Source organism: Rissa tridactyla, chromosome 2 (genome assembly GCF_028500815.1).
Source record: "Rissa tridactyla isolate bRisTri1 chromosome 2, bRisTri1.patW.cur.20221130, whole genome shotgun sequence".
In the NCBI taxonomy this organism is placed as follows: Eukaryota; Metazoa; Chordata; class Aves; order Charadriiformes; family Laridae; genus Rissa; species Rissa tridactyla.
In genome coordinates, this window is record NC_071467.1 from 92707261 (window position 1) to 93211842 (window position 504582).

General features: G+C 41.7%; 4 protein-coding genes across 16 annotated transcripts; 2 read left to right on the plus strand and 2 right to left on the minus strand.

Moving 5' to 3' along the window:
* The first annotated feature begins 18403 nt into the window (after positions 1–18403).
* Positions 18404–23909, plus strand: PPP1R3G (protein phosphatase 1 regulatory subunit 3G). Its single transcript, XM_054191668.1, has one exon. It carries the CDS (start codon positions 18461–18463, stop codon positions 19388–19390), a length of 930 nt encoding a protein of 309 aa, XP_054047643.1. The 5' UTR covers positions 18404–18460; the 3' UTR covers positions 19391–23909.
* Positions 23910–28298: 4389 nt separating this feature from the next.
* Positions 28299–118379, minus strand: LYRM4 (LYR motif containing 4). 5 transcript variants are annotated; one of them, XR_008464881.1, is made up of 5 exons: positions 118161–118376; positions 95370–95490; positions 78174–78234; positions 73226–73340; positions 28299–28657 (listed from the first exon to the last, which is right to left on the minus strand). XR_008464881.1 is itself a non-coding variant. In XM_054191669.1 (4 exons), the coding sequence occupies exons 1-3, from the start codon at positions 118244–118246 to the stop codon at positions 78202–78204; spliced, it is 240 nt and encodes a 79-aa protein (XP_054047644.1). In that variant the 5' UTR covers positions 118247–118376; the 3' UTR covers positions 28299–28657; positions 78174–78201. The 5 variants fall into 5 exon arrangements, 2 of the variants coding, with proteins under 2 accessions (XP_054047644.1, XP_054047645.1); XR_008464884.1 differs by lacking the exon at positions 78174–78234 and having other exon boundaries at positions 73268–73340; positions 118161–118375; XR_008464883.1 differs by lacking the exon at positions 78174–78234 and having other exon boundaries at positions 118161–118375.
* On the plus strand, positions 118315–372322 carry FARS2 (phenylalanyl-tRNA synthetase 2, mitochondrial). Of its 9 annotated transcripts, XM_054191663.1 has the most exons (9): positions 123027–123544; positions 124221–124287; positions 124865–124951; positions 176326–176959; positions 187427–187586; positions 194576–194707; positions 266403–266563; positions 289680–289831; positions 371825–372318. In XM_054191663.1, exons 4-9 carry the CDS (start codon positions 176342–176344, stop codon positions 371961–371963), a joined length of 1362 nt encoding a protein of 453 aa, XP_054047638.1. In that variant the 5' UTR covers positions 123027–123544; positions 124221–124287; positions 124865–124951; positions 176326–176341; the 3' UTR covers positions 371964–372318. The 9 variants fall into 9 exon arrangements, with proteins under 9 accessions (XP_054047635.1, XP_054047642.1, XP_054047634.1 ...); XM_054191660.1 differs by lacking the exons at positions 123027–123544; positions 124221–124287 and adding an exon at positions 118315–118434; XM_054191659.1 differs by lacking the exons at positions 123027–123544; positions 124221–124287 and adding an exon at positions 118441–118787.
* Positions 372323–461211: 88889 nt separating this feature from the next.
* NRN1 (neuritin 1) lies at positions 461212–468808 on the minus strand. Its single transcript, XM_054192728.1, has 3 exons — positions 468754–468808; positions 464319–464463; positions 461212–461443 (listed from the first exon to the last, which is right to left on the minus strand). The coding sequence occupies exons 1-3, from the start codon at positions 468806–468808 to the stop codon at positions 461212–461214; spliced, it is 432 nt and encodes a 143-aa protein (XP_054048703.1).
* Positions 468809–504582: the final 35774 nt, after the last annotated feature.

Here is a 504582-nt window from a genome sequence, read left to right on the forward strand (position 1 = left end):
GAGAGATATACTGAGACACTGAATTGCTGCTGAAAGGCTGTCGTCCATTACATCTCTGAGCATGTTTGTAGTAATAGCTGCAGTTTTAAAAGATCATGAAGAAGATCGCGTGTCCACTGTCACTCCAAACAGGGCTAATCAGCAAGCATGGTGCGCAAGGGCTCTGGGATTGGGCCCTGCTTCTGATGTGTCCTCACTGCTCATTTTGTACATTGTATATTTTATAGAAAGCATATACGGAAATGTCCTCTTTCCACCTTCCTGAAGTATTTATCTTCTCAGTCCACTAGCTTCATGGCTCCTGATTTATTTTTAAATGCTACCACACAACTTTCTTGGTACTTGCTTTTTCTGTACGCTGTACAAGGCTGTATGTAACCTTACTTAAACCACCACTCAGTCTGTTCACCAGACATCCATCAAGCTGGCAAACTTGATGCTCAGTTTTGATTCCAGTTTGACAATAGTCGTTCCAGAGATCTCAAGCTTGCCCTAGGGAGATCTTGACCTGCTTTTTCTACATGTGACATTCGATATTAACACTTAGGGGTACATGAGTTTGGTTATTTGTGTCCCTTAGGTGGTTGGATGCCAAGAGAAAAAGTTTGTTCAGTATAGATTAGTAGAGGAAATTTGTTTAGTATAGAAGAGTAAGGTCATTTGTTCAACAGCTGCAGTGCTTTTAAATAATCAACTCTAATAATCAACCATCAAATTCCTATGATTTCACTTGTTCACCGGCTACATAGCTTGGTGGTTTGATATCATAACTCAAGCGCTTTTGTTCACTACCTGGTCAGTAATTGTCTGTTTGGCTGAGGTAAATAGGTAGCACGTAGGTTTTCTAGATCCGTGTTTCCACTTTGGTGAATTATTTTATGGCTCCAGCTTCAGCAGTCAATACGCCCAGGCTCTGCTTCTAGCACAGACTGCACTTTTCTGGTGCTCTGCCTATGTTTGGGTCTGCCTGATGTTGCTGACTTAATAGCTATAAATAGCTAGCAGTGTGAAAAGGCTGGTTCTTGCAAGGCCTGTGTTACAGAACTGAGCTTGCCCAATGGAAAGAGGGATGCTACCGAGGAGTTATTAGTTCAGTGCTTCTCGCCTGTTAGGCAGATTCCGACCCACTTGTTTCAGGGCACAGGCTTTCCGAGTGCTTGTTTACTGAAGTGACATCAAGGCACTGCTGCTCTGAACTTGGTGGCTTGTATCCTCCAATGCATGAGACTGAGATGAAGCTACACATCATGAGGTCACTGGCACATTAACCTTTGTGGAGGAGGGCTGAATTCTGTGCTTACGTTTCCTGTATAAATTGAATTAATTGGATTATTATGAATCAAAAAAAGGCTGTGCAATCACAGTAGCCTTCTAATTTAAAGCATGCAAACATTAATAGGAAAAGCACTTTGTGATTAATGTCAGTTATTATCATACCCGCAAGCAGAAGCCTCTGTGCGCAGACAAGCATCACACTGCGATGATCAGAAAGCCTGTTTTACTAAAGGGGTGAAAAGTTCAAGCCTCTGATCAATAAGCCCAGAGATACAGAGAGAAAATTCAGCTGTACTCAAAGCAGCCTGTGGAGTTGGGGTTTTTTTTGTGGTTTGGGGTTGTTTTTGTGAGCTTCTCTATGCTAATACAATTTATGCTTTCTACTAGGGATACAAATGGGTAGGAAAAGAAATGATGGAAAAATATGTTGGGGAAGGGTCAAGAGAGTCACGATTCATGGTTGCATATTCAGAGTTAAGTCAGCATTTTAGGGATTTTGGCAGGAGCGTAGTTCATTGCAGCTCAGTGGAGCACTGAAGGACTCACATCACTGTTCAGTTAGTTTGGTTCATATGTCAGGCAATTAATTTTAATCCACCCTTACTCATATATGTTGGCTGTCCTATTATAGAGTATGTGTGTTTTAGAGAACTCCCTGAACATACTGAACTAATTAAAAAAAAAACTTTAGCAGTCCAGTAGTCTGTGCTGTAACACACAGAATTTCCCTATCTGTAAATGGGCTATGTATATGTATGCTAATTGTTGGTAAATGCTGACGTTTTTATAGTGGTTGTTACAGTTTTGTGAGTAATTGGGTTTCTGTGTATTGTTTAAAAAAAAAAAGATATTTTAGAGTTTAAATAATTCAAGCGACACAGCCCCTGTAAAGCTATCACAATTTTCCCAAAAATTTCAAACCCATGACAGGGTAATGCAGTTTTGCAGCAATTCAGTTTCTGCATGCCTGAAGAGAGTTGCAGGCTGTAGTCAAGAGGAAAGAAATGCCTTGAGGCAACCTGTGGTAATAGCTTGGAGTAGGGAAGGATCTCTAAAATATTTCCTGGGACTGGTGAAATTTTATTCTGTTTTTGTATAAAATAACTGGGTTTGGAAAGAAAAGTCTGATCTTCACATTTTGTACAATATCTGTAGTTGCGAAGCCCAGCTGCTTTTTTCATGTATTTTTTTCAGTATTGAAGAGCAGTCTTAACTCATTCTTTCTGCTGGATTTTCTGATTTAAAAAATGACATCATTAAAATACTTTGAGTTTCATAAAGTCAAATCTAAACAAGTATCTGTCACAGATATTTTCAGATTGGTTTGTGTTTTTAAAATGAATCAAAATATTTTTATTTTCAGTCACTTTTTTTCCTTTCTTAAATATTGTTTACTGCAGAAGAGAAAGAAGTTGTCTAAATCTTTTAACATTGGTTGTTATAATTAGTAGTTTGCAAAACAGAAACAAACAGATATCTCTGGTGCCTTGTTCATCTCAAGTTGATAAAGTGTGTAAGACTGAAAACGAGCAATTTACTTGATCAGTGTCAACTTTTTTTTTCACTGAGGAAAGTGGAAAGATGGTGAAGATGTGGATCGTTAGCTTTATAGCCTGTTTTTACACACTTCGGTCCAAATATTCAGAGCAGTGATGGATTGTAAAAAAGATCCCACTCAGACTTGTTTTTCTAGAAGATTACAAACAAAGCTTCTGCCAAGCTACTCCCCACAGCAGCTGTTTGAGCCAGGAAGAATAGTAAATGCTAACCATGGACCAAGTTGCTGGATTTGGTTTAAATGCAATTTAAAAAAACCCAACCACCTGATCTGTAATCCAGGAAACCTCACACTCATTTTTGTGATACTACAGTGGGAGAAGAAACGAGAAGGATAGTTCATCTGACAAGGTTTTGGGGAGCAGGAGTGTATTTCATCTATATTGAAGCAGAGTTTTCACCTCCACTTGCCTCCTAAGGATCATATTTTTGTTGGGCCTACACGGTGATAGGGAATTTTCGTGCACTTTCTCCCTCTAAAAAGATCAATTGTGATTCACATTATGTCTACTACGAGGCACATGCACTCTTACAAGATGCCCGTTGGGGCGAGCTGCTTCACAGTGCTTGAGGAAGAGTCGGGAGTCTGTTCCCTATTCACACTTCCTTGCAGAAGTAACAAACAGTGTCCATGTTTTCCTGGTTGCTCCTTCATCTTCTGGGAAACATCCTAGGGAGCGCTTCCACACCCACCTCAACCTTCCACGGGCAATAAATACGTGTCCCTCTCCTCTTCCCGTAACAAGACGGGGAAACACTCCTGCCGTTTCCATTGCTAAGGTCTCTTCCAGCTCTACAGATAACCGGCACCATTCTTCCTCAAACAGACTAACCAATTAACATGATCATGTTAAACTCCTTGTAGCAGTCTTGTTCTCAACCTGTACATAATTTGTCCAGTTATAGGAACTGGTTTGCTAAAGGATATTAGCTGTCCTTGCAAAAATTGCCTTGATAATATCCTTAGAGCATTGTATTTCTAGTAACATCAGTGCTGCTCCTGGGATTGCAGCAGATCACACTGTTACTTTAGTGCACTGTCATGAAGATACAGAATGCAAAGCAAAGAGAAAATAAAACTAAGCGTTCCGTCCTGTAGGCAGCTTCAAAAAAAAACCCAACCAAGTGTAGAAATTTAATGTTCAGAGTTGGGTGCGTTTTCTCTTAAGATCAGTGCAGAGTAATCTCATCCTGTCACAGCTCAAGCTTCCAAGGAGAGGGTTTGCCGTTCCCACCAATAAATCAGTAATATTTCCTGTACCTATTATTGTGTACACCTTTGTATGCCGATGCATATTGTTAATAAATATTTGGATTGCAAGACCACCGGCATTTTCCCTCACGCAACTGTTTCTCTTAGCCCCCAAATCATAAAAGTCCCCGTGCTGCACTTGACGCTTCTGCAAACATGCACGGGTCTTTTTTGACTGAGGAGGAACATCAAAGTTTGGCCCTGCAAGTTTAGCGCAGTGACATTTCAGTTATGCTTTTGCTGTGCAGCATCAGAGTCATGTGGTTGCTGAAGCTGAAGATGGTGGCAGCAGAGGAATAAAGCCATAGAGAGAGGAGACTTGTCCTCTCAGCCAGCTGTGGAAGCCTGTTTCTCTACGGCCGGATGGTGAGCTTGCCTCTCAACCACCCAGCCTGTACACAGGTGGACAAAAAGCAGTCACTGCAGCGCCTGTATTCCCAATTTCTCTCTTTAGTATTAGCTATGGAATCAAGCAACAGAAACTGTGTAGTAATTTAAAATAACTCAAGATTAAAAAGAAAGCTACATGTTCCCAGGTGAGGGTAGTATTTTCAGGAGGATCTAAGGATTTATGGACCGATGTGGCATTATCAGAATTGAAGGACACAAGTTCAAATTTAGAATTCTACATTTCATTCCTTTAAGCAAGATTTAAAGTTTCGATCTAGAAATACACAAAAATAATTATTCTGGAAAACCCGGTTAAGAATGATTTTTTGCATTTAAGCCTCTGTTTCAATATACTTATTTTGGATTAATTTCTCTTTTTCCCATTTCACTTAATTCATGTTATTAGGATTAAGAATGTATACATACTGAGTTGTTCAGAGATGTGTACTTTATTATATTTACTATTATGGACATGGACTTTAATAGCCTGTTGTATTATAAATAACTTTCAAAGACATGACTTAAAGTTGCAAATCACTTTCACTTAAAAATTCTAAAAATGTCATTCTCTGGTAGCAGGCTGTCCCTGTCATTCCACTTTGGATATATTTTTAGTGCTTGGACTATTTTGTAGACTGTAATGCTCAAACATTATTCATACATTGGTATTTTGGTACCAAAGCATGGTACTTTCACAAGCTGCACCAAGGTCAGCGTGTGTGTCCCTGTGTCACTCAAACCATTCTCACACTGAGACTTAAACGTGGATCCAGGCTTTTATGTTTAGGTTCCCATTTTGGAGTTTTATATGTAAATTCTTTGTAAAATTCTTGACATTAATGTTCAAATAATCCCATAAACACCCGTTAATCGTGCATGGTATATTAATAAATAGGCTTTGAACCATTTCTCTCCTGCCACCTGGAAGCTCCAGTGTGAGGAATGAGTTCCATGGAGCCCTTGAAGAGAGGGGTAAGGAACCGGAGCCTGGCTACATTCATGTAAAAATCTGGGATGAGGTATTTATATCACTAAAAATATCATCCCTGTCCCCACCCTCCAGCTGTGCTTGACAGCAGCGGATATTAAACTAACTGGATCGTAGGATCAATGGAAGCAAGTTTTGTTCAGGAAGTATTGCAAAGACTATGTGAAGGGCAACTGTCAAATTAGTATCTATACACACACACACACATATATGTAAGTATAAACACATGAGAGTATATCAAAACACAGAAGCATATATAAGATTATAAAGATATACATGTGTGTATATATATGAGTTGAAGCCCATAACTGCAGACATGACGTTATCTTTTTCCTCTGATCCCCATGATTTTTAAGACTGGAAGTCTCCCAAGCACCTTTCCAAGACAGAGCGCACAGTAAGATGCTACGTGAGCAGGCTGTTATAGAATCATAGAATCATAGGATTGGAAGGGACCTCTGGAGATCATCTAGTCCAACCCCCCTGCCACAGCAGGGTCACCTAGAGCAGGTTGTACAGGAACGCGTCCAGGCGGGTTTTGAATGTCTCCAGAGACGGAGACTCCACCATCTCCTTGGGAAGCCTGTTCCAGTGCTCTGCCACCCTCAAAGTAAGGAAGTTCCTCCTCATGTTTAGGTGGAACTTCCTGTGCTCAAGTTTGTGCCTGTTACCTCTTGTCCTGTCCCTGGGCACCACTGAAAAGAGCCTGGCCCCATCCTCCTGACACCCACCCTTTAAGTATTTATAAGTGTTGATATGATCCCCCTCAGTCGTCTTTTTTCCGGACTGAAGAGACCCAAATCCCTCAACCTTTCCTCATAAGAGAGGTGTTCCAGTCCCCTAGTCATCTTGGTAGCTCCCTGCTGTACCCTCTCCAGCAGTTCCCTGTCCCTCTTGAACCGGGGAGCCCAGAACTGGACACAGTACTCCAGGTGTGGCCTCACCAAGGCAGAGTAGAGGGGGAGGATGACCTCCCTCGACCTGCTGGCCACACTCTTCTTGATGCGCCCCAGGATGCCATTGGCCTTCTTGGCCACAAGGGCACATTGCTGGCTCATGGTCATCCTGTTGTCCACCAGGACTCCCAGGTCTCTTTCAGCTGAGCTGCTCTCCAGCAGGTCAGCCCCCAACCTGTACTGGTGCATGGGGTTATTCCTCCCCAGGTGCAGCACCCTACACTTGCCCTTGTTGAATTTCATAAGGTTCCTCTTTGCCCAGCTCTCCAGCCTGTCCAGGTCTCTCTGTATGGCGGCACAGCCTTCTGGTGTGTCAGCCACCCCCCCAGCTTTGTGTCATCAGCAAACTTGCTGAGGGTGCACTCTGACCCCTCATCCAGGTCATTGATGAATATATTGAAGAGGACTGGAATATATTGAAGAGGACTGGACTCTGCTAGTCTGCTTTGTGTTTTCTCTCATTCTTCCCTGTTCATACGCGCAGTTTCATGTACTAGTTTTTTTTCTCCCTTCTGTTTTTTGGTTTGTTTTTTTTTTCAGAATCACTTTAAGGTCTTTCTGTTTCTTGTTTTAAGTCCATATTTTGAATGAAATATAAAAGATGCCACTTTGAAAGACAAGCAATCTGTGAATTTTGCTTTAAATTTACATTTTGGTAAATTTAAAACAATTCTGTTTCCTATAAGTTTTACACAAACAGCTAGGGAAAATGTGAATTTTCCTCTGTTATTTTTTCATGCATAAAGTATTTGAGAAAAAAAAAGCTCTGCCAGTACAGATCAGCTCTTTACTTGAGATTCAAGGAGCTTCTGCAGCATTTGATACACAACCCATTCACAGCAAACCAGTTGCTGATTGCCATGATGGGAAAGAAAATTATTTTTTTCTTTAGAGCTTGTGTCCTTTTTTTCTGACTGCCAGCAGTTTATGTTTGGATGAACTTCATGCCAAAGTGGCTGCTACAGCTTCTGGCCAAACGTGTTAGGGAACAGGCAAGCCTTTGTACATGTCTGGAATTTTGTTTTAGATGAAAAATTTGGAGAAGAAACTGCACCATCCATTCAATCACGCAAGCAGCAAAAATTGGATCAGCGTGAAGACACAGCCTCTCAAGTAAAGAAAAACAGAGAAAGCGACTTGCGTCTTGTTGCAGTTCAATGCCAATCGTTTATGGGTCTTCCTGTTCTGTAATATGAATCAAGAAATGACAACTACATGGATTCGGTCGTAAACCATAATAAGACGCCCCCTGAGCATATGGCAGGAAAGAGACATCGAATTTTACACAGAGACATTAATCTTCGAATTTGAAAGTAAGACAGGCTTCACAGTGAAATAAAAGCGCTCTGCATTTGGCCAAGATAAACCTTTTGTTCTTGGAATGAGAAGGAAGTGACTTCTGTTGGGGAATGGATGCATCCTTCTTGTGGGAGGAGTAAGAAATGCCATTTTTTTCTTCACTTGGGGGGATAAGTAGAAAATGGCATATAAAATTAAGTGAAATTAAGTGCAATCTTCATGACAATGGGCAAAAAAGAAAAACTGGGAAGGAGAAAAAATTGCTCTTGAAATAGACCTTTGAGGTAAGAGCTTAATTTAATCACTGAACCCATTGAATCATCAGAATGAAAATGAATCCATTGCTCTTAAACTCTTGCTCAGTTCATTCTTCCCCCTTGGTTGTTAAGATGCTCCTCCTTGTGACTCCAGCCTGGTTAATAAATCACTCCACAAGCTAACTTAAGGGCTGCAAATTTTGTTTCCTTAAGAACTGGCCTAGCTACTCTTGATACTGTTGAGTTATCCTCAGCTCTGCAAGTAGGATCCTCAGAGGGAAAGGATTCGGATAGGGCTGCTTATATGATTAGGAAATAATGGTACACAGGGGAGAGGGACATTAGGTAGCAGAAATCAATTTGTAATTGAGACTCTACAGTCTATGATTTACTTAAAAGATTCAGGATTATATCCTGCGCTCATTTACAGCAGTGTAAGTTTGGAATTACTCCCGTAACATCAGTGAAGTTATTCATGCTATAAAGCAACACGTCCAATGTGATGAGCGAACAGTGACCTACTTACTGCTGTTGTGAAGAGAATAACGTAGAGCAGTAAAAACTTTCTGTTCACTTCCATTGTGCTCATGCACTTCTGTTGTTTGGGTGGGAGACAGAGCAGGCTGTGAATGGCAGTGCTTCTTCTTCGGGAACATCTTTATTTCGAAAACAAAGTGTCTTCTTTCAACTGAATTGTTTTTGAACTCCTTACAGTGTGGCTTCTTCTTGAAGTATTTTCAAACTGAAGTGAGTTCAGTCCTTCTGCTTCACCGAGTAAAAAGATAAACAACTCAGTTTTGGCACCATTAGGTTGCATTTACAGTCTAGCACATTATAGAGACATTAGAAGTGATGTACTGACTCACGGAAGTAGCAGCCTTTATATGTCTCATCAGCTTGGGAGGAAAAAGAAATAGGAGACATGTGGGATTTGTCTTTTTGTTTTAGTTGGATATGAAAATGGAGGCAGAAGCAGAGTTACAGCAGATTAGTAGTCCAGATACCAGCAAAGGAAACGTATTTAGCTAAACGTATTCTTAAATGTTTGCTGTATGATAATGTGAACTATGTATTCTCTGCAGATGGCTCATAAGTGGAACTGCCCTGAATTGTGCCAAGCCAGTACTGGGAACAAAGAGCCTAAAAGAACTTTATTAAGGTTGCAGTCTCCATTCATGATGATATGAAATCATGATATTATTCTTTGATAAGGCTTTAATGCCATGATCACACACTACTTACATGGCTGGAGGACTTGGACTTTATTTGCTTCGAATTGGAAAGAATGCAGGAAAGGAAAGGATGGTCCTGCCACGGAGGCAAGTGATTTCCAGCCTAAAGGGACTAAATTTTATTGCTGCTCCTGACATAAAGCACCCAGCAATGCTATGCAAATTGCTTAAACTAACTTGGTTACCTATTGCACGTTGCTAACTTTCTACCCTGAGAACCCGAGCAGTCAGATTTCTGAGGTACGGAGCATTTACAGCTCTAGCTGAAATCAAAAGGAGCGATGCTCTGAACACGTGTAAAATTTTATATTCTGATAAGCAACCTCAAAAGTCAAGTTGCCCGCTTCCAAAATGAGCACTTATAGAATAAATGGGCACTTTTTACCTTTAGCTCTCCGCAGCTCAGCTCTCTCATGGTAAAATCAGGAATACTTCATCTCCTAGTAGTTTACCATTTCTGAAGCACTCGGAAGATATTGTGCTGAGCACCATGGAGGATCCTGTGAGGAAATCTGATCACATCTCCAGAGCAGAATTGGAATACTGTTCAATAAACAAGGCCTAGAGCTACACGTTGAGCAATGTAGAGAAAAGCAATGACACCACCATTGAGTAGCTGTCTATCTTGTGTGCCTAATGAGACAGTCCTGAGGGACAAATGGCCTAAGAATGCATAATCAAAGGCTGTAACCTTAATGATACACTCATAAAGGCTGCATTGATGTTACAAAGGCAATGTGACTTTGGGCAATTTCTAGCATATTGGTGCTTGAATCTGTATTCTCAACGTTCTTTTAACATAGATTTTTTGGTGGGTAATTAATACTAAGCTCTGGTCTACTCTTTAGAAAAAAGTAACAATGCATTGATTTGACGAAATGCAGCATATATCTTCATTGAAACGCGGACATTACAAAAGAGCAGACAGAGTATATTTTATTCCCCTGAGTTCACAGGACAAGGTTTATCTCTGTTGAAGATTGTGGTTGTTTAGCACAAACTTTGGGTAGGCTACTGGGACTGGTCTTGAAAGAAATTGCCATGGGTTCTTCAGTGAGCAGTAGCAGACATGAGTTTGTACATGAAACTAGGCATAGACATTCAGTAGCTAAATCTAATATTATTTAGCTAGTTTTATATTTTATCATGCTTATAGCATGTTACAACATCAGCTTGGGATAACATCTCCCACTCCTGCAAAGCAGTGACTTTGCTGAAATTACTCATATGTTGCATCTACACATATATTTGCAAGTGAATACTTGCTAAAATGATTTGTAGGCCCAGGTCAGGTTATTTTACTTGACTATCAGCATCACTCCAGTTTTGCTCAGCAATTCTTTGCAAATATCCAGTACGGGTACTGGTCAGCCTGATCTTTATTTTTTCTAAGCCGTTCCGTGCATCCAGGTTCTTCTACTGCATTTGTCAATGAATTCAAGAAGTCTACCATTTTCACAGCTCAGGCAATATGAGCATAATGGAGGCAGGGAAGAAGAAAGCAGCTTCCTAAAATGCAGTCGTTTTATTACATAAAAAAGTAATTAAAGCATCTGCTTTAGTTTTCATAATAAGATGTTGCAAATCTGTTACAACTAGAAGGAGATAGGAAGGAGTGTCTTTTCCAACAAAATTGCCATTTGTTCATTGAAAAAAATCAGTTTCTCATAAAAACAACTCTGAAGAATGGCTTGTTGCCTTACTATGAGACACAGCAATATTTTTTTTTAATACCTCTGTAAACTTTCCATAAACTTTTATATGACAGGTTCAGCTGCAACGCTGACTTCACACTCACACTCCTCCTCCTCCTCCTCCTCCTTCATCCTCTAACCGATGATTCCTGCCTTCTCTTCTCCCTGCCCCAGGCTACCTCTTGAAGCGTGCTAAAACCTTTCATTTTCGCTTGATGATTCTATGATTCTATGATCTGTTTCTAGCCTAGATTAATACCCTGGCAGGATCACCTGTGCCATGTATTGAAAGGCTTCAACTCTGGGCTTGCTTCAAACAGAAGAAGGTCCTGATTTAAAAGTATTTTCTGATTTTAAAGTGTTTGGCAGTGCTGGTTCAGTTTGCAGGACAGGTGATCCGTTATGTTCATTTTTTCGTTTAGTTGCTGGAGAAGAATGCATTTGCGATTAAATAAAATTTAAAAGCAATTACAATCAACCACACCACCAGATGGAGCTTCTTTTCTGCCTTTCCCACTGAAGGTGCTGAAACTGTGGGGCTAAAGTCACTGGGACCGTGGGGCTTAAATGTATTTATGGTCAATGAAATAGAAAACTATCTTTCTTTTACTCCTGGTGGTGCAGGATTGAGCATGCCCACATTCATATATGGCTATTACAGTGATTTTTATTTTGAATGCTGTTAATGATGACTGTGCCAGTCCTTTGCTTTTGCAGGGTTAGGCTCTATCATGCAGTCGTTTGTTGTTCAGGCACTTGAGAGTTTTCAAGGATAGGCTTACTTGTTAGAACGGTACAGTAACACTAAAGCAGCGCATATTTCTGTTCTTTTTTTTTCTACTGTAAAAATGATTAGCATTCTTTAGAAATGCAAATCTCTCTTAGCCCAGACCACTTCATAACCTATTTTTTTCACTGAAATTCAACTCTGAAGTCTTCTTTTGTGCTTCTAGCAGCATTGTATTGTGTTACGGATACCTACTTGCTGGTAAATATGTACATCAACTGAAGTTGCGATGTTCAGAAGTCATGAGAATCAATATACATGACTGTGATAAACATTCTTTCCGTACAAGATATGCTCTATCAGGTACCTGGTTTGCTGTCTACCACCACAGCTTAGCAACTGGGAAAAAACTGTAACTGAGGCAGTCCTGGGGAACTGCAAAGGGCCAGCGTTAAATCTGTTCCTTTTTCAGCAATCTGGAAAACTACACAAAGCAAACAATTTTTAACATCGAGTTTATACAGTGAGGTTACTTGGAAAGCCTATTCCCCTGTTTTAACCCAAGTGAAAGAAATGGGACTGACGTACAACTTACCTGGCTGTGACTGCCGGACTGAAAAGGTTGGTCTGCTTCTGCGAGGAGGTACTAGAAGAGGCCATATTGCACAACTCTATTTTCCCAAAAGACAGGCAGGTATCTGAGCTGATGAGGTCAGGTTACCATTCTGTTATGCCACGTCAAACACAACTGTAAAGACCAGGCAGAGGCTTCGCCAGCCGACGTCATGAAGGTCCTTCTGACCAGCCGGCCAATGCTGTTGTCCCAGGAGAGGCCAAATAAGTTCACGCCGCTATTGATTTTGAGTGAGCTACACGCCTTGCTGCTTGTGACAGAGACAAACACAGAAATAGAACACAGAATTAATGTGGGTGCAAGTTCATGTCATTTTCCATTTTCGTGTCTCAATTCCAATGGGCAAAAATCTAATGCCTCAGAGGGGAAAAAAAACCTAATGCCTTGGGCGTCTAATGGTCATGTGCTAACAACTCAAAAAGCTGGTCTAGAAATCTGTGATTTTGTCATTTATGTGTTATATACTCTCTAGGATTTCATTTTGGAGGGTATGTCAAGCATTTGGAATTTTGGAGTGTCCTTTAGTCAAGAGGTCAACATATCTTCTGTCTGAATAAGTGTCCTTATGGAGTTTTAAGATGACACTGCTTTTTGTTTTCCAGAGGCAGTCTGCTAGGTGGCAGGGCAGGAGCAAAATCCAGCGATTTAACAGAGATGGCAAGCAAAAAATGATTTTAATAGCTCAGCAGCAGTTTTGGGCGTAGAATGCCCTTTATATCAAACTACTCTGGATAAAATGGAGCTTCATTGTCACTGAAGTCCAAAGCAATATACTAGCATAATGTAGGGCAAGAATTTGATCCACATTATATTTTTTCTAGATTGCTAGATAAAAAAATATACGTAAGTATAGAGGTTTTACACGTGAGAACCTGGATCCCAGTGTTCATCAGAAACCTTTGAAAGAGATGTGGTTCTGCAGCTTTCTGGAGATCCACATTAAAGCAAACAAAACCCAGAAAACAAAACCCTTTTCAACTCCTATGCTGTGAATACACTTTGGAAGCTGAAACCATTTTTCTCACTGTTAATCTGAACTTTTCCTTTTGAAAAGCTCTCTATTGGGTTAAATTGTTGAAATGCAACCGTAAGTCTCTATTAGGATAGCAGCTTGTACATGGGAGAGTTTTTTATCATAATATGATTTACTGATTAAAAGTCTGACAAATGACTTAAGATTTTCAGTACACTACATGAGTATAAAAAATTTAGATAAGTATCTTATAAATATCAAAGGTATTAAACCAAATCTTGACATCTCTAAGAGCAAGAACGAAGCAACGCTTCTGAAATCTTAGTGAATGGAAAGTTTTTGTGCAACATGGTTTTGTCACAGTTAATGCCAACTGCAGTCTGCATTTATTTTAAGCCCTTGGAATTTTTTCCATGCACTTTCTACGAAACAGAAAGTAAAAAAAAAAACAAAACCAAAACCAAAACAAAACCAAAAACTGATGAATCCTTTGTGCCATTACTACATATTTGCTTGTCACGAAGAATGGGCTCGATTTTATACCAGATGCGGAGAAATCTCAGACCTACTGAAATAAATTACAAAACTCCAACTTGGAAGAGGCTAGCATTTCACCCAAATGAAGGGACATTCCTTGCCTTATTGCCAGATACTCGGTATTAGTAATTGAAAATTGAAATAAATTACGAAACTTCAACTTGGAAGAGGTTAGCATTTCACCCAAATGAAGGGACGTTCCTTGCCTTATTGCCAAACACTCGGTATTAGTAATTGAAAAGGATATTCCACATCATTATGGGAAACACAGCCACTGCTGTAATTCAGGAAAACTGAGTAAATATATTTTCATATATTTAAAGTAATCTCTACACCCCATAATGAACGTCCGATGCAAGTCTGCTAACAGAGAAGACAAAATATATAGCGGACATCTCTAAAAGTGATTGTCTGAGAGACTCAAAGTGCTAAAGGGTTTTGATTGCTGAGCATCCTGCAGAAATGAGGTTTAAATCTTTGCATTTGCAATTTTGAAACTGAAGTAATCACTTCCAAATACTTGTTTCCATTTCAGTACTTTTTTCGATTACAGATCTAATGCATGCCTTTTTGGAGTACAGATGCTTGGTTTTCCTGCATGAAGAAGAAAATTAGGTCTAATAATCTAACTTCTGAATAATTTCTATTCAGATTGCATAGACCCACTGAGTTTTTCATTCAGTGTTTGACCATCCTCACAAACATAGTAAACTGAAATCCTATCCTTATTAAAAACACAGAGAAGCTAGAATTTCCCATGGGATAGGAAGCATTTTTTTTTAATAATCGAGAAGGCTATTAATACACTCCCTGCCATTTTTGTACAAGTAACGTGACTGTTGAAACTGGGATGAAGAACTACATGATTTTCAAAGTGAAGCAAGAAGATCATTCAGAATGAGTGCTGCTAGAATTTGAGAAAAGATGTTATTAAATTTGTGTATGAACTGTGATAATCCCTGCATATTTCTAAATCCCTGCAAATTGTTTCATGGTGCTGAGGAGTCATTACTCATTCGCATTTTCTGACAAGATATTGTCACGGGAGATTTTTCTTAGAAAATACTTTAGTGGGAAATTGGAGATATTTGGCATATTTGAACGAGGTACATCCAGAATTAGAATGCTTTCCTCTTGGACTAACTGGAAAATCTGCTAGTTTTGGATTTGAAGGTTGAAGCTTATATTCAAAGTGTGTAAAAAGCAATGATGAACAGTATTTGAATGGGCTTCTGGATTACATTGAGTTGAATCAACGGAATCCTCCAGTTACTTGACTCTGGGTGTCTGCAAACAAGTATTTTCATGTTCATTTTGTGTCCAAATGGTGACGACTATTGATCCAAGTTGACCAGTTTATTAAATTGCACATCAAATGGAGCTGCAAACAAAAATCTCTGATCTAATGAGTCCTGAAAAATACATACCCATGCCATCATAGTCAGAGCTGGGAAAGCAATACTGTGGATCGCTTACCAGTGATTTGCACATTCTTTTTTTTTTTTAATGTCATTCAGTAGCCATTTTAGGATGCAAACGCTCCTGCGAGATGTGTGTGTTGAATGCAGGATGGGGACAAGGTGGGGGGAAATGAAAGAAGAAGGTGCTGCGTTGTTCCTATGTGTAGTTCATGACCTTAAACATAACTGGTCAAAGCTCAGGGAATGCAAAAAGCCTCCTGACTGCGAACCTTCCATCTCTCTTTTACTAGGAAATCTTTTATCTCAACATTTTCTTGAATAACAAATGTGGTAAATACTACTTAAAAGCCTGAGACCCTGGTTGCCCCATTCTTCAGAGAATGCATTTTGAAATACTTAAGAGACAACACTAAATGGCTCCTTAACTAATGTCCACTGGCATAGTTTGTCGCGTAGCTGAACATCTGTTGTAAAAGTTTAGCTGATTTTAAATTACTCCCTTTCAGAATGGTAGCATTTGATTACCACTAAAAATCCGACTTCCCTTTGTATGCCATTAATTGCCTGATTTTAATTCTTTTCCTGCAATACAGATTCCTGTTGCCTTAACTGCTTTTGCTTAATTTCTGTGAACAGTAGTCCTTTTTGCAGGGCCGTCTCCCAGAGTTATGGAATATAGAAGAAATGTGCATTAATTGCTACAGTATTACTTAACTTTTATCAATATTTACAGTAAGTTTCTCTTTTCTCTGTCCTTTATTTTGCTTGAACCTTTCACATTCCTCTGTAATTTCTAGTAGTCCAAATGGTTTTGCCTTATCAGCAAATGGCACATTTTTTCCCTTTGCTGCTTAACATTTGTTAATGATTTGGCAAGCTGGGAAAGCATCCGTTAGTGGAATAAACACCACATGAGGAAGTAAGGGCTGGTTTCTTCATTTCTGTTTTGCTCACCATAAAATAGATACTACTTTGAGAAAGTAAAGTAGTACTGTTGTATTTTATCTAAGGCATCTGGACAATACGGCAAGTACAAAGCACCGTTACCCACGCATCATCTATTCATTCTTCTTCTTTCCAGCTTGGTAATTTGAGGTGCCACAAGCCTCGGATAGGTGGGTCATGAGGTCTCATTTCCAAGCACAGGTAAGAAAGCGGCAGCACTGCAACCTGTTTTCATCAAACTGAATGCTAACAGGAGAGTGGCCCAACACTGTCGCCCGCTGCTGTTACAGCCACCGGCAGGTCGGGAGCGATGGTGAAAGCGGGTGAAACCGGTGCCTTCCCTGCCAAGTCATGCATGGGAAGAGGATCATCCTTCCCCTCCTCCTTGCGCTGCATCGCAGACCTCAGCTGAGCAGCTCAGGAGCGTGCTCTGTGGTTGAGTACCGCTCAGTTGAGGCTGCTTAGTTCAAAGAGCTTAGTTGATGGCACACCAGCTCACCTGGAGAGGAGGCGGCGAAGGAGCGCTCCTATGAAGAGTTCGGCCAACAGCCTGGTGAAGGTGGCAGCTTGCAGCAGAGCAGTGGTGACGAGCAGTTGACGTCAAACTGGTGTTCATCATGTTTTCCATTAGCACAGCTGGTGCCAGAGAGAATGTTTGCCTCTTTTTCCTCTTACAATGCTGGAAACCAAACCACTAACCAATGTGCACAGCCAGAAGCTAGAGGAGTCAGATTATTTGGTACTTCTCAGTAACTGCAGTTCAGCTCTTTGGTCAAGGTGCAGTAAGAACATCCTCACAGCAGCATCTGCAGAGGAAACTGTTGAGTGGTGTTTCTGCTGCTTTGACATTCATTCCTCTGCGAGGCCCAGACTGCACACTCACTTGAACTGCGCTGGATTCACTCACGGTGGGAGGCTGCTTTTTGGCAACTAGACTGACGCTAAAAATAACACAAACTATGCAAAACGAACAAAAAAAACCCCTGTGATAAATCCATAGTGGGACTGTGTTGCTTCAGAAAGTAGCGTGTCGTTTGCATACACTTTTTAGTCATCTCTTCCACGAGAAAAAGAATGGAGGGACGTTTAATAATGTAGTATTTTTGCAATCATCTGTGCAAATCACCCCTAGGCAACAGCAGTGGCACACACAAAGTGTAGAATTAAGTTTGGAAAATTCTCAGATACGGATCTCACCATACTAATAAAAGTATTTTGTTATGAGCATGCTGTTTACTATACATCATGCTCAGAAAATAAACCTGAGGAGGGTTCTAATTATCTCTATTTATTTAAAAGGTAAAGCTTGTATTTTGGGTTTCCTCCTTGAGTTTTTTGTTGTTGTTAGGTGGAAACTTTGGAGACAGTCTGACCTTCAAAAAGGCTGCCCGTACACCTGCGTGCGCTCCTGAGCCTTTGGACTTTATTTTCCGTGAGCAGAATACTGCTGGTACCAATTGTGGGTAAAAAATGGTTAAAGTGATTTGCTTACAAAATGTATTTTTAAAAGTGAGCGCCCTTGGTGTTCCTTTCACCTGTGGGGTTTTGCCCTCGGGTTCAGGTCTCAAAGATTTTCTCTGCGGTTAGGATAAGTGGAAACCAATTTATACATAAAAGCCGGGGGGAAGGGGTGGGTGGGTGTCTCACAAAGGCTCATCTGCAGAAGATGGTCACTTGGCGAGCAGGAGCACGGCACACGGACCGGACCCGTCGCTGCGCACCCCCGGGGTCGGCCCAGCCCCCCGGCACGGCTGTAACTCCTCCGTGGTGCCGAGCAGCCTGCGGCTTAACCCTCACCCTCGGGGCTTTCTCTCCGGGGTATCTCCAGAGCCTAAATAACGATGATTATGATAATTGTTAATTATAATAGCAACGACGCCGCCTGCAGCAGCGGCAGCGGAGCGGGCAGGGTGCCGGGGGCGGGGAGGGGGGCGCAGCCACTGGCTCCGCGGGCTCGCCCGGCGTTTCCCCCCCACATCCCTCCTTTCCAAACCCCGTGAAACACCCGCCAGCGTTGCTCGCAGGGCTCTCCCCCGCGCCGTGGCAACGGCGGCCCCGCCGGCGGGCTGCGGGCGGGCGGGCGGGGAGGACGTGCGGGGCCGCCCGTCGCGACCGCTCCTCTTTCCGCCTTGCCCGTCCCGGGAGGTCCCGCCCCGCAGCCCCGCGGGGAGGCTCCGGGGCCGGCGGGGGCGGGAGAGGGTGGGGGGGGGGACGCGCCCCCCGTGCGGGGCCTGCGGCGGGGGTTGCCGGATAAAGCGGTGCCGGCCCCTCCGCCTGCCGCCACAGGGGCGGCCGGGACGGGGCCCAGCCGGGCGGGCCCGCCATGGCGAGCCCCGCACGCCCGCGGCAGGAGCTGGCGACGGAGGAGCAGCGGCGGCGGCTCCGCGGACCGGCCCCGACGGTGCCCTGCGAGGCCAAGAGGGAGGCGGCGGCGGCGGCGGCGGAGCGGCTGCTGCTGCTGGAGCTGCGCCGCTGCGGGCGGCCGCCGTCCCCCGTCCGCGGCGAGCGGCGGGAGGAGGAGGGGGAGGAGGAAGGAGAAGAGGAGGAGGAAGAGGAGGAAGAAGAAGAAGAAGGAGAAGAAGCGGCGGCGGGCGAAGGCTGTTGTAGCAAGTGCAAGAAGCGGGTGCAGTTCGCCGACTCGCTGGGGCTGAGCCTGGCCAGCGTCAAGCACTTTAGCGACGCCGAGGAGCCGCAGGTGCCGCCCGCCGCCCTGTCCCGCCTGCAGAGCCCGCCCGGCCAGGAGCGGCACGCACCGCCGCCCGGCGAGGAAGCCCCGCCGCCCGCCCTCCGCCTGCTGCCCGACTTCCCCGACGGCGGGGAGCCCAGCGCCGAGCGGCTGCGGCGGCAGCGCGTCTGCCTGGAGCGGCTGGGGCGGCCCCCGGCGCCCACCGACGTGCGGGGCACGGTGCGGGTGCTGGGCTGCCCCGGCCCCAAGGAGGTGACGGTGCGCTACACCTTCAACGAGTGGCTCTCCTTCCTGGACGTCCCCGCCGCCCTCCTGCCCCCGGCCCCGGCCACCGCCGGCGACCCGCCGGCCGAGCGCTACGGCTTCAGCCTGTGCGTCCCGCCCAGCCTGCGGGAGGGCTCGGCCCTTCACTTCGCCATCCGCTACCGCAGCCCGCAGGGCGAGTACTGGGACAACAACGGTGGCCGCAACTACACGCTGCGCTGCTGCGGCTGCCCCGGGGCCGGCCCCGCGCCGCCCCCCGCCGCCGCCGGCTGCCCGCCGCCCCCCGCCGCCCCCCGCTACTGATGGAGCCGCCACGGCCCCCGGCCCGGCTCCGCAGAGCGACAGCCGAGGCAGCCGTCCCGGAGACTACCCGAAATCTGGTGGTTTTTAAGCGGGCGCTTCAGTTTTGCCAGCGAGACACGGATGAGCCTAGGCTCGCATTGCTGTGCCTTGTGGAATCGTGTTCCTTTTGGGTTTGGTTTTTTTTTTTTTTTTGGAGAGAAGAAGGAGACTGATTAGTGTGGGCTTTGCTTTTCCCCTCTTGAAGTGAATTTTTGAGGTCTTGATTTGGGCTTGACTTCCCTTACCCGGTTAGTCAGCGATACACGGAGCACTTGCGTGAAAACTTAGCGGCATGTTCTCTCCAGATTTAACTTAGCATCCCAGTTTTCCCATTCTCACATCCATTTCAAAGACATAGTACTGCGACAGCAATGGTGTGCTTTGTTTTTTTTTTTTTTAATTATTATTTTTTTAGTTCAATGGACTCCATAACAATATGATTCACTGCTGTGATCACCTGTCAGACTCATGACAGGCTTGTGTGCCCGTCCCACCTTTGCCATGCCTGTGGCAACTCTGAACAACAGGCCGTCGTTGTGGGGCTGGATCCGAGACTGGACTGGGCTGCTCTGGTTTTTGTCATTCAGCACATTTTGATACCGCTCCCTGCCTTCCCGGGGCTTGTGTGTAGATCCCATCTGGCTAATAGCAGCCAACAGGGACTTCGGCAAAAATATTTTTGCTTAAAATAGACTGGTGACTTCTTTTCACACAATTGACAAGTCTAGAACCGGGACAAAGGAGGAGTTAAAAATATTTGCTGATGCTGGGCGTATCAGGAGAACTTTGGTAACACCTTTGAGTAATGCACTGTAAAGTAAAAAATGGTGTCTGTCTCATACACAGTTCTGTGTTTTCAGATTTGGGGAGCTGTGACTGATGCGGATGACCTTCTCACTGAGGAGTGACCATGCAATATAAAGAGGGTGTCCTCAGTAATGAATGAAAACAAGTGCCTTAGATCAGCTCTCCTTGTGTTACATTTTGCACCACATTTCTCAAGTATTTATAATTTATTTGACTTATTTTGCTACATCTTTTTCAGTATTTGTATGTTGTTGGGAAAGGGGTTTGTGTGCACACCGTTGGACGTTATAGCACTGAACACTTGAAATGATTTCCATAGTCTTCACTCTTGCTTTGCAAGCCTAGAGGTTGACTACTACTGGTGTCCCGAGTCCTGAAATGAAGCAAAAAGTACCAATGAACATGGGTTTGTAAGAATAAAAAAAGCTTTGAAAAAGTTAAAAAGCTCACCATTACAAATCTCTTTTCTGTGTAGCAAAATGTAACGGGATACTTCGCTTCGCAGCCTGGTTGTGCCCCTCCCCTAAAAAGGGGGGGGTCAAGCTGTTAGTGTCCCTCAGGATAACCAGGGGCATGCCTGTCCGTAAGCAGCATTTAGGGCCGTGGCTGAAAATGACGGTGGTCCTGCCAGAGCCACAAGGCAGATCTCCCTGTAAGTGCATGACAGCTCAGTATGATCTTGTAACAGGCAGAGCTGTGAGGAAGCTTTACTAGCACAGGTGCAAAATAGGCAGGTTTTGGCTGAATTTTGTTCTGGCTCTTCTGCGGCTTTGACTCTACTTGTTTTATTCTGATAGAATATCTGAAGATAATTTTTTTGAGGAATAAGTAGGTAAGACATTGTCAGAATGCAGATGTGCTGACGTGGATGTATGTCAAGACCTTGGAAGACTATTTTCCTTTTTAAAACAGCATACTGTGAGTTTTCTCAGGTCTACATTTTCTCTGAAGATGTAAAACACTTTAAAGCCCATTATGAGCACTTTAGAAAAATTTGCACCGCTATAAAATTCCCCATACTTGAAACTAAGTCTTTGGATAACCTGCCTCTCGAGAGAGCCAGTACAAAATTGGAGATAGAAGCAGGGTGCTGTCTGGGGAAAAGACGTGAGGCAGAGGGAGCTTCAGACTAAAGTTCCTGCAGTTTTGCTAACATGCACGCGGCTTCTGGGACGCCGCCTGCCCTCTCTCCCCCCTAAAAAACCCGTACAGAAACCACAGTGTGAGAATATGGCCAAATATAAAGAGGGGTTTTATTCCTTCATAAACCATCCTTGCTGTCAGAACGGTGCCCATCAGCGCGCAGAATAACAGCTTTGAAAATGCGCAGAGTAAAAGCTCCATGCGGGCAAACAGAAAGAAGTTCTTACTGTTGTTTTCCAAGTTACATATAAACTCTCACCAAAAGCATGGAAGTTTTTAAGGGAGAATAGTAAACTTCACTACTTCCCTACGCAGGTTTGTTTTAAAACTGTCGTGCATTACAGGATTACAGGATATTCCATGGAATATTCTGATACGAATTAGCTTTTCTTCAGCTCGTTGTGTCAATGAAGTGGTGTGCTCTTAAGCTGATACGTGATGCGAACAGCATTAAGATTGGTTCTTCATTTAAGTACGGTGTGATATTTGGGGCTTCTGGAGCCCATTCCTTATTCTGTGCTTTGTTTATTAATTGCTTTGGAGAAGAAGGAAACTTTGCCAAAAAAAGGGAGGGATCTCTCTTTAAAGGAGTATCCGTATTCTGATGGCTGCGTCTGGGCAGAGGCGTGGAGCTGGTACCTTGAAGAATCCCAGCTACCCCCCGCTCTCATTGATAGAGGGCTGGAAACGCTCTCTGGTAGCCTTTAAGCTGTGGGCAACGGCTGTAAAACACTCACTATAGGCAATGGGTGTAAAACACCCACTATGGGCAATGGCTGTAAAACACCCACATCACAAAACATAACATCTATCTGTTCTCTTCAGACGTGTGATGTGAAATTCAAAGCACAAGAAAGTATTTGCTCGGACTAAACAGTCTAAACAGGACTAAAACAGACTAAATTGGTGCCAGTCTAAAATCCTGCAAATTGTGGTAATTAAAGCACAACATTTTTGTGGTTTTATAACAGGTGAATTGCTTTTATTTATTATTAAGAATTACTTTTTTGTGAATGCAAAGGGGGAACCTCTCTCCGATGAGAATCAAACATACAAACTTTTTAATAGATAGTACATTTTGGTGCTTTTACGGCATTACAGAAGCATAGCTTTCCCAAGCAGGTTTCAAAGACTGCCTACACACAGTTCTCCGCGTTTCCGTAGAGGAGGGTACTGGGAGCTACAGAAATGCAAGGTCCCACCAAAGATTACATTGGGCAGCCGTGTGAAAATCAGAACCAGACACAGTGTGTAGGGAATGGTAGCAAACCCCCTTCAGCAAAGCACGGGGCTGCCGCTCGTGGTCATAGCTTGAGATATATGGCATAATTGCAGCTTTGTTCTCAAAGAAATATATTCAAAATGAAGTAGTTCCAATTCTATAAAATCAAAAGGCACAGTAGAGCAAAACATGAAGTGAAGCAGTCTTCTTGTTTGGGTGCATTATTGTTAGTGTAGCATTTTATAAAAATTCAGAGCATAACTTTTGGAGGATGTGCTCATAAACACCCTCCCTCCCCTAATTTAAGAAAAAAAGAAATTATAAAGATTTATTAGCACTCTCGGAAAAAATCCAGCTACAAAGATTTTCATTTTGTGCAGATCTCTGGGTTTTTTTCCCCGTGGATTAAGGGCTTAGGGGAGAAGTAGCTGCCAAATGGTTTTATAGGTGTCTATAAAACCAAAAATTTTAATATAGTCGAAACTCTATAGTGAGTAACTGTGAAGGACATCAAAGTTAAATCTTCCTTAAGCAACTTTTTGCCACTTACTCTTACATATAAATTCCGATGTAAATGATTCAGAAAAGGACTGTGAAGCTAAATTTACTTCGGTGTCATGAAGAACTGCAAACTTGCATGCAAACTACTTCTGTTTTATTTAAAGCCGAGGCCTCCAGTCAGTACTTGAAAAGCCTGGCTTCTGCTCCCATTGGCTTCCCTGGGATTTGGATCCAGCCCAAAGTACTGCGGGAAGGTAGGGGAAGTGATCTAGGTTTAATTGTCTATTCTGTTCAGAGTCTTGTGTTACGGGGTTAGGATAACACGGCACTGTGATGAATGTTCATCTGTCAAGAGTTCAAAATCTGCTGTCTATGCGCGGCAGTAATTAAATCACCTGAATTGTTTTTCATGATTCTTTTTTTTTAAGAGAGGGAAAATTACTTGCCTTGGATTAGCATATTGCCAAAGACTGGTATAAATATTTATGGGCTGCACTCTTTGAATAGAAAGCCTGTACATTCTTCGCAGGTCTCCATAGTTCTCTTACTCTGAACAGAGAAGAGTAGTCATTTGAATGCACTACTTACCATCACTTCCCCCTCTGGTAAAGCTTCAGTAGGTATTGGGCTTGACAGTAAAAAAGGTAAGTGGTTTAGAAAAAAGCATCTCTTGCAACACACTGATGATATTTAATTTCCTGTGCAAAGTGCAGAATCCTTTGAAGGTGCATATGTTTGTGAAACAGGTTTGAGAGTTGTAAGGTTTTTTCCTCTTAGAGTTGTAGAAAATACACAGCATTGGAAGAATTACTGGCTTCTCTCTCTTTTTTCCTGCTTCCACATTAAGGGCTCATGGACTATTCTTATATTATAAAATACTGACAAAAGAAAGAATGTAAACGTTCAGTAAAAGATCTACACACCTTCTTTTTTTATAAAGGTCATCGAGCAAAACATCCCCAAGAGTATGAAATAATTATGCCTGCGTTAAGAACCGTGGAACAAAGCGAACAGTTTACTCCTGACTTGAATAATGCCAGGATTTCACTGTAGATCATGATGGAAAACTCAGGAAAACAGTGAGCGCACAGCTCTTTCATGACTCTGTTTATGTGTACGTACGGTCCTTGCTGGGTATCTGGAGAGATGCATTTATATTGCATTACGGGGAGTAAGTTGAGGGGCTGGTGCTTCTCCATAAAATTATTCTTCTACCTGCTGATGTTAGGGGGTGAAATTAATGCTTTTAATGCCTGGAAACTTGGTGAAGCTTTATATAGAAATACCTTTCTGGAAATGTGAGTAGTAAGTTAAAATCCTTCTTGCCCTATTTCAACATTGTTATGTAAAGTGTTCACATGTAAAGTGTTCACAGGCCGCTTCTCTTGGGTTGCTTTCCTCCAGGACAGCTAGACCTCAGACATATCTGGGCATTTTGAAACGGAGCTTTCAATTGCAATAAAATCTCCTGAGAAGTTGTAACACACAACAGAAATGCCTGTCCTTTTAAACGGTTACTAATATAAAGCAAATTGTTCCTTTTTTTTTTTTTATTTCAGAGTGCTGTTTCCAAGTTTATACTGTAAAAGTCACGACGAACTTCAGTATATTGTAAACATCCTAATTTTGGTGTATACCGCTGAGGTTAATGGTTTGCTAAAATGTTGAGATCAGGAACTGACAAACATTTTTAATATAATACAAAAGCAAGCTTGTTTTGCTGAGACATTGCAGCTTTAGTAAAGATATTTATTGAGCTCCCTTCTATTCTAAGGAAAAGGGCTATACTTTTTATAATGGTGGACATCGGACATAAGTCACGGGATCATTCCTTTGTGTTTTAACTATTCCTGTTGTTCACACTGCTTTGACAAAATCCAGCAAAGCTCCTGACAACGTGCCAAGTGAGACATTTAATGAGTATTGCAACGTAAACGGAACGGGTGAAGCGCAGAAGGTGCAGCTGTAAGAGCACGGCAGCCCTGAGGCTGCACCAGGGCGCCAGCTCTCGGGTACGCCGTCTCCATCAGGGACAATGGGCATATGCCTAGCCAAGAGTGAGGACAGGGCAAGTGGATACAAACATAATCCTAAAGGCATCCCAGCCTACAAATATTATTTCTGGGCTGGGCTTTCTAAGCTAGATGTGGTTTTGAAGTATTTTCCTTCCGTAGTTTGTAGGATTTCGACAATAAAAACATTTGGTAAGCTATGTTTTTATACAGAACTGGGTGCGTTAATTTACTTAAAATGCACATTAGGCACAGAAAAAAACAATATTTCTAGGTATCTCCCAATCACGTACAACTGATATGCACACAACTAACACTAACAGAAGGTGCACTTACACACGTGTTGGTGAGGAAAGGAAACATATAGACCTGTCCGGAAGAGGGAGGGAATGGACATGTAAAATGCAGTGATTTTGTGGGGTTTGAGTAGTCAATGCTAATACCTTTGCTAGCTTTGCACTTTTGTTAACAAGTTAGATAGTGTTGCACAAGCTTTTTGGTCCTTAGCAGCAGAAGTTTTCTTATGTTACTTCTAATAAGTAATGTATAAATACTGTATGGTAAGCTGATGGTTAATTTACAGTAAGAACTAATTTTTCCTTGCCTGAGAAAGTGAGCTGTCTTAACCGCTGCACTATGGATTGGGGAGAGAGGGAAATCAGAGCCTGATTTTTATTTTTATTTTATATTTTTCTTGATGGGTCCTCTCTCTAGAATGTATCCTGACGGTTACTAATGCTCCTTTGCAAGTATAAATAGCTAAAGGAGAGAGAATCTGAGTGGTAACCTTGAGAGAGAAAGTAGGAGCACAAGGCACGAATGAGGAGTCCAGTAGCATACCGACCACCAAAACAACAACAGAATTTGCAGGTGTTAATGGAGAAGTAATCTCTTCATACTTTTGAGGGAATTACTAAGAAATTTCAGATTTACATGACTGCACGCCTATACGACAGCACGTGCCATCTACAGCTGTATTCTTGGTGGAAACTGAACAAAAAAGAACTTCACTGGAAAGGTACTGGTATTTTGGAAGAAATGATTATGTATTTAAAGGGCCTCTGGAAACAAACATTTTTTTTGCAAACATGGTGAAAAATTTGATTTAAATAGTAAAAATGTTACTAATGGAGTTATCCCTCTTTATAAATTAGGGCTAGACTATTTATAAGGAAGTTTATTTTGTTTCCTGGCGTGCATTTGCAGATCTTGAATTGGTATGCAGTGCTTGTTCCAGTAATTTAGCTGTTTTAAACAAAGATTTTGCATGTACTGTTTGAGGGACCAAGTTCCTTAGAGTATAAAACTGGCAGCCCTTCCAAGCCTGTGTCCTCTAGAAGTATAAGACTGTAACATTTCTTTGAGTTCACTGGAAGCTTAAATAGTAATTAAACCTTTCTTCCTCTGCACTGTCACCATTAACTAAGTGTACTTAATTATCCAGTTGTGAATGTGGAGATTTAAAATACATAATCTGATGTATTTTTTCTATTAGAATAATTACATTCCACTTTAATAAAATGTCCACTAAAAGCAATTTACATTGCAATACTTACCTACCTAATAAGAGGAGAGTTATTACTGTATTTGCTTTTTATTTGAAAGTGAGAATGGAGGCTACATTTGTAGCTTCAGGTAGTTACAGTAGCTTATTCTGTACACTATATTGTTAATAGAATGCATTACTACATATTTCAATCTATCTGTACAAAATTATAAAATACACTTTAAATGGTAGCGAGAAATGGGAGTTTGTTCTAAATCAGACACTTTGTCTATCCTCTGCTTTAATAACGTTATCACACAGCATGAACAACACAAAACATCAGAAGTTCTAAACAGAGATGAATTTTGGGAAGCAAGAAAAACAAGGGGAGGTTTTTAAAGGCCACAGTGTCGTAGAACTAGTTTTGAGTTTCTGTTTCTCTTCTTAAAAAAAACCCCACAACAATCCCCTGAAAAAAAGGAAGCTTTCTTCTGTATGCCATTAAAAAAGCTTAGTACTGCTTTAATTTTTCTGCAATTTCTAATAGAGAATGAATTCAAGTACAGCAATGACTTGAACAGAACCTCATCAAAATGTCTGCTTGCTTTTTTTTTTAACTTATTGTCTTAAAAGTGTTGATCATTCTACAGATTTAATAGTAAGCACTAAAGACCTATACTGAGTGTTCCACTTTGCTAGGCAAAGCCTGCTGCTAATTTATGACTTATAGCACTTGAGTTATTGTCATAGTTAGGTTCTTTTTCTCCTGCAAAATTCAGGAGGTTTGTGAAACCTTGCATGAAGTGAAGCGGTGCTTTCTGCTAATAGCTGCACCTCAACAAATGTAGGAAAGGACTTGGTAGTGAAAATATTATTTTAAAGCTCCCAAGCCCCAGTGATGCAAGTCTTGCATTCATAGAATGGTTCGGGTTAGAAGGGACCTTAAAGATCATCTAGTTCCAGCCCCCCTGCCCTGGGCAGGGACACCTCCCACTAGACCAGGCTGCTCAAAGCCCCATCCAGCCTGGCCTTGAACACTTCCAGGGATGGGGCATCCACAACTTCCCTGGATGACCTGTTCCAGTGTCTTCACTACCTTCACAGTAAAGAATTTCTTCCTCATATCTAATCTAAATCTACCCTCTTTCTGTTTAAAACTGTTACCCCTTGTCCTATTGCTATATTCCCCGGTAAAGAGTCCCCCCACCTTTTCTGTAGGTGGGGTGTACCTTTGGGTACTGGAAGGCTGCTCTAAGGTCTCCCCGGAGCCTTCTCTTCTCAGGCTGAACAACCCCAACTCTCTCAGCCTGTCCTCATAGCATAGGTGCTCCAGCCCTCTGATCTGTTAATTGTTAAAAGAAGGATGAGACTGGTTATTAACTCTTGGAAACTAAAGAAAGAACTAGTGAAATTTTTATGTCACCTCCTGAAATGTCAAGCGATGCTCTTTAAAGAAACCACACAATGCAGCTTGTGATATTTCTACTTATCAAAGTCCAGGGGATGAAAACTCTGTTCACCTCTGGTTTAAATATCTAAAATAAACTATGTCTTTAGTAATTTAATTCAGATGCTGTATATTTTAAGTGAAACAGGATCAATAAGAACTTAGTAACTGGGTGAGGGGTTTTAAATCTAACATCTTTTGTGCTCAGTGAGAGAAAAGGCCAGCAGCAGAATAATGTATCTGGTTACAAGTAATGTAATGAAGTTTTATTGTCAAAGTAGGGCAGGGACTATTTCATCACATGGGACATACAAGCAAACAGATTTCAAGACTACCTTACATGCTATTATAAATCACAGCAATATATTTTAGAACATGTGAACCATTAGAAAATAGTACTTTGGTTGCCAAAAACTAAGTCTCTCAGTCATTTCTTCTGCTGAACAGAAAAGCTCAGACATGTGCAGTGAGTTTATGCATCTGTATGTGGCACTGTAGGATGCTGAAGATGGTCCAGTGTTGCTTCAGGATCAGAGTATTCTCACAGCTATGTGTTGCCTGGACTCTCAATAACCAATTTCTGCGTGGAATACAGCTGGCCAATAGTAACCTGAAATAAAATCAAATATCAGAAATCCCAAACTGGAAAGTAAACAAGTTATAATATCAGCATCACAAGAGAGACTAAAAAGAAACCAAGAACTAAGTAGCCCATATATTAAGATTTTTCATAATGACATTTTTCTTTCTGTAAGCATTTTTTTGGTAAATACTACTGCTATCAGCCTAGACCTTAAGAAAAATAACTGATACATAAAATATCTGCATATATAAAATCTTGAAATAATGACATTGAGGAATACTGTTCAAAGGCTCATATTAAAAGTTAACATTAGAAGTTACTACAGAAGAAAAGCAAACAGGCTGTATGTTTAGAAAGATGAAAGATGAATATAATGAAGAACAGAATGATGCATACAGTCAGCATATATTTCTTATTATGCTTTTTGGGTGGAGAACCTAGATATAAATTGCATGGTACAGTATTGTTTTCCGGTTCCTTTGGAACCCTAATTTAATTTGCCTTACAAATGGTGAAAACAGTTACACAGTTAGTTCAGCAGTAACATTTTACACACGCTGGAACCGACCTCTTGCCTATGAGATGGTATTCACACCTCATATATTGCTGCTTTCTAGTGCAATGAGGAAATGGAAAGTGACAAAAATGCAACATCGATGCTTTGATTCCTCTGGTTTAGTACTTTCTAGTCTGCACTGTAGCATTGGTAAACTGTGATACACACACCTCTTTGCTTAACAGCTGAGATATGGAAGGAAGAAGTTTCATGCAAGTAGGCTAATGTAAGCAGCAGAAGACAACATTTATTTTAAAAGTACGAATTTTGGAGTCTAATTTTTAATATATGTTATGCCCTTTCTCAGCCCTACTTTCTGTCCAAGGCCTGGGTAACACAGTAGTTCTGTGCCCTTTTCACTAAAAAAAAAAAAAAAAAAAAAAAAAAAAAAGAGTTCATAAATTTAATTATGGAATTAGGACAAAAAAGGCTAGATGCTTAATTACACTAAGCACAACATATTTAATAGACTTTAATACTGCACAAACTAAGCCTGACAACAAGTTAGGCTCTCAAAGTAGTAAAAAATTAGAGAAAGAAATTTTTTGGCATTTCTCATTTACCATGAGAGGGGAGGGGAAAAAATCCTGGCAGCTCTTAAAAAAAATTTCTCATCTATGCCCACGCTCACATAAAATGTAAATAATATTGCCTTTTAGGAAATGAACTATTTCATCTTGATAAACAGCCTTGTCTGAAACTTGTAACACATTGATTTTAATCTTGAAATATTTATTAAGGGAGGATTTATGAGCCCTTCTTAAAGGAACAGAAGTTCTCCTCGCAAGCAAATATTCCCCTCTTTTGGCACTCTGAACTAAGTCAGTAACACCATATGAACAACTCTGATTACTTTTGGAATTACTTATGAAGTATGTTGCATACAGAATATTTAAAACGCAGGCCATACACAACTGTGGCATGTGTTACCAACAGAACTTTTAAGCTGTCGACAAGTGTTACTTATCAAAGAGAACTCGCTGCTCTGGGTTATGTGGCAGGCTATGCACTTTAGTTGCTGCCTTACCACAAAACCATGCTGTAGTACTTAATTTTTGTATACTGTGTTTTGGAGCCCAAAGAATCTTTAATCCTTTCCCACACAGTAGAGCAAATTTAATGGGAGGCTCAGAGGGATTACAAAAATGCTGAAACCTGAATTGCTTTTTTTTTTTCTCCGCCGACTGGGGAGATAGATGAGGCTGAGTACGTGACTTCTCAGTCAATCATATTCAGCCGGGGCAGATGGGTTTGTAGGAGAAAGGTATGAGCTGTTGTTTGCTGTCACTGTGCTGAGAGGTGATATTATCTACTGCTGTACCTCTTGACTCGAACGCAATAAAGTCATAGATGTGTGTGTGGAGCTGCTTCCTCAGTACACCACAGGCGTGTGTGCATTGCAGCGAGCGCAGAGCCTCCAGCGCCGTGCTGGCTGCCTTTGCTGGGCTGCTGCAGCTTGCCTGCTCTGGTGCCTCCCTTCCAGAAGCTATGCCATGACATTTTCAGCTGAACTTTGAAACTTCAGGATTTATTTTTTTTTAAACCACTAGCCTTGAATTTCTAAGATTATGATCAAGCCTTTCCCATGCACTTCAGACAAAACAAATAGACCTTCCGTTTATAGCTGCTGAAAAATTCACATCTATAAACATCCACTGCCTCAGCAGAAAGACTGCACCCGTATTTACACGCTGACACTCATTAACCCTCTGAATCAAACCGGCATTCTTACAGTGTCCTCACCAATGCAAAGAAAGCACTTAGGCAGCAAGCATCGCTGTGGACCATTCTCCCAAATTAAAGACTTAAGTGGCTATCTGTTGTGTTCTTTTTTCATCACGTGTGTTTGCAGTTTATACACCACATGTAATTTACTCTTCCGGTAGGTGGCTGGCAGCCAGTGCAGAGGTCAGTGTCAGGCTGTTTTCATTAATCACAGGAAGCTTTTGTGGAAAAAGGCTCTACCATTTGCTCAGCAACTCTGTTACCCAGAAATTTTTTTACCTCTGTAAGATAACACATTGCAATTAAATTCTGCGGGAAAGAATGCAGAATAAAGAACCACTTTGTGATCAGGAGAAGAGAATCATTAGAAATACAAAGGCTGCTTTACAGATCTTACTGAATTACTTGATGTTTAAATTCTGCCTGCAAAATTATGTACTTTAAAAATAAGTCTGACAAGTCCAGCCCTCAAAACCTGACAATTTGTCCTTGTTCAAAGATTTTGTACGGCTCAATATGGCCAGCTTTTTCTTGTGAACTTGAAAAACTTAATCTTGCCTTCCCTCTGAATCCAGGACAAGACTTCGGGTTTCAGCATAGAATTTATCAGCAGATGTGAGTAAGACAACAAATGGGGAAAAGGAAATTATTGAACAGTAAGCACTGGTCCATCCTGTAAACCAACCATTCTCTGATTATTAGATGGTTGTGTGGTCACCTGGAAACAGTACTTCCTCTTGCTTGTTGCTGGCAGCAGTGATGACGGGGAGAAGCTACTTAAGGAAATCTTTCACAGCTATTGGGAAAAAAGTCAGTAGGAGAGGTTTTCCCCAGATAACAGAATCTCAGAGGTGTGTTATGGGGAGGTGTAGTAAGAATTAAATAGTAGAATTAAATAAGTAGAATTAAATATTGAAAAAAACCCCACCAAACCCAATGTCCTGAAGACATTAGAAGAACATGCTATCACCTTAAAAATTACACAAATCCAGTTAAATTGCCAGCTCTGAACTCTGTCCTTTCAAATGGTCTATAGCTGGCCAATGCCTGACTTTTAAGGACACCTCTGGCTGGCGAGCAGGTTGGTTATGTGTACCTCCCATGCCAAACCACACGGTAGATACAACTGCAATGGGACAGTGGTGAATGGGGAGGAGGCCTGAATCATAGGGGCTGCCTTCCTTTCAGGCACAGCCAGTGGAACAGATCCTGCAGACCCATTGCCACTGCTTGCAAAGTACTGCTAGTATCAAAATACTCATCTTCTTCAGGTTTTGAAGGTATGTGGCATGTCTTGTGGTTCTTAATTCATATGAAGATTTTACTTTGCAGCTCAGAGTTGAGAGAGAAGTGACTGCTCTGATTTCTGCAGGGCTGAAAACAAGGTGACTGGCTTTAAAAAACTTTTCTGATTTGCCTTGGTCACTTTAGACCGCATGGTTCCGCTCTGAAAAGTATGATGGCATCTTTCCTTGACAGCTCTCTATATATGTCTGTCCACTTTAACAACATTCTTCCCTCCTCATTTGTGTTGGCTCTGCAGTACAAAGGTGGCCAGGTATCTGTTTTTCCCCATGTACTTTACGGAATTGTAACTGCATGGTGAATAACCTGTGAGCTCTAACAAATCCTGCTGAGCCCTGATGACGATACTTTTTCTCACTGCCACCAAACTATTCATTGTTATCTGCCTGCCAAACCTGACAATCTCTGAACTACTAGCTACCTGCTTGGGTGAGGTCTCACTGACAAATTTCCATGTGAATGCCCTAAATTTATTCAGGGTAAGTAGCTAGATGACAGACCTGAGGAAAGGTGATGTCCAAAAGGAATCACAGAATTGTTTTGGTTGGAAAAGGCCTTTAAGATCATCAATTCCAACCATTAACCTAGTACTGCCAAGTCCACAACTAAACCATGTCCCCAAGTACTGCATCTACATCTTTTAAATACCTCCAGGGATGGTGACTCAACCACTTCCCAGGGCAGCCTGTTCCAGTACTCGACAACCCTTTTGGTAAAGCGTTTTTTCCTAATATCCAGTCTAGACCTTCCCTGGCGCAACTTGAGGCCATCTTCTCTTGTCCTATTGCTTGTCACTTGGGAAAAGAGATCGACCCCCACCTCACTATAGCCTCCTTTCAGGTAGCTGTAGAGAGCAATAAGGTCTCCCTGGAGCCTCCATTTGTCCAGACAAAACAATCCCAGTTCCCTCAGCTGCTCCTTGTAAGACTTGTTCTCTAGACCCATCACCAGCTTCGTTGCCCTTCTTACACTTACAAAGATGACAGTGAAACAGGTCACGAAAAAGCAAGCAGTGACTGATTCTGGTCTGAAATAACAGCCAGGTGAAGGTTTGATACGACACACATCCAAGGAAGAAGCAGATCTGCAGAGGTAACTGTCTGACCCCGTGTGATCTTTGTATGTTTCAGCATCCCGGCGACCTCCAGGCTCCCACCTCTCCTCTCCTCCTACTTGTTACCTGCTAACGTATTTCAGCACCTTGTCTTTTCTCTTTCATTTACCTATAGAACCTCTACATTCACAGAGCTGCTCAAACTCTGTGGAGAGCCAAACACAGAACCAGTAGGTCTCCTAAAGAGTCAGTCCAGTGTGGGCAAAGGGAAGAAACTTAATAGAGGCTGATCTCAACGTAGCATGTAGAAGAGAAAAATCACTCAGTTAAGATGCTGAGTGTGCAAGGAAAGGAATACAGAACATTAGTACTCGAAAACAGAGAGACAAAGACCTGGATAACATTGTGCTGAGTGTGGTATAACAGGTACTCTAGTAATGCTGAGACATTTGGTATGTAAATGCCTAAACCATTCACAGAGGACCCTGTGTTTCGTAGCAACCACATAAGCAGAATTCATCAAAGCCGGTGGGAGTGACTGCCTTACTTTTGTCAGTAGTATAATACAACAGCCACTGTCACAAAACACACATTCTGCACTATGTCCAGGAAAATACTGTAATGTTGGTGTATCACACATAAGCTAACTCCACAATACATGCAAAGACTAAATTGTCATTATAAAAGGAAAACATTTCACTCTCTTCAGTGTCCTCTCAGATCACTAATTGTGATTGTCCCTATAGACAGATATAAACAACTAATAAATATGCTTACTGAGAAGTGTGATAAGTAATTTCGTAGCACTAATAGGCTTTCATATTGTGAACTACTGCAGAACAAAAACGAACTGCCCCTTTAAACTCGACAGCAGTCATAATTTAAAGACCACCTTTTACAACATTTGTATTTGAAGTCAGATGCTAGAAATGCAATGTACTGAAAGAATCAACTTTAGCCTTACTTCTCATGTAAACTGGGGAACATGGCTGCTGGGAAGAGCTACAGAACAGTTACACAAGGATGTATTTGGAATGTTTTGTAGGTTAATGTCTTTCATAAAATAACTTATCCACCTGTGCCCCCCCCAACTTTTTTCTAATACAGCACATCACCTTCTAAATTTATCCTCCCTCCTAGTTCCAGAAAATTTCTGCAAAATTTCAGATTTTTTCCCAAACCACTGGAATTTAGAGAATGTTCCAGAGACAGCGAATGGCATATGGACTGTGTTTTTAATTAAGATTTGCCCATCTAAATGATGATTGTCTAAAGCCTTGAAAAGCTTGCATGCTGTATCTTCACCATATTTTTAAGTGAAAGATACGTAAAGCAGGTGCAAGGCATCAAAGTACGTGCATTGGGAAAGGCTGAACTTCAGGAGCTAAGACATCTTTAGATGGACGGCAGGTACCAAGGTAGGAAGGACTGAAAAGCAAGACTTGGCTGGCTCCAGTTCTGGAAAAATGCATCTGAGGGTCTCTGTACATGCCAGAGGAGATGTCTGAGCTCACCCAAACCAAAAGTAGTTCAGGAATGTGCAAGCCCAGCATGGTGAGAACAGCCGAAAGTCAATGACTCCTCAATGAATGCTGTCAGTGCAGAGGCACAAGGCAATGGCAGATTGCTCTAGAAAACGTGTTGAGCTTGGCAGCATGGAAAACCTTGGTCAACTGCTGCCTTTGAAGCCAGTAGCTATTCTGATCCCAGCTGCGCCTGTGCTTGCTTCCATTCAAAGTTCATACCTGTAGTATCTTACATGGCACAATAGTCACCTATGCACATTCGCTACACTTCCACTTGGATTTTTATAAACAAGAAGTTTTCACAGTATCCGCGGTACCAAAGCAGGTGACAGCACGTACACCTGCAGTAATAACTCCATGAGACAAATGGTAAACAAGCACAGGATATCTAGTATGCTTGAGGACTCTCCAGTAGGAGCTGAGGGGACATCGCTCCTTGCAGGATCCTGCCCAATATTTTACAGAAAGTATATGCAGGTAGCAGAAGTGCGGAGAGGTATAGTTGCTCTCAGAGCTCAGATCTTAGATTACCTGTTTGAACAAAAGAATGAACTGTAACTAGTTGGAAAACTGCAGCAATTAAGACAGGTTGGCACAATCACCTACTACAGAAGGATGCGCCAAATAAGGCAAATATTTCTCCTTTCAAGCAGAACAGACACGTGTACAACTGGTAAGGCAATACAGTATTTAACTAAATAAACCTGGATTTGTTCTTTTATTTATTCTGAACCTTATCCAATACACCAAACATAAAGGGGAAAAGTTCAGGTGACTCAGAATTGTAATACTGTTTAACATAGCAATTTAAATTTTCTGTTTTGTTAATAGCCTTTGAGCCACAAGAATTTATTTAAAAAAAAAAAAAAAGAAGGCATTTTAATCTGCTACTGATGCTACATTTTTGGAGGTGAAAGATACAGTGAGATGCTGAATTTTTTACGTGCATGTATGTGAGCCACAGTTTAATTATTTGGTGGTGATACATCTGCTTCAAGACTCCAGACTGTCCTTAATGGGATTCCTAGTGCTGGTTACAGGATGGCACGAGGTACACTGCATTTCTTAAAACTGCCAGGGGCTTTAATACCATTTTAAAGTAACAACACCTTTCAGTGTTTTTTGGGGGGCGGGAGGGAAGTCAATCCTGTAACATATACACTTTTCCAAGACATAAGACACAGAGAAACTCCTTTTTTTCCCCTGTCCTTCAAGAAGGCTAAACCCAAGGATTAAACTTAACTTTATATGAGGAACAATTTACTTTAAGGTTCCAATGTGCCTTTTTCTCTGCACTGATGATACCTTACACAGACCTCAGACATGATTACAGGCTGAGCTTTTCCCTGTGCATATTCAAATTACAAAATTAAACCTGAAAGAGCAGAAATAACTATCTGAATTTATCTTTAGAAAATACATCTGTATTTCCAAAGATAAATTTTGTATTGGATATTTTTGATTCAATCTGTATCTTCACCCAGAAAGAAGCACCTCATCTATATACCTACTTACATGCCAAGTCCCTATTGCAGCGTTTAGCTGATCTGCAAGTGCATAAGGAAAGGAACAGGAGTTTTTATTTTTCTGCATCAACAAGACTTCCTTTTTTGTCAAAATTCTAACAGATTACTAAACTACAGTCATCTGTTTCTGACAGAATCACAAAGATAATTTCCTTGTTTATCTGATTTTCTCTGACAGAGGATATCCAAGGATTTCTTTTTTCATGCTCAGCCATCATTCTTGGTTTAGTATCTCCAGATGCCACACCTGAAAGTGACCCAAGCTTCAAAGAACTTTCTTTTTCCCCCCAGTCTTTTGGAAGAGTTCTAGTGAAAGCTGTACAACACACACAACATCCATGCACTCACACCCTTGGGGTGAGGTAGTCCCTTGAGCTCTTGGGAATCAGAGGTTTCAGCACTTGGAATTTCAGCTGGAAAAAGCATTGCCCGATCTGTCTACACTCCTCGAAAACCTGAGTAGGGAGCAGATGAGAAGAAAGGACATTGATGTTTTAGGGCTGAGGATGGATTTGTTGGATTTCAGTCAAGGTTTGTGACTGTGAGTTACCACTTGCCATCCATTGTACCATGGACACCCTGAGATCAATTCTCTGGTTCAGTTCAGTTTCCAGACCAACACCCCAGTCAAAAAACGTGACTCTAATCTACTTTATTAAACAGTCTCTGCGGAGCTGTAACCACAAGCACAATGAATCACTCTGTCCCTCTTGAAGATACTCCAGGTGAAGGCGGGTGGAATTCTGTTTTCCTACAGCCTCTTCCCCAGGGCAGGAATCACTACTGCTGCCTCTCAGCACTGAGGCAAACACCACTTGCAGCACCGAACCGAGACGAATCCAAGCCCTCGCGCTCGAACCTGACCAAGTTCAGGCCAGTGTCCTGCCATCAAACTGTTCTCCAGCTGGCAAGCTTGCACTCAGCCAATTCCATACACAAATGAGTTAATTTCCCAGTGGTCTTCAGCCCAGCCCTTTTTACAAACACTAGTAGAATTAACGAGGGAGAAAATAATTATTTGCAAACCCTCCAGCTTTTAAGCAGGAGATATCTGTGTTTGTGTGGATATAGGGTATAGCTTACATTAACTTGTTTAATTGGAATAAACTATAGCAGCACTTTTTTCTTTTTTCTGGCTAAGATAAATTACTGGGTTTAGCACAGCTGGTAAGAGCTAATTCTGTACAAAGAGTTCTTTTCAGAAGTGTGGGTGGCAAAACACTTTCAGCAACTGGCTTAATTAGTTCTTCCTTCTTTTCAATAGCACAGGATAGTTTGCAGAAGAAAAAAAAAAAAAGAGAGATTGTAACAGAAGATGTGGTATAAAATAATCCTGTTTGCTCTTCTGGTTTTGCCAATTCTCCCTTATTTAACGTCACACTAAATGGAGGCTTGCCCTGGTATTTCCCAGAACAGATAACAATTAGGAGTGAGAGGTTAGCGCTTATTCCAAATATAGGCAGGGAGCAACCTCTGTTCCTCAGCACAGGATAGAGTAGAGCATTCCTCAAACAAAACTCCCTGGCCAAAACCAAACAGCACAGCGACGGGAGCGCCACAGAGGGCTTTCCCCTCAGCAGAGATACCATACGGCTTGTGGGTGGCTTGTTTAGCAAGGACTGGGAAGCCCGAGCTGCTAACAAGACCCGCTCCCCAGCGCAACCTCTCTGACACAGATCGTTTATATGACAAAAAAACAACACGGGTGCCAAGTACAATCATTTCAGCTCCACTGCTCCCAGCGTACAGCACGCCAACTGCAGTGTAATAACCCACTGCCACAAACAAGCACTAACTTTAACACGCAAGACACCTTCCTTTCCGTACGAGCTCGCCAAAAGCACTGGGGCTCTTCCACCAGCACACACAGGGACGTGAAAACGCTCCCCAGCTGTCAGCGAGACACAGCTCCTGCCAGACAAAAAACGGGGCTTGCAAGATCCACTTGACCTTCTGAATGTCAGGGAGATAGAGGGTGAAAGGCCGGGCAGGGCACAGATGTTTGTATTTACCATCTTTATAGGCCCTTTAGGAAACAGCTGGAAATTTTTTCTAGCTGTTTTGTTTTGAATAAGGACCCTGGACCCGTATTTTAGTGGGTTACACATCTACTTCAAAAACAACGCAAAGTGTTACAAGCCATTACCAACATTTCTCTTTCTCCTAAATACACTGAAGAAAGGCAGGATTCTGAAAAACTTCTGTTAGGAAAAACTGAACGTGCAGGGGAAAAACAAATTAACACTGAAGGACTATTTTATGAAGACAAACAAAATAACCAATTAATGAGGAAACTCTCCAGATATCTTCAAGAAAAAGCAGGCAGTGAAACTGCAAACAACAGTGGTTACCTGTATCTACAGTTCCTGTTTTTTTCAGGAAATTATTTTTGGTTTTGCCCATTCATTTCTTCTGGCAGCAAGTCGAAGACAGAGGGTGACTCCTATAGATAACATTAGGCAGACCGATTAAAACCAAGAACCAATCAAAAATTCTTATAACTGCCCACTGCTCATTTATGGTATGAGCAGCCTGATACTGAGAATAGTATTTTCAAATTCATGCCTCTCCACAACATTGTTAGAAAGCTCATGGAATTTTGGTCCTTGGAAGGTTGTTGAATCTTGAAAAGACTGTTTAAGCACATATCAGGAAAAAAAAAACCATGGAGTCAATTAAGGGGAATATATTGAATCTAGGAATTTGTCAGTGAAATCCTTTCAGAAACAATTTCTAATACAGCACTTTCCAGTTTTTGTGGCTTGACAGCTTACTTATTTCTTCATTTTCTTTCCATTTATCTCTATAAAAACATTGAAACAAAAAGGGAAACTGCTATACTATAAACAGAAAACAGTGACGCTACTTGCACAAAACCTACTACGAGGGACATAAATGGAAAGTAGAGATTCCACCATTATCTTTCAGTACAAATCATCTCAGGAGAGCAAGATTAACTGGCAAGAGATTAGAAGTGATTCTTTAATATATATAATGTATTATGTCCTTTAACATACATATGCATAAAAAAAAATCTTGCCCATTCTATGATAGCTTATTTTGCTATTTAAAAATACCCTATAGACCTTACATATAAGCCTGTGTACAAAAGAAAAACCCCCTTCGGGAAAAACACAGAAAAGAGAGCCAGTAGATGGCATTGTGGCACTTCAAAAGACATTCCAGAAAATTCCACTTAAAAAACATGCAAGCTTAGGTACTGTGTTTAACCACTTACTGCTTAACCAACGCAGTATTTTGCTCCTGCTCAATGCTACACATGAACAACTGAATAAACAAAAGCACACAATGTAGCTGCACTGTCATACTAGCCCTGAAACAAATCTTCTTTGCTTACTCTGGTTCCCAAACCCAATTAGCTCTGTATGATAGATTTACAATCCCAGACTTGAAAAGATGATCCTTATTTGATGACTAATGTCCCATGAGTAACGGCCATCAAGGGGATACCAGAAAGGATGTGATTAGTTGAAAAATATTTCCTAAAAAGTAATCATAGACAAGGTCTTACAACCAATGCAGATGACACTATTTCCTGCCATACGGAAACTACTGAGGAATAGATATTATCCCTTAAAAATAAATTTCTGGAGTATTTTATGAATACTCCCATTTTCTTTCAATTAAACTGCTGATACGCCCTCACAGCTAGGGACAGAGAAGACTGTAGCAATCCACCAGTTTCTTGTGCAATACAGCAGTTCTCTCTATTGCTAAAACCACAAAAACTTGAAACCATTTTGCAGAACTCAATGTACAGAAAAAACTGAGGAATTTACTTTAAGAATTATATTCCATACATAGACTAACTTATTCAAACTCAGTTAGCATTGCAACTACCAGTAGTTTATCTGCACGCTACTTCATAGATAAACCTGCTTTACTTTGACCAGCTCTGAGCAGGAGGTTGGGCCAGAGACCTCTGGAGGCCCCTTCCAGTCTCTAAGTATTCTATGGGGCTTATCTACCAATGCTCCTCATGACATTAGTGTTTAAGAAAAGGTCTAGTTTCACCGTGGTATTCATTTTGTCAGGAATTTCCAAAAATTCGTGTATCATAACAAAAAACTTTCCAGATAGACAGGTTCAGTTACACTATCTTAAGGGCTCTTAATTAAATTCACTAGTGCACTCTAAATGTCCAGTTGTATATATTCATATTTTTTCCACGTCACTTCTACTAGAACAAATTAAAGCAGTCTAGTTTTTGTGATGGAGAATTTTAACTTCAGGTTTCCATGGCCTTATAGGCTAATACTTGGATTAATAAACAAACAAGCAACCAAAACTTCACCCAGAAATTAAGATAGTAGCTCAAATATTTTTTGAAATTTAATATGAGCAAAAACATCATGCTCACTTGAACAAAGCCATTTTTTATATGTGGAAATTCCCTTTTAATTTTAAGTAGCTTTTAAAGACACAGAAGAATACAAGAAAAATGTTTCTTCTTCCATCCCCTTATGAACTTACAAGCATTACTGTGAATGTTTAAACATTAAAAATGAATGCCTCCTTTCTCAAACAGAGGTGGTCAGGTTGGACTGGAGCACCCAGGAGAATAGGGGAAACAGTTCCTTCCTCTTATCATCACTTCTAAGTGATGTAGAAGTAGATGACAAGTGTCACACACCCCAAAGCTTTTCAAAGAGAAAAGAATGGCGTAAGAGAGAACATGAGCACTGTGGTCCCGCATCAGTTTAAGGATCCATCTTTTCCAGTATGTTGTCCCCACCACTGGCCACCAGCAGTTCTTCAGGGAAAGGCAGCATTAATATGACACATATGCATACATCCTTCTGCTGGAATGCCTCCTCTGCTTCCAGTGACAACTTTTTGTCAACTTCAGGGCCATGTAACTTAACTACAACCACACCACCATTTTAACAGACTTGATTAATTTGTCTGATCCTTGTTTGAACTGATCTACCTGCTGGCCTCTCCAGCATGCTGTGGCAATGAGTTCTACCATATCAATATGCACTTTGTACTTCTTTTGAACTCTCAAGCTTGATAGCTGATCATTTTGCTTAGACGCTGGAAGTGTTGAAGACCAGGCTACATGGGGCCTTGCGCAACCTGGTCTAGTGGGAGGTGGCCCTGCCTGTGGCAGGGGGCTTGGAACTCGATGATCTTTAAGGTCCCTTCCAACCCAAACCATTCTGTGATTAAAACAGTAAAAACAGTAAAAAAAGTCACTCTATTTTTATTTTCCTCAGAAATACTTTTCTCTTAGGAGACCTGTCAAGTGGTAAGTTCATCATGGAAAGATTCCTTCCTTTGTGTACAAATATCCAGGTATCAGGAAGGAGGATAACAGCCTACACCAGAAGTACTCAACCAGCTAAAATCCACGTGGTCAGGAGCAGAGAAAGCAGGACTAGTAACTGACATAACTTCTGAACAGGCTGGGAGAGCCCCCGACACCTGCAACTGATCTGACAGTAGAAACAGGTTCAAGTAGGAAAATGCAACCTGACTGCTCTTACTACTATCAAGGCAGAGTCTTTCAGAGTGCCCAGCTGTGTCTAGTTACCACACTCTAGTTCAGAAAATATATTGTATGGAGTGGACCCTTGGAATAAATACAGCGTGAGCTTGTGTGGTGAACTCCAGAGTGTGGTGGCTGACAGCCAAAAAGGAAAGCACCCTTCACCATCTTATTTATGATGTGCATTTGGTCTCATGTCCTGTGAGGCTCAGTGCTGGTGGCTGCCACAGAATCATCCGGAAGATGATACTGGGTCACCTGATGGTTTTGCCTTCCAGGAAATTCACATGCCACTTAGAAATGTTACAGGCCTGTCTGGCCTGCATCGAACTGTGATTTGCAGGGGACACTCCTTACATGTCAGTGAGAAAAGAAATGTGGTTATTTTCTTGTGTTCATTGGTTACCCTCTGCTATCATAAGAGTGCTGGATGAGGAAGTCAGCCTGACCCATACAAGACTGATACTTTTTGTGGCAACATTTGGCCATTTTGCTCTTGCAGCTGAATCCACAGAATCTGATTTCCTCCCAAACACATCTGAGTGCTTGAAATTTTTGTCCTTTGGCATACTCGTAAATGTCGGTTCTTCTGTTGCAGACAGCGCTTCAACAGAATCAGAGCTGGAGCATATGCAAAAGTATTTATACTCTGATCACGCCATGTGGTATTTCTCAGCCCCTTCATTGGCTCCTGGTGTAGTGGCCAGCAGCTACTAAACAAATCATACTGTATATACTATTTGATTATTTCAGAGAATGGCAATTATAGCTAACCACCCCAAAGACAAGAGATTTCTTTTTTCCTTTTTTTTTTTTTCGATGACTATTGTTTCAAAATCCACATTGTAAACAATTGGTATAAATTACTTTTGAATTTTTTTAAAATGGGCTTGGTGCTGATTCATCAGAGCTGAGGCCATTGTTCAACCCAGCACCAGTCAAAGGGGATTTTCTCAGATACTAAAAAAAGTGACAACTGTGGTTGTGCCACAGGCTTTCATTGCTTTTCCAGACCAAAATTATAGTCAGAAAAAAAATACCTGCCCTTACTTGCACCGATACAGGGAAGATTTGTGGTAGACTTCATACTAACATAGCCTCTGAAGTTTTCCCGTTATTCCACTGCTTGTAGGACTGATAACTATTTGTGAAAGAGCAACTTCCTAAACCATATCCACCTACAACCACAGAGCATCTGGACCAGGTGGGGAGCTCAGTCTTACAGTTCCCTTAGGTTGGAGGCTCCCCGCTGACAACATCTGTCCAGAAGAAGAAACAGATGGCCAACTTCTCCAGACTTTTCTGCCCACGTGACATGATGTTCTTTACACCAGTCACTTGAGCAGATTTAAAACAGGCTGATAAAATCCCCTGGGTAAATTAAAGGGTTAATTATGTGACAGTACTGCTTGGTCCTAAACATTGGGTTTGATCACTGGGGCTCTCTATGCACTTTCACTAAAAAAAGCAGACTGTCAAAAAATGCATTATCCTCGAGACACTACATTTGATAATTTGCTGTACACAGAACTGGGGTTAATTGACAACTTCTTGCCAAATGCGAGCCCGCTGCTGAATAAGGCAGAGAAGGTGGAGTTAGTGAATGCCTTCTTTGCCTCAGTCTTTACTGCTAAGTCTCGCCCTCAGGAACTCCAGACCCTGGAGGTAGGAGAGAGAGCCTGGAGTAAGGAAGACTTCAGAGATTATTTGGGCAAACCTGACGCCCACAAATCCATAGGCCCTGATGGGATGCACCCGTGAGAGCAGAGGGAGCTGGCAGATGTTATTGCAAAGCTGCTCTCCATCATCTTGACTTCAGCAAGGCTTTTGACTCTGCCTCCCATAACATCCTCGTAAGTAAGCTTAGGAAGTGGGCGTTAGATGAGTAGACAGTGAGGTGGATTGAGAACTGGCTGAATGGCAGAACTCAAAGGGTTGTGATCAGTGGTGCAGGGTCCAGTTGGAGGCCTGTAACTAGCAGTGTTCCCCAGGGGTCAGTTCTGGGTCCAGTCCTCTTCAATATATTCATCAATGACCTGGATGAGGGGATAGAGTGCACCCTCAGCAAGTTCGCTGATGATAGAAAGCTGGGAGGGGTGGCTGACACACCACAAGGCTGTGCCGCCATACAGAGAGACCTGGACAGGCTGCAGAGTTGGGCAGAGAGGAACCTTATGAAATTCAACAAGGGCAAGTGTAGGGTCCCGCACCTAGGGCAGAATAACCTCATATACCGGTACAAGTTAGGGGCTGACCTACTGGAAAGCAGCTCTGTAGAGAGACACCTGGGCGTCCTGGTGGACAAGTTGACCACGAGGCAGCAATGTGCTCTTGTGGCCAAGAAGGCCAATGGTTTCCTGGGGTGCATTAAAACGAGCATGTCCAGCAGGCCGAGGGAGGTCATCCTCGCCCTCTACTCTGCCCTGGTGAGGCCACATCTAGAGTACTGTGTCCAGTTCTGGGCCCCCCAGTTCAAGAAGGACAGAGAACTGCTGGAGAGGGTGCAGCAGAGGCCTACAAAGATCATCAGAGGAATGGAGCATCTCTTATGAGGAAAGGATGAGAGACCTGGGTCTGTTTAGCCTGGAGAAGAGAAGACTGAGAGGGGATCTTATCAATGCTTATAAATATCTGAAGGGCGGGTGTCAAGAGGATGGGGTCAAACTCTTCTCAGTGGTGCCCACTGACAGGACAAAGGGCAATGGACATAAGCCAGAACACAGGAAATTCCATCTCAACATGAAGAAAAACTTCTTTCCTTTGAGGGTAACAGAGCACTGGAAGAGGCTGCCATTACTTCTCCTTAGGTACCCCCTTCCCACCACCCAGCTAAACTCTGATGCCTTAGTTCTACAGTGACGCCAAGGTTCCTTTCATTAAGAAGGCTATGAAGAACTGCAGAACAACTCCTTAAGTTGTGGTCTAGTTAAAAACACACAGAGCAAAATAGAAAATGCATAAAATAAAATGATGGTGTTCAACAGCGTCCAGTGTCCCATCTGCAGTTACTAGTTTCATGGCAAGGGAACTGGGGGAAGAGAGGCTATTTCCTAATGTGACTGCAAATCATTACTTACAGGTCTGTTCAGTAACACCCACTGAGAAGGCCAGAAGCAAGTGCTAGTAGGCCACAGGTAAAGATACTGGCAAAAATCAGCAATAAATTAGAAATCATCCGTTATTTTCATAAGAGGCAGGAGCTTTCCATCTATTTCAGAAGACGGTAAGACCCCTTGAAGTCAGACAACATTTACTGCTAAGTTAAATGATGGGAATGAAAACGCTACATCTGAGTGCCCAGAATTTTAACACACTGCATTTGCTTTTATATCCATAAAGGACCATCACTGTTAAATGCTGAGAACATCAATTTTTACTGAACGTGTTTTGCTTCTGCTGTAAAAATATAAGAAGGAAAGAAGTGCCTGGCAATAGAGATTTGGTCTCTTTGTGCCAATAACGCTAGTCAATATTAGCATGTAAGTTTTTAATGATTCACTATACTGTTTGATTATCCACTCCCAAAAACCACCTTAATTACCAGAAATATTGACTTTACAATGTTCAGTCCTACAAGCTTAAGAAATATGAGCCGATAAACCTAGCCCTGAATAATAAAAAATTAAACTGATATAGTAATAAAATTGTAACAAGGAGAAAATGTCCTCCTGCATCTAAATTGGGTTGCAGTAGACAACGTTTTAAATAATTTTAGTTTGAATCCTGCTGAGGCAATCATTTATGGAGCACTGCCTTGCCAAGCAAGTCACCAAGTACTCCTTGAGAGGATGTGATTGTACTGTTGCCACAATGTACTCTCTGGTTCAAAATACTCTCCCTGAAGTATAATAGAGTCATAGCACAAAGCAAATGGTGCCAAAGGTCTAGCTGACAAGCTTTTCCTATCGAGGAGAAAAGCCACCAGGTCCAAATCCAGTTTTTAAAAAGAATGACAGAAAGCTGGTGCTTTTTCATTCAGCATACAAAAAAAATCCTATCAACAATTTTTTCCAGATTTCGATCTAATAAAAAGAAACTTTCTCCTTCTCTTTTATATGAATAGGAAATTTTGAGCGTCTTTTTAGTCTTAGAAACCACAGTATAGTTACAGTCAATGGACATATGTTTAAAATAGCAAAATGAACTCCACATAATCTCTAACAGATAGACATTAAAGTCTGAAGGGAAGAGCATAATATGTCAATGTTACCTTCTGTTTTAAAGCAGCCACAGCATTGCCAGTAATTCCTGAGATAAAGCTGTAACTATTTAAGCTACAAAACCTTCACTTCTTTTAAATTCTGCATTTGCACAAGTGTATTTGAAATAAAACATTAGCCGCCTTCTATAATAAAAGATTAAACACTCTCATTAAGTACCCAGAATGATCATTTAGTGGAAGTCTCTTGTCACTTCGTAAGTTTCAGTAAAAAAATAGACAACCCCCCCAACACCCGCCCTCTTCCTCATTTCTTTAAAGGACAAACCTACATTGCTAGGTCAGCACTCATAGAAAAGGAGGGAGCAAACGGTTTTTAAGTAGAAAGAACACATTTTTAACCATTCTTCCTTGAAAGTAAATGTATCTTTCTGGAGAGATAAAAAGCATGTCTTAGCTGTAAGTAAGTCCTTATGTAAAGAACTAAAGTAAATAACTAAATCCTGGCTAATATTTGACAGTTGCTGCCCTATAGAAACACTGAGGTCTGCAAGGACAGTGGCAGAATGATTAAATGGTAAAACAGTATGTCAGCTGTTGAAGAGATTAAAAACCAACAGCCTGTGTAACAGCAGCAACAAAAAAGATCAACAGGACAACAGCAAGTGGTGGCATCAGCATTACCAGAGATGTGCGTGTAAAAAAGGCTTTAGGTCCTATTTCAGCATCTAAGCGAATACCTTCATTCTCAAGCGCCCTGAGGTGTGGAAGGCAGCGAGACCTACTAAGGCTCAGCCCATTTAATAGACTATGTTTGTCTAAACATCAACTTGGGAACTCTTTTTTTTTTTTTTCCCCTGCTGGGAAGGAGTCCTTACCTGTCGTTCCCCTATGCTAAGGGTCATCAGATGGTGCTGCGAGCACGTTGACAGGTCATAACACTTGTTATGAGTCATATACACAATGCAACACAGCCGGGACTCTCAAACGGTACCTCAGGCAGAGCATACGCTGGCACATTGCCTTTCTGCTTGCAAGAACTAAGACTCTGGATCTTGACTCCTTCGCTTCCCCAGAAAAACATATCACAAACACAGTCAAAATCAACTAGCAGGGCAGGTTATGGAAGGTATTAAAACCCTCCTATAATTGTATAAGTACAAGAGAAGGTCTAAGGAAGTTGTCTTATGGCTGCCTGTGCTCTTTCAGTTCCACGTAAGTCAGAACTGCTGTTCTAAGTCCCAATGCAAAAGATAAACTGCGGGGACTGCCAGTATAAGCACAATCCCGAGCAGACCTGCCTTAAAGGATGTTTAATGAAGAGTTGTATGGCCCGTCAGCATCAGTCAAGAGCTGATATGTGCTGAGTCTCTCCCTGTTGCCAACAACAGGCAACTGTGAGAATGGCAGGCAGAGGACAGCTGATTTGGGGAGTTTCTGGGTGATGGCTCTAGACTAGATTAGGTACACAACTAAGGTCACCTTGTGGGTGGCTAGCGCTGGGTTGCAAGTGAGCAGTGTTATAGAAGCTCAAGCTTTCAACAAGCTGTTTCAAGGTTTTCAAAGAATGTTTTTCTTTTCCTTTCATTGACTTTATTGAGATTAACGATGAAAACCAGATCTATTGGAACTTGCTTCTGTGTGTGAATGGTACTTTTGAAGTTCATCTAGGACATGGCGATAGAGTCATTAAGACTGCTAATAAAACTCCTAAATGCTTTATTTGAATGGACGCAGCATGCTGCTTTTAATGATCATTAGCTATTTACCAGAAAAACCTTGACTTATGGTCCTTAATTAGTAGAATTTACTGAGAAATTAATACACAGGACAGGTAGATACATGGACTTAATTAATAAGGCAGCAAATAATGCAAACAGAAATAAAATATTATCTACTTAAAAATAATTAGTTAAATAGATTACTATAGAGAAAGCAGTTTTTAGGTCACAATCAGCGCAACTGCAACAACTGAATGGACTACATACTGATTTCTACCTGTTACGACAGCTTCCAATTCTCACTTTTTTTAGATCTTTGCACTAAACATTGCATAGTGTTTTCAGCAGTGCAAACTTTTTTCTGAAATCAGTAATTTGGAAAAAATATGTTCAGTTCTGTGACAGCACATTTCATCATAGGTAATTCAAAACATTTTACCAAATGGATCAGTTAAATTTCACAAGTTTGCTGTGATGTAATGCAAAATAACATCAACTTTTTTTTTAACCCCTACCCGGCTAAATTGTCTGGCAGAAAACTTTAGTATTTGCATGTAAACAAAAGATGACTTTTCAGCTGTCAGGTCCACTTGACATTGAGACGAATGTCGTCAGCACTCACAAGCTACTTTTAGTTGCTGCTGATCAGATCCATGCTGCTGTCTCTGAGTCAGGATACACAGGGTAAACTGATAAAATTTGAGAAAAGTGAATCAGAGGACTTAAGCAGTGCACAAATGAAGGTGACATATTACTATTTTGCCTAAAATACTCATTACCAATTGTAACTTTCATCCTTACAGATTCTTCTGTTGACATAAGTCCCTGATCCAAAGAGAGCAAAAGAACATGGCAGAGGCTGATAATTTCTAATATGGATGATGATTTACAACTGAAGAATCGAAGACAGTAATCTGGTGAGGTCACTACTCTGTTATCATTGTCCTGTTACTGGGCATTATAAGAAGATGAATATACTTAGGAGACCTTTTAAGAATGCCAGCAAGAAGCTTCCTAAACAGTATTTTCTTGTAGCTGCAGAGCAACTCAGAAATGTTCTCTTGTAGTACAACCATGACTGCAATAACATGAACACAAAGGCCTTGCAAAAGCAAGGACCGAGTAAAAATGTCTGGTGGCGTCTGCAGGAAGAAAACAGCTTAGACGTGGACCTTCCAGGCACACAGTCCTGTCAGATCTCCTCTTCTAACTACGTAAGATGTTAAAACATGCAAACCAAACCTAACATCTCCAGATTTGTCTCAAGACTTCAAGCATGACTGCCGAGTTACACACCTACACTGACAGCTAAGACTTCCCAAATTTTCAAAACTTCCAGTTCCTGCGGAAGATGAGAGATTGTGCATGAATATTGCCAGAGGCTGTGCATGTATGAGGAGAATACGTACCTCACCAATTTCTCCATAGTGCAGCTATTAAAGGATGATATATTGTGGACAGGAAATGGGGAAATGACTGCATTTGTTATTAGAAATCTCTGGCCTCTCAAAGCTTGCATTGTTCCATATGATATTATCCCAGGCAAGCAGGCAGGTATCTAATGACTAGATTTTCTTGCAAGCTCAAGTTCTTAGGCATGAGACTGATGGTTCAAAAACACAACTTAGTGCCAAGTGGAACTACTGCCATTACTCGTCATAAAAACCAAAATTTGTTTCTCTCAGTTATAATGTACTGCTACAACCTTGCAGCAGTCTCTCAGGTTGAGAGAGACAAAAAATAATAATAATAAATAAGAATACATGTTTGCAGTGTAACTTTCCCCACAGTCTTTGGTGTTCAATTGTATACCCTGACACATTGATCCATGCCAGGAATGTAGCCAACAGGTGGCAGGAAAAACCTCTGCTGCCTCAGCTAGTCCTTGCTGTGCCAACTCACTGCATGGCTCAAGCGGCTCAAATGAGTCCCCTGTTGTTAATCTTCGGGTATCATGAAAAATACGCTGGAGGACAAGGATGTGTGAAGTGTTCTACACTCCTGGTGTACACATTCACTTTATGCTTTGCTGTCATCCAGCATTAATCCAAATTACAATAAAGTGGACATACAGTTATTCATTCACAAAATTCAAAACTGACAACATGCAAACATCTACTAAAGACACAGGTGTGGAAATAAAAGAAAACCCACAATTAATTTCCAGCCTTTGTCCAAGTCCCCTCTTCTAGATAAAGTACCTCAGTTTTCACAACTGGTTCATGACTGGGAACACATCCACTCACCCCTCCTCTGTGCAATGAATGATATCCAATCTCTCTCTCTTCAGCAAAGCGTAACCGAATATATAACTTCTAACTTTTGTATTGTGTGTCCAATGCATGACAAATGCTGGTGCCCTGAAATCTACCAACGTTTTATTATGTAAAACTAAAGAAAATTCACCTTGTGAAATACTAGTATTTCATGACAAATATATTAAGAATAATGTCATATTGATGAATACACTAATTTTCTTAACCTTTGTAAAGGAAATGCAGGGGTTCTGACTCCATTAGGTCCCCTCGCCTTACTGACCTTCCTCAATAGCCATGAGACCGTGGCTACAGAAAGTACAAATATCTGTACAGGTTCTTCTCTGCCCATATAAACTAAGATGCAAAATAGAATCATGTTGTATTTAATAGGCGATTTTTAACACACAGCTTAAATTCCCCAGGTTATTTTCCTGCAGTATTTTTTGAGCAAGCATAAAGTGTCCTTGAAATAAAAAAAAAAACCCAACTCACAAAAAAACAATAAAACACAGAACCATGCAGCATATCTGATAAAAGAATTCTAATTCAGCATGGAAGGAGAAGCAAGGAACAACCAAACAACTTTTCTTTATTTTAGAACAATCAAATTCACAAGTTAAAGCAGAACTTGGGCAGGTCTAAATTGACATTTTCTGCAGCAGAAATATTGCCTAAGCTCTTTTAGAACTTGCTTGCATGCCAGAGCAAATATTTTCATTTTATTGAACTTGCCAGGCAACTCCCCAACATAAAGTGTATGGTAAAAACACACTCCAGCAATATCAAGCCTGGGATATTTATTAAAAACATTTGTGATCCATGAAAACAAACTCTAACTCCACACATATTCAAACTATGAACTCTACTTCATACGTTAAATAGCACAACAGAGCCTCATCTAAAACAGATTTTCATATGGCAGAAGATGAGGTGATGGTGAGTGGGTGCTCCTCTGTACATTAGTGCTAAGATTTGACCTTCTGAGCCACCACTGACTAAAATTAGCATGCTTTCATTTCAAGCTTGTTTGGATGCACACTGTACAACGTTCCACTGCTCTAAAGTGGAATTAGCAGCAGGATTTAGAAGCATTATAAGGTACTTTCTTATGAGAAAATAAAGGGCATATTAAGACATAAGTTGTGATTCTGTCTCTACTTTTCTCTCTGATACGCCTAACATCATTCAGGCCTAAATGACTACACCATCAAAAATTAGGATCTATGTTTACCTACCACTGTAGCCTCTAAATAGAGGAAAGATGATCTTATATGGGACAGCTTATATAATAATACCATTACATTCCAGGTCCCACTACTTTGGAATACCTAATCAATTTAGAAAAAACCTTGCTCTTGAGTAACAGTTATGATGCTTTAAGATCCACAAAGATTATATTTTGATCTTCTCTGACTCTGTGGTTGACCCTGTACTGTTAAGTAGAGGGAACAGGGAGCCTTTATATGATTAAACAAAGAATTATTATTATTCAGTTTCACAACATGGTTGAATGTAATGTTCAACGGTATTTATTTAAGCAAGAAATACCTTTCTGAAACAAACTGAATTCATAATGACTGCCGTTGCTTTAGTTCACCGACAGCAAATTTCACCCATTCTTGAGAGATACATAGATGAAATAGGAGGATTTCTACCATACGCAAACCCAGAAGCAACATTTATTAGCGTTAACAATGGAAGACAGCATAAAACATGCCTGCCTTTTGGAGACCAATTCCTAGGATTTTTAGTGCTAAGGCTTTGCATCATACACAAAATTAATAGCAAAATGGCTGTTACTGTCTGCATGGTTAAAGCCTGGTTCTTACAAAGACAGAAAGCTTGTTTATGTGGATTGTTATTTGCTGGGCTCTGATCCATATTCTCAGTGAAAACCCATCTCGGCACAAGTGCTGTGAATTTCATTCTTGTCCTTGAAAGGATCACACAAGAAATGCACGTAGACAGACCAGTTTTTGAACACTGAACATTTCTGACCAAGAATTACAAGTAGGAAAGAAAGAAAGGACAAGATCATAGCCACTGTCATCTTAATATTTCAAAAGAAGAAATGGTAAAGACAGAAAGACCAAGTACTTTATATTTTTAAAAATGACCCACTGGAGTTTGGACAAGCTTTTCCATAAAACCCCAAACCCCCTAACCAAGCAACCAATCTCCACTGATGACCATTCCCTGCTATGTTTTTCACCTTCTTTTATAAGGGCATCCAAACATCAGACTGTAAATCCCGTACAACCTCAAAGATAGCAATGCTCTTCACAGTGGTTTTTACAGCCCTTTGGACTGAAACTGTTCTGGAGGAAAAGGAAGAGGAAGAGAGAATTCACTGTTGTACTTTCCTACCGTCTAATTTCTGCAAACTTCTGTAAATAAAGCACAGAAATAACTTGTCCATTTTTGGGTTTCACAGCAGAAATTAGAAACTGAATAACAGCGGAGAATTGATCAGATGAGTATTGGAAAATGAGGACTAGGTGATACAGATTGTATCAGATGTAGAATATGCAGAACAGACCTTCATATTAGACTATATTCACAGCCATAAGCTAGCAGAAGATATTTAGACAGATAAGAAAAATGTACTAACATAATACATGAACTTAAAAAACCTGTGATAGAAGATTACGAAGTGACATGCGGAAGGTCCTAAGATGAGGAAGAAAAAAATACTGTGGGAACTGTGATATTGTTTCTGGGCAACCTGACAGTACTAATTGCTTCATCTTTAAGGAGCATTTTTCTGGGTTGGAGGGGGAAAGAAATAGGTTGGTTGTTTTTTGTTTACCATTCCTATGTCACTTGAAATATTTTGCAAGTATCCACTAGAAATTTTCCCCTTAATTATGTAAGTATCAATTTGTGAACTGTGAAAAGACAGAAGAGTATGTATAGAAAAAATGAAAACCACACAAATGTTACTGGAAGAAGTACAGAGAATCACAGATTACCTGAAAGTAGGATGTTATCAACTATCACTGACTGCTCATATTTTTGTTTACGCTTCTCTCCAGCTATGACGAAGATACTCAGTTCATTAGATTCAGAAAGCTGGGCATTTGGTACAGGCATGGCAGCCAACGCACTCAGTACTACAAGACTCCACAGCTAAAGAGCTGATAGACGTGCAAACTGCATAGCGGGCACAACAGAGAAAGATGGAGACAGAGATGGAAGGTCAGCTGCATCCCTGAACAAGCTTCACAAGTCCTAGGGATTCATTGGTCCACCCAGCGTCCCTGGTTTTGACAAAACGCGCTGCTGGTTGCATGACACGAGTCATGCCTGAACTGCCTGCAAGTGCTATGGAGTTCAAAAAGACGGGCTCTCCACCCCTGCTCCTCCAAAAGTTTATTGCTTAGTCTAGAGTGTCTACAGTGGGAACTGGCTGCACAACTTGTTTTTCTCTTGTTTTGACTACCCAGAAAATGTGGACACTGCTAGTGAAATGAATTTATAAACCATTTATTTACAAGTGGACCAAATGTATAAAAATTTCACCTGTGAATACTGAAAAGCAGATACTGAGGAGAGGGGGTAGTGGAGAGGAAGGTACTTGGCAAATTGACAAGTGAAACCATATAAAAACTACAAGTACCATTTTAAGCTCTTCACTTACAGTGTAAATCCCTTATCCAGAACCAAATTAACGTAAAAAGAGTTGCTGGGCAATGGTTATCCAGAATCAAATTAACGTAAAAAGAGTTGCCGGACAATGATGCAGAGAACCTGCTAGAATCTGACACTCCCAAAAAAGCAACGTTGCAGTTACTGATTGTCAGTGCATACCTGTAAAGCATCAGCTTCAATATTGCACAAAAGGCAGCAACTTAAACAAAACACAGAAGCATCTCCCATGGCTCTGCTCTTCAAAAAGATTTAAAGCCACTGATTTGCAAATGCAACACAGTTGTTTTAACTATGGGGAAAAAAAGCTAAGGCTTGTTTGAAGCTTGTACTAGCAAACAGGAATCTAATCCCCCAGGATGATTTGAATAAATATATATTTTTTGCAAGGGCAACATAACTGTAGTAAAAAATTGCTTCATACCAGAGGATGAACATACACATTTCTGAAAAACAAGTAACTGTAAAACAGTCTCATTATAAGAAAGTGCATTCCTCAGTAGTGATACTGAGACTTTCCAAAGTGTGTGTGTGTGTAAGGCATCCAGGCCAAACTGGTGACGATGCTTTCCAAAACATCTAAAATATTGGAAGTTTGCCACTTGCTGAGATAAATGACAGTAAGTGACAGAGATGACAGACCTTTTCAGGTACAATCATTTTGAAATTCAGGTGCTCATCTCTCAACACATTGCTTATTTAAAATTCCTAAGAATCAACATGCCAGTATCTTTTGGAGCGATGTAAAAATTCAAAAATTGTGTTTCAGCTACAGTCTGCCTTTACTACCACAAACAGTACTCTCAAACTTCTGAGACTACTCGAGAAAACTGCCTACTCACACTTCCATCCATTAGAAACACACTGAAAGTCACACCAAATACGATTAAGTCTTTGACTGAAACTCAGCATGTATTTCACACAAGGTCTATACAGAGGCACAAACATACAAATCTTCCTAGGAGCTCTTATTTTTCTTTATCCTAGCACACTCTTTGTAAAACAAGACACACACAATGCATTCATCCAAACTGAGGAAAAGCACAGAGTTTCTGTCCTAGGATGTACAAGGTGCAGCATTAGCTCAGTTTATTTCTAGTTACCAAGGTCTCATCACAGAGCCGCTGGCGCTGAAACCTGCCAGATAGAATATATAAATGGAGCTGCGGCTGCATGGCCAAGATTCCAGCGTGCTCATCGTGGGCAAAAATAACAACAGTACAGCTTAGCAGGAAAAGCACATGGGGAGACAACATTTTATAAGACAAATAAGAACAGTTAACAGTAGTGATTTAGCCCTACTAAACCCCAAATTAATGGATCAATATATTCGTTATTATAAAGCATGCACTTTTCAGGAAAAGTTTTGTTCTATAGACTTAGTGGGGGGAAATAGTGGAAGTTAAATCCTGTTCTTGCTGAATCCAGTAGCAAAATTCCCATGTGCTTTAGATGGGATTGAACTTTGTTTGTGGGATAATTTTTTAATTTGGTTGTATGGTTTTTTGATTAAATTTGAGAGATAAAAGAATTTTTAAAAGAGATAATTCAAACTGTTCTTAGATTTTCTAGAAACACAGAGGCTGCTTCAGCTCAAAACAGTCTGCCTCAGCAAGCTCAAAAGTATCTATGTATCCAGAAAATAAATTTAATTGGAGAGACTGAATTTACATGGAAATTTTCAGATTTATAAGCTTACCTATTCACATTTGTTTACCTCTCTGCCACTGAAGAACAAGGAAATACACCTATGAACCAAACAGAAACTACCAAACTGTTCCAATAAAAAGGGGTTTTAAGAGCAAGACAGAGGCTTGTAAATGGTAGATGAATCAATAAGACTGCAGTTCTTCATGGAGACTAAAGATCAATAAATGACCCTGTATTATTCCAGTGATGCTTGTAAAGGATTTTGTTAGCATTCCAGAGAAGATGCAATTACAGAGCCGATCAGTGCTGTGCAACTTTGTCACATCCTGCAATAAAGCCATGCTTTCTAATGCTGCAGCCAAAAAGTTAAGAGGTTTTTCCTTGTTTCTTGCAGTAATATAAGAAGCATTCAGCACCCATGATGAAACACTGGCTAATCATATGTACTGTGATTTAAAATCAGTCTTGATCAAAGCATTGTACAGCCCAGAGTCCTCTGAAGTTCTGTAGAAAGTTTCAAAGGTTCACTTACTACGAAATCTTGCATTTAAGCTGGTTGTGTGTTATAACGTGTCATGATAAGTAGGTCACATTTTGATCTTCTGATTTACCATATAAAAATTGTCATCTTCATTTACTGTCAGTGTGAAGTCAACATGCTACTTTTGTGATAGCTCCATAAGACTGCTAAGACTGAATTTTGGCAATGGTGGACAGAAAACGACAGCCATGCTACTACTTCCTTATTGTGCTGAGCTCGCAGGAGTGAAACAGAAGCCACTGAGAGAATCTGCATCTTCTTTACTGTCAATAAATCCATTTCATGGCTGCAGAGAAACACGTCTGCACTTGGCAAGGGCTCCACTTAAAAACAAAAATAGAAGTATCGTTGTTTTAGTGGACATTACAGAAACATAACTCCCTCAGTGAATCTGACGCATTAGTAACACCTCCTTAACAGCTGTCTAATGATTTTTGCAGACATGAAATGGAATATTTTACTACTATTTTCAGTCATCTGTGCCACTTTTTCTTTCAGCTCAGGTTTGCCAAAACTGTAATGAAAGTCCCTGTGCTTTATGCCATCACAGGCTTCTTAGTATCAATACAGCAATTAAACATACCATGGGTGTCAAAGGTAGTAACTGCTGAATTCTCACACTGGCAAAAGGACAATTCAGTTGTGTATATAGCTACAGTCTGCTAATTATTAAGCCATCCTCCTATTCTACTGGAAGGTTTCTCTCAGTAATAAAGGGAATCCAGAAGGAAGCTTGCCTAGAAGTTATAATGTGACCATAGGACTCAGGAGGCCATCACTAACTCCTTGTTCGACCACATGCGCTTGTCACTGTGGGCGAGTAAGTCTGATGGAGTGCATCTACACTGAGGTTTTACTTTGTTCGTGGGGTACACTTGTAAAGTGAATTTCTTCACCCTCCATGCTTTGCTCCACATCGGCCCAGTGTCTCATAGTGCATGGGCTGGATTCTGCTCTGACTAAACCACCTGGGAGGTCTTCCCCAGAAGCAGCTGGAGTGTGCTCCAGCAGTAACTGAGCGTTAAGCTGTCGGGACTAGAAAAGAGCTAGTCCACAGTAAAAAACAAACCCCAAAGCATGTACAATGTAGACATCAGGTTCTTGACACAAAGTATTTTGCTTTACTGATATGTTTCTACAGATATGCTATTATGCATTAATGTGAACATTGTCTCAATTTTTTCAGCTCCCTAGATAGACCGTATCTTTTGGGAATGGTGATGTTTGAGCCCACACCTATTTGGTGGTCATGCTGCTTGTACCAACTTCAGCAGGTCCTTCCATCACCATCCATTATTCCTTAATTATTCCGATAAATACTTTCATGGCCATGAAGTAAGCAAGGTAATTTTCCAGCAAACACTAAAAAAGAAACTGGTGAGTGAATGACACCCTTCCTCTTCCACAAAGATAAACCAAGTTACTTTTCAGCTGGATCAGCTTTGTTGATCTAGGTCACTGTTTTGGCTTCACAAATTGAGACACTAACACGAAAAAGGTGAGGAGCTGCTTATTTTGACCCTGAAAACACGTTAACCAAACTATGGCCTGAAGCACAGACATAAAAGTGCCACAAAACCTTCCAAAACAAACACGAAAGTTGTATTTATAATATTTGCAATATTTAATCTACTCACAATAGAGACTATTCTAATTAACAGCCCAAAAAGTCGGAGCACAATATACAACCTGCAAGTTCAAAGTGGAAAGCAACAGTTCAACCAGCAATGCTTTCAGAAGGATTCACAGAACCTTGTAAGAAGTGTCTCTTTGGAACAGGTCCTTGTGATTGAAAACTATTATTCTCTATTAATATGTAACCTGCTGTCAACTCCTGTTCTACTTAATGATATACTACTATTTTTTCCTCCCTTCCCTGCATTCCTCGCCAGTTGACCAAAATGAATAGCATGTAAACTAAATAAGGGAAAAATTAGAAAGCAAACATCTTTATGCAGATAAGCAGTATTATCTGAGGTAATGCACCCAAATTTATTTGCACACAGTTAGAGAAAGGCTGCTGCAAACTGACAAGTCAAAAGAGGGCTAACTCACAGGTAGCAGCAATGGGATTGACAAATTATTCACTGCAGTAGAAAAGGATTACTTAGAAGGAAAAGACTTAAAGATACGTATATCAATCAAATTTTAACGTACGTAATCGTAACAAACGTAAATCAAATAAAGTGATTTGTTCTCCCCTTTCATGCTGTTCCTTTAAAGAATGGCAGCTAAAGCCAGAACTAATACATGCAGCTGAAGGGCAATTCTGTACAATGCAGCTGTCACACACAAATGCCGTCTCTCATTGTTTTGGTAGAGATGTATTTGTGAGCTGCAACAGCGCTGAGCGAGCCTGCAGTTTTCCTCACAATTCCCTAGATAAGATGTGTACTTTCCCCCCCTCTGCCTTAGGGCAATCAGTTTCATCACACAAGCTTTGTCATTGAGGACTTTTCCCAAAGCTAATTTACAAGCAGTTTTTCACAGACCCGTTTTCCCAAGGAGCATTTCTGGCACAACACGTGGCCTTGACAACTGTAAGTAACGCATCAGAGCGGCGTAAGAAGTTCTAACCTTTCCTCTGAGGTACAGAAACTGACTGCACCTGCCCTCCTAGTCTGTCATGATGCAAACTGAAGTAAGTTTACTTAGGTACCAGTAGTTTTTTTATTTGCAGTACTGTAGGAGGCTTGGGATGTACCTGCAGCTGGTTACTGCGCCTCAGATGAGGTAGCATCAACTTTCAGCATAAACATCTGCTTCACCGAACCCAGCTCAGCTGCTCTCTTTCGTCCATACTCTCAAAGCTCTTCCCCAGCCCCACCTCTCATTCAGTACAGCAACAAAATTTAAGTATTTGTAGAGTGCCTTCTATAACTAATTAGGCTAAAACTACCAAATATGAAGAAAGGAACAATTTATAGTAAGTGAAATGAGGATGCTGGAGAACAAAGACGACTGGGGAAGAGGCAAGTGCAAAAAGGAAGAAGACAACTGGGATCAAAAATTTTCCATTATCACAGGAAAATATACATCTCTATTAAGTGACATGGTCAAAATTTGCAAGTTCATCAAATATCACTCGAGTAAGTCAAGGTAAAGATCTGTGCCTTGTAGAAGTTTTTACTCGATGAGGAAAAGTTAGACTAAAGCAATAATTTTAGGTTCAGCAGACTAGGATCTATGGTAACATTCAGCTATCGGCTTGTAGGGGCAGATTGAAAAGAAATTTCACACAGTATTCCAAAGTCATGGCTAACTGGGGAGGTCCCAATGGACCGGAGGGTAGCAAATGTAGCACCCATCTACAAAAAAGGCAGAAAGGAGGATCCAGGAAACTATAAGCCTGTCAGTCTGACCTCGGTAGCAGGGAAGGTCATGGAGCAGATCATCTTGAGTGCCATTACAAGCCATATAATGGACAAGCAGGGGATCAGGCCTAGTCAGCATGGGTTTATGAAAGGCAGGTCCTGCCTGACGAACCTGATCTCCTCCTATGACAAGATGACCCGATTATTGGATGAGGGAAAGGCTGTGGACATTGTCTACCTAGACTTTTGAAAAGCATTTGACACTGTCCCCCACAGAATTCTCATGGAAAAACTGGCGGCTCATGGCCTAGATGAGCATACGATCTGCTGGATCAAGCACTGGCTGGATGGGCGGTCCCAAAGAGTGGTGGTCAATGGAGTTAAATCCAGCTGGCGGCCGGTCACAAGTGGTGTCCCTCAGGGCTCACTGTTGGGACCATTTCTGTTCAACATCTTTATCGATGACCTCGATAAGGACATAGAGTGTATCATCAGCAAGTTTGCAGATGACGCAAAGCTAAGCGGGAGTGTTGATCTACATGAGGATAGGGAGGCTCTACAGAGAGACTTGGATAGATTGGACCGATGGGCCAATGCTAACGGAATGTGCTTCAACAAGGCCAAGCGCCAGGTCCTGCACTTGGGCCACAACAACCCCATGCATCGCTACAGGCTTGGGGAAGTGTGGCTGGAGAGCTGCCTGGCAGAAAAGGACCTGGGGGTTCTAATTGACAAGCGGCTAAACATGAGCCAGCAGTGTACCCAGGTGGCCAAGAAAGCCAATGCCATCCTGGCTTGTATTAGAAATAGCGTGACCAGCAGAAGTAGGGAGGTCATTGTCCCCCTGTACTCAGCACTGGTGAGGCCACACCTTGAGTATTGTGTCCAGTTCTGGGCACCTCAATATGAGAGAGATATCAAGGTGCTGGAGCGAGTGCAGAGGAGGGCAACAAAGCTGGTGAAGGGCCTGGAGAATAAATCTTATGAGGAGCGATTGAAGGAGCTGGGACTGTTCAGTTTGAGGAAGAGGAGGCTGAGGGGAGACCTCATCACTCTCTACAACTACTTGAAAGGACATTGTAGAGAGGTTGGTGCTGGTCTCTTCTCACAGGTAATTAGTGATAGAACAAGAGGGAATGGGTTCAAGCTGCAGCAGGGTAGGTTTAGGCTGGACATTAGGAAAAAATTCTTCACAGAAAGAGTGGTTAGACACTGGAATAGGCTGCCCAGGGAGGTGGTGGAGTCATCATCCCTGAATGTGTTTAAGACTCGTTTAGATGTGGTGTTAAGGGATATGGTGTGAGGGAGAACTTTGTAGAGTGGAGTTGATGGTTGGACTCGATCCCAAGGGTCTTTCCAGCCTAAATGATTCTATGATTCTAATACCTATGCTAATATCATTGACTAAAATAGACATTTATTTTAGTGGCACCTGACACTAAATAAATTGAAGCTGCTGATAAATATTTAACATGCAATGTTATCTCCTCTCAAGCTACGGCCCAGCTGAGAACAGTCAGCACGAGAAGAAAATCTGAGTGCTGCAAGAAAGGTTTCTAACGATTTAATATGTGTCATCACTTATTTCACGGTAGTCCTGGCAGAATTACTACTCAGAAGCACTAGGGATCGCTTGCCTGTTGTTATCTTTTAAACCCTGAGAAGCGACGGCCTTGTCTCCACTTGCGTGGTTTGTTTGAAGTTTCTCTCTGTAGCAGTGCAGTCTGCTGTGGGCTCCCCCTCTGCCACTTGACTCTCTGCCATGAGTCGCTTCTAAGTGATTGATCCTCCAGTCTGGGGGCTGCCTAGACACCTTCACTGCAAACCCAACCTCCTGCTTCTCGAAGATGGAACAGCTTACATGAGCACTATTGCTGAAAGGTGCTCTTTGTATATCTTTGATTAAGGCTCCAGTTGCATCCTTCCAAAGATGAGGGATGCTATTCCACAGCTTTTACAAATCAGCGTCTGTCATTTGATGCACATTTTATCCTGTTACTGGCTATCACTGTCACTCAAAAAAAGCAGTCATGCCCCTTCCGGCATATTCTCCACCCTATTCTGCCCCTGCTGACACTACCATCTGTAGAGCTGTTTGGTGAAGTGGCTGGGAAAGCGTCCAGTCTAACCACAAACACCACTCTGGTACCTGCCCGGAAAAAAACGCTTCCTGGCCAGCCTGATCGCCCTTCCCATGTACCACACCAACTACTTATACCACACAAGGGACCAGGCAGGACTGTCATTTCCAGGGGCAGTGCCAACTTAGAGCTCTTCTTCAACTACAAACTGATGGTTGCAGTCTATCCCCATGCAAGTCATCTTTGGATTGAAACACATATCCTGCATTTTCTTCCGTGAGCTGCTGAGTGACTTGGCTTAATCCTACATCACAAGCGCATCTCAGTAAGGCGGCTAATTAATCTCTCTGAAGTGTTCAAATTTCTGCTCAAAAGCCAACAAAATTATTTGGAATACCTCAATATCAAACGTACTACACAAGATCTCATTTTAATTGCGTTCAAACTGCAAGAAGAAAAAAATGTGCCCGAAACAACAGTTTTAAGCTATTGAGAAAGCAATTAAAGCAACAGCCACACTACAAAATAAGTTACTTCTACTACAACAAAGATCCTTCTTAAGGGAAAAAAAGTGCAGCAGTTCTATACAAAAATATAGCCATCGTATTTTACAAACCTCAATAAAGAAAACAAAATTTGCGCCCTTGGTGACAGCTGTCCGTTCGACAGCAGCATGAGCCTTTTCATTTTCCAGTATACTGGTTACTACTTTACATCAAATATATTTATTAGAACAGCAGCAGCTATCTTCCATGTCTTCCTTACCTGAGGAAAAGTATGTAGAAAGCACTATTGTATAACGACATTACATCCTTGCTGTGCATTTTTGTAGGGGTTTCTTCAGTTCGCTACAGGCCATTAACCTTTCACTTCAGGTAAGTAATGAACAATGACTTTCCCAACAAAGGAAATCAGCTGTGTTACCAATGGCAACTCCACTTACAAATACATGCACCAACCCCCTGTGTATGCACTTATTTATTTTTTTAAAAATCAATTCCGGTATGAAATAAGAAAGGTTCCCTTTGGCTTCACCTTGAGCTGATAATGAACAAACCCTCAGTGAAGCCTACTCCCAAGGAAGTCTTCTTTAATAGCACTGATTAAAAATAAAATGAAGTTTCTACTTAGGACGCAAGATGTATTGCTTCCTGCTTTCCTTCACCAGGGTAGGGTATCTTGTAATTGGACCAGTGCTAATTGGACACTTCAGCCAAACAATTTAATTTAAAAGGGAAAAAAAAAAGACTCCAATTTCCCTTGGTTTCTAACAGAGTTAGTGTCATTGACCAACACCAATATGCTGAACTGTGAAATCAACACAAGACCTTAATTACACCAGGAGAAAGTGCAGGAAAACCCTGGTGGGGTCTGTCTTTTTCATTTTACTTGTGTATCAGATTAACGTACAACTTCAAGCAGAAACACGTAAGTGTTTCTTAAAGAACCTGCTCTGATTTAATATGTTTTGTACAAAGGTACAATGGAAAGAATAGGTTAAAAGCATTTTTAACATCGGTGTGGTTCTGTATCTGTACCAAATCATCAACTATAAAACAGGTTAAAATTTTTTGCCTGACATCAGGGCATATACTTTACAAAGGAGGTGGTAAAAGCTGACAGATTCAGGACAGCAAGCTAGAAGAAATAGAGACATAATTAAGAAGTAGGTTATTTCTTAGGCAGACACTAATTGGGAAAGACTTGCATCTCTCTGGTTTTTGTTTATACATAATGGTGGTCAAACCCACATAAATAATACCAGGGTGCTGAAAATCTTAACTAGTTGGCGGAATGCAATAACCACTAACACATATTTTTCCTTTCCCACCCTGCTTCATTCTATCCATCATTTCATCCTTAACCCTCATGCCCTTAATCCTTCTCTTTCTTTCATAATTTCTCCTATTAAGAGGGCTTCCTCCTCTCCAAAAGCAGCAGCTATGAACTACTTCCTTTTAACATCTTATTTCCAAAACGAACTTCCTCCGTGAAGCGGGCATGCACCAGCCCGTCACAGCAGAACATGTAAGAGCCTTGGAGAGATGTTGGAGAACAAAGGAAAGTAAGGGGAGACTCTGCCTTGCATCTGCTAATGCTGCCTTTCCCTTTGTACTTTTTGTATGGCAAATCCACTAAAAAAGAGGCACTGAAAAACTGCATCCTAGTACTTCCTTTCTTCCATTCCATATATTGGCATTCGTAATTAGATTTTGCTTATGAATTTTAAGACAGATTTTATTTCATGTTAATAGGATGATAGCCTTTAATTTTCTACAAAATACTTGTAATATTTTTGCACCAGTGATGTATAGTTGCATAATGCCTCGACATATTTTATTAAACTTCATTCGTACTTCCTTAATATTCTGCATGCAGAAACTAGAATTCAGCAAACTGTTGATGGGCTGCATTTCTAAATTCTGTATTGCTTCAAATACTAGCTCAATAAAGACTTAAAAAAATATTAATAATTAGAAGCCCTGGAGAGCAGAGCGACTGCTATTCTAATCTGTTATGAAAAGACAGATTCAGAAGAGATTTCTGATTCTATCAGTGTAAAATTCAGGTGCTCAGAAAGCCCCTTTTCTTTTTTTCCTATAAAATAAAAACCATAACACCAACATATTAAAACAATGTTAAAAACGCATAATCAAAGACACAAAAGATGTCTGGACATTTATCTGCAGAATTAGAGCTTACAGCACATTTTGTATTTTTAGGCTTTCTGTCATATAAATATAATTTAGTTTCAATCAATCACTTCTGTATATATGTGAAAGAAACAGTTCCCACAGTGAAACTCTGGATTCCACATTAATCATTGCTCTGAAAGGCTATTTAATTATAGCAAGAATAAAATACATCAGAATATTTCCCCAAAATTGTTCTGCATTCTCCCCAGAATTTTCTGCTATGTTCTGTCTTCGTATGAGACCCCTTGTTCCCTACTAACATTCAGGGAAGCTCTGCCTGCAAAATAAGATACAAATACGGATTTCTGCTATCCAGACTGCCTGGTAACTGTATACACTGGCTACTTCCCCATCCCAGCTCCCTCAAAGTGGTTTGCAGGAGAAAATTATAGAAAAATGATACTGTACAAATATTTGCCTAAGGAAGATTTTGAAGATTCCTCTGATTTCCTTCTTCTGTATGTTCAATTCATCATCTTACAATCCAGTATGAAGATGCTGACTAGGCTACTCTCAGCTATAACAGTAGCTTGAACACATCATAGTCTCCCCCAAAAGTTTAAACAGTAACTGATCCCACAAACCTGTAGACACTGTTGTAAACTTTCAACAACAAAGGACCAAAAGAGACCCATCCACAAGCAGCAGGCTTTATCAACATACTTTCAGGGACTACAGAAAAATAAATCCACTGCGACAGGTATATTAGCTATTCCTGTTGTTTACCTATGTATTTGGAAAAGAAAGTATCCCTGCTCAGTCTTATTTTTGCTGCTTAATTTACAAAAAGCCAGAAGTCACCTACAAAAATATAGAAAGTGAATATGAATTAGAGGGCAACTATAAACTTATACTTAAGTCATTTTGTAGTAACTGAATTACTTCACCATCATGAGCAAAGTCTAGCACCAAACTTACAGGTGGTACCTTTTTTAAATTATAATTTTCAATCTAATATTTTTGCTAGCGTCATGGTAACATCAACTAACACAATGTAATCTCATACTAAAGGTAAAGAAGAGTAAGTCAAGTTCTTATAAATCAGTAGTTCTTTGCATGAACTTTGTTTTAGCAGTAAACATACAATCTCAAAAAAGAAGAAAAGCCTCTTTATACACTGGCATGTCTTTAACAAAAGGGATTGCTCTGCTTGGGAATTTAAAAACAAAAAACTACAGATAATTACTGAATACTGTCCCTTCAGTATGGCTACAATCCCATCAACTTTATCGGTTTCTCATTTTACATAACAGTGATGTTAAAATAATTTTTTGTCATGCAGAAAACAAAACAAAACAACTGCATCAGGTTGGGTTTTACATTAACCACATTGTCCAGTAACTATTAGATGAGTCTTTCTCTTATGCTACTTCTCTGCTTAATTCCTTGGTCCTCAGAGATGCCTTTCCAGACTGAAACCATGAAGTAGTTATACAGCAATGATTGACAGAATGCTGTTTAACAAGCAGTTTCATTTGTTCAGGGCATTTTGGTTGGACTGTTCAGCTGTAATGATGCTCTTGATGTAACATTACAGTTCTTAAAAACCACAGTTCACTGCCACAGCAGCACTGCTATGCCAATGTGATGACCATTACCATGATGAATTTTCCATTAATTTACAATCAGAAACAATCACAGGTTTCACTGTAGGCAGCTTATAATGCCACACCATATCTCTGAAGTAGTTTCCATTCAAGTTTGAAGCATATTTTGTTTCAGCCTGCAGAAACCTTTTAGCATCGATTGCCAAGAGCCACATTATAGTTCCATTAACAGGAGTTTTCTGATATCATTAAGGGTTAATACAACTCTATTGCAGAAGATAAAGCTGATTTAAACCAGCATGTATGTATTCATTGGGCTATGATAGATTCAAATTTTGTTCATAATATTAAAGAGAATGGGGTAGACTGGGACACTTTATTGAAAACTGCTGTTTACTTCCAGGTACACTCTGTAAAGCAGAAGGCCACTGTTACTACATGTAGAGGATGCAGGAGTTTCTCTAAGCAAAACTGAGATCTAAACACAGCAGATGTAGGCCTAGCAATCTGTGAAATGAAACCCAAATGTTCTTGCAGTGCTACAAAAACAAATGCGCACACACAGTAACCAACTGCAAAAGATACAAATGCTTTTGTGGAGAAAGTGACCCTACTTCTATAAGGGTCACTGGAGATACATGTGGTGGTGGCAGCAGATAATGAAACATCAACGCCTGCAGTGTAATAACTATAGATGGCTTGCACACCTATTAAAAACTTGGGTGATCATCAGCCAATAGCTCAGTGTTGCCAATGTTTTCAAGGGATGCCGGATAACAGCAATGAACAAGAGATTGGTGAAGGAATACATGGCTCTCCCCATTCTTCAAAGCATCTGCCACCCAAAAGGTGATGCAACAGCCTGACGCAACACAACATAAGGAATACCTGCCTATGTGAACATGATCTAAGTGACAGTCATTCTATAGGAGATAATAAATACAACAAATTTCTCTTTTACGCGCGTCACCACAAGGTCAGCAAGCATTTGTCAGGATTCGCTGAAAGACCTATATATAACCTGTGCTACCTTCCTTATGCTACATCAAAGCTTTCTGAAGCGGTATGCAGAACTAGCCAAGTTTCTTGTGTACTGGAACTGTTATGCTTTCTACACATACAAGGAACAATACTTTGCTTCTTTGCAGAAATGCAAAAATAGACTCAAAGTGATCATTCATGAAATTGCTTAATACGAAGGAGGCACCCTTCAAACCTATTTTTAGAAAACAAAAGCATGGCTGTGATTACTTTCCTTACACGGTAAGAATGACATACAGTCTTCTTCATTTTCCCCTCTACATATTTATTTTGGAATATGACTTTTCATTCCCTGTTTAGTCTTTAACTGCTTCCTAAGTGACAAACGGTGTGCTATGGGGAAAGGAGCTTCACGCTAGACTAAAATTCTCAGCCAGCTTTGCCCTTCCCTGCCTGGCTATATTTACAGCCACACCTCACATTACTAAGTCTTGAGCAAGCAAAAGTGCCTGCAGAAATGCTGCTGATCAGAACTTGTCACCTACAGTGAGACAGCCTGTTACATCCACTTCAAACGGGGGGTAGGTGGCCATGCAAGACATAGCAGGGTAGCGGCAAACCTCTGTTATAATTCTTGTTATGGCTTTGGGAATTAACTTTTTTTTTTTTAATTTAAAAGAAGACAACATTAAAAAGCCAAACGCTCTTCCCTCACATGCAAGAAGAGACATTGAAATCATATGTAGTGTTATTACTCACTTGAATCAACCATCATGTTCTACCATGTGCGTCCCTAACTGAAGTGTCATCTATACTACATACTTTATAACTGAACATAATGAGTGAGAGGAATTTTTGTACAGCATTAAGGAAAACATGACCATGATTAAAATGGAAGCGATGAAATTCTGACACCCCTTCCCAAGCTGAGTACAGGCAAAACGCTGCAACTTCCAGGGACATTGCTCTTCCATCTAAATACCAGATTGTAACAGTATGAATGATGATTGATGCTTCCTTGCCATCTTAAAAGCTTCTGGAGCAAGGATGCCATCAGAGGTTTCTGTGATAGAGCAAGTAAAAGTGACATAAAATGCTTGAAGTCCCTCTGGCAAAAGAGAGAGGCAACAACCAGATGCTGCACCCTCTGAAGGCAGGCATGGGAGTATTGCGTGGAGCATGTGTTATTTTGTCCTTTCTTCCTTCCCATCATAAGCAGCGATGTTCTGCAACAGGTACCTAGAGCTATAGGGAAATCAGGAAATTAAATATTCTACCTTTAATATTCTACATTCTATAACTATTTCTGCTGAATGGATTATCTCTCCCTACACAGTATAAGACAGCTGAACTCCTGCACAGCACAGATGCTAAATGCTTGCTGGAAAACTTGGAACAGAACAACACTGAAGGACAAAAGGTTACCTTACCAGCTCTAATACCTGTTGCCATTAGAGTTATCAGTATGGAATTTTATGTTTGACTCTCAGAAAATATTAAAAGCCAGAAAATACTTGAGTGGAAAACTGAAGACCTAAATAACAAAGAAGATCGCAAAACCACACAAGAAATAGGAAGCCAAAACAAGGCTGAGGATGTTAAGTCTGTACTGAGGCTGTAAAGTTTTTACTCTTTCACCTTCTGAGTTTGGGGTAATGGAATATTTTTAAAAATGTAAAAATACCTGACAAGTACATTTATATGGCTATTTATAAAGTTTAAAAACAAACCAAAACCCACCCTCATAACAAGTCACACAGGCACACTATTCTATTAATTCCATTACAGTCATATTGTGAAATAAGTCGCTTCTCAGAATGTCTGAAAATAATGTTCACATAGTACATGAAATGTGTGATGCTTAGCTTTGGATTAAGAGATGTAAAATTATTTCAATTGCATATGCTTATAAATTATTTCTTTGTTTTTAAAAACATGTATAAATAACACAACAGTTCATAGAACTATAATTTATTTTCTTAATTGAGAGAATTATCTGTGTCACTGAACTATCAGTGTTAGTGTTAAGTTGATGGTTGGACTCGATGATTTGAAAGGTCCCTTCCAACCTAGACAAGTCCATGATTCTATGAAATAACTGTGAAGTTTAGTAGTCCTTTGAAGAGATGACTAGTTTCATGATTATGACTGAAATGTATGCTACAGGTTCTATAATGAACAGAGGAATGAAGGTGGGCTATGAATTTTTTTTTTTTTTATGGACATCACATCTCTATGAGCACCAAAGACTGATAAACAATCTTTTTCTTTTCAATAGGAATTCTTTTCATGCCCTACATGCATTTGCAGTGGGCGACCTGAAGCAGTAGCTTATGTGGAAGGGGGATGTTGGAGTTTCCAGGCAAACAGCATCTGTAGGACAAGTTTGCTACGTGCGACATCACCCACAGACAGCTCTGTGATGCTGTAGAGGTTTGATGCCTGTGACCTCTGGACAAGGAACCAACACATCCTGTGCATGCTTTGGATATTCCCAACAAGCAGCCAGGCAGGTGATCTTGCCTGAGCAGAGGAAAGACTCATGCTGGGCCCCAGGGAGGAAGGGGAGAAGTCACTGTAGGCCACAAGTTGCCATGCCAGAAGAGGACCACATTTTGAGTGCTGACAGAGAAGCAATACGCAAAATGAAAAAAAAAATGGAGCAAACTGCTGCAGCTCTAATAGGGCAGATAACACTTTGTGCACTGATGGTGCAAGGGGCTGCAATAATGCTAAATCCAGCACGATTGACTGACATAAGCAGGAAGTACTCTAGCTCCATCTCCTCTGGGCATGACAGAGTTATTAGGCACCAGCTGGCAGGAACAAAGGGGGCAAACAGTGCTGACGGAAGAAAAGAACAAGATCCTGCAGTGCTCATGGTCCTGCTCATCAAGCTGGAAGTGAGCTGGAAGAGTGACAAGACCTCTGGTCCTTGCATTTCCTTATTATAACTGACTCAGCTTGGGTAAGATCTCAATTTGCCTCAAGGCTTTTGAGCCTCATAAGACAACTTGAAGTCTCAAAGCAAGGCCAGGAAGGAAAAAACCATTCTCAGGATCCATCTCAGCAGACCAAGACTCACTCCAGCATAGGAGGATGCAAGGTCACATAAGAAAATACCAACTCTGTCATCTTGGTAACCAGCATGAACACATCTGAGAATGAGCCTGCAGCAGGTACCGCTGGCAAGGGAGTGGCATTTGAGCAGAGACCTAATGTCAGATACACAGCAGGAGTAAGGAGGAGAGAATTGCTCCTCAGCTACAAGAAATGGCTGAAAAGGAACAGAAACTGAAAGATCACAGGAAAAAAAAGATCAAAGCAGAATGAAAACCGGGGCCCGCCCTTCCCCAGATCCTAGCTCCAGCCCAGGGCACTTAAGAGAAACTATGATGCCCGTCAGAAGTTTTGCTTTGTATAAACTACATCTGTTCATTATTATAGTTACCAACAGGACATTGCTGGGGAATATTTCCCATGGATGATTGCACTTTTAATAGTAATGACCACAACAAATGTTTTATGTAAAACACTGAAGAGTAAAAAATAGTCATCTGAAAGGCCTGTAACTGCTAACATCCTCCTGCAAATATCCACACACCACAGAAAACATATTAGTGAGAAAGCTTCAAGCTTGTAATGAAACAACAGTAATGGGAGAAAATAAATGAAAAAAGATGTCCTCTTGCTTTTTTTTCCTCTTTCACTGCTTTGGATGTACATATTTTCAGGCCTTTGAGCTTTGTTTAATTATTTTGTGCAGGAGACTGGAATCCTCAAAGTGTTATGTGAGAGTGTGAACACAGGACGAAATTCACACAAACAAGTTAATAGGACTTTTAAACTACTGAACTATTCCTCAGCTTCTACTGTTTCAATTTCTCATTCCTTGAAATTCAATACCAAACCATTAAGCAGTTCTGTATCTGCTTCGATAAACGACATTTGAATAATCATAAGAATGACATGGGATGGTATTACCAAGAAGCTCCATGCATTGCAATGTATTTTATCTGTCCTACTGGAAAAAAAAAATAGTGTTTTCCTGAGAACAGTACTGTCTAGCAATGGCAGACCATCAGAGAGGATGCCATTACCATATTTGTGATCTGTGTGAGGGCTGCACAGATGTGCTGTTTTTTATCTCCCCCAAGTGGTCAGGCGAGTTTGTAAGTCTGCCTTAGAGAAGCGGCTTCCTCCCTCTCTAGAGCATCTTCTAGAGTCAGATGAAAGGCTAGGGGTGGACTAGGAAAACTTTAAAGCTGAACAAAAATTCATTAAGAGGGTAGAAACCACAGGAAACGCCCAGTCTCAAAAGTAACTCGTTACTCCACATATTCCCATATAACCCCTACATTTAATTCCTAATGCCCTTTCCAGCATACAAGTGACTAAACTACATCTTGAAATAGTATCCATGTTTGATAGTTTACAAGTGGGTTTAATCACCTTGGTACAGATTTACTAATAATTTATAATCTAATTTGTCTTTGAAATAACTAATATTTCAAGGATCTGACATCAGAGGTATCTGAACTAGTACAATCTCATTGCAATTAATAGCCTCAAACCATTCAATTGTAATCTGTCACCACTTCTCAAACGGCACTGATTACAGTTACTTTCCATTTTTCTTTAATATCTCATGTAAATTACAGCGAATGAGCAGATAGCCTTCACCCTTTTAGTTATATGTATGTTTAAAACATGGTGAAAAGGATATGGAAAAAGAGGAGGAAATCCTTACTGTTATTTTAGCTATACTCTAAATCTGTTACAAACATTAATGTGGCTGTAGGCCACTTTAGACAGGATATAAATGACTGTCCTCCACTTTGCTCTTTTCTTCAATCATTAAAGTTTACTTAATATTCATGAAAAATACTTTATATCCCTGGAAGCTAAAAGCCTCTCTTTATTCACAGAACAATGACACCTCTGGCTGTATCATAAATTACCTACATTGTCAGGACAACATACTTACAACCTCATCTGGAGGACCAATCCTAAATATGAGAGAAGAGATTTGTTTTCATGCCTAATAATTTGTAAAAATGCTTTGCTGTTTATTTAAGTTATAAAGAATTCTCTTTATTTATGGTTGTCAAATATTACCAGGGTCACTGAGAAATCTTTCAAAGTCAGTGAAAAATCTGAAATAGGGAATTTCCACTGGTGTTTGTGCTTACTACTCACACACACTGAATTTCCCAAGGGATATATATGCAATTTTGTGATTGAGCTTCTCAAAGAAAGGTCTAGCTGGAGGCAGCTGACTTAGGCTGGAAAAAAGCAGTCACCAAACAGGCATCTTTCTCATTATGACAGGCAAGTGCAGCATTGAAGGTGGTATTAAAACACTTCTCTTGGCTTGTCAAAGCTGTCCCTGCAACTGGGATGAAACATGCACAGCTTTCCATAAACCCAAGTTCAAAAGTACATCTTAACTTCTACTTCCACTGGAAAAAAAAACAACCCAAAAGCTAAGTTGTTTCCACAAAACTGAACTACAGCTTTGGCTTCAGGTGTAACCTTATGGATACACTGCTGTTTTATGCCCACAACTTTGTCTTTGATTTCTTATGGCAAGTGTTGAATTCTACAACAGTTAAGACTGTTTTAGTCAAAGTCCCATTCTCACCCTGCAAAAATCCGTGATGTTGACTGAAATTCTAGTGTTTATCTATTCCCAAAGCAGTATTTTCTCCCACGAAGAGCAAGATTCTTCCTAGATCCAGTCGGAAATACAGTAAAGACCCATAAAAACCCATAAAAGCATCCTTTTGATTTAAAAAATATTTTAAATATTTTGATCTTAAGAAATAAGGCTAAAACAAATACGCTTAAAATCTGAAAGCTGACACGGATAGAAGTCTCTGCTAAGTACTCCTTACATGTCACGTTCTACACCAAAAATAATCTGTAGCACATATACCAGAGAGCAGTCATATGATTACTTTTAAGAGGGAACAATGGAAATTACAGGTTAGACAAACATATACCACAATCAAATTAAACATTGCTTTTCTGCTTTGCATAATTTACATATACAGAATTTGTTTTTTAAACAATATTGGCATTTGGAATTTGTTTCTATAACAATATAAATATGCAACATTACTCCTACTCAGGGTTCCTAGCTCTCTATGTATCTGTAGAATAATGTTATCTTTAGTTTGTTGTAGTAGTTGTTGTAAAGTTTCTTTGTGACCAGTTCCTGTGTAAATGAATTGACTGCACAGGTAAAAGAACAAAACTAAAGTTCTTAATGCACTACTGTTAAGTGTAGCTTTTAGTTCTGCGAACTAAATGAGTCACTGCTGATGCTTGTTAACATGGTAGTAGAAAACTACCAGCACTAGCAATTCAGGATAGGTTTGCAGCGATTTCCAGCCTATGCCAACTGTCCTCCTTGCCTTCAACCTTAAGAAAAAACAAATTTGAACACCAATGCTCAAATACCACCGAAGAGAACAACCACTGGATCTCACTTTGTTCTCTTTGCTCCTAAGCTGAGTAACAGCTGCCCTTTGTGTTTGTCCTTTTGCATACCAAATACACAAAAGACAGACAGACCTAAGTGCCCCAGTATGCGCTCTACAGGGGACTTCACGCCCTCCATACAACAAATACTGGGCTACGGAATTGGCTGCCCAAACCATAAGGTAGGTAAGTGGCTTTTTAATATTATTATATTGCGCATTTCTCCTACGTAAGTTTTACAATGTATCTGTATACTGACTGTGTATAAATTAAAAGCTGTGCAATATAATAAAGAAAAATGCCACTTACCTGACTTTCCATAACTTGGTCTATAAGAATTCAGAGTCTCACTAGTATGCTAAATATTGGGATGTCATAGGAGAGCAAAGAGCCATTCTTTTGACAACGAAGAATGTCATGTAGCCTAAAAAAAAATTACAAAGGGTTTTTGCTTCTCTAAAGGAAAAAAAAAACCAGACTATTTTAATTTCTCTGTTAAGCCAATAATGTAAGTTTTCCTTCCGATGAAACAGAAGGTGTTTCTGACACTTTTCTGCCACTCCACATACAATTCCTATATTCCTTCAAAAGAGATATGCTAATTTTTCCTAAATGTTTTTCCTAAACGTGATTTCTTCATTGTTAAATAAAGATACCTCCAATTAAGTACACCACTTTCTGACTCTATTTAAACTATGTTCAGGGGCAGGAACAAGGGTAAAAAAGCTGGAGGAACTTCATAGCTAGATACAAAAAATTACTGTCAATAACCAAAATAATTGTTTCTAAAACTACAGAAAATTTACTGCAGCTTTGGAACACTGTTTAAAGTGATCAATCAGGCTTATATAGTAAGAATAAAGACAGCCCTGGATTTAGAAAACACATGAGGTCTGCAGGTGTCTTGACAGAGCACGTTAAGTAAAATTAATGAAAACATGACTTATAAAGGGCAGGACAAAAAAAAAAATCCTGACAAAAACGAACACCAAAAAGCCTATCAAATTCCAGAAGACTGAATTGCAGTGTGCTATCAATAAAATTTCCACAGCAAATTTTGTTTAAAAAAAAAAAATAAATCACTTACCTTTTACATACACACAATACAAAGAGATTTATTGAAATACTGATTCATAAAATAACAGCAAGCACTCTGAGATCCTCTTAGAGCAATGAAAGCTGAATTGGTAGGAGAAAAGTAGGTTCATTTTTCTGCAAAGATATACTTTACTTGTACACAATAATCAAGCTAGACAGTACCTAATGCCCAATCTGCAGCATCCTTTGGTAAGGTGTAAAGAAACCTTAGGTACAGAACATTGCATGGAGGCAAAATTCAGCCACCTTCTGACTGAGGTCAACTGAAAGCCAGCTTTACAAGTGAGATCAAGAAGAAAATGAATAACATTTCTAGCCTGATGCTATCTGTGCAGTGGTGATTGTAAGGTACTTTTGATTCTTCCAAAATAACAGTATGGTTTACAATGCTTTAATTTCCTTCTTATTCCCAATATCTCCAATTCAAATAAACAGACCTCTATCAGGTAAAACTGAGTTAGCTGGTTTTTGGGGTAGACTATAGCGATATATTTTCCTGTGACATTACACAGTATTCCGGTCAGCATTTCTCGACTCCTGCATGAAGTCCTGTTTTGCAAAGATATGTGCCAGTGAAATAACAAAGGCTGAAGTTTAGGTTCATATACAATTCTACACATATTCACAACAGAATGAAGAATAAATATTATTCAGTATTAAGCAACCAGAAAACCCCCATTGTGCCACTATAATGTCTGGCCAAAATCTTTTTGTATTTGGTGCTTTTCAACAATAATCAGGAGATTCATTACCAATGCTCACAGGTTTTTAGGATAATTTGCTATGTGTCTATTGTTTGTCAGGGCTTCCACCCCCAGAAGGTTAATGGGAGCAGAACTCAAAACTGAGAAAGGACTAAGTAAACTTGAATTTCTTCACAGATTGCATAGGAACTAAAATAAACTCCTTAGGACCCTTGAGAACAAATTCAAAACTCCCATGAACTTTAAATCCAAACCACTGTAAGCTCCCTAAAGTAAAGCTGAAAATCTACAGGATATTTCCTAAAAGAAAAACATACTCACAGCACCCAACACCAAAAAGTATCTTCATATTAAGTGAGCTTTAAACCATCTTTGTCATATATGCAACTGAAGAATTACCTGTTTTAAAAAAGGGAGAACCCAAGACAACAGGCAAAGATAAAAAGGATAAATGATGTTCTACGCTGCCGAAATTTGTGACAGACACAGAATTAAAAGGTGATTTTTCTAAACGTCTGTTCCTTGAAACTAAACACTTGATTATCTTCACAGCCTTTGCAAGTTTCTTCGATATCAAAAGAAGAACACATATAAATATACATCACATTTCCACTCAGCTGTAGGGCAAAGGGATTACATTGTTTTATCCTCATAAAGTTTCATTAATAATACTTAAATGTTTTCTTTTACCTCCAGGGAGACCTTCTTTCCAGTGTCATGTTCTTTAGCCCTGGCATTGTTCTTCAAGCATCCTCTTTTTGGTGACTACCATTTAGTATAGGTTACTGCAGAAACATCTATAATCAACTTAAAGTTGTGTCACAGGAGCATGGTCCTTACACGTGGGTTTCAATCTTTCAAATGAAAAGACTATGACAACAACTATTGGTATCACAGGGGAAAAAAAATCTCAAATAGTTTATTAAGAGGCATGTCACAACAGCACCTTTTTGTTGCCTTATAGTAAGTCAGCTTTGAAAAAAATGTGTTCCCATGAGAAAGGGCTACACAGCAAACACATAACTCTTTGTTACAATGCCTTTGAAAATTCTGGGGAGATGAATGCATTACATGCCTTGGCCATTGTTTTCCAAAAGACTTCTGATGAAAAGGAAGTCTGAGATTAGCTAATGGTTAAAACAATGAAATACTAGCACTAATAATTTGTAAAGATCTTAAAAAAAACCCAACCAAAACCCAAAACAAACCCACAAAATTCTGAAAACAACAACAACAAAAACCCTACCACATATTTTAAGTAGAAAAGATCCTCTGGATCTTCCACAATATTCCTACCAAAAAAAAAATATCTATCATGAAATAACTAAACACTGCAGGACCATTAAGTATTTTAGACTTATGGTTCTAGGTGTCAAGGAGGCTGCAAGGTAGAGCTGTCATGAGGGGGGATTTCCTTCCTCCCCCTGACATGGTCCCTGTGGGAACCAGAAGTTCATTTCACAGGGAGTCAAGGAAGAGCAGTCCATCTGCAAAATACAAGGTGGCACTGCCATCTTCTTCATCCTTCCCACCTGTGCGTGCTACAGGACTTCTGCATCCCATGCCCAAGGCCTGGGATACAGAGAGCCTCACTGACTCCATCTGTGGAGCAACTCCTTGCTCCTCCTCCCCTCCAGAGAAGTGCTGGAGAGGGCAGGTGCGGGACCAGGACAGGAGTGCAGCCTCCTCCGGGGCAGGGAGGCAGAAACATTGCCAAGGTGGGCTGAGCAGCACCCTGAACTGTGTAGACTATCTCGTAACTTTGGTATCATTCAGTGTCACATAGAGTTGGAATTGGTTTGCTGCCTATCTTGATAGTCTTACTTCTGCTACATAACAGTACTTTTCTAGCGTTTTAGTTCAGTTAGTAACAAACAGAAACAAGCCAAAATAACTGTGTGTTGATACCTACAGCACAGGAGGACAGTCTGCTAACAGGAACAGACTAAAATGTTCCTAAAAACCAGAAGTTTAGTGCATTTTTGTACTTACTAGAATAGCAACAAAAGGCTTAATTCTAAGTATATAGTATCATAAACCAAACAAATTTTTGAAAAGTGATTTTTCCATTCCTGCAATTCCAGAATCTCCTGATGCTTGCACAGCCACAGGTATACAACAATAGCAAATTTTCAAACAGGCCAGTCTCTCCAAAACCTGAACCCAGTGGAAAATTTTTGCAATAAACATGTTTCTAAAAATGGCCCAATATATCAATATACTACAGCACAGATTTTTTACTAAGGGTGTGAGTTTTTCCTCAATGGGATACTGAAAACAGCATTTCAGCATCATTTTAGTCACCATCTCCTGAATGTGATAATAGAGAACAGGAACATTAATGCAAGAAACGTCATCAACATTTCTCCTCTTCTCAGGTTTTCTGGCACTTGAAGCGTGTTGTTAGCTTACTTGATCCAAAACCAATACAAATGTGACCTGGAGACGCAGACTGGCAGTACAGCCAGTTGGATCAGGGCAGATGTGTCTTCGTATTTTGGGACTTACAGCCCTGCCTCTTACAGAAACCTTCTTTTAACCACAAGCTGTTCTTCTATTTTTTTTTTTCTTTTCTTTTAAAACTTCGATTGAGGGATAATAAGGTTTAAGATTAAGCTTTAATATCACCTGGAGGCGGACGAGCATATACATGCAGAACCCAAAGAAAAGGAGAGCACAGCACAGTACGCAAACAAGGACAGTCTGCCCAGAGCAATTTAAGATATGAGCAAAATTGTAAGAGCAACTCGATTGGAGGTAAAAACCTCTGCGTGCAGTCTTCTTCATGCTAAGCATTGAATGCACAAAAAGCACGTGAAATGTTTACAGCTTTGTTTGCTTTTTACCTTCTGATTGATCCTGGAATTAACAAACATGCCATGAAACCAAAGGTAAAAGTCCAGTTGATCCTATGATGCAGGACTTGATAGTCTTCCCATATCTGCCCAAAGCCCTAGCACTTCGAAAGAAGAAACCTCTGCAATTCATGCTTTTAATATAGGATTATTTCCAGAACAGATATTGCTTAAAAGGATCTCAACGACACAGAATTTACATTGTCCCCCCTCAATGTGATTTCTACCAACTGCCCTGCTTATCCAATACTATAAAAAAAGGAAAACAAATAGAAGCCTGAAATGCCCCCATAATGGCACTGAAAGATTCTTTGTGTTAAATCAGGAGATCAAGCTCTCAGTTCTTCCAAAAATTTTAGGTAGGACTGGGAAGTATTTCATGGTTGTTTTTTTTTTTTTTTTTTTTTTTTTTTTTTTAACTACAAAAACATTCTGACCTGATGAGTTCAGAACAGTAAGCTGTTCAGCACCATTCTTAAGAGACAGAGAGCAGTGAAGACAGGAACATTTGTAAATATATATAACAATACCACAGGTTAAAATGTCATGTTGAAACACCAAGTCTTTCTAATACCATATTCAAATCTACTCAATGCTTACTTTCTGCGCAACGAAGAGAGATGAAACTTTATGTTACTTCCCGCAATGAGGGACATTCTGCCTAGAAATTAAAAAAAAAAAAACACACTGAATTTCTGTCTCCATATTCCAAAAAAACCCCAGACGTTAACTTTAGTGAGTTTGCTTAAATATTGCATCCATATCCCACATTGGGATATCCCATATATCCCATATTGTGTAGTTTGATGTGTGACTGTAATAGCTAGGGTAAAATTGTTATGTGGAATTGATATTTTTTGCAAGAGTGGCAGGGTTTTAAGTGGCTAGTAAGTGTTAAATATATGCCATTTAACAGATCTAAAAGCAGACTGATTCACAAGTAGCATTACAATTCATATAGCACCTCAGGGGCTTCAGGCTCATAGCAATTCATACATGTAAATTGGCAAGAATGCTAGGTTTTATTTGTGCTGCTTTACCAAAATCCTTCAAAGACATTTACCACTACTTCACAGCTGAGATCTACAGAAGAACTAAAGGAAAGGTCATCTCAACAAGAGCTTTATGTCTCTTATGACTGAAAGTCAAGTTTGGAAAATAAATTCCAGATCCTACCATCATGTGATTTAGATTCTGATCTTTTCAAAGCACAGTCTAACTACTAATTATAGTAGTAACTCTCACACAGAAATGCTTCATTATTTAATTTACAAAGCAACAATCTGATCATGTCTCACAATGATTCAGAGCAATGTTAACCTATGAAACTGCAAGCTCAAAACACAGCAGGCTTCAGAATCAAACGTTTTGAAGAGTTTCGGGTCAGTAACATCATTTCATCTGAGGACCACTCTGCTTTAAAGTAGCTGCGTTGTACCTCTGGTGCCGGAAATTATTTCCCTCCAGCCGCAGCAGGAAATATAAATTAAAATGTGTATGTCATAAGTAAAAAGCAACAAGCAGTTTTTGATCAGGAGTGACCTCCCTCCACACGCCTGCATGTTGGCTGGGAAAAACTCCATAAGCTGCAGAAGCAATGGTTTTCATCACTGAAGTTGATCAAGTGTGCTGGCACTGTGGTGTATGTCCTACCAGCACCATGTGATGCATGGCTAAGAGTAGACATCAAGAGCAACTAAAAAAAAAAAAAGAAATTATGAGCAATGTGAAAGTGGGTGAAATGTTATGATTGAAGATCATCATCTGTTGTTTTTTAATTACTGAAGCAGGCTTAGCACAGGTATGCAAGCAACACTATGCAATATCAAAATTGGCCGCATGCTGTGGGGGTAGCCCTGTTCAGTTCTGCTTGCCATGGAGGTTGAAGGTGGACAGAATATAGCTGCATGTATTTCAGAACTGGAATTGCCTTTGTAAAACACCTTTTGTTGCTCTTCATTTCCAACCAATTGCATGTGGGCAAGAGGACATATCGCACTGTATATGTGCTAGCTGAATATACAAATAAGCAGCTGAATATCCACGCCAGTAATTTTCTTCTGTACAGAGACTGGCTTGTTTGGCAGCAATGAATGCCAAGGGCAGAGAACTGTGGATGTCTGCATGTGGCTGGAGATACACAAAAAATACTCTGTGCATGACTCTTTAGGTAAGAAATTCAAGGGGAAGATGATTGACCATGAGGGTGATGATGAATAAGTGTGAAACCAGATGTGGATACTAGGCAGCAGCATTCAGCTATGGCCAGGTTGGTCCTTTGAAACTACAAAGGTCTGAGCTACCAGTTACGCAGAGGTAGAGGAACGTGAATTATTACTTTGCGTCCGCAATCAAGAAAAACCTATCTAGCCCCACACATAAAAGACTGGCCCCATTGTCACCCCAAAATATTATTCATGTGATCTAGTTACAATGTTTTAAAACACCTCTTAATTTGTTAAAATGGACCAGCCATGATGTACGCAGCTCGCAACACACCACAGCTACAAACAGAAACTTGACATTTTGGACAGCAGGTGTGACTGGAAAAAGGAGGAAGTTGCATCTAGAAATTGAGTGTGCAGCTCACGCAGAGTTGATACTGAAGCTGCACTGAGTCTCTCATAGTCACATGGAATTACATGGAGAATCATGATCACAGTACTCTGCATTTGCATTTATTTACTGTACTGATCTACTTCCAACATAGTAGTTACAGATCTACCAGCAGCATGCTAAGCATAAATTTTCATTCATACAAGAAACGTCACATTAACAGTGCTATTCTGAAAGTCATGTTCTAGAAGAAGATGTGGTATTAATCTACTAGTGCAAGACTAAAAACAGATATACGTCACTGTGATGAGTTGCAATTTGTCACTTTTTTTATGAAACACAGGACAGTGGGTATTCAGTATCTCTCCCCAGGCACCTAACTCCTATAGCTGTACATCCACTCCATAACCCTAAAAGCACCAAGCCAAAACGAGCTAAGCGCTGCATGTTTAGGATTATCAACTGTTAAGATCTTAGAGACTGAATCTAATGCATAAAGGCTGGATGAGAATTAAGGAAAGGAAATACAAGCCCCCAATTATTCTGCAATAAGACAGGCTATGCTATTATTCCCTTTGTTGAAGGGACTCAGGAAAGCATTACTATAAAAACATGTTAAAATGAGAAGCAAATGGCATTTAAAACAGCTTCACTTCCTACTTAGGGTAGACCTGAGAGCAAGGGGAGCAAGCATGTAGGAAGGAGAGTGCTTGAAGAAAGAAATAAAAGCACAGTAGCTGCCACTTCTCTGCAATAATATTATCAGCCTGCTGAGAGCAATTACAATAGCACAGACAGCACTTGCTTTATTGTGACCTTATTGAATTAAATCTGAGGAAAAAACCTCCAGGATTCAGCAGGGAATTTATTAGAAAATTTTAATGTCAACTTAAATTTGATCCAAAGGCCTCAATATTAAAGGTCATATCCATTACTATATGGTGGGAAACCTTGGATCTCTCTGTTCCTATGTTCCACCGTTTCTCAGTTGTTTTCTTTTCTAAGAGTAGGTCAGACTCTCCTTCTCTCAAGCTTTGCTGCACTCTGTATTAGACTGCTGTTTACATTTTAAAAAACCTTAGCCAGCAAGTCGAATAAAGAGCTCCAATGGTACTTTAAATGAAAAGTTGAAAACAAAAACCAAAACCAAGTAGCACTGAAGAAACTAATGTGCTATACAGCCGGATTTTACCACCTTACAACATGTGTACAAAACATGTAACCTGATCTTCACTGAATTATCTGCCACTACTTCCAGATCAACTGTCATCAGGATAGGCGAGTCAGGTATGAACCGACTACTGAGTTGCACAGAATGGTAAAAGCTGTGTAGTGTTTTTAAAAAACAAATTCTTAACTCTAGATCACTGCAAACCTTTGAAATTGGAAGTACCATCATACCATCACTGAAGTCTGATCAGCTGAGCTTCAAAGGCTCCTTGTTTGTATATCAGCAAGCACAACAGTGGCAATGGTTACTGGTACTTTGTCGAGCCCCATCATTCCCCTACCCAGGGCTTGCAGCTTTACAACAGGAGAAGAACATGCTAAGCGCCTGTGAAAAATATGAAGTGCACTGTGTAGCTTATGAATTACTCCCTGAAGGAAGTAATCTCCACAGATTTGCAGGACAGCTACATGAAGTTACTCTTCTTTTAGATGAAAATTTAGGAAATAAATAGAAACATCAATGGCCTGTACTTTACCAAAAGATGAAAGAGACGACAAGTTCTACTCTCATGCTGTATTGATTTTTGTCAAATATGAAACTGTATTAGAGGGAAAATGCTCATGTTCTCGAATGGGTACGTAAATTTGGAGCTTACATTCCAGGGACTTCCAGACCACCTTGAGCTCTTAAGCACCCACATTAGTCAGCAAAAATGTGTGAAGTCTGGATCCTTGCTATCAGTATGCTCAGGTACCCTCTGAACAAAAGGGTTCCTCTCTATTCAGCCCATGAGTATATACATATCGATGTAGGATGTCTGAGGAAAGGAAGAAGGTTAAAAGACAAGTTTCCTGTATCAGGCTCACTTGGGTTTCAAAATACATCTCACCTGAAGACCAGCAATTTCAGTCTTCCTCGAAAGTACAGGAAAACCTGGCAATTGAACTAGTTTAACGTACCATTCAGGCTATGCTGGCATTAAATATATTTTTGGAGGACAGTGCATGAAAAATCATCTTTTCTGAACTTAGTTCACACAAAATTTTACATTCTTCACGCTAACTGCCAAACTAAACTTAGTTTCGTGTACATCTCGGGTACCTTAGCAGGTTTGAAACCAAAAGGGCAAACATAATTTGAATGCCACTGAAAGGTCACCACTTCTTTAAAGACTTGTGTTCACTCATTCATACGCCGACCCAAGCCTACCCTTCTAGGCATGGATGCAAACGACCTCTAGCTCAGAACCTGTGCACAGTGTCTGGGCTGACATGCTGCATCAGCTGCACCCCAGGATGCCTGCTTTTCAAACAAAATACAGCTTATTCACACAAACATCCTACTGCAAAGCCCTCTACACGCAACATGAATGTACTTAATCTGCCATGCTAAAGGAAATGTCGATGGTTTTGTCTTCTGAATTGCTTTACCCTTCACAACCAGATTGATTACATATCCTTGCTTTAATGTGATTTGATTTGGTAACCACTGTAATTTTGTTCATTAGATAGCTGTGTCTTATCAGTCTTGTCTCATTCAAAAAAGGAGGGAGAGAATGTCCTGGTTTGAGGCAAAACAGAACCAATTTTCTGATTTGTAATTTTACTTTTTAGCTGGGCCTCTTCTAACTGACTGAAGTCTGAAATTAACAGCATATTGTTCAGAAACTGTTCACTCTCAGAGTGATAAGACCTGATTATACCAAGGAACGGTATGCACAGAGGCTCTCGCTTATACTTATTGCTATAACAACCAAGGTCAGCTAACTTCGCTGTTTGCCCCATTAGAGAAGGCTTTATTTATTACTGTTAACGTTTTCAAGAAGTCAACAAAATAACTGCTAGACAAAACATTTAGTATTTTAATTTTTCTTTTCCTATAAAAGCTAGCCTTGATGTTAGAGTACAGACATCTCATCTTAGTTTTGCACACTGATAACAGAAACTCTGGGTCTGGTTTTTATCTTTATTTTTTTTTTAGGACTTGGGTAACACATAATTTCTTCAGTTAGTAAGAAGAGGATAGGAATTAAATAGAAATTTCAATTATGCCACTGGGTAGGATGGCATCAGGTGTCATATGAGTGCCAGCCATTTTTCTCCCATACAGGTTCAAAGAAGTGAAATAAAAATCTAATAACAATAGTTTTCAACTAACAATATCTTACTTGAAATACAGAAAAATATAGTATTTTAGAGTAGTAAGCTAGAGTACTATGTAAGGATGGAGCCAGGATGGAGAACAAGAAAGCCAAGAGGAATGGGAGTGCAGATATGTCTGATCTTGAATTGCTCAAATGACAGAGAACTTTGCTACCTGCATCAAGATTTTGATGTTTAAATCAGTCCTTTTGTTTCCTAGAAATGAGACCCTGGTGAATTTTTTACCCACCCTTTGATAAAGGGTGTGTACCTTATCATCAGATATATAAATATTCTTTTTCTACTGTTTCAACTGATTAAAGAGGTTAGTCGTACTCATTCTCCAGCTCTTTCAACTCCTCACCTGTTGTTCTTTCCCAAAATAAGCTTTATTTTTCTAATCTTGTTTTTACCTTAAGCAAATGGTGTATCTCTGAGTCTGTAAAATACCATTTAATTCTACAGCATTTCAGATAACATTTAATTCAGTCAACAGTTCCCTCTACAAGTAGCATTGTAAAATTAGGCCCTTCACAGTAGGATATTAAAATAATTAATTTTATATCATATTTTAATTTAATAACATTGATGACTTTTATCTGAATTTTTTAATGTATATATATGTTTACTTGAAAAACTGCAGTTCACCTTTAGGAACTCAATTACAAAGCCAAGTAAAATGGCAAAAATCACAAATAGCTGCTTCCCTACTTCTCTCTTTTCTATCCTGGTGTTCACACTGGCTCTCACTTAACTACAAAATAACAGCATTAACTGTTAAGTCTTCCTTCACTGCTTATTAGGTAGGGTTTTTAATTCTTGTATTTTCTTCAGTGTGGCCCATGAAACACACTGACACAAACAATGTGGTCAGCATCCTACCAGCTTTCTGTCTAAGCAGATTTTCTTCTCCAGTCTACTGCTACTTGGATCTAAAGGGGACAGAGAAGAGAGCGAGGTAGATGATAAAGAGATACCTACTGAGTAGACAGTGCTGTAACACTTGGAATATCATGCTTTAATTCCTGCTGTAACCTTATTTTAGGAACCTGGGCAAATAATTTAGTTCTCTATGCACTAAAGTCTTTAGTTATATGCTTAAATTTAAACAGAAGTAGCCTCCTTCATTTCTACCTCAATATCTTAAGGACAGGCAGGCATGTGGCGAAATGCACAGTCAAAATCAGGGTGCCTTCATCTCCTTGAGCTACTTCTGTAACGGAGCAGCACTACTAGAAATTCTCTCTGCCCTCTGCCTCGCTTGTACAGCGGAGAGAAGGGAAACAGTCCCAGCTCTGACATGTCCTTTGGGATGGTACAACAAAGGTACATGTACTGTCACACTCACAAAATTATTAGCAATAAAACTAGCACTTTGAAAAGACTTCCTCTTTTTACCCACTAAGCATACCATACCTGTGGTAAAGGTATTTTATTGTCAATGGGTTAGTTTTTCAGTATTATTCTACAGCACAGCTTTGCATATCAATTTTTTCTCCTCTTCCCCCATGAGCATACATACAAATAATTTAAAAGCAATTTACAACATGCCAAACTGCTTAAGGAGACTCTTAAAAATCTAATGTATGAATTTAACTATTGGCATGATTTATTATTGAAGTTCCACTGTTATAACTTGACAATTAAGAAATATTGATAAATGTAAACACATTATTGATGTCAATTAAAAAGCACAAGATTGATTAACCTCCCAGAGGTATACTGGCACAAGCAGTTAGAGAGTAATCACCCCCAATAAGTATTCACTACTGACAAATGTGCATAGAAATTAAACTGCTGTGAGACAAAAAGTACTTTCAATTAAAATTAAGATCATTTGAACACATAACCAAAGCATTGGGTCAACAACAAAATTAACAGAATTACAAACAAGACCTGCAGTAGCGTGAAAGGCTAAGTGATTAGGTCATATAATGTTCTCACTAACTATAGACTTGGATGAAAACATGGTTAAAAACTACCAAAGCAACTGCTCAGCAAGTGAGTTATGCTCATAGGAGAAAGTCTGTGATAAACCTATTATTTAGTCACTACACTGCAATGTTCATAATTGCCCTGGTGAGGGACAAGACCTTGTTTACAGCATAAACAGCAGATCTTTGTTTCAGATTATGTATTTAGGTACATTCTACAAGTGACCAAATTATAAAGGTGAACTCGAAACTCTGCTTAGTAATGGCTCACTTCCTGCAAAGCCAACAGCCTAGGAAAGCCGTTGAGGCAGTCCATACCTGGAAGGGGAGAAGCATGCATCTGACACACCCCAGGGAGAATAACAACAGGAATCGGTCAATTTGTGACTTAAATGTGACTGTAAGAGTTTGGGCTCCTTTTTTCTCCCTCTTTTTACTTGCTTTCAGAATTAATGTACTGGCATAATGCCTGTCACCAAGATGAAGGGCACTGCAGCTATAGCTTTTAATGGCCAAAAAAAACTCGGGCTCACCTCAGAAAGCACAGCGCTAAAGACAGCAGCAATGCACCAGTACCAAGGAGACTGCGTAAACACTAATTAAACTTCTCTCTACATTTGTCTGGAAAACAGTTTCCCTGCTTAAACTTCCAAGGGCTGGATCAGACATGCTGATGTTGGAGTCTAGCAACTTTCTTCCCTAAAGCTCGGTCTTCATTGCAACTTCGTGGATCAAACACATTTGCCTCAAATACAAGCAGCTTACTACAGAGAGACTAGACAGAATCCAAATTACTGAAAAAAAAGTTAAAATTTAAACATAACACACCTGTGATAAAGCTTCTTTGTTTGAAAGAGCTTTATGTGAAGGCCACGCATATGTTTATGTTTATTGTCAAAATAAAACTAGATCACTGTGAATTTACCTGGCTGCATATTCAAATCATATTAGTGACAGAAACCTTATTTGGTGCTATGCTAAGCCACAGGGGTATTCAATGGACCTCCAGAAGATTATAATGTATGCAGACAAACCAGACACAGAGGACTGTGAAGAAGGCTTTTTTTTTTTCCCTTTTTTTTTTTTTTTTAAATAAAAAACAACTGACACCTTTGCAACTGGGATAATGGAAGAGTTTTAGTGACTGAACAAACAAAAGAAGCACGGAGATAATAAGATGGGGAAATGAAAAGCAATCGTGAAGCCAGATTCTTGGAGCAAATAGGACAAATAGAGCTCTTTGCAGGCTGTCCTTATGCTGAGAATGAATATGAGAATAAATTCTTTAGACTTGACAAACTATCTGGAAGAAACAAAAAACCGCATCTAATTTAGAGTAGCAGGGGCAGATTTTTACATACTGTGTTTTCAACGTGCTGTCGGGAGAAGCATGGACATCTAAAAGGCCAGAAAAGAATGCAAGTAGCTTAAACAGGAACTAAAATGCTCCTTCTTCCTTACAGGGAAAAACTGTAACTGTAATATGCTGAGAGACTGATGACTGGGCATGGGGGGAGAAAACGTCATTAAAAAAACCCACTGTACCACAGCTACAGGACTAGGTGACTTGTCGGATAGCGAGGGCATCAACACCAACATCATCATCCTGAATTAGACTGCAGTTCAAGGGCAGCAGAACACAGTCCTGGGGATCTGAGGCACTAGACAAATGTGCCAAAGCTCCTCCTGGAGGGAAGTGTTGCCTGCTCAACTGCGGTGCCAGTGAACCTGACACTGTCTCCTTTCAATAAACAGCAAAAAACCAGGAAGGAAAGTTTTCTCAGCAAGGAAAGTAAACTAAAACAACAGATTAAAAAGCAACCAACAAACTGTGGGAGATCAAAACAGAGATCACTGTTGTAATAACAGCACTGTTGTCTCTCTCACTTTTTTCCCTCAAAGGAAAAGACCTCAAAACAGCAATCCCTTTCTTTTCCTCAGGGTCTAGTCTAGCTGTACTTAAAACTGGTTTACCCCATAAAAACACCACTGAAAGTGGACATTCAGGAGAGAGCTATGTTCTGACATGAACGTAAGTCACAATACATATGCAAGCCTTTTACAGGGTTACACATTTCATAAATAACACACAAAACCACCATACTTCTCTTTTTCCTATTCAGGAAAAAAAGGGAGCCTCCAAAAATGTTCTGCTCTGCAGCAGACACCACACAACAAGAAATACAGAAAGTTGCTCAATTGTTAATTAACTTTAATGCCAGAAACTCAATCTTCAAACCCTCCCTCAACTGGCACCACTACAAACAAGATTGGCAAGCATCAACTCAAGATCACACAGTCAGATTAGAAACATGGCAGAAGTCATTTGAGCTGTGATCAAAACTAACTTTCCCTTGGTTGGCAATATTTTATGTTTATACTAGGACACACATGCGCTTCTTGTTACCTTATTTGGAAGAGGCCCCCTTGAAGTTTTGTCGCAACAGCCACCCCTATGAACTGTATTCATTTACACACTGGGCAGAAGCCCTTGAGACACCAAACACAAGAAAGCAGAAAGCACGAAAGGACAAGAGGCAGATGAGCACATCTCCCTGAAAATGTGAGCTTTCCTTCCTTCTGGAGCTTTCTTCAGCACAGACTGGTTCAATCAGTGCTGCTGTTTGAAAAAGCCACTGACCAGCCAGACACTGATGGAACTTACTCTTTTCCGTGTGGAAGTTTACACCTAGCATTTACTTGATTGGATGTGACATACTGCCACGCCAAATTGCTTACTAGGAAAGTAAGTCCTTCTCCTGTCCTTCACACAGCCCTCCTCTGCATAACATCAGATGCTCAGAGCTCTGGATGCATCAGATAACTACTTATTATTTATGATAAGGCCCTAACCTCACTGGATTAGCCACTAAATACATGTAACAAAAACAATGACAGCTCTTTATGACAGATAATTGAAGTATTTTAAAAGAAGCTGCCAACACTCAACAGTTTTGGGGTTTTTTTTGGGTTTTTTTTTTTTTTTTTTTTTTTAGGAAAGGTTACTGCATACATCATATGCTGTGTTTCACACTAAGACTCTTAGATCAGAAAGACAAAGCCTCATCCTACCTCTGAATTACTACTTTCCCTTGTTTCTAGCCTAAAGGTTACTTTCGGTGCAGGGTCTACTTTGGTATTTAATATTGCAGGCAGAAACTGCCACTTGCAATTTAGTCAGCAGGGCCAACAGCAGCAAATCACTTGTGAAAATACAATCTTGCTCTCCATCAGGAGAGTTAAATGAAAGCCTAAGGAGTAACACTGCTCTGGAGACTCACACAGGTGTAACCTGGAGAGCCAAGCCACTTGAAGACGGGTAAAATGTCTATTACACTTCCTGCACATTCAGATTCTAGAAATTAAGCCAATATGACAGCTCTGGGCTTTTGGCATCTGTTACAATATTGCATATCTCCAAAGATATCCTACATGCCAAGAGGAAAAAGCTATTTGAAAAGGCTGGCCGAAGTGGACCTCACACGTCCTGCGAAGGGCCAAGTTCTGATTCACCTGGGTTTCTGTTCAAATTTACCAAACTTTCTTCAAAGTCACTCCTATTACATTTGTTTCTTTGTTCCTCCTTCTGTTCCTTCCCAGCCTTATGGATATTTACTGGACATAAAATGCATTTACTTTCCTACTAGAATACAACACCAGTATAGCTCTGAATTTAGTGCCTCCCAATTTCAATTTCAAGCTTTCTCTTGTTTACTAAAAGACAGGTATTATTAATCCTATGTTATACTTTCCTCCACCTGCATGTGTGTCTCTTTCCAGGTAAAGAGCACTGAAACTTAACATATGTTAAAGATTTTTGTTGCTTTCTTAATCATATTCTTCCTTGTAGGCTACTGTTATAAAAGAATAAATATACAAATGTTTATTTATTCAGTTATGTTTTCAAATCCCAGGGAAAGTAAGTGTAACTTGAACGTAACAAAAAGGATTTAAATGACCTTGAGGAAAGAAAAAAAATAATCTTTGGAATTAAAAAAAAAGAAATCCACAGAAAAATCTCCCCAGTGCCTCCTAAAAACCAAAGTCAGACGATTTAAAGTCAGTGTTTGGCTTTGCCACAAGCCTCCAGTGTAATTTTGGTAAACGCATGTAGGGAACCAATGATGTGAGAACTCATAATCTGCTAAAGCAATTAAAAACCGACTACCAGTATTTCAACAGGCTAGAAGCAAACGAAGTGCAAGAGGATCATGCCAACCATTTGCTAAATTCTAGATGTCATTGCAAGTATTTAGAAGTGTATAGATACTTGATTGCCTTCAAAAACTGATCCTGTGCAGTGACTTGATAAAACTCTTTTAATAGAAACTTTGTCCATTGTTTGATTATGCCATTCACGTCCTGCTCTTCCTCTGTGAATGAGGCATTTGAAAACTCTTTCCTGTGTCCATACTTGCTTTAACAAACTAAATGGCTTGAGAGGTAGGAATAGATCTCTCTGTGGCTCTATCCTGGTTGGAATGTATAGGTGCAACTGTAATAGATAGAAATATATGACACTAGTAAAAAAGCACCAACTTCCAAGGACACTTCTCTTAGATAAAAACTGTAAGTCTATAAATTTTCGTGATAAAATAAATATTTGCCATTTGAAGCTGGGGGAAAAAAAAAAGCAAATAAAATTCAAGAATCTTCTCAAGAAGAGCAGTAAATTAATCTGTGATTTTAAAAATTCCTTGCAGTGACAAACTTGACAAGAGAAAATCATATTAGAGCTCCAACACAAATGGCTGCCAGCAGGAAAACGTGACTTACCAATATTATATGTATTCCTGAACAGTGGTGTAGGTGATGCACCCTGTACTTACCTGTGCTTAAAGAGCTTTTCCAACTATTCTTTCCTCTTGGCTTCAAAACTGCTGCTAACATAATCAAATATATTATGCAGTATTTTGCAACTTTCTTACCTATTCATAAAAATTAGACAGAAATATGACTTGTAGCCTGAGACTAAAACTACTAATAAGAATTGTCGTAATGAACCTTCTCGTGCTAAGGGCGTCTAGCCTACAGTGCTTTGCAGTATAAACGCGGGTACCTTCAGATGCACAGACTATTTCTTGGAGGTTGAGAAGTTCCTTGAGACAGTCCATTCCAATGTCACTCACAACTGTGTAAATTGGTACCAGTCCCCTGAATGCTCAACAATATGCTTTCAGTCCAGTAATACATACACCTTGGCATTCGCTAATTTACTTGCTATTCCTGCAAATCAATCACAGGATTACTAGAACTGAACAATGGAAAACAATGGGAGTATTTGCTGATAAAACCATAAAGGATGAGGAATAAAATCCAAAGCAGATGCAGTAAACTAAAGTACTTTTACCTTCTGTTTTTTAGAATAACTGTAATTGAAATTGCTTGTCTTGCTAATATTTATTGAACATGCTTTAATATTTATACTATTTTGATTAACAGAAATATGCCTCCTTATGCTGTGGCTGTATTATTATCAGTTCACAATAATATGAGTACTGTATTAGTACATTCATTCAGTATCATTTCCACTTCCATTCAGCTGTTACTTGAATCTATGATACTGCTAAGATGAGATACTGCTAATGAACGCCTCAAGAAGGTGGCTACACATAGCTGCACTGGCAACTTGGCTTGCGAAAAAAGAAGATCCAGAAGAACCATTCTTATTTTACACAAATTTCAAAACAAGACCATACTAACCATTTTTACTAGAAACAGCAAATACAGAGAAACACAAGAATATGAGACAAAATCTCACACTAAGTATGACACAGGCTTTTATCAAGGCACAGTCATGAAACATTTCATTAAAAGAAGCGGAGCTAAAATTATAATAAATGAATATTGCAAAGATTAGAATGTACTTATAACATGTTGCAAACATGAAGAATGCTGCAAGTACTCAATATTTATCATTATCAGTGGAACCTTTCTATTGGAGTTCTCATATTTTGAAATCATGTTCCTTCACTCTTCTACACATCTGAAGGTAACAGTAAAAGAGGCCAAGCCTGAGGAAGAACAGCTCGAACTCAAAAGACAAAGAAAAGTTCATCTGTTCTCTTAGAAAACGCCGATGACCTGCCAGCTGTAAAGGAATCGGATCCACACATCCTGACTGTCTAACTGCTTATGGTGCTGCTTCTGTCTCCCTACTAAAAGTTTATGCAAACCATGATTCTCATCAGTTTGGATTATTTAAAGGCACAAAAAAAAGGCTGTGAAATATCAAAACTGTTTTACTGAAGAGTACTGTAGTTGTGTGATGTCAAAACGCGTACAATTGATACTAAAGCCTTCAGAGCTGCCAGAAAAACCAAAATAATCCTTCTTAGCTGTACAACAAGATGATCAGTAGTTTCCAGCTACAATCTAAAACTGAGGAGAAAATACTGTGGACAAATATGTAAGAATGAGGTCCTATAAATTAAAACAGGAATTTAATCAGAGCACACAGGTCCAATACAGCTTTTGAATTTCACTTTTATATTTTCAGTTAAAAACTTGAGAGAGAGCATGCCACAAAGAAAACTAGCGAATACTTCAAAACACTCAGTATTATCCTATCTTCAAAGTGCCTTCTATAAATCTTGAATCTCAGCAACCGCAGTAACATTTCAGGGCAAATTCTCATACCACTAACATATTCCAATAGAGATGGAAACTCACAAATGAAGTCATACTAGCACAGCTGGGGAATAGCTGTTACGATAATCCTCCAAGGACCTCAAGACTGAGCCTCAAAACTTTTTAAAACTTTCTATTTCAAACTTACTTGTGACAATGCATTTCTCACAACACCCTTCTTTACAGGGAAGACACCACAAATTGTGCTGTTTACACAGTAAACACACACAAAAAAACCCTTCACAGTGTTGAGAAAAGAATCACAGTTGTTCATTCCTTTAGCCAGACTATTTTTAAATCAAAACCAATAATAAGCAGAGGAGGACTAAGGCAGAGATTAATGTTCCTCTATGCTTTTCAGCTTTATAAAGCTACTTTTATAACGTTCAAGCAAATTGTACAGTGACTGACATGAACAAAATGACAGTAATCTGTCACTATTTCACATTTCCCACTAGGCTGATTCAAATAGCTATTTATGAACCTTACACTTCAATGGTCACTTTGATGACTAAACCATAAATTAGAATGTAAAGTGAATGTAAATTTGATTTTAGAGTAACAACAAATTGTCAGCAAAGTGGGATATTATTTAATTTCTATCAACACATTATGAAAAAGTCAGCAATACCAAGATGCGCTACATCATAATAAACCCTAAACTTAGTGGAAAAAAAAAAAAGTATGCTAGATCTCACGTTTGCTTCAGTGCTTCTGCATTTAAAAATAAAAGCACTTTATATTATGCTTGGTTAGTTTTAAATATAAAGTCTTAATAATGTCAGATGACTTCATTACTTATATCTTCAATTAAACAAGGGAGCAAGAATGATTTTTTTTTCCCCACAGAGCATGATTGAATTTGACAGCAAGTAAATATTAATATGAATTTAGATGCTAAGGTTTTTAATAATCCTGATGAAAAGCTTACTTTTAAGACAGTGTTGCTATTTTTTACAATATTTATCTCTTGCTCATCCTACCCACATCAAGCCAGGGTAGCCCAAACATTAAGGTGCTACAAATCAGTGTCCTCATTTCAGCACCCCAGTTACATATCTATTAAGTGGGAACAGTATTTCCCACCTATTTCAAGTGCTCTGATACCTTGAAATTGAACTCTCTTCAGAAAAAGGAAGTACATGCTGTTATAAAAGAATTGTGCCAAGTAGGTCTCAGTTAAGGTCTTTTAAAACAAAAATAAATTTAGTACACTCCAGTCATCCATTTCATGGGTAGCCTCACTAATGTTTTCCTGATTTATCAAAGATAAAATTTTACATTCTTAATTACAACCATTACAGAGCATTTTTTTTTACATGCTGAGAGAAATTTAATCTTAGGCACAATCTAGAAGAGATTTTCTGTAGCATTTTACTGTGGGAGATCCCACTTCCACAAATTGTTACTTCTTTGGTGCAGATTTTGTAAGTGTCAGAATTTGACCCTGTGCATTCTTATCTTTTGCCATCCCCTGTGACGGACGCGCTCCTCCTCTTTAAACTAACTGAGCTTTGGTCCAGGCAGATGCTCAGCAGGTAGGCCTAACTAAAGTTAATCCTATTGTGTGAGGCTATCAGTGAGAACTCAGCACTAAATGCCCACAAAAATTGTTTGGCTGGAGTCTGGGCTGATAAGCAGCTGAAACTGCATTAACACACCAGAAAATCTGACAACAAATTAGACACTTTACACTGTAAGTATCTGCAGCCATCAGGGTCCGCTGAGCTCTCTCTCCACAGCAGCTGGTTGTGCAGTGGTGATCTCCCCTTGAACAGGGGAACGTCTCTCAAAGTCACCCCTCAAGGCTGAGAGATCCCTTACCTGACACCAGACATCGATGGGTTGGTAAAGGACATTTTTTGCATGCATGTAACATTTAATATACATATAGTAAGCTAAAGCAATAATCTTTGTATCCCACACAAACTTTAAGTGTAGTAAATAGTAGAGTATTGACTGCCGATCCATCTGCACTTATTAAACATTTTACATACCTAAATTTACTGATTAGAACTCAATAAACTAACTGCTAGCTCAGCTCTGAGTGATCTCTGACTTTTCTCCTGCAACAGCCCCTCCTTCATTATGTTCCCCGGCCTCTAATACTTCCCTGGAGGATATTGTATATCAAGGCTCTCCAAGATAAAATCTCAAAAAGAGGAGCTGAAAATGCTACTCATCGCCTACAGAACAAACACCCCCAACATTTAAATAATTGCATTGAGTCAATCCAATCTGAATTACTTCTTTGAGAAACACTTTTAAAATACAAAAATAGCAGTGTTTGGGTTAAAAAAAAAAGATAGAAAGCAAGCAAAGCTATGGTAGCACAAAACAACACCTGTTCCTGGGAGAGGCAATTCCAAAGAAACACTTTAACTTGCACCAAAATATTCATACTTAATTGCCAAATCAAAGGGCCCAACTTCCTACTGAAATAAGAATCCAGCTAACTGACCTGCTGGTTGTTAAAAGATTCATGTTAAAAACAGACCACGGAGGAACAGGTGCACATACTCATCCGATAGTTAATGTAAGTACTACTGAACTATGACTGGTATCAGTAAGTGCAGATTTTGGAAGGAGGGACAGCTCAAGCATTGGAAGTGCTCTTAGAAAGTTCAGGCGTAGAAGCTTGCTTTCTTCAAATTTCCATTTGGTTACTGTGGATAGACAGTGGGCATATATGAGAAGTAATAAAGTACCTAAAGTTCAGTGAAGTATAATTCATGTCTAAATAATATGGTACCCAATGAAAGGAACAGATATGCTATAAATGCTACTCAGATAAGGTCAGAGAAAAATACTGGCAGTGACTCAACTTTTTCCCGAAGAAAAATCTATCACCCTGCTAGCATTTCGCCAGCATTTACTTCATTCACTTTAGGATTTTCTTGTTCTGCTACTGTTCTAACACTGTATCTGGAGGTGGGGAAAAACAAACACAGAAGGCAAGACTATTCGGGAGTGACTGTCACAACCACTTTTCTAAACCTATGGTGGAAGGAGGAAAGGAATCCAATACATATGAGCTAGAGGAAACAGATTCAAAGGAAAATTAGGGCAGAACAAAGAAACAGAGTGAAGAGATAGTAAAACAAACAGCAGAAAAGGTAACAGAAGAGCACATAAACTTGACAGCAAGGCCTGTTCCAGTTAATGGAACAAACATCCCTTAGTCCCTTATTGCAACCAACATGGATAAACAGATATTTCCCACCATCCCAAACTCAGACATACAAAAAGTACCGTTCATCCAGAGATGTTCTGAGCAAGGATCTGTTTTTCCCATCCGTAGTGGCATAAGACAGTTAACTGAGGAGTGTGCAACTCTTAAATATAATAAGAGAAATAAACATACCTGCCGACGTATAACCTCTAGGTTTGCTTTGGCTTTATTCACTAGTTCTTCTATTTTTTCAGAATCCTTTATACTCTTGTTTTCTCTGAAGGCATCTCGTATCCTTCTGATGGCATATGTTCTAAACACAAACAATAAGATGATGTGTATTCATAGATGTGCCACAGTTATGACATTTCAATGTTCTTTAAAACATGCTGACTTTTAAAAATAAATATACATACACACATATATATTTTGCCCAGTTTTATACAGGTATCTCTTTATTCATGGTCTTGCCCGAGTTGAAACAGTGACTAGATTCTTTAATTAAACAACAGTGGTTTTACTGGAAGTTATTGTAGAAAAATTTCATATTTCACATATCACTCCAGTCTTAACTGCTTGTTATTGCTGTAAACATACTGTTGGATGTCCAGCATGATACCGCAAAGCTCAAGAACATAACAAAAAGCCTACAAACCAAAAAAATCATCCCCCAAATTATTCTGAATCAGTGCAACTACTCTTATTCTGCATACGCTAAAGGTCATTGAGCTAACGACTAAATACATTATATGGTATTACCAGTTCTGACTTCGTAATCCAGCAGTCAAAGGTAGACTGATGGACCAACTGTAACAAAAAGGGCTACTTCCTTGTCACCCCTTCCTCTCCTGACAAAGTATATTTCACCCCTCAGTCCAACACCTCCTCATCCATCTCTGCAAGCAGGAAGAGATTACAGTCTCTGCTTTCAGAGAGGAAGGTACAAAGCTGCAGCTATCTCCAAATCTCTCCCCTTTCTTTTCAACCCAGTAAAGAACTTTTATGTAGTCTGTAGTGTACTACTCAATAAAAAAAATCAGGCCAATTCCGATATTAAAATAAATGAGCAGTAGCATTAAAAGCATTAAAATTAGAAAAAAAGGCTGCTGCAAACACCACAAATAGTGTAATATTTCAACAACTGTTTTCAGTCTTGTATAAAAGTGAAACATGAGACAAAATTGTCTGAAACACGATCACAAAAAACTCCAAAGACGATGTTGAAAAATAAAAATACTGGGGGAGGGGGCTGAGGAGGGGAGAGGAAGAGGAGGAAAGATGAATAGCCAGTGGCACTCCCTACCGTTAGATGGTGCTATCCAGCTCTGAATGCAGAGTCCACCCGCCAAGCAGCATATTTTCTCTTCGAGCTCATAAATAATACATTTCAATCACGGGAATCAGGATGGTTATGGAGTGCCACCCTGCTGCCGCACACCGGCAGATGGTGCATGCTTTTAATTAGGGCCTGTTCACCTATAATGTGACACTGGGGTGCGTAAGTGAGTGAGTGTGTGTTTGTATGTATGTGTGAAGTTAATAGAATGTATTAAATATGGAAGCTCATTCTCATCTGCAGCTGCTGTCCTAGCAAGACTTGAAGGGGAAGCTGCTTAATTCTTCTAGAAAAGAAACAACCCCAAATCATTAAGATGTCATATAATTTTGTTGCTTGATAACGGATTGATTTTAAATCACCCCATATACATATGTAGGGTTAAACTGCGCAGACACATGTCACATTTTCTGCAAGAAAGGGTTTCTGAAAGATTCAAAGACCTTATATATATGTATTTAGCTCAAAAGAAAAAACAACAACAAACAGCAAGTATCCACTACTGTGTGCAAGTCTTTCAAAATGCAATACAAATGAATAAATGCTATCTACGTAAAAAAAGATAGACGGGACAAACAAATTCTTTTTCAGTATAACACCTACACACTTGGTTTTTTTTTTGTTTTGTACATATGGTGCATTAATTGTTCTATTTTCTCTCTTTTCCTCTCATTATACCCAACAGTTGTTGAGAAGGAAAAGCTATGTACTTCAAAAACATCATCAGACCAGTTTTTATCTATAGTCAGAAAGTTGCACTGTTTTTTCCTTTTACAATTTCTTTAAACCTTTATAAACGTTAACACACAAATTAAGCTATTTTACATAGGCCTTAAACCAATCTTAATTCTACAGCTAAATCAATATATCTCCAGTATTCTCTAAACACACTTCAAAGACTAGCTCTGGTGCTAGTCTTTACTAAGGTTACATTGAGATTCAATATATCACTTAAAATAAGGATGAGCTGAACTCCAAGCTCAAACCCAATACTATAATGACTGTAAAACATCCTTTCTTCCCCACTGAGAGGTGCCAGGGGAACATTTCACCAACACTCAAATTCTTTCAAAATTATCTAAAAAATGTTAAGATATAAACAAACTGGCAGTTTTAGGGGGGGATGCTTGTTTTTTTTAAAGAACAACTTTTTACACCCAATAACAGTTGTGAGCAGTGTGAATTCCAAACCTTCGCTTCAAGAGTTTCTGAACTGACCATGTACTAAAAGCTAGTACTAACATTAGGGCTGTGATATTGCTGCAAGTCCATGAGCTCTTTTGAAAGTACAGTAACTTGTGTAGCAACATGCAGTAAAAATACACATGCTATGAAAAGAACTTGTTCATTCAGACATGTATCTCCTGGTTTTTTTTAAAGACTACTACCGTAAAGATCTTCTGGTTGATGAACAGACTGGTCAGCTGATCAGCTACTCTAATGGTGTGCATTTTCAGTTCAATAAGGATAAACACATAAACCAATCATTTACCATTTGAAGGTACAGCTCAAAATGCCAGTGGCACAGAATATATGGCTATCTTCATAAAACTTTACAACATTAACCTTAAAAAAAGGACTATCTGAAGACAGAGCAACAGATGAAAAGCATACTAGCATGTGAAATGGTTGCTGTACCTTATGAATGATTATTTACCCAAGCTGGCACAAAGGAACTGAGGGGATACCATATGGCAATAAGTTTAAGCCTACGTGATTGAAGGGGAGCTGCTGCAATTTTGCCACCTGCCCTGGTAAGCACAAACCCTCCCACTGCCTCCTTCAGACCAGCACAGCCAGTCTGCTATTTGGCCCTGAGCTGAGCCAGTCCAACTTGGTAACCTGACAGAAGGCCAAACTACTAAAAGAGTGAACTTGTTTTTTGTTGTTGTTTTGGTTTTTTTTTCTGGATTAGGTAGCTCCATTGGCTCAGCATGGGACTGTACTAGCATTAGCACTGAGGAGGAGGGAATACAGCAGTACTGATTTAGAGAGATACAGTTTGTGACAGATCCCACTCAGAGAGGCCAACCAAGTCACATAAACAAAGGGGACTCCTCAGTGAGAAGGTACTAAGCAGGCTCTCCAGAGAGACAGAATGGGAAAGCAATTCTGCATACAGTACACTCAAACAGCTCCTGTAGACCTTTGGGAAAGGTCCTAGGAATGCAGCAGTGTTCATTAAGAGACATCATTGCAAATGAAAATTCAAACTGCATTTCACAATCTACTATTTTTTACACCATTCTTTAGAAACAGATACTGAAAAATGGCTGAAAGATGCAACGAGGCACTTTCGTTTTGTCATCCAAGCATACTGAAATTTTAATAACAGAACACCTTTGATTTTATCTTCTGCAAACACCTTCTAGCAAGCTAGTGACAGCAGGACCCAAGCAAGAGTGTACAGTTGAATATATTCAGTCGATGCTCTCTTACATATGCACACCCAAACCACTTTTCACGATGCCCAGTTATGCGCATCTGTTACAGAATTAACTCCCAATTAAATTAAAAGTATGTTCTCAATGGGTAATAGACTCAGTGCAACGACTTCGGAGCAAAGCCAGTGCAGGTGGATGGCTATGCACGGCAACAGATGCACATCAGTAGAAAATAGAAAGAGTGGTTGGAGGTTAATGCGAGAACAACGCCGGGGCCAAAACATAACCACAGACTCACAGGAAATGGGCACTACGTGCTAATGTTAAGAGACAACAATGCCCCCAAATAATAGTAAAACCCACAGAGTTACAGTTAGAAAACAGTCTTTTTCCTAATACTCAGTCGTTCACCTCTACCTTCAAAGAGTTCATCTTCTTCCTTCCCTGAAGCGCAATCGAAAACCTAACCTGTGTCCTCATAAAAACGAAGCCTCTAAGAAGCAAAGTCTGAAACAACGGCTATTAAGGAAAAATGAAATTGCAACAGAGGTACATGAGAAAATAATAGCTGCTTGGGGATTCAGCTATTTTTGGTTCAAAATGTTTACTTATGTCATGCCTGACCAGAAAATAAAAAAAAGAAATCCATTTCCTTTTCAAGTCTTCACTCTCTTATCTTTGTGCTCTGCTAAAGTAGAGTATAAGAAAAGAAGCTGAAACACCACGCAGACATTCTTGCTTTTAAGTCCACAGTAGTATGCCTTCCAAATAAACCTGGCCGAGCAATGTTTTTCTCAGCACCACTTTGCATTTACTGGTATCACAACACGCTGAAGATTTAAGTCATCTTTCCAAGAACTTTACAGACACGTTGACATCTTATTTTTGTGACTGTGAATAAATGTAATGTATTAATGGATCAAACTACAGTCACAGGCAACATACTGTGAAACAAAATGGCTATTACAAATCGTAAGTTGTTGAGCACGCATGCAAATATAGGAGGATTGTGGTACACAACCTGTGCAAGCAAAACAGATTACAAGGGAAGAGGCCAGCAGATTAGAATATTCAAGACTTTCAAAAAAGCTATAAAGAAAAAGCATTTTTCCTTATTCGCTTCAGCTGTATTTAATAAATTAAGGCAAGCAATCAGTAGCCAGCCTCTAGGAAGCCCACTTGTGGCTAATAATCCTGAAACGAAGTATATGATGCTTTTACTTAAGGACACAATGTGCAAACATGAGACACTGATTTACATTACAGTAATATTATATTAAGTGAGCTACCTTAAGTTTCAGAATTTCCCATTATTACTAGCAAAATGTGCACCAGATGGGATTTACCTAATTGAATTTCCAGTTACATACAATTTAAAAATTTTAAGTTTTTATAATGAAAAACTATCTGCAGAAAAATCATTTTAGCTTACCTTAAACTTTTAATAGCATTAATGGGGATGTCTCCATGTACAGAATTACTTCAGAGGCAATGATTTTTTAATATATATATATATATGTACACATATGTATTTCCATATATGTATATATTTACATTCTTTTTTCCTCTATAAAGGTCTCATTAAAAGACACCAATAAAGGTGAGGCAAAAGCTGCATGCAATTTCCATTTAATACTAAAAAAAGAAACATTTGACAACAGATGTATGTTTGAGACCGAGAGGTAAGTACTTCATAGAGAAGTAGTTGTGACTTGTCTAATTAAACACAGGACCAACAGAAGGGTGTGGATGCAATATTTTATCAGCAAGTTGTTCCTCAAACTCCATCACTAGACATGTTTTCAGCACTGCCACCCAAGTTACAGCACAACAATGACACCTGCTGAGTTTCTAAAATCAAAGCAAAGCCTATTCCCGCAACCAGAATTTGCTTGGGAGAATGGGGGTGGTGGCTAGAAGCTGGGAGTGGAGAAGAGTAAAGAAACAGAAAAATTAGACTGTTGGTTAACCCGGTATTATTTCCTTGACTTTTCTAATTATACAGAGTCCCTAGACAGTCTTCACAAAAAGCCTATAGAATGAAACCTCCAAGTCACTACTCAGTTTCTCTGCTAACATACAAAATACGAGTTCCAATGGAATTGCCAAGAAATATGCCTGGAAGAGAACAGTGCTAGAGATACTTTATGATAGAGGATTACCCCAAAAGAACAGGGGAGAGGGATAAAAATTGACAAACTTTAGAAAGCACACTTGAGAGCTGGTAACTGTGACCCAGTGCATATAATACATGCTGTACCATCAGATGCAAAGATTTGTAACTTATTTCTAAAGCAAATCTTGATATTTTGTGTCCCATATCTCAAAACTTCTAATAAAAACATGAACCTTCCAAGTGCAAGTTGCCCTAGATGAGAAACAGAAAAAGCTTCTAACATGCATGCATATTTCAAAAGAGTTGCCTTTCATTTTCTTTAATCAACCTAAAAACTGAAAATGTCTCCCTGGATTTTTATATGTATATACATACACACACACACACTTGTGGCTGTTTTTAGGAAAGGACGACTTTTTTTTCAACTGCATCCTTTCATCAGTTTGTGCCTGTATCCATTTCAAAGAAGAAAGCATGGATGACCAACTGAGCAACAGGAGCACGGAATCATGCACGTGAGAAAGCAGCTTGGGAGGCGTCTAGTCCCACCTCCTGCTGAAAGGAGGGTCCGCGATGGGATCACACCAGGCTACTCACGGCTTTGTCCAGCCACGTCTTGAAAACCAGGATGGTGACCAGACCACCTCCCTGGGAAACATGCTCAATTGCCTGGCTGTCCTTGTGGGGAAAAAGCTTTTCCTTACAGCCAGTCCGAAAGCCTCTCTTCCTTTACTTTACATCTGCTGTCTCTTGTTCTCCTGCCAGGCAGCTCTGGATACTTTGAGGTACTGGGTACTATTAGGCGCCCTCAATGTTGTTTCTTCTCCAGGGTGAACCAGCCCAGCTCCCTCAGCCTTTTCTCACAGGGCAAGTGCTTCAGTCCCTAACCACCTTGGTAGTTTCTGCTGAGCTTGCTTCAGGTCACCCACGTCTTTCCTCTATAAGGGACAGGGTGGACGGAGGCAAGACTAGAGTCAATACTCCAGATACAGTCTAACAGGCACAGAGTAGAGGGGGATAATCACTCCCCTCAATCTGCTGGCTGAGCAACTGCTGATACATCTCCGGATGCTCTTGGCTTTCCATGCTACCAGGGCACACAGCTGGCTGTCTGCTGGGATCCTTCAGCCCCTTTTTGGCAGAGTTGCTCCCTAGCCAGTCAGTACCCAGGCTGTTCTGCAGCTGAGGCACCTCCTTCCCAGGTTTAGGACATTGCTCTTGTCCTTACCAAATTTCCTAAGAATGCTGTCAACCTTTTCCTTCAGGCTTCTGAGGTCCCTCTGGATGGCAGCCCTACCCTTGAGCACACTGGCTCCCCAAATTGGTGTCATCTGCAAACTTACTGAGCAAGCACTGTTACTTTCTCTGGGTCATTGCTAAAGACGTGAAACAGGACAAGTCCCAGGATCAACACCTGAAGACTCATCCTCTAAGCTGCAGCATCCAACCAGTCTTAAAAGCACATGGTTGTCCATCCATCCAGACTGTAACACCTTAACTTGGATACAAAAATGTTGTGTGAGTTGGTGTTGAAAGCCTTCCTAAGTAGAGGATGACATCTTCTACTAAATGACATCCTAAATGACATCGACTGCTCTCCCCTTGTTCACAAATCCAGGCAAATCATGTTGATCAGGTATGATTTACCTTCAGTTCCCAAACGCCTTCTTCTTCATGGTCCCAGAATAGTATCAGTGCTATTCATAGTTAACAATGATTATTTTTGCAGTTCTTTGAAAGATACATTTCTGTTGCTATACTTCTAAAAATAAAAGCAGTTATTGGCTTAATTCTAAGTGTAAAGAATCTCTGCAGAAGGGAGCGCTTTTCAGAAGGTCAGGGTTAAAAGAAAAAAGGAAAGATGTCCAAATGAAAGCATTCTTTTAATCTTAACTAGGGTTGCACCTGCAACGTTGTATTGCAGAAGAGGTTAAAAAAGAGGGTTACCAGTGAAGGACCCAATTGAACAAGTTGTTTGGTTAACGAGGCACTGGGCAAGGATGTGCTGCAGGAACTAGAAACAGAATTTGCCACAGATGAAAAGTGTCCTGATGGCCTGAAATGACAAACAGCGCTCTGCTAAGCTTTCACTGCCAAGCCCCTGCCAACTGCTCACCAGGACACTCGGGTAGCTCAGCAGTCCAATTACCAGGTGGGGAATGCCTTGAAACCGCAAGTTCAGATCCTGACAAGGCTGATTTCTCTGTTCTTCCTTTTGAGGCAGATATATACCACTCCATTTGCTGCACTGCTATTTCTGAACATTTCTTAAAAAAGGCCTGGCCTGCTGTGAATTGCCATTACAAATTCCTTTCTACTTTTCTGGAAAGATTAGAGTCTTACGTTGTGGCAAAAATTTCTCTCTTCAGCATGGCTAGGGGTTATCTTCCATTCTAAGAAGAGACGTAGTTTAGCTTATGACTTGGGTACCCTGAAGAGGGCTAATGGTATTGCGCCTCTTGGTGACTGTAACTGTTCATTTAGAAACCCACTGGGTGCTAAACAGTCTTGCTGGATGCAAGTATTTCCCACTTGTCAGTAGAAAATGATTTGTCTTTGATGAAGCAATAGTGCTTAGGTTTTTCAATTAAGCAACAAATAGGACATTTCTGAAACCCAGCATTATTTCTGAAACTAAAGATTTAGATTTAGTAAATATCTAGTTACAGTATGCATATTATTCTTTTAATATGGAAATAATAAAAATGCCAGTTCCTTAGAAGAAAAAAGGGACCGAGATAAAAAATATTTTAAAACTGTATGCTGTCAACATAATAACAGATATTTTGACTTATGAAAGGCTTTAAAAAATAGTTCTGTGAAGGTTATCTGAGGTGAAGCTTAGTTGGTCATTTGACAGGGTAGTAATTTTAAGCATACAAAACAGACTCCTAACAAAGTTTTACTTTGCAAAGGCGATCCTTGGATTCTAGTAACAAAGACTTTTAATTTAGCCTCTTGATTTTTTCTTGACTAGAAGTGCACTTTTTAAGAAAGAAGAATTTAAGCATTGTAGGTCCAAAATGAACTAGTAAAAGAAATAACATTGAAATTAGATAGGATCCAGTCATCTCATGACAAAAAACAACAATAAAACACAAGGATTTTTTTTTAAACAATCCACATGAAGTAACAGACCACCTGTTCTGTCTGGTTATAGACAACACACTAGAAGTTACAGGATTTGGAATATTGGAGTTATTCTCCAAACTTTATCCTCTAATCCATTTCTATCAGCTTTACAACTTATCCAAAAATCTCTGTTTCGTGTAACTCAGTGAATAGTGACAAACATCCCCCACTGGACCTGCCATCACCATATGGCTCAATGACCTTCCCTCATTTATAGCAAAGCACTGCATGTTTAGTTTAGCGAATCTGCAACATCGCTTTTGACAACAATGATGGATATTTGAAATTACAATGTAATACTTAGCAGCATAGAAAATTCTAATATATGCAAAGCTTATTAGTTGAATCTAGAGCCTAAAAAAAATTAATTTGGAATGCATAACACAAAACCTACTTTGTGCATACAACAGAGTACTGAATATTATTTTTAGACATTTGGGATTGTAAATACAGTGCCTTTGGACATTACATGAAATGTTTCAGGAAGCTCAGATACAGACTACTGTGATTATGTTACCAGAGGCTCAGAAAAAAATAAATGCAGGTTGTTTTGTACGGTATGAATGCTACCTAAGGCAAAGAAAGTCAAGTGAACTAGATCTTTCCTTCTGTATTTTTTCTACTTAGTTAGTTACAGGATATGTAAGTCTTCACAAGCCTTACAGATGATAACACTAGCACAAAGCAAATGGGGGCTGAAAACCCCAGCCTCAGCCAAGAGTGCAACCCAGAAGCGCAATGGGTACAAACTCTGGGTGTCACTTCATCCCCACAGGAAATCAGATGCAGCTTCTTAGCCAATAAAAGAGCAGAAGCAACCACGGGTGAACAGAGACAAGGGCTGAAGGGAAAAGAATATTCTGCTTGGCAATGCTGAGCGACTCACTCACAGACCCACATCAGAGAGGCAGTATTGAGGGGTTGAGGCAGGCACAGCTGATCTTCATCCACATAAATGACATGGCATAATGTGCCAGAACTATCCACCACAGCTTTCTGCACTGTACGACTCTCCACCCCTTGCACCTCCCAGGTGCTATCAGCACAAACAAGCATTGAAAAAAGCCAGATCCTCTGCAGGCTAGTTACGGAACAATATGCCCACAGCTCGTATCTTTGGAGCATAACAATGATCAGCTAAGACATACCTGAGACTTCTGTTAGCTCCAGTAAAATAAATTCAGTTTCTCAAGATCTCTATACCCTACATATCTTTCTAGACTCCAGAAGTAAGATGTGAATCAAAGTAATACTAAATCCTAAGTGCAGTAATACAACATTCTTGAAAGCTATTTCACATAAAAGAAAAAAAAAAAAAGGGGTTAGGGGTTACACCCATTTTCCTATTATTTTTCCTACAGTTACTCTAAAATACAATGTAGGATGGATGATCTGCCAATTACGAAGCTAAGAGTGTCTACCGGCCAAAACATTTCTTTTGGGCTGTGTATGGCCCCTGCCTCTAAAACTGTGGTGCATGCATTTTTACTTTCCAAACTGCAGGTCCCAGCACACAATGCAATACCTTGATCTGACCAGACTCTCTCTCTATATATTATTATTATAGACATAATTTTATATATAATTATACATATTTTATATGTAAGTTTTTATATAAAAAGATATACAATTATATAAAAATATAATATATATTATACATGACAAAAATGAGATGAAATTTAACACTTAAGCTATGCTAGTCCAGTGAACAGAAGTCATTCAATAAACCTGCTGACATATCTTCTATGCACTGAAACAGTTTAATCTAACCACTGTAACAGAAAGGGAGGTCAGAAATATTCAGGAAGACAAAGAGAGAGAGAACAATTTTCTTTCTCCAAGAAGAGAAACATTGACAAAGTAGTGTCTTTTAATCTAGTCTAGCCTAAGTATGCTAAATTCAGATGTTAAAATTTAAAGGTGAAGATAAAGCTAAGGGAAAGGTCAGCAATTTTTAAAGAGTTTTCCAGTCAACCTCTTAATATTCTCTCTCTGAGGCTTACACTATGAAGAAAAAAAAAATCACCTTATTCTATTTCTGTAATATATAATCTATATATATACTCTTTGAACAAGAGTTAAGTTCACACTGGTACATTAATATATCACAAAAGGCTTTGCATTTTAAGCCAAAAAATGTGTTATAAAAAACTTCAGCTATTACTTAATAGCTAATTAAAAGTCACAAGAAAATATTCACTCACATGAGTGATGGTAGCACATTTTGTCCTTTATGTGCAAGTAAGAAAAAAACCCCATACAGCAAACACCAACTCCTTTCCCTCCCATAAGCACATGGGTGTAAGGAAGAGTTCTTCTCAGATAACAATTACTCTAAATGTGGAATTAGCATCTGGCTTAAAACCCAATAACTCAGATGAGTACTGGCTAAGGTTACCGCATGAGATATTAGAGACAAAAAGAGGTATGAAGAGTGGTCTATTTATCATAGCAATGTTTTCAGTGTAACATTTTATGACCAGGGCAGATTACCTTCCCTTTGACACGCGACAAGACCTTCCATTCCCTAGGGCAGCAGAAAAGGTTTCCAATCTCAGAACAAATTACCCACAGAACTTGCAGAAGTGCCAGGTCCCTAGCTAATGGTAGCAGTAACTCGCATTGATAGAGAATTTCTCCTTCAAGGATTCCAACAAATTGTTAGGAAATAAAACCCCACAATGAAGCCTCAAAATCCATATAGGTTAGTAAGTACTGCCACTAGTTCACAGAACGAGGAGCTCTGTTTAAGTATGTAAGTATAGTATACTTATTTGACCAACACTGCACCACTGCAGCTGGTAGGACTATGTTCATCCTATGCTCCCATTGCTTTTGGAGGTGATTGTGAAGGTGCCACCACCAGTTTGATAAATATTAATCTTCACATTCAAAATCTGCAAATAATAGGCAGCAATTTTTGGTATAAATTGCAAACTGAAAATAATAAATGAACAAATTTAGTAAAAAAATGTGCTCAATAGCTCTGGAAATCAGGAAACCTGTCTACCTGAAATACATTTCTTATTATTGTTTTGTAAACAAAACACTTGACCATTTATTTTAATATTGTAAATTAGTCAGATCAGGGAAAAATCATTACGAGTGACACATCTAATTTACTTTGGACAGTGATAAAACTACTTAAAATCAATCAATAAATGTTCTTCCCTTCAAAATTAGTTTACACACAAAGACCATTAATTTGAAAACCTATTTGCTAATTTCTTGGACTAGAAAACATCTGTGATATTTTAGATGAGTCAAAGATGTTTTCTGGAACTTTGTAGCAGGTTAGTTTCAAGGCAACACAACACACTTCTATTTGACATACTTCAAGCTATAAACTTCTAGGTCGTACTGCGGCTTGTACTATGTCTCAAGCACTTCATTTGAGCTGTATTGACTTTAAAACATTTTCCTGAGAAGGAAGCAGTCTGATGTTATTTAAGTAAACAGAAACATTGATTACGAGGGGAGGCACATTTTGATGAATGAATGAATTACTGTTTCACGAAGAATTCCATTAGTGATTCAATCCAAAACTTGACAAAATGTGATGGCTTGTACCTAGCTCCTTCTACTCTCTGTTCCCCTGTTCTTAACTGTGATTAACAATGCAAATAAATGATGGCTTCTGAACCACACACTTCTCCATCCTGCTACATTTAACTCTTTCACCGATACTCTAACAGTCTACAGAAAAGTGTTCAACATTCACTGAATGCAAAACCATCAACAGTGGCTATCCACAAGTTAAACTGATTTTCTCCAACACCCAGGCTCTGAGGAAACCTGTGTCCACATTTCTCCTGCTTACGCAAACAACGAACAGATGTTTACATCTGCCTGTGACTGCAACTGAGCATTGTGATAATCTGTGCATTTGTTGGGAGAAACAAATAATGCCAGTAAATAAACAGTACCAAGAGAAAATACCATGTAACCTGCAAGCAAATACCAGTTGACAATAATCGCGTGCTGTGCAAGAGAAAGATGGAGACAAACCTGTAACGACTGACCTCACAGAGTACAATAAATTATTCCCATAGGCACTTGAAATCAGAGATCTAAGTTCCAGTATGTAAGCTTCAATACCATAACGGATTAGTGATTATTGCCAATCTATTAGAACTGATAATAGCTTCAGGGAAAGACTTTTTTTTTTTAAACACATACTTTCCCTGGCAGCTAAAATAAGACAATCTTACTTTTATACAAGCTAATGATTTAGAAACAGGTCTTAGATGGTTCCAGACAAGGATATGCCAGACAAGCAAACTCAGAAGGACTGTCAAGACATAGCAATGAAGTTTGTGGAGAATCTGACTGCTCTCATATTCAGAATCCCACAAGACATTTTGAATTTCATGCTGATTTGATGCAAAATGTTCATCGAGGTATATTTACTTAAATACTAATTTCTTGCAAAGTATATTAAAAAATACAGCTAATTATGTCAACTTATAAATCAGCATTTGCTAAATTTAAGTTAAACATCTTTTGATCTAAATGCTATCGAGTTAAAAAAAAAAAAGCAGCACTGCAATTAAACGGAGATTCATTTGTAATAAGATTAACACACCTATCGTACTTCCTCTAGCTTCCACAATGGCTTCACAGCTTGCTTTAAACAGGGCTTTTTGAAAAAGAACTACTGGGATGGAGCAGAAGTGAATTCCTGACCTCTCAATATCACCGCATTCATACATGCATACACACAGATAGTACTTACTTTGTGCACAGGCTTCTCTTCTTTGGAAGACTTAAATGTGATTTAACCAATTGCTATTTATTTTAAAAGGTAGAAAAATACATATAAGCAGCAGCTTTTCCCAAGAGTTTGTAACAAACACGATGCTGAAGAAAAATCTACTCCAAAGTATTATGAGCCTCTGAATACCAGCCAAGCCTGCAATTTAGCCATACACAGCACAGGACCTTCAAATTTTCCTGAAGAAAAATGTAAAGATTTTATTTCATACACATTCTGCTAAGGAAGACAGAATCTGAACACAACTGAATTCTTTCAGTTGTGACTGAATTATCAAATTAAATGTTCAATTGTGTGTTGCATCCTGAGAAAAATGTTGGGATTTTATACAGGGTTCAGGTGAAAGGAATAGAATAGAATAAAAAGTAGAAAAAAATGTAAGGGAAAAAGGCCATATTCCATAATGCCATCCTAGTCAGAATGATTTGTGGCATCTTCATTCTTAAGGAAGAACTATAATATCAAGAAGAATCCAAGAAAAATATTCCTCACTGAGGACATCCTCTGTACCAAGTTCTGTGCAAAACAGTCATGGAACAGCTGTCCCAAGTACTCACACACACAAGAGAACAATCCAGCAAGTTTTCTTTTCATGCCCATTTCTCTTGGAAAAGTAGCCAACCATGTATAATCTAGGACTGTACCTTCTTGGTCAGCAAACCCAAAAAAACACGGGAAGAGCTTTATCAAAGAGGTAGTTCAGACAGCATCTTTGCTATCTGTTGCTGCAGCAAGTGGTTCTAAACATTGCCTTATAGACTGCAGGCATTTTTTTTGCAAAATTATTTTGATTTTTTTTGAAATCCAGAATGTTGATCTTCTAAAGAATACTTCAAATAATAGCCTATGTCTACCTTGTCTTGAATAATTCTTGATATTACAAGGTCAGCATCTTTTCATCATGGGCAGCATACAAATGGATACAGTGAGGATCTAAATGTTAAAGCCACATTCATGAGTAAGGAAAGGAGGAGGTGAGCTAGGAGAGCATTTTCAATACTTAAAAACTATTACTACATTACAAAGTGTTTTTCATTTACCAGAAATCACATGCATATATCTGTTGGCATGAATCACTGCCAGAGGCAGTAATTTTTCTATTACTCTAATTAATTTTCAAACAAATTCTACTGGTAATTAAATCTTACATAAAAAGAAAAACGGCCCTGTTCTACTGTGCTATACAAAGAACATAAATAATGTCTTGGATAACAATCACACCAGATTTACTCAAGTTGGGTGCCTTTACTAAAATAACATAGTCCATTAATCAGTCTTTCGTGGAAGCCCCCACTCATTTGTCTTCCAACTATAAAATTTCAATTTTTCCAGAATTCTGTATACCACATATGTGCTCCAAACTCTTCCTCCAATTTATTACTATTCAAAACTCCTCTGACAAAAAAGAAAGGAAGTCAAGAAAATTACATCAAAAGCAATGCATAGATATCCTCTATTGTTTAGGAAGAACATAATTTTACAAGGGTGAAGCGAATGTAATTGGAAAATGACAATCACTGTCATTTTAATCCAAGAAAGCAACTCCTAATCAACATGATCAACAGAACTTTGATGGAATGATTTTCAGTTGGGAAGTGTTACTTTAAAAAGAAGAACCCAAAACATTTGGCAAAATTGTTTCCATTTGGTTTAAAATTTATTTTCAGTGAAGTATGTTCTAATGGTATCTAATGGTTATGTTCTGACGCTTTTGGAACAGAATTCTTTAGTTGTCTTTCCAAAATATTTTATATATAGAATACTGAAGTCAAATGGAAATACTTCAATACTGTCAGACCCAAAGTCTGACAATCCAAAATCACGTCCTTATGCTTCCTAGATTTTCCCCAAAAGTGCATGCATTTCCATGTTTTACTACAATTCAGAGCGTAATCATGTCAGTCCTTTCCACAGTTCCCATCCTAATCATCAGATTGAGATCCAGAGCTCTTAAAATACTAACATCTCTATTCAAGCATACATGATTCTCATAGAATAAGGCCATATACATAAAAGACCCTAAAATAACATAATAATAAAATAACACGTGCAGTGCCCATTTGCCCACAATTTTAGGTGATACAGCCGCCAGGCCAAAACAAGCACCTGCAACAGCATAGGATGGAAACCACCCCACACCGCGGGCTCAGAAACACCACAGCTGCTTGCAGCCCTGATTTTTTTATACTTTTCAAGCAGATTACAGAGATAGTCACATACTTATGTGGGAAATTAACTCAAAAACTCCTCAGAACACAGCCAGCAATGACAAAAGAGAAGGAAAAATAAGTTACCTACTTTCTGTGCACAACCAAGGAAAAAATGGATATTGTAAAACTTCAGTTTAGTCACCTTACTCCTACAAAGAAATCAGACAGCTCTGCTGGACAGAGCTGACAATTTTATTTTTGCCCATGTTTCTTAGCTCAGCTACAAACTACCACTTTGGACAGCATACAGTACTTTTATGACATGGCATGTCTCTATTTTCTCATTATTGATTTGGATATTTTTTTTTTTAATAAAATAAATGACCATTCAGTCTTTTTTTTTCTCCCTAGTACACAGCAACATGATACCAAGAGCTGACAATCTGCTGGCAGATCTTGTCAATCACAAACTTCATTGGGAGAGCCAGCGACAAAAAGGCTTATTCAGCTTGGATAACTGTCACATGTATGATTTTTATGTGGTTGTTAAATTACCTGAGTGATAAAAGTGCAAAAAGAACCAGTTACCAGATTCTATATACTGGGGACTAAGATTAGAGTATATTTTTCTGTTAAAGTGGCCAAATACGGTATGTTGGGAGGAAGGAAAGAAACCCATGGTGTGAATTATGTTGTCAAACGAGTTGCTAGGAGAATCTTAAAAGCTTTATGCCTCCTTGAAGAACAGTTCATTATGCAAAACAGGTTAACCCAATCTATACTTGTGCAAAAATCCAGCCGCCCTTGTGAATGCTCTGAACTGGCACCCGTGTGTATCTGACAATTCCCACAGCCTGCTCCTTCCCGAGTTCGAGGAACCATTGAGACAGGCACCATGCACAAGCGGACAGCCTGAATTGCTATGGCAGTAACAACTTACTCCTGGACATCCTCTTTCCCACTGTTACAGCAGTAGGAGAAGGCACTTTCTGAGCAGCTCCCCTCCTTTGCATGGGCTCATTTGGCATGGACAGAAGAAGCCTTTGCTGAAATCCAAGAACATAAACCACTCAGCCCATAGCCCATGAGCAGAAAGCTCTTGCAGCTTGCCAAGTCGACCTAGTTGATCAGCCCTCTTTCCCAAAGGGATGGACTACAGCCTAGACTGACATGCAAAGCAACATGAAAAAAGTTAGTCCATTAATTGGACAAAATGAAATCTTATCCAAGGACAATGATTTTACATCGTATAACCACTCATACAAGTTTCTACATCAGGTACGCTGCAAGAAGACCCACAAAGGTCCTATATATTGAATTAAGTTGCAACATGTAAGAAAGCTTCCAGGTCCCATACATAAGAACAGAATCAATGAACAACCACAGTATACTGATTGTGCATTCATGCTCCACCAAAAGTCCACCTCATGCCAAGTGACACAAGGTATTAAGCAGCTAGATGCAGCATCTGTGCCCAGCTGACAAGAAGGAAGTAAAAAAGGTTGCATTCATTCTCAAACAAATAACAACAACTCTCAGACAACTCTGACACTACAGATGCAATAAAATTGCGCAACAATCTTGTGTTGTAAGAAAAACATAAACACCTGGGAGATGGATAAAAAACAAAGAAGGCAGAAAGCTCAGTAGGATTTAATACAGACATGAAATAATTTTTCATGTTCCTTCTTAAAAAATAAAGAATTGGAATTCCATCTGGGAAATTAGAGGATGAACACTTTTTTTTTATATCTCATGTTAAATTCATGTTCAAAGAGTATTCTATAGCAGTTTCGCATCTTTCTCCAGAGCATAGTATCTAAGAATCTTGCCATTAAGCATGCAGAAAAATTAAAATAACAAAGAGTATGCCAATATACTGCTATGTCCCAGTTCCTCACCTGAGCCTAAAAAGTTGATAAACAATCCGAAATGGTGCATTGCTAAACCAGACCTCTTGTCCAAATGTTCAAGGATGGCTCTTTGTTTATTTTTGTATTTAATCAGGAGTCACGATCAATCTTTACATAACAGCAGCTGGCATCTGACATAGTTCCTTTTTCCATTTTCTCATTTGCAAAAAGCAGACTAAATCTTGCATAGGCAGCAATGATCATCCGCTTAGTATTTTCTTAAACACAGATCAGCTTATTTTTTATGTATACCACCTCTATACATACAGAATACCTGGCCATCCGTGCCAAATTAAATGACACTATGAACTTTTTTTTCAGACCCATCTGAACTTATGGGAGTAGCAATTCATTGCCACGAAGAAAAAAAAGCAAGCATTTTATTTTAGTGATTATTATCGTTCTTTACTCTGATTTCACGCATGCAGAAGAACTCAAACTGTAGAAATGTAAGTTCTAATGTTAAAACTTTGTCTCAATAAAATTTTAGATTAAATTCAGATATTAAGCTTAGTGCAAAAACACAGGAATCACAAACATTTTTTTCCCTGAAGGACAGCTTTAATACCAAAAGACTAAACACACCTGAAGAACATGCTCTGCCCTGTATAGTGGAATCCCTGAATTTTTACCTCATAAACTTTCGTTTTAAACAGAAAAAGCCACATTTATCATAAGCACCTTGCAATTTTTAAAATGAAGATTTTCTACATGTTGATAAAATCTTTCAGAGAAAGACTAAACAAAATCTGTATGAAGCCTAACAAAGACAAGTGCAAGGTCCTGCGCCTGGGAGGACATAAAGAGCCCAGCAGAGGCTAGGATCTGTGTGGCTGGGGTGCAGCCTTGCCAAGAGACTTGGGGGTCCTGGTGGACAACAAGGTGAACTTGAGTCAGCAGTGTGCCACTGCAGAACGACGGCAAATCAGATCCACAGGGGCATTACTAGCAGAGACAGACGTGATGATCCCACTATACTCAGCTCTTGTCAGGCTGCATCAAGAATACCATGACCAGTTCTGGTCCCCACGATACAAGAAAAGATGCAGACAGACTGGAGAGGTCCAAAGGAGGGCCACAAAGATGATCAAAGAGGTGGAGAACCCACTCTATGAGGAAAGACTGAAGGAGTTAGGTCTCTTCTACCTGGAGAAGAGGAGGCTCAGTGGGGATCTCATCACAGCTTTCCAGTACTTAAAGGGCAGCTACAAAGAGGAGGGAGGCACTCTCTTCACAAGGAGAGGACAAAGGGCAATGAGTACAAGTTGCACTGGGAGAGGTTTCACCTGGACATAAGAGAGAACTCTTCTACAGTGAGAAAAATCAACCACTGGAACAATCTGCCCAGGGATATGGTAGAGTCCTGATCACTGGAGGTTTTCGAGATGCAACTGGACAGGGTGCTTCATAATCTCACCAACCGTTCCCATGAAAGGTTGCACCAGATGATCTTTGGAGGTCCCTTCCAACCTGGGCTGTTCTATGGTTCTATGTATCCCTAAAATCAGATCAACAACTATATCGTTCAAAGCAGGAAAACTGGCACTGAAAAACCAGTATAACTTACTTTGCTCGGTTTTGTTCTTAGGTTAGCAGAGACTTGCAAGAATCACATTTACTAGTTGTCTTGAAGGACGTGTCTCAGATGAAATTGCATGCATTCAATTACCGTGTTTCCAATGCAAAACCTGTTTTGACAAGTTTCCTTCCCTGATCCTTCTATATTCTGGGTAGTTTTATTAATTAATCAAATAATATTGCACATTCTAATAGAAAAATCAAATTCCATTAAAATGTGATTTACACAGACAAGAAAAAAATATATAAGTAAAAATGCAACATCTGCCTGTTAACAGAGAAGATAATGGATAACTGAAACAAATACACAATAAATCAAGAAATACCTTAAAAAAACAAAGAAATTATTTGCAGAAAAATTCCAACAGAGAGACTTAAAGCTTCTGCCATAGCTCATAACTACAAGGAATTAAAGAATTAGAAAGGAGACCAGCTCGAAGCATGTCATATGATATTTCCCAGAACTTATTAGCCAGTGTTAATATCTTTATAGGCCAAGGAAGGCTGGAGACTTGGAAATCACAGTAACGTTGGTTAGCTAGAATCTCTGGAGCTTATCCAAGCCAACCTCCCACTTGAAGTAGGCCCACGCACAACAAGGTCAGGTCAGCCATGGTGCTGTTCAGTTAAACCTGTCATGAAAACCTCCGAAACTGGAGATGTCAAAATCTCTCAGGGTGACCTGCTCCACTCCTGCACTGGCCTTCTAGACAAAACTCTGTTCTACTAGATTCCTGCACATTTTGACCACTGAGCTTCAGTCCTGTTAAACAAAAAAGGAACTTTAAAGTTCAGATTATCCTCATTTGCAACCAGATGTGTTTTAACAGCTTTCACAAGTTTATAAATTCTTTTGTTTTCTGTACCAAAAGAGAGACACAACTTAAAGCCATTATTTAAATCACAAATTAAATTCTATTTAGAAATTATCCCTTAAATCGATTTACTTGAGACTGTGATCCAACATGTTATAAACCATCAGAGGATCTACTTTTTGTCAACCAAGCAGGAAAAACTCTATGCTCATTAAGAACCACCTTTTTGACTCGAAACCTAACATCTTCCCTCTTCGCATATTGATTTTCCTCCAGTACAAATCACTTTCCCTTCCTCAGACTGTCTGCATGGGTAATAGGGCAGAAATGAAATTACTTACAGTCTACTAAATTCTCTCTCCCTGCTGTTAAAAACTGGCCTATGTATCTGGGCCTCCAAACACTCCATAATGTTTACTGCAGGATTCTGGAAATGCTCCTGTGTGTTGTTATTCTGAAGGCTGTCAGTGGTGACCTCAGTTACTTTAAGACATGAACGTTATTCTTCACAGTTAAGGCACTAAAAGTTCTTTAGGGTGGTAGAACAAAATTTTGTACTACCAGATGACATATAGAATATATCTACGAGGAAAGTCACAAAACAAAAATACTGGCTTTTCCATCACAATCTGTACATGTTTAAGAGAAAAAGCACAGCAAGCAAATAAGGAGACAATAACCAGCCGATCATACTCCAGATGTGCACTTAAAAATATGCTGTTTGCAATAATAAAACATTCTGAAATTCTCTAACTGAAATCATGAATCAATAAGATTAATCTTTAATACTTTCTACCTTGCTACAAGTTGGTTCTTCACAAAGTCATTACGTTTACTCCAGGTTATTACCATATCACATTACAGCAGTCCTGAGGACAAGGCAGGACTGCTTATCTTGGCACAGAAGAAACATGCAGGGTGTCCATTTTAGCTATGGGTGCAGCATAAACACCAATGCAGAATTGTTGTTGTGGTTGTTGTTGACCGTTTCTTGCTAAAAACTGCTATTGCTTTTAGTGCTCACAAATACATATACACCGCAAGGTTTTATACAGTTGCTGATTTTATAGTATCTAAGGTCAGGCCCATCAAAACCTGAGATCTTTCCTTTAACGAAAGGGAAAACTTGCCATGATATGGTGTCAAAAAATCAGATAACCAAGGTAAACATATATCTTATGATTTCTATCCTTTAAAATTTGCTAGTGTAAAAACACTAAAAGAAAAAGAATTAAGAAGTTTTACATTGTGCTAAGCAGAAAACTCACTGATGCAGCTATTGCTGTGTGATAGTTAGCCTTGCCTTTGAATGCCAAAATCTCCATAGAGCCAAGATCCCCCAGGCACCTACTTCATTTTTGGGTGACCTGGGGAGGGGGGCTGGGCTCTGGGTACGCTTTATAGATAAGAGATGAGATAGATAAGATCTCCCCAGTCCCCTGTGCTCCATCAGCAAGGGGCTGGGCAAAGGAGGGTCCACATGTGGTCTGTGAGGCTGGTGCCACCACCGTGAGGTGGTGCTAGCCTGCTCCCTCTCACTGCTGTGGACTCAGCTTCCTCACTGATCACCTCTCATCACAAACTCATTGCTGAAAACATGCCGTGACCCAGACAGGAGTTACATTCAACTGTTCACCAACTGCACATCTCACAGGCCTCAAGCCATCCCCATTACACACAATCCTCTTTGTTAGCCAGAATAATGGCAAGATGGGATATTCAAGACAGTGAAGAGCAGGGGGGAGCCTTGATAGCAGGGGACCTAAAGAAGGAGGAGGGGAATATGACACGCACACATGCTGCTGTGTGGGGCTAGCAATGAAGGTTTATTAGCTCCAAGCTCAGTTTCAGCCCCACAGCCTTCCTTCTCAGGGCACTCCTTTATTTATTTATGGCTTATTCAAGGCAATTATTTATGCCTTGAAGAGTGCAGAGCTCACCATGATTATGCAAGTTCAAAGGCTTTTGTTCCCAGTTCTTTCCAGGCTGGAGATGATTCACAGCAAAGGTAGCTCACATGTCTCTGCCCGAGGTCCAACTGAGCGGTAAATCAAACAAACTACCAGTGGGGTAATACAATTTTGCCAGTGCTGGTGGGGAGCATCCCCTGTGAACGCAGCTGATATCTAACAGAGACCAGGCCTATGCCCGTAGCAGGCAGGCAAACCCTTTGCCAAAAAACGGTGTATGTGTTTCACCAACAGCCAGCGGAGGCAGCCGGCCACCCTCTGCGGCTGGACGAGCGAACCCTGCTCCCCACCCGCACACAGCACATGGCGCCAGGGTTTGGCAGGGAAGCAACCAGCCTCCTCCAGCACTACCAGGGCTGCAACCCCAGCCCTCCCCCGCCAGGAGAAGGGCAGCGTCCAGACCAGACCGAGCTCTTTCACGCTGGGACAATCTCTATCCTGTGCCTTTCACCTACAACACGGACACCCCGGGGCCAGGCAGAGGGACCGGGGGCTGACCCTGCCCTGCGCCCCGAGTCGGGCCCGGGCCCCGGCAGGCCGTGGGGCCTGGCCTAGACCTCAGGCCCGCTCTCGCCCCCGCTCCCTCCCCCAGGGCACGGTTCGGCCTGGGCGGCCACTCGCTCCCCCGAGGACTCCCCAGACGTCACAGCTCCCCTGAGTCCGCCAGGAACGAGCCCCTGCGCGGCCCAGTCCCAAACAACGCCGGCATTTCCCCCCTAGCCTCCCTCCGTTACCCCCACACCTTCGCAGGGAGAAGCGGGGCCGGGGTCACTGCCCGCCCCCAGAACCCGTCCCCACCCGGGCCGGCAGCGCACCTGTAGTTGTAGCTGCTGAAGCGCTGGCTCTCCCGCAGCAGGGCCCGGTACAGCCGCAGCACCTGGGCCCGGCTGGACGCTGCCATGTTGCCGATACCAGGCGGGGTCCTCCCCGTGGCGAGGCCCCTTTCTCCGCCCGCAGCGCCCGGGGCCGCGCCGGCCCCCGGAGCCGCCTTCCGCCACCCACGCCGGCCTCTCTGCGCGCCTCCGCGGCGGGCAGGCAGGGGCGGGGGCAGCTGCGGCGGCGGCAGGAGCGGGAAGGCACGGCCGGGCGGTGAGTGGCGGATCGGGGAAGGCAGCGGCCGCGGCTCGGCTCGACCCGGGCCCAGCGCAAGGCTGCGGCCCGAGGGCTCTTCCCCGGCTGAGGCAGCCCCGAGGGGCGGTGGGCGCCTTTCCGTGCGGAGGGCTCGGAGCGGGGAGCCGGGCCCTGGCCGGCGCCGCGGGTACGGTGGCTCCGCCGCGGTGCTTCTGCTTGAAGCCTCGGCCTGCCTTGAGGCGCTACCGCCGCTTCCCCGCCAGGGCTCCGCTCCGGCTCGCTTGGTGCGGCCTGAGCGCTGGCGGGGCGGGAGGAGAGGGGAGGGAAGGCCTAAGCGATGGGGAAAGGGAAACCAGCATTCGGATAAACTGGTGGGTGATAGTAGAGCGTTTCTGTGTTTCATGGGTGCCTTGAACGGGGAGGTGGGTGCTGGCAAGGTGGGGTTGGTGTAGGGCCTGGGAAGGAGCAACAGGTGATGCGTGTTGGGTGATGGCCTTGCAGTCGCTCTCTTAAGTTTGCAGTGAGTGTTCATCTGTGTCTGGCTACCTGAGGTGCTGTGTGAGTTGTTTCTCTCTCAGTATCCTGTTTTAAGTAAGTTGATTTCTGTTATTTAAGCAAATTTGGCCTGTGTAGTTATAGTCCAGGTGCTGGTTAAGTGAAGCAGTGAAAGTCTCTGAAGGAGGTTAGCAAGGATTTCTTTGCCTCTGTACTCATATTTTCAATGGGAAACTCTGTTTCTGCAGCCCTGAGAAATGTCTACGTGTTTATCAGTGCTCTCCCCTCAGGTTCCCATTTGTGTAGGTTTTCAGAAAGGGGATAACTGTTGAACTCTGGGTGAATTTAATGTGTAGGCCCGTGCGTGTTGCAACTGGCCTTGAAGAGGGCAGTCCCCAGGGAGGAATTGGTGTGCACAGTGCCTCTATGTTGTACAGCCTGCACACCTGCAGGTTACCAGAACCATTTAAAATGTAGGCTGTGCCTGTTTATTTGCTAAGTCTTGGATTTTATTCTTCTCTGCTGTGAGGCTGGGGCTCTTTTTCTACTTAAGCATCTCTCTTATTATTTGTACTGGAGGCTTCCTAGTCTGTTTGTTGTTGGAAACAGAACTTACCTAGCATCCTCTTCTGCTGAAAGTTTTGCCACTCCAGAGTAAACTTGACTTTGTAACTTACAGATAGGGTGCCCCAGCTGTATTTAATGTGGATTTTTAAATAGTATCGAGAATATAATTTATTTATAATCATTATATGGTTCCTACAGAAGGCATGTTATGTGTGTAGTAGATGTTTATATACATTCTATGTGTCTCTGGCAAAAGTGCTTCAATTGCTGCTGCTAGTTGAACTTATATTTTATTGTATGTGCATTCTGAGTATTATTATTTGTGTCAGTTTTGTATCTGATGCAACTGACAGTTTATTGCACAGAACCAAAATAGTTCTGTACTTCTCTGTGTAAATAATATAGACATGCATGGAGTTATTGCAAATTCATCTTTGCAAGTACGCTCTCTTTTAGCAGCCCTTTTAGGCTTCTGGCAACCAAGATTTTTCCATACATAGCAAATTTCTTGGACATTCTCTTTATCAAAAACAAAACTAGAAATGTTAGAGGAAATGTTACATTTTTGTAGAAAAACGTAAGCAACTGAGACACTGTGGTAAGCATCATGCTATTGAGGCCTTCCCTTGAAAGTTACAAAACAGTGTGTTCTGGGCTAGCTTTTGGCATTTAGGAAACCCAAACAGGAAAATATAAAGCACGTATGCTCTTTAGTTGTCTGTGGGACTAACCAAATTCTTCTTGTAGCCCAGGCCATGCTGTTGACACAGATTGCCGTGCCAGAAGTGGAGTTTGTCTGAGGTGCTGGTGCTCCCCTGTCTCTGTAGCTGTTGGTGGCTAGGGTGCTTAATACCCATTGAAGTAGAACTCTTGCTTTTTGTCTGCAGATTTATCATATTCCCTGAAAGCAACAGTGGCAACGCTGCCCTATGTTTTGATTGTGGGCTTCAGGCAGCTGAAGAGATACAAGTCCGTCATGTACAGAGCAAAACCTAGTTTTGAGAGTTTAGCAAAGTTTTGTAAAAACATTCTGTAGATGTGTGTGGCAATTATTACATCTAATTTCACAACAGCCCTCTGTTATTGTGAGAAATAAAGCTTTGATGCTACAGTCTTCAGCTCTAAAATATGAGAGTGTAATTGGGAAGAAATTTTGTTTACAAGAACACTATTGATTTAATATTTGTAAAGTAATTATAAATGATTTTGAAATAGCCTCAGGTGCTAGTCCTGTTCCCGAATCTCCCAGACAGTTTTTGTGATTATTTTTTTTTAAGATAACCATATTTTTCTCTTAAAGAAGTGTGGAAACCTCATATGTGTAGTATAAGCAATAAGCACATGCAGTGTACTATCAAATGCAAAATAAACATACCAAAGGAAAAAAAATAATCTTTCCTCTTGTCTCCTTTCCTGGCTTAACCTTTATTACACTCAAGGAGAGAAGAACAATTTTTATCAGAAACTTCTTGTATTTGTACCATTGGATTGGTGCTGTTGACTGAAAACGTTAATTATTTTCTTGAGTATTTTATTACTGTGCTTTCTTGGAAGCAATGGATTATGATTTCAGAAGACCTGTCATTCTCCACTAAGTGGGCATTGCCTCTGCTGTGACTGGGGTACGTATGTTTCTGCTAGCATTCTGTGTATGTGCATCCCTGCAAGCCTACAGAGAATTTGAAAGACATACACAGCCCAAATGACCGCTGTTGTGTCCCTGTGACACCGGAGCCTATGTACAGGGAAGTTGTAATGATTGCTTCATTAACTGCTGCCCCCTTCTCTAGGGGGAATCCACACCTGAATTTAATCTAGACACCAAGCCAGAACCAATCAAGACATGGATGGGTGATTTTTTTTACCCCCAAACTTCTCTGGTTTAAAACTGAGTGCTGTTTTATTGTTACATTGTATGGGGATGGGACTAGAGACGTGTCTTCCTTAATTACAGTGATACATATGATTGTTGCTGAAGGGGGCTGGTCGGCATTCATTTGTACCGAAGTCTTTGCGTTTGGCATTTGGTCTGAGGAAGGGAGGTATCCTGTGCCTTTCTGCAGCTCTTGGGATAAATAAGCACTTTGATATAATAGTATCAGTATCCAGAATAGTTGCTAATATTTTAAATATGCTGCTTCTCAAAAAAAAAAGGGGGGGGAAGAATTTGCAGAGAGTGTGGACTGGTGTGAAAGCAAACAGCTGTTGTATTCTCTGGTACGTATGGGACGTTTTGTTATAGGTTGCCAAATTGTTCCTTGTGGTACACTATTTCAGCTTTATGACATGGTACTCAACACTTTAAGAGAGCATGTGCATGTGCTTTCCTGTTACGCTGCTGTTTGTGCCCATTATTTTTCTTTGGGTGTCAGAATGATAATTGATTGTCATGATATTATCATCTCTTTTAATTATTGTTTTTCAGTTTGTGAAAACGTGCTAACTTTTCCCTGCTGTGGTGGTGTGGTTTCTCTCTTTTCTTCCCTGCTGTGTCATGCACAGTGAAACCCTATCCACTACTGAGTAGGACCTTTAAAATAAGGACTATAAATCACGAGAATTTTGCAATTTCAGTCACAAATGTAACAAACTATAACTTCACTGTTCCCTATAGTAAGATTTCCACAGTATCAAAAGGAGGCCTTGAATAACTTTGCTTTTTTAAAAAAACATGTATTTATTTGGTTGCCCTATAGAAAAAAACATTTTTAATCAGGAGGAGAAACTACTTCCATGTTTTAAATTCAGCTATGCTCCTAAATTATTTGTGCATTTTGGAAAATTCTACGTAAGAGTTCAGAGGGAAGGAAAAAATGGGACAAAACTCTTCTGTCAGTCACTTCTTGTGAGTTACCCAATCTCTTTCTGAACTGAATTTCAGGCTGTTATGTATTGTTTAAAGTAAGACTGTAAAAATAGTAATAATTGGATGCCCCCCCCCCCCAGTAGTGGGTTTTCTATTGTAATACTTGGTCGTGTAAGGGAATACCTGCTTACCACAGCTGCTAATCCTTTGCTGGTTCATGATCTCTTGTGCTGCAGGCATCGAACTGAAAAGAAGCACTGAATTTTGTTTTCCTTGTTGGCCTCAGTTTTAATCTTCTAATTTCCTGTGCAGCACCGGAGGATTTCATAGGCATCATGTTGCCGGCTAATTACGTATCATGTTAAGCAGCTGGACAGTTCAGCAGTCGTGGGATAACGTCTGGATCAATGACATGCAATGTTGATATATACCATATTGATTTTGAAGGATGTTGATAGTGGATGTATGTTAGTAAAGTACTTTTAAATGCCTGAAATAAAAATGCTATAAAAATCCAGAATTAAAAGGATAACTTTGTGTTACAGCAGTAGGCAAGAGAACAAGTAATAGGGGATTAAAATTATGCATTATGCTTCAATAGTTCAGTGTGTAATAGTTGCATCAAATGCAAATGACACTTCTAACCTTAATGCTGATGAAATCCAAGGTATTTTTTGAGGCAAGAACCCAACAAAAAATGAGTGTGTTTTTGCTCTGTGATTGTTCGTTGTACTGAAATCTTACTGAGAAACCTAATCACGAGAAGCAGGAAAGACAGGATTTATTAAGTGTTCTCATCCATGACTTCGTCAATTCAGAAGTGCTTTCTTTGCTGCACTTTCCAGTGGTTTATATAATTTAGTTTTAAATAACTTCTCTTTCCGTGGGAAAAATATTCTACTTTATATTGTATCTTGCTGTTATAAGAAATGTTTTCTGATGCTTAGCCTATGCCACCCTCTTTTCTAAGTTCATCCCCCTCTTTCATTTACGCTCCTTAGAGTTGTGCTGTGTAATTCCTTTCCCTCCTCTGTGATTTACGCTGTCATCATATTTCTCCATAGCTGTCATCCAGCCAGGCTAACTTATTTAGTTATTTTTGATATTTTTTTTCCTTTTTTCAAGGATGTTGAAATTTTTAGCTTGGGAAGCAAACTTTGCAGAAAACCAAGGACTAATACTGTATTTAAGAGCAACTGAGAATCTTTTTGTAGCCACCCCTGTATCTTTTTTGCTGACTGGTGATTTCCAGTTCACCAGGTTAGTAACAAATGGTACTGCCAAACTTTTTTGTTAAAGATCATGATTGCATCTAAGGTATCTTGCTAAAGTGAAGTTCATTCTTCTCTTGAATTTATTTTTGTCCTATGTGAATATGCATAAAAGCATGCGCACAGTCATGTGATGGTAAAGGTGAAGGTCAGGCTGTTCATCCAGGATTTTCCATGCTGCAGCGTTGGGGATTCATGCACAGCTAGCACAGTTCTGTAGGTTTCTTTTTTTTCTGGTTACCCAGTCCTGTGTCCCAGGTATGGGAAATCAAAGACAACCTGCTGCATGGGTGCATCTTGGTTCTTCTCCTGCTCCCTGCATTGTGGGCATGGGCCCTCTTGTTAGATGATACTGGGGGCTAGCTCCACTCAAGTCACAGGCTATTGCCTAAATCCTTCCCTGAAAATCCATTTCCCTAAGCTTTTTCTTATAAATACTTCTTGTCTGATTATTTCCTGTAAGCAATTCCTAGAGCAAAGTATCAGTGGGGTAGAAGTATCACGTTGCTATAAGGTAGAGTGGAGCTCATGTAAGGAAACATGTTATCCAAGGTAGAATAAAAGTGGAAAGTTCTTGCATGATATGTTGAAAATGTGTTATTCGGAAAGGTATGACTTCTGAGAATGGGACGTGTGGAAGACACTAATATTTTTATTTTTTGTAGGGAAAGAAAGGTTAAGCAGAACTGTGGTTTACAATGGATGCGTAAAGCAACAAAGATTAAGTGTATTGTAAGCAAGCAAGCTATCTGTTTAGTTTTCTGGTGGTGTGATGAGGGGAGGGGAAATACAATTTTCCACTTGTAACGCGTTTTCACTTTATATGATGCTGTGCATTCGTATGACTCTCTGTTCTGGTAGCTTGGACTTTTGGTCTAGTAGAAATCCAACAGTTTAAGTATGAAGCCGAAGCAAAGGAATTTAAACAGAATATTTCTGGAGCGAAAAGGGAAACTATGGGGCAATGTTTTAATTTAAAAGAGGAAAATAGCATACCTGTGTTACTAAATTGTAGTAATGGTGGAGTTTAATTTTGCAACTTAATTTTGCATGGTCTTTGACACTTGTGATCTTTCACCTTCTGTTGCTATCATGTTTTATGTCCCTAGAGCTCTGATGGGCCAGCATTCATAATAGTGCATTAGGGACAAGTTTCTAAGTATCTCATGCTTCTGATGCATTTGTATGATAAGATGAATTGTCAGTATTTCCTACATGCCTTCACACTTATAGACAGAATGTTCTTTTAATTTTATTTCTGTTCCGGTTTTTTATATCTGAGGTGACTGTGCCAAAATTTGTCTTTCAGCCAGTCCCTGAAGAGAAGAAACAAAGCATTGATAGAAGCTAACATGCAAAAGAAGCAGGCCTGAGGAAAGATTATCTCTGGTTGCGGGTAAGTAATTACAAGTAAATTTAGCTTTCTGAATCTGTCTTTGACACCAGCACTGCCAGCCTTTTTAGAGAGTAACAAGTTTTTAGTCTTTCCCTATGTTAATTAATAATAATAAAGAAATGTTTCTTCATCTTCACCAACTGTTAGACAGGTATGCTAACTAGGTATGCTGGGTATCTACTTTGCTTTCCATGTAGAATTCATGCATTTCCTCACTCTTACTACAAAGACAAAAAAACCCCCAAAGAGTCAAGATACAAAGATAGGTAGATAATAGCAATAGGTAGATAGGTAGAAGATGAAAAGATAGGTAGATAATAGCAATAGGTAGATAGGTAGAAGATGACACATTCTGTCATCTTTATATTGAAGTATGTCTGTTTACATTGAATATAATCCCTTTGAAATCTGTCAACTACATGAGCAACAAGTTGCTGTTCAGTTTGAGAACAGGTGGCAGAATTAGGTTCTCCTTACTTTACAAACCACTTATAATTGATGCAATTTAGAATCCAGCATAGGATGCTCTGGTGAATGGCGAGTGACCTGAGTGAGCTTTTGGGAGTGGCAACGTTTATGGCCTTAGAAATGCTTCTATCCCAAATCCAGTCTGTTATGTTCCTGGCCTGGTAGCAGAACAGGCTAAAAGGAATGTGTGTCTGTGTCTCTTCATGACGTTTTCTGTCTTAGCTGAAAGTGGGGTTGAGGGTGGATTTAGTTGGGGATGCAGACTTATGAAATGGAGCTGCCAGCTTTCCTGTAGGGGTGGGTTTAACATCCTGCAGAAAGACAGGAAAGAGGAATTGGGGGAAGAAATAGCTTGAAGTACTATTCTGGCAAGATTTATGAGAGTTCATCTGTCTGTAGTCCTGAATTAAGTATCTCCCTGTTCTAGAAATTCTGTGATTAGCATTTTCAGATATGCTTCATAGCCTAAGATCAGTTTTGCCCAAGATGTGGTTGGTTTTGTTTTTTTTTGTTCCTGGCACTATACAAGTGTTGTTTCCTTTCATTTGTTTCTATGCAGGTGATTTTCATGATTGTTTAACTTTTGACTTTTTTGGAAATGATTCGTAGTCAAGTTTGTGTGCTGTATCTAAAATGGGGAAAAACAGATAAACAGAGCAAATTATCACCATCCTTGCAGTTTTTATGGTGCTTCTTTTAAAGTCTTTGTGTGTTTGATTTCAAAATTGGTTTGATGTTCAAAACCTTCACTGAGAGTGTTCTTAGTTTGGGGAATATTAGTGTAATCTTATTTTCTTATTTATTTTGGCTGTAAACACTTTTTTTTTTGCAACATTTGTTTCTACTTTGATTTTATTATACTAATTACCGGCATGGTGAAAAACTGTATAGTGCATTACACCAGTTCTTGCCTTGTGAACATAATGTTCTAAAATGGACAGATACGGTACTGCACATGTAAAATGACCAGATATTGAAGAGGTGATTAAATATCAGCTCTACATAGGTTTGTTGAACTTAGAAAAGCTATGTGCTTTTCATGGTGGCACACTAGCTTTGTCAAGTTTTATGGAAGGAAGTTGTTTTGAACAGATAGAGAGATGTTGCTTGATAAAGGTTAATTTTTTTCTTTTTCTGTTTTTCCTTCTGTCCCTCTCCCTGCACAGATTGTGTTTCTTATTCCCCCACCCTTCCACACCAATGTATCTCATTCTGATCCTGCCATTTTTTCACCGTTTTCTTGTGGTAGGTTATATCCTTAATATAATATCAATTCTATGAACTGAAATTCTGCTGGATAGATGAAGGCTTGAACTAAGTATGTGGAAACACCGTGCTCATTTTAGTTTATTTTCTCAGTCTCTTTGTGTTGTTTTTGGAATGATTTTGTTTATAAACACCATTTAAAGAACACTGCAGGTTCTACCAAATCCTATTTTCTCACCTGATACTAGTTCATTTGACCCCAGTGTCCCCTGACTGCTTTCATTCCAGATCCTGAGCGACAGAGCCTGCTGGGTCTGTGTGGAACTTGATCTTTCAGCATGTTGCAAATTGCAGTTCTACAAATGGTTTTAAAGAGAAAAATAAGAACAATTATGTTTTAATTTTGATTCTCTCAGTATGTAATGGATGTGGCACGAACTGAAGATTGTTTTGTCATATGTGACCTTGACCTATAATAACACTTTAATGTTTATTAATAATAAAGATTTGATTCTTTCATATTATTGTTTTCTTTTTTCCCTAACTTGTATAGCTTCTTTCACCTAGTCAATGTGTATATCTTGGCTCAAAATGCAAAGTGAGGGGATGTTGTCTTTGTTATCTAAAGATTGGTCTAAGAAATACTTCTGTATGCCATAGTTTGATATGTGCATTCTGATCTCTGTCTACATTTTTTTTTTTTCCTCCTGAGGCTTGCTTTGGAGGGAAGTGTGATTTTCAAGTATCTGACATAATTAAAATATATGGCTTTCTCGAGGCCTTTCAAACAAAGGTTTTCTTTTGTTCTCTGAGCTATGCTTTATCTGGAGTAAGTATATTAACATTAGAAAGCCTTTTAAGGAGATACTACCTCGTAGCGTTAAAGATAATAAAGCACAAAGCTGCTTGGGAGCCCATTATCCTGAGTTGCTGTAAGCCATGGACCCAAATATATCCTATTTTCTAGCATTAATGACAAATAAAAGTTAGTGATAACTAGTCTTGTTCTCCCTACTGTAATAGTCGTAAACTTTTTTTTTTTTTAATCCTGTGGTAACAGGACTGGATGGAGACATAATTTAAACCTATATTTTTAAGTCATACTTTCCTTGCTTTGCTTGCCACAGCATATCTTGGAACTAGTTCTTATTTAACGAGTTATAGGAGATGTCAACACCTCTTGAACATTGTAAAGGTAATAGTGTTCAGGTGTAATCAAATACAGTGCTACAAGGTGGGTGTGCCTGAATACATATGAAAAAAATAATCCTAATTGCAAACTTTAACAGAACCAGAGCACAGTTGTATCAGGAAATTAGGACAGGATTAAGCAAATCCATTTCAAAATTTGACTTATATTTATTTGAATAGACAGAAGTTTAAATGGAGGGATTTTATAATAAATTTTCTAATGAATATTTCTCAGCAGCATTATCTATAATTCAGTATCACTTATTACAGTTGAAGTATTTTTAAAGAAAAAGACTATGCTTTTTTACCCTTAGGCTTTAAACATATTCAATACATTTCTTTAGCTACAGTTACAGAAAATGTTTCATAGTATAAGTAGAATATTTGCAAATCAGATTTTCTGTCTTTTGATAACCTGTATACATTCATCATTGTAGAATATGCAAAGTAAAATTGTTAAGCTTGTTTAATGGAGGTTGGCTAGGCAGTTAATTCTTGTGGATCTTCTTGAGTACACTTGTTTTCAAAAGAGTGCAGCGCAGCAATGTTTTGGAAGACTGATGAGGCAGCACAGACGCTTGATAAAGTCATGTGAGATTTTGAAGAAATACATTATTCCATCACCTGTGGTAAATTTTAGTGCTCAACTCAAGGAAATAACACTAGAGTAGCTAATAAATAAATAAATGGAGAGAGTAAATCAGTTTGCTAAAAACATTGGGGTAAAGGAAACCAAGCTGAAAGTGTTTAGCAGGCAATCTTACTTCATTTTTGGTTTACTGTCCGAAATTTGTATTGCTGTGAGACCAGCTGAATTGAGACAGATATTGTGATTGTGTGAGACTTGCTGGCAGAGCTGTCTGTATTGTTTGTGAATCCTGCTGTTTGAGAGCATCCAGCATTTTGTGTAGGTTAAATGGGCTGGAATGAACTGTGTCATTTAGAAACTTATGTGGTGGGTTGGTTTTTTTCATTTTACAGCATGCTGGTCAATACCACATTCTGTGTAGGCTAGCTACTTTTTCTTATGCTTTTGTTTTATTTTTTTTTCCTGCTTATTAGTATCTGCAACCCATGTGCTTTGGGATCGAATGTAAATGATGATACAGAGTTTCTGAACAGATTTTGTTTGCTGTAACTTAGTGTGTGTATGCGGTTCCAGCATAAGACTTTGTGTTAATGGTTCTTGTGAGATGAACGGGTCTTCTGCGTCTAAACCCCATTAACACAACAGCCTAAATCACTAGCACATAAATAGAAGAATAAAAAAAAATAATCTGGTCATTGGTTTCTATTTCACTCAGTCAACAGAAAAGAGCTTCAGCAATAGGGAGTCATACCAAAGCGATAAAGACTTTTGCATTATCTAAAGAAAAAGCATAGGAGTAAGTAGAATTTACTACGGGTAAATGTAGGTTCCATTTACACGTTTCAGAGATAATGGTCCCTTATTAAGGAGAGTGAGCCAACAGCAGTATTTTAAAGTAGAAGAAAGTCTCTCAGGTGTTTTTCAAGAGCAATATTAGCGTCTGGGTAAATTTACAGGAATAATTTTTTACTCATTGTATCTTAAACTATAGTAGTCTATGTTATTCTGCAGCTATGTCTCTACTCAGTCAACAAAAAAGCCTGCTAGCATCATTTTTAATTGGATGCCTAAAAGTGGTTCTGCAGAAATCTTCTCTGGCAGCGCAGAAGAAAGATGGTAGGAATTTCAGTCATTGTTTTCTGACACCTCTCTCTTTAGCGTTGGGCGGAGGTTGAATGAGAATGGGCAAGCAGACTGGGAGAGCGTTTCACATTCCAATTTTGGATTTCGGGGCTCGATGAGGGATGTTTTTGCACTGCATAGGAATAAAATCCTGCTGCTCTGACTCCCTGGTAACAAGGTTCCCAGTGGCGCTGCACAGCCCTCTGGGGCTTCTGCGTAAATACAGCAAAGAGACCTGAGGTGTGGCAATAAAGGTTGTATTAACACCATTTCCTTTCCATTGTTTTTGTTGTAGTTCTCTAACATGAAATAAAGGAGGTGCTAAGAATAGACCTCTTTGGTTATACCTACAAAACTTTTTGACCTTGGGTGTGATGAATTTGATCAAAGAAAATGCCTCTTCCAACAGGGAATGCTTGAAATCTGTCTTACAGTAGGAAGGATGTGAGGTGGCCAACTATACAGCATTACATACCCAAGTTTTATTAGAACGATGTCTAAACACCATTTTTCATTTAAGCTTGTGTCCCTGTATAAATGGAATGTGAAGCTTTAGGCATAGACACTATTTCCCCTGTTGAAAGCTGACAACTTCCGTTTTCATTTAACTGACTTTTGATTCTGGAACATAAAAGGTTATTTTTTATTATTTAATTTCCTATGCAATGCTCATTAGATTTAAGACATTGTTTATGTGATGGTTAATAGTAGTGATGCATATATTAGATTCCCAAATAAAGATTTTACAGCAGCTCCTGTCCAGCTCTGCTTTAAACGAGTAAGAGCCTTTAGACTAATCTGAATGGACATCTGCTGAAACCTTGATTACAAAGAGACAGAACTGAGCATCTGTGCAGCACTGGGACTTGAGTTTTGAGGTGCCGAAATTAAATTCTCACTTCTAATACAAGCACTTAGTGAACAATAGAATGTGAAGAAGCATTGTTAACAAGAACTGAATCAAAGGCTATTCAGATAGGTTTCATAAATGTAATGTCCAGTTTACTGAAATTGTCCAACAATTGTGACATTGCATTTCAAATGTAATTAAAAATAGATTATTTGATCTGAACATTCATTCTTTATTTCTTTGACTTTAGATGACTTTAGTTGATCTTTCTGTTTATCTTAGGAAGCATTTTAAATTTAGTGCTCTATTTCCAGTACATTGGACTGACATTTTCCATGCTTACATATGGTAATATATTGCTGCAATGGTGAACAATGTGACACATAAATAAATATATAGTGGGGGTAAACCTATATGTGAAAGAAATAGTTGAAATCTTTTAAAGCTATTGATGTAACAATAATAGTTGTAGTCTGTTTTCCTTCAAAACCCAGAGTAACCTCTAATATAGCTTTATGGAAAAGATTACTTAATTGTATGTAATGTAGTCAACTGTCAAATAATTAATTTAAAATTCAGATCTGAGGGGTGATATAAAATCTGTAGACTCATATGGAGTCCTCTTCACTTTCACACTGTTGGAGTGCTTTTGATAAAGAAGAAAGAGGATGGAGTAGCAGCTAGCTGTCTGGAACTGATCCACAGCTCATTGAATTAAATGGGAATTTTTTTCATTAACTTTGATCATCCTTGGATTGAACCTGTATGCATTTGATTTAATTAGTAGCAAGTTTGGGAAGCGCTGGTATGTTGCCATTTCTAGTGTTTTACCTATGGAGATGGTAATTACATAACCCAATATATTTGGATATCTATGGTACCGCAAGTGCAGAAGTACCCCCAGTTGGCTTTTCATGCTGGACCTTCATTTAAAAGCTAGACAATTTCCTGCTAAACCTCTTTTTCTTTCTTGCTAGTTATAACATCATATCTGATCATATTACATTGCACATAGAACAGATCTAGTTCTATGTCAATGAAAATCTTTTATACTGAAAACAGGAACAGATTGTAACTTTATTGTGTAACTAATTTTTAATGATATCCAAAAAAAACCCCTTTAAGTTATGTTTAACATTAAGGGGTAAAAATGCAAACTTTTGGTATGTTATCTTCGCCTGAGAGCAAAAAGGAGGTTCTCTAATGTCAAATGTTCAATAAAGTATGTTTTCATCATGGATAATGTTGAAGGTATCTCTAATAATGCTGCCTCTTTTTTTTTTTTTTTTTTTTTTATTATTTTTAAATTGTGTAAAGTGGTGTAGCTTCATGTTGGGAGGTGCCTTTACATTTTATGTGAGTTTGAAGGGCAACCAGAGGAAACTTCTCTGCATAAAGCCAAGTTTGCAGCAGGTTTGTAGGCAAAGTCAGTCGTGGTTCAGAATGGCCAAATGTCTCATCTGAGCATTCGAAATGTTTTTACCCTCAACCGGATTTCTATCACGTTAATCCAAGCTGTGTTGTACTTTATTAGGTGAGCTGTCCCAATGCGTTAGCTGTGGCAATTCATGAAGTTAAGATGCTGTTTAAGGTGAGCAAAGAAGGGTTGTGGGAGCTGGCTGTGTGTATTGACACTGAACGCAGGGATTCCATGTAGATGTGTCGCGTGTTTACTTTGCAAATATTGGCAGACCCAGTTGTAAGTCTGAGCGATTTACAGCCTAAGAGTTTATGAAAGCTACCAGGCTTCTTATCTGTTAGTAGCATAAATAGGAATAGTAGGTATAAATGCCAAGGTAGAAAGTGGGGTGTTAGCTTGTAAGCCTTTCTCAATTTAGCAGTCACGTAACTAGCCATAAACCTTTCACTGGGTTTGCTTCTATGTTTTATAGTTTGCACCCAATTTTTAGCACAATATATAGGGATTCTCTAAGGTGTCCATTGTGTACCTGTCAGTGAAAACTAACCTACAAAAAATTAAGTCTATGTCAGTCAAAAAATACTAAAAGGAATCTTGATTTTTTTTTTTTTTTTTTTTTCTTCCTCCCCCACAGGGGCATTTAAGAGTTACTGAAGCAACATTAAATATTATTCTGACAAGATGTTGAGGTTTTAGGTGGTATTTTCTCTGGTGCTTTACAAGAAAAAAAGCTGCCATAGCGACTGCAGCATAGCAGAGAACATATGCTGCTTTTGAGGCAGATATTACCTTATTAAATAAGCACAACATATGCTCAGGCCATGCTGATGTGTGATTGTGTATCACCTGCAATGATTTTGGGGGACATGTATTACAAGAATATCTCTGTATACTTTAGGGAGTGATCCAGACCTCAGAAAAGGAATGGAGTAAGTGATCAAAGTAGTTATTTTTTTTGTCTGTAGCTGCTGATTGATGAGCTTATATTGCTACTCTTGCATTTGAGAAGGGACCTAGGTAAGCAAATGATTTTTCTCGCTTGCCTTTGTTTCTCAAAAAATTAGTAAGTTCTTTTAGAAGAACTATATTTTTAAGGTACAAATCTGAGAAACAGGAGAATGAAAATGTATACGTGGTCTACTTTTTTGGTGTCAAGCAGGAATAAAAGCAGAAAAATATTGTTTAATATATTATTTAATGTATTGTGATGCAAGATATCATATCTTTCTTGTTATATGCCTTGAAAGAGCATAGGTAAATGATAAGGGTATTATTGCACAAGTTGGGAGAACTTCTTTTGCTCTGTCACAAACCTGCTGTTTGATGACTGCCACAAAATTTTCAAGGCTAGAATTAGAGAATAGTTATCTGAACTCTAGGAATTGGGTTTTGGTTTCTTGTGTTAGAATATATCAGTTCATCAACTTCTCTGGCTCTGATGTAGCTTATAGTTTCTCTGTAGTCTACTGTTTCAAAAAATTATCATCATCGCTGTCATACCTTGCAATACCTTTGAAAAAGCAGAGACTCTTGTTTTTCTGCCCAGGATCACCCACAGAGAAACGTGCGGTTTGTGTTGCACAGCCCCTCTGTGCATGTATGGTTTGACTCTACAAAGTCTCTCTAGTAATCCCTGTCCATCTACAGCGAAATGCAATGTCACCTTGTTTCAGATTTCCGCATGTTAATCAATCTGTTCACACTTAAACGTGCTGCAGCCTGGTGAAAGCAGTGAGTATCCTGGATCAATGATATGAAAGAAGTGAAAAGGATGTACCTAAGTGTACTCTGTCCCTGGAGCCGCAGGTTGCCTGTGTAGTCTTTAGCAATGACCTTTATCAGTAAGAGTAGACTAAGGTTGTATCATTTTTGAGAACCAGAGCGCTACTTTCACTTAAACTGTTCCTGGGTGCTATGTTTTGCCATCACTTTTTGAAGATGCTGTTGGTTGTATCTAATGTTACTCCTAAAAATTCCAGTTTTAATCATAGATTCCTAAGGAAATGAGGGCTGTGAGATGGTATTTGTACATCTGCTGTCAGCCCTCCGTTTTCCACTTACCTTCAGTCAAGTTTCACAAGGGGTGTCCAGATCACCAGACACAGCAAGTTACAGGTGGTGTGTGAGAGTAAAGGGTTTAATAAAGGAGAGAGACCCAATTAATGCCTCAGCTAAAGCAGAACACAACAACATGAATTTGTCCCTTACTACTGAATCTGCAAAGAAGCTTTGCCTCCAGAAACAGAGGAAATGGTTCTGCTGGTTCTGCTGCTTGCAAAAAAATCTTACTCTAAACAGCTTTCCCTGAGGATGAATTATATTCTATTGGCTGACACACCTTACAGATGTGGAAAAGAATAGTACTGTCTGAAATATTTTTAAAGAATTGAGAATGGATGTTTTATGCAAAAGAATTGCATGTGTTATCTTTCAGACTATTCTAGAAGAAAATAGGAGGAGGCTTGAGACAGAAGATGGTATTTTTCCCAGTCTTGGAGATTGTTAGCAAATGCTGGAATTTCATAGAAATGATAATCAACTTAAATGTAAGCTGTTAGATTGCTGCAGAGGGAGGAGGCTACTTAGACAATAAATTTTACAGTAACACGTCTACTTCTTTTAAAGCTGTCAGGATGTTGCCATCATCTGGAAAAGTACACAATAGCTTGTCATAAATGTATCAACTTTCCTCCTCAAATGAACATCTCCATTGGTGATGTATGAGATCTTAAATGAATTATTTTTCAATGAAAGCTGTTCTCATTTTGTGGTAAATTCTGAAGCAGATGTTTGGAATATAAATCCAAAACTAAGAAAAATCATTTTACAAATAGAAGTCCAAGAAATCAATTAATCGTTGACTTTTATTATTAAATTCTGGTTGTTTGTTTCACTGTAGAAATTACAGCATATTCTTCCAGTATATTTTGTTTTTTCTCAGTGCTGTGGATAAGCAGCTCTGCAGGAGAATTCTGTCACCGTCGCCTTAGAGTTGCAAAGTCCATCAGTATATTGTGTTAGTAGTTAGATGCAGAAAGAAAGTAAAAGGTTGGACATTTGTAGTACAGCATGCACTTCAGGTCGGGTGTGGACAAGGTAGATAGTAACTGAGGTTTAAGACCTGAGAATTGGATGTATAAATGTGATATTTCTCTTTGTGTGACTTGTCAAGATACTTGTGCTCCTTTGAATATTTCCCAAGTTTTGCATGTATAGTCTCTGCCTATTCTCCCTTTTTGAAAATGTGAGTTAGTTCAACTATAGGTTTGGTTTTGTGTGTTAGCAAGCAAGTGCATTTTGCGGGCCCCTCTGTATGAGGAGCTCATGGGGGAGAGCATTAAATTAATATTAGCTATAATTAAGTTGCCCGGAGAAGTTGTTGAAACTCTGTCCCTGGAGATATTCAAACCCAACTGGATAAGTCCCTGAGCGACCTGCTTTGAACAGGGTGTTGGAGTAGACTACCTCGAGTAGTCTCATTGAACCTAAATTATTCTATTCTTCTGTATTTCTATGAATTACAGAAATAAAGTTTGTATTCACTTCTAAAGGAGGCTGGTCCTGGGGTTATTGCTATCTTTAGCAGGTGTTAAGTCCTGTCGTCCCGAAGCCCAGCTCTGTGACTGTCCATCTCTTGCTGTCATTAGGCTTTGTGTTCCTTGTGGGCAGTTTTGCTCCTCAGGAGACTGTAACCATCATGAGAAGTTAGAAAGTGGGAGGCAGACCCTCATCATAACTGGTGCGTTAATTCTGTGGAGGATTTATAACTGAGATTTTAACGAAGAAGGTGCACGCTGTGAGCAACTGGGATGTGAAGGAGAATCCCAGTTGCTAAACCGTTGGACGTTGCCTATCTGAATCATGTTATCCTGGAGCTCAGACTTCATTCTGGAGTGAACCAAGTTGGAATGACTGAACCCAAAGTGAATGCTCATGTATCCTGTGAGCAAGGTTCAGCAAAAACTCTTTTCCTTATACTGCTCATTTGCTTAGCCCTGCAGTTTTGGGAGGGTGTTTAAAACTCCATTTCTCTAATCTTCTGCTTGTTTTGAGAAAGCTGCTCCTTTGTGTCACTCGGTACAAGTGAGAGGAAGCCACAAGTAACAGCAGTAGTTAATTATGCATTTTGAGAATTGGAGGTATCCATTTTTCTCATACCAGAGGAAATTAATGCAATTCCAAAACGTGTTGGAGAAATGCAACTCTCACTGTATTTTCTGTATCCCTTTCTCATTGCTTCTATTAAAGTCTTTTGGAGCACTGGCAATATCCCAGTTTATGTTTGAACAATTGGTATAGTGGGCCATCTGATGCCAATTTGATTGCCTGAGCACCATAGTACATAGAAAAATCCTCTATGCAACTTGAAGTGGTTTGACAGAGGAGGATGTATTTTTCCAGTCCCCATTCCCCATGTGCATACAGCAGAAACACACACACCCAACCGTCATTGCAACAGCCCGCCTTTTGGAGATGTGTGCATGGTCAAGCCAGAATCTGGATTTAGGTGACCTTATTCTGTTACTGGAAATATTAAAAGTAATTTTATTAAAAAAAAAAAAGATTGCTAGTGATTTCAAATTGAATTGCTTTCCATTGCTTGAAATATGAGGTGCCGTATAAAAAAAACCCCACAAGCAGCTAGTAGTATTTTTACAGGCTCTCCTTCAAGACGCTGGTCTGCCAAGCATATATTAGGTAATATATTTATGTTGTGAAATGGTGTCTTATTATACTTCACTCTTAAACTGTAATATCATGGAGTACCTTAGATTTGCAACTGTCAAACTGTACCCAGTCAGAGCATCACTGATGATGTTTTATAACGATCTCATCACCAGATGTGAATACAAAATTCTTAGAAAACTGTGTTGATATTTTTTACTGATGATTGCTAATAGAGCTTCCCTTCCGATGGCCCGGCCAGTGCCTTTTGATATTTATAACCTGTGATTTTTATTTCGAACTAGGCTCTCTAGCTTTTACCCTCATAGGAAGCCAGAGCATGGTAATTCTTGAGTGTTGTTAATCCTGAACTAAAATTCTAGGTACAAATAAACTACACCCTGGGGAATGGATGTGCACCAGGCACTGATGTCTGCTATACAATGCAAGTGCTCTTTTCATCTTCTAGTAGTCATCATCATCATCTCTTCTTATACAAGGTATTAAATAATACAAATAATTTTGAAAAGCTCATTCTTGAATATTCAGAGGTAAAGGCTGTGGGCTGACCATTGCAGCTAAGACAGCTCTCTGCCATTGCTTAGTAGCAACAGGTCGTCTTACAAGTGGCATAAAAAACTGAAAACCTCCCTTTCTTGGTTTCTCCAGATGCTGTAGAAAAAGATATTGTTAGGTTTACTCCATACCTTTACTCTTTTTGATTGTTGCAAGAAAAAAAACGTGCTATTTATTTTCTCAATGAAATGCTGAGTACTCCAAGATGAGATTAACTCGGAATGCGAAACCTTTACTACAATGAGCAACTTTACCCAGATGACTTATTTGCTGAAAATAATTAAGGATGTCTGGGTAGCTGAAAACTTTCATCTACTGTGCACCAGAAGGAGCATCTGGTTTGTTTTGCTCCTTTGTTTGCTTTGCTTATAGAAGTTTCCTCATTTTCCAGGCCAGCCAGGAAAACCAGCAGAATTATTTAAACAGAACTCCCTCTAGCAAGCTATGATAAGGCCAAATAATAAGATTCATACCCTTAGAGTGGATACACAGACCAGCTTAAAAACAAAACCAAACCCCCCTGATTCAGCTGACACAAGTTGTTTTCTGGTGTAAGGACAGAGAACAGAGTTCACCTGTCTGATAGTAGTCTGGTTGCACCTTGCCCGTGCTACAACTGTTGTCCTAGAAAGGCTGATGTTCCTGAGGTAGCGTGGGAGTTGAAAGAACCTGGTGCCAGCATCAGCAAAGATTTCATGCATTTAATTTTTTCTTCCAATGTGGCTAAAATAATTCCATTACAGATATCCACTCTCTTAGGAAGGAATCTTTTTAAGCGGGTAAATATTGTACTTTTAAAGCCACTTTCCATAAAATACCTGTGAGTAGAAATAAGCCAAAATGAGCTTATTAAAAAAAAAAAAAACCCACACAACAAAAAAACCACACAAAAAAACCCAAAAAACAAAAAAAACCCAAACAACAAACACACAACTCAGTGGTACATGACGAAACTGAGGTTCTGTACATATTGTATCATTGATTCCCCATTGATTGTTCTGTTTATGTGACAGTAATATTTTTTTCAAACGACTGTCTCTTCAGGCTCTGATGCAGATATTTAAATTGGAATGGATCCTTTGGTTGGTTGTACTTCTAGAAGTGATGGTTTCTAGAAGTATAATTGTTACGGGTGGGCTAGTTACCAAGCTCTTTATTTTCAGGGAGGCTGGCACTGACAGTTATTAAGTCTGGTAACCCTGATGGAAAGGAAAGAGAAGAAAAAACTTGCTTTTGCATTGTGATGAGCAGATGCCAAAAAATTCTGGATACATTCTAGAGAAAGATCTGTTGAACAAAACTGTAACCATTTATGGTCGCTATGTAGAGTAAAATTTCACGCCTAAGACAAATCATAAGAGGTGAAAACCTGAACCTGCTTCCACTGAGACAAATAGAAGTGTTTCTTCCTAGGAAGATTTTTTTGAGCCCAAATTCTAAAATGCTGAAATATCTTCAGGTCTGGATAAAGCAATTCTTACTACCTAGCTGTATTTAATGAAATGTGAATGCAAGGCAGATTAGAAAAATACAATGCGGTGTAAAATTAAGTCGTAGAGAATTGAGTCAAGTTTTGTTGCTGCCATGCACATCTGCTTTTAAAGGAAATGCTGAAACTTTGTTGTGGTTTTTTTTTTTTTTTTTTTTTTCTCCCAGGTTTTTAGCAAAGTGAAATGTTCTTGAATGTTAAAGTTTAGGAATATATCTGCTTAGGTGATTACAGTTTCTTCTTAAATAAATTATGTGCTATGCACACTAGAGGCAGGATGCCATGCTCTGAGATGAATCCCATCCCCACAAGACCATTATAAAAGGATACAAAATGGTCTCGGTGGGCTAGGTAACCACAGATCAGTGATAGCACTTATAGGTGTGCTTTTTTCCATTTCATAATGAGAACAATTTAATGCTTGATAAAATGAGAAAATGTGTTGTATCTTTAAATACTTTTTGGTTTATACTGTTCTTGCAGGTATGAGGGGAAACCTTCCACAGTGGGTGCAAAGCCATATCCAAGGCCTTTAAAAATTGTTTGGCTGTGGGCACTAGCTGCCTCTGTTCTTGTAGCATGGGCAAGAGGTGTCTGCCAAACATGTACCGTACTCATACCTTATTGAAACACAGATATTTTAAAAATAAGATGCAGTAAACTGAAGGAGGATATAGAAGGAATATTTTGCTACAAACATTGGAAGATTAACATTATAGGAATGCTAAGTTTTCCTCTGATCCATTTTTATAATAGTTAAAAATTAAGGACATCTGTTTTGCGTGCAAGTTTTCAGTGATACAGGGTTTGCTCCAACTGCTTCATAAAAATAGTTATTTAAAAAAACCCAAACAGCTGTTTTTACTGGACTAGAAAGGGGATGCCATGTGAATAATGCTATAGTTGAAAATCTGTAACCAGACCTCAAGACTTTATTTGCTTTGGTGAAGGGCTTTGTTCATTTGGATTTAAACAGAGTCTTTTGTTTGGCGGTGTATCTGAGAGTTCCCACTCTTAAACCACATTATTTCAAAAAGCGTGGGCCAGTTCACAGGTGAACCAAAGCGCGTTAGCTTCTTTTTATAACTTGGCTGTGGGTTAATGCTGATGCAGGGAATACATCTGTGTTGTCTTTTGTGCTTCAGCTGGAAGAGCCAGGTTTTGCAACTGGTATTTGGTAAAGGTGCTCGAGACTTTAGGAACCAAGTGTCTTGCTTCAGTCCTGTGAACAGTTGGTCAGACTTCTTGTAGCTCTGGTTTGGGTAGAAAATTGTGAAGACAACCAAGTTTAAAGGAATTTACAGAATCAAATTTGATTTTGAAGAAATGAGTCTCTGAATATTAAATTGAACAGACAAATAAGCTTTCAGTGATGCTTAGCTTTTCTGTGTTGCACCCAGTGAAATTTCTGTTAATTTCATTTTAGTATGGGTGTTTTTTAAAACTGCTGTTTCTAAGTTTTAAAAAATCTCTTCTAGTAATTGTGAAAGGAACTCTGGCCGCTTGCATACAGACATATACAGAACTTTCGACTGTGTACATACATGTCTGCTCACATTTTGTGATTTGTATTTCATCAAAAGTGCTTTTTGTTGTGTTCTTTTTTCCTCTTCATACATGTTTATCTGAGCATATTTTAAATTTAATTCTCTCATATTTTTTCCATATGAAAAACAAAATTTAACATGCAATATTTATGTACGAGTCCTAGCGTAAAGGAAACCAAAGTAGTATGATAAGTTCATATTTGCAAAGATGGTTGTGATCATATAAAGACCTGTCCTGCTCTGGATAACTCTATTTGAATCCAGGCAGTTTTATGTGATTGAAGTGCTTTTACTGAGGAGGTAGAATTGACGATGTTAAACAGAACAGGTGGGGTTTTTTTTCATCTGCGTATGTCATGTATGAAAAATAAATGTACCTCTGAATCAAAAGGCCAGGTTGGAAATACCTCAAGCTTGGAAAGCTTGGATTTCAGCTCCAAACTCTTATGCCTTCATTCATTGGGAAAACAATGTTAGTGCTAAGGAGGAGGCATTTTGTTTTCAAACTCACGAAGGCAAACGAACAGAACCGGTATGATTTAGTTTTCTCTTCAATTTCTTTGTGTAGTGGTACTTTCAGGGAGATGAGCGTTCCTCATTCCACCCTCTGCCAGCTCTGACCTCCTTTCTCAATCCACATTTAGAATCAGCACAAAGACTATATTCGTCACCACTCAGGGAGGCCAGCAGAGGAGGTAAATTGAGCTTGTACCGTGGTTCTTGGACTTCTTTTTGAATAGAGATACTTTCCACTGCTGTATCTAACTTTTCAAGTTCTGAACTGCCCCTCCTGTTTAGGGATTTGCCATCAGTCCGTTCAGTTGGCCAGCAATACTTTTCTGAAGACATTTTGAAGGCAGGGATAGCTACACAGCTTTTGCTTATTTAAAAGGAAGTTGCTGGAGCTTTCTGTTCTTGTGAATTCTTACAGCTGGTGACTTGCCATGTACTTCCAAGGGTCTTCTTAAAGCATTATTGTGTTCACGGCAAGTAGTTGTTAAGCCATGGAAGACCCAAATAAATTTTTTAAACAAACTGGTCTGCTGAAAGCATGTGTGTAGTGCTGAGGGGATTGTATTCTTTTATATTTTTTCTAGTGAGGGATATTTATTAGGGTGAGCAGATGGGCACTACTCATTTTTGGCATTCATTGATAAGCCTGCTACCTCTCCAGGTGGCTCAACAAAAATGATAACACTGTGGCACTGCTCCCATTTTATTTTTATTCCTCTCAGACTAGTTAGTCACCTGTCTCTGTTCTCCTCATTTAGAGCCATCTGCTGGATTTTTTTTTGCTTCTGTTTTTCGGTTGTTCTCTATTCTAAAGTCACCAAGGGATCTCCAGTAGGGGCTGATGCAAAGTCTGCATGTTTGCTGAGTACTGGGCTCAAGGATATCTTCTTTTTGTCACGTTCTTTGTAGCCAGCTTGCAAGTTTTATTTTCCCCAGTTTGTCCTTATGAAGTAATCCATACAATACTAAATTATGCTTATCCTTAGTGGAGTATTCTCCCACTTTTCATTATTAATATAGCGGTTCTTTCACTTTTTTTATTTTGAAATATGAAAAGAATGAAGAGCAAGTGAGAATCCAGCTCTGTTGCATTTGTTATCATCACAAGAGAGCAGAACAGAAATTTGTCACACAAGTTATTAAAACACAAGCTTTTACACACATTTAGAAAAGTTTAATCAACAATTTAATTCTTCCCTGAAGAGATGAGATAGGGAACACGCTTCTAAAGTTGAACACCTTTTATTGTGAGTGTGAGACTGTCTAGACTGTGTTAGAGCTAATTGTGTAGGACTAACCCACACCTGTCCTGAGCATGCATTTCTGAAGTAGGCCAGTAGCTGCTTTTCCCTGCTTGCTCACTATTCACGTCGTAGTCTCCTCATTTGGGTCTCTTCATTATGATAAATGTGCTTGCACTTTCTTTTGAATATATGCAGTTTTCCTGTGTATTAGTTTGAAATTAGTTTAAAAAAATTGTTGGATTTGAGAATGGGATCAAGAAAAGGCATATACTTAATACCAGACCAGACAACTTCTCTGGCTGAATGTCCAGGCCACCGTTTCACAGCTCTGTTCCCCTGTGCTTTCCTGCTCTTCTTTCCTTCTTCTTTGCAAACTCATCCTCCTTATCTCGCCTTAGAGGGCAAAGCTGCTTCGGTGTGGGTGGGGAGTGGGAAGTCTCCTGCACTTTCCCCCCCGAGACCCTGCAGGGTAACGTGGTACATGCAGACCATGACTTCTCTGTTGTCTTTTATTTGGACATTTATTTGGTATTTGGCACAGAGCCACACTCTCTTCCACCCAGCTTTCTGTTGAGTCCAGCCTTATTCCTTGGCGGATCCTATTAAAATCAGTGGACCTTCTTGTGGAGTGAGGAGCTGGAGTGCTTGGTGCACACATTGCTTGGTGTGCATAAAACTGCTCTGGTGGGAACCACAGAGATGAACTCGTAAGCAGTACTCGTAAACAGCTTCCTAGAGAGCTCAGCTTCCCTATCCCTTTGGAGAGCCAGTACTAAGCTATTGGACCCTGTTCCCAGGTTACCATTTGTGGCTGCAAATCTTATTCTTTAATGTGTTGGTAAAACTGATACAGGCAATGCTACAAGAAAAGTCAATGTAAATGAACGTACATCTTAACTTTAAATATTTAAGTACATATTATGTGTGGCCACAGGTATAGGAAAAACTGAGAAATTTGATCATATTGAACTCAGAATTACTTGCTTGTTACTTGCCAGTCAATAAGGTTATTGTGTCATGTTGCACTTAAGGTTTGGCAGCAAAGTAACTGATCTTACTGCTTAATGGTGGTACGATAAAGAGTATGCAGTTAGGGTTTCAGTTCCAATTCCTCTTTCTTGAATATGTTTACTAGAAAACAATAGAAATGTTTCTTTCTTACAGACATCTGGGACGTCTTTTCCTCCTTTCCCCTCCAGACATTGTACTGTCAGTGCATCCGTTTGCGGCTCTTGCTCCCAGCTGCTTCTGTTGGGACACTGAATATTACCAGATCTTTCTCATTTCTTAGCTTGCCCCTGACCTCTTTTCCCCCCTCTTCTTAGCTGTATGATTCCCCCTACGCTGTACTGTATTTTGTTACATCTAGCTGTTGAAAGAGTTTCTTTTGCCACCAGCCATCTATTTAAGGAAATGTCTGAGCACTCCATTATCCTTATTATGGTTGCTGCATGATTTTCTCATTACCTATCCTTACATCTATTCTTGCTCTGCTGTTTTAATGAATAGCCATTGTTGGTGATACAGAAAGGACAGAGATGAAATGACAGATGATAGATTTGAGGAGGTAAAGAGGTGAGGTTCTACAGATCAGTGTTTTTTGTTTTGTTGGTGTAAGGTTTTAGCGCTTATTTTTCTGAGTGGTAGTGTAATATCTATTCTGGGATTTATACTAATAATAGATTATTGTAATCAATTCAATCAGCAATGGCTTGAGACCGCTGAGAACTGATGTAATCCACAGTGATAAAACTACTAGGTAATCAAGGTTGAAATTTATAGTTATTTACATATATTTACATTTTTACAGAGTTCTTGCTGTATCCTTGTAACTTTTCTGCATGCCAGTTTGCCTCTGGTGAATGGCATATTTAATCCATGGCTTTAAACTTTTAGTAACTGTTTTTTTTCTCTGCACAATTATTCTGTTTGATGACTTTGCATTTCTGTAATATTGAGCTTTAAACTACAGTAAACAGACTGAAGTGATCATAGCAGTAGTTTGTCATTTATGATGGAGAACCATGTCAACACAGTTGAACTTAGTTTGACCTCAGTGATTATTTCCCCTGCCCCCTCTAAATGTCAGTACAGGAAAGATGATGTTTTCAGGAGGGATTTCTATACAAAAGGGAGTCAACCTAGGTATCTGTGTTTTAATACTGATGATCTGGACCAGTAAGCAGTGATATGTATTCCATCTCTGTCAGTCAGAACTGCTTGTGGGAAAACCTATATATGTTTTCATTGCTGGAGTCCACATTGTTTTTATTTCAGTAGTTTAAGTCCCCCATCTCAAGTTCAAGATACACCGCTGATATGGAAAGGTTTGGAGTCACTTGCTGTGGCTTTCCACTAACCTCTGAAATGAGGCAGCACTCAAGTCACAGAATGGGTTGGTAAAGAACAATTGCATTTTAATGCAGAAACCTCTAAATAAATGTGAGAGCTGAGGACCGACCACGTGTGTTTCTCATCCTTCTTCATTGCTCACAATTCGTTTTCTATTACAACTGTAACCAGTAGAGAAACCTGCTTAGTGGATATAAAATAGGCCATCTTTTGGAAGAAGGTGCAAAGTGTAGACCCCAAAGTAATGACTGATAACAGGTGCATTCCTTCCATTTTAAATCACAGTACATATGTCCCAGTGTCTAATGCAAGGCATACGTAATGAATTATTTCCTTGAATCGTGGTTGACATTTGTAGCTAATAACACTGAGGCATTCCTACATTCATTTATTTAATAATCTAGAAATAAAAGTGTTTTAAGAGAGTAATAAAACAATATAGTCAAAGTGTAGGTACTAACCAAAATGCTTTGTGATTGAGCATTTTTAACAGGTTTTGTGGTGAAACTTGCTCATTTGCCTCATTTAAGGCAAATGAGCCCTTCAAATTGAGGCAAATTTGAAAGAGAGTGTCTGTCAGTTCTAAATTTCCCTTGCTGCTGTTGCACATCTTTATTTATGGTTAAAATATTCTCCTCCTACTGAAGCTGATCCTTCTACTTGATGCTTTTTTTAAGCAACCGGGCTCAATCCTACTGTCAGTTAAACCAGTACAGCTACATGAAGCATCTGACCTAAAGGTCAGTGTTCTGTCTTTGCTCTCATAAAGGACTGAGATACTGATATTATCATCTACAGAAGAATTGCAGTGTGGTGGAGAGGGGATGGCATGCTAATGTGGGAGATCTTTGAATAAAACTCGTCTTTTTGAAAAGGAGAGGTGAAAATAATAAAAAAAGGAAATAAATAAACGAATGACTACTAAATATTTTTAGAACCTTATCCTGCTTGGAAATTCACTGTAAGGAAGGTCATCTAAAGAGAAGATAAGTAGAGGGAAATGCACATGAACCGTCAGTTCTATAGGTCCTTAAAATACGTGTTTTTTTCCTCCTTGTTCTTGTTTTTAATATAAAATAGCAAAGTTCAACCATTACTGATGTGAAAGTAGGAAGGAGCATTGTATTGTCTAGATGGACAGCATGAGTGGGATGGTCAGAGGCCTGTAGTCTATTCTTTCCGATAACTTCTGGTAGGGCAGGGCGTATCTTTCAGAGAGGTGTTCAGTCTCAGTGTAAATGCTTCAGTTAATGGAAAGTATCTCACATGTTCTCAGGTAATTTCAAAGAGAAAGAGTATGGATAGTAGTGTTCTTCAGTCAACTGGAGAAAAGCATAAGTGAATAACAGCTTGTAATCAAATATATATATATACACACACACAGACACACACATGCACATATATATATAATTTGTGTGTATGTATGCACACATATGTAAATAGCACTGACATGAATGATTATCCACTGCAGCAAATTGGTTACCAGCTCCTAAATCAATCTGTTACAAATCAAGGCCTGTTCATACACTGGGGAACAATTCTATCTCAACCCCGTTCCCTACCCCAACTTCACCCAAACTAGTGTTTTTGCTTTCCAGATGTGTCCCTTTCCATAGTATGTGTGGCTTGGGCATTTCTCACCTTTTCTTCTTACTTCACAGATGTTGAAAGAGATCAGAGTGCTCCTATATATTCAAACCAATATTAGAAACCATACATGTTTCATTTGCAAGAAACGTAAACATAATTTAATTGTGCTTCCTATTGTCAGAGCTTGCTCTTTAATCATGTGTGGTAAAACTAATTAAATGATATGCTAGTAGTTTCAAACCATGATTTATTTTTCTGTGTATTTGAAATGAAGTCTTTATGCTGGTGGTTGCAGTTGCCAAGCCACCTTTATTGTTCTGGGCTTGGAAAATCACAAATTCACATTTCTAAGCTTCTTCCCATAAGGAAAGTATGCTTATAAAATGAAAGCTCCATTTTTGCTCTCATCCTCCAATTCCAGAAGCTGGAGACGTTAAGTAGAATGTCAAGTGATACAAGATGCTCTATGAAAATGTGATAATGAAAATTATGTACTTTAAGAAGGTAGAATGTACAGGCATGGATAGAGCCCTTTGCTTTATTTTTTGATTTTGCTTTTTGAATTGAGAGGAGGGCCTTTAGAGCCGAGCAGTTTTCCTATCTGTGCATTACTAAAATAGTCTCAAAAAACAGGAAGAGACAAGCTTACTTTTACATGCCTGTTTTCTAACTGTTTGGTTTTTTTTAGGGGTGACAAGAAAAAATACCTCCAGTGAAGATTTTATTCTTTCTAAAACTTTACAGACTCTTTGAAGTACGAGTTTAGGGGACATGTACAAAGCTACTTAAACGTGTGAATTATGATGGAAGACACTTCTATTAAAGTTTATGGTGTGTAGATAAAGGCTTATAAGATTTTCAATTAACTTGAAGGATTAAAGCATTACGGCTATTGTTCCTGCCTTGTGAGAGGTGAAGAAATGGTGACCTGCTCATTAGATGTGGGTAGTATTTAAGCAGGAAAATCATTCTGTTTTGTTAATACTTTGGGAGTGAAATTACTAGTTACTTGTGGGTTTTTGATAGGCTCCTAAATAAAGGGAAGAACAATAATTAACCAGGACCTGCATGAAGACGACTGCAATAAATAGAGATAAGTATTCTGACACTGGAAAATAGATGTACCAAAATAATACTTATTCTGGTTGATTGTGCATGCGGTATGCATTAGAGGTTAATCTGAAGCCAAAAAATGAGAAGGATTAAATCTGTGGGTACTATGTGACAATGGGGCTAGAACAGCCTTGTGGGTTTGTTCTGGTATTTCATTTTTATTTTTATTTTTCTTAAAGCTAGTTCAATGTATTGTGTATGAGAGAGAAGCTTCTCCAGGGAGTGATTCAGAGCAGGCGTCTCAAGTGAAAAAATCTTCTATTTAGTTGATAGAAGGAAAACTTTGGCCCTCCAGGACCCTGAGTGTTCTGCTCTGATCTGCTGAAGCAGTTAAGAGACGTTCAGTTTGAAGTATTATAGAGACATGGGAAAGTGTAAATGCCTTGCTGGGTTGGTGTCAGATCACACAGCAATTTATAGGTGGGGAACTAGAGACTAGAGGAAGATTACAAGAGCGGGAAATATTTGTTGTAAATAAATAATGAAAGGCTGTAGCCAGAGAAAAGAAAGATGTTTATAAAGAGTAGAAGGATGTTGTTATGTAGGAGACTGTGCTCACATATGTTTATGGCTGTGTATGAGTTTGTTGTGTTGAGAGTGATGAAAATAGAATATGGAGCATACCTCAATCAGATTAAAAGGTTGAAAAGAAATAACGACACAAGAGAACAGTGTAAAACTTAATACTTTTTTTTTTTTTTAATACTAGCAAAATGCTATAGGAGAAAAGAATATGAAAAACAAACACAGAGTTAAGTAGGGCATTGAAAATGTGTAATAAATATATAGGGAAGATGGAATGGGATAGAAAGAAGGTAAACCAGAAATTGTATTATATGCTGTAGGAATTCTGAGTGGAGGAACTGAAGACTTTCTGTTCTTTTCGAATGGTGGTGTCTCCATCCCTTCCTATTCACACCTCACTGCACTGTCTGCTAACACCCTCTAGATGGTGTTGGGGGATACCGGCATGTTGAGTTTCTCCCGACTCCATGAGTTAGGATATATATGTGGTGGGGTTTGGGTTTTTTATATATATATGTATATATAAAGTTATTTTTGATGAAGTGTTGGCATAATTGTAGGTGGTGTTTGAACCAGTGTAGATTTAAACACTTAGATGAAGAAATCAAATACAGTCATGAAGAAAATGCTCTGTTCTACTTAAAACATTGCATGGATGCTGTAGCTTGTTATTTCATAAGGATTTATGAGCATACAGCAGAATGTTTCTAAGGAACCCATCTCTGGTGGGGATTATGTCAGTTTTGACTTGGCTTTTCCTCGGGTTGCATGCCTTAGTTTCTCAGTGGCAGGACCCTGTTTCAGAGCTCCACGGTTTCCTTTTCTTAGCACAGCTAAGAGCCACTACTGCTTCTGCTCTCTCTGGTAAAGTGGAATGAACACAGTCCTTAAAGAAATTACAACATTCTCTTGTGTGATCTGCAAGTAGTTGCAGCTGCTCTGTTGTCTGGAAAAACTAAACAACCCATCACCCCCCACATACCTGCTAGCAGAAATGGAGTGCCATTGCAAGATATTTTTGGCTTGTCATATGTAAGGATGGAAGTCAGTGTGTTACTGTTTGTCTGGGGGTTTTTTGTTGGGTTTTTTTTTTCTGTATGTTTTCTTTGCAAACAAAAATCTTAATTTTTTTTTCAAAATACTGAAAGAACAGAAGTGTGTAGTCATCTTTCCTCTTGAAAATCCCAAAATATTTTACAAGATTCTGCAGGACACAAAACATACAGTGTCATCTCTTCAATCATTTTTGATTGTGTGGTGTGGACATGCTGCTTTGCTGGCTGTAGAGTGTATCGAATATGCTATTGTTGGACAGGCATTTAATGTTAACCATGCATTAGAGGAAATAGCGGCAACCAAAAGACATTGAAACCTGATTATTGCATCATTATCCCCATATTTTCATAGGACAATGCAGTGATGCTGCAACCCCTTTGTCATCTTTGTGCCCCTTCTCTGGGCTTCACTGAGAAGCCCAGAGCTGGACACAGCACTCCAGGTGTGGCCTTACTAGTCCTGAGCAGAGGGGATGGATCACCTCCCTTGATCTGCTGGCAGTGGGCTTCCTAATGCAGCCCAGGATGCTGTTGGCCTTTTGTCGCATGTGTCTGGCTCATGGTTAATTTGTTATCCATCTGGTCCTCTTCTGCAAAACTGCTTTCCTGATGGTTGGGCCCCGGCATATCCTGGTGCATGGGGTTGTTCCTCCCCAGGACCAGGATTTTGCTCTTCTCTTTGTTGAACTTCATGAGGTTCCTGCCAGCCCATTTTTGCAGTGTGTCGTGGCCTCTCTGAATGGCAACACATTCATCTGGTTTATCAGCCACTCTTCCCAGTTTTGTATCATCTGTGAGTTTGCTGAGGATGCACTCTGTCCCATTGTCTAGGTCATGAATGGAGATGTTTAACAGTATTGGACCCTGTATTGATGCCTGGGGCGTAGTGATGGTGACCAGCCTCCAGCTGGACTTTTTGCAGCTGATGACAATCTTTTGAGCCTGACAGTTTGGCCAGTTTTCAGTTCACTTCACTATCCACTTATCTAGTCTGTACTTCATCAATTTGTTTATGAAGATGTTATTGGAGACAGTGTCAAAAGCCTTACTAAAGTCAAGGTGAACACATCCACTGCTCTCCTCTCATCCACCAAGCCAACAATCCCTTTGTAGAAGGCTAACAGGTGGATCAGACATGATTTCCCCTTCATAAATCCATGCTGATGGCTCCTAATTACCTTCACATGTTTTGGAAGTTATTTTCAGGATTAGTTGCTCTGCCACCTTCCCAGAGATGGAGGTGAGGCTGACTGGCCTGTAGTTACCCAGATCCTCCTTCTTGCCTTTCTTGAAGATAGGACTGACATGTTTTCTCCCATCTCTGTTTTCAGCTAAACTTATCTAGAGAAGACCTTTAGATTGCAGTCACCTTTTCTTGATGTAACTTGCTTGTTATTTTTGTAAAGACACTTTTAATTTAGACACTGCAAATAAAATTATACTGTTCACTGAATTTAACTTTACTATATGTTGATCAAATCTTCACCTTACACTTGGAAGCAGGTTAAATTTGTACCGAATATAAATAAGGTTGTGTGCTAAAAGTACTGTAATAAAACTTGTTAATTTTTTTTCCCCTCCCTTCCACTTCATTAGCTGGAACCAGCCCAGGTTAATTGAGAGTGGGAACTCTATTCCAGACTACCATCTTTAGAGAATAATCAGTTTTACTGAGAGCATCATGAGATTGTTAGGGAAGGCACTTGTAAAGGCCTTCCTTTGATGCACACAAGAAATGATTTATGCGAGCTAGCAGCTCCCCACTACCCATCAGTATGAAACTTTGCAACATTCATTCTGGTCATGGAAGGGGGAAGCTTGCAGATTGGTGGGAGCAAACTGGGACATCAGTCAAGCTGAATTGATTTAAATCATAATTAAAAATGGATTCTTTAAAGGAGTAGGGAAGCTTTTGTGCATTTTATGTTGTTTTGCTTGGAAACGCTTGGTTCTCACCGGCTGGCAAAAAGTGAAATGAGTTGTTTGGTAAATAACGTTAGTCCTTTATGTTAAAGTAAGGATTGATTTTGCACTTCTAAGCAATTATACAACCTAACACAAAAATAGCTAATTTCTTAATATTTGCACATTCTGATTTTACAAAATATTGATTGTTACATTTCCTGCTTACCAGCTAATTATTAATTTTAATTTGGGACATGTACAGTTGCATTTGGATGGAAGCTTTAATTTAGTAAAAAAATACAGAAACCTAACATTATATACTCCCCAACCCCCCACCCCAAATATTCCACATTTAAAACTAGTGGAATAGACTAAACAAAATCACTATCTTTATTGAGTGAAGCAGATTGTTTCTGGATATCATGCTCTTCTAGTTTTTATAATTAATGGATATTGTCTTAAGAAGGAAAGGTGCAGGTGGTTTTGGTCTGACAAGCCCATTACACTTTTCTTCTGGAAAAGTTATGCATGGAATATGGTGACATAGGATTTTTGAAGTGGCAAAAAGGTGTGTATACTATCTTCCATGACCTTTTAGAGAGTTATTCTGATCTATGGTTTATTACAATAATCAAGTTTTCCCAGTCGTTAGCAGGTGCTTGTTTTACTATGCAGAAAGTTAGTGTCCCCCGGCTTCATTCTTTATACAACTTGGCTTTTTTGATGGATTTAAGAATTGAGTGCCTAAAATTTTTAGATCTTACTCTTTTGACAGAAGAAAAAACATGAAGAAACTTTCCATAAAATATCTGGTTCTTGGTTTTGCTCCTTTCTATTTGGCTGTGGGTTGTATGAGATGGGGACTGTGTATGTACGTGCAGAGCTTAGTGTATTGTTCAAGCTTCAATCCAGGCTTTGATCCAGGCTTCCTCCATTCCAATAATAATAATAACTTGCTCTATGTGAAGGAAGGAACATAAATTTCTTAACATGCTGCAGAAAAAATTTTGTCTAAATTCTGCGTTGCCTGCTGTTTTCAAGTAAGGAGACACCTTTACGTTATTTGGGTCTGTGATGCCTGGGCCAGCAGGTCTCTCCTTTTCAGGTCTGAGGGGCTTATCCCTCAGCCTGCCTGGACGCGTGGTAGGAAAAAGGCTGCAGGATCGTCTCTTCCCCATACATCAATGGGAAAAGGCAGGCTACCTCAGACTTTACGCCATCTGAAATTCAGACTGGTGCAGGAGATGTGTTTCCTGGGGCGCATTGCCTGTAGTCAGACCCCACGATGATCTGGCTGTCAGGAGGAATCGGTAACGACTGAAGCAAATGGTTGCTGTGACTGCCGCAATATGATTGCCTTCAGTGCTGTTTTACTGCCTTACTCTGACGGTGAGTTAGGCCTAGGATGCAGAGGGGCAAATAAAGGATAATGGAATAAAGTTTAAACGTATGACTCTATAAATCTACTTCAGAATGTGCAGTGTCTGAAAGGTTAATATAATACGTAACAGCTCGTGTAAGTGCTGACAGGCTTCTAAGAGATAGATGCAAACTTGTATTCCTAACTGAAAAAAATCTGATTTCTGTATTTTGGTGAATTTGACATGCAAGTAAAATTAAGGTATTAGGAGAGGCAAAATTTGTGGTATTTGAGTTTTGCTGCAGGAACCCTGTAACTTTTAAATCAATTTAAGAGCAGCATGCAACAGCATTTGTTAAAACAGCGTGTATATTACATGCTTATGTTTAGAGTCTGGTTCATCAAGGATACCTTAAATTATAGGTATAGGATTCTTTTTGCAATGGTGGTGGTGCCCAGAGCATCTTCCAGTTCTGGGCAAAGCTGTTACAGTATGTGCAGATGAATTTTTTTTGTTAGCTTGGCAGTGTTTACCTTCTGCTTTGAAGTAGCTTGCCATGGTTTGAAAATACATTTCTCTAATGTGTATTCTGGACATTTCAACTTCAATGTTAAAAGAAAAAAAAAATTTGCACCTTTTGTTTACTTAGTGCTTTTACTCAGAATTGAATGAAACAGCCAGCGAGTTGTCAGTTCCTAGAAAGAGGAAGATGATTCCGAGTTACTAAGCTTTCTACTTCTGTCTGAAGGCACCTCCTTTACCCAAACCTGTGAAGTCTATAGTTTTTTGAATTGGAGATTTTTGTCAAAGGGTGTTTTTTGTCAGGAGGAAAAAAATAATTATTCCCCAAACCAGTAAAATCATTATCCTTTCAAGATTACATCTGAATGACTCTGTGTGCATGTGTGTGTAGGAACATACCAGTTGGCATTCATGCCTGGATATGTTTGAATGATGAAGATCCTGATGGCAATGAGGACTTGCTTTGGGAAGTGATTCTTTGAAATTTCTGAACATGTGGCTTACAATGTTATGTAGGACCTATTTATTTTGCTTCCTCTACAAGCAGAAATCCTTTGGCTTTGCCGAGTACTTTTATGAAGTCATTAAAAGATATGCTTTAAAACAGAAGTGTCTTGTACAGACATATTCAATACTGATGATACTGGTGTGGCCAAATCTGACATGTAGGAAGAACTGAGCTGATTAAATGAACAGATGCCATTCAGATGGTAAAAGCCTGTTCTTAACTCTGATCTGGGAGTTTTCAACCAGTGCATGAAAAAGGAAATGAACGTTTTTATTGAACAAGTAGTTATTCAGCTTTTAATGTAAATTGATATTATTCTGCAATACTACTGCGGCTTCATCGTCTGTTGGTAAGTCTTTTGGGGGCCAGTTCTTTTCAGTCTCACTAGTGCTGTTAAAGTCAATGTGGCTTCCCTGTGCAGTTCATTTACACAAATAAAGGAGAAGATGCAAAAGGAGGACAAGGCATGTGTGACTGTTTTGTCAGATGAAGCCGGATCACTTTCCCTTCTTTCCTTCTGATTCTTGTCCTTATTGGACTGAAATTTACTTTAAGAATTGGCAAAAGAAGGATTTTTATCAAACTTCGAACTATTGAATTGTTCTGCAATTTTTGCAGGAATTCATCAGGCAGAGGTCCAAAAAAAAAAAAAATCCTACATCACTTAAACCAAAAGAATTGTGGCAAGATGACGTCCTCTTTCAGAAGAGAAGATCCCTATGCAACATCAGATTCATTCCACAAAGTGGCAAGTTTTATCTGGGAGTATCAATTGCTCCAGAGAGTCCACCTTTAAAAGGAGAAATGCTTTAGGACATGTGCTAAAAGTCGTCTTCACTTTAGATTGCTGTACTGATGGATTGGTATTTGCAGGTGAAAACAGTTTTCCCATTTTCCACAAACCCTATTTTAGGTACTTCAAGCATGGACAATTCTTTTGCAAGTTGGTATCATCCTAATGTGCAGAGGAAATTAAAAGTTTCAGATATACTTAAAATTGTGAGGAAAATCTGATTTAGTTTAAAATCAGTGGATTGTTCCCCCACTTACCCTTTGCTATTGACATGAAACTCTTGCTTTGCAGCCAAATCATATGGTTTAAATTGTTGTGCAACATGGCATTTGCGGATGTGAATGACTGTTAATTTCCATTGGGTTATGCACATGCTTACAGCTCCAGAAAAGGATTCAGTGAATCAGACAGCACTTGGCTAGCTTCAAGTTTGTGCTTGTGCTCAAATTCCACTGGAATCAAGCATGAGTCTAATCCAAAGTCCAGTAATTAAAATACAGTTGAAAGACTGTGAGATGACAAGATTTTGGGCCAAGTCTGAAGTTATTTGGAGTTTCAGTAAGTTTGCAACTTGTACTGCTAAAGCCTCGTTTTTCTCAAGTACATAATTAGCTTCATTTTTACCCTGTGTTAGTACCCTGCAAGCCCAGGTAGGAGCCTTCTGCATTGAGATGCTGAGCAGAGCTGAGTGAGTTTATGATTTTAATGGAAAGAGTGAAAAAAATCAAGCAGGGTCTAAGCTGATGCCAAGATAGACTTGGCAGGGGAGGAAGGGAATGGTTGATTACCAAATGGAAATTCAGGGATATCTGAGACTCTGTATAAACTGTGAACAAATGCCCCAGCATTACGTGTCTGGGGCAGCACAGTGTTAAATTTTAATGCAAATATCCCCAAGTGTCTGTGTGCTTTTATCAATTGTATAATCAATGGAAATAGAATCATAGAATGATTAGAGTTGGAAGGGACCTTAAAGACCATCTAGTTCTAACCCTTACCCAAGTCCAGGTAAATGATGTCTGTTGTTCTCCCCTTATCTATCAATGCTGTAACCCTGTCATAGAAGGCCACCAGATTTGTCAGGTGTGACTTGCCATTGGCGAAGCCATGTCGACTGTCACCAATCACCTGCATATTTTCCATGTGCCTTACCAGAGTTTCCAGGAGGATCCGCTCCATGGTCTTGCTGGGCACAGAGGTGAGACTGAGAAGCCTGCAGTTCCCCGGGTCTTCCTTTTTTCCCTTTTTAAAAATGGGGGTTATGTTTCCCCTTTTCCAGTCGGTGGGAACTTCACCGGACTGCAACAACTTCTCAAATAGTGACTTAGCAACTTCATCTGCCAGTTCCCTCAGGACCCGTGGATGAATCTCATCAGATCCCATGGACTTGTGCGCCTTCAGGTTCCTTAGGTGGTCTCAAACCTGGTCTTCTCTTACAGTGAGCGGTTCCTCATTCTCCTGGTCCCTGTGTTTGCCTTCTGCAAATTGGGCGGTGTGGCTAGAGCCCTTGCCAGTGAATCCCAAGGCAAAAAAATCCAGTACCTCAGCCTTCTCCATGTCCCGCAGAAGGTCTCCCACTTCCTTATGGGCCCACGTTTTCCCTATTCTTTTTTTTGTCACTGACATACCTGTAGAGGCTTTTCTTGTTGTCGTTGATGTCCCTGGCCAGATCTAATTCTATCGGGGCTTTAGCTTTCCTAACCTGATCCCTGGCTGCTCAGAGAAATTCTCTGTATTCCTCCCAGACTACCTGTCCTTGCTTCCACGCTCTGTAGGCTTCCTTTTTCTGTTTGAGGTTGTCCAGGAGCTTCTTGTTCATCCAGGCAGGCCTTCTGGTGTTTTTGCCTGACTTCCTCTTTGTTGGGATGCATCGTTCCTTGGAGGAGGTGATCCTTGAATATTAGCCAGCTTTCTTGGGCCCCTCTTCCCTCCAGGGCTTTATACCATAGTACTCTACCAAGCAGATCCCTGAAGAGGCGAGAGTCTGCTCTCCTGAAGTCCAGGGAGCGAGCTTACTGTGCACCCTCCTTGCTGCCCTAAGGATCTTGAATTCCACCATCTCATGGCCACTGCAGCTACGGCTGCCCTTGAGTTTCACATTTCCCCACCAGCCCCTCCTTGTTGGTGAGAGCAAGGTCCAGCATGGCACCTCTCCTTGTTGGCTCCTCTGTCACTTGGAGAAAAAAGTTATCATTGACACGTCCCAGGAACCTCCTGGATTGTTTATGCCCTGCTGCTTTGTCCCTCCAACAGATATCGGTGTGATTGAAGTCCCCCATGAGGACCAGGGCTTGTGACTGTGAGGCTGCTCCTATCTGTCTATAGAGGGCCTCATCTGCTCAGTTCCAAATAAGACACTTAAGATTTTAGTCAGCAGAATAGTAATGGCTTATGTCGTAAGGTATGAAAGTTTTACCATCACTTCAGTATGGTAGTTTGTATGAGTATGACAACTGTTGTTGCTTGTGAGTCGCAAGTGGTAATCTTAAGATCATGTCAGTAAAATTTTTATGCTATACACTCACCATTGTGTTTGATATACAGTACACCAAAAATGTTTTACAGGAGAGAAGTTTATTTACTAACAGTTTTGAGGGTTTTACATTTTTATTGTAGGTAGTTTTCATTTTCCTCATCTGTAAATCTACTCTTTAGTTACTTCATTGCTATATATAGTTGTGAAAGGAAGATATTTTAATACACATACAAGAAGCCTAAAAGAATTACTTGTAGTAAAATTCAGTATCTAAACAAAGTGCTCCTAAGATTTAGTACCTTGAAACTTTCTAGGAAATAAAAGCATGTGCTTTGTAGTGGATGAAAGGTGATAGTCCACCTTTTCCCATATGAAAAATACAAGATTTTTAAAACAGGTTTGTGATTTCTAATGTAATGTTGCCTGTCCTGCTCCAGAAGTCAGACTAATTCTGGAAGAGGAATACCTTATTTTTTGTGGTTTTAAAAAAAGAAAAGAAAAGTAAGGAGTGTCTGTCTTGTCATGATATTTACATAATAGGATTGATTTATTTATACCTGCGTGGGATGGACTTCATTTGAAGTAGTTTGAACACCTAACAGGATTTGGAAATATTCTAGGTTTAATTGGTTTCCAAGAGTCATAGCGCACATAGTCTGCTGAATAAAGATCTTCCAGAAAGGTGGAGGAATAGGACTTTCAGAAACTCGTGTTACACAAAGCATGTAGGAGGTCTCACCTGAAATTACTTAATGGAGAAGTCGCACATTCACTACATATCCATTTGGGTGGGAAATTTGTTTAAAAATATCAAAAGCATTGTCAGTTCTTGTATTTTCTGTGCCTCTCAGTTTTAAAATAGCTTTATTGGATGACTTTTTCCTGTAATTTAACCTACTTGTGCATTAGTAAAGTTTAAAAAATAAAAAAACCCCATGACTATAGGGGCTACTCCGAGCAAGATTAAGCATGGGATGGAACATATTCTTCCAACCTAAATACCCCCTCATTCCTTTTCGATTTTTCGTTTTGACTGACTCGACATTCCATACCTGCGAGTAACCACTTTGATCAGGGACAGAAGTGGAAGCGAGGCCTGATGAGGCTGCAGCTCAGTACTGCAAAACTGCCATTAGATCTGTAAGGGCAGGAAGAAACACAGATGTGATTTTTACTTGTTACGTTAGGTGGACAGCTTTGTCGGACTGTCAGATCTCTGGAGACAGTACATCTCCATTGTGCTAAGGCTGTGGTTAGTATGCTATGCACAATGTCCCATCCTTTCTTTAGAAGAAAACTGTATACAATTTTTCTGCGCAGGGTATCTGCAGTCTTTTCTGGTGTGCTGTCCTGTGGGACTGGATGACACCTTGCTGCTAATATGTTTGAACTGACTATCAGTGATTTCTACCTTCCACTTCCCCCCGCAACCCCCCCCCCCTCCCCGCCGCCAAGTGAAGACTCTGTCCTGAAAACGCGTTAAATCCACAGTTTGTGTTCAGGGCTACTCTAAAACCATCCCCCTTGGAGACCTGTGCTTGAGTCTTAACGCTTGCTAGAAGCAGAGCAACGCAGGATGCATTTGTTCTGTCTGGAGCAGACTTGCCGCTGAGAGCAATGACTTCAAATGAAAGCATTTTTGGAGAGGGAGGAGTGTTTTTGTTTTTTGGAGAGGGAGGAGTTTTTTTGTTTGTGTGCTTGTTTTATTGCGCTTCTTGCCTGAGCATATTGGGAACCTGCCTGACAAATACGGATGCGTTAGAACCTCAGAATGATGAGATGTTATAAGAACCAAGAATACGACCCGAGGAATTACTTCAGCAGTCAAGAAGCAATCTGCTTGCCAAGTGACTGCTTTTCTAGCATTTGTATATGCAATTTAAAAAGAGACTAGTCTACCTGATATAACTAATAGAGGGGAGGAGAGAAAGAGATTGTTTTCTATTCTGAAAGTATTTGTGATGGGTACTCTTTATCTTATATTTAGGTTTCTGATGGAAAGATCAATGGGAAGTCTACCAGGAGAATGGACAAAAACATGTTGGAAGGCATACTGGAAATGCTTTTGATGTGGTATTGATTTTTAGTTTCCAATTACCTGGCTTCATTCAAGGAAGGGTTATGTGTGCTAAGATCTATGTATTTCATCATCAGGTCTGTCTCAGAGCTCTCTGTCCTGCAAAATGTGGGATTTTTGCATGATGGATTTTAAAAAAATTATTCTGTATTTGGTTTGTTTATTTAAAGAGAAAAAAAAAGAAAGGTGATTTCAAGCTGCTTTATTAAGAGGGACAGACTGTTTCTTGTAAATGTTGGGATATGAGGAGAAGATGACCTTCCCAAAGTTATTGTATGTTTCAGTGATATCAGTTGAAATATTGAATCTTGAATATTGTATTCAATTTCAGTCCCCTTATTCTCTAAAAAGAGAGATGAAAGAGAAAGCAGTAGAAGTTACTGAAGAACCTAAGCAATGGAAATTATTACTTCTGTATGAAATGCAATATGTACAACTGCAATTTGAAGACTGGAGTAAAAATAGTATCTTGTCAGCTTAATATGATTTCCACAGATGTTTCTGGTGTCTTTCTATTAGTTTCAGTGGGAGTTTGTATCTAGACCACCTAGAAATCTTAAACACTAGTAGGATCAAGTTATGAACAGAAAAGCCTAATCTAAATGGATTTTTCTGCCTATTGTATGCCACGGAACAAGATGAAGGAACTAACTGAAACACTACCATAATACGTTTTTAAGTAAATCGGGTACCATTGCTGCAGCATACAATTAGCAGGTGGTGTCTGTTTGAATGACCACTGCAGTTTGTCTACCGTTGTATTTCCTTCTATGAAAAAAATGGCTGAGAAACTTCATTGTAATGGGAAAGAAATGCTGTTGTGTTTTGTTTACTGATAGTACACAGTTAACCATGGCTGTCAGTGAGCACTCAAACTTTCTTTTTTAAAATTGCTGTGGATGTTTGTACTCTTGCCAGTTAATCTGAGAGTAGGAATGCCAATGAGGAGAATAAAATATGGAAAATAATGCTGTGTTTTATATAGCACCTGCCATACTCTAGAATGTTAAAGCACTTACTAAATAGATGCTGAGATAGATAAAATATGACAGTGCCTATAAGCAAATACATCACCTGCTAAGCTTTCAGCAATATAACTGGCATACAGCCATAAGCACCATTAAAACTGCTATTGAAAGAACAACTTGGCTAGACCTCCAAGGGATAACCCACTATTATGCGTTTCATTAAAAAATTTGTCATAATGATCATAGAAATTATAACATAACAAACCAAAACAAGACTGGAAAGACCTTGGGATACTGACTAGTCTGTTCTTTGGCCCCCAAAGCAGGTTGAATTTTATACCTGTTTTTTTAGCACAGTTGTTTAGAAATCTGCATGAAATAATAAAACTACAATGGGGTCCACGCAAGCCCTCTCTTACAATATGTCACTCTATTTGTAGAAAGACTTCCCCTAATAACTGATACAAATTTTTCTAACTTTGGTTTCAGTAGGTGTATTGTTGCTTGTCCTAGCCAGGGTACAGTGGAGACAAGGTTATTCCATAGGGTGTGCAACTTTCTGTCAGATCTGATGATGATGACGAAAATGTCTTTAAATTCTTCCTCTCTGGTCTAAATACTCCTAGTATATTCAGTCTTTCTACATAGTTCCTGCTTTGAGATTTGTGGTAATTTCTGTTACCGCCTTTGGGCTCTTTCCAATTGTTTCACGCTTTTTATAAATCTTATGCCAAAATTGACTCTTTAATTCCTTCCTGGTAAACAGAAGGACAGAAGTGCTTTGTATTTTGTGGCTATAAGTATATGGTATATATTTCTGTGTATATTCCTGTATGATGGTTTATTTTTGTTTTAAAATCCCATTTTGAACTTATATTCAGCTCATGGTCTGTTATAACCCCTGATGCTCTTCTGAAGATGCTGCCATCTAACTGCATACTTGCTGTGCTGTTGGTACGCAGCTGACTGTCTGCCAAAGTACGTAGACTTGCACTTGCCCATGCTGAACCGTTCTGTCATTTTTCTGCCCACTTCTCTAGTTTGAGAGAATAATTTTGAGTTCCAGCCCTGTTATCCAGCATACCTGCAGTGTCAGCTCTTGATAATCGGCAGATTTAAGCATGTCCTCTGTTCAGTTATGTAGGTTGCTAGTGGAAGTATTCCCTGAAACTGGACCAAGTTCAGATCCTTGCCAAAAACCCGCTCACTACACCTTTTCATTTTTGATAGCAAACTATCAACAATTTTAGGCAGTCATGTAAACAACAAATTTTGCCTTCATTTACAATCTCCTGTAGAAAATACCTGTTTATAAGAAAGGATAGTTGATGGAGTTATCTGCCTTTGTTTGGTGTAATACAAGCTGGAAAGCATAAAAGGGGAATCGGGCATCTCCTGTTTCTGGCCTGTGCTATCTTTTCCCCACTGTTTCTCAGTGGGATAGAATAAAAGTTGAAATTTTTAATGACCTGATGATATATAAGAAATAGGACTAGTTATTCCAATGAGCAAAGTAGGACTCTACTGTTGAGAAACGATCTCATAGCACATAAAGAAAAAAAAGGTGGAGGTGCTTTTTTGCACGTTAGTTAACTACATGTTTGTCAATATTTGGATGGTCAGATCAGAGTATTCTGTGACTGTTTTAGGAGATTTAATAGTCAGGCTTATGTTTTCTCGGGTTGGACTCCTGTAATTACTGGATGCTTGTAATGGTGCAGATCACAGTTGCTGGACAAGAGACAAATATGAAGGTATCCTTTCAAATATCAAAGGATAGTCTTTTGTGTTCAGAACTTACATTTCACTGTTACTGGTGTATACTTCATGTCATTATGGAATATGCTTTTATAATTTATTCAACATTTGTATCTATAGAAGGAAATGTGAGCTAAATGTATGTCATGAAGGTGTTATGAGATGTACTGAAAAATACATAGAATTCAATAATTTTTTTTTTTTTTGGTGGACAGAGGGCCAAACAGCAGCATGACTATAGCTAGATGTGTAAACTTGTTGATATTCTTACTGTAGTGTTTTACCAGTGATGTCTTGTTTGCCTGTGGAATTGAAACAAACACTCATTAGGATGAATCCAAGTCTGCTGATAATTACAGTAATTGCCCACAGGTTGCTAATAATAAACTTGTGATTTTTGAGAGAGATGGTAGAAGTTAGCGTGACAAATGTACTGACTGCACTAAATTTGATGCTTGTGGAACTTAAAATGAGTAAAATGTGGATACTGTTAGGATGGAGATTAGCATGGTAATTATTTGAACAGTTGAATGCAGGACATTCATAGAGAGATGTAATGTTACTTAGACAAAATATTTTTGAGTGTACCTGGTATGTCAGAAGTCCATGTTCTAAAGTTCTCAATAAACAGATTTGACTTCAGGCCTTAAACTGCAGATTCCTGCCACGTGAGATCTATCTAGCGCAGGATTCAAGCATCGGAATTGTGCAGGATATTATAGTTATCTTTATAAGGCTTCCCTGGCAATGAGTGCTACCCCTCTTCAAAGTGGTACATTTCAGCCTTAAATGTGAGTATATGTCATCTTTGGGTACACCAGGAGATACCCTTCTATTGTTTATCTCTCAGTTTACAGCAAACTTAGCAAAAGTGCAACAAACAGTATAGCAGGTTAAAAGACCACTGAAATGTAACTTTTTTTTTGTTTTCCCTGATGAAACGTTTTGCTTTACCCACTTCACATGGTATCGAAATAAACATTAGAGCAGAGAAGTCATTTGAAAGTATGAAAGCGAAGAGACAGTAGAAGAGCTTCCCCTAGTTTGCTGCTTTATTGTGAGAAGAATCTAGCTTTAAGACTTCAAGAAAAAAAAAAGTCTTGTTGAGTGCTTTATAGTTATTTTATTTCAAATTCATGTAGTGCTAAAGAAGACTGAATGCCCATAACTCTATGCTAGCAGTGGTAATGCAGGAAACTACCTTTCCCCTGCTTCTGTCTTAATTAAATAGCATCAGCCTGGAAGCAAGAGGTTGTAATTTTTTATTATTTTTTATTCTTTTTGTCTGCCTGAATACAATATTTGATCTTTTCCTGTAATTATGAACAGAGGTGCTGATTGTAATGGTGTATTTTATATGTGATTTTGCAATACTCTGCGACTGAAGGCCCCTTCACTGGATGCAATTCTTCTTTAACTGGTGTTCAAATGTTAACATCATGCCTTGATTGCTTTCTTTTCCTTTGAGCTGTGTTTCTTGGTAGCTCTGTAGTAAGAAGGAAATGAGAATTGAAAAGACAGACTTCAGTTTCATTCTGCTTAAACTCTATTCTTTACATCTCTTTCGTAAACTTAGCTATGCAGTAAACTCACTCAACATTTTTTCCCAAGTAACTTGCCTTAGAAAAAAGGCAATTTTGTGGCATTGCTCTTCAGCTTTGTTGGAGAAAATTTAAACATTCCTATCTAGTTTATTGATCCTTAGTTAGCAAGACTCCTCTCTGGTGACAAGGAATGAACTACATGCTGAAAGCAATCAGCAATTGCTTGAGTCAATCTAATTAATCTACTCAGCTTCCCAGCAGATGACAGAAAGAAGAATTGGAAAAGGTGAGTTTTCAGCCCAAATGCCAATGTGTGTATTGGGATGGCAGAAAATTAAATGCTGTAAAGGTCCAGGATAGTGGCTTTAACTTTAAGAGTTCCAAAAATTTCATCCTGAGACTTTTCATCCTTGACTTAGTTACCTGATGGCTTTTATGGAAATATTTCCCAAAAATTGTTCTATCGTGTCTAAATAAACGTCAAAGGCAGCGATTGGGCATGCAGCTTTTTATGGTGGGGTGGCAGAAAATAATTGTTATTAAAAAAAACCCTAAACAACAACCAAACAACAAAAAAATACAATGCAAATAATTTAGGCCGCATGATAAAGGATCTGGTAATTTAGGGAATGATTTTCAGCTCTTATTTTATTCATGGAAATAATGTTTTTAGATTCACATAAGTATTATTTTTTTTTAAGCAGTGTATGATGTTCAGTCTGGCTTAGGTGAGAACGGACCACAAAACAGTCTTAGAAACATTTGATGCCTCATGTGGTATGAGGTAAGAACAGAGCAAAATCCTGCAACGTCATGCAGCTGAGCACAGCTTGTGGCGTGGCTGGGGGGTGGGGGTAGGAACATGTAAACGAGTGGAAATGTTTAATTGTAATTTACAAATATGAAATCACCACAGGCAGGCTTATTTTATACCTGCAGAGAAGGTTGATGTTTACAGTTATGCATATAAATCCTTGCAGTTTTGCTTACATGTTTTTGAATAAATTGCCAGTTCACATTTGGGCATTCAGTAGATTTGTAGATAAATCAGGTTCATCAGGCATGATAAATACGATTTTGTCCAGTCAGCTTCGAAAGTAAAGTCCAATATTCATATTTCAATGTTGTCTAGAAAATGAGGCGATGTGCCATGCTAGGCCAGATTTTGTTATATCAAATATCAAGTTGGACAGATTTCCTGTAATTCTTTTGGCTCTTTGAGTATAGAGTAGCAGCATGAAAATGAAATTAGTTTTTTTTTAAAAGACCCAATAAGGTGGTAATAACTACAGAGAAAAAACAAAAATAAAATGACAATCAGTCACTAGATTGGTTACATGATAGCCTGTACTTGGGAAACTGTAACTTTGAAATTAGCTAGCAGATTTAGAGAACAAAACAAGTCTAAACCATCACTTTTATTTAATAGCTCTGCGCAGTAGTTCCTGGAACTCCATGAATTTAATATGAAAGGTTCATACTGAAAAAATGTTGGAACACATTATAAATCTGTGACTATCCCAGTTTGATGTTGCCTACATGCTGGTTATGTTTTTCTTTGAATGAGACCTGATTGCCCTTATTCACCTGTTGTAGCAGTGCATTGTGACTGTCTCAGGTCTCACGTAGTTGATTCTGGCCTCAGCAAGTCACCGTCTCCTACCTTCTCGTGCATTTGAGACCTGCGTCTCCTGCCCCTCCATTCAATTAGGATTTGGTTTCAAAGGATCCTATAATGCTTTTAACGCACACTGTGGATTCGCTTTTACTCTGCCCTCCGGTCATGGTAAAGGTTATAATTTAGAATGATTTAGCACTAACACGTGTATCTGTCACTACTGACGTCACACTTCTTTCTGATTGCTTACACTGATGGCACTGGGCATGACAGTTTTTCCTTTCTAGGTGCTGTATCTTCATATTTCGTCTGTAGTCTGCCTGGCTCAGAGGCTACTGCCGTGGTAGTAGTGCATGGTGTAGGAGGCACCCTCTTTGCTGTTTCATGACATTGGTTAGATTTGCGTTCTTTTTCCTTTACTCTAAAGTCATCATGGGCTTTGTGTGAGCTCTGCTGAGTTCTTGGGCCTCAGTTCTGCAAAAATCTTCAGCAAATGCTGACTGCTGTGCCAGGCCAGCACACAGGTGCTTTGGCCCCAGCAGAACCGAGTTCTAAGGCTGATGGCATGCTGTTGCCTTTGGCTAGATTTTCACTGGTAAATACGTTTAAAATACTCTTATTTTTATTGCCTGCCTTGGATCTTGGTATCTATTGTGTTTATTTGAAACTCAGATGATTCTGTCAGTTCTCACAACTGCTGCAGGAAAGACAACCCACCGTGTCTGACTCTTTTTCCAGCCTCTTTTTCCCAGTTGGACTGGCAGGCCGACATGACTCACTCTGCATGATCTGAGGCAAGAGCAGCAGTTGGGTTAGGTATAACATGAAACTTCCCCAGAAGAGGCCCCTAACAAACATATAATGTCCTCATCAAAGTAAACGCTATCTCTGGTTCTGGTAAATGTGGTGATCTGAGGTGAAATCCTAGTTAGAAGAAGATGATTTGTGAATGCTGTGCTGGTTTGCAGGCCAACCCTGCCATGGAGTAGATACAGTGGCAGTGGTCTGTCCCATGTCACTTCACCCAGTTTGTTACCTTCTTCTTTCATATCCCTGTTTGCCTTAACGACACTTCATTTATTTACCTTTCCATCTCCCCTAAATGTCTTCTGCCTCTCCAGTTGATCTCTCCTGATCATACTAAGTATGTAATTATAATTACAGTGACACTAAGGTCTACCAAGTTTGAGACACAACGCAAACAGAGCGTAATGACTGTGCTTCTTGCTCAAGGAATGTAGGTTTGAGCCTTAAAAATCTGCACATTCATGGAGAAGGTTGTTTCAATGGTAATAGCTCAGTATTTCTGAACTGTTCGGCATGACTCGTAATAGGTGATTTTTGGTAAGCTGCCTTCAAAAACGTTTTGATTCTATTCACAACAGCCCTTACACATGTTAAACTTTTGATAGAATGATATTGCAAGCAATGAAAAAAATCTGAACGTGGAGGAAAAGTGGCAATATAATAAAAACAATTTGGAAAGAAAAAATAAGCAAAAGCCAAGATGTTGAAGTATTGGGAGCTGCCACACTAATGGGTATAAATAATGCAATACTTTTCCCATGGGGGTATTGTAGACCTTAATTGGTTAATGGCCGAAAAGCACTTTGAGATCCTATACAGAGATCTGCTATGTAAGAGTAGAGTGCTGCTTAATGAAAGTCTAAATGCTGCTGTATAACACTGTTCTGGATATGTGTCAGTATGTCCAGCTGGTGTCAATGGTGATCACGTTGCTGGACATGTTTAATATTTAGCAAGGTGACTATGCCTATGTTTTGGTAAATCAACATACATTAATAATTTGCTTTATTTGACAATAGGGCCACCTTCTTTATTAATAAAAGTTTTAGATTATTTTTCTTTTTAACACGTGATGATACTTTGCATGCTTTTCGAATTTGCTTACACTAAAATTTAGAAATGTCCTTTGAAAAACTAAGCCTGGCTATTTATTATATAAAAAGTACTACTTTTTTTTTCTTTTTTTTTTTTAAACAAGTACCACTTATGGAGAAACAATACTTGGTAACTCCTGGAGCTGATTTAGTTCTTAGGTCTTTTTAGGGAGTATAGATTTTAACTTCTGATTTGACACAACTGTTACAATTTTGCCTTTGTCTGTCTTCATTATAATTTGTGAGGAAACCTCAAGAAGAGTTTATTTTTCAATTTTTGTGTATCTGTCACGGAAATTATATTCTTTTTTTTTTTTTTTTTGCATTTGCCTACGTGAGTTTTCAATAATTAGGTGGCTTCTGTCATGACAACACCTTTTAGCTCACCTACTACATGGTAATAGCTAATTTATTTGCAAAGAATATCACCAGAAATAGTTTCTAGGAGGAATCAAAACTTGAAAACTTGAATTCTACATCGTAGAGCAGCTCATAGTCCCTTTAGAAGATAGTACCTGTTATTAATAATTCTGTTTCTAATGAATTTTTATCTTTAAATATTCCAATTCTTTCATTTATTGTTTTCTTCCAAAGCTTATGAGCATGGACAAGCGAATTAAAGTTTTGGGATTGTTTTTGTTTGTTGTTGTTTGTGGTTTTTTTTCCTCATCCCTTTTTCTCTTTTAGCCGCTTAGTTTGTACTGCCTAGCTTGGTATCTCATTGCTTGCCTCTGTGTGTCTGCCAAGGTTTCTTGCATAATTTTCTTGACAAATGGCTTACTCATTAATATTTCAGCCCTGTTCCTACCAACCTCAGAGAAGTGGTATGCCCCAGGCAGGGAAATGCAGTTCCTTCCTTAGGAGCCTTCTAATCTTTTCCTTAAATGCTTTGTCAGAGCCTGTGACAGATAAATGAAGATGGTGCAGTTCAAACTAGAGATGACTTTGTACACGCGTGATCATGCATTTTCTAACTGGGAGGGTTGGACTGCAGTGGAGCCTCCGCTGCAAACATCTACGTTTTCTCTTCTTTATCTATACTGAAGTCTGTGACACTTATTGATTCTGAAGTAAAATCCACAGAGAAATTTGTCTCTGTCTTTCTTTTTTTTGATTGGCTGTTGAAATATACATAGTCCTGGTAAAGGATCTGTCTATTCACAGACTTTCATTATTTCTATAATAGGGACAGACCAAAGCACGATACTGCAGCTGAGTTAGAGTTTGAGTTGAGATCAAGTTTACATCACAGCTAGGTCTGAGATGTGGATCTCTGGTGATACTTTGGCCCAAGATGATAGCAAATACGTGAAACTGATCTCTTTAGAGCTTGGTGTGACAGAAAATTGATATGACACAATACTTACAATACACCACCCCCCATCATTTAAGGTTGAAACATAGTAAGGAAGGCTAGTTTGATTTCAAGGTTGATTACATACATATTAAACCCATGAAATGACTCCCTGGTTTAAAATGCTCATTATATATATTATTTCATATTAATATTTAGATTATCCTTTTAAACTACAGCATAATGTCTAGGGTATTACTAAGGAGGGCATCTGGAGATCTATGGTGAGTCATGGATTTCCTCAGTTCTCCTCAAGAATGAAAGGAGATGGTGGGAATCGGAGTACTACTGGGAGATAGCAGGTAAAGCTGAAGACGTATAGTTTGTAGATGAACCAAGTGATTCATTTTTGCCGCCTCCTCTGGCATTGACCCATCTAAGTCATTTGGTTTGCTTAGTATTTAGTGGGCTGGGTTTGTTTCTCAAGTTTAATTTTTCACTGTGACATATGAGGTGACTGAAACTTGGGCATTTGGGCACATTGGATATTTTTCAGGTGAAAGTAAAATGTAGTTTGTTACGTAGCATGTGTGTTGAATCTGGTATGTAAGGTATTGCAGTGTTTCTTTCTGCCTTTTCCCTGGAGGAGGTGGGCAGTCATTATTTGATCAGTGAATGATGCCTTCTGAGTAGAGGGATATCTTCTTTGTCTACCACAGGCATCTCCAGAGGGCTGGGCTGCTCCTGCCGTTGCCTTTTTCAGGGAGGTGCAGCACTTCTCCAGAAGGGAGACTGTAGCTTTGTGGTTGGTCCACCAGGAGGATCCAGCACTTCTGGTGGCTGCGGTTGAGCCGTTCTGCCTTAAATTGTAAAAATAAAGCATATACCTATAGCTTTATGCTTTTCTGCAGTGTATTGCAGTGTGCGTCTTTATCCCACAGAGACCCCTGACACATGGCAATGCACCTATAGGCAACTTTCTCTACGTGAGAAGCAGTGCTGAAGTTCGGGAGGTTCTGCTGTTCCAGGAGTGCAGCATGTACCATGTTTGTCACCCCCCATGCTGTGGAGTTGTTTATTTATGGTGTGGTGTTTTGGATTACTATCATGGAAATTAGTAATACTTAAAATTAATTACTTATACTTCCTCTGCTGTCCTTTGCACTGTTACCAAGCCTGCACGTGTCCCATTCTTAGCATTTAATAACTGACTGCAAAAAAAATTATTACTCCCTCCTCCTATTAAGGCAGGATGAGGTCTCTCTGGTTTTATGTCTAAATGGTGTAGTTAATCAGTGCGAACTAAGAAAGTGTACCACTACACATAAATACTGCTAATACCTAATTTCTAAACAAATTTTTACTCAGATAAAACTCCACAGGAATAAAATTCTTGATGGCACATACCTCTATAGAAAAATACAGATAATCAAGTTGCAGATATTGGTGGAAAAAAGAAGGCAGAAGAAATAGTGGTAATCTTGACTGCAGTGAGGATTTTATAGGTATTTAAAAGTCTCTGTCCCTTTCATCTGACAGTTATTTACAATACGTCCTCTAAGGAAGAAAGCTAGTTGGCAACATTTTCAAGGTATTGGAAAAAGAACATTCCCTCAACAGACAAAGGTAGTGTTTTTTCAGATTGCTTCCCTTGAAAAATGAACGTATTTAAAAGCAGGAGACACATTTAAGAATATTTAAGAATTATTTCTGCATTGCCTTTTTGCAGTCTCTAATTTGTAATGTAACACATTCAAAATACGTTTGTGTAATCAGGATTTTCCCTTAAAATACGGAATTGACTATTAGTTGTTTTGTCTTATTGTGGAGGGAGGGAAAGAGCACAGATATGTCAGGTCACAGCTGTTTAATTTTCAGTAGAGTTTTAAGTGCCTTAGTCATTGCACACTATTGAAAGTTTCCGCTAAAGGGCTTAGTTCAGATTTCTTCAGTAAAAAACAAACTGGTTTAGTTTGTGAAAAAGAAAATAAAGAAATAATTAAGGTGTAAATGAAAGAAAATTAGATATTTTTTCGGAGAGGGATGATTTTCCTTAATTAAATCTACTGTCATGTATATATATAATTTTTTTTTTCCACTGGTAGGTCCTTACCTCTTTATTTGTTCATTTTCGTTTTATTCATCTTGGTTTTTTTCTGTTCAACTAAAAATAGTATGGTTGGACTGCTCACCTTAAACTTCTGAATTTTGAATGTTTCAGAGTTTGGTGTCTTTCCTTCTTCTAGAACCAGGAAACTGAATTTGTTTGCCTTTGGTCTTTAACTTCTAATGCCAACTATACTGTATACTTTTCTCTTTTAAAAAATTATATACACTCTGAATAATTCATCAATCAGATCTACCCAATAAGCTTATTACTTATTTACTTATTTATTTCTGAACTGCTTAAACCAAATTCACTACAGGTTGTCTTGAAACTCAATGATGTCAATCTTTGAAACAGTCTTATACCAGCTAGGCAGCACAGCTACGAAGTTTACAAGTATTTTGACTACTGAAACCCATTTTACCTGTCTTGAATCATACATCTTGAAGTATCCTGCCAATAAGTGGGAGACTTATGTATGAAACTGAACGATCTTGGAGTGACACTGTTTCTCAGGAAACAGCAGCCTTTGGAGGACCACACGGGGAACTGAAACTTGTTGCAGTGTGATGTGAATATGACACTTGTCATCATTTGCAATATTCAACCCGAAACTGAATGGCAAGCATACTCAAGTGATGATTCAAAACGTTTTAAAACTGGTACTTGCGTAGAGGTCATTGCAGAAGTATTTTCCCCTCTGCAAAGACTTGCTGCCCACTATGACTATCTTAGCCCATCCTGCCGTCCTAAAGAATGGTGAAGGTGTGCCTCAGAAGTATGGGCCAAGTTTTCTGTGCTTGCTTTCAGGTGCTCATGGATGTAAGATGGGACATGAAATACTGCCCTTTGTTCAGACAATAGGCATCTTCTGGATCAGTGGAAAAGGTGCATAGTTGTTAATACCTTTTATTTCATATTTAAGAAGGTCTTACATGTAACATTGAGAGAAAACATGGTCATGCCTTGTCCCAGAAAAGGTTTTTTAATTTTCTCTCTCAATATTGCAAGCCTCAAACTGTTGCCGAAGGCAGCATCATGATTAATGTATCACTATTAGAGAATAGACAACAAGCCAGATATGACACATTTTTGCTTCAGTTAAGAAAAATAACAAAAAAATAAGTTACTCTGTATGTTTCTTGGAACTTGCTGATGGATTATGAACTAAATGAACTCCAAGTACATAAAAATTTAGAGCCAAGTACTTGAAGGCTATGTTATCTTGCCTGGTGCTCTGTAGTGCATGCAATATTTTGTTCCATTGGGTCTTTAGCCATCATCAAGGACATCTAAAAATCTTCTGCCCTTGGAAGTTCAGGTTCTAAAATGGATCCATTCTAAGTTGTCAGGCTATTTTGGAGCAGAGGTCTGTATGTATGACTTAAATTCAGCATACTCAATAAGAGCGGAAGTTTGTTCTGGTGTGCAACAATATATCTGCATTTTAAAATGAGCTTGAAAAAGTCTGAGCTCATTATTAGTATTGCATGCAAAATAATTTCTGTTACATCCTATGCAATGTAGATATGGTCATGGCAATACAATGATATTTGCTGCTGTATGCCTACATAGTTTTCAAAACTAAAATTCAATGCTTAGCTAAATTGCTAAGCAGACTGGTAAAAGTCCAATTTTAGCAGCCTAGCATATGTTTATAATTTTTGTTTTAACATATGCTATGTTGGTTGAACTCCCCTCCCCACACATACGGTAGATAAAAGCTGTCACATCACAAAATGGTGGCAGCCCAACTTTTCTAACATTTTCCATGGCACTTCAGAGTCTTGCATTCATTAGCTATTCTTGGATAGGAGACAGACTCTCATCTTTGTAGAAATTTTGGTTTCAAACCCATCATGTACTTCGGTTTATATGTGCAGTAGCCCATCTGTGTTTCTGCAGCCATGAACAGTAGAAAGCACAGGGCATACAGAAAAGCGGTCAGCCCTTGCTTCACAGAGGTAAATACCTAGGAAATGGCCCTGAAAGCACAGCTATTTGGTTCACTGGTGGGCTCTAGTTTGCTCGAGCAAGAGTGTTCTCTCTCTCCCACTTTTCTAGGAGAGGTGGGTGAATAAAACAACACTGGTGTCACAGGCCTTTTTATTTTCATTGTGAGCTGCTAAACTTCCCCTTTTTTCTCCTCCTTTTTCAAGGCAGGTGTAAGGAGGAATTTCACTGAGTCGAAGATTCTTTCCTAAACCTCAGTGGAGTAGAGGGGACTTGTGACAAATACCACTGCAGCTGTGATAATGCTGTCTTGTTGTACTGTGACGTGGAAACCTGGATTTAGACATGAGGGGACATGCCTTAACAGCACAGCAATATGATACCTTATCACATCAAACTGTCCTTTGCATGTGCTCCAAAATCACAGTATATTTTGGTATTCTCTCTGCTATTTCTCTGTTGTTAAGCTCCCGACTGTGGTATACTTCTGCATGTATAATGTCTGCTGTGCTGCTGCACAGAGGATGGTTGGTTTTCTGTGGGGGGTGAAGGAGCCTTGCCAATCAACAGAAACTGCTGTACAAATGTCACAGGCTCTGTGGTAGAGGACTGATACTGGCAAGTGCTGTCACATCTGTGCCTGGTGTATCCACAACATGGACAGGATTGTTCTGATGCCTTCATCCCTGGTTGGCATGGGTGCCACCTCCTGCCCTCTGGTCTACCTTGAAGCTGCTCAAAAGCTCATACCTACATGCAGTCATGGTTCCAAATGTGTATTGCCAAAATATAATGTACAGTATCTTTCTTACCTATCACGGAATTATACGGGTTGGAAGGGACCTCTGGAGATCATCTACTCCAACCCCTCTGCCAAAGCAGGTTCACCTAGAGCAGGTTGCACATGAATGTGTCCAGGCGGGTTTTGAATGTCTCCAGAGACGCAGACCCCTCTGGGCAGCCTGTTCCAGTGCTCTGCCACGCTCAAAGTAAAAAAGTTCCTCCTCGTGTTTAGGTGTAACTTCCTGTGTTCAAGTTTGTGCCTGTTACCTCTTGTCCTGTCGCTGGGCACCACTGAAAAGAGCCTGGCCCCATCCTCCTGACACCCACCCTTTAAGTATTTATAAGTGTTGATAAGATACCTCCTCAGTCTTCTTTATTCCAGACTGAAAAGACCCAAGTCCCTCAGCCTTTCTTCGTAAGGGAGATGTTCCAGTCCCCTAATCATCTTTCTAGCCCTTTGCTGCACCCTCTCCAGCAGTTCCCTGTCCTTCTTGAACCGGGGAGCCGAGAACTGGACACAGTACTCCAGGTGTGGCCGCACCAAGGCAGAGTAGAGGTGGAGGATGACCTCCCTTGACCTGCTGGCCACACTCTTCTTGATGCACCCCAGGATGCCATTGGCCTTTTTGGCCACAAGGACACATTGCTGGCTCATGGTCATGCTGTTGTCCACCAGGAAAATATCTGAGTTCTTGCAGTTGTATTGGACATCTCAGTATGGATGTTGAGGTACAGGGACAGGCCCATGGAGCTTCAGAGGAGCTGCTGAGGCACACGGGAATGTGGCAGTGGTAGCGTCAAGGTAAGGTCCTGTGCAGTAGGAGATGGTGGGGGCCTGGTGCTTGCACGTCCAGCTGCAGTGATTTGAGAAGCCCCATGGCAGCTGCTGGCAAGGCAGCCTGATTCCAAAACCCTGCATCCGCTCCCAGCTGCGAGTCGGAGCCACTGTTCAGTCCCAAGCGTGTGACCCACTGGTAGTGCTGGTGGAGCGCATTGCCATCTTTGGATCGTAGCTGCCAGTGGTGGTTATTCAATGTTCATTTCCCATTTTTGTCTTTGTCTTCAGCTACAGGACCTACAGCTGCTGTTTGGCTTGCTGTGGTTGTTAGCTGGCTGGCGGTCTTTGCTGTGCAATTCGGGTTTTGTCAGTGTGCACAGAAACCAGTTTCGTTTTACTGCCAAATAATAAGCATGATGGAAATGAAGGAAGAAAATGAGAAATTTAAACTGTGCTTTTTCAGACCTTTAGATAGATGTTTACTAGAAGCAACTGTCTATTTATTACAAGTGAACACAAATACTTAGTGTGTCCTTAACACCAGTTATTTATTCCTAGCAGAAAGGTAAAGAGCTTGGTTTATTTTCCAGTGTTGCTCTCCACCCTGGTAAACATTTCTTTGAAGTTTCTTGTATGCTGTAAAGAGTGTAAACATGGTGTTTTCCTTCCTTCTCTATGACTTCTCTCACCAAATGTAATTTATCACCAGTTGGGTTGAATTAAGCCCAATATAATTTTTCTGTAATGATCCTAGAGGTAGCATACGTGAGTCTGTGGTGGGAGAGGGGAGCAGAAGAGCGTTGGTGAGACTTCAATGTTTCTGCTGCTTTTGTGTAACACCATGCCGGTGGCTCCTTTACTACTTGTTTGCTGTTGCTTACGGTACTTGGACGTTGGTAACTCATCGGATAACGCTGGATGACTGTAACTTTTTTTCCTTACTGCTCAGTGCTTTAGATCAGGATAACAGTGCAGATAGTAATGCAATTTAACTATTTAAGGCACAAGCATAATATTAGGATGAAAACTCTGATAGAAGCAGGTTTGTGAAAAGTATTTATCACTTGCTTAGAAAAACTAGTGTTTCTGAACTATCAGAAACTGACAGCAGTGTTGCTCATTACAAATACTGAAAAATCATCAGGTAAGCCATTAGAGATGTACCTTAGTCTCCCTTAAATATTATGAGTCTTAAAATAAACAGAATCATCCCCTCCCCATGCCCCCCTTGTGGTTCATGTTCTAATTTCTTTTTCCATAAAGTTATAATCATGAGAAGAACTGTTTATGCGAAAGTTAAACTTCTCGTATGGTTGTCTGATTCTCCGAGGAATGGTATTTAGGAAAGCAGCAAACATCACGAGACTCACGATGAAGTCACAAGAGTTTTTTGTACTTTACAGTTTTGTATAAGTTTTGAATCGAATTTTTTTGAAAAATAAATGTATGGGCAGATGGTGGTATTTACGTAAGGGAAGCTGAATTCATTATCTGACTAGAACTGGGTATTTCAAGCAGCTGTTTGAAAATGAGAGCTCACTTTCCATGAAGGATAACGTATGTTTGGGGAAAATGGAGTCTCTTTTCAAAACATAAGGCTATCCCTTGTTTAGTCTATGTCAGAGGGGTTTCTGGTGTGTGTGTGAATTCATTTATGGAGGAACCTTATCAGTAATGACCAAGAACTAATTTGGTGAAATAGTTTTGGAAACTCTTAAAAAAGCAAAACGGAAAAAAACGCAAAAAACCCCATTCCTTCAAAAACATTTCAAAACCAGGTAGAAGTTGGAGCTGCTCTTTCTTCTTAGGATATTCAACCAGAAAAAGGATTAAACCAAATATTTGGTAATCTTACACTGCTATGCCAAATTTAATTTCTGATTACCTGACTTGCCTTCATTTTAATTTATTGAGATAGTTAACTTCAGGAGGTAGACCTATAGAGAACATCCAGACATAAACCAGTAGAAATAAGCCAAATATGAACATACCCATTATCTTTTACAGATCTGTTTTTTAAGGACTCTGTATTTTAGAATGTGGGTATTTTATTTGAATATATATTTTTGGAGCTTATGAGTATGAAAAATAAACTTAGCTTGTTTGTTCTTTTTTTTACACTTGTTTCTCTTATGTTCCCATGGAAAGCTAGCCAAATACTGTAATCCTAGTGTAAAGATGGAAAGCTATCCCTTGAAGACTGTGGTCTATTCATTGCTAATGCCCTTTCTTCCCCCATTTCTTTAAGAAGACTTTCACAGAGAATTCTTTTATCCAGGAAACCTGTGGCCCTGGATTTCTTGGTTCACAGAGAAATACAGACCAGTTTGTTGTTTGGAGCAGGTGCCTTTCCCCAGTCACTTAAATTCTGATGCCTCTGTTTTCCCATACTGTAATAAGCAAATTGTAATGCTTAAATATTTTACTGGAACCTATGCTAATATTTGTGAAGCCCAACTATAGATGTTCGAGTGATTTTTGCATCTCAGAATGGGCTTATGTATTTGGAGTGACTGAACCTCACAATTCTTTGGTTTTTGAATTATCTCCATGGGCACTAGAGAGTAATGCAGCTGTGCACATGTAAAGCACAAAGCCTGTTTGTAAACAGGGTGGATATGTAAAGATGGCCTTTTGATAGGAAATGAGTTGTTTAGTTAGACATCTTTCAGAGCCTTATCATTTCAGTCACCTTCCTGATATTTCGGGAGCCTCCCAGCCTGGTACAGCGGTGTAAGCCATGAAAATAGCCATTCTGGGAACACATAAAAAAGGGGGGTTGTGCTCACCCCAAAATGCTAACGTTGGTTCTGGCTCTGTGGAGCCTTTATTGTGAACCTTGTGCAACACTCATATGTGAATTTAATATGCGATTTATGTATAAATATATGCCTTGTGGTCTGGCCATCTGTTTTTGCACAGTAGTTCAGTGGTTTGAAAGGTTAAACTGGTTTTGTTTGGCATTAAGTAAGAATTAGCGATGATTGCATAGTGTGGGCCACATGCATCTGGTTGGTGTGGAACGCCTTCTGTAGCGTCTGCTAATGGGGGGAGGTGATACAACAATAAGTTAATGCTTGGGGTCTTATTATAGGCAAGTCCCTGACTGCCAAAGGGCATTGTTAAAATTTCTGAGTTTCTCATAAGTAGTATTCAGTTATTTCCTCGTATTTTAGCTGGGTGAAAAATACTGTTTCAAAGAAGGCCTGATGTTTATTCAGCTGTAAAGAGTAGCAGTATCTGGAATGGGGTTAAGGCAAGGTCTAGAGTCATTAAATCTGATGCAATGATGCAGAAGACTGATAATTGAATAAGATATCCTATCCTAGCTGAAATTTGATCACAAGCATATTTTCCCTACTCTGAAGTCAAAATAGTGGTTTATAATGGGAACTTTGTCCTATTAATCAAGCAGACATTTGGATTTCACTCTATCCCTGAGATACTAGCAATTCCTGCAGCAAGACTGTAGTTCCTATCTAAATTTTTTAATTTTTTTTTTTCTTTCTCTAGATCATAAGAGTTTGCAATGGCAATGCTCTGGAAATTCATGAGAGTAGCTAAGTACTCTAAAACAGCTTTAGCACCAAAAATAAAGGTAAGAGGAATTCCCACTCATTCAAGGCATTCTTCATCCAAGTCTGTACCTTCAGATTTTGCTGCCAACACACCCTCCTCAAATACTGTGGAAGTGCTTGGTAAAGCTTATCCTCAAGATGACTACAGCAACGTCACAGAGAAGATTCTTTCCAAGGTGGGGAAGAACTTGCACAACAAAAAGCATCACCCTTTGTGGCTCATCAAGGAGCAGGTGAAGGACCACTTTTACAAGCAATACATAGGACGCCGTGGAACTCCACTCTTTTCTGTCTATGATGGTCTTTCTCCAGTGGTTACAATACAGCAGAATTTTGATAGTCTGCTTATCCCACAAAACCATGCGAGTAGAAGGAAAGAGGATAACTATTACCTGAATCGTGATCACATGCTAAGAGCACATACATCAGCTCATCAGTGGGACTTGATACACTCCGGCCTAGATGCCTTTCTGGCAGTGGGAGATGTCTACCGCCGTGATACAATCGATAACACCCACTACCCAGTCTTCCATCAGATGGAAGGAGTTCGCCTCTTCTCCTGTCATGAGGTAGGAATTCTCTAGTTGGGCTGAAGGAGATTTTGGGTAAGTAGCACGATCTTGTATTTGCTGTAAGCAAAGTGCATGCCTGTAAACATGTTACAGCAACACGTGTTATGCTGTACAATGATGAAGATCAAGTGATTGATCATGTAGTTATACTTTTAATTTGGGAAAAATATAGGTGGAAAATGTTGAATTTGAAAGCAACTCTAAACTTCCCCAGAAAAATGTGGACAAAATGGGAAGACAATATTCTTGAAAGCTAGCGAAATAAGAATTCTCTGAAAAGAAACAGCTTGTTCAGCTAATGATCTGCACGATTCAATTCTAGTTTTAGTGCGAGTCTCTTCTGATGAGGTCACTTTACTATAAACTTTGTCTCTTCAATACTTGAAGAATTCAAGGATGTGAGTTGTTGCAGCTACATTCAGCGTGCAGTTTTTATTATGTCATCTTTTTTCTTTTAATAGCTCCAACCTTCTATAAATGAATGTCTTCTTAATGAGTTGCTCCATTGTTCAGCTCATCCTAAAGCTGCACTGAAGGATTCATCTGTTGCAGCTGATAGTCATGGGTGTGTAATACATGCACCGTAAACTCATCAGAGTCCAGAGGTATCACCTAAAGACCTCTAGGTAGACGTCCAAGATACTTTTTAGATATTTTGTTGGCACAGCTTGCATGTTGTGCAAATGCTTGGGTGTCATTAAGTATTCTGCTGTATCATTGATGAGTGGTAAATATAAGCCAGTTTGTTTTCCGAATAGTAATTGATTTGTATGATTTGTATAATTTGTGTATGCTTGTAGCAATACTGCCAAATTCACATTTCTGTAACTAAAAGTAGCATATTCTAATAATACTGAGATGTAGACTGTTCTTAACGTGGTTGCCAGTGGGTGACAGCAGTTTGGCAGGGAAGCCTGATGGGTTTGGATGCCTGAGGGAAGACTAGGAATAATCATAGAGCACTGCTTTTCTCACTGGTGGAAAGGGTTTGTGCTGCCTGCACTGGCTTTTCCCACCCCATGCTGTCAGTGCTTCTTCTACTTCTAAAACATACCTGCCGCTGCAGATATTCTGTGAGCTGTGTGGTGTCGAATACAGCTTGCAACCACTTCTTTGGTAACCAGGAAATGGAAATCGTGCAGCTTTATCCAGTCTTGTTTGTTTGCAGTTGTTTTCCCATAGGCCTATTTATGAATATAATCAGGGTAAATGCAAGAAAAAAATGTACAATACTACATTAAGAAAATGCCATTTCTTAATGTTTTAGGTTCATGGGAAATCTTTCATTTGAGCAGGAGTTCAGGCATTCATATGGAAAGATTTTATCTGTCACAAAATTTTAACATTGACAGTCTTGCAGGATGGAATTTCTGCAAACTTAGGTGTGATTGGTCTAATTATTGAGATTATTGTTAATGAATATGCCCCATAAGAAATTTTCGTCCTAATGAGAGACTATTTCTTTCTTCTCTGCAAATTTAATAATAGGAATAACAGTAATAATAGGATTTTAATAATTGGGAAGTGCGTTACAGAAATGTTCACTGACATCTTCTATCTAGAAATGCACGATGTGTAACAATCTGATTCATTGCATTGTAGATTGCTTGTTTCTTTTTCTCTTCTTTCTTTTTCCCCAAGAAAATGGTTGAGATGTTATTGGAGAATGTTAATAGCTGATGAATTTGAAGTTAGCTATGTGCTGGAAAATGTGTCTGTCTCTAAAGAATGAAAGTCCTGTTGACTTTCTATACTGATGAAGAAAGAATAGTGTTACGGTGTACCAATCTGTAAAGTCTGGTTTATTGGGCAACAGGCATAAATTCTGAACCTGAACGTGATCCGAAGCATGCTTTTTTGCTTCAGTTGCAGATTAAATACTGATAGAGTCTTGCAATATGTAAGACTTCTTACAGTCACCATTGCAAGAGCCTTGTGGAAAAAATCGAATGTGTAATTCTGAAATTTCACTGGGGACTGTTTCTGTGTTTTATATTCTGGTTGCCTGTTCAAAATAACCCAAATTTAAATAATTCCAGAAGGAACTATTTGAGCAGAACAAAGACTAAATGGAGGTAATACTACGTGAGAGAAATATTTTTATATTTTTATATTCATTTATTTATACCCATGTTAAAGTTGTAAGCCACTGAGCAGAAATGTGTGAATGTCAGCGCCTGTTACCTTCATCTGAGACTTTTCATTCATAACCAAACTGCAACCTCTGCAAGAGGAAATTTGCACAGTACTGAGGATAACAATGTTTGGAACTAAGGGAAAAACTGTTCGCTTTTAGCTACAAGCCCTGAGTACATTTCATCTTATGGCCAATACAATAATATTATATGCTGTAGTCAGTTTACTGCTCTACTTTGTTCTTTTGATTTATACATTTATCATTTTTCATCTGCTCAGTGAAAGTCACCACAGAACTGGGGGAGTTAGAACAAAACCCAAAATCTAGATTGATTTGATAGGAACTTGAATTTAGAAGAATTTGACAGTTGGGGGCGGGGGGGGGGGTGGCGGGAATGGTCAGTTCATCCTCTGATGAAATTTTAGGCAGGATAAGAAAGATGTAGAAGATTAAGAACAGTGTCTCTCCTTTACAAATATCAAATTCTGTAGTCAAGGCAAGGTTAGAACTTCTGCCCTGCGACTGAAACTTTTAGTATAATTCGTCTTCATATCAAAGTTAAAATCAATACATTGGAAGTATGAGCTGGAAAAACAAAACATAGTTTGGCAGTTTTACCATATTTTACTCTGAGATGCTTGTGAGCTATTTGCTTCTTTGGCTATACAATTTTTCATGATGGTTGGTTTTTTATTTTTGTAAGAGAAAAGTAGTCTATGATTTGAAGATGGGCAGGTAACTGAAGCTTTGTATGAGCACAGACATTGAAGTACTAAAGAAATTCCCATCTTCCAAACGAATTAATTTTTAAAAGTTAGAATAATGCATGCTGAAATTTCCCATGAACTTTTAAAAAATGTCCTTGGACTGCTGTCAAAGAACATCTGAAAATCTATTTAGATGTGTTTTTGGTATATTTTAAAATATCTTAGGTAATTATTACCTGAATGCAATATAGAGAAGAGTTAGAAACGAACTAATAGAAATAGTTAAAACAGGTGCCAAAATAGCTTCCCAAATCTGCTTCAAAATTCTGGACATAAAATGAACTGTTTTTAACTAGTACCCCCAAGTGTTATATCTTTTGTATTCTCTTCCTCCAGCATGCCTGTTTTCCTTCTAGAGGTAGTATAGATTTTTTTTTTTTTCCCCCCACTTCTATGGTGTATGGCTTTTTTCCTTTTTTTTTTTTTTTTTTTCTTTTTTTTCTGCTTTGGATTGGCAATATTGATACTGCTGTAGTCAGGTTTGAACTGGAAAACCTTCCTGGGTGGATTATAAAAGAAATTATTTCTGTGCTATGCCATGGACTTTGGTGCCGTTCTTTACTTACCATAATTTATGCAGAAGAGAAAAAAAAAAAACCTCAACTAAATTACACTTTGTGCATTTTAGCCAGCAGAGGGAGCCAATATAAACCCAATGGCAATCGTAGAACATTTTTCAGTTGAGGACAAATAATGTTTACACATTGGAAGGAGACTTCATAAGGTATTTTATAGTCTGTACTGAATATACATAAATTTTAAGGGGAACAGATGTGAAAACATAGGAATTTCTCTTCTAATTTAGTAACCTTTATCCAATGGGACCGATACCAGATTGTTCGGATGGAGAAATGATGCTCTCATCAGGCTCATTTGTGTGAACATCTGAAAACTATAAATAGGGAGACTGCAAAGAAGTAGTAGAGATACTTCTTTATTCTCCATGAAATTTTTTTGGTGGAAATGGCAACTTTTTTGTTAGGATACAATGGAAAACTGTAAATATTCCAGTTAAGGACTGCTCCTCCAAAGCAGTATATATAATTCCCAAAAAAATGTTGATATTGTAACTTCATAGTGTTTATATCCTGAAATGTAAAGGCTCTTGTCTTAGGTAACAGAAGTGTAGATTTTCTCTTATTCATATAAATACATACTCCTTTCCTCATTTTTTCATACTGTGTACCTTAGTCATATTTGTTATGTATTATTAGAAAAAAAAAAGTTGCTTTTATCCTTTTCCATATGCTTTGGTGCAGGTGTGAACGCCTGATTGACAAACAGCTTTGGTTACACTTTTTTTTTTTTTTAATCGATGCGTGCCATCTTAGGCTTTCCCTTGCGAGACTAGTGTCATTAGATTTGACTTCTCCAAAATCCCTTTTGTTAGTGCAGCTTTGGACACTGTGCTTCTGTTCTGACATTGTATCAAAGGAAAGCTCCTTCCTGTCTTCAGTCACATTTTTTTCTATCCTCATGTGTAAAGGAGTTTAAAAAAATGTATAGCGTTCCAGGGATCAGCCTATTATATAGAGTGATTTGGAGCATTTACAGTATGTGCGAGAGAATATTTGTGAATGTAACTGGGAGTCATAATAACGATGTTTAGCTGTGCACCAAGGAAAGAATATTTTAAAAGGCTTGAGTGGCCTAGGAAAGGTACCCTTTTTATCCCTCTGCAACCTGAGGACAGGGAGAGGCTTGTCCAGGGGTGATAGAAGACCCTGAAATCAGCCTCTAGAAATCCTCTTTTCTGTGTGTTTCTTCTGATTTGGATGATATGCTGCAGTGCCTCAGCTGGCGAGGATTAAGGCTTGTGTGAGGAGGAGTCAGTGACTCTGTAGCCAGATGAGATGGATGTGGAGAGTCCCTCTGACTGAGAGCACTTATCTCCTAGTGTGTAATAGCATGGGTGAGTCAGAGGGAATTTGGGACTTCCTGGATGCTTTGAAGTAATAGCATTGAAGTGGAGATCCATGCAGCTTTCTTCTGTAGGTGGCAAATGATGAAATAGATTATTTTTTATTTTTTACTTATGATAGACATCTGCCACGTATCTCCCTACGTGGATCCATGCTTGTGCCATCTCTTGATGATACCACTGCGTGCCAGCAGTTGCTGTTCCCGCTTCTTAAGCACATCCAGGCATGGGAAGTGGTGCAGGCTGCACGTGTTTGGTGAGGCACCCAGCTCCATAAGCAGGGTGCATCACATCAATTTTCAGGTGCTGCTGCCTCTGGGATGGCGTTTGAGATGCTGGTTGTGAGCAGTGCATCAGTCACGAGGAGCCTGAGAGATGGCCCTCCTCTCAGGGAGCAGCAGGGAGCATACAGGAGCAAGGGCACCTGAACTAGATCCACCACACTAAGAAAAAGAAGAGCAGCGTTGCTTTGCCACAATATTCAGAGGTGAATTTATTGCTGAAGCTGCAGTTTAGCTAAGTGGTAGGAATAAAGGGCCTGGCTAATTCAGGTGGAACTGACTTCAGTCTTGCGGATGTCTACCCGAGTTGTGAATATTGTATTATTCAGTATTTTCCAAGTTGTGGTGTATAAATCATGCCATAATAAATAGAGTTTCACTGGTCCAAGGATCCACGTTGTGTTCTTTATTATTTTTAGTTGAAAATTTGACAGCGAAGGGCATCAGAAGGTCTGTGAGATTTTCACAGTGGTCCATGCTCTAGAAAGTTTGGAAGCCACTGGTGCATATTTTATTGCAAAGACTTTATATATAATAGTTTTTTCAAACTTTGTCTTACATTGTTTCATCCAGCTAAAAAAAATAAATCCAACAATGCTTTTCAGAATAAAGCAATTAAATCTATTCAATGTAGTATTTAAATTGTGCAGGAAGAAAAAGAGCAAAATGTCTACAATTCTATTTGGGAAGTCTTAAAATAGACTTAAAAACGTGCTTAAAAATAAAGGAATTTCTATTGCCACAGGAACAGAAGTCTGAGTCCTATCATATATGTCTCATTAACTGGTATCTGTGTATAACTGATACCTGTATAGCAGTGTTGCTTTTTCTTTGCTGTTCAAAAACATCTGTGTGTGTTTCCCTTAAACATGGCAATGATTTTGGTTTTTTTTCAGAAACACTTTGATTAGATTAAAAAAAAACCAAACCCACAAATAGAAATAACAACCTTTCTTCACTGTAATTGTAGCACTGAAAATTGAAGGATCCTGAAATTAAGATGACCTACCTGCAAGCTTGTTGCTTGAAGTGATTTTTGCCGTTTTCTCCTAAAACAAATGCTTGTCGATATGCAGTAAAGAGCATTCTAGCATGTGGACAATGGGCTGTGTATCTCTTTGGCACCTGAAGCTGCCTGGATGGGGGTGCAGGTATACAAGTTTCATCGTCTTGGAGGCTGATTGGGACTGGCATTAGGTTTTCTTTTTGATGAGCCATCTTCAAATGGTGTCATCTTCATCATTCCTGATCCATCGGTTGAATGTTAGAGCACATTTAAAATGTTGTGGAAATGGTTTGCTATTTGTAAGTGGATTTAGAGTGCAGCTGTTTGTTTATTTATGGGGATATTCATCGGGGCCAGAGAGTCAAAATGTATTTGGTGTGGCAAGGTTGAGTGTTGGCACATGCAGATCCGCATGTAGAGCTCATCTTAAGTGCCGGTTTGTCTGTGAGTATAAGTACATGAGCATTATGTATTCATTATCTTAATTGCTGGCGTATGCAGGACTGGCAGGAGGAATACACAACTGCATTGTGGAAAGACAGGATGTAGTTACAGATCTTTCTGATCTGAAACCTACTATGAATGCCATCCTGTAAAGAGACACTTAAACTTGGACTGAGTCCTAAGCGTATAGATAATGAAGTGATGTGAGATTAAAAAAATGTTTGTTAAGTGACTGAAGAAATGTTGGGGTCTGTTGAGTCACACGTATGATTTCTGCCCTCCATGCCAGGCTGAGAAATACTGTGAAGTGCTTTTAAAGGAGCATAGCTCCATTTTTGTATTTGTCCAGTTAAAACCCAGTATCTTTTGGCCACTACATGTTACCAAATTTGACTGTTCTTATTATGAGTTAAATTGTGAGTAAATTTCACACCAGATGGTAAGATCAATGTGATTCCTCTCTGCCTTCTCCTTTGTAATGCAACATCAGTCAGATATGCTGATAAATCCTGGTAATTATTATTATTTTTTTTTATTTCTGCATGATGACACAATATTCAATGTTTTACATGCCATTATTTAAAGAAAAAATTTCTTGTCCTTACACGAGACAGATACAAAGGTGCTTGATTTATGGCTACAGGAGATTTCTTTTCTGGTTGTAGTAATGACTGATCATATCCAATACAACAAAATACTGCATTTTATTTTAGTCTGCGCTGAAGGAATAAATGTACATGAAATTGTGGCATCTTGGATGTGTCAGTGTTTTATGTAAGACTGCTAGATTATTATTTTTTTTCCATTTGCTCAGATATGTGTTTGAGAAAAATTGACATCAAAAAGGAGCAACTGTAGGTGATTCTTCATTTTATTCAAGCTTTGACTTTTCCAGCTTTATGTATGTAGAAATGTTGAAGTGTTTCTAATCCAAGACATGTACTTAGTACAGTTCAATCATTGTAATAGTGAAATTGGTGTATCAGTTTAAAGCTGCTCATATTGACATAGCAATGCTGGTGAATGAAAAGAAGGGAATAAATATTAATACAACTGTAAGGCATCTTTTTTTTTTCTCAGTATAACCCCGTTCACAGCTGTGCTGCAGTTGACAGGAGCTGACTGAGTCTCTGTGGAGAGTACCAAAGTGCCTCTTGGTGCCTGACTGTAGGGACTGTTTCCTTGCCGTTACCTGTCTTTTGGGGACCCTCCTAAGGCTGTGCGTTCACAGCCTGTGTGAACTGACGCAGACTGATGCCTGTGCCGAAAGTGGCCCAGCTCCTTCCCACGTCCCAGCGTGTCTCTTGGTGCCACCAGTATGCTGATAATTGATTGCTGAGCTGAATTTGTCTGTTTTGACATCCCTCAGTTTCATCCCTTCTCCTGGGTTACTTTTCATCCAGATTCACCTCCCCAGCTCAGTGCACCACTGCATGGACACTTGTCCTGGCATGGAGAAGGAGATGGTGCATATGGCTGGTTTGTCAGGATGAAGAGGCTGGCAGGTTAGATGGCCGGGGCATGACTGAATGTATTCACTCTAGTGGTTCCTGAACATATTTTATTGCTACGTCTGATATAATCTACTAAAATAGAATTTTGCTTCAGGCAGTAATTGCACTATCAATGTATCAGGAATAACACAGTGGTAAGGAAAAGTACTTCTATGTACTTGTTGATACAAATGCTTGTATTTGAAAGGCAGTGTCCAGACTCTCTGTTCCTTGCAGTGGTCTGAGGAACCAGTCTTGAGCTGGGGGGTGAGGGGAGGAATGAAGGGGAAAAGGAAGAAGAGAGTTTCATGTCCTAAAATACTGCTGATGGGGAAAACAACAAATACATCTTCTAATCTGTAAATGCAGTGTATTCTAGTCCAAAGGGGGAAAATCTCTGTGGCCTGAAGGGTGTTTCTGGCTTACTGAGGGTAGTCTCTTCAGTTAATAGAAAGAAAAAATAGTTACCTGTAGAGGTTAGTTCAGAGCAGGAACCTAATTTAGCCACTCCACGTTCCTGTGTGAGGGGGCCAGTGTCTGTCCATTGACCACCCAAGTGAGCCTAAGACAATTAACCTCCCTAGGCTAATGCTGGCCCCTGTGAATACACCCTGGCTTTCAAAACCACATGTTGGATGGCTGGTCTGCCCTGCTGACAGTAAATTAGCTTTAGGGTGGGTATCGTCTGCTTCTTCCAGCCAGTGCAGAAATAATGCCCGTAGGAAGACAAGGGTTTAATCTTTCAGGTGAGCACTTGAATGAAGAATCTGTTTTGTCAAGCTGCTGCCTTTTGATTAGTAAAGGCATTTTTGTTAGACTGATGGATAATAGTTTTATTTGGTATTTCTCTTTTTCCTTTTTTGTTTTTTATTCTGCTGCAGCACACTAAGGAGATTAACTTGAGAGGTGTTTTCTCAGTCTTTCCACTGTCTCCTTCTGATTAGCTATACAAAGTTAAATGCTGCTGATGGGATTTTTAATTTTTTTTTTTGTTCCCTCGATCCACTTTGCTGCTAGTTTGCATGCTATCTAAACTCAGACTCCTCCTGCATGCATTGTGTCTGTATGAAATATGCTAAAAGCTAGGCTTAATTAATTGTGCCCAGAATTTTTAGGGTACCAGAGGTTCACTGGAACTTTTTAAAAAGCATTTAGTGCACTGAAGGCATCAAACTGCAATTAAAACAACTTTTGTGGGCATTTGTGCGTTGTTAAGGTTACACACTGTTCGTGGCATCTCCTGAGTAGGAGCTAGTTATGCTGGGAGGCTTAATGTGAAGAAAATCTCAATGCATGTTTTTTTTCCCCTCTGTGTGTGCTTGCTTGACTATGGAAGGTGGAGGAGGAGGGGTAGGAAAGGGCACTAGAAACGCTTTCTCAATTAGCTCTCCTTGCCCTTCAGACTTAACAGTTCTTGTTTTGTGTCTACAACTGTAAGATTTCCAACAAAAATCCTCTTTACAGTGTAAAAATGTCTGCTCATCTCCCCAAGACACAGACCCTCCAACGATGTGACTTAGCAAGAGTGTTTTATTAGTGTCTCTCAGAGGATGTGGAATTGCTGGTATGTATCTGTCTGGGATCACCTGGCCAGAAACCTATGGGGGATGTCCAGGAAATCGGAAATCTTCAACTGGCAGCAGATGTGGCGGAGACCGGCCTCTGCATAAAGAGCAAGTCTGTCACATCCCATGTACAGCCCATCCCTGTGCTTTGTAATTTATCTGGAAACCCCAGACCAAGACTGTGAATCCTTACGTGCTCCCCACAGACACTATTCCTGTACACAAAAGGTGCTGTGTGGGGGAAAGTGCAGGAAAATGGTAGTTCTTAAATGAATAAACTGTACCCAAGAGGAATCAAATGTAAGCAACTTAAGGTCTCAGTAAACTGCCTGGGGGGTTTTGTGTTCTTTTTGTTTTCTCTTTTTTTTTTTAAAGTTCATTTGATTACAGCTTTTTAAAAGTGTTGGGTGTTCTGGTATTTCTTTTACAACATTCAATTACTAAAAAAAAGTTGAAGCCGTGATAAGTGCCATTGTGCATTGTAGTTTTTGGGATGTAATTTACATATACTGTACAGTGTACTTTGTTCTGCGTGATAACTTTCAAGGTAACAGGATCAGAAAAAGAAGAGATACTTCCTTTATAAATTGATATTCTCCTGTAGCTAATAATATTAGTTGAAGATATGGTACAGAAATAAAACAAATCTAATTGTTTGAATATTTCTGTTCTTGTAATGATTTATCTCTCTGTTTAGTGAACAGAATTTGTATAAAATCAGTCTTTACATTTGTTTTTCATGGTGCAGACTTAGCAGGTAAGATTCCCACTCGAATGCAACTTCATTCTCTGTTTTCATTCAGAGAGTAATTGATGCAAAACACTGGTGTCTTTTGTGATTTTGTTCTAGTTGTTCTCCAACATTAAAGATGGTGAAGGCTTACAGTTGTTTGAGCAAGGTCATCGCACTGCACACAAGCAAGAGTGTCACACCATGGAGGCAGTGAGGCTGGTGGAGTTCAACCTGAAGCAAGTGCTCACAAAGCTCATGACTCACATCTTTGGTGATGGTAGGTTCTTACACCTTTTTTCCTGGACCACTTATGGCTGTAGGCATCCAGACGTCTGAGAAACATTTTGCTGCATAATAAAAACACAGGCTTAGGGGTGATGTTGGTATACTGAAAGAGCCACACCACATGGTTTTTTTTCTAATGAGAGTTACAGTAATTTTAGAAGTCTTTGTTCATATTCTTTACTATTACATTTTTGACTTAAGTTTGGTCAGAGATCCATCCTAGTGTCTTTAATGTCAGAGTAACTGGCTATTGATTGACCTGTCAGCTGTAACTTGTATTTAATTGTTATTGTTCTTTAATAGTATTATAACTACACCTTATAAAATTATTGAGCACAGTCCAAGAGGCCACACGCTCTCTTGGTTTTCCTAAATACTGGTACAGAGAACCCTGTGTTGAATCATCAAGCGTTGGAACAGGCTGCCCAGGGAAGCGGTGGAATCGTCATCCCTGGAGGTATTTAAAAGATGGGTAGACGTGGTGCTTAGCTACATGGTTTAGTGGTGGTTTTTGTCAGTGTTAGGTTGATGGTTGGACTCGATGATCTGAAAGGTGCCTTCCAACCAACAATTTTATGGTTCTGTTAGTTTTTTGTGAAGAGGTTTTGGTATGCAGGGTGTCAGGGTAACATAGTGGACATGAATACAGGTAGGGACAAGTGCCAGACCCAACTACAGGCACTCATCTGGCAGAAGCTGTGTCTTAGAGTAAACACAGTGTTCCTGTCAGTGTGGGTCCCACGAAGAGAGGCAACTCCAGCTCAAAGCTGTGCAGGACCCCCTCTGCTTTGTCCTCATGGACCTCCTGTGTCCCTGGAGGGACAGAGCATGGCTGCAGCATCACACTGGGGGCTGCAGCAGAGCTGGGTGTCCCTGGGGAGCGTGTGGGGCTGACCTCGCACCGGCAGCATGGAGCTTGACAGGAGAAGGGGTATGTACATGCATGTGCTGCTTTCCTGCATACACACTCAGAGTGCCGTGTTTCCCTCGTGCAAAAAAAACTGAACCCTGCAGCTGAGGAGAGGTGATGTTTGGTAAGTTTGCACCAAGCTGAAAAATAATTCTTCTTTGATACTTAGAGTGGAACGAGGAAGGGTAATGAATGTCTGTGTATACAAATGAAATATCCTCTCCATGGAAATACCTGCTTTCGGTTTCAGGAGTTGAATTTATAAATGGCCTGAGTTAAAATTGCTACGTTAATGCTATTTCCTGGCAAGGAAGATTCTCTTCTAAACTGATTCATTTTTCTGTTGAGGAACTACTGGATAATATTAGAATGCAGGGTATGCTGGCTACTTTCAAGGCTCTTTTAAGATGCCCACTGAATTTAGAGCAGTAGTTCCAAGAATGGATTGATTACGGTAGCAAGTCCTATATATGACTGCTTGAATATTTGTCTGAAATTCTCAAATTTAATTTACAGCAAGCAAAACTTTTACCCGTTTTTGTTCTATCCCACTTGGGCAAAAATTTTTTAAGTTCCCGAGTTCAGTTTTTCTTGTGATTGTATTTTACTTAACAGTGGTCTTTTGAAACATACAAAATTAGGATCAAAGTGAGTAATAGTAAGAATGGTATTTTTTTTATCAACCTCAGATGCTGAGGGTGTTGTTTAAAGTGAGCAATTTCTGGGAGTTACTGGTGATATCTGAGAGTACAGTGACATCCTTCTCTAACTGTTGACAGATGCTGCACTTTAAGCTTCAGTATGTTGGCTATTCTAGTTCTCCTACAGTCCACACAGGAGCTAGAAAGGCATTAAAAAATATTATTAAATGATTGTAAACCTACTACAGACTGGAAGTAAGTGCTGCCTTCTTACTGTAGAGGTTTTCTATTTCTATGCCCTGGGTATTTTTCCTGAAATACAAAGACAAGATATAGTGATTTAAATATAATTATCTCTTTTCTTTTCTTTTTTTTTTTTTTCATTCATGGAAATGTGAAGTTGTCTCCCCCTCACCTTCTTGATCCTCTTCTAACCTGTCAATACGAACTGGAAGGTGTTGTTCAAAGAAGCAGACTTCATGCTAGGCGCTAGACATATGAGATGGGTGCAATGCAAGTGACCTGGGGCACGCATAATTAAATTTGTTTTTTGACAGCTGCCATCTTCTAATTTTCATTTTACTCTCCACTTTACACAATGATTTTGATTACTTTTGTGTCTCAACTACCTTAGATTTTAACTTAAAGTTTAAATGTATTTTACTCTATTTATTGCTTTTGGAAAAATTCCATATTTTCTTCTTGTGAATATTCTGTAAGGCCCCATGTTCTGTTAAAAGCAAAAATTTCATTCCTTCTATACTTCACATCAGCTGTATTCTTTACAGTCTGTGCTGCCAGCAGAATACTGCAGTGAATTTGCACATCTTTTCTGGCAGGGTAGCATGATCATAGCTGCAGTAACCTACTGAAATGTTGCATTGTCATACAGTCAGCTGTTAATGCATAGGCAGATTGTTTGGATACCAGATTAAGTCTCCCATGCAAGTTAGTTGTCCATAAAGTAGCTTAGGCCTGAAGTCCTGGACTTGGATAGCTGTGCTTCTGCAGAGCTTCTCTGGGAATTTACCAGCTCAGGTTGATGATAGATGGAGGATCTCTGCAGGATCTCTGCAGAAAGGTCGAATCACTGACCTGTCTTTTTTTTTTTGTTGGTGGTGGTGGTTTTTTTTGTTTGTTTGTTTTGTTCTAGTTTTCATAATATTTAATGAGACAGTTTTGCTTTACCTGACACATCCCACTATCTGGGTACTTTAGTGTTGATTGTACATGCCAGTAAACAATCTAACAGAAGTTGCTTAAAGATCACTAGATTGTCATGAGGAAGGTTGAAGACTTCATAAAAATCTGCACCTGCATTTATTCCCAAGGTTCGTCTTTTTATTTCTTCCTGGCATTGCCAACAGGCAGAGGAACGGCAGACATTAGAGAAGGGGAAAGATCTGGAACGTGCAATCAGTTGTCTTAAATACTTTACAATATAAGATAGTTCTTTTTGTGACGTTTTCTAGTGGTATGCCATGCCTGATTTTGCATTTTACAAGTGATGGTCTTTCAGTTTCTTTCATGAGATTTGGCTGTCAGGAAGCTGTTTCAGATATTATGCCAAGAGATCAGCTTTCTTAGTTTTCCTCTATTACTTTGAGGGTACAGTGCACACTAAAAATCCACTAATTTACCTTACACCTCCATCTCCATGTGCAGATCTGTCAGTGTGGAAAGTCCCTTCTGTCTCATTTTAGTGACCTTGAAATGAGGCTTTCCAAGGCTGGCTGTCTTAGGTTTAGACCAGACTTAGACCAGTCTTTCGCAACTCCTGTTCTTTCTCTAACCCTTCTGTAGTTTGCCAAAAGCTTTCTGGACGCTGAGAGATTCAGAAGTAATCTTCCTATAGCAAATAGAAAAGAATGACTCTGTGCTGGTTCTGTGATTTGTTGCTTTATATTAAATGGCCCAAAATTCACTGTGGTCCCATATTTATCTACCCAGTTCCTAGGCACCGGTAAGAGAAGGCGGGAGGGTGAGTAACGCTGTGCTTTGACTGATGGTTCTGCCGCTGCTTGTTCTCACTGAACCGCCACTGGATGTCTTTTAAATCAAACTCGTTGTTCTGCTCTTTCTTCTTCTTAACTCTGGTGTACTGATACCTCATTCGAGTGCATGGAGATCTATGGAGTGTAAGGGGTTTAAAAAAAAAAAATCATTAAAAAAATAATTTATTGAGGACGTAATGGTCTGGCTAATAATAATGCGAGCTAACATAGGTTTATGGGCAGCCAGCTCCTGTCTGCTGCAAGTGAGATGAATTAGCTGAAGCAATGAGGTACAGAGTACTTAGAAATCAACACACCCCTGAAGTGGCCACAGCTCAATACCTTCTGTGCTCCTCAGCATCCCCCCTGCCCCCCTTTCCTTTCTCTCCCATAGACTCCTTCTCTAAAAATAATCCTCAGCAACAAAGAGAATTTCTGGTCAGTGAAGACCATCTGGGTCTCCGGCTTTGTTGCTTCTGTGCTATAGCGTAGCAATGGGCTGCTTTAATGTGTTGGGTTTTTTTTTTCTTTCTTTTTTTAGTGCATTTGGTCAAGCCTTTTTCATTATGAGTCTCAATTAGGCTAGCACTGGCAAATACTTGTTTATCTTAGTATCTGATAACACCATTACTTTTGAGTGCAGGCTATGGCCAGTGCCTTATCTTTCAGGATTCGGTACTCAGAGATAACAATAACTATTCACTTTTTCCTTACTCATTGGAGATGTGGCATGTTAAGTTACTAACGGATGTGTACCCACTGGAAGGAATCCTGTGAATGCTGTGAAATGAGCAGGTGTCCTCTGCTTATATAAATCATCTCTTCGAACTAGGGAAATTACTGAGTTTGTATCTAGTGATCAGTGTTCGGTTAGAATTCAGCATTGTGCTCTTTTAAGTGCCTCTGTGTTTTACAACAGGTATGCCTCCTAAAATTTCCAGAAAAGGTCATTTTTGCCAGCATTTCAAAGGCTGTATGTAAAGAAACAAATTATGCCTAATGAGGTAAATTATATAGTAATACAGAAAGCCTAATCTTCATAATCCTTTTAAGTCTTTAGTGGTTTAATTTGCTGAGTGTCAGCAATGCCCTTTATTCCTTGGGAATCTATTGAGTACCAAGACAATATTTTGTATCTAAATAATAAATGTACCCATTTATTCTGTGACAGTCTATAGAAATGCAGTTAGAAGGCTTAATCTTGCTGAAGGCTGAGCACCCTATGCTTTTCAGTAAAGTCTTCCAGAGCCAAAAGTCTGAAAGAACACTTGAATGTAAACTACAGAAGTATTCCAAATTGTCCTGGCTGCTGTATGAATAAAAATTATTGTGGTATATAGGATTAATTGTTAATTTAGAGAACAGAATGAAGGTTAGAGTTGTTTCTTCATTGTGAATTTGTTTTGGTTTATTCGGATTTTTCTTTGTTTTCTTATTTACATTTAAAAAAAAGGCCTCTTAAGTACTAATATGTATTAAAATTAAAAATTAAAAAAGACCTTTAGATTCATTCTTTACCTTTAAAAATTTATTTTAATTAAGAACAAAAAGCAGAGAAATCTTTCTTTTCCCAGAGCTTCATTTTGAAGTAATCAGAGGATTAAAAAGAAACCATTATTCAAATGTTGTTACTGAACACGAAACTACTTTAATATTCAATGTCATTCTTGCTGCAGTTGCAGATTTTTGAAGCTAAATTAAGATATTTTATATGTGCATGGCTTTACAGTGAATGCAGAGTTGTACAGCCCTAGGATTAAAAATGCATTTGTACCAAGATTGGGAAATTAAAAAAATGTTTTCTGCACATCATACTGTTGTATCCACATGACTTTTTTCATTTATGTAATTTTTTTTTATTGTAATGAAGACAAAAAGCAATAAAGTGATTGGTGTAAGTCACAGTACAGTTATGAATGGTATAATTCCTAATACTTCCAGTTTTCTGTGTTCTGTGTGTGAAATTATCAAAATTCTTTTTTATCATTCATATAACTTGATTTTTAAGAGAGGAAATAAAATCTAGAAGTACCAATGTGTTTGTTTTGAAACCTGTCTTTTGATTTGAAAATTCATAGCATCCATGAAAGGTCTCCATTACTGTTAGGTATTTTATGTTTCGGCTATATATATATACGCACGCGCACGCACGCACACACACACACTTTTGTTGTAACATTGTTTCAGCTTCTGTAGCCACATTTAATGACTCAAAGCAATCAAAGACAATCTAATCCTTAAGGCTACAGAAAATGTTTAATTTGAAAAACTCTCAGTATAAATCATGCAATTTCATGTTTTAAGTTCCTTTTATGAAACAAACCCAAAAAAGCCTGAAAATCAAACCAGGGGTGTTAACAGTTACTGTCATCCAAACAACTTGTGCCGTGCTCCTTATTTTTAAAACTGGACCTGCCTGGTTGTTAATGATCCTAAAGCTGATTAGCATTTGGCTTAATGGAAGGGAAAGATGGGCTTGGGGTTAAGGCATTAGCCCACAGAATTTGCAGTTCAATTCTTTTTTGAGTTTTTACAGTTTGTGTTTCCGAGACTTTCTTTTTCCTGACACCTAATGGCTAGAAAAAAATTCTTGAGCGAATCAAAGCTTGTGTAAATGATTACAAGAACTAAAACTCATCCAATATAATGAGGGCCTTGACAACCCCTCTGCTTTTGGCAGCACTGTAGACCTTGCCCTCTTCTGGCCCCTGGCCTGCTCTGAGGTGCTGGGGGTTTCCTAGCTCTGTGCAGAGGGGGGCTTGGAAGGGGGAAGTCACCCAGCGGTGCCTTTCTCTTACACTTCACATCTATACAAAGTTAAACGATTGTCTCCTGAGTCGAGAGTACTCTGTGCGTGTTGGTATATAGGATATCTTAATCGTGTAAAACTCCTTGTATATATATATTTATATTTGTGTGTATGAATATCTATGTTTAACTTTCATATTTAAACATATGCAGAAAGAATAGCTTTGTATTTAAAATAGGTTCTGATGGAAAAATAAGTACTTGCCTAGCTGATCCATAAAATACTAAGTTAAAATAAAAGACTTAGCTTTTCCTCTGAGGAGCGGTTAGTCATTTCCTAGTGCAAAGAATAACAAAATTACTGACTTTCCTATGATCTTGGCTCATTTTTGTTCGATGCCAGGTGGTTGCTAGAGTTTGACAAATGATTGATTTGGTTTCAAAGGGTGCTTGAATTGCACAAAGCGTTTTTCATATTAGAAAAGACATGGTCATTTTTTTTCCACAAGTTTTAAGATTTATCACCTTGCACAAGTGTTGTAAATTAGTTTGTTTGCTATTTTTTTTTTTTCTCTGGATTGCTGTAATTGGTGTCATTAGTTGAAGGGCAAGTTTTACAGATGGTTGGAGGGATGTCGTTTTAGGCATACACCCTTCATATTTATTTATTTTTTTAACACTGCCACAGGACTGCAAGTCAGATGGGTAGACTGCTACTTCCCGTTTACTCACCCTTCCTTCGAGATGGAGATCAACTTCCAAGGAGAATGGCTGGAGGTCCTGGGCTGCGGGGTCATGGAACAACAGCTGGTTAACTCAGGTACTGAAACTCCTTTGCTTCATTGACATCCCTATTAGCAAACACATCCAGCGCAATCGGCATCACAGTCTGAAATGCCCCCTTCTCCCCTGGTGAGCGCAGACATCTCTTGTTCGTGGCAGCCACCACAAATAGTCCCGAGGTGGAATGCAGCCCTTGCGTGCTGTGATTTGAGTGTAGTGATTGAGGGAGCAATCTGGAGCCTGCAAAGGGAAAGCTTGCCTTTTATTTTGTGCAGTAAGGAGACAGACAGATGTCATCTTTAAAAGAGAAGCTGATGAATTAGGGTTTGCTTTCTTTTTTTCTCTCTCTTCCAAGAGATGTCAAGTGCATTCATAGTTATGACTTAAAAGTATCATAAGCAAATAGCATCCCTTAATATTTGGAATATCAGAGTACTCCTGTATCTCTAAAGTGTAGAAAGAGAAACGTGATGTCTTTCATATTGCTATTTGGTTGCTCGGTAAATGCTAGGTTGCTTTTAGTTTTTGTTTTCTTTCTTTTATCCTCAGAATGGTTATTTATGAGGTCGTAAACTGCATTAAGAGCAACATCATTTATTTTAATTGGAAATATTACAGAGCAATGTAACCTGATGATTTAGCTTTATAAAACTTATTTTTAAGTACAAAGGAAAGAGATGAAAAATTGGTTATTTTTTCCTGATTATTTTCATGTTGAGAATTTCACATGCTTGTTCTTTCATTAGCTGAGAATAAGCAATTCTTCGTAAGCACAGGGCAGACTGCATGTCTCAGACCTCTGTCATTCAGTGTCTTCCAGTACTATTTATTAGGTATGGGAACCTTTTGGAACGTGATCCATTTGATTCTCACAAGCGTGCTTTCAGATAGCCAAGTTATACTCAGTTGAATTTTTTGCAGCTGGTTTCCTAAGCTATTGTTGTACTTTAATGTGTTCTAAATTCTTTCTGCTGAAGTCTAAGTACATTAAGTATGAATGGCTCAATTTTGGCCCCATTACTTGGCACAGCTTGGTTTCTTCAGATTTTGTGTGCGTTTTAATATGATCATTTTCCTTTTAAAAGATGAGTCCCCTTCCAGAGCTTCTCCCCAATGGGTTAATGGTTTATGTCAATGTTCTTTCTTGGGTTATCATGTTCACGTGTGCTAAATACAATACAGGTTCTGTTCAGCCTCAGAAGTGAAAGACTACTGTGTGATATTATTTCCATGAGATGTAACACACTAATGGCCAAGCTTTCTTCTTGAAAAACTTGTATGTTGCTCAATTCTTAAGTTTAGGTTCCATCAATGTATGTGGAAAGAGCTAAACTGTGGCCTCGAAGCAATTACTCTATATATATATGTGTGTGTGCGTATGTGAATGAACATGCATGCAACACTAATGGGCTGGTTTCTACATTATTTAAAATTTTCAGTATAATCTGTCCCAGTTCTTTCATCCTTCTGAATTACAGTCTTCAAAATTATATCCTTTCTGCATCAAAACTCTCTGTACTATTTATTGTACTTCTAATCTTGCAAGAATTCATGGATTTAGTAACTCGGGTCTAGCTTTTGAATGACCTTTAGACTTGTATTATTAATTAAAGCAAACAAGCAAAAATAGATTCTTTCACTTTATTAGCAAGACATTTTAGAGGGTTCGAAGTCCATTATGGAAGTGTCAATCACTTTCACTTTATTTATAGAGAATTGCACTTTATGTAGCCATGGTTTTGTTTTTCTGCTCCCTGCAGTAGCTCTGCAAAAACACTTGGCTACAAAAGCTGAGTCTAATGTATCTCAGTGTGATTTTATTAAAGCATTGGAATTTGTTTACCAAAAATTAGGAAAAAGTGTGTTCATAATTTGTGTTGGTTAGCAATTAGCTTATTTGGTTTAAAGTAACAATGAGTACAAGGTAGTTCACGTTTTCAGTCAGATAAGGACTTAAACAACAGTCTTCGCTACCTACTGCTGCTCTGCGTATTCTTTTCTTTAGTCCTCTTTTGCAAGGATTTAAAACCCCAGTAGGTTCTTGGCACACCAGCTTGCATCTATTTATGATGAAGCCAAGTTTGCTATTATTAGGCCATAGTTTTGGGGTTTTTTAAAGAGTGTTATGGCAGCAAGCTGCCTTTGCCCAAAATTGAAAATCCGCAAGTCCGGAAAGGAGATTCTTTGCGGAGAAGGATGAGGGTAAAAATTGCCTTTTGTAGCTCCTTCATCTTTTTTTGCTAGCAGAACTCAAGTGCCTTCCAAAGCCATGCCGCATTTGAACAGCAGTAGTTTTTTAATAGTTTCTTTAGGGTTTGGGGTTTCTTGTTGTTCTTGGATTTTTTTTTTTTTTTTAACCTTTAGAATATCCTTAATGCCTCCAGTATCCACAATCAATGGATATTACTTATTACTCTGGTCCCATGCCCCTAAATCTCTTTGAAACACCAAAGCTTTAGTTTTAAAGCATTCAATTTTAAATGAGTGCATATCAGCAAGAAATAGGATCTTCATCAAACTTGTGAAAGAAGACTTGTGACTTCCGAGTAGCTCTATCTTTGCGCCTTTCGTTCTGAATACTGCCTGTTCGTTTTTATTGGAGGTTGTGTTATTTTCAGTCAATAGAATTTTCCAAGCAAAAGAAACTGAGCTGAACTACTCAGAAAAACACCAGGTTGTGGGATCTGGGGAGTTTTGCTTGTGTAGTTTTTAGTTGGTTGGATTTTTTTATCCCTACCATTTGTTCACTGATAACAAAATTCTTTAACTACAGGTATGTACTCCATTGCCCAACAGGAAAGCATCAAACCCCAGAGCCCTGACTCACACTACAGACCTACTTCTTCTGAAGAGGGAGTAAATGCTGGTGCCTAAACCTAGATGCTTTGTCTCTCTGCTTTGTCAGGTGTCTAGAATAGGCACTGCAAACTTCCCATTCCTGTCTCAATCTCTTCAAGGACTCTACCAAAACCAACTCAGTAGGACTGAATGGAAAAGAGAAATGTTACCCATTATTTTTGGCTGGCTAAGCTGGTGCTGAAGGAATATTTCACTCTTGGTGTGCCAGTTCACCAGGCAAATGCAGATCTTTTCATGGTGTATTGCACGGATTGCTGATTAAAAACTGGAGAAGAAACCAACGAGTTTGCAGAAACGGTAATTTTTTTAATATGGTCCGTAACATTTCTAGGATCTTGCAGATTTGGATTTTTGTTTTATGGGGATTTTTTCTTGATATTGACTATTAAAATACTAAATAATACTAAAATATTAAAAAGTATTTTTGAAATGTAATGTTTGCTGGCAAGCATTGCTTTTGCTTCCATAATAAAATATTTTCCTGAGGGGAAGGATGAGAGCTTTTATCTTCAAAATCCTCAGGTCCTTTTGTTTTGTGTGTTATTGGTTAAATACAAAAGCCTGGTTTGTGAGGCAATCAGAAACAGTCACTCAAAGTGGAAGTTGGATGTGCCTGATTATCTATGGTTATAATTTTGATTATAATTTAAACAGCACAGCACAGCTTCAGTACAGATGCGGAAGAACTGAAGAAGCCTTGTGGAGGGTTGAAAAGACAATGTCCGTACTGCAAAGGGGCCAGGACATTAGCCCTACGTAGCTGTTTCTTTACATTGGCAGAAGTTTCCATTGGACTGGCAGGTCTTGTAATGACAACTCCCTGCCCAGAATAATCTCACTATAGCTCCTTAGAGGCTAACTTCGTCATGCAGCCAATTTTGGTGGTATTAACAGATCCTATTAAGACTGTTTTTTAGTCTTCAGTGAAGAATTGTATTGTAGCTTTAATGCCCTGTGCAATCGGCGTTAAATTTGTTGAGTTGTTATCATAATATCCTACTGAATTTTTCTGATGCCTTCTGATGTTTTGAAAGGAGCCTTTCTTTGATTTCAACCACTTTTAAATAGAATGTGATACAGGCGTTTAGTACATGTAAATAGAAATATATCGGTATATGGAAAAATTGTCAAATCTGCTCAAGTATATTGATAGTACTTATTCATCATGACTTGCTTTCTTACTCTGCTCTTTTTTCCTTTTGAGGGCTGTGAAGATTCTCTGTTGCCCTTTCTTTTTTTTTTCTCCTGCATGCTTCTTAACAAGCTGTGTTTCCAGTTTCTGACATAAATCTGCACAGCACAGGTGTGATAAAGAACACAGATACGAGAGGCAACAGAACAGCACTTCTTGTTGCAACTCATTGCTTTATAGTGTCTGGACTTCCATAGTGCTATATCTCACCCTTGAAATTTCACATTCTTAAAAAAGTCAAACCAGATCAAGGTTTGCCCAGGGAGGGACAGCCAGCTTCATTCTTCGACATTCACAGGGTAGCAGGGATGATCCAGTCTTTGGAACCATTCGGGTTTTCTGTGCTAACAGCAAGCAGGGTTTCTGTTGTCTTGGTGTGTGGATAAGAAAATATAATTTGATAAAGACTGTAAGTACCGTTTCCATTAAAACCAGTCTATCTTTTGAGTATTTTTAGGGAGTTGTTTGCATTCAGGAGTTTCCTACTACTAACAAAATGGAGAATATGGTGTTATTTACTATTTTCTATTAGTGATAGCTGCTATTTTTAAAAGAAAAACATATATGCTATGATTTTTATGTAAGTTGTATTTTTATGTAAGTCTTGAAAATATATGCACTACTACAAAGATGCGTGGAATTGTAAGGAATGATGTTACATGTTCCCCTAAGGCTGATGGTGCTAAACTAGAGTGATTATTTATTGTAATGTGAATGTAGAAGATCACTATTATAATTTAATGTTCAATAAGAAGTGTAAAATAGAACTTATTTTGTACTGTTTAATTTTTCATTTTTGTGTGCTTTGTTTTTCATCTTAAACTGTACCTGAATACATAACGTTAATAGAAATGTTCTATATGAATTTTGATACATTAAGAAAAGTTATTTTTATTCTGGTTAATACTGGGAAAAATATAGAAACTTTACGGTATAGTAGGAAGTACTCTCAGTTTTAGGTCCATGATGAGGATACAGGGAGAGTTTATGGTTCAGTGGAACTAGTATCAATTAACAGCACATCAGGTATGTATTTCTGTGCTTCAAGAGTTTGTTATCCAAGATTGGCAAAGGTGGTGTTCATTGGTAGGTGCCGAAGTTCCCAGGTCTGGATGGAGTCATCCAATTCAAACCTTTGAATACAGGACGTTGCTTACTCAGAGGCTGCGATCACATAGTGTTGCTTAGTACCTGTGAAATTGGAAGCAGTTAGGGTGTGATTCTTTGCTGATTGAAATCAATGGCAATGTTCTCAGTGCTCAATGTTGCAGAATATGTTAGCTGGGGACGCAAGCGTGAAAATCGGACTAAAGTTTACCCCAGGCCCAAGAGACTAAAACCCCCATCATTTAAAAACAAACCAAAACAAAATAAACTCCCAAACAAACAAACGCTACCCCTGCCCCCAAGCCCAAACCCACAAACAAAGCAAAAAAACCCTATAAAAGATAATTCTGTAATTTTTTTGTAAGACTTCTCATGATGTTTTTGAACTCCTGAGGTACACAAGAAAATATTCTAAGGGTGGCACACCAGATCAGACCAAAGGCCAGGACATCCCTGTATCCCTGTATCATGATGGCATCCCAATCAGGTGCCTAAAGATAAGTAGAACAGGCATGGTTACGCTGTCTGCTATTCCCTGATACGCTCCTACATCTGTCCGTTTCCTGAGCTAAAAATGGTGCATTTGTTTTCAGTAGTCATTGAGGAATTTTCTTCCATTCATTTGTTGAAGTGTTTTTGAGTCCCTTGTAAACCTTTGCTGTCTGCAGTGTCTTGTAGCAAGAAATTGCGTAAGTTAACTTGCATGAGGAATCGCTTCCTTTTTGTTTTGGCCAACAAGCTAGAGTTACAGTTAGAGCTCCTCTCTCATGCGAGAAGAGACAATGAGTAGGTGTTTCTTATTCCTTGTTTAAGCCACTCAGGATTTGTTTAGATCTCAGTTGTAACTCTCGCCACTGACTTTTTTCCAGGACAAAGGGTCCTGGTCAGACAGTTGTTCCCTGTGATTTTGTACAGTGCCATAAAGACTTTGCCTTCTCTTTTCCTTTTTTGATAATTCTTAGTATTCATTTTGCTGTGTTGACCTTTAATGAGCCTTGAGTTGAAAAATGAAGGGAGGTTTTGGTCCGATGACTACTGGAGAGGATTACTTTTGATCACTGGCTGGTGGTTTGAAACATCCTGGCACACAGCCAGCCAGCAGCCAGCGCTGGGTGGGAGCTGAGCTTGAGCTCCTGTTTCCTCAGATTATGAATCATGAAGGCAGCTCTATTTAAGCTACCAGTAAGAGGAGTTGGTAAGACTTTACTGCTGTATGTAGATTTTTCTACCTTCCCCATCAGAAAGCAACACTGATATTTACAGTCTCAAGAAATCCATTTTTAAATTTTTTTTTTTATTTTTGCTTGTCAGCTTGAATGTAGTAGGGAATGGTGTAGAGGTCTGGAAGAGGAAATGTCAGTTTTCCATCATGAATAGTAGGAGATTGTCATGGTGTTAGCAAGGAAATGAGCCAGGAGCTGGGCTTTCAGTACGGCTATAGAGGGAACTTTTTGTCAACAGTTTGCGTACAATTATAGTTTTAGAAGTTGCTGGGCAGTCTTAGCCTTCTAATTGTGTGCAATATCCTGAATTTATAGCAAAGGTGGTTTTCCTAGTACTGTATTTCTTGTTAATTTTGTGTGTACTTCTAATGAAAAAAAAATTGATAACCCTGTCTAAACATCTTCGTGAATACTGTTGAACACAACAAAAGGAGTTTGTCATAACTTCTGCAATTCATTGCTATTGTTTTAAAAGGTGGAAGCTTATTTGCCATGAGTGTACACTCCTTGGTGAAACTTCATTCTTGAAGTGTAAGTCTTTCTTATTTGGAAGCCCTTTTACAGATCAGTAGCAGGACTTATTTCCAAAATTTAAATAGTACTTGGCCCAGAGCTGCCACCTTCAGCCAAATACAAGTCTTAGCATATAGAACTTGTTTGGCTTCAATGCTGCAGTAAATAAATCTTTCTTTACTCATTTATTGAAGATTCTCAAAATTGTTGCCTGAGGGGAGGTAACAATTTTAAGTTCTTAATCTGTCCATTATTTTTTCGTTTGTTTTTGGCAGGAGTATTATCAGTTTGGATAGTTCTCCATGGGCAGCAGATTAGTAGTTAACAGAAAAATTATGTCAGTGTTACCTTGCAGACACAGTACTGTTTTGGTTTGTTTTGTTTTGTTTTTTTTTTTTAAATTTCTGAATATGTTCTTAAATCAAATTTTAGTTAAGGGTGAGCTAGGTTCATATATCAAGCAGCAGGGGGTGTTTTGGGGAAAGGGAAATTTAATATCTTTCATCTAGCATTTTTTTTTCCAGCTCAGCTCTTGCGTGGTAAATTACATTAAAATGTTGGAGCAGATGGTGCATGTGGCTTAAATGGTATGCAGACCCATGTTCTGCCTATGCTAACAGCTCTCTGTGGGGACCTTGAAATAGTTAACGCTGTATGTGTCTATATGGATATAGTGTATAAGGGTAAATATAATGCATTTAAAATACATTCCTGCAACTCTTCAAGGTGAAATTGAAGTTAGAGAGGTATTAGTGTCTTGAGCACCTGGGGCCTCCCAAGAACACAACGTAAAACTCTTGGATGGGCTGGTTCTTCCCACACAGTACCTCCAAAGCGATTCAAGTCTGCTGTGTAAGCTTCACAGCTCCCCATGACAAACCTCTCAAGGGTTAAAATCTGTTCTTTTTAGGTCACTGTCTGTCTCTGTGACCACATCAAGCCAGTACCTTGACTTCTCCTAGCCTTTCCTCTGTTTATTCGCCTGAAACTGGTAGGAGATAGTGAAGCGTTTTCATTCCTCTTTAATGGACTGGAACTAAAGTGCCCGGGAGGTTGACACACATACACACGCACACCGCAGACAAAGACTTTAGCTGCCTTAGTTAAAGTTAGCTTTCCTACAGTTCTTCTATACTCAATAGAGAAAGAAGGTCTTTCAGTGTGTTTTGAATGTAGGGAGCTTGTTTTCTGCATCAGTCTGCTGGGCAGCCTCTTTCTACGACCGGCTGCAGGGGGAGCCTGGTCTCTTAATTTAGGCAGGTACCTGAAGGTTAAGTGAATATCCCACAAAGAGCCAATGTCTCAGATTAAATGAAATTAAGGGGAAATTAGGAAGCGACTGAGTTTGAGTGACTTCCCAAGGGTCTCAGAAGTTGCCTGTGGCAGAAACTGGAGTTGAATTCAAGCTTTACATCTCAGCTCCTGGGTCACCTTTGTCTCAGTTCATCCTAGTGATTTACATTTGCACAAACATACATATACATATATATGTGTGTGTATATGTATAAAAATAAACACAGAGTGAGACAAATAAGAGAAATCAGTGACCAAATAAATACAGAGTGAGACAAATTTGGCCTATTTTGGTTCGTGTGTGTGTGTTTTTCTCCACATGACTTCCCAGTGTAAACAGAAAAACTGATTGTCACAGCTGGCTAATTTGAGAGACACTCTGTTGAGCTGGCAGCCACTGAACTTTTGCTTTGGCTAGTCAAACATGGAGCTGGTGTGGAGTTGTGGGCTTTTAGGGAAAGATGTGATTGAATTTTTATCTGTATTCTGCAGCATTTCATACAGATACTCACAAATGCATATGCACATGGCATATCTTGAGAAGTGTGTACCTAAGTCAGTACTGACCAGTTTAAAAAAGAACAAGTAATAGGGCGGAGGACCTGCTTTTCCCTAAAAATCTGTGATGATGCAGCCTGTCTATACAAGGAGAGGAGCTGTGATTGTGGTCACCTGGGTGGCAAAACAGTTAAGCATGTGCTTGACTTTTAACCTTTAAATAATTCATACAAGGGCCTAGACATATAAGCTGAGGGATGTGGGGTAGGGTGGGGTGTAATTATTTGCCCTTAGTTAACTAACACATCTCTTGGCTGTAAAGGAATTGCCCATAGCCAGTGGCAGCAGAAATATGAGCTGCTTTCTCAGCATCTTCAGACTAACAATTAGTGCCAGGCTTCTTTGTGACTGCAAGCCTAAGTGATGGTTTGCTAGGCATCCCAGTCCAGCAAAGGGAATAGCTACAGCACTGCTACATATTTACACGTGAGCTGGGCCGTTGCTTATGCTTTAAGTTTTAGCAGGATTAGATCTGGACTTTCAGGACTTTTCAGGTTCAAGTTTCTGAAGAGCATGTATTTTTAAATTGGGATGACTCTCATGTATAAAAGCTTATCCCTTCTATCTCCTTTCATCCCACTCGAAGAAGCAATTGGAGAGTTCCTTTCCTGCATTTGGATGAAGATTGCCTTTTGAGTTTGATTTTTGTTTTGGTTTGTTTGGAACTGACTGTAAGGAAGTCTTGGTCTTGCCTTAATAAGTAAGCCAGAACACAGAAATGAGTTGCACAGAGGTGATGCTCCAGTCAATCAAAGGTCACATTGTTTTATTTGTTGTTTGTTTCTCTTGTTCTCTTACCTGTGGCTACACCACCAGGTATGATGTGTGTGTTGTGTTATCAAGTTGTACCTTTCCTCCACTCTTCCCTTTTCCTTGTCAAGATAATTTGCCTGTTGTCTCCTACTTCATTTACAGCTCTATTTTTAAAACTGGTTTTTCATCAAGTTTTTCATCCTCAAGGACCCCATAAAATTTTTGAAATGTTGCTTTCTCTGATTTTATTATCTTTGACAGATTCATTATGTATGTTAGAGTTGGTGTTCATCAGAAGAATTAATAGAAGCTTACTCCCAATCTGTGTGTGTTTGTGTAGAATGAACAAATACAGTATTCCATTTTATGACAATTCCATTACACCTATTTCTGGGAAATGTGTTATTTATTTACGGGGTATTTTGTGGGAGAATAAGTATAGGATTGAGTCTTGAATTAAGTAGTTATTATAGAACTTGGATGGCCATTTGAGGTTGTAGCTCCGTATGATTTTGCCAGCTGAGTGTTGGAGTAGTACTGTCAATGGATTTAGAGGATAATTTCCCTTTCATGGTGCAAGACTACGTTTTTAGTTGGAATATATGTTCCTTATCTTCACAATTAGGAAACTACTTTGTCTTTATGCTTCATTTTCTCCTGACCAAAAACACCTGTGGAAAAGGGTCAACTCAGTCTAACACTAACCTTGAAACCAGCAAGAGTGGTTATTTTATTGACTCCTGCATGGTATGTCTTTCCATCCAGCGAATGAAAACTTCTCCCTAGCATACGTGAAGGCTGACTTCCGTCCATTTGGAATCTAAAGAAGAGGTGGGAAAATGCGCAGTTGCATCTTCCAAAGTTCCTATTGCCTTTGAAGCAGCTTGCCTGTGTGTGTATATTGCCTCTCCTTCCCTTTAGATTTTTTTTAATCAAAAGTAAGTTAAAGGTTTAGTAATTCACTATCATTTGTCTCCTTGGGATCCAGCAGGAGGACTAGAGCACCACACACAAGAGAGTGCTAAATAATGATGGATGTAGTTTGTTAAGCAGCTCCCAAGTAAAAGAAAGTGTTACTCTCAAAAACCTTGAAGAGCAACATTTTATAGCACAGAGAAGGTGTTTCCCTTGGCTTTATTTATGCAAATGAAAATACGACTAAATAATACTATTGAATTACTACACTGTTACGTGGTGAATGCTGAATGTTTTTAATCAGCCAGGAGTTGGTTCAATGAGCCTAATATAATTCCTCATCAGTCTGGGATACCCTGCGGGTTGTTGTGTTGTGTTGCAATATTCATTTTTGCTGTTCCCAGGACATTTATCAGGACTACCCAGCTGAGGGTGGAGAAGAGATTTTACAGGCATGTCTCTAACTGTTCTGAACTCTGCTGCACAAAGCTCAGTTGGGATAGTTTCAGTTCAGCCGAGATTAGATCAAGCATTTTGGGAAGTATTCTTCTTCACAAGATTGCAAATACAAATTTGATTTCTCATTTCTGGAGGGGAGATTTTGGTTAGGATGTTTCTATCATGCATTGTTCCTTGTCTTTCAGATTTCCAGCTGGTGAGAGGAATGGGGGAATGCAGGTCTTCTGTGTGACCGCTGGAGGCAGAACTCGTGCCTCTCCCCTGCTCTGGTGTGCTATTAAGAAAATAACAAACCAGTGGTAGTGTATGGGTGGTCATCCTTCCCGGCTCCATACCATTTAGCAGAGTCTCCAGTTGAGTCGTGAGACACATGTCTTCAGAGGGCAATGAGTGGGGAAGGGAAACCTGAGCGTGTCGCATAGTTGAGGGAGAGCAGCAGCTTCCCAGTGGTGACGGCCCGGTTGTGGCAGCAGTCCAGGCTGACTGAGCCGGTGGCACCGGCCTCTCGTGGCTGATTTCGGCCGGAGGCTGAGTAGATCGGGTTGCCCAGCTGTCTGCGTGCCAGTGCACAGTGATCCACTGCTGACCACACGGGCCAGCCTTGGCTGGGGACCTTTGTTTGAATTGCGTGTAAGCAAACACAGAACAGCTGAAGAGACGGAGTTTGGCCACTGCTTCTCTGTCATTACTGCCTGCCAACAGAATAACCTTTCATGTTATTATAAACACTAGCTTTGTAAAAGTATACGTCAGCTCCACGGGTGCCGTTTTGGCTTGTATTACAAAGAATAACGTAGCTTTGGTTTTGCTTAGGCTTCATCTTCAGATACCCAGTTTTGCTTTCCTGTTCAGCATTCGTAAACAGGCAGTGTCTACAAGCAGCAATGGGGACAAAACCTACAACACAGAAATAAAAAGGCATTCAGAAAGAGTTGATTGTGCTGTGAAGGATAATCATCTTTCCAGAAGGAAGGAAAGAGTCTAGAACAGGTTTGGCACCTCTGTGCCTGCTGGAAGGCATCCGCAGCCCAGCTACAGAGAGGAGATAGCCCGTTCCAGGCAGCGTACCAGCCAGTTTTGAATGGGATCTGCTGCGGCATCTGAAATGGACCAGGGAAAAATGCCAGCCTTTATTAACACTTTTTCCCCATGTAAATAACAATGACAGATTACTAATAGATATTAAAGCGATGTCTCCCTTTTCCTGAACAGAACGGATGCCATAAATTATGTCGTTTGATGACTATGCGGTGAGCATCAGTAATAACTTTGATCCTAAATTTTCTGGCAGACTCCCAGGAAACTTTTGTATGTAACAACAAATAGAATTTAAGAGGTAACGGCATAAATCATCTTGTACCTATTTTCGTTTGGGCCAAATGAAGAATGGAGGGGGAAAGAGCTTGTTTGTTTCCTTGCTTTTGAGGGCATTTGGATTATCTAAAAACTTCAGCTGAATATTTGAAAATCTTGGCAAGTTCTGTATTCTCTGGGTCAAAATGTGGCTTTATCAAGAAAAAAGAAGAAAAAAAAAAATCCCAACAAAAAGCCCATAAGCTGGTGTGGCTACAGTTTTAGAGCTTTTCAGCTCCTCACCCTGCAACAGGTAATAACTTTTATCTCCTCTTTGTCTTAACAATGTAAAATTACAGGAAAAAGTAAGAGAAGAATGTTTCTTCCAGCCCTGAAGTTTGAGTTGCTCATTCAAAAGTACCAGTCGTCTTTATGCTAATGACCGAGCGTCACTGACACTGTAATTCAGAGCTTTTTTCTGTTTTTTTAAAAACATAATTAAAGTGGATTTACTGAATTTCTTTTAGAACAGTGATTGATACAAAACAGCAGTGGGGCTTATAATAGAAGAAAAGATAGTAGGATCCATTTAAATAAGGCAAGAGGCTCCAGTTAATCTGTGATTGTATGGGTTGGAAAGTACTGAGTTAATGAATTATTCCAAAAGAAGTAGTACAGTGAGGGGACTTCTTTTCTCATGTTAGTTTAGACTTGCTTAGCGTGTTTCAAAAGTGACAGTCAAAGGTAAACTCTTGACTTGGACTCCTGTTTTCATCTCAGGGAAATATATTCCTAATATAATACTACTGCATGGCTTATAGCAGAAACTGTAATTGCCAAGGTATCTTTGCTACTGTATTAGAACCCATTGTATCACAATCAAGATGGGCAGAATTACTCACTTTTACAAGTGCTAAATTGCTTTCTATTCTTATTGAATAAAAGCTGGTGATCTTAGAAGGGAAAACTGTACTCTACCTGTATTGGCACTTGCTGGTATTTTTCTTTATTTAATAAGAGCTGACAGTTCCTGTTAAAAAGGTAGAGGCTTGTTTTCTCCATGGCTCTCTGCCCGTGAGGGGCAGATTGTCCTGTGTCTGCCCTCTTGTGGTTATTTATTTATTTGTATGGTTGCTTGCCATCTCTGAGGTTCTGGCCATGTTGAGAGGAAGTTTAATAACTCAGCTGGATTGTAGCTCTTGCACGTCACAGGCACATGAGCAATAGGAACAAAAAAAGTGGGCATCTGCTAGAGCCACTCCAGAACGGGAAGCTGGAGTTCACTTGAGCCATCTGAAGATGCACTTAATTGTACAGCAGTTTTAAACAAAAGTTATTTTCCTCTGTTGCTATCAGCTTTTGCACATCAATAGTGAAGTGGAGCAGACTGTGCATAAGCATTTGCCATGTTCTGCATATGGCTGATTGGAGGAGCTGTAAGCAAACAGGAGACAAATGTCATAGTATCCTCTGTAGATTTCCTAAGTTGTTCTATGTGTGTATGTGGGTTTTTTGGTTTTATAATAGTAGTCAGGTGATGAGCGTGATGTTCTGGTGAGTATCTGGGTTTCTTTAAATGTGACCCTATGAGCTGCTGTCCTAGCGGAACAAGGAACAAGCTGCTGCTTTGTTTTGGCAGCACGTGATGCTGAGCGGTGTTGCTTCTAGCTCAAAAAGGTATAATTTGTGTCGTTTTTGCTTCTCTACTGTTAATCAATAAAAAATAATCTCAGTAGAAGCAAACCTGTACATCCTGGGACGGAGAGAAAGAAGCACTCAATATTAGATGACTGTAATTCAGTGGAAAGCGAATAAAGTAATTCCTGCGGTGCCCCGTCAGTAGTTCTGTACTTGTCATTTTTGTGGCTGTCACAGAAGCACTCAGTCTTAAAAACAAGGGAGGGAGAGTGGAGAGTAGGGGAGTACGAAAGATTATCACCTAATTTTTACATACACGTGACTGGTAACTAGTTGTGGGTTTTTTTTGTTTTGGTGTTGTTTTTTTCTTACAGACCATTCATAAACACTGGCGTCACCCTCAAGTTTTCTACCAGATGCTTTTAAGGAAATTGTATTTAAAAACAAAAGGGAGCTCAATTAGAAAATGAGACAGATGGAAACTTGGATCATCCTAAACCAAGTTTAGGAGCAGTTGCAGTAGTGCGACCGGTCAGCTCCTGTAGACCTCCATGGGCTTTCTGATGTCAGAGAATGGTCTCACATTCTCGCCTCTTCGTCATGGGTCAATAATTAGATCAAACTTTTTTAACAGCCATCAGAGACCTTCCCCCTTCTGGTGTCCTTCATTAAATTGGCCATTGGGTTTACAAGTTTTCAGAGGAAGCGAAGGAACAGCAGCCACTTGTAACACGCATGCCCAGAGCATGAAATCAGGTTGGCGTTGTTTTCGTAGACTAAATTAACATAATAATTCTTAGAGGTGGAAACACAGTCGCAAAAAGAAAATGCAGATCATTTACTTCACTTATTTTCAACCAACAGCCTCTTGTCTTCTGTGCTTTGCACCACACCTGCAGGTGTGATACTCAGCAGTAAGAGAAAATCATTAATTCTTTCCTTGAAAGGCTCAACTTTGAAAAAGCCAGTGTTCCCCTACAATGACCTTCCTGCTGCCTTATGATACTCTGCAGGAAGAGAAAAGCAGCAACTCTTTCCTTGAAAGGCTCAAATTTGAAAAGCTAGAGTTCCCCCTACAGTGACCTTTTTGCTGCTTTACTCCCATCTCCCTTTCATTATCTCTTTTCTCATGGGGCTTGAAGAAAAATGTGTACACCTTAAGTTAGGGAAAAGCTTTGTGACTGTACAATTCACAGGTGGAGTTTAAGGAAGGTGGACTAAGGGGCACTGAATCTGTAATTTCTTTTAAGTGTTCTGCACACTTGTGCAATACAGAGCTGGCAGGGCCTTCCTGGGATCCCTGGAGACACCCAAAAGGCTTCGTAGCAGAAGGGAGTAATTGCAGCAAGTATGCGGGCAGCTGAAGGACAACCCCAAGATGATTTTCAAACCGCAGCTGAGGAAACTGTATCAAGGAAGTGTGACAGCAAGGGAGATACCTGCATGAGCTCATCAGCCCTTTTCTCTACTACCTGTGGAAGTCTTGTGCAAGACACTGAATTTGGAGGGATAGGATTTGTCCAAGGCATTGCTTCACTCCTGGTTCTGGACACATGCCTTCAACAGGAAAAGTCTTTGACAAGCGACTGAAGGCCTCTCTCGAGGGCCTGTGACCTGCTCCACTGACTTTGATTTTCTCGCTCAACTCTCAGCCTGTTCTTGTAGAATGACAGTTTTAGTTTGGATAATCCAGCGTATGGACTTGCTTGCCATGTCTGCAGGGGTGAGAAATGGAAGCTGAAGTCTTCCTCTGGGAGAGCAGAAAAGCACGATGAGGAGTCATGATGAGGCTAAAGGTAGGATTGGAGTAAAATGCTGTATTAGGAATAACTATGAGGAGTTCAGCACTGGTGAAAATGGGGAATAAAAAAGAGTAGCTGTTTCTTGAAAGCTGAAGTTTAAGACACAGTAGCAGCTGGAACTGGAACAGAGGAAAAGTCTGAGGAATCACGCTGCCTTTTTTATTTTTGTTTGGGTTTTTTTTCCAAAATGAAATTGGAGAGGGTTTGGTTTTGTTCTTTTAAGAACACGTCAACTGAAAAACCTCAATGTAAGCTGTAAGGTCTGATGGCTTGAAAGGTGTATATGGAAGACTAGTGTTTTCCCAAGACCTTGCATTGCTCTGCCACTATTCCTTATCCTTACTAGACTTCGACCTTCCTGCAGTGGAGTCCTACCTTGCTCAGAAACTCCTCACTCAATGTTGGCCATCATGCAAATATCCTTGAGATGTGATGCTTTGGCACCGATCCAGACTTGTATCACTTGTTGTAGGTGCCATAGCTTTGAGAAAGTATTGATGTACAGATATGCTAGCACTGTGTACTCTTCAGCTGATGAAGTACATCCCTCTGAAACCTCTGATGAACCCATTGGGGGTTTTTTTGGTGGTGGTTGGTTGTTTTGTTGGGGTTTTTTTGTTTGCTTTTTAAGGCATGTGGAGAAAACATAAGTGAGAGGAACACTGCCTCTGGCCGTCCTCAATGAAAGAAACATGGCCAGTCTTTGTTGTTCTGCTTAGATACCCTCTGTTGGATGATAATAAAAACAGTGCTGCTATGTAGCACTTTTCAGCAGCATGCCTTAATAGTTTTTATAAAAGCTGTATTATTAGGCATGTTTTACGGAAGGGGAAACTGTGACACAACTCAATGTAGTGACTTGCCCCATGGCACCTTACCATCCACTTGGAGAGAGACTGGCCCTCTTTGGTTGGTTGTCCTCAGTAAGGGCAGCATTCCTGCTGCCTTGTCACCTTCCACTTGGAAGGGAACTCTTCGCTTCATGTGTTTTCTTCTTATGTGCTTTTTCATTACAGCATCCTTTTCTGAACAGTTTAAGCTTGTTCTCTGGCTCAGAAAGTTTGCTGGTGCTGAGCTTTTGTTTTTCTTTTTACCTGAGATACTCTGAACTGGAAGAAGAAAAACAACTATGTTCCAAGCAAAAAAACTATGTTCCAGTGTTACGTGAGAACTCCCTGAGACGCACAAGGCTTTTTTTTATAGCCACAAATTTTATTTTTGCAAGGGTTGTTTTCCTCTCCTTTAGCATGTGATTGGCTTGGTGCACGTGCACTGATGCATTAGAAAAGGTTTGGAAGACCCTCCAAAACTGCATGTTAACAATGTCTCTGGAATTCAATGGTACTCAAATTCTACATGCTACATTATAGTTAATATGATTAGATGCTGTCAGACTAGGCAAGATTAAAATGTACATGGGGTATCAGTCCCCATGCGTCAAGATGATCACTGACTTACCTGAGTTATAGCTGCTGAAACATCACCTGTAGCCATGTTATCACATAATTACAGCATCTGTTTTCTGTAGCTATCAAAATACCTAAGCAGTCAGATCCGTGGGGCTGATCCTATTGTAGAAGATTCCTGCATATGATAAAATTGCTAGCTTCTCAAATCAGTTCTCAAACATTTGGATTTTTTGTAAATATATTTGTAGTCTTGGTTCTATCTGCAGAATGGTATGCAATTTCATATAGTAATATGTCACTTGTCTCTGTCCTGGCTATTAGTAATCATGTGCATACAGTGTGTAGCACTTTTTCTGCATTGAATAAGATCAGAGCGCAGGCATGCTTACTGCTAAAAATTTTTTTATTTGATTTGGTGTTTGCTTTCTGTGCAGAAGTTGCATAGTTAACTGCATGGAAGGACTGATGTCGATATTAAAACTATTCAATAGGATTTGCTTGAATTTAACATCTCTCTTGTGTTCAGTCTTCTTCAATTTACCTGTGTACAAAATGGAGACAATAACCTGTTGACTTTTCACAGTTGTTTGAGGCTTGATTTGTAGTTGGAAAATGCTGTCATACCTACGAAGGTGGAAGTCAGTCGGCAAGCGCAAAGTAGCCTGGGAGACAGTAAGTGCAGTAGTTGGTTGAACTGGAGTTGCCCAGCCTTGTATTTTAGCGAGGAGTAAGCAACCCATGGTGTGGACGCTAGCAGTGGCTCATAAGCAGATGTCAAGGGATGCTCAGTAGGGCTGGCATAACGTTGGGGGTACAGACTTCTGAGAGTGGCACAGCCTCTGACTCCTGGGAAATGCAAAACCAAGCAGGCCATAGGAAGAGCTGTCTGAGGTGGAAGCGAGATGTTGATGAGAGGGTTACTGACAGCATCTTCCCTCTTTGAAAGGTAGCATCATCCAAACCTCTGCTTGAATGCCTACCAGCATGCTTAGTTTGGGATGGAAAAATACAAACTGGTATGCTGCCCTTCTTAAGTGGACGGCGTTGCTTAGTCCGGGTATCGGTGATAGCTGATAGAGCTGCTCCTCCAGCAAAAAGGGTTAGTAGATGCTGTGCTTCCGGAGGAAGAGCACCTGTGCTGTGAGGCTGTGGGGTTTTGTAGTTAATGCTATTAATTGCATCAGTGCAAGGAGCTCCCAAAAAGGGATTATTGTTTTTGAGCATACACTGAGCAAATAAAAAGTACCAAAGAATCCCCACTGCAGAGCTCTCAAAAACTAGTGCTGATCTGGAAAGTAATGAGCAAACAAACTAGCAAGTGTAGGAAAAATGGATGTAAGTTGTCACCTTGGGCTTCCTCGCTAAGCTAGTAGCCTTCTGAGTGTTACTGGTCACATGCTGTCAGACTGCCCACAATAATGTCCCTGCTTCAGTGCTACCCAAGGTCTGCACCGCAGCCACACAAATGAGACCTTTGCTTATTTTACTAGTATATTTTTATATTATTCTTTTTACTGACTTGAAGATAAAGATATATGCTGACAGGGCTCATGCTGAAGAGTTCTGCTTTAGCTCTCTGATCAAAATTTAGGACTGTTGTCTACCATACAAACTCATTTTGAGAGGTATCCAACTTGAACAGTTCCAGAATCCATTTGTCATTGTTGCTTAGAAGCATTCGATGTTTTGGATGCATTTTCAGTCACTGCTTATATCACTCTTTAATGTTTTCAGGGCACTTGGCTCGGTAGCTGCAGTCCTTTGCTGCATAGGTGGGGTTTTTTTAGCTTTTTTTTTTATTTATTCTGTTTAAAACTCTCTGCTTGCAGCAGCTGTGACTTGTGCCCATCAAGGTAAAAAGGCAGCGTTTTTATTGCTGCCGCAAATCTTTCAGCACTGGGTGCTTATAGGTACCTAGTGATACAGCAGCCTCAAAGCCAGCAACACTGATTGCAAAGACTCTGTGGGGGCAAAGTGAGACTAATGCCTATTTCCAGCCCCTCCGGTGAGAACTGCTCAGAGCAGAGAAAACCCCCTCTGTCCTCCCCAGCACGTCAAAATCTGGCAGCTAGCTGCTAATTGCCTTTACAGTGATTCACATGCCATCTGCCATTGCTGGGATCTTTTGTCGTCTATGGTAGGCTCCAGGCAGTTCCATAAACTTCATGTGGTTCTTCTGTCAGTGACACCAAGTCGATGCAGCATGGTAATAACAGCGACACTGCTACGTGCAGAAATTAATTAAGAAACTATTTACATGTTGTCACCCTTTCTTTTGGCTTTGAGAGGACAGCACTCTCTGGGATAAGAAGGAGGGAAAAAAGCAAGAAGGATTATTTGAGTTGTGTGCCACTAAGGGTTCCCTCACCCTCACAGAAAGCAACTCATGGATGGTGTGAGAGAGCTGTCACAAACAATAAAAGTGCAAAGGATTATTATGTATATGTGTATCGCACCTCATCTGTGACCCAGGGGCAGGCAGGAGGAGAGCGTGACATCCCTGCGCAGTGGCTGGGGGGACAGCGGAGGGGCCCTGCTTGCCGGGAGCCCGGGCAGGGAGAGGTGAAGGTGCTGGTCCTGTCGCAACTTATGTAAGGGTTGCATAAGAGAGCCGGTGCCGTGGCTGTCAGAAACACGCGGGAAGGACGGGATTTTTCCCTCCCTCTGCTTCCTTATGGCTTGAATCAGAAGCTGAGTCTGAGACGCTGTTGTTAACTCCTCTGTGTAGCTGGAGCTTCTCTCTTCCCCCACTCCAAGAGAGCAGGGGGGCTCCCGCTTTTGTTTAATCCTGCCTTGTTTTGCTCTTACATCTTATTTGTCGTCTTTTTTTTTTCTTTTTTTTTTCTCCTTTGCCTGCATTTACATTTTGATGCTCACTATTGCTGCTACCATGGCTTGCAATAATTAAATGTTTTATCAGCGTTTTCTAAAGCACCTGGATGATTGCTGAAATGCCACCTTGTTTTAAAGTGGTGTCTTCAAAGCAGAGATGCTGCAGAATCTCCTCTGTTTTTTTTTTTCCCCCATTCAACCTTCTTTGAGGATGCTGATACGCATTGTCTACAAGCAGGCATGTAAAACAGCTGAATATATTATTGTGTTAGGAGACAGGGCGGTGAGGGGGGGGCAAGAGCATGACATTATCCAATCGGTCCATTCAAAGCCGCAAACCGAATACTGTTTTTCCAGGCACCCAGGCGTGCACCATTGGAGGGTGTTGTACCCCTTAGTCAGCACAGGCTGGCTTGCGTGCCGATGAATAAATTAATCCGGGAGCAAGAAGTCGGAAAGGTGACTGGGAACACCAGCTTCCTCATTGCCCAGGCAAGCTTCTTGCTGGCTGGGCTGGGCGTCAGTTGGTTCATTTGGCTTGGACGAGCAATGGCACTTTTGTATAATCCTCACGGCTCCCTCCAGACCATGGTGGCACCGATCCTTTCTGCCGCTGCAGGGCTGCAGTTTGTTTGTTTGTTTGTTTTTTATTTGGCTTCGAAGCAAGAGAGGAGCTTTTGGCTCACCTTCTTATTTCTTGTTAAACGTGTGTAATTATCGGAGTCCAGAAAATCGAATGGGGTTTATTATGATCTGGTTTGCTGGTGTTGACAAGGTGATTAGAGCAATGCCTTCATCAGCCGGAGGATTCCCCCTGGGCAAGCCGGGTCCCACTGGCGTGACCTGCCCGGCACTGGGGGGGAGCGACATGGGTGGTGGTGGGGGGGAGCGGGGCTGCAGCCTGCTGCGGCAGATGAGGACCGACTGTTGCCATGGAGATGGCTAATACAGCTGAAACACGGAGAAAGGGCACTCGATCCATGCAGCACACCAGCTCGATGGAGGCTGAATGGGAAAACAAGGCACCCGGCGGACAAGACACACGCACACCCCTCCCCACCGTCAGCCATCCCAGATGGAGTTTTAATTTCCTTCCTCTCCCCCCACCCCTTTGGCAGTGCTCCTGCCCTTAAAGGCAGTCACAGCGAGCCCAGCTCTGCCTCTCTCCTCCTCTCCCAAAGGCCAGGGGCAGCATATTGATGGCTGCCTAATGGGGAAGAAGGGAGGGGGAATGGGACACGAGGCTTTCATGAAGGAGCGTGCACCACTTGCCACTGGGGTTTTACTGGGTGTCATGGGATTTGTTTGCAGCATATGCGATGCTGTTAATGATTGAAAAATTACCACAACAATTAGTCATGGATCGCTGATGGCAAGGCCCCCAAACACTGTGGACAATATGATTAAATCCATGTATGTGACAATTAACTCTCCTGCAGGTTTATCCACCAAGGAGATGGGAAGAAGATGGACAAAAAAAAAAAAAAAAAGACAGGCGAGAATAATGCGGCAGAATGGACCCGATACAGCTGGCACTATCAATTTTAATCTGACACTGAATTAATCACACTTGGATTAATCCTGTTCTTATTGCACCATTCTGGTTGCCTGTTTATTTATATTCTTCTTCCTTTGTGTGCTACATGGAGGCATGACGGATTAATTCCTGTCCGTTCCATGTTTTTAAATTTAAAAGGCAAATCCTTCAGTCATGCCGTGTTTGAGGTAGTCCATAGTGCAATTATCTCATAAAAAATGAGCAGAGTCCAGATGCACCATGCCATGAATCCCCTTCTGTATCACAGCTGAGTAACTCTCAATAAATATTTGTTCATCTAGTATTCTCACTGGGTAGATCTAGTACTGCCTGTCTGTCCAACCAGACAGACATGCAGACACACAAGTAATGCTATGGTTGTGCATTTTTGTTGCTATTAGGTAAAATTTGGTGTGTGCTCATTGGTGATTCTCATTGTGCTCATGATTTTATTCTGAGGGACCAAAAGCAACCTTTTTGTAATGTTTACATGTTGTGTTACTGAGAAGATTCAGACTGGAAATGTAAGAAGGTGCAGGAACCAGAGAGAGCAGGTATAGATGATCTGGCATAAAATTTTTAGAAGCTGAAGATCTTTAAAGGAAAAGAAGCACTAATGTTTGCCAGACGCTGCCAAAGTCTTGGAAGAGAAATGGTGTCTATCAGTAGACAATCTGCTCCAAATTAGCCAACTGCGTGCTCTTCCTAGCACAGTAAAGGTAGTTTGCTTACTACACCGTTGCTGTGCCTGCTCCCTGGCAAGTCTCTTGTTCACCAAGTGGCAAGTGCATTTTAATGGCTTGAACTAGCCACAGCTTAGTTTCACCTGTAGCTACTGCAGACCTCTCTCTTCTTTCTTCTCTTCCGATCCTTTCTTCCTTGTTTTTATTTTGTAATCTCTAAAGAAGATGTTTTAACTCTGAATTCAAACAGACTCAAGAGATGTATCTGGGCATGTTGTAAAGATTCAGTTTTACTGCGACATATTACTGCTGCGGTCTGCAATGCTTAATGTTATCTTAAGTGTTCAGATTGATGGTCAAAGTGTCATATCTTTCCTGGCTTTTAAAATCACAGTGAAAACATTGGAGGTAATTTAACTGTGTTCTTAGCAAGGTGAATTAAAGGCATAAATGTTTCCATTGAAAAGACTAGTAAAATCCCTACTGGTTTAAAATGTGAAAGTTTTTATCCAGAGTCAGCCATGGGCCCTCTACTTACGTATCAGTAACTTGAAAACACAAAATGAAGCATAATTGAAACGTCTTATTTTAGAGTGGTGGTTCTTGTCCTCACATTGCCAGAGAACACAATCTGTGCTCCTGCTCTGGCCTGTGGGCTTAACCACAAAGAAATGAGCAAGTCCTGTGAAGTCAGTGGGTAATAAAGATATCAATGACCTTGACATGTAATTGAGTGCCAAAAGGAACCTTGCCTTTCTGTTGACAATGTAGCTTTCAAAAGGTGATTCAGGGGTAGGTGCATGAAGCTAGAGGATGTGAATTTTGCTTCTTGTGTCTGTTTGCATGCAAAGGTAAGCACACTGCAATGTGGATGGAGTGGATATCCCATTCACCAATAGAATAGTATGTCTGAAGTGAAGGTCAAATGAAAGTGGCCCAAGTACCCGTAGCACGTCAGGAAGTTTGCAGCAGGTTCTAGTCAGAATCTCAGTCTCACATTCAGCAGTGGCATTGGACATCATAGCCCAAATAAAGCCAAATTTGAGACAGAACTGCTTCTTTCATTATGTCTTTCAGTCGTTTGTCCCACTTCTTACATAATTTCTGCATCTGGGGAAAATCTGGATTTGGTTGCAGTTACTCTCTTTTTTCTTTCTTTTTTTTTTTTTTTCTTTTCTTCTTCATTGAAAATGTCCAGGGAAATAAGAACCAAAAATATTTCTAACAGGGTGGGTTTAAAGCTTCTAATGTACCTCTAGTACCTCCCCAGCTGCTGATGCTGGCTTCTGATAGATGCGTAGTAACTAATGGACATTAGGGCTGATCTGGCAATAGTTTAATTCTCAAAATGTCCAAAATCAATAGAAAAAGGGTTTCTTTGGGGTGTTTTGGTGGTGGTCGTTTGGGGTTTTTTTTGTATTTCTTTTTGTCATGTGGTGAGATCAGTTGTAGGTTCTGATCTTCTCATTTATCTTTTGGCAGCTCAGAAGAAGAGTTGAGAGTATTATAAAAACTTGTAGCAGAGGATTGCTAGCTCTGCTGGGCAGCAGGGATAAAATTGACTTTACATCAATATCAAAATACTGTCTGTACAGGTGACATCAAATGCTAACAATATGAATTTAATTTCTCATCTTATCTTCTTCCTGCTCCCCTGTTCCCCTGATATAGTCTGGTGTTTTGCAGTTGTATTTGCTGCTGCTGTTTGATGGATAACAAATACTTTCTGATTACGTAACTAATTGACAACTATGGAAGTTACTTCTTTATTAAGCAATTTATCAAGTGATTAGGAGACCATTTATGTAGACTCTATTAAGATAACACTGATAGTTGAGCACATTAGTAGGAAGAAAATATGAGATGGTTTGAGATGCATTTTTTTAAGCAAACTTTGTTTCATTTCCTCTGAGATTTCAAATCACAGGGGTATGATACATTAAAACGTTATTGCTTGGGGCTTCTTACGCTGGATGGTTCATTGGCCAAGTGCGCATTACATTTTACACCAATCAAAGTTTATTTAAATTTGATTAAGATTCATCAGACTGATTTGCTGTGCCTGCATTATAAATAGAGCAAGAGTGACTTGGCTTAAGTTTGGTTAGCAAGAATTGAGCTTCATTGTGCAGCTGCAACATCAATGAGTGCTACCGGCACACGTGAAGTCACAAGTGGATGTTTTGCATGTGACAGTGCTTGCTACCCCTGTCAAACCTGTGAACAAGTGTGTCATTAAGCATTTTGTGTGTATGGGGTGGGGTGGCGTGTGTGCATCTGTTGACTGCTTGGATCAATGTATGAATCAAAAACATTTGCTTATTGGCAGAAGAGGCGAGCTTGAAATGAAGGTGAGGTAAGAGACCTGCCAACAGAAGAGTACATGTTTTCAGTACAGAGAACTTGAGGGTGACATGGGGAATTCCCTGGTACCCAAACCTGAACCACTGAGGTGGTTCTTCTGATCTTTCCAATGAGGATGTTTCCTCTCTAGACCATCTTCAAGCCACGGTCCACAAAGAGAACAATTCTTTTTTGCATTTCCTCCCTGACCCAGTATGTGTTTTTCATTTCCCTTTGCGTACATGGAACTGGATGGGAACAACGCAACACCCCAAGTGCCAAAAATATCTCAGTGTGGCTGTGAGAATAGAATTACTTAAGGTATTTCAGTGTCAAAGAGAATATATTAATTCAGGCATCCTTCTGAATTAGCACAAGGGGAAGCGGTTCATGAGAAAAAAGGCCCCAAAACTTTGGAATTAAAACTGTTGATAGAGCATTCACATTCTGCTTTTTTCCCCCTTTACTTCTAACTGAACAAAAATTTCTATTTTTCTTTTTTTTTTTTTTGTGTTTTGGCAGCAAAACACAACAAAACACCACCTGAATGTTAAATATTCTCTCAGAGGGTCAAACAAAAGTAAAGTTACAAGAATAAGAGCTGGATTGAATGTGTGGAGAAAATACCATGCTTCTGTTGGTGCAATGTTAATAGTTCTTTTATGCAATATATGAATAAGAATTCAAAAGGCTCTTTTGCATTATTAACGTACCTCTAGCTTGGCCTTCCTATGAAGAGTAATGGAGAGGATTGTATATATTGACCCAAATATGGTTGCTTGTATTTGACAGTGGTGTGTTAACTTTGGCTGTAGACTCACTGGTAGTTGCAAGCCAACTCCAGTCTGGGAGCTGGTAAGACATACTAGCATTTGGCAGTGCCTCTGCCAGTAAGTTCTGTCTTCCTGGATTTTGGGTTGCTGGAGTATTATTATTAATTTGAGGAGAATTTGAGCTGGGGAAGAAGTAGGCAAGATAGGAGGTTTCTCTTTTTGGAGAAAGTTGTTTTTTTAATCTTCTTTTGGGCAACAGATTGGTGCTAATTAAAGCAATTTTTTGCCACGTGAAACAAAGACTAAAAGATGATATTGCTATTCCTTGGGACAGTGCAAAACAATTTCTTATGGTCTTTATTTTATTTAAGCTCTGTTTGTAAGAGTTTAGACCATCACCTGTAAAGGTTTAATGATTTGTGGACACTACTGTACCTACAAGCATAGAATATGATCTACAAAGGTGGAAAAGGCAGAGTATCACATTTTACTCCATGGTTTCATGGTGCACTCATGATACTTTCAGGATGTAGTAAGCCAACAAAGAGGTAAAGGATCAGGTTCTCAACTAGTGACTTTCATAAAGTTCTCTTTGCTTTAGCCAACAGAGAAAGAGAGCAAATTCTAGACAGAACAGTGAAAACCCACTTTTTCTTTCAGTCACAATGCTACTCAGGAAAACGGAGTGCAATGTTACTGCTTTTTGTTTCTCTGAACCAGTTGTAAAAAAAGCAGACAATACATAAAAAGTATGTAAATATATGTTTTTTTATGTGCATCTATATATGTTTATATATTTGAGTACATACACGCACGCACACACAAACTCTTCCAATTTTTTGAAGTACCATAAATGTTTTCTACAAATAAAATGCAAGTAAAGACTGTGGGTGTTAGTACTAGCCTTTCTTAAAATGCGTATGTGGAATCAGATGACTAAAGAAGTAGAGAGGAGATAAAAATGATTTATTGAAAGCTATCTCTTTGTTTTTACTTGCTTACGTAAAGTGCGTGACCAACGAATGTGTTAGACTGAAAAGCCCCGCTTAGTCATACGTGGTGTTATTCCAGACAAACTGCAATTATTAAATTTTCTAGCAGCATATAATATAAAAGTCAGTATATACACTTGATTCTTAATTAGTATATGCTACAACTTTCTGAAAACGTTGATAAATAGGATGCAGGTTTGGGGGAGATACGCTGTTTGATAGACGCACTCCTTTTGTGCTTTCTGTCACACTGATGATAAGTTAGTCAATTTTGTGGGGGTATGAATTGTTTATTACAGGCAAAGAAAAGATATACCTTGTGCTTGTTTATATATTGCCCAGTAGGAATCTTAGGAAAAAAAAAAAAAAAAAGACCTGCCTTTACAGCTTTTCCTGGTAGCAGCAGTATCATGTGGTACCAGTGAGCACTAGGTAGTTCACCCGCGTGCTTCTCTACTAGCTGTATATCTCCATAATTACTCCCCACCTTGGCTTTAAAAGAACCCAAGTACGACAGCCTTGAAAAGGATGCTGGATATGTACATTTAAGGCATAACAGATTGCTAATCCAGTTCAGGTGTTTGTATAGGACCAATGCTTGTCTACTTGGTCTCAGAACAGCCTGATACACGGCATGCGTGCACTTACGATACTTCCTCGCAGTGCATTGTACTGTGCATGGAACTATTTAGCTCTCAAAAAACGGACGCATATTAAAAATACTTTTAACGTTTGCCCTTTACCACTCATAGCTGGCTTACAAACATCCACCCCTCCTAAGCAGAAGTAAATTCATTGTCCGGCTGATTAGCTAGGAAAAAAAATCTCCTGGAGACCTTTGCGAGGTCATTAGTGAAGCTTTCTTTTCAGAATGTGAATACGCCACCTGCCTTCCATAGCCCAGGGGAGCCTGGGCACACCGCAGAACAGCATCTGCATACTGCCAGACTGAGCTGCTAATAGCCGAGGGAAAGGGAGAATTGATGCCAGGGGTGAAGAGAAATGCTGAAACCTTGCAAAGTGTTAAGCAGCGTTCACCTATTTATTAGACAGTTAATGCTGCCTGTAGCATTACCAGTGGAGGATAAAAGAAGTGGGGCATGTTGCAGATTGTTAATTGGTTTTAGAGCTGCATGTTGTAATTACTAGCTCACTTTCTTCTCTACAAAGGAAAAAAATTTCCCAGAAGGGACCAAAGCTGAGACAGTTTTCATCTGCTAAAGATCATGTTAAGTTTTAAATGTTTCTATTATTTTTTGCCTAAGAAAGAGAAAAATCATTTTGTTATCAGACTGATAATCTGCAAGAAGGCCCCTACCTGATTTTGACACCTTAAATGATCATCATTTTTAGGGGGTGGGGTAGAAACTGGTGATTTTCTGTGTACTTTGAAATTGGTTGTGGTGCGTGTATTTGTCCCTGGGAGAACGAGGGTGATCATTTCAATAGTTTCTGGTTTTGCTTTGCAGAATAAATTGAGAGTTATGTCTCTGTGTTCAGATGTTGTGCAGGCTTGAGGAGCGTGCAGATGTGTTGGTAAGACCAATGGACAGAACTGCACGTAGGAGAGATGAATGGCAGAGCCATGGGTGAAAGTACATAATGTTTTTATATTACATGGTAGTATGCTGTACATATTACATTATGTATATTCTGCATCCACAAGTGTATTTTGCCCTTTTTATTGTGTTCTGCGCTTTAGTTCAATCTCTGCTGAAACTTTCTTTCTGTCCCTTACCCTAGGAATTAGCTGGCAGCTTTTTTTTAATCTCTGTGTAAAGCTTCTGTATGAGGAGCATCTGGGTTTTTTTGCTGTCCCTCGTAGGTTTTTCCCCTCAAAGTTGTGTTACTCAGAGATCTAATACTTCATCTCCAGTCTGGGAGAACTTTCCAGACTGAAATGTCACAACCCATCATATTTGACAAGAAGATGCAGATGTCATTCATCTCCTCCGTTACCCTGACTTGCGCAAGGCAAATGTTTAAAGGCTGTATAAATGCGTGGGTAGAGATCTTCAGATGGTGCAGATTGTCATGAACCCAGCTGACATGTTGCACCAGCTGAACGTCTGCCTTTTTATTTGCTCTCCTCTCAGTATTTTGCAATGTCTAAGCATGTACAAACACACCCTATCCAACACTATCCCTAGTTAACTGAACAAGTGAGTTAAGTTTTCCTGTTGCGGTGGAATATGGAGCATGCAACAATACCAATGCAGTTTGTGTCTCTCATGGTGTAAATGCAAATGACGTTTTTCCAGCTGTTTTGCAGGGAACACAAGTTCTGTATGTGTAATGTGGTAGTGTTTTAAAAATACTTCTGCAAGGAAGTTGTTTAAAGTCAACTTGCTGGAAATACACAAGGTAATTGGTTAATTATTTTTTTATTGAAGATGGGTAATTTTCAGTTCATTATCATTCAAGCTGTCCTTCAAAATCTCAATCTTCCTATAGAAATAAGTTATTTCTCTTTCCTCTGAGAGCTTCCATTTCATCCTTATGGTCTTGCAGTTTGGTCTTCTCTGAGTATCCAGTTTGTGCAAACTATAGATTCTTTGTCCAGCCACACTTTCTCAGTTGTTCTCCCATTTACTCCGTGCCTTGCAGGCTAAGGACAAAAACAATTGCAACGTTAAACAGGAGATTCAGTTGCTAACTGTTTTATTTGACTCCTTATTCTTGGGAAACGTCCACTCAAATTGATTCGCAATAGTAAGAAGGACAATGGTTGGTATTTCTGCTGTCTGACTATTAACACAATATTTTGCCAAGTATTGTCTAGGTAAAGATTTCACTCTTAGTTTAAATGAGAAGCAGTTTATTTTCCTTTTTCAGGCCTGTCTGCTTGCTGCAGGTTGATTGTAACAGGTTCCCTCCCTCCTCATCACGGTTGTTTCCTCCAGCCCTGATTTGTGCTTGCAATATAGAAAAGACAAATCTAGCCTACACGTCTGCTTTTCCCCCATCTATCCCTGCCCTTCATCTTCCCCCAACAGGCACAAGGACCTCCTCCACCAGACCCAGCTCAGCTTTCCGCCCACTGGTGGACCAGATCTACATCCCACAGCAGCAGCAACTTTGGCTTCCCCTTCAGCTTTCTTGGCATTTAGGGTAGAGGCAGGTAGAACATACTGAAATAAACTTTTTGGCTCAGTTTAATGGTAGTGTCGCACTACAGCCCTTATGGCTGTATTACATGACTTTATAGCAGCTTCAAGTAGAAAACATTCTTTCCATTATGCTTTTTTTCACCTTTTTTCATATCTAGAAATAAATGAAGCTATAGGTGTTGGAATGAGTTCTTCCTTTGTAAGAAGGCTTGTCTGCAGCTAAGGACTCACTGCATAAATGCTTGCTTAAAATAAGGACAGTGCCTTGAAAATAACTTGGAATTTCCTTCCTAGCTTATCTGACAACTTAGCATGGTAGCGTTTGGTTGCTAGAACGCACGCTTCGCTAAGAGACAGGACAAGCTTCCAACTGTGCATGCAGAAAGCATTTGAATTTGAATTTCAATTAATTCACGTACAGCATGAAATAAAAATGTCATGTTTGGAGGAGGGTTATTGTTGTTTATGCAGTTTTGCTAGAAGACTCGCAGAATAAATGATTGGCTTGTACTACAGCACAGTATTAGAACAAGAAGTGATTGCATTATTAGCTGACAAGTCATGAGTGGCCTGGATGCTTTAGTTTGCTCCCATGTAAAACTGCTTTGAAGATTACGGGTCTGTCTGTTATGCCTCTCATCCTTTTTAACATCATATTCAGGTAGCTGCTACATTACTTGCCCTGTGATAATTCATTGAGCTATCAGCTACAAATATTTGTTCAGCCTAAGGAGGCCAGGCAGGCGCAAGAGAAAAAAGGTCAGATCATGAGGGAGAATATTCTGTGGCCTGAGTTTTTGAGTAAATTAGTATTTTACTTTTGTTCATAAAGGAAGTGCAGTCGGAGCTGTATTGATCAGTCTGTGTCTGTGCGCACGTGCTCTTGATTGCTCGGCAGCCAGACTCCGCTTTGATTTTTGGATTGGCAGAAGTAATGATGCCGGAAGGCCCAAGTACAGGAGAATAACTGGCCCCCAAAGGGCTTTGCTGCTACTAAACATCAGCAGAAACAGCTACGCATCCAGGCACACACAGCTTTTCTAAGTGAAAACACTCATTGACAGCACAAGGTATAAGACTGGTAAGGGATTTTCTCATTAAAATGTTGTTGCTTTGTGTTTTGAGCTGAAAAAGTTATTTTTATTCAAAACTGAAACCTGTAAAAAGAACCTGGTCGATTTCTGAGAAATTTTTCACGATAATTTTTTCCAGAAATGTCTGTTTTATCCATCTTGACACTTTTTGACATGAAATGTTTTGATTTTTTTTTTCATTGTAAGCCATAGCGAGGGGTGAAATATCACATTTCTAAAACATCCTGGGGAAACAAGCTTTTAAAAACTAGCTTTATTATGAATTGAAGGACAGATTTTATGCCACTGTTTGGAGGAGCAGCCCAAGAGATAGAGTAGTATGTACTAGATGACTACATACTAGTAGTATGGCCAAGACAACCTTTTGAGATCCCATGCATCCTCAATGATTTTATCATCCCATAGGAGAGCATATGAGGACAAGGCTTCTTTTCCACTCCTGTGTGTTCTTGACTCTTACTGGGACAGTGTCAAGGAGTTGCTGTAAAGTACCCAGATCTGACCCAGAGTACTGTAACATTATACCAAAGCGCTGGACGCTTTGATATAAAAGAGCAAACAAAAGAGCTGGGCAGCAGAAGAGAGAATTCTGTCAGAGTTGAACGAGGAAGGGAGGGCATGCTTTGAGACTTCAGGTGTATTGTGTATTAATGACTTTGGGAAGATTCACATCCATCTTTCTGGGGTCTGAAGTCGCTAGACAAAAGAGACAAGGTGCAGGTATTAGAGAAGATGTAGCTCTGCAGCTGAGCCCTTTGTAACATGTGAATGAATCAAAAGAGCTGCATTTCGTATCTTTAAAGATTTTTTTAAATTTTTTTTTTTTAAAAAAGAGTGGAAAATAAGAATTACTATTTACAGATCAGTTAATTGAGATATGATGTTCATTTTTTGCATCTAGCACATACTTATTTGATTGATTTGACTAAAGCGTCCTTATTTATAAAATACAGCAGTGCTGTCCCATATTCTGACCGGCTTTCCCATTATTTTACGCCATAGAATCGTACATACAGGAATTGCCCCAGGGTCTTCCACTGCTCACTGCACCAGCACACTGAAAATAATGTTTAGTTTTGCTTTTTACCTCAGTTTTGAAAAGTCTATTTGAGGCTTTTGTTTTTGCTGATGACCTATGTAATTTAAAATCCCCCAGGTTCCAAACTGATAGGAATTTGAGGCTGTTTGGCTCTTAAGGAGCAGGAAAACCAGCACTTCTTGTAGTGATATGACGGTACTACTGAAAAAAGCCAGAGAACGGTGAACCCCTGACATGTACGCTCTCGCTTAAAACACTTGTAACTCTTCCTCCCTTTGGGTTAAATGATCTCTACATTTTGATAGGTTAGGGGGTTTTTTTGATCACCCATTCAGTTGGGTCATCTTGCCAAGGATACTGCCTTGTCAATCTGTTTGCTCTTCCATGGATCAAAAATTGGATTTCAAAAGCTGAATTTAACAGAGATGAGGTGGGGGAAATGTTCTTTTTTCCTGATGAAGGAATGTATGAAGTTTACCTCCCAAGTTTTCATGTGGAGGAAAATTGGTGTGTTCTTTCTAGGTTCATCCTTGAAATCTCCTTCTAAGAGGAGCGGATGTTCTAAAATCCATTGATACTGCTGGCAGCTGAAAACTTAATAAAAAAAACTTTAATGATTTTTAATTGAACTAAATGCATTGTCCTACACAAAAGATGTTATTTGAACTTGTAGAAGCAAGGACAATAAATAATGACAGTGATGCATAATGACACGTTAGTAAATTTATGGTGGCACCCACTCCTTACTAGGTGCTTACCTCACAGTCTCAAATGACAATCAGATTCTCTGAAGACCTTGTAGTATAAAAATGGATATATGAGCAAACTGCTAACAGGATGTCATCCTCTACAAAAAAAAAAAAAAACCACACCAAAAAAACCACAAAAACCCCACAGAAAACTAGCCCTTAGTGGCTTACAGGTATATTTATACATGTTGAGAGTGCATCTTTGGTAATTTTTGAAGCCAAGGCGTGTAAGCCTTCATTATGAGGAAAAAAGCAAGAATAATATGAGCAGTAAATTGAGATATACCAAACTGGCCATAATAAAGCCTGTCCAAACTAGTCTTTCCATATATTGGTATTTCACCTCAGGCTTTGCTTCTGGCATTTGACATCAGCTAGGCAAAGTCTTTGGTCGCGTTAATTTTTCAAACCTTTTCGTTGGTTGGGCAAGTTGAGGAATGGAAAGGAAATCTTCAAAAGCTTGGGTAAAAGCAGTACTGGAGGAGTTTGTGTTAAACTTATTGTCTTTGATTCTCAATTTATCCATGAGCTTTTTCTTTAACAGAGATGATATCTACTGATTAGGGTTTCTGTCACAGCAATAGGCAGTTGGGCTGGAGGCTTGGGCTACAGGGGATGGAGGGGATTCACGATAGGAAGCATTTGGGGATTTTAGCAATTCTCATAGAACAAGAAAACCATTTTTTCTAATTTACCAAAGTTGTGTGCAAGTGTCTTAATTTGACTTTGCATACAGTATAATATTAAGCACGTGCTATTTTAAGCATGATTTAAAACCATTAATCAAACAGGGAAAAAAATGAGCCGAAAATGTGGATTTATAATAATGACATATTGGACCAAGACTGTTCTGTCTGTAAGATGCAAGGAGTACGTGCTTTCAAGAGCAGCAGCACTGAAAATATTGGGTGAGGATTAAAATATATCTTCCTGATCTTCTCTTACGTTGCCTGAAAACAGGTTCATATCCCTTTGAGGCAATGCACTGTAATTCCAATAAATACTGTGTAGTCTTTGTGTAGTGTCTTAGTGATTTCTTTCTCCTAAAACCCATTGATACTCATAATGAGAAGAGAGAAGGGGAAGGGATCTTCTTCTGTTGCTAAAAGACCCATGTGAGAGCTGGGCCCCACACGCTGCCTTGGCGCAGGACCAAGGTGATTCCTGCTCTGAGAGTTTCAGGGACATTTCAGCCAAAGGCTCCAGTGATAACGTCCTTCTCTGAGGCTGAGTTGTGCTAACTAAAATGGTCCCTGACCCCAGCAGTTTGTTTTCTTTTCTTGCCAGGCTTTTCCTTTCATTCAAGCTGGTCCCTGGCCTGGCTGGGATGTGTGGGGGCAATAGGTCCAGTACACTTTGTCAACTGGACCAAGCTGGCGGAGCTTGGTTAAGGGCCAGTCACCCACAGACTTGCGCTGGCAGACCCCGGGGGAAGAGCAGGGGGGTACCCTGTGCTTGAGGCACCTGCAGGGGAGGGCCAAGTTTTGCCTTGGAACTAATAACAATTACATGATCTTGACTTTTTTTTTGTTGTTGTTATGTTATTATATGATTGTCCTTACTTTTCTCTCTGTGCTGGCACACAATACCTTCCAGTACCTAAAGGGGGCCTACAGGCAAGATGAGGAGGGACTCTTTATCAGGGAGTGTAATGATAGGACACGGGGTAACGGTTTTAAACTGAAAGAGGGTAGATTTAGATTGGATATCAGGAAGAAATTATTTACTGTGAGGGTGGTGAGGCACTGGAACAGGTCACCCAGGGATGTTGTGGATGCCCCATCCCTGGAAGTGTTCAAGGCCAGGCTGGATGGGGCTTTGAGCAGCCTGGTCTAGTGGGAGGCGTCCCTGCCCGTGGCAGGGGGGTTGGAACTAGATGATCTTTAAGGTCCCTTCCAATCCAAACCATTCTATGACATGACAGACCTGCCTGCAGCCAGCTTGGTTTCTAGAATTACTTGCCACAGATTCTGCTTTTTCCACTGTGCGCATCACTAAATGCTCTGCTTTTGCATCTGAAGATGTCTTAGATTCTTTGCAATCTTGTGTTAACGTTAATTTAAGAAGAGGGATTTAAAAGTAGCTGTTTTAATGTCAGTATTTGTAGTAACAGTTGGACTTTCCTTTAAGAATGCTTCCAAATTAACAGTACTTAAATGTACAGCTTTTGTGCATCTCTGATACCACTCCCTGCTCTTCAGAATTGGCCTGTGACTTTGCTCCTCTGTCCTTGATTTTTTTTTTTTTGCTCTCCTTTTTTCTAGTGGCAGTTGTTCCTGATTTTTCTGTGCCAGAAAGTTGAGAAGAATGATCTTCTGCAGCACTATAATGCTTGTCAGCTCTTTACAATCCTGAGTTTTAATGAACAGTTTAGTTCCTTGCCTTTGAGCTTCTGCCTCTGCTGTTTTGCTGCTGTGCTGGAGCTCTGTGCTGGAGCTTTCCCTGTATAAGCAAGGGAGCGCCTGGCAGAAAGACAGGATTTCTGTCTCTCCTGCCTGAATAATTCCCTCTGCCTGCGTTTATCCAGCACCCTTTTTGTCATTCTTTCTTTGCCTTCCTAAGAAAGCTAAAGAGAAATGCCACATCCCTAGGCCCCTTTATACTCGTTTGTGTATCTGTATTATAACAGCAGCGCTTAGCACTTGCATAATCTTTCTCCCCTGCATAATCACTGTAATCATTTATGCATCTGTTTTATAACAGGAGTGGGTCAGATTCTGAGATGGAGCAGAGCAGTTCAGGCTCTCCACTGCGTTTGCTGGTTTGGCTAGGGCTCATCATCACTCTTTGGCGTTTATTGTACGTAGTGTTTTAAGCCGGGCGCCAAAGACTTGCAGATTTGAAGACTAACGTTTGTTTCTTTGATTTTTGTGGAGTCAGCACAAAATGTGGAATCGGCACAGAAGGTTGCCCAGCTTTGGGAAGGGGCTGCAGAGTAGGGGCAACACAGCTGGATTTAGGTTCAGTCTCTCTCTAATCATTTTAGGCAAGGTGAACAGGTGGTGTTTATACTCAGGAGCGAGGAAAGCTCAGACCTAGCGCTGAAATTACTTTCCTGAGCCGCAGATCGTGGGGTGACTTGAGAGCTAGCGAGTTCCTGACTGTCCTCTGCTCGCCTCTCCAAACTCCTGCTGCACTGCAGATAAGCCTTGGGAGGCTTGAAGGCCCTCTTTCCTAATCTGAGGGTTGATAAACCACTGGTAGAGGGAGCATTTCCTCACAGGTTTCCGTATTACGGAGCCATTTGGATGCTAGCTGCAGCAGGCAGAGATTCTACAGAGACAGTGTGAGCAATGTCTGTGTTAAGGAGGTCAAAGAGCTGTATCATCTGTAGTCATTACTGCACAGCGCTGTGCGGGGAGCGCGGTGCCAAAGCCGGCACCCTGGAGGAGCATCTCTGGGTGGAGCTCTCTTCCTCCTCCGTCGCTCTCTTCTTTTTCTCAGTGTTGACCTAGTTTATTAGTGTTAATTTTATTAGTGCATCTGCTTCATTTTTGTGATTATTAAATGCTTTTGGGGCTTCATAATTTGATTATTTCAGTGTCTTTCTCAATATAATTGAAGCCCGAATGAATGTAGCCTGAAAACATACTTTATTCTAACTTGATAAATCTTGTACAGCTAAACCAATTTATGTTAATACTTTTTTCTTTTTTGCAACCTTGTGCTTATGTAATTTGTTTAGTGGTGAAATGTTTTTTTTTTCTTTTTTACCCAGAGTTCCAGAAACTGTGGCATATCTCTCTACTAGGTCTCTTTCTGTCTTAAACGCTTTATCATTAGGGCCTTATATAACATATCCCATCTCTGTAATAGAAGGTTGACAATCCAATTAGACATCCGTTGATTGTCCCCATCCATTCATTTGCATCGTTGCCTCCTGCTGTGGTAGCTTCTCTTATGGTACCTTTTTATGTCTGCCCTTTCACATTATTGCTAGTTCATCTCATCTCAGGTGCTATGATACTTTTCTCATTCTCTGTCTGTGCCACAACTTTCATAGCGTTTCATTTTCAGCTGCATTTTTTTTTTCCGTATCTTTCAATGCTGGTCTGAACTGGAATTGCTTTCCCATAGTAGTACTGGGGGAAAGTTTCCAGTTCTCGAAAGGAGAAGCTTCAGAACTGCCTCCCCACAAAAAAATGATCTGAACTCCCGATGCTCTTCATGTGCAGGTCATTTTGATGCCTTGCTTATTTTGTTTGCTCTGAGGTGAGTCTGAGAAGTGTAGCAAGACCTCCTCAAGAGCTTCTAAAGAAGAGAGCTTTGACTTCCACTTTCTTTGAACAGGAGGGAAATGAAACTGAGGTTGGGTTGGCGAGCACCTCCCCATGGATGTCTGGGGGTCCTGTCAGAAGCCACCATGAGCCCCAGGGGATCAGGACCTCCTGGGATAAGACGCATGAGGTTGTTGCTGATTCACCATGAGGCAACTGACAAGTTCCTTGGACTGTTAAGCAAAGTCTTGCTGTAGATTTAGTCCTAAAAATGTAATGTCTCATTCTCCTAAGCCTATCCTTATGGTTCCTACATCTCTAGTAGTGGTTTTGTGCTAGTTTAACTGTCTTGTCACAGATGCATAGCATATCTCTTCATAGATCACTGGAATAATTCTGTTGCAGTTACGAAGGACTTAAATCGCAGCTCAGCTGAGGGCGTATTTTGATATCCTTGATGGTAGCTTGCGGAGTTTTATAGAGGTCTGACTTGGCAGAATAATGTAGATTACTCTAGAATGTGCTGTAGACTTTCTTTCATCAGGAAACTGGGAAAACCTGACATCTGGTTGGACAAGGAGTAGCATAGGTCGTAGGAGTGAAGAACTCTAACGCCCCAGAGAATTTCCATTACTACTTTGGATCCGGTGCAATGTATCCGTGCAAGGTACAAAAACTACAGCATGCAATCATCTGTGGTGTGGCATTTGTCTTTTTCATTTTCTGTGTAATCAAAAGTCACAGACTTGATTGTATTTGTTTTCTTTCCTTGGTGTGAATTCAAGCACTAGAAGAGTAACAGTTTGTTATGGCGCAAAAAGGCCTTGAAACCTTGCCAGAGATTTTCTGTAATTAAAAATGGAACTAGAAATATCAACACCTTTTCTGTTTGTTGTACTGATGCCTCTCAATTTTCTGATAAATATCAGGGTTATGACAAAGAGCCAGGGGAGGCAGTGGCTCAGGGAATTAGTAATTGAATCCAGAGATTTTCACCTTCAGGTCACCGTTCTGCATCTGGCCCAGGTTGGTAGTGACCAACAATCACTGGCTGGTTCCTGCTCCGTGACCTGTACAAAATGGATTTGTATTTCCAGCCTAGGTATATCACCAGCCCCCTGGGAACAATTGTCTCTGGTTGATACCCTTGGTGTTTTCCTCAGGGAGGCCAAAAACAAATCAAGCCCTTTCTTGTAGAAGCACCACCCCAAGAACACAGTGATGCTGGAAGCCCTCGTTGTGCCTATCTTGGATGTATGGGCTCTCTGCAATGTGCAGGTGGTCTTGGTGAAGGGAATTTGTCAGCCAAGTACCTTTTTATTAATAATATTGGTACATTTAAATTACGTTCAGAAACAATCTCTGATGCAGAACAATTAGAAAACATTCCACATCAGGCTTCACAAAGTAGGAAACTTTCATTGTGTCTGTTCTTATTATAGTAACATGCTCTAAAACTTCAAGGAAAAAAAAAAAGAAATACTGAGAGCTAGTGTTAAAATAGTATAATGCAAAGTGGGTAGGATATACAAATGTCTAATGCACCAATGTTTTAAAGTTGTCTGGATTGATGTTTTCCATTTTAAAATACAGCTACTGAAATTTCAGTTAGAATGAACCCACATTAGTTCTCTCATGAAGTACTTGCCCAGCGTCTTTGTGAAATGAAGTAATTGCACTTATAGAACAAGGAAAGATGTTTCTTTTTCAGTTTAAGGAAGTGTTTGGCATACAGTGCTTCAAGCACTCACTACATGGTATGTGTGCTGAGTTGGACCTACAAAACAAGTAGGGGAAAATGTTATTTGTGATCACATGAAGAAAGGAAGCAATTTATATAGTGGTTTCTGTATAGTGGTTTCTCTTCGTGGCAGAGATGTTTTAGACAGTTGGCGGAGATGATAGGTTGCATGCAGTAAAATGGAACATTCTGTCCACATTGGCGAAGTAGACGGTGTTAGAGTCTTACGGAGATGCTACTTGTGTTTTCACATTTTGCAAGAAGATTTATAAGACAGTAAGAGCGAGTCACAGAAGAAAAGTGGAGACTGGATTCAGGCATGTTACATCAATCAGGATTTCAAAGATCGGTGGACTTTTTACCTGGTAGGAATTGAACCCTCTAATTCCAGTGGAGAGGGTTAGATTTATTATTTTGTATAGCTTGAGCTTCCTGTATGGTCAGTAAACCATAACAGTGGTATTTAGTTTTGTGGGTTTGTGCGGACTGAAAGACAGACAGAAAAGGCTACTCTGGAATGGCGGTTTGCAAAGATGACAGACAGGTTGCACCTGATGCAATGCCCAAGTAGACTTTAGATCCCAACGAATGGGACTGGAATTTTCCTGACTAGGTGGGAAGAGGATAGAAAATATCTCCTAATGATCTCCCTGAAATATAGAATAAAAATATCTGAATGATGAGGGCAAAGAACTGTGAGGTATTTTTCTTCATAATGTTAATAATAATGCCATATTGCATTTCTGCCAGTTAAAAGCTTATTAAGCTGCTATCATGGTAAATAGGTTATTAACATTGAAAATGAATGTCACTAGCATCATTGAAAATTCTTTCAATTCCCTTAATATCTCTTAAATGCTCAGCATAATGTACCAATCTGTCATAAGTTTTGGATCCGAGGAATTAAATGTTCTTAAAAAAAAATTCAGAAAACTTTTTTTGTCACTACGTTGTATATTTCCCAAGAATAGAGAATTAATAAACATTTTAATGCAGTATTTAGAGATCTGTCCACCCAATAATTTATTTCACGTTGCTGCATTTGGAATCAAATTACTTTTTTTCCTTCTATTTCCCCATACCCTGCTCAAGTTGACTCCAATTTAGAAATAATATGCCTAATTACTGCAGCATGGTTTTTAAAAAGCAAATATGTTATTTTTCTGATTTTTTTTTTCTGGTGTTGTAACCAGTTAAAACTACTGTCAAAATAGCATCCTGAAATTCTTGCACTCCTGATAAAGATGATAGTCATGTTTGAACAGAGGGATCAAAGATAATTTTGAATGTACGTATTCAATTTGCATGTATGGAAATCAGCAGTAATTCCACTGAAGTTTGTGTATTTTAACCCTCAGCAGAAGCAGCTCCAAAGCAACAAACTGAAATGTAAAACACTGAATACTTAACTTTTTAATTCAACCTGGTTTTGAAATATTTATTTTAGAATTTTTTTCTACCTTTCCATGCAGAGAAATCAGCAAAGGTATGGAAATAAGCAAAGGGTTTTCTTGTATAATCCTTTCAGAATTTAAAATGCTCTCTAAGTACAAGGGGTTTTTCTCTTAGATTGCTGATTGTGACTATGTTTTGGCAGTGTTGAAGCTACTTAACAGGATATGTCAATGATGTGGGACAAATGCAGAATAACAAAAGAATAAAGTAGAAGTTAATGCTCCAAAAGTGAATTTTTCTTTATACTATCCTGACCGTTTTTTGAAATGCACCATCTTTAAAGGACACAAAGACTACTTTGATTTGTAGCTCATTTAAGTGAGGGCATCTTCAATAACCTGTGTCCCCTCTCAGCTTACTAGGCAACTTTTAACATATATAGCAAGAGTAAAAAGCATTACTCATGAAATAGCACAAAAACCATAGCAGTGTTGTGGGTAGAGAGTCAGAAGTCTTGGATCTGCTGTTGCCTTCTTGTGTGACTACGTCTAGGTCATTTAGGGCAAGTTGTCCTGAGGTATTTGAGTGTTGTGATGCTCTGTGCCTAATGGAGTTGGTTCCCTGGAGCTGTGGGAGCCATTTTGCTCCTGTAAAGGAAGGGAAATTTGGTTCCTAGGCACTTTTTAAAAGCTGAGGATGATGGAGCACTGAGATAAATGGTCCTTTGTGGTCTGTCCAGTAGTACATAGGCACATAGAAAGGGCCTGACTGTCTTTGTGGAGCATGTGTTATATCGCTTTATGACTCAATTCTTCATTTGAAAACTGGGATTAAGAATGCTTCTTTCCTCTCATCTATTTAGGCTGTAACCTCCTTGGAGTGCTTAGCGTTTGTTTATGGGAGTGCTCAGGAACATGGGTCTGCAGTCCCATACGGGACATCTCTTTCAACCAGGCCATCACAGTAGTAAAAACAATCAGAACTGCCTGCAGTATCTGGATTTTCTTTAACATTTTTTTAGCAAAGCAAATGCAATATTTACTTTATATGGTCTGAGCGTTGGAGCAGCAGGGAACATAATGTCTGGGCTCACTTGAGAGCCATTTAGCATTTTCTTGAAACCTGCCTCAAGCAACTAAGTTGCACTATCACATGTGTGTGCTTAAAGTCCCTTTTATTGGGAAAATATTCCAGTGACAGGCTTTGGAAGAGGCAAGGGATTCTTATTTAAGCCATTTCATTGAAGTGATGTCTATGGCATGATCCAGAGTAGCTTCACAGCTCTGTGTGTTTCTGTGTATTGCTCTTTGCTCCCCTCTCCATTTGCCAAGTGTGCAATTTAGCCAGCTCTAATGTTTTCAAAACCGCAGTTCAGTGCAGAGAACTCTGGCACTGCTCGTTCCTTATTTCAAAACCTAAAATGCTGAGTGTGTATTTAATACTAAATTTCATATAGCTTCCACATTGCTCATTTGTAATCTATGTCAAATGTTTCTGAATTTGCTCACTATTGCAGATTGGTACAGAAAAGTTTTCTTTTGAATTTTTAGTATTTGAAGGAAACTTGTCAATTGAAGCTTAATGCCTGGGTCATACAGCTGCTTCCAGCTCCTTGCTGTGATTTCGTTCTCACTAGAAGCAATGCTAGTTGTAGTCGAAGACATCACAGATGATGCCAAGCATTTAAAAAAAGATGCTTTAGAATGCTAGGTATGGGTTTGGTTTTCTTTGGTTCTGCTTCTAAGCCATATTTTTACACTGCCACAAGAGTTAAATATTACTTTTTAAACTTCTGAAAGCTGTAGATTCTCATTTCAGAATCTGGGGGATAAAAAACAAACAAGTCTGCTAAATATGGAAAGACTTGGTGAAACTAAGTGAGCTGGCCGCATGGAAAACCATTTTCTTTTTTTCTGGATTAGAGATTTGAAACAGCTTAGTTCTTACCCTGCTGAAGTGTTTCTAGAAATAGGATCCTAGTCATCCTACATTCCTCTGCTTCTTAGAAGCAAAGCACAATCCCCAGAAGAAAAGCGTGAAGGAGTAAAGCCTGAGCCATATACATGAGGATGTGTTTTAACGTGTGTCCTGCATCCAAAATTGTCATTCTGGGCTATGGTTGCAGTAAAAAAGGACAAGGAATATGTTGTAGGGAGGACTTAACAAGCAGGCTCCTTTTAGCTTCCCAGTATAAAGTTGCCAGCTGTAAGTGGACAGTTTGAGCAGGTAAATTGTGATGAATTTGCTGAACGTAGACAGGCTGTTTCATTTGAAACAATGAATAGTGTCTTTTCAGAGGAGTACTTTGGTATTTTTTTCCCCATTCTTATTCTCTCCCCTCAGAAACGAAGGGACCGAGGTTTTCTGGCTTGGATCTGGCGGTTTTCTTTTTTCTTAACTGGAGGGAATCAAAACTACAAACTGCTACAGAAAGGGATCTTCCTACCTCCTTAATGACTTAGATTTATGTAGCTGTTGAGCAGAGGAGGCTGGAATAGTCGTCTTATCTTTCAAAGAAAGAATGCACAGTAGCTGCTGTTTGTTTGAGTCTTGCTGTACTAGATTGGGCTTAATCTCAGTGATGAGTGAAACCAAGGCTGGGACAGACACTGCGCTCTTCACTCCCGTTTTTGTAGTTCTTATGAGCACGTCTTCGTCTTTTTGTATCCCAGAACTCCCGAGTGTAATAAGGATACAAAGTGGTAGGTGCAACTTTCAGTTTTCCAGATGGTGTGCTTTATATAGCATTGCCATAAGCAAAAGAAGTTACCTTTGTACTGGCAAAGGACTGGAGTTGCAAAGGAACTCTCAGACTGAAGAAAGCCCACATACAGTATTTATATTTTGTAACTAAATTCAGGAAATTGTGAAAAGGGAAACTGAGGGAAACTCAATTTTTAAAAAGTTTGTGTTAATAAAACAATCAGAACATTTAAAGCAAGCTGTTATCCTTCAGACTCTTCCTGAATGTGAACTGCAGAGTGATACAACTCAGCTTTTCCTAGCTACTGTTCAGTCAGCTTCTTGAAGAATGGTAAATGAGAGGAAGAGAGTGCTGGAGGAATTAGCACTTCAGGGCCTCCTTTCATTCATCAAAGAGATGTATTTTCAAGCTTAATATAGTTTCACACATGCTGCCATCAGCAAAATCATTACATTAAGAGGTTTCCAAAGTTAGTGGGGAATTAAGGGAGGCATGCTCTGAAACTCCAAATACAATCATAAAGATGTCAAAGATTTCCTTTGATCTTCTATTTGTTTTCCATAGTTCCTTCAATAAAGGCATAAATCATCGACTATAACCAGAACAAGGCATGGTTTTCCAAAACAGTGTTCATCAGTAAGAATGCTTGCCAGCATAAACCTAAAGCTTTAGGAGCACAGGAGAAATCTTGTTCTGACACCAAAAAATAAGTCGAGTTGTCAGACAGAATTAAGTCTATTTTATTGTTTCACCAATTTGCAACTCTTCTTCTTCCTATTCTAGTGTTTCTATGTTTAGCTAGAGAGCACAGGTAGTCTCTTTATTAATCCTTGTATTTTTCTCTCTCCTGATTTCTACATGAGTTGTCCAAGTAGCAATTCCAAGCAGCTTATTCTTCACATTGGGTGGCATACTTTTGGGGTGTCTCCTTGATCCAGCCCAAGTTGTGGTGATTTCATGTATTGGTAGGTGTGCATTCCGCCAAGCTGCTGGGGGCAATTTAGGATGTTAATACGTGATGCCACATTTGTGGAGAAATAAACTCCTCCAGTAAGCAATAATCATGATCACTTTCTTAAGCTTTGCGCTGGAAGAAGACAGCTTCTGGTTTTGAATGTTTCATGCTTGTCACAGGCAGTGTCAAATTGTGACTTTCTTCTTTGTATCCTGTCTTGCATTTTCTGTGTTGGCTATGTAGTGTATTATGGAAAAATAAGTTCTCTCGGGAAAGTGAGTCTTACGTTACATTCCTGACAGGTGTTGAGTTCAGGAAATATGTGAAACACCCTTTGACTGAGAACCATCACAAATCTGTCTAGGGCCATCTTTTGGTTTTACATGACTGGTAGCTCAGTCTCATTATACAAGGAGTGCTATGCCAAGAGCGGTCCCAGGTGATGAGATTAGATATTACAGACTAAAGACCAGGGATATTTCAGGTTAGGTTAATTTAGGAAGGAATAAAGGGTGCCATTTGTCTCAACATGCAGCAAAATCATCTTGGAGAAATGCAGCAGTTTATTTTGCTTGAAATGCACACAAGATCTTTAAGAGAAAGGATGAGATCAGTTGCAGGAGAGACAGGGAAAGATACAGTTTGCATCTTGGGGTATCTGATTATTATCCAAGAAGCTGGGTGGACAACATGCCCTCAGTTGAGCTGAGACAACGATGCACCCTCACTGCAAAGAAGGTAAACAGCTTCCTGGGCTGCATTGAAAAGGGTTTTGCCAGCAGGTTAAGGGAGATGATCCTTGTTCACTGCTCAGCACTGTTGAGACATGTCTAGAGATTTGTGTCATTTCCCAGGCTCCCTAGTACAAGAGAGAGATGGACATGCTGGAGTGAGTCCAGCAAAGGGCCACAGAAGTGATTAAGGACTTGGAGTATCTGTCATATGAGGGGAAAACCTTGAGAAGAGAGAATGCTTAGGGTGATCTTCTCAGTGTATATAAATACCTGATGGGGAAGAGTAAAGAGGACGGAGCCAAACTCTTCTCAGTGGTACCTGAGTGGTTCTCAGTAACAGGAGGCACAGTGGGCCCAAACTGAAATACAGGAAATTCCATTTAAACGTAAGAAAAAGCTTTTTTTACTGCGAGGGTGGTTGAACACTAGAACAGCTTCCCTGGCGGGGTTGTGATGTCTCCATTCTTAGAGATGTTAAAAACCCAACTGAGTGACACGGTCCTGAGTAACCTGCTCTGATTGACTCTGGTTTGAGCAGGGAGGGTTGGACTGGACAATCTCCAGAGGTCTCTTCCCACTACATCCGTTCTGTGAAGGAGGCGGTATTGAGGAGTAGGGGATATCTGTTTAGTACTTTTCGCTCAGGAATATCTGAAATAGAAAGGGAGCCCCGGGACATGTGTGATCTGTCTGCTCACAGAGGTGCTCTTTAGGACTTATTTGAACTCTGACTTTTTCGGCACTCACAGAGTTTTGATTTTATTCAGTCAAATTCCGTTTAGTCTTCGTTTCAGGCTTGAAAGTGTGTTGACTGGAAGTTGTTTAACCACCGCCTCAATTTTGCAAGATGCATTTCTGGAGGTAAAGGTGGGTGATACTAGCAGGAAAAAAGTTGAGAGTATCAGGGGAAAAAAAGGAGAAGAAAAAGGAAAGATGACCCATTTCTCTACTGTGCTTGAAAGAAGGAGCTTAGTGGAGTGCTGGCCCACACTGTGGCAATTAACTTGTAGCAACTATTAAGGGTTAAGATTTTAGTAGAAGACCAGATAAGGATAGTTGTTCAAAGTAACCTATCACTTTGGCACAGTTTTATTTCATTTTATCTAGCTATATAAATAAAATTTACAGTCATAATTTATAACAGAGTAAATTCTGAGGGCTAGCAGTTCTTTTGCTCCTAGATGATAGTTCCTGGCATCGGGAAGATGTTTCTCTGTTATGTACTGAGGAATACTTGGGCAGACCTGCTGTGGTGTACATAGCTGGCAGAGGGAGTGCAAGCAGATACGGACTTTCAAATGGGATAGGTCTCATCATTTCTATCCAGTTGACAAGTAATTCAAGCAGTGCTTTGTCAGGGCTGGAAATTAAGTATTTAGGCAATGTTAATTAAGAAAGTATGAAAATGCCTTGGATACATTGTTCTCTATTGTCAGAGATGGCAACACGGCATGGATATTTAGTGGAAAAAGGAGAAAGACAAGTTACATCCTGATGCTAATTGGCTAATTCTTTTTTTTATTATTATTATTTTTTCCTTATCTTTCTGTACTCTAGCTGGCCGTAACTCTGTATTCGGAATGTTGTTGGTTACATGTTTATGATTATGGATAATTACAAAACCAGTTTCCGAGTGATTCTGAAATTGATATTTGTCTTCAGGCAGTTTGCTTCAGACATCATTGATGGATCGGTTGTACCGTTTCTCAGTCAATATCCAAAATTTACCGAGCTGTTTCTTTTGAATTTTTGATTGTTTTTTCCCCCCTGTTGTCATATAATGCTAATGAAGGCTATTTTTAGTAAACATGTTCCAAAAATGGAACAGACTGCATTTAAAAACATTTTAGAAGTTAAAAACAAAATGGTACCAGGAAAGGCAGGCTGTAACAACAAATTATTCGCTGTGCTCTTAGTGGTGAAGAACAGCTTTGTGGAGTAAGGCCAAGAGGCTAAATGTATATTTGAAGAATGTATGCTTTTGTATTTTTTTCCTACTGAAAAAAGGCTTTGAATTCTCAACAAAGGATTTTATTTTGCAGGCTATACTCTTTAATGGTCTCTGTTCTCTGCTGCTTGAAGCTTCAGATTATCTTAAGAGCCGGTCATCTTTGAAATGTGACCTGGCTAACCTTTTTCTGTAAAATGCAGTAGTACTAACCAGTTGGAACAAAGAGGTACTTTCAAAATTTCACACTCGTGATTGACAGAATTGGTATTGTATGACAGTTTTATAGGATGCTGAAATAGCAAAATCATTTCTTGAATCCTACTAAGATGGCATTTGTCAGTTTTTCACATAAATATTGGCTGAAATGTGTATAATGAATTAGCTACATTATAGTCTCGGGGGGGAAAAAAAGCCCTGAAGGTTTCAGAAAGATTTCTACCCTCCTCTTAGCAATTCTTCATATACAAAACTTGTGATGCATGTTCTTATTAAATATGTGTGCACATTCATGTATTATTCTGTACATGCCCAAATTGTTGAATGTTTGAATGTATGAATGACCACTGTATCTGGATGCTTTTTGGCTGCTGCATTTATTACGTGGTAAATGCTTCAAAAACAGCGTAATTGTGAATAACAGGTTAACAAAAAGACCAAAATGTACTGAACTTTATACTTGGCAGGTAGGGCACATTAGTTCTAAGCTCTGTACTATGTGCACAGCCACTGCCAAGAAAAGAGCATATACGCTTTGTTATATTATTAAGAGTATATTTAACTGAGACAAAATGCATAATTACACTTTTCATTGTAGCATAGTTCCATCCCAGATGAATCAGAATTTGATGTGATGGTCTCCTTAGGTGTTTGCTGAATACTCTGTTCTCATGTTACTTATTCGTGCTGTTACAGAAGCATAACTGCATGCAGTGACACATTCACACGTGATGCAAGAACATTGTACTCTAATGAAAAGTTTTGCTCACAAAGATTCCTTATTAAATAAAAGAAGGCCAAACCTGATGATCACTTACCTTAGTTGTTGGGTTTTTTTCTTCTCCTCTAAGTGTATTCTTATGCGGAACAAAACAGTATCTGAAACTTCAGTGTATTTCTTCTAGAGTACTTGGGGAGCAGAGACCCTTGAATGTGTGATCTTTGGGATCCACAAAAGACTGTTTGCAAATGCAGTTCTTCCTTGCATCATAACTGCACCCTCCTCTGTGGCCACTGTCCTGAATGGATCTCGGGGACAACAGAGTGCTTATGCTACAGAAAAAGAGAGTAAGGTGATGCTTATGCAAGTGTAGCCCATGGCACTTAGTCCCAAGAATACGATCAAGGTAGAATCCGATTGTCTTACTTTACTGTCTTCTCTGATTTTTCTGCCCAATATGATTACTGTTTTCCAGGGTTTCCCCCCCGTCTCTCTTCTGGTCTGGATTGTTTTATCTTTGTTTGATATCTGCTCACGTATCTAGATGTTGTAATACATTTTAAAGAGTATACTGCTAAGCTGTATGCATGTTTGTGGGGATAATGTATAATAGAGTGGGTGAAGAAAGGCTCGTGTATGTTTCAAAGTCCTGGAGGTCTCAATAGCTGTCATGTTACATCATCAAAAAGAAGTATCCATCCCCAATTTCATCATTGTACTTGGGTGCCAAAGAGTAGAGGGACCAAGCAAAATGAGAAATGTTGATGTACAGCTATCTAATGCTTGTACTTCCACCACGTGCTGCTAACAGCCACCACCTCTCTCCAGACAGCAGTTTGGTTTCAAGCAAGGTGGATCCTGAGAGAGAAAGTGCAGGAGTCAGCAGAAAGGCAGGTGATGAAATTTCAAGGTGGAAGGGTGTTCAGAACACAGAAATTATTTGTGTAGGAGAATTTTTTTCTCTGCAAGACGGAGTTGTAGTGGTGAAAAAAAGAGCTTTTCAACTGTGTGTGGCTAAGAGGGAAGATTTAATCTTGTTGAGGAGCTACAAGCTGAGAGGAGCTTCTGTGGTATCTGCAACCATGGCAGATGTTGTGCATCTTTGATGTTGGTCCTGTGTGTTGTAGGAGCATATGCCCCTGCAGGACTGAGGGAGAAATGCTGGCACTACTTTATTGTTCTGTAGTGGCCACAATTTGTACCTCGAATGCCTGTGGCACGGTCTGGCTTGGCATTCCTTGGAGCCACCAGGAAAAGAGAGGAGGTGTGTGTTGTCTCTCCTCTTTTGGCGTTATACTTCAGGCTGCTCCTTTCAGCTATTGTACTGTACTGTTATTTTCTAGGGTATTTTTCTAAGCCTTGCCCTCAAGTGGAAGTTGTGTGTTTTATCAGCATGCTTAGTTCTTAACAGCTATTTGGGCTGGAAAAGATTTTTTTTTTTATAACTCCAAAAATATCAGTTCAGAAAGATGGCGTGTCTTTGTGTGGTGTATACGCTTCTATCTGTCTATTTCTGTGTAAATATATAAATGTGTATTGTTTTGTATATGCTATCACACGGTCAACTGCACTAAGCATAGCAGAGATTTTATTGGTTTGGGTTTTTTTACAGTAAGAAGGGCCAAATTTGGAGAAAACTGTGTTTCTGTGGAGGTGTTTGTTCAGTCCTTGTTATTCTGATTATCTGCCTTTAAATTTGCATTACTGATTCCAGATTCAGCATTGTAATGTCGATGATAAAGTGCCCCTACCTGTAAACATGCATTTGTTAATATGGCATGAATTAACAGTAATACTTTAGTAACTGTACTAAGATGAGAGCAACTTGACTTTCCTGCAAGTGCCCTTAGGAATGCAGGTGGCAACCGCTAAGACCCATCTACTTAACTGTGACTGTTTACACCATAAAAAGAAATTCACTCTTATAATTATATTCAGAATTATGGAAAGCTGTTACTGCTTTAGATTATTTGATCTCTCTGGGGAAACTTCCATCAAACATAACAGCCTACATTTTTACTTTGTTAATTATAAAGCTGTGAACAAGAAAATGCAAGACAATCTCTACTATTCTTAGTTTAATAGTAGCTTCCTAAAATATTACAGCCTTTATGAGTCCCAGTGGAGGATCTTTCTTTGTGGCGAAAAAACCCCATCATCCTGTTGCATAAATGAGGAAATATATTCCAGATGTATTAAGCAAATAATCAACACACATTTATCATTGTCTCTTATAAATCCGTGCATTTAGGTTATCTGCAGGTTGGCTTATGATTTTTTTTTCTCGGTCTACCCCATCCAAAGCAGATGTTGTTTATTCTTTCGAAACATTAGCTTGTGCGTTTTCTGCCAAGAAGGACAGATTAAAAATATTCTCTTCTCTTCCTTTGTACTGATATGGAAGAGCAGCTGGGTGTTGTGTAGAGTAACACTTTGCTTTTGGCTGCTATTGAGGTCTTTCATAAAGATGAAAATTTTTTTATTGCCCTCCTATTGGAATGTTTTTCAGAGTTCCTAAATAACGAAGGTGTAACAGGCTGCCTTATCGCTTAAAGGATCTTTTCTTAAAGATGAAAATCTGAAAATGTCAGGCAGGGTCCGTGGAGAGGACTGATCACTTTGTCTTGTCCATTTGGAATCCCAAACAGCTGAAGATCCTTGTAAAGGTTTTGAGGCTTTATCCAACAATGTTCATGCCTTACTTGTGGAAGTCAACTTTCTTGCTTTTTACGTTGCCATTCATTATTTTCGAATTGCTTGCCCATTGCATTTGTTACAATCCAGAATAGTGGCTTGTGTGGATATATTTTCCCAGTTCATTTTCAGAAGGCAGGAGTTGCTCTGTGAGGCTTATGGATTTCAATGAGCATATAAAATGCAGTCTTTTTCAAGGTTTTGACTTATTTTGGCTTGCTCACTGTTACTTTAAAAAAAAAAAAAAAAGGAAGGCAAGGTGTCCTAGTCAATTCAGCTGGAGATTATTGACCTGTGTCACTCCATCTGTGGAGATACTCAAAACACAGTTGGATCCAGTCCTGGGTAACTGGCTCTAGCTGGCCCTGCTGGAGCCGGGGGGATTAGACTAGATGATCTCAAGAGGTCCCTTTCCACCTCAGCCATTCTCTGATTTTGTGTTTTGCAAGAGGTTCTTCAGAGAATTCTTTCCTTTGGTGCTTTGATATTCATGTGTTCCACTGTGATTAGTTCTGCTGTTGTGTGTGATAATTAAATCATTATCATTCTACTGCTGCAAGGTCTCTGAAGTTCCCCTTCTCAGAGCATCATCAGTTTCAGTGATGCACAGTTGCTGGGCACTTCTAATTGCAGGACTGTAGCTGAGCTGATGCCCAAAAGTAAACATTTGCTGAATTTTGAAACAATCAGGCATATGAAACCAGAGCTGCTGCAATGTGCAGCTGCTTTTTGTCGTGTCTGTGCTTCCCCCAAAGCACAGTTGTTGGAAGACACTTTATTGAACAGTAAAATCAAATCTCACAAAATTAGGACCAGGATGGCTCTGGGTGCAGAGTGTTTACCATTGGCTTCAGAAGTACCCCCCTAGCACCCTTTCGCTCTGAATTCATCAACAAACCATTGCTGTCACTCAGTTGAGCTGTAAGGTAGAAGGCCAAAGAAAACTTCTTAGGAAATAAAAATTGATTAGTAATGATTTTGTGTGTATATATCTTGAGGATATGCTGTAGTAACTCAGTCCTTTGAAGCTTGTAAGTGCTTTCCGGATGGTCACTGAGCACCAGATGGATTTGGCTGCTATTGTTGAAATAATCAGACCTGGCTTTTTTTTTGACAGGGACCATTTAACAACCTGAGTGATAGCCTTGTGCCTTTATTTCACCAGTGAAACCTCTGCTTATGGTACCTTAAGAGACCACTGTAAGCTTTTGGGATACTTTTAAATCTTTATTGGTAATTTTTACTTGTCTTACTTTTTATTAATCTTTTAGATCAAATTTGTAGAAGTGCTAAAGCAAACCCATCAACTATGACAAATACATAGAAGAGCTCCCTAGTGGTATTGAGGACCCAAGTGTATGTTTCTTGTCTCAATCAAACATTATCAAACTCGATATCATCAGCGCTCTTCCTGCAACATACTATTCTTTTTCCTCTAATCATCTCCTGGTACTGTGTTCCTTTTTGGCACATACAGAATCACAGAATAGTTTGGGTTGGCAGAGCAACTTTTCAACTCATATGAAATACAGAATTTGTACCTTCTCTTTTCAGTGGTAGTTGGGAGGAGTAGGAGATACTTGCATGTAGTCTCTTGGAAGTTTTTTGTCCAGATTTTACTCTGGTAGGCTTTGGGGTTTTCCGGCAGTCTTCATGTTCATAGAATACAGAGTAGTTTAAGGGCAGAGTACAGTACATCATCATAATAATTTGTGTGCGTTGCTTGAAGCGCAGTTGTGTAAATTCACCTTTTCTTACTTGAACTACGTGGATTCAAAAAGATGAAGGATCGATGGAGGCAGACTTTGCAGTTTTCTATCATAGCATGTCTGTGTGACTGAATTTTGAGGTCAAAAATTTGCACGTATCAGTATGCAATTGTGATTCTGTGATAACAGCTGGCAGATTTGCCAATTTTAGCTGGTCTAATAAAGCTGACATAGTGATGAGTTTTTCTCGAGATTAGTGGAAGGAGCGGAAGATTGGGGAATAGCACACCAGTTTTTGGGTCACTGGAAGAGGCAGGTGCATTCTGCAGTCTTGGCAGATGAGTAAATCCTCAAGATCTGTTTGCCACAAACAGACTAGCTGTAGCAGAGCTGGCTGGTTTACCTCGGCAAGAAAGAAGTGGGATAAATTGTACTTCCTGGAGTTTTCTTTTGACCTCACTAGAACAAAACTGACAGCTGAATTAGCTCGTTCAAGAAGTGGCCTGTGTACCTTTAGCCTTTGTTTCTTGCAGTTTCTCTAGCAGCAAAACAGGGAGAGGAAAGGGCTATTTTGTGTGTCTGAAAGGATTGTCTAAACATATTGTAAATATTGACTAAGCCTAAAACAAGGAATGAACGATGTGGCTAGCAATTTTACTGAATTCAGCTTTCTCACCATGCTGTGATTAGGTTAATATCAGCTGTGTAGAACTGTGTAATGGCTGGACCCCTCTGTCTAGTGAGAAGTTGGAGAGGGACAAAGCGCAGATGCTGGTCCAAACTTCCTTCTGTCTCCCTGTGTTGGGGAAAGGGGTTGGCACTGGCGTGTTTCTGCTCTTCTTGGTTTGCTCTATGTGCTTACAAGTCTTTAATTGTTTTGACTTCTTTAAGGGTGAAGTTTTCCAAAGCCAGTCACATGGCTTCTGGTAAAAATTAAAGCTTGGCAGGAATCCCCCTGCTTTGCCTGGCCTGACTTTCTGGGTTTTGGTTTTTTTTAATGAAATCTGAAATAAGGTGAATTTAATCTGATCTGAAATGTTGTTAGAGGATGCTGTTGGATAGCTCAAGCGGTTGTGCAGTCAATAGACATTTATGAGCAAACCTGTGGAAACACAATTCTTCTGATTCTTCTCCTACTTATGCTGCGGGAAACTAGGAATAACAGCGGTGAAGCAAATGATATATTTTTTTCTGTGCACATGCGTGGAAATTGGAATAAATAGAAACTGGGCCAGTTTGTTTTTTTTCTTTTGCCATTTGGCTAATGACAGCTTAGATCTCATCTGGTCTAAATTGGCACAGCTTCACTGATGTTGGAGGAGCTTTTATACTAATTCACACCAGCTGAGCTTGTTATGCAGTCCAGTCTGTGCAAATGTAGGTTGGATTTTTATTTTTTTTATTTTTACCTCTCATTCTGTTTTCCATCTTGTGCTCTTGTGCTTGGTGATCTTTTGTTCTGCCTCTCATGTGCAAGTTCCAGCTCTGGCCAATTGACTGCACATAAGCTACAAGCCTGCTTCAGAGTAGAGCTTCTTTACATGCATCTGGAAGCCTATTAATTTTGATTCTAGGTTGCATAGACGTGTAGAGGATTTATTTTGAATCCAAAATGAGGTCTTGTACTTTTCTATAGTTGGTTGGTTTGTTTTTTGTTTGGTTTTTTTTTTTTTTTTGGTATGAAAACCACAAATTAATAGCTGAATATGTTTTGGGTTAGGCAAGCCCTATTTATTTAATTTGATTTTTGAGAAGTTAAAATGAATGCGTACTGAAGTCTGCTGATGGTGATTCTTTCTTAGAGTTCAGCAAAAGAGCTTCTGTTTCTATTGTGAAAAAGTAGGCAGGATTTACATTCATTCAAGCATTGCTATGCTTTCTCTGACTTGGGGGAATTACATACATTTTGTAGAACGAAAGCTTATGCTAACATATGTGCAAACTTCACATGATAATTATCCAAGGACACCTTGATTAATCTGGTTGTATTTTAATGGCTGATGACATTTTAAATTGTTCAGGAAAGCAGGCAACCATGATGAAAACAGTGCTTAGAAGCTAAAAACCTCTTATAATTATGTGCAGCTGATGCACAATACATCCTAGGAACTGACAAAGAAAATGAAATTGTGGTGATTCTCTTGAGTTTATAATATTTTAATACCAAGTCATGCCTGTGCAACTATAATGATTTTATAGTGTTTTGTGGCTTGCATTCTTAGAGGTGGGCATATTTTAAGAGTAGTTAATGAAAAAGAGATGGTGAAAAGAAACTTAGCAAGTTCTATGGTCCAGCTGGGCAGTGGTCCATCTTGTTCTTCTGTCTCAGAACCAGTAATATTTGTATTAGAGAAACATGGGAAAAACCTACAGTAGACAAGTGTGATAACTAAATATTGCATATATTTCTTTCTAGCAAGGAATGCTTATCATTTAGCTGACAAGGCAAAACTTGATGAGGCTTATTTTCCCATATATACAGTATACTGCACACTCGCAATCACGAATTTTATTAAGCGTAGCTTTTTCATATTTGGCTAATCTTGAGGTACAGAGTAAAGAAGTCTTATAGTCTCAGTGTCTTCTCATAAAATGGACTATTTAAGAATTTTAAATGCATGTCCTGGATTCTTACTTGCTTTCAGTTTGTCATAACAAATTCCTCACAAACAGTATGAGTAGGTAATTGATTAGAGGAAGTAATTTAAAACTGGAGAATTAAGATTCTGTTAATGCAGCATCGCCGTGTAGAATTTAATACATTTGGAAGTTCAAAAGCTTGATGAGTTGGAGCAGGGTACAGAAACTTCTGTTGAAGAACTGTATTTTCATGATTCAGACATCAATTCTAGAAATGAATAATTCTGAGCTGTGTCATTCACTTAGTTAATGATTTTGTTTCTTTGAGGAAATTACTAGTATGCTTCAAATTTCATAATTTCTAAGACAACGTTAATTGTAGTACTTCCCTAAGGCTTGGTGTTTGCGAGAAAATATAAAGAACTGTGCTATAAAATGTTTCATAAACGTTAGTCTCTAGGCTGTAGCTGGTTCTTGTCCTCCTCTCTGCACTGCTGCATCACTGTTGGAAAATTATTATGTTTTATTGTTTAATTCCCTTTGGATTTGAGATAAGCCAGATGGTGAGGTCGCCTTGTAGGGGAGTTTTCTGCTTGGCATTATCAATTTTGCAATCCCTTATTAGTAATGGAGGAGTTGCAGCATGTAGTCCCCTTTGGTCTAGCTGATTTTACGTACCTGTGCGTTGATTTGATAATTCCTACTGATTCTTATATTTAACTTCAGTCCAAACTCACTGCACAGTACAGCAATGGCCAGCTTCCAAGTAACAAATAGATACTTAAACATGGCATTGCTAATTAGTATCTGGGTACCTCTACAAGCTTCCCCCCCCCCCCCTTTTTTTTTTCCCCGGACCGTGATAACAAGATTATAGAAATGTCAAGGGAATTTAACCACAAAAGCATGCATTGTTTTGTCTTTTTTTTAATTTGCTTTTTTAGTATATGTTAGGGACATATCCTTTTGTGCTTATTTTTTTTGGTAGCAGAAATCTACCTCCTATCAGTGATGTGAGAGTTTCAGAACTACAACACTAATTAAATTGTAGCATCAAAGTCAAGGCAGCGGTTGCTGAACAACTGAGAGGACCAGAGGACCTGGAGTTTTTGTTTGTTTTCATCAGGATCTATTTGATTTGAGTGAATGATGATTTATATCAGGATTATGATGTGAAGTATTGTATTCCTGGCATAGGTTTCTGCTTTCCAAAATACTACAGTAATATCCAAATAATTATTTGTAAAGATCTAAGGAAAGAAGGCACAAAATATTATTTAACATTACTTGCAGGGTTTGCATAGATTTTATAGGATGTGAAGCTGACCAGTTCGCCATGTTAGCTAATCCTTTGCAAAGTTTAGTGTCTTGTGTAATTGGACATCTTATATCTGTAGTAACTTCTGGGACCCCCTAAATTCTCAACATTTTTATTTTGTTGACTGTAAGCATCCCACGGCAATATTCTTAAAGGAGTGTGTGAGTGCATGTACGCAGTTTTGTTTTCATTTAAAAATAAAAAGACCCTATTGAGTGATGGGTTGTAAGACTAAGAGTTCTTTGAATGTGTTGTATATTAATAGGCAATTTGCAGGACCTGTATGGCAGGAGCTTGTTAGGTCTCACAATCCCCCAAAGCCCAGGGATGGGCACCCAGAAATCAGGCAGTTGTTCTTAAAGGAGATGTCGAAGCCCTTCTCTTTCTCATCTGTGAAATAGTACCATAATTCCAAGAGCTGTGTTAAATATTACCAATGCCTTGAAGTTCTTCTGATTGGGGTTTCATGAGGAAGGTAAGCCAAAGATGCTACTTAAAATGTTGTCATGTGAAAAGCATGCGGTTTATCTACCCAAAATTACACACTTAACCATTCACTGCAGAAAGAATTGACAGGGAGTTTGCACGTAAATGACCTCAGAGTGTGTTAGTTTAAAACGTAATCTATTGAGAAAGAATATCACACTGTTACGTTTTACCTTGGGTTTTTTTTTTTTGGGGGGGGGGGGGGAGGGGGCAATGTTATGATACAATCTTCCAGACTCTTTTTATTTTTTAAGCCCACTGAAATCCTGTGTATGAAGTTTTCTGCTGAGATTAGTATTTTTGGCTTTTTCATAGCTGAAGATTTCTCCTTAGCAAAGATTGAGCATGATTTTCCTTCAGAGAATTACATGCATACACACACAAAGCCACAATCACAGTTGTACAGGTATGACTTGGTATTAAAATATTCTAAACTCAACAAAATCAGCACAATTTCATTTCCTTGTCAATTCCTAGGATGTAGAGGGGGGACAACCTCCAGAAGTCTGTGGCCCAACCCCCTGATCAAAGCAAGTCCAGGCAGAACAGGTTGCCCAGGGCTTTGTTCAGTCAAGTTTTAAATCTCTCCCAAAAAAGCCTGTACCCATCTATCACTCTAGTAAAGCGAGCTGTCCCACCACGTCTGTAATCCCGATGAGGTCATGCCTCTGCAACTGCACTTAGACTTTTAATTTTCTCCTGTTTGCTTCCCATGCTGCGTGTGTTTGTGTTCAATCTTCTTTTGCTTTCAGGAGAGAGGCAGAGTATTCCTAGAGCTGGCGACACCACCTTTTAAAACGGCTGTGGTTTGCATTGTTTTTAATATTAGTAAGACCCCTTGCTCACTGGAGGGTAAGGATGTCAAGCATATGGTGGTAGAGTGCAGAGCAAGTAATAGGATTTGGACTGATTCAGTCTTTATCCACAGCTATGCTGGTATAACTCGTATTTACAAATACTGTTATTCAGTAGGTTCAGTGGGTGTATGTAGATAAACTGATTATGTGTGTTCAGATATTTCTTTACACGATGCGCAAAGGTGCATCAGCTGCTGAAGGGTGCCCCCTCTGTGTTTTCATTTTGTTGTGTTTTCTTTTTCCATTTCCTGGGCGAAGGGAGAGCGTGAGAAGGTGAATGAATTCTTAGGATGCTTTCTGCTGGAAAACTTGATGATATTTGCTGTAAATACAGAATATGTTAGTTGAGGTAACAACTCAGGAAACCTCCATTAAAGTAAAATGAAAAGTAAAAAAAGAACAAAACCGCCTTCGTTATACTTTCTACCTTAAAAAAAAAATATAAAATAAAACCCATGACACTGTATGTAGCTCGAAAGAGATTAAGAAACTTCAGATGGCTGTTTAAAAAAAAATAATATTAAAAAGAGGGTGAAGAAAGTCACGAAGAAACAGTTTCTATTGACTTGTTATTTCCTTTTTGGAAAGGTCACCAAAAATTTACACAGTGACAAAATAACAACCCAATTAGTATCTGTCCTGTAAAACTAAATGTTAATATATTTCAGATTCTCCTCTATTGACAAGTGGGACTGATATTCAACATGGACTTCTCTAAACGAGTGCAGAGCAAAAATTAGTAGACAGTTAAGAGTTTCTTTTGCAATTGCTGTCAACTTTCAAACTGTAAAGGAAACAGGATGTAATGAAAAACTATCAGTAGGTTTATTTTCTAGGAAGAGTCTTCTTTTCATTATATTTCTGAGAGCTATAAGAGACACAATTTGATCGTGACAGTAAATCTTAGAAGAACAGCAGCCCCTTTATCTAGCACTTAAAAAAACTCCCAGTGGAAAATAATATTTCATTAATTGTCATTACATAGGAATTATAGAATTAGGGGGTCTAACATTTCTCATATCATTCAATCTTTAAGCGTCAGTGGCATTACCTTTCCAAAATTGACTTTAGTGCATAACAACAGATTAATTACCCACTGTGAAAAAGAAACATTAGTTAGAGAACTACTGACTTTTTTTTGAGAAAGGAATCTCTCTAATAAGAAGGTTTATACTGCAGTTTTTCAACAGGGCAAGTGAAATTATTTTTCTCAGTATATTCATTACTCCAGAAATAAAAGCAGATGAATGGTCTTCTCTTTTAATTCCTTTAAATATTTTAACAGCAAATTAAAACACCTAGTAATCAAAGCAGTAACCTTTCACTTATGTTGTATGTACGTCAGAGTATTTCCATTCACATAGTCCATGAGGAAGACACAAAACTTACTGAATGAAGCTCAGATCTTTCCCATTGAGGTACTGCGATACTCACACACGCACCAGTTACAGACTTGAACCCGTCCCTCTTTCCCCAGCAAGGTGGTGGCCTGTCTTCTGCGCCCCTGCCCTGCGCAGGGAACAAGGTGCGTGGAACTCAGCTCACAGGCTGAGTCAGGCTCTCTGCAGTTCGGTCCAGGGCTGTAGGCATCCAGCAGCACCTTTCCAGGACACAGGAGGCTTGCTCCCTTGAAACCTCCATGCTGCATCTCAGCAAAAGAGAGAGAGAAACCTTATTGGTTGGAAAGTCGGAGTCCTGGGGCGAGGGGTGAGGTAGACATTGCTAAGTTTACTACTTCTCCTGTGAAGGACAGCTATTTGATTCGGTTTCCAGGATGATCATTACTCTGTGGATGAATTGGGACTGCTGGGTGGAGGGTGCTGCTCTTGCAAGCCTCTGCCTCACTTGGCACTAGTTAGAAAGCATGAAATGGGTGTCTTTAATGACAGCAGGAAAGGAGAGTCTGTGTGCTTGAATGCTGCTCAGCCTTCTCTTCCTTCCTGAGTGAAAAAATTCCTAGTTGAGTGTAGGAACATCTCCTAACTCAAACTTTTCACAAGTGACCCCTAACTGTGTACTTTTTGTTGTCTCAGTGCCTGACTTGAGACCCTGGGGTCTGATTTGCAGGTAGTGTTGAGTGCTCACAGCTGCAGCTGTAGTAATAGGGAGCTGGACTTTGAACATATTAAACATGGTTTAAGGTTTGGTGCTCGGAAACATCAGGTCCCAGGTATCTCAGATTGGGAGAAAAATTAATAGATGCTTTTGATCTTAAAGTCTCTGTGCCCAAGTTCCCAGCCTGCAATACAGGAGACAGCAATACTTCCTCAACTCACTGAGACGTGTGGAAGAAGGAAAAGAAGCCCTTAATATTTTTCAAGCTTTTAAATATTGTGGAACTGAATGCTTCATTGGGAAGCCCATAAAAGAAAGAATGTCTCTTCAGAGCTCTGCTTGAATATTGCTCAGGCACTTGGGGAGCATGTTCAGGAACGCAAGCAGGGATCATTAACCATTGGCTCTTTCCTGTGCTAGAACACAACAAAGTCTAGTGGAAAGATTAATACTTGTTTGTCTCATTGAAGACAGCATTTGAATGTATTTCTGAGATGAGAGCATCTTAGTGTTCCTCAGGCAACCTTAATTCTAACGTTTCAGAATATGTGAAGATTTCATTGAAACACCAAGTGTTGTATTAAGGCTCACTTTTGTGGGCCATTTCCTGGATGTTTTAAATTGAAAACTGAAAAATGGAGATATTCTGTTGTATATCATCACATTCTTACGAGTCATCAGTGTAATATAATTACAAGCTTTGTAGAGTAATTCTGTGTGTGTATACCTCTATAATTATTACACATACAAAATATTAGATATAATTGAGAGTTTATATGAATGTAGTTGGAGAATCATGATTTTTTTTCAAGCAGCTGTGGAAGTTGGAGTGCTTTATGTGGCAGTCTTTGCCTTCATTGAATATCTTTCCCAAGGAAATTCCCTCCTCCTTCAAAGGTAAATAAAGCTATTCTATTTTGTGCTGTTGATTCCTGTGTAAGGGAGTAAACTGTTCTACGCTATATATATATATATATATATATATATATATATATATATATCTAGGGAGAGGGTAGTTACAGGCAGCCCATCCTTTTTCAGTGAGCATTCCCTTCATATCTGGCTGTCAGTGGTATAACTCTACTCACCAGCTGTAACTCCAGTAATACATCGAGAGGTTGTCTGTGGGATGCTAACATCTTTACATAAGCACATGTGTACAGCACCAGCTGGACATCATCGGTGTATCAATAACTTAGGGTACCACATAATGTACTGTAGCACACGCCTGGTGTGTGGGTGTCACTCCCCATCCCAGAACAGGGGAGGTCGGCCAGTGTAAGTGTGCTGTAGGTGTACTTCATACCAGCAGAGCCAACTTCTTGCTGCTGGGATTGGGCTGACGCCCAGACCTTTTGCTTCTTCGTTAAGAAGAATCTCTTCAAGCTTTCCAAGGAAAACCAAGTTTTACCAGTTCACTCTGCTGGGGACACATTGCTGTTGTCTAATAAGGTAATATTTTGGTTTTCATTTTAGCAAAGCACATGCTTGCCATGTATATGTGATGCCCATCGTGCATGGGAAAATGTCCTTGCATGTAAAATGGGACATTTTGCTAGGAAACATCATTTAGAGATAGATAGCATAAAAAGAGGTTTAAAAATGTACATTGAACGACTACATATAAACTTAATTTTGAACATATAAAATAGCAGTGATATCTTGCCAAGATATTAGTCCCTGAGGGAAAAGCAAGTTCTTGTAGAATTCTTTTCCTTTTCTATTGATTTCATTTACTGTAGGGTTGTTGTAGTCATGCCATTTTGCTAGAAAGACTTGCAGAGCATAATCTGTTTCACTTGTATATTTTATTGCTTCCGCATCTGTTTCTGTCATCTTTTTACGTGCCTTGTCAGCTGCATGGCAAGAGAGGGCAAGAAGCCTCTGTAGAAAGTACAACTAAGGTGCTTCCACAAATTATTTCAAGGTCCTCAATCAAAACCTCTCCTTGTGTCTTTTCCTAAGCTTTTCTTCTATAGTTTAAATAGGACTTCACAATATTGTATTTCTTCCACCAACCTCAATAGTGTAGAAGCTGCGAATACTGTATTGTGTGAAACTCCTTCATCCACTTTATGCCAAATTGTAAAACAGTTTGTCCCTTTTTAAGAAATCATTATTTTTCAGAAATAAACGCACTCAGAACTCAGGAATTTCATACAAATTAGAAAGTAGAGGAAGAAGAGTTAATTTGAACTCTAAGGAATAATTACTTCTTCTTCAATATTTTATTTTCACCTGCTTCATATGGAGATGGTAGATTAATTTTAAAAATAGTCTCTAAGTAAATGTTCTACTCATAAGCAAGAAGAGCACGGAGGTCTGGCTGTGATCCTGGAGTATTACTGGTGAATAAGATGAGTTGAAATAAATAAATTATAAATTTTAAAAAAGTGACTATAGGCACTTTGTGCAGTGAGGAAGAGGGAGACAAGGGCAGGAGAGTACTCAAAATGTAATTTCCATTGTATTTGTGTCATATGAGTTTCTAAATCATGAAAGAGGTTACTAGAAATGATGAAACTAATTAAAATAAATCTGAGAAAGAAATCCAAAAGAGAAATTAATGTGTGGTGATTACTCTGAGATGAAAGATTTTTGTTCTTTTCCTTGTAATTATACAGGAATGCTTATTTCATGACAAAAATTGAATCTGAAATGGGCACATAGGATCAAAATCATCCATCTGATATATCTGCCTAAAAGTTACTTGTTTTATCTGTATGTGTCTTATGATAGAGTGAATAATTATTCGTGATTGTCTCTCAAAATTTACAGTAGAGCTGAAGGGACTGGCTTAGACCAGATTCCTAGCAGTGGTAGGAGCCTCCCCAGATCCAAAAAGAATACAATAGCCATCAAGTTGATAGTGACTAGGTACAATTTCAAAAGATGAACTGAGTAGGAGGGAGAACTCCTTAGCCTTGAGGGAAGCCCTTCAGTTCCTGCCCCAGAAGGGCACTGGGCCTGGCAGTGCCATTCCATGGTGTCGCTGAACAGGCACGGGGTTAGCCCCAGCTCAAGTCCTTTCCCAGATGATGCAGCTCAAAGGGTCGTGGCTGCATGGAAGTCAAGCAGTGCACTACAAGTTAAAGAAACTCATTTGTAAGTTGAGGTTTTGCTCCATCTTGGTGTTCCTGGGAACATGGGCATGAGAGAGGAAACAGAGGAGATTTTAGGCCCAGGCAGAAAAGCAGGTCATGGCTCACTACGCCGTTTCCTGAGGTGTCCATTAATGCTACAGCTGTATACTTTCCCTTTTATGCATGCCTTGTGTACAAAATGTACCAGGAGATTAGTTAATTATCCATGGGTATATTATAGGTGCAGATAAAGATATTTGCAGGTGGACAGGTTGACAAACACCAACTGGGAAACACTATACTCAGGAGCAATGTAGAGAGAAATGCAAGAGGGTCCTTTTGTGATACTGGCTGCAAACCTCACTTGGTAGTGTCTCTCATATAGTCTTCCTGTAATTTAATCCTGTAAAAATCCTGTATGTATTTAAAACATACCCATGTCCTTGAATAGCATGAGACTTATTGACAGGAATGATTTTGCCCAGGAACATGCAATGGTTGAATTTTTCGGACGGGAGGTCAATAAGCAGGCATGGCTTGGGAAGCCAGTCACAGTGTGAAGAAGCCCTTGTGAGCAAAAGTGAGAAACACCCTTCAAACAGGGCTGGTTGAGTACTTCTCTAGTAAGAAGAAAGGAAAACTGGAGGTAGTGCTTCTGAACAAAGATTTTTCCAGCCTGGTCTATATGACAATATGTTTAGGTACACCAGGACCTTTCCTGTTGTGATGTTTTGAAATAAATTAATTGTGTGTACCTATAACCTCGTCAGAACTGCCATGAAACACGGTAGTAGGATTCTGTTGGAGTTCATTGTGTTGCAGTATGTATGATGCACTTCAGTATGAAATCTTTTTATAGCTTTACCATCAGAATGCTGAACTACTATTGACAGGAAGATTTTGAAATGTAATGTTTTACATTTATTATATGTCTTACCTAGATCATTCTAGGAAAGGAAGGACTATTATCTCAACCCCAGTTATAAGGCAGGTGATACCTACATGATCATGAGACTTTTCATGAGTTTCTTCCAATGAATGACTTTGTGGCAGAAGAGTCTAGTTGTTAAATCATAAACCTTATCTATTATTTTCATATATTGTAGAGCCAAGGAACCCCAGTCATGAGCCCAAGGTTTCTTTATCATAGGTGCTGTAAAAACACAAAATGTGGTGACAGTCCCTGCTGTGAAAGTTGAATTTACTGTGCAGCGTCAGGCTTTCAGAGTAACCATGAGATTGTGCTGCTATCAGCTGAACACAGTTTTTAATATATACAGGTGTTCTTCCTGTTCTGATTTTTGAACAGGAATATCAATCAGATGCTAATAACATCCTGTGCTCTGATACATAAGCTGCTGCCTCTGTATCTTTTGAGGATATCTTAATCTCTTGAAGATTGTATCACATTGTGATGGTCTTTGTGTTCTTGTTCCTTGCCTTTTTGTAAGACAATAAACAGTCAACTTTGGTATTGATGAAATTTTGCCAAGAAAGTTGTATCTGGGAGCAATGAATATATATGGAGTGAATTTGTCCAGCAGTACTTATACCCCTGAAAAATTGAGATTTGCAATTGAATTTTTGAACTGTACTGTAGACTTGGTCTTCCTGCCAAGTGGCAGCCCCTCATGTATTTCTTTATAGCTTTTATTTTTTTCAAATCTACGTGGCTTCAATGTCTAAGATTTAATAGTATTAAAAGATATTAAAAGACCCAAAACCTCAAAAACCAACTTTGCCTGAATGAACAGGCAAAGTTTTCCTTTCCTTATCAAAAGAATCAGAATTTGCTTTTACATACACAGAACAGAAAGAGCAGTACTGGAGCCTGCAGGCAGAGCCAGGGGAAATAGACCCACGAGGTCAATTCATTTTTTGCTCTGTGACATAAATTAGGACAGCAAATTGCATTGTCCTTCATGGAGAATGTCCAGGCTTGAAATACGCAGGGGTAAAGGCAAAAAAAACACCTCAAAAACTAAGCAAGCCATTTGATATGTAAGCTGAAGTAGAGAGAAAAAGAAAGACAATATACCATAAAAGTGTTTGTAGTTAATGACTAATATCTTGTATTGCACTTGGGAGATAAGTGGACACTTTATCTTACATAATTGGAAAGGTTGAATGTTATTGCACTGTATGGTTACAAACTTGAAAAAAATATCTCCAGTTTCAAGTAAGATTCTGTTTAATGGTGCTTTTGACATTGAATTTGTTATGGATGCTTAGGAGGGCTTTTGGGAATGGGAGAAGTGGACGCAGGCAAAGATAGGAAGATGGAAAGGAACAGGGGAGGAGGACTGAGGAATTCGTAACTTCAGAAGTAGGAAGACAAAAGAACTGGAAACTAAAAGTGTCAGTCCGAGGTGGGAAGAAATAGGTAAAGTTCTTCCTTGTTGTTGCTTTGGTTCACTCTTGCTAATCTAGTTTTCCTGTTCTCTTCTGCTCTGGTCATCTGTTTCTCCCTATCAGAAACATTTTCCTCCATATTGTTCAGAAGCTGTTCACTCTCAGAGTGATAAGACCTGATTATACCAAGGAACGGTATGCACAGAGGCTCTTGCTTAGACTTATTGCTATAACAACCAAGGTCAGCTAACTTCGCTGTTTTGCCCCGTTAGAGAGTCGGAAGTGGAGAAGCGTAGAGGGGTCCCACCTGCAGGGAGGAGCGGATGGGATAGGTGACCCAAAACTGACCAACAGGGTATTCCACCCCATATGCATCACACTCAGTATAAAAGCTGAGGGATCAAAGGGGCAAAGGGGGCTCTGGCTTGTTTTTTTTTCTTCAATGGCTGACGTCTGAGGTGGATCCTGGCTCTTCGTCTGCCTTTGATACCGATCCGAGCACTCCTGACTCTAGTTCCGGAATTCTGCTCCTGTCCATCGCTGACTCCAGTCTGGGACTTTCCCTGTGTCTGCTGGTGACGATATCATCACCCTGGGAGCTGGATATGGTTTTATATATAGTATACTTCTTTTTCTTTAATTTTTATTATTCTATTATTATTTACTATTTTCTTATTTATTATTATTTTCATTAAAGTAGTTTAGTTCTTTTTCTAAACTCGTAAATCTCCTTATCTCTTCCTCTCCTCTCTGAGGAGAGGGGGAAGGGCCATCTGTCATCCTGATCGGCCAATCCGGCCAAAACCACGACAGATTTATTGGCGCCCAATGTGGGGCATGATTGTAGCCCAACTGTGGCACTACCAGAGTTCTGATAGATGGTCTGAATAGTTTGAATTCCAGTTTACTCAGAGATTGATACAGACAGTTCACATCATCTCGTTGCTAAATGGATTATTGTATCGTCTCTTTGTAGTGATTACTTTAAAGTTAATTGATACAACAATGCTTAGCTTGCCTTATGTGCTGTATTGCTTGCTTGCTCTTTCTGTCTGTATGCGGTGGTTCAAATGTGTTATTTTGCTGCTGTTTCTAATTGTGATCCAGGCTGTGATTGAATGTATAGCTTCTTTACCTTCATACCTTGGGCATTACGTAATGGATTCTGTTACTACTTACACTAATTATACTTTGAATTTTACCATGGATATGTTTACTTCGCCCTTTACATCCTATGTCAAATTGTCACCATCAGAGCCAGGAGAGGGATCTCCTTTGGGTACCATGAATGACAGTTACATTCCTAAAATCATGGTTTTGGTGTTGATTTTCATGAATGGGTTGCAGGGGTGGTTTCTCTTTAAATTTTGGTGCAAGAGTAGGTGTTGTACAATATGCACTACTCGAACTCCATCGGCACCGGTACAAGTTGCCCCAGTGACCAGAATGAAAAAGAAGAGGTCAGTAAGTTCCTCTGTCCCTTTTGATAAAGACCAAGTAAGGCCAGATAGCAGAGGGGAGGACTCTTCTGATGAAGATCGAGGAAAGAGTTCTTCTAAAGACGATAGGGGAGAGGCTTCTGCATCAGCCCAGGAGGAGGAATCAGATACACAGGTGATCATTAAATCCTTCTCTATGAAGGATCTGCGAAATATGAGAAAGGATTTTACCCGGAATGATGGTGAGACACTTGTCTCCTGGTTGCTCCGATGCTGGGATAATGGGGCTGATAGCATGGAGTTAGATGGTAGCGAAGCTAGGCAGTTAGGAAATCTGGCCAGGGCAGTATAGATAAAGCTCTTGGGAAAAACTCACAGACTCTCAGTCTCTGGAGACGACTCGTATCAGCCATAAAAGGCAGATGTCCTTTTAAGGATGATATTGAATACCGCCCGATTAAATGGACCAGCATAGAGAAAGGTATTAAGTACCTGAGAGAAATGGCCGTGAAAGAGGTGATTTATGGTGACTGGGAAGTGAATGTAGATCCTGATGAAATGCCATGTAGACGACCTATGTTGCGAAAGTTTGTATAGAGTGCACCACCAATGTATTCCCATACCTTGTCAATGCTGATTTCAGGAGTTGATGATGATTCACTAACTGTAAATGAAGTGGCTAGCAGAATGCGACAGTATGAAGATAGTCTTTCTCGTCCCCTCGCTGTAGCAGCTATGGAAAGATTAACTGATAAAACTGAGAAAATGATTGAGAAAAATGAGAAACTGTTTGATAAACTGTTTGATAAACTATCTAGGATGGAGGAGAGATCTTATTCTTCTCCTGCGCGGACCCATGTTGCAGCCATTAGAAGACCCCCTCCTACAAAACTGATGCAGAGGAAACAGAACACACTATAAAATATCCTGTGGTTTTTCCTCTGTGACTATGGAGAGGACATGAGTAAGTGGGATAAAAAACCTACCTCAGCCCTACAGGCACGAGTAAGTGAGTTGCAAGGTAACACAGATAGAAGAACAAATTATTCCAGGAGGACTGCTGCTCCAGTCCGCAGGGGGCGGTTCTCTGGTCCAGGTAGAAACTCATCTACTAATTACAGACATTAGAGGTGCCCTGCCTCCAGCCAGGAGGAGGAGAGGGACAACAGAGTTTATTGGACTGTGTGGATACGATGGCCTGGCACATTAGAGCCACAAAAATATACAGCCCTTGTGGACACTGGTGCACAGTGCACCCTATTGCCATTGAATCATAAAGGGACAGAACCTGCGACTATTTCTGGAGTGACAGGTGGGTCTCAAGAACTGACTGTACTGGAGGCTGAAGTGAGCCTAACTGGGAATAAATGGGAGAAGCATCCCATTATCACTGGTCCAGATGCTCCGTGCATCCTTGGCATAGACTTCCTCAAAAGAGGGTATTTCAAAGACCTGGAAGGGTACTGTTGGGCTTTTGGTATAGCAGCTGTAGCGACTTAGGACATTACACAGCTGTCTACCTTACCTGGCCTTTCAGATGACCCTTCAGTTGTGGGACTGATGAAGGTTAAAGAACAGCAGGTGCCAATTGCTACTGCCACAGTGCATCGGTGACAGATTGATTGGCACCCAACATGGGGCCGGAACCCACGACCCTGAGATTAAGAGTCTCATGCTCTACCGACTGAGCTGTTCCTTTAGTATGTACCCAGCTATTTTGACTATGGAACAAAAATAAACATCCATATTAAAACTCAATCAAAGCCTTTAAAGTTCTTTTGCTTAGTTTTCAAGTGGAGCAAACAGTATAGATCAGTCTGACCCAGGAGACAAAGCTGTGGTCTCAAAGTGACTATTATTGTTAGAAAATTATTCCACATATGAGATTTAGAAAGATAAGTTCTTTTTCCACAGAATAGGCATAATTGAATGTTTACTTCTTTTCTTGAGGTCTTGAGGAGTAGCTTACTTAGCATGCATAGTCTGAAAGCCAAGTCCTTATTTTAGGAGGTAATTTAAACTGAATTGCACACGGGAGCCTGAATGCATCAATTTAACAGAGTTAGAAAATAATATGACAGTTTTGATTTTTGCTTTCACTGAAGAGAGCAGTGCAGAAGGAAAAATCAGTAAGCTTTTTGGCCTCAGTTGCATAGCATCCCAGCCATCTGACCTTGCACTTTCAGAAACTCTTCTGTATTAGACTGACACATTACTATTTTTTTTTTCCCCTGTAAAGTCTTTGACTCCCACCACATGGGAATTTTGTCTGAGGTAGGAAATAATTTAAAATGGCTTATTTTTTAAACATGGTTTACCTCATTGCTGTGGCCCTCATGTAGAATATGCATTCCTAGCGATAAGTAAATGTTTATTTTGCAGAAGCTGTTTTTCAAAGCTGAGTTCCTAAGCTGTCCGTTAATCACATAAAGCTCAAATGTGGGCATAGGTCTTTTTTTTAGGAATTTCTGATGTTTTGTGTCAAGTCACGTGTTCATTATGTCTATAACTTACTTTCTACGCAGTTTAAAGCACAGATTTAGTTTATAAAAAAACAATGTGTAGTCTGTGTATCCTTGAGAATCTGTTCACCTCTCTTCCTACCATTTTAGTTCCCGAATTTGCTCCATTAGCAGCCATGGCTTGGACTGAAAGCAGGAGATCAAATTCAGGTCTTTGCTTCTGGAACTCATCCCAGCTTTCAGCTACACACACTTTGGGTATATTCATTTTGGGGCATTTTGTGAAGAATACCTTGTATGCAGGCTGTTGCTTGCTCCTGACTTTGCCTCAATCCAAGATCAAAAATTAATTTCTTTCACTTCTCAGTGACTGCTGAGTATAACAATTTGAAGACCCAATTTAGGCTCTATTGAAAGAAAGATTTTATTGGCAGTTTTACAGAAGTAGTGAAAAATGTTAAGTAAAAGCCAGCATAGATATAAGAGTAAGTGTGACTGAAGTCTATATCAAAAAAGTTTTACCAACCTGTTCCTACTACTGTGTTGAAAAATATGTCTTAAAAATCTTGTACAGTGCAAAATGTCTTGCCTCACACTCCTTGAGAAGGTAAATGTTTCTGTCTGTGGGTATTACTGAGGATTCGGTGGGATATAATCCATGGGTTCTGGCAGGTCATTATATATGCCTCAGTGAGTGGTTACGAAGCTTCCCATCCTGGCTGATCAAATTTAGCTTTCATTTAACAACATTTTTTGGAGAATGCTTTGATTGGTCTACATTTAAGCGTGAACTAATTAATCTGGGCTCGAAGCTTAAGAGCAGGACAGATAGATATGACTTCTCAAGGAAGATAAGGACTGTTGAGCTCCCCTGTGAGACACAGCTGTGATGATGCAACCTTTGGGAGTCAGATTGGACTGTCTCAGCCCCCAGTGTGGGAAGCCAGTCAAACCATTTTATCCTTTCTTTTTCCATCTTTGGCTACCTGACATGCAAAGCTTCCAGCAGTTTTATTCTGGTGGGTTTGTCAAGTTTTTCACATGGGGCAGCAGGAGCCTGGCAGCGTACAAACCTTTGAGGGTCAGTTGGGGAAAGCTCGTGTGTCAGGAAAGCTGACGCATTGGTCTGTGTTATTTCAAGCAGTGATGCTATGGTTGCCCCACCAGGTGCCTGGAATCTGGCACTTTGTCCAGGTCTCCTGTCAGAACCTCAACCTGTTTTGTGCCATGTATAAAGCTATTCTGCATTCGTTCTTTCTGTCATGTTGACTCACATTCACTTGACCTCTTTGCATATTACCTCCCAAAATTCAGTGTATATAAATATATATATGTGCTCTGAAAAGCTTTGGGTTGCTCTCTCACTCAACAGTTAGATGAACGTTTAACTTCTAAGCCACCTGGTCATTTCCAATCAGAAATATGTTTAGAAGTCTTGTTGAGTTCCCCAAGGTAGTTCTTCAGATGCTTTAAGACAACGCTACATTGAGTTGGAGCTTTACAAACAGGAGGTTGGAGAAGAGACCAGAGACAAAATAACTGAAGATAAGGAGTGCAGTGGAGATTTGACAGTGTTGATTTGAGGAGAATTCTAATTATCTGCATTTTCCTTTTTCTTTTCTTTTCTTTTTTTTTTTCGGGGTGGGGGGGAGCAGTCCTCTCTGAGTAGAGGGAATTCTTCGCTAATAGAGCTTTGACTGCGGATGCTTGAGAAGTTTCTGGTCTGAAGGCTGATAATTGTAAGAGGATCATCCAAAAGACAAGTTTATAGCTCAGATGACAATGCTCTGAGCTGCAAGGCAGATAGCTGGATAAAGATTTTTTTGGCTGCTACATAGTGCAAAAAACTGTGATGTTCCCAGTCCTCCTAAAATAAAAAAAAAAACACCAAAACAAAAAAACACCCAACAAAAACTTTTGCACTTTTGAAATGAATAGGAGTTTCGCTACTGAGGCAGGAATTGATGATCTAAGAAAGACAAGCTGGAAGTTTGGGGAAGCAACAGCATTGCAATGAATTATTTTCCCTTCTTCATAGCCATAAAAATATAATTACTTTTGTATACTGGAGTATGGAGAGAAATAGTACTTTCAGCTTGGAAAAGAAATAGTGTATGGTCTACACTTAAAGCTCAAAATCAGTCCCAAACACAAATTCCCATACATTCCATGTAGACATTATTCTTTCTCTAAAAATAACTCAATCACCAGTAGCAAATCATGCAGTTCTTCATGTGAGGTACCGTGGATTGTAGGTTTCCAAGGTCAGGTTATCCCAAAGTCTGTTGGTTGGTCTAAGCATGCTAGTTTGAGCAGCTCTGCCATGAGGTACCTTTTGAGTTCACCCCCAGTCTTCTATTTCTTAGGACTTCCACAACTCAGTTGATAAGCTGTCTGCATTCGAAGGTCAGAAAGTGCAAAATCTTGCCTATGAGCACTCAAGAAGGGACAAGGCAGAATATCCAGACTCCTCTGGGAAGTACTGTTAGGAAGCTGACCAAATTCCTGTGGCAGTGCAGTACTGCTGAGATTGCGGAGGAGGCACGGTGGGGTTCTGCTGAGGACTTGGTATTCCAGGTAAATAGGCAGGTTCAAATTAAATAAAAGAATCAAAGTGATGATTGTGTCTCTTTTCCCAAGCTTGTTATGCCTGCCTCTGTTTAAATTGGACTCTGGACTGCTTTGTCTCAGCATTGAAAGTGGCAGCGTACCCCAGGACGCCCAAAGTACAGGAGCTGTCTCCTTTCTGATAGCAGAGACACAGGGGTCAGAAAGAGGACTTCTGCTTCCAGCCTCCTGTGTGATGGTGGGGAAGATGCCGAGTTCAAAGTTTCCAAAAACATTAGAGCTTAAATTAATACTAGGGGAGGCAGGGATGGCCTTGGTCTAACAGGATGGCTCTGAGATGTACAGTGATATTATATGACTCAGGAGTACACTGCCAATGCTGATGGTGAAGAACCAAGTCTGTCACACACGCATGCGTCCTTTCGGCAGAAGTGTGTTTATTTAGCCATTTGTTTAAGTTTTAAAAAGCTCTGAGCCTTTGCCAGAGCTGCTGGGCTCAGCTTATTTCAAAATCAGTAGGATGATGGCTAAACATGGAATTGGTTCCTGGTGTTGAAAAAATCCCCGTTTAATGACTCAATGCTCCTGCCCGTTAAAGGAAGGAAGGTATGAATATTTACTTTCCTGACAGAAGTGTTGCATCATTAATATCTGCACAGCTCTTCCGTATTAAATATTCTTGTCTTTTTATATTTAGTGCTGCATGAAAGAGACTTGTGTATGTGGGAGCTGTGGCTTGTCCCAGGGGCAGCAACTCGGGAGTTCCGTGGTTGGAGGTGTGATGCTAATGCAGCAGTGCCTCTCATCCCATTGCTCTGTTTCTTCTGGATGCCTCGAAAGAGGCAATTTTCATCCTCTCAGATGTTGGTAATGACGTTAATGCCACATAGGCTTGGCCTGGTCTGTCAGCCCACGTGAAATATTCTGAACAGGAAATTCATGTTTACAGGTTTTATCAAACACCACTGAGTCAGGTGTGAAGTGCTCAGCTCTAAGGATTGGAAAGGGAAGCAGTGTGTAGCATTACGCAGCATTTCTCAAAGCCTGTCTGAAACGCTGGACACAAACTGCCAAGGGTGTGGCCTTATTTTATTACCGCTTAGGGTTCCTGGACTCAGTAATATGCTCAGAACTTGCTGCAGTTTTTGGGGAAGTAGGATCTGTCCTGTAGCCTTTAGATCTTGCATTTGGCAGTTACGTGTAGGCTTTTCTGTCTTGCCATGTCACATTTTTTTTTTTCCCCCTTGGTAAGTAGGTGAACATTTTATCAGCAATTTTTCATATCGTGAACTTAAGCTCTTGAATTTTTGTCTTGTTTGTTTATTGCAGCTGGTGCACAGGATAAAATTGGCTGGGCATTTGGCTTGGGTTTGGAGAGGCTGGCCATGATCCTGTACGATATCCCTGACATCCGACTGTTCTGGAGTGAAGATGAGCGCTTCTTGAAGCAGTTTATTGTGCCTCACATTTGGCAAAAAATAAAATTCCAGGTAAAATAATCTATATATATATATATGATAACATTTTTCTGTCAGTAAGAAGTGTGTTTAGCCCTAGAGAATATTTCATAATTAAAATTCTGTGCCATTAACAGATTAGGTTTTAAAGCAACAGCTTTCCAGCTATCATGATTCTCTGGTATACTGCAATAAAATCCAGCTTTTGATGATAACATTTTTTTCAGACAGATAATGTTGTGGGTTGCTGACGATACCCAGTGAATATCTCTGTTCCGAGTAATAGCTAAGCATATATTTAACTTTTAAATCTATCCAGAATAGGGATTGATTTAGGCCTGTGTCTGTTTTGGGTATTTTCTTGAATTGTGTCCATAATTCTGTTTCATTATAAAAACGTGTTTGATGCTACATGTTCAAATACTGTAATATCTTCCCAATTTTCCCCATTGTTTTTGCTCTGCATTCATTGAAGTTAATGTGAGTTGCATTGTCAAACTTTGGTGAAATGCTTTGTGAACGTGCCTCGCCATCTTCAATGTATCAGCTCTTCCCTCCGGGTGATAGCGGGAGGAGAGTGCAGGCTCAGCTTGTATTTCTTTTGTAACTCCTTTATTGAAGTGATTTTTGTAGTTGGATTGAGGGGAAATGCTACTTCCATAATATTCTTAGCATGAGCACGGGAAGGTTGAAGTCAGCTGGTATCGCTGGTGTTTGGGGGAGTTGAGCTGACGTAGCTGTATAGATGCTTCATGAAGTCTGAAGTACTAAAGCAGCAAAACACTTTTTGCTGCTGCTTTTACCGTTTTCCTTGCTTTGTTTGTGAACAGCTTGATTATGTTTTTTTAAGAATTGAAAATTTAAAAGGGGAAATCAACAGTGATAATGCTCAGATGATATTTGAGCAGTCTCCACATCAAATCAGTAGCAGCATCCATGATTTTTTTAATTTGTGTCAATTCTGGCACATCTTTTCTGGTAGAGTCAAAAAGTCAAAATGGCGTTGGGGGGATGGGATAGGTTTTTTTGGTTGGGTTCTTTTCTTGTTTTGGTTTGGTTTTTTGGTTGTTTTTGGTTTTGGGTTTGGCTGTTTTTTGTGATACTGTCATTGGGGTATTCAGATTGCAGTTATCAGTTACAGAAAGAAGACAGGTTTTTGCCGCTGTTCCTGAAGATGGGTCTGCCTGTAGGTTTCCCTGATCTTCTATGGAATACGTGTTGTTCTTTTCAATAAGGAGCGCTCAAGTGTCCTTTTCAGCCCATATCTTTCTGATTGGCATTGCTCCTAAGGAGCACGGATCGTGTCTTAGTTTATAGATTGCAATCTGATCTCTGATGGAACTAAGATGAGATTTCTTGCTTGCTTTAAAATTGTGGATCCAAGACTCAAACTGATATTAGCAGTAGATTGGGGTTTTGGGAAAAGGCCCAGATTGTCCGAATGATACGGTCTGATGTTGAAGGTGAGCCAAAGAGAGGGCTGGGTGTCTGAGTTGCATATCATTTTCATGTTCAACTGCAGATAAAGTCAGGTGTAGTGAACCGATCTGAAGATGACATCGGCATAGGTTATTGTGGATAGTCTCAGAGGTAAAGACAGGGTTTCTAGGAAGCTAAAAGTGAAAGAAATCTTTTTTCTTTTTCTTTTTTTTCTTTTCTTTTTTTTTCTTTTTTTTTTTTTAGTTGGTGTTGGCTGGGAACCTTAGCTGAGCAGGAGTCACTGGCAGCACATGGTTTTGCACTGTTTTGCTGGGTAACTGTCTGTGTCATCAATAGGAGAGTGGTGACAAGTCTTGGTAGGTCTTTAAGCATGTCTTCTTGCTGAGAAGCATTGGTTTCAGCTGGCATTGGTTCAACTTGGAACAGGGAGACAAGTTCTACAACCCAGAAGTGATGTTGTAGAGAGAGTCATGAAGTTGAGGCTTGCTGGCTGAGATAACATTTTGAAGTAATAACGTGGATCAGGAGGTATGATGCAATAGGTGGAGGACTTCAAGGAAGAGAAATATTGTCAGCTGCCACTGAGCTCTAATCTGGACCAAAGGGAAAGACCAGAGTAATATTGCTGGGACATTAACTACTCCTTTATCACATTAATATGTTGGCAGTTGTCATATCCCAACAAATAGGCCAATGGAAAGTATACAGATTGGGGGAATGAGGGATATGGGAGAGGGGCAGCAGAGGTGGAAAGATGGATTATTTTCAATCTTTTCTTTCTCTCTTCTAAACAAAGGATATGGACAATGTTTTAGTCTGGTATCAAGCACTTCTTAGGTAACTTTTTTCATTTTTTCCCTTCCCCCCCAGCCCCTTCCCTTTTAACACATACATACCAACACCCCAGTTGGACGTCTCATCTTCAGTTTTGGTAGAATAGTTCTTCCTAACTCTTAGTTTGTATTTTTTAATTCTGTCTCTAAATATAAGAGACTTGAGGCGAGCTTAGTTTTTTGTTTAAAACCAGCTTTCCAGCTTTACCAGCTTTCATATGTTATCTTACATAGAGCTTTTTCAGCTCAATACTGTACGCGCTTCTAGTACATACTGGCATTACTTATTAAAAGGTTAATGACCCTTCAAATGAGAATACTGAGAAATAATCTTTGGTGCTACCGTAAAATCTTGGGTGATGGGAGTTAATACCCAGGGTTGGTTTTTTTTATGTTCTGTGTTATTTTTCAGGTATGCTGTAAAACCAAGTTAACAGACCTTCTGCACCTGTCTACTTTCTAAAGAGTCATAATTAGTAAATCACATGGTTTATTCATATCATATTTGAAAGAAAACTTTTAGCCTGTCTTCCAGTGTTGATGTTGTAAGAAATCTCAATGAATATTAAAAAAAGTCAGATTTTCTGCATGCAAGGCCATGCAGCACTTTTCAGCCTGACTGAACTGAACCAAGACAGACCAGGTGTTCTGAGAGCCTTTCATCACACAAACTGAATCCCACAGCCTCAGAGGGCCTGGGTAAATGTCCATCCTTTATGTGCTTAACTGAGACACACACCTCTCAACCTTTGGATGCTCCCATCATCCTTTCTTATAATCTGAATGTTATCCACCAACACAAATATTTTTCTTTCTATTCATTAAAATGTTCTTCAAATACATGAAGTCCACGCTACATAGCGGTAACCTTTAATAATAGCAGGGCTAAAGATACTCTTGTTCAAAAATGGAATTTAATTGGAGCATTTGCTTGGGACTTAAAAGTATATATTCTGTGCCTTTTAACCTGAATGTGTCAGAATTTTGCCTGTGTCATCAGTTGCTCAATACACGTGTGCAGGCTTCAGTAGGTCAAAAAGCTGCTGGGAAAAGCTGACAGTGCTTGTACCATTGTGGCCACTCAGCACAGCAGTGTTAGAGTGCCGCTCCCCACAGATCAGATTATTGCATTGATCTGGATTACCAAATCGCCCTGGCTATAATTTGACACAAGTCAAGGCAGTGTGGGGGATCAGAGGCCCTCAGTCACTTGTGTAGGGCTTCTGCTCAGGCTGTGAAATGAAAGGCTGAGGATGGGCAGGGCAGGAAAGACTAAGCGCCTGCAAGGACTAATGCAATGAAAGGAACGGCTTGGATTCGATCTAGTACACTGTGTTACATCTGTGTTCGTCAGGGCTCTGAGCATAATTCCATGTAATCCCTTTCTGGTTCATGCTGAGACAGCATTTTTACCAAAAAAACATGTGTCCGTGGGCTGACAACTCCCAAGAAAAGGTACGAAAATGAAACGACATTTAGGGAAGGAAGGCACTCACAGTTCAGATGGAGTGCGGTGTGCCCAGAGGTGTTGATTAAGACGAACGGTCTCTGGCAGCAGGATGGTTCCTGGAACCTCCATCATTTTGCTGCCACGGCGAGTGAGTGGCATGTCATGTCAATTGACTGCTGATGCATTCTCTTCTCACAAAGTCACTTTCATTCAATGCTGCTGGAGGCTGTGGCTGCTGTTGTTTTAAATAATTATTTATTTTGATTGCAGATGAGTCTTGTGGCCTGGACTGAGGTCAAGCAGAAGCATGTTTATACTGTTCTAAAGGATGCACTGGTACAGAGGGAATCTGGATAAAATTCCTAGCTAAACTTCAGACTCCCTCTGTGAGATTATGGTAATTGCGTTCTTCTTTTTTCCTCATTCCTGCAATATCTGCAATAAACCTAGAACACCTACTTTGTAACACCCCCTCACATCATCTCGAGGGGCTGCATCTTCCTTGTATCTGCTGGCACACGCAGTCTCTCCAGACTCAGTTCTTTTATAATAACCTGTTAGCTTCAATAATCAAAATAATAGACTTTCTAACCAGGATCATTCTGGTGGCGCCAGGATAGACAAACCTCCTCGAGCAGCTCTGCTGGGAGACCTGAGGGGCTAGTAACCACTGGCGGTGGAGTGAGGAGGGTTGACAAGCAGCTTGAATTGACACTGTTCACCTCCCGCACAGCTGTAGCCAGAATGGTGTATGTAGCCCTAACCTAGGAGACTGTCTCTGCTTTGAAAAGTGAACAGTAAAGGTTGGCAGAGATGAGAAAAAGTCTGTCTTCAGAAAGATGTAGTTGTGTGGAAAGAAGTGATTGATTATATGGGTAAGGAAATCAAAGTGGATGATGATTTCTTCTGTGCAAGATAGCAAAGGCTGGGCCTCACTCACTTTGCCTTTGCTCAGTGTGCCGTAGGAATTAAGCCCCTATTTTAATGACAAAGGATTTATCCAGTAGCCCAGTTTGCACCATTTGCTACATATGTGAGCCCTCTTGTTCACACAGTTGCACAGTACAGCTTTTTTGCCTTACTGTGCACTTTTCAGTTTTCTGAGACAGACATCATCCCTGTGCATCTTTCCTGTGCACATACCTGATTGTTGCTGGGAGAGATATAGCTTGTCCTGAAGCTTTAGAAGATGCTGAAAATAAAATGCACCGGCAGGTCCAAGGGGAAACTTTTGCAGATTAAACTATCTTCGTCTATATCCTTTATTCCATGCTTGAGAAGGAGAGCATCCAATGTATAAGCCAGCCGTTTCAACCAGTTTGATCATATTACTTTCACTGCACAGGGTGGGTCTGTCTGATCCATAAGTAGTATGCTACCCCATATAATTTATATTTATCTTCTTAGTCTGTGATTAGCTTTATTTTCCAATAAAATGTAAATAGATTCTCTGGCTGCTACATTTTCAGATATTTTTCATCAAGATTAGGTAACTCCATGCTTAAATGGTTATTCATTTATTATGTTTACTTTCTAATAGTGCATCTATTAAAGGCAAATATGCAACCATTAGTATGTAAATTTAACTTGTATGTCTGAACAAATGAGGTACAGCCTTGACTGTGATTTATTGTCTAATTACGTTTACTGTAATTGAAGATATATAATGTGTGTGTGCATGCATGTGGAGGTACAACAGAAAATAGATGGTGGTGTAGCATAAACATTTTATTGGCATGACTTTGGGAAGGTTGAATTTCTTATGAGTGACTTACGTAGACCATCTGAAATGAATGTCAATAAAACCTTTACAGTGATGCAGTGATGCATATCATCTTAAGTTTGTCTGTATACTCTGCAGAACATTGTGAAACTCCTTTTTTTTTTTTTTTTTTTTTTTGTGTTGGATAGGCATGGAAAGAAGGCAAAAACTTCTTCATTGTGGAGATGCTGCACGATTAGATTAGAAATCACTTGATCATCAAGTCTTCTCTCATAAGGATGTTAAATCTCATATCGTTTGTAGCCAGTGCTGGTATTGAAGCTTTAGGAACCTGAGCCCTCTGGCCCCAGTCAGGCAAAGTACTGAAGCACATGCTGAGCGTTAAACTTGTGAGTAGTCCCATTTAAATCAATGGAATAGTTCCTGTGCTCAGGCAAACATAACCTTAAATGCCTAGATAGTTTCAGGTCAGAGACTGCTGTACTTCCTGGGATCCAACTGAGAGCGATCAGTGCCTTGCCGGGCTGAAGCAGAGGAAGCTTTCAAAATGGCTGTTACAAGCAATAAGAGTTTAATCTGACAAACCACAAACTTAATTTGCAAAATCTTTGATCCAGGCCAGTTTTACTGATCCACGCTTGGGTAAAGAAAGTCAACAAGCAGCATCTGGAGAGAAAACAGGACTTGAATTGCCATTCTCAACAAAAGACAGTTGGCTGAAAACCCAGGAAGAAAAGAAGAAAATAGGGGCCCTGAAATAAGAGAGAGTGGATGGACAGTCACATGAGACTGGATACAAGAAAAACAAACCACTGAGATAATACAAAGTAAGACGAAGGTAGAACAGAGAAGAGCTGTACTTTGGGCATTGGGGGCAATATGAAAAAGTCTGTGGGCAAACAGAGAAAGTTTAAACAAGATGGGGTGGGGGCGGGAGGCAGGGCAGGAAGAGAAGAAAGACAAAGAAAAGGAGAGTAGGTTTAAGGCAAAAAGCTGTTGAGACTGATTCAAAAGTCTTTTTCTAAATCAATCAGAAAGTCTTCCCAGACTTTGTACTGTACACATCTACTCGTGATCTCATTTTGAAAAATCAAAAAGTATGAATGACCACAAAAATTATGACCACAAGCCATCAAAACAATTCTGTACTTTAAAGTATTATCATCAGTCTCGGGGTGGGAGGTGGTGTTGAAAGCAAGGAATGTGTTTGCGAGAGTAATGATTGAAACATTTATAGCAGCTCTCCAAAACTCAGGCATACCTCAAAAACAGGAGTAATGAAAACTGGTATACCCAATGCTATCCTGTCCTAATTTAATTTTGTGGACTTTTAAGTCCATGTCTAAAAATAAGTTGATTACATACCAGTGAACTGCAAATGAATAATGTGGCTTTTCCATCATATGCTATAGTAAAGAGATGCTCAGACACACACACAATTTCACTGGAGCACAACTGGACCTGTGTGCTCAGCCTTTCAAGGTAATGAATTTTCCAAACACATTCAGGGCTTGCTTTCTCTGTCTATTCTTAGCTTTTTATTTCCCAAAGTAAAACATGAATGAGCTTGCTTACCACACCTATTGGCTCTATAGACTGTCTGTCTCTTGTTTAAAAGAGAGATTGCGTCTGACACTGTACAGTAGTTCAGATGTGGGAGGGTGTTGAAGAGTCTTACCTGTGTTAGCTCAGTGTGCTAGGAACAGCAATATGGAAATCAAAGGAGTACCCTGTCTTATCTTCCCACCACATCTTTACCTTGGCTTTCATTCGTCTTCATAGTCCTAGTATCTAAGGCTAATTCAAGTTGGAAGGGACTTCAGGAGATATTTAGGCCCACCTCCTCCTCAAAGTAGGGTCAGCTCTGAGGTCAGGCCAGGTTGCTCAAGACATTATCCAGTTGGATCTTGAAAACCTCCAAAGATGGAAACTGCACAAGCTTTTTGGGCAACCTATTCCACTGCTTGACTGTTCTCATGGTGAAAAAGTTTTTTCTTATATCCATTCTGAAATTCTCTTGTTCTGGCTTACATCCATTGCCTCTTATCCTCCCACCATGCATGGAAGTGGAAAGCCTGGGTCTGTCTTGTTGATGGCCTCCTTATATGTACTTGAGTTTCCTGTTAAGTTCCCCTGAAACAGTCTCTTCTCCATACTGAACAAACCCAGCTCCCTCAGTCTTTTCTCACAGGACAAATGTTTCAGCCCCCTGATCTTCTTGGTGGCCCATTGCTGAAATTACTCCAGTTTCTCAATGTCTTTCCTGTGTTGGGAGGGGCAAAACTGGATGCAGTACTCTAGATGTGGTCTGACAAGCACTGAGTAAAGAGGGATGGTCTCTCCACTCAATCTGAAGGCTGTGCTCCTGTTGATACAGCCCAAGATGCTCTTGGCCTTCTTTGCTGCCAAGGAGTACTCATGCCCAGTTGCTGCCCACCAGAAACCCCCAGGTCCTTCTCAGCAGACCTGAGTTCTCTTTGCATGTTTTCTTGATATCCCTTATGTGGCTTATCAAGGAGATGGTGCTTTTCTTCACTGTCAGGGCTCTTCATAGCCTGTTCTCCTCTAGCAGCTCTTAGTCCTTATGCAGAAACTGATACCTGCCTCAGATTGGACAGTGATTTCAGCATTTCTTCCCACTTGTTAAATGTTCATGCATTTTGGGGTTTTCTCTGATATTCCTTCTCACACTGGGAAGGAGCTCTCTGGGATACACTCTTCCCTGTTCTTTTTCAAATCTCTCCTTCGCAAGCTCCCCATTTCTTGTGATGCCCACCAAAACAGCTGTCTGCAGATGTCTGAGGTGGTGAAGAGCTAAGAGACCTATCTGTCATTTTTATGAGTTTCATTTCATGGCTCCAGCGGACTCTACGTCCAGCCTTCATCTGCTTGTTGTCATTTGTCATCAGTTAGCACCTCAGCTTTTAGGGGCAGGAACCATCACTGGACTCCACATTTTAATTCTGGATTTGTGAAATGCTTAGTGTGCCAGAACCCAGGCCCATGACTAAGGCTGCTCTGAGATGTTATTACTGAAAATCTTGGTAAAAATAACCACTGACGGGGGATGTGGTTCCCAGCAATCCAGCTGCTACCCTTTGAGCTAATACCAATGATGCAGGTTTTCACGCATACCCTGTTTCCATCCCTGCGCCCACCCATTCCAATGGCCTCACATTGAACCTGGACAAATCAGCAATAGTTTAATTCCTTTCTGCTTGTACTTGGAAAAATGTCAATAGCCCTTTGTGCTTAGATTAGTTAGTGTTATTTATTTTACGTAGTATCTCCATCCATTGTCTGCTGGAGCACCAAAAGGCAAAGCAAATCCATGTCTTCCATCTAGCAGCCACCTTGATAATAGTCAGATGTACAGAGAAGCCTATGATATTCATTAGCAAAAACATAGCTCTTTTCCCCTCCTTCACCTGTGTTCCTTGAAAATACTTTAAGTAATTCTAGGTTGTTTTCACAGTCTTAGAACATTTGAAAACTCTCCTGTTTACCTTGATTAAGTTGTCACATGCCAGTAGTAGATTTGGTCTTGCTGGTGGTGACTTGAAGCAAAATAGCTGGTTTCAGCGGTTCTTTCTGGATGTTACGAGTTTTCTGCTTCGTACACAACTGTCCCAGTTGGAATTTGTTTAGAGTGGGTGGAGTGTGTGTGAATATACATATAGAAAGAGCAAAAAATTTCATACTTACTTTCAGTTTCCTGTGCTAACACACAGTTAAATCACCAATAGAGTTTTTATGACATGGCAGATAATTCTAAAACCTGAATGTAATAAAGTGGTTCCTCAAATTCTCAGCTATATGGGTAGTCCAGGGCTTTATTAACAAACCTAGAGAGTGCCACAGGGGTTTTTGGAAGCTTTCAATGTGAAATTACCAACATGTCCACCTGGAAGATGTACTCTTTTTTGACTGCAGGTCAAGTCAGAGACAGCAGTTGAAAATTCTCTCCGATGAAGGATTTTGGTTGGGTTTATGACTGCTCTGTACGACTTGTTCTCAGAGCCTTAGTTCTCACAATATCAGGATGAGAAGCATAATTTTTTGTTCTTTTCTGTGTACCCATGTTCCCGTGTACTGTTCTGCTGTGCTGTTCTAGTTGCACCGCAGCAGCTACTCCTGTGGCTACACTGTGAGGTGGATTAGGGACCCGTTTTCCTCTGCAGTTTCTCAAAGCTATATCAGTTCACTGATCCACTTCTCAGTGTTGCTCCATGCCCTCAGCACAGCTGAGGAGACAGCACTTTTATTTTTGGAGGCAGGATAAAACCAGAAGTGACTGGGGAAAGATGGGAGGAAAAAAAATCTGCAAGGTGGCTTTGCCTCTGGATATCGTGCAACAGCATCGTGGCCTCCATGCATAAGCAGCACAAGGGAAAGGTCACAGATCAGTGAGGAAAGTGAGCAGCCTGGGTGGAAAGAGGAGCCTTTAGCTGGGAGTCTTCTGCCTTTTCCTTCCGTGTACCTTGGACATCCAGAACGTCCGTCCTGAAGGAAAGAGGGAAGGAGTCGAGAAGTACTGAAAGAAAAGTCAAGGACTAGAGAAGAAAGGAAAAAGTAACTTGGATGAAGACATATGGCCATTCTTGTTGAAAGTTTTTTGTCATTTAGTTTCCAGTGGTGACACACAACTGTGCAATGCTCACAAAGATCTGAAGACCACTGAGTCTGTAGATGTGTCCTGTGGATTTCAAATTGGGCTCTTTATATCTTCCCAAACATGCTTGCCATTGTCCTTCCATGCAATTAATGTAAAAATACTTTCACATAAAAAAAAAGGAATATTACCTCTTCAAAAACAAAAGAAAGAGTCAAGATAACTTTTTTTTTCTGTGTCTGTAGTATGGAAAGTTGGAACGAAATGTCAGAAACCCAGCCTCTCACAAGGCTTCACGTTTTTTGTAGGCAAAAGCCAATGCAACCCAAAGTACACCTGATACTATTTAAATGATTACTTAGCAAAAAGTTCAATAAGCTTCAAAAAGCATGTGTTACTGTGGTTTGCTCTGATCTCTAAACCTCATAGATTTGCAGTTTGACTAGTTGAGGCTCTTTAAAACAAATAGCTCACAAATGAGTAATTCTGCTGCTGAATATATCAACCAATCTTTATTGCATCCCGAATGGTGAAGTATAATGGTCATACAAAGTGATTAAATAAGCCATGGAGCAATTTCCAGCAGTGATATATATGCTGAAACCCACATTAAATTAATATTAGGTGAAGAAGTAAACCTGGAAATCTAAAATAACAATAGATTTCATATTGGTTATGTGAAGCTATGAGAATCAGCTGCTGGTGGTTTTGACAGGAATCCGCAGATGTTCAGAGCTTTCAGTCTTACTGTCTAAAAGTATGTAGCTGGTAAGGAGGGTAACCCCTACACTTTTGCCAATATTTTTCCAGTATTGGTTTAATTACAGTGTGGTGAATAGAATTCTGGCTAGGAGGATGGCACAATAACTATCTTGACTTTAGTCTTTGTTCCTCACCTGAGAAGTGACTCAGTTTGCCTGCTCAGGAATTCTATTTTCCATGCTGTTTACAGCTTTAGATGTCTTGTACCTCCTGCCTCAGCATGTCTTCTCCAGTACTATCCTAGGGCAGAAAGTTCTTCAGGATGGGGGCTATCCTTTTGTGCTCTGTCCACCTAATGGGACCCTGGTTTCTGACGGGCAGTCCTAGGTACTTATCACAATCTGAATATTGGCATGCCTACAGCAGGGTTAAATACATCTTTGTGAGTGTACATTATGCATTTGTTGTAAGAATAAACTGCTGTTCAAAATGTGCCTAAGCAGTTATGCTATGCAAGTCTGTCTTCAGAGGCTCTAATTCTTTTTACCACTTTTGGATAAAAAGGTAAGTTTTGTCACACATGAGTTTACTTGATAGCTGTTTTAACAGTTGTGCCAATGTTTTACGTGCAAAAGATACATCTTGCAAAGAGCTTTTGATAAAGTGGTCTCTAAAATCATGCTTTAAAGCCCTACAGTCATCATCTGCATCATGATTAGCCATTGCAGCTCAGCTGTAGAGCGTCCCTAGGAAACGAGGGCTGGGGAGAACAGTCTGGGAGCATGTGTGTGTGTGCGTGAACAGGAGCACCTTTTGAAGTACATGGTGTTAATAAAAAACCCCTGATTTTCAGCTACCACTTCTCTGATCAGAATTTGAATTAGGCTACAGAGAATAGCCAAACAACAGAAGGCACAATTGGGAAGAACTGTATTATTCTTGTTATACCTGCCCTCAATTTCCTTCATCTTGCTAGTCTGAGAGACACACGGACCATAGTAGTGACAGCCTAAAACAAAATGTGACAAGTAAGTAGTGCTTTGGGGTGCATATGCTGCAGAGGATTTGTTTTTTGCAATTTTCTAAAAATTGATAATGGGAGGAAATCACCTCTTTTGAGGATTGCTTGCATCCTCCTGCTCCTGCACACGTGTTAAATCCAGTTTGCATAATTATTCCCACATGTAATCTGTTCTTCTAAGTCAGCAATAGTGAACCCATTTTCTGATTCTTGTAAAATAAGGAAAGGTGTTAAAGAAATACCTGTTCTGCACGAGGATTATGCTTGTAGAGATTTAAATGTTCTTTATATTTTGTCATTGCATACTTAAATGCTTAGTGTACTTTTTATGCTTTTTGTGCTTGGTCTGTTCTCAGCTTATGGCTTCTCTGTAGTTTTCCGGTTTTAAGTGTTGTTACTCTTTAACAAGAGTGTAGCTTTAGGAAAGCTCAGGGTCTGCCTGAAAGGAAAAATTAAAGGCTTTTCTCCCTCTTCTGAGTATTGAACAAGTGAGTAGAGCCTTTCATTTCTGTTTCTGTCTAGCTTAGCTACTGTTTTTTAAAGTTAGATACTGATTTTTAGCTTGCTACCCTATCCTGGTGTTTTATTATTGGTTTTGCTCTTTGGAGGTTGTGGTTTGTATGAATTTAGTACTTAAGGGGGAAAAAAGTGAAAGCGACTACTCTGGAAACTAAAGTACTTGATTTTGCCAAGAGTCTTTGCAACTTGGGCAGTTTCCCTAAGTGAAGAAGGAAACCCAGCTATTTTAGTGGCACTGGAAAACATGAAGAATATTTCAAAACCACCAGTAATCTGCTCAGGTAAATTGCTGTATGTGGCAGTTAGGATCTTTTAATTTCCTAGGCAGCAGAGATTTTTATGATGTAGTATCTACAGTGGCGTTTCCCAGATTAGCTTATAAATCTGAGAAGCGTAAAAAGATGAGGACATTCCTTTGTAGCATAGCAATGTCCAGGGCATTATATGAAGTTGTACCTGGACAAAGAAATACGAAGCGTCATTGCCTTTGTCTTCAAAATCTCTATGCTTTTTAGGATGGATAGAGGAAAAAAAAAAACCCACAACAGCTTGTTAGGTGGGAAGAAGGTCTTTTCAGGTGTTGCATGTGCCTGTAAGATTTGTGATGCTGGCTTCTTTTGGTGAAAGTCATATTCAGGTGTTCTGGAGATTCTGCTGTTTAAACAATAACTCTCTGGAATGGTGGGTTTAATGAGCAGAATAGGAAATATAATCAACAGTGTTTTATATGAGATTTTTTGTCTAAGCTGAAATAAAATGTTGGGTGCAATTTGTTTCCATTGTTATGCTATGTATTTGGAAGAAATACATCTTCATATTGCTGCAGTCTCTTTCCAAATACTTGCATTCTTTATTTAGATATAAATCTTTTATATGAATTGTTGATGTGTGCAGTATTTTACCCCACTGAGCTATTTATCTCGGCGTTATTATTAAGCATAATGAGAAAATACATACAAACCAAACTATCAGAAAGGAGGAAACCAGACTTCTGAGCATGGCTAACACTGAATGCTTACAGCAACCAATGCCTTCTGCAGGAATTGCAGGTGCTCAGCACTGCTGAAGAAGACATTCTTAGTATCTGCTGAGAAATTGGGGGTTTTGCTGGCTAATACCATTTTATAGCCTGTTGCTCGGAGGCATAATAGATATTTTTTAGAAAAATGCAGGATTGGTACATACAGTCTTTACTTGTTGACGGTTTGATTTCTGAGGTCTGTCTTCTCTGCCCTTTTTACCCCTGCTTCAAAAAACCTGATAGAGTGATTCTGCCTGTGGCGTGGGAGATTTGGGTAGGAAGGACAGACAGAATACGGACAGCCTGTGCAAAAGGCAGTGTTAAGGGTTGATTATTAGGTTTGGTGTGAGAATCCACTTTACCATTTTGGTGATTCCGAATGACTGGATCCTTCCCCAGGACACAAGCTTGCTCATTTTCTATAGACAACACCGGAACGTGATAAATAGATTGCCCCATCTGTTCCTGTTTGTGTCGCAACAGTTCTGTGGTAGCAACTGCTCAAATGGAAAAGGGATACCAAAAAAAGCATTTCTTGGCTTTTAGTTGTTTTGCAGTGATACATCTGTGTTTGAAATGGGAGAAGATTAGCGCCATGAAACCAGCTAGCTCAGTAGGCCATCAACTGGGAGGCTGGGGAAGAAGCAAGAGGAAAATGCATATTTTTCCACTGTAGACCTAGAAGCGCTATAGGAACGTGTCAGGCTAATCTCTTCTTCACCCTGGTGCTTTAAAAAGGGGGTTGTAAGAAGCTGAGATGTGGGCGTGAATAGTAGAGAGACATCCCTTTTGGTAGTCCTGGTGAGTCCTATCTGTTCTATCGGAATGAGAAATTATTTTTGACTAATCAAACACAGAGCAGAAAGTCCATCGTCAGTATTTAGAAATCATTTATATTTATTTTTTTTTAGTGTTTTTTATAATCAGATCACAAGTGGTAAGGCATATCCAAATCATAGAATCATAGGGTTGGAAGGGACCTCTGGAGATCATCTAGTCCAACCCCCCTGCCAGAGCAGGGTCGCCTAGAGCAAGTTACACAGGAACATGGGTCCAGGCGGGTTTTGAATGTCTCCAGTAGATGGAGACCCCACCACCTCTCTGGGAAGCCTGTTCCAGTGCTCTGCTACCCTCAAAGTAAAGAAGTTCCTCCTCATGTTTAGGTGGAACTTCCTATGCTCAAATTTGTGCCCATTACCTCTCGTCCTGTCGCTGGGCACCACTGAAAAGATCCTGGCCCCATCCTCCTGACACCCACCCTTTAAGTATTTATAAGCATTGATAAGATCCCCCCTCAGTTGTCTTTTTTCCAAACTGAAGAGACCCAAATCCCTCAACCTTTCCTCATAAGAGAGAGGTGTTCCAGTGCCCTAATCATCTTGGTAGCTCTCTGCTGCACCCTCTCCAGCAGTTCCCTGTCCCTCTTGAACCGGGGAGCCCAGAACTGGACACAGTACTCCAGGTGCAGCCTCACCAAGGCAGAGTAGAGGGGGAGGATGACCTCCCTCGACCTGCTGGCCACACTCTTCTTGATGCACCCCAGGATGCCATTGTCCTTCTTGGCCACAAGGGCACATTGCTGGCTCATGGTCATCCTGTTGTCCACCAGGACTCCCAGGTCTCTTTCAGCTGAGCTGCTCTCCAGCGGGTCAGCCCCCAACCTGTACTGGTGCATGGGGTTATTCCTCCCCAGGTGCAGCACCCTACACTTGCCCTTGTTGAATTCCATAAGGTTCCTCTTTGCCCGGCTCTCCAGCCTGTCCAGGTCTCTCTGGATGGCAGCACAGCCTTCTGCTGTGTCAGTCACCCCCCCCAGCTTTGTGTCATCAGCAAACTTGCTGAGGGTGCACTCTGTCCCTTCATCCAGGTCATTGATGAATATATTGAAGAGGACTGGACCCTGTACTGACCCCTGGGGAACACCACTCATCACTGACCTCCAACTAGACTCTGTGCCCCTAATCACGACCCTCTGAGCTCTGTCAACCAGTTATCTATCCACCTTACTGTCCATTTATCTAGCCCACTCTTCCTAAGCTTCCCTATGAGGATGCCGAGTGCATGGTATGTGGAAATATCTCTCTGATATGTATACCGCAACAACCCTGCTTTTAATAGGATTAGGTCAATCCTTTCATTTCTTATGTCTTTGCTGCACTTTTTCAACTCCATACTAAACATATAAAAATAACCCTTTCAGTGGCAGTAGAAGTGATCCTTTTGTGTCTGGAAAGCATCTCAAAAGCCATGCGTTGTTTCACAGTTTCTTGACCGCAGGTCAGTTTATAATACATATTTGCACTCAAAGAAGCGTATCATGGCTTTAAACTTGGAGCATTGTCCATGACAAATTTAAATGAGCTTGACTTTAAAATAAAATGCTTGCAATTTAAAATAATGTTGTGCGTAAGAACACAGTGTCCCTTTCTGGTGGGACTGCAGAGGCTTAATAACTAGCATTACTTTCGGATGAACATGTTTAATGGCAAGCTTCCTACTCACTCATTCTGCAACAGCAACAGTCCTCTTGTGCATTCTTCCTGGTGCTTGGAAAAGGTGGAACAGCTTATCTAAGAAGTTTAATCTTTTCATTGGCTGTTACCCATCTTGATTTTTCAGAGTCATATTAGTTATTGACTTTCCGTTGTCAGGCAGGCTCCTCTAAAATAAGCTGTAACTTTTAGCATGCAAGTAAGGTTGTATTTGTTCTTGTGCACGTGTGTGTGCATTTGTGATGAGTCTTTGGGTTCTTTTTCTATTCAAAGGTGTTTCACTAGTATTGGAAAAGGTGATGAAATGAGATGATACGAAGAGCTAGCTGGTGACACTTAGGCAGAATATAAGCAATTAAACTCCTTCTTGTTTTGCACCTTCATGGAACATGTAATATGGCTCAAGAGAGAAGCTCTTATCTTCAACAAGACCCCATATGGCTTAGCTTAGGTGGGAAGGGGACAGAGCTCAGGTGGTGGCATGCACCACACGGCAGAGAGGGATGTGGCCTACAGATTTGGTCAGGCACAAAGCTGGAGCTCCTGCCAAGGGCCTGCAGCTGCTTCATCCCACATTGAAAGCTGAGACTTACCTAGAAAGACAGTCTGCGCCCCATGGCACCTCCCTGCTCAACCTGGATCTAGAACAGCTGTTTCACCTTTGAGAACAGTTTAATTTACTGTGTTTCTTGATAAAGTTGTTTTCTTTCCTGTATTTTCTGCAAGGTACTTGTGTATTTCCATAATTCCATGATTGTTTTTCACCAGGGATGAGGGGAGGTAAAGGCAAAGAGAGTGCTTTGCAAAGATGAGGAACAGCAATGATATGTAATCCAATGCTGTTTTCATAGTGCAGGCTGCTGCTGACAAACAAGCTGGTCTTTCTTCCAAATGTGTGATTTTCTTCAAAGTATTGATCTCTAGAGGAGAATCTGACATCCCTCCCCCTTTTTCACCCCTGTAAAGGGCTGTGAACTGCACTAGTTGGAGTGGAAACTGGGATATTATTTGATTGATTTGACCTGCAGGTGTGTGTTGGCAAGTCCAGTCAGCTGCAGTATCTGTGGGCATAAATGCTCCTTGTGGCCAGTGTAGCCCGTCTGAAACGAAAGAGCAGGGTTGGAACCAGGGCTCCTAAACACAACTTAGAAATCAAACATTTCCGTCAACCATGACAAATTAAAACCTTTAGGAATGGAAAGGAAACAAGCTGGTTGGAAATTAAAAAGGGAGGAAAAGGGTGATGGCTGTGGGAGTGTTTGGGCAATCTTTTCCCCAGCCCTAGAGCTTCTAGAAGACTTGATTGCGTAGTATTACTGCCACGCCTAAGAGTTGTTGTATCTAAGGTGGTGTACACCCAGTTCTCTTCAGTAGCTCAGCGTCTTTATGCTGTCCTTTATGCTTTGAGAACTCACTAAACTAGAAAAAGAAAGGAGATTTGTTTGGTAATATTGCCTTTACCAGAATGCCATGAAAGAAGCCATTTTCTTAAAGAGAAAAGACGTGTTATGCCATAGCTAACCATGCAGCTCAAGTATGCTGTCTCCCATGATGGCAAACAGCAAGTGCTCAGAGAACAGCAGAGCAAGTATGAAAGCAGTGTCATCCTTCTTGTACTTTTACTGATCCTGCTTAAATCCATGAGAGACCTGCTGAACCAAAAATGCAGTTGGATCACTCTGTTTAATAGTGACTAGAAGATCTGTCCACCATGAACTTGTTCAGTCCCTTTTGGTTCCATGTCACAGGTCCTCAGTTATGGTACGCACAGTGTGGAAAAAATGCACCCTTTAGTTCATTTAAAACTTGATGCCTCCCTTGACCTTTCTCCTCTTTTCCCTTGCTTCTGTGAGAAATAGTGAAGGTTGTTTCCATTTCCACGTTGAATGAATTAATGGTTCGAAGCCATTTGGGACACCCAAAGGCACTGACGTGCTATTCAAAGCAAGGACGCAATGATATTCTCACCCATACATGAAGAAAGCCTCTTCCATTCAAAATGGTCCATGTATAAGCAGAGTGCCTGAAATCCAGGCAGAACAGGACACCATGGACACATGGTGTTCCCCATACCTGTATGTGAGCTTGCAGAGGTAAAGAGCTCTGCTGGGGGGAGCTGACTGCCATCCAAAAAAGGCTGATCATACTTGTGTGTTCATTCCCTGAGGAGCTCAGAGTACCACTGGCGGCTAACACCCTTCTGCCATTCCCTGCAGGAGGACAGAACAGTGCATCAATCCCAAACTGGTCCATTTGCTTTGGTTTTAAGAGCTTAATCCCAGAACATAGCTGCATATCTGCTTATCAGACTTCATAGAAGTTCTCCGTTGAAATTTCTCCATTTCTTCCTTTGGATATGTGTGTGTTTATACATAAATGTATATGTGTGTGTGTACACATGTATGAATATATAGAATTTACTATATATAACTAAGAAAAAAAATTGATTTGATGAAGGGAAGGGTAGAAAACATTATAATGGAACATTGTGACTGCGAATTTTAAGCCATGACAGCCAAGAAATTCAAAATTATGTTTCCTGCCGCAACCGTAATTTGTCTATGCTGGTCATAAATACGAAAGTGTAAATCTAGGAGCGTACATGCTAATACAGGAAACTTCATTATATGCAAGGAAGCTAAGTTACAGTTGTAAATTTGCAAATTTGAATTTCATGCCTGTTACGTGTTTAAATTTCCTATGATAACACTGAATTAATGTAGTTTCACCATGGAATATATTAAGAAAGGCATAGCTATTACAGGACTGTAGCTTTCATTTCGATGAGAATATGACATTGCATTAAAACTGTATAGTTTATGTACATATTTCTCCAAACCATAGGCAATGCAGGACTGTTAAAGCTTGACAGCCACGATGCTGCTAAGTCTCTTATTTTTCTGACTGGGGATGGCAGTAAAGCATGGATGGCTTTTTAATAGTTTGGCTGCTGTGGAGTTGCTAACCCAGTTTTTGGTACATGTCGTCATTAACCTTGTGTTTGCATCGCTGCTGTCAAAATACAAGTACAGCTTTTTTCTCTGCAGTGTTTGTCACTTGTTTTTTGTGTCCCCCCCCCATCTGCAGCTGGCAGCAGGGAGGGAACTGAGTGAACAGCCACAGCACAAAACTTCTGTCCCCTCGGCATGTTGCGTTCACAGTTACTCCATCTGGGAAAACATGGGGTTTTTTTTCCTCCTATTTGTGGAAAGTGCTGCTGTTCAGCCTGTTTTTCAGGACTCTGGGTAAAGACACTCTGTGGCCTTATGCAGGCTTATTCGCTGGCACTGGCTGTGCCTTATCCCCAGCTGTTTTTCCTCCAGGGGCTTCTGCAATGTATTGGGTTTTCTGTCCTTTGCAGCTGTGAGGTATCTGGATCCAGGCTAGCTGATGATCCTTTGCTGTGTGCAGATGAACAGAGACTACTCTTATGGTGGCCACTTGATTCCTGCTGCCACGGTGTCCAGAGTAGTGCCCTGGTATGGCAACATACGCAGAGCCCAAGTATTTGCTATTTTATGCTGGCAGATGAGTTCTGGTGGATCCGGTTGCTGCTTAAGACAGCTGTCCCCCAGTGCCTCCTCCTGCTGCAATACTTCATCCAGCACATATTAGCATAAACCACTGAGAGAGGCAATTTTCAGCTGGCTACAGCAGGCTATGAACTGCAATGGTGGAGGAACAGGCACTTGTTTATTTTATCGGCTGCTGCAGGGGGAGTAATGTCAGACAGAAAGGTAGAGCAGAGGGCTGGGGTTGAGGAATGCCCTAAACTGTCACAAACCTGTGTAGAAGAGTCCTCACGAAACCCACGGAGTTTTCAGTGAGGCACTCCACAGGTACATCTAGGCATTGGTGAGGCAGGCTGGCAGAGCAGGGTACAGCACTGGTGTCCAGCCACTTGTTTCTATACTAAATTTAGCATCCTGAGAGAGAAAAGCTTGCAGTTTTAGTAAGTACTTGGCATATTTATTAACCACAGAAGGAAGGGTGACTAATGACTAGTAAACATGTATCATTGAGGGTGGATCATCACAAGCTTCCATTTTATTCTTTAAAAAAAAGATAGTAATTCAGTACTCCTAAATGCTTTCACCTTGGGTGATTGAAAAATGTAATGTCATTCTTTGCAATATTCCCTACAACGTGGACTCAGTGGAGTCTTGTAGATAGTGTAATTACTGGGAAGGCACTCTTGTTTTCCAAGGCTGTTGAAAAACGTCAAAGATAGTGCACTGCAGTGTTTGAAATGGAAAGTAAAGAGAACATTTAAAGAAGCACTGTGGTGACAAAGCTCTGATGGGACCAAAGAAGTGGTGCCGAGCTGTCTGGGCATCGGCAGTGCTGTCCGCCAGGCCTGGCCAGCGCCTCGCAGCAGCACTCTGAAGGTGGGGTCGCATCTACCTCTTCCTAAAGCTCTTTTCAGTTCCCCAAAATCCTAAGGGGCGTGTTCAGGCAGTGGAAGGAGGGATAGTGGGGCTTCCAGGCTTGGGTAGCATCCTAGGAGTCAGCCAACAGACAGGCAGCGGAGCCAGGCAGTGTTGTGTTAGCTTCTCTGAGCGTTGTGCTGGAGCACACCTATGTTGTGGAGAGGATGTAGCTGGAAGTGGTGGCTGGAGGTGACAGCAGAGCAGAAAATGCAGTGGGAAGAACACATTGCTCTCAAGGGGAGCCTTTAAAATGTCTGTAAATTCATAAGGGAACAGTCTTCAGGGCTGCCGTTTGCCTTGAACCTGGAAGGGGATCAAAGTCAATGGAGTTTATGCTGCTCTTTTGTTTGAGGGCAGGAGAGTTTAGAAAGGAGGACAGTGATGGCAATGGGATCTGTTGGACCACATGTATCTGCTGGGGTGCCTGAATACAAAATTAGTAGCTTCATTTTGATCTGCCAGTTGGAGGCTCTTGTCCTATCCTCTTCGTGTTTTTGATGTAGCTAATAAACAATTATGTAGCTCATGTAGCTCTTCGACAAACAGATCAATACATTTGAGAACTAGGAATCTTATACTAACTTTAGTGTTGATATAATACTTACTGCAATGATATTGACTGCAGCCAGGTGGTGAAGGGACAGTATAATACTGGATTATTGCCTTGCCTTTTACCATAAAAGATTTTTCTGCATTATAAGGCTCTGTGGAAAGGTTAGTACCCAATAATAAAAGTTACACCTACTGTTTTAATCATTTGTCCTTCCCGTCTTTGTAACATACACAAGCATACACACATGCATGCACAAACAAAATTACAACAATCCTGTATCTAGGCTAGTAACGCCATGGATTGAGGCAAAGAAGCAGTTTTCTCATAGATTTGATAATGCAGGAGGGCCAGACCCTACAGTTCATTACATCTTTGAGTAACTTTGCTCACATGGAATTTGATTATGCTGATAATGTAAGTCAGACTGTTCCAGGTAGGTTTGCAAGATCTGACCACATTGGGTCCTTGTATACATCTCATTTTAAGTGGGGAAAAAGACTGCTTTTTTCATGTGCCTGACATAATCCTGCTGCTTTTGAAATTGATAGCAAACTATCACTCACTAAGAATTGTAGGTACTCTTCTCCTTTCAGGGTTTAGGATATTGCTGAGTTACTCAAACATGTAATTATTTTTCTTCAGTGTCCTTGTACCTCTGGGAATGAAAGTAGGCACCTTCCCAAATAGAACATCTTCTGGTTGAATAATTAAATGTCCTGAAACTGGGAGTTCAGTGAGTTTTGGATTAGTACCTGCAAGCTTTGAAGTGTGTTCAGTAGGTTGCTGAAATATAGCAGTGGTAGATATAGTGGTAGAAAGGGGTGAGGTGAGAATACAAAGGTCTGCTGCAGGATTATATCTTTCTTGTACTAACACATGTATCGGGTTGTTGATTGAGGTGTATCTCCAGCATTTACAGCTGTGACTTTTGTATGGCAGAGATTTTTGCATTTCATTCATTAGAGTTGTATCAAAAGCTCTTGTGTGATGGATTTATTGTGCGAGTTTTTTTTGTTTTTTTTTAATTTGGTGATATGAATTCATTTGACAAGTTTATTCCTTTAACAAGTTGGATAATCATTTGTGATTCACAATTTTATTCACCGGGGGGCCTTATTAATTTAAAACTTGCACTGTGTTCCTTATCAGATATTTATTGACTGGCTTACACTGTACAGAACAGACTTTGAGAAATCAGCATGCTGTAAATTTGCCTTTTTAACAGGTTTATTGCTTCAGCAGGTATTCACTTAGGATTTCACTGCTCCATCATAAAACATTCTCAGGCATGGAATACCTTTTTGAGTGAGATAATATACTGTACAGACCAAGGTGTACATATCAACTGTCATATACATATAAGCAAAAATAAGAAAAGATGTTTTCTCCTACAGACCCCAACAATCTTGTGAGAAAGTAGTTACTTCAACTGCAGTGCATTAATGGAAGGCAGAAGTAAGATATTGCATGACCTAGAGGGCATGAAAGAAGAGCATTACCATTTTCTTTTCTTCAGAGGGGGCGACGTCTCAGCAGAGGCGAGATCTGAAGCCCATTGACTCCAGGGAAGTTTCATCAAAACTGAAAAATTAATAATTGTCTCGCTTTGTTTCTCTTCTTGTTCTTGCGAATAAAAAGTTGCACTGTTCTGACCACAAGATGAGGTATTTCTGTCTGCAGCAAAGGTGCCCCTTTATGTTACGGGTCTGTTGTGGTACTTGTGGAATTGATAATTATGCTAACAGGAATGCTTTTTTTGTTGTTGTAGATGTTTGGATGTCTCTAAAAACCACTGGGAAGTGAACCAATCCCTCTTTTTAAGCCAAAGTGTATTTCTTACTGTAACCTTTTAATTAGAAGGCACCTATTGATAAGACTTTCTTAGAAATTGGACAGTATAAGTAATAAACATATCGTGTTATATAAGAATGATATAAAATACATATAAATTTTGTACATGAATGTAATAAGTTTTTTTAACCTGTAAAAAATCAGAAAAATGCTTTTAAAACGTCCAATGCCTACCCAGTGAATAATGATGTTAAAATGATCCTTCCTTTTGAATAGCTCTGATCCACAAGTGTATTCAGGCTCGTAAGCACTGATTTTGGCAAACAAAGCAAGTTTTCTTTTCTGAGAGAATGAATGAAAGTGGTTATGAAGGGATCTTTAAAAGACATTTCCTAGCATAAAATCATGCATCTCAGTTGTTTACGAGGTCAGTTTGCACTTCAAAAAGCATTTCAGAAAACTTCTAAAATGTGTGGTGTGTGTAATATATAAGTTCAAAACAGTTGTAGGTATACCTACCAAGTCCAGCCACTTATAAATATATGGTTTTTAATTTTTTTAGCCACTCAGCAGATATCCGCCTTTGATCAATGACATCTCCTTTTGGCTGCCTTCTGAGACATACTCTAAGAATGATTTCTACGATTTGGCTCGAACCATTGGTGGAGACCTGATAGAAAAGGTTGTCCTAGTGGATGAATTTACCCATCCAAAGTAAGTAAAACTTTTAAAACGTTTTTCCTGGGGTCAGAATATAGATATTTTAGTTCTGTGTACCAAGAAATTATTGAGTATTACAGTGTTTGCATGTTTCATTTTTTAGCTCCAAAACATTTTTACAACGTTTTCAAGAGTAAATATTTTTACTTATAAATGTTATTTTATATTTCAGTTTTGTACTACTACTGAGCTTGTGGTATTCAGATTGCAACCCCAATGCGCTGTGCTCAGTTAATCACAGCAGCAATGAACAACTGCATTTCTCAGTACATCTGCCAGTCCGTGACACTCTTATCCAGAACATGTCTCGTATTGTAGTCCTGCTCTTTGCTGAGTGACTGGTGGACTGGTGTTTGTCTCCTTGTTCTCTTCCATTCTTTTTCTACTCCTGATTCACTAGTAGACCTTTACTATAAATGTCAGGGCTAGTAATGATTCGTTGCAGAGTACTATTGTTGGTGTTCAACAGGGAGAAAAACACAGACTTTGTTCCTTTCTTTCTGACACTTATTTACAATGTCGAACAATTTCTCAGGCTTCAGAGCACCTTCTTACGGATATGACAGCACTGACATGACCATTGGGGGCACAGGTTGCTTATCCAACTTATACGATCAATTGTCTCCAAAATGGACAAATATCAGCTATTACATATGCACCGTTTTTCAATTTGCTGTTTCCAAATCAAGAAGTAAATACGCTGCTGGCTACACAACTTTCTAAAACTGGTTTTTAAAATAATTTCTCTTCTTTGAGACTTTTTTTTTGTTGTTGTTGTGCTATAGAAAGGCAGGTAGTAAACCTAACTGTAGTGTTTTTGAAGATGATAGGAAAATGCTTCATGTTGTGCTCCAACACCTGTAGATATTTTTTTTTCTTTCTACATCCAGGTATTTGACCCTATTGTTCTTTTGAATTTGATGTGTGTTGCAGACTGGATGGATGGATAGATTATTCCATGGCCTAGTTTTCATGGTGGTTCAGTGGATTAATATTTATTCGGTTTATTTCCTTTTTACCTTTTTTGTGTGGTGTTATATGAGGCTGTTTCTGCTGAGTGAAGAAACAGAAATACCAATGGAATTTGTGTGGGCATCTGAAAGCTTTGAGTCGTTAATTCTTCAGTAATACTCATATACAAATCATAGGAAAGGATCTTAACCCTATGTGCAAAACGGTATGTCCAAAAGAGGAATATAGGCTGGTATAAGACAGGGAGTACTGTTCATTGTAAAGAACAACAAGACTGTAGGAGGATTGTTGCAGGTATGGATAACTTCTTATTGGACTGCACCACAGTATCAGTTAGCACAAGTGCATAAACACTGAAGACTGCTCACATGGATCCCACTGAAAATCTATTTAATTGTCTTCTGTTATGATGGTTCTGCTACAGTACGACCAACGTTTTGGGTAAAAATTGGGATGTTGGACCCATTTTTGGAACTGGTCCTTTCCATTCATTCATGCTGAATGTTTATTGTATGTATAACACCTCTGTGTTCATTGCCACTTTTTGTTTACATTCTTGCTGGTGATACCAAACATGCGATCATCCTTGGCGTTGCATCTCCTCTTGGGGGAATATCCTGTGTGTAGCGTAAGCAGCTCTTCCAAGGCTGAAGGTTTGGAGAAATCTTGTTCCCTGCTCCCTCACACATAGGCAGTATTATTCTGTGATTACTCCTGTAGCTCACTGGAAGAATCCACGTACACTGGGAGGACCTCACCAACTGCATCAGTCATGGCTCAGCTCATGGGTCATGCTTCTCTTCTTTACTGAGAATATTATCTTCCATACTAGTAGAGTGGTGAGGCAGGGCAGGTTTCACTACTCTGGATTTCTACCCTTATGTTTTTTCTCCTTTGCTATACTTTGACGCATCCTGAGCATATACTAGGGGTAACAGTTGTTCAGTACAAGATCAGTTCTTCCTCCACAAGGAATACGCCTCTTGCTCCCTCTGACTTCTGCAAATAGATGGGAAGGATGACTGTTGGAGCAGAATTGTCACATGGATTTAGGACTTCCCCAGCATTGTCCTCTAAAGCCATCAAACCCTCACTCAGCAGACATCGAAATTTTGACACTACAAGGAGGAAACATTTCTCACCTTCATGTCTGAAGAGTTTGGGTGGTGACACTAAAGGATTGTTGGTAAGTGATGTTGTAGTAGTCTTAGTTTGTTCAACTGCATCAACAATAAAAGAAATCTTTTTAAATGCCCCATTAAAAACAGTAATTCCAAGCAGATTAGCTACCTCATTAAAAAAAGAATTATAGATAAAGACTGTAACATAATGGTTACTTCATCGTTCTTCTTAGAACAGGGTGTGTGCAGATATGTAACTTTTGTGGACTGATGATGTAAGCTGCATAAGTTATTTTGTCCATTCTCTAAAGCCTTTGGAAGGCTGACGCTTTGAAAAGAGCATTCTCCTTAGTCTTAATTCCAAGATAATTGTCTTATTACAGGAATGATACAGTGGCTTCTTTAATTTGGTGTTGCAAAAAAAAGCCTTTGGGCACAGAAATAAACAGAAGAGATCCTCCGTGTTGCTATGGATCTGTATGTTACAGATCTAGATGCTTGTAATCATTATCTTGAATTTTGTAGTGATTCTGGTGTGGAGGATGGGAGAAAAGTGCATAGGATAGGAAAGCCTGCAGTGCTGCTCTCTTGAATATTAGTTACTTACAAGCAGCTTAATAAGTTCATGCTTGGAATTAATAATTTCTAGAATTTAAAATTCAGGCTTTTTTCATCCTTTAAAAATACCTGTTTCATGAGGAATTAGAACGTTTGGCAGTCTTATTTTCCTTCTTAAACTACCTTTCTTAGTTATAGGACTATAAAGATTGGAAAACAGAAAATGCTGGTTTTTAGTAGTCTAAAACTAATTTAGAACACAGGAAGAGGTCTTTTAATTAAGATCCTTTATAGAGGCTGCCTGTGTGATACTGTATAAGTTACCTTACAGACTTTTCTGTGGTTCAGAAAACTTTCAAGGTTCCACTGGGCTTCAGACTGATGACGATGCTGCAGTACATTGCAATTATGGTGTGTATTAGCAGTGAAAATCTATTCCTCTACAGGGAAATGGAAAAGGAGAAAAAAGAGCATGAGACAAGTAATTGTTTAAACAAGGAAGGAATGTCTGGAAAAAAAGAGTAAATCTTGATTATCCACTTTGTAAGGTGATAATGTTGAGACATCTTCCAGGAAAGCACAGGCAATTAAAAGATACAGCAGTAAGGAATCTCATTGCTGAAAAGCACAAATTTAGGAGAATGCCAAGTTACTGTGCTAGGGTAATTAAGAACCATTCCAGCTTAAATGCATTTTAGGTAAACTTGACTAAACAACACACAGCACTGAGACAGACTGAGTAATGTACCATGTGTGAAGAAGGCTTTCCAGAAAATAAAATTTTTGGTCAGTTTAGTCCGCAAAAATTTTATTTTCTTTTCCTTACAGATGAAACTAATTGTCATGGATGCCAGCCTAGTGGGGCTAGATCAATTGTAAAATGTTTCAAGCAGAAAGTTATTTCATACTGAAGTCACATGTTACTTTGAGGTGGAAAAATAAGCATTACCTATTAGAAAATAATGTACTAGCAGTACATGTAGACATTCCTGTATTTACCTCTCTTGAATTTTGTCAGTGCAACAGGTAAACCTCACAGAGCAAAGAAATCCATGTGCTCTGTTCCAAGCAGAGAAATGAGTTTTAGCAACTAAGTCGAGGTAGGTAGCTTTTGCATAAAGTGATTCTGGAAACCAGGATAACAGTAGGGATGTCCTGATTCACAAGAACTTCCTCCCTTTCCTTTCATCCCAGTGATTCCAAGCAGGTCCACCTGCCCCAAACTCTCCTTTTGAGTCAAAAGTATCAAACTAAAAGGAAAACATGGACTTTTCAGGTGCCTGCCATCCCCACATGCCTCTCCATGTTGCTGATGTATATGTGCACAAGCTATTATGTGAGAGGAGATGGCCTGTGGACCTCAACTGCCAAACAGCACTTGGGACCCTAGGCGGCTGCTCAGGGGGCTGAGATCTGCAGTCAGACTGGGAAATCTGGGAACAGAGGGTCCTTGAACAAGAGAGGAGCATCACCAGTGTGAGATGTGGCTCTTGCGTTCAGAACATGCATCGGGGGGAGGGAGCGAGTAGTACATGAGACTGAAGCCGACTAAGTACATGAGTACCTGTTGGCTGTTGATACCTTCCCATCGCCCGTAGTGTGAAAGGCCATCACAGACCTGTAGAACCAAATGTATCTGGGAAAGTAAGGCCCACTGTCACACGATTTTTAGGATATTCTTGAAATCTAAATGTTGTGTCAGGCTTGTCCTGATAACACAGTCAGGGTGTAACTTCATCCAAGATGGATAACGCAAACCATGGCTGTAACACACCCAATACTCAGGCATATAAAGAATACATCAGCAGTTACGATGAAAAATTGTGGCTTTGCTGAAATCCCAAGGAACCTGAGTGAAACTGCAGTGGTTAATGGCAAGAACAGGAGTGGTTATCTGTAAGGCAAACAGAATAGAGAAGAAATGTCCCTTTGCAGTGAGCAAAATGTTTTCCACAGTCCATATTGTGGATTCAGGCTCTCTTTGCTTGAAGCATTAGCTGCAAACATTTAGATTTTCATGCATTTGGTTTGTGGAACATATTTTTCTGTGCATGTTCTGTAAAATTAGCATGCTGTGACTTGCCTCGAGTCGTCGTATGCTGCACGAGCCATGCAACCAGCCACCGGAAGGCAGTGGCACTGTTTCTACTACCTGACTGGATTATTTCTTTCAAATCCTTGGAGATCTTTAAGGACCTTTAAGCATTGCTGTGCAAATACATGATGAGTGAGGATTTGTGTCTGACATTTTTCCCTTTGGAACATGCTAGTGAACAAACATTTGCAAAAACAAAGAGAATATTTTGAACTATATTGATACTGAAGGGAGAACAGAAAGTCAGGGATTTTTTCCTTACTTTTTGCAATGGCTCTTGTACCCTCCATATCTTTAAGTTCAGGCCTTCTACTACTCAACTTGTCTAAGCTGTCTAATCAATATGAATGACCTTCAGAACTTAAATCAGAAAGTAATCTCCTTTTCAGTGGCCAAGACTTCTCCAGTTTCAGAAGAGAATCGGGTTTCACAGGGAAAAAGAAAGGCTGACTGAACGGCGGTCAAAAGGTAGAAAAGTATCTGCCCACTACGAATAAGTAAATCAAAACTGCTGCCATGCAGAGAATCCCAGTAAGAGCAGTGTCTTGCATTTCTGAGGCATTCAGGTCAGTATTGTGAGTGCACACCCATGGAATTCCAGGGTTGGTAACGAAAGCATACCTGTCCAAAGTAATAGAGGAAATACTGGCTGGCTCATCACACATGGTAGAATACGTGGTAGAAGTGGCAGAATACATTTTTGACCTGAGTTGTCCCCGGTGAAGAAGACAGACAGAGAGAAGAGTCCAGGGGTGAGTACCTGTCCCCTGCAGTGCAGCACCACAAAGAAAATCCAGAAATGCCAAGGCTGCTTAGATTTGCTTTGGGTGAATCCTGCAAATGTTTTTTTCAGCTTAGCATGCCATGTCTCTTCTCCTAGGTACCTTGCATAATCCTGTCAGGTGTGATGGCCTCACATCCTCATTCTGAAAAAGTATTTTCTGCGTTTTGCAGAGAGCTTGTTTTCCTACTGGTCTGGAACCTGATTCAAGTTTGATACTAAAATTTCTTTTTTGTTAGGAAGAGAAGGGAAGGAAGGAAGGATATGCTTTTGCATCTTCCCTTATAAGGAAGATATGTAGATATGCTGAAAAAAGTATACAAAACTAATCAAGAAATGCACTGTGTCCTCAGTGGTACTTAAGAGGTAAATTTTTAATCAGGACAACTAAAAATACCCTGAAAAGGCAGAGTGGAGACAGTAAGGGGGAAAAAAAATTGATTTGTTGCATTTTGACGGCTATGCTGTTAAAAATATGTGAGGAACAGGTAAGAAAGGATTTATTCTTGCCTTTGAGTGAATTACTTGCACGCTTCTGGGGTGAGATCTGCTCATTTGTAGCAGCCTGTTAAATGGAGTGAGAGGACATGTCTTGGCTGCTGTGAAGGAGGAAGGTAGGTGCACTGTGGCACCATCTTTAGAGACTTCGGGAGTACTCAGATGACCTGTGTCTCTTCTTTTCCAAATAGTAAAAGGAACAGGTCTGACAGGGAAGAGTCAGATCCTATTGACTGCTTTGTTGTGTCAATGCACACCGCTAGCTCCTTGTTAGTATATAGAAAAAAAAATGTAATAACATAATTTTCCTTTTTTTTTGCCATATTTGTTACACTTTTCATTATCTAGATGGAGAACAAATCAAATACTTTTAGGTCTCACTTATTTATTTGAAGGTGGCTTGGTTTCGTCTTGCTTCTGGAACAGGTGAATTGAGCAGAATTCTGAAGCTCTGCTTGCTGCTAGTATTACGCAAATTAAAACAATCAGTTCAGCCCCTGAACACCTTGTTGTTCTTCAGCCTGAGCACTTTACAATTTGCTGAGGGATTCTTTGAGATTACCTTTAACTGCTGAACTGGCAAAGTCCCAGCAGCAGCTTCTCAGCAGAAAAAAACCACCCAGAAGCTGCTTTTGACCGTAGCTAGCAGAGGATCAGTTTCCTATAAACAAACTGTGCTCTCCAGCTCTGGATTTTTTTTTTTTCTCATTTGGTCAAATGAGTGTAAGACTAATATTTTCGCAATAGATTAACTGTTCACGGGAGGCTCTGCCAGTGGATAGTGCTTGACTTCTGAGCCTTTCTTTAGCTGTCGCAGTAGAGCATGACTATATAGTGGCTAGTTAAAGCACTACAGTAGTACCCCTGGTCCCTCTTTTCTTTTTCCTCTCTTGTCCCAACGAGGAGCAGAGCCACCTGTTGTCTCTCATGTCTGAGAACCTTTTCTGTCATTTCTTTTGCCTTATGGGCTTCAGCTTAGAAAATATACATGTAATGGAGGTTGTGTGCTTTGAGTGCGAGTGCCTTTTACTCCTGGCGTCTGCGTGTCAGACGTTCCCCTGTGCCCCAGACCAACCCAACGGCCAGTGGTGTTTGCTTGATTCAGAGTCAGAGTGGCCCCAACTATTCTGTTTCTTCCTCTTCCCTGCCTTTTTCTCCTTTAAATGGCAGCTGTGTGGAAATAGCAGCTCCATTCTCTTCACAGCTCCTGCTTAGAGGTGATCAGGAACTTTCTGGCCAAATTCATGTAGAGTAAAGACGGGGCTGCCCAGAGAGAGATGCTTTATGAAGACATATGGGTTCTGCTCATGTTCCACCAGAGCCCAGATAATCTACCCCCTGAGGGCTCAGACGGTGAGCTTTTGATCATGGCTGCCTAGAAGTTTAAAGGAGCTTGGACGTGGGCTCTGTGTCTGTAACTACAAGGTAACCCTGCCATGCTGATTGCTACATGGCTCCAGGGTGTCTTGCACTACCCTCTTTCTAGCAATCTTGATGCTCTGCTGTCCCCCACCAGGACTGCGACTGTCAGAGCTTGGCTTTCCCAGATACCCTGCGCAGTAGCAGGGGCATTCACAGGGCACAGGGCAGCCATCTGCTAGTTTTTATTTTTGAGGAAATTGAACTGAAAAGCTTTTAATTCCTCCTTTTCCTCCCCACCAAAAACATTCCAGATTGAAATGAATTGAGTAAATATGCACATATTTTTTTTGAAAAAGACTTTTTGAGATATTTTAGAAAATTTGAATTTCAACCAGCTCTGTTCCGGCTTCTTTATGGTATCTACTGGGTGAAGTCCGAGATGGCAAAAATGAGCATGCATTTGTATAGCACAAGCCAGAAAGTATTGTTTGATGTGGAAGTGGACCTTTTCAGTGCTGTATTTATTATGTATACATGTGCAGACTTGAAATCTATCCGCATATTTTTGTTAAGCATCTTCTTCAAAGGTTTTTAAATGCTTGGCCTAAAGCTCTTGGATTCTAGTGTGGATTCAGATACCTAACTCCCTTGAGTTGCTATGAAATACGCCCAAATAGCAGTTCCCTCCGCAAATCTAAGAGTGTCACAAAGAACTGTGAGAGGAGGGACAGTGGAAGTCTACCCTGTAGAAACAGCGTGCCCTTGAACTGCTCGGCATCTGTTTATGCTGGGCATTTCTTGCTTCATCTGCCAGAAAGATGGACTTGAAAAATACTAGTAAATGCTTTGAATTTGTTTTACAAAAAATAAAAATAAATTAAAAAAAAAATCCTTGCCTTATACAATAAAGTGTGAGTTCTGTGACGTACGGCTTTTTACACAGCTGGTGACTGCCAGTTCAGACCTCTGATGCCAGTGTTTACTTTAAGACCATCTGATGTGTGTGTGTGTGGGGGGGAATAATAAACTGATGAGGAAAGACAGACTCTACCTTCCCTCCTATCCTCAGTGCTTAGACAAGCACCCTACAAATAGCTGTTCTTAGTGGCTCTCTATTGAAGTCTGAGGCTTCCTTCAAACCACTGTATTCAAATCAATTGTGGGGCAGACAGTCTTCTGCCGTACCATCCCTAGCTCTTCAGAGACTTCACCAAGAAAATAGTCTTCACTAACTGAAAATAATTTACTATTAATGAGCTTCAGTAGAAGTCCCATTATTCTTCTTGGTGGGAGGCTGGTGGCTAGCACACAGGCTTGTGGCAGGACTGGTATTCAAGAAAGGAAAAAGATGAAGTAACCACAGGTTCCCGTTAGGGGAGGGGGGGAACACAGCCCCTGAAGTGTGATGTATCACCAGTGATATTCCATAGGAAATGTAATCACCCTTCACGGATAATGAGAAGAGAGGAAAACTTAAGTACATGAGCCACACAGAAGACAAATGTCAACTCCCTTATGTATTCAGGCAGATGCAGAGGATAGCCTTGCTGTATAGAAAAGGGATAGCTGAAGTCACAATGAATCTTTCTAAGAGGCTGCTTGGCTGAAGAGCTTAACCTTTCTTCATCATGTCAACCTGGAGTCAGCCATTCACCACCAGCTCTCGGATGCAGCCCAGAAATCTTTGCCACAATTCCCAAAGCACTTCACAGGAGGCGTCACAGGAATTAGCACGGTGATTTATTGACAAGCAGTGGGCCGGTGAAAAATGGCTAAAGGAGTCAGCTGCCACAGGATGCGCAGGGGATAGCAATGGGCTTGTGAGTGCTTCTGAGTTCAGAGAAATCCTAGTGAATCGCTGTCCGTGTAGACCAGACATTGAGACTACTTCTGTGCAGAACGGTATGTAATTGTGAGCGTGTTAGAGTTTGTGAGCATATAGAGCTAATGCAGAGAAGCACTGCAATGGCTGTATGTTAGAGATCGTGTGAAAGCTTTTGCAGTCATATTTGTTAGATTGTAAATACTGTGTTCTCTGAAGAGCTTGAAATCAGATTAATCTTGCAGTGCCTTTTGAAAGCGCTCTGGTCAGCAGCTAGGATGGGGGAAGAATTCCCTAAGTGTAAGAGGCAAAAAGTCCTTCTTTTACCTGGTGCTTTGTCCCTCTGTTTCTACTTCACATTGAAATGGTTTTCTCTGTCTTTGCCATTGCTCTGTCTCTGCCTGCCGCTGCCTGGGACGCTCATCACTCTGCTCTGCTCTCTGCCTGAGGGTGGGATGCAGTACCCCTTCCCTCTTTTCTTGGTCTCTACCCCTGCCCCATCCATTCTGCCACAAGAACACCATAGCTGGCCATCCTGCCCCAGAAGGCTGGGAAGTCAAGGTGGACCAGTCCTGTTAATGCCACCAGTGAGGAATGGCCGTGCTGCAGGCTGGGAATCCCTGCAACAGAATAAGGGTGAGGGAGGGAAATGTGTTTTGGCTAGGTCTCAGATCTGTGCCTGAAACTAGTTTTTCTTTAAAGCAATAAGCATGTCCTTCATGTAACTTCTGTTCCACTCCTCCTTAATCAGCTTTTAAATGAACTTTAGCATGAAAGTATGGTATGTTTATTTTCTGTAGCGTCCTAGCAATGTGAAGAAGCAACACGTCTGTAGCTGATCTTGAGTTTCTCAAAATATCTTGAATTCTTGAATGGTGATCTGCATGGGAAGGTAGAATTGGTACCATTTGCTTATCTCTTACAAGAATCTTTCTGGCCACAGAAAGTGGACACAGTACTGAGACAGCCACACCAAGCATTTTTTAGGGTGATCAAGGACATCGCTGTCCTCTGTGTGTTGAGAATTGCGCATGTGCGGTGCCTTCACACGTTTGCACTCATCTCTTGACAAGGCCTTCACAGAAATGCGTTGAGGCTGGTAGTATGGTGGCCAGGCCCTTAATTCTTAGGCTGGATTCAGCCAAACATACATCTTGTAAAGCTGCCAAGATGGGAGATGAGAGGAAAAAGTCTTTATACACCCCTATTCACTTCCTAGTATTACTGCACAGAAGAGAAATGGATTTAGCATTAAATAATTAATCCTGCTCTTTATATTTTATGGATCCAGAACACATTTTTGTGGGGAAAAAAACCCTATAGCTAGGAAGAATTTCTTGAAGCTGAAAGAGGCTCAAAGGTTATTTATCTTCATGCTGGAAAATGTCAACATTTAGGCTGAGGAAACAAGGTTTTCTTTAATTTAAGAACAAACAAATGTCAGCATTCCTGAAACAGATCGCAGTATCTTCCCATTGTTTGTTTTATGCTTGATGGATATTTTATTTTAACCTACCAATTAACTTTAAATAATTCGTTTAAGAAAGTTGTTGCCAAGTTGTATCAAGTGCTGAGCATCCTTGTCTCTGAGTAAATTGAACAGAAATTCATGGGACTGTGCACCCCATAAGATCTGTCTACTATAGAGATGGACCTGAGCTGCAAAACGTACATCTGGATAGTGGCTGTTGCCATTCCAAATTCTTCTGGAATTCAAGTTTCTGTCCTGCTTCTCTCAAATGCTGTCTGGTAACATTAACACTAACATCATGCAACTTTTCTATTATTTATCAGGCATCACACAGAAATGCAAGGGAAGGGTGCCTTCTAAAAAATATTTTGAGGATAAAGAGAAGATTTGTGTTTAGTATGTTTATGCTTATTAGTTCATGTGTGGCACAGATGGATAATAAGGAAGTGAATGGCTGTTCATATGTGTAACATTTGAATAGTTTGCATTCATGCTTTGTGAATGAAAACCAGAGATGAAATAGGTGAGGACTGATCTGATGTAGTTCTTGTGGGGTTTTTTTATTACCTTTATATATGAAGGTCTCATAGCTGAGATATTGCCACTCTCATCCCATGGACCAGCGAAACAGAGGAGGCCGAAGTGTTAAGTGACACATCTGACAAGCCACAATGGAGATTTAACAGTTTAGGTCAGAACATTGCCTTCAGTTGTGTTGGGAAGTGTATTGAGCAAGTGAAAATCAACTAGGAGGGTGCAGCAGATCAAGTTTTTCTTGAAGACTCAATTACGCAATGGCAAGTGTTTAACTGTGGGTTGTGTCACTTAGGCAGACTTCTTAGTGTCTGCTAACGCAGATATTCCTGGGTTTGGCTTTATGAAATAAGTCCTTATTTTCAGAGCCTCTGAGTGTTACCAACTCCCACTGAAATCACTGGGTACTGTGGGAATTCCAAATGTTTCAAAACCATGCCCTTGCTGTCATTCATAGAGTATCCAAAAAAACCAAAATGCCCACAATTTAATGAGACACTATGAAAAATCAGCCTTCACATCTTTTGTGTTTTGTTAGCTTTTTTTGATCATAATGCTAGCTCTCCTCTTCAAAGAGTTTTAAGAGGTGAAGATACGTGAGTATTTCAATACGCAGCTTTTGGAGGAAGATGGTACTCTGATGTGAGGAGAAAAAAGGTCATTGAACATAATGTAATTTCATTTGAAAAAAGGGAATAGATGTTTAAAAAAATTGAACGTGATGAAAGAAGTAGGACTGTCTTTCTCCATTGTATTAGTCCAAGAGGAAACATTCAAAAAGCTAACTAAAATGTGCAGCATGGTGTATAATAAGCCTGCAGTACTGGATATCTTTCAGGCAAATAAACCTCCATGGTTACACAAAATTGCAAAGGCTGTCAATTCTTGTGTTTCAGAACATAAGTGACATCTGCCTGGGGTCATGATGAAATCCCAGTATGAATTATGGACCTGCAGTATTTATAAGATCAGTGTTGTATTTTGTACAGCCCTGAAACATCTCTTACTAAACAATTCTATCAGCAGGATACTAGATTAAATTGTGTCTTCTTATACTTCATATGGCAATATCTATTTCTGGTATGTTTAAATATATAGAATATCTGTATGATCTCAAACTTCCCTTTTTATACAGTAGTTTCTTCAGTGGACCTCAGTGGGTCCTTTTGAGCTTTTACAGTCCATTTTATAAATAAGAATTACAGTTATGTACCACTTGCGAAATCGAATATTAACCTAGTAGATCATGATAATAGCCATTATGGGCCACCAAGTTGAATGTGTGTTTATGCGCTTCTAAAGTGGTAGGTGTTTAACATTACAAATTCAAGGTCTTCTACTCTCCTGATTACTAACCCAGTTCCTTGTGTTGACTTTGAAGTAAATCCACTTTCATCTCAGTGAAGAATATTTTAGGGATAAGTTTTGAAGCTGGTTTGGTACAAGTAAATTAACGTGCTTCACTAGTGTACAATTGTGCTAGTTTTATATATGCTGTGAATCTGCTGGATTTGAAATCTGCTTGGAGCCCATGCTTATTTTCTCTTTAATCTTCCCTCTATCACATGAGGTCAATTCCTTCAGTATATTATCCCCCTGAAGAAAAGAACATTTCTGTGTACTAGACAGAGAACTATCAACCTAGGCAAATATAGAATGGAAAATCGATATATAACATGGATTCAATACCTGCTTTAAAGTTATCTTCTGTGTAATTAATATTTCTTCCCCTGTTCACTCTTTTTTTTTTTTTCTACATTCAGTTTCAACATCTGTTCTCTTTCTGTTGTTTTCCTCACCTGCAATCCTTGTAGCAGCACACAGAAAGCCGGATGTAAGATGGGTGATTTCTAGCTGAAGTAACAATGTCCATATGTGGAAGCAAAGAGTTTCTTCTGTTACTAATGGTACTAATTTTTTTAAGGTCTGAAAAAACCAAATGATCCTGTCCATTTACACAAGCTAGCTCAGGATGATTCAGGGATTCAGAGTGGTTCTTCACTGCCTTTTGACTTGCAGTTTTGAGTGTGGCAGTGTGTTCACAAGGTGAAATTTCTTGCCCTAAAAGCAGTATTTCTGCCGGTGTTGAGTTCTTCTTGGAGCATTGGGCAAGACAGGAAGGAAAGCTGAAGGAAATCAAAGTTGAAAAAAAAGACATGGGGAAAAAGCACCACAACCTAAAAGGACCAATATCTTCAAACATGACTGATGACTTTACTGAGTAACTGAATTAAGAAGCTTTAAAGGGCCATGACTCTCAGAAGTTGATGTTTAACACTTCTGAAAATGAGACCAAAAAAGAATTCACCAAACACCTATATCCTTTTAAAATCTTTTACTCTCTTATTCTTTTATTTATTGATTATTTTTGGCAGGAATCCTATTTATAAAATAGATCTGCTTTGACTTGCAAATTCAAACTAATTGGACTTATTCTTTAATCCTGTTATGGAGAAATTCTACTGTTTGCTTGTCATTCTCATTGTAATTATGAATAAAAAGAAGCATCCACAGGAAGAGAATATATATGCCTATATTCTGTGATAACCAAGATGCATATATTCTGTGCTAAGCAAGTAGCCTAAGCTGTTGCAAGTTTGATGGGCAAGATCTAAAATCTGTGACTGATCAGGGTATCAAGTGGAGGAAATGCTGTGAAACAGTTCTGAAGAACACTTGTTCTGTAATTATAGATTGTAAATTAAAAAGTCCTCTGTAACCTGTCATCCATGGTAAGTTACTATTCCAGTGTATTAGTACACCTTCCACCAGCTCCAGATGAACAGATCATTCTGGTGCTGGAATAAAATAAGGAGATTTGAAAAAAAATGTGCTATCCGCAAAGCACCTGTAAGTGATAGTGGAAAAGATTATAATACATTTGGAGCACTTAACTGCACTTTCTTTGCAATCAGGGTTGGCACAAGATGAGCCTACTAAGTGTCATCCCAAAAAGTTCTCTTTTTTTTTTTTGGAAAACACAACCTGAAATTCACAGCAATTGATTTTTTCCTGCTTAAAATGGGGGAATTTCCATGTTGGAGAAAGTAGTAGTATTAGTTGTTGAAGAACTGTTCTTCTTTGAGTGACACTGAAACTCCCTGCTGGTTTCAGTGAAGCTGGGAGTGTGACAGATGCAAAATCAGGACTTCAGAGCTCCATCCAGAACCCATTGAAGTCAGTAGAAGCCATCCCATTGACTGAAGTGTGTGATTCCCTTGCTCATTAAAAACCAATCTGTCTACAGAGAGTACAGAGTCATTTCTCTTCTGGGAACCTGGACTTTATTGCCAGTGAATTCGGTTCTCCATTAAGAAATACGATGACTGCTGTTACAAATACTCTTGTTATTCAGGAGGGACATGCTGATATTTGCTCCATAGGGTAAAGTGGTAGTTAATAATGAGATTTGCTTTACAGTTGCATTCAGAAGTCCTTCCAGTTTTCTGGTATTTTGGAACTACAGAGGGTACATAGATGTTGTGGCAATACAGTTGCACTCTGCTTGGTGACAATTTTATGTGTTGTGAAAATTGGTCACCTCTGTCTGAAAAATGGATCATCCTCAACTTCATTAAAGGCAAATAAAAATAGAGGTTCATTATCAAATTTTCTCATATTGTAGCAGCAAACCAACCAGTTACAGAATGTGAAAGAGCAACTAGGGCTATAACTAAGAACGGGTTTTTTTCCTAGATATGACAATGTCAACTCTTGCAAGCATGTAGCTGGCAAGGAAGGGAGGAGGTAACTGGCCATTGCTGACTTTGACTTTGCCAAGTTGACCTTTCACTTTTTATTGCAATATTGTCAGGTTTGCATGACTAGGAAACAGATTTCTTCATTGCGTTATTTGGTTTATTTTTTGCCATTGACAGGCATTTGCGGGTGCTGACAGGGCTATCAACATTTCCATTACTGAAGGATACCCTCTTTACAAATAATCTTATTACCTTTGGGAGAGCCCATCTTAAAAAGGAATATATTTGCTTTGGAAGAGCCTCTGTGAGTTTGTTTATGTAGTGTCACAAAGATTTGATCAAGGTGCACTGTTCTCGGTTTTGTTCTTATCTACAATCAGTTCCTGGTTCTCAAATAAATAACAAGATTAATGACTTTTACATTAAATTAAAAGATGTAATGATAGAATGGAAAATAAACTCTCCGAAGACCAAAAAGTGAGGACTCGTTTGCTTAAGCATTAGGAAGGGCTGTAAGTGAAATTACAAAGAGTTTGCCTTCACTGCAGAAGTTTGACTTTTCTAATCAAGGCTTCTTAATAATAGCTCAAACATGCCTTAAAGGATATGCACATCCTTTCAGATGTAAAATCTGGAATGCACCTATTACTTGCTGCCACTGAGTGGTTCTGGTAGCAGAACAGCCCTGGAAACCCAGGGAGTGCTGGAGTAATCCGAGGAATGTCCCTCTAGTTGGGCGTCATGTTGTCAGCAGTAGCTACTCTAGGATGCTACAGAGGGCAGTGTATGAAACCCTTTCCTAAACTGTTAGGAAATTATATCTCCATTATAGGATGTCTTGCTAAGCTCCGTCTGTTAGTGATTGCTTATAGTGGAACTGTGGGGATTATTCTTATACGTATCCAATTGTGGTTTAATCCTCTTGATTCTTGGCATCAATTGTATTTTGTGGCAATGAGTTACATGGGTTATCCAGTCATTGTTTTTAAAACAAAGTATCAATTTGAAACGTGATTTAATTCTGTTTGACTTTGTATTAGGAGGCCAAGTACTTCCTAATTAACTTTCACTATATTGTGTGTATTTATCCAGTCCTCTTGTTATCTTTCAGATAAACAGCCTCAATCTTGTCAGTCATTCCTAATTCAGTTGTCTGTCTTTGACTAATAACTTTTGCTGCCTGACTCTAGGACCCTTTATTACCTCCATATATTTTTTAGATGTGGAGATCAGAGGGAGACTGTATCCAAGGTGAGGACATGACATTGATTTTTATGCTAGCATTATAATATTTTAGGTGTTTTGTTTTTCTTGTTCCTTTGGGAAGATTCTAGCTTTTGTTTACCATGTTTGTGCTGAACAAATTTCTTGATCTTTTGGGGGATATTTTGATGGGTTTTTCTGCAATGGACTGCCTATTGTGTTGCTGGATTTTTTTTCTGCCTATTTTTTCAGCACTAAATTTTGTAATCTGATTATCTTTATTACCTGTGCTTCTTGTGTCCTTTTAGTCAAAGGCTGGACTAGAGGTTGGCATCAAAAGATGGGAAGAAAAGATAAAGCCACTGTTCATCTGGGGTGGTGTTGCCTCAAGTGTTTGGGTTTTTTTTATTTATTGTCAACAAAAAGTTTGGACTTTGAATGCTCAGTTATGGGGTTTTTTTGTTTTGCACTGTGTTTCTGTGTGTGTAGAAGTAAGCACACATTTTTTTTTCCTCTGGTCATTTCAGTGGTCTGTGGGCAACAGGCTGGGAAGAACTATCTATATCATACACGAAACTGGTCACAAAGCCATAATAAAATGTTATTTGCCGAACGCTTTTTAAGGGAAGTTCCTGCCATCTCCTTAAGACAACCTAAGACCTTTCATTCCAGCGCTCCCTGAGCTCAGCCTGGCTCCTCAGTTGCAGCAGTGCCTTTTTAGGTGCCTTTTCCCTGAAATTCCATTGAACTTCTGTTGAGGCACAATGTTTTGATGCCACAAAATAGCAACTAATGATAACAGCTAAGTAAAAATTGCCCTTAAGTTACCAAAGCAGTTATTCTACTGGTCTGGGAGCATTGAAGAGACCACAGTTTCTTTGTGACACTTTCCCCCCACCCCAGATGAGCCCTTGGTCCCAGTGTTCGCCTGAAGTCTCCATCTCTCCACCATTTCCAGCAGCTGATCCTCCAGTGCCGCTCCCTGGGCTGGGGCTGCAGAACCCATGAAGGGGCAGTCTCTATCCAACACGTGTTTTGTTAGCTTTGACTAGTTTCAACAGAGCAGATGTTTTCAAAGTAAATAAACCAAGTCAACTATCTGCAGAGACAGACCTGTTCAATTTTAGTTTGCCACTTTATGGGTGTGAATCACACAAATTCGTAATCCAAAGTCTCTCTGAAATTACAGTTCCACAGCCTTTCCCAGTGAGTGGCACAGACACCTGAGGCCAGAGTCAAAGTTGCAAAGGTGACTAAATAGTTTCTCTTAACTTTTAGGCAATTAGCTCTGTGAGCTAAATGCTGTTCTTTTAATAAGAATTAGAAAATATGCTATTAATTCTGCTCCCGCTTTCTGGAGAGCTTCAGTTTCAGCCATGCTGATGGTTGAGCTCCTACATTCTGAAAATGTGTGGCCAGTTTCGAAGCCTGTGAAGTAGCTCATCTTAGCTGTAGCTGAACCTAAAATCTTCTACTGGCTCTCACAGTTCCTACCAGTGCTGGGACAGGCCCATTTTGGGATCCTTCTTTGTGCTGTGTTTTAAATAGAGTGTATACTCCCTTTTTGCTGAGAGAGTTTTTGTGGTTTTTAGGGTTTTCTTTCTCAGCATTGGCATTTGCCCATTTGTCTGTCTAGCCCCCTCCCCTCCCTCTCCCCCCAGTTTTCATTTTCAGTTATTTTTGTTTATGTTGAACTTCTGCCTGCTCAGCTGCAGCAGAGCTCAGCGTTGGCAGCCCGCCTTGTGTTGTACAATTCTACAACTTCTGCTGCTTAGCAGCATGTTGGAAATTGCTTTGAAATAAATCCATGTTGGACCGAAAGCAGCATCTTTGTTGTTACCCCCTCAGAATAATTTGGTGCTATAATTGGAATTCTCATTTGAAATAAATAAACATGATTTCTGATCTATAGACAGAGCTGGATGCATAGTCAGTGAGAGAGATGCATGCATTCAGTCCTGTTCCTGGAACAGAGATGCATTTGCAAAGCATGCATGCCCCTTCTGGTGCCATGGGGCAGGTTAGCACTGGAGAGGGAGGCCTGGAGGGAAGCCCCAGATCCCCGTTGGGCCGCCTTGAGACCCATCAAAGGAATTGTTTACTCTGCTGCTCTTGCCATGGATGTGCCGTAAGCCTTCTGGTGTTTCCAATCTCATGTTTGGAAAGCTGATACCCAGTGGCAAGAATAGGAAGCTGTGGCTCCACCATGCTACTGCCGTCTTACCAGTCCTTAGGTGGCATGTGGGAAGGGAGGTGGGGCTGTGAGCTTTCATGCTCCCTTTTGTGTGTAGGCTGAATGCTGCTCACAGTCCAGGATTTCCATTTCAACAAGGATATGCAGGAAGTTCAGAGAAAATTGACAGGGATAATCAGAGCACAGGAATGACTGAGGAAACCAATTCTGGTAGAGATGATTTGGTAGATGAATACAATAGAGATCTAGAAAATTGTGTGTGGGTTGGAGAGGATGGGTAGAGAAGGATGGCTTCATGGCTTCTTCTAGTACAGAAGGCAGCATGCTTCAAATGAAACTACTAGGAACCAGCTTTCACAGCAGGCAGCATGAGGTCCAAGGCCTCTGGAACTCTCTGCAGGAGGGTGACATAGATGCCAAAAGTTCATGTGGGGAGACCAGAGGAGTTAATGCAGAGGAATATACCGAGACATGACAAATACATAAAAGTGACATGCATCTCAGGAATGCTTCATGTTGAAAACAGATTGGAGCCCAGGAGAGTATTAGAGGCTTGTGCTAATACACATACACGTTGCCTTTGTTTTTAACTTAAGGTATCCACTTCTCAAGACTGTTTCATTTTGTGTCTGAGTTTGTGTGGTGGGGGTATATTTTTTGTTGCAGGTAGGACTGGGCTATATAGACCTTTGGTCTGGCCCAAAACAGCTGTTCCTGTGTTCTTGTATGGTGTAATTCAGTAATTTGAGATATATTTTTTTTCGGGGCTTTGAAATCTGGGAGGTTTTGCTGCAGGCTGTTGCCCTTTTTCCCCCATATTTGCAATCAGTGGTTTGATTTTAAAAAAAACAGATCTACTGAAACCTGATTGCATTAAAATCCGGTGCTGTAAAGGGAGTGTTTAAATCCACTTTGTGCTCCTTTAATTGAGAAACGCCTAGGACACAGAGACTTGAAATTGCTTTTTCAAGCCAGGAACATGGTTGTTGTTTGTCTGTCACACCAGTAATGGTTCCAAGCGTTTTTGTGAATTCAATCAAGACACAGGCTAGTGCAGCCAGAAAAGGAAGGGGTGAGAAGGTACTGATGAGATAAAAGTGAGGTGGAGAAGACCTGCAGCACAGCTAATTTGCAATTAGCATTTTCCCACTTCACTGTTGTCTGCTTGTCCTGCAATTCCAAAGGAGACGGGAAGAATTTGGTTTGAAAGGATGCTAAGGGTGCCTGTAGAAAGCTGTCAGGGCTGCAAATAGACAGAGACACGTCTGTGGTGCCGGCAGAGGAGGAGCAGGTCATGCCCTGTAAGTTTCTGCGGAAAGAGTCATTTAGCACAGCTTGATGGGAATTGGGTAATGGCAGTATGTTTGGAGATTAGATTGAGGAGTAAATGATGGATGAACTGCATAGCCCAAAAAATACTGTATACAGCTGTCATGCCTGTGTTTTCAAGATCAATAGCTGTCGTAATAGTGAGTAGTTGTCCCTACGCTGTCCTCTTTTCCTCCCTGCCACTTAACTCCCCATGGCACTCCTGTTGCTCAGCGATGCAGTAGCACCTATGAAAAAAGACGAAATGGCGTAGATTGTATTTTAAACATGTCTGGAAATATGTTTGATTTTTTTTTTTTTTAAAGGATCACTTCCATTGCAGTTTTCTTCTAAATATCCAAATGGACTTGTGCATTTCTTGAACATAATAAAATGAGTAAACCAGTGGTTTTTTTTGTCTTGATTATCTGACCAAATTCCTCCTGCTCCATTAGATTATTAACGATTCATGTCCCAACATTCCTGAGGAACTCGGGGTATTGGTCCTGGCTCTGGAGAAAAATAGACTCCAGGAAAATTTTACTGGCTTCTTCAAGTAGTGAGTTAACCTACAACTTTCAGAATTTATAAGAAACTTTTTAGAATTGTGTCATTTTTTTTGCATTGCCTGTTTTTGGACTTGAAAGAGAAGGACTTTGGGGGGACCTTTCTGAGTCGTTTGTCCTATAAAGATGCCCCAGGATCTGTGCCAGACCTTTCTTCCTGCAGCAGTGTGTTTCTGAGAATGGAGTAGGGACAAAGAGACGGGGGCAGTTTCTTTTCTTGTGATTTCTAGACCTATCTTCCCAGTGGGAACTGTGTTCCCCTGATTGTTGTCCATGTGGTCTCTCAGCTCCATATTTACTACAGTTTCCCAAACGCTACTGGTTTCCTGCTAACTTTTTTCTTATACAGGATTCAAAGAACTGCAACCACTCTATCCCACTACAGTCAACCCAAACAAAGGAAGCCCCTTAGTCTGTGGCTTGACTTCACTTTGTGCTTCACTTTGGGCAGTATCCTCTTACTGTTTTAACTACCACTTCACAAGTGAGCGTTCCACTGCTTGATGCTTTCAGTCTGAAAGAAATCTGTTTATGTCATCACCTTAACCGCAGTCTGTGTATGATAATGCTTATTAATAACTTTCACTGTATCACGACGGCATAGAAAACCAAAGAGCCACCTCTACACCGCTCTGGTGAGACCCCACCTGGAGTACTGTGTCCAGCTCTGGAGCCCTCAGCATAGGAGAGACATGGACCTGTTGGAGCAGGTCCAGAGGAGGGCCGTGAAGATGATCAGAGGGCTGAAGCACCTCTCCTATGAGGACAGGATGAGAGAGTTGGGATTGTTCATCCTGGAGCCAAGAAAGCTCCGGGGAGACCTTATACTGGTCTTTAAGTACTTACAGGGGACCTACAGGAAAGATGGGGACAAACTTTTTATCGGGGCATGTTGTGATAGGAGAGGGGGTAATGGCTTTAAACTAAAAGAGGGAAGATCTAGACTAGATGTAAGGAAGACATTTTTTACAATGGGGGTGGTGAAGCACAGGAACAGGTTGCCCAGAGAGGTGGTGGATGCCCCATCCCTGGAAACATTCCAGGTCAGGCTGGACAAGGCTCTGAGCAACCTGATCTAGTTGAAGATGCCCCTGCTCATTGCAGGAGGGTTGGACTAGATGACCTTTAAAGGTCCCTTCCAACCCAAGCTATTCTATGATTCTATGCCTGGAAAATTTGGTGGTGTGTTTTTGAAATGGACACTGTTGTGTGAGTGCAAATTACCCAGTAATGCACCTGGGAGAAAACATGGCTGAAGGAGACTTTTCTGTACAATTCCTATAAAATTGTCTAGAGAAAATAACCTTTTCAGGTAGAACTTATACAGCAAAAAGCCAGACTTAAATACAATGACTTTAAATTGTATATTAAACTTTTGTATTACATTTTTTATTAAATTGTGGACTCTATAAAGTGATTATCTTCGAACAGTGATACATTTCTATAACCTGGTTATTTTTGTACCTAACAAAATTCTAAAGAATTTGAGATTATTTCTTAGTGCTTAGAAATGTATTGCTTAGTATTGCCTTTAGAATAAGTTGTTTGAACTATTCAAACTGTTTATGCAGCATGCCTGTCTTTGTACTCCTTCAAACCTGGATGAAATCCCTGTTTCCAGAAGGTATGTCGCTGCAGGAGGCATGTGCTTGTGCCCCTGCCTGGCTCATTTTCCAGCCTTTCCCATGCCCTGAGGCTACAGACATGTTCCCGATTTTGGTTGTGTCATCAAGCTTTCTGCTAAAAGCACGGTCAAAGCTGACTTCAGACTGGGTCACTCAGGGTTTTGTCCAGTCTGCTTTTGGAAACCTCCAAGGATAGAGACCCACACAGGCTCCCTGGGCAACCTGCTCCACTGCTCGACTGTCCTCATGGTGAAAAAGTCTTTACAAATATCTGACCTGAACCTCACTTAATCTTGATCTGCTGTTGTCACTCATCCTCTTGCTGTGCACTGCTGTAAAGAGGCTGACGCTGTGTTTTCCGTAACCTCCTTGTGGGTACTGAAAGGTAGCTATTAGGTCTCCCAAGCTGTGTCCCCCTCCAGCAAGGGGGACATCTTCATCCCATCCCATCCACAGCCCATCATCATAGGGCCTGTGCTCCAGCCTCCATCTTCCTTGCATTCTACATCACTACCCAGTTTATCTTTAATTTTATGTATTTCTCTTGCCTTTGGTGATGATTTTTCTCTACAGTCAATGTTTTTGATCAGTCAGCTCAGTCTACCGTTACAGAGAGCATGATCTGGAACTTCTATGGCTAAAGACAACACTTTTGTTGTGTTTCAGACCTGTGGCACCAGACACGGGGGAGTGGTGGCACTGCTGGCTGGGTGAGCAAGCTGAACTGGACCATTAGTGTTACAAGCACAGTACAGCACCTTAAAAAATGGGGAGAACTAAATCGGAACCAAAATGCCTATTAGTTTAATGAGAGGTAAATAAAATACTTATCCAGGAAACAGTTCTGGTTTCAGAAGAGTTTGTTTCGTTTGAGCATGGGGTCATCTGGGTCCTAGTTTCACCATAGGTGGAGGAGGTAATGGTGATTAAAATGAAATAGGAGTCCATCTGGCTTAAAAATGAGGGACTGAACCGTTGTATGAGAGCTGAAGACATGTGTGTTTAATCGATTCTCTGTAAGGCTGTAGTTTTATGCAAGGACTAGAAGGATGCGGGTGGACTGGGAAATCCATAGCAGAAATTCCCTACTAGCCTGAACAGGATGACAATAAACAGGTGACAATGCCAGTTTACGTCTCTGGAGAAAATGTCTTAGTACTTCAAATAATTTAATTTTCTTTAATTGTAAAATCAACGTGTATCAATCCAGTGTGAAAAAAGGCTCAATAAATGTAATCATGAAACACTAAATTATTACTAGATGGTAGGTTTAATTTTGTCTTCTATTTCTTTTGATCACACAGAGGAGTCTATTGGTTTTGATGCTCAGGTAATTACCTATCACAGTGATAGTTTTAATGGCACATGATTTCTTGTATTTTCTACTTGAAAAATATGTTACCTGTGAGGGGAAAAAAAAGTCATTTTTGCAATTTTGTAGATTTTAATTAGCAGGCAAATGTATTTTTAAATTCAATCAGGAGACAGTCTTGTAAAGCCGGCCTCTTTTATTATATAGGGTTAGATTTCTTGGTCATTTTAGGCAGTTGAGAATGTACCAGAAACGACATTGCCTCTACTGTCATTTTATTTCAGCTTTTCTAAGTATTTCTGCATAGAAGCATTTTAATGGGAGAACATGCTTGTGATGTTTTGTCTTCAGATTTTTCTTCCCCTAGGGAAGCCTGTTAGTCTTTTAAAATGACATTACAGCTTGCTCAATAACCAGCTTGGGAGTTGGAAGAAATCTGTGAGGAACGTTGGAAGGAGAAGAGACCTTTTGAGTAGCAATTTACTGGCTGTATGTGGAATGCTGAGTTAATATAAAACTGTATTACTATTCTACCAGTGCTAATAATGCATAACATTATTCTTCTGTCTTGCATTTTTGAAATAGTGTATGTGTACAAATCAGTCTTCACGACATCCAGTGAGAGAGATAACTATCAACATTATTCTAATCCTCATAGTGCATTAAATGACAATAATGACTGTTTCAAATGGAGAGCTCAACAAGACATAGAAATAACATGTTTCTAACTCAAAATCCTTTATCAGGTTGCGTTGATCATCCTATACATCTTTCTCAGTCCAATTATTATACTTTACCTTTGCAAAAACGTCTCTTAGCATTCTAATTTTGCAAATTTCCTATTTTGCTGAAAATCGTAGAGCAGCCCAGGTTGAAAAGGACCTTGAAAGATCATCTGGTCCAACTTTTTGTGGGAAAGGGAGCCTAGATGAGGTTATCTAGCACTCGGTCCAAACACATCTTGAAAACCTACAGTGGTGGGGACTCTACCATGTCCCTGGGGAAGTTATTCCCATAAATTATTATTCTCAATGTAAAAAATTTCTTTCTTCTATCAAGATGAATGATCTTGATATAAGATCAAAACGTACTTTAGAATGACCCATAAATGGTTATAGAGTAGATTGCTACATGAAAGGAATGTATGCGTGTGAGTCCATCTGTCTTCCTATGTAAGGAACGGAGGCAGAAAACACAGTGCTTTCAAGAGCAGAAGTCTCCAGGCTTTCTGGATTGCAGTTTGGATTTTGATTGAGTTCTCTCCTTTCAGGCTTCTGACCATTCCCACCCTTCATACTCAAATCCAACCTCAAACCTAGGAGAAGCTATTGCATTTTTGTCAAATTCTCAACTTTATTTAGCACCTGTCCACATGATTGAATGGAGGTTTGGCTATGTAGGGAGTGTAGTTAGCAGAAGATGCGAACCAACTGCTCTACTAAGGATAATGATTATTGAGTCAGTACTGATATATGTATATCTTATTGACAAAAGCCTTGATCTTTCAAGAAATTCAGCTGAACTACTGCAGAAGCACTGTGCGAAATCCTTGAGTGGCATGGGGAAGGAGGAGGCTTTGAGCACCTGTAAAGTGACAGCATGTTAATTGGTGGGTCGCTCACAATGCTGAGGTTTCTCTGGTGCATTTTTTTGTATTCTGCATCTGCCTAGGTGTATCTTTGTTTCTGTGAACAGTGTAAACCCCACTATTTCATACATAAAGTCTTTGATTGAAAGTGCTCAAATAAGTAGTGGATATGTTGCCTATGCGATGACCTATCAAACTATTGGAATATAATTTTTCCATTATGTATCACTCTGTTTTAATCAGTTTCTAACAAACACACCTAACTTGAAAAGGATTAATAAAATCCTCGTCAAAATTCTTTATGCATTTTTCTCACTGTCTTGCTGCCCTAGCATGCCCCTACTCTGCTACCAGCTCACACTTCTCTTTCTCCTCTTGGCTTCCCCTCCTTCACTCCAACAGTGGGTTTGTTTACTCAGGGTCCTCAGCTATCAAAAATTCTCTCTTATGGCCTTTTTCCCCCTCACCCCTCACAACCTTTGAATAACACTATCTCCAGATCTTACTTTAAAGCTCTTTTTCTCTTCAGTTACGATGGTGCTTTTAATTGTAAATGGTGGTATTTAATAAAGATTACTGATAAATGAAAAAATAATAGTTTTATTTATGAATTCAGGGGCGAATTAGACTCCCAGGTGTGATTGTGATTACTGTTATTGCTTTGAATGGGACTTTGGTCCTGCCTTTAATTTTCTTAAGAAATCTTATTCTCTTCTCTCTTAGGTACCTTTAATAGCAGAATAGTGATGCAATGAGTCATTTTAATGTTAATCCACTGCAGCTCTATCCAAATCAGTTTACAAATTTGGAAACCATTTTACTGGAGGACATTCACTGCAGGGGACAATCTCTAGTGCAGACTTCCAGGGATGGGACTGCTAGTTCTGTGTTTTACCTGCAAAACCTGCCTTCCTTAGGGACATAGCCAAGGCGGCAGTAGATTTATTCCCCACATTTCCTGTGCAACGAATCTCCCTGTTACAAGGAAAATCAAAAAAGGTCTGTACACCTGACAGTCTTCTACCATGGTTTGTGCCGCTGGGACTTCTTTCGTTACTGTGGCTAGCATCAACGTCTGTTTTCCATATTTTTTTTAGACAGGTATTTCCCAGTTCTTGGCCTAAGACAGATCATAGTTACTCAGACAGAAAGACTCAGTCATCACAACCTGTTTGAAAATCATACAGTGCTATGGATTTAAAACTGTCTTGCTGTGCCTCAGTTGCAAATTTCATGTATGGTTAACTAAAAACAAAACAAACAGCAGAATTGAAAAGGCTTGGTGCTCTTTTACTTTCCTTGCTATTCTTTCTACTTATACGAGTATGTGCTAAAACAAGCTTCTGCTCCCTGCTGCGTATCCGTGAGGCAAGGGAGAGATTCTGACCTCAAAATTTCACTTGCCTTTGTTCTGTAGACAATGGTAGGCGTTAGACTAAATCAAGTCATGTTCAAAGGAGATTGTTACTTCACTCTGAAGGTTTAATCTCCGCTTTCATAGGAGATAATCCCATATGACGTAATTTGCCAGCCAGTTTTATCAACAGATTTTTTTTTTTCCAGAGCTCTTGTACTATGGCCATCCAAACTTAGCATGTGTTTTTTGAGAGTCTTGCCAACTTTAAAATTTCAAGTGTGAAAGTACAGAATCAATTTTCTAAAAACTTGGCTTGCTGTTTGTCTGACTTGTGTTCCATAAAAATAACTGAATATGAAGTTTCTAAGTTCAGCCTTTTATTTTTCCCTTGGGGTGTTAGACTGCAAACATTTTCATCGGGACTTAGTGAGAATCTTTGTTGATAAAGATGTAATCAAAATTTGATTCATCCTGTCACGCACTTACCAATTCTGTAAAAACAAAGATTATTATTCTGCAGCTGTTTAACAGCATATGTTCCTTCAGCAAGTGTTAAACGTACTCCTTTCTTCGTTATTTTAAACTCAGACTTTTTCCTTATGGCTTCCATTTAGAAATAATACCAATTAGTTTTGTGAGTTTCTTAATAAAAAGTGCAGTAGACAACCTAGTAAGAATTATGGACGCCTTCATTTGACAAGCAGTATACAATATACAGTATACAATACGCTTTTCATTTTATATCTGCTTCTGACGTGGAGATGTCTCGTCAGATAATTACAATCTGTTTTCTCTACCAAATCACCTATTAGAAATTCTAAATAACGTAGGCTTTGAGGGGGAAGCAAGGCATGTGGCAGTATCGTTGGCTGTTACGCTTCAGTCTTACCTACGTTCCTACTCCCGGGCTATATATGAGGTTTATACATGCAGCACTTACTTGGCGCAGGTAGTCTCTGAAGGACTCGTAGGGGAGCTGCAGTGATACCGTTGCCTGGGGCTGCTGAGCCTCCTTCCCAGCTGCCAAGGCTGAGTTCCCAAGGGGGAACTTGGAACTCAGAAATCCCGAGGAACGACGCCTGATTGGAGTGGAGCTCTGCTAGTATAAAACTTGGTATACGCAGAAAGCAGAAGGCTCACGCAGTACAAATACACGGATGGTGTGGCTCCAATCCTCAGACTGCCGCACGTCATACCATTAGTGGCATGGATAGTCCTTGGGGGTACTCACAGGCTTTCTGATAAGTAGATCTAAGTGTCTCTGCACAGTTGTCACCTTTGTGTCCAGTCCTGCAAAAATCATATGTATAGATGGCATTCATGTGTAGTTTCAGAGAGTCCAACATTCTTAAGTCTGCCTAATTTCAGAAATGTATAAATAAAGCAGCTCAAAGGTATGTAGCTAGTAATATCAGCATGCCTGTGGGGCAGAATGACCTGTACGTTATAAACCTTATTACCATGCATTAGGTGATTTAGTGCATAGTTTTACAGTAAATATTCTAGCTGAATTCTAGCTACAGTAAATATTCACTTCTGAATATGAAATCTCATTTTGCTAAATTGCCTGGTGAATTCTTCAGAAGCACTTAATCTGATTTAGTCTGTACATTTAGTCTTCAGTAACAAGGGAAGCTCTTATTAACCCAAAGATCCCATTAAAAATTACATAATCCAGCTGGCCTGGGTGATTGAGTCTGCGGTCGCTGACATTGGTATATCCTGTATTCTGGGAAATCTGCTGCTTACCCTAGTCAGCACTGGCAGGTTTGCAGGTGGCCAAATATGGTCTAAATATTAATGCTGATCATTCACCTTAGACAGTCATTTACCTGTCATGAAACCCAAATCACATTACTTGTTTACATGAAACAAAGTGGTCTGTACTAAGACCTAAATTTTCTGTCTCAAATGTGCATTCCAGGCTGCTGCTGATAAAACCCATAACATGAAAAATAAAACAAAGCGAACAGAGGGTATATGTAGATGCATGTGGACGTGTATTCAGAAGAATACAAAATTAAGTTGTATCCATCTGCTGTGTAACAGGCACTGCCTGCAACTATATCATATCTTACATGTAAGGTGACCTTCCCTGCGTCTAGAGAGAATACGGGGAAGGGAATGGTTCTTTTGAGGCATGGGGTAGAGATCAGGTCTGCTGTTTAATTTTATTCAGGTTTGCATGTGTGTTGCCAGCTGCTAGAGTTGTGTAGTGTGCTCCTGGTTGCTGTTCTCTTGGGATCCAAGCTATGGCCAGCCTATTTTGGGTGTTGGATCGATGTTGCTTCTAGAGTAGAGCAAGGATTAAAGTGGCAGTGTGTGTAACAGAGCTTGTGTGGTGGTATGAGACAGAGTGCCTGACTAGAATGAATGAATGTAATGCGCACTAGAAAGGCCACTGAGGAGGCTAATGAAGAAGGGATGTGATGTTATTTCCTAATTGCCTGTGTTACAGCAGGCCTTAACAGAATGTAAATAAGCCATTGCTGGCACATGGAGTTGCCAGGTCGAGCTAATGGCAGGACATCTTTCCTAGAGCAGATCTAGGAAAGAGCATCTTCTTTCCCGCAGTCCTCAACCTTCGTAAGAGTACTGGCCTAAGCCTGTAGGAAACTAGTCACTCCAACTGTGATTTCATGGACATCTCGTTGAGAATGGCAGAACTGCAGTCCAGATTGCAGAAGTCTGGTGGCTCGAGGAGGTGCATTAGAAAGAAAATGTCTCCCCAAAACTATGCAGCGTAGTTTGCACACTGTTGACTTGCTGCATACAGTGCGCAGAGTAGAGTACTGCAGAATGGTTTACTTGCTATGCATCCGGGCACACCTTTAAGTGATAAAGCCTTAGTTATGTATTGTCTAAGAGAGAAATCCTTTTTTTCTAGAAGAGAAAATAGGGTACCTGGTGTGATACTAAAATATGGAAAGGGTTGTGTTTTAGGATTAGAACTAAAGGTTCAGGGAGGGCCCTAAGGTATTTTTAGGCAGAGGTAGACTGTGCATGCCTGTGTAATGTTATAGGTCTGTCCTAATCTCAGGAGAGATTATATATTGGAATATCTCAGATTAGTGTTTCTGTGTTCAGGCCGCTCTTTGCAGACAGAGCTGGACTATACTCTCTGTTACTTCTTACCAACCTACTACCCTTGTATAACAGCAGGTTTCTAAACAGCAGGTCAGCTCTGATTGTTTTGAGGTGCTTGGGTAGCAATTCTCTTAAATTTGGGAGACTCTCTATAGCTGATATTTTTCAAAGTTTGTCATTAAGTGGGAGTCAGGGGAGCAGCCCCGTCACCTGCTCAGTGCTGCAGGGAACCGCAGCAATCAGTTGGTGAACTGGCACAAAAACATTTATTTTGAGATTACCAGTTCAGATCCAGTGACAGCTGAGAGTGCTGTGGGGATGAGGAGGTGTAATTTTCTGTATCAGTAAGGAAGCAGTTGAATTTTGAAACCATTTACCTGTTTGAACCTGCACTGTTAAAAAATCAGTGCTCAAGATGGAGATTTTTGTTGCTTTGTCTCATGGACCTTGGAATGCAAAGATCTGGCGATCAGCTGAAGGATTAATTGCGACTGAAGGTCAGACACTGATGCCTTAACTTTCCCCACTGAATGAATGCACTAGGCTACTGGTGGATAAAGAATTATACTGCATGAGTAAGAGCATCAGAATGCATCTCTAGAAGGGCCTGGTGTTGATATTAGGCTCAGATAGTCCAAAAAATATTAGTAAAAAGAGTAATCTAGGAAAAGTTTGCAGTGCTTCAAGGATCTGAAACATAAGTTTCCAAGGAAAAGAAAGTTCCAAATACACAAACTTGATCTGAAAGATCATAAGGTATAAAGAGAATTGCAGTTCTTGTCCAATGAAAGTGAGTCAGGAAATAGCAACTGTAAAAATGACATTGTAAGGTTCTCTCTCAGTGTCTTGCGTGTCAAATTTGCTCAGTTTATACTTTAAAGGAAGAGACAATTTCTAACTCCCTATGCTGCATAGTCAACCTGTGACCTAAAATCAACATATGTGCTTTTTTCTTCTTTTTGAGCATCATTATCAGCAAATATTTTGTACTCAGCGTTTTGCAAACATTTTTTTGACTGATGCATAGAAGCAGATGAAAACAGAACTATAATGTTGTATGGCTCGTTTAGCGCTGCATTTGTAGCAGAAGTAACTTAGCTTTCTTGACTTAGTAAATAGATATGATCAGCAGTTTAATATTACATGGCAAGATACTGTTTACTGTTGGGCAATACTATATGTCTCTGGCTATAAAGAAATTATAAACAAGAGAGACTGGAAGCTTAAAGTGTTTAGTATTTTAAGTGTGCCACTAGGGATACACAAGAACCAAATAAAAAATATGTTATGGTATTGTCAGCTCCTAGGGGGTTCCTCCATTATATTACCCGTATGCAACTTCCCTGAGAGTGCAGAGCCTCTCTCATCATGTGTGGGACACGTTCCACTTCCCATGGCCTATGTTAGTAGGAAGAATAAGGGGAGAGAGCATAGTTTAGGTTTCCCTAGTGCTGCTTGTCTGCTGGTGCAAGTCAGAGCAGTATCCATGGTGCTCGAACATATGTTGGGAGACTGGATACAGGCACAGTCAAGCTGTGACTGGATGGGTGCCCAGGTGGCCAAAGGCCAGCAGTGGTCCCTCATCCCTCAACAGAGCGACTCTGAGCCACTTTGCAGTAATTACAGGAGAGGACCTATATCTGTGGTGCTGGAGCCGAGGTGATTGTGTTGATACTTCTGTAAAACCGAGCGTGCGCAGACCTCAGCTGGATACTGGTGTCATTAATAAGCGTTACGGCTTCTCTCCAAGTAGTGAGATCCTGAAACACTTTACCTCTTAATTGCTGCCTGGGAAGGTAGAGCTGAGGATTGTGAAAATCTACAAAAGCAAAGAAAGGCATCAGTTCCCAGTGGAGGCAGAGGCTTCTGCACACTTGTGTCTGCGTGTTTTAATTGACTCTTTGTACATACACAAACATGAGTGAAGTGATGCATGTTTAAACATCCTCATGTCAGCCACAATTTTGTGGAAAATGATGCCTTTGTTACAAGTGAGGTGTATCGTGAGCCTAACAGTACAACACGGATGTGAAGTCCAATGCATATACCCCAGAGTAAAGGGAGAAGAGGACACAGTGTGTACAAATTAGGTGGTTAATGCAATTCAGAGTAAACGCAAAGTGTGTGTCTTCATTTTAGGCACAGGCATGAAAAAATACTACTGAAGTAGAAAGTGGGTGATCAGAAATTAACTAGATCAATTATATAGGGAAAAAAAGAGATTGCTGTTTTCATTTCACTGTGGGGGGAATTAACATTGAGAGGCATATAGTTTGGTCTAGTCCTAGGAATAAACATCTCCCTGTCCACTGCAGGGGTTTTGTGTTTAAGGAAGCAAACTCCTGTTGTTTGCTGGAACTGATGCTTCTGTAAATAAATTTGTCTCGGTCCTGGCCTCACAGAGTCACAAATACATTTTAAAACACTGTTAGTCATAATTCTCTCTTTGCTGGCCTTGAAGCTTGGTTCCACTCTAGCAGGAGGCCCAAGACCTCTATAAAGATGTGCTACAGGACAGCCGTAATAAAAGAATATTAAAAGTTATTTTGTATTTTCAGTTGCTGTTATGTGAAAATCAAGTAGACACAAGTCGGTGGTAGCACTTCAAATCTAGTGCCTAAATCTGCTCTTCTTTAAAGTAGTCATATGAACAAACGTTGGACATTACTTGCAGCATAGAAGAGATGAAAGCACCTGTGTGGCATTTTTAAACCTGCCTGCAAGATGATCTAAAGACTTTATTGTCTTAGACCCAGCCCCTTTTTACACTAATCTTGTAATAGCCAGATGATTTATGGAGAAAGTATCATTCAGCTTTTATGTTGTGAGCAACAGAAGAATGATTACTTCTAAAGTGTTGCTGTTTAGTGAGATATTAATGGAGGGATAATCCATTTACATTTTTACAGCGGAAGTTTTGTAATGCTTTTGGGATTCATTTATTATTTGCATTTGCAAAATAGCCTCTACTGAAATAAAGCCAAAGTAATCTGCTGTGGAGGAATAAAGTAGTTTGTCAAAAATTTTTTTTTCAAGGCTCCATACAAAATCCTGCTGTTGAAATAATCATTTACTTTTAAAATAAATTTTAAATAGTTTTTCACAGGCATCTTATAAAGTGGATCAGAGTTGTGAATTCCACATACTATATATTCAGTAAGCACTGTGTATGCCTTTTAACGATGTGGGTTTTGTTGATCTGCAGTAGCTAGTGAGATGCATAAATACGGGTGACGCGTCTATTTGTACTAATCTTCTCTGTTGTAGCAGTTTGCTGGTTCTGCCCTGTCCTGTCTAAATTCTTTCTAGGTTATCAATGCTGTGGTCTGCTCCTGCCTCTGCCTCTCTCATGCAGTCCTGCTGGGAAAACCACCAAGTTCGCCTTTTCCAAGCACCAGGAATACCTCTTATTCCTGTGCTAAGGGGGCAGTATAGAGTGCAATTTTCATTTACAAATGAGTATGATGTTATTCTGCTGTCTTGGCATTGCAGGAACTAGACAGTGATTATTTTGAACTGCAGATAGTGTCCTGCTTACCCGTTTTCTGTGGCTCAGGTAACCTTTGCAGAAGAAGTGGGGCAGGGAACGAGGCAATAAAGATGAACTGACAACGCATATCTGGTCGGGCAGCTTATCGGTAGTTGGAGGTAATGTACATTGGAAAAAAACCCACACACAATCAAAAATGTGATAGAGCCGGCCAAGTGCTTGGATGCTTCAGCGCTAATAAAGAAAGAATCCGGAGCAGAAAAAAGCCCTCTGAACTGAGGGAACTTATTCCATTAGTAAAGTCTTACTGCATTCTGTTTCTTTCAGATCTTTTTGAGGATGGAAATATTTTAAATGATAATAATTTGACTCCTGTTGCCTGCTCTGCACTTTGTATTGCTGCATGTTGTATTTATTTTATTGACTGTTGGCCTGTATACTCTATTTGTGTGTACTTCTATGCGTGTGTAAATTGCAAACAAAAGCAGGTGGTTTCTTGACTCCCTTTTTAGTATTCAGCTGCAGTTATCTGTAAAAATTGGACAAATGACATGATGTTCGCCGGTGTTAGACATGGCGTAGCTATGTGCAAACACTCAGCCCTGCAGCTCAGGGGCTTCTTGTGGCCTCTCTGAAACACACCGCTGTGATCACACCACGTGATCAGTTAGTGAATAGAAAACACATGCTAAAATTACCCTTTGCACACTTACAGCACAGGACTCTGGATGGTGCCTACAGCAGCACAGGCTTCTGAAAATGTAGCAGAGGAGGATAAAACCTCTACTCAAATTTGCTTCTTTTTGTTGTAGAGAGTCCACGAGGTACTGGGTAACACACCTCCCTCTAAGAGAAGAGGCCAATGCAAGCCTACAGATTTTTTCTGTTGTTGTAATTAAATCAGATAGACAGATGTGTGTGGCCAGTTTTTCTTAAAAACTGTAATAAGCAGTGGCAAAAGGGGAAATGTTCCTGCATCCATTTTCAAGCAACCAGGCAAGGAGAAAGGAAAAGGGCAACTACATGTTTTAAAATAAGCTTAGCAGAGAGAAAAGATGTTACCCAAATTTGGATATTTTCTGAAAGATAATGTTTTGCTATAAGCCATTAAGTCAGTGACTTCAAAGCAAGTTACCACTGGGTGAAATTTGGTTGTCTGTGCTGTGGGTGGAGATCAGACAAGGACCCCACGATGGTGTTTTTGAACATAAGGCTTACTAAATACACCCTTATTAGCAACTATGTGTAGGATGGATAGTGCTCTAAAGCCTCCTGCCCTAATCAGAAAAAGCTGTTCTAATGAGGAAGCATAGCTGGAGATGTAGGTAATGTGCAGGATGGGGCCATACTATATTGAACTTCTCTCTCAAATGGCTGGAGCATGCATATGGCTTCAGCAGGTGATAGTTGATGAGAGGGCTGCAGAGATGGATAGAGAAGAGGATATTACTGGTAAATCTGTCTTAAAACATGCTAGTTGTAAACTGCAAGTATGTGTGGAAGAGAAAACTTGCAACAGCCTATACTACTTTATACTACTTGTGTAATTACGTTCTTTTTAACCGCAAAATTTAGTGAAGAGAAATATGTTCTTGAAAAACAGTCCTGTAGCAGCAACTGCAGGAAGCTGTGATGGCTTTCAGTGCACAAAGGAAAAAGACATGAAACAAAATTTAGATTAATAAGCTTTCAATTATCCTTTGAAGTGTCTTTAAATCATCATTTTAATATCATACTCATACTGAACCTGATTTACATTCACTTGCAAACTTCAAATGTGAAGTCCCTGGCTAATTTCAGGGTGAATTCTAGATGGGAGAGGATATGTCTCTGAAATGTATCATTCATTTTCACATTTAATACTTGTTCAGAAATGGAGCCAAAACATTATCCTGAATGCTTAAACAAATTTTGTGGTTTACAAAAATAGTCCTAGCCAAATGGATTTTAGAAAAACTGCACTGAGTTAGACATTATTCTTGAGAAGTTACCTAGTTTTCTGTGGGGAGACTTACTGGACATTTACACTAGTGTGTGTGAGTTTTTTAAATGACGTTTTCTTAATTTGAAGATCATATTTCAAGTCAAGGTCATTTTGCTGAAAAGTGGCTTTCAGACGGAGAAATAGCATGTTTTAGAAGAAATTAGTGTGTGATGCCTAAAACGAATGAGGCTTAGCTAAGGTTGCACTTCCAATTAACTATAGATTCCGCAATGCAAGATTGTAATTCTCAAAAAAACAATTACCACGTTGCTAAGACAACCTATCCTGAATCCAAAACTTTCTGAAGTTTTGCTCTTTTCATCCTGAATTTCTATGTCCAGCCCATGTTCAAAGAAGACCTTCAAATGTGAGCTGTATTTAAGCAAGTGTATCCAGCAAAGTGAGTTAACCTGAAATGACTCCAGGAGGAACGATAAAAGCAATTGTAGCAATCTCTCTATAAAATAAACCAGAAAGAAGAAAAAGAAATAACTTTCTACAGGGAGATCGATAATGAGTAGGACTCATGTTTTCTAAAGACCCCAGGAACCAGCTCGTAACTTAACTTGTTAAATACTACTGACACTAAAAAGACTGATTTCTTTTTTCCCCAGAAGGCTGAAGAGCAGCAGACTTCTGACAATTAAGACCTTTAAAAAAAAATGTCAGTTTTGACATCCAAACCAAAGACATGGAGGGAATCTGTTAATTAGTCTTGACAATCTTGTCATGAAATGCTTCATTTCTAGGCATTGATGTTAGAGACCTTTCAGCCTATGTCTTTGGTCAACTGAAGAGGATAGATTTCTCCTTCTCTGGGACTAGAATTTAAACTTGTAGTGAGTACATGTGATTTATTTTTCTGTGCTCTGCTGGTGCCCTGTGCAATATTGTTCCTTGGAAACCTGTGAGGAAGAAAAGACATCTGTTTGATGACTGTGAAAATGTGGTGTCCTGAAAATGGGAATTGTGGTCAATTCCTCGTCTTTAGCAGACATTTGCTATATAGCAACAAAAATTAAATGTTTAGTAGTGTGTTTTCATTGGAGACAAAGCTTTCAGTCTGCCAGATTAATCTGTTATGGTGCACTGATGAAGCTGATAAAGAAACTAACAGCACCTACTAGGGTCTTCTTGGTCCATCATAGATGTGGTACCGGTAAGAGCTTTTCCCGTCTCATTGGTGCTGCATATCAGATCTGGAGATAACCAAGCAGAGAAAAAAATTGTGCTTTTTAGTGTATTTGGTCCCTTTTTTCCTCAAAAGGTTCACTGGTAGCTGCAGCACAACATTACCTAAAACTGAGATGCTTGTTTTCTCTTTTAAACTGTACCTTTCTCCCATTCCTCCTTGTGCTTGATGAAGCTCTTCTGCCTGTGCTTCCCAGGCTGGCGTAGCAGAAGCTAGCGTCAATAAGAGGAGGAAGGCCATGGTGCTATGGCTGGGATTTTCTTGCATCTTCACTCTACAAATCCCTGGAAGGTTAAGAAACAGTTTGGCCATATTTGAAGTTCTCTCTTTTGCTTTTTTGCTTACCTGTAATGTCAAGACCTTTTTGGAGAGAAGTGATGTAATGAACCATTGAAGAAAACTTCGGTTTGCTGATGATCGTTAGAAATGTTTACTAGCCTTAAAACTACACAAGCTTATGGGGAATTGTGGTGCATTCTGATGAGTGTATTTTATTAACAACATGCTTCATATTCTAATGGGATGGTTCTCTCAGGCATTTGAGGTGCTGTTATGCTAGTTACTCAATTTTATGAAGTTAAACAATAAACATTAAAAGTAAAACCTCAGGAAAATTGCCAGAGTGCAAAATAGATCTGTCCCTCGGCAGATTTAACTTACTTTAATTTTCAAAATGTTTTTCTTTTAGTTTAGTAACATGTTTTTTAGTATTTTGAGCAAGGGAAGACAGGCTTTAATCTCAGCCTCTAGGTCGGAAGACACAGAAAGGAGTTCTCTCCAGGGGGTGGCAAGCTTTGTTTTCAATTAACCCACGTGTTTACAATATGGGGAGTGTTGATGCTTCTGCACTTGAAATCTTTGTGGCTGAACCACATTGAAGGTGAACTTGGAAGTCAACTGGTAAGAAACCTGGAATGGTCAAATTAGAACAAAAAAAATATTTGGTGTATGATATAGGTTTACCTTTTATGTTTTCTGCATTTACCTACTTTTATAGACGGTACTAGCACCTTTCTGTGATTATGAAAAACTAAGTTAGTTATTTAGCTATAGTCTCACTCTTCCACGTGCATGAATCTGAGCGATTCAGTGTTTTGTTTGGGCAGAGCAGGGAAAGTAAACACACAGCCCAGCAGGCAGATTATGCCCATTAATTCCTTTCATTTTCACCTGGCCTGCGGGCATGTAATTATTTTTCATGTGTTACTGTCAGAAAACCCTAAGCTGTGTGATTAATATGAGTCTATCAAAGGTGTAGAAAGGCATAGTTATTTCTCAGGAAGGAGCAAGACCTCCCTTGTCCAAGGTGGAATATAAATCATGTGGGCAGGGAGGGAAGGCAGGCTCCACGTTACGGTAAGCACAAAATTTCTAGGCAGGAGGCTCTACTGTTCTGCACAACCCGTTACTTACTACTCAAGCTATTAGCCCCAGGCACGAAAGGCTTAGTTTCATGGCACAGATGGCATTTCATCTGCCCAGACAGCTGGGCTAATTTCACCCTTGGACCTGTTCTACAGGAGGCTTTCAAAAAGGGTTAAGAGCGGTAGGGTTTGGGCTCTGCTGTTTAATGTGCGCACTCCTCCCAGTTGCTCATTTGCTGAAGACACAGTACAAGCATGTTTATCACCCTGGTGCTTTCAAAGCATGGAGCAGCTTGTAGTCACGCTTTGACCATTTTTCAAAGTTAGATTGCTGCATATACTTTTTATTTTAAAATGGTGTTTTAAAAAATATTTAAAGAACCTTGAAGAAAAGGTTATAAAAGGGGATGGCAACCGTCCCCATGCTCAGGAGCATTTCTGTTCCCTGGTTGAGCTGTTCAGGGGAGGGACCAATGTAATGAACTGAGTATATAACCAGCTTGCTTTTGCTTGTGGCTCTGGAGACAGAAGCACCTCAAACAGCAGACAATTTCTGATCGCCCTGTGGGTGATAGGGGCCGATGCCAGGACTTGCCGGGGACTGCTGTGCAGAGCAGAGCCAGCTCCGGTCTGCGAGGGCTTGTTAACACCCCACGCTGCCTGGGATGGCCAAGCTGGCCCTGGAAGCAGCAAAGTTGCATTCAGCAGTCTTCTTTCTGAGCGAATAAATCCATCTGGGCCTGAGCTGCTGACGTGGGGCCAGCTCTGATGTCTCTCCATCTGTGGCACGGTTAACTTGCAGCCCCACTTCTTCTTGGGATCCCCCGACTTCAACCATACCATCTGCCTTCTCAGCTCTTGGACTGAGCAAATTGCTAATTACTGTGACTGCTTGTGTGGCCCAGTTTAGGCATTTCCGCAGCCCAGAGTAGTTGATCTCATGGGTCATGGTCTTGCTTAATGCACAAAAGGCCTGTACTTGTCCGTGCCTTCTGGTTCTGACTTATTTTGCATATTTAGTGGAGCTGGTTTTTATTCCCTGTGGGAGAGGAGCATCCCTCTAGCTCTGGACCCTCAGGCTGGGACTTGTTAAGTAGGGTAAGGATGATGAGGAGGATCCTGACTGAGTGGAAGGGGGAAGCCCAGCATCAGAAACTGGAAAGTGGTAGGGACGGTTCCCCTGATCTACAGTTGAGAGGATCATCAGGAAAAACTACAAGCCAGCATTTCAGAAGAGTTTGAAGCAGTAATGGGAGAGGCTGCATTAGAGTTAAATCCTTCAATGCATTTGCTGCAGAATTTTTCATCCTGAGATGAAAGAAGATGAAATATAGTGAGTGCTGAGTAAAGCAATTTTAGCTATAACCAAAACCTTTTGAGGAATAAAAGCGAATTAAAAAAAAACACCACAACAAACATGCCTGAAATAGAAACGCTAGTGGAGCCTGTGAACACTTCCCGATTCTTTGGACTTCTTCTCGGATTGGGTTTTTTTTTTCTCTTTCCCTTGTTTTCCTTACTCCCCTGCATCAAGCAGTGCTTGATATCATCACCTTGTTGTCGTATTTGCTTGGGGAAACAAACCTGTCACAGCAGTTTCCTGTCAATACCCTGTCTTGAGTTAGCAGCATGTGCCTAGCTCCAGCACTGTAGGATGATGTCGCTTTTGCTGATAAAAACCCACTCTTTTCATTAGCTATTGAAGAATGAGCCGCATGCTGGCATTACCCAGATTTGGAAACCAAGTGTGCTGTCAGAGACAGAATTTGTAGCAAGTCTTTGAAGTCACAGTTTCAGCCTCTGTATAGAGTTTATAACTTCAGATTTCTATGGAGCATAAAATTATTCACATTCAGAATGAATTCTCTGATGTTCTGTGAGTTTTCAACCCCCTTTTTTTTTAAGCGTTTATATATATAAAAAAATATATGGCGTTAATATTCCCACTATAATGTTGTACCTGTATGTAGGAGTGTCCCCGCAGAGAGCTGTCAGTGTCTTTACTTTTCTCTCAGCTGTTACTTCATTCTCATTTGGATTTTACATTGCTGGGTGTATTGAGGGTGTCAGAGAGAGCAGTGGTGCAAGGAGACTGGTTTTGTCAGAGTTGCTTAGTGGTTACTGGTACCAGACAGTTTGCAAAAAGGTATTCCCATAATAGGTGTTTAAAATAGAACTGAATCAATATACTAGGTTAGACGATAGCACTGTCTAAGAAGGACAGATTCTTAAAGGACTGGAAATTACAAAGACTAAGCAAATGAGCGTGTTTGTCTAATCAGTTAATGACAACCACTGCATGGCTGTAGTGTGAAAATGGTGAATGTAACCTTGGGAATAGCTTCACTAAGCGTTGTATCAGAGGTTAAAAAAGATAGTTCTGCTTTCACCAAGATATGGAAAGCAAAGATTCAGTAAATCCCAGAGCAAATAGTACATGTGAGAGGATGGAGGCCAAAGAGGATAATGTGCATTAGTCTACATATGTGGATCCACATAAATCTTTCTGGTTGTTTTATGTTTGCCAAGTCTAAATTGGAATTAGTGTGGTTGCTTTTTTTTTTTTTTTAATAATCACTCTCTACGTTGAACCATTCAGCTCAGTTTTGTACCATGTGGAAAGTTCCTTCTGAAATAAAGTGACCACCTGCAATTTTTGTAGTGCAAAAGATCAATAATAATGTTTCCATTTGTATATTTTTAAAAAAGAGATGTCTGTTTAGGCCAACAAATGGCTGAACAGAGACCTGTGCACATCAGTAGGTCTGAATCAACAGCCTCAAAGATTTGATGGATCACATCAAAACAGACGGGTAGTAGTAATAGCTACGAAAGAGGCTGTGTGACAAACCAAAGATCAGCAGTGGGCCCTAGTAAAGTGGGAATGTGAAGGACCTTCAGCCTCTGTCAGGCAAGACAATTCAGGAGGCAGTCAAAATGCCATACTCACTGGCCAACGCCAATTGCCCCGGTCCTCAGAAGCTACCTCCAGGACTCAATTTTGAAGCAATTCTGCTGGGCTGAAGGACCATGAGTAACCAAGCTGGTTCAGCGTCCTTGCTGAAGACATACTGTGTCAGTACGTGAATGAGCCAAAAAATCATAGTCCCACTGTCAATCTCCTGATCAAGCCATCTTTTCCTATTTCTAGCGTATGATCAATGCTTAAAAAAGTGAACTTGGGGTATTTGGCATGACCCTTTCCCTCAGTCTGCAGTAGGCTGAGGGCATCTGAGCAGGCATCTGGGAGATGAGCTAACAGCCTGTAACCTAAAAAAAGAAATAGAATGAAAGAAAAGGTCTGTTTCAAGCAATGCTGTCCCCCATGATGAACAGGCCTACCAAACTGGATGTGCAGTTCTCCCCAGCAGACAGGCAGACGGTGACTGCACCACTGCCTTTCCAAGGAGTTCCATCCCAGGATTCTCCCTTTTGTCTCAGCATATGCTTGGTTGCAGAAGCAGTACCTGAGGAGGTACAGTCCAGGAAAATCTTGGCCAATGCCCTGGCTGACATGAGACCATCTTTAGTGCTTAACAGTATCTTTTAATATATGCCAGTCTTTGTGTTTTTAACACTTAAAAATCCGTTTGTAAAAATTAATGTTATCAGTACCCATCTTGATGAGTGACTACACAGAACACAATAATGCCTGAAGAGCAACCAAGAGCAGGGTCCCATTATGACAGTAGTTATTGCCAAAACAAAGTGTACTTGAAAAAGCTTTCCAAAGACCAAGCACACGAGAAGAAAACAAACACTCAAATGGCTTAAAGCACTCTGAAGCAGAGCGAAGCTGAGGTGAAGAGAGCACAGAGCGAAGAGCCGGGAGCCAACAAGTTCAAGGAAAGATGGTCCAGGCAGAACTGTGGGAAATTTTATGAATTCCCCAAAGGCCCTCTTTAGAGCTTCTGCAGCAGTTTCTCTTGGATCGAGTCCTTGGCTTTGTTCTCCCTTCCCTGCAGTCAATCCGGAGAGACCATGTCAGTCTTAGTTTTCTGCAGAATTTACTGCTTTAGAATTTTATGCTTTCTCTTCCAGTGCAGTATGCACTTGCTCAGCCACTTCTGCAGCTCTTTCCCCTGGCCTGGCTTGGTATTGAGCTGTCTGAAAACAGCACTTGCCTCACCAGCAGATTGGCCCAGACTTGGTGTTGCAGTGAATTTAATTTTAATGGGGCAAGTGCTGCAGAGGTGGCACAGCTGTGGGAAGATGAGCTGGAGCCTGGGTTTTGTGCACTGTCAGCAGTACCATCCTCTAGTGGCAGGCTTGTTGGGAAAGATACACGAAAAGGTAACACGAATCTTTTGAAGAGGCTCCAGGAGGAGCTTGGCATTTAGCAAATTGTCTTTCTTTGCAAACTGCCAAATTAATAAATGATGGAATCAAAATGGGAATCCTACGGTGTCACTTCAGAGCTGGTGGTAGGAACAGAGCAGCACTTTAACACTTTGCCTGAAGGGAGCGAAAAAAAGCTCTGTCATGAGTTAAAAGGAGAAATGTTCCTCCTATAATTGCCTGGCACAGATTTCTCATCTACAATAAACTGTCAGTTGCAATTTTCAGCCTTCAGAAATAAGTGGCCTAGTGTTCAAGACTGCCAAGTACCAAAAGTTGTGTGGGTCAAGTTGTGTTGAGAACGTAATCTGAAAACAAAGTAGCAAGACAAATGTTATGACTTCCTTCCTTTGATTAGCAGGATGGATGTACAAAAAGAAGAAAGCAGTCCTCTCTCTCCTTCAAAGCCCACTCAAATATTTTTAGAGCTTCTTTTAAAACATAAATAATTTTATTACATACAAAAAGAGAGCATTTGATTTTGAAGCCTTTGAGACATGGACAGAAGGGCTTGGGATGCCATTTGAGGCACTGAGGTAGTTCTGAGTTTTAATGTTAACCTGTCTATCTCAGTATGATACTACCGACCTGTCCCATGTTGGGAGGATTAATGACTTAGTTTGCACTGCCACTTAGAAGATATAAAGCACATCTCACATCATGTGAGGTCTGCATCAAAAGATTCAAGAAGGCACTAAGCACTGTTTTGGGTTTGTTTTCTTTCTAACTCATCTGGCAGCACCTTTCCAATCTACCAGTGTGCTACAGGATAAGTTTATTTTAGGCTGAAGGAAAGAGCAGGCTGTTTTGAGATGTTTTCAGTTCACTCAAGCCATTTTTGCTTGCTATAGCTTTAAGTTATAAATTGATGTAGAATAAGTTAACAATTGCTGCAGGTTGTGAACAGGCATTTGAAATGCTGTTCGAGTGAGTGTGTCCTTAATGCCGTAAGCTCCTCAAGAAAAGATTATGCTAACAGGCAAACTTCAAACCTTTATTCTTTTTTGTGTTTCATCATGTAGAAAAACCAAACCACTCCTTCTCACAGCGTTTTGAGGGGCAGTCATGCCTCTCAGGTGATCATCTGGGAATATCTCAGAGTCATCTGCTGTTGGCTTCCAGGGACAGAGAAAAATCAATGCAAATAAACAAACAAGGCCCCTGAATATTATAGAATCATAGAATCGTATTATGGGGGACTATAGAAGAGCAAAGGAATGTCCTAGAGATTAGTTTGAACCAAACTCTACCATGCTCTGAAAAAAAGGAAAGAGTGCAGATTCCAAAGTTTGCAGAAAGATAAAAAAATAGCTGGTACTGGCCTGATGCCTAATGACCAGTTCCTGGTCCTCTGAATTGGACCAATCTCTTTGTGAAATTATAAAAACCATAGTGGACAAACAAAGTATCTCCCTAAACGTTTTTGACAGTAACTCATGTAGCTGAACACCAGCTCTAGACTGCCTTTGAGTCTTTATTGAGATGATTGACCTAAGGTCAACGGATAAGTTCTTTTCAGCAGCCTGTTCCATGAGTGGTGGTCTGGTCTCCTAGGTCTGAGTGGAGCAAACGGTTTCTTTCCAGACCAGAGTGCTTCCAGCAAATGAGGTATTTCGAGGTAAGCTCTTTCCCATGGGAGTAGTGGATCCAATGTGTTCTTTTTTCCATCGCTTTGCTAGTCCCAGCCATTTATATTTGTTCATTGTGAGCTCTGATGAAGTCGGTTCTCTTTTGCAGTGAACTTTGTTTCGAGCATGCAGTAAATGGCCCAGTCTGTCTGTATTCCGCTCTGTCCGTGATACAGCTTTTCAGTTCTGGCTTTTTCATATTGAAGGTGAGAGGAGGGAATTTCATAATACATATTGTATACCATGATTTCAGACTACCCTTAAGCTCCTACTTTAGATTTTAACATGTTCAAAGAGTGAGAGCGGTGGTTGTTTGCTCTAGGCTAATGTGTGTTTGTCTGGGTGTATGTATGAAGTATATCAGCAATTGTTACATTACGCTGGCATTTCTCCAACAATGTTTTAAATTTTTCTTCACTTAGGATCATTCCAGTCAGTTTTCATGACCGAATACATGATTTTTGTCAAATAGATACTGTTTTGTGCCAGTGTCAGCAGTCAAATCTAAAGAGAGAGGAGATCAGGTGGAAGAAAACTTAGGTTTTAGAGGACATTTTATCCCTGTTGCATGTGCAAATACTCTGTTCCTCTGTCCATACGTTCTATCAGCTATCCAGTGAATCACCTGCTCTACCTAAAGCAGGATTCTTTCAAATGAAGGAAGATTTAGGAACTACTTCTTTCTAGGACATAGGTAAAGCCCCAATGTTATGTAACTGCTGTTAAAATGTCACTAAACCAGATGACCTGGGATGCAAGTAGAGAAAAATCTAGGCCAAAAAAAATGTTTTTGTGTTCCTGTACTTTTAGAAGTCACCTTTACTGAATGTATTGGGTTTGTGTGGCAAGGTTTTTGTAGGGGTGCTACAGGGGTGGCTTCTGTGAGAAGCTGCTGGAAGCTTCCCCTGTGTCTGATAGAGCCAATGCCAGCCGGCTCCAAGATGGACCCACCACTGCCCAAGGCTGAGCCCATCAGCAATGGTGGTAATGCCTCTGTGATAACATAGTTAAGAAAAGGAAAAAAACTGCACACCAGAAAACTGGAGCTGAAGAGAGGAGTGAGAATATGTGAGAGAAACAATCCTGCAAACACCAAGGTCAGTGAAGAAGGAGGGGGAGGAGGTGCTCCAGGTGCCAGAGCAGAGATTCCCCTGGAGCCAGTGGTGAAAACCATGGTGAGGCAGGCTGTCCCCCTGCAGCCCATGGAGGTCCACGCTGGAGCAGTCTGTTCCTGAAGGACCGCACCCCGTGGAAAGAACCCACGCTGGAGCAGTTCGTGAAGAACTGCAGCCCGTGGGAAGGACTGGCATTGGAGAAGTTCATGGAGGACTGCCTCCTGTGGGAGGGACCCCAAGCTGGAGCAGGGGAAGAGTGTGAGGAGTCTTCCCCCTGAGGAGAAAGGAGCAGCAGAGACAACATGTGATGAAGTGACTGCAACCCCCATTCCCTGTCCCCCTGTGCCGCTTCGGGGGAGAAGGTACAGAAAATTGGGAGTAAAGTTAAGCCCAGGAAGAAGGGAGGGGCGAGGGCGAGGTGTTTTTAAGATTTGGGTTTATTTCTCATTATCCTACTCTGATTTGACTAGTAATAAATTAAACTAATTTCCCCAAGTTGAGGAAATTGTTTTGCCCGAGACGGTAATTGCTGAATGATCTCTCCCCATCCTTATCTCGACCCGTGAGCCTTTCATTATATTTTGTCTCCCCTCTCCAGTTGGGAAGCGGGAGTGATAGAGTGGCTTTGGTGGGTAACTGGCATCCAGCCAAGGTTAACCCACCATGCTACGCTAGTGTGCAACACAACTTTTCCCTGCCTCCAGTGGACCAGTTGGAAGAGGTGTTGCTGTATCAAAAATACGGTAAATTTTAGGAGGGAGGAAAAAGGGCAGAAAAACAGAATTCAGGACCAGGTTGTTATTTCTTGTTTGCTTTTCTAAATGATGATACTGCAGATATTTTTGTTCTTACTTGACTACCCACCTGCTATGGTTTGCGTCGTTACAGCCAGCAGACAAGCCAGTTTTGCGAGATGCACCGAGATTGTATTTGTCTATGTCGTGCTTGTTCACAAACCCTGTTCTTTGCAGGTGTTTTACTTCTACTTCCTGAGTGACACTTCTGTCACATTTTCGGACTAATGTAATGGCGGTTGACATTTTTATATCCTGAAGGCTTGTAGAGATATTTAGTTCCTGTAGAAAAAGGTGCAAATCACGAAATGTATATTTGGATGAGGGGTAGTCACTCTACGCCACTACTAATTTAGGTGTTTTGAATGCGTGTTAGAAAGACCCCCTTTTTCTCTTTGGATGTATCTTCCCCTTGACAGCTGTTCTAGCATAATAGAAAATGCCACTGCTAAGAGGAATCCTCTCTTCTCCTTTCCACTGAACTGACGTGACATGATATTCAGTCAAAATAAATGCCAATGGCAAAATAAATCTTTCAGGGAAAACTGAAACACCTTCATGAATCCAGAAAGTGGTGGCTCCGCAGAGATTGGGTGGAAGATTGGCAAAGCGGCTGTCGTTTCGAACATGCTTTTCAGTGGGAGAATCAAGCAGGGAGAGGGGAACATGTGAAAGTGCCTCCAGTGAAGGAGGGCACAGCCCACCACAATGTCTGACGGGAGGAAGGTCTGTAGGAGATGGGTTGCTGCTGGTACCGTTTCTCTTCTCCTCTGGGGATTATTCCTTTTTAGGTGTGTTTGTGACTGCCTAGATTTCTTCTGGCTGGAGCAGGCCAGGAGACCTCTTCCTCTGTCCAGGTTAATTTGGCAGACTAAGCTATAGGGTTGCAGGGTCTGGTGTGGGTTTGTGGAGCAGAACCCAGGTGCCTCAGTCAGATTGTATGCTTTTGTTTCTTTATTAATAATGCTTTGAGGGAAGGTAGAAATGCTAACAGACAGATGGGCAGATCTCTAAATTTTACACTGCAGTAGGAATGAGGGAGTCCTGCGCAATAATTGGCCAGAAGGAATGGCAAGGTCTCTGTGGCCCCAAGCTGCTCTACTAAATTGCTACTCTTTCCCCTCAGCTCTTTACACGACTTCGGGTGACATCACTTCTGCCAAGCCTCAGTTAACTCATCTGTAAAATAGGGCTAATCAGATTTGCCTACCTTATGGAGATTAATTTATGAAGTTTATATTGCAAAGCAGTGTGAAGGCATAAGACGTTATGGAAATGTTGACTGGTAGCCATGTTAGATTAATTTTGTTTATTGAATCCCATCACACATAATGTCAATGCACTTCTGCAAATTGTGGCAGCACAAGCTAATCAAAATGTAGGCTTTTCTAATGCTGTTCTGATTTTGCAATACTCTTGCTAGTTTTCCAAATCAGTATATGAGTTGGATAAATAAATAAATGGCATATCTTCTGTTTAGCAGAACACGCCATTTTAAAGTCTGCTCTTGAATCTGGCTGGGAGCTTCACTTTTTTCTGCTTTCTGTATTCTCATTCTCTCACAATTTTAACCCCTCTGTCCCTTGCTCCACCTTGCTCTTCCTGTGTTGTTTGTTAGTTTGGGGTTTTTTTTAAAGTGAGTCCACTGCACTTAAACCTCTTTGGTCCTTGATTTCAACTTGCTGGGTTTAGTGCTGGGTATCACTTTCAATGATTGTGATTTGAATTTCACTGTATCTTACCCTCCTGACTGGTAGGTATAAGCTCAGTACTAACTGTTCACATATGTTAACCCTGTGGGGAAAAAGAAGCCCATCTAGTTCATCTACCAGGGGATACAGTGATTAGGCATACAGGACTGAAAGTTCTGCTCTGCTGTTCCCCATTGTGAACAAATGTGCTTACTCAAAACCACAACTAGGAAGGAGGCAATACTTGGCAAAGAAGCTTCCATTAAGAGCACTTGCTGGAAATGTCTGCACATTGTTCTGAAAAATACACTATGGGATTCTGCACTCTTCAATTTGCATTCTTTAAAATGGACAAAGAACTTTGTCAGGGAACCCAGATGTCTTGTTCAGGAAGCTGTTGGAGGATACAGAAGCCCATCGTAGCCAGAGCAACTCCAAAAGTAAAGCCAACCCCCAAATGATCCTTGAGTCCCAAAGGTGGGTTGTTCAAGAGAGAAAGGCAGGCATTAACGGTGATACCGAGGGCATGAAGTCCACTACACAGAGAGCGCTTGTCTTGATCTTTCTTCAGTGTAGTGGCAGAGTGTAATTAGGTGTTCCTGTTATCAGTCCGTTTTCAAGCAGAGGTGAAATAAAATGTAGTTTGGAAAAGTAAGTACAGTGCCTGTAAGTGAATGATGCGTTCTCCCAGAAAACTCTAACTGGAGACAAGCGCCATGTATAGCGTAGGTGTTTTCATTCTATTTCTACAGAAAAGCTGTCTTTAAAGGCGTAGGCTGCGTTTTTGTGTACCTCTGCAGATGCCTATATACAAAGCAGCGTTCCAGGGACCAGACAGTGCACATGCACTCTTTCAGTCCCAAAATTTCTGGTGTCTCCCAAGGCTGACACAAAGCAGTAACCCCAAGTGGATTAGCCTGGACAGCAAGCACTACTTCCAGAATCATAGAGTCATAGAATAGTTTAGGTTGGAAGGGACCTTTAAAGGTCATCTAGTCCAATCCCCCTGCAGTGAGTAGGGACATCTTTAACTAGATCAGGTTGCTCAGAGCCCCGTCCAGCCTGACCTTGAATGTTTCCAGGGATGGGGCATCTACCACCTCTGTGGCCAACCAGTGTTTCACCACCCTAATCATAAAAAATGTCTTCCTTATATCTGGTCTGAATCTACCCTCTTTCAGTTTAAGACCATTAGCCCTTGTCTGTTGCAGCAGGCCCTAATAGAAAGTTTGTCCCCATCTTTCTTATATGCCCCTTTAAGTATTAAAAAGCCACAATAAGGTCTCCCCAGAGCCTTCTCTTCTCCAGGCTGAACAACCCCAACTCTCTCAGCCTGTCCTCACAGGAGGAGTGCTCCAGCACTCTGATCATTTTTGTGGCCCTCCTCTGGACCCATTCCATCAGGTCCTTTCTGTGCTGAGGACTCCAGAGCTGGACAGAGTACTCCAAGTGGGGTCTCACCAGAGCAGAGTAGAGGGGCAGAATCACCTCCCTTGACCTGCTGGCCATGCTTCTTTTGATGCAGCCCAGGATACAGTTGGCTTTCTGATCTGCAAGTGCACATATGTCCATTTTTTCATTCACCAATGCTCTCAAGTCTTTCTCTGCATGGATGCTCCCAATCCCTTCATCCCCCAGCCCCAACCCATGTGCAGGACCTTGCACTTGACCTTGTTGAACCTCATGAGGTTCACACAGGCCCATTTCTCAAGCTTGTCCAGATCCCTCTGTATGGCATCCCATCCCGCAGGCATGTAAACCTTATCACTCATCTTGGTGTCGTCTGCAAACATGCTGAGAGCACACTCGAACCCGCTGTCTATGTCATTGATGAAGATATTGAACAGTACTGGTCCCAATACGGACCCCTGAGGGACACCACTCAACACTGATCTCCATCTGGACATTGAGCTGTTGACCACGACTTTCTGGTTGGGACCACCCAGCCAATTCCTTATCCACTGAACAGTCCACCCATCAAATCCATATCTCTCCAATTTTGAGAGAAGGGTGTTGTGGGAGACCATGTCAAAGGCCTTACACAAGTCCAGATACACGACATACATAGCTCTTCCCTTGTCCGCTGATGTAGTCACTCTGTCATACAAGGTCACTAGGTTGGTGAGGCTGGACTCACCCTTGGTGAAGCTATGCTGGCTGCCTTCCTGTCCTCCATGTGCCTTGGCATAGCTTCTAGGAGGATCTGTTCCATGACCTTCCCGGGCACAGAGGTGAGGCTGACAGAGCAGTAGTTCCCAGGGTCCCCCTTTCTATCCTTTTTAAAAATGCATGCAATGTTTTCCAGTCACTGGGGACTTCACCTGACTGCCATGACTTTTCAACTATCATGGAGAGTTGCTTGGCAACTACATCAGCCAGTTCCCTCAGGACTCTGGGATGCATCTCATCAGGTCCCATAGACTTATGTATGTTCAGGTTCCTCAGGTGGTCACGAACCTGATCTTCTCTTACAGTGGGAGGGGCTTTGCTCCCCCAGTCCCTGTCTTGAGGTCCATCCACTTGAGAGGTGTGGGAATCAGAGAAGCTGATTTGGCTCCTGAGGTGCTTGAACTGTTGCTTATTATGGACTGACATTGGTGGATTACATCAGGGGGCATTGCTCCAAGTCTGGCACTTTCCCGTGAAGACGGAGTGGATTCTTCTTTCTGTAGTGCTGTCTCAGGCTCTCTGGAATGGAAACCTCCCAGTCGCCCACAAATGTTCTCCTAAACCAGGGAGGTCCTGCGACATTGGCACTTAGTGTCTTTTCCATATAAAGGAGCAATTTCAAATTCATTTTTAATAGGCTTCAACGGTTTTCTCTTGAGACTTGTGCAGTTAAATTCTTAATAGCTAATTTGTTGAGCTATTCATTCTCAGGGAGTTGAATGTTCTCCCTGTGTTCCTGTGGGAACATGCCAGGCTCAGGCTCCGTGTACCAACCCCACGTGGACAAAGACTTGATATGACACCATCCGCTGTGACTTACTCATTCCACGCAGCCTTTACTGATTGTTTGCTTGCTTGTCTGAGGGGAAGTCTTTGATAGGTCTTAGGATAGCAGTCCAGTTGAATGTGGATCCCTCCCTCCACCAGAGGGAGAGTTTGGTTCTCTTACCCAGGCTGTAGAGATAGGGGAGTTGTGAATACCATCCAAAGACGGTACTCAAGAGAAGGTCTTCATTGTGACATCCATTGTACAAATGTCAAAGTGACAGAGGGCATATGGGCAAAAAGGGGTAGGGAGGAGAAAGGATAGGGAAACTGTCACAATAAAGTAGGGGAAACTCTAGCTTTAGGTAATAAAAAGAGAATGGAAACAGGTTGGACTTTATGCAGTTCTATCAGTGATTGATAGAAAAATATGAGGCTGGAATATTGCAGACCCATGGAGCCTGGCTACCAGAGGCTCAACATAATTAATGATCTTTGTTTCTTTAGCATTTGCAACATATGGTATCAGAAGCCTTGGAAGTGCCAGATATTCCAGCCTGGAAACAGTGTTTTCAGCATGCACAGCTTTGGACTTGCTCTTTTTTTCTCACATCTTAATTAAAATGCTCTGTCAATGAGCAAATGAGCAAAAAGTTGAGCCAAAGAGATGCACTTGAAGGAACTTAGGGTGAAATTTTATTCAGCAAGCCAGAACGTTACCACCTGTACAAGTGTCTGCCGTGGCAGCCTCCAGAAGCAGAAATCAGCTGTGCAGCTGTAAGCAGCCAGTTCAGATAGAAACTGAGGTCCAAAGAAATCTACAGTATGAGAAGCAGGAACGTAATTAAGAGGAGGTCACGGTTTGGGCCTCACAAAGACAAAGCCAGCCCAGGTTGATGCATCCCTGAGAAAAAGGAGAACGGACAGATAGCAGATGTTAAAATTAATATACAAAACAAACCACGTACAAGGCAAGAGTGGTTTGGTTTTCTACAACATACAGAGGTGCTGCTTTATCTTACCATGGGAGGTGCTGTGTCAGAATATTGGTCTGTCAGTTTTCAACACGATCTTTCAAAATGTCCTTCTAACAGTTGCTGGGCGAGTTGTGGTCCCTCGGGTCATACGGAAGAAAAGCCTCTGTATCTGGCTGTGTTTCTCTCCTGAATGCCTGTAGCATTTCACTGAGTGCTTTCTTACACTTGTATGACAAACTACCTTCAACCAATAACTCTTTACACGTACCTGTAAAATTAAAATGAAGAGTGTCAGTGTAGTAGCTAGTACAAATCAAATTCACAGATTGAACTGGCAACAGTGAAGAGGAAAAATCATTGGCTATGAGGGAAACTCAGGGAACATAAAGTAATGCATTTTTGAGACAGAATGTTAAGCATCATCGGTTAGGCAAAAGTGATATGATTTCATAAAATCCTTGTAGTATTGTAAATGCGTCTACCAGGCAAAGCATTAATATTGCCAGAATTTATTACACTGAATAAAACATGGTAGGTTTGGATCATGGGGAGTCATGTAAAGCTTGTTCCCGTTCACATGGGTCCACATCTCGTGGGTCTTGTGCAAAGAAGGAAACCCAAAAAAGCTTAGAGCAAATTTCAACTGAAACCTGAGCATTAGGGTTTTATTTATTTATTTATGATCCCTAAATATTATTTGTTGATTTAAATTTAATTTATTTATAAGGTAAAGCTTTATTTATTTATTTATTCTTATGATTCCCATGTGATCATAGCCAACACATTTTCTCAAAAAGTTATTTAAATTTATTAAAAACTTACCGAAACTTTTTTTTTCCACTGCAGAATTCATCAAGCTGTTGCGTTAGTAATAGCATGTAAGCTAAGTGATTCTTCTGTTTGATGTACTGGTTTTAAACAACTTTGGTGTACATTACTGAATGGTGTACTTCACTTGCTTGGAAGCAAATGATGTTGTGAAGGAATAATTATATTTGAGATATTGAGTAAAATTTTCCGAAGTGACTTTACCGTCAGCTTAGGTCAGCGATGGTTTTCGTGCTTCTGAAGTCAGATGGATGTAGGCACTTGCACGTTCCTGTGCATCTGGACCTCAGGCTCCCTGAAAGCAGACCTGATGTTCTTAAGCTCTCAAATGGCCTTCTGAAAGCTGTACCCATTTTTGTCAGCTCCGGAATCATGCCCCATTATATACATTTTTCACAACAAACCTGTCATGTTCTGTGCTGTACGTAATGAAACTTGGATGCCTTGCAGAACAGGTAATGCTAGAAAGATCAGAAGGGTTTCTGAGCATTGCATCTGCTTGTGTCCCCTATGGCCTCCCCTGTGTTGTAAAAGTTTTGAAGAGTGGATACTTTCTTAAGCTAAAATGTACAACTATGGCAGAGAGAATGACTTGTTCAAAATGATTGTTGCTGTTGGCAAAAGAATTTGAAGCTACTTGATAAAGCAAATACAGGGTGTGAATGAACCTTTCATTCTGGTAAATGGCATGAAGTAGGTCAGTGCATGTGTAACAGGCTGTAACAGCTGCTAACTTTTGCTTGAATTGTGAAGAAAGCTCCAGCACAGATGTAGTGTATTTTTATAGAAGACACATCTTCTAAAAGAAGCCAAAGTTTAGTACTTCCACGAGGACTCAACATCAGATGTGAAAAATCACAGTTCCATCTATTTTTATTTCAATAACATTAGAAAGCAATGGAGGGGAAAGAAAGCTACTTCTGTGCTGTGAGAGTAGCGTTGACTGATGACTAAGTGCCAGCCTGGGGAATTATAGTAGCTTTGTGTGTGGCATGCTTTAGTTTTTCTGGAATTCGAAGGAACTGCAGAGTTTGACCTGCAGGTGCCAGCTTGGTCCATTTTTAAAATTCACCTGAAAGAAGTGCTTAAGAAGAGGCAGCATGTGCTGTCTTCAAAAGCACATTTGTCTTGCTTTTACAGAAGCAGCTCAGCCATGTTGGCTACTACAAATAGCAATAAAACTTTCCTGGGTAAAATTTCCACCAAAGGGGGCCGATGGAAATCATAGCCTCTGCATTAATGACCGTCAGCCCTCCCTGTAACTCTCTCTTGCTGGTTATGGGCTCTGACGATGCTGGGTGAGAGTTTGCAGAACTGGTTTCTTTGTCCAAGGCAACCCAGCTGCCACTAGCCATGCTGAGGGCACTGGGCTGCAGGAACATCAATGTTTGTTTCTGATTTCACCCCTGGTATCAGCCTGTTGCAAAGGTTTGGAGGTGTCTCGGATGCCTTGATTTTCAAACCTGCTTCGTACCCCTGTCTTCATATCCCCCATTAGTCTCTGGGGGGAAAGCTGTGAGAACCAGTACCGTCACAAGTCTGAACAATTTTCTGACCTTATGGGGTGAAATGTGGGCCCCGGAGAAGTCAGCAGCAGTTTGCTATTGACTTCAACAAGATTGACGTTTTACCTGTGATATCTGCTGGCAGCAGGGAGAGCGTGACAGGGGCTTTGAAGAATGGGTGTCTGAATATGTACATGCAGTGTTAGTAAGACTGATGAAAATACAAAAAGCCACTGAAATTTTTCAAGCCATCAGAGCAGGGAGACATTAAGGATGCCTTGGATATTTCAGAACAGCTAACTGATTTGCTCACGGGAGATCCAATTCAATCAGCTTCTGAGTCCCTTGGGTACCTCAGCCAGGTTTAAATGAGTTGCCTTGTTCTGGAAATAGCCTAGCCACCAAAGACTGTGTAGGCTGATCTACCCATGAAGAAGTAGGGTAAATTTTCCTGCGCCAGGCACTGTGCTGTTGCAGCTGGATTGCTTCTGCTCCAAACCTAGGTCTAGTAACGCTAGGTCAGACACCTCCGCACTGCTCTGCTGTCTGTCCGTAGTGCGGATGTGCCATCTATCAGAAAGATACCTGCAAACAGTAGCTCTGGGAGGGGTAATAAAGCTTAAACGTGTTTGAGAAGGAAGAAAGTTGGAACAATACGAGCCTGTAAATTGCAGCAAGTTGCCAGGATTTTTGAAGGAATCTCAGGTTGAATAAAGTGACTGTGCTGATAACAAAAATATATAATCCTTTGTGAAATTCAGCTCCTGTGCAACCTACAGGCCCTCCATCTTTATTTGAGAATGAGCTAAACTCATTGCAGGCAAGAAAAGCCATGACAACAATAAAATTTATCAGGGAACATGGCTAAAGAGGGATAAATGCCTATCAGAAAGGAATGTTTTCTAGCTCTTGCAGATGTTGATGAATTTTAAATCTACAGAGTAACTTTAGGAACAAATTGCCGTTGATGGCCTAGGAAGTAGGATTGCTGTGATTTATGACTTTAACATAGAGCGGGGTGCTACATAACACTGCAAGTGCTTGTATGTGTAGGTAGTTCTGCTGATGTAGGAGGGATTAGTCTTTTTAACTTACTGTCAGTCCTTAAGGAGAACTATTTCTCAGCTGAAGATGAAGTCATATATTCTGCGCTTTGATTTAATTTCCTATCCATTTGATTGTTCTTCTCATTAAAGGAAATGAAGTGAAACATCATTGCATGCAGCTGTAAATATTACGATGCTATTATATAAATTCTGAGCCTGTCCCCCTTATGAGAAGGTGTGTTCATAGCTGGTCCTTGCATCTTGACAAACATCAGGAAAAAAATATCCAGGCAGCAGAAGTTGTCTGAGATGTGAAAATGCATGAGACATGGGGATGAATGAAATGTATTAGAACTGCTTAGGTTGGGGAGGAAACCGATGACAGGTGACATGATAGAGGAATGTAAAAATAATGAATAGTGCAAAGAAGGCTGGCTGCATGCTCATACTTACTGATTTGCAGATATAACAAGAACATCCAATGCAATTAGAAGGCAGCACATTCAAAATGGTTAAAAGGAAATCTTTTATGACAAAAGTGCATAAATAATCACTGACACAAGAATCTCTTGAGCAAAAGAGCTCCAGTGGGTTTGTAGGAAGATTAGACTAACGTATGAATGAAATCTTTCTGCTTTGGGACATAAGCACAGCCATTAATGGATGAGAAAATTCTTCCTCCATTGGCTTGTTATTAGAGGACTGTTCTTTATTGGGCATGGAACTGCTTTCTTAATCAACTGGTACTGGATGCTGAAAGAACCAGAGGGCTCTTGATCGAATTTACAGCACTAATCCCTCTGTTACTGTAAGTTGTTTAACACTCAGTCCCCATATTTTACCTCTTGCTATTTGAGGCTTTTTTCTGTGGTACAACAAAACACTAATTTTTTACTCACTTGTGGATGACCACCTCCAGATCAGTTCTTGTTTGAAGTTTAAAGCAGTTAGATTTATCTTTGGGTAACTCCGCTGTAGTCAATAAAATTACCAGAAACACTAGCTGGGTTGAGGTTGTTGAGGAAGAAGCTGGTTTTATACTGAATTAAAAGCTGTTGGATGGATAGCAGTTGGAGAAGTAGCAAATTACAGTGGTGGCATTTTCTTGCGTAGTTAAGGTGATATGGAACCCAGGATTAATGTGATGTGAAAATAGTGGACAGTGTGAAGATACAAGCTGAAGGAAACACAGACGCAGCCCCTGCGTTATTCTGAATTTAGGGTCAGAGACTAAAGGCACTCCACTGCAGCAGAAAAGAATGGAATCTCTCACAAGGGCCAAATAGGCATTTCAAATACAGAAGCATCTGGTGTATAGAAATGAGAAGCAGAATTTGGATTTTTTTCCAACTTAAAATACCTCTTCACAGGAAGGTAGGCTAAATCAAATACTTTGATTTTTTGACAATACATGGAAGACATTGACAAAGCAAGTCCTGCAAAGGGCCACCAAAATGATCAGGGATCTCGGAACACAAGACACATGAGCAGCTGGGGTTGTTCAGGCAGAGGAAGGGAGCTGGCTTAAACTAGAGCAACCTCAAGAATGTTTTAATTTGGGAGTTCCCAGCGTCACTGCTGCAGCTGTCTCCTCTTCAGTGTTACCTCCTCCTCCCCTCTGGTGTTGCCGTGGGGTTAGTGAGGCCGATAGGGATGGCTGCGCTAAGTGATGCTGTAGCTCATTCCATCAGTAGCCCCCATGAAGGCCACTAACATGCCAGAGATAACGTTTTAACTCGGTCATGTTCTGTCTTAGAGTCCTAAAAAGTATCTTCACTGCAGGGTGCTTCCCAGTGAAAGGATTCTCCCACGATTAAGTCCATTTTTGTAAACACGGGGCCTGGTATTGTCTGGAAAGGAGAAAATCTGGGTCTGTAATTTTAGACTGGAATCCTGTGCTGTCCTTTCCTTCTGAGAACAGCATGCCATCAAGGACATGATAGGATGAGCTTTCCTTTTTTGCCTAAAGAGACTGACAGTGAAGTTGGAGCACATGATCCCCAGTGCAACAGTGAAAGAGAAGTTTTGAAACATCTTCAATAACTTTTTTTATCCTCTCTCCAGGACGACAGAGGTATTAATAGATCACAGAATAGTTTTCCTCATTTGGTTACAAAGATAAAGTTTCTAGGTGCCTTTTTCCTCTTTTTCGTTTTTTTCCTTCTTTAAAGATGAAAGTTGAGTCTCCTGTTGGGGAGTTCCCCTTGGTCCAGCAGGAACAGGGATTGGCCGCTGTTTCTGTGTTAGGTAGTGAAAAGAGATTTATGAAAAAAGCTCTGGCATTTTGAAGGGCTTTCTCTCTTCCTCCCTTTCTTTCTTTTTGTGTATTAACATGGTGTTTTTTCCAGTATCATGACAGTGTTCAAGAGAAAAGACTTTTCCCCCAGAGATTAAATGTTACCAATGCAGTTCAGCTTTGACTGGCATATAAATATGACTACAGAGTTTTCGTAAATGCTGACCTCATCAAAAGGACGTTGTTAATATCAATAGCTATAACAGCTGAGCATTTAAAATGCAACCTGCAGCCTTATCTATTTTCCTTCCTTATCCATTTGCTCCTTGTTGGGTTCATAGGATGGTGAACTGGCTAATCAGAAATATCATCTGTAATTTAATTCAATAAATCCACTAGAATTGGCACAGTTGCCTCTTTGCAGAGAATTTTCCCCTAGGTCAATGATATTTTTGCTTTACAAGTGTAAATATTGGTGGTTCACTGCATTAAATCATAACGAGATGAAAACTCGTAACAATTTTCCAGATCCAGCTCTGGATCTGATCCTGTCAGCTGATACATGCCTTCATCTCTTTGTGAACCTAGAGGGAGATAAAGATGATTGCAAGCTGCAGATCAGATTCTTATGCAGAGTGTCCACAATGAAAGTAAATTCCACACTCCTACAGAGTAAATTCTTCCTGAATATGAATACAATTCTATTTCTTCAACTAAGTGCTTAACAAAGACATGGCAGCGTGGAAAATGTTAGATAAGCATCATCTAAGTGCTGATAAATGAATGCTTCCATTGTGCAGAAGGTAAGTCCAACATATGACATAGTAAATGTCCTGAAAAATATATATGACGTTATTGGATGGAGTTTTTGTTTTATTAGTTACTCAACAAAAAGCATTTCAAAACCAGTGAGTAGTGAATGATTTAACAACTTCATTTGTAACATACTTAATATACTACTTTTTCTGCTTTTCCATTGAATTAGTACGTTGGGTGATTTAGTGATTTCTGTTTAGTCCTAGCCAATGTCCGATAGGCTTTACATCAAGACAGTCATAAAATTAAAACAATAAATAAGTAGTCTGACAGATTCTTTCAATATTAGCTTAATTCTTGCTCCAACCTATCAAGGGTGATATTTATTATAGACCTCGAGGGCATGGAATTAAAAACCGTATGAATTAGCAGAAGAATCCTAACCAGCAGTGAAAGTCGATTTCGTAGCCTGCGTGCTTCCCTGCATGGCTAAGTAGGAAGGTTGTGTCATTAGAGCCAATAAAACAGCTTCGGGATGGATGTTAGGCAGAGAGAAAAGTATACAGGTGTTGGGCATCCATGTACATATGTTCTTACGTCCACGGGCTTAAGCTAAGCTTACACTTAAGCTAAAGTGTGGGAACCAACCACCACAAGTTTGTGCCCAAACTTTATATCCTGACGTGCACTTAAGCCCACTCAAACAGCATTAACTGTCCATTTTCCCCTCTGTCCTCTGTCTCCACAACAAACTGTGGAAAAGTCTTCCTGGTGATCTTCTAAGAGAAAAAGATATGGTCTCACAAAGACAGCGTTGTAAACCAGCAGCCTGTTAGAGAGCTAGTTGCAGGAGGAAAGCAGAAAAATGTGAAATGGCACTTACTGCCGTGCTCACTTACCGTAGCTCACTGCCTGTGGTGGGATGGGAGGGTGGGGACTACTTGTCTGAGTGAATTTCATGTGAACTGGCATGACTGGAAGTTGTTCTTACTCACATTTTGAGACCAGGCTCCTCTAGACATCTCTGTGGCACCACGTGGGTGCTGGGCTCTGGGTTTTGCATTCCCGAAAGGCCAGAGCTTAAACCCTGGATTGGGATTTTGACAGTCTCACAGGTGGAAGGTAGGCAGATTAAGTCTCTGTTTGGAGTTGGAGAGCTGGCTAAGCCACCATGCAAGCACTTTTCTCAACAGGTCTGTTTGCTTTGATTTTGTATGTTTTCATGCCTCGTTCTGTTAGGCACCTACAGGAGAACTCAGCAGGGGTGGCTCTTCAATTTTTTGGTTTGTTTTTTGCTTTTTAAAGGAGACCATGGGCTCTGAAATGTCTGTCTCTCTGCCTTCCTTGCTGCCGTAGTCTAAACCGTGTCTTGTGTAACATTAAAATGTGCATTCAGTGCTTGTCTTTTTCCAGTAGAGGTAGCAGCCTTTGCAGAAGGGCAAGCTTTGCAGTGCTTTGTACAACCTCCTCTTCTGTAAAACCAATACAGAAAATCTTCAGGGCAGTTTATCAAAACAGATGTATGAAACCTTCAGGGGACACCCTTTTCCCAAAAATTGTCCTTCCTCTATATGCGCACAGACACGTTCCTGTCAGCAAGTTTTCCAGAGACATATCTGACAAGCAGATCCTTCTTCCGTGCTCCATGTAATGAAAATCTCCTGCTTCATTGAATTGGGATCAACAATTCCTGCTTTAAACATGAGCTTGGACTTGTATTGCACTAAAAGAATATTTTCCTTCTGGGTTTGGGGAAACACCTTACGTCGGCAGGAATTTTTAACAGGTCCTGCAACACCCACATTTGGCAAGTGTGCATAGGATCGGTACACCTGGAGTCATTCAGGTGCTCAGAAGTGCAGTTTGCTTGTTTTGCATCTGGATATAGTCTCATAGCTGCCAAAGTCTCCCATTTTTTAAAAAAAAAAAGTTATTTGGGATGATGGAAAGGAGATTTATTAGTTGTCTTTGAGCCATTGATCCTGTAGTAGTTTTTTACCGTTTGAAGGAGTACATATTTAATTCCTCATCACAAAGGATGCTACCTGCAGCGTTGTCCCACGGTAAAGGAGCAGGAGGAAAGCTGTGAGGCTGCTCGCTCTCTCAGTACACCAGAAAGAGGGGTTCATGGAAGGAGCGAAGCCTGGTGGGCTTGCAGCTTTTGAAATCTGTCAGTCGTTCCTCCACTGCCAGCAAAGGGAGGCTTGCAATATCACCTGATGCTGCTCTGTTGGATAGGGGAGGACCCCAGACCAGGACCCCAGGCATATCCCTCTTGGACTTGCTTCCAAGTTAAGACTTACATGCGTATTGGTTATCAACTTCAGGGAGTGCTTCAAGTGATCTCTTTCATGCCATCCCACATCTCCCTTATCAGTTTTATCTACCTCCACCTTCAAATTTTGTGGGCTTACTTCTTTTCCTCTCAAGTGGAGTCAGTGAACGTGCCCTCTTACTTACACCTTGTCTGGTTTTCCTCTGTGATCTTACAGTCATTCATGTCATGGGATAGATGGACGTGACACTTTGCTAGGTTTGCTGCTCCCTCCATATTCTGAATGTTCAGCATTAGATTTTGGTTCTGCTTTTCATGATAGTATTGGGCATCTCATTGACTTCAACAGAACCATGCTAATAGTAAGGGGAAATTTGTTTTGTGTCAGGTGTCAGAATTTGGCACTTAGTAACTTCCCCTCTAGGAAAAAAAAAGAAAAAAAAATTAAAATATGTATATGTAGGGCTTTTTTTGCTTCCCACCTACCTTTCCTTTCCGAATTCTCTTCCTCGGGGAATTTCACAAATAAATTACTGATGATCTAGGCATAGATGAGCAGACTGAAGAGTAGGGTTTAAAAATAGTTTGACGCCTGTAAAATGGATCATTTTCACAGCTAAAGTATTTTTGCTCTTGTCTCAGAGGAACGTTGAAAGTGCAAGGAAAATGTTTTTGCAACAAAAATTATTGGCAATTTTCAGCTAACACAAAAGTATTGGAAGTGCTTGTGGTTTTTTTTTTTTCTTTCTGAACTCTACTTGAGCGCTGTTCTGTTAAATATAATGATACATAGTTGTATTATAGAATTTATGTACTAAATAACACACAACAGTTAGGACTGTATTTCCATCTTCTCAGTTACACCTACTTTGTGTTTCAGTAGAAAGATCTACCAGTATGAAAGTTAAACCAAGATAAGTAGTTGTTTGCCCCAAATTCAATTCCAGTATTTATATGGGTTCTTTGTGCTCTTTTAATTAATTATTTGGAAAATCACAGTTGTCTCTTTAAAAATCTAAATGCAAATGGAAGATATAAATAAAAGGCTTGCCTTGCTTTTAGAAAGCCTGTGCGTGAGCTAGTTTGAGGACAGGGAGCAGTCTAACACAGCAGTACAGAACCCGGCGCGGGCTGCAGACTTTCCCAGGAAGCAGGGCAGGTTTACTGTGTGTGGGCATCCCCACGCTCGCCTGTGATCAGTTGTTTAATCATGGCTCTATTTTGTGATTGTTTGATGGCTATCGCATTCCTGAAAGGAGACACAAATGAATCAGATTCTCTTATGCCTCCAGCCAGACAAACATCCCAAATCCCACAAGCCTCTACTTGCTCTCCCACGAATCTCTGCAGCTATGAGGAACAGAAAAAAAAATTGCTTACAAAATGAATGTATTACAAGGTGCACTCACTTCAGTGTTCTCTCGGTTCTCATATGGGAAGCAGTGTCATCTACATTGCAATAACTCACGCTGAAGTTAGAGGGATATGAAGGATGTTTTAAGTCAAACTTAATAAAGGTCAGGTTAAGACTTTCAAGCGTTGGTCCTAGGTGGTACCCACTGAAGAAATCACCACTTGCTTCGGCAATTGCTTATGAGGGTCCAAAGCAGGTAGGAGCTGAGCTAGCAGGTTCTCAGGGTTTGGTCCTGGAGCTGTGATCCTAGGCTGTGGCAAAAACTTGTCTTTTGATTAACCATTCCCAGTCTTCACTCCCGCACTCGTGCCATCCCCAGTATCATGGCACCCGAATCGGTGACCTAAATCAGGGGACTGATCTAGCTGAAAACCTGTTCATCAAAGAAAAGCAGAGGGGGGAGGGTTGTGCTTCAGCCCCGTGGTTGTCATATGTCTGCACAACGGGCTGCGTGGCCACAAAGCAGGGCAAGGGCTGCTTCAGCTGCTGTTGCTGTTGAAGACCTTGCTGCCTGCTCTTTCCAGAGGAAGAGGTCGTGGTATTTGCTGTGAGAGGAGAATAAGCCGCGGCTTTGGAGGATGTCTAGCAGAGAAATCACATGGGTGCCCTTTACCTTCTCTTGGAGACTGTCCGTTTCATGCAAATATAGTTGATTACTGCCTTTCAATTTTGCAGGTAACCTTTGCAGCCATTGCCACATCAAAGATTACAGTTTAGACTAATCATATTTGTGTTTGGACCTACTGCTCTCCTCACCATGATGGATGAGGGGAAACAGACTTATTTACTTGTTAAGCTTGAGGGTGACAGATGAACTGCTAGTCGTTGCTCTCAAGTCTAATAAACTGCCCATTTAGTCTGCTCAGATGTTTCATAATAGACTGCTTTATTACATATTGAAATGTCTGATGAGGAGGGGATTTAAACAGATAAGATATTACTTCAATAAATATATTGTAAAGCATTTATGCACAAAGTTTTACCCTCCTTATTTTCCAAGACTCATAGTGGGAGTTTTGCCTTAGTTTTGCCACTCCACACTGCCAGATTACCTCTGAGAAGCCACGTTATCTCACGTGAGAATTGAGCAGTCCTGCAGCAGGACTACAGCTATTCACAGAGATGGTCCTGCACATGAAATCCAGGTATGTCAAATGCTTATATTTCATTCTCCAACAATTTCAGAGAATCAGAAAAAGAGATTTCTTTTATTGGACAGGAACCGCTACCACATTGAGCTTCCTAGGAAGGCTAAGTGACATGTCTGCATTTTTCTTCACTTGAAAAGGGATTAAATGATTCATTGAGTGACATTCAGCAAGTCCTTGTCACTCACTGTCCTTCTCAGCCCTGCTTCCCCTTCTGATATCCTGCCATGGTCAGAGATGTCTGATGTTTGTCAGAGATGAACATGTTAGTTTAGGCAGGCCAGGCTGCTATAAATAAGATATGAACTTGTAATTGGAATTGATCCCATTTTTGTAGCTGAATGAATTGCCACCTCTCTTCTCATCTGCATAGACTGGAAGTTTTCACATTCTTAAATATTTTTTACTGAAGCAGTTTAAGCTTATGTATTTTATTGTATTGCTGGTATGGGTAGAAACATGGAGATGGTTTCTTTCGGCAGTTCAGCTGGTGAATGGTAGCTTAGTAATTCTCTGTAGCTCAAGCAGCAGAGTACGTGAGTATACTTAAATTTCATTTTGGCATTGTCTGTAATTCTGTAGGTAATCTTCTTGGTTTCTATCAAAAGATCAGCTAGTTCTTTCTGTCGGTGCTTTGCTACCTTAAGCCCGCTTTCAGTGCTGCTTTCTACTCTTAAAACCAAGTGCGCCTAGCTTCTGCTCGTTGAAGAAAGCAGAGAGAAGGCAGGCATGCTTGTCCTGAATAGAAAGGGCAAAGCTAGTGAACATCATGGTTACTGTGTGTGCATAGGTATGTCTATAACACTAGAGAGGGTAAATTTTCCGTAAGGCACAGGTCTTGTTCATTTCCTGATTAAAACAAATCTCTACGATTTCATCCTGGTCCACTCAGTCTTTTAGTGGTAACCTTTGCCAGCCACACAATACCTCAACTGGGATGTCTGTAGCGCAGTGGTGCAGGGTGGGATTTATGCCATAAGCCAAATTTAACTGTTATGATCATTTGCCAGCAGAATTTCAGTATGGATGGATCAAGTTCATCTAGATCAAGTTGATCTTTTGTGGTGTTCTGTTTTGAGATATATACTAGAGGGGAAAATGTGCCCTTTATCAAGGGTCCTTAAAAGGGTTGGAAAGTTAAAAAAAAAGGGGTACATCAAAGCTGCTATTGATATGAAGCTGAAAGAGAGATGTCAAGTACAAACACAGCAGGGAGATGGAATTGTGAATCCTCTCCAAGTTTGTCCTGTGCTTCAGTGGTTTGCGTGATGTTTCCAGGGGGTTACAAGTGAGGGTGACCATGAAGTTGGTACCTCATTGCTGAAAGTAGTTTTCAGGCAGTTTTTACAGCTCCTTTCATTAGAATTTCCCAAGGAACTTCAGTTGGCTCCATGTATAGGATTCACAGCTCAATGCCAGCAAATGCCAAGCCAAAAAGAAAGCAGAAGGAAAAAAAAGAGTGAAAAGCCAGAAACAGAAGAGTGAAAATGAGAGTAGTTGCCATTTAAAAAAAATCAAAATGCACCCACAAAACCCATAAGGGCAGCGGAGTGACTGTGTGTAATGGTCATGATTGTTGCACTGCTGGAGAGTGCGCTGCAGTTGTGAGTAATGCTCCCATTCTTGTGGTGAGTGAGCAAGGACGTTTTCAGAAGAGACGCTCATTTTATATGCAATGCTGTCAATGTCACCTTTGATGAAAATCACTGGAGAAGCTTATTTGTTCGTAAATGTTCCTCCCCCATCCGGTTTGACTCTCTTTGTCCACTTCCCACGTGCCATAGAGTAGCTGCGGAGACCACCTCTCCCCCTTCGCAGCAGAGGGAGTGAAGAAGATGTGGTTCCCCTTTGCTCCTTGCCCTGCCGCTCTGTGCTGCTCCGCAGGCTGATGCTGCACAGGGTAGTTGGTGCTGCACCGGCAGCCTTCATCTCCAAGAACCCTGGCGCTGCATCCCTGAGGATCAGTGCAGAGCAGTTCAGCGCCGCTGCCTGGGAAGTGCCGACTGCTGAGATACTGAGTATCCAAGCTAAACACGTTGGCTTAATACAAGGGTGAGAAATCATAAAAAGGAGCGCTCTTTACTGTCGCTGCCTCTCTCTCTTACAATATTTTTCAAATGGCTGAGTTGTGCCAAAAGATACAAGTTGTCTTTGAAACAATTTTTAAGTGTAAATGTGACATTTCCTCCACTAATCACACTTTCTTCAGGTGAAAGATAATAGAGTTGTCTGACTAGCTCAGCCCTGAGTCTTTGCTTGAGTAGTTACTCCAGAATAAATTATATCCATAGTGGTGGTTTCGTAAGTTCTCTTTTTTGCGTTAAGCGCTCAGCTCATTTAGCATCTCAGTTTGAATGTGAAAATATTCTAAGAGGTGAAAGATCAGTGATTTATATGTAGTACCCAGCATCCTTCTGCCCAGTCTTCATTTGACTTTGAGTTGATTTCATAACAGATACAGCAGTGCAGAGAACGTACTGTATTTTTTTCCCAGAACATTAAAAATCCATGCTAATTTCATGCCTGCTAATTCTCAATCACAGGACATCTTTAATTAAAAGATAAATGACAAAATAATGTTAGTGTGTATGGTATGTAATTGTGGCTAATTGGGTTTTTTATTATTAATTTTTTTATTCTTCAAAATCCATGTACATGTATCCTCATTTCCATCTTCTTCTCTAACCAAAAGCAAACCACTCCTTGTCTCTAGCCATATGGATTTCATATGCCATTCAGAGCAACCCAGTCTTCTATGGTAATGACTCAACAATTTGCAGAATCCAGTTAGCAGCTTTATAGATCGTTACTCAAAGTATCTCATAGTTAAGTTTCATAACAGTCCCACTTAGATTATCTCACACCCTCCATGTAAGTATTCATTAAAGGCAACCATGCCTTCTATCAGCAAGGGAGTGATTCACCGTCACTATTTCTTTCTCTGTATCCCCACGCCCTACTTCTATCCGGCCTTGCTTCCTAATATCCAAAAGCCAAACAGTCAGCTTGGGCTGATGTCTCACAATAGAAGGGAGTAGTTAAAGGCAATGATCTTGAACAGTTTCATCTTTAATGGAAGTGACCTCTTAAGCATCGCTGCTATGTTTGATGAAATACTGAAAGAGCGAGCTTACAAGCACAGGTCTCTTTACAGTATCTGTATTACATTTGCCAGAAGGGAGAACTTCGCTTGCATAGAATGAAACTGGTGCTAGACCAGAGGCCCTACGAAGGACCCTACACACATAAAATCTGCTCAGATCACTGACCTCAGGCTTAACTGGTGCCAAAAGAGTTTGCACTCTTGCAAAGTTCAGCTGTCATAGCTGTTTTTGCTTACCTCTTCTCATGCTGTCCTGAACACATTCATTCATTCCTAATTAAACTGGTGTATCATCATTTTTAAGAAGAGGATCCGACTGTCTGTTTCTGCTGATCAGTTTTAAAAACATTGCTACCCAGGGACCCGTCCCTCTTGTTTTGTAAAACGTCAGCTGAAACCTCGGTTGGCAGAAAGAGATGTCATCCCATTGCCTTCAGTGGGAACAGGTCAGGAGATTGGACTCAGCAGCGTTTGGGGACAGCCAGGCGGGATGTTTTCCTCTCCCTTGTATCTGAGTCTCGTTTTGAACATAATGTATAACATGTTTTTACACGAACTTAGCGGGAAGAAAAATGAGAATGTGCTTTAGTGCCTGCGTGGATTCAGTGAATTACCAGCTTGTGATTTTAGCCCTTGTTTCCACACGCGTTTCTGTTGGCAGCATAAGTCTTGGTTTGTGCTGTTCTCACCCCCGCGCTGTGCTGGCACAGTGGCTGGTGTCACTGGTCACACAATTCAGTGAACCAGAATGGGAATTTAAGTCTTTTTTGCGTGTTCTCCCCGGTCATTTTTCAACCACATCAGCTTGCTCGCGTGGTTCATCACACACGCAGCCACTCAGGCAGGCGTGCTGGTTTGGTACAGGAGGGCAAATCTGAGAAGCAGGGAGAAGCACCTGGAGACAGGACTGGAGAAGGATTTGTGCAAACGGCGCTGCTGCTCAGTTTTATTGACTCACCCATGTGCTACTGAAATGCTCACCCAGTGTTTTGGGAAAAGAAAATAGATACAGGCTCAACCTTAAAAAAAAAAAAAAAGGCTCAAAGATTGATCCAACACAGTACAGATCTAAGCATGGGCTTTGTAGATGAATGCTGAGCCTGATCCAGATTCTTTCATTGCTTTCCTGTGGAGTTTCTGTGATGTGTTGTGGGATATACAGAATCAGAACTGAAATCTGTTGAGATACAAGAGACTAAGCTTGTCCCTGCCAGTGCAGGTGTGCTAGCAATACAAGAAAACTCTCATCCAGCTTTGAAGTGCTTATAAATGTTTTGACTGTCCTATAACTGTCCATGTCCCGTGCAACCCGTGCTTTGGACTGATGCTTCGGCTTCTGTGGTGGGTTTATCCTAGTGAAGCGTGAGATCATTTTAACCTTTCCTCATATGGATGCTAAAGTAAAATCACAATGGCATCAATTATCGTGATACTGATTAAATCCTGTGGATTAAATGTGTGTGGGTTTCAGGAGTGGTATCTGCAGGTATCTCCCTCCCTTTATCTACTTCTTGCTGCTCAGCAATCTGATCTTACTGGGTTGTCTGAACTGCGTCTCTGTGTCTTCACCTTTTGGTAGAGACTACAGTGCAAAATGTCACAGGGATGTTGTAGTCTCCTTCTTCTTCCTCTTTAAGGGCTACAGTGTTTCCTCTGTCATCTCTTCCATTTTAAGGAAGTCTGTTCCCTCACTGAATCCACGCACCCAGTGCCTGTGTTTGTTCAGCCATCTCTGCAGAGAGATGGTGTCACTGGCTGGGGAAAAGAGTTTGTGCATGTGACTGCAGTGGGTAGGCACGGTGGATGCAGATGATTCAGAAGAGAACACGAGTAGCATTGCAGCCTTCTCAGCAGCGGGCGCCTAATAATTTTCATATCCTTTGGTACTGTGTATGTTTCAAAACACAATGTTGGAACACCAGCCATCCTGGCTAGGTGTGACAAGAATTAGGCAAAGTAGAGAAGAAACTCTGCTGATCTTAACAGCGTGACCTCCCCATGACTCTTGGTGAGGTGACTGTTCAGGTGTAGCTACCTGTAGTCTCAGAAGGAGCATCTCCTTCCGTGTTTGTTACTGTAGTTCAAATGAAGAAGATTTACTAGCAGAGATGATGGTGTTTAAGGTCATACCACCAAATTGCTGCACCTCATGTATAATAAATACCAGTCTCCTCTTCTATAACTGTGAAGTCAGTAATGTAAGAGTAACTTGAGTTCATTTCAGTTAGCTATCTGGATTAGTAGTTGCTGTCTGCATGCAGCTGTATGCAGCCTACACCGATTTACCTACAAGTAAGGCAGGTATGTGGGACTGTGGTGCAGGAGCCTGTGGCATGTATAAGTCTTTCTGCTATGACTTAGACCATTGTGTCAAGAATTTCATCTTTTTTTTTAAGGAGAAAGGAGAGTATACTTCTTAAACCTCTTTAAGAGAGTCTCCAGTTCAGGGAACAACAGACTGCAGTACTTTTGAAGTAGTACATGCCCCCATTAAGCCATTCTTCGTTACTGTACAGGCATAAGTCATAAATAGTTTATTTGTTCCTTGGCAACTTCATATTTCATGTAAGAATGAAAGAACACATATGCAATGGAACTTTTATGAGATCAACATTTAATCCCTGAAAAAGATTTAATAAACATCAGTATTTCCCCAAAACTGGTGATACTATCAGTCCAAGCAAACTTCCAAAGGTTAATCAAAAACTAGCTTTTGCAGCAGTGGCTATGAATGTATATATACACTTACATACACATATTCTTATACGAGTCCATGGGGTTACTTTTCCTTGTAGCAGAGTCGTGGCTTTTCATTCTCTGCTGCAAAAGGCAATGTAGGTAGATAAAATGAAAGGCAGCTCCTTCCTTCCAGCTATTGCATGCATAAGGAAGCGGTACAAGAAGTGAATACAGAGCAGCAAGTGAGTGAGAATGGGGAGGCCAGGATGACACATACGAATACAAGGGAAACATGGCAGAGCATTATACTGAGATTTCTATTAGTTTCTGTGTGTTTCTATTATGAGATTATCTGATCTGCTGTATGTCCTTAGACATGTTGTTTCCTCTCTATTTTTCAGTCTCTCTACCTGCAACAGGGAATAAAGTTAATCAGCTTCTGTGTCAAAAGGCCACAGTCCCCAGAGTTGTTGTCCTCGTCAGGGCCAACCAGCCTTCATTCAAGTATTGGTATCTCAGATGTCTTCTAGTCCCTGGACTTCCCCAAATTGCCTTGGGGTGCAGATTTCCAACGGGCTTGTTTGCAATGTTGTATTGTTAGTAGAAAGACTTCGTCCTTGTTTTAAGATTGCCTGGGATTGAATGTGAATTTCGAAAGCTGAAAGCAAAGGTTTAACCTTTTGATACAAACTCAGAAAGGCATAAAAGAGAAAGATGCAGTTCAGCCTATCAAGGATATGCAGCATCTTCTGTGGCTGTTCCTCAGAGCTTTCCTAACGTGCATCTCAGCCCTGAAGCAAAGGATACAAGCAGCTGAGTGACATTCTCCCTTTGGGATGCTATCTTGCAGAGTGGACTTTTCTGGGTTTTTTCTTTGGTTTTTTGTTGGTTTTAGGCAGTGAAGGGTAACTCAGCAGCACTTCGCTTTCCTATCTCTCTGCTGTACTTCAACATAGGCCTATAAGGCTAATGAAAGGGTTGCTGGCCTAAAGAGGTTACATCACTTTCAGGGGATTCCTTTCCCCTCTCAGTCTGTTGGTCTCTGCTGTTCCCATTCAAAAGTTTTTCTCTGTTTGCTTTATTTCCTGGGAATCTGGTGTTGGTAACACAGAGCTCTTTTGCCAGCTATAGCAGCAATGGTTTGTATTTCCTACCTCCATGGCCTCCCGAACTGGGCTTTTTCCCCATCTCCTTTTAATGCAATGGGATAAACAAATACACAATGCATGTTCAGTTGGAGCTACAAGGAGATGTCTTTGCTACTCAAGCAACTTTCTGCATTTTAAAGACTGTTATTTTATGCTAAAGAGTTGAAGAGTACTGCCACCTAGTTCATCCTCCTACTCCAAAACAGGATCAGCTCTACTTATAGCATTCCTGACAGACTCTTGTATAACCAGTCCTTCAAGATTTCCAGCAATGGGGACCCCACCGCCTTTCCAAGTGAATTTTCAAGCAGAACATTTCTGCAATATGAGCTCCTTACTTCCGTCTCCTGCCACTTGTGAATGTTGATGAACAGATTATTACCTAACTCTGTGCAGCAGCATTTTATGTATTTGAAGGGTGTTTTTGTGCTCTCTCTCCTTTAGGCTGAGCAGCCTGTGTTCTCTCAATCTTTCCTTATAATTTGTGTTATCTAGAGATCTGCTTTTGCTCATTGCTCCCCAGTGATCTGCCTCCAGTTGCCTCACATCTTTCTTCAGGTGTGAAGAGGGTACTTCAGCCGAGCCAGTAGCAGTCTTGGGTAGGGCAGAAGGACGTTGCTCCGGCTGCATTCCAGCAGTTCATCCCAGAGTGGTGCTTGCCTAGCTTAAAGCAGCCCAGCAACATCACGGATTCACTTTCGGCTTGTTATTCTGCGGAGTGCTTGGATGCTTTGTGCAGCACTGCGGTATGCCCAGTTGTTCCTCATCCTCTGTGCCTGCAGCTAGTTGGGTTGAGCTAAGTACAGAAGCTTAGACTTTCCTGGTTGAAACGTATCCTTCAGCTTTTCCAGTCCAGATTACCCTAATCTTGTCCTCAGTTATACTTAGTGTTTTACCCAGCTTAATGTAATTTGCCAGCTAACAAACGTTTCGGCTGCATCACCTATTCCATTAATGGAAATACTGCATCCTATGGGAGCCAGGATGAAGAACCCTACAAGACGATCCTTCAGATTTGGCTATGAGACGTGGATAACAGCTTCCAGAAGAAACAAATTATTGGTAGCTACTCCAGCCATTTGGAACATCACCTTCTAGTAGTAATCTTACTGATCACCAGTTTTCTCATCTGCCTTCATGCAACTCCCTCCAAGGTGAAACATTTAGGAAGACAGATTTTGTACTACCTAATTTTACGAACTGGATTTATTATTTTTCTTCCTTTTTGTTTTGCTTTTTGTTACAACTTTTAAAAAATTTTCCTAAGAATTTTCAACTTTGTCTGAAACAGCTTGCAACTGCCAGGGGATCTATGTTTTGTGACATATTGATCTTAGACCATTTTTTCTTATCTGGTTTAGCTGACTATGAATATATGTTCCATATGCACGTACAGACCCCTACCCACACACCTATCCTCCACGTTGTTTGCTACTTCCTGCTATTTGTTGTTTCATTTATTGATTATTGATGTATTAGCCTGTTACTCCTTTATAGAGAGAAATTAGGTTGTTTGGACTAGATTTGCTCAATACATCCATGTTTTCTATTTTTTGTTGATTTCATTTCCATTGTGTGCTTACAAGTGCTTTGGTTATCTGCACCAGAGTCTTTCTGGGGATTTAAGTAAAAGCAAATGGCATGTAGCTCCTATGGCTTCATAGGGTTGGGGTTTTTTCCATTTTCAAAAATAAGCATTCTGTTTGACCTTTTCCAAACATCTGGTACCTTTTGTGTCCTCAAAGAACACAAAAGACAGAACTCTCAAAGACAGCTGATAACAGCTCTGAGATTTCTTTTGCTCATTCCTGAAGTATCTTAGGGCAAAGTTCATCTTTTGGACAATTTGAGAACATTTGATTTACTCTAGTGCTCCCTGTGTATTCCCCATTCTGGGCTGAAATCTTATCACTTCTTTGCTGGTATTAATTCCTGATAGTGAGAGGATCATTTGGCCTTTTTTAGTAAAGTCTTAGCAAAAATGGTATTTTGATCTTCCTAGTATAATGTCTCAATGGCTTTCTTTCATTTCTTGAGTGGCAGACCAATAATTTAATTTTACTTACAGAATGATGCATCTCATTTTGTACCCTGACCTTTTACTCTTCATGCCCACATGGTGTTTTATTGCACGATGCTCATATCATCTTAGCGTAGGAGGTATTCCCTATGAATATGTTCTATCACATTCACATTTTTCTTTTCATTTGTCTTTTCATAAAGAGTAGCCATAGTATCAAGAGAGGGCAACATTCCAAACACGGCAATTACAGTTTTCCAAACTAATGCTCATTTTGACAGCTGTAAAAGTTCTGTCCAGTGCACCTGATTGGTACGTACTGTCATCATTTGGGTAGTTTTAATGGTTCTGTGACATTTTCCCCATCATTATATTCAAAAATAACCAGGCAAGCCTCACCTACAAGACACGGGCTCTTTGTCTGTCATTATGGTCCAAATGTATTACCTGTGCAAATGGGACCCAGCAAGAGAAACATTTAACAGCCAGCCACTTTTCCTGTGTGTTAACAGTAGTTTAATCTGCTGGCCAGTAGTTATCCTTACTTTGAGGACTTTTTCTGAGTTGTCATCCCAAGGCAGCAACTGTCAGAAAAGCAATGAGAACGGGTTTCTTGTGACTGTCTGTGTGGAACCACACGGCCCTAGGGGAGGGAAAGTGGTGAATTTCTACATCTCCAAAACAAATCCTCTTAGCCAGATTAAGGCTCATAAAACCTGAGAATTCTGAGAGGAAAAGTAACGTATGGACTGGAAGGAGATAGTAAACAACACTTAATTGTGCTGCAGAATTTCCACCAGGCTTAACAGATATTGTAAGCTGTCCCATTGAGAAACCCCCTGGTTTTGCACACACACAGGTACAAATGTTTTCAAGTTACTTTCTAGTGCTGCTGGCTGCCCAGGGGGGCTTTTACACAAACAGGGCAAGCGATTTCTTTTAACCTGTGCTTTCAATTTTTAAGTCCCTTTTAATTTTTTAAGTCTTCTGGTCTACAGTTAACTCATCTCTTCCTGCTCCTTTCATCTTCCCCCTGCTCCTGTTTTCTTCTGATTTGGGATTAGTTTCTCGCTTAACAAACAGCACATTTGGTTGTCCTGATGTTAGCTCTGCACTTTTCCCTACCCTGTCCATTGTATATGGGATGAGTTCCTTTTTCCTGCCATAGCCTGTTTTGTTTCCAGGGCTGCTGTACAATTTGCAGAAAAGAACGGTGACTGGAAGTGTGTTTGAGGGGGAAGAGTAACTTGAAAGAAGAATAACTCAAAGGGTCTGTGCCTGCACTTATCCAAATCCCTTCTCTGTCATCGATTCGCTGTGTGACCTTGGAATAATCATTTAGGTTCTTGATCTGATGCCAGAACCATGTCCCTCTTTACCTCAACTCTCAGCAAGTGTAAAGGGAACTTAAACACCTCGCTCTGGGATGAAAATTCTGAATCCCAAGGGTGAAATCTATACAAGTACCTGAAACAGCATCCAGTCCTTCCCATGAACTTCTCTGCCACCTAACTTTGTAGACCCTGATTTCTGCCAGTGCTCGATGGAGACAACTCTAAACTGGCTGTCGCTCCCATCCATCTTCATTTCTTAGGAGAATGAATTGTTTTAAATTCTCATACAAATTCCCTTTTTACTTGATTATGAAATATGTTTTAATTTGACAGCAATGTTATTTTTAGTAATACTTTTTGTAGCCTTTAGTATTAACATCTAGTTGGGGGAAAAAACTGCTAAATATTTATACTTCTCTTCTTTGATCTTTCACTCACAAGAACTGAAAAGGTATCACACTTAACATTTTTACTATAAATATTTTAGGTAGCATTTGAAAGAGTCCAAATTCACCTCTCGTGTTGGATTTGTTCGGATTATTGAGACAGGTTGTCACTCTTCAGTGCTTGGATATGGCATTCCAGTTGCCAGTGGTTGGAAACTTCTGAGTGATACTGTTGTGGCTAAAGACCAGTGATGGAACTATTAATATTGCAGTTTGACAGAAGCAGGACCAGAGCCTCTTCCATCTTCTTACTTGCACGCTGTGGCTCACGGAGAGGTAAATACGATGCCTTCGCACAAGAAGCACAACAACTCGGCAAATGCAGTGCGTTTTCCAGAGTTACTCTTTGCAAACAGGTTGTGTCCCTGACTGCTCCAGTCCTAGCCAGTTGCCCTGGAAGGCACGAGGGGTTTTGAATGAGCTATCTAAGTCATGAAGTTCTGCCAGACCCACAGAGCCTGTTGCTGCTGGAGCTGCCTCATTCTCCTGTTAAGTTATGAGGGATTTAGGAGGTCAAGGGAAATGTGGAAAAAGTGGGAGAGCCAGCCATGACAGAAACCGTGTTGATTTGTTGTGGTTTTACTCACTGAAAATGTTAATTTTTCTGTAAGAATTTTCTGGCTAGCAGCCAGAACACTTCAGCAGCCAGGACTTCCAGGTATTGCATGCTTCTGTTCTCCTCAATAGGCTCTGATTCCTCATCAGCTATGTCAGCCAAGTTTCTTTTCCAGAGAGGGGAGGTGATCCATCATAGGAGTTTTTGGCCTTGGCCTCTCATGGGAAATGTAGTCCTGCCACAGGTTCTGAACTACACAGGGAAGGAGAAAGTCAAGGAGCTTAGATGGCAGTTCCCATGAGGCAGAATATCCAAATCGAGTTATTTTGTTCTTTTGTTTGCTGGGTTGGCAAATGTTTAAGCCTCTAGTGGTCAACTTTTAAACAACGAATAACAAAAAGTATTATCCCTTGCATTTTGTTTTGGTGAAAACATTATCAGATATTGAAAAGCATTTGGCACTGAACATTTTCAAGCAAACCTAGGGAAAGTGAAGCTAAATAAAACTCTGTGTGTACACAGAACAGGTATTCTGCCCTGTCTGATGCTGAGACTATTGCTTTTTCCCTCTTAGTTTCAGCATCCAGTTGTTTTTCTGTGTTTAGTACATAAAATTAAGTGTCTCAAGTACTTTACCAAACAACCTTATCTCGTTTGCCACTGCAATGGATAGAAGTTATTTCACTGGATTTTGTACGTGTGCTTTTGTATCAGAAAGTTTGCTTCTTCTTATCTTCATTCCACCTGTGCAGTCCTTGTATCTGTCGTAGCGATAACCGTGAAGAAAAAGTAGGTTTTCGTACCCTATTCTGAGCCTCACAGGCTTGCACACGTTCTGATCTTTGTGTGCATGCCCACTGTACGGCTTGATTTTATCCCTGAAAGCCTCAGCCTCAGTAAGTTGAGAGACTCGTTCCATTAAAGGTGCATAATGTTGCATCTGTCTGGCGTGGTGAGTGCTCCAGGGTTACTGTGCTGACAGCAAGGCATGTCTTGAAGATATTCAGCCTCTAGCCTACTCTTGAATCTTCCTGGGTTTAGAGCAGGATTTTGAACTGACTCACTAGGTGGAGTGGTGAGCCGCTAAAAATTGAGGAGGCACGGTGTGAACTGAGAGCACAGAGTTTGTCTTACAAAAGGGACAACTCTGTCACATCCAAGTTTAAATCCATGTGGAATGGTTTCCTCAGCATTGGCATAGATCAGATGTGATGGGAATTCTGTCGCCTGTGCTTGATAGATGATTTTCCCAAAGAGAGGGAGATTGGAGTACAAGCAGTCATCACTACTGCTAGAATCCATCCCCTTGAGAACTGGTTTCATACCTGCTTTACAACCATTGATCATTGCTTTCTTCAAGGAATCAATGAGTCATTGTATTAAAAACAAAAACAAAAAACCACAATGCCAAACCCCAAGGCTTTGCAGTTTTTTTCTGGCCCCCCATGCCAGCAAAAGTCTGTGTCACAGTTAGCTTATGATCCTGTGGGGACTTTGGATTTTCTTTTGGTATAATGGAGAATTATGTTTTTCTCCTTATTCTTCACCCTAGTGATATTTCATTGTTGCCTGCATGTAATGGATTCCATTACTTTTGATGCTGTGAGGCTTAAGAGCTTTTTAATGGGAAGTGCTTGGATCGGAGATGGGTTGACTGTATCGTTGGCTGGTTACTGAGACAACTGTAACAGTGCACAAGGGAAATACTCTCTCAGTTTCTTGTGTAACTCAGTCTGTTTACAAGAGTTCCCTCTACTTGGGAGCTGGCGGAAAAGAGCCCTGTGCTGCTCATGTTAGTTCTTCTTTTGCAGGCATGTATCAACAAACCAAGATGGTCTCTTGAAATGAGAAAAGGTCGTTAGGGGCCAAAGTGCTGGTCCAAAGCACAAGTAATTGCTTGAATTGTGTCACTAAACTTTTAGTGAGTACACCTCACAGCCAGGAGACTTTCTCTTTCAGGTGATGCTTATGAATATTTTTTCCAGTATATATCTGTTTGTATCTCCTCCTGCATGTAAGAAATGTGATAGATTTTCGTAGAAAGAAAATCGTGATCAAAACTTTCGAACCAGTCCAGTGTTTTCGGATACTTGACAATGGCTCAGGTCCTATTTATGACTATTTAACAGTGTCTCAGTGACTGAGAAGCTGAAAAGTTTCTGAGTGTTTTCATTTTTCCTCTACCTTGCATTATCTTAACTAGCAGGTGTTATTTATGTCCTTTGCCACTGCATCCCATACCATGCTCTTTATCTCTCTCAATAAGCTGGCTATTAACAGAATTTTGACTTTTTTTTTCTACATTAAAAGAAAAGCTTAAAATGGAATGAATATTAAAGAAAGAAAGAACGAAAAGGCCAAGCAGGTTCAGGGTTTGGTATTCAGATACAGATTTCACCAAGTCCAATTAGAAAAGAGCAAAAAGTCTATTACTGTCTCAATTTTGTGAAATAGAAGAGCAATATTTCAGTCCAACCATCTGTCAGTGATCATGCAGCTCTTTTAAAGTGACCACCTAAGAAATCCACAGTGGTCAAGTAATGTAGACAGTCTCAGCATGGTTATGTTGACCTGAACTATCTTTGAAGCTGAACCATCCTTCTGCCAGGTGTCAGCTACAAAAAATGTGCAACAGAAACAACCATTCCCTGTTCTGTGGGTTTAAAACAATCCTTTCTTCTGAATGATCTAGTGCCTTTCACTAGCACCTTAAAACAAAAACATGTCTGTTTTTTAAAATATGCTGTTGTATACAATCTGCTTTTCCAGAGAAATGGAGTATTAGCATTTGAAAGGACTGATGAGAATGCATCTTTGGGAAAGGCCTTTGTTCAGAGAATTACTGTTATGTTCTACGGGCATATCACCATGGTAATTGAATTATTTGCCATTGACAGTAAGGTATATAGCACAAGCCTTTTGCCATTTTCCATGATGTGGTTCCTAGCAAAGAGTGCTATTTGTCAATTTAAAATTTATAGTATGACATTTAGCAGTTGTGCCTACTATCATAGTGGTGGATGTGGTTTGAAGGCATGAAACAAAAAGGAAAAGGTAATTACATCTTCATCTTCTTGCAGTTTAATATTCCTTCCCGGTTCCACTTACAACGTGAACTATCCTGGAACTGTTGGAACCGCACAGCACAACCAAAGCTGTGCACGCCGCATGGCTTTGGCAACTACAATGCTAGTAACATGAGACAGTATTTTCATTTCTTCCCATCATCATCCCTTTCAGAACATTGTTGCAAACAAAACAAGCCTTTCTCTTCCCTGAGGTCATTCCGTGCATATTCAGAGCGTGATGTGATCTCTGTGAAGCGTGTAGTGGTCACTGGGTACTGTGTGAAGGTTTATGTGAGGTAATTACATGATTAATCTTTTGGGGGCATATAGGATACAAACTGCTATGGCGTGAATTGGGAGAGCCTCAAAGAACCTCATTAACACGACCCACTTAAAAGAGAAAATAATTTCACATACTTGCATTGCCACATGTGTAGATCTTTCATTTTAAATAATATCCTGTAGGAAAAGGTGCGATATAGATATGATGTTGAATAGTACTGCTTAGTGCACTGCTCACAGTACAAAAGAGATGGTACTCTTTTTCGCTCCTTGATGCTGTGGGAGATTGTCTTCTCTACTTTTCTGTTCCTCAAAGTAAATCCAGCTTTCTAGAAAAATGTCTGGTTCTCTGTTGTCCTCACCACATACGAGCAGGGGTAACCTTACAGAAGTCTCTGTGCTTCCGTGCCTTATTTAAGACCAATGGAAAGTAGAACACAGTTCAAAAGTGGCTTTTTCCCCACTAACTGCAGCCCCTTTTGTCTCCCTCTTCAAGTACAGGATGGGGAGATTTTCATTCTTGTTACAGTATTGCATGTGGATGAGACAAATGCCAATACCAGCCATTTATTCTGTAGGCAACATTTTGGTTACTGAACGACCCTGTGTTTTAGTCTTACCTAACCACTGAGACAGGTTCCCCAGTATGTTCGGGTGGTTTGCTGTTGGTAGCTTCTGGGATCAGCTTTCTAGACAAGTTGTATTTAAAACGTCCTTCAGTGGACTTCCATGCAGGGAGAGCTAACACAGAGGTACTAATTTTTATTGCCTAACATACCCTTTCATTTTAGCCCTGGTCCCAGTGTCAGGTTGCTTTCATGTTCATTTTATTAGACTAGTGGCAGACTAAGGCCCCTTAATTTCTTGCTGTGCTCGCATACCAGGCTGAAATATCAAAAAACATACACTGACCTTCAGGTTGGGCCCATGCAGGGACTCCGACCCGGCAGTGAGCGGCTCCCTAGCATGTGGAGGTGGCTGTGTGCCAGTTCCCGAGAATCACGAGGCAAAGCTGTTTCCTCCAAAAAATATATGAAAGAGCATTAGGCATTGTTTCACTCCAGTGTTTGTTCACGGACTGTGTTCTTGTTTCCTCCTGGGGCGCTGGAATAAATCCCTATCTTCCTTTGCCCTTTGAGCAGTGCTTCACTGTATTCACTGCGTTTCATTACCTGAAAGCTGCAGGCTGGTGCAGAGGAGACTTGTGACACTAAGATCAGCTGAAGCCTAATGGGAGAGGAGTCCGCGTGACTGCGAACCGCATGGACTCGTCTGGTGGTGCAGTTTAGGTAAATAAAGCCCAATGCGCTCACTGTTAAGCTTCTATTTTTTTTTAAATTTTTTTTTTTTAACCTGGTGAAGCTGCTGTGCTAGATTTTGGCCTCAAATTTTCTGTTGCTCAGGTTAGAGAGCTACTGCATCTGTATCGTCAGGCTGCAGCATGACATGCAGGAGAGAGTTCATTATGCATTAGCAGAGCCATCTTTAAGGCAGGCAAACACTCTGTGACTCTGCAGAACAAAAAGGAAAGCAAGAAAAGGAATCAGCAAACATGTATTATTTGCTGACAATAATTGTTTCCAGTTACAGCTGATGGCAGTGATTAATCACATTGTCTTCGTATTTTATTGCGGGGGGCGGCTATTAGAAGTACTCTTCCACATCTCCCTTGAAAGTTAGATAATTCTACTCTGAAAACAGTGCTTAAGGTTTTGAAACTTGCAGTGTGCCTTTTATTGAAATAGCATTGAACCATTATACTCCTCCTTTCTAATTAGTAACAAAGATGCAAATAAACCTAGCTAAAAGGTGAGAGAAAAATGTAACATACCAACCACATGAGTGATCCGTAGCCAGCAATGTGTATTAGTAGTTACATCATTCTTTGGCTATAGTTAAAGTTAGATGCATTACATTTAACGCAATTCCTGTTTTATTTCTCATGCACGAATTCTTAACTTCAGCTGCAGCTAGAATCACAGAATCATAGAATTGTTAGGGTTGGAAGGGACCTTAAAGATCATCTAGTTCCAACCCCCCTGCCGTGGGCAGGGACATCTCCCACTAGATCAGGTTGCTCACAGCCCCGTGCAGCCTGGCCTTAAAAACTTCCAGGGATGGGGCTTCCACCACCTCTCTGGGCAACCTGTTCCAGTGTCTCACCACCCTCATGGTGAAGAACTTCTTCCTAACGTCCAATCTGAATTGACCCATCTCTAGTTTTAATCCATTCCCTCTAGTCCTACCATTACCCAACATCTTAAGTCCCTCACCAGCTTTCTTGTAGGCCCCCTTAAGATACTGGTAGGCCACTACAAGGTCTCCTCGGAGCCTTCTTTTGTCCAGAGTGAACAACCCCAACTCTCTCAGTCTGTCCTCATAGGAGAGGTGCTCCAGCCCTCTGATCATCCTCGTGGCCCTTCTCTGGACACGTTCCAGCACGTCCATATCTCTCTTGTAGTAGGGGCTCCAGAATTGGACGCAGTACTCCAGGTGGGGTCTCACGAGAGTGGAGTAGAGGGGGAGAATCACCTCCCTTGGCCTGCTGGCCACGCTTTTCCCGATGCAGCCCAGGATATGATTGGCTTTCTGGTCCACTAGTGCACACTGATGGCTCATGTTGAGCCTCTCGTCTACCAGCACCCCCAGGTCCTTTTCTCCAGGGCTGCTCTCAAGCCAGTCGCTGCCCAGCCTATATCGGTGCTTGGGATTGCCCCGACCCAGATGGAGGACCTTGCACTTGGTCTTGTTGAACTTCAGGAGGTTGGCGTGGGCCCACCTCTCCAGCCTGTCAGGGTCCCTCTGGATGGCATCCCTTCCCTCCAGTGTGTCAGCCGCCCCACACAGCTTGGTGTTGTCGGCAAACTTGCTGAGGGTGCACTCTATGCCACTGTCCATGTCGCTGACAAAGATGTTAAACAAGACCAGTCCCAGTACTGATCCTTGAGGGACTCCACTTGTCCGTGGCCTCCACTTGGACATGGACCCATTGACAGCCACTCTTTGGGGACAGCTGTCAAGCCAGTTCTTTATCCACTGAATTGTCAGTCCATCAAGCCCATATTTTATCAGCTTGGAGACCAGGATGTCATGCGGGACAGTGTCACAGGCTTTGCTCAGGTCCAGGTAAATGACGTCAGTTGCTCTAGTCCAGTGCTGCTCTGCAAGACCTCTACCCTTTCCTTATTTAAATGCCTCCTAAAGATACTGGTTTTCCGCAACACCCACAAGAAACTTTTGCATCCTGTTCTGACCTATTTAATTTGCCTCATGAATGAACTGCTCACCAGGATGGAGGGAGGGGGATACCTAAACACATGGGTCAAGAGAAATCATTACCTTAAGTTAACCATGAAGACCCATGAAGAAACAGTGCTGTAGCTATCCCTACCACAGCTTAAATACATTAAGCAGACTTGTGTTTACATCACATTAAATGGTGGCAATGAGTTTTCCATCACGGGTTATATTCCCACTACATACAAGACTTCAGGATCAGGGCTGCGGCTGTACATCTTCTACACAGATTTTCAGCCAAAGCAATTTGCAAATGTTTTTGTTCAGGTGGGTTGCTGAAGCACCGTTAAAAGCTGAAATACTACCAGCTGTAATGGTGTTTGCCAGCCTGGTTTTGAAAATTGTTTCTGTTGAGCCCCAATTCATTATCCCTCTCTTATTCAAATTTCTCTCTTACAATGTAGCATCTGGCCAAATCCTTGTTATTCCAGTTACTTGCTTCTCACAGGTCTGTCCTCTCAACTACTTTGCAGAGGTGGAGCAGAGCAGAGCAGCACCTTCTCCACAGTTACACCTCCCCCTCTTTTCTCCAAAATCACTTTCCTGCAGCGTTTAACCTGCACCCAGGGAAAGCTCTTGGCTGGTTTTTAGCAGTTAACTGCAGTCAGCTTAACGCTTTATGAAATGCAGTTTGCCCTTTCCTATGCTAGGCAGATTTAACTTGCTTTATTTTCAGAGCACACAAAAAAAGGAGGAATGCTTTAATTTGAAGTAACCTTCTTTGTTGTAAACCGCCAGTGGGAGCAAGGCAAGCTTCCCATCCATGTTGGGTGGGTCAAAGCTGATATCAAATAGCTATTATGAGATAAAAACTACCTGTGCCTGTTTCTAGTAGGATTTGAGGTTGAAATGAGTATCTTCAGAGAGTTACCTTTGTGAGCACATATAACCTTAGTTTTAATCAAATAGTCATAATAAACATGGTTTCTAACATGAAAAAATTTTCAGGAGAGAGATGACCTGAAGCTTTCTGAAGGCCTTTGTGTGCCATTAAATGCTAGTTGGGGAGACCCTCCTGCCTAGTACTTGATCTCTGGTTTCCCATTATTTTGCCCCTCAGATTTTCTTTCTTTCACTGAAGTGAGTGTTTACCTTTGAAAGAAGCAGCTGTGTGGGTTTCATTTGAAACTAAAAATAAAAAGGATGCAACAACTGCCATTTAAATGGAGTAATACAAGCTCTGCAATTGCAGAGATGCCCCTTGGAAGAGCTGTGTACTTCAGCCTGTTTTCGATGGAGGGTAAAAAGGTTTTTTGCTCTCTTATTCAACTTACTGGTTTGCTCCTGGTTTTGCGTTACCTTGTCCTTGCCAAACTCAGCAACTCTTAAATACTTTCTTTTTTCCTCATCATTCCCTCTTCCCTATTCCTTTTCCCTGTTCTCTTTTGCCTTTTCCTTTCCATAGTAGCAGGGAGGAAGAAATTTTGCCATGTGTGCCTGCTGTCCCATCTCACCCCGTTTCTTCCCGAGTTTGCTGGGCTGCCCCCGGCACCTCGGCTGCAGTGTGCTCCGCTTCGGGAGTGATGGCCACCCTCGTCTTGCATCTCTGTCCTTCTCCCACAAACGGAGACTTCAGATGCGTTTTGTCCTTGTTCCTCACTTCCAGCAAAGGCAAAATAGACACCCGAATTGAAAAATAGATGTTTTACTCTGTTTTGCAGCTGTGTATTCGGTCTCATCCCCCAGGCTGGAGCCTGGATGGGCAGGCTTGTGAGACGCCCCGTGTTAGCTGGCAACATTGCTCTCTGGCGTACAGAGGTTGTGCGGTGCTTCCCTTATGCCCATCACCGCCAGCCCTGCTGGTCTGAGGAGGCTATGTGTGCACAGGGCTCCCTCGAGGTAGCCCCATTAGCACCAAAATGAGAGAGTTGTGGTGTCAGCAGCAATTCAGTGGTGTTAGCATAGCCCTCCTCCGGGGCCTGTTTGCCCTGTTAAGAAGCTACCATACCGCAATACAAGTTGAGGTCTTAGGTGGACTTCAGCATAGTCCTCTACCAAAATTAAAATTCAGCTCAGTCCCACCTCTCCAGACTGTGTATTTTAGCATTAAGGTGATTTTCAAGCAACAGGAACAAAATTAGACTGCAAATAAAAAATGGTCCAGAGGGTAAGTGTTTTGCCTTGTGTATTTGCATTTTGTAGGCACATGTATTTATGAGTCCTCTTTTGATTTATATTTTGTAGGACACAGAAGGTCAGCCATTGCTACCGTATCATTTATCGCCACCCAGAGAGGACTTTAACGCAGGACGAGGTGCATCGCATCCATCAAGCTATTGAAGAATCAGCAGTTCGAGAACTTGGGGTTGAGGGCAGATTCTAACATCACTGGTCTGAAGCCCTAATGACAGTTGCTTTTTCTTTTTTTTTATTTTTCTCTTTTTACTCTTTTTGTCTTTTTGGGAGGGGGGTACAAGTAAAGAGAGGGGGTTTGTGACTGAACCTAGCACATGGAAAATGATTGATAAATGGGCAATGGTAAAACTACCAGATAATAAACATTACTACTGAGAAATCATTGACAAAGCGCTGGCGCTTTATTTTAAGAAATGGGGGAACAGCCGTACTGGAAGATTTCCCTCCTGTTACAATGAGAAATACACTGCCTGGTGGTTTTCTGTGTTGTTAATTGGTCCCTGGGTTCCATTAAACTGTAAATACTCGGCATTATTTCTGTGTTGACAGGATCTTCTGTCCATGTAACGAGTGAAACAAATCAGAGACACAGATTAGCTCAGGGAAGAAAAACTATGTTATCCTTCCATCCCCCCTTCTTTTTTACATAAGAAATGGCAGGTTTTGCATCAAGAAACCTTCCAAGAAGTACATCTTGTGAAGTTTGGCTCTCTTACCTTCAGAGCCCATGGGTATTGCTTTCGTCTGCTGCAGAGAAGGAGCCAGTGTGGTTCTGGGGCCAGGCTTGGCTCTCTTCAAGTGCTGGGTGTTTGGTGAGTCTTTCCTGTTGGATCCCCCTGGTCCCGCAGAGCTGAGCGGAGCCACTTTGCAAGGCGCTCTGAGCTGCGCCGCCGTCCCCAGGTGAGGAGCTCCCTTGTCTCAGTTCTCCTCACAGAGGCACCAGCGCAAGGTAAGTCTGTTCCCCTGTCACCGTCAAAGGATTGGTATCATATGGGGTGAGATGGCAGAATAGAGAAACTCTTCCTTACCGTGCCCTGAAGTGCAGCTGTCTTGATCTCTCACAGTCTCTTACATTCCAGCAGCAGGATCTGCTCAGAAATCTGACCTTTAAGGCAGGGAACCAAACTAAAATGGGATCTCCCACTATTTGAGGCACCAGCCGCTTTACAGCGTGCTTGGCTTTTTCATTGCAGGTTATAATAAGTAAATTCTGGCAGTGGTATGATGCTAGGACCTGTAGAAGTGTTCAAATGGTCTGATAAATACTTGATGAGCTATTGCAGATGCTGATATGGAATATGGGACCTGTTTTTGCTTGTAATGGTATTTCATACAGTCTTGCAGGTCACATCTGGTTGCTGTGCAGGCAACATTCCCTCCTTCAGGGAAGAAGGCAGTAAAAGCGCTGCAATAAACAGCATCTAACACTGATTTATACCTTATCAAGAAACATCTGTGCAGCAGGCTTGTACTCGACCATAAGAAGTCAGTTACTATTGCAGATGTGACAGAAGCAGAGAGCTCATTTTAATTTCATTACTCAACATATTTAGCTGTGTAAACAAATCCTAATCTAAATCACTGTTGTGTTATCCAAATAACTCGATTATGAAAACAATATGCTAGACTTTTTACAAGGTGAAAAGAATGGGTGCCATTTAGGCAACAGAAAAACCTACTTGGTTATTTTTAAACCATGATCTACTAAGATCCATAAATACAACTGAGCCTATTTGATGTTCCTCTGCCTCCTTCGTCCTTTGCCTTTTCAGGATTCTCAGCGAGGACCACTGAAGAGGAGGAGCACTCCCCTGAACTGCACTGAGCAGTAGTTGTTCCAAGACACGACCCGATCAATGCTACCACATGGGGCAGCAAATTATGTGGATGTTAATTGATGGGATTGCATATGGAAAGAGTACTAAAACCTGCCTGCTGTATGAAAGTACCAAGTCTCTTAGGAAAACAGGAGACTATCCTCTGGGGTGCAGTAGATTGCAAGATTCCCCTTTTAATTCATTGATTACTCAAGTTTCCATTTGCTGCTCCCTGGATCGTTCAGTTCTTCTCTCATTCTGATTAGCTGTTTTTTGGGGCATAGAAATTTGGGGAAAGCAAGGAGGAGAAAATGGGACGATGAGCCTTCATCACGTCACCACAGACTGACGTGTCCAGCTCTGCAAAGAAACTTGGGTGTTCTTGAATTGGCCAGTCTCCAGCCAAACTCCAGTCTGTGTTTGGTGTGTCTGGCTGTGAACTGTCTGCACTCTGGTGAGGAGAGGCTCCCTGCAACAGCCACGTCTTGGTGGAGTAGCGTTATTCTTTGAAATCTAAGAGATTAACCTCAGGGGCTAATAGGGTAAGGGGGAAATGCAGAGCTTTCCCTGAAGTTGACCTGTCACCGTGGGATCGTCTTCTGGAGCAGATGTTCTCATAGCAGGGACTTTCAGGCAAAAATGCAAACCGTTAAGGTTAAAGAAAAGAAAAAAAAAAGAACAGGTTCTTTAAGAGCAAGCGTGATTCAATTATGTGAAGAATTTTAAGGCCTGTAAAATCAGATGGTCTGGCTGTGAGCATAATATGAATGCTTGGGTATGTTTATATTGGGTAAGCCTTTGTCATATATATTCTAGGATTAATCTAAAGACCTCTTGTTCTGGCAAAGATTCACCACTACCAGCAAAGCAGACCTCTGATCAAAAGGCATCAGAGTTGCATTTTTATGCTGCTGTCCTGTGGAAAATATGACTTTCCCTTCACAGCCTGACTTTAATTTTACTGGGGAAATTTGCAATGGGCAGTAGTAGACTCTCGAACCATATGGTCCCCTGTGGATACCAACAGAGAGCCCATGGGAATCTAAGGGTGTAATAGCCATGATTTATTTTACCAGTGATCAGAGACACATGATCCTAATGGTATCTCAGGGGCTGGGCTAATCCTTGGTGGCAATGTAGAAAACCTGCCTGAGGAAGGCCCTTGATACAGTCACTGACCAACTCTGTCAAAGAAAGGGCTACCCTCAGCTGTCACTTGGCTTTTCTTAAGATATATTTAGCACAAAGGTAAGTAAACTAGCTTGAAGACCAAGAACAACATAGCTGCCAAGGTAAGTTCACTTGCTCACCTCTCTGCTACCCTACAGTCTGTCTCATGTACATCCCTCAATCTTGGATGAGCTACAAGTCTAGTAAAGGCGGATGAGTTCCTCATTATCCAAGTGATACCATGCCATGGGGATATACAAAGGGGAGCAGCATTTGAGTAATTATTGTGTGTGCTGACTGACGAGCGTAGTGGCAGGCACAGGGCCCTGCTTCTTGTTTTTATCTACTGCCTGTGTTTATTTTTGTGTGCTGCTGGGTTTTATATCAGCATCCTTTAATAAAAGAGAAAAAAAAAATCAATTGTAGCAAAAGAAGATACACATCCTCAGGAGAACCGGCTGGGTATTTCTATGACTGAACAGCGTGTACTGTTTTAATGTTCTGGGTGCTGGTTTTGTTCCTAGTTGCCATTGGTTTTCAAGCTAGCTGTGATTCCTGGAAGACTAAAGATTTTGCTTTAACACCCAGTTTGGGATCTTCCCAGTAAACTGGCAGCAAATTTACAGTGCACTGAGATTTACCTGGTTTTGATGTTTTCGATAAAGGCGCTGCAATGGAAAAGTGTTGTGAGCTAGAGAAGCAGTAAACTGCTCTCTGTTTTTACCCTTCAGACTTCAGTGACCTCTGCCGTAGTATTGCCAGGCACGATCAAACAGTTGCGCAAATCTGAAAGCAGGTTTGTACTAAGAATCCAAATCAGATCAGTAAACCGCTGGTGGTGGTCGTTCGCCTTCCATTGAGAGTGTTACTCCTGTCCCTTCTGCAGGTTGGTGGCCGTACTTCAGTGCTGAATTTACTGTCTTCTTGCTCTGTGCAGCTGTACTGATTTTCGCAAATGGGTCTCAGTCCTTGAATAATTTCATGCAGAGGTTAGCTTTTTGATTTCAATGGAGAAAAAAAAGTTGTGGGCTTTTTGTTTGTTTGATAATTTTTATCTGCAGTGACTAATGCATTTCAGCTGTCCCAGGTAAAACTCTTGGCCAAGAGAGGACTCTTTGGTGGTCCATTGAAGTAAACATGGGGAGTCTTGCCCTAAAAAGCAGAATTGTGTCAATCTCATTAAGTTCATATTTGGGTAGAACTAAAAAACCTTGTCTTTGCTGTGGATTGACTGAAGGTTGGCTGGTGCTTGTTAGTTAAACCAAGGTCAGAAAGCACTCTGGGTCTTGCCACCACCACTCCAAACACACACAGGCGTTGTTTTAAGCACAAGGAAGTTCTGTCAAATTCAGTGCGAGAATATAAAATGTTTGTGCTGGATATTTGAGGCCTGTTAGTTGATATGGCTGAATTATCTCCATCAGAATTGTTACCATCTGGGAGAGAAAATGGGTTTGTGCTTCATCTCTGAAATAAGCAGCCATATTTTTAAAGCTCAGAGCTCTATTCAGATATTGTCTGCTGTGCTTTTTTGCTAAGAGAAGACTGTTTATGTAAAACAGATTTGCTTTCTGTGTAGACCAGGCCATATTGACTAATTACACACATCCTGATCAAATTTCAAGATTTCAGAGTGTTGCCTCTGAGAGCCACCAGAACTGAAGCGGTCTTGTGAGGACCTTGAACAAATTTGTAGGACACATAAGAAACCAGCCACTGACACTTATTACCTGCTTTTAAACGTGACTGCAATTACATCCTGATTTTAAGCTGAGTGTCTCAGAGGAGACGATTGCAGTTCAACACAGAGCGCAGGCATATGCTGGGTGAAGGCACCGACTTCTCCAGAATCTGTTGTATAAGGTTTGATCATCATTAACATCTGATGCACTCTCATGTTTGGCAGTTTTTGTGCTTTTGTCAGATGGCCTCTGTTATTCTATTTATGCCCACTAAATAGAGTCTGCTTTAGTCTGCCTCTTATACTTGGAAAAACTCTGCCTAAAATCACTTCTGCCATGACCTAGCTTTCTCATTTCAGTTTTGCTTCCCATCCCTTACAGTTCTTGCTATCCGAGTTTGGTATAACTTTGGTGAAGAAACAGTGTCAGGCTGTAGGCAGGGAGATTTGTTATACCACAGCCTCAAGCCTGTGCTCCCACGACGCATTACTGCAGGGTCTCTCTGTGCTCACCCTCTGGATGCAGGTGATTAACACGCAGCCCAGGGAATTGTGCCTCTGCCTGCTCGGTAATTTGCTGGGCAGCACCGCAGTCATCCAGAGCAGCTGCCACTTAAATGGGCAGTAGATTGTTCTCTTTTCATTCTGGTGTCTGCAGCTTCCCTTGTATCACAGTATGATACAGCCAGAAACGCTGTGTTGGTATTTGCTGCAGCGAAGCATCAGTTGGACACATCTCATGCCTGTGCAGCCGTTTTTCAGTAGAATCACTGCGTGCTCATGAACGGCTATAACCACCTTCCTCGGCAGATCTGAGGCATGTTTATCAGGGAGTGGAGCGATAGGACAAGGGGTAACGGTTTTGAACTGAAAGAGGGGAGATTTAGGTTAGATATTAGGAAGAAGTTCTTTACGGTGAGGGTGGTGAGGCACTGGAAGAGGCTGCCCAGGGAAGCTGTGGATGCCCCATCCCTGGAATTGTTCAAGGCCAGGCTGGATGGGGCTTTGAGCAACCTGGTCTAGTGGGAGGTGGCAGGGGGGTTGGAACTACATGATCTTTAAGGTCCCTTCCAACCTGAACCATTCTATGATTCTATGTTGAGACTAAGGGTCAGGATTAAAAAATTATTACACCCCAACAGGTACAGATAACTGCTTGTGAGATTTTGTCCAGGTAGAGGTTTGAAAGTCCCACCAGGTATCTGTCCACATGTTCAGTCACTGAAACATTTTGAAACCCGGCCTGTGGTGACCGTGGTGACACTGGTCCCCTTTGGGAGAGGGGAGCAGGTTTAGTGAGAGATCACGCGGTAGGTGTGCAGCAAAGGGGAAGGAGTTGTCTTCTGATGTCCTGGGCTCAAAGCGCTGAATTACCTTCCCTTCCACGATGCTACCGGGAGTCACGGATGTGAGTTTGGCTGCCTGCCTTTGCATAGGCACATAGTAAATAATTAGCATGCATGGACGGGCTTTTTGGTCATCAGTTATTGTTGTAACTGATGATTAATTTAAGGGGTTATTGATTCTCATGCCAAATCTTTACTCACTGGTGGTAGAGAAACTAATAGTCATTCACAGGATGTTTATTGACAGATCTCAGTATAGGAATTGAACAAAACACCATAGGAATGGAAGTGTCGGTCTGTAGGTTGGTTTGTGTCTTCCCAATCATGAGGGGATTGATAGAGGTTTAACTCAGTCGAAGGTCTAACTTGATGTACCCACTCCGAGGCCCTTTTTGTTGGGTGTTCAGCAGCTTGGCAGGTGCTTTCAATGGGGATGGGGCTACCTGAGATCACTAAGCAGCTCTGCAGAGCTGTCTCCCTCGTGTCCATCAGAAAGCCCTTGCAGGGGCACTGAGGGCTCTGAGCACACGCTGTGCTTTGCACAGCAGCACTGATGGAGCCTGATTGCCTTCAGATTTCTGTCCTATGCTCACAATACGTGTAAGCCCGCCTCCTTGGGGCCTCCCCTGAAAAGCTTCCTTGCTTCTACAGTCTCCTAAGTGCATATCCCTCCCGTGACCCCAGCCCTCAGCTCTTCACCCCTTTTGACCACAGTGCCTCACTCAGAGCCTGGTGCCTTGCCAGAAGCTTGCTTGGAGGGCTTTCGTGCTGGCTGGCCAAGGGGCCAGCTAAACCAGATTGATGAACACTGTGCATGTGTGTTAATGTTTGGGTCTCTCCTCTCAGCACAGCGGCTGTTTTTCACAAAGTTTGCCAGTGTGTCATGCCTTGGAGACCCTCACCTTGAAGTCCAGCATGGACGGGATTATTCCAGGGGGTTCAAAAGTCGACGAAGGTCACTGACAGTGGAAGGATGGACACCATCACTATTGCTCGCAGGCTTGCTTCCTTAGGAAGATGAAACAGGGAAATAGCAGGGCTGTAATGAAGGTTGTCATCGTAACTAAGTGTATCCCGACTGAAAGTTCAGACAGGAGAGACAGCATATTAGTAAGAACTCAGCATGGTCCCCTGCATGTACTTCCAGAAACTTATTACAAATGTATTTTTGATAAATAATAACAGCAGCCTTCTGTGTGTGTTTACAAGCTGCGATGTTATTGTGCTGTATAGTCTGCATCACTTTTCATTCCTTTCTGCTTGCTAGAAACTGAAAAATGTTAATTTGGTTAAGCATTAAATTATTTCCTGTTGTTCCTGGTCTTGCAGCATTACCTCTTATTTTTGACCAAGGAGGGCAGCCCAGCATTGCTGAGGAGGTCTTCAGCACCTTGCCAAAATATGTTATTCGTGTGCTGCACACACACATCCATATGAGATTGGTTGGTGTGTGTGATGTGAGTCTTATTTCTGTGCTGCAGATACAAAAGCAGAGTTGTTGTTCCTCATACTCTGTGTGATTAGAGACTTTTCTCTCCTGCTGCTTTGCTCCGATACACAAAAAATCACCTTTTTCCAAGGAAAATTCAATACTTTCTGATGCCTCCTGCTGTCAGAGAGCCAACAGTCTTCTGAGCACTCTCCCTTCAAAGAGCAATCGAATTTTGGGCAGAGAACTCCCTTTCCCACTTGAGACGTTTTCCTTTCAGCCTGAAAGACTTTCTGGCATCTGTTTTAGGCTTCTGTGCAACACCTGCTGCTGGTGACAATACAGGGGTTTTTTCGGCCTTGCAGGAAGAAAGGTGACTTAATAGAAAGGCCAGCTTTATAAAAGAAATTTAACTACTTAAATGTCCTGCCCTAATTAAAAAAATACATAAATAAGTATCTTAGCCTCTTAAAAGTTATTAATAAAAGTCCGTTTTTGATCTTTACTAGAGGGCAGGCTTGTGCAGTGGTAACATTTCCACATCAGTGCAGTCTCTGAGGCTCCAACAGAGGACAGCTTTGCTACTGAAGACTCACTCTTTCATGTTTGGAAAATTGCTTCATGGTTTTCTGGCTTCCTTTCTATTTGGTCACACATCTGGAGTCATTGGCTGCACCTCCTCTGCTTATTCCCTGACACCTTCTGTGGTACTTCACAGATTGAATTCCTCGACTATTCACAGTGTTGGAGCTGTTAAGCATCCTTAGGGCTGCTGTGAAATATATCACTAGGGGAGCGAGGACTTCAAAGGCACCCAGCTCCTGGGGTGCCCTCTGCAGTACTCACTTGCTCCTGTGCAGCCGGGACAGCCGCCTTGCCGAGGCTGCCCAGCCGGCAGCTTGGAGCTTGTTCTGCAGGAGCAACACCGACTTCTGGAGGGCTTATGGGCATGGGCATAGGTTTGCCAAGCTGAGCAGGAACCAGTGCATCTGCGAGCACCTTTCTGCCCAGACAGTTGGGTAGGCTGCCCATGACACCTGGAAGGAGATCCATTTTAAGGCCAACGATGACAACACATGGTTGGGACAGGGAGGAGAAATTCCTACCTTGAGTTCAGTGTGTTTCAGGAGAGCCACTGTAAGATGTATCTGTTATGTCCTTGAAAGGAACCTTGTTACCTGCCAAGAGAAGAAGGCTCTGCAGAAGACAGGGGAAAAGATGGGAAAGTGGCTGTTAACTTGCAAGGCCTGAAAGCTACCGCTTTCTCTGGGCTGTGAAGGAGATTAGCTGGAGGAGATGTGGTCCAGGCACAGTGGTGCCTCTCCTAGCAGTGATGTTTCAATGGACACATGATGAACAGAAGGAAAAGTACTGAAATTTCCCAGTGGTGATTAGATGTGAGATGATCCACATGAGACAGCAGCCCTGCATTCAGGTAGCAACTGTTACATGCTGCTAGGGAAGAGGCAATTTGTCTGATGTGGATGCGGATGGCATCATGCATGGCCATCTCCACCCGGAAAACACCTCCACAGTCCAGGCTGATGTTGAGCCAAACCAAGAACCTCCTTGTAGTCTTCCTGATTTGGAAAAAATCAAGTTAAAGGGCTCTGTGCAATCCTCATATAGATCATGAGGTCCACAGTAGGCCATGGTGATCCCAGTGGCATTACCTACATGGCCCTTGAGTTATTTTGTAAGTAAAGCCAGATCACCATGTATAGGGCCCTGTCCAGAAAACTCTCTGGAAAAGCACGCCCTGTAAATGGGGTAGGGTGGGCTTATTATGAAACCCCCTCACTTAATGACAGACCTAAAATGGAGGGGGAAATTTGACCATAAATGTGGGACTTTTTTTTTAATAGTGACAATAACCCTGAGCTTTCCCACAAGATCTTAAGGATCTTGGAACATTTTTCAAATGAAGATCAAACCATACGCATTTATCAGACACATGAACTGAAGGCTGGAGAGGCTGAGGGTTTTGTCTGGTGCCACAGATTAAGTCCTGAATCCAGGTGTCCCAGAGTCCCCTCTGATCCAGTAACCGAGCCCCATTCTGTAGGTGGTGCATGCCCCCAGCAATGAAGGAAGAGGAGACCGGAGTGCTTTACCTGATCCTTGCATCTCTGGGCAGGATTAGGCCCCACTTCACTACTCTGCTTCTCTGCGCTGCAGTGGCATTTAATAAATTACACTGGATGCTTTCTCCACCTGAATTTGCAAAATCAAACCAGAAATGCAACAGTGACTGAAAGACAAAGGATGAAGGAAGGAAACGGGGGGGAGGAGGGTCAACAGGCACTTACTTTTCCCCGCTCCTCCCCAACCCTCTCACCTTTTCAAAGCACATGTTGGGTGAGGCTAAGGGGGCAGGTGGCAGCACCTTCACAGGACCTTGGTCCTCTGTGGATATGCCTTCTGCAAGGACCTCACTCTGGTGCATATACTGAAACTATATCAGGAGCTACACAGTTGCTGCCTGGGGCTTTAGCGTGCCTGGTCTGCCAGATTTAACGTTCCCAATCAGGAGCTCTTGAGCACCTTGGATCTGCTGCAAGGAGGGAGAGAAAAGGCTTAGTGGTAAAGCTTAGCCCTGCAGGGGCATCACTCCAGACATGATGGTGCAGAGAACCTCAGTGCCTCTCCCTCTGGTCCTTCCCTGCGCCGAGGCCAGTAGCTCTGCCAGTGCTTGTTGCATCGGGATGACTTAACTCAGACGCATCTTTATAGGGTGCCATGAGAGCTAAAACTCATGTGGTGGTGACTGAGACACATTTCCTCTAGTGAAAGGCTGGCAAGCATACATGAAAGCATTTCATCAAGTTATCGAATAGCATTTTGTTCTTCTTGTCTCAATATGGTGAGCATATCTTGGCAGTCCAGGCACTTAAATACAAGATCATGTATGTAGGAGCTCCGGATGCGTTATTTTTCTTCTATTACTCAGTTTTCCTTTGTACCCATGCAAACTTCTGCTATTCACATCCTGTGGCAAGCAGCTCAGTTTAACTAAGCTGTCTTAGAAAGCATGTTTTGGACTGGTTCGAACCTGCTGTCTAGCTTCACCTGATGTCCCAAATCCCAAAATAACTGGTACAGTCAACACCAGGCCCTCGATAACCAGAGAGGTACTGACAAACCTGGAAAATTTTTGGAGGAGAGTGACAAAGCTGATTAGGAGAGGTGGAAGTACAGGTAGGTGAGTTCAAATTAAAAACGATGCAGAGCTTAGCTCAGGAATGACTAACAAATGTGTGGTTTGTGAGACATGTAGCGCTCTGATGAGTACGAACACCCTCCCACTCTCCTGAGCGTGAGAGAGGAATTTTTAGCGTGACACGCAGGGATATAACAAGGGCTAATAGTGTGGCAGTCAGGCTGAATGTAAGGTAAAATTTCCTGACAGTGAGATATATTTTGCTGTGGAACAGTCTCCCAAGGGAAAGGGCAGGAGCCCAACTGCTTGGTCCTTTTTAAATCCAGACTGGACAAAACATTAAGAAAGGTACTCCAGAGTGCAAGTATTAATTGGCAGGAAGATGAACTGGTGATCTAACAGGTCCTTTCCATTTCTAGCTCCTATGATATGATATGATATGATATGATATTTTTTGTAATGGGTTTTGACTGGTTTTGAGCTCAGAGGGTAACAGGGAGATAAAACTGAACACAAAGATTAACAATAAGAACTAAGAAAAAAATGTAGGTTTATTTAATAGTCATAGAAAGTGCCAGATTGAGAGTTCCTTAGGCCAATGGTGCTATTCGAAAATAGCATTGCAAATGGGAAAGTGAAAATTGTTACGTTGGTAATGATTATGGTAATGACTTATTTTCATAGAGCCCCAGTAGTCCAGAAGGATCCAAGAGCACGATTCAGATGGGCGGTGTGCACGTGTGCATCCATGCAATGGGAGAATTGCTGCAGCTGACGCCGAAATGTAGCAACCGCTGGACTGAAACGACCTGTTTTAACGGCAAACAGCAACGCAGGGCAACAGTTTAAGATGGGATATAAAGAATAACTTCTGTAATTGAAACTTTAAGAGGATCGTTTTGGTTTGGCAGAATTTCATTAACTGATGAATTATCTAGGCCAGAGTTTCTTTTGCAACTGCCTTTCCCTGTGTCCTTGCTTTTACAGCAGCTGGGTCTAGCAGTATTGACTTGGCTTCCCTGGTTGCTTTTGGGTGGGCAGGGAGAAATCTGAAGAACCAGCATGACCCTGAGCCAGCTACATTGCTCTGGCTTCAAGGATGAGCATGAGGTCACGCTCGGTGGTTGTGACATCACCGGTGATCTTGGCCCCTGTGACCCTCACGCTTTTACCTCTCGGAGGGTTTTCGAGAAGGGTTTCTTGCAGATGCTGTATTTTCCAGGCTCTTGGCCCTAGGCATTTGGTTCACATCGTAATATCTTGCTCTGGGCCTGATGGCTGAATGTGGCTGCTGTAGGCAAAGGCTGCCTCTCTGTGTAGTTTTTATCTCCTCCTTGTGAGTCCTGACTTTCAGGCTCTGAATTCCTGGAGGACAAGGGGACTCTCATGTAGCTTGTCAAAGAGAACAAGCAAGCCCTACTGGAAAAGTCTGAAAATGTGAAAAAGTAAGGTCTGTGTATGGAACCAGGAAAGGCAATTTGGAAAAGCTGAAACTGGTTTTAATATTGTCATTTTAAAGAGAACTATGAATACTGGACATTAGGAAAAAATTCTTCACAGAAAGAGTGGTCAGACACTGGAATAGGCTGCCCAGGGAGGTGGTAGAGTCACCATCCCTGGATGTATTTGAGAGACGTTTAGATGTGGTGTTAGGGGATATGGTGTAGGGGAGAACTTTGTAGAGTGGGGTTGATGGTTGGACTTGATGATCCCAAGGGTCTTTTCCAACCTAAATGATTCTGTGATTCTATGTTGGTTTTCATTCACGTGGAGAACAATTCTATTTTTCCTTTTTTTTTTTTTCTTAATAAATAGTCACAAATCTAAGAAAAAGAGTTAGAAAGTGGCCAGAATACAGATGTTCTTCATTATTCATCCCCCATGAAATTATACTTTCTTAGATGACAGCCCTAAGGAGTCATCTCAGTTGAAAAAGGAAGGAAATGAGCTAGGTGATAACTCGCATGTTGAACATGTCATCCTTCTGGAGCCACATGCTCACCATGGAACTGACTCACATGACATTAAAAATTATTTGTTCTCATTTACATTATCTGCAATGCTATGTTTAACGTAATATTGGTTAGCTTTACAATTATCAAACACTATCTGTTAATGAAGGTGGCAAATGTTCCTGTCTAAATTGTCATTGACTACTGAATAGCTGAAGTACTGTATAGTTTGACTACCTCTATTTTTTAGACAAATATTCAAGATTTTTGTTCAATAGTCGCTACAGATTTAGTTCTTTTGGCTGACAGCTAGTCATGCATAAATCAGTCAAAATTTTCCTTTGAATGTTTTTATTATTCATAGGGGTTGGTTGGAGTTAGACTTCTCACTTTATCCACCCGAAATTTTAGCATTTTAACAAAACAAAACACACATTCAAGCCTAAGACAAAATGTTGCCACTCTCATGCTTCCAAAATATCAGAGCCCTGAAAAATATTTATTTAAAACCAACTGATGTGATGGGGCGGGGGTGATGACTGTCATTTTGTTTGGTTTGGTTTTTTCCCCCAGATTGATGAGGCTTTCAGAGACGTTAGAGGACCTGCTACTTCCTTATGTGCTGGTGAGAAGTCAGCTTGAAAGCCACTATAAACCTTCATGATCTGGGGTTCACAGGGCTTGCAGGTTCGTGGTGTTATGGCAGCTGGCAAAACGATTGCACCAACAACTTCCACCACATGAGTTGCCAAAATTGCAAGGTTCCCATTAATGGAAAATTGCTCTGTCTAAAAACTTTCAACTAGTTCCAGGACTTAGACTGCAGATTAGTATCTGACTTTCAGTAGGATACATGTTTCTGGACTTCTTTTTTTGGTGAACAGTACTTATATTCCTTTTTCATTTAGGCATCTTAGCAAACCTACCTTTCTTAATAATATGGTAGAAAATCTCTCAAACTGTGGATTGTTCATCAGCTGCTGTTATCTGATATGAGTCTGGGTATGCTGCCTTGTTTTGGGAGAAGGATGGCTTCTGGCAAGAAGCTGTAGGTCCCTTCCCTCTGTTTGCTTGGTGGCTGCTGGTATGAGGAGGGTGGAAAAGGATGGGAAGGGACCTCATCTGGGATCTAGCAACAAAACCACAGCCTGAGTGAGTCAGAGATCAGTGTTGCCTACTTAAATGCTAAATTCATATTAGGTAAAAGGAGGGATGTGATTCCAAAATCCAGGTGCAGGGCAGATCCTGACTGGTCAAGGAGATCTAGAGTACCATAATAAATGATGCGATTGACTGAAAAGGGAATGGGGGGGGCTCTGCTTTTTATTTCCTGCAGTGGCACTGACAAATCGGACCACGAAGTCAATCCCCTCAGTTTTCCAGTCTGTAAAATGGGAATGATGGTGCCAGTTTTCCTTTGCCACACGTTTTGAGACCTCTAGAGGGAACACGCTGTGTAAGCCCACTTTATTAGTGTGGGTATTTAACAAGATGGTGTTCGCATTTACGTCACAGGACATCCCAGTCGTACAGGGACCATCTACAGTACCTGGTGCAGTACAGTGAGAAGGGCTACTCGGAAACGGTCCCTGAACTTCATTCGGTTGCCATGGTGACAGAACAGCTTAGCGCGGCAAGAAAAGAGAAAAGTGATGTATTCCATTAAGGATAAATTACAGCATCAAGGCTGCACTTTGAAATATCTCTGGGTTTCTGGGTCTGGGCTTGCAGGACACACTGCTGAGCTCTGGGATTTCCTCTCCCTGATTCTTCCTCTCTAGCTCACCTACGACAAACAAATAGGGGCCAAAAAATGGAAAGTCGTGATGGTGAGAGAACTGCTTTCCCTTGGCTTTTTGGTTAATAGGGTGGGTGGGAGAGGATTCTGCATCTCTGAAGCCCTTCTGCAGGGACTTGGTGTCGGGAGTGGATGAATACCATCTGCTGGCCTACTTCCTACCCATCATTTCATACACGCAGCTGCCAGGTGCTCTGTTAGCCCCTGGGTCAGCTGCATTTCTAGCGCAAGGACTTTTCCTCCAGCCATCCCTAAGGGCACCAGTCACTCCCAGATCCTTGAGCAGAGAGCAGGGAGCGATTCCCTCATGGTTCAGGCTCCTCAGACTGGAGAGAGGCTTTTAGCCTGAACCCTGCAGCAGGCTCTGGCATTGCCATGCCCTACGGGGACCTGGTCCCAAACCCTCATGCCGCCTTTTGCAGAGTACCTGGAGCAATGGGAGGAAGTCCTTGGGGAGAGGACTATCAAAAGCTGATACCACCCCAGAGGGGCCCATTCATATTGTCCATGTTTCTCTGAGGAAGCTTTGCAAAGGAAGGGGGGGGCGTACCCTGACATCTGTAGCGTGGTGTGCATCAAAGGTTTCATCGTCTTTAGCCAGGGCCTTACAAACAAGTGGGCTGGGGGGGGGGGAACTTGGCTGCACAGAGACAAAATCAGGTGCCTCCGCACCAAGGAAGGGCTGGGAACAGCGGTGCCTCGGCTGCCAAAGGCCTCTTGAAACATGCAGCAGTAACCAAGGAAACTTCATGCTAGAACCAGCTCAAAATGATGAATTGCTGCCTAATAACTGTCTGCTAAAGGGTCCAGGTAATTCAGCTGCTCCTCTCGGGGCGGGTGCTGCATGGGTACCTTTTAATGTCTGCCCTTTTGTGCTGAACGTTCCTACCATGAACATTCCCATCGTGGTGAAGCAGGAAACCCACACCTGAAGCCCACATGCCCATTACAGCGCACACTCACTGCTGGAGGGGCTCTGAGAAGCCTCCACGTCACATCAGCTCGCTGCAACTGTGTGTCTCCACCGTGCCACCAGGTGTGACTTCCCTGGCCCACAGTGCCATGTTAGCATCTTAAACGGGCCCCATTCGTGAGTGATTTCTGCTGTTTTCAGGATTGTCTGCAGTCGGTCACCAGGAGCGGGTTCTCCAGGCAACAGCAGTGGTTGGAGGGATGCAGCGGTCATTTGGTGCCGCATCCTGATGGGCACGTGAGGCCTTTTCCTTGGTGGTCCGGGGCTGTGTGCACTAGGATCTTGCCTGCAAGAATGCACTGAATGGTCTGCTGGTGGCAATGGAGCTGGTGAGAGGGAGATGCTAAAAATTGTTTCAAGGGAAGATGTAAGAAAGGCCACTTTGGAGATCGGGAGAGGGACAAGTGGCTGATGGTTGGAGGGTGCCATGTGCAAAGACATGAAGTTCCTGTTTCTCTGCTGCTTTTATTTTATAGTTTGGAGGAAAAACTGGCAAGAACTTTCCTGCTGATGAAGCATCACACTAATGGACCTGGTTGAAAGGTGGAGGCCATAGTATTTATAAAGGAAATGGTGAAAATTGTCTGGTGAGCCTTTCACTTGCTGGTGGAAGTATGACTGAGCTTCTGAAGATGGGAGGAAGGCAACAGGCGTCTAGGAAATCTCTTTAAAAACTGGGGAAAGCATAGGGAAACTTAAAAGAAAAACAAGATAAAATGGCAATTGCATATAAGCCCACGCATGCATTCACTCTCTTGCTTTCTCTCTTACACCCACGCACTCAAGCACATCTTTCTGTCCGAAATAGTAGGGAAAAGACATCATAGCCTTTATTGTCAAGAGTAATTTCTCTTCACATGTCACAACCAACAAATTCTCAGAGCAGGTGGGTATATTGCACAAAACTCATCTGCTTACTTTTTTCCTTTTCTAAGCCTGAACGAAATAAAGAAAAAAGCCCCTGTGAACTGCGGAGTTGCAGAGCTACATGCTGACAGCTCTTGGATGGATGGAGGCTGAACGCAACTCTTTGTATGCCAGTAACGCGAGGTGAGGTAGCAGGATGATTGTGCGGGGAGCCAGGGCTCACTTTTCCTCACGGGAATGGCTTTTAGTCCGTGCCCCTTTTCATTTGGGGATGTCAGGGAACCTGGCTGCAGCTCCCCTGCGCATTTCAATCCCGAAATGCTTTGGAAGCCGGAGGGTTTCCCACCCATCATGTTCAGCCTTCAAGGAGCATCGCTGAAAATAACCTGCTGGCTGCTCTTGCCTGGGGGTAGCACGCCCCGCACGACGAATGCCTTTTGGTTTTAGGGGCTGCGCAGCAATTTTCCACAGCAGGATGAGGAGCGGTGGCTGCCAGCTGGGTTTAAACTTGTGCCGTCCCTCCGCGCTGCTGACGATGGCACTAATGCTCTGCTCAGAAGGACTGACGGAACTTTGGGGGTCTCTGGGGAGACGGGACCATCGTACGCTCAGGTAAGGTCGGCGTAGTCTGCCTGGATTACATGAGCAAAAGCTTCGGCCCACGCTAAGCGTGCCTGGACTCTCCCTTTCCAGGGATGATCTCTTAACAGACGCTTGAAGATTTACGCGGCGGACTACAGGCAGTTTGAGTCTTTGTCCTGTATTTGACTGATACTGTAAACTTCCCTGCTGGATATTGGCACGGGCCCTCTTGGATTTGACTGGTGTTTGTTTGGCTCCATCAAACTCCCCATCCCAACATGCTTGGGTGAAAGACTCCACCAACTCATTTAAAAATGAAGTTTATTCATTAGAGTCATGTCCCATGCAGAGAGGAAAAAAATCTCTGGACTGTTGAGGATTCCTCTGTTCTATATATTCATTCCCGGCTGATGGTCTGAAACTTATAGTATGCGAGAGAAAATCATTATAGTTCCTGGCAAAGAACGAATTTGTATTAGCAGATTTTATTTTATTTTATTTTATTTTATTTTATTTTATTTTATTTTATTTTATTTTATTTTATTTTATTTAAAATATTTTGATTTATTTTTATTTTATTTTGCAAAAAGGCTAAATAACACCCAAGATTCCCTCAGTCCCTTCCAGTGTTCTCTTCTTGCTACATGGAACTACTGAGTCTGTATTGAAAATACGTGAAAAAAATGTAGGATTTTTTTTTTATGATGCTTGAAGAAAATGGATTTGCAGATCCTCTCTCTTGAAATGTGTCAACATAAATGACATCCTAGCAGGTCTTGCAGATTGCATGGCATAGGCAAATAACTGCTATTTATTGCATGCGCAGTGCAATTTTTTACCCAGCTATTTCTGCTACATGCGGAATAGATGAAACAAATTTTCCTTGTGCATTTATACAGCACCTGTCAAGAGATGCGTGAGGTGGTCTCCACTAATGCTCATTTGCACCATGATTCCTTATCCAGGATTTAACCCCTCCCAGAGGAAAGCTACATCACTTCTGTGTTACCTATAACAAACCAGGCCAGATTCTGTGCAGCGGTCTCTCGAACAGGTTACACGTGGCGTTTCCCTTCCCTTTGGCATCCCTCATCTCCTCCTCTGTCAAGGCAGTCTTAAGGCAAGTCTGTCACAGAGTTAGAGGAGAGAGAAGACCTCACAACTGGCATTAGAGAGGTCAGCACTAACTCTTTAATGCCTCTCCGTGTTTAGATACCAGCTTGTTTCAAAGGGACAGCAACATAAAAATGAAAAGTATTAAAAAAAAAAAAAGAAAAAGAAGTCAAGTGAGGCTCAACGAGGAAACGCAAGTGCTCTGTGCATGGATATCAGAAGAAATTATGTGTGTAAGCACAATGGAGTTAATTTGATGGAGAGTTTTGGCACTAAGGAAAAAAATTAAACTATTTCTCTATTTCTTCTCTCCTTGCCATCTGTATTATCGCACCTGTTTGCCCTACTGGTATTCTCTACTTGTATGTTATTTACAAAACACAGTATGCCCCAACTGGTCCTCTGGGTGGGAGCATCACTTCTGTTGCCTCTAGCTGTCATCAGAGGGACAACGCGTGTGTCTAAAGGTACCCCCGTATTTCGCTGAATCAGATTCTGAGTTTCCTTCTACAGTACCATGTTGCAGTTCTCCTCTCCATCACTGATCTAAATATCTCCGTTTAGTGATACATACAAATTGTATCTGTGATATGAACATTGCGTGTGCGTGTGTTTGGATCTCATTTGCTTGGGCAGAGCTTTAACCACTTGCGTTTATTTTTCAGAGCAGGAAAAATAAAGGTCTCTGTAGTTAGCCTACGATGACAGTTTTGCAGCAGGAGAACACTGAGCAAGAAAAATGAAGACTGCAGAAGTGGAAGGAGGAAATGAAAGTTGCTCTGCCGACAGGGCTACACGAATTCAGCAATGGGTGGATTAGGCTGAGTGTTATCAGTGATGATGAAACACAGCAGACTGTGCTAATGAAATATTTATGAATGGGGAAATGATACTGCATTCTGCAGTGCAGCACAGGGGAAAGTGAAATTTCAAGAATACTGTAATAGCAAAGCCCTCCATTAATTATCGAAAGCAAGCTGTAATGCCAGTTACTATGACAACAGGGTCCCCTATGTATTTTGCACCATTTGGGGGGGGTTGGAGGGGGCTGCTTCTATTTACTGGAGGGTATTGTATTTCTTTTTCTGTTGTTGTTGTTGTTAATTATGACTGTCCCAGCCTGTGAGTATGTGGTTAATTTCAATGATAAAATTATAAAGTGATTATTGGCTAAAATATAGGGAAAGCTTTTAATAAGCTGGTACTGGTCTCTTTATTCTGGAAAGAGCTAAAGATGCCCCTTCGCCTGCTAAGGGACAGACTATTGTTATTAATAATCTTATATAATAATAACACATGATATTATAATAATAAAAAGTGAAATGCTACTAGAAGTATTATCATTAATAATAATTTTGACTGCGTTAGGCTTTCACCCACAAAGCATTTTAGGAGCAATGATTAATTAAAATGTCAATATTGGCATACTAAATCCACCACTACATTTTCAGATGGGGCAAGGGAATATACAACCTCTGCCCACTTATTTTTAATTACTACTTATTTGGTTTCTTAAGCCCATGACCCTCTTTGAGATTTCCACTGATCCTCAGCACAGCCAAGGGTTTTTCCTGCCTGCACCTCTACACGGTGCAATGCTTGTGAGGAAAGCAAGGAAAGCAAGGTACAGAGGGCGATGAAGAAGGAGGATGTCAGCTGAAACGTGTCTCAGGTCTGTGGCAACGTGTCCCGTTAAAGCACCTCTGCCAGCTCTCTGCATGGCACACGTTTGTGGACAACAGGTCTATAAATAGTTACTAAATGGAATAGGAAGAGATGTACCTTCTAACCCCTCTATTCCAATACTGGGGATGGATGGTGATAATGGGCCAAAGATGGTGGCCAGGCTGACCAGGTCTCACTAGACAGCATTTTCTACTGCCACTGTAAGAGCGCTCTTCTGCATGGACCATTGCTCCAAGCCAGGCAGGCATTTTATCTTCTTATTTTTAGGCTTAATAGAGACTTCATCAATCATTATCAAAGGGCTATACAGATGTTCTTACTGCAGCTCCTTTCCAGGAGGGCAAAGTGCGCTACAGGCCCATTAAATGACTTCCCTAAGGTGATATAGGACACAAGTAACAGAGAGAACACAAGACAAATCTCCTATTTCCAGCTTCAGGACCTTCTGCCATGGCGTGCAATGAACTCCCGGTACTCAGCTCTTCTAGGAGGGCAGGCATTGCAAAGGTAAGAAGAGAAAACTGTTGGGAACTTGCAGCGTGAGTCTTCTGTTGCAAGTAGCTAGATGCAATCATTTCTGTTAAACATTTCCTAATCTTACATGATGAAACAAACCAGAAGCAGGTGTCAGCCCTGTGCATCTGAGTGGGTGCAAACCTGGCTGGACAAAGAGCAAGTCAGACATGGTGGCAGCAACGGGATTTCTGTATCACCGCTTAACAGGAAATGCCATGAGGGACATAAAATTTCTTATGCACGGGTGTGTGTACATGCATATGCATGCACACATACATATAGAAACGTATGTTTTATATGCATAGAATACAATGGACTGCACACTATGATGGACATAAGCTTAGAGGAGAAGGATTTTGCCAGATTTTGTTCATGAGGAGCTTACCGAATGGATATGGAGGAGAAATCCCTCTGTTAATTTTTTATTACTGCAATCCTCCCCATCTTCCCCTCCTTGCAGTTCAGAGCTGTTGGCTCCTCTTTGCTCGGGTGCCTTATTGCCATCCTAAGGCAGAAATCACCTGCCTTGACATGGGTCAAGGCTGGAGCTAGGAGTCCTCCATGCCCTTTACTAGCCTGTACTTGCTTTTTTTTTAAAGAAAAAACCAAAAAACAAAAAACAAAACCACAAACCAAAACATAGTACTGTGAGAATGATGTGAACCCTGTGAGCAATAAACAACGGAGTAACGTAATCTGGCCTCCCACCGCCTGATGAATGGCTGCGGGAAGCTGGCGGGGAAGGCGAGGGCTCCGTTTTTGCTGTGATGAGAGCTGCCCCAAAGGACCGATACGGATGTGAGCTTTCCTCTCCTTGGCTCCAAGGCTAGAGGCAGCCAATAAATAGCTCAGACTACAACTCACTTACTTACAAACAACAGGGGGAAGGACAAGCCTGGTAGGTGTGGGAAAGAAGAGCAGGTCATATTGGTTTAACAGTTCCGGAAGCTTGACAGAGAAGAAGAGGTTCTGGTAACTGTTTGTTTAGCACGGAAGAGGCAAGAAGTAGCCGTGGGCAGGGGAAGTGTAATAATATTCCTCAAACGTAGTGTATGAAGATCTGCCAGAGACAGGTCAGATATATTAACCCTGCCACGGCATGTGGGGATGGCCGGACATCCCCTGTCACTCTCCCCTGTGTTGGAAGCTCTCTGATCGCATGCATCTCGCTGAGAGAGGTTGTCTGTCGGTAAGGAGCTTCAGAGCTCCAGAGGAACCCAGCTCCAGCATTCAGAGCCGTGTCATCTGGTACAGAGGATGGGGAGGGCCTTGTGTGCCGCAGAAAAGTCATTAGTCCCAGAGGACTAATGCGACCTCGAGGGCCCTGCCTACACCCCTGCATATTGGGTGTTGTCTGCGGGCCCCTAACAAAAAGCGGCTGAGGTGGGGATGTCCTCTTTGACTCCTCTAAATGCTCTTTGTCTGCCAGCCTCCTCGGGGTAAATCTTGAGAGCGTGCACATGCGTGTGTGTGTGTGTGCGCATATGTGTAAACTTTAGTTCATTAATTGTCACATACTTAGGGTCATCTGGGAGGTTGCAGGAGTAGTCTGGAGGCCACGTAAACTTTTTCTTCTCTGGGGTGGGAGGCGTTGTTAGCAGATCTGTACATCTTTGTGTAGAAAAGACAGACCGTTTCCCTACGATGCATCAGCCAGCTGAGGTAAGCCTTGCCTGGCTCTCTGGGTTTGCTTTATCCAGCTGCTGCCGGCTACAGTATAAATTACCCCATCTACACAAGGATTAACCCATGAGTCAACCTGTGTCAAAAGTCATCCTTGTTGTTTCAAGGAGAACGGAGCTGAAAGCTACCGTGCTACAAAGATTTGTACCGAACCCTGAGGTCAGTCTAAAATAAATGTCAAATATCTATATCACAAACATCTAGAAAGAGCACAGACCGATGTTTACAGACATTTTAACCTGTTGGAGCGAGAGCCCCGTCACCAAGCTTGAGAAGGTGACCTCCAAAGGGCACCAGGAAAAGCAGTATGTGAGCCTCGGCAAGTGGAGGGCTGTGTCCGCGCCTGCCCAGTGTATAGCATAGGAGGAGGCAGAGAAATCAGAAGGGGAGTTAGTTTCTGGTTGCTTCTGCTTCTGACAGCCCCTAAGGTGCTCAGGGAAAAAATTATAAATCCTTGCATTAGACGTGTTTGCATCATTCCATAAATAATGAATAGCAACAGTCAGACTGAGCAGGGGCTTCCCTCAGAGGCGTGAAAGCCGTAAGGGAGGAAATCTAGAGCGAGAGGCCATGTGTTGCATTAGCAGCATTTCTCCCCAAACTCTGTGTCCTCGTCGCAATTCAGCACATGCAGCTGCCCAGCTCTGCTCGAGCCTGCAGTAGGAGCCCTGTTTGTACTAAATCAGCGAGCAGAGAAGCCCTCTTCATTAACTAAGGGATTTTATGTTCGTGCTTTGGCCGTTTGTTCTTTCTAGTGCTATTCTGCTCGGTCGCTGCAGGGACTGCTAAGAGACACAGGGGAACGGGGAGCACTTAGTCAAGGGCAGAAATATTTGGATGCAGTCAGCAATAAAAGGAATCCCTGAAAATTATAGACATTTTCCAGAGCAGCTATTTTCTCTGCCTGCAATGTTTCATATCCTCCATGCTGAATTACCCTGAAGTGCAATTAAAATACTTTAATGTTTGAAATCTGGAAATCCTTGGTCCCACAGTCTTAATATCATTCCTGGCTGTGAAAGAGGAGGGGAGGAGGGAAGGATTTATTCTTACCAGGCTGCAGGGGGATTTACACCAGCAATTTTCATCCACCTCACTGCAAATCCTTTCTGATCAATATGCAGGCGGTGCCGGTGTGCAGGAGGAAGGCAGAGGGGCTGGTGATGCTGGCATCTCCCCTGCTTCCACACCAGCGATGCAGCTGTGACACCCTCCCTCCGTCCATGGCCCCGAGCCAGCCAGCCGCTCTCTGCCCTGCTTTCAGCAAACCTGGAATAATTTTATATTGACTCCCATGGGAGGAGGTATAAAGGTAAAGCTGCAGTTCTGCCTCTGAAAGTTCACTTTTTTCCTTCCCCCAGAAGCAGGTAGGCCCTGACCTTTGAATGCAGAGCGAAGGATGGAGCCAAGGCATGGGGTTTGGTTTGGCTCCACAGGTGACAACCAGAGATGCGCTATCAGAGGATGCTGTACCCCTCTGCTGAAAAGTACTGTAAAGCTGAAATACATAAGGTCACAGTGAGCAGCAGGGAAGGAAGAAAAGCCAGTATGTTCTTCCCTTGGCTCATCGTTGGCTCTCTTGCACTTTTGCTGCTCCCCGCATCTTTTTACAGCTGCCAGGCGGAGTGTGTGCATGCGTCTCTGGATGCGTGCTATAGAGAGAGAAGAACTCGGTAAGCCGGGAGGACTCTGCATTGCTAAGCAAACGTTTAGATGAGGGATATCATACTTTTCTTAAAGAGCATGAGCTTAATTTAAGACTTGGCAGCCAGGCTGAGGCAATTCGCATGTGCTGGCAGAAGGCTGCCCGGGTGAGTGATGGGAGCCCCTGATACCTGGAGCGTAGCCTGCTAAGTGAGAGAGGCTACAAGTCATCATCTGGGTACTTAGGAGCAGTGTCCTTTATGATCCTCTGATTCATGGGCAAGGAGCATCACATAACTCAGGGACACTTACAAAGCCCTGCGGTGCCATCCTTCAAAGTTTCGCTACAGCGACTTCGGGATTGACTCCAGGCAACTCTTTGACGCCAGGCCCGGCTGAACAGGGGCTCGGCTCAGCTCTTTGCGCTTATAATTAGTTAACGCACTTACTGCTGTAGGACTTAGAAGCCGCAGAGGATTTTTCCCGCCTCCGAAAATTCCTGGTGACAGAAGCGTAGTTAACACTGAGCAGCAAAAAAGAGAGAGAAGAAAAAGCAGATCCCTGTGGTTGGTGGTGTTGCCCCTAAACCTGCTCACAGCTCTCTACTGCTGCTGACAGTTTTTCCTCTGGCTAGGAGTCCGCCATAAGAGCAAAAGCCTTACCTGCCTGGCGCTCTCGACACTTAGATTTGAAAGGGAAAATGAGTGAGCATGGTCTATTCAGCATCCTGCGGCTCGAGGAGTATTAGATGAGACACGCCTGATTACTGGCAAATAACTGGAAAAGGCCAGACCTTCGGACTATTGCCTTGCAGACATGGGTGTACCAGCGACGGTGGCCGGGGGTTGTGGCCCCCCACAACAGCCAGCTAGACCATACCGGGCCCAGCAGCTATGGTCTATTAGCAAACTGTGTGAGCACTCTTAACATACTAGCACAAAGACAGGTAAGATGTGTCTGATGATGGTTTAAATAACGTGGAAGACGGCACGAAAATGGGCAAGAAATGATCTCGTGATCTACCACCAGCAGAGCTGAAGACAGTGAGCTGCAGCACAAGAAGGGTTAAAGAATGGTAGGGACTTTAATGCTTTGAGATACCATTAGCTCTGCACACCTTTGTTTGTGGGCATCTTATCAGTTGAGAAAGTTTTGGAATTTCAATCCTTTCTCCCTTTTCCATGCCCTAGTAAAAGTCCCTCCTGCTTAATAGCGTATCTATTAGGGAGACTGGCCAGATGAACTGTATTTGGGGGGCAGCAGATTTTGGTGCTGCTAGTACATTATCACCTCATTCCACCGCTAAAACAGTCTTTACCCAGAGTATATGCTGAGATGTTAAGCATTTTCTGTAAAGAGCTATTTATTAAGCAGAGAGCGCCTCGAGATAGAAGCAAGTGTCTAGATTTTCTGGGAGGAAAAATAAAAATCTTTTTAGGTTAAAATTAGCTTTCAGATTGCAGGGGTGAAACCACCTGAGGTTAGAGCCCTGCTGCTTTTTAATAGGCAAATGAGATATTTCACGAGGAATTGCCTTTACGTGACTACTGAAATGAGTGTCGTCTTCCAGCAGCACCTTCTGTGGCGTGAGATGTCTCTCTCCATCGGAGGAACAAAGCGGGGAGCCAGGTGAGATTGCCGGGGAGACAATGGACTCCCTCTGCTCCATGGGACGCTTCACAGTGAAGTGGGTATTGCCATTTATTGTAAGTGCCCTGTCATTAACTATTCATTGTAATGTATTAAACGGAGGGATCTCACAGGGCTCTCATGCACTTCCTCAGAAGTGTGCCCTGCCTTCCCTGAACCATTATTTGAGCTGAGCATGACAGCACTTGTCAATGGAGCACTTGTGGTGACATGTTTGAGAGTCCTAATGCACTTTTTAATTCTTCTCCATCAGTCTCCTGCACTTTCATTCAAATTCAGATGTGGATTTTTCCACCGTGTCCATCCCAGAGGATGAAGGCTGTGCTTGCTACGGTCTTTGTTCTGCTCTTTGCCTTCAGTGTGAGCTGGTCCCTGACTCTCTGCGCACCAACACTTTACAAGAGTCTGTCCTAGCTCATTTTCCTCTCCATTTTCCTTCCCAGGGGATGTGTCCCGGCTCCAGACACTAAGGACTGTACAGCACCGCAGGGACAAATGACAAGGATGATCAGAGATATGAAACAGCTTCCTCAACAGAAGCAAATAAATAGATTAGGGTAGTAATAGCCTCCGAGACTGAAAGGAGGTAGGGTGGAGGCTTGCTGGAGCCTGAATGGTATGGAGGGGAGAGTTGCAACCGTTTCAGACAGTTCCTCACTCCTTCCTTCATACGACGGGCCACATACATAAGCTAGCATGTGGCGGGCTCAAAGACCAGAAAAGGAGGTAGTTGTTCACACCACACAGAGTCAGGCTGTAGGAACTCTTTGCCACAGGAGGGCGCAGGCGCTGGAAGTTCCTGTGGGCTCAAGGGATCATGAAGCATGTTCATGGAAGGGAAATCCATTGAGAGTTATGACATACAAAAGCTTTGCCTCGGGTTCAAGAAGTCCCTGAACTGCAAGTGATTGAAGGCTTAGGAAATATTTGAGGTAGTATCACTCTATACTTGCCTCAATTTTATGCTCCTTCCCAAGCATTTGGGTTTGGTCACTGGGGGAGACTTGTGTAGATGGATGTCTGATCTAACATGGGATGGCTCTTCTTGTGTTCACCCTGTCATAGCCACAGCGCAGTGCCCTTTAGTGTGACAAGATTGAAGCCGAACTACCTCACAACCTTCAGTAGGAGCCAGGCTAGAGAATGCATCATCATAGCAGTGTAAAGCTGGTGCCACCAGCTAGAAATCCACTCCTCCTCCAAGGTTTGTCCTGTTCCATTTGGATTTACGGTCTGCATTTTACTGACAGAAATTATTCCCAGCACCTACTAAATATTGGATACTTTATGTGCCTGAGGTATGGTTACTCCTGGAGTACAGGAGGCCTTCCCTTTTCACTGGCCATTCTACTTAGCAGGCACCACTTGCCGCAGATAGAGGACCACTGAGCAGTCTCTATTATACTGTTATCATTGTTTGTTGTATGTACTTATTGTGATTACTATATTATTAATTTTATTATATAATTGCTATAAAACTTTAGTTACAATAATGTTTATATAACAAGTTCTTGTTTAACCCTTGGTTTTCTGTGATGCTTGGTGATTTTCCTGTGCTGAGGTTGGCTTACATGCTTTGGCAAAGTTATAGCACAGTTCAATACCTCAAAACCTTGTAGGACACGCTGCCTTCCCAGGCTGGAAGGGAAGGAATGAATATTAGGGTATCGGTGATATTGGGGTGTGTTGCCAGGGCCTGTCCAACCTCCCAGGGTGCCTTGGTCCTTCCGGGATCATAAACATCCCTGAAGGACTTGAAATGCAATAGGTGCAAAGGATAGCTAATGAGGGAACCTCTCTGGCACCAGCTTCATTGTCGTGAACACTACCTCTAAAAGAGCTGATTTATTTTCTGTGCTACCTATGATGCATGAAGCAGGGGGCTGAAAATCTATTTTAATGCCAGTGAATGGTGTCAAATGAATATGAGCTGACATAGGAATCCAGACAATTAGAGCAGCTTCCCTTGACCCAATATTAGCAGAGGGTTTTCTGCAAGCTGTGATAGATGTAGATCCTCAGCCATTGATTTTTTTAGTACTTGTCCACGAATATTATGATAAAGTGTTGTTTTCGTGAGGGTATTTTTTTTAAAGAGAGTTGAGTTGCCACAGCTTTGTGAAATATTGGTGATGTAGTTATCTATGAGCTATCTAAGCACTCTGACACACAGAGCATTAGAATTCATCATGCTTGTTATTGTCATTTTACAAATGACTTTATGCCAACCAGTCAAAGCTTCGGACTAAAAATGCAGCTACACAGAAGTAGCCACACACCATCTTCTGTGCAAAGGGTCTGATTTCGTCATAAAAGAGGTACTTCCAGGGACCATAGAAATGAAGTTTTTCATCAAACAGATAGGGGACGTGGATTAAACACTGAAGTCAGGAGAGAACTGCAAATGCAAATGTGATAGGAGGTTAGGAGAAAATATTTGTCAGTGAAAGGTAATAAATGTGTGTCCAGAAATACAGGGAATTAGGGAAAGCAGAGAGATGTATTTTGGCTTGAGAAGACTCCTTGATGGCTTCATTAAACCCCTTTTAAGCTTAACTGAGCTTTAGGACTCATGGATTCTTTGCAAATAGGTTCACCTGCACCTGAAGTCTTCTGTTTTCCTCTGAGAGCAACACCTTTTCAAAAGACTCAATTGGCTGACTTACAAAATATTTTTTTCCGTTACTTCAGCCCTGATTATCAGTTCTGTTCTCTGGGGTAAATGACCGTGGATGTAACCTTTTCTCCTCTCAAACACCTGTTGTGTCTGTCCGGGAATTCTTTCAAGTTTCTGCTACATTTTCCTCTCTCACAACTGGATGATTTAATCATTGAAACATCCATCCATAAATACATGTCAGCCTTAGAATTGCCAGGGACCCCTTGTACAGCCAACAAAGCCCTTGGAGACAGCAGGGTGAGGAGCAAAACCCTTAAAGCTACCTCAGGAACTGGTGTGCTTGTGGCAGCCAAGACTGAACTAGCTTGTCAGAAAGGCAGGAACAGGTTGCCCAGGGAAGCTGTGGATGTCCCATCCCTGGAAGTGTTCAAGGCCAGGCTGGATGGGGCTTTGAGCAGCCTGGTCTAGTGGGAGGTGTCCCTGCCCGTGGCAGGGGGGTTGGAACTAGATGATCTTTAATGTCCCTTCCAACCTGAACCATCCTGTGATTCTGTGTGTGGATGTAACTGAGGCTTGGGGCTGTGGCTGGCTCCAAAGGACACCAGTGAAGGAGTCTCTGGACTGCACCATACTGCATAAATGAGGGAGTAAAGGTGCTCAACTTTGCTGCATTAAAGTATACAGGGTGAAAGGCTTTGGTTCAGATCTTCCACCAGTGTAATCAGAATTCAATCATCCCTGTTCAAGGGGTTAATCCAGTGTAAAACTAGCCACAGGGCAGCCGACATGTGCCTACTTTCATCGTGGGGAAGTTTATCTTTTATATCCATGGGGGAGTTAATACAAGGGGAAGACTGTACCCTTTTAGTGGAGAGGATATTATAGCTGGTGGGTGATTGCTGGACAGTTTTGTTGAGTCTGTATCGCAGCACTACTGGCCTGAGGAAGAAGAAATTTTATTGGAGAAAAAAATCTGAGTCTCACAGGAGTGAAGTGGGATAACACCTAAACCCATCAGTTCAGTTACCTTTTTTTGAAAACTGCAGAGAAACCAGAGCACGTTTTAAGGCACAGGCTTTAGAAAATCTGAAAAATTGACACCAAAGCCACAGAAGTGAGGGGTAAAGACCTTGCCATTGTACTTGTACCAGGTGTCTGGTAGGAATGGAAGAGGGATGCCTCTTGTCTGCAGCTATGGGAGGAGGGCATTGCTGGGGTGATGTGTGCTGACAGGGAGAAGTCCTACCCAAGCCTGTTCCTGCTTCCCTAGGACAATTACAGTGAGTTCTCCTGCCTAACAAGATGCAAAACCAGGAGCAAAATGTCAGCATTTTCAAGCCATTTTCTTTTGGCAAGATTCGCATGGCTGATGGCCAGACACCCATTCCACAAAGGTCCCCAGAGAGAGGGGTAAGAAACAGCACTGTCGGTAATAAAAGCCCCATTTCTTCTGTCAGCCACCAGTGACCGAGCAACTAGGTGTACCAGCTTGCAGTTGAATGGGGATCCACAGGCTGTAGAGGCAAATGTGCAGGACTTACAGAGGTAAGCAGCGATGGAGGGCTGGAGAGGAGGCCTTGTGTCATGATCTGCATCAGAGCCTCTGGCATGTGTCGTGCCCCAGATAAATTGTCAAGAAGTGGACCAGGTCATATATATATATATGAATCAGCCACATTCTGTTTAGCACAGGTTGCTCTAGGCTTTCGATACAATTGGTGGAGTTATCACTAATTATCTTACCCCAATTGCCCTACTCTGCCCTGGTTGAATTAACTTTTTCAATCACTCTGGCTCTGTCAGATTCCTTTCCTATTAGATGACCTTCAGTGTTTCACTTAAGACTTTATTATGCTTTTCAGGGCAAAATAATTTTCTGCCTTCAGTAGAGCAGTGAAAGCCCCTCTCCCAGCTTATTCCCTGATCTAGCCTTGCCGATACTTTCTCATTTCATCATACAGTCAGTGGGGAATATTAATCAGGGCCTGGTGGGGTCTTCTTCATTTGGCTTGCAGGTGGTGAAATGGACTATCTTTAAGACATAAAAAGTATGTCCATAAGCAGCAGAAGCAATGAGATGTAGTTTCCCAAGGACCTGTCTAGAGATTGAACTCTGCTGTGTAGTAAGGGCTGAATTGACACTGCTGTTTTCCCCTCAATGAGGTGATCGATAATGTTTGTTTTCACTACTTGGTGACTTTTATTTGTTAATTATATAGGAACTTCAGAATTTTTAAATCTTTCCCATTCTGTCAACTGTGGTTGAAACTGGACGGTGACTTCAAAAGTGATTGTGGAAGGGACTGGTTGTGACAGAAACACAGACATATGATCAGAGAGCTTAGTAGTGGACATATTTTCCTCAGGAAGTAAGTCAAAAAGTTTACAGTAAGAGCATGCTTTTTGGCTTGCTCAAATGGGGTAGGTGGTAGGATACACAAAGACTTAATTATTGGTGTGCTGGATAGCAGGATGTACTCTTGTCTCATCCTGGCTAGAGAAATAAGCCTTCAGCTTTCAGTGGTGTTAAAGCTACTGAAGAAGAGTGAAGTGGAACAGATCTTGGTTTTCTCCATCCCAGCTTGGCCCGCCAACAAAAAAAAAAGAAGTGCAGCCATAGGTTTTGCAGAGTCCTTGTGAACTATGCAAAACATCATTGTCAAAATACCTTTGGCGACTGAAGTTGCTGTGCGCAAGCAGCTCTCTGGCATGTGGCTAGAAAATGTTTCGATCACAAGAGAATTTCTGGGAAAAGTTTGGGCCAGTTGCAGATGTTTCTCGGCAAGATTTTATATTTCCACAGGTATTACTTTCACAGAGCAGAATTGCAAAGCAAACTCTTCTTAGAGCTGAGGAAATCAGTCCCTGGTGATGGGCACGATCACATTGCTGGCAGTGTGATCTGCCAAGAGTTCAGCAAACGGCACCAGAGCCAGCCCCAGCAACTGCGCTTTATTTCTTGGTGGTTATAGTTTGTAAGAAGAAATTCACATTGGATCCTATCACCAATGTAAGCACCATAGATTTAGGTGAGCTAGGGGTGGTGATAATTTTATTTATTTTAAAAGATCACTGCATTTATCCACATTAAGAACAAAAACTATTGCCATGCAGGGTTAAAAGAAAGGTGCATCTATTCTGGTATCCCATTACTGACAGCAGCCAACAGAGGATAACGTGGAAATAGTGGACAAACAGGAAATACAGGGATGTAACCCTGGGCTCCAACAAATTGCAAGTCAGACGTTTCCTAAGTCAGATGTATTGGGTTTGTATTTAACAGTCCTCAACAGGTTTTTCTTCAAAGTAGCCACTCAGTCCTCGTTGAACTGTGTGAAAATCAGCATCCACAGCATCCCACATCAAGGAATTCCCCAGCCTTACCAAGGACTGGGTGAAAACCATTCCCTCGTGTTTGTTTTGAACCTGCCGGTTTTGCTGAATGTCCTCTGCTTTGTATCCTCAGAGAGATAATGACTAATCAGTCGCTACCCCTTACAAAGGCATCTGTTTCATCTATTGCTGGTTTTCCAGGTGTTTCTCTTTTCCCACCAATCTCCTTGTACTCAGCATCGCTGATTTTAGAAACGAAGGCATCAGGTCACCACAGAATAGCTTGCCTTTTGTCATGGATTCCCAACCAGGAGAGCAGGATCCTCCAAATCCAAAAGTGTGCCCAGCAGTGATGTGTCAACTGCGCTTCCATATATCCTCTGAGCAAAAGGAGCTCTGGCAAATGGGAGCTGCTAAGCACTTGGAAGAAGACAACCCTCGTTAAAACATCGCTGTGTCACTTCACAGAGGTGGTTCTAAATGCATCACTCTCTGCCTCATGCAATGTTTGTGTGATTTCCAGGGATATAAGGGAAAGCAATTTGTACTGAGACTCTTCAATCAACAATAAAAAGCTATTATACAGCTGGAATACTTGGCCAGTGTTCTCGGTGCAGATGACAAGTTATGAACAGCTGTGTTGCAATATGAGAAATATAATCAGACTGTCTGGTGAAGATGGCTGAGGGGCAGCCGTTAGCAGAAAGTAGGGCAGCCTCGCGTTTGCACAGGAGGCTGCTCGCTGCTTTGCATACGTCGTGATGCCAAGGAAAAGTCTCTGCTTTGCTGGGATGCTAAACCTGGGAGTAGCATCGCTAGACCCTCTAAAAGGGCACCAGACTCACGGTGGTGTGACTTTGATTTAGTGAAATCCTAATTGTGCAGAAGAGCAGATTTGTTTTTACACAGAAGCTTTTAAGCTGTGATGCTGTTTTCAATTGCTTGTCTGCTGCACAGAAGAAAAAAAATAGGGAAGACCAGCAAGTGGGTGTAACAGCTGGGTACCTGGACTTTGGAAGTATTGGAAAAAGCTGCTTGCTGCTTCATTTTCAGCCTGTTGCTGCACAGATTGCATCTGAAGTCAGGATTTAAACAGTGAAATCCCTAGCTTGTGTCAAGTCTGACAGTCTGCTGCATACTGTCTTGCTCTGATACATCTGAACTCCCCTCTCCTCACTACCAGTTTCGGAGGCAGAAGAGCCCTTGGGATGCCTCTTCTTTGTAATTCAGGGTGCAGCCTGATAGCGGGAACGCTACTTACCCTCTGTGTTTATCAGGGCGCGGGCACCAGAGCGACATTAGTAGGTGGTGGAGCAGGGCCCCTGCTCAGAAGCTCCCCGTGTGACTGTGGCACAGACTGACAGGAGCTGAAGGATAGTTGGAAGCTGTTTGTGTTATATCTCCTCAGAATGAGATATATTTTTAACTGCCTTTCAGCAGTCAGAGCTCACATCCAGAACTGTAGCGGGGATGTAGGATGGACAGCAATTTTTCCCGCTAGCACCTTTCGGTCTCAGCCTGGAGAGGTATGGGTTTTGGTCCCCACGTTCAATTCCAGTTGTGCCAGCTGGGCATTCCCTTTAGGGCAGCCACCTGGGGAGGCAGATTTTGTGACCAAATGCCAGATATGTATTTCTCAGAGAACAGTCATCGAAGGGTGAATATTTGTAGTTGCTCCCCTGGCTCTGGGGCGTGAATATGTCACCTAGCGGTAAAAAGCACATATGTTACCCATCCTGTAAACCTCTGGTCCCCCGGCCTTAGACAGATTGCTATTTTTTCCACTTGTTTTGGTCAAGCTACTGTGGAAATGAAGCTACGTCTTGTTGGTCATACAAATAGGAAGGAAAAATTGGAAATTCCTTGGGGCAGAGGCTGTCTTATTGGTGCCTATTATAGCTCATATACATCCCTGAGAGGCAATGCCTCATAATTAATTGCTAAATAATTAATAATAATATGAAGCAGATACTACTCAGGAAGTAATTAACCTCCTTATGCTTACAGGGAAGTCCTATGGAATGAAGAGTAATTAAAGGCTCTTCAAACGACACAGGAAAACTCCCACTGACTTTGGTCAGGGCAGGTTTAGGAATTGAGTCCAGTAGGATTTCCTCAGACATAAAATGAAAGTAAATTTGTTCCTGTAGGTAAAAATTCTAAATCTGATATTTTTGGTTATTCTCTGCAAGTGTGCAGCCTGGATGACTAATTTTAATTTAATTTAATTTAGTTTAGGGTAGGATAGTATGAAGCAGTTAGTGATAAGATATGCTGGAATTTTCCTTGGAAAGCAAGCAGGTGGCTAATTCACGTTGGAATAGGGGGTTCTCACAATTTTGTTCAGGCAGTATCATACAATGGACAAAAGTAAGGCCTGGATGACAAAAATAGTTTGTAAGAAGTATCTTTAGGTAACATGATCCACATTCTATCCATAGAGGCACGGAGAGGGAGTTTAGCATCTTTTTTGTTCATGCCTGAATGGGACTTTTGCAGTCATTTCAATGTTCCTTCAATTGAATTCACACAGTCAAGCAGAGATGTGAATTTTCTGGGACTTTGGAGCTGTCATGGCTGAGAGAACCGAAAACATCAGCTAAGAATATCAGGTCACACAATCACTCGATGTTACTCAATTGAGGTAAGCCTTCCAATTGTTGATTCATAACTTCGTCGGTCTCTTCTTGCAAATCAAAAAGAAAAGAAAGACACAACCTCCTCAAACTCTTGCAAGGTATTTTTAAATCAGGGTGAGCTAGAGCTCTGAATTTCATTGTTCCCAACAGCATTCATAATGTTCCCCCTTCGAGGATGTATGTCTCAAGAGTGTCCTGATGCACTGATAATGAACACCGTCTGGTTTTCAGGATTCACCGATGTCCTTTTTAAGTCCTTCAATTTTTCTTTGTCTTCTTATTATATAGGCTATTCCTTCTCTCCTGATACCAGGTAAAGGTGATTGCATTATGCTGCTTTTGTCAAATGCATGACAGAGAGTATGAGAAAATGTCAGTCATTTTGCTTGAGTCTTTGAGGCTCTGAGGAACTTCTGGCTCTCGAGAAGCTTCCTAGTTTGTCATTTGAGGTGTACATGGCAAACTTAGAGGTTAATATTCTCTAGTAGTGCAATGGAAAAAGAAATTGCCTTGTATTCTCCCGAAGCCATTTTTGATGGGGTCTTCTCCATGGCTTGACTTTACCATTTCAGATAATCCACCAGACCTGTATTCCTGTTCCAGTCCTTGGCCCCAGATAAATCGTACCAGCCATTCTTTAGAAGAGGGGTGGGCCAGAGCTATGGCGTACCCCTGGTGCAAATCTGGGGAAGCATACTTGGTCCTTGCACTCCCTATCACTTTCCACCAGTGCAGCTCAAGCAGCAGCTCCAGGCTTAGCCCTGCTGGAGCCTCTGGTCCCAGCCCAGTCTGTTCAAACTCCAACCCATCGGAGGAAATCTCAGCCACATTTTTCCTTCACGTCTGGGAGGCCAAGAGGTCTCCCCACCCCTGGCTCTCCTGCTGCCACAGGCCAGCTGTCCCTTCTCCTTTGAAGACCAGGTGCATGGAATTTCAAGGGCTGTGCAGGAATAGCGGAGAGCAATTTGTGGTGGAGGACGCTGGTAGGCACCCTGCATGTTGAAATCTAACCCAGACCCTGGTGATCACTGGACCACCCTGCAGCGAGCTTTGGAGAGAAGTTCCCCAAACGTCTTTTTGCCTGCTGCTCATGCCCAATCTGTTTTCTGTGACCTCTGCAGCAAACAGTGTGCACAACTTCTCTGAAATTTAGAAGATGGATGATTTTAAATGCCTGTGAGGGTGCAGCTTGTCGACATGGGGCTGATATGGTCACTGGCAACTTCCCCATCTTTAAGTCACCGCTCAAAATGAATCTCCCTTTGACCTCTCTGTCTCTGAGGCTTTGCTGCATTTTCATGGCACGCTGTCACACAGGTCATGGAGAGGGCTGGAAGCCACCAGCCCTGAGAGATGCTGCAGTGAAATCTGCATCTTCCCACCAGTCTGGCTCTTCCACCCTGTTCAGTGACTGCTCTGTGTGGTAACTGAGTAAAGTAAATTCCTACTATTTATTTTAGCATTTGGTGCTGCTCTAATAACAAAGCTTAATTTTAAATCTTGTTCTTCCTAGTGCAGTATGAACCCACTGTTTAAAAAAAAAAAAAAAAAGTCCTCCTCTGCATGGTTTATAATTCCAGTTGAGAAATGGTTCTCCTTGGAGTTGCATTGCCCAGGTAATACACAGGTAATTGGGAAAGGTTTGGAGAAGTCAGGCCGGCACCACTTGCTGGCGAAGGTCCCCTGCCCCCAACTGAGAGCTCAGGCTCAGGGTCCTTCCTGTTTAACAACCTTCAGTGACGGTGTAGCAGAGGTATTTGATAAGTGTGCTAATGAGCGTATTTCCATTTGGAAGATGAACATCAACACTCAATAGAAGTTAATTAAAATGATGTAAAGGTGATCTTGAAAAGATTAATTGACGTTAGTGACAGCTTGGCTTTCCCTCATGTTTCTCAAAATGCAACCTCCAAGCCCGGATCCGTACAATCCTGCCATGGGGTTTCACAGCAACTTTTTACTTACCCTTTTCAAAGTCAGCGTTTGATTGTTCTAAGTAGGAGTTTGACCTGAAAAAAATGAGTGATCAGTTAAAATAAATATTAAAAAAAAGTGGGTAGGATTTTCAGAATCTTTTATGTGAATTAGGGTCTCCTGGTTGTTGGCATACTTAATCTGACCAGGTTGCTAACTGCTGTGGAAAGGACAGCCATCTCCTTCTCCTTCCCCCTTGCCCCACAGCTGCTTTTCTGCCAACTCCCTTGCATGAATTGAACCACGATGCAACCGCTAACAAGATGAAGTGACTGAGAACACACCCCTCCCCATGCCTCTGACAAGTTCATTTTCCAGTGGTGTCATCACAGTGCAATTGCAGAATCTCTGGATCCAATGCAAGGGAGCTGGAAGAAACACGGGGAGAGAGGGTGGGAAACAGCTCACGAAGGGCCGCTGGACCTATTGAACACTACTCGGACATTTGCTCTCCTGTGATTTACGCATTTATGAAAATCCTAATCCAGAGCCAATTTTCACCAAGGTCGTCTCAGATAGGAAGGAGCTTCCCAGCTGAGTTTTGTTAGCTGAGCTAGGAGCTGCAGGCCACTGTCGAGGCTGGGAGCAGGGATTGTCAAACGCAGCTACTCTGCAGCACAGGGGGAGCACTGAAAGCTATAGGATCTCCCACAGAAACGCAGTTCTCTCCTCAGACGTCACTCTTGTTTCCAGCCCAAGGGCAATAGGCTAGTTAGTGAGGTGCATCTACCTAACAATATGTTATAGCTCACAGTCAGTGTGACAAGTATTGAGCTAATCTGTACTAACTATTAATACTACATGTGGTTATGCCCCATCCAGGTGGCTGAGGAGTCATTAGGATTAGTTCCAGAGGAAGTCAGTGTAATGTGACATCCAGGTCTCTGGACGGCATCCAAACAGCTTGAAGAAGAAGCAGAAGAGGGTGAGGTAAGGAAAGAAAGCCCCCAGCTGAAGAGGTGAGGGCTCAGCTGGTGGTGACATGGTAGATTTCCCTGGAGGGAAAAGCAGTTTGGGATATTTCCTTCCTGCTGGCAACGGTACTGCAGTTCCTAGCGACCTGGCACTTCCCTCCAGCCAGGCTGGAAAGCTGGTCACTGAAGTGATCCAAGTTACAAGAAGACACCCAGACCTCCAAATTCCCATGCCACAGCCACCACTGCACAGCAGCAGAGTGCCCTTGGAGCACTAACAAACAGCTGAGGGCCACTAACATCTGCTGTGACCACATCCCTGCTGCAAGGGTCATCTGGTCCCAGACCCTCGAGGACATTCCTGCTGAGTTTGGTGAGCCCGCACACCTGCACAAAGCTACTCTTGTGTGCAAGTGCTTGCAGGATCTAGCACCCAGTTTGAATTCAGGTGCTCAGTAGAGGGATCCGCACTGTAAAATGTTGGCCTACAACTCTATGACACCTCTTAAAATTATCTTTCGCCTCCAGGGCATTGATGCTTCAGTCCCTTGTTGATGAGGCCTCTCTTTTTCAGCGTGTCAGGGACCCGTGTTCCCCCAGGCATGCGGCTGGTGACAGCAGCAGTTACTGTATGTGCTAGGAGAAAAATATGGTTTGAGCCTCCAGTTCCCACCCCTAATATTTATTTTAATGTTTTGTTTTGACTTAAGACATTATTGCATAAATGCTCTACCACTGCCCTAAGGGGATGTTTAAAAGTGTTTTGATTCCTTTATGTTTTCTTTTTGTTCTGTATGTCAAACAGGGCAGCTGGGAGCCTAAAGCAGAGACTAGGAATATGGGAAGGTCCCAGCATCACCAGGACTCAACCCTCCCTGCAGCAGCAGGTGGTTGAGAAGGTGAGTTTTGCCTGGAGAGTTGAAGCAGGAGTATTATATTTTCAGTAAGAAATCTCAAGCAAGATTGCGTTGACTAGGGCCTCATGCATACAGCAAAAATGTCAGTGGTAAATCACAGGGTAATTGAGTAAATGGGAATAGGCATCTAGCATCAGCTGCCTCTTTCACTGGGGGCATAATTGTCCAGCCTCACGCAAAGTAAATCTTTCCCTTCTCTCAACCCTAATACCAATGCTAACCCTATTCTGGGCCTCAAAGTACGCACCCCATCCCCTCAACTAAAAGCTCCTCAGGGGTGATTATTTTTTACCACTCTCAGGTTCCTGTGGCAGCCCCTTCCCAGCCTCACACTAAATGTAGCTCTCAGCTTTCTCTTCTCTCTCTCAACTCTAACTATTGACTTCTCAACCCTAACCACTGACTTACCCATAAGACAGGGTCCCCACTGTCCAGATACTCAATATTCCTCAGAGATGGATTCTGGTATCAGCCCTCAATTTCCTTGGGCAGCTTCTTTCAACCCCACTGGCACATGTCCGGCGTGGGCTGGAGGCTTTCACTTCTCCTTTACATTGGCCCTCACTGTAGTTTGAACACTAAAAACAACATCCCAGCCCTCCCACCGACTAAGCATTCCTCAGCAGAAAGTGTTTTGTCTGGCTTTCATTACCCTCTTGTGTCCTCCTGTGGGCTCCCATATAACCATAGCTCTGGGCTTTCACTTCTACTGTCCCTGAGGGAGAAGCCCTACTCTTGCTGCTCCCTGACATAGGCTGAAAACTCTGCTCCACCCAGAGCCTCAGTTTGCTTCAGAGGAGAGTTTATAAAGTCACAAGATGGTTGAGGTGGGAGGGGATGCCTGCAGGTCATCTGGTGCAACCCCCTACTCGTACAGGACCAATTTGAGCAGGTTGCCCTGGACTGTGTCCAGATGACTTTTGAGTATCTCCAAGGAGGGAGACTCCACCACACCTCTGGGCAACCTGTGCCAGTGCTCAGTCACCCTCACGGTAAAAAGTGTTTCCTGATGTTCAGAAGGAACCTCCTGTGTTTCAGTTTATGCCTATTGCCTCTGCGCCTGTCACTGGGCACCATTGAAAAGAGACTCCCTCTGTCTTCTTTGCAACCTCCCTTCAGGTATTTGTACACGCTGATGAGACCCCCCTGAGCCCCCTGTTCTCCAGGCTGAACAGTCCCAGCTCTCCCAGCCTCTCCTCATACAGGAGATGCTCCAGTCCTCTTTGTGGCACTTTGGTGGTCTCTCTCCAGTAGCTCCATGTCTCTTGTACTGGGCAGCGCAGGACTGGACACAATACTCCAGGTGTGGCCTCAGCAGTGCTGAGCAGAGGGGAAGGATCACCTCCCTCAACCTGCTGGCAATGCTCCTCCTAATGCAGCCCAGGATACTGTTAGTTGAAGTTCCTTTGGTAGACCCTTCCCAGCTCTGTTCAAGCTCCATATCTGAGGGGGTGGGATTTATTCAGCCTTAAGAATAAAAGGCAGAAGGGGAACTTTATTGCTGTTTGCAGCTACTTGATGGGGGGGTATAGAGAAGATAGAACCAGGCTCTTACAGAGGTGCACAGCGACAAGACAAGACGCTACAAGACACAAGCTGAGACTCGGGAAATTCCAGGTAGATCTTAAGGGAGCAAACTTCACAATAAGGTTGGTCAAACACTGGAACAAGTACCCAGAGATGCTGCAGGATCTCCATCCTCAGAGATATTAAAAACTCAGCTTTCTGGAGCCCTGAGTAGCCTGACCTAACTTTAAAGCTGGGTGTGCTGGGAGCAGTGGGGTAGGGTCAGATGACAAATGGAAATCCCTTTCTACCCGAGTTACTGTATGATTATGCTGTTACATACCTCAGAATTTGTAAATTCCATTACCTAGGTGAGAAAAAGGTGTTGAGTCTTTAGCAGCAGATTTAGCCTTTGCAAAGCCTGCTCTGTGTTGAGCAACACTTTCACAGGACCAACATCGAAACAATTGGCAGCCCACTAACACGCAGCTTTCTAGCACTTAATGACAGTAGGAAATGATTATAGCTGACCCAAAATCTGACTCTTCAAAATTTTCTTCATACAGTATTTCAGGCTTAGGACAGGCGTCCAGGTTTATGCCTTGCCTCTCCTGTGCAGTTTAAAGGAAGTGTGGAAGATGACTCAAATCCTTTAGAAAATCACTGGCATGCTAATGGCAAGGGGAAGGAATTTCCATGCCTGGAGGTGAAATTTGGGTAAGTCCCAAATAACCCCGTTGCTGCTGCCCCTTTTGCCTGAGTGATGCAAGAGCCCTTGTCTTCATCTCCTTCTCTCTCACCCATAAGCAAACTAAAACCTCCTCAACATTGTCCATTTTGACTGGAGGCACTGGATAGATGCTTCCTCATGCCGTTTTGCTGCCTGCAAGTGACATGACATCCTCACTGACACTTCACACAAGTGACTCCAGAGTCCCCCAGCACTGGGTGGTGTTATTCCTCCTTTTCTCCCCTTCATGCCTCCTCCTCTTCCCTGCCTAAGCACCTGTGGGAAAGAAAAGGGGGCATTAAAAACATAGGTACTTGCTGCGGGAGGAGTAGCGTTAGATTAGGGCAGTCCAGCCCTGGATTCAGTATATCATGGTATGCTCCAACGGCTCACTCGGATATTTCCCCAGCGGGGAAAGCCTTTGCTTTCCCTCTGAAGTCATACATCACCTGGCAGAGCACACTCATCAAAAACGTGGATTCTGGCTTCTCTGCAGGATCATTACAAGGGTTTAAAAGAGAATATTTCACTGCCTTATATATCTTGTCAGACAACACCTGGCAGGTCAGCTGGGGAAGTGAATACTTTTCCCAGCTGAAGCATTGGCTTGAGGATTGTCATCTACAGACACAGGTCAGCTCAAACCAATCCCCCCCAGGCTGGGAAACCCAGAAACACGGAGCCAACGTAAGGTTTGCAGCATCTACGTGACTCTGTGTGTTCTGTGTATGTGTCTCTCTCATGACAGAGAGGCAAGTCATCACCGTCATGGAATACTGCATACACAACATCTCATCCAGGAGTGCCCAAAGCTGGCTCCATCAACCAGCAGATGATGGTCTTTTTGCCTGCTCCTTGTGCCTGGAGACACTCATAGACCTGTTTTCATGTGAGTTTGTCTAGTCCCCCTCTGAACCCTGCTTACCTTGCTGGCCTCTGTGGCAATGAGATCCATGGGTGAATTTTATCCCAAGTGAAAAGTTATTTTCTTCCCTTTGTTTTCTAAAACCCACAGTCTGGTGTTTTCATCGGCTATGCCTAAATTATCCAGTGGCAAGAAACATAATTTCTCCCATTTGGGGTCATGACCTAATTGTAGCAAATTATTGTTGGCTCCAGCGTCTCCCAGTCAGCTGGTGGGGAAACACGCAGGCTTTTAAAAGGTAATCCTTTGCTGGGTATTTAGATGTGCTATCATTGCTGTCCTCTCCCCTGCCAGAGCACAACGCACGTGTGGCAGCACTCACAGACCTCCTCGAAAAGCCAGACCTCCTCAAAAAAGCACTGCACAGGCTGACACTACAGTCTGTCCTGGAGTTTCTCTTTGCCCATTGTGTGCTGACGAGTGGAGTCCCAGGCAAGGAGAGAGGCAGATGCTCCAGGAAGCTAATTTACTTATTTCTTTTCCTGCTCAGGGAATGCAGGCAAACACAATTAGGATGGATTTTATATACTCCCTATAGGGGACTGTGATAAACATAACCTCTCCTTTATGATTAATAAATGTTAAAAAATGTGTCCACAAATGACCAAGACACTGAAATTGAGATGTTTAGTTAAGGCAAGGAAAATTCCTGGGTACTCCCATTTTGCTCTTGCAAAATCAAATACCAATGTAGCGAAATACAAATGATACAAAACCAAGAATGTCTCCTTTTCAGCAATAAGGCCCCAGAGCGTTAACTTCATCAGAGAAACTGGAAGTAAAACGAAACCACACATTACTTATGATTTGCTGTTTCTATCAACACGCAGCTGAGCATAATTCAGGAGGGTCTGTTTTCAGTGTAGCCTGTACTTCTACTGTCAGTGCTTAGTTAAGGTACCGGGTAGAAGCTCCAAAATCAGATTGCAGTCTGCTTCAGCTGTTTTAGTCAAGTGCCTGTTGAAGATAATTTATCAAAGGGAAAAAAATAGTTAGGAGTGGCTCCCGAGGCTTCAATCACCTTTCATTTTATTGCCTTCAAAATGAAGACCAAGTGACCATAGCAATTGCTATTTGTCATTAGGCCAAAAAAAATATCTTGTTTTCTATGACATTAAGCAAACACTCTCACTACTCCAGCAAATAAATGCCTTGAAGGTGAGATAGGGCGGGAATGAAGAAGAAAAAGAGGAAGAAAAACAACCTATGGGAAAAGTGAAACCATTAAGATAAAGCTGCAGTGTGAAGGGCGATGAGAAAGGCAGCTCCCGAGGCAGCGTCCCTGCCCCAGGTTCAACACCAGCGCCGTTGCTATCGCTTGCATGGACTTAGACACCTGCCCTCTCCGGCTGCACCACGGCTACCTTTAGCCACGTGTGGTTTCACTCTCCTTTGCCTTGAGAACTATAGAGGGTCATAGTATTGTGCTGTTTACCACGAGTTTCATTTCCAACAGCACCAAGAAAATTCATACACACGAGTGTGGAGGCAAACTGGTCATCTAAGCTGTTTTCTCCCTCAAACTTTCAGAGTGGAGGCAGGAAGCAGACAACAGAGGACCATCCTTTTCCCCCCATGTTTCTAAATGTAAGAAGGAATGGTCTTGTCAAGGCTTTTGTTATAGGGTTCATGGTAGAGAAGGGGAGAGAGGATGAGACAGGAATTTTGGAGGAAGCAAGGGAGGAATATGCAAAGATTTTATGAGCTCACTGTCCAAAACGGGTTCAGAGCTGCTATTCCATCACTTTGTAAATTAGCAATATTAGGCATGATGCCTCTTCTGGAAGCAATTATCCTCGGGGTACCCCAGAGTGCAGATAACAAGCACTTTAGGACTGCAGCACTCTCTGCATTTCTCTACAAATGCCTAGCATTGCATGACGCCACAGAAACAAATTATATTTGGTACTCATAAAATGCTGAGGACTGGTAGAAGTATAATTACCAGTTTTCCAGCATGACTGCTGTACTGCAGTAAGTATGGCAGAGTTGACATCTTAGTGGAGGACAATGAGTAAAATATCTTTTTATTTCACCAGTAGACTCTTCTTACTCCCACTAGTGTTTGAAATCCTGATGCTCCCAGTAGAAGTGATGGTCTGGAAACTTTTTCTTCTGCCTCATTTTTCCCTTAATCATCTGCAGAAAATGAATTGCCACCTATTAGCATCCCAGCACTTGTTAAAATAGGCCCTTGTTGTTTTTTTTTACCTGAGTTATATAAAAAAAATGTTCCAGCTCAGTGCAGTGGACTTGTCATAAACATTTAAGATGTACTATAGTGTCATATTTTCTAGGCAGTATAATAGCATTCCATTTATTGTTTCCCAAGGACTAAACTTGGAAATGAATGGCTTTATGAAGAGGCTAGTCTTATATTAAAGTTGATTGATTCCATTCATCCTCCAACAGGCTCCTTAGCAAAACAATTTCCCCTTAATTATGCAATATGATGTAAATTACATGGTAATTGATTTAATAAAAATATATGATGCAAACTAACATGGGAAAAAACATCTTAAGGAACAGCAGAATGATTCTCTGAACAGAGCAGGTAACAGGAAGACTACTGGAAATGAGGTTAGAAAAACAATAAAAAACAAAGCTTTTCTAGATTGTTTTTCATCATTTTTGTTTCCTTAACAGTTAGATGGATGAATCCCCTCTTATCTTCCTCATTTTCTAGCATTAAAGGTGTTTGAGAAGCTGTCCCTTTTTTTCCCTTCTACCCAATTATTAATCTCTTTTAAAAAATAATAATACAATCAGTTCTCATGTTAACATTTTCTGGCTTATTTTTTCTGATCTAAGTACTCTTTGGAGTTTCAAGTGAGAGATGTTTTCCACTTCTCGTCCAAAACCCTGTGCTAATACTCTTGTGCACTGTTGCACAAGTGTTACTCCTTATATATTTTTTTGTAGAAAACCTATGGGACAATGTTAAGGCAAAATATCCTCTGCCCGTGCTCCTCACTTCCAGCACTGTTTGTTTAATCTGTGGAGGTGGTAAGGACCACACAATTGTGAAGATTCATAACAGAGTATGTGGGAATTTTGGGGACATCCTTATGAAAATGTAACTCTTTGTAGCATATTTTTTTTCTCTGTGGCACTGTCTTCCCTGGACCATGTAAAGGCAGCTTCCTGTCTGTCACTTGCTGTCATCCATCCCTTTATTGTGTGGATGAACCCCAGAAGGCAATGTTGCAGAAAGCAGGATTTTTCCATATTGATCTCTGCCCAGAGATGTTCAGAGGAGGAAAAGCTGTTTGGTGGTGTGTATGGGCAAGCTGGACAGAGGGAATTGAGTCACGGCAAACTGGTGAACTCCTGGAGTAGACACATACTGAAAGGGTGCTGAGAACATGAGCAAAGACTGCAAGGTACCCAGAAAGTGCTGTGAAAGGGTTGGGTGGAGCAAACCCTGGGTGAACTCCTGCAACTCGGATCCAGAAAGACGTGTGATTTTCACATAGGTGTTTGACTCTTCTTGAAAACATTGCTAGTTGGATAAGTGCCTACCCTTATGGTTTCAAGGCCTCAACATGGGTCTGAGGGAGCAATGGATTCACATCAGACAGTCTGGTTTTGGTGTGATTAGTTGCAGCTCTCGTGTCTGCAAAATTAGCCCAACAGCCTCATAAGCACAATTGTTTTGGAGAGAGCTAGTATTTTTTTCCAACTTTCCCTTAAGACAAAAATCTCCCACTGTCATTTTGTGGATTTTGTTTGTTCTTATCTCAGCCACAATCAGAAAAAAATTAGCACAAATACAAAATGTTTTCTTTTGGTTTTAGCATTAAATTAAGTTTCTTTAGGAGTCCTTTAGAAACACAAACACATCTCATCTCAGACTGTGGCCAGAGCTTCAGATTCAGACCTTATGTTAGTTTAATTTCCTTTACTGAAGCAAACCATCAGTCTTTGCTGGCCAGCAGTCCACCCCAACTAGAATATTTTCCACAGTGAGCTCCAGATAGTCAACATCCTAATGTGTGCCTTTAAAGAAAGAAGAAATATCTGGAGTCCTGATGCCTTCAATCAAAACAAGAAATAGTGATTTCTGACCAGCCTTTTCCTCAACAGAGTAAACCAAGAGAAAAGCAATCATTGCTTTCTGAAATCAACAATGTCAATCCTTGACACAGAGGAGGTTGGTGAAGAAAGGTTAGCCTTGGTGTCATCGTGCCATTAGGTCTGAACGGCTTTGAGAGATCACTAGTACAACCTGCCATTCACAGACCCCCAAGGATTTCTTTTTTAAACGAAAGGTTGCAAAAATCTCATTCCCTATTCCAGCAGTGCACACACAACATGTTCCCCTTCCCCCCATCAATCAGAAGAAGCTAATGGGAATCAAGTCCTTAATGGAGGGCAAAGGCAATTCTGTGCAGGTGGGAAGGCATAAAGCATTCGCCAGCCAACCTGTTTTGACTGGTGGTCAATGAAATATTAATACGTGACCTTCGCCATCTTCACTTTCCATTAAAAACCTCAGGACATTGGAAGCAAGGTATTTAAAAACACTTCCGCTTCCTGTTTAAAAGAGAAATAAAAATATATCTATGCTTTTTGCATTTGTGACCAGAAAGCTTCCTCCAGACTGGCTCTGGTCTAAGATGCCAATGTCCTTTTTAAAGGAGTTTGAATGCAACCGAATGTGAGAGACATGTAACTCCTTCGCATATCCAAGGAGCATTTGTCTGTGGAGATGAAGAGATAGAAGGTTCTTGCTTCAGCTGCACCCGTTTCTGGATTGTTGCAATGACCTCTCCTGCCCAGCAGTATTCAAGAAATATGTGTAAGGTCTAAAAGATTGGAGCTACCTAATACACAAAGGTTGTTTGAATGTAAAGCTTGGTAACTGTTGCGTCTTTTCTTGAATAAGTTGATTTACATTGTAGGGTGGCAAGGTAGCTGATTTAAGCAGGAATGAACTAGTAAGTTTTTACTCTTTTCTTTTTCAACCGATGCTCATAATCAAGAATATTTGCATGCACAATGCTACCTTAGTGTTTAAAGACAACTTCTCTTCACCAGTGTCACCAATACCACAGGCATCTGAACTGTTTTACAATCAGAATAAACCTTAACTCATCCATTCTTTGCCATGCAGACAAAGACAGCTGTCTAGGGGCTGCCTATGATACAAAAGATGGTTTGTGGGCTAGAAGCACAAAATGTAAATGTCAGAGGTGCATCACAGGTGTTCAGGTCATGCCACAAGCTTCCTTCATGAGCTTTGGTAAGTAACCTCCTTTCTTGGTCTTAACAGATCCTAAACTCCTTAGTGTCTGTTGGGCTTGAGATTGCTTATTGCATCGTGGCTTTGCGTCTTGTGGTATGAGGTGAAATCCTGAAGCTGCTACAGTTCGTAGGAGATTCTGACCCATGGCGGATATTTCACCCCAAGACATCTTTATCATCTTGTTCATGGGTGAATATTCTTAATGAGTTAAAAGGTATTGCTCATCTGAGGAAATTTATACAAATGCCTGCTCTGAGTAGTTCTGGGTCTTGCAGTGTTACAGATGGGGTGGTGTGAACAGCTGATATTTGTTTCATGTGTGATAAGCATGCAGAAGACTTGGGGCAGAAATTATGGTAAAAATGAAGATTTTTTCCAGTGCACATTTTTGAGTTGTTTTAACTTGTAAATGATTGCAAATATAAGCTCATGATTTTAATCGCTTCCTTTGCTTCTTTTTTTGGGAGGTAGTAATGTTATTTCCCCCCTTTCAATTGCAGGACTTATCCTGCCATTACACAGACTACCCTATGGTTTTACGTCACCCAGAAAACTAACCGTGGACCAAAAAAATAAAATTGTGAACTGAGTGAAGGAATTAAGTGTTGTGGGAAGACAGACATCTATAACACCTGACTGAGCATCAAATGTAGGCTCAGTGGTCGGTGCAGGAAGGAAATTCTCTGGAGCTTCTTTTCCCTAAGCAGTTCAAATTCCTTTCTCACTGCTGTGTCTGCATGGTGTGATGGAGAGAACTGTTGCTGCTTGGTGTGACATGACTCGTGTCCACAGTGCTCAGGGCTGCACCCCTGGTGTGGAGTGGCCAGGATGCTCCTTGACCAAGGTCTTGTCTGATCCCCTGTGCAACTCCTGTGACTCTGAGATGTGGACATCACTATTATGTGTGTGTGGAGGTTTTTTAATCCAAAGTGCTTTAAGTGCCGGGGATGGTTGTGTCACAGACTCCTCAGTTGGTGCCTGTGTGACGGGCATGTGATTTGTCCCCTGGGACAAAGGGGGAGGCTGCAAGGCTTGCTAGGACACTGCTGGAGCTTGTCCTGGGAGGGAAGAGCTGTATACGAAGGCACCTGTGGCCACAAAGTCTGTCTGCACTGTGCCTCCATCACTTGTGCTCAGATTTCCTCTGGGAAGGAGATGATTGATTTACTCCAGAAGGAATGAACTGCCACACAGGCGCTGCAGAAGGCAGCAGAAACAAGCTGGGGAGAGAGAAAAGATAATCCCAGCTCAAATCTTTACCTTAATTGTACCCTGGGCAGCAATCCCCACAGTAAAGGAGAGCATTGGTCTCTACTTTTACTGTGACTGTGGGCCACACAACACTCAAAGGGCTCTTAAAACATATAAATTGTCTCACATGATTGCTGCCCCAAGTGATCAGTCCCTGCAGCAGAAGAGAGCAAAGCCTAATGGTCCCGGCCCCTGCCCAGTCACGCCAATACCAGAGCGTTTCTTTTCCTCAGCTCAACTTGCCGCATGTGGGAACAGGCTTGTCCATTGATGCTTTAGGCTTTACGCTTTTTCTTCCACTGAAAGGGTATGAATCATTACTGAAACCAGCTGCTTTCTGCCTCTGGGCAGAGGAGTGTGTGGTAATATGCTGCCGTTTGCAGACCCTATCCCCACCCCTATCTCTGATGTCAGGGGGTAAAGCCCTGCCTGTAGAAGAGCATGTACAGGAGAAAGGACCTTTGCCAACCTTTGCCTTCCTTTCAGCTGCATAAATGCTGTAGCGTTCAGCAATGTCCTGGGCTCATGGAGGTTTCCAAACTCTTCAAACCCCGATCACACTTATAAGTCAAGGAGCCAATCTGTGTTGTAAAAGGGCTTGAAGAGAATTTCCTCTTCGCAGCACAAATCCTGTTACTATGTCTGTAGGCCTTGCATATTGCAAGAAGTAGTTATGCTTCTGACATTTTATATTCCCCTAGCTATAACTATAATCCCGACACAAACCCTAATGTTATTCACAGACAGGAGGTGACACCCCTCCCTAAAGGAACACATAATTTTACTTATGCTAACACCAGCTGTCTTTACATTGTCGAAGGCCCTACAATGATGTATGCCTCACCAAAGTGAACTACAGAAGCCAAGTACATCCCATCACCTGTGCCTGCCAATAGCCAAGGACTCACTCCCTGTGGGAAAAGAGAACTTATGGCCTTGGTCACAGCACCACCACTCCTTTTCCTAGTGTTTTACACCCTCTAGAATAGACTTGCTTCTAGGAAGTGTCGCTGTCCTCACTCTAATTCCAATCCCAACTGTATCCTTAACTGTGGCAAGAGGACTACAATAAAAATGAAAAGAACGGCTTGGTCCCTGATACTGTCTTTCTGCCTTATTATGGAGGCTCTGTAGAATCCAGAAGGAAATTGAGCATTAGAATATATCTTTACCATAAACCCAAATCCTACCACCGGCCCTCCTTGTACCCCAGGACCCAATAACTACAGTGAAAGAGAATATGACATCTACAAACATCATTCTCCTTCCTAAAGCTGTGGGTCCTGATGTATTCTGTAGCTAACTGGCCTCTTAAAGCTGTTGTTAGGTTATCGCTTTTGTGGATCCTGGGCAAATAGGTCTGGAGGGGTTAATTTCTGACCACTCAAGCCTAGCAAGCTCTGGACTGACCACAGCCTCCCTGCATAGCAGCTGAAACATTAAAAACATGCCTGTTCACACATGTGTACGCTCACAGACATATACATGGCATTTTCTCAGTTCAAAATGTATATATTAATGACATGGGTTTTCTTCCAGCCTTCAGAGAAGGACTTTTTGTAACAGTAAGGGTATGCCATTCCTTGTCGCTAAGAAGGAAAGTTCAGAGAGCAAACTGTGCTGAGATAGAGATGAAGGAGTGTGTCCTGTGGAGGCGGCCAAAATTCTTGCTTTCTAAGTGTCCTCTCTTTGCAGACCCCAGGAGACGCTTCCTCTTGGATGTTCCCTCCCAAAGGGAGCTAACATGCATACAGGATTTGTAATCAGTGGAGCTGGGCAAAACGAGGAGTGACCCAATTTGCCAGCGCAGGCACATTAGGCAGCTACTACCTTAATTACCTAATGGGTGTCTCAGTTTAGGCGATGTGACAATTTCCCAGTGATAGCAATTATCTTTCTGGGCTGCAATGCACTTTTTGGTGGGTTTATCAAGGCCTCCTAGATAAAATATGCATGAGCACATCTTGCCCATCCTCCACAACCAGGCTTCTCCTACCGACGTTAGCAGGCGTCCTGGTGTAGTTGGCAGCATCGGAAATGTTTTTCATCCTTGCTGCAGCAAAGCAATGGTGGAGAGCTCACTTGTAAGAGTCCTTTAGACTTGTTCTTCGTTCCGTTTTCTTGATCTGATTTCATCCATATTTTACTGGAAAAGAGTACAGAGCAAACATAGGACTAAGACATAGCCTTTGAAAAAAACAGAGATGCAGACAGACAAGATTATGAACGCTATTTTTTTTTTAACTTTGTCTCATTCCTGAAGCTGCCTTCAGCAATTTCTGTAAGAAAATACTGTTATTAGTTTTAGTAGTATTACAGTAGCATTCAACTAATGATTTTTAGGAAATGGTTACAGAGATATCTATTTGTCTGTGCGTGTGTGTGTGGAAGAGAAATATGCCATTTATATAAAACATCCTGTCCATAGCTGTATCCAGTTAGTATTGGAAGATTGTTTATAGACTCAGTTGTACTCTGTTGGTGCTAAAATTGATTTCTTGGCTGAATTATTTTGCAGTAGGATAAACCCACTAATTGTGCACCTAAATAAAATTGAATTTTAACAAATTGAATTACTTTTATTTTACCTTGGATGATAATTTATTGACACAAATAGAACTCCTTAATTAAATTTGGCATAGCCAGCTCTGCTGAGGACACATTAAACCCTTTTGCCATGTGATTTTAGTGCTTTTTTTTTAAAATTTAGACCATTCTGATATTCCTAGATTAAATTGTGTTTATTACAGCTGTACAGCCAGTCAATTATTTTCACTGTGCAGTTCTTAAGGATTCCACATGGATTTAGCATAGATCTTCTGTGAAGAAGGACTATTAATTTATAATTTCTCATTAAATACATCAGAGATTGAAATCCATTGTTGCTATTCCGGAAATAGATATCCTAATTCAGGAGTACCTAGCCTGCAATCTGTAAAAATGGAAGGAAAGCGAAGAGGACAGAGTTACATTTATCACTATCTCTCAGACTTCAGATCTCAATAAAGCTCGGAAAGTTTAGTAGAAAGAAAAATAGCTGCAGCATCACCAGCGCTCTCAGGGAAGCTGAAGACTCAGGGCCTCACCTACACCTGTACAGAGATCACCTCACCTAGAGGAGAAGCCAAGGAGGTGGTCCTATCCTCTGCATTCGGGTCCCTAGATCCATCCAGGAGACCATACTTGGTCCCTGTGATCTTTTGCTTTGTGGAGTGCAATGAAAGCTTGAACCAGAAAGTAAACGTCCATAAAGACCAGGCTGGATGGGGCTTTGAGCAACCTGATCTAGTGGGAGGTGTCCCTGCCTATGGCCAGGGGGGTTGGAATTAGATGATCTTTAAGGTCCCTTCCAACCTAAATCATTCTATGATTCTATGTTTCTATTATAAATGTCCATAAATTTCCACTAAAGCTTGAACCAGAAGTAAATGTCCGTAAGTTTGTTACCATGTCAAAGATTAGGGTTGACACGATTGATAGTCTGCTCTGCGGGACAAACCTCAAGAGGTCTCTACCAGCACCTCAGATCTCCAGCAGTGAGTGCTGCCAGCCCCCAGCCCCCTTGAAGTGCTGCCGCTGTCACCAGCCAAGCAGGTGAAGAGCTAAGAGGCCTTCTGATGAAAGATCAGCAGATGTCTTCTTGCTTCCTAATAGGCCTGCCAAATTAGGTAGGGGGAAAAAAGCTTTAAAATTGAATTCTTCATTTCCTACTTGGGACAGGAAGACAGGGTTTGAATTCTGATTTTTGTTATTGGGCTTCACTCAAAATAATGACACGTTTTTTCTTGATTCCTATATCCGCATTGTGTTTAGATATCATGTTATTGTGTTATACAAGTACATACTGGTACTACACCCAGTTTACATTCAAAATAAATACACAGAGAAAGACTGAAGCTGAAACCAGACAGGAAACAGATACATACAATATCAGAGTACACATATCAGACTTCCGTTAAGGTTCCATTCCTAATTTTGCAAGCATATTGCTAAATGGTTTCTAAACAGTGAGAGATCTGGTTTTGTCTCTGCTCTGGGAATGGCCTCTTCGGTTTGAGGGGGTATTGCCCAAGCAGGCTAGAGGGTTTGAAAACCTTCCTCTGGCTTAAATAGGATGGTAGGTCTTTGGACTATATGGAAATGGCACAGGTTTATTCACAGGCAAATGTCTCAGGGTGCTTGGGAATCACTGGTTACTGCCATCTTCTGCCAGTAGCATCCTCTTGCTTTCTCCCAGCATTTCTCTCCATTTTGAATTCTGTCTGCCTTATACTTTTTTGTGCTCTTCACCGTCTTTCCTTTAGTAATACAGCAGGCAGAAACCATCAAGCAGCTCAAAACAACCTCCTTAGGTTTTCAGACTATAGCCATTAGCCAAGGAAAAGCACAACTTCTTCCCTCCCTTACCCATCTGGTGCCTGCTCTGCAGGGGTGAAAACTGTCAGTGCATAATAGGCTGACAAGGTACTAAGAGGATGGCCTTCATTATGAGGGAGGAATTCATATTCATATGACTTTAAAATCTTTTTCTTCCCTTAGTTTCTACTGTATTTTGAAACAGGCTACATACCTGTGTTTGGCAACAGAGAGGAGGGAGAAGGAGGCAGGGGTGAGGAATGAAACCATAAACAAGCCAGCCCAAGACAGCCCCTTGTTGTGAGCCTTCCTACTTTGACACATGCCCATATTTTTTAGAGTATAGCACATTGAAGTTGATTGTTTTGGCTGCTCTTGCTCCTGGTTCTTGGCTCCTGTCCTGGCTTCTGGAGTACCGGGAAGAGTCCACTCCCTGCCAAGCTGGCAGGCACAGCGCAGGGGAGATCACCAGCATCGTCTGCCCACTGTAAAGCTAATTCTCTACTGGGCACATGGCAGGGAATCAGGTATCAAGGGAGGTGTCAGGGCTGCCAGCTCCCACTGGGGGTTTCAAGGGAGCCGATGGCACCAAATGGGTATGGAAAGCCAAGGCTGATGCTCAATTCCTTATCTTAAAAAAAAAAGAACAATTAAAGAATTTAATATAAAAGGGGATGGGGGGAAGCCAAACCAAATACATTATTTCCCAAACAGGTATAATACAAAGTTCTAGAAAATTTCTGAAGATATCTCAGCTATAATACCCAGAACAGAATTTTTTTGACTTTCTGCTGGCACCCAGTGGTAAATAGCAGCTGTTGTCTACTTGTTGGCCTTTTCTTCTCTCTCTTCAGGTCTGCTCACTTGATTCTCTCTGTGGCCTGTTAACTCTGAAACTTGCTGTTGTCATTCAGGTCCAGCTAAAGTGCTGTGTCCAGCGTGGACCACTGCACTTTGAGGAGTGACTGAGGAATGCGCAAGAGCCTGCAGTGAGATATTTCTTCTGAAGATTGAACTAACTGGAATTGAGGGGCGATATATGGTAATTACCTTCATGAATGTAAAAGGCTACTGGAAGGGGAAGGAAATATAATTATAGAACTACAGAATTGCTGAGATTGTCAGGGTCCTCTGGAGATCATTTAGTCCAAGCCAGTGTTATGAGCACAGTCAGCTAGAGCAAGTTGCTCAGGACCGTGTCCTGTTGGGTTTTGAATATCTGCAAATCTGGAGATACCACAACGTCTCCGGGCAACCTGTGCCAATGGTCAATCACACTTAGAAAAGGTTTGTTCTTATATTTAAATGGAATTTCCTGTATTTCAGTTTGTATCCATTTCCTCTTGTTCTGTCACTGGGCACCAATGAGAAGAGTCTGGCTCTGTCTTCTTTACTCTGTCCCATCAGGTATTTATACACATGGAGAAGATCCCTCTGAGCCTTCTCTTCTCCAGGTTGAACAGGCTCATTTCCCTCAGCATCTCACATATGTCCTCATATCTCAGATGCTTCCATCCCTTAATCAGCTTCTAGCCTATCCCTGGATTTACTCCAGTATGTCCACATCTCTCTTTTACTGGGAAGCCCAGACCTGGACGCAGCACTCCAAATATGGCTCACCAGTGCTGAGCAGAGCGGAAGGATTACGTGCCTCAACTTGCTGGCAACACTTTTTCTAATGCAGACCACAAAGCTTTCAGCTTTCTTTGCTGCAAAGGCACGTTGGTGTCTCAAGGTTAACTTAGTGTCCACCAGGACATACAGGTTCTTTTCTGGTAGGCTGCTTTCAACCCAGTCAGCCCCAGCTTATACTGAGGCATGAGGTTATTCCTTCTCAGGAGCAGGACTTGGATTTCCCTTTGTTGAACTTCATGAGATTTCTGTCAGCCCATCTCTATTGAGATCCCTCTGGATGGCAGCAGGACCCTCTGGTGTATCAGCCACTCCTTGCAGTTTTGTGCAATCTGCAGACTTGCTAAGGGTACGTTCTGTCCCAGCATCAAGGTGATTAATGAAGACATTAAACAGTCCAGGCCCTGGTGCTCACCACCGGTGACTGGCCTCCAGTTGTACTTCATGCCGCTGATTGCAATCTTTTGAGCCTGGCAGTTCAGCCAGTTTTCAGTTCGTCTCACTGTCCACTTCTCTACCATGTACTTTATCAGATCTTCATCATATAATCTATTAATCAGCTTTGTAGTGGATAGGCCAAGAAGGCAAGCTATAAATTGCAGCAAGGAAGATTAATATTAGGCAAAAGAAAAAAGCTTTCCAAAGTTGGTGACTGTGAAGCACTAGGACTGGTTTTGTGAGGAGATGGTAGCTGGAATAGGTGACCCATTAAGGTAATTTCCAGACTTATTTTCTTTGATCCTTAATAAGATTTTCAGAAATATCAACTGTGTGTATTTATCCCACAGAAAAGCTAAAGTGGGACTTGATTAGCTGAATGATCCCAGTGACTGCTCGGGAAAGGGGTGAGGGGTAAAATAGCGAAAAGACAGATCCGGTTTAGTGCAAATGTACACCCTGAGGTGGGAATGACCTGACATCACTCAGGTGCCTGGAGTTTGGGTTGAGACCCTTTGTTCTACAGGAGAATTTTCTTTTTATTCAGACATGAAATATTCCCATATGCTTCAAGCATCTTGATTAGCTGTTCGTGCATTTCAGCATATCAACCATAGGTGTTTATTTGCTAGACTAAGTATAATCACATGAGTTTAAAAAAGAGGAACACAGAAATACCATTATGGCTTATCCCCCTGCAGAGAGGGATAGAGACTGGGGCTTGGGACCAAAATCTCTTTCTTTTTTCCTGGGGTGGAAGCAGGAGTGCCTATGTCTCTGGCCCAGATGGAGAAGCAATTGTCAGTGGCAGGAGAAACTGGAGGATACAGATTGCCCTGCAGTCCTGGAGGTGAGGGATGTACTGCTGGTGCCTGTAAATAGAAAACCTCTCTCTCTAGGAGCACCACTGCAGTTGATAAAGTGGATATAAACAAACCCAGAGCACAAGGGCGCAGCTGAATGTGACGAAGGCAAACATGTCTTTATTCAAGTGGAAGTCCAGCTGGCTTCAGTCTACACCTTTATGCCTGTCATTTACCTCCTTCCCATGCTTGCAAGATGGGGGTCCCTTCTTCAAACTTAATGGGCTTCCCAGACTGCGAATATGGCATGGTTTCTGCACCAGCCTACTGGAAGATGGCTCCACGCAGCTGGCATCTCTGCTTACTTTGCAATAGATTCTCTTGAGCTGGTAGGAGAAATGACGCATGTTTCACACAACTGTCCCGGGATTGCCCCCTTCTTCATTTATACCTTTGTCCAGGTCCAGAAAAGATATAAGCAGATAAAGTGCGAAACTGCCTTCTCTCTCTGATTCCTGTCTGAGGTAAATGGGCATGCGGGCAGTCTCCGATTGGGCAAATAGGTTGTAAAGAGAGGCAGGAAGAGACACTGCCCAATTGAAAAACATAGGCAGACACATTGCTCAGTTTGTCATGCAATTTCTTCTTAGAAGGGGAAACACAAGAGTTAGATGTGCTGATTTGGAGGCCCACTGGTGGGGTGGTGGTGCAGGAGCAGATGGCGCAGGCAAAGGTTTTCTCCTTATCTCCGACCCAGAGTTTCGGTGCAAGCTGGGACTTGCATGTTCAGGGCTTTGGTTGTGCCTGTGAGAGAAAGGGAGGGCAGACTCGGTTAAGGGAGTCTGAATCAGAAGTGATTCATAGCTTGTGAGGTACTCAGCTATTTCATACGACTACCATAAAATGACTTGAAAAGAAACAAAAGTGAAATATGAGGCTGGATGAAAGGGAAAGGACAACACAGCGATCCACCCACTTTTAAGGCCAGAAGAGACCATTGTGGCAATTCAGTCAGACTTCTCACATAGCATAGACGTCAGGACTTCACTGAACTAATTCCTACTCCAGAGCAAGAGCTGTGATAGAACTAGAGCATGTATTTCAAGAGAAACTGCCCAGCTTGATCTTAGAGTGAGAATGTAATGGGAGAATCCACCACTGCACTTGATAAGTTGTTTCTTCTCTATTGAATATATGTTTCTTGTTCTTATTTGTGCTAGTTTGGCTCCTGACAGTCTGACTTACTTCACGCTGGTATGCTAGCTAGAGGGACACACTGTTATCCTAACTCTGTTCCCTGGGCATGGTACTCAGCATCACTGAAGGCACTGCATAGATTTTTCATTTATTAAGCTAACTAACTCCGTTAAGTCCTAAAGCCATGGGTGAATCTGGAGACCCAGGACCATGCTCAGACTCTTGATTCTGGGTGAGTGCCTGGGCTGTGACCTGATTTCACAGGGACCGTGCACAGCCTGCCCCTGCCACTGCTCTCTGTGCTCTGCTTCCGCACCAGAAAAGCCCAGGTGAACTGACTGGGCAGAAAGCCCTTTCACCTGTCTCCCCTGGAGGGATGGGAGGGGGCTGTGGACCCTACGACGTACCGCAGGATGTATGTCCGAGGTGAGCTAGGCGGATGCATAGAATTTCCCACCCTGACGTAGACTCAGCAACCTGTGAACATTTTTTTTCAGGCTCATCACTGAGCCCTCTCTAGGGTTTCAGCCTTGCCTGTGGACCCATCTCCAGACGCACTGTCCCAAGGCCCGTCGTGCTGGTGTTGAGCACAGCAGTAAAGAAACTTCCCGAGGTAAAATGACAGGCAAATGTTCTGCAGCTTTCTCTCCAGATTTGATTTTGATTTCATCTGAATGGTTCTGTGCCTAATTGCTTGCCTATAGTGAAAACTTAATGTGTTGATTTTCCAAGGGCTACAGAGCAGCACTTGGAGAACAATCAGTCAGATGTTTTGTCACATCCCAGGCAGCCCTAGCAGCATTTGCCTGAAATGAAATGTAACATCTCTACACTGCAGGCAATATTTTTGCTGATAACGCTTCTGCATATCTTGCTAAATAAAAATAGATCCCTCCTGTTTTGGTTTAGACATCAGTTAAAAGCAAAACCAAAACCCCACTTGCATTAAGATGACACAGTACCAAACTGGAAGCTGAAGTCGTCCTCTGCATTTGACTGCGGTCACATCAGGTCCCAGACTTGATCCGGAGCCATCTGCTAATTGCTGCGGTTTTGCAATCATATATCCCAAAGCTAATTTAGCTTGGAAGAAGCTGTTGGAACATGGATTCATCCTTGGAAATCACATGGCATCTCTGTTAATGGGCACTGCAGATTGCTAAACTGCTCCAGCCTGCTTTGCCACAGGATAAACTCAGACAGTGTCCTGTCTTTTAAAGAGTTCTTACACCCTGGGATGTTGAGTAGCTTTGGAGGATGTCGCAAGTTAAAGGAAGCCCTGAGGTCATCTGTCCTTAATACTGGACTCAAGAGCTGTAGAGACATGGAACCTGCGGGCATGATGGGCAAGCCCCCCAGAGCATCCAGGAACCCCATCTCAGAGCATGCCAGCAATTTGACTGCCAGCATGTGGGAACTGCTTTGTCAGGCAGTTGTGGGGCACACGGTGCATGGGATGCAGGGTAGGCCATGCTCCGGGATGCTCTGGAGGTTCCTCTGTCCTGCAGCTGCCAAAGCCCAAACTGCAGCACTGCTCTGCACCCAAAAGATATACTAAGAAAAGACAGTGGCTAAATGCAGAGCGTGTTCAGATCAAAGTGGGATAGTCGGGTTACTGAAAGCCTGTGTGTAGCCCTTTGAATGCAGCGGTGGCAACAGCACAAAGCATTCCTGGTGCTGCTGTACCAACCACCTCGGGGGCCTTTGTCCTAGACACGGGTCTGTCACGGGTATTAGAAACATCAGACTAAACAAAACATAATGGAAAGATAGGCACTGATGTGTCATCATCTTCTGCTGTTCTAACCAGTGCTCTTATGATCTCCATTACTCTGATGCCCCGTTTGACTCAGTCTTTTAAGGTACTTGTCCTCACAACACCCCGGTGAGGTAAGGGAAGTGCTGCAGATGGGCACAGACACCACGTCTGTGTTAATAATAGTAACAAGCATTCCCAGAGCTGTCTGGTGCCCCCGAGGCCAGAAGCACCAAGTGGGCTGTGACAGCTAACAGGGTCACCCCTGAATGGGGCCACCAGTTAGTAGGCACAGGCTGTGGCATGAGCTGTGTCCCATGGGGCAGGCCACATGCTTCTTGCACACCCCCCAGTCCCCTTTCCCCAGCTCCATACATGAGGCACCATGACACGCTTGGGCCCTGAAACTGGGCTTCGCGGGCTTCGCAGGCTTCGCCCCTGGGTTATCAGTGTCTGGTTAAGTGGGTGCTGCATCTGCCTTTGCTGTATCCCCAGGCCCAGGGGAAAAGGGACAGACACCTTCTTTGGGTTGCAGCCAGCAGAGGCATGGCTGGCCACATTAGATCAATCCCATTCCAGCGAAGAAGAGAGATGCCACCTCTGTAGACTATCAGTCTCTGACTCCTTATGATCGGGTGCAAGCAGTGTGGGGTCAACAAGTAGGTTGGAGTGGGGTGGGGAGGTCAGAGGCTGTTGGACAAACTGCCCTTTCATGACAGCTCTGTGGGGCATCCTCGCAGAGCATACCTTCTACAAGGGTCTGGATTTTCTTCCTCTTCCCCCAGCACCACTTAACTGGTCTCAGGGTGAGGTTGTGGTGGAGTCAGGCTGTCTTCCCTGGAACAGGTCACTGTGCTCTTGCTGTTTGCAGCCTCTGCTGTACAGACAGAGGATGTAGTGCCTACTGCTGCTATCAGTGCCCAACCAGCAATCAGAGGATGCTTCCAAGAGGAGCATGGGTTGTTCTGTGGAGGGTTCCTGTCTGACCACACTGAAGAGTGCTGGGTTGCTCTGCTCTTAACTGGCTACCCATGTTGGTAGGTTATTGCCTGAAGGATAAAGTGTATCATCTCCTTTGGATGGCCTTAAACATCATGCACCAATGTGCCAGGTGTTGCAACAAAGAATGTTGAGACAGATTGACATCTGATGTATTTGCAGGATTCATAGCCGATGGGATACATCATTTCTCATTGTGAAAGTTACTTTTTGAAGGAAAAAAAAGAAGAGAGAATAAAGGAAAGGAGAAGAAGAAGGGGAAGGGAAGGGGGAAAAAGGAAAAGGGAAATGGTAAACTCTTCCCAATATCCAGCCAGGAAAAGGCATCCCACTTACCCCATGTACATGCTGGTCACGGGTGGGAGGTGGTTCACAGCTTGGTGACATAGGCCTTGCTGAGCAAATATGGTCCCAGGTTACTGCTGTTTTGTCTGATGCAGTTGCTGTAGAAGACCATCAGCTGAGGAAATGGTGGGCTGGAGCCCTCTACATTGAGGGTGGGATGCATCCCCTGCATCCACACTCGTGATGTTAGAGGGCTCCAGTTTCTTACAAAGGTTATGAAGAGGGTTGCTTGAACCTGGGTGGACAGATCTCTAGTCTTGGGCCAGGTTTGCTAAGGCGCATGGTGGCAGTCCCTCTCTCACAGAGCTGGTATGGTTTGGTGTCAAATGCATTCCTAGTGAATAGGTGGTTCTGGCTGGACAAGTGTGTGTAAGCCATGTTTAGCTGGGTTATTTTGTCCCTGTTCTGGGCAATGGGCTTGTGGAAGCCTTGCTTCCATTTCCCGCAGTCTAAAAGCAGACCGTGAGAGACTCCACCATTCTTGCTCAACGTGGTCCCTCTTAGGTTGCAAGAATAGCTATGTTGATTGCTCCCATGATCCTGCTATGACCAAGTGCAGTTGGCTCATCTAATTAAAATGATGGCGGAAAGCATCTCCTACTAGTGAGTTTTTTTAACAGGATGGTGCTGAGTTCAGAGTGATCTGAGGACTGGCGTGAGAGCAAGAGGGTTGCATGAAGAGAATTTCTGTTGGAGGGCTGTGCAGGAGGACATACCAAAGTGGCACACTCTATATTGCTTCCTACGTTACCTGGCCCATGCCATGCCGAGAGAGTGGTTAGGAATTAAGTGCTACTTAGCACAAGCCAAAAGCATGATGGATGTAATTAAACAGTAGAGGCAAATGTTCTCTGGATCCTAGGCCCTCATCTCATTCAGGATTTTGGGCAGAGGTATAGCCAGAGAAGCTACATCTCATTTTCCTACAGATATTGCCCTTCCTCCCACTGATCTCCAATTCAGGCAGACGCTCTAGGTAAGCACACAAATATTTCGTAGACCTTGCCCCAACCATGTGGTTCACCATCGTGTGGGAAGTCTATGACAGGAAGAAACTTGGCCTGCGTTAGTCTGGCGGTTCACGTGGGTAAAGTGAGGTACCAGAAACAGGCAAGGTGGGATCTGTGCTCATCATGCAGCCTCCTCAGGGCAGGGGTCTGTCTTTTCTTGATTTGTCTGCAAAGCATATAGCTGTGGCCTTGTGTAAATAATGCATAACATGCACAGTCATATTTTCTACACATCCCTGCCCGCACAGATGGCTTCAATGGGAAAATGTCATTGCTGATCATTAAAAGACAACAAACTCTTCAATTACCAAAATAAATAAATGGTATATTGTTGGCTCTTACAGTGAGTAGGATCCTACATGTTTTGTGGTTTTTTTTCTCCATGTATGCACCCTCAGCATATTGATTTGATAAAACCCAGTTCCAGACATCACCTTATTTCAAGTTCAGTTACCTAGGAAACCGCAGTGTACTGCTGGGACGAGCTGCCCGCTCCTGCTCCAGTTGGAGCTATTAAACACATCAGCTCTTCCTTCAGGAAGAGCAGAACGCTGCTGATGCCGACTCCTAGCCTTTTTATGCAGATACAGGCTGTGCATGCATGCGAAGAGAGGCACACAGTTACAAATGCCCGTGGGAGGGAGACACGCATACCATCCACACCTACGTCTGCGCATTAAAAATTGCTCATTTAACTGTGAGACTACATGTAGATGTTGTACCTATCTATAGCATATGAATGTATAGATGTACGCAGTAGCTGTGTGTACATATGCACGTATACACATATGCCTACGCAGAGTGGCTGGTGCCTATGTGTGTGCTTATACATGTAGGCGCTGCTTCTCATGAAATGACTACAGTTATCGGGGATTCCACAAAATGGTAATTTTATTTGAGGATCTGAGATAACACGGTTTGTTGTTTTTTTTCAGAGGACTCATTTGTAGAAGGTGAGTTCATATACTTTGGGACAACAGGCCATTTGCACTCTCTGCTCTGCATTTTCTGAAAAATTAGGGTCTTGAAGAGCAGCTCTTGCACATCATGGTGGTACTTGCAAAATGGGTGGATGGCAAAAATCCCAAGCACCACAGTTATTTTGTGAAATGCTTGGTTTTACGAGATTGCCATAATGTGTCCACAACAGCGGCATGTGACTCAGGTGTGAGATATTCAGCTGCACAGTGTCCTAGGGACATGGGAGGCTCAGGTGCTGGGCTGAAGGTGGAAAGGTATATCTAAACAGCTGGATAGGGGAATCCCATTTCCTTCCTTGCACCAGGGCCCAGGAGCTACACCTTGCCAAGGGGATGCAAACACATACATAGTCAACTTGTCTACTCTTGTTTAGCTCAGGTAACGTTGACTGGAGCTAGTTCTTATTTAGTAGGCAGCCCTGTCAGCGAGAAACCCCTTTTTCCCCGTGCTGTCATTCAACAGTTTTCCAGAGGTAGTGGATGGTTTTAGTGTTTTCTTTTACAGGAATGTGGAGCCCAATGTGCATCTCACAGATGGGAAAATAAAATCCGCTGTGCATATCTCTCTGATTAGTTTACTCTGTGCCATAACTTATGTAGCCATCTGCAGGTACCAGCAGCCCTTTAACCTGTATTTCACCAACTACAAATATTGTGGCTGCTCTGGTAGAGAGCAAAAACATCTTGAGGAGGTGGAAATGGTCAGAGAGGCTGCCCTGAGGTGCCATGGTAGATCTATTGTCTGAGGCACAAAGTCTATCCTGATGGATTTTAAGGCACAATATGCGTCTCGCATTATTTGCAGGAGAAGATCACCAGTACCTGTTCCTTTTGCTATCCTGTATGGGAACTCAGTGAGTAACAGGGATAACAAACTCACAAGAGTATCAGGAGGTGAAATCCTTCTGCCCCTCTCCCCCACCCCCATGACCTGCACCTCTGGGGTAGGAAGCAGCAGAGTAGTGTAGGGGGTAGAGCAATGGCCTCAAACACCCACCGGCAGGGAGCAGGGCTGTGCTACCCCGCTAAGCGTGGCTGCGTTGGCTGACCTGTATCCAACACTATCCTCTTTGGGAGCATGTTCCTGAAGGTACCTTGCTGGCACTGACTGATCGACTGCTGACCCTTGCCAGTGCCCCATCAAGTCCCCAAAGTGCCACTGGGTCCTTTCCACCCGGGTGAATTTTAAGCTGAGAAAAGAACCAAAGGCACAAAATGTTGGACCTCTGATTTGCTATGTCTACCCTCTCCGGCTGCCCTTTGGATTCGAGACACCCGAAACTTTGACAGTCCATGAGAAGGGAGCCACAGAAACCTGATCATGCTGCATCCATGCCTCCCGGCCTGCAACATTGTGTGCGTGACGCTGCAAAGGTCACCTGCCGGCTCTGATGACTCCAGGAGAGAGATCGCCTCTGGGGAAACTCAAAGGCATCCCTCCCCATCCACACAGATTCCCAGGCCCAGATAGACAGCTGCTGTTTCACTTGAATTTCATGTAAGTCGGGTGCTAGATGCAGCTATGAACTGCTGGATGGAGAGCGTGTGGCTGCTGGTGTGTCTTGGGCTTCGCGTATTCACACACACACACACACAATGAGTGATCGAATGAAGGGAAGGGGAGCCGCATGTCAGAGCTGATCCTTCATCATTTCCTAGGAAACTGCAGGCTTAAAAAAGTGGTTTTAATTTCTTCTATTTTGGGGGTTATGGCTAGGTCCCAGTCTGGGGGACATCTTCTATTCATGATAGCACTTATGCGTATGCCTAAATGTTCTGAGCAGATTTTAGAGAGTTGTGCAAATGCAGAGAGTTGTGTATTTTCTCTATGAAAGGCCTGCCTCACGAAATGCTTGGATCTCCTCATGTCTGTCAGTACAGGCAGGAGCAGGCAGCATTCATACCAGGGCTATGAGTTAGTGCATGCAACAGTTACCAGGCAGCAAGTCATTCCGAGGACACCTGCATTTGTCCAAAATGTGCACCAGAGTGGGAGCACTGCAATTTTTATAAGCAACTAAATCTGGGCTATTTATCCAACTCCCACGCGTGGGGCCATTTGCTACAAAACTCCCTATCAAAATTGAGCAGAATCTCAGGTTGGAAAGATAGATCTACAGGCCTGTGGGGAAGATGCTCACGACTCCCAGTTCTTCACCTGTCCTAATCTTCAGCTGCACTTGCTGTGGGTGTCTTGTCTCGCTAAGCACAGTGCTAGGGGGGCGGGTGCCACAAAACTCCAGAACATTTTCAAGGGTGCTGATGTTGTCCGGGAGTCTGGGTCACATCCACGGGAAAATATGAGAGAAATGTCTTCAGAGTTATGTCTGGTTCTTCCTCTAAGTTCTACCTCTCCTGCTGACCTATCTGGCTAGAGACTCAGCTGACCATCAGAGAAGTTGGCAAAGTCTCTTTTACAGAGATAGCACAGCAAGCATCAAAACTGTTGAACTATGGTATACTGCTGTATATGTTTCAAACTCATAAACAGCTAGAGTGGAAATGATAGACAGAGGATTTCTCTCATCCACTACCTCTGGGGTGAAGTAGAATCATAGAATCATAGAATCACAGAATCACAGAATGGTAGGGCTTGGAAGGGACCTCTGGAGATCATCTAGTCCAACGCCCCTGCCACAGCGGGGTCACCTAGAGCAGGTTGCACAGGAACGCGTCCAGGTGGGTTTGGAATGTCTCCAGAGATGGAGACTCCACCACCTCCCTGGGTAGCCTGTTCCAGTGCTCTGCCACCCTCAAAGTAAGGAAGTTCCTCCTCATGTTTAGGTGGAACTTCCTATGCTCAAGTTTGTGCCTGTTACCTCTTGTCCTGTCCCCGGGCACCACTGAAAAGAGCCTGGCCCCATCCTCCTGACACCCACCCTTTAAGTATTTATAAGTGTTGATAAGATCCCTCCTCAGCCGTCTTTTTTCCAGCCTGAAGAGACCCAAATCCCTCAGACTTTCTTCATAAGAGAGGTGTTCCAGTCCCCTAATCATCTTGGTAGCTCTCTGCTGCACCCTCTCCAGCAGTTCCCTGTCCCTCTTGAACTGGGGAGCCCAGAACTGGACACAGTACTCCAGCTGTGGCCTCACCAAGGCAGAGTAGAGGTGGAGGATGACCTCCCTTGACCTGCTGGCCACACTCTTCTTGATGCACCCCAGGATGCCATTGGCCTTTTTGGCCACAAGGGCACATTGCTGGCTCATGGTCATCCTGTTGTCCACCAGGACTCCCAGGTAGGCATTTTCTCCCAGTAGGGCATTTTCAGCTGCGCTGAATGATGCTGAGGGAGTGAGCCACAACCTATCCAGATCAAAATCTCTGCAGTGCATCTTTCACTTCCTGGGGCAAAGATTTATGCAGCTGGGGACCTACTTTTATGAATAGATGTTCAGAGAAGGGATTTGGCTATAGCAATTGTATCCATATCTGTGACTCTTTCCTGGAAATTTTTATATGTGTCAGACATTTCAGCTGAGCTTCTGTGTTGTTCTGCATAGCACATCTCCAGAAAGGTTTACTTTCCTGGCTACCTACAAGTCATTGATTTTTCATTGTTGTGTACCTCTGTCCTGGAGGATATCATGTTTGCTTGGATGCATTTATCATTTGAAATACTGAAAATGATGAACAGAGAAGCTTTGGCAACAGCTGAACTTGTGATAATTGTCTGAGCTGTAAAAGCTGCTGGGGCCTCACAGAGAGTGGCAGCAGATGCATCTGTGCCTGTGTTACCCTGCTTTCCCAACATCCCCAAAGCTTCACTGCTTTTTTGACAACATTACAAAAGCCGTGTAGAAAGGGAAAGAAACACAGTTAGACAGAGGAAAGCATTTAGTTACTGGGAGAACTGACTCAAGGTATGAATGATACTAAGAAGACAGAGGACTGACCAGAGGGCTGTAGCACCTAGGAATGCTTTTTTCTCTCCAGCTGTTATTTTTCATGCCCTGTGACATACAATATGTCATCCTGTACAACTCCTCTGTCAGGAAACGTATGCAGGCAACAGAAAGAGGCCCCAGACTGCAGCAGCTCCCCTACCCCAGATCCACAGACCCACTGACTTTACTTAGCAAACCAAGAGCATAAAAGTGAAAGAGGAGATTTCATCCCTTTCCCTCAGCTGGGGTCAGAATTTGGCTCCTTGAGCTACTGGATGTCTCTGTGAATCTCCTGTCAGTGGCCCAGCCTCACCACAAGCAGAGACTTGGGCTCCATCCTTGGTCTGGAACTGCTGGTATGACCTGTGAAATCGGTTCTGACACCTCGAGGCTTCCTGACCCTTTCCGTGCTAAACTCCTATTTTCATCTCCTTATGACCTAGCCTGAGCATAATATATTTTTTAGAAGATGAACATATGATGGGCTCACAGGATGAGACCTGGTTTCCCCATTTTAGGAGCAGTGCACTTCAACTGGAGCAGGGACACCAGTGGAAACAGAAGGAGAGAACTTGCTGTCTTCTGAGAGAAGACTGAATTTGTCTTGTTTAGCCTAGCAACGAAAAAGCTGACAAAAGCTAGAATTGCTGTCTGCAAATATCTTAGCGAGGGAAAAGAGTTTCTTGAAAAAGTCAGTTTAGCATGATAGCAAATGGTTTTAAAATGTCTGGGAGTCAGTCTAGACTGGAAATGAGAAGCTCTTTCTACTATCAAAGGGATGAGGTCCTCACACAGGCTTCCAGGGGGTATCGTAAAGCCAAAAATAACCCAATTCGCTTTAAGGTGAAGCTTGAGCAATTGATTAAAGGAAGCCTACAAAGGCATTGCCTGCAAGTGCAGGGCCCTGGATTGCATGTTCTAGGAGGTCCCTTCCAGGGCTGCATTTCTAAAATGAGAACTACAATTGGGACACAATATGTGAATGCTGAAGTTGTAGATATCTCATCTTGGGTGTTCAAAATCACTTAATTCACAAGCAAGGCTTTACTGTCTCTACCACTTTTGCCTAGCAGTGCTGTTGATTATAAATGTATCATTGCTTTAGCTCTGCTCAAGTATTAAGGTGATACCGTGTTAGGAACATCCAGGAGAAAATTAAATAATCTTATGTTTGGTGTTTTGTCATGTGTGCTGCATATTTTATTTCCTTCGAAGAAATATTGAATAATAGTGTATTTGGACAATATTTTTTTTAAAAAAATACAGTAAGCCACTACATAATTGAAGCCTGTATTTTAACATATAACAGAGTTTCTAACTTTTCCTCAACTTTTCTAACTTTGGAGTGCATGAATTTTCAGTCTTATTGTTCTTTAAACATGAAGAGGTATTTGACTGTAGTAATGCTGAGGTGGTTGCAAGAATGGTCAATCAAAACAGATTTTCATCAGTGGTGCTGTGCCACTAAAATAATAGAAAGTTTTATAGTGGTAGGTAATAAAAAGCTATCAATAAAACAAGAGTTGATTTTCTGGTCAAATTACAACTGGACTGTTTTGAGCTGTGTGTTACTAAATGCACTTGCAAGAGTTGGATACACTAAAAGAAGACAGGGAATTTCAGCATTGATAACATTCTTATTCCTAAAACCAATTATTTTCAAACATGTCATCTTCACTAGCTCTCAGTGAGGATTAAGTACATGACAGGCTTGAACTTTTAAAAGCAAGTGAGTTTTAAATTATGAAGGAGCGGGGAGAAAAGGTGAGACTAATTTTTACCATACAGAAACATGTAAAGTTTTTCAGTGCATCATCATTCAAAATCTTCTTGCCATAAATGTAATGAGAATTTGTAGAGTAGAATCATAGAATGGTTAGAGTTGGAAGGGACCTTAAAGATCATCTAGTTCCAACCCCGCTGCCGTTGGCAGGGACACCAGAATTATTCCCCTTCTCTTCTTAATTCCCTAAAAAGAAACACTTTGTGATTGGGTGGTTTAGAACTAATTTTTAATGAATCATTTATCATAGGAATAGTTTATTGAAAATGAATCTCCCCCATCTAGCCAAAAACAGTATTTTTCTGTTAATTGCTTTGCAAGCATTTAAGTATATTTGTACTTCAGACTGCATGGACCAACACTAGTTGAATGCTACATTTGTGGTGTCTGACTGGCTGGGATTGGCACCAAGAGCTGGGTGTCTTGTCTGACTGTGTGATAGTCAGTTCAAAATCCAATTTCAGCAAATATTCATGGACATTACATGAAAATATGTTTCACTGTACTCTCCCAGAAGTATATTTCTAAGTATTTTCAGATAATTAGTCTTGTAATTCTCACACTTCCTTAATCCTCTTAGGTTAAGAGGCATGCTGCTGTTGCACTGCTCCTCCGCAGAAGAGTCTTTCATCCTCAGAGCTGGGACAAAATGGACACCGCCATCAGGTATTTGTGGGAATGATGCCTATACTTTTCTAACTGCATGTGGGTTTGCACCAAGTGTGAAATGTTTTAGCCCCAAAGCAAGTATTTACAGATGTGGGAAGCTGGTTGTTATTCAGGATTCGATTTCCTATAGGGAGTGCAACCCGAGTGGAATTTCCACGGATGGGATCTGTGTTACCAGGACACCAATTTCCCACACAGGCCACCAAAATGATGGACCTGCAAAGTCAAGTGAATCAAAGGGGTCAATAAATGTACTCACCCAAGATAGATAGGAGAACATCAGGATTTCAGCGTGACAGAGATTGGCAGAGTTTCCATTCACACCTGTTGATGTTCACTCTTTTTGAATTTTGGGCTAAGCTCTAAGTTGAGACATCAGTAAACCCCTGGAAAGCCTGTGGAAAGCCAGCAGTGTCCAAACAGCCGCTTAGTTGGTGGCCAAGAACAGATGGCCTGCATTTCTCAGGGGTGTGACATAAATATTATCCTTGGGTTGGCGGTATTAATGAAGGAGATATTTCCAGGATGGAAAAGGATATCTGGACTGAGAAAAGTTAATCCTGAAAAATGGAAGAGGAAGACTAAAAAGCAGGTAATCGTAAGTTTCAGGATTTAAACTTCAGTAGAACTGGGTGAGACCTATGGGAGAGGCAGTCTGTGTCATATATAAGGGTTTTGGGTGTTTGTTTGTTTTTTTCCACAGAGGTATTCAACCTACCCACTGTTGGCAAGATAATATTGGACAAGATGGGCAGCACACTGGCTTCAGCTCAGCAGCTGGGGCTGCTCTCCCAGGGCTTGAGGGCTCAGACACAGCATCTGATGGAAGCAACTTGATGGCTATTACCAGGCATAAGGTGAGCGATGGGAGTTGATCCTATGCATTAGTCCACAGCAACTGTGAGATAAATTACATTAGTTTAAATGTCACTGAAGGAGGTTTGGCTGACGTATGCAAACTCATTAAACTACTTTAATCCTAGCACTCTAGGAAAAGGTGGTGATTTCAGCAGACTGAAATAGGATGGGGAGTCCTCACTGCATGAGACAAAAAAGAGAGCACCATGCACAGCTCCTCAGGCCAAGAGACGATAGGGAAATCCTGTCTTTCAGGGGGAAAAATTAACTATGCAGTCTTTCCCTTGCCGTAGCACCTCTGTTTAGCCAAAACAATAAACAACAGCATGAGGCTTGAGAGACTAGGCTGGCACAGGGTACAGGGACTAGGCTGGCACACCTCATCCTCCCGTTTCATTCCTCATGGAAAAGGGCATTTTCAGGTAGAGATGGCTGAAATAGCTTCAGCAAACAAAGGAGCAGTTCAGAGGTGTTTTTTTTCCATTAAGAACAATCATAAAACTGTCCTCTGTCTTTGACAAAGAAAATTAGAAACCTCCCCCAAACAGATTTTTCTTCTGCTAAAATAACACCTAGCTTTTTTTTTTTTAATGAGGTGGGATATTTTGCATTGAGAGCAATTATATTTTTCATGAGAAAATTTAGAAGAAAAAATTTCTCTTCCTTGCGAAACCAGTTTTTAACTGGGTTCATCCATAGAAGTGAATTAGATATTAAAAACAGTAGGAGAGATTTTGATCCTGCCAACTGTCAAGCATACTGCAAACAAAGGCATTTTAACTTTATTCTGAATTTTTGGCATGCCAATAGCTCTCCTAACCTTGTAGATGTGGCCTGGATGCTGCAAGATAAGTGTGTACTCACCATTTACTTGGTGGTTAACCCAGGTTTTCACGGTTGTAGAACTGAACTGACAGTTCAGAAAATAAAGTCTTTCTTCCTTAATTTTTTTATTTTTAGCTGACAAGTGTACTGATGGCCAGTTTCATTTGATTTGACACAGATGGTCATTTCAGTTGGCAATCATCTACCAAAATACATGTCACTCTTGGCTAATGACCTGGACTCATCGATAATCTTGTGGCATCTTTTCCACATTGTATATGACATGTGCCTATGAACTTCCTGCAATAACCCCTTCATGTTTTTAAATCCCAGACCACCAAATGCCTGGACCCAAAACGTTATTTCTTCCTCACAAATATGCACCAGCTTCTGAGTGAGCGTCCTGTGATGCTCCCTCCGTCTTAGCCCTAGGGGGTGATGGGAGAGGACGTGTAAAATGCCATGGGAGGAGACATCTGCCCTCTGTTTCTATCCATCCCACCATACCAGACCACAGCCTGAAGGGGCTGGAACCAGTGGCCTGTCCTTTCTTCAGCCTTCCTCTACACCTGAGACGGAGGGATGCTACATTGCAGTGCTGTAGATTGGGGAAGGAGATCTCTTTGCACCTGTATTTTTAAGGGATCTTGATAATAATCATTAATCATCCCTAATAATTCTAGATCCTTATTTTCTCTACATCTGTAATGACTGGGGATCTACAGTTTTGCTCTCTTCTGAGTTTAGCCTTTCATATGCAGTAAAGCCTTAAAACCTGATCTGGAGTCCCCTGTAATCCATGGCTGTCTGATCAGACTCAAGGTTATATGACATGCAGGATGCCATCACCTACTACAGAAGTAAGTGGTGAACAAGATGTTTGCAAGATAAAGTCTTGCATATCCGTGCAAGACTTTCCAGACACTATTTGAAAGACATTTTCCAGCCTAATCTTTTACTGAAATCCTTCTACCCAGTTTACATTTGTTTCCATCACAGGGCAATTTGCCCAATAAATTAAACAGTCGATAAATGCAGTGGCCATAAATCTTCTCCATCACTAATTACCTTAAAAACGAAGAGACTGCTATTCTGCCTCCTTTATTTCACCTGATAGTTGTAGCAGCAGTAGCTGATCTGGCTAATAATCCCAGTAGTCTGTCTTCAACTATGGCCCATTGCAGTGTCACAGGGGGAGAGAATATGAAAATCAGGCACGTGTAGAGTAATATTTCTCATGAAAGAACATTTTAATATCAAACAATGAGAAGCTCTGGGACTTCCTAACCTGAATGTTCCATCCCTTTCCCTCGGCTGAGGTTGTTTTGCCATTGTGGAGAAATGCCCTCTGGGAGCTGCCGCTGTGTGACTACTAACACTTGGCATTCATTCCTCTACGTGACCTGTGGGGAATCTCCATCGCTGTGCAGCCATCTGAACCTTGTTTCTGTGAGATCCCAAAGGCCTTTGCAAGGTTTGTTTATTATTAGCCTCATTTATCTCTCTCATGACTGTTTTTGAATATAAGGAAAGTGGATCCTATTAAAAAATTCATGTGTTACTATCTAGGACACAGAGTCAAGTGTGGAGTAACCCATATTTCATCATCATACTATTAAATAACAAGAATTAATTTACTTTACGCCAACTAGCTAAGCACAGACGAACTAAATTTTAACATGTGGCAGAGAGCTGACATCTGCTAGATTAAAGATGTCATATATGGATCCAGGATATTTTATAGAAAAGATTAGTGAGTTGTTTCTGACATCACAAATTAACTTCTTGTTCTGCTAGGGAAACATTTCCAGTTTGCGGTGCCCTCTCCGAACTGTTGATCCTAACAGTGCAGCCCAAAGCAGGTGGCCATAGATGACATAAAAGTCCTGCCTACATTTCTGTGGTGTGTATGCCTATGAGGGAGTGAGCAGTGTTTGGAAAAGGAGCAAGATTGCACGGCCCATCAAAGAGTAGCCAGGGAATGGAGCTGTGGGCTTATCTGTGAGCAAAGCCCTCACGGTTAAAGCTGTGCTTTAGCCCAGGTGTCCCAAGTGACAATACCAAACCCTTTTCCACCCTTTGCTACGCATGTCCACCTCCTTGGCTGTGCTGAAAAAACTGTTTGTTAGAGAGGGCTGTGATGTAAATCAAGGTAGTCACCTTGCACCTGCAAAGTCGGATGTCATCAGCCCAAAGGTCCTCTGCACTCACCTCAGCACAAATGAGGGGGGTGGGAATGGATGGCAGGATCTGGCAATGCGTGATGCTGCTGTTGTCACCCCTGCCTGCCCCCACCAGCCCACAGCCCACTATGCCCAGTTTTGCAGTGGCCGTTTCCGTTGACTCTCTGGCATACAAGAGTGAAGAGTGACAGAGCTTTTGGGCCCACCGTGCACTCAGATTTTTTCTAAAATGGATCATTACCAAAAAAAAGGTCATTAAAATCCACACGAGAAAAATCCCATTTTAGATTAAAAAATATGGTGGAGTTTGACCTTTGCTGTGTCTTTTGTCGTGATTCCTCACTGGAGCTTTATGTGGTATTTGCGGTCATGCCATTTTATTATTCCCACTGCCTTGTTTCTTCCTTCTAGGCATTAAAAGTAGCAAAGATAAGAAGCACAAATTTTAGTTAGAACTGGTTGAGCTACCCGTTGCAAGCACCAAGTGCATTCTTGTGTAATTCCCAAACAGGAAAAAAAGACAAGGTCAATGATCAACTCATTTATTATGGCTTGACCCATCTTACTGGGTCTACAGTTTGCTCTTGAGCTCTCGTGGCTGGAGTCCTTTCCTTGGGATTTGCTGATTGAGCACAGATCAAGGGCCTTTCCATGACAGAGCCTTCCAGACTCACCTTGCAGGCAGCCTGGCTGATTTTTAGTGGATTGGTGAATGAGTTAGGGCACTAAGTCTCACTCTGAGCACAAGGACTAGAGCTCTCCATTCAAGTTTTCAGGCTACATCAGCACTACAGAGATATTCAGAATAGAAATCTGCTGCAGCTCAAAGCGACTTTGGGGTAGTGGGGAGAAGTCCCCAGTCACAGTAGCAGAAGGACATAAGGACATTAGCTATATAGGAGGATAGAGTTTGCCATGGAGGGTCCCACACAGATCAGATAGTGGTCCAGAGGTGAGTCTGCTCTCAGAAACCAGTCCAGTCATAAAAATGGACATTCACATGGCTCAAAAAAGCAAGAGAGGCAAACAATTCACTTGGCCTGCCATGAGGTCCCCAGCCTCCTTTTTGCGAACAAAATAGAGCACAGAGGGAATAACCCCTGCAAAATGCCAGTGATTTTGTAGCATTGACCCTGCTCTGGTGCACTGAAGAGCAGCAGACTTTCCCAACCCACACAACCCATGGCTTTTGTCTGTCCACACAAAGGATCTCTCCTCTGCAACACTCTGCAGCCCTCGCAGAAATAGCACTGGCTTCTCTGTCCTATTGCTGTGGAGAAGAAAATGATAGAATCACAGAATGGTTTGGGTTGGAAGGGACCTTAAAGATCATGTAGTTCCACCCCCCTGCCATGGGCAGCGACACCTTCCACTAGACAGGCTGCTTAAAGCCCCATCCAACCTTGCCTTGATCACTTCCGGGGATGGGGCATCCACAACTTCTCTGGGAAACCTGTTCAAGTGTCTCACCACACTCAGAGTAAAGAATTTCTTCCTAATATCCAATCTAAAGAGCAATTTATTTCTCATACATGAGTTAATATCTAACTGCCCATCTTGAGTCTGACTGATGAGAGCCTGTGTAACTTGGCAGTCTTCCTCCATTTGTAGGTCTGATGGATGGCTGTTCTCCATGAGCACTACTGCCACAGACGTGAATTCCACCAAAATTGGCAGCACTCTGCAGTGAGCAACATCTGTAGGAGGCAATCCATACAAGAGTGAAAAAGAGTTTTCCCCAACTTGTTCTGCAAGGACTATGCAAACAGTGTATCCCATCAAAACCGTGGTTTAGTTTCCTTTATTTTTACTGATCAAGTGAAAAACCAATGCTGTTGCTCTTTCCCAAAACCTCTAAGGTAAAATTCATTTCAGAACCCCTCCAGGAGCTGGCTAGATAGAAGATCCTCCCTCGGGACTGCTCAGCATACTCATTACATTGCTCTCACTCTTCTAAGATAATGAATCATGTATCCCAGGACTTGCCTGCACTTGAAAGTTGTCACTGATTAAGGTAAGGCGCAAATATAAAGTGCCATTGCTGTTTCTTAAAAGCAGCTCAAGGGTTGAGTTAAGCAGGAACAATGCACTCTGATTTTGCAATAACAGCATCTATGCAGGGTGTTAATCAGGAATAGATGATTGGAAACAACTCAACGCAGAGGCATGACGTAGGTGAATCAGCTGCACTCGCTCAAACCTCTCTCAGAGGGCTCCAGCTGCCCTTGCCAACCCTAGGAGAGCATTTCAAGCAAGAGCTGCTGAATCATAGAATGGTTTATGTTGGAAGGGACCTTAAAAATCATCTAGTTCCAGCCCCCCCTGCCATGGGCGGGGACACCTCCCACTAGACCACTGAAGCTCCTATGGGTGATTTCAATTAATACTCTACATGTTGAATTATTCTGTGTCGCGGTTTGCAATAGGTAAACAGCAGTTACCTTAAACTATTAATATTAGCTGAGCTACCAGCTTTGCTAAAGGATGGCTAAGAATAAAGGCTGGTGTGTTTGCCTGTTGAGCAGTCAGGCAAATTAAAACGCATTTGACAAAATGTTCCAGCTGCAAATGAAAACCCAGAGCTAGATGAGACTTGTCCACAAGAGCCTGTGACTGGTGGCGGTATTGCTCCTTGACCAAGTTGTTGTTAAGCAACAAAGCTACGAAGGAACATTTAGTGGGTTGCAAATGCTCACTTCTTGTCTTTCACTTTTGCAAATTTTCTTGAGTGATGCTGCCCTTATTCTGTAATTGTCCCTGCTCAGTAGAGATACTTGACAAGCCATCTGGGAGGATCTATCATTGCATAACCTCATACTTGACTGGCAAAGCAGTTCACCTCTTTCGACTTGTGTCTGCCCCCCTCGTGCAACCAAGAGCAACAGGCATTCCTCAGGTGTTCTTCATTACGATATCCCTGGAGAAAAAAAAACCAACAAACCAAAACAAACAAAAAGCTCAGAAATTGGCTTGCCTTCATATTTTTCATGCTCTTAGCCTAACCCTAAACACTTGAAAAAAAAAAAAAAGAGTAGCCTGCTAATGAAGGGTGTGAGGGAATTAGGCCTACAGTCTCCCATTTATATGCAGGAGTGGAAAAAACACCCTACCCTTTCTGTGATTAAAGTATCTGCGGGGACTCTTCACACTTTCAGGCCATCTCTGGCCACTTTGTTCCTTTTAGGCCACCGCAGGTATCTACAGAGAAGATTACAGAGACCTCCTGGTTGATGCTCAGAGAAAAGCAGGTGCTTCCAGAAGGCATTGCCACGCTGGGCTCAGTGCTTGAGGGGGACACATGGGCTTGTCCCACTCAGACCTGCATCAGCTGGACACAGGTCTGTGACTGCCCATGTGCTGGCTCCTACCCCACACTACCTGCGAGGTGGAGGGTGGCGAGCCCCACTTTCCCATGTGCTGTGGGGTGGGACCACACAGCACGGGGGCTGCTACTGGGGGAGCAGCTGGCCAAAGTCTATAGCATGAAGATCACTCCTGCCCTGCTGCTCACACAACGCTCCACTGCATCTTTCACCTGGGCTCAGCCTGTCCTGAGGACCTGAACATCCAAGAGAGGGCACAGAAGGGAAGCTTCAGAGGCTGGTGTTGGGGTGGAGGGGGACAAGGGCAGGGGGAACAGGAAGATAAACTTCTTGAGGAATAATTTGCAGCCCTGCACCGGAAACTTGCACGGGGACATGCATTATCTAGCATTGCCTCATCTGCTGATTTTGGGGGAGATTCAGAACAAGCCCCTCTGCCTGCTGAAGAGCTGTGTCAGAATTTGCCTGGCAAGGCAAGTGAAAAAACATTACCTAGGGGAGTCTGGCTAAGTCTGTGAACAAAAAACAGCTTCAGAGACTACAAGTGCATACAACCAAGCCTGCGTTTCAGGGAGGACAGGTAAAGCTCATGGAATACAGCACAAAACGACCCAAAATGGCCTAAGACTATTTTCACAGTTTTCTTTTCTATATGATCATTATTATTATTTTCTTTTTAAAATAACCTTCCTATCAATCCAGCCCTGAGGCAGTTAAGACATGGGACTAAAAGCTACAGATGACCCACATCAGCACAGCAGAACAAAATATTTCATTAGTGTCTTGAACTCAACCTTTGCTAAAGCTTGAAGATCAGCAACCACAGCTCCCGTTGATAACACTGGCAACAGAGAGGATCTGGTACCTTTGAAAATCAAGCCCAGAGGTACTCAGAGAATTTCCATTGGTGCCACAAACCCAAGGAAATTTCCTGATGGTTGCATTTTGTATTTGGATTTTCACTGACCTGGAAAATAGTACACGGAATATATGTTCTGTATATTCCTCAGACAACTTCCACATGGTCATCTCCAGTACCAAACACAATACTCCCAGCTGCAATCAGTGTATTCTTTTGCTATAAATTTGTCTTCCAGAGCTATATTTCTTCAAAGATATAATGTGACTTAGAACTCTACTTTTAGGATCATAAAAGATTTTGTTCGCACTATACTCTTTAACAGGTGCATCCAGAGACTAAGCCCATTTTAGGAACGTGTCAGAGGAGCAGAGCTAAAATGAGTTGCCAAAGCTGCTGTCTGACCTTTAAATACATACTTAAAGCTCCATCTCGGGGCTCCACAGGCCCAAGAACTTTCTTTTTTCAGTGCCAAATGCAGAGTGCCTGCAGGTCAATTTTCACCCAGGCTCCTTTGAGCAAGGTGCTGAGTCCACATGGTAAAGTCAAGTGCTGTTTACATGGGAAATTGTGGCAAACCTCTGCATGTAGCCAAGCAGCTTTCCTGTATGCTGAATGGAAATATTCATAGAATCATAGAATGGTTCAGGTTGGAAGGGACCTTGAAGATCACCTCGTTCCAACCCCCCTGCCATGGGCAGGGACACCTCCCACTAGACCAGGCTGCTCAAAGCCGCATCCAGCCTGGCCTTGAACACCTCCAGGCATGGGGCATCCACAGCTTCTCTGGGCAACCTGTTCCAGTACCTCACCATCCTCACAGTAAAGAATTTCTTCCTGATATCCAATCTAAATCTACCCTCTTTCAGTTAGAAACCATTACCCCTTGTCCAATCGCTATACTCCCTGATAAAGAGTCCCTCCCCATCCTTCCTGTAGGCCCCCTTTAGGTACTGGAAGGCCACTGTAAGGTCTTCTCAGAGCCTTCTCTTCTCCAGGCTGAACCCCAACTCTCTCAGCCTGTCTTTATAGCAGAGGTGCTCCAGCATCTTCGTGACCCTCCGCTGGACCCATTCCAACAGGTCCATGTCCTTCTTGTTCTGAGGACTCCAGAGCTGGACACAGTACTCCAGGTGGGGTCTCACAAGAGCAGAGCAGAGGGGCAGAATCACCTCCCTCGACCTGCTGGCCACGCTTATCTTGATGCAGCCCAGGATGCAGTTGGCTTTCTGGGCTGCAAGTGTGCATTGCCTGCTCATGTTGATCTTCTCGTCCACCAGCACCCCCAGGTCCTTCTCCCCAGGGCTGCTCTCAAGCCATTCTCTGCCCACCCTGTATTTGTGCCTGGGATTGCCATGACCCAGGTGCAGGACCTTGCACTTGGCCTGGTTGAACTTCATGAGGTTTGCACGGGCCCACCTCTCAAGCCTTTCAGGGTAAGCCTTTTCCTCTTGACTGTGTTTCCTCCTACTCTTTATTCTACTGAAGCAGCTTCCGTAAGTAACTTGAGATACAAAAGTTTGCCTGTCACAATGTAAAAATACTAAAGCTCCACTGCCTTACAATCTACCCCTTTGCTGGGAGTCCATCAGGTCTCCAGGACGTGCTGCCAGGAGACGCTATCCCTAGTACAGGGTTTGATGTTTGGAGGTCTCAGCTAAATGGTTGGTGGGGGGAGTATACTTTATAAAGCTGCTGGGAAAAGGTGTGCTGCAAAAATGCCATGGGAGATAAGGGTGACCAGCTGAGGATGTGGTAGATCTGACTGAGGGGACTTTCCTTCTGCCCCAGCCAGGATTGCAGAGAGACCAACCACCTATCCACACGGATTAGAGATGTTTCTCTGACCTCGTAACTAGTATTTGGATGCCACCAGGCAGGAAGGGAGCCGGAGCCTGAGGGAGTCTGTACTTGTACATAAAGTGATACCATAGAAGCTTTTTTCTACTGCCCCCCTTGGCACGCGAGGGACTGGAGCATTTGCTAACATTGTGTAAACACAGGGAAGCTCTCAAAGCTTATAGGCAGAGAAATGCTTCACAGTCAGCCCTGGCACAGGTCAGACTGCCCGGTGGGATGGGTATGTCTGATGCTATATCTTCTGCCATAAGCCAGCAGCAGTCAGTGGTTGGCATGTCTCTGGAGGGGGCACGCGTTACACATCTTTGAGCACGCCAGCTCCCTGCTTCTCCTGCCTGGATGTCAGCCTGGGGACGCTGGACCAAAGAGGGGAAAATGTTTTTTCCTTGTTGTCCCCGACTAGCATAAGGTGTCCCAAAGAACAGTAAGTTCAGACAGGCTTTAGCCCAAATGTCAGCAAGATCAGTTACTGGCTTCCTTGTAACCCCCCTTCCCTGCATAGCTACATCTAAGGTTGGGTTAACTCCGAAGCATAGTGATGGCAAGTCTAAGTGACAATATTGGTAACTGTTTCAGTGCTGATTGGTTTGCACAATTAGCAGGCTGTGTGCAGGTGTCCAGTAGAGCTTCAGGTCTTGGGAATTCAATCTCTCGGATCCCAAAGTAGCATATGCTGACTTTCCAGTGCAAGAGCAACCTCATGTATCTGTTTGGAACTCTTTGCCCAGTAAGACTTCAGAAAAGCGGACTCCTCCTGGTTTTATACTGGTTAGCAAATATTTTCATAAATTCAGTGGTGGCAATGATTGATGACCAAATGATATTGTTTAGTTAATTAAAAGCACAAGTTCTGCAAAGAGCAAATATTTTAAAAGAGTAAGTATTTCCTGTAGCCGTTCATTTATCACACTGGAATTCTAGAAAGCCATGAAAGAGGGTTGGAGAGGCCCAGAAGAGATCTTGGGGTCCATGTCACTCCTGACAGGTGTTCAGCCAACCTGTTCATAGTCACCTCTAAAGCTGGAAAATTCAGGTTAGGCTTAGGAGAAAGATATCTTTGACAGTGAAGAAAGTGCAGCACCAACAGGGGCTTGGGAGGTATGGAATCACCCTCACTGGTAGTTTTTAAAGTTATTAGACATGAACCATGTTTCTGGTGCTGGCTGGATGCCTGTTGCGGAGACACTGGTTGATACACTGGAGCAGTGGGTGTCTTCATGTAGGGAAGTCAATTTTTTTTTTGTTCAGATGTGATTGTCCTAAGGGTGGTAGGTCCTCTTCTAGGTTACTCACCTTGTTGTTAAGGTTGAGTTCTCCAGATGCTTCAGTACAAATGGTCTTTTCTTGTTGTCTTAGTTTGTTTTCTTCCAAGACAGCATCTCTGCAGACCTCTTGGTCTTTATTCCCAAGAAGCTGGAACATAAGAATTTATGCAAAACTGCACAAGCAGCAGTTTGCATAATACCTGCCCGCTCATCACTCACTGGGCACCCAGCTCAAGCACTACTGTTACGATCTGGTCTACCGATTATATACATTTTTACTGAATAGTGAATTTGGTCACTCAGTCAGAGGGCTTTTTTTTGCACATGAGCTGAAACAGAGAGACTGAGTGAAGTCAGTGCTCATTGCCGTGTGGACACTGCAGCCTGGATGTAGCCATGGCTCTGTCATAGGACACAAAACCTTGCTGCACCACGTACTGCTAGCAGTGGAGAGGAGCACAGCAATTGTCTGGGAGGTAATAATTCCCTTCAGGTTAAATTAAATTTATATTGGTTTAATTTAAGACGGTTGAGAAGAGCTTTCAAGCTAAAATAATAAAAGCCACTCCTAAAGTGAAATAATAGATGTGAAATAATAGGCAATAATATTTACATATGGCAATAATTATAAAGATGTACTGTCCATGAAAGGTTTTCTATTAATGAAATTGAACAAAAACAAGTTTCTGTGTGGACTATAACCCAGAGGCCAATGGCTCTTAGGCATGTTTGAGAAGGATTGCTGACCTCAAGCTCAGCTGGCACAGAGCAGGAATTCCAGAACAGGTTTCCCAGAGAAGCTGTGGATGCCCCATGCCTGGAAGTGTTCAAGGCCAGGTTGGATGGGGCTTTGAGCAACCTGGTCCAGTGGGAGGAGTCCCTGCCCATGGCAGGGGGGTTGGAACTAGATCATCTTTAAGGTCCCTTCCAACTTAAACCATTCTATGATTCTATGATTTCATGGCCCAGAGGACTTTTTTTGTTTTGTGCTTTAACACAAAGAAAGTTGAGACAGGTGGATAGACACACATCTCATGCTTTATTCACCATTTTTGTAGCTGATGGCATATATCAAGTTCAAGGTTAAAGGGGAAATTGTCACAAGCGGCCAGCCAAGAAGAGGTGCAGTCAGGGGTCCTCAGGTTAAGGTCCTCTCCTAGATGTCCACTCCAGTGCAGCAGGGGATGACAATCATACCAAAACCCACCTCCTATAATTTTCCCCCGGTAAAATTATACCCTTCATTAAAGCCTGCTCAGGCTGCCCTTCAGTGATCTTTGTCCATTGACAACACTGGCACTGGCTGGATTATGCTTAATTAGGTACAAATGTTGCACGCTAATTGGCTGCTAAGCCTTGTACACATCTGTAATTAGGTAATACTTATATTAAAATGATTATTATTTACTCATTATCTGTTGTATTTGTTCTAATATGGAGTTGTCAGTCTAGAAGGCATCAAGTGAATAGTGTGGGGGAACCTCAGTGCAGACTGAAAATTATAACTTGACAGCAGCGCCATGAGAAGTTAGAGGAGAAGGGGACAGAAGAATGGCTGAGACAAAGGAAATCAAGCCCTTTCTCTGGGAACGCACCAGTGGAAGGCTATGAGGAGAAGGGCATTGAGATACCAGGCCAAGGAGCTGCCATAGCAGCCCCAGGGTATGTTAAGTGAAAGGCTACAAGCAAAAAAAAACAAACCAAAAACTGCAAATGGAAGGCCTTTAGCAATAGGCAAGTACAAGCACTCAACCACTGTGCAACATTTGGGTGACACAATCTCTCTTAAGCTTCCTAAAAATGACACAGTAGTAGGGAGTGGGGGTTTGAGCGCATCCTCACTCTGGGTACACCAAGAGTTTCAAAGTAGCCCCTGCATTTGACACACAGCCCTCGATGGGAAGGTCTGAGCTTTCATTTCCTAGATTCATTGTGTATACTATCTGCCGTAGGTGGGGAAGATTAAAGAGTAAGGAACACCTAAATGTAGAAAGAAAAAAGCAGAGCTCAGGAGCTGAATGTCAGTTCAGTTTGCATCAGGTACAAAAATACAATTAGTGACATTATAATTACTGAAATTAAATATCAGTTTATATGAGTATGTACTATAATACTTTTGACAGCCTCAAACATTGTGTGATGTCTAATAAAAACAGGATGACAGCTCTCTAATTTGTAAAGAAGTAGTACTAGAAACATTAAAGCTCACTTAAAGAATTTTATTCCATAAGATACAAAGACGGGAAATTTTTAGTGCACAGAGGATAAGTGCTTATAAATGCCCAGTAAAACCATGCATACATCTGCAGCTATTATGACACACAGCAGCTTTTCTAAAATACAAACGTGGTACACAGAGTAACAAACCCTGCGGAAGCATCATGGAAAACTTTGGTCTGAAGGAGAGAGGGGTAAGGGGATCATTCCCTCTGGGATAGGACCCACCTCTCTTCATATACCGCAGATGCGCGGGTTGCACACTAGTTGTGTCTGTGTCTTCCTCTAGTCGGTAGAGAGAAACGAGTACCACCGGAGACAGTACTTATCATATAAATATCCATTTAGGATGTTTGGTAGTGAGATGAATCCAGGTGATTTCTCTCCCTTACTAATTTTCACAAGACATCTTCCTATGTCCTGGAGAATATTTTCTCCAGCACGCCTCTCCAAGGTTGATCCTTTAAGTGTGCGATAGTTCTGCAGCCACATGGCAGTGATTTTTTTTTCCCCTTCAAAACAGCTTCACTTTCCTCTCCCACCTTCCCTCTTCCCTCCCTGTGTGTAGGTCCTTTTTGCTAGCAGGATGGCATTTTTTTCCCCCGTTGCTAGGTTGGTAGCCTAGTTTCCCAAGGAAAGGAAGCTTATGAGATCACACTGTCTGTGCAAGTGCCAGTCAGTCCCTCCTAAATCATTTTTGAGCCTGTGAGCCGAGTTTGATCAAACTTGACAGGGAATGGAAGTCTCAAAGGTTTGAGCTGCCTACAAGTGCTGTGGAAGTAGGCAGGCAGAGGAGAAAAACCCCAGGAGTGCATCCACTGCAGAAACACAACTGTGTTACTAGACACCAGAGAGTCCACATAGGAGACAGTCATTACCACCGAACACCACGGGAGATACAATTTCACAGCTTCAGCAGCTCACAAGACGACTTGATTAATATGAGCACGAGCAAAATGTTCTTCTCCCCTTCTTCTAGAGCACAAGGGCTTCCAGTTACGGAGCAGCAGGGGGGCAAGCTCAGAAATGACAGGCCGGCAGAGTGAATTTAGAGCTAATTGCTGCTGCTTCTCAGGCCGGTACTTATGCAGAGATCTGCTCAACTTCCCTGTGACTCCAGTACCCCCATTTGCATGATCTAGTTCACACAAAGGATGAGATCAGAAACTTCAGACCAAGGACTAACGCAAGCGGAGCAAGTCCTAAATTGCCGTGAGCTGGCACAGCTCCGCTGTAGTCGGTGAAAATGCCTTATAATGGGCCATCATTTCTAAGCACAGCTCCATGACTAAGCGTCCGGCTCGTTTTACTTTGCATTTGTCTATATAACAGTTGCTAATGGCAATTCGTTTAACACGAGCATGAGTCGGAGCATAAGCTAAAGACCAGCAAAAGCTGTGCCTGGTGCGTAGGCTGGCTCTCACTTATTCCTGCTGTGGCTTTTCCTAGAAAGTCAGCCACCACAGGACTGCCTGACTGGGGAGCCTGAACAAACTCCTCACGGTTCCGTGTTAACGCTAGTAATGGGGAAAAACAAGCTATTCGCACAGGTGGGATTCAAAGAGGAGCTGAAATCACTCAGCTTACAAAAAAAAAAAACACCAACAAACTAACCACAGCTGACATTAAAATGGAGATGGGGGAGTTGTGCAACTTTGTGTGTTCAGTGAAATATTGATGTTTTCTTCGTCTCCTAAGCCTTCCAAGTATTGATGTGCCAGATCTCTGACTTAGGTGGAGAGAGCACAAATCACCAACACCTGAAAAAAAAAGGAGGGAAGGAAATGAAATGAGCCTTTGATGCACAGCAAAAACAGGGAGCTCGCCAGCAGAGCGCGACGTGGCTGAAGCCGGACCGGGGTCTCTGCAAGAAGGACGGGCATGGCAACTTGTCCTCAGCAGCCTAGCCAAGGACGCAGGCTGAAATTCACAGCCTGAAATGCCTGCAGCACAGCACCTGCATTGGGTAGGTGTGCTACAACATTCTTTAAAGCAAGGCTGCTTCCGCGGCAGACGTGAACCACAACTCTTGTGCTCCCAGGGCTGAAAGTTTTCTGCTACACAGCAGATCTATGAAGCCTCAGGGAAGCATCCTTTACCTATTATTTGTTGTTGTCATTTCAACCCGGACGTTTTCCTTCTGATGCACGCTAAAAGATAAAATAAGATCGTTCTAATTAATAATGCCTACCTCCTCATTTAACATTTTTCACCCACCAAAGATCTCAGTGTTACTCCCCTTTAATAGACAGTAGAAGTGAGGGTGAGAGAGATCAAATTAAATGTCTTGGCAACAGAACAAAACCGAGTCTTGCATCACAGGTCTAGTAAAAGGGACAAAGGCGCCTATTAAGCCTCAATAAAAAGCAAAGCTTAGGACAATTTTCTGACATATTGGATCCTTAAATGAGGTGTTGCGAAACTAATGTGACCAATGCTCCATGCTAACAAAATATGTTCTGGATTTTTCATCTGACAAGATCATTTAGGATTTCTTGGAATATGGGAAATTAAATGGGGCTGTGACTTCACAGGAATCGTTCCTTTGCGAAGGGCAGCTTGTGCCAGAGGACTGGAAAATTGAAAGTGCCCCAAAGGAGCACAGGAACAGATAAGACCTCTTTCACTACCGAGTCAAAATGAAATGCAGAAAGGAGCATAAATACCAAACTATCAATTTACTGTAAAACTTCTTGTACTTAAGATATTATATTATTAGAAGTTCTGACAAAGAGATGCTATACTGGACACTTGATTTGGCTCTTAAAGAGGAGCATTTGGCAGAATTAGACCATGTACCTAGCCTGCCCTGAAGAAAACTTTGGTTTAAAGGGGGATAAATCTGATTAAAACAATTCCCATCAATGTCAGTGGTGATTTTTTTTTTTAGGTTTCCTTCCTTCTTCTATTGTTTTTCCTGTTTGGTTGGCTGAGGTTTGTTTTTTAGTTCCCTGCCTTAGGGAGCATCAGTTTGAATATCCAGTAGTTTCCAAAGTGTTATAAAAATTGGTGGTATTAAAGTGGTATTAAAGGATGCACTGCCCATCCACTCTTGAGTCTGCAGCTTCACAGCAAAAAAAAAAGGTGCCCTGCAGATTTGATCTTTGATGCTTGAGAGATTTAGTAAGTTTTTCAGTCCTTAATAAATTGATATAATAGGCAAGAAACCTGGTGGTGCACAGTACGATGTACACCCAAACACTTCATATTTTGGTGGCGTGAACCTGGAGCTCATGTTTAGGTAGCATCCCAGTCAGAGGCAAAACTGAGCATTCAAAATCCTTACCTAGGCAGAATGCATATTGAATTCAGAGGATACTTTTTCCCAGAGAAGTGTTGTGTAAAGAAGGTCAGGGCTAGTTGTTTTGTCCGCTGCAGCAGTGCTGTTTCTATTGCTGAAGAGACTTCCAGTACCTGTGGGTATAGATTTCTGCTGGTGGATACCAGCACTCGAGTGAACTAATGGTCTGTCTCACCTTGACCTTCAGCAGGCTGTTTCCATCTTTCCTCCGTATCAGCTTAGGAGATAAACAAACAAACAAAAAAAAATAAAGCAAACAATAAAAACAAAAAGCTAGGGTAGAGGCCACAGGCTGGGTTTCTGACCATTTGAATCATTTAAACCAATTTCTGCAGTTGTCTCCTGAAAGGCAAAGCCTATGACAGCACAGCCTGCCCATCCATTAGCAAACTCTTAGCTCAGGAGTGTGGGGCTTTGAGTGACATCCTTTAACACAGACCAACCGTGGGGACTGGAGGAGAAAGGAACAGCCAATAACTCACCAACGACAGTGCCGTGTCTATCTCCCACATCACCTCCAGCTTTTCTTCTCACTGGTGGAACTGGGCAGCAGAAGGTCCTTAGCCCAGAGGAGCAAGTGAAAGCCCCTTGATGCAGCACCACTACAATGGGCCGTGGGTTGAAACTGTCCCTCAGGAGAGACAGCAGCCAGCTGGAAGCATATTTGCCAAGAGCACCATTGATCATCAGCTGCCAGTAGCCTAAAGCAACGCTTTTGGACAGCTAAAATTGCATCTGGTTTTGTGACAGAGACTCCTCTGCAGTCCCCATTACTCCCCCCCCACCCCCAAAAAAACCAACCAAACAACCCCAAACTCACCCTTTTGCCCTGTGAAGAAGAATGAAATGACTCTGAAAAATAACCTCATTTGCCACCTCCTCCTGCTGGTCCTGCTAGCCACCTCCTGCACCAGCCTCACTCTGCAGCAGCCCATAAGCAGGATCTGCAGCCAAGGCAGGAAAGGAGGGAAAAGCTGGAGGAGGAGGAGGGAGAGTGAAGACAGAGAGGCTGCATACCTAGAAAGCCAGGGCTATTCTTGCTGCCCACCCTGAAGGCACCACCTCCGCATCAGGCAGGAGTAACAGAGGGAAAATCTGGCGCTCTGGATTTAACAAGCTCACTTTCCTGTAATTGGGGCCCTCAGGCACTGCTGTAGTGCACCTAATAGCACTAATTATTAATGAATCAGCCCTGATGAATAGGAAGGCTGAACTGGCCTCTGTCTCCTTGGGTTGTCAGCCTTTCACAGGACCTACTGGATTTCACTGGGCAGGAAAGCAACTGCACAGATTTAAAGGGGGCCCTGGAGAGGAAGGGGACCGTGAGAGTCACCTATACATTTGTCCCTAGCCTGTGCAAACCAGCCAGGGACCAGCAGCGCCTTGCTGCATCTTCCTGAGGCGTAGATGTAGCCACTGGAAAGTCCTGCGAGAAATGGGTACTGCACCTTACTTTTATACCTCCCGTATAGGGGATGTGTATAGGTATGTAGAGGTATATATGCTCCCTCAGTAAAGATCAACCTGTTTGTCCTCGCTACCATTCAGACAGCTTTTCCCATTTTGCGTGTCCTGGCTCAAGCTTTTGCTCCCAGCACAGGCCTTCTCCATCTCCCTGCCTACGGCCTTTGAACGGGAGCAGATGAGAAAGGAACCTTTTTTACCCTTTAAAGCAAAAAAAAATAAAATCGACCACCACCTCAGGCTGGCCGCATCGGAGGGCAGCCCGAGGGGGGAGCTAGGCGCAGCCCTCCCTTCAGGGCTGAGCCAGGCTGCCCAAAGGTGGAGGCTGGCAGAGAGCAGCCGACTGCCAAGGGTGGGATCATCCAGCACCGGCGGGGAAGGAGGGAGCCAGCTTCCCGCCGCCCTCCGGGGACTGCGGGGCTGCGGTTGCTCAGTCAGAGCTGGGGAGAGGAATTAGGGCAGGCAGAGCCGCAATGGCTGCAACCCTCCCCGATTATCCAGCCAGCTAGAAAGGCACTGGCTTGTCTTTCATTTCAGCGGTGTTTTTTCTTCCCCTGTTAATCTGCGTTTCGGGTTTTTTGTTTGTTTTTTTTTTTTTTTTCCGTGTGTGTGTGTGTGTGTGTATTTTTTAAGTGGGAGATAATTTTACTGTGGTAACTGTCAACGTTTAAATTCTTTTCTGCTGCATTTTTCCCTCTCTCCAGCTCGCCGGCTCACGTTTGCCCAGGCGTTAAGGGGTGTTCAGAGGCTTGAACCTCTCCAGCTTTTGCCACAGCAGCCTGGGGCAGTGGGACCAGCCCGTCAGGCGACACCGCAGCCTCCCCCCGCAGCCCTCTCCTGCCAGCCCTTGCAAACCCTGCCTGTGCAAGGCGACAGAAGGCAAACCGAGTACGCTCAGTCCCTGCCTGGGACTTGGGGGAAGAGCTCGCCTTTCCTTAGCCGCAAAACAAGGCAAGACAGAGCAATCACCCCCGGGTTAAAACAAAAATCGACCATTGCACTCAGCCTTCGGAATCAGCACCTGAAAGGGGCAGAAAGGGGGACAAGCAATGCCTTGCGCATTGAGGGGCTCTTATAAAATGAACAGAGGGAAGGTGGGGGGCTTGGTTGGTTGTTCGTGTTCCCCGAAAAAAAATACCGAGCTGCCGGCGGGGAGAGCATCCCTTGCCGGTTCTCGGAGGCAGCTGAGCCTGAGGGACGGGGGTTTGCTGCCGTCCCTGCCGCCTGTGCGAGAAATCCCGGGGGTGCAATGCAGGTTTTGGAACAGCATATGCCTCCCCGCGCTCCGGCTCGCCCGGGATGACCGGTGGCCGGTCTGCGCTCCGGGGATGGACGCTAATTGTCATTAGGACCCCGAAACGGGAGCCTTCCCGGGAGGTGTCCGGAGGGTGGAAGGAAGGGAGGGAGGGGAGGGCAGGGAAAGGGCCCGACCACCGGGCGCCCTGCTGCCGCCGGCAGCCCCATCCCGACCCGATCGGCTGTTTTTCCCCGGTTTGCCACCGTTTTATCATTCGCCTCAACGGAGGGCTAATTGGGGGACGTGCTAATTACGGAGAGACTACCCATTAGTAATGCAACCTCACGCGCAGATAACTCGAGTCCACTAATGAGCTGGAAATCGCCCCCTTATTACCGAGTTTTAGCTTTCTTCCGAGGGGTGAGGAAAAGCTGGCAGGCTTCCCGCCCACCGTCCTCCGACGGACGGGCACCGTCCAGCAGCCGGGAAGATGGGGGCCGCGGCGGGAGCACGCCCGGCCGCATCCCGGCGCCCAGACGGGGGGATGCCGGCAGCGGGCGGAACCGGCGCCCGGGCGTCCCGGGGCAAGCGGGCTGCCTGCCGCCGGCGAAAGGTCGCCGGGGCCCAGCGATAGCAGACGCACAGCCCCTCGCACCCCAGCAAAGGGCTCTGTCTCCCCTCTCTCCTCGGCAGCTGGCATTTTGTGCTACAGGAAATCATAACGGCAGCGCCTGACCTCATGAATACAGAGATGTGCACAGAAAAAAATCAATTTAGGTCTAGATCCTCTGTGGGGAGGGAAAATAACCCAGACCATTTAAACAAAGCTCTGCTCTCCAGGGTTTTCCTTTTTTTTTCTTTGGTGGTGGTGGGGATTGAGTCTAGAGGGAGGGCAAAGGAAAACGAAATGCAAGCAGACCTGCCTCTGCCGGAGCGAGGCTGAGCCCTGCAAAGCCCCCCCCCAACACACACATAATGTATTTTATCATTAAAAAATCAACATTGCTTCCAGTGGTAAAGGCGCCTGGCTCCAGTTCCTGAGCGCATTCGTTGCTGGGATTCAATCCGTTTGGGAAATGCAGATTGGCTTGCGACCCACTGTTTGATTTATGAACTGTTACATTTGCTATTGCTTACACATTACATTGCGGACTTTGGGAAGGAAGGGGAGCAGGGAGAGGGGGCGAAGGAGAGAGACCCTGCCACCTTACACATTGGCAAAGGAGAGCTATTGCACAGGCAACGGCTCCCCACCGGAATAAATCACCTCCAACAAATTTGCGGCCCCTACCTCCCCATCACCCACTCGCCCACCCACCCCCGGTGACCAGCTGGGCTCTCGCCTTATAAGTAAAAAGGACGTGTTTACTCTTTGATGTGTATTTCTTTATAAAGGCATCAGGCGCCTATAAATAGCCGAGGTTAGAGCAGCTTCTGCTGCGAAATCAATACCCCGTCCCCCCCTTCCCCTTGCTCCTTCGGCTGATCTGCCTTATTAATTATGAAAGGACTCCTCTGCGCCCCGGCTCCAGCTCCGCAGCCTCCTCCTTAATGGTGGTTGCTGCCCTCCCTCCGCCGGGGCTCCGCGCTGCTCCGCGCCCGCGGGACGGCCGCGCCGCCCGCCCCCCGACGCTGCCCCCCGAGGGGAGGTCCTGCGCCGGCTCCGGGCAGCTGGGAAACGGGGATGGCTGAGGTTTTGGGTTTCGGGAGAAGGAGGAAGGTGGGAGGATTTATAGCATATTTTTAAGAAAGAAATGAAAAAAAAAAAAGGGGGGGGGAAGGCTGAGACTAACCAATTCCGCCGCCCTGTCCTTGTTTGAACTGAAATTGCCATGCTCATCAAGGGATCGGTTCGGGATTTAGCCCTCCTTGCCTGAAAAGCACTCTCCTTTTCGAGATAGTCTAGGCATATTTTATAAAAAGGACGACACCCTCATTTCAAACAATAATTTTTATTTTATACTTCTGTCTATACTTTGTAGCAAATCTTTTTTTGTTATTTTTTTGCTGAATTGACTTTATAATAAACTTTTGTTTAAATTACATTTTTCTTCTCTTTTAAAATCAAGGCTCTTTTTTTTTCAAAATCATGTTGCTGTTGTTGGTGTTTTTTGTTTTTATTTTTTTTTCTTTAGGTTTACATTTAAGCCCCCTTTTTGTGATCTCTACGGTTGGATATTCAGGTAATTTACTGGTATGTGTAACATCTAAAACAAAGAGGAGGAAAAAATTAAAGGCAGTGAATTCAGAAAGATGCCTTCGAACAGCAAGTAAAGGTAAACTCTCAGAGATCTGGTAGCAGCGTTCCTTCACTCCTCCGGGCATTTGGACACATCTCTTTCTTTTGCTCTTCCCTTCCTTCTTTCCTTCCTTCACTGTTCGTTTCCCTCCCTCGCTCGCTCGCTTGCTCTCTTTTCCCCTCGAGGAAAAATGCTTTTTTATTTATTCATATATATATTTTTTTTTGCAGTGGAATGACCAAAAACAAGCGACTGTGGAGGAAAGATGAGAGATTGTGAATTATTCACCATATGCGTCACACGTGGACATCTACCTTGGATTCATCGCCAGTGCCTTTTTTTTTTTTTTTTTTTGTCTGCGTTTTTGTTCTCGCCTCGCACACTGCCACATTTTTAGAGGAGCCCGCGGCCCGCCGGGAGGTATCCCGGCCGATTACAACCTTAGCATTAGGTGGCCCAGAGCCGTTCCTGAGATTGCTTTTGCACAACGAGGGCTCGCGTTTGTATTTTTTTTTTTTTTCCTTTCTATTTTTGATTCGAAGCGATAGTAAAGCTGAGGTCCGATTTGGGCTGCGCGCCGCTGCCTGTTTGGTAACATTTGGCAAATAAAACACAAAAAAAAAAAAAAAAAAAAAAAGAAAAAAAGAAAGGGAGAACGCTTCCACAGTCCTACATGGGTGTTTCACCACCATCAGCCACCACCACCACCACCATCATCATCATCATCAACCACAGAAAAGCACAACGTCCCCAAAGCAACGGATGGACACTTCCTCGATAGATCCAGCACATGGAGAAGGTGTGGGTGTGAGTGTGCTCGCCCCCCCTAGAAAGGCAGCCAGGTCACTAGCGCGGCCCACAGAGCCGCCAGCAGCAGGGGCAAGGCCGGCGGGAGGAGGGACGGTGCCGCGCCGCTGCCGCCTCCGCACAGTTCAAATAAGCTGCCTTGAAAATCGAGGTTTTTGGATTCCCGTCTCAATTTCTCCCAGAGGTCTGTCGCTCCTTCCTGGCAATCGGTGAGCGCTGTGAGGGTGCAGGCGTGGAAATCATCCCAGTACCTGCAGGAGGGGAGAGCAGCCGCCATCAAAACAGGCACGCATCCAGCTACCCGGGGAGGTGGGTGTGGGTGGGGGGGCCGCCCCCTCGGGTCCCCCTACCCCCAGACGGCGGAGATGAGCGGGGGCATGCCTTGAAGGGGGCTGGCGCCCGGTGGGGAGGAGCCACCGCCTCCCCCGCCCTAAAACCCGGCTCCTGCCCCCCAACTCTCTCCCTTCCTCCCGAGACACCGGTTTCTGGGAGGGATTCTCGGCCCCTCGCCTTCCACGGGCTGCCCCACAACCTGCGCACCGGCTCTCCTGACAGCTTCCGGGGGGCTGCCCCCAACACCGCCACCGGCACCAGTCCGGGCTGGGCGGGATGAGGCAAAAATTGCTTTGGTGGATCCCTGCTGGAGCGGGTCTTTGCCTGACGGGGTGGGGGTGGGGGGGCATGCAGCCCTCGGCTGGCTAACGCTAGCCTAGGAGCCCACGGGCTCCTCCCGAGGGTTTTTCGTCACCGGTGGTAACGGGCAGGTGGGGGTGGGAAAGGCATCACTTTTCCCAGGCGAAGGCGGCATCCTGGAGGGTCTCGGTACGGCGTTAGAAACCCTCGGGAGGGATCCCCCGGGCGGGAGCGTGCCCTGACTGCGGGGGCAGGAAGGGAGGAGGAGGAGGAGGAGGAGGCGGAGGAGGAGGAGGAAGGACCATCTTCCCCGCCTGGACCTTCCTGGGCGCGGGAGACTCCCCATCCATTGACAGGGGTCTATGTGCAGCAAAGTGTTTCTTCTTCCCCAGGATAATTTCCAGCTGTTTCGACACATTTTTCCTTTTAATTCTCGTCTTCACGGGGTCTGGACCGGGGCTGCCAACCGGGCAGAACCCGTCCCACTGCTCCACCTGAGGGGGGGCGGGAGGACCTTTGCTCTCCGCGCCTGGGTTATCGAATGTCACCCCGAATCTGCCTTTCCGTCTCCTGTTTTCCCCTTTCCTCAAAGCAGGCGCCTGCAAATTTGGATCTTGATTTTTATTTTTTATTTTTTAGAGTAGTCCTACAGCCTCTAATTTATGAGCACTCTAAGCTGGTTGTAGACTCCCAATGTTTGCTACATTTGTAATAAATAATGAGATACTGAGAAGCCAGAGTCTGAGAGTGTGCCTCTCCTGCAGTATTTCTGCTGTAATTGCATCTCCCAAAGGAAAATTAAATCTTTCCCCATCCTCTTTCAATACACATCCTTGCACAGGGCGAAGGCAATCGGGTGGTGGGAGGTGCTTGGGGAAAGGGTCTTGCTTGGAAAAGAGGTACTTTTTACAGGTTGGGACCATCTCTGGTCTGGCACTCCAGGGCCAAAGGACATCATATTAAGACGCTGCTGCCCCATGGTATTTATTTCTCATGCAGGACACAAGATAAACCGCAACCTAGAATTTACAGCAAGGTGCCAGCCTTAGTAGGTGTAGCAAAGTCATGCTTGGCTCAGAAATCTCTAGGCAGGAAGTGAAGGGAAGAGAGGAGGACTACAGAATTTTCTTTTTCTCCTTTTCCTTTTCCTTTTCCCCCTTCCCTCTCCTCTCCTCTCCTCTCCTCTCCTCTCCTCTCCTCTCCTCTCCTCTCCTCTCCTCTCCTCTCCGTTTCTCATTTCACGTCCTTCGTTTTCTGATTTTCGGGGAGCAAAATCCGAAAAAAACCCTATTCCAAACATATTTATGTCTAAGGACCGCATCTAATTTCTAAATATTACTTAATTTATTAAATTTTTTTTTCGGCGGAAGGAGTATGTGCCGAAAAACGGCAACCGGGAGACAGGAGAGTACCCTGTGTAGCCAGATTACTTTTTTTTTCCAGACGTAACGAAAATGCCCGTTTCTGTGTCCCTTCCTGGTACGTGAGACCCCGAAGCGGGGCGGGCGAGGCCGGAGCTGGCGGCTACCCTGCCCCCGCCAGCCGTCCCAGGTTTCCCTCCCCCTGGTAAGATCCGCTGCCCTGAGCTCTGGGGAAAACTACCCCAAATTTACTGCTCCTCCAGCCGACCCAGTTCCTCCAGCTTCGCAGAGGAACTGGGGAGGAGCAAGGAGCCAATTTTGCAAGGCGACTCTTTTTCTCCCTTTATTTTTTTTTTTTTGTTGTTTCCCTTTTATTATTTTTCCCCTTTATCGTTGCCTCTTCCTTCTCCTCCCCTCTGTGCCAGGAGCGGGGAGAAAATGGGAGGGAAAATGGGCTTCCCCGGGGGAGGAAGGTGGGCCCGAGCGGCGCGGGGGCGGGGTAGGGGTAGAGGACAGCTGCCGCTGGGAGATTAATATTGTGTCTGGGATGTTTTCATTTTTTATTAAATTGTATTTTCCGAGGAATCGCCTCCTCAGCCCCGGTTGGGGTGAGCTGCCTCCCCCCGGCCTGCCTCTGCCTTCAGCGCCCGGGGGAGACCCCGGGGCCTGCCAGTGGACGTGGGTCCCAGAGGCAGCAATAAGAGAAGGGATAACAACCCCCCGTGCAGCTAATGTCAACGGCCCAGGGCAAAGCAGAAGAAAGGAAAGTATATAAGCGAGGAGCTAAGGAGGGGAGAGAGATTTTTAAAAAAAAAAAAAAAAAAAAAGAGAAAGAGAGAGAGAAAAACCCCAAACCCACCCAGATTCACGGAGGGAAAAACGAAAAAGGACATTGTAAAAACTCCCTCCAGACTTCACAGTTCCCCAAGCCCTGCCGGTCCCCATGCCAGTGCGCTTGGAGGGGACCCTGGAGCAAAGACTCCAACCCCAAAGCACCAAACCCCGCGTTACTTCTGTTCCTTCCCACCTCCACCATCCAATCTCGTCCCCCCCTTCCCCAGCCCCTGGTCATCCCCCGGTGTCGCCGCCCCCGCCTCCATCCCCAGCCCCGAAGGAGAGAGGGAAGACCTACGCGCAGATCGTTTGGAGATTTCTCTTGTCGTCCAGGTCCTGCGGGTAGTTGGCCATGTTATCGCCCAGCCGCAGCAAACAGTCCGAGAAGCCCCTAAAGACCGCATCGCACCGCCCCGCCGCTCTCACCGCCTGCACCAGGTACGCTGGGGGGGGGCAGGGGCACAGGTCAGCTCCGCCGGGCCCCCGTCGGCCCTGCCACCCCCCCAGCCCCCGCCCCGCCACCCCCACCTCCCCCCTTCCCTTCTTCCCTCCCTCCCCCCCCCGGCTAAAGAGTTGAGGAGCGGCGATTTGGGGGCAGGAGGAGGGCGGCGGGACCGAGCCAGGGTCGCCATAGGGCACTCGGGTCCACGAGTTAGGGGCTTTTCGCCCTTTGCTTTTTTAGCACCGGGGGTTTCGCTGCCCGTGGATTAACGGGCGTTGACTTGATTTCAATCTTTTTTTTGTTTTTTTTTGTTTTTTTTTTTTTTTTTGAGGGGGGAGGAGGAGGGGAGGCCAGGTGAAGATGCGCTGCCTGCTTCTCCTGCTTCTCCCGCTTCTCCTGTTCCTCCTGCTTCTCCTCCGATTATTTGCTCCTTTGTTAGAGAATTCCGCCTGGAAGCAGCAGGCGCGTTTCTCCGTACAAACGCTGGCGCGCACACATGGCTCCTTGTTGCTCAGGTCTCTTGTCAAATATCGTGCAAGATGCATTGGGAAAATAAAAATAAAAATCATTTAAAAAAAAAAATCAGTAGAAAGAGCTGCGATAAAGGCACGAAAAGAAGCGAGTCCCAAAGCCACGCACGCTGCTGCGGGGGCGCCGGCCCCGGAGCTGCCCGGGCTCGGGGCAGCGGAGAGGGAAGGGGCAGGGATAAATCCCGCTCCCCGAAACCTGCTGCCTCGGGTACCCTTCGGGATTGCGCTAGGAAGCGGCGCTCGGTCCAATAGAAATAGTCACAAAACCAAGAACAGCCGCCCGCAAACGGGGGAAAGAAAACGAATCACGGCGTGCGTGAGATGGCTTCTCCCGGGTGTCGGTGGCTGCCGGGCCAGGCCCCGCGGGGGGACGGGACGGGATGAGACGCAGGGACATTGCAGAGGGACGCAGGGACACTGCAGCTGCCCGCAGGAGTCCGGCCAGGGCCGGTGCCGCCGCGCAGCACCGCGCACACGCCGCAGCCGCCCGCCCCGCAGCCCCAGCCCCAGCCGGCGGGATGAGGGAACCCGGGAACGGGGAGGATGCTGATCCCTAACCGCTCCGCTGCCAGTGACGGGGGTTGGGGACGACGTGGTGTCCCTGGGCCCGGGCTCGCAGCTGGGATGTCGCTGCGGCCAGCGGGGCGGGAAGGGGTTGCCCCCCTCCTTTCGGAGGATCCCCCTGCCGCCCACACCGCCGGGGAAGGAGCGTTGTTGTGTGGGGGTCCCCTCCCGAGCCGTCTGCCCAGGACATGGATGTGGCAGGATGTTGTGTGTGTTTCCTTACCGGGCACCGATTACAAGCTAAATGGCTGACTCCAAAAGAGACTGTTTCAACCCAGATCCCCCTCTTGCCGTTTGATTCATCGCCAACATGACTTGGTGGCCACTCCCCTCTACACACACACCAGCACCAGCCGTCACATCAAAACCCCAGCAGGCTACAGACATTGGCTACGGTAGGAAAAAAAGCCAGGCAAACAAATAGAGAAGAACTGAGGACCATCCCGAGGGTAAAACCATGTCTTATAAAACCCGCGCCATCCCGCTCCGGCAGCTACAGGGGGAGAGGGGAGGGGAAGTTGCCACGAATTTCCCCCAAAACGTGACGGGCTGTACCGAAAATACGGGGTGCGAAGCGGAGCCGTGCCCCGGGCCGGGGAGGGAGGTTGCCGGAGGGACAGGTTTGGGACCAGCGGTGCTCAAAGCATCCCTCCCCTCCGAGGGGCGGCCTGGCCCTGTCTGCCTGCCCCGCTCCCTCGGCACAGGGTACCCCCGCTCCGAAGTCGCCCCAAATCCCACCACTGCCATCACCGCCACCACCACCACCACCAAAAAAATTCAAACGCAAAAGCGGAGAGACGAGGGTCCTGCCCAGCCAAAGGACAGCGGGATTTCTCCTAAAGTAGGTCGCTTGTGCCTTGCCGTGGCCCCGACCTCCCCCCCCGCTCCCCCCCGTCCTTCAAAGTCAGGAGTGTGCAAAGATTTGCGATGCAGCAGGACCGCAGGAGCCATCCGTAACGGATCGGGCCCCTTCCCGAAACCCGCTCCCCGGCTTTCCGTCCCCTCAGCCCGCTTGCCCTTTAGCAGCGCCCAGTCCCCTCCTCCTGTCCCTGAGCGCCTTCCGCGGAGACTCAATCCCCGCGCCTCCCCCGACCCCGTCACCTCCCAAAACGCCAGGGATTTCGGACAGATCCAATCCCCTCTGCCCAAATACATAATCAAATCTTTTTTTTTCTTTTTCTTTTTAAGCCCCAGTGCATAGACATTTTTGAGACGAGCCGAACATCCATTTTACACCCGCCGTTACCGGGAACTGGGCAAAAGCAAATGGCCCTTTGCAAACCCCACAACGACAATGGAAAACTGATTTCGGGGAAGGAGGGGAGGGAGGGTGTGTGTGTGGGGGGGGGTGGTGGGGGGGTGGGGGAGGTTACCCGAAATACCGAAGGAGGAGCAGAGAGGAGAAAAGCCCTCCACGAGCTTCAAAGCCGTCCTCTCCCAGGGCACCGCAAAGCGACCGCACCGCCACCATCTCCGCGTTGTGCAGCAATATTTGGGGGTAACTTTCCAAATGAATGCTCATGCTCACGCCAGCCCGGGGACGGCGATTCCCAGCCACTCTAGCTATCTTTTGAAATTGCACCGTGAATAAAATCCTCCCTCGGTTGAATCGAATAAACACGAATAAGAGAAAATCCTCCTCCTCCAAACGAACAAACAAACAAGGAAGCAAACAAAAAATGCAAAGACTGAAATCAAGGATAACATCCAAATAATGCCGTCCCCTTTTTTTCTCTGACAGTACAGAAAATGGCCTTCTGAAGAGTTCAGCACCAGTTAAAATGAAATAGTAATACGAATGGAGGGGTTTGCATCGTATATCCACATTTTCCAGAGGTCAACATTTCATTGCAATATTTCTGGTTTTTTGCTTTTCTCGATGAGGAAATGTTCAAAGCATTTTGCCTCCTTCTTTCCTCCCTCCTTTTTTGTTCTCCCCCCTCTTTTTTTTTTTTTTTTTCCTCTTTTCTTTTGGTACCCACAAAATGCTGCAGAGATTGCCTGGAGAGGGGGGGTGACCGAGCGAAAGAATCTCTAAATAGCAATGCCGAACATTTTTTTTTTATTGTAGCAGAATTCCTTTGCAGGCAAATATTTTCAAAGGTCTCTTCACACCTGCCAAGCTGGATAATAAAAGACGTGCTTTAATCGCCCTTGCCTTGAAGCCCGATTTTGGATCATGCTCGGGAATATACATATTCAACATATATATCTTTAAAATTTGCCTGTACAGGACCAAAGCGGACATTAACTTGGAGGTTGTTTAACGTCTGTAACTCAAAAAAAATTCAGCAAAGAAATGTTGAATAAAATGAACCTGAGAGCAAACCAAAAAGAACCATCGAAAACCCCAAAATATTAAACAAAATAAGCAACGAGCACACAAAAACACATACCGTCGTGGAGGGGAACCTATTCTATTTTAAGTAACTTAACATATATAGAATTTTTTCTGGACCCGCTCGTTTTTTGATAGCAGTTCTCCGAGCACAAAATTAACGATCGGACGGTGGGACTTCGCGATTTAAAAATAATTTTTATTTGTTTAATCCCCGCATTCGGGTGTATTTTTTTTTTTAAAGTTAGCGATGGGTTTTGTTTGTTTTTAGGCTGCTCTGCAAATGGGAAAGCCTCCAAGTTCCCAAAGGGAGCCCTTTGCTTGTCCCCCTGATTTTCTGCAAAAAAACTTTGTAGCTACATCTCTCGCAAGCCATTTTGTGCCGGTTCTTATTTCTCTGTCCCTCGGGGAGGGGGGGGATTTCTTAGCACTGGAGTCCCCAAATTGGCGGTGGAAAGGAATACAGGGGATATCCTAAACGCAAATACAAATGCAGTCGTTCGTGGGGACGGAGAGAACAGGAGGGGGAAAAAGGAGGAAGAACAAGAGAAGGGGAGGGGAAAAAAGCGAAGTAGGAATAAGCATGCACTGATTTAGGAAAACGAACAAAAAAAGTGATTTAAGAGGAGCAAAGAATCGGCTCCCTTTCCTGCGGACCCTCCACCCCCCTGCCTTGCCAGCGTGAAGAACCGCGAAGATGCCAGCGGGAAGGAGGCAGAGGGAGCGGGGAGCGGGGGTCCCTCGGCCGCCCCAGACCGCGGCCGTCGGCGCAGGTTATTCCGACATTCCGCTTCTGCATGCATCAGCCGGGCTTTTGGTGCACCACACAACTTGATACCGAATTTGGCAGTCCACTTACCTATCTGTACAGCAAGGATCAGAGAAATATATCTGCCGTTCAACTTAAGTCCCATCCTACATTTAGTAAAACCATTTGCGGCTGCAGATCTTTAAATAGTTACTTTGGAGAACGTGGGGGAAAGCTGAAAAATAGGCATTGCCAACAAGTTCCGAGCAGCGGAGGACTTTGCAGACAAGGGGGGGAGACAAGAGGAGAAGGAGAGAAAGAGGGAGGCAGAGGGAGAGGGCGAGGAGGACTAGCTGGGAATGGTTCGCTCCATTAGGAGGGGGCGGAGGAAGTACAGCCTCACGCCCACCACGGGCCCTGACGCGGGGGGATGACACGGACCGGGTTTTTTTTCCCTCTTCTTCTTTTTTTTTTTTTTTTTTTTTTTTTTTAAAAATGTGCACCCTGGAAGAGAAACGCCATTTATAGGTATCACAGGCTGGATTTATCCGCTCTCCCCGTGTCCCCCCGCCCCATTAATCGCCGAGAAACTCCCCACTCCCTTCCCACCCCCCTCCCCCGGCGCTTCTCCTTGCCCCGTGTGGCGGTGGGGGGGGCGGCAGCCGGGACCGTCCCCCCGGGGCGGGAGGGATGCGGGGGCGGCGGGGGGGGACGCGCGCGCGCACACACACACACACACACACACACACACACACACACACACACACACACACACGCAGACGGAGGAACCGCCCCCGGGGGTGGGGATAGCACGGCAGAAACACCCCCGCCCCCCCCGCCCCCGGGCCGCCCCGTCGGGGCCGGCCGGCCCGGCCCCCGCGCTGCGGAGCGGAGTAGGGGAAAGGGAGGTGCGGGGTCCTCTCCCCCTGCCCGCCCCTCCCCCACCATGACGTCACCCCCAGGCTGAGGTTTTGGGGGCGGGGGGGGGGGAGAGCGGGGTGGGGGGAGCTGGTCTCTCCCGGTCCTGCCTGCCTGTGCTCAATGCCGGTGGCAACAGCCCGGTGGCGGGACTGCAGAGGGTGGCGTGGGGAAAGGTGCCACGCGTGGGATAGCCCTGGGGAGCCGCAGTGGGGCCACCGCACCTGTCCTCTGGGGATGTGTGGCAGGGCTGGGTGGTGGGGATGGCCCCGGCCGAGGGTACGTGGAGCACTGCCCAGGACAGGTCTTGGTCTTGGGTTCTCCTGCAGCCTGACGCCCTCCTGGGACCCTCCTGAAGGCCATCCCTGCCTGGAAAGCAGTGTAGGAGGAACCTAAAGGTGCCAGCGTGGGCTTTTCCCGGTGCAAAGCAACCAACCAAAATCCCACCCTACAGCCTTCCCCCTGGGCTCTTCTACTGCAAAGTTATTCCCCTCACCTTCACCAGCCATCTGTAGCATCTCCAGGAGCCAAAGGGGAACTGGTTGGATGAACTACTGTTGACCTTTGCTCTTCCTGGTCCCATGTCCCCCACTCTTTGCAGTCCCACTCTGCTGGCAGTGCTGTGGTTCCCTGGACAAGCTGGGCTATCAGTTAGTCCCCGTCTTTTACAAACTGCCCGTGACAATCCTCAGATCTCAATGACAGAGGGACAGCAGGTGCCAGGCTGGATCCTCATGACCCCCATGGGCTGTAAATGCCTGAAACCCACCAGGCAAAGACAGGGATTGCATGGGGTTAAACGAATCAGTGCAACTGAAAGTAAGCAAACTGGAGGGCAAGATTAAAAGCTTCCTTGCTACCATTCACAAAATAGTGCTGCTAAATGCCATTGCCTCTTTAGGTCTACTTAATGTGTGCAGGGGCAGCCTGCATGTGCATCCTCTTACAGCCGTCACGAAACCCCAACCTCTGTTTCTTCCCTGAAAGCAGGAATAATGTTGGGTAACTATGCTAGCAATCAGCTGGGGCCTGCAGATGAAAAATGTTGGCTTGTGTCCTCTGCACCTTCCCATTATTCCTTTTTGCTCCACCTTTTCTTCCTATTCATATACCTCCACTATGGACGGTGAGCCGTATTAGGGGACAGAGTTGTCTGAAAACTAACCCGAGGAATTAAAAAAAAAAAAAGAAGTTAATTTTCAGCGAGCTCCCAGAGCCAGCTCAGCATGTGGACACATGGTAGTGAACGCGGTGCAAAGCACAGGCAGTGGGTGTCGCGTCCCCTGGCAGTTTGCCCTCCCGTTCACTCAGTCATGAAGCTGCAGCCTAGGGTAGAGTTGCCTTTTACACAGCCCTGAAGACATTGGTGGCAGCAAGGAGGCTAAGGCTAAGCTTTGGACTGGGCACCATCTTCTCTTTCAAAGGAACGGAAGGTTTGAGTTTAAGCTGGAGCTAAGGCAAAACACTTTTTCCCAGCTCTTTGCTGCTGTGGTAATGGCTGCTTTTCTAACGCAACAGACTGACTGAAGTGGATATCAAAATGTGGAGCCCTGTCCTTTTCTCAGGAGGGATAGGTTAGATACAGCCCAAAAGGCCTTTTATATCTCACAGTCAGTGCATTGTCAGCATAAAAAAGAAACAGGATGAAAGGAGTGTGGGTTGAAGTACATGGATATAAGCATTGAACCTGCCAGCTCTCGGCAGCTCGGCCACTTGTGGCTGCATTTGCTGTTAAGGACAAGACACCCTCGCAGGAGGCTGCAGCAAGAGGAATTTCTTATTTCACTCCTCTGCCCTATTGATAACTGTATTGGTTTATTTAAACATTCATATCTGCTACGGTTTTGTCTGCTGAGGGCAGACAAGCCATAGCTTCAGGTTAGAGGTTGGGCTGGCTCCAAGAGAGTTGCGTTGAACATAATTTTGACATTACACTGTGTAATTCTGCTTTGGAATGAACTTAAGGGCAGTTTCTGATGCATGCACAATCAGGAAGAGTTTAATATCTGGATTTTGGTACGTCCATCACTGCTGAAATGACCGGAGCCTCTGGCAATTTGGCCACAAATCTCATAAGAACAGGCATTTCTGGGGTATTTCTGGGCAAACAACAACAACAAAAAATCTGACAGCTAGAGGCATCAATTACAGAAGCAAAAAGGGCCAGCCAAATTCCTCTAAATGTTCTTGACTGTTGGGGCAGTCCAGCTCCGTCTGAAATTCAAGCCCGGCTCCAGCCTTACCACCTTCCCTGCCCCAGGAAGGGGCCTGTCGCGCTATAGATTCTGAACAAAAGCCAGCGGTTTCAGCCCATCTCAAATAGCAGCACTCTCAGCTCTGCTGGGAGCCGGGAGCAGGATGAAGCGGGGACAGTTGTTTGTCAAAATATCTTTTTGTTTCTTCTTTTTTTTTTCATCATGGTATTAGAAGGTGCTTGAATATCAGCCTGTCTCTAAAAGACACCTCCGTGTGTTTTAGAAGAGGCGCTTCTCACGGTGTCTTGCCCAGCCCCTGTTAGGACAGTTTGCTCATCAGCACGATTTTGCCCTTGCTGTTAAGAAAAAGGGCTCCATCCTCACGGCAGCCTCATGCTCCGCTTGTGAGGGCTGGCGTCAGTGTCACCCCGCCAGCGCGTGTGATCACTGCTGCTGTGGGGGAGGCAGACGGACGGGGACGGAGCCCACGGCTGCCGGCCAGATATAGCTCTGCCAGAGACATCGTCGGTGAGGGCAGCGTGGGCTGCACCGTGTGCCGGAGTGGCCGGGTCGGCCTTTGGGTGGGCATCCCTGCGCTGTGGCTGCCGGGCGGAGAGCAGCGTGTCTGGGCAGCTGGTTTAAAGCCAGCCCAGCTCCATCTAAACCATCTACCACAAGGGGACCCACCGCGTTTAGCGATGCGCTTCTCCTTTAGCTTTCGGCGGCTGACTGTCATGGCTGAACCGCAAGAGAGGCGGGCGGCTCGAGGTAGCAGGGAGAGCTGCTTTCCTGAGCAAAGCTGGCTGCATCTCTGCATTTCTTTTTCCCTTCATCCTTCTTTTTTTTTTTTTAAATGCAAAATATCTCTTCAAACGGCTCCCACTGTGGTCTCCTCAGTTCATGGTTGCAAGCTAGTAATAGGGGTAAAAACTGAATCTTTGGTGCTGTCATTCAGAGACTGATTTATTCTAAGCATTGGGCTGGAGGGGAGGGTCCAGTGATCACGGTGATATTTAAAAGTCCCTCCTATGGGTGTGTGAGAAACGCATTTGCTCTTAGCTCATCCTGCAGTAACATCGCCTCTACCAGGAGGTGACTGTTTGCTTTTACTCTCCCTCACGATCAGCCTGGGATCCGGCCCTTGGCGAAGCTGAGATGAAACAGGAGCCAGTGACTTGTGTCTGCGTACCCTCCTGTCTCGCAGGTCGCCCCGAGAATGGGGGGGACAGACTGACAGCTTTACCGTCCTGCAGACGTGGCTGTCCTTGCTTGCGCTGCACCTCCTAGCCCTTAGCTGCTACTTTGCCTAGAGGAAGGTGGCCAGCCGGAAAAATACATGCAAATATCAAACCCAGCTAATACATGAATAACTGTTCACAGTATGATCCTCCAAGAATTTATTTAAGTAGAAAAATAATGAGAACACACTGCAAATGTGACAGGTAGGATTAAAGAAATACCTTTTGCTAGCGGCCAGACTTCTAAAGCTTTTTTGGGTGGCCTTGTTCATTAGACACTTGCCTTCATTACTGGCTGGATGTGTCTGACTTTAGCTAAGCAGAAAAAATTGAAGTTATGCACCTGAGACCAGAATTTGCCCCACATCTGCCTAGAAATCAGTACTAAAATAGTGCTGTTTGTTCACCATGAAAATCATTGTCATTTGATGTCTGTGAAAACATATTTCTGAAAATACAAACTGTTGCTGTGGTTCCAAATATAAAACTGGGAAAGAGAAAAGTATACTGCTGGGTGGATGTAAAAGGAATGTGACTGCTCAATACCGAATCTTTAAAAAATGGAAAATGCTGGGTAAGGTATTTGTAACCTCTTTGACACAGAAAACAGCCATCTTATATAAACTTAGAAAGTGACTAGAATAATGCAATCCTCAGTCTCAGCTTCTGGGATTTTTCAAAGGGGAAAAGTAGAATGCCAGGCTTCACTAGGTTCCCTTGAAAAGCTCGGTGTCTATGTTTGTTCTTCCGTAATTTCCTCTTTTAAAAAGCAGTCTTAAAAAAACCAAGATGTCACTTGACCATGATCAGCTCGTGCCAGCCAATCCAGTAAGGAAAGCACTATCTATTACAGAGGCGGTAGTGTTTGCGTTTAACTGCCCTCCTCGGAGGTATATTTTTAGGAGGGTGCCTATGCGTGCACTCGAAATTCTGCATCTTATTAGCATGCCCCCTTTACATGGGATTGTGGCTCTGGCATTGCTGCTGAGCCCAGGCAAGATGAGGGGGGGCATGCGAGCCTGCGCTGCTCTAGCCAGATGGAGTTCACACCCACTACAATTATGTTTGGAACACGTGATTTGCTTAAGGTGCCCGTGGATGTTTCAAAGAGTAGGATGGTTTCAGTAAAGCAGACTCAGAAGAAAGCAGTATCAATCCTTAGCATCTTTCCCACTGAATTTTTCCTTCAGGAAACATAAACCCAAGGCCAGTCTGTGCGCTTCTCGTTGTAGGCTGAAGAGAAGTATATAGACCTGGAAAATGGCTGTGAAAGGGCTGATATGGGTGGATTTCCCGGCATCCTGGCTTATTATTGTCATAGAACACAAGACCATAGCACAGGTTGGAAGGAACCTCCAGAGATCATCTGGTCCAACCTTTTGTGGACAAGGGAGCTTAGATGAGATTATCTAGCACCCTGTCCAGTCGTGTCTTGGAAATCTCCCATGCTGGGGACTCCACCACATCCCTGGGGACGTTGTTCCAGTGATTGCTTCCTTATGGTGACATCCACACCGCGTAAGGTTTGTGATGAGCTGTATGTATCATGCCATAGGTGTTAATCACTCTCTGACATCTTTACTAGACACCTTGGTCCAGATACTAGTCATCCTGAGTACGTGAGAGTAACCTTGAATGCACACCTGTGGTATTAAGATAATTTCCGTTTCTCTGGCTGCAAATGCCAGTAACCAAGTTCTGGATCTTGGTTCAGAACTAAGCTCCAAGTGCGGAACACCACCACCATTGTCAGAACACAAACTGGTTGCACAAGACCTTTATTCTCAGTATGTAGCAATATCTAGTCCTAAATGTTGCTGGAATGTGAACGTTTCCTGCTTCCATGGATGTCGGCACCACGACTTTTATTGACCACAGTGAGTTGGGACGTTTCTCATTGGGATGATATTCTGATTCACGTGTTTCTTCCATTGATTTATAGAGTATCTACTGCCACAGCAGCTATTAACCTTCAGTTACAGTAGGACTTCAATAGCTGAAATACCACTCAGAGTTTTCTTTGTAACAGTCAATGTGATTTGTTCTAGAAAAAAACTTGAATATATATTTAAAGAACCAGCCATATCAGATTTCCAACAGTCATGGGGAGATACTGCTTCTACATTTTAAATTTTTCTTGACCAATCCTTAGTCATGAAAACCGAAGTTTCAGGTGAACTTAGGGATTTAGGGAGCAGGAAAATGATGTGTTAATTAATTGTGGGCTGATGAGAACATTGCCAGGACAGATGTTCTGCCAGTCACATGTGCATTGCAAGAACTTCAAGTGAGATCTCACTTTCCTAGGAAGGATGAAATCTGGGAGGAAGAATGTATACAAAGGTGAAAAGGGCTCTGTGACAACAAAAAGCAGGATGGATCTGTACATGCACCTACAGTCTGATTTGCAGAGTTGCTGAGGACATATAACTTCTTCACCCCCATCCTTCTCCACTTTAGGAACACATTTATGTGGGAAAGGGAAAGCTCAGAGGTAATTCCCATCAATCGTAGAATAAATCTGAGTAGAAAGCTGCTTCTTGATGTGAACTGGGAACTAGTTTCACAAAGGCTTGATTTGAGCAGAAGTATACATTAATCAAAAAACATCCTTCTTTGGAAACCTGCATTTAGTCCACATTTGTCTTCTGGGTGCCACAATTGGCATAATTAACTCAAACACAATTGTCACATGTCAACTGCCATGCAGATGATTGCAGCTGGAAAAGTCAAGAGCAGTTCCATGGCCGCTGTTCATAGGTGCATGGAGCAACTAAACAGCCGGCAGCCTCCTTGAGGACTTGTCTTGCTCCTCACCATGATCTATCAGTGCAATAGAGAAGCTGGAAAGTGACGTGGATAGCTGTGAACTAAGATGTTGCATGCATCACTTATCCGTTGCCATTAGCTAACACACATCCAGCATCTAAAGCCTCCTTTGTGAGCCTCAAAGGCCTTTGCCTAGTAATGTTAAGAAGTCACGTCTCTTTCTCATGTAGTTCTTTGCCTGTGCTGCCCCTGATCATTCTTTCCTTCGGGTTTTGTAACTAACTGCCAGACCCTAGTAATTTGGGACTGAACCCCAAGGGCCTTAGACAAGCCCCCTCCACCCGGGGAGCAGGCAGTAGCCATTAAAGGCAAACTGGAGCGTGGCAGGGTGTTGTAGTTTGTCTGTCCTGTCACTAGAGTGAGACATGCTCACAAGCATTCTGGGCTCCTCTTTCTGGAGGTGCTGAGCAGGCCTGTGGGGTGCTGGTGCTGGCACTGAGGGGGCACTGTGCACCACCGTAGACCTTGGCATCCTCAGTAGGATCAGCCTTGGGATCTGCAACTCTCCAGGTTACCCCATTCTACTCCAAACACATCTATTTTTTTTTTTGTTTGTTTTACAATTGCCATGGGGTAGCTAAAGTGGACAAGGGGGTGGGAGGGACCCTAAAAATCCTTCGTCATAACCTCTTGATAGCAGTGACTACTAACCCCTGATTGCTGGCCATATGGGTGTCTGATCTGATCCGTAGTCCAGCAGGGTCCGCCAACATCTTTCTATTGACTTCCAAAAGACTTTGAGTCACGCCATCACACTGCTTAGGCTGAGCGAGACCAAGCAGCCAGATATGTCTTGCAGATATTTCTCGGCGAGGCAGCAAGGAGAGCAAACTTTTTACTGAAGGGTAAGACGACAGCGGTAGTTCTGACATCTAAATAAAATGACTCACTGAGGGAACTGCCCTCTCTTCCCACTCCGCGACATGCCCACCTGAAGACCTATGATTTATGACAATGTATTTCAGAGGGTCCCGTAAGGACGGGTGTTTTTTTTTCCATTCTTTCTTTTTCTCAGGGCAAAGTGTGATGCCCTGCCCGTGAGTGGCTTGTGCAGGTCCAGACGGAGAAAGCAAGCTGCTAAAAGGTAGTGATTGCAGCACTGATCTCTTGCAGGCTCTGCAGTGTGAGGAGGTGGTTCTGAATCACAATGAACTTAATTGAACAAGAAATGGCATTGATTTTTCCTTTTCAGCCCTCCCCATTGCTCACAGCAACAGTGCGCTGAACCCTCTGCCCATGCCAAGTAGCAGAATTGCACAGTGCAGTAGAATGGAGATTTTTTATTTTTGTCCTATAATTAGCATGTATTTATTTTTAAATAGGGTAAAAAACCAAAGCTCTCTAGGCTTTGAATTGTCATCAGGGAAAAGCATTGCCTGTGCAGTATGAGTTTCAGGAGCACAAGGAAGCAAGTTATGTGAGAAACCGTAGCTTTATACTCCCCTGGCCAGGAAATAACATTGTGCTTGAGTTTATCTGATTGTTGAAAGAACTGGAAGGACACAATTGCCAAGCTGCTCAAGGGCTCCTAAAAGGTCATTTTATTATTTATTTTTTTTAACTTCGACAGATAAAGGTGTATAAGATGCCTCCAATCTGCAGGAAAAGAAGGAAGAAAAGCATTCCATAGTCCAATTATTGACTCATTGCGGGTTTTCACCCTGTTAGGCAGGCATGTTAACACATAATTACATGTTTGAACAGCTCGCGATTTCCTATACAACTTGATAAATATATCAGTGAATATACCCGGGTGTTTACCCTTACTTAGAACCGACGAGGCGTCTGTGCATTTTCCAGTGTCTCTCCCTCTATTTCCTCTAAAATATCGAAAGAATAAATTATTGGAAATTCTCTAGCAAATTCAGCAGTCCTACTGCCCAGATCCCCGCTCCAGTATCATAATTGGGTTCCCTGCGACGCACAGCTTGTTTTGTTCTTGGGGGAAATTCTTCAGCTGAGATTGCCAGGCTGGGCAGGCAAGGTGAGGATGGCTAAGGGAAATTTAGGTGCAGGGCACTAGCTAGAGCAGTGCGTGCTGTATATACCATGGGGAGATCAGCTTCTACCCTTAACAAACACATCTCCCCGGTAGTAGGTACTGGATGCCAGATCAATTTGAGCTGCACCTCGGGGCGAGGGGACGGCACGGCTGACCTCCTAGCTGAATCCCCTGGTGGTGTGGAAAGCTGCCAGGGGTCCCCAGGGGCAGGAACCACAGCAGCCCCGCCACGCTGCTGATCCCGGCTACCAAAACAGCATTTTAGGGCTGTGATCGGCTTTAACGCTGGGGTTGAGCTCGAGAACGGACCCGCTGCAGAGTCAGCGCGACGCGTTTCTCTCGCCTGCCTCCTGCCACTTGATATTTTCATTGCTTCCCGAGGAGCGATTAAATGGATAGTGATCGTGTATCGGGTTTCATGGAAGTCCTGTCATTGACTTCAATAAGAGCAGGATCAGACTCTTCTAGAATCGATATAATTCATGAAAGCGCTGCACAAGAACTAAAGCAGTGTGTTGTGTTGCAATAGGATACACATAACGAAGTTACTGGCATCCAAGCGCTCCGTCTAATGGGGAAAAATGCTTCCAAGAATTGCTGTTACCGAAAACAGGGGCTGAGCTGGGTGGCTTAAGAAACGAAACAGCAATATTTTGGGTCAGCATGCCTGTGACCTGCTTGGGCAAACCTTCAGCACACCTCTCCTGCTAAGCATCCATACTTTGCAAACTCACCTCCCAGCTTGGCAGGGAAGGCCCTGGATTTCACCTCCGCCAAGCCTGCACCGGAGTAACAAGAAGCTGGTTTTGATGCTGGAAGGGAACAGGTGATATTTCTGCACTTCTGATAAAGGGAAGCCTCTAGCCAGCTGAGCAGGTTGAAGAAACCAGCCAAGACCAGCAGCACCAGGGCAATACTCACAAACTATTGGGAAGAACTGGGTGGGAGCAGGCTTCTCTCTGTGAAAAACAAAAGCATTTGCCACAGGTCATGGCACTGGTTGTGGCTCGGTGTATCTTTTGTCAGCAAGAACCTTCAGGCCAGCAGGTGAAGGCTATATGCAGACCCTCCAGCTTGGTCCTACAGCTAATGCACTTGTCCCCCAACGGTGAAGCTGCCCAGAGGTTGGAGATCGGATGCGAACACCTGGGGAACGTCTTGCATCAGTCAGCACTGAGTGTGTTAGAGGATAGAGCCGCGCCGTGCACCTCAAAAGTGAGACAGCCGCTCACTTACTACAGCCGGAATGGCTTTGGATTCCCCCCTTCGTCAAATGAAGGTCTCAAAACAGGAAAAAAGTATCAGGAAAAACAATAGGAAGTCCAGCAGTCTGATAGTCTATAAATACAATACAGTGAGACTATGAGGTATAGAGCTTAAAACCAAAAATATTTCATATATTAAGAAGCCTCCAGTGATTCCACTGTGAAGATTATGCCTGGCTTTACATGCTAAACCTAATTTTTCCGACTTTCTGCAAAAAAGCTGCTTTCTCCTTGCAATTTTTCAATTATTTTCTCCAGCCAGGGGAGGATTTTTGTGTGCGTAAAGTCTGAGGTTAATCTGACAAGGAGTCTTAGAGATATGAGCCTGAAAATTGAGGCTAGGGTTTCCTGTTGGTACAGGATTTTCTTTTTTTTAAAAATTTAATTTTAAAGCATCCTATAACAAAACTATTTAGGTGTGGAAGCCTTTAATGTGATTATTTAGCTTTCTTCCCTGAAAAATTATTATCCTATAAATATTATAACAAGGGCATTGTTTAATCCGAAGAATTCTGCAGTGTAATCATTTTAACATATCCCACTGCTTTTAATCTGCTGCATGTCAGAGACAACCTATACTCTTATTTAAACAAAAAGTCTACCTACCTGCTAACATGCTGTGCCTTTACAAGAGAAGCAGGCTGGGAAACTCTCTTCTGTCTGTAATAGAATTTTGTGAATGAAAAGAAAACCTTAGTCAATTTAGGAAAAGCTGGGCAATCAGCTTGAAACCTCCTAGAAGATCCATATTTGTATCTTCCTTTTACTACTTTCCATAGTTTTTTGCCAGTTAAACAGGTTGCTAGATGTGCTTGTATGGCTGCTGTTGCTAGATGTGGTGGCACAGGTAGCCACCGATGGCTGGGAGCCTCGGTGGTGTGTGCCCGGGTAGGGGGTGTCCCTCATGCCAGGACTGTGTCAGATGAGAGGCGCAGGGGGGACGCTGGTGTGTTCAGTGCTGCTGCTGGTAGGACGGTGCCAGCCAGCAAAGGCTGCTGGGGCTGTTATCATCAGATTCTCGTGAGGTCCCATGTCAGACACAGCCAAGCTCCCCCGTGAAGAGACCACAGAGGAAATGTCATTGTCTCCTCTCTGCGGATGACTAAGGAAACTCTCCCTCTCCTCAAACCTGTAAGGAACGTGAGATGCATCTTGGTGCTTCTGGGACACGGCTGAGAAGGGGAATTGACTTTCCCTGCTCCTTTGGGCAGTCAAATACATATGCACGCTGGAGTTCCTAGTTCACAAATAAGATTTAATGATGTAATTTACATAATAAATTATATAGTTTATCTATGACTTATATTATCTAAATAATTTAGTTATAAATTTCATTGATTGCCATACCTGCCGCTAGAAGCCTTTGATGCAGGCGCAGTGCTGGGCTGGAGACAGCTTGGCACTATTATCAGCAGCATCAGCTAATGGCACTGCATCAATGTTACCTTATGGCTTGTTTCATCTCAGTGCCTGACCAGGTGACCACACTCGTAACAGCTCTGCTGTGACTCAGGTCTGGCAACGCAAGCGTGTTCGGGCTCAAGAGCTGCAAGCGGTAGGACGTTTGCAGGTGCTACCCAAGCAGAGAAGTCCCAGATAAAAGGAAAATCTAGCAGGCCTTTTCCTTCTCGGCGTTCAGCTATTGTCTAACCGGCAGCTTCCAAAAGCTACCGGCAGATTATTTCAGACTGGTTTTTGGGGTTGGATTTTTTTCTTCTTCTTTTAATTTTTTTTAGGAACTTGGAAAAAGAGAGTTCCTTTAGATTAGTCACTTATGTGATAACTCGTCACCCACACCAGTACCACCAGAGTGCTAAACTACTTTATTTCTCATTGCTTATGCTGGTAGGTAGGAAAGAGCTCTATTTCACATTGGTGGGACTAAAACACAGCACAATGAAGTGGAAGATAAATCTGAAGTGCTATCAAATGTCTCAAATCCTAGCCCATGCTCTGCTCACTGGTGACTCCTCTGGCTCTGCAGCCGGCCTACATTTAACCTTGTATTTCTTTCCCTTGCAGCTCCTGGGCTTTAAAAAACAGATCTCCCAGGATATCACCCTGCCTCTTTCTGTTACTTGCTTCATCCCAGATTTCCGCCTGTTAGAAGAATGGTTGATGGAGCTGGTTGTTTCTCTCATGTGATCCCACAGATATCCACTGTGGGAATACGTCTTGTTTTTCCTTGAACAGTAAGAATCCACCAACAGAAAACAATAATGTTTCTGGTTTTCTGCTCCATGTTGTGGTTGTTTTTTTTTTCCCCATTCAGATATTTACTTCAAAATAATGTGTTTTTCTTACTTATATGGCTTTCTTTCCTGTGTTTTTCTTCCAACATTTAGGATATTTTCTTCCTTTCCTCTTCCTGTTTTCTTACTGCTTCTGTTCACAGACATGTACTTCATTAAAATGCATTTTATAAAGCATTGCCAACCACACCATGTGGCTTTTCACCGGCCACAGCATGCATTTTGGGTGGTGGTCTGCATTGGTGGTCAGCCATCTCTCCCCAAGATGGAGCTTGAACCTCTGCTAAACCCAGTGTGACTTTCAGGCCAAGAGGTTCCAATCTCACATCAATCAGAGCAGAATTTTTAAAAATAATAGCAGGGTGGAAAATTGTGACTGTATTTATGATTTATTCATTGCTTTTTAACAGTTACAAGTTTTTAAGGAACCATCTTCAGCTTCACTCACTGTAGCACACTTCCTTATGGCAGCAGCTGCTACTTATCAGACGTCCCTCATGTCCTTTCGCAAGTGGGCTGACAGGACCAGAGCCGGGCATCTGCTACCATTCACAGGGATCCATGCGGGATCTCTCTTCACCTTGGACTACATTTGATTTAAAACTCCCCTGATAGCTCTTCCATCAGGATCTGTTTTCCCACGGTAGGTCTGGAAGCGTCGTACAGAAAGGTCAGTAGTGTGAGTAGCAGAACATTCACTTCATTATAGGAAAGGTCAAACGATTAATGTAATGAGCTCTGCAAAGTGTACAAGGGTGAAGACACCATAGATGCACAGACTTAGAAGACAGCAATGTAACAAACCCCAGAAACAGTTTCACAAACGTCCAAAAATTCTGAGGCTATGATGGCATTTGCCACAAGAGGCGAAAAAAACCTGAACAAACCCAAAACAAACATCTCTCCTGTGTATCCTGTTCCAGGTCCTTGATTGTAGAGGACTGCCAGGCACAGAACTATTAGTACTATTAGCTTGAAATTGCATCCTGAGAAAGTGACTGAACTTGGAAAGCTGGAGAGAAGAATTCCACCGAGGAGCCACAGAGCTGGTTGGGGACATAAAACTGTTCATTATTCTTCAGGTTTGGAGAAAATTAGGCAGAAGTAAAGAATTTATTTTGAAATACATTCTGGATATTTCAGACACTAAGTGAAATTTGCACCGGCTGAATTGTTAACATACTGTTTTTTCTTAAAGGGAAGGAAATTGTGTAAAGTCATGGCACACGGGGGGGTGCATATTTTTTTTTTTATTTTTTTTAAAGTGAGATCTAAATTCGCACAGTCTAAATTAACCTGATAAATTTAGGAGAAAACTAGTCCGGACTTTTGTAACCAGGAGCTGTACCACTATACAACTCAGTAGACAACATATACGCCGCCTCTCAGGAGCTGTGATTAAGGACTTGGGTAGTGGCTCATTCCTGCCCCAGAGCTGAGCCCACCGGGAGCCCACAGGTTTAGGAAGGAAATGCTCTTCCTTGATCCTGGGTTTCCAACAAGCTGATTTAATCCCTCGAGCTGAGAATTGCTCTAATTTTGTCTCTAATTTCTTCAGGATATCTGGATGGCCTCAGGGGATAGAAAAGTAATATTTGCTGGGAAGATCATAAAAGAAGATCTACTCCAGGCTGAATTTTGCCTTTTGATGCATATGCGTTGATGATAAAGCAGTGTCTTGGGCTAAAGAACGTATCAGGTTTACATCTCGTGTAAAGGCTTGGGTTTACTGCTACAAGATTAAAAAATCAACTCTGATTCAGGGTTTTATGGCAAGTGATTGTTGGCTTGTTTTTATAGTAACAGCCACCATTAAAGAACTTTCCAGGTTCTTATTAAAGACACAGGAAGGGAGGGCCAAGTGGTTAAAGTACTTGAAATATAAGGCAGTAAATTTTACTGTATCAGCATCTTTTTTCCAGCTCCCTTATCCATTAGAGTGAAAATTTTATTTTTATTATATTGTTGATGATTTTAGGTGTGGTCTTGTGCTTCCTGCTTTTGGGGGAGAGAAAGAGTTGGGAATCCTTCCTGGCCTATGGAAGTGGCTCATCATTCTGATTACTCCTTTAAAGAGATAACATGCAAGCCACATACAAGATACTGTATGGAAGATACTGTCTTCAGCACTGATTTTTTTCTAACAACCTGTCTGGAGAAACACAGATTCAGAACAACTGCTCCAGGATCTGTCAAGCTGCTAACTATGTTTCACTGCTCTGGGTATTACTTTTAGGATGTTTTTTTGAATCACATAAAAGATGACTGTGTCTTAGCTGGTTATTAGCTAACAAGCACAAAAAAGCAATATATAAAAGGAGTAAGTCCGTGAATGAAAGTGACGTAGGAGGGAGAGAGCGGCTGCAGGAATCATTGAGCCATATTCTAGCTGCTGCTGCAGGTGGTGCTGCCAACCTGATGCCATCATGTCTTGCTGACTGCGGGAAGGTGCAGCCAGGGTGGTGACATTTGCTTCTTGGAGAAGGCTGCACTGTACCTTTCAGTGGCCTTGAAATAAATAGTTCTTTTCCAAGAAGTGTTGCAGCTTCATCCCATTAATGTAACCAATCCATATGTTCAGAGTCCCTGACGCATGCCAATCACTGACGTTGGCAAGACCAGGAGGGTGTTGTTTGATTTGTGGTGTCATTAAAAGTCCACTTTACACTGGTGCATTTTATCTCCACTGATTTTTTTAAAACACTGTCATGTGTCAGACTCAATTTAACTTTCTATACTTTGAGAACTGGCATCTCATAAGCGTGTACCGAGGCACAGAGAGCTCCACTGAAGACAGCATTAGACACAGGCATACGTTAAGGCCCAGATTAAAACCAAAGACACAGCATTTTAAGTTGAGTTTGCCTCCAGAGCCTCCACACTTCAGCAATAACATTCTTCTTTTCTGCAGAGAATCTTGATATGTGCAGGGAATGTCAGTCCTCCATGACCCGAGGATCTACCCAATCTGTGTCCAACCAGTCAGTGTTGCTCTTTCCTGAAGCTAGGGTCTCATCCATCTCCCTTGTGGTTTATGGTGATAGGGAGGTTAGTGAGTTTGCCCTTGAACACAGCGATATGTTGAGTAACCCAGAGAGAGACCATGGGCAGCTCCACAGCAAGCTTTCCTGTACAAGCTTTGCCACAAAAAAGCTTTGGACAGCTTCCATGCAAAAGTACTGACCATGTCTGTATGTGTCACTGCCTCGAGTCTGTGTGGAAGCTCATGCAGCTGGACCAACAGGACATCATCAGAGTCTGAATTTGCAGCTACAAGTTAGCTGCTTCACCTCTCATTGGCAAGACGAATTGGTGGCTATTCCAGTCATGGGTCCAGTAGGTGTCATGGTGGTGCTTTGCAACTGCAGCTTGGCTAATATCTAGTCTTCAGCTCCCTCAGGGGCTACAAAAGAGCCTTCTTAACATCTTTCAATCGCCGTTTTACTTGGTGTGAACATAGGGCAGGAAGACCTAGGGGAGCTGCAAGTCCCCTTTTGCAGCTCAGGGCAGTTCTGAAAGAATAATTAAATTTACAATTCCTTCGTATAATTTTATAATAACTTAAAGTTTTAAAGGAAACATTCTTTTAAGCAGCTGTCTAAAGTCTGTTTCCATGAAGATTCCCATTTGGGAACTAGTCTCCTTGTTTAACCTACAGAAAATAATTTTCCAGTGTTTCAAATTTTCAAGGGGTCTTGAGAAGGTGAGGAGAAATTTTGCTGGTACCCAAGCTGTGGGAGATCATTTGGCATGTCTCTTCACACCAATGTGTTTCTGTCTCCAGTTGGGACCCATTAGAATCCCTCCACTTGGCTGCTGTCCTGCTGTCCTCTGTGCACAAGCGGCAAGACATCCATTTTCACTCTTTTCTCCAGTCCAAATGATCTTGTAATCTGATAAAAAAGGCCATTATGAGGACTGAAAAACCATAAAAAGTGGCAAGTCTTGTCCCCTCCTGACTTTCCTGACATTACCTTTCATTCAAACTGCCAGAAAGCAGCATCTGCTTCCCTGGTTCCCCTGCCGTTCCCTCCACAAGCCGAAGGAGAATCCTCTTCCTCATTATCAGCCACACTTTGCCTCCTGCTTTGCACCTGCCTCTTGTTTCCCCCAATTATTTTCTTCACTTTAGTTTACAAGTCTTAATTTAGAAAGGAGACAGCATATGTAATTCTTCCCAGACACAGTTATTCTCCTCCTTACCGATCCACCGCAATGCCGTAATAACTGGCTCATGTCCTTCCTTATTCCTTTCCTTCCTCTTATTTTTCCCTCTCCTCAGATTCACTCCTTTTTGCAGCTTCTACTGTTTCACCTCTCCTCCCTCCTCTCCTTAAGGCTTGTTGTGTCTGCTTTGTGGTCAGCAGTGGGATGACCAGCCCTGCTGCGTGGTGTGTACAGGGCTTCAACCAGTGGCTCCGCTCTACGCCAGGAACTTGGGGTGCTGCAGGTGGCAGCCAGGGGCCCCGACCAGCATCGCAGTGATGGCATCGCAGCCGGTGTCCCCTTCTTTCTATCCCAGAAGAAGCCAACTGGTGACAGCTCAGAGGCTTGGTGGTGGCAGGGCAGAGCTCAGAGCAAATCACCTGCTCCATTTTTAATTCCTAAAACCTGGAGGAGAGGAGCACGGCAGAGATTGCCTTTGCATCACCTGAAGAATGATGTAAATTCTGGGTGAATCTCAAGCAATCTCAAATGTCTCCATCCCCTCACTCCTTGTAGTTCTTCATAACAACCTGTGACACACAGATATTGTGTGACAGTGGTCCATTCCCTGTGATGGCTTTTCCAGGCCCTAATAATAACAGATCAAACGGACCCACAGCCCAAGGCAAATGTTTTCTTCAACATACACCGGTGCAACTTAACACAGATAAGCTGCCTGTGAAACACATAACCTTGAAGGAGTTGCCATTTCTAACTCAGAATTTCCCTTCAGTTGATGAGAAGAGCTAGAGTCAGGTAGGGCTCGCTGCAATTAATGGCGTTGTTTCAGGAACAGGCACTAGGGTTCAACACGAGTGGAGGTGGTGGGGTTTGACCTGCGGCTTCTATCGAGCGCTCAGATTCACCTCCACAGTCGTTGGCCTCTAAGTCGACAACGGCATGATGCGTCTGTAATTCAGCCTTGACAGGCATTGAATGCAAATGCGTCTTCCTATCAATTAAGCAGGAAGAAACATTCATTTGGCTGCAAATACCCTGACTGTTAAAGAAAGCAGTTTAATTACTGAATCTTGGTGAAATTCAGCTTCGTTGAGAAATGAAGTCTAGCTCTCTTCCCATGGGGGTGACTGCACTTCTGTTCCCTCAAGTAGTGTGGTAATTTCTTTCTGTGGTCCTCATGGTTGGTTAAAAATCAATTTTCTTTATCCTAATTCTATCTACATAAAATCCTGCTGTGCACTAACTGCAGCCACCCCTTTGAGCCCAAATGTCTACCTGTGTTGACTCTTCTTAGGTGAACTTTACCTCATAAGCAGCGTGTCGTTATTTAACGTGATCAAAAGCTATTATAATGGGTCTGTATAAGTAAAGTAATTAATTTAACTAATTACCTTTTTTTCATAAGGAAAATAGCTATACGCAATAAAGTACTGCTCTTGTCTTAGTCTTCCATCTCATTTCTATACAAATTCAGCCTCCCACACGTGGACCTTTTTCTCGTTTAGTAAAAATAGAATAAAGCAATTTAACAGGATCTAGAAATTCTCCGGGCTTGGTCTGGAGACCTCTAATTAAGGGCTTGGTCTACTTGTCTGTCTAGCTTTCATAATCTGCCAGATACACTTATATTACTGCTTCTGGTCTAAAAGCTGGGGGATAGGCTTTACTAGAAGGCCTGTGCTAGGGTATGTTCCTTTCAGATTAGTGCACACCAAAATGTTTCATATGCAAATATTTGGGATTTTGACACTTAACATGAAAGAATAACAGAGGTGGCGCTGTTTATTAAGAAACAATATTCAGTTGGTTTTTGTTATTCACCCCACCTGCTGCTCCAAGCGGCTCAAATCCAAGTGTTTTGACACCAAAATCCTGATATCAACCTGTGATTGTAGAGTTAGTGTATTTTTTAGCAGTTGAGGAACAATATCTTTCCAGTTCCTCAGATGCTGTAAATTGGCACGTCTTTATTGAAGCCAGTTGTGTTCTGTTGACTTCCTGCTAAATGAATAGACGGTCCATTGTATTCTGAGTCTTTATCCAATTCTTATTAAAATCAAAGAGTACTCTTGCCAGCTTCCTAGAGAATTAGATGAGACTCTGAGAAACAATGGGCAAAACTGTAATTTGTGTGATTTTTTAATATCATACCCAAGGAAGATATTTATGCAAATGTCCTTGGCTAAAATCCAACAAGCAGAGCTGGTGACTTCAAATGACCTTCGTTTCCCCACTTTGAGGGTCCCAGAACCAATGCAAAGAACTCTAGAAAATATGTTAATTTCAGGTCTGGGGCTACTAATACTAAATGGCACTCCTCAGCTCCAAATGCTGACCAGCTGACCAGAGGGAAAAATTTAGTGATGTTCCTGATCTCTGATAGCATAAGAAAAGTCTTAAAGTTTAAAATTTGTCCTTTCGTCTTATCAACCAGCCACAATGGATGAAAGTAACGTGCTACACGATTCTAGTTCAGTGAGAAGAGGGAAAAGAAGTGTGACAATGAGTCATCTGGTACAAAGCACTAGAATTCAATAAATAAAGATTTTTTTTTTTTTTTCGCAGGCAAACTGCCTTTTATCTGATAAGGTCTGTACGACAGCAGTCGTGTATTTCCAAGAGTGCCACTCTCTAGAGGCAAGAGAGCTTAAGAATACCAGTAACTCGTGGGCAGCCCTGCTTCTCTTGCCTATTAGCTCGCATGCTCTTTTTATCGGAGCTTCTATCTCAGTAACCAGGGGAGTCACAGGAAGCACACATCCCTATAAAGCTGTTCTCCTCCGAGACTGACCCCGGACTCTAACCCAAGTCCTTGGACTGCTCACTTACAGATTTACAGTGCCCTCAATCAGTCCTACAAATAAAAACAAGGAACAGGGACTGTTGTTAATAAGAGACTCTGAATTAGAAACCTTGTGATTTGCTGCTGGCACAGGCAGACCGGCACAACCTTGTCAGCCCTGCTAATAAACTTCAGTCACAGTGCTGACCTGCTGACAGGCTCCACAAGCTGATGATATCTTGCAGCTTTTGAGCAAAGATTGTTTCACATGTCAATGTGGAAGGCTTCTTTATTAGATTATTTTTAGATTAATGTTTTTCTTAGGGATCGAGAGTTGAAAACAGAGCCTGAGGAAAAAGGGAGGGCTGTGACTTTGGTATTTTCAAATGCTTCTCCCTCCTCCCTGCCCCTTAATCTATGCTGAGTCAACATTCAGCGATGGAGCCTTGCCACTCCACTCATCCCCCAGCAAGAAGTCAAGGACCTCTACGTGGCAGTGCTGGATATTGAACAAAACACAGCTCATGGAGGGAGCCCCAACCCCAGGAACCTGCTGTCTCAATAAAGGATGAGACATAATGCACGGTGGTCGGCAGGCAGGGAACAGTGAACTAAAAGGCTACAGAGGTCAAGGTAACTGTCTCGGCACTGCTCCACACAGGGCTGCCCACTGACACCGCTCTGCCTGTGTCCTCACCCCTCATGAGCCACCTGCTGCAAGTGCAGCCACACTGCACATCACAAGATGCACCTGCTGAGGAGGCCCCTGCCCGATGTTACACCCCCTCTGGAAAGCTCCCTATAGGGCCAGGCCTGGATGCTGCCCCTCAGCACGCCCGCTGCTACCACTGCATTAACACGCAGCATCTGGATGGTGTCTGCTTGGCATTAGGTGGCTGATACCCATCGTGCCTTGACAGCTTTTTGCATGCATCAATCCCAGGCCCTACTGTCACCCTGGGAGATGTGAGGAGGCACCAATGAAGCAGGTGGGAAACAGAGTCAAATCAAGCAGCAGGGGCAGTTCTTCATGCAGCAGCGACTAGACCTGAGGGACTCTTTGCCATAGGAAGCTGAAGCTCTTGATGATTTACATGAGTTCATGAAAGACTGAGGTAACCATTTAATAACTGTTGGAGGTTACTAAATATACATAGAAACCTCCAACTCAGAAAGGCCATGAGCAAAAAATAGTTGAATCCTGGGGAGGTGTCAGTAGAAAATATCATATACATCTGCCCTGGACATATGCATTCCTTATGCATCTCTGCGTCACTGCTGGAGATAGGATGTGGGGGCATCTAGACCTTTGTTATATAACCTGCTACACCGTCTTGATGTTCAGTAATGAGCACCTTCCGTGTGCTGGAGCATGTGTCCTAACAGTGGCCCACTGATGTCTGGATGTGAAAGGTTGCCTTCGGAGGTTCTTGTGGTCTCCACTTTGGGAAGTAAGTATGTGTGTTCATGTCCTCTTCTGGGTCGAAGGGCAGGTGAACTTTGCAGAGATCTGCAGAGACATGCAATGGCTGGTCACGTCACAAGTTGCGGCTGTTAAAGATATCTAGAGTGTCACTATAGCATGCAGCAGGTATGATGTACCCACTGTGTTGGGACCACCAGTGAGACAAACTTTCCTCTCCAGTGGTGATCACTGCTCCTTCGCACAGGGGGACGCCACTGATGGGTGCAGGAAATTTATCCACACATTTTGGCCATACTGGCTATGCACATGGTACCCTTGGTGTATCCCAGTGCTACCTACCTTGATGGTGGGCTTGACGCTAGATTGGAGGAGGCCAGTAGTATGTCCTTCATGCAGTCTGTACCAAGGTAGGAGGGCCAAAGAGCAGAAGCCAGCAGGACCTTGCTCTTGGTGAATGTGATTCCCACAAGGGACAAGCAGCACATGACACTATCTGTGCATTCATCGGCAGAGCTCTCTGTCTCCATAACCTTCTCTATCACTCTGCACCATGATTAGTGACACCTGTGCTACTGCCTACTCCTGACATGCCCCTCTCTCTATCACTTGCAACTCCATCCCTTCTAATAGTTTTCGTTTCTCTACCCCCTCACTTTTCACATGACAGACTCTCCTGTCCCTGCCCCACCAACCTGTCTGTATTTGCCAGCCTCCCTCACTGAAATCTGTCTCTATGAGAAAAAATGTTAATTCTCTTTCAGACACTTCATTGACTGAACCAGGAGGAGTAGCTCCATGCTGCGAGGACTAGCTGCCCTCCCCTCCCCCATACTCCCTCAAAAAAGGCTTCATGGTATCCAACCTGGAGGACACACATGACACTTCACCATCATCTGGATGTGTTTCCGTGCTACAGAAAGATCCACGTCAAGAGGGGCAGAATCTGCTTGAATCATCCAAACATAATCAAATGTGATCTGACCTTCTACCTCAAGCTAGTATAATCAAGTTACAACTGAACATTTTGCTCAGTCAAGGCTGAATGTGATACAACAGAATATAAATTCTTGCCTCACCTGCTAGATTTGAAGGCCTGCTCACCAGCCCTAGTTAATGTGCTTTTCTACTTTCTACCATCTTCTGTGTGTCATCTGGGGACAGGTGTGAGTTGTCGCAGAGTCTTCACAGCTTAACTCAAGTAGCAGCCTTGTAAATCTCATGTCCCCGTGCTGGCTGCAGCCTGACTGATGTGAAGTGCACCGGGGTCCCTTGATCGTGCCACGGTCCAACAACACTCAGACAACAGGCCTTTATGCTACACAATGTTGGCTGTTCCCAGTGTGTAGATGATGTTCAGTGGATTGTTTGTTGAACTGGACATAGCTGGACATTCACACAGCTATGTACGATGTTTTGGAAAATACAGTGGTACTGGGACTCACGCAAAGGGTGTGACAAAATCTTTTCCATTGAATTATCACGGAACTCCAAAATAATGAAACTTGTTTGTTATCAAGGCTTGCATGAATGCCACAATGAGGGGAGGGGTGAGATAATTCTAAAGATCTCTGCACTTGCTCTGGGAGGATGGTCCCTCTGGCAGTTGCAGGCCACAAAGGAAATGTTAGCTGCAGCTTTCTTGTTGTCACTCTCATTGTGCCCAGGTTGGGGGATCCAACATCACCTCACCTTCAGGTAGTTCTTACTGTTGACTGACTGGTGACGTGCTATAGCTGACCAATGTGGCTGGACCGGGACCTGACCGAGACCAACAGGGAGTCTCTCCTGTCTGTTTAAAACAGTGGAAGAGGGACTGGTGGCTTGGGGTGCCCAGCTGGCATTTGCCAGCTAAGGGATCTAGCCCTGCAGATTTTCACAGGTGTAGTAAGACAAGCTGTTGTGCTGGTAATAGAATGAGGAAGGCTGGAAAGAAATATTTACCCGGCAGCATCCTTTTAAACCCATGACTCATCATCACAAGGGTATTTCTGATTCTCTTTCCATTCATGTCTCAAGGACCAATATCTCAGTTCATGAAAATTTTAGGCAGTTGCTTTTCTGCCTGGTGTTACAAACTGTCTAATGGATGTGGGTAGCACAGGTGACTTTGTTATGAATGAACAGTGCTCTGTTGAGGAAGTCCCTGCTCTTTCTCCAGCTCCTCACCAGAACACGTGAGGCTGCCTGTGGGTCTGACAGGGGGCCAGACTTCAACATCTCAAATAGAGCTGTGATGGAGGAACTGCTGCTTCTCATGCTTATTAGTCAGAAAGCAAACCAACATGGATTTCAGGGCTCTGCTTTAGAGAGAAAATCCTTTGAATCAAGGTGCAGCTCTAGTTATAACACATGGTCTCATCCCACATTATTGCATTGATTATTGTAATTATGCCCTTTCAGGACTTTTTCAAGCTACACTATATCCAATTATAGCTGTTTTAAATACCTTTGTACTGTACATCACGTGGTGCTGGAGAAAGGAGGTAATAAATGTATTTTATACAGCTTCCTGTTCTTACAGCAAGACATTTATGGATAACAGATTTGGCATTATTAATACTCTTTATTTCACTGATGGCTATATCTGAGACTATCTTTCTGAGCACCATGCCAAAAATGTACTTATTTGTGTTTCTGCAGTGCAGAGTGTCCAGTTCTAAAGAGGGATGAGGAACAGGCCCTCCATACTCTTGGCCCATTCTTTTGTGGTAGGATTTATACACTGAATTTTCATGCACTTCATTTGCAACAGAACACAAGAAATTGTGGCATCATTGAAGTCCAAAGCAACAGTGAAGTTGACTTCAGTGGGAAGAGAATTTCTCCTTGAGTATCTCCTTATGTTGATCAATACTGCTTAGAGGAGCTAAACCTTCTGCAAACCGTATGTAAAGGAGCAGCTTTCCCAGGAGAGCGACTCTAGATTTCTCTCCTCCTTCCTTCTTTTCCACCTTTAGGATCTGGGACTTTTTTGTTTAATTGTTTTGGGTGTTTTGCTTGCTGTACCTAGGCTTGAATTTGCCAGGCTATGCATTCCTCCCTTCTTTGGTGCAGAGTGTAAGTACAATACTGATGTGTGGCTTACTTCCACCACCTTTAATGCATTTAAACAATTTGTTGGCCATCTTTTGATTCCTTTTTGGGAAATAATCTCAGAATGGAAGAACCTCCACAAAAGCCATCCTCAGATGAAAGTCACGCTGTTTTCAGTTCTTGAAACTGCTTTTCCACCCCAAAGGATTCTCTTCTTTTCTTTCTTTTCTTCCGTCCCTTGCTCACTCCCTCCCTTTCTTCCTTTCTTTCTCTTCTTCTTTTTCTTCCCATCCAGTAGGCAAATAGCAGAGTCATTATTGGAGATGTCAAGTTTTCCTCCTAGAAGACCTTGTTTCTTCAATATACACCCGGCATGATGAACATGCTTCACCCTGTGGACATGCATGTGATTACCTCCTATGTAGATATCATCAAGTGCTCTCATGCTTTGCTGAACCAGAACCGAGTGCAGTTTTACAACTGAAGCATCAAGTGTCCCTGTGAGATGTAGTTTTTTTCCTGCTGATTCTGGGTGCTGCAAATTGCTCTACCCTGCTCTGATCCGTCATCCCTCCTGAGACTGAGACACTCTGCCCCTTCTGCCCTGATCCTGCCAGTCTCCGGCAGCTCTTCCAGCCTCTCTGAATCAGACCCTTTGGTTGCAAATGCTTGCAACTTCCCAGCTGCTGAGCAGCTGACTTGCCAGACAGGGCTCCCACCACGGCACAGTTTGAGGTATTGACGGTTCCCGCTGTGACGGAGAGAGAAGAGGAAAAGCAGGCCTGTGCTGTTTAGCAGCCTGCTGGGTCAAGCCTGTTGGTTTTAAAAAGGAAAAGAAAGGGAAAGGGATTATTATCCTTTTTTTTTTTTTTTTCCCAGTTCTTCCTCTGTGCTTTCAAACAGTGAAGGTCAAACCTGAATGCCGGCATTTCCTGTCTGATTTATCAAGTGTCACCAGGGAAAAGAACACCAGGTGAGAGTCTGTGGATGTCCCATGCACCCTGTAGGTCCCACTACTCAACTCTCAGTGGTGCTGGCCTGCCGTGGTTAGTTTATGTAATGAATTCCCCCAGCCACGCCAGGCTTCAAATTGCATTTGGGAGCATCAGCCTCATGGTTTGCGTTGTTATGAGTTAATGATGTCTTCTGGTCTCTGAGTCACTGCTGATGAGTATTCGGATGTTTGGAGCCTCATCCCCTTGCACACACGAACATTTTCCATCAATGTTAATGAGCTTCACAACCAATTGTGAAGAGCAACCCAGAGTCAAGCAGTGTAAACCAAGCAGGAGCAAAGTATCACGCTTGCTATCCAAACATCCTGATAGCCAAATTCTGACCTGCTGACCATAACACTTCTAGAGTCAAATACTTCCAAAACCACCTGCACCTCCTGTGTCAAAATACTAATTTCTAGTCAAAAACAGAAAACCAAAAAACCCTACAAAGTCCAAAAGCTACCTCTGTAATATAGCTGAAATATAGCTGACTTGAGTTAGGACTTCCTATGTAGCAAGAATATAAAGTTTCAGTAATTCAGGAGGGGATATATGATGCTAAAATATTCTAAATCCCCTGAATATGTATTAAAAAAAAAAAAAAGTGACCAGAATCGTGATAGATTTTTATGTCTGTGCTCATGCAGACCTACTAGTCTCTATAGTTGCTCTTCTTATAGTAGCAGACACTGAGATCCTGTATGTAAATCATGTTGCAGACTCATTAGTGTTACTGCTGCTTGGTTGCTAGCTGAGACACCAGTTCTGATTTAGGGTATTTTGACACTTAGCAACAAACTAAGCTTTAGTGAGCAGGTGGCTGAGCCAAAATAGTAGCAGAGTTCGCAGTTAGCTGAAATAATAACAAGGAATTGCTGGTCAGAATATGCTTTCTTTCTTGATTTATTAGAACAGCCTAGGAAAAACTCGTCTGTGAAGGATTCACTCCCACGAGACACCTGCTTCAAAACCACAGGTACAGGTATGTTGCTTTGCATGCATGGGAATAGTTCCCACGCTAGGAATGTCCAGCCAGGAGATCCACTCACCTGTGGTCACCAAAGCAATCAACAGTGTGTGTGTCTTTCCTGTTCAGGAGATCTTTAACAGGTCAGTTCTAGGCTCTCCCAGCAGCCTATGTCTGCTTCTTGCACTTGTAACTCTAAATCCACTCTCCTTTCCAGACCTGCATTGCTGTGCTTTCTACTTGAAGAAATGGGAGATGTCTCAGATGGTCTGTAGGACAGTCTCTCCTAGCTCTGGTGTGGCATTGCCCTGTCTCTCGCCCCACTGAGGCTGCACAGAACATCCACTTATCTTCTGAGGGTCTCAGTGGTACCTTGGGTTGAGGACCTCCTCTCAGTGTTTTTTGACCTGTCTGTCAGACTTGACCATCACATGCCCAACCCCACACACAAAACAACTTTCCAAGCAATGGAGACAGCATGAAACTGTCACTCTGCTGTGCAATGCTCATAACCTTTTGCTTTCCAAGAGGGAAGGAGACCACTGCTCCTGACAGCAAGACCCTCTCAATGTGTCAGAGAGACAGATAAAAACAAAAGAAAAACCTGAAAATCTGAGGATAGCCCAGGTCTCCACTTCAGACAACACATACTCGGTTGTACAATTTGGTCACTCTTTATTCCTTTATGCTGCATGTTTGTGGTCTAATGCAGGGATATGAAACCCAGGGCTGAAAGTCAGACAGCCTGAAAATTTATCTCTCATGGCCTGAGGCCAGTCAATTTTTTAAGGCATGACCATTGGCTTGCCCAAAGCCCTGCGCTCCTGGGGTGGCCACCTAGCTGTAGTTGAAAGAGCAGCAGGCTCTTGGCAAGAAGGCAAGCCTCACCTTGGCCTCAAGGCTGGAGGAAGGTGTTTGGGAGGTCTGAGCATCTGGCTGCTTATTGCAGCTCTGTGATTTCGTTGCGAGGCCGTGAGCAAGTCTCTTCCAGAGCTCTTGTGTTCTGCAAAATGGGGCTAGAAATAGAAATTTTTCTCATGTGCGAGACTTGCCATCTGTTTGGGAACCTTGCTGGTAGGTTCACCGGCTGAAATTTAAGTGTTAAAGGCTTTGTATGGGACTATGAGATTGTGTACGTGTGTGTGTGGGAGGGCAGGTTGTGGTGGTAGCCTTGCAAAGACTCATGCAGCGATTGTGCCAGCAGCAGAGGGGATTGGGGGCGAAGCCTTGGTAGAGACCACTGTGGGCATTTCCAGCATGCTGAGTTGGACAGGAGGCTCCACGCTCAGGCCTGTAGGCCAGTGAGTCGCAGTTACTTGGCAGAAGGCATCCATTTTCTTGGTCACTTATTATGGGCATCCAACCCGAACCACATTAGGCGGGCAAGACTTATTTTCAGAAGGCATTCTCTGGAAAAGCAAGTTTTCTTGCAGCATCTCAGTTTGAACTTGGAAAAATCACTAGTCACTTTCAAAAATCCTGACAGTTTACATTTACAGATCACTATGTATAAAGAACTAAGTTTTATTAACATTTCCAGAAGAAATCAATGAAGATATTGCAGAGAATTATGGTCCCAATGAGGAAATAAGTTGCAGGAGAAGAAGAATGGCAAATAAGCAAGGAGTTTTTCCCAGAAAAATACCATTGCCATCATTAGGAAAGCATGAGGAAAAGTGGTATATATAACTCCAGACACGAGTGAATTGTCTTGCTTAGGGGAGAAGGTAAAAGAGAATTGTTTTCTAAAAAGTTATTTTTAAGATGTAAGCAGGTCTTTAAAACACAGGCAAGCATTCTGCATATTACATTCACTAGCACAGGGAATCCAGCAAATGAGTACCAAACCCAAAGGGCTCCATCCCAGATGATAATTCTCATGCAAGGGTTATTTAAGTGTACCCCTGGGGCTGCATGGAGAGATTGGACAGGGACCTCTGTGACAATTACACTGCAGAGAAAGAGGAAGAATGATCAGCAAAGCCCGTGGTATAGACTGGAGTTAATAGAATAAATTTAACCCTGTGGTAAGTGGTCAGATCCCGGTACTGCTTCTATGAGCACCTAGTCTGATTATCGCCACGTGTTAAATTAGACTATTTCTTAGCAGTAGCTCTTGAATAGCCCTTTAGATGTTCAGTAAGAGACATAAAAAACCCCATAAGCTGCTTTCTTATCAACTTGGAGATGTCTGAAGACGAGCGTGCATGTATGCGTGTGCAATGCATGTGTGTGGAGACCTTGAGGGCATTTTGGTAGATGGTGTCCAAACACTTAACCAGAATGAATCCAGGGAAACAGTTTTGGCAATGGGCAGATGTCAAGCAAGAAGCACTGACCCTTGGGCTTCTGGTGCTCTTGTCCTCACATCTCAGCGCCTGATTTCTGAGTTGTCTGGGAACTCAATAATGTACTGAAGGCTACTGAGTCAAACAGAGCCAGGCTCAGAGCTAACAGGTATTACAAATCTTCGTGTCAAACCTCCAGGGGACTAGGCTAACATTCAAGCTACAGGGTATATAATGTACTTTACCACAAAGTTGATTCACTTTCACATCAACAGTCTGTATATGTGTTAATATTTCAAAAATCAGTAGGTCAGTTTAAAGGGAAAACAATCGGTAATGCTTTAGAATCAATACCAGCTGAAGTGACTGACTCAAAGGCAGTACAAAACCATCAAGGCTGTAGCAACAGAATGAAACAAGCTTTTACGGAGATATAGCCATGGCTAATTTTGAATGAAAGACATCAAAACATCACTGAATGTTCTTCCAGGTGCCAAAAAAATTTGCATCACTGTGTTGCTCCATATCACTCTGAGCCCCTCTGGACCAGCCTCCAGTGTAGTGAGACACTTAAGACGACTTACAAATGCATTGAGGGAGGAAACACAGGTGAAGAGTGTTTCCAAGGCTGAAGCAGTAGCAAAAATTTTGATCTCTGATGAAAAAAGATAACCTGGTTTGAGTATGGGGATGTTGTTTCACTGTGCTTGTCACACAGCAATGCTCAATTGATGTACTTCTCAAGAGAAATGTCTGAGTCAAAGATGACACAGCCATGTCGAGTTCAGTGTTTGCACTAGCATCAAATTAAATTTATCAAAGGCTCAGGATACAAGCATCCAACCCGAGCTAATTAGAAGCACAACGGTCTGTTGCAATCAAATACTACCTCTCAGTCGATAAAGAGCACAAGGGCAAACGAAGACCTGATGTAAGCCCGTCCAACTCTGACACAACGGCTGCTTTTGGTATTACTCCTACCTGTCTTTACAACCCAACAAAACATAGTTAATATTGATTCTTTTAAAAGCTGGCACATTATCGGTGTATGTGTTCTGGTAAGACACCTCTCTTCCTGAGAGGAGCCATGTGCTTTCACTCAAGTCAATTGGAGACAAGCCCTTTTTACTCATTACCTTTCAAAAACCTCTCTGCAAATCAAAACTCACCAAAAGCAACTATCTGGGGCATTTCTTGCTGGAGTTGTTACCTACAGGATAACTTTAACTCCTCTATCTACCTCTACATTATATACAGAACTTATAATAATCCGCCGTAATAATAACACATTTCTATTTTTTTTTTTTTTTTTTTTAATCCACAGCCCACATAAATCTTTGGGGGGGAAAAACACCTTCTGACCATCACACAGTTATTCATTTGAAGCCAGGTAAGAATTAGCCCGTGCTTTGAAAGTTTTTTTATTATCATTATTACTCCCCATTTATTGTTTCCCTGCAAGTGTAAAGTTTTTGTAAAAAAACAGGTGGTTCTGAGGATCACTTTCTGGAGTCTCTGGCTCAGCATTGGCCCTTGGCTCCAGGCAGTGCTTGCGAGCAGTATGACCCCTTCCCAGCTGTAAAACCAGGATACAAAATAGAGAACTGACTTGCACAAAGATGTCAAAAAAATCAGTGCTTATTTATCCTGAATCATCAGCTGGAAGATGATGGCCTTATTGACTTTCTTGGCAAATGATTTATCAGCAGAAATGTTTCCCCCTTTCCCTGGTTTCAGCAGTGGCGTCAGTTCTTTCCTACAGTACAGAGCTACAGTTCCAGTTCAGATTCTCCAATTTTATTCCCATTAATCCCCTTAATTTCCCTGTAAATTATTGGAAATCCCCTAAAGTCAGTATACGCGACAACAAGAGAAGACACAACCAGACTTTTGAAGAAAAAGATTTACCAGCTCTTCTTTATGTTGTGGTTTATCTTTTTTGGTGTGCACTGGGAAGACTAGTGCTGCTCCTGGAGCTGACTTCATTGCCCCGTATCTTTTACTAGGAGCCTAGTGGCATGGGTTGCAAGAGTGAATGGATCTACTGTGACCCAGCCAGACACCAACAACACACCTCAAAATTCAGAAAGCAGAAGAAATAAAAAAGGAAGAGGAAAAACACTCTTGTCTTTTAATTATTTGGTGTTCTCACATGTTTCTTATTTTATTTTCAAGGGACAGACAGTGAAGTGCAAAGTCAAATCTCTCTCTCGCCTCACCAATCACCCTGATGAGTCTTAATGGCCAAGAAATGGGGACACGAATGGAATTTCTGATCTCTACTGCTACAGGCACTTGCCAAACTAATCTCAGTTACCTCCCAGCCACATCAACCATTAGGGCCAGACTTCAAGTCCATCACCCTAGGTTTGTGTTGCACCCTGTCCCCAAGCTGGTAGGCTCACTGTGGGATTGAAGGACTGAAAGCCTCTGGACTGCTTCACACGCACTCATTCAGACTGCGCAAGTCCAGCAGCCTTGGTGGTGGTGACTTTCCCTAGGGAAGCTTGCCTGGCTGGGATTTGCCTGAAAGCCCTGATCCTACTGGAAAATAAAAGTGTTCAACTGTGTGGATACGTAACATCCATTAATATAATAAATAATCAAAATAAAAAGTTATAAGAACTGGACAATGAGGTCCTTGTGAAGTTAATTACTGCAGTGGCCATTGTTTCAACCACTGACATCCCACTGAAAGTAGCGTGGGATACTCCCACTCTCAACTGCTACCGCAGACAGCCTATCCCAAACACGTCGCCATAGATGTTCAGGGCTGAAAGGGGGGATTCCCACCACCCATAGATACCCTGCACCTTGGCCAAGAATTTTGCCTTCTGCCCTTCATCTCTATGACACCCCTCCTTTCGGTTTTTGTGGGCACTGCAACGTGTCTGAAGTTTCCGCCCTAAGTTCCGTAAGGCCACGGAAGGAAAGAGGGAGCCTTAGCGAGTGCGGGGGGAAGGGGTCAAGGAGCACCACAAGCCCCATCTTGCCCTGCTTTTCCTCCCCACCATTCAAGCACTGCTCAGAAAGCAGTTACTCTTTCTTCATGGGGTTTCTGTTGTACACCATGACTGCATTTCCCCAATAAGCCCCATAACGCACAGAGCGGTGACAAGCCAAAAGCTACCTGGAAAACTGGGATGCTCAATTAACAGATGATTTTTGAGAGGAGTTAGACTTCCCGAAGCATTTTATGGATTCAGCGTGTGACCCTCATCAACCTCTCCCACAGCAATGACTACGCTACCTCTGCACACAGGAGCCTTGTGCCTGCAATCAGTCATCCAGAGCTGCAAACATGAAAAGTAGCTGAAGAAAAGCTATGTAAAATTATCGTTGTCAAGAAAAGGCGTTCACATAGACAGAAAAAGAAAAACAAACTCCACTTTCTTTTCAATCCAGATTGAGATTCGGGAGATCTGAGATGATTGGTATCATAGGTACTGCTATGTGTGCTTCTCACTAATTTTATAGTGCTGCATTTGCCCTAAAAAGCCAGGTTGGCCTCTCTTGGTGGTTTTTACTTAGAGGCTGGGTAATACCCATTCCGTTTTCAATACAGAAGATGTGATAGAACAAATTCACACTGCTCTAACATGCTAAAATACTCAAGCTATTGGTAATGGTATCTGGCCAAGAGCTTTCAGCTGATCTGCTTGGAAGCAAAGCAAGCCCATTCCATGCTGTACTCTGGTGTAATATTGTCACTGTTATGACATTGGTTCTCTGCAGAGTACAAGAAACATGAAATAAAATGAAACAGCATTTACCTGAATACAATTTGTCCCCATACAAGTCACTTAGAGAAAACGGTTCTTAAAAGACTTGCATTTAATTTAGGATGGCCAGAAGTTGCATCTTCTGAAATGGGTGAAATGGAATTTCTGCATCTGTCCGAAACATTGCATGGCTGGCAACTTGGATGCCTGAGTTGGGACTTCCCAAAGCATAGCTCACTTCTGGCTGCAGTGAATATAAACCAGCCCTTCCCAGGAGAGAAAAATATCTCTGTAGAGAGTCTGGGCAGCTCCAATGACTGTAGAGCCATTGACATTAATCTCCACGCTGATCTCCAGAAATACTGATCCAATAAATTCTAAATATCAGAACTTTTGGCTTGGCAGCTGCCTGGTACCTCTCCTTAGATGGGAGCTCCAGCTCTGACCAAGGAGAAAAATAATAGTGCCAGGGTGAATAACTTCCTAGGCATTTCCAGAAGGCTGGAGGGAAAGACAGAATTTCTCATCATTTCCAGTCCAAACCCATAAGGTCATCCGTCTAAAGCACTTATTACAGCATTTTGGAGAAACGAGAGAATGAATGGAGCAGAAGGCAATAGAGAAGTTCTCACAACACAAAATAGGGTGTGAGCCATAAAGTCCCTTTCCTGCTCCAGGGGGAGAGGTATTCAACCACTGTTTGAGCAGTGACATAAAGGAACCAAGACTCACTTGGTGACAGCAATTAGAGACATCAGAAAGAAAAATGCATAACCAGTTTGCCTGCTTATAACATGCTTTCTGTGTTATTCTCGATACAGTTTCTTCTGCCTCTCTCCCTCATTATTGTCCCTAGTTGTCTTATTTTTTCTCTGGCAATCAATACCTACTACTTAAAAAAATCACATGCAGGGATTTTCAGCATCCTGTGCCCTATAGGATGTAACAGACAAACTGCTGAATATAAGAAATACACGTTTCAACAACTAGCCTACAACACCAACTATTTTGTTGGGACTTTAAAAATTGACCGTTCATGGTGGGATCTGGTTGGGACTACAGGTTAGCGTATGGTGACAGTCAGAAATTTATTACCAGCAAAAAGACAAAGAGAAATGTCTCCGCCTTCTACAAAGCATTGATGTCACGCTTCTTTAAGAAAAGCTGTAATATATTTCAACTGGCACAAGGTTTGTAGGTGTGCTAGCACCCAGGACACCCCCAGCACACACAGCCCACCGTCCTCCAGGGCAAACACGGCACAGGGTGATAATACCAGAGTGGCCTCAGGGCCACACTGCAGAGGCAAAGTAGGGATGGCATAAGCTGTGGAAAACATGATGATGGACAGAGAAGGAGGTGGTATCTTTGCCTGCACCAGTAAGGAGCTGAAGTACTGCAAAGAGGAGTGCAGTGTCTTTACCTGGTCCATTAGCTCAATGGGGTTTTAGAAATCCAGCTAACAAAAGGCTGAACAAACTAAATTCTTTTTCCCAGAAAAAAACGGATGCTTTACGAGAACATTGTGACGTTACACAGCTTCACTAGAAAGACAGCTATAAGGTGCTTAATATTTATTTTACTTTCTTACGTTCCTGACCCCCCACAGTCTGAAGCCATCTTCCCCCCTCCCCAAATGATGACTTTTCCCATTTGCCTAACCTCCCACCTTCAGCTGTAACCACAGTTGGGTGCAAGTTAATTTGCAGTTTGATGAAGACACTTCCCCAATGCTAAGTGCCTCTGAACACAAAGGCATTTTTTTCTTGGGCACCAGTAACACTGACAAGGCCAACAGAGCTTTGGGAATAGGTTTTATTAGTTAAAAGCTCTTCCAGAGCTAGCTGATTGGAGCACACAGTGTTGTTTTATAACGCAAAAACTGTGGCTACCTTACTTAACCAGTTGAAAGGCAGAAAATAACTCACTAACATGTCGCAGTGGGGTTTATAATGGCCCTGTGTAAAGCTTATCTTAGTACATGAAAATGTGTTCCTATAAACTAAACTGTTTAGGCAGCAGAGGCTTTGGAACATCAACTTTATAACAGTCCCTAAATTAGCTTAAGTTGTTTGCTTTATAAAGGACAACAAACCCAACAAACTTTTAAGAAAACATCAGGGTAAAGTTTTACATCTGCAAAGGGGATTTGGAGCCAGTGTACATCACTAATGATGTACATTGCATTTGCTTAAAAGGAGACAAGTTGCCAAAATATGCATCTTGGTACAATCACAAGCACCGATACAGCTAGATTAGTGTAAAGATATCTTCAATGATCAAACCAGATCAGAGTGTGCTGCTCTGTAGAGAGTGCCAGGAATTCCTGCTGATAAGAAACTGGACATGTGGGAAACTAGAGATTTTTTTTTTCCTTGAAGTTGATCTATTAAGAGTTCATACCATTACTTCTGAAGGTGCATTTTAACTGTTGCTTACAGCGTACGGTCCGTTTGTGCCTCCTATAGGAGTGAGCAGTAATGGTGTGAGTACCAGCATACCTACACAGGGAAATACCGAATGCTTCGGTGCTCTCGGATCGTGCTGCCCAGGCACATCTTTGCCATTCAGCCGTCGCAGATGCTGAGCTCTTGACTGTCCCTCACATCTCCTGACCAGGAACATGTTTTTGAACCAACAGCTTACAGTGCTTTGGTTTGCATTGGGACGGTCTTGGAGCACAGATTCTTTTCAGCTCAGTTTTGTCTGTGAGAGACAACTGAAGAGCATGCCAAAGGCTCTTCAAGTGCTCATAGCCATTCAGACCAGAGAGGGGCAAGTCCAATATGAACCCTCCAAAATATAGTGTAGCTATTGGGTACTTGACACCAGCTGCTTCACTCTACAGATCTGCTCTTATTCAACTTACTATTGCAAATATAGCTGAAGAATGCTAAAATTGAGTTACGGTTCACTAGATTTACCCCTTACTCCACGAGGTTTTATCTGTTCAGTTGTCTGAAGTTCACAGCAGCATTTCACTATTATTCTACAGGCTACTTCCACACAGAGGATTTTTGTAATCAGATAAAACAACCTGAAGGGCACCACATAACCACTGAGATACACAGACATATTTAGTTTGAAGACCTGAATGCAGATAACATTTAAAAGTATCTCGGGACCTTATGAATCTTTGTAATGATGAAAAATCAGCTGGTTTTCAAATGTTAATGCCCTCCTCATCAGTAAATTGTTGTAGAAAGATGATCCATGGTCTTTTGAAGTGCAGTCACAATAGCAGTTGCATGAGACTGCTAGTCTCATGAAACAGGTCATTTCATGAAATACCCCATGCAAAAGCATATAATGTGTTCAACCTTGACTGTACAGAGCTTGCAACCAGGGCAGGTTTTGAATCTATTTGTTTCAGCCACAGCTGGGTCCAGGTTTAACCTAATGAACCTGGATTCCAACAGACCCACATTCTTCCTGCACAGGTAGGCCATTTACTCATTAGCAGTGTCCTTTCAAAATATAGATGCTTAAAACAGCTGTCTTGTTTTTAAATGGTACTTAAAATGACATAATATTAGGAGAAGCTCAGAGGAGAGAAACAAGAATGATCACAGGTGTGAAACAGTTTCCATGCTGGAAGTGACTAAGGTAGGACTCCTAAGTCTGAAAATGAAATGATTTGGAAGAAATACAATACAGAAGTCTATGAAATTATAGACCACATGTTGGAGAGGGAAGTTTTTCCCTGACCCTTCCAGTACCAACGATATATGGTGTAAAAGGAGGTTAGTAGGAGAATGAGATTCAAAGTAAATATGAGATAGTTCTTCACATCTATTGGCAGCACACCTGTGGAACTCCTTTCCCAAACATGTGGTAGATGCTAAAAGCTAACAAAGC

Bases quoted from the DNA above. Each gene is read 5' to 3' on its own strand.
- PPP1R3G (XM_054191668.1), top strand. From the start codon at position 18,461: ATGGCGAGCCCCGCACGCCCGCGGCAGGAGCTGGCGACGGAGGAGCAG.
- LYRM4 (XM_054191670.1), bottom strand. From the start codon at position 118,246: ATGGCAGCGTCCAGCCGGGCCCAGGTGCTGCGGCTGTACCGGGCCCTG. The intron at 95,491-118,160 runs GTGCGCTGCCGG...GTTTGTGTTTAG, and splicing joins TTCAGCAGCTACAACTACAG to AACATATGCCATCAGAAGGA. The intron at 28,658-95,369 runs GTATGTTTATTT...ATTTTATTTCAG, and splicing joins TAGAGGTTATACGTCGGCAG to GTTACTATTGGCCAGCTGTA.
- FARS2 (XM_054191660.1), top strand. From the start codon at position 176,342: ATGGCAATGCTCTGGAAATTCATGAGAGTAGCTAAGTACTCTAAAACA. The intron at 266,564-289,679 runs GTAAAATAATCT...TAATTTTTTTAG, and splicing joins GGCAAAAAATAAAATTCCAG to CCACTCAGCAGATATCCGCC. The intron at 289,832-371,824 runs GTAAGTAAAACT...TATATTTTGTAG, and splicing joins GATGAATTTACCCATCCAAA to GACACAGAAGGTCAGCCATT.
- NRN1 (XM_054192728.1), bottom strand. From the start codon at position 468,808: ATGGGACTTAAGTTGAACGGCAGATATATTTCTCTGATCCTTGCTGTA. The intron at 464,464-468,753 runs GTAAGTGGACTG...GCCCCCCCCCAG, and splicing joins GATCCTTGCTGTACAGATAG to CGTACCTGGTGCAGGCGGTG. The intron at 461,444-464,318 runs GTAGGTCTTCCC...CCCCTCCTGCAG, and splicing joins AATCTCCAAACGATCTGCGC to GTACTGGGATGATTTCCACG.